Source organism: Pipistrellus hanaki, assembly GCF_964339955.1.
Source record: "Pipistrellus hanaki genome assembly, chromosome: 10".
Taxonomy (NCBI): domain Eukaryota; kingdom Metazoa; phylum Chordata; class Mammalia; order Chiroptera; family Vespertilionidae; genus Pipistrellus; species Pipistrellus hanaki.
In genome coordinates, this window is record NC_140512.1 from 25,860,831 (window position 1) to 26,437,546 (window position 576,716).

A 576,716-nucleotide genomic window follows, 5' to 3' on the forward strand; every position below is an offset into this window, starting at 1 on the left:
ACCACTCACCTGCCTGCCTGCCTGCCTGATCACCACCCCTAACCTGCCTGCCTGATTGCTCCTAATCACTTTGCCGGCTTGCCAGCCTGATCACCCCTAACTGCCTCTGCCTTGGCCCCACCATGGAGGCTTTGTTGGGAAGGATGTCCAGAATGACTTCTGGAAGGTTGTTTGGCTGTCTGGTCTAATTAGCATATTATACTTTAATTTTATAGATAATAGAATTTAAAAAATTCAGAATCAATGCATAATTTTAGGATTTATATTCATGGAAAAAGAAGTGATGACAGAGTTTATCCATAATAAGGAGAATAGAATAGTACCTGTCTGTCAAGATAAAGTGTGGGCATGTTATCAGCAATCCTAAAGGACTTGAATATGAAATAGGAATATGACTCCTAATTTTCCCTCAGAGCACTGCTCTCCAGATATAAGATATCAGCACACTGATGGAAGGGATTGCTAGCAGAGAAGCCTCAAAAACAATATGGGAACATTTACTCAGTACCTGATAATAATAATAGTTCCTTATATTTCAATGTAACTTTAAAATTTTAAGTGAGTTCCACATGTTATTTTATTTGATCATCAATGCAGCTCCAGGACTTTGAGGTAATTATATATGGTAGGAAAAGTACTCCCACTCTTTCTTTGGCTACCTAAAGCAGATCCTAATCTGTATAAGACAACATCAGCTCATATTATATTGGAAATCAATAGCTCATTCAGTGCCTTTGTAAATTAGTACTGGTATCTATGGGACTGTATTTTATTAGATTAGAAAGGCTACATACATGCTCTTCTAAAAACTAAGACTGAAGATAGAAATTAAATGACACAGGACCACAAAGCAATTAGACAGTGAGCTAAAATTAGAACTCAAAAATCTTACGCTTAGCTAATGCTGATAACAAAGATCACCACTGTTAATTATATAACAGACAATGTTGGAGCTTATATATATATATATATATATATATATATATATATATATATATATATATATGGTAGCCACATCCTACTCGCTTTAATATTTAACTACACATTAGCATGGGATACTTAATTTAAAATTATCATTAACTTCTTAGTTTGTAGCATTCTTCTTTCTAACTTTAAACATTTCATTCTTAGAGGATAAAGAAAACCAGAGACAGCAGCAAGATTTAACAAGAAATATTTTTAAGTCAATGATGCATTCAATTTCAACATTTTTGTCTGGTAATCAAAACTCTGTACTAGCACTTTCAATGCAAAGATATTAGATGAATGACATAGAAAAGATAAATTGTCCTCAGGTGCCCTATCTGGCATTACAAAGGAGTTATTTTAGAAGGAATTTTTTTTAAAAGAGCTACTACAGGGAAACATTTGGTATTTACAATAACTAGTATTTCTAAAACTGCAAAGCCTACATTCAATTAAAAAAAAAAAAACCTCTCACTTCTCAGACATTTAAAAAACTCGTAGAATGCTAAATGCACAGCTATTTTAAATAAATGAAACAGACCAGCAGGGACTAAAAGCAGCATTCTGATTCAGCTGAAAGCAGTGGTCACATGCTCTGGCCCTAGCACTGTCTAGTGACCTTGAGAACGAAATCACATCTCTAGGCCTCAGTTCCCCCATCTGACATAAAAGAAGTTGTACTGCATAACACTGAACGTCATTTTGGCTTTAAGAAGCTATGGTATAAAGCCTACATTTTATAGTGCTATTTGGATATGACTTCCTCACTAGCCTCACCAAATATGTTGTTTAGCATTTCTACCCAGATTTCACTGAACATATTTCCACTACTTTTTCACATCACATGACAGCCCTTTGAAAAGTTCACCCATGTATTTCGGGAGATTTCTGGGGGTGTGCGTGTGTTGCATGTGCTCATGAACAAGTCTCAGTCTGCCAGGCTGCACCATAGCCACCAAAGCGTTGCTGTTGCTTCATTGGCCCATTGCCACCCTGTCCAGCTACTGTCTCCAGGAACTGCCAAGCTGTCATGGACTTTGAAATGCAAAACTGTGCTGTTTCCTGCTGGCCTCCCTGCCCTCAGAGCCAGATTAGAACTAGCTTTTCCTCCTGATGCTTCCAACCTATGGGACTGACCTGTGGATAAAGCCTGAGAATTCTTCATTTCCTTGTTTCTCTTCTCTCATCACAGAACCTCATGCATACATCTTCCCCTTTTTCATTTCTTTTTTTCAAAAATATTTTTATTGATTTCAGAGAGGAAGGGAGAAGGGGAGAGAGATATAAGCATCAATGATGAGAATCATTGATCAGCTGCCTCCTGATCAAGCCCGCAACCAGGGATCAAGCCCGCAACCAGGACATATGCCTTTCATGGGAATTGAACCCAGGATCCTTCAGTCCACAGGCCAATGCTCTATCCACTGAGCCAAACCAGCTAGGGCTCCCCTTTTTCTTTTTAAGTAAATTGTTATAGTGTCTAGATTCCTGAGAGGTTGTTGGCCCACAAATGCAAATCTCAATTTTGGTCACGTGAAAGGCTTCTTATTTATTATACCTTTACTCATAATTGCTTGTAGCGATTGATATAAGTGCATACACTTCCTGCAACAATTAGTTTCAGTCCTCTTAAAGGAGAGACAGCTAACATGAGGAAGCACTTTTAGATTAGAAGTGTCTTGTTCTTCTGTCACATTGATTTACCTATTAGAGGTTCTTTCATCTAAGATTTACTCTTGGGTCACTCTAAATTTTCTAACCATAATCTGTGTGATATGGGTTTCCATCTTCAAGGAGATGCTTATAAAAAATGACTTCTAATTAAAAAAGAGGCCATAAGCTTCTCAGGAAGGCATAGTAGAAAGAGGTTGGGATTTGTAGACACATTGGATCAAATATTGGCTCTAAAACACACTGTATTGAAAAAATTATTTACAGGTGAACCAATTTTCTTTTCTATTAACTGGAGATGATCATGCATAACCTGTAGAGTTGCTCTAAGGATTAAATGAGGCAACACATGTAAAATGCTTGGTAAGCAAACCTTACCATATGAGAAGTATCTGAAGGCATTCTCTGCTCTGTGGTTAGTTTCTTCTCAGCTGTTACCACCTCTTATTACACAGGAAGTGAAAACTGTTACTATGTGACCAGGATAAAGTAAATTCACCTCTATGGTCTTTCCTTATCTCCATGGAAACATGGGGAGGTTGGTTCAAAATGATTTCTAAAGTCCCCATGAGCTCTAGAATTAGTGATTCTATACTTTTTCAATGTTAATTCAGTTTTCTTCATATGATAAGGTTCTACTTTTTTTTATTGGAAGAGCACAATTAGCTTTATTATGGCTATCAGGTATAATAAATCTAATTATATATTATTTTTTCATTTATTCTCATTGACCTGTGTAAGCAGAAATAAACTGGAACAAAAATCAGTCATTTTCTATGTGTACCAGTTGGGTTTACTTTGAGAGTAACAGTAACAAGATAGCTTTGACAATATAAGTTTAAGAGATAGACATTTTGCCCTAGGTGGTTTGGCTCGGTGGATAGAGCATCAGCCTGTGGACTGAAGGGTCCCAGGTTCAATTCTAGTCAAGGGCACATGCCTGGGATGCAGGCTCAGTCCCCAGTGAGGGGCATGGAGGAGGCAGCCAATCAATGATTCTCTCTCATCATTGATGTTTTTATCTCTCTCTCCCTCTCCCTTCCTCTCGGAAATAAATAAAAAATATAAAAAAAATAGACATTTTTGTGGAACAGAATCATCCCTCAGACCCTTTGGAAATCTCTATTTGTTGGAAAACTATAATAGTTAATTAAATGATCTTCCATTCTATTTGAAAACTATTATGTGAGTAAACAATTTTGGGTATCTTATCCTTTCTACTTTCCAAAATAAAGTTTAAGTTTTATTTAGGACATTTTTTTCAACTTGCTATTCTCTTCTAAAAAGAGTCATTATGCCTATATAGATTTTTTTGTTTTCTTCCCAGAATTGATCATTTTCCATAATTTTCCTCATTTTTTCTTAACTCAATGTTCTTTGATTATTCTGTTAAGAAACCAAGACTATTGGCTTTTTTTAAAAAAAATGATACTTTTCATCTTAGTAAAGCCAGAAAAACTCAAGAGTGAGAAAGTGATAATTTTAATGATTTTTAAAAGTTAATCATGAGCCCAGCTGATTGAGAGGCCACCTATGAATCAGGTCAGGGTTTGATTCCATTTCAGAGTATATACTGGGTTGTGGGCTCAATCCCCAGTAGGGGGAGTTAAGGAGCCAGCCAATCAATGATTCTGTCTCATCATTGATGTTTCTATCTATCTTTCCCTCTCCCTTCCTCTCTGAAACCAATAAAAAAAATATATTTTTTTAAAAAAGTGAATCATGATTGTCACATTGATTGTTTATAGCCCATATGAGTAAAATGAATGGGGTGGCAATCATAAACACAATGTATGTCTGAATTGCTGAGATCTAATATTTTGGCCATGTAATTGTCACCTTTACACATTTGAAAAAGGCACTGACTTTTCACTTGAATATTCTCCATTTTTATTATTGTTATTTTTTTTTATCACTAATGCAAGTATCTGCTGTATGTTTTCTAATTTTTTTTTGGGTATATAGTTACAATAGAAATCATCATAAAGATCTGTGCTAACATTCTAATTTTAAACTCCAAATATCTTGTAATGTTTATAGAAGTTGTACAGTGATTCTGCATTTGCTTTTCACCATCTAAATGCAAGAGATTATTGTTTAAAAATCATTTTCAGTTTTCATTAAATAAGTAAATGAAACTTCAATAATGAATAAGAACAATAATAAACATTAAATAGCTTTTACTAAGAAAATGAGGAAAATCAGGTAGGAAAAGTTATTCATAGCATTATGTCTCTAATGTAGTCATTATTAGCATTTATACGTGAGTAATGTGATTTGTTGTTTTTTGTATAGTTAGTAAGGTACTTTATTTTCTCTTATTTTAAAAGTAAATTTTTTAAAGCATTACATATGTTCTTTGCCATTTCTTAGTAACAATTTTTTAGACAGGAAAGAATTAGCCTTAACCTAAATATCATGTATGAATCTGAGACTGAATAGCATTCATTGGAATTTAAAATGATTGACAACAATGTGATAGAATTTTATCTTGTAGAAGTAATATAAAAGAAAAAGTATTGTAGTAGATAGAGCTTGATACACATGAAAATATTCTGACATTTGGGAGACATTCAAATCCCAGAATTTTATAACTCTTTCAAAGATGCATGTTGACCTATTCAGACGAAAAGGTGTCCTGATTCACAACCCAAATATCATAAATTCCCTTTCCATGTCATCAAGCATGAGAGAGCAGTGTTCATGGAAATAGAGTTTCTTTGCCATCTTTCAAAACTCCTTGACCTTTCCATCCTTGACTTCATTATACAAGACAAAAATTATTTTGCTTGTCTGTTTACTTACCCCAGTATTGAACAGAAAGAAGGGGTAATCATCAGTTTAAGAATAGAGAATAGGAGGTATATAAAGAAAACAAATTAGAGAGTAGTAATTTGCTTCACAAAAGCATTCATTAAAAAGTCATTAACACAAGTCTTATTTTCTTTTAAAAGCATCCTTGAATTTAATCACAACAGTTTTTAAAAATGAGATGATATAAAATGAGGTCTATTGAATTTGGAATTAGAGTGCATTTTCTTTTTAATCTACCTGATAAGTTTATTTAGGTTTTATTTGAGAAATATTTATTGAGTGCATTTTTTTTATAACACAATTTTAAGCAAATAAACTTGTTTTGTTTGGAGAGATGTGATTTACTAGTAACCATGTCAGTATTACTGACAAGGCACCGTGTTAAGTTTTTCAATGAGGCTAGATTTAACAATTGTTCCAGAATTGTTTTCTTATGGTATGAAATTAAGCACAGAGGCAGGAAACGTATGGATGCCAACTTTATACTATTTTTCAGAAGTAATTATGATAAATTATCTAGGAAAGTAATAGTCTTTCATATGTGCAAGGAAAACAATATAACTTTCTGGTCCCTGGCTGGGCAGCTCAGTTGGTTAGAGTGTCATCCCGATGAGAGTGTATGCCATGGTTGCATGTTTGATCCCTGGTCAGGGTACATACAGGAATCAACTAATGAATGTGTAAACAAGTGGAACAACAAAATCAATCCCTCTTTCTCTCTCTCTCTCTCTCTCTCTCTCTCTCTCTCTCTCTCTCTCTCTCTCTCTTTCTCTCTCTCTCTCTTTCTCTCTCTCTGTTTCTCAAATCAATAAAATAAATAAAAATAGGAAAATATTATTACTTTCTGTTTTTTGTTATCTGACTTTGTGGATATGAAGGTGAAGTTGACAAATGGTTAGCCTGTATAAGGGGTTTCTGTCTGAAGTTTTCTCATCACTAGAAAAGATAGGAAAAAACCCCCAATAATAATGTTTAAGTAGTAAGTATATTTTGATTCAAATTGTGTTCAAAACCAAAGATTACATTATCCTACTTCAAAAAAATCCCTGTTGGAAGAATGTTCTCATTTATTAAACTTGCCTCTCAAAATCACTGATAAGGGAGTCTACTTGAGAAATGAATTGTACTTTTATGTACAAGAGGTCAGAGGCATTGTTATAAAAGTTGGCTGCCTTTAGCATTAAACATTTATTCCATTATGCTGTTATCTCATGAGCAAATTTTATTCTCTCTTCAGTATTAGAAAGATGGATATTTATACCAAGGATGAACCCTTGATATCACTCCCACCGGAAGGCACAACATTCCCTCAGGGAACATGCTCAGGCTCATTAGCATCTCTGAGACCAGGGATGAGAGAAGGCAAAAGAGAATTACAGTGGAGGAGCAAGGACTGAGTATTCACGTAGTGTTATTTCCTTCTCTCCCTTTTGAAGCACATACCCTGGAAATGGAAATCTGAGCTTTGTTTTATTTTATACCAGAGGCCTGGTGCACAAAATCTGTGCATGGGTAGGGTGCCTAGGCCTGGCTGGCGATCAGGGCCAATTGGGGCCTTTCTTTCCCTAGCTTTCAGCTGCAGGCTCCTGGCTGGGGCCTTCATTCTGCACCTCCTCCTGGTGGTCAGCGCATGTCATAGGGAGCTATTGAACTCCTGGTCAATTGAACTCCCAAGGGGACAATTTGCATATTAGTCTTTTATTATGTAGAATATTTTTTAAAATTTTATTTAATGATTTTAGAAAGAGAGTAAAGGAGAGTGAGAGGGAGAGGGAGAGGGAGAGGGAGAGGGAGAGGGAGAGGGAGAAGGAGAGGGAGAGGGAGAAGGAAAGGGAGAGGGAGAGGGAGAGGGAGAGGGAGAGGGAGAGGGAGAAGGAGAGGGAGAGGGAGAGGGAGAGGGAGAGGGAGAGGGAGAGGGAGAGGGAGAGGGAGAGGGAGAGGGAGAGAGAGAATCATCAATTTGTTGTTCCACTTATTTATGCATGCATTGATTTCTTCTTGTGTGTTCCTGACTGCGAATCAAATCTACAACCCTGGTATAATGGAATGACCCTCGAACCAACTGAACTACCAGCCAGGGCTTCTAGGCTCTAACTTGAACCCTTTAGATTGGCTGTGAAGAACTAAATCAGGCAGTGAATTATTGAAACTGGTCACTAAGTCATTCTGCAGCAGCCAGGTGCCCTATAGGACCATGTCAAGTAAGACTCAATGCTTGTCTTTGGTTAGCTTCTGAAAAGCAGACTTATAAAATCAACTTCTATGATGCCAAACAGTACAAGTGCTATGATATAAAGGACTCTTTAGAACCATAGACAAATTCATACTGGATTGATTAAAAAGAAAAAAAGATTTCTGGAAGAAGGTGATACTGGTAAGGAGATGAGCATGGTTTAACTAGCGCTTATAAGGGGGAGAAGGACAGACTTTTCTGGAATGTCATAAGACCATGTGAACTCTTAAAGCTGAAAATACTACATCAAAGCAGGCAGTCTAAGAAACTGGAAGAGTTATGGGAGCTGAAACTGAGAGAAGAAGTCAGAGGGTCAGATTCTGGAGGGCATTATTTATGTAAAGATTCCAAATTTCATCCTAAAAGCTGCAGGGAGACACTGAAATAGTTTATAGACTTCAGCAATGAAAGAAATAAGCTACATTCTGTTCTAACATAATTGACATGTCTACAAAATGAATGTACACTTTGCCTTAAATATGAAATAGTATTCTAAGTGAAGAAACAAATTTTATCTTTGTTAGGAATAAAACTTGGAAGTTAAAATGCAGAGCATCCTGCTATAATATTTTCGTAACCTTTCTTCAGAACTGTTCAAGATAACAGGATATTCATGAATATTGTTTACACACTTCAGTCTGAGTTGTGTCACTGAGTTACTTTTTTTTTTTATCCACTTAGTTTATTTAGTTGAAATTAAGAAAATAGCACTTCAGAAGCTAACACACAAAGCACTGCATGTTATAATGAACTTAAAATAGCAAAATTTACAGACAGTCCAAATAATACATAAATGTACATTCAGATGGTAGGGAAGTACACAGCACACAACCCTACACTCACACACACGCACACACACTGAATGTTTTTATTTCTTAGGCATTTGTTAATGTTTTCCTAACATGTGTTGCCTATAGTTTGAACTCCCAGTAACTTATTCAGCTGCTTTTGACAAATGACTCTCGAAATTACATTTTTAAAAATTATTTTGATACATCAGTACAATATTGCCCTAGGTTAATTTACTATATCCATTAATTTTGAGTAGAACAATAACTCCTGGCTAACAAATATTTTAGGCTGATTTCAATTTCTATAAAACTTGCTTTGTCTTTGAGTAGTCATTATATATATATACTACACTTATCACAATGAAGAAAATGGGAAAACTCTCCAGTGAAAACAGAGTTTGCAAGATTTGTTTGATTTGAAGAGTTATTTTATCTAGTCTCTTATAGAGCTTATTAGTTTATTTTAAAATATTTTAAGTAAAATATTTGAGTATTTTAATATACTAGTTGGAGTCCCTGCCATATCACTTACTGGCTGTATGAGCTTGAACAAGTTTCTTCACACCTGTATGTCTCAATCCCAGCATCTGTAAAAGGGGAACAATCATACTAATGACTTCACAGGTTTTGTGAAGATTACATGACTTCATGCATGTAAAAACATTTTCAGCCTGGCTGGGTGGCTCAGTGATTGAGCATTGACCTATGAACCAGGAGATCATGGTTCAATTCCCAGTCAGGGCACATGCCTGGGTTGCGGGCAAAAATTCCCAGTGTGGGGTGTGCAAGAAGCAGATGATCAGTGATTCTCTCTCATCATTGACATTTCAATCTCTCTCTCCCTCTCCCTCTCCCTGCCTCTCTGAAATCAATGAAGATACACTTAAAACTAAAAAAAAACAAAAAACATTTTCAACCGCTGGTCGGTATGAAGCACTTTGCTGTTGTTGTTATTGTATATTAAGTTATTGAGGATAAGTAAGTAGCATCTTGTATTTTGTAAGTGTGTGTTACAACACAGTTAGTCGCATCTCATTCCAAATCCCTGTAAGTGTAGGCATATTGTCCCTTTTGTTTTTCTTCGAGTTGTGATACTATCACCATTTGTCCTTGCTTTATTGATTTTAGATATCCTACCAAACTGCCAAGGATTAATTCACCCCTACATTGTCTGTTAGGGTTTGTCTGAGCAACTCACCCTATAAAGTTCCTCTTTTGTTAGCGTCTTATCTACTTGGCATATCTTCTCAACAAGATTGTATTAATGTCAGAGAGATTTGTAGCTGACCCAGTCCCTTGCAGAGTAGTACATGCTTGATTAATAATTCTTTCTGTTTCTCTCTCTTCCTCACCATCCCCCAAATGATAAACTGGATTTCTTGGGTCACAGAAAGGCTAAGTGAATTATTTTCTAAATTATATAACTCTTTCCAGTATGTCACATTTTCTAGCCATAACTCACCCATCTTTCCCTGGGCTTATTCAGTTCTTTTTTAGAACCTTATATACCTTGGCAGCTAAAATTGTATTGGGAGGATTGCTGAGTTAACATATCTTTTCAAACTGCTCCAAATGCTATGCACTAATTTTTTTTTTCTAAGTCACCTATTTATTCTATTGATAGAAAAATTCAAATTTGATTGGCGCAATTTTCTTCAGTAAGAAAAAAGCAACTTTTAACTAGGGAGAGTGAAAGCTTCATCTACCAAGTATCATTACAGAACTCTGGTCCCGAACAGAAGTTTCCTAAAATTGTAAAAAGGCTTAATTGGATGTTCTACCCTGATAATATAGTTCATTTCTTGATCAGCTGAGATGAGAGAGTTGAACCTTTTGATATTCAAAATAACTTAGTTTGTTGTTTTTCTTTAATTTAAATTTTGATAAAGCAAGATTTATACATTCATAGATCAGTTTACACATTGAGGTATAGATTTTGATTCATAGATAAAAATACAGAGATGAAATTTATTTTCTCATTATTATCTTGTGTTATTAGCAAAATATTAGAAGGTTTTAGTGTTTCAAGAATGACCTTGCTGAATAGGATCAAATGATTCCTTTAGTTTTCCCATTTGTGTGGTTTAAAAGTTTGGATTATTCAGGAGAAAAGAAGAAGATAAAACACTTTGCCTTTCAGGCAAACATGTAGAATATGCCTGCTTCTATGAGTGGTTCATAACCCTCCAAACTCTAATGCCAAAGTAACAAGCTCCCCACAGGATGTGCTGGAGGCCACGTGGAGGGAAGTCACCTGTGTTTTTGATTAAAACAAGCTCTACTGTCAACTTCATTATCTTAAGATTCACTCAAGAGGACAGGAACCAGGAAGCTGAAAACCATAATCCACAGGTTTTGGCTTATTTTACATACTTCAATTCCACAGAATGGCATGCTTCTCACACCATCATGGTGTATAAGAAAAAAAAAAATTCTCTTATGCTCTGCCCTGTCTTATCTGTACACCACCATGGCATTTTCCATCCCTTTCCCCAATTTGACAGCCTTCCCTAAAAAGTAGCCTGCCTTTTATAGGACCAGGATGCTTATGTGCTATGACTTATGTTCTGACTTGGCAGCTTGAGATGGACTATCCATGGGCAAGCATTTTGACTGCCCCAGTATTTCATTTCCCAATCTGTAAATGTGGCTGCTGGATAAGATAATGTCAGGTTCTTTCAAGCTTCAAGATTCTGATTCTGTCACATTTGGTCAACCTTTCCATGTTCCTCTTTTTTTTACTTTTGTCCTTTCTTTTGATTTATTATTTGAATGAAACTATTAATGAAACACACAACACCTCTGTCTTTATAGAGCTTATATTCTATTGGCCATATGTTAATGCAAAATAGGTATATTATACAGTTATATAATGAGGGTAGGAATGGGATTAATGTAGTACCCACAGAGTAGGCCCTGGTCTGCCAAAAGAGATACCTGCTACAATCGATTCATTACATTACATGTTCTAAGGAAATCAAGTGACTGTTTCTGAATTAAGCTCTACTTGATTTGCAGAGAAACTTAAAAATTTTAGTCTGACAGTAAGACCTGAGACTCAACCATATTTGATTACCCAATTCTCTGAACCGAGCAGCTCTTCTTCTTGAAAAAGAGGAAGCTTAAGAGAATCATGCTATAATAACAGAAAAATCTATGTACTGTGCAAATTGTTCCAATTCTTCCAATGGGGTGGGTTAATTTAATAAATATATAGGGAGAGCAATATATAAAACCTCTGGGGAGGCTATTGGATCCTGACTTGATACCTACACTAATTTCTGATATGATAGAACATCACTACCAATAGGGGAACATGTTGAGAGTAAGATGATGAATGAAAATGAGCTAAATCTGTCTAAGGAGAGAATCAGGAGGACATTAAACTTCAGGATTTCCCCAGTTCCTGATTGCGTAATTTTATAGGTCTGCTGCAGACAGCTTGTGTTTATTTGTAGAGCTGATTGTGGACTTTTCTATCCAACTCCATGCTTCAGCGACTTGACATTGGTAACTCAAAGTTGGCCAAAGTGGAAGTGTTTACAGAAATCAGCAAATATTATAAATCAAGCATCTCCCTCCACCATCCTAATATGCTGTTGTTAACAATTTAGCAGTACAGGGCAAATAGAAAACCTCTATACTGGTTCCTTTAATTTTTAATATGAGTAATTATGTTGGGAAGGCAAAGTGGAAGTTTCCAGTATTTCTACAGGCAAAGAACTCTGGTGGAAGTACAGAGTATAAAATGGAAATGGAGTGCTGGTGGGGAGGAAGTGCATGTGAGTGAAACAGTTTAGTGTTATTAGGTGCTGACATATTTGGATTAAGGGAACAAGGGTGTGTGTGTGTGTGTGTGTGTGTGTGTGTGTGTGTGTGTGTGAAGTATACATGTATTGAGAGCCAAGCAATAAAGAACATAATAGACCAAAGATGAGTGACCCTACATACTCACAGTGATGCCCCAGTGGGTGTAACCAAGCCCTATTTCTAGCCATGACTGATTAATTTTAGGACTGATAGGAGAGTCACATTTGAATAATTCAATTTGTTGTCACTGGGACTTGAAATTGAGCCAAGACTTTTGAAAGCTGGAGGTCATAAAAACTGTGATCTTATGGCTGGGGGACATTTGTTTCTGGGAGATAATAATCCCCTGTGCTTGGCTTATTCCTCCCCTAAAGAGATCATGGACCACACTTTTATTCCATCCTTGCTCACTAGAATTACCAGCCTAGTAAAGCATTTTTAAAAGAAACTAGGACTTCCATCTCCAGTCTTTTCCTTATTGCAAAGTAGAGTGAAGAGTGACTGAACCCTGGCAATGAGCATAGGGAAGGGGTGTGTGGGTGGAAAGTAAAGGATGGATCTAATGCAACATTACGCTTTCCTGCAGTCTTTGAATTCCTTCTTTTACATCAAACTAAGGGCTTTCTGGCTTTTTAATATTACCTAGCAGGGTCACCTTTTGATCTAGTTTTGTTTTGACTAAACCAACACGTTATTAGAATCACAGCTGCCTTCAAGCTGTTGAATTCTAAACCGCTGTGTTCACCTGTAGCAAAGAATTAAGTCTGGTCCCAGTCATACTCTGCTCTTCATGGCTGAGTGCTCTCAAAATACTCTTTGACAAATTCCCCATTTTCATGATATAACATTGTAAATACACAAAACTTCCAGGCATAGTCACTTTATCCTCTCTTCCCAGTTTGCATTTCACCATTTGGAGTAGTTGATAGGCTAAACATGTTAGAATTGGGTAAATTGTAAGATCTCTTCACCAAAAAAGACACCATGGGAATGTTTCAGAGCATTTTCACTGGTTGGGATTCTCTGAAAGTCCTGGATTCCCCTAATTTCAATCATCAGGATTACCTAATTTCCTGTCACCATCTTATCTTTTATATAAAAGAATAGTAAGGTTGTGGATTTAACTGGTATTTTAGTTAAGCATCCTATGGAATCAATTTTTGCATTTGATTTTTAGCAGCTTCAGCTCTATGGCTAAAAGAGAAACTAGATTTTTTATATTTTTATTTTTTAGCTTACTAGTGTATAGAAACAAGTATCAATACAAGCCCAGGACCAGAAAATCACACCTGAAACCTAGGTATGTGCCCTGAACTGGGAATCAGACTTACAACCTTTTGGTGTACAGGATGACACTCCAACCAGCTGAGTCACACCCACCCAGGGCTAGAAATGTTTTTCCCAATTCCTTTTCTCTTTTTGCTTTCTCATCATTTTATCTTTCTTTTTAAATTTTATATAACAATCTAATGGTATCTTTTAAAATACATTTAACAAGTATTTAAATGTAAAAATATATATGTGTGCTAAAAAAAATAAAATATAAAGATCTCTCTGAACTCATCGTACAATCTAACAACTGTAAAACTACCAGTAAGTTTCTATGTCCTCCTCCCTCCCACTACTCAGACATTCTCACAGAGAGGAACCACTTCCTGAATTTTGTGTTTATCCTCCCATGAATTTTTATAGCTTCATCACATATTTATGTATCCTTAACAATAGTTTAATTTTCTTCTTCTTAGTTTTATTAAATGTATTATTCTTACATTCAAGTAATTGTCCATATTCCCTGGTTCACCCACTGTATTTCCTCTGCAACTTAAAAAAAATATTCAGTAATATACTTGTACATTTGTGTTATGGGGAGGGGGGAAGCATGTAGGGGCTATGTCAAAACAAAAGCAATATCTTTGAGCTAAATATCTGTAGCATACACATTTTCTTATTTTTAAAAATATATATTTTATTGATTTTTTACAGAGAGAAAGAGAGAGGAATAGAAAGTTAGAAACATCGACAAGAGAGAATCATCGATCAGTTGCCTCTTGCACACCCCCCACTGGGGACATGCCCGAAACCAAGATACATGCCCTGATCGGAATCGAATCCAGGACCCTTCAGTCCACAGGCTGAAGCTCTATCCACTGAGCCAAACCGGTTTTGGCAGTGTACACATTTATTAAAAAATTCTCAAAGATATCTAGCTTGCTGGGTTACACAGATATATTTAAACATAAGCTATCAATGTGAGTTAGGTTTAGTAGTTTTAATCCAGTATTTATATTAATCATTATAAAATGAATGACACAAATAAGCTTTGTGCCTTAATACTAGTTACCATCAAAGCGTGGTTCAAATTGACCTGGGCATTCTTTGTCTTTCAAATAGAAATCACCATGTTTAAAGCATTTAAATCAGTGTTCATGAGTATCTTGAGATGGAGCATGTTCACCATAAGCTTTTCAAAGTATATGATAACTTTCAGCAGCACTTTCTTCAAAATAAAGTAATGAATTAAAACTTTCAACAAATGCTCTTTTTGGCACAAAATTCAACATTTAAAAAAATATATTTTATTGATTTTGTACAGAGAGGAAGGGAGAGAGATAGAAAGCTAGAAACATCGATGAGAGAGAGTCATCGATCAGCTGCCTCGTGCACAACCCCTACTGGGGATATGCCTGCAACCAAGGTACATGCCCTTGACCGGAATCGAACCCGGGTCCCTTCAGTCCCCAAGCCAAAGCTCTATCCACTGAGCCAAACCGGTCTCGGCAAATTCGACATTTTTAAGAGTAAAAATATCTACGATATTAACACCTTTAGAAAATTTTACATATGAAGTTTTGAAGCTTGTTGTCAGTACAACAAAATAGTATACATATCAAATCGCATATATATCAACATATGTATAACCACCTATTGAAAAAAATCTGCATTATTAACTGGTACACCTAGTACAAGATGTGTAGCACTTAATAAAGACAATACAAACAGAAACTATTGTTTGTGAAAAGGCTTCGGTCAAGTCATATAAATTAGCACAAAGCTTGGAATTATTACTTTAATCAAGGATTAAATGTAACTGGTCTTCGGAATATTTGTTCTAATTCTGTGAAATATGCCATTGATATCTTGGTAGGCATTGTACTGAATTTATAGATTGCTTTGAGTAATATGAATATTTTAATGATGTTAACACTTCATATCCATGAATATGGTATATGCTTCCACATATTTGTATCTTCTATAACTAGTCTTGTACACAGAAAATTTTTTATGCAAAATTGTAATGCTGTCCAATAAAAACAGTGGTTTGTTTCAGTTTGCCCAAACTTACTCAACATATTTGGCTAATAGTAAGGAATGCTAAAGAAAATCTTGCCATCTACTAAAAGAGAAGAAAAGGTGATGGGCTGCAGCCTTTTCCTATTTTTTTTTTATGAGATTTTACTTATTCTGTTGACTAAAACGAACAAAACCAGATTAAGAAAATCTATATCCTTATTTTAACAAATTTAAATATGAAAGAATTCACTAATTTAGTGTACTCTTACCACTTTTCCATTAATTATTTTAACAAATTCTATTACCATGTAATATGTTAATGAAAACATGATCTGGTAAGTGTACTTGTCTGTATAACCACACACCAGTAACTATTCATATTTTGTATCTATTCATATTGTAACTATTCATATTTTGTGCTGCCTTTCTATTACTGTAATCTTATATGGTCCTTCGATGAATGTGCTCTGTATTACATGCCTGATTAATTTTAACTAATACTACATATAAATTTCAAGCCATTGTAAAATTATGCTGTTGAGCACATACATTTCTTTTAATAAAGTGCCAAACTATACCATCTTAATACTAAGTCTTGGCAGTTTGGCCAAACGTTAAAAATCATTTAACGTTTCCTCCTTTTGTCATGTTTAACTGATAGTGATAGTCACATTTTACAGTTTAAGGCTGTGTGTGATTAATATCCATAATTACAAGATATGGCTGACTTAAAATCAACACTTTTATTTGCAATAGATAACCCTTAAGCCTTAATTGCTGATTTAGTAGTTAATTTAGAAAATCCTATTAATGATCTGATATGTCTCTTAGGAATTTGAATAAGTAAGAGATTCCTATCCAGTAGAAATATTTTTCTCAACTTCGTATGGTTGGTCCAGGAGAAAGATTAGTGCAGTGGGCAGTGGAATTCAGTGGCTCAGTTTCTCTCACCCACACAATTACACACAGAAAATTATGTATTAGGAATTACTCATCTCCATGAGAATTCCGATGAATGGCACTCTTAAAACATGGAAAAATTTCAGAATAAATTAATATTCCCTGGAACTTAATTTTAGAAACATATGGAACATATTTTGTTATAGAGCATCTCTCAGTTCATCCTTTCTAAATTCATCTGTCTTTGCTTGGCTTCTTCTTGTTTCTTTATCACTCAGCACTTACTTGGCTGCTCAGATAATTGTTTCTGGGAAGGAGATTGTTAATGGTTCAGGCAGCATAAAATTCTCCAGAATTAAACATCTGATCTCATCTGCATTAGTCTCATTTTGCTAATTTAAAAATCATTGACCTTCACAGCCCTTACAGGAGGATTTCTCATTTAAATTTGTTATTTAGGAAAGAAATATGTTCAATTTATCTTTGTAGAGGAAGGAGGAAGAAAAACAATATCCATCAAAGCCCAAAAGGTATTCCATATTATCCTGAAATTTCAAATACATTTATTCTAGTTCTGACAACCACAATAAGAGGTGCTTACTATTATCATTATTTCCATAATATAGATTCAAAAATGAGAAGAAACTAAGACTCATTGATGTTAGGTAACCTGCTCAGAATCCAATTGCTAATACATAATGAAACAAGGATTTGAAACAAGATTTCAAATCAATGCCTTCTTGTTCAGCAACAGGATGCATCTAGTAGATAATTGTATCTGGAATAGAAATATCAGAGTGAAAAACATTTTGAATTAAGTATCTTTGAATGCAAATTATAATAAGTTCAGGTCAAAACTTTTGATATATGTCAAACAATGTTACCCATATTTCCCAAACTGCACAAAAATGCTCTGCAATGTCAGAGCAAAACCACCAGGTACTGTACTATGAAATATTTTAAATTTTAAGGGAAACATCTGTCAGATTACTAAAAACTACTAGTTTTGGGTATTTTAGTCTTAGTAATAGATTGTGCTAAATTCCTTTCAATGGCACATCTTTGAATAGTTGGATTTGAAAAGATAAACTGGGTCCTGGTGGTGTCTTGTCTGGTTCTGATATCTGAATTGTGCAATAGTCAACAGCTGCATGTGCCCCATTAGGAAGTAATTGTGCTTATCTAAAATGAAATATTTTCATAATTTTTGTGTATTATTTTAAGTATTTATTGAGTTATTTAGACTTTACTACATAATAAGTGGAAATGAAGTATTTCTTTTTGGTCTTAGGAATAGTCACAATGTGACTGAAACTCTAAGAACTCCATAATACAAAGAAGCTTCAAAACCCCAAGAAATATATTTTTTAAAATATATTTTTTAAAAATATATTTTATTGATTTTTTTTACAGAGAGGAAGGGAGAGGGATAGAAAGCCAGAAAGATCGATGAAAGAGAAACATCCATCAGCTGCCTCCTGCACACCCCCCACTGGGGATGTGCCTGCAATCAAGGTAACATGCCCTTGACCGGAATCGAACCTGGGACCCTTCAGTCGCAGGCCGATGCTCTATCCACTGAGCCAAACCTGTTTCACCCCCTAAGAAATATTTATCATCCTCTTCCTCTACAATAAAGAGGAAGGGATTTGTACATATAAATTAATCACATGAGTGACCCAGAAATAAAGAGATTTTTCTAATCATGCTTCAATCTGCTGCGCTTTAGAGCTAAACTCAAGGTAATCTCAGAAAAGACTGTATTTCAAAGGAATATTTATTTCAGAACATTCCCCAATGTGAGCATATGGCCAATCCCTCTGAGGCTGTGTGACTGGCAAATTTATCTTTTGAAGCAAGCACTGCCATCATTGCAAATAGTGTAAGAGAAGGAGAGAACTTAATTTTAAATTCCAGTTCTACAATTTGCTGACAGACCAGTCAAAAATTGACCATCCTGTCCTCACCTGCAGAATGAGAAGAAATCAATGAGAAACCTTGTTTCATGTGGTCCTTTAGTGAGGATTAAAAACAATATGAGCAAACATTGGCTCCAGGTGCAGAGTAGATACTTAATAAACATTCATATCCCCCTCCTGAGCCAGCTTTCCCATTACAGAGAGGATCAATACTCAGTACTAAACCCTCATAGCCAAAGGACTGCCAACATTACTTTTTATTTTATTCAACCTGATATGCACGATACTAGTACATAAGAAAACTAGTCTCAGAGAGTCTCTCCAAGGCTTTATTAATTATTCACTCCAGGTTCATATTGATTCTCTCTGGGACATTTCTACCACATCCCAACTGACCACCCCATTCTCAGTCTATGTTGTCATCTGCCCACAACTAGAATATCGATATCTCCAGAACACAAGTTCAAATATATCATCTATCCCTACTAAAATCTTCAGTGACTCCCCTTTGACTACAGAAAAAGTGCAAATTATTAAGTACAACCATCAAGTCCCTCCATCATAGAGCCAAACTCCCTATTATATTTATTTATTCATTTTTAATTTTATTGAGAGTATTACAGATGTACCCTATTTATCTCCTTTTGCCCCTCTCTACCTGGCTCCCACTTCGCCTCACTCCAGGCTTTCATAGGTCTATTGTCTATATCCATGGGCTATGCATATATGCATATAAGCTCTTTCACTAATCTCTTCCTGCCCTCCTTCCCACCTTCCCTCTGAGATCTGTCAGTCTGCTCCATGCTTCCATGTCAAAGGTCCTATTTTGTTCATCAGTTTATTTTGCTCATAAGACTCTGCATATAAGTGAGATCATATGATTTGTTTTTCTACCTGGCTCATTTTGCTTTGTAATAATCTCCAGGTCCATCTATGCTGTCTCAAAGGGTAAGAGTCCTCCTTTTTATGGCTACATAGTATTCCATTGTGTACATGTACCACATACTGTTTTATCCACTCATCTGTTGATGGGCACTTAGGCTGTTTCCAAATCTTAGCTATTGTAAATAATGCTGCTATAAATATAGAGGTGCATATATTCTTTCTGATTGGTGTTTCCAGATTCTTAGGATTTATTCTCAAATTGCTAGGTCACATGGCAATTCCACTTTTAACTTTTTGAGGAAACTCCACACTGTTTTCCATATTGGCTGCACCAGTTTGCATCCCTATCAGCAGTGTACTAGGGTTCTCTTCTTCACATTTTGCCAGCACTTGTTTGCTGATTTATTGATGGTAGACATTCTGGCAGGTGTGAGGTGATACCTCATTTTAGATTTAATTTGCATCTCTCTGATGACTAGTGATATTGAACATTTTTTTATATGTATATTGCCATCTTTATGTCCTCTTTGGAGAAATGTCTATTCAGGCTCTTTCTCCTTCTAGAGGAAGATACAAAAAAGTGGAAAAATATACAGTGCTCATGGATTAGAATAATTAACATCACTAAAATGTCACTACCCAAAGCAATATATGGAGTCAATGCAATTCCTTTTAAAATGGCAACAGTATATTTCACTGGTCTAGAAAAATATTTCAAAAATTTGTATGGAACCAAAAAATACCCTTAATAGCCACAACAATCTTGAGAAAGAAGAACAAAGTTGGAGGGATTACAATACTGGATATCAAACTATACTACAAAGCCATTGTAATCAAAACAGCCTGGCACTGGTACAAGAACAGGCATATAGATCAATGGAATAAAACAGAGACCCCGGAAATCTATCCAAGCCATTATCACCAATTAATATTTGACAAAGGAAGCAAGAACATACAATGAAATAAAGACAGTCTCTACAATAAATGGTGTTGTGAAAATTGTGCAGGTACATGCAAAAAAATGAAACTAGACCACCAACTCACACTATATATAAGAATAAATTCAAAATAGATAAAAGACTTAAATGTAAGAAAACATAGTAAAATCTCAGACATCTCACATAGAAGACTTTTTGCCAATATATCTCCTAGGGCAAGAGAAACAAACAAACAAAAATAGACAAATAGAACTATATCAGATTAAAAAGGTTCTTCACAAAAAGAACATCATCCTCAAAATGCAAAGGGAACCCACAGTATAGGAGAACATATTCACCAATTAAACATATGATAAAGGGTTAATTTCCAAAATATATAAAGAATTTCCTCAACTCAACAAGAGGAAGAGAAGCAATCCAATTACAAATGGGCATAGCATCTGAATATATAGTTCTCCAAAAATGAAATACAGATGGCCAATAGATATATAAACTTCCTATTTTAAAGAAATTTAGCCCAAGAGTTAAGAGCAGACTTCAGAGTTAGATTTCTTAAAATCAGGTCTCTGTGATTTTTAGCAAGTTACTTATATTCTCTATACTTAAATTTTCTCAACTGAAAATGGTAAAAATAATAGAACCTACCTGGAATGGTATCTGGAGAGTAAATGAGTTAAGGTGAGTACTTAGAACCATTCTTAGCACAGGGTATATTCAGTTTACATGTTAGATTATTCCTATTACTATTCATACACTCTTCACTTCAACAAACATCATTGCATAATACTTTCTGAAAATATTCCACATTTTTGGATGTCTTCATTTTCCCTATATATAAATTCCCTTTCAAAGCATATTTCCAGCCCAAATGTTGGCAAATTCTATACGGTGCTCCCCCCAAAAAATCTATACCATACTTTGAATAATTGTAAAGGCAGTGCATATTAAAATACACCCCATTGTCAAAATTAAGCTATAAGCTATTAAAGTGTGTGTACATTTCTTTTGTGTGTGAGGGGACATCCTGAATTAGCTCATCAAAAACCTCTCTATCAAGCATTTCCATATTTATTTTGCCTATTATGAAAATTCATATATACCATTGATTTTGCTGATCACATTCTACCTTGTATGGCTATATATTTATTTTCTTCATACCCCTAATCACAATTTATAAGGAGATATTTCTTTGCTGGCTAATCTGCTTAGGGATTACTATTAAAATTCTAGAAACCCGTGTGTGTGTTTAGTTCACCTTGCACACACAGATTAGAGTGTCTGGTTTATCCCTGATGCACAGTTACATGATGAGAAAATGAATGAATACACATCAACTTTTCAAATGCAGATATATATATATATATATATATATATATATATATATATATATATATCCATATCCTACAAACAGTTTCTTCCACTGATGAATTTCCTGTAAGGTGGCCCAGATATCCTTTCTTTTCTTTTTCTTTTTTTAATATATTTTATTGATTTTTTTACAGAGAGAAAGAGAGAGGGATAAAGAGTTAGAAACATTGATGAGAGAGAATCATCGATCAGCTGCCTCTTGCACACCCCCTACTGGGGATGTGCCCGCAACCAAGGTACATGCCCTTGACCAGAATCGAATCTGGGACCTTTCAGTCCACAGTCCGAAGCTCTATCCATTGAGCCAAACCGGTTTTGGCATCTTTTCTTTTTTACAGTGTCCCTTTATAAAGTTCTATCTAGAGAATTTTATTCTCTTAATTATCTTTGTGATAAGAGGTAGTTTTACCAGTTGGAGTCAGGCATCCACTGACCTTAGGCTCCAATTCTCACAAAGAGATGGGAAGATAGAAGTATTATCTTCATTTTTATTGACACTATTACAGATGTCCCTATTCCTCACCCCAACCTTTATTTTGGCATTTGAAGAAGCAGATAAATGTGTATCTTAAGATCTGATTGTATCCATGTGCCATCCACATGGTAGTTTTTGTAGTTTCAAAAGTATTTTCTCATTCATTTTTCATTTGATCCACACAACAACATCCCTGGAAGCAGGAGGGGACAGATACTATGATTCTTTTTTTTTCCCCAAGAAAGAAAATGGAGGTTCCCAGAAGCTAAGTAACTGCCTAAAGTCACATAGATAGCAAATATTAGAGCTAACTACTATTCTATACAGTCTTTGATATAAATTATTTCCAAATACTACTACTTTAACTCTCTACTTTTACCTTAGTCAAAGTGAGATTTTTTGAGGCACATAGATGGCTTTTGTTTTTGAGGGCCCTGAGAAAACCTATCTTATTAATGAGACAAGAGGCGTGGTGCATGAATTCTTGCACGGGTGTGGTTCCGGCCTGCCCACCACTATCAATCAGGGGCAGGGTTGGCTGGGAGGAGAGGCCCTGGGTGGTTGGCTGGCTGGCCTCACCTCTTCATCTAACTCTGGTAGCACTCTCGGTCGAGGGAACAATTTACATATTACCCTTTTATTATATAGGATACTGCTCAAGTAAGTATGCCAACATTAGGCTGACTGATATTCTCATTCCTCTCTTTTTGATGCTCCTTCTTTTTGTTTTGTACTTGCTTTCTCAAATTCCTATTAAGTATAAAGATAATGAAAAGGACATTTGACCACCTTTTATTTTTTATTACCTGTAAATGGGTAGTCTTATATTTCTTGTGTATTCATACATATAAATTTTGTTTTACTAAAAAAAACGTGAGTTTCATGATTTTATCGTCACTATTTTTATATTTTACTAGAGGCCCAGTGCATGACATTTGTGCACTGGAGTTGGGGGTCCCCTCAACCTGGCCTGTGCCCTTTCACAGTCTGGGAGCCCTCGAGGGATGTCTGACTAATGGCGTAGGCCTGTTCCCTCTGGGCCTAAGCCATCAATTGGACATCCTTCGTGCTGCTGTGGAGGTGGCCACTGTGCTCACCAGGCATCAGCCCTGTTTGTGGCTGAGCAGCGCTCCACCTGTGAGAGAGCACTGATGACCAGGGGGAAGCTCCTGTGTTGAGCATCTGCCCCTAGTGGTCAGTGCATGTCATAGCAACTGGTTATTCAGCTGTTTGATTGATTTGCCCTTTTATTATATTTTATGTTAGAGTTTACCTCTCTTATTTTGGGGCCAAACCTGTGGTTTTTAAAGTGTGGTCCATTGTATTTCATCTGGGAATAAAATGCAGAATACAAATTATGAGTGGGAATCACTAGGTTGGGTACAAAGAATCTGTATTTGAAGAAGTTCCCCAGTGATTCTTGTGTACATTATGGTTTAAGAAACATTGACCCTGTGTCTTTTTTTATTCTCCCAATCTGACTTCTTGACCAATCTATTTTTTATTCTTATGAAAATCCTCATGGAAAAACACATTCATTACTTCTACTACTGCTATAATGTATATAACATAAATAATAGTATTAGTGGTTTATAACACCTATCGAAATATTTTAATTTTCTTATCAAAACCTTATGACAAAATAGTGTGAGGGAAGAAAATAACTTCATCATAAAACTTTGTAAACGTGAATCAAAGTTATGACAAAAATTAGGCACAGAAGAGAGTTTTTCTGTTGAAATGTTTTCATGATTTTTATTGCGTTAATCTCCCACAAAATGGAGCATGTTTGTATCCTAAATATTCACAATCTATCATTTTCACAGTGGACTTATATCTCACAGTAAACCTACATTTTTTCTCAGGCTTTGGGCTAATTCTTTGAATTGCTACTGGCACCTGGTAAAAACAAATCAAAAGTTAAAGTGAGAAAAATAATGAGGAAATTGTGATTAGATTTATATCTTTATCAAAAAGACTTTTGTGACATTTAGATTGTTTCAGAGGTAGAATTTATTGGCCAGGAAGGTAGAAAGCTCCCTGTTAATTGAAGTATTGGAACTGAAACTGAATATAAGATGTAATGGAATGAATCAATGTACTAGTTTAAAAACAGACTATTTGATCTCTAAGGCCTTTTTTAATTCTCTTTTTAATCTCAAAGTATTTAGATTTGCCATCTGTCCAGCCAAAGTAATTACTGCTTTCCCATTCAATTATTATCTTTTGAATGCTAGTTATAATTCATTTGAATTTCTCATCTTTGTGGAGCTAAATCTGTGAGAGAATATTAAATGAGGTATTATCCTTAGAATTTCTTTGTCTTCAACATTTGCAAAACAAAAATAAATTTCTTCTCAGTCTTTGCCCAAATTAATATACAGTTTAATTAAATCTCATAATTGGTAGATAATATAAAACCTTAGGAGCATTGAAGGTCCTTAGGTTCCTGAAGAAAAATTTAAACCTGAAATTATAATTGGTATCTATCTACATACAAAATTTCCCCCAATACTTTGCTGGTGATTAGTATTTAAAAAAAATCTGTCAGAAGGTCTTATATTGAACTTTTAATATATTATTAATATTAATATATTAGAATATTAATGAGAGTAAAATATCCTGAAAAATTAAAAAGTCAGTCAATTGTCTGGGTACATTGTCTTTCTAATGAAAAGGGCCTGCATTTCCCACCTCTCTCTCTTTACTAGCCATTTTTTTTTTTTGCAGATAAGAATTATTTTGCATATTTTTATGATGCTGTGTATTATGTCCTCTACATGGCCATTTTCTCTTGAGAAGCTTCTAATGAGTAGATTGGACAGCTACTTAAAAATAATTAAATGCTATTCTCAACATTTATCCCTTGCCTATTTTATATTTTTGCCTAACCAAGAAAGACATTTAAGATAGACTGCTCTGTAGTTCAAAAGAAACTCCAAAAGAAACAATTGCTTTGGCACAAAATCTGATTTTCACATTCTGATTTAATTGATTTGGGAATCAGTAAACTGGAACTGTAATTCTAAGTTTTAAGAAATAATGCACTTATATTACACAGGACAGACTCTTGTCCTGAACCATGTGGTTAATGAAATAACATTAAAAGCAATGCAGCTTAGGAAAAATGTTTTAAAGGTGGTATTGTGTTCTATTTTTTTTCTATAAAATATTTTTACTTGTTATGCTGAGGAGAATGTTTTTGATTTTGTAAGTGTCACTCTGATAAAATAGAACTGCCTTGGGATAGAGGTTTTTGTCAAGGGCAAGCTCTACAGCACCAGCTAGTTCTAAATTTAGGGTATTTGTATCATATATGAAGTTATGGAAAATTTTCCATATTTCCCAAATAAATATTTCCATAACTTATAATACTGCACAACTTGTAAGTGATTTTTATTGTTAATCTATACACAGTTTATTCCTGATTTGTCAGAAAGTTTGTGGTAAGTTTTTTAAAGTCAGGTATTTGAAACTCAGAATAAAAATTGCCACAGAATTACATTATACATGGTGGTTGGATCTTTAGACCAACCAAAAGATTTAATAATGTGTCTGAGAGATCTGTATCAATTAACCCAGTACCAAAATTAAAATCTAATCTTCATCTACCACACTCCTTTAAGAACAATGATTTAGAGTTTTGACTAATCCTACAGAAATAAATACATCTGGGCCCTATAATAGGATCATCAGTAGGCTGTCCCTGTGTTCTGCTATCCACTTAGAAAACAAGGAGAACAGGGGATTAGGGGAGGTATCTATAATACTATGTACACTAATAAAGAGAAATATGCAAATTGATTGTCACTTCATGATGCTCACCAGCCAATCAGGAGTGAATATGCAAATTAACATGACAAAGATGTTGGTGACCCTGCCCCCAGGCACTCTGGGCTTCTTGGCAATATACATGCAGGTGCAGAGCAGCTGGGCAGTGTGGGATGAGGGAGAAGGCAAGCGGGGAGGACAGAGGGAGCTATAGGATCAGGACTTCAGCTAGAGAAAAGACTGAAGGCTCCAGCTGCAGCTAAGACAGAAGGCAGTGGCCAGAGAGAAGGCCTTGGTAGTGGGTGCCAGAGAAAAAATGGTGTCAGCAGCCAGGAGAAAGAAGACCTATTGCATAAATCTTCATGCAATGGGCCTCTAGTCAATAATAAAAATATATTTTAAAAAACAAGAAGAATGGGATAGCAAGGTGGCCAATGATGCATTGGAATAAAATAGGGAAGATGAAATAACAGCAGATAGAAAATGGAAGGAAAGGAAAATGTTTCTATAGGAGTTAGATTACCTGAATAACTAGTACTGGTAAGGTTATAACAGCTTAGCTTCTATTCCATTCACTGTTTATGGCACATAAAAAACTATCAGAGCAGGAGATATAGTGTTCTCAAGATCTGAATTGAAATATATTTTCTGAGTTGCACTAGCTACAATTCAAGTACTCAGTCGCTACATGAGTTTTATGCTTTCCAACCAGAGATATACATTTCTATGATCACAAAAAGTTCTACTAGACAATGCTGCCTTAAAATAAGGTTTGGCACACTTTTCTACAGAGCCTTATAGTAAATATTCTAGGCTTAGTGGTCATGTGTGGACTATGTTTTATATTTTTAAAAAATCCTTTTAAAAATACAGAAAACAATCTTAGCTCTTTGGTTGTATAATAAAAGGTTGCAGGTACTGTGCATCTCAACATATGCCAAAAAAATATGCTTTTGACAAAAATTTACTAAAAATGAGCCATAGACCTAAATGCAAAACACAAAAGTATAAAACTCTGACATTAAAAAAAGCAACCACAAAAAAACAAACATATGAGAGCCCAGCCGGAATGGCTCAGTGGTTGAATGCTCACCTATGAACCAGGAGGTCAAGGTCGGATTCTTGGTCAGGGCACATGCCCAGGTTGCAAGCTTGATTCCCAATGTGTGATATGCAGGAGCAGCCAATCAATGATTCTCGCTCATCATTGATGTTTCTATCTCTCCCTCTCCCTTCCTCTCTTAGTTTGTATTTAAATATGTTGCTGATTATTCAAAGAGAAGTCAGAGTTTCAGAGATGGCACATAAATGCGTTTGTTTTTGAAATGGAAGTTTTTGACATAATTGGACATTAGCCTGTTTGAAATTTAATATATACATTAGTATAAAGTTTAATGTCATTAAATTTTACATTGAGCTTGTAACTGATACATAGTGTGGAAACAATCATTTTAAATAAAGGAACCTACTGGTAATTTGTTTTCCAACAAGGGCCAAGGGCCTTATGCAACTCGACCTTATGCAGCAAATGTCAACAGCATTTGAAATTTACTGAGTGGAGTGACTAAAACACATAACTGTGGACCCATCTTAAATGCCTTATCCCAATGCTTATTAAAACAATCTTGTTCAGACAAACCAGAGATTAGAAACATATTAGTACACATATGAGTTTTTTGGGGGGACATTTAATAATGGCTTATCTCTTTTGATTTTATTAGAAACCGTGTCTTTATTAGCAGGTGAGGTTGAAAATCAGCTTTATGATGTCTAAGTCAATTTTCAAACCCTAGCAACATAAAGCTCATAGGCAGGTAGTATTTATAAATTAAAGATTACTTTAATCTTCAGTGACAGAGATTTATGAAATTATTGCTTTAAATTTGTGCTTCATATAGTAAAACAAATTGAATTTGTTTTATAGACAAAAGCAATTTGAAGAAACCCATAGATTACTTGGGCCACTGAAGGATATAAATTATCTCTAAGTTTTGTCAGTATTGTAGGTTGAGCTATTTAGATAAAACATGTTTTTGACATTTATTACAAAATGATACCTTCTTTTAGACTTTTGCATTCTCTATAGTTGAATATAGAATGAATTATTAAGGGAGTTAGTAATCCTTCTCTTGACATGAATTGCATTTTCCGAGGATGTGAAAATTTGAATGTATTTTTTCTAAGTAAATTACTGTGAAAAGGTATCCAAACCTATTATGATAAATTTGAGGCATGCCAAAACATTATACAACCCTCATGCATAATTTCTAGGCAAACACACTGCCATGGTTTAGGTTTTTAATGTATGCTCAATCCCACAGGGTGTAATCCCATGTAGAGGCAAGGTAAGTAAATCATTGTGATGGTGGTTCTTGCTCATATGAAGTAAAACAATTCGTACAGAGCCGTGAGTCTCTCTAGTGGACACCGCACCACCAATGTTGGTATTGTTATTATTATTCATCTCCAAAAACAACAAGAAGACATCCATTATGAACAAAGCTCTGTGCTAGAAAGAAAAAAGAAAATGTGTTTTAAGACTCCAAGGAACAAAACATTTAATGGGCAAAAAAGGCTAACGTGTATATGTGTATAAATATTAAAACACAGACAACCCCCCACAGGGCTCAACAACTGGGGAGGTATGAAAAATGAAGACTGGGTAACGGTTTAAAAAAAAAAAACAGTGTAATTGGATCCAGAAAAAAAATATATTATTTGGCAATTTTATAATAAAATTAGTATAATACTCAGATTTATATAGCAACTGTCATTGAATAGCATTTCAATTGAGTAATTTAATTATTAATTATATTGGCTTGCACTGAGGAGATAATGAGATTTTGATTAACAATTTTTATTTTTAAAAATTTTGCCAAAAAAGTTAGACAAACTAACCTGAAAGTTTGAACTTATATTTATATTACATATATTGAACCATTACGCCTAGCACATCTCCCTCCTTTCTCACTTACCATAATTTAAGTGAAATGTTGCATCTCTGTTTTAAGAAACCACCAACAGAGAAGTCAGAAAACACTAGTTTTCATAAATTCAATGAAAAAAGAATTTCCTACTCTGTTTTTTGTCTTTTCATAGCTAACATTCGTCCACTTGTATTTATCTTTATATGTACACACATGGGCTTATTTCCACCATGCCTTGTTTGTTTATATTGCGCTTCCTCCACTTGCTTTCATCTTCTTTCCTACATTTTATTAGGTTGGTGATATTTTCCTTATTTAAACATTGTGTTTCCTCTGTTAGTTTAGATGCTTCAGATAGTATTTTTGTAGTTGTCCTTAAATTATTTTAATATTCAAGTTTAAAAATAATATTTTCTCTTAAAGTCTGCACTTGTCTGTAATATCACTGTTCTTCCCAACCAAGCATTTTCATTTTCCTTATTGTTTACTTCTAAAATATTAGTCCTACTTTTCTTTATTATAATTTTATAAAGATTACTCACTTTTTCTTTTTGACTAGGTCAATAGCAAGTATTTGATACCATTATATCTCACAAGGATAATTGCAAAACCCACTCCTAAAAAAACGTAGCTTACATACCATAGGAGTTGTAGATTCAGGCCAACTGTATTGTACAATAACTTGGAAGCACTGAAGGAAACCAGGAGAGCATAATACATGTAAATAGATTCTAATAGTCTCAGACCAAAGACCAAAGAGTATGAAATATATGGTTGTGTCCTGTTGAATTTATTACTATGAGTAGACTCACTGGAACTTGGGACTTGTTGGCTCTAGAAATTTGGAGAGGGATTAGGTGTCCTTGGTTGATAATTGAAACTTGGACACAATTGTTGCCTATAATGGAGGAGATGAGATTTATGAACTTCCTTTATGTGTTTTACAAAAAGGAGTCCTATGGATTAGTGAGATAGAAATATTGAAATAGATGTAGACATATTTATATACAACTAGTTCAGTCATTCACTTACTGCATATCTAGGAAATTCTGGAGTACATGACATTCAAGGCATGGAGGGGCAAAGGAAGACAATGAGGGACATCTGTAATACTGGAAAATGGGACACTTGATTATCACCTGTGAACATAGTTCACATGTTAAGAGCATTCTTTGAAGTTCACTCAGAGCCTTCACTATATTCTCACCTTGTAGCTGTGATGTGATTGGAAAAAACACAGGATTAGGAGCCTCCACAACCAAAACTTTGATCTTTTTCTGCTTCTCATTGATGGATACATCTACAAATGCCCCAGTTTTCTGTCACAACTTTCTCTGGGCCCTTTGTGTAGCATCTGGGCAAAACTTTACTGTGGAAAGACTTCCTCATCTGATGATTAAATGCGATACAGTACCATGACAGTCTCTTTATTGTATAAGGAGGTTTTAATGACATAAATCTATCTAAGTTGACCTTTGAGACTATATTCCTGACAAGAAAGTTGAATATTAGCATCAGCTTATACAGTGTATACTTAATTTCTAAAACAGGTTCTTCATGTTTTTCCTCCCAGTTGGATTCTATTCATATTATGGGGTGATGTTAAGTTGAATGATGTTTAAGCAAAGAACATAGCCCAAGAAGATTTTAACAAAGACCTTTATTGCTACATTTCATTGGAAAAATCTGTCACAAATCTTTACAAAAAATAAGTGAAACCAGAAAAAATAAATAATGCCTACTGATATGCCTACTAAAAACTGTGTGGGCATTCACCATAAAATGAAAATGAGCATTAGTTTTTTTTTTAATTTATTTTATTGTTTAAAGCATTACAAACATTAGTACATATATCTCCTTCTCTCCCCTCCTAACCCCCCCTTGACCTTCCCCCAGCATCCCCATATCCCCTGGCACATTGGGTTTGTTTTTTATGTCTCATATAAAATCATGTAGGAGGTAGGCTCATCTTATTATAGCAACTTTGACCAGGAAAAAGTGGTCAAAAATTAATAAAAAAGAATAATATGATGTGGATGCAAGATTCTTTGACTTTATTGCTTATATTGCTTGTCTCACTGAGATCCCCATCCTGTTCCAAAACATTCTAGCCTTGTCCCCGGCATCTCTCTTCCTGACTGCCCAGAGGAGGATGCGTTTCTTCCTAGTGGAGAGGCATTGAGCATTTTACTTGTAGTCATCTAGTCTAGTCTAGCTGTACAAGGAATGCAATGGATGGCCTTTTAATTGATTATTGATTGATTGACCTAACTATTCATTTACTCATTTAATAACAGAAGGCCATCTACATACTTTTTTGAAAACCTCTGTTCCTTTCCATGTTAGTGAGAGTATGAGCTTTAGAAACCACAGCTGGATAACACACCCAAATGGTTAGAATAAAAATTAGAAGCTCACTAATGCTTTGGTTGACACTGTGATAATTGTAATTGTTCTATTTACTGGGCTATCCATTACCCACATTTGTGTGGGTTTATTAGTAATGGGCTCATGTACAATTGCATTGCACAGATCATCCACATGCAGCAAATGCTGCAGGAAGTTCAAACATTGCTTTCTACCTTTAATTTTCTGTACAATAAAAAAATCCATAATAATAAACAAATGCTATAACTAATTAGAGAAACCCTTTTAATAAATATGTGCAGTTAATCTCAATGTATAATAACTCTTACAAATGAATAAGTAATGAGCAAAGGACTTAAATACACTAGTTACAAAAGGTATGAAAATGGTCAAGGAATAAAAAAGGATTCAATGTAGTTTATAACCAAAGAAATAAATGGGATAGCATCATTCCCTCCCACATTGGTAAATATTTGAAATGTTCATATACAATATGATTAGGTGAATATATGCAATGTGCTTAGAATGGGACCTAGCAAATAGTTAGCATATATAAATGTTAACTGTGAATGCTAAAAAAGTAAATTCACCTGCCACTTCCTGAGGCAACATGGGGAAGTCCCAGTCCTTTGTAATTTCTCTGTATCCTGAGTTCTTCTTTTGATTGATCTGTGAGCCTCTTGAGAAGGTATATGTCCCTCTATCATTTCTATTTTCTTTTTTTAAAATTTATTTTAAAAAATGATTTCAGAGAGAAAGGGAGAGGGAGATTGGCTGAGTCCTGCACGCCCCCCAAACCCCCACTGGGGATTGAGCCTGCAACCTGGGCATGTGCCCTTGACTGGAATTGATCTCAGGACCCTGTAGTCTGCAGGCCAATGCTCTATCCACTGAGAAACACAGGCTAGGACATTATTTCTATCTTTAATACCAAGTGTAATATATTTTTGCCTTGCATGTAGTAGGTATTTCACATAGTATTTGTTAAGTGAATGTTATTTGCTTAAATGAGTAATTAAATGAATAAAAATTATTAAGTTTTCTATGTAATAGATTATGACAGTTTGTTCTCTTTTCAGTGGTAGAATTAAATTAATAAATTTAATGTGCTTATGTGTTTAATAAGATTTCTTTCATTCTAAGCAGTCTAGGGTTGGTTTTTCAAGTTGTTTTCTTAAATTGCGTATACTAACCAACATGTACTTATTAAGCTGGTCTCCAGGTCCTCTGGCAAAGGTCCCAGAACCACAAGCTGGGCCAAAATCAAAATACTAATTCAATTCAGAGGATCATGGAGCCTGTCCAGTGTTGATGACTAAGATGTTATATATGCTGAGAGCTGGAAACTTCATATATATTTCTGAAGTCTCAATCTGGAAACCTGAACATTATTTTTGACTTTCCTTTTTCTTTTTACCAGCTGTGAAACCTGCCAGTTTTTCCTTTACAGGTAAGTAGGCCCCATTCTTCATTTCTTCATTCTTCAATCATAATATCAAGCCCAGATTCCTGTGATTTTATGATATGTTATTTACCATGAAGTTCCCTTGCACTTCTTCCTAATTCCTTACACTATACCCCTTTCTGTTTATTCCTCATAAACCTCAGTATCCACTGTGTCTTTCCTCTGCGAAGGAATTTAAGAAATCTCTCCTTTAGCCAAAGAATACTGCCCAGTTTCCTCAGCCTGATTTGCTGGGTGGCTTCAATTCTGACTGATATTTATGGAATGGTTCCCTGTACAACCTATTTCACTATATCACCTGCCTCTGTTCTCTGGCTGCATTGCTCACACTCCTTGTCTGTTACCTGATATATTCACCTCATGAACAAACCTACTAACTGTGCTTTGTCAATCTAAAAGCTGTATAACTGTCTCACTGTATTTTAGAACTGCCTCTCGCATACCATCAACCTTTTCAAGATATCTCTTACTGAACTCTCTCCAGAAGTAATGCTGTATTGCATGCATGTTTAGTTCTTAAAATTTTCAGAAGAGGGTTTGCTTTTATTTATTTACCAGAGGCCCAATGCATGAAATTCAGGCAAGAGTAGGCCCTCCTTCCCCCAACTGCTGCACCGGCTTCCCTCTGGCACGCACAACCCGGGCTTCCCTCACAGCATGGGCCTTATCCAGAAGGTCGTCAGAAGGACATCCGGTCTAATTAGGATATTATGCTTTTATTCTTATAGATTTTTTAAAAATTATTTCTAAATAGACTGTAAGTCCCTTGAAGGCAGGGAATATATATTTTAATTTCTATGTCAATTTTTTCAGTTACCTCTCCTACTTAGTATACTGTAAATTGTTAATAAGGATATATTGCCTTGATTTGATTTAAACATTTTGACAGGGGATGTTAAGCTGCTTTTACATCATATTCGATGTAATACTCAGGAGCAGGTTTGTGACTTATAGGACTGAGGACTGGCCGCCACTACATATTCATTAACCTTGCGACCTCAATATCTATTTTTATTGAGCTTCTTGTCACTAAATTAATCTTAGACTGTAATATAAAGTATGAAGAAGCAAACTGCATCAGTTACATAAAATTGCATTTATTATCATCGTTGTCTTTTTAATGACACATAGTGTGATGCTTTACAGAGTCAGTATAGCATGGTGATGGGAAAACAAACTTTGGAGTCTGTCATACTAGAAGTAATAAACTCACATTTATTCACTATAGGAACAAGCAATATTATTTTGTCACCTTCTGTGTGTTTTTTTCTGTACAGTAATACAGATAACAATACTGACTACCTTATAGAATTACAGTGAGCTGTGATTATAAGGCACCAAATAGTGCTTGACAGTCAGTAAGTTCTTAAAAAATTGTAGAAATTACTTGCATCCTCAATGTCACTGGTTTTAGCTAGATGTGCTATTTGTTTTTCAAGTTTAAGATCATCATCTTTATTATTTTTACTAAGGTACAGCATGCTCTCATTTATTCAAATACTATATTGTAATAATATCAACCACATGACAATTTGTTGTCAACTCATAAGTAAGAGAGGAAATTTGAGAGCTATTGACCTCCAGGAAAGTACAGTAACTATCAAAATGCTTTTGAAAATATCAATACTTTATTCATTTTTAAAAGTAGAACTGGCTAGAATGGAAGCCTGATTCATTGTCTGTAATAAGATACAAAAGTTCAAATAAACTAAAGCATTATAGAATAAATGTATAAAAAAAGAAAAATTGAGTGTACAAGACAAGAAACCTCACATATTGAGAAATAAAATCCTGGGAATATCACTTATTATACCAAAATTTTAATTGATAAATAAAATCATCATAAGTGATAAAAACGGAAAAGTTATTTATGACCAACACTGGTTAAGAAAATAAAGAGAACAGCTATTTCTGTTAAAAGAAATAAGAACATTTTATTAACTTAGAAAAAAATGCAGCACATCCAGCTAAATCTGTTATATTGAGCATACACACCCCTACTACCTTGTCCTGAAATATAATTAAAATTATAGTAATAAAAATTAAAAAATAGCATAAGGCACATGGACAGAGTTGGGAGAAGAGAAAGTAAAAAAAGTCTTGTCAACTGGGAAGCAGTCAAGTGGTAAATAGCCTAGCAGACAAAAGAAAGCTGAATTCTATACCAGCGGTGGTCACGATACCAGGTTTACAAATAAAAACTTCCCGGAGGCTTAAGTCTTGGTTATATCTCCCTACCAACATGTTACTTCCAGTTGCAGCGATAAAGGAGGGCTAAAACAATGATTAGTTGAAAGACTTTAAGAAACAGTTGGATACACAAGATCCTGTCTCCCGTTTTACACCTAAAAAAGTCACTACTCCACTTCCATTTTAGAAGAAATGAGATATTTTATTTTTTTGATATAGTAAAACTAAGAATTTCTGCATCGTCTGAGTGATTCCCCTGCTCCAGTTCAGAGCATTACCAGACAGACTTAAATTAATCCTTCCAGGCAGGAGATGGGAGACTCCCTTATGCTGACTGGGCTCAGCAGAAGGGAAAGTGTCAACCTGGCTACCTTGCAGAAAATTTCATACACAACAAACACAAGGACCCAATCAACTCTCTGGTATTTCAAAATTAAGTATGAAGGAGAGAGTTCATTAAAACAGTAGCTTTGAAGAAGAAATTTCAGATAGAAAAGAGAAACACATCTGCCCCTGTTATTATTATATGCAGAGAGATAAAAGATGATACAAAACTCCTGAAAAAAGATCTTATTCATGGTGAAAGAAAAAGGATTTTCAGAGAACAAAAGGAGCTCTTGGAAATTAAAATATGCAGTAAAGAGAGCATTTGAAATTCCTGGTATATGCCATCAGTTTGGCTCAAATAAACTCATAGAAATTAAAAAAAACAACCACACATATGCAGTAATAAACAACAATTTAATAAAATAATTATAAGATAAAATTGAATAACTCTCCAAGACAGTGATTTTTTAAAAAGGAGTTGAGCAAAATAAACTGATGAACAAAATAGAACCAGAAACAGGGATACATGGCACATATTGACAGATGTCAGAAGGGAGATGGGCGGAGTGGATGGGATGAAGTAAGGTGAAAAGAATAGCTGCAATGCTAAATCCTGTGGCAACTATCCTGGTTCAGTGTGACCCCTGGAGGCTTAACTCCTCAATGCTGGGCTGCATTTGGGTGTAGGCTAAGGCACCGAGGCAGAGGGCAGAGAGACATCCACAGAGAGCTTGAGATGAGATGATGCCAGAACCAAGTCTGAGACCACAGGGCACAGTCCACCCCAGCTTCAGCTGAAATTAGAGAAGTGGAGAGAATTTAAGATGAGACAGTGAAGGTGGCAGCTGGAGGTCCCCAGGTTTCAGGCCTACAGAGCTGTTGTCTAAGGTTGCCGCAAGTCCTAGCTGTTCAGAAGAGTTCTTTAAAAAAGAGAAACTGGACTCTCTTAGCTTTTTAACATAATAAGTGAAGACAAAACTGGGCATAGCCGAAACCGGTTTGGCTCAGCGGTAGAGCATCAGTCTGCGGACTGAAAGGTCCCAGGTTCGATTCTGGTTAGGGGCGTGTACGTTAGTTGTGGGCACATCCCCAGTAGAGAGTGTGCAAGAGGCAGCTGGTCGATGTTTCTCTCTCATCGATGTTTCTAGCTCTCTATCTCTCTCCCTTCCTCTCTGTAAGAAAATCAATAAAATGTATTTTTTAAAAAAACTGGGCTTAAATTAGGATAAGTAAGTAGAAAACCAATTAACAGGGGAAAAAGAACAGCATTCACTTTTTTGTGCAATAAAGAAAACTATCAGAGTTTGTTATGTAGTTCAGTGTTAAACACCATTTGCATGGTAATACTAATATGGATGGTGACTATTGGGCTAACTGAAAATATGATACCACTACACTGAGAGTGGTGGGGTGTTCATTGGGAGGTGTAGGAAAGAGTGAGGTCACTGCCAACAGCAGTGACTCAGTTTTTTGTTAGAAGTAGCAATGTGATCATATCGTTTAGAAATGTGGAATGTATCAGTAATCAATGTGAATGTTTTCATGTTTCTGCATGTCCAGGGCTTTCTAAAAATGGAAATTGACATGCAATGAAGATAGAGAATATTCCAATTCCCCTCCAAACCCATTTGCTCTTCACACCCTTGAGAGTGTTAGATCTGTTCCCCCTGGTCCCTCCTTAGGATGCCATCTGCTCCATTCCAAGGGCAATTTATGCTAATTAAAGCCTAGGTGGCCCTTGTACCATCGCCTGATACCCTCATGTCATCAGAAGATGGCCACCCCCAGATCGTCACAAGATGGCCATCACAAGATGGCTGGCAGGGAGGGCAGTTGTGAATGATCAGGCTGGCAGGGGAGCAGTTAAGTGCCAATCAGGCCAGTAGGAAAGTGGTTAAGGGCTGATCATCCTGACAGACAGAAGTGGTTAGGGGCAATCAGACAGGCAGGCAGGTGAGTGGTTGGGAGCCAGCACCCCCAGATTGTGAGAGGGATGTCTGACTGCTGGACTAAATGGCAGTTGGACATCCTTCAAGGGGTTCCAAATTGGAGAGAATATAGGCTGGACTGAAGGACACCCTCCAGTAGGGTAATAAAATCTTCCTTATCTCCCCAGAGCCAAATACTTACATTTGAGGGTAGACACCTTCCCCTGTTTCCCTGAGTAAGCTCTCTGTCTCTTACTCTCTGAGAGGGCTGGTGTGAAAGCTTCTATATAATCTCCAAATTTCATAATTTCAAATCAGAAATATCCCCTCCGTGTAAAATGCAATTTTCCACCACATGTAACCTGTGGGTGAAATTAGAGAGTAAGTAAATTACAGGTTTGCCTCTACTGTTTACTATTAGGATAAATCTAATGATTACTGTGAGATTAAAATTAATACATATCGATATAAAAATGTGTCAGAATAATATAGCAAAGAATCATCTAAAACAATTATATTTATTTTTTTTCAAGATTGGGAAATAGGGATGAAGTAAAGCAGGGAATGGCTATATCTCATGACACACCTTATGTATCTATTTGACTCTTAAAACAATGTACATGTGTAACTTTGATAATAGTAAACTTTGAATTAAAAATTTAAATGACCACATAGAAAGCCCGTTATCACAAAAGGAGGGTGACTGTATTGTGTTATCCAACCAATTATGTTGACCTTAAAATTTGCAGCGGTGCAGTATCTTTACATAACAGTTGGTTTTAACTTTTACTGAATTGTTTGCTATTCTCTTACTAAAGATGTACACACCTGTGGTTCAACAAATGAATTCAAGAGCTGTATGGGTTAAGGAGCTGGGGTCATACTATAATGACTTAAGTATGGCTCCAAGGGTCTTTCAAATAGTGCCTTGGGATTTTTTCATTTTCACCAGGTCAGTACCTTTCCTCTCCGGGACCTTTTGCTGCAAATGTAATTGCAGTTTATCAAGGCAGTTAATCATACACAACATATGTCTGAGATGCCAGTTTGAAAAGGTTTGCATAGTATTTTTCTGGTCGCTGTCAGCTATGTAGGTTGGTGACACAAAGGTTTTTATCCTTGGCAGATGGTTTTTCTTCTTAACCTTGAACAGTACTTCTTTGTGCATTGCAGTTATCTCAATAGCTTTTGTTGAAAAAAATAGATGAAAATGGTTCCAGGAATTGCTAACCCATTTTGATGTTAACATGAAATTTGCTATTTCAAAGGTGGAGAATGTTTAATAATAAAAAAAATGTGAATTTTAAAATGTGTTGCTGATTTGAAGTTGTTACCTATATAAATCCTATTGCTTCTTGCATAAATGCTACTTTTTCCCCCCCTGTAACTATAATATTTGATGGACTATCTATTTTAGGGGTTCTTGAAGACTAAAGTTTTAGTCAGTTTCCTTCAGTGATATACTATTTTTTTTTTCTGTATAATATGGTAATAGTTTAAAAAAATATATTGGTAATCCTATATAATAAAAGAGTAATTATGCAAATTGACCCTAATGGCAGAGCGACTGCTGGCCAGTCACTATGAGGCACACTGACCACCTCTTGGTCCCTTCCCCAGGCCATCAGGCATCAATCACTGGATGGCAAATGGAGACGTGGGGGTGGGTGGTGGCGGGGGGAGAGCTGGTGGCTGGGAAAGATGGCCCCGATCGCAGGCCAGGCCTAGGAAACTGTACCCATGTATGAATTTCATGCACTGGGCCTCCAGTTTACTATAGATGTGGTCATTTAAAAATAGTATTTATATTTTCATTTAGTAGTTTAGTTGCCATTAAAATTATTTTTGAGAAAAGTTCATTTTAAAATATATTTGTCAGATGGTGAGTAGGGATAATAGCTAGTGAGGAAAGTGGGATAAAGTAACATCCAGAAATAAACATTTTTATTTTGGGGATAATTTAAGATTTATAGAAGAATTGCATAGATAGTGCTATATACCTTCATCCAGTTTCAGTTTTCCCTAATATCATCAGCTTACATATCTCACACACTTGTCAAAACTAAGAAACAGGCATTGGTACATCACTCTTAATTAAATACTTTCATTTTATTTGGATTTTACCAGTTTTTCCATCAATGCCTTTTCTCTCTCTTCCAGGATCCAATCACCTTTATCATATCCCATTTAGGCATCTTGTCTCCTTAGTCTCCTCTGATATGCGATAGTTTCTCAGACATGTCTTGCATTTGATGACCTTGATAGTTTTCAGAAGTGCTGGTCAGTAGCGTTTTCTGCAATTTGTGTTTGTATGATGTATTTCTCATGACTATACTAGGGTTATGAGCCTTTAGATAGAATACAGTGATGATGATGAGCTTATTTTATATTTTATGACAGGGGTGCATAATACCCACATGATATTGCTGGTGATGTTAACCTTGAACACTTGGTTAAGGTAGTGTTTGCTAGGTTGTTTTTTTTTTTTTTTTTTTTCACTCTGAAGTTTCTATTTTCTTTGCAAGTGAGCTACTGAGGTCAGCCCACATTCAATGAGAGTAGGGGCAGGGGAATTAAGCTATGCATTGTAAGAAAACTTTGTCTCTTTTTTTCAGTATATTTATTCAATTTATTTAATAAATATAGACTGCTGTATCTTTATTTTATACTTTAAGTTATAATCAAATATTACATCATTCATTTTGTTGTTCCAACTTTGTCCATTAAGAGCTCTTTCCATGTTTGCTCCTATGTCATTTGACATTGTTTGTTTTTGAGCGCTTTTTTATTTTCTGGTACTTCAAGATGCTCCTACTATAATGTAATTATATTAATATGTTTGTATTAATATACTTATTGTAGTACTGGTTGGGGCAAAAGTAGGTTTATAGTTGTGAGTATGAAAACGAATTTATTCTTGTTTTTCTATTTATTAGCTATTATTTTCCATGTGAAAAAATATAAACCTGCTTTTGCCACACCCCCTATAATTCATATTATATTGAATTATGATTTAATAGATATTGAATAAATAAAAATAAGATTTAACTTATTGCTAATATTACTTTTGAACCACTGTAACAATATTACCAATCTTTTACTTTTTAAGGGAACTCAACATTTTGTGAGGTCCAGTTACATGTCAGAGTATAACAAAAGTAAGGATTTGAAACATATTTTTCTCTTTTATATTATTTTCAATATTGTTAAGGTTTGTTGGCTAATATTAATAGCCAATATTTAGTTTTATTGTAGAATCTAGTCTAAACTTATACATTTCACTTTGATATCATTGCTAGAGATTTGGCCTTAATTTTGAGGGAGATCTGGTAGTGGATATGCTGTTATTGGTATCTAATTTGGTTCTCTTATTGCAATTGTTCTAACATTCTGGATTATAGATTATTTAGAAAATATGTAACAGGATTTCTAAAGATGCAATATTGAGAGAACAACATACTTTGGCAAAACTGTGAGAGGGATCAAAGTGGGACTGTGTGAATGTAATTCCTGATCATTTTGGAGATTACAACAATATTTTTATACCATCCAACTAAATGTGCAGTATTAGAAAATCTGTTTTCCTGATAGAATTTCAAGGAAAATTTTTCAAAGTTTAACCCTATAACTATATGGGATTTTTGAAAAATAACTTTTTCTTATTTATTGCATTGATTGGGATGCCATTGGTCAAATGGACACATAAGTTTCAGGTGTGGGTTTCAAGATCTGTATATTGTACCGTGTGGCCACCACCCAAAGTCAAATCTTCTCCTGTCACCATTTATTTGGACCCCCTTTTGCACTCACTCCTGGGAAATTTTTGAAACAGCTTTTGTCCCTCTCTGAGTGAGAAGAAACAAATCTGTGCTAATGAGATCAATTAGAGTTAAAAAAGTTGAGCTAAGATTAGTTGCCTCAGACACACATTATTACATTTCTTTTGAAATAAATGTGCTTGAGAAAATTATAGAAAAATACTTAAAATTGCTTTGTGATGTGTGAAAACAATAAACTATTTGACAAAAATAAATCACTGCACCTTTTTCATGAATTCTAAAATAATCATATCAATAATATTTATTCTTAATAAAATACTCCTTTTTAATGAAAATTACTCCTACTAAAGATTTTCCATTGCTGTGAAGTTTAAAAGCATTTACACATAATTTAAAAATCCAACAACTCTGTACTTATGGGAGAAATCTTTCATTTATAATTAACCTTATGACTTTACTTTCTTTTAATTCTTTTTATTCCTCTGTTGATTCATGCATTAGCAATTGTGATGATTTAACAACAATAAGCACTACATGTGTATTTATAAGAGAAAATCTTTTGTTATTTGCCACTTTGAATAGGTTGAATTTTATTATTTTCTTGCATTCAAGAGGAGTGGGTGTTTGTAAGTGTTCTGGTTTGTATAAGATCAGAATACTGAGACAATCTCAGTGAAGTTTATTTATAATGGGACTATCAAACTCTTGCTTACCCATATCCTATATTTCACTTTTAGAAGTCTCTTGGACAATGTGACTCCTCACTGTCTAAAGAATATTTATTTTAGGTTATGATTCAACTTTCTTCTTAAAAAAAGCAAACAACAATAGTAGCATCTTTTGTTGTTATTATACTCTAACCAGACTTTTTGAAATGAAAAGCCTTGGTGAATTCATAAGGAGGGTTTTACCCCCTTAGAATATCTTTTATACAAAGTCTGAAGCAAGTTAACCATGCCATTTTTGAGGGGAGTTCATAGCTAAATGATGATAATAATGTTTATGCAGAGTTCTCCTAATCTGTGACTTATGTTTGGATATATTTTCAGAATCTTTTTCTCTCTTCTGCAGTTCAATTCCATCTATTCTAGATTTCCCCCCATTCCCTCCAGCTGGATTATCACAAATCATTCCTAATTTATCTCCTTGAATCTATAATCCCTTTCATTAACTCCATATTTTTCAATTTACCACCAAACCAACAAACAATCCAATTAAAAAATAGGCAGAGGACCTGAACAGACACCTCTCCCTAGAAGACATACAAATGGCCAACATTTATATGAATAGAATGGCTCTTAAAAGTTCTCTGTCCAATATTGGGTTGAAATGGCCAAGCCAACTTCAGAATTAGTCAGTTGTTAAATGTGGACTGCCTGGGAGTCTGCATTACATTGGGAGCAGTGGCTTTCTACAGCTGAAATCATTACTGAAGGGGCTGACAGTTGGAAATGTCTGTCACCAGCACTCTCAGCAGCCAGGGCAACAAGTCTGTCACTGAAGGGGCCACGTATCTGTTTCTGCTACAATGGCCTGTTAGATAATACAAAAAAGCATTTCAGGAAACAGAACAGTCCTCTTGTCCACCCTCTTCCCCAACTCCATTACCATATTATTATTATCCACAGGCAACCTTGTTCTATCGTTTCTGTTTTGGTATTTTCTAGTGGTTACCAACAAAGCTATGTAATTTTTATTTGTTTCTTTAGTCATGGTTATATTCCATGCCTTTAAGCATAAATTTGTGTTGGAGAGAAAGACCATTACCAGAAAAGAATAATAATAAGCTATTATTATTTTAGTAGGTGAGCAACAATGAGATGATTTTCAACATCAGTTTCCCCCACCCCCTGGTATGCACATTATTGTGTCCTCAGCACCTGGCAAAGTGCTTGACAGAGTAGGTGTTTAATGCACACTTATTGACTTTTTCTCTGAAAGATGAGTATTTGGCTCATTTTTTTCTCGTCATCTCTCAAATATTTACAGTTTAATTATTTTGAATTATTCTACTGATCTTCTCTGCAATTCTAATACTATGCTTACCCTTTTATATTTTGTGTGTGTGATTTCAACAGTACCTCTGAGGTCCTCACTCCTGGGATAAGGACTCCAATATCTCTAACCTTTCCTTCACCTTCCCTCACTTGTTGCTTGCCATTGTCAATCAATTACACCTTTATTTTTTATTTTTATTTTTATTTTTTAAAATATATTTTATTGAGTTTTCACAGAGAGGAAGAGAGAGGGATAGAGAGTTAGAAACATTGATGAGAGAGAAATATTGATCAGCTGTCTCCTGCACATCCCCCAGGGGGAATGTGCCTGCAACCAAGGTACATGCCCTTGACTGGAATCGAACCTGGGACCCTTCAGCCCATAGGCCAATGCTCTATCCACTGAGCCAAACCGGTTTTGGCTACAACTTTATTTTTATATTGTTAAATGTGTTGACATTTATATTCTTTTCCTGAAACCACAGCCATGCTAGCTATGCTTCTCCTCCCTTGCCTGACTCTCAGGGTCAAACATATTGTAATTGCTACAAACTGCTCAGATAAATAAAACTTTTGAAAATTGTTGACTTTAGGCTACCCACTGAAGGTTCTATCAGCAGATGGCTTCTGCAAAGCTTGCCCTCTGAGGCCTGTGGCCTGCACTCATCCTGTACTTGTCCTATTTGGCCTATATAATATCTTACACATTTGAGCTGTCATGTAAAAGCTGGATGATTTCATGTTGACTCTGAAAGTGAAAAATCAGTGAACAGCATTTATAATGTTACGTTCATTTTCAAGTAATGGGCTAGGAATAGATTTCTATAGGAACAATGTCACCTTACTGGGATGTTTTTAGGAGACATATTTCTAGCTTTTCGAGTTTTAGATTCCACCAGCAGGTGTATGGAGTTCTCCTTTTCCCAGCATTTTCTCCTCCTGGAGGCATTCTATCACCCTGCTTTAGTCTGTGCAGGCTGGGGTCTGGGTTGTCTGTATTTGAGTGTTTTCTCCTATTCTGGAGCTCCTGCTGTTTGGCGGCTGTTATCTCTGGAACTGGTCTTTTATTTGCCTCTTGCCATTCATATATTCTGCCCAAGTCTTTTTCTCTACACTTGAAAATATTTTATGCTGTTTAAATTTAGCAACTTTAATATAAATCTCTAAAAAGTGCTCCCACGTTCTCTAGTTGACACTTTTCTCAAGATTCCTAGCTTTTTTAATCTCTCTGATCATGTTAGAGGTTTTGCTTTTGCTTCCTGAGTGGTGTTAAATTTCCTATTTTCTCATGAGACTTTTTCGCAATCCTTGTTCCCCTCCTATGCCTGGTGATCGTTGGTTGCCCTTGATGATGATTAGATGAACGGGTGAGTAGGCAGTGGGGAAGTCACTTTCCTATTGTCTAAATAGGTATATTTTCCTTTCAGGTCTTTGTCCTGATTGGGATTCTGACTGGAAGCTTCTGTGTAATAGATAAGGCATGGAGTGCCTGGTGTGAGGCTATTGCTTAGGGGTGAGTTTGGTGGATGTGTTCTAGTTGTTTTCAGCATCAGGATCTTCCCTTATTCTAGTGAGCCTGATATTTTGGATTGACTGCAGAGCTGGAAACTATATATACTCTAGACTCCCCAGCAGCCAAGACTCTAGGAGGAAAGCAGGTTCTGCACATGAGAGAAAAGACCTTCCTGCTGACACGTGGCTGTTCTCTTGGGCAATGAAGGGCGCTGGAGATGCACCTCAGCAGGAAGGTTTCAGTCTCCCGGGAGCTTGGCAGGATGTAGGTAGCAGCTCTCTCCTGGACCCCCTTTAACAAAAAATCTGTTCATGAGCTCAGTACTTTTCTTGGTTCTGCTTTTTGCAGAGGTAGCAACTGTTCTTGTGGATTAGTTCCATACTGTTCTGAGAGTCATGTCTAAAAGCTGACTGTAGATCCCGCTGTTCCATCCCTTCCAATTGATTTTATAATCACCTAATTCCCTTCATTTACTCCCGTGGAGCTTAAGAAAAACAAACAGCAAAAAACAACCCAGAGTGGTTTCTATTTCCTGTACAGACTCTGGACAGACGGAATGAATGGTGACCTGGGAACCAGGCTACAAGTCCTCTAAAACAGATGGGGAGAATATTATTCAGGAAAGTTACCTGTCTTTCCTTTTTCCTTCCTGTCTTTTATATTTTAAATTTTATTTTTGTTCTGTGGAAAGTATAATATTATAGAGGCTCCCCTAAGTCCCCCATTGGCCCCCTCCACCCCACACATTTACACTAGCTTTCTTGGCAATTTCTTGAGAGAGGCCATTTAGGATTGGGATAGACTAGGGCCTTGGTTGGCAAACTGTGGATCCCGAGCCACATGCAGCTCTTTGGCCCCTTGAGTGTGGCTCTTCCACAAAATACCATGGCCTGGGTGAATCTATTTTGAAGAAGTGGTGTTAGAAGAAGTTTAAAAAATTTGCCTCTCAAAAGAAAGTTTAATCGTTGTACTGTTGATATTTGGCTCTGTTGACTAATGAATTTGCCGACCACTGGACTAGGGTAAATAGCAAGTACCTATGTTCTGAGTTGAAGTAGGGGAGAAGAGCAAGGTGATATCTGCTCCAGTTCTTTTGTGCACAGATCTTCAGTTAATTTCGCTGTTTCAGACCTATATTTCACTCTTCCCTCCATTATATCTTTGGAGTTTTGATGGACAGATTGAGCAACCCTGGCCCTATGGTTCTTGCATAGTGTATTCTCTCTCTCCTGTTTATGTCATGAGAAATGATCCATATGCTTCCATCTTCCAAAAATTTGTTGAAATATTGACCTACTGGTGACACCTCATACCCATTTGCCTGATGATTGGTTCAATATTTGTATTTCAGTAGAATATGTGGATACAAATGCTTTTCTCAGTCTGAATTTTTAGCTAGAGTCTTATCTGAATTGCCTAGTATATCAGTTTTATTTATTTATTTTTAAAATATAATTGAATTTATTAGTGTGACATTGGTTAAAAATTACATAGGTTTCAAGTGTACAATTCTACACCATATATATATATATTATATTGTGTGCTCACTACCCAAAGTCAAGTCTCCTTCCATCACGATTGATTGCCCATTTACCCTCTTCTACCTCCACATGTCCTCTTTTCTTTGGTAATCACCATACTGATGTCTGAATCCATGAGGTTTTTCTGTTTGCTTAATCCCTTCACCTTTTTACCAAGCACTTCAACCACCCTCACCACTAACAACTTTTAGTCAATTCTCTGTATCTATGAGTCTGTTTCTATTTTGTTTGTCAGTTTATTTTATTCACTAGATTCCACATGTGAGATCATATGGTATTTGTCATTCTCTGACTGGCTTATTTCAGTTAGAATAATACTCTCCAGGACTATCCATGATGTCACAAAAGATAAGATTGTCTTCTTTTTATAACCCAGTGAATATTCCTTTGCATTTTTATCCTCTCATCTAGTGATGTACCTTTTGGCTGCTTCCGAATTTTGGCTATTATAAATCATGCTGCAATAAACATATGGGCGCACATATTCTTTTGAATCAGTGTTTTGGGTCTCTTAAGATATATTTCCAGAAGTGAAGTCACTGGGTTGTAAGACAGTTCCATTTTTAATGTATTGAGGTAACTCCGTAATGTTTTCCACAGTGGCTGCACCAGTCTGCATTCCCACCAGCATTGCACTAGGGTTCCCTTTTCTTTATATCCCTGCCAACACTTGTTTGTTGATTTATTGATGGTAGACATTCTGAGATTGTGTTTTTAATTTATGTTTCTCTGATGATTAGTGTCATGGAGCATCTTTCTATATGCCTGTTGGACATCTGTATGTCCTTTGTGGAAAAGTGTCTAGTCAAGTCCTTTAAATATGCTTTTGGTTTCCACATGTGACTCTCTGCTCTAATTCTGTTCTCGTATTGCAGTTTCACTTTTAAAATGCTAGATTATAGGCTATTTTGAAAATATGTAACTGGATTTCTAAAGATGCAACAGTGAGACAGCAACATTCTTTGGCAAAACTGTGCGGGGGCGGGGGGGGGGATAAAAGTGGGAATGAGTGACTGTAACACCTGATCATTTTAGAGATTGTAATATGTCCAGAGTGAACTAGGGGAACAAACTGGCAACCCAGGTACGTGCCCTTGACTGGGAATTGAACCTGTGAGCCTTCAGTGCACAGGCTGATGCTCTCACCATTGAACCACACAGGCCAGGGCTTGTGTGTAAATTTTGATAATGCCACTTTGGAAAGTGGTAAATATTGTTATTTGCCACCTAGATGGGATAAATAATGTGAGTAATTTTCATTAAGGTACTAATTTAAAGACTAAGAACTACATAAAACTATGTGGTTGGTAGATAGAAGGTACATGATATAAAGTCTAATTTTTATGCTTAAACGATTTAATCACTAAATATAATACTGTTACTATAATAAGGAAGTTATTTTTTCTGCTATTTTCTAGCTAGATTTCTTTTGACTATTTTACTTATTTTTAAGATGTAGTGCATTAAAGTAACTAAAAAGTGGATTTAGAGTATAAAGTATATCATTTAGTTCTAAATCTAAGTGATTTGACTATTTTTATATAGAAGAAAAGCTAATGGTTGACTCTTAAAAAAGAACTTTCATTTTTGAAATATAAAATGCTATATGGATTTTTTTTTTCAGGAAAATTTTAAGAGAGCATTACTGGAGAATGGGCTAAAACGGCGTATTTATGAATAATTATGTACCAAGTGCCACTTGAACTAAAGTGTCAAAGGAAAATGTGTGTGTTTTCCTTCACTTAAGGGCTTACCTGTGGAAAAAAATGTATGGCTTTTTCAAAACAAAAGCAGTGGTAACATGGGAGAAAAGTGCCATGTTTATTTACTGCTGAAATACACATTTTCGGTGGTTATGTTCTTAAGACTACCCAAAGACTATAATGTGTTTGGTGGTCTTTTTATTGGCTCACAATATGAACAAAATGGCAGCTCAGCACGAAGCAACTGCTATAAACCACATCAGATATATTTCAGATATTTGAAAGCTGTACATTTCCCCCCCCTGTGGGTTACAGTTTCAACTTAACTATCTTGCTGTGTAAAATGTGTCAGGTCTTTAACCTTCCCTCTCTTCTTTCCTCCATGCTGCAAATGCAATGATAAAACCCCATAGCATTTTATCTATGCATATACTGTGCTTTCCACATAGAGAGCCCCTGTTGATGGTACTTCCTGCAAGTCTTATCTAAGTGCTCTGTTTCCAGGTATTTGTTTCATCAAGTTTATCCAGTTTGTAGGCATCTAGCTGTTCATAGCACTTTATTATAATCCATTTTATTTCAGTAGAATTAATAAAAATGTCCCCACTTTATTATTTTAGTAATATGAGCATTCTCTCTCTCTTTATTAGTCTATCTCCCTAAAGATTTGCCGATTATATTAATCTTCTAAAAAAAACAAAAAACAACCCCAGCTTTTGGTTTCATTTGTTCTCTATTGTTTTTCTACTCTCTATTTTGTGTATCTGTGCTATAATCAATATTTTATTCTTTCTGTTAAGCATGGATTTAGTTTATTTGTCTTTTTTTTGAGTTTTTATAATTATGATGTTGGGTTACTGATTTGAGATCTTTTCTGTTTTGTTTATTTTTGTTAGTGTGCATTTGTACCTCTAAATTTCATCTTGCCACCACTTTCAACGTATTCCAAAAGTTTTGGTATGTTAAGTGTTTTATAGTTTCACTTGTGATTCCTTCTTTTATCCATTGGATAAAAGTGTGTTGTTTAGCTCTGGTTGCTGTGGCTCAGTTGGTTGAGTATTGTCCCATGCACCAGAAGGTTATCAGTTTGATTCTTAGTTGGGATACATGCATGGGTCATGGAATTAGTCCCCTGTTGTAGTGCAGGAGGCAATAGATTGATGTTTCTCTCTCAGATCGATGTTTCTATTCCTCTCCATTTCTTTTTAAAATTAATAAAATGTTTACTAAAAAAAAAAAGAGAGCATTGTTTAATTTTCACAAATTTTATTCTGCTACTGATTTCTAATTACATCCTGTTGTGATCAGAGAAGATATTTTTCTATGATATCTGTCTTTTTAAAATCTAATGGGATATACTCTGTGACCTAAGAAGTAATCTATCCTAGAAAATGTGCACTTGAGAATTTGTATGTTACTGTTGTGTAGAGTGTTTTGAATATGTCTGTTAGATCTAAATAATTAATTCATTGTGGTTTTTGTCTTCTATTTCCCTTTTTACTTTCTCTCTGGTTGTGATATCAGTTTTTTATAGTAGAGTATTGAATTATCCAATTATTATTGTAGAACTGTGTATGGATTCCTTCAATTCTATAAGTATTTGCCTCACATATTTTGTTAGTCTATTCTTAAGTGTGTAAATGTTTATAATTGTTTTATATTCTTGCTATATTCAATGCTTTATAAATATATAATAACCTTTTTTATCTCTTGAAAACTTTTAAAATTTAAAGTAGAGCTAGTCCTGGTCACTTTTGGTTTCTATTTTCATTTTAAATCTATTTGTGTTTTTAGGTATAAAGCAAGTCTTGTAGACAGTATGTAGTTGGATCCTGTGTTTTTATATAATCTGCCAAGCTCCATATTTTGACTGGAAAGTGTAATCCATTTCATTTAAAGTAATTACAGATAATGAGGGACTAACTTCTGTCATTTTTCTATTTGTAGAAATAGAAAATTATATCTTTTATGTTCCTCATTTTGTGCATGACTGTCTTCTTTTGTATTTAGTTGATTTCTTTTGTAGAGAAATTTAAATTTCTTTCTCATTTTCTTTTGTGTATATTCTGTAACTGTTTTCTTTGTGGTTACCATGGAGATTAAATTTTACATCCTAAAGTTATAACATTCTAAATTGATAATACCTGCTTTCTAACTTCAGTAACAAACAAAAACTCTGCTCCTTTACAGCTCCATCCCCACATCTTTCAGTTATTAGGACACCGATTATATCTTTACTAGATGCCTGGTGCATGAGTTTGTGTGTGGGTGGGGTCCCTCGGCCTGGCTGGCAATTGAGGTTCATGGGGGGTGAGGGGGCGCTGCAGGCCAGGGGGAGGGATCCTGGGAGATTGGTCAGCCAGCTCCCAAGTTAGGGCCTATCAGGGGGATTGGCTGGCAGGGGCAAGGGACTGTGGGATGTTGGCCGGCTGGTTGAGGTGGGCTAGGTGACAGGGGGGAAGGGCCATGGGAGGTTAGCCAGCTGGGCAGAGGGGCCATGGGAGGTTGGCTGTGGGAGCACACTGACCACCAGGGGGCAACTCCTGCATTGAGTGTCTGCCTCCTGCTGGTCAGGGTGTGTCATAGTGACTGGTCAACCAGTCATTCTGGTCATTCGATTGTAACACACACTTAAGCTTTTATATATACATAGATATATTGAACCTCCCAACACATAAACTAGAAATTCTTTTATATTCTTTTGTATTTTAACTTATATAATCTGCCAAGCTCCATATTTTGACTGGAAAGTGTAATCCATTTCATTTAAAATAATTACAGATAATGAGGGACTAACTTCTGTCATTTTTCTATTTGTAGAAAAAAATTATATTTTCTATTTGGAGAAATAGAAAATTATATCAAAATAATAGTGAAGTGACAAAATTACAATAATGTTAGCTATAATACTAACAACTTTAAAATATAAGTCTCTTAAATCATGTAGAAAACAAAAAGTAAAATTACAACCCATTGTTACATTAATACTAGCGTTTATAATTGCCTATTTATCTTTATTGAGATGTTTATTTTTTATATGCTTCAAGTTACTGTCTAAAATTCTTTCATTTAATCTGGTAGGACTTCCTTGAACATTTCTTGCAGGGTAGGTCTAATGGCAATAGACTCCCTCAGCTTTTATTTGGGAATGTGTTAATTTCACCTTCACTCTTAAAAGACAGTTTTCTCAGACATGGAATTCTTGGCTGACAGTTTTTTTCTTTTAGCAGTTTGAATATATCTGTCTATTGCCTTCTGACCTCCAAAATTTCTGATGAGAAATCTGTATATAATTTTATTAAGAATAATTTATATGTCCTCATCCTGGTTCTCACAAGCTATATGGTGGCTCCTTTGTACATAGCTACCTGATAGGGGACTGAGGATAAGGGATGGGTAGCTATTACCCTGCTAAGGACTGAAACTAACTGAAATTTACTATTAAAGCCCTCCTTAGGTAGCTGCAAGGCTCCAGTAGACTTTGGAATTCCAAACTAGTTAAATGAGACAGATTGTGGCAGTATAATTGTCTGGTTAAGGAAACTAATTGATTTTTGCTTCTTCATACTTTATTATCTTTTCAGAATTATCTTTTATAGCTTTTTTATTTCTTCTCTAATATTTTATTTTTTTCTTATTGTGATCATATCCTTGTTTATTATAGTTAAGACACTTATCACAAAATCCTTTTCTGATAATTTCAATATCTGCCAAATATTTTTTATTGAAATAATATTTGGTTGAATTTGATTTTTCTTACATCTCGGTTACATATTCCTGATTCTTCAGGAGTCAAGTGATTTTAAAATATATATATTTTATTGATTTTTTACAGAGAGGAAGAGAGAGGGATAGAGAGTTAGAAACATCGATGAGAATCATCGATCAGCTGCCTCTTGCACACCCCTTACTGGGGATGTGCCTGCAACCAAGGTACACGCCCTTGACCAGAATCGAACCTGGGACCTTTTAGTCCGCAGGCCGAGGCTCTATCTACTGAGCCAAACTGGTTTCGGCTCAAGTGATTTTTAATTGTGTCCTAAAAATCAGGGATTTTATGTTTTAAACTCTCTGGATTTTGTTATATTTCTCAGAAGTAATTTGGTCATTTGTTTCACTAGATAATTAATTTGGTTGGTGTCAAATTACAAACTCTATCTTTTGGTTGACAGCTTTCTTATTTCCTTAATTTTACCTTCACTTTTGAATATCTGTAATTTCCCTGTTTCCTCTGATCTCCTAGTATAGAAAGACTATGGATTTTCTATTGAAATTTTAGCCACTTTGATGTTGCCAACTTTAGTTTGCCCTTGGGATAAAAGCCTAATAATGGAGAAATTACTCCATGCTAGTCCCTTCCGGTCCTGTAGAATTTAGCCATTCTGGAAGCCTTATTTTGCAATATTTTCTGAAACTGTTGACTTTTAAAATATTTTAGTATCCTAATTTAAAGTGTTAGAGTATAGTTTCATTTTATGTTCAAATGCTAAAAATCTTATGATGATTAAATCTTTCCAAAGACTCCTTCAAAAAACTTTCCAGAATTGAAATTTTCCTCCTTATATTCAGACACTAATAGAGTGATCTTACAAATGCCAAAATAGAATGTTTTTTTCACTTGGGAATTTAAATCAACCAAGTATATGATTAACCTCTATTAGGTGCTAAACATTACAAAGTTTATGAAGCAGGTTTTTCAGTATTCAGAATGCTTCAATGGGAATTTTGTCTCTGTAAAGACTAAAGATTTGTGACGTGTTGGTGGTGACCTTAGAAGAAGAATCAAGGGAATAAATTATTGTGTCAAAATTACCTTTATAGGCAATGTTTTTTTGGTGTTATAGGGCAATTTCTGCTTCCATTTCTTCTTATAATTATATCAGTTTCTCATTGTTAAAGAATTCTTCATCCCAAGCTACTCTATTATTTCTGGAATTTGTGGAAAGGTCAGTGAGTCTCACGAGTTGTGATTACTTTTTCTAGCTGACATTTATTGATCTCATTACCTTCATGCTCATATTTCAAAAACTTTTTTTATTCTGTTACCATTTCAAAGATGACAGAAATGTTGCAGCGCTCACTGTATTAGAACTGTGTGTAATTAAAATTTGTACTGTGTTTTATCATTATTTTACTGTCAGGCCAACAGCATGTATTGTTTCTAAATTAGATTTGTTATAATTAGAACACACAATGTGCATAAAATCAAGGCTACATTCATATATAGAGACTTTAAAATCTTTTTACTAAGATTAAAATATAATTAGATTTATCAAATATACTTCCAAATATTTCACAGTTTTAGCCAAATTTCACTGGTGTACATTAAAACAAAACAAACAAAAAAAACTTTGAAAGAATGCTGAAAAATTTTTAAGTTATATCTATATGAGCGTAGGTGTAGGTGCAGTTTTGTTTTTTTGTCCAAGCCACAATTATACATAGTGAATTTTTCTTCCTATTTGCTAAGTGTCCATTCAACCAGAAAGGTTTCTCTCTATGAAAATCAAAAATAGACCTGGGACATGGAGCTGTCATGATAATCAGAAATCTTTAATCTATGAACCATTCTAGAGATTATGTTTTAGATTATATAATTTACAAAGGACCCTAATTTATAGAAGCTCATAAATCGTATTTATTGTTATGACCCAAATCACTACTGGGTAGGTCAGCCATTGTTTACTTATATAAGCTTAGTACTTTGGGCCACAGATTTGACTCTTATTAATTCATTCCTGAGGATTACCAATTCTTTATTCTTCCTTATAACTTGAAGAATAAAGTCTAGAGAAGCATGATTTGCCTCTTACTGCCATTTATGTGTTTGAAATAGCTACCCCTAATATAAAATTTTATCTATGTTTCTAATGAATTTGCAATCTCTTGTTTTACTCGTATCTACTAAAAGATCCCTGACACATGGTATTTGTAATGCCAACTCCAACCTTATAGTTTGTCAATACAAAGATATGTTGTTCATTTTGACTTCCTATTAGGCTCAGAAATATATATTCTGGATTGAAATCTCTACTAGGTATAATAGAATATGTTAGTTCTAGGAATATGTATTTTCACTTTTATAAGGTAAACCTGGTACTTCCTGAGGAAAACATTTCCATGTCTTTTTTGTTGTAATGTAGGAATTTTTATTATTTTTGATGACATTCATATTTTATAATATATGGATAATGTAAAGTTTAGAGATTCTTTTTATTGATATAATAATTGTATTTGTCTAGGTGGGATGTAAAAAAAAAAGTAAAGCAGTCTGTTTTAATGACATCCATATCTTCAGATGATGGTCAGAAACCAGAGGTCTCCTTGTCACCACAAGAATTTTTCTCTATGGATATTGTCATGACTGAAACCGATTATTTGAAATCAAATGATCACACTTACTGAACAGTACCATAGCTGAAACACTATCTACATATGAGGAAGGCACCAATAATAGGTTCCCTTACTGTCTGGAAGAAGAACATTCCTATAAGCCTTTCATAATCCAAAATGGTCTGAAGTGAATAAACAGGTACTATTAATTTGTCTTTATTTAGTTTATCACAATCAAAATGCCTTAATATCTCTAGTTTTACTCTAATTGTAGCATCCTAACAAGTTCTTGCAGGCCTTTCTGATATCTTAAGACACATCTTGCTTAATGGATGCACAAAATTAATCGGGGGAAAGCACAGATGCTCATAGACACAGTTCAAAGCTACGGTGGCTTGATATAGAGATGCTAAGTGTAGTTCCCAGGAAGGAGCTTGGCACTGCCTCTGTAACAGCTTGCTACAAAACAAATGCTGAATGAATGCTATTTTTGCTTTTGCCTTTTTTTTGTAAAGGCGAAATCCTCTTCAGATTTCTTTCTGTTGGTGAAAACAGGTAGTAGTGTACTTTTTCTTAAAAGCAAAGTGGTGTAATGTGAACTTTCAAAAAGCAGAGCATCCCATTCACAGTATTGGGTTAGTCTATTAAAATACTATTTTATTTGTTCCCAGCAACATTGAAAGGGCTTCCATTTTATAGCTAATGAAGTAGGCTCTTGGTTAGCAAGCAGTACACAAATGATTAGATCCAGGAAGACCAGATCCAAAGCCCTTTGCTTTGTTATGGCTTCAAACTTCTTTGCTCATATACTCTTTGAATAAAGTGTGAAAAATATTCTCCTTATGCCCATTTAAGTTGGTAGCTAAACTTTTTTAGTCATATAGTCATAGCAGTGCAATTTGACATATTGTGACTATTTGATTTAAAGCTTAATTGCTACATAACTCTCTTAAAAATATGCAATTGAACCTCAATACCACAGTGATTTGACCACCCCAATTATTTATTTTTTAAAACATACAACAATATTTTATGTTTAGGAATTTTATATAATACCTTTCTCTCCTAGATCTCTAAATTTCATTCTACAACCTTCACAAAATTTTATTTTAATGTAATATTTTTATGCTTGTTATCTTTTATTGATGACCCTATTACACTCCCCTACAACAAAAATGTGTATATAATTCAAAATCAATTTTTAAAATTTCCCATTATCATAAAGCTGTACTAAGAGTTATCTGCATAATTGATTTGCCAATACAATTTTTATTAGTTTTTGTGTGATCAGAACAATATACATAAATATATTAAGAGGTTGATTAATAATCATTAAATATGGATAATATAATTTATTGGTCATACATTTCTAAATGAGAAAGAAAAAACATTTAAATTCTACCTATAGATAAATATTAAGAATTATTAGAATAAGATGACATTCAATCAAGTCTGTTGGTTTTTTATTTTATTTTTATATATGTAAGAGAAGAGAATCTTTTTCACATAATCAAATGGAGGGGAATGGAAATGCCATTCATACTCTATTCCTTTGAAATTTTTATAGACACATGCCAAAAGTCACAAAAAATTACTTTTAGTGATATGTTATTGATTTTGAGGAGGAGATGTTTATCTAATTCTGTTGAAAGCAAAGCATTTAAATCTTTGACTTGTGGCCCTAGTTGTTTTGGCTCAGTGGATAGAGCATCGATTGGCCTGTGGACTAAAGGGCCCTGGGTTCAATGCCAGTCAAGAGCATGTACCTTGGTTACAGGCTTCTCCCTTGCCTGGGGGCAACCAATCCATGTGTTTGTCTCACATCCATGTTTCTCTTTATCTTTCCCTCTCTCTGCCACTCTCCCTAAAAATCAATGGAAAAATATCCTTGAATGAGGATTAACAACAACAACAACAAAAACAAAATCCAACTGATTTTAAAAACAAGTTGTTAATCTACAGTGTTTCCCAAACTTCTGACATATGCGTACCCCTTCTATAATTTTCATAATGCTGAGTACCCCTCGTACTCATGAGAATGCAGAATTAGGTGCAGCTAAGCATGATGCAGTGCATATCCCCACCAAACTCTTCCCGTACCCCTGGGGGTACGCGTACCACACTTTGGGAAACACTGTTAGAATCATTCACTTTGTTAATATCAACACCAACGTTTCAATCACACTCACCCTTCTGTTTGATGCCTGGGATGGTTTCACTGCTTAGAAACATACTTCATAGCAAGATTCTGGGTGGCGAGAGATACTTATTCTTTAAAATCTACTCTCTTATATACACTGAGTGGCCGATTATTATGATTTCTGAACACATAATAATCTGTCCACTCAGTGTATATCCTGTATAATAAAAGGCTAATATGCAAATTGTCCCCTTGACCAGGAGTTCAATCACCAGGCAGGCCAGCCAACTGACCATGTCCCCTCCCCCTGGCCAGGCTGGCTAGATCCCACCCATGAACAAATTCATGCACTGGGCCTCTAGTGTGTGTGTGTGTGTGTGTGTGTGTGTGTGTGTGTTCAGAGATCATAATAATCTGGCCACTCAGTATAATGAAACTATATTTCTGCAATCGTATGCAAAATCTACTTCTATGTAATATCTAATGATTGATTTATCAAGCATTTGCTATTATTCATGTCCTAGTCTTTATTACTATTTATATTCTATTTACTTGTCAGTCTTCTATAACATGTTAACAGAAAATTGAAGGAAGTGAAGAAGTCTGCAGTGTATATATGTGGGAAGGTGATTCATGGGCTTGGGCAACATAGACTCCTGGGAGGAGTGAGGGCCAAGGGTGTTCTGGAAAATAAAAATATGCCAGAGTAGTGACTAGAAGTGAACAGGGAGGGACTGATAAAAGGTGAGATCAGAGAGAGGTCTTGCTGGGCTAATTGATATAGAGCTTTGTAAACTATGACAAGGATTTAAGCTTTTACTCTGATGAAGTTGGAAAGCCACGGGTTGTTTTGAAACAGAGGCATGACATGATCTGATTTGTTTTAAAAGTATGACTGTCTACAGATGCCTGGAGACAAAAGCGGAAGCGGGGAGTGAACATAATAAAATAGGATGATGATAGTGGCTTGGACCAGGGTGGTAGTCATTCAGGGGCTAGCATTAGGTTATTCAGAACTATTCGATTGTGGATATATTTTGAAGCAAAAGTTGAGAGTATCGTTTGTTAGTTGTTCTTAGTTATGAAGAGAAGAGAGAACTCATTATGCCTCCAATATTTTGATCTAAGCAACTGGAAAGAAACGGAATTACCATTTACAGAGATGTGTAACCCCTAGAGGAAAAAATATAGGGGAGAGCAAGACCTCAGTATTAAATATGTTAGATTAAAGGTGTCTTTTAGTTAGGTAACTGGATATGTTAAGTAAGTGATTTGAACATATTAATTCAGAGTTCAGGAGTGAGGCTTGGCCTTGAGCTGCGAATGGTGAATTTCAGGAGATTGAGAGTATTTGAAGTCCTGAGTTTGTATGGACCATTTAGAGAGTTGATATAGGACAAGAGAACATTATAAGTACAGAGCCTTAGGGCATGCCAACATTACATACAATGAACCAAGAGAGAGAAAGGGAACAGTCTGAGAAATTATTTCTTTGAGTACTCAGTACTGGATGGCATCCAACAAATGAGTGGAACATCTGAGTTTCCATAAAAGCATTTATAGTTCACTCATTCTAACAAGGGAGAAGGCAGAGTATCACATTTGGCGTTATGTAGACAGAGAACATTTTCTTTCTAGAGTACGGTATTATCTTTTAAGGCATAGTAATCATGACAATAATTTGGCCCCTATTCCTTTAAAATAATCTAAAGAAGTAAAAAGAGAGAAAATTCCCCACTTTTAGTGGAGAGAGATGGCTAGAAGCTAAGAGGAAGGGTCATAAAGGAAAAATACAGGGTGAGGGCTCTACCATGTAAAAAATAGGAAGGCTGAGTGTACGTATCTTGTTTAGATACAATATTTTAAAACTTAAAGGAACACACACCTTGGGAATCTTCCCATAAAGTCATATGTTCAAAATAGTTTCAAGATTGTCATACATTTGTCTAAGGTTGTCATGTCAGACTAGAGACTAAACAATGTATCTATGAAGTTAGATTAGAAAATTTTAAATTTATCATTAAATATTGTGGGTAATCACAGATAAGTTCACCTACCCTCATTCCTAAATAAATTAAGAAAAATATGGTCAGCTGGAGAGGAGGAAATAAGTCTTTGGAAAATATCATACTCAAACTAGAGTGGAATTATTGGCACTAAACACCAGACAAGTGCTGATAGCTATTTTTTAGCGACAGAAATGTAAATAATTTGTTGAGATTGCGAGAGTTTTTAAGTGTAACAAGACACAAATATCTAAACATATTCAATAAAATAGGCTAAGTAATCAATCTTAATAAGACTGATTTGACTTAATAAGCTGTACAATTTTCACAGACTATATTGAGTATTAAACTTTATTTATGGGTTTATAGGGGAGATTTTGTGGACATTGCTCCAACCTGAACCCAAATTATACACTGTTATATATTGAAGGGACTTTTCAGAGGGAAATATTTAAATTGGTTGATAATATATAAAAAGAAGATATATAATTTGATATCTGAATATATCAAATTAAGACATATTTGAGTTAACAAATTGCCGGGGTTGGTATTTTATTTCTGCTCCTTTCTATAATATATGTAGAATGCATGATGACTAGATTGCTTGGGACCCAGCCTGTGTGGATTGGGCCGAAACCAGCTCTCCAACATCCCCTGAGGGATTCTGGGATCATGAGAGGCTACTGGCCAGGACAAGGGACCCCACTAGTGCACAGGACAGGAGGGACCATGGGAGGGCTCCAGGGCGTGTCTGGTCTGTCTCACCCAGTCCCTATTGGCTGGACTCTAGCAGCAAGCTAACATACCAGTTGGAGTATCTGCCCCCTTCTGGTCAGTGTGTGTCATAGCGACTGTTAGAAAGGTTGAATGGTCAGAAACTAATCTAATGAACAAAATAAACTAACAAACAAAATAGAAACACACTCATAGATACAAAGAACAGACTGTTTAGTGGGGTGAAGAAGGTTGCGAGATTAGTGAAAAAGTTAAAGGATTAAACAAAACAAACAAATAAAAAACCTCAAAGACATAGAAAACAATATCATGATTACCAGAGGGAAAGGGATATGGGGGGAGGTAGAAGAGGATAAAGGGGAGATAAATGGTGTTGGAAGGAAACTTGACTAGGATTGGTGAAACAATAAAATATACAGATGATGTATTATACAGTTGTACACTGGGCATGTGTCCCAACTGGGAATGGCCTCCTGGTTCATAGGTAGACACTTAACCACTGAGCTAATCCAGCCAGACTCCATCATTTTTATAATACAAAAAAACTAAAGCAGATTTTACTTTTACAAATCACATATACATATATAATGATTTTTCATAGAGTCTAACAAAAATTACATTTTATTATATATTAATACTCAAAAATGGGATTTTATCACTGTCTTGGAAATAGCCACCACATAACAAAATTTTCTCTGGAGACTTTAAAAATAGGCCAATCTAATGAAAAAGAAAAGACACATTGAAATGCAGAACATGTTCTTCTTGAAAAGATTGATATATTAAATATTTATGCAAACACATTAAATTGGCAAGTGTATGAAAACATTATTACATATTCATCACCTTCACATCTCATCTTTTTGAAAAGAACTTCTTTCCTATAAAACTAAAATGGATGACAGTAAGTTTTCCAAAGCCAAGTTTTTCAAATTACATGACATGGACTAATTTATTTTTCAGAGTTTATATTAATGCACATAAATAACAAAATTAATGTTGAAACTAGAAAAGGCTAATAATTTATTCAAAATTGAAGCAATCAAGTGCGGTTTCATTATCAGCCTTTCTCCACAGACCTGAACTGGAGAATCCTACTATGCAAGATGCCCCCTAAGAGTGAATGTTCACTATGATAAATAAATGAGCTCTTGTAGGTCAAGGTGCAACAAACAACTGGTTCTGTGGTCAAAGCCAAATGTCCTAAGAGAATGAATGAATTACCAAAGCATTTACCTTCTACTGTGTGATAAATCCCAATTGAGTCCAACATTTTATGATCTTTGGAAAGTGTCGTTAAATCACAATTTAAATTGACTACACTTCTCATTAAAAGCCAGAACATTGAAATGATTTTATAGAGGCTCTAAAAATATTCATGTTTTATATAAACTGCCTTATGATGATATGGCCTTCTATACTCAAAGCTTTCTTCCTTCTCCACCTCACCTTACTTTTCCTGCTGAACTCTCTCCAAATCTCTTACAAATTTGACTTAGCTACTTGTGGATTTGATTTTTGTCATACTTACATTTCTATGCCATCCCCCTTTATAAATATATATATATATATATATATATATATATATATATATATATATATATATATATATATTTCAGAGAGGAAGAGAGATAGAAACATCAGTGATGAGAGAGAATCATTGATTGACTGCTTCCTGCACGCCACCTACTGGGGACCGAGCCCACAACCAGGAATGTGTCCTTGGCCTGAATGGAACCAGGGACTCTTCAGTCTGCAGGCTGATGCTCTATCTGCTGAGCCAGACCAGTTAGGGCCCCCATCCTACTTTTTTACCCCTCTGAGCATTTCCACAGCTTCTGCTACTTCACTGCTCCCTTCTGCTTGTCTCCTTCCTTTTTCACCTTCCCCCCATCATCAACATTTAAAGACTGCCACTTATAACTTTTCCTGTCTGAGTCCTCATGATCTCGGTGTTGTGATAGTTTGTTAATGGTAACAACCCTGGGGTGGGATAGCACGTCGTAGGTGTTGACTCTATTTAAGTTAGCTTGACTATTACGTCATAGCAAAAAAAAAAAAATCCATATCATAGCATGGAAGAGATGGAAGAGGAAGAGAAAGAGAAAGGCCAGTCCCAGGTGGCTGGTTTTAAAAGAAACTTGGAATTGAACTGTCTAACGTTGACTTCTTCCCCTTTAATCCAAACCTCTATTTCTGTGTGGGATCCTGTAACCCTTTGACCTTCCGCCATCTCTGCAGTCACTTTTTCTCTACTCTCCAAAGGCACTCCATCACTATAGACAAGGTTCTCAGCCTCCTCCAAATTTTCAGATTCTGGTGTTTGTTTTTCCCCCTCCTCACTCATTACTACCACAGGCAGCTGCTAACTCTGGATTCCTTCTGTTTCTCACTCTCCCCACATTGCTTTCTGCTCCCTGTCCTGTTTCCCATAGACAAAGAATGCAAACCTGAAAGCACCATTTTTAAAAAAAAAATACATATTTTTATTGATTTCAGAGAGGAAAGGAAATGGAGAGAGAGCTAAAAATATCAGTGCCTCCTGCACACTCCACAACGGGGATCGAGTCCCATAACCCAGCACATGTCCCTGACTGGAATTGAACCTGAGACACTTCAGTCCTCAGGCAGAGGCTCTATCCACTGAGCCAAACTGACCAGGGTCCATCATTTAAAAAAAATTTTAAGCAGAGATTTTTACTGAGGACTGAGGGAATCAAGGCTAGGGATGAAGTCAGGGATAGAAACATCAATAATGAGAAATAAGCATTGGCTTCCTCCTGCATGCCCCCTACGGGGGATCGAGCTCACAACCTAGGCATGTGCCCTTACCAGGGATCAAACTATGACCTCCTGGTTCATGGGTCAATGCTCAACTACTGAGCTACACCAGCCGGGCTAGAAGTTTTAATATACATTGATAAATTACATTATTTCAAAGCTAAGCAGTGAAGATATCCTTGTTGCCTTTTAATCAAGATTATACCCAAATATTTATAGTTAACTTTTAATATTTACCAGAAAAGTCCTGCCAACAGTTCTAGAGATTCTCCTATACTTATTATTCCACATGACTGTTACAATCATGGTTCCAATTTTCCTAAAAGTCAGAGAGTTGGTTAAGGCTGCAGCTATGCAATAATATTCATTCTAGCATTCTTTTATCATGAAACCTGTATATTCTTCTAATTATTTATTGCTATATTGCTGTGATAATGGTTTCTACATATAGATTTCTAAAGTTAAATTATTTCCTTACATGAATTTCCCAGAAATGTGGAAATTCAAAGAAATGCTAAGAATAAATCTATAATCTTCATATGAATTGTAATTTGCCTTTTGTAAGGAATATATAAAGCCAACTTGACCCCAAAGTCATTATCATTGTGTTTTGATATTAGCATTAATTTTTTTTCAATACAAAGAAAATACAGTGTTACCTCAAGGTTAATTTAATTGCATTTCTTCTGCATCAAAATTGAAGTTTATATGAATTTTTAAATGGGTTTAACTTCTTTTAATGTAAATTATTTATTATCTTTGTCTTCTTATTTGTTGGATCTTTATTTGAATAAACTGTTCACATTAGAGATGGGTTATCCTTCTAGTGATCTGTATTTAATTAAAATTTTTATGATTTGTTTGTACGTAATTCAACAACCCATCAGGAACTTAGATTGCTATAAGGTGAGTGAGCTGTGCATCTAAATTCATTTTTCTGTAAATTGCTAATTAATTATTGTCACTTATTCATTAATGCACCGCTCTTTTACTTCTAACTGTGGCCTATGTCAAATATAATTTTTTGTTATAAAGTTTCTTCTATACATTTTTCACTATATTCTATTTCTCTTCATAACTAACTATATGTGTTCTAGTAGCATACTGTTTTGATTATTGATGTTTTAAAATGTGACTTGATATCTGATTGAATTGACAGGTCTGTCTCACAGCTATTCACTAAATGTATTTTTTATAATCTCTATTATTATTATTATATTTACATTTTTAAAAGTTGTATTAAATGGCAAGAAACAATTGGGAATTGCCACAGAGTTACACTTTTTTTTTCATGTGATGATAACTCTCAAGACCCAATTCCTAGCCACTTTCAAAGATGCAATGCAGAATCACTAACTAGAGCCACCATGCTGCCCATTACATGCCCATGACTAAGGCATTGTGTCACTGGGCATTTGTACCTTTGACCCCTTCTCCCATTTCACCTATCCTCCCACACCCTGCCTCTGGCATATACATGTTTTTGTTTTGTTTTGTGTTTTTTATTTTATTTATTTATTAAAAAAACAAAAAACAAAACACCAAACAGGTATTTTAAATGAGAACTAAGAAATATGTGATTATTTTCAAAATAAAACATACTATATGAATGGTTTTCTATTATTTTTTTAAATTTCAACATATGTACATGTTGCAGGGATTTGCATTTCTTGAAATATCACCAGCTGTATGCCCATCATCCTGATGACTGCGTGGGTCTTACATTCTGCATCTCTTATAATATGGAAGTCTAAAAACCCGGACTGTGATTAAACACAATGTCTTCCAAAGCTCAAGGGTTACAATGAAACGTCCATTATTCCAAGAAGTCAGGAAATGAGCTTTTTTTTTTTTTTTTTTGAACAGAACTATATTTATATCTGAAGTTAATTAGACATTATGTATGGTCTAATTCATAATGAAAGCATTTTATGAAAAAATAAAGACCTTTGTCTGTTGGCAATTTGCCTGTGAAGTTGATTTGCAGGGAGCATGATTAATGATGACTAAAGAAATAGTCATAGGTAGAGGAGATGAAAAATTATCCTAATAAAAAACATTTTATACAATAAGCATTTTAACAACAACAACAATTCATTGAAATTTTGTGGCATAAAGTAACTATGTGAAATATTAATAAGATAAACTTATTAGCCAGTGTTTATGAGCTTGAGTTGCTTACCCCTGGCATGAGTTTTCTGGGACAAAGGCTCACAGTTCCCCATCTCTCTAGAAACTTCACAAAGGTCACCAGGCCAATAACCAGTGCAGCACCACTTGACGGCACAAATGCAGACATTACAAAACAATTCATCTGTAAATAGTTGAAAACACAGTAAAAACTCATGTTTTCTGCCATAGTGTTATTAAATGGCCAGACTACATCCTCCATTGCCTTCCCTTTGAAAGCTTAGACACCTTGGAGAAGTCTAGATCCATTTTACAACCCATTCAGGGCTTTTATGTGGCTGATGGCATAACTGTTTTTATATGCCTTCCATAACACAAGACATAAGAGTCCTGTGTCATGTGATGTGAATGATTAGTATAGGAGTTTTTGTTTGGACTAGAAAATATAGCTCATAACGTTAATGAAAAATAATATTAATCCTGGAACTTATATGTCGAATGAATGCATTGCAGAGCTCATTTGTTTTAACTGTGGTTCTTGGCACAGGTAGAATTGGCTCAATACTGTCTTTATTCTGGTTGAGTGAGTATGGATTTTTTATAATTATGGGAAGAAAACCAGGACATATTCAGTATTTTTACACATAATAAGGTCAGGCTTCAAGGGCATGTGGCCTATATGGTCATACAGGGTGCCCACTCTGAAGAGAGATACTCTTGGTTTAATGTTCTAATATTGCTTTTCTAAAACCCCTAATAATATATGAACAACAAGTTCCTTCTGTTTCATTTTGCACTGGGCTCTGCAAATTATATAGCTGTCCTGTTTGTAACCAAATACTGCAGCAAGACTCCCCAGTGTTAAGATTATCAGTTACCTCTAATCCAAAAATGTCAATCTTCTGCAAAAATATATTTTTTCTCTACTTTCTTATTCTTAAAGTTCAAAAAGAGGAATTCTCAAGGCTGTGGCCTGCATGCTTCCCCTACTGATCACATTACTTTGATTTTTACCACAATTTCCCTTTTTAAAAAAATATGTAGATACTGTTGCAACTCCAAGCTACATTACATAACCACATATTTTCCCCTGTCAACAGAAAAAAATTACACTTTATATACTTTACCTAGTATTATATACTTTACCTAGAATCTTCACCTGCATAACCTTGGTATCACCCAAGATCCTTTAGCTTAACACAATAATATTACCAATTCGATTTTTTCTAATTATTCCCAAATATCCTTTATAGGTTTTTAAACCCTTATCATACCAGCTACCATCTAGAATAACACATTACATTTGGTTCCCATGTCTCTAATTTGTTACAACATCCACATTTGCTCTTTTCCCTCCAGAGGGTGTTAGTTAGCCTTGATGTAAGAGCTGCTGTGACTGACCCTTTTTTGATCATACAAAGAGGCTGCATGATATAGGGTAAAAGACAATATGGTGGGGAAAATCTAGGTTTGAAGTCACACATGCATGAATTCCAGATATACCATTTAGCTCTGTGACCTTAGATACAACAATCTTTACATTCTATGAGTTTCAGTTCCCTGACGTCCATTCAAACAATTGTGGAGATGAAATGGCATTAATGTATGTAAATACCTGTCATGTGGATGACACTCCATAGTATTTCCTCTTCCCATCTTTCCCTTAATTTATGCAGATAATAAGATTTTTGATGTTGTATGTTGTGTGTGTGTGTGTTTTTAATATACAGAGTAGGATTGAGAGGAATTAAAAAAAATTCTGTCTACTTATCTTAAGTTCTTAATATATCTTGTATCATCTCCAAAGTGATGAGAACAGATATTTTAATAATTCAAGCATACTAAGATTCATTTTGATTTTGAAGATTATACACAGTAAAAGTGTATTTTAAAACAGTGACACCTGCACATCAGAAATGATAAGGCTTGGAAAAGTCACTTTGTGTTAAAATAAATGGCTCCTGCCCTGGAATGTGACATGGCGAAGCTCCAGAAAAGCAGAAGAGGCCCTTAGCTACAGTGAAGTGCGTTACCATCCTCCCAGCCTCTGCTGGGGTTCTGAGCCCTTAAGGACATGATGGTGGCTGCATTTATTGACTTTCGCTGGCAACAAGGCTCTCCTCTCTCCACAGTTTTGTCACACTGGCACCGTGGCTTTAGAAACAGTGAAATGAGAACACTAAAATGCTAGGCAAACAGCAGGACTCCTGTTTCTTTAAGATACTGTCATCCAAAGTCTTCTCCTGAGTTTTGGGGACTCTTTTGGGTGGAGAGGCAGGAGTGTGGGTGGGGGTTTGGTGCTCTACAATGAGATTTATGAATGGGTCTTGTTTGAATGGGTGTGCATCTCTGGATTATTGTGGGAAAATGGCGTCTCTCTCTTAATGACTCAGCACAAGGTCAGTCAGTATCAGTAGTTCCTCTGTGATGTGGCTTTAATGAATCCTAAACAATGAACTGCAACTTTTTGTTTTTACATGAAGGCAAATCCTGGAAAAATAGTTTTAAAATAAATCCACAAGGTTAGTTGGATTTCTTATCATTTGGTCTATATTCTCACAGCTCATAGTATAAATTTAACTGTGTGACTTACGGTGCCCTTTTGTAAAATTAGTTATTGAATCCAAGCCTGAGAGAATTTCATTCCAAATTGTTTTCTTGGCTTTGATTAAATCACACCACACACACACACACACACACACACACACACACACACACACACACACCTTTGTTATTTGATCGGTGAGGAGGCAGAACTCAAATACTACAGTGTTTCAAGGCCACAGGACACTTTAGTCATTCTCAACCACTGTTCTCTTCAGGAGAAACACTATTTTAAGAATCTTAGTGATGCGGGGGCAAGGGGAGGGGGAATAAAAAAATAAAAGCTCTCTTATGTTCTCTTCCTCTATGCTCTTTTTCTCTTTCTTGGAATTCTGTAAGCACAAATGAGCTTTCACTCCTGAAAGTTTGTGTTTACTTTTAGATTTTCCAGTGTGAAAAATACTAAAGGTCTTCATCTGTTTACTATGACTTCCTATGCTTAGCCATGGGTTGGCCAGTAAAATATGTTTATAAGAAAAGGGTTGGCAGTTAAGACCTAAAAAATGAGGAATTGGTAAGTAGGTCCATGCAGCTGGGACAGCTCAGAGTCCTCTGAGCCTGTTAGTGATCATGGCCTGGCTCTGGGCTGGCCAGTTCCCCGTAGTGATGTTGAGTTAGTCACATGCCAAACTGAGTTAGCTATAGGTAACAAAAATATATAGCTCTTTCTTATTTCAATGCTTTCAATCTCTGTTCAGTTAACTATTAGGGTAAAATGGAACATTCCTCTAAAAAAATGGAAAAGGGCCAATATGAGAAAAAAGATGTGATTAGTAAATCAGTAAGGCAATTTAGAATAAAAGAAATGAGATAAGGAAGTGTTTGGGGAACAAATCTATATTAAAATTTTTAGAGTTTTTGAAGACTTTTACAAAAAATATGTTGCTAGATGAACTTATTTTTAAGTGTTATAGCTATTCATAGTCATGCTGTATAATTTTAAAAATAAAAAGCGGAATCAAAATATATCTGTAGTCTCACATATACAATCACATGCTACAAAACAATGTTTTGGTCAACAATGGACCACATATAGAAGGGTGACCCAATAAGATTATAATGGACCTGAAAAGTTCTTATTGCCTACTAATGTGGTGGCAGTCATAGCCCTACATTACTGATGTGTTTATGGTGATGCTGGTGTAAGCAACCCTACTGTCTTCCCAGTCATATAAAAGCATAGGGAGGATGGGGGAAAAAGGGAGAGATCAACCAAAGGACTTGTGTGCATACATATATGAGCCTAACCAGTGGTCAATTCTGGTTAAGGGAGTGGGGGCATAAGTGGAGAGAGAGGTGGGGGATGGAAATGGTGGGATGAGGACAAATATGTGATACCTTAATCAATAGAGAAATTTAAACAAAAAATAAAGTGTGCATTATAAAAAATGCCCTAACCAAATAATAATAATAATAATATTAATCAATAATAATAATAATAATAAGTAAATAAAAGCATAGCACACACAGCAGCAATACTGGGCTATACTGCCTATGTTTATGTAAATACACGCTATGATACTCACACAATGACGCAATCCTCAGAACGTATCTCTCTCCGGATGTGGTGCATGACTGCGCATTTGAAGGAATTAGAAAAGGAAAACCTGCTTGCATGTCTGGCTCCGTGGTGGTCCAGGTCAACAACAGAGGTCTGTGTTTCTGGGCTGTCAGTTGAGTCTGGAAGCAGCTAAGGCAGCCTATGCATGGTGGTGCCCACAGTGAGGTTTGAAGGTGGAAACTACATCATGTTTTCCAGGTTGGGAGTGAGCACCATGAACGCTTTCCTGAAGGGTATGAAATATACAAGTTCATGGCCTACCTCCATCTCTGCATCAGGTGCAGCCCCTTCCTTGGAAGATGCTAACCTTACTCTACTTATAACTTCCATGTGAGTCTGCTTCTCAGTGGAGATGAAAGTGACCCCAGACCACTACCTTGGCATTGGTTTGGACCAGCACTACACAACAGTGGTTTGGACTATTGCTCTGCACATGGACCAAAAAAGTGTATGAGACTTTAAGTTCATCTTCTATGCTTCTATCAACTTTGATAGAAACTATGAACTTCAGTTAATATTGTATCAATATTGACATCAATTCTAAAAAAAAAAGTATCACATGAAAACAAGACATGAATAATAGGGGAAACTGTGTGTTGGGAGGACAGGGTGAGGATTATGTGGGAACTCTTTATACTTTTTGCTCAATTTTTCTATACCTAAAACTTCTCTGAAAAAACCAAATCTATTCTTTTACTTTAAAATTTTTTATTTTTTATTTTATTTTTTTTGTGGGAGAGAGATCCAAGAGAGCTCTATTTGCTTCGGTAGACAAGAGGCCCTCTCTGAACAGACTTTCTTCAAACATGACCAAGAAGATGGCTTCCTGATGAGTCTCAGATAAGAACATTTCTGGGGAAGGAACAGCTGGAGCAGGGGCTCTCCTGGGAGACAAGCTGAGTGTGTGGGGAACATTCCGAGGAGCCCAGGGAGAGGGGAATGCAGTGGAAGAAAGTGGGCAGGGTTTTCTTCTGAGTGCCATATGTAACCATTAAGTGGTTTAACATAGGATATGACCTATGTTTTAACTATCACTGTGGATGTTACTAGCAGATATGGAGAGCAAATTGTGTATGATATTGGGAGCTGGAAGATTCTTTAGGAGGATATTGCAGTGGTCCAAGTAAGAGGTGATGCTGGCTTAGAATGAGGTGGGATAGTGGATATGGAAATAAGGGGATCGATTTGCGATGTGCTGAATAAAGGTAATGGAAGAGAGATGTTCTCACTCTGCCCATGACACAGTCATGCATTTGGGAAATATGTGGAAACAACAAATTGGTTATGGGATTAAATCCATGCCCTTTGCCATTCATCTCCCCTTTCATGGAATGAAAACTCATCAACTCAATTATTGCTTTAACTGAGTGGGCCTTATAAAATTGCACGTGGTGTTTAGTTTTCAGATTGTCTATTGAAATAGAATCCGACCTGTACCTAAAACTCATTCAATGTTGGCTTATTTTAAAGGGTTTTACTTTCCTCTCACTTTCTCTGAGAATGTTTAATGTCTGGGTGTGAAAAGAAAGTATCTCCTTTAGTAAAAAGAGAAGTTAATACAACTGAATGATTTTGTAACTATAGCAACTCTACAAATAAACACACACATGTTGCCCTAGCTGGTTTGGCTCACTGGATAGAGTGTCGGCCTGGGGACTGGAGGGTCCCAGGTTTGATTCTGGTCAAGGGCATGTACCTTGGATGGGGGCACATCCCCAGTGGGAGATATGTAGGAGGTGGCTGATGGATGTTTCTCTCTCATCAATGTTTCTAACTCTCTATCCCTCTCCCTTCCTCTCTGTAAAAAATCAATAAAATATATTTTAAAAATAAATGAATAAAAACACATATGTTTCTTCAGGTAGAGCAAATCACACCTGGAATGTGGGTAGCAATGGTGGGGAGTTTTTGACTATGAGGATATCACACTGATAGATATCAATCATAATCTGGCAATCAGAAGAAGGTAGCTATTCTTTTTTGCTTGTTTTAAAAACTATTCTTAAAATTGGCTGAGTAGCAAATGTGCCAATTTCACCCCTTGATATTTTAAGATGGATGGAGTAAAAGTAGAAAGAAAAGTAAAGAATAACCATAACTGATTTAAAATATGGCAAATTAATAGAATTGGCATAATTCATTTATAAAGAAGAATGACCTCAAAAATTTAATAATTTTAAAGAAATTTAGGAAAATTACTATAGTCTTTGAAACATTGCTATAAAACTGGATTTTTTCTTAGGGAAAAACTCAGATGTATATAGGAAAATAGTCAAATGAACAAAAATGCCAGCATATTAAACAGATAATTTCAATTAAAAAATGCCACAATAGGATTATATATTTTAATTGTATCCTTTTTATTTGTTAATCCTCACCCAAGGATATTTTTTCCCATTAAATTTTTTAGAGAGTAGAATTGAAGGAAGGAGAGGGAGAGAGAGAAAAATAACAATGTGAGAGGGACACATCACCTCCCCCACTCACTCACCCTGACCAGAGATGAACCTGCAATCCAGGTGCATGACCTTGATTGGGTGAAATCAAATCTGAGACCCTTCAATGAGAGGACCGATGCTCTAACCACTTAACAATCCTGGCCAGGCTTGATTGTATCTATTTTTATTACTTAAGTCAGTCTTTTTATTTTAGAAATGTGTACTTGATTCTTAAAAATAATTAAACATCACTGGGGATTATATTTGCTTAATGACGAAGGCATAATATTCTTGAAACTGTTATTCGTAACATGTGACATCATTCATTTTTCAAGTCCATTTAAGGATTCTTACACTTAGATTTTCAATGCTATTTGCTACTGAATTTATGAAGAAATAGTAGTTATAGAATGAGCCACACTATCTCCTTAATTTATTTTTTGTCAAAACTTTCTCTTGATTTTTAAATTTTACTATTGTACTATTTGTATGGAATAGATCTAATGTCTGTATGTGAGTATTACTTATTCTCAGCTTCACAAAACATTTTTCAACTCTAATAAACAAAACTTCAGCCCTAGCCGGTTTGGCTCAGTGGATAGAGCATTGGCCTGTGGACTGAAGGGTCCCAGGTTCAATTCCAGTCAAGGGCATGTACCTTGGTTGTGGGCACATCCCCTAGTAGGGGGTGTGCAGGAGGCAGCTGATCCATGTTTCTCTCTCATCAATGTTTCTAACTCTCTATCCCTCTCTCTTCCTCTCTGTAAAAAATCAATAATATATATATTATTTAATATATATATTAACCTGTTAACCGAGCAGGACGTATAAATACGTCTAACATAAACAATATCGGGTACGGGTAGGACATATGTATACATCCTTGAAAAATATGTTGCGCCCTGAAACAGGCGGGACATATATTTCCGAACAACAAAGGTATTAGTCATCCATACATGTCTCGACATGAATTTAAGACACGGAGGGAATCAGTATAATTTCGCTAGTGAGAGTGGTGGACGTGTTCAACAAGAATTGTTTTGGAGTTAACACATGACTTACTGAATAAAGGGTATAGGATTTACTTAGATAATTTCTATATGTCAATTCATTTGGCTGAACTCTTGTGTCAAAACAATACAGACATTGTTGGAACAATGAGGATAAACAAAGTTGGAATCCCCAGTGAAATAAAAACAAAAAAATTACAGAAAAATGAACATATACTAAGATTCAAAGACAAACTTATGGTTTTAAAATGGAAGGATAAAAATGACGTATTGATGCTCAGTTCTATTCATAATGACGAAAAGACAATGATTGAAAAGAGAGGAAGAAGGTAAGAAAAACTGAATGTTGTCCTGGATTATAACAAGAATATGGGCGGCGTAGATTTGGGAGATGGAGTTATGGTGGCCAACACAGCTGCCTGTAATAGGGTAAAAAAATTTTATAAAAAAATTTTTCTACGATTAATTGCTATATGCTGCTTCAATGCATATATTATATACAAAAAAGATAAAGGTCATTTGGATTGATCACACTTTTTGATAGAGTGTGTAGAGAAATTGGTAGATAACAACATAGTGAAAACCCACCCAAAGACATCAACAAGCAGCTCTACATCTAAACCATCACGCTTAGTTGAAAGGCATTTTCCAGAACAAATGAAAAGCAATATAGGAAAAACTACATCCAGGAAATGCCAAGTTTGCTACAAAAAAGGTGTTAGGAAAGAATCTACATACTGGTGTCCGGATTGTAAGGTAGCACTATGTGTCAACAATTGTTTTAAAATATATCACACGGAAGTTGAGTTTTGAATTTTTACATCTATATTTTAATTTCTTTAACTTAATATTTCTATTTTATTTGTGTGCTTTTGTTTATTGTTCTGTAATTGTTAACTTTTTTATATTTTTTATTGTGTATCGAAATAAAAAATATATATTTTTTGTAATCTTTATAATTGTTTGTAAAATTTATAATTTTTTAATTCGATGTTTCCATTTTTTTGTTGGTATTCTTTTCTATTTGTTTGTAATTTTGTATTTTCCTTTGTGCTTTATATATAAATAAACGAAAAAATATATATTTCATAGTCTTTTCATTTATTTTCAGTATAAATAAAAAAATAATAATAATATGAAATTACATCCACCGGGCATGACGTACTGACACGTCCTAGTGAAAGAGCATTGTAAGTTGCATAATTGAAAAGGGAACTCCCCGGTTAACAGGTTAAAAAATTAACAAAACTTCGCTAAACAAATCCTGTCTTACCAGGAAAGAAAAGATGGATATGTTATATGTATTGTCAACTACCCATAATATTTTTTAATTTCAAAAACTCTTACCAACAAGATAGTTACAGAATAAACAATTCCTACAAGATTTACATTGCACTATCTCGGTTTCAGTAATTTTCCATTCAAAGTTTGCAAGAAATTGGCTTTTTCACTTTACATATTAAAATACTTTATAAACACTTAAAAAAAGTGTTTAAAATGAGAAATACATCCATGTGTTTCTTAATAAATACTAAGGTCATAAGCTATTGTAATAATGAAAAAAAAAAGTCAAAAGTCAAGCCTGTATTAGGCAGTTACGATAGTTATTTTAATTGGAGAAAAAAAATATATATATACATATATATATGTGTGTGTGTGTATATGTGTGTGTATATATATATATATGTATATATGTATATATATATATATATATTGCTTAAGAGGTTTTTGAGTTGTTTGATTAAAAAAAACACAAAACACCAAATTGCCTATTTTCTTTAAAAAAAAAATATATATATATTTTATTGATTTTTTACAGAGAGGAAGGGAGAGAGATAGTTAGAAACATTGATGAGAGAGAAACACCAAATTGCTGCCTCCTGCACACCCCCTACTAGGGGATGTGCCCACAACCAAGGTACATGCCCTTGACCGGAATGGAACCTGGGACCTTTCAGTCTGCAGGCTGATGCTCTATCCACTGAGCCCAACCGGTTTTGGCTCGCTGTTTTCTTTTATCAGTTTCTGTCATTTGTGAGTGGTACTCAGTGTCCACCAGGATGCAAACGGAGCATTGTGGGGGACAGAAAGGAGAAAATGGGGAGAGGGCTGAGAGCATTAGCCTTAACCTTGCAATTAATTCCATGGATAAGACCAACGAGAGAAATGAATTAAAAATATTGGGGTGACACTGGTTAATAAGTTCATACAGGTTTCAAGTGTACATTACTATGTATATGATTTCTATATTGCATTGTGTACCCACCACCCATAGTCAAATCATCTTCCATCACCATATATATTGGCCCCTTTTACCCTCTACCTCCTCCCACCCCCTTCCCTTTGGTAACTACCATGCTGCTGTCAGCCTGAGTCTCTGAGATTCAGTTTCATATTTCACATATAAAGGAAATCATATGGTTCTCAGCTTTTTCTGATTAACTTATTTCACTTAGTATACTATTCTCACAGTCCATCCATGTTGTTGCAAATGGCAATATTTCATCATGTCTTATGGCTGAATAGTATTCCATTGACACATCCTCTTTTTCCAATCTTCCATTGAAGGACACCTTGGTTGTCTCCATGTCTTGACCACCACGGATAATGCTGAGGAGCCCAAAACACACAATGGAATAAAGAAAGACCCTTCCATAAATAGTGCTGGGAGAATTAGAAAGCCATGTGCAAAAGAATGAAACTAGATAACAGTGTGTCCCCTTGTGCAGTAATTAATTCAAAATAAATAAAACACCTAAATATAAAACCTGAAACAATAAATTACATAGAAAAAAAAAAGCATAGGTACTATACTTATGGACCCTGGTCTTGGAGAACATTTCATGAATCTGACCCCAAAGGCAAGGGAAGTAAAGGCAAAAGTAAGTGAATGAGACTATATCAGACTAAAAAGCTCTGCACAGCCAAAAAAACCACCAACAAAACAAAAAGACCACCAACCACATGGGAGAAGATATTTGCAAACAACAGCTCCCACAAGGGGTCACTATCCAAAATATATAAAGAACATACACAACGCAACACCGAAGAGTCCAATTTAAAAAAAAAAAAAATGAACAGGCACCTCTCCCAAGAAGATATAAAATGATCATCGGATATGTGAAGAGATGTTCAGCTTCACTACTTTGTAAGGCGTCGCGAATCAACACTGCAATGAGCTACCACCTCACACCTGTGGGAATGGCTGTGACCAACAAGACAGGTAATACCAAGCACTGGAGAGGTTGTGGAGGAAAAAAAGAACCCTCAATCACTGCTGGTGGGAATGTAGCCTGGTACAGCCACTGTGGAAAACCACATGGTGGTTCCTCAAAAACAAACACTAACAATAGAGCAGTCTTTCTTCTGGGTATCTATTCTGAAAACTCAAAAATACATAATCCCAAAGATATGTGCATCCCTGTGCTCATTGAGATATATGCACCTCTGTGCTCATTGAGATACATGCACCTCTATGCTCATCTTCTCGCCAGCACAGGCCCTTCAGGTGGAGTGGGAGGGATCACAGAACCCCATTAGGTCAGCGGGGCGCAGGAGAAGATGCCTTCTGACTCTGCATGGCCTCCCTTCCCTTTTCTGCGCAAGTCTTTTATTCCCATTGCAGCTCGCACCCTGGTGGCTTGATGTAAAGGATACAATGTCCATTAAAAATAACATTTCCGAGGGGTGATTTTAGAGATGGTGAAGACAGAAAGTACTTTACAGACCAAACCTAGCTGCCTCTCTGAAGCTACAGGATGATTTGTGAGTATAATTCTGGATATGTATGTATGGGTATACACACACACACACACACACACACACACGCATGGTTCCTTATGTAAGTTTTCTATCTAAAACTTGTTTCCTTCTCCATCCCTAACCTGCCACAGCGCCTCTCCTATGTCCGCCCGCCCTATTGGGGGTTGCCACCCTCATCTTCACCCCGGGCTGGGGGGGAGCTGTGGCTTCTGCTCAGCCGGCCTGCAGCCCCGGGGCAGAGGCGCTGCTGAGGGCGCGCTGGCCCTGAGGGTGAGGAAACGCTCCTTCCTGGTCCTCTCTCCCTGCAGGCCACGCCAGTCATCCTGGCCTCCGCCCCCCAAAACAGTGCAAACTTGGCCCGCAGAGGCGGTGCAGGGACCAGCCGGCTGGGCTGCCGATGGCAGGGATGCTGATGCTGAGCCTCCCGCCGTCGCCACGGCAGCTGTCACCTCCTAGCCCAGCCTGCGGGCCACCCCGTGCGCCCCCACTGCTCTGAGCTTCTCTGCTCCCCATCATCCCTGCGTCCCCAACTCCCCGTCCTCCCCAGCTCGCCCGTCTCTGCCTTCCCCCCTCATCCCCCGCCACTGCCGCGGGAGCGGGGATTTGGCTCCCAAGGACTCCCCGCCGCACGCCCTGCACCGGCTGCTGCTGCTGCTGCTGCTGGATCCTGGGCTCCGCAGCCCACAGCGCAGCCTGCCTGCGCCCCGCCAGGAGCCGGGGACCCCCGCCCCGCTCAGCACCCCCGGGCTGGCCTCGGCGCACGGCGGGGGCAGGGGGAGCAGGAGGGGAGTTCCTGATCCCCCAGCGGACCGGGAAGTTATCCTGAAAAATCCATCTCTCCAGCTGGCCCTGCAACGGAGCAGCCACCTCGCCGCCACCGGGTCCGGGCAGCATGTGGACTGGCTCGCAGGGTCCCCTGAGTGACCGGTGGCTGCCGCCGCCCGCGCAGCGGCGGGGACCGGCCGCAGGAGCCCGGCGCGCGGGGCGGGGAGCGGGGACGCGCGCCCCCCGCGCCCTGCCGGCCGCTTCTCCTCCGGAGGGGGCAGTCGCCGTCGCTCCGGAGAAGCCAGCCGCAGCATTTCCGCGGCTGCTGCTCGCCTGGTAAGAAGTTGGGACTCCGTTACCTCCTGTCCGCCTGGACCCACATGGCTTGTTACCTGGTCATCAGTTCGAGGCATCTCAGCAATGGGCACTACCGGGGCATCAAAGGAGTCTTCCGAGGGCCCCTCTGCAAGAACGGATCTCCCTCTCCGGTAACCTGCGCACACGCGTGAACACACACATGCACACACACATACACACACACACACACACACACACAGATACCACAAAATGCACACGCTCGCCTTCAAAATCATTGTAAACAAAAAGAGATACTGTCCTGGTACATTGAGTGGGGGGCGGAGAATGACCTTATAGCATAGTGGGTCTGTTTGTTTATACAGTTTATCGACTGGTAGGGGTACGTGTTTACATGTGTATTTTCGGCACCCTCATGAGCATTTCTAGTGCAAATATTTGCTGGGTGCAGTTCTGAGGGGCGGTGAGGGTAGCTCCTGTTGGCTGTCTCCAGGTGTGGACCTGCCGATTTGGACAGTGTGGAAAGTTTGAATGGCACTTTCTAACCACGTTTTGTGAAGTCAGCAGTTGGGATTAGTTGAATAATGCTGCTGCTACTTTGGAAGAAAAGAAACTTTTTAGGTATTTTGCATCAGGGAAAGGTGAAGGTGTTGGGTGTGGAAACTTGGTTCATTCTAATGCTTAACGATGTGGGCTCTCTAAGGAAAGACCAAGAGTTCTTTGTGGAAAGAGGAAGCGGATAGTCTGTTGTTATATACAAATGTATTCACATGCAATTTGAGTGATTGCTATTTACCTTAGTAAGCTATTCAACTTGGCTTACTCTTTGATTTATTCTTTTTTTTTTTTAAATAACTTTGACCAGAATCTATGACTTTAGTGTAGTATTAATTCATCCCTTAGTACATACTATATAGAGACTAATGTTTTAAGGATCAAGATGTACTTTAAGAAAACATTTGTGGCATGATGTATTTTTTTTTTTAAAGGTTTGGATTATTAGTGACTAAATGTCTAAACTTAAAAAACAATTTTTTCTAGTTTAATCTACAAACCAGTATTTTTGGTCTTTATGATATCAAGAAGGAAAACTTAGGTTGCCTGATTTTTATTTATTTTTTTGGTATTTGCCATCATGCTTTATTGCTTCATTTGCATGAATTATTTAAATCTGTAATATATTATAAAAACCTATAATATATTCTAAAAGTGCTACATGTGATTTGCATGAGAAATCTAACCAAGAAAGTGCAAGAACCTAAAGATACCACTAGGACTCCTAATGGTGACAAAGTATTTCCTCACATGCTTTCATGCACTGCAAAAAGTGGATCCTGCCAATTCCCCTCCCCTCCCCACCAACTGCTGTATGCTGCCGGGTCAGAAGTGTTTGATGGAATACACTGTTTGAGTTGGCATTTACAATTACATTCATAGGGTTGGAAGACTCGGGGAGAGTTTCCGTTGAATAAAGCCCACATTTGATCCTGAGCTGCTGCCGTCAGAATCCTTCCTGTGTTTTAAAGATTTTTCAGGACCGGAGTTTCCATAGTCTCAGCAAACCACGTTAATGTTTACCAAAACACAGAGCCAGAATGTTCCTTATAGCAAATTAAATCCTTCAAATCCTTCTGTTTCAAGCTCATTTTGCCTTGAAAACCCCTCATGTTCCCCCTTTCTAATAGGTGTTATTTTTCAACCTTTAATAATCTCTGTGGCTGTCTTCCAGAAACCTGTCTTTGGTTATGGGAATCTGAATTGGATACTGTGCTGTAGTGATGTGCCAAAATAATTCACAGGGTAAAAGGAGAATCACTTCATAGTTTCTACATTGTTTAGTTCTATTTGAGTTGGCTAAAATACGATGTTAATCTTCCAAAATCTAAAGGGTTTGTTTGCAGAAGAAATTTATGTCACTTAGTTAAAAGTGTCCTTCCTCTCCCACTGTGGTCACTCATCTCCCAAGAGCCTGACTGACCCGCAGGGACTGGGCAGGTGACTATGGATGTGAGAAGGCAGCCCGTCCCCATCCTGATGCCGCTGGCTGATTAGGCGCTCACACCCACAGGACACTATTTTCACTAATACTGGGCTGGTTTTTACTAAAATACTAATTTGTTCTTATCTATCCACTGTACTTCAACTCTGGTTTGTTCTCGCCCATATTTATACACTGGAGTTAAATTACATTGGAAATGATTTAAAGATATCTAAATCAGTGTGTATATGTACTGTCTGAACTTGATTCATTTTGTATTCTTTTACATTTTGCTATTGAGTTTGAATTACATTTTCAAGGTTTGAATAGTCTTTCACATGAGCTTGGCAGTACATGAAAAATTGATGTTCATTCATTCTGCCATGGGCAGGTTGTTAGATAAGTCTGAGTTGCCTTCACATTGTTTAACACTAGTCTTTCTCCCTAAAATCAATTGGTACTTTCTGTACGCTGGACCTTTGGGCATTTAAGTAATAGTTCCTTGGTCTAGATGAGTTTATATTTGCCTTCTTTATGAATGAGTTGTGAAGCATGAAGCTAAAAACTCTGGTTATAATAATTTCTTTTTTATAATCATCAATACATATCCCCCAAACTTTCAGTTTAACTTACATTTATTGAGTTTTTTTTTATCAATATAAATATTAAACTCACGTATTCATAAGGTAAGTTTATTTTTTTCTTAAAACAATAGCTACTTCTATAGTACTTTTTTTTTCAAGTTTAGTGCCCAGAATAGTTTCAAATTGACCTCTACATAAATGACATTAATTATAATATTTGCACTTCCTGAGACTCAGTTTATATAGATTGGGATATCATTAGTTGATTTAACTCACTCTCATTAAATTCTAAAATATTTCAGCTTTAGTTCTTACTCCTTAACACTAAGAGTAATTTATTTTAATCTATATTTTTGTTTTAAAAGAGCTGTTTAAAAGTTGCACATAACACTATTGAATGAGACTATTTTATAAGTTTATTGCCAAAACTGGTTTGGCTCAGTTATAGAGCTTCGGCCTGCAGACTGAAAGGTCCCAGGTTCCATTCCAGTCATGGGCATGTACCTTGGTTGCGAGCACATCCCCAGTAGGGGGTCTGCAAGAGGCAGCTGATCCATGATTCTCTCTCATCGATGTTTCTAACTCTCTGTCCCTCTCTCTTCCTCTCTGTAAAAATCAATAAAAATATATATTTTTATAAGTTTGTTATTGAAAGGAGAACAGTCACCTTTTCTTTTTGACATAATAAGAGTTTCTTCTTTTAGAGCTCTGATATAAAGAAGGAAAACTTATTAGATATTATATATAAATGCATCTAATATGAATTTAATATATCAGTGTGCTATAGGCATTATTTTTCAGTTGTATATTTAAAGGAGTTGTATACGTTTGTCATGTTCAAATCATGGGTCTGTAGAATCTGAACACATGATATTAAACTGACAGTGCAAAAGGGAATTATATATATAGGCTTTCATTTAGAAAACATGGAATCATTATATGGAATTCTTATAATAAATACTTAATGATATACTTGATAAATAAATAAAGCATCTTACCCCCAAACAATTTTCCCAGATCAGCAAATTAAAAATCTTAGAGTGAAATTCAGTTCCTGTCTTCAAAGTAACAACAAGAAAATGTCTCATCTGTGGCAACTCTCTTCCTTTCGGAAACTTGGTATGAAAAAAATAGAATACTGCCTATATGCTAATCAGAATGTGAATAATTGATTTAAGATGATTTATGTTACTTTAAATCCAGGAATGCATTCTCCTTTGTTTTAGGATATTACAACCTTTCCAATCAGAACTTTGAAATAATACATCTGAATGATGACTTTTCAAATCACTGTGATATATATATATATATATATATATATATATATATATGCACATCCATTGTTATCAGTGCTGAAGTATAAATAGTTAGCCTATAAATTACTTCATGAACTTTTTTTTTTTACCATCAAATACATTGATGGTAAAACTTTGCCACAATAACTGAAGTATTTAATAAGAAAACAGTAAATTCATTTCTTTGTGAACTTCTAAATTCTTCTATCAGCATGTTTGAATGCAATGAAGCAAGTAATAGTCTCAATGTAGTGTCAAAAATGTATTGGGATAGATTTGTAGTTATTTTATGGATTTCAAAATCGCCAAATTTAGGTTCAAATATGATTTATTATAGTTTACTTAATTTGGGTAAGGTTAATAGTAAGACTGTCATTCAGAATATCTATTGATGAAATGTTAATGATGATCATAGTTATATATTGTATCTGGGGTACAGTTTGAGCTTATTACCCTGTTTTGAATCTTAGAATGATACTCATTAAGAAGTGATTATTCCTGAAAGCACAGTCCAGGAATATGTTTCCTGAAATGCCTGCTGTCTTCCCCTGAAGCATTTAGATGTGAAGAGAATTCTTGGGGTTTTCATCTGAAGAAGAGATCAGGGTCCTTGGAATTTTGTTGTTGTTATTTTGTTTTGTTTGGTGATCTTATTCTGATATCCAAATAAAGTGCCTAATAGAAGTAGCTGACATAGAAAAATAATTTTTTTATTTTTCTATTTTTCAGCTGCACAATTTTATAATATATAATCTGCATATTGTATGTTCACGACTCCAAGTCAAGTCTCTTTTTTTTCACCATTTATCTGCCCCCCTCTAACAAGCATTTTAGATGAGCCAAAAAAATTCCTATAAAGCTCCCTTTTAAAAATTACAAATGCATATGTATAAATGAAAGAAGTTCTGGAAAAGATTATCTTGAGGGTGCATTTATTCAGAGAACTTCTTAAATGAGAAAATGAGTTTTCTTTTTTTTTCTAATATCTTGTTCTTTTTTTCTAATATCTATGATCTTCAGTTATATGTATTTCATTATACTTAATAAGTACACGTTAAACACATCCAAAATGCTCTCACACTGATGTGCCAAAAAATAATCGCAAAGACATAGAAAAGTCACCTGCATCCTGTTCTTGAATTCATGAATGCAGAATGCTGCCTTTCTTATGAAAACTTTTAGATGTTTTCAATAGAGCAGACTCAGTTACAATTCTTATGTTTTCTTTCTCATGTCAAATATTGTATTAAACAACCTCTTTTCTTCTCATTGCCTTTTCAATTCTTTCTTTTTCCCCCCCAACTAATTTCAGAAATAAGTAGTTGGCATTTATGCTTTAAAAAATAAGTGTCAACTTTCTAGGAGTTAAATTTATTTTTCTCTGACTTCAGAAAGTTTGCATGATAAGATGAATCAGATGAGTATTTGAGTGCATTGTGACTTTATTACATTATATAGCATTTATTTTGCAATTAAAATTTGATGCATCAAATCCCTTGATTTGTTTCTTTTCGGTATACAATTAAGATAAACTCTATTTTAGGTTTCTCCCATAATTTGGGAACAAAATAAGAATAAAACAGATTGGCATCATAGGTAGGCTAAATGGGGACTATATTTAATAAAAACAATCACTTATAGTTTAAAAAAATGGTGTTAATTGTAACTGTGAAATCTTTCTCATATAATACATAAGCACTAAGATACATATTTTTCACATGTCAATGGAGCTCGAAATGTTGGAGGTTCAAGGGTGTATTTCAAATAACTATGACATATTTCAAATAACTATGAAGTGTATTATAGTGTGAGTTTGGTTTATTCAAAATGCATACCACTAGAATAATTTTTTAGTATATTTGTACATATTTCGTAGAAAATATTTTGAATCAAAATTGAAATAAAAGGGCTACTTTGTTCAAATATGTCGTTTGGTTTTAGCAAATATAGGTTTTTAGGTAATCTTTATAAAATGACAGGCAACAGCCTTTTATAGACAGATTTTGTAAATCAGATTTACTTAGTGGATAAGGTCTAGAGAGAGAAATTAAACATTTGATATATTTTCATGAAAAAAGTATAGTTATGATAATAATAGGAATATATGAATATCCAAGTTCCATAGTCTCTCTTACTTTGGAAGTAACTTTTGGACTTGAAATCCTGGAAAAGGATTTGTTGATGTATGATTTACAACATACTTTGGATAGTATTCTCAGTTCACTAAGGCGTTGTTAGCTTATTGAAAACAAAACATGGAAAAGGATATGACATAGTATGTAAAATAGGGCTTTTAATGATATTCACTAATGATCTTACTTTTCCTGAGATGGACCCTAACAACATGCATTGAACTAAACTCTCTTTTATTCATATTTGATACCTGAAATCTAAATATATGTTTCTAATATACTAATAATTTTTCTTCACAGATAAAGGGAACTATAGAGTTAACTATTTTTTCTTTCTTCTAACCCTGGGACAAAGCTGTGGTCTAACCAAGTGTTGAAGATGGATGTTGGCCTTTAAAGCAACACCATGTCCCTTCCTCTGCTCATCTCCTATCCCAACTTTAGCTCTTATTTTAACTTTATTTTCCTGAGCTCTCATTCTTTTAAATTTATACTTTATTGTTTCAATATATAAAGTTGCTTTCAGATGACTTAGGTTTGTTTGTGAAAGCAAGACAGGCTATAAATAAATAATAAAATATAGACTCTCCAAATATAGGGATACCACTTAGGATTTTGTACTGGACAGTTTTGAGAATGACTCATGGAGAGTATTCATTTTGTTCACTTGTAGTAAGTACAATTAGGGCTGCCAATTTTTTGCTTTGACAATTGGAAAATTCCTCTTGTCAAATTTTATTTCACTTTTGTGTGGGTGTAAGAGGCAGAATATATTTTATTTTAAAATAAATATTGCCATTTTCTTCTAAGCAATCTTTTCCCTCTTATTCTCCTTATCATCGATTCCTATTCCTTTCATTAACAAGATTATCAATTTTTATGTATCTTTTTGGTTGATGCATAAGTGTTGGCATATACTTTTAACTCCAGATGTACAAACCCTTGCAAATGGGGAGAACCATTCCATGATGCCTGTCCTCTGACCCAAACATACAAGTCCCTTCATTGTTTGGCATCCACATGTGACTTTCATCTCTAGTTCAGAATTTATAGCTCCCCCAAATCTCCATTCAGAACCTATTACCAATGTTCTCCTTCCCACAGCTATTACTCATCACCACACTTGTCCCAATCTACCTCCGGAGCAGCAAATATAGTCAGCCACATGTCCTTTCCAAATCTCCATTTTGCTATAATTATATTCCCTAACATTACCATCTTGGAAAGCAAAAGCAATATGCATTTCCTCTTTGTGAATGAAATAATTATCATAATCTAAACAGAAAATAACAATTGGATCCCTTTTTGAATGATGGGTGGGGGGAGAGAATGGAGAACCCATGTAAGTCCTACTCTCCCCACTGATTTGCTTCATTTGTTTGTGAAGTCAATAACATAGAGGTGGCCATATTAATTGCATTCATGTTATCTGAAAATGCTCAAAGCTGTTGGGTGGTATCTATGATTCTTCATGATCCAGCCTCTAGCTACATACTCAGTTTTAACTCCCTTTACTCTTCTATCTGATTCTATAGTGCAGCCATACTAAACTACTCTGAGTTCTTGATTATGATGAGTGTTTATAGAATTTATGCCATTGTACATGCTGTTTTCTCTGTCACAGATCCTTCTTTTGCCTTCATATGTTGGGCCATGCTTACAGACTTTAAAAGAGTTAGTAGTTCCTCATTTGAGTCTACACTGAGTTCCTTATCATGGGTCCAAGGCTTCCTCTATCACAATTATTTTCTGCTTTGATCATCACTGAACCTATTCATTTCTTGATCATGAAATGTGAGATCCTTCATGTCATGTCTGCTGTTACCCCTATATTCCCAAAGCTGAGCACCCTCCAGCTTTGGATTATTATAAAACAAAAGGATTCCAATAGAAATTTAATTGATATAAATATGTACCCTTTAGTCCTACTGGTAGCTCCATGAAGAGAACTTTTTTTTTTTAAGAGAAATTTTTCCCAAGTGCACTAGAATCTTCTAGAATGCAAACTGTTCTACTGATGGATTGAGTGGTCACTCATAGTAATGAGTGGTTTTCATAGTAATGCCTCTCAATTTAATGTCTGCCAAGATCACTCGGTCAGTTGCTTCAAGCATAATTTAATATTTTCTATTAATCCAAATTGCAGAGTTCTTTTTCTATATCTTTTGTTAAATTCTACACGAGAAAACTGGTTATATATATAAATGGGATGAAATTCATACATGAGTCAGTTAAGCCATATTTTTCATTGGAATATTTAATAGTTTCTGAGAAATGAATTGCAAGTCAGGAACTTGATCATTCTCTTTCTGTTTAGCAGTGTGTAGTAAGGAGAAAAAAATTGTGGTACATAAATCCTATCTTTCTCTTATTCTCTCTCTCTCTCTCTCTCTCTCTCTCTCTCTCTCTCTCTCTCTCTCTCTCTTTTTCAAAAGACCTATAATAATTCCCTGATCAGTGGTTATTATTGCCTGAATTTATCAGCTGCACATTTTCCAACACGGTTTTGTTAGCACTTGTCCTTTCTTGGATGAGTCTGGACATAGCCACTGTTCAAAGAGGAGCTTGGGATTCTTCTAAACAATGGTTTTTATCTAAAATATCCAGCCACACAGAGAGATAATAGTAATCAATTGGGATGAAGAGAATCAGGTTTATTGTATGGTCAGTTTCTTAATACAAATAAACTTTTTATATTGTTGTTAACATGTATTTAATTTCTTTGCTTTATTATAGGATATAAACTTTGGAGGGTGCTTGGCAATCTAGTTTAGCCTCTTACTATATACCTTTTAACATATCATCATGATAAAGACTCCATGGTGTAATATTGACAACCTATGAATTTTACATGGCAAAGAGGGCTTTGCAGATGTGAGATAATTAAGGAGGTTGAGGAGATTATCTTGGAATATGTAAGTGGATCCAGTGTAATCACAAGGATACTTAGAAGAGGGAGGCAGAAGTGTCCGAGTCAGAAAGAACTCTGAGGATGTTGTGATGCTGGCTTTGAAGATAGGGGAAGGGGCCATAAGTCAAGGAATGCAGGTGACTTCCTGAAGCTGAAAAAAGCAAGTAAATAGATCCTCCAGAAAAATCACAGCCATACTAACACCTTGATATTCATCCAGAAAGACTTCTAACTTAAGAACTGTGAGATAATAGATTTGTATTGTCAGCATATTTGTGGTAATTTGTTAGTGCAGCCATACGGAACTAACACAACCACTCTTAATGTGGGTGAACATTTCCAATGGTGGGTGGGCTGCTTTGCTCCCTGAAGTGACTGATCCTCTTGTGAGACTAACGTAATTAACACCGAGTCTTCTGTCTCTACCAATGTCTCTGCCTCCTTCTTCCATTTACTCACTGATCCTTAATGCACTCTTTGGGAGCAGGAGGGTAGATCTGCCTGCTCTTTAAGATGACTTCCCTGCAACTATTCAGAGTCATCTGGAGAATTTGTATTGTTAAGTCATGTAAAGGACTGAAAATTATGTTAGAATTAACTAATTTTCTTCAGTTCAGCACTGTATTATTTTCTTATATATTGATTGAACTTTCTGCAACTTAAAATGCTTTGTTACAGTTTTTATGTAATACAAATTTTGAAATATAACAAACTGATAATTCTCTTTTTTTATTTATTATTTTATTTTTTCCCATCAGCTTTTATCCTCTCTGTCACCTCTACAGCCCCTAACTATCCCCCTCCACTCTGCAATCACCATGTTGTCCATGTGCATGAGTTATCTCTCTTTTTTTCTCTCAATTCCCCTTCGCCCCCCATCACTTTCCCCTCTCCCCAGCTGTTTGCCTGCTCTCGGTCTATGAGTCTATCTCTACTTTGATTAGTAGTTCAGTTTGTTCATTAATTCCTGCATATGAGTGAAATCGTATGGTATTTGTCTTTCTCTAACTGGCTTATGTCACTTAGCATAATATTCTCCAGGTATGTCCATACCATTGCAAAGGATAAAATTTCCTTCCTTTTCAACAGAGTAGAATTTTTATATGCTTCAAAAGTGGTAAACTCAGTAAGATGGTATTTTATTTATTTGTTTGTTTGTTTTTAAAAATGTATTTTATTGATTTTTCACAGAGAGGAAAGGAGAGGGATAGAGTTAGAGACACTGATGAGAGAGAATCATCGATCAGCTGCCTCTTGCACACCCTCTACTGGGGATGATGTGCCCACAACCAAGGTACATGCCCTTGTCCTGAATCAAACCTGGGACCTTTCAGTCTGCAGGCCAACACTCTATCCATTGAGCCAAACCAGTTTCGGCTCAGTAAGATGTTATTATATGTTTAGGAAAATACCACCCACTATTTCAAATAGTATTTACTTTTCCCAGATATTTTTCTGTAGAACTATATACACGTTATCTATTCAGAAGATTAATTTAAGAACCCCAAAACAAAGTTATTTTAAAGACACATCTTAAGGCTATTGTTCTTAGTTTGGGTAGTCTTTGACTTAGACATCTACAAATTTTCTAGCGGGGAGAACATTATTTTTAAAAAAGTGATGGGAATCCATTGAAGCAATAATTATAATTTCATGAAATCACCAACATTGCCTGTGCTTGACTTAATGCTATCAAAATGGAAAGTTATTTTTTAACTTCTGTATTGAAGAATAACATAATAAATTGTCACAAATTATGCGTGTATAGCTTTTTGATGCTCCAGATATAGATACAGAGCATTACAACTCCCTGGAAGACTGGTGTATCCTTTATCAAGCCCCATCCACTCCAAAGGTAAAGACTACCCTAACGCAAGATTATGATCTGCTTTACTTTTAAAAATTATATTAAAATGAGTTTTAGCAAAGAAGACATGTATTTGCAGCTCAACTGACAGTAAACTATTGAATTAAGGCCCTCTTTTTTTTTTTTGATGTGGGTTGGATAATTATTCTTTACTTTGCTACCTTACTTTGACTGACCAAAGCTAACTTACTAATGATTTGAAACAAATGAACAAAAGAATACTGATTAGGTAGGAATGAATAGATTTATGCTAATAAAACACATGGTTTATATCCAGGGTAACATCTGTGAAGTATTTCATTATCTTTTCCTTAATACTACTTGTTGAAATTCAAAGATCTGAGCATAATGTCGATTTATAAATCTCTCGCAAATGGTTAGAAATGGCTATGCTGAGTTTTCATTATTTGAGAGATGTGAATTATGTATTTAGTGGAAAATAATAAATGATTTAAGGAAAGAAACATGTAGCTTGGACTTCTAATAAAACAAAATTTATATACAAATTATATGTAAACGTTATTACAAAAGTTGTAATTTCATACACGTGCATGATGATAAAATACAAATTTGTTTTACTAGGGAAATAGGAGTTTTGCCAAGAATATTATAGATGAACCCCAAATAATGCATATATTAATCAATCCTAGTTTAATTGAATTTAAATATATTTAAAGAATGAATCATATATTTTCATTAAAATGTAGTGCTTATCTTCCAGCATCCTAATCAGGCCTAAACCAGCAGTCGGACATCCCTTTTACAATCCTGGACCTCTGGCTCCTAACCACTCATCTGCCTGCCTACCTGATCACCCCTAATTGCCTCTGCCTGCCAGCCTGACTGCCCCTCACTACCCTCCTGCCAGCCTGGATACCCTTAACTGCCCCCCCACCCACACTGGCCTGGCTGCCCCTAACTGCCTCCCTGCCAACCACATCACCCCTCACTGCCCCCTTTGCCATCCTGGTTGCCCCCAACTGTCCCCCCTCTGTCAGCCTGGTCACCCCTCACTACCCCTGACCCCTGCTGACCTGGTTGCCCCATGCAGCCTGCTATTCAGTCATATGGTCATTCCTTGGTAACCCCTCTGCTGGCCTGGTTGCCCCAGGCAACCAGCTGTTCAGTCATTTGTTTGTTTCTCACTAATCGCGCCCCCCCCCGCCTGTTTGCCCTACATTGTCTGTTTGGTTGTCCCTCTGGTTGTTTCAGTCATGACGGCCCCTGGCTTTTTATATATATGGATCGTTGAAACTGTTGCTCTTTCAAATGGCCCTATAAAATTGCTCTTACACTGTAGCTGTGTTTTCTTGGGAAGGGAAGTACAGGCATGGAGGCCAGTCGGCTTCCTGTTTAGTACACCATTGCAAATAGGAGCCGGACATTTTTACAACTTCTGTATGAAAATGCTCAGTAGCTCAGTATGCCCTACTCTCCTGATATAGCTTTCATCCAAGACATTGATACATTTAAAGTGGCTTTTCTATTTTTCTTGTTTTTGTCAAATCAAGTTCAGTTGAGTTATTTTTATGATGTTGCTGGCTGTAGAAGGGGTTTTCCTCTTTTCTACAGAGATAGTTACTTAATGTAAAACTACCGTCTCTTTGCTGATAAGCATGCAACCTGATCACTACATATAAATATCTTTCTATGCCTTGGAAAATTTTGATGAGCCAATCAGTTGTTTTTCCCTCTATCACTTTCTCTCCCCAATTAAAAAACAAAACAAAACAAAAACAAACTACTATAACAGTTACATATTTGAAAGAAGGAAATACAATTGACGAAGAGTTGTGGGTATTTTACATATGTTCACATTATGAGCAAATTCAAGGTCCATGTGTAGATACAAACTTTTGTACACATACATTCTGCTCTTAGCATATGTAGAAAGTATTCAATTGATGTCTACCATTTGCCACTTCATGTTGTAAAAAAGCGTCTGTATCAGTGTCTAGTCATGATAACAGAAACCATTCTTAGCTTTTCAGAGTGAGTACAATGCAAGGACTTTTTATTTTTTATTTTTTTTAACATATGTATTGAAAAGCCAGAGGGAGAGAAAAAAGGAAGGTGCCATAACCCAGAGATGAGTAACTGTAGTAAGTCACTGCAGCCCCTTGGGCCGGAGGAGCACAGCGGGAATTGGTGTTACCTGGACCCTCAAGCCTTCCTCTGATGGCCCTGCTGCTGCTACTGCTGCTCTGCAGGCATTTAAGAGCTTCGGTCTCACTGCGGCTACTGTACCTGCGTGGCTGGTACCTCCAACTGCTGGGTGCTGCCGGGACTGTCCCATCACTACCCCGATCCATGAGTGCTGACATACCAAGGCAGCCAGAGCAGGAGCACAAGACAGAACATTGTGGCTTTTTAACTTTTCCTGGCTTCCACTCTCACACCAGTGCTTCCCATTAGCGGAGAAGGCGGACACCATCTGGTGAGCAGCTCTGGGGATGTGCAGTTTACAAGCTTCCAGCCCCAGTAGAGAGTGGGATTGGGGAGAAAAGAACTGATCACCAACAGAGGAATACCCAGGATTGTGTGTACACCTCTTACTATAAGGTTGTGGAAATGTAGAGGGAGGGGCATTCACTAAGGAATATGTTAATATTTTATATGTTAAAACAAATAAGTATGTGTGGAAAAAATGTCCCGGAGGACTATGTTTCTGATCTTTCTGATTGTGGCTCCTTTTTCAAGAATTGGGCTTAAAATTTTGTGAATATTCTAGAGAAAGACCATCAAATTTCAATGCAATCAATAGTAAACACTTTTTGAGTATATGTGTCAGGATCTCATGATTCTGGAATAAAAAGATGGAAAATTAAACTGCTTAATTACATGCCCAATATGTCAACTTAGCTACTTAGAGTAGAATCAAGCTAGAATGGCCTTTGGAGCTCATCTCCATCAGTTATTGTCTAAATGAGGTTCTGCAGATTTGAGACCCCAACACTAGACTTAACAGAAACAGAATGCCTGGAGTGGGGCCTGAGGGTATACATTTTATTTATTTCTTTTATTTTATTTTTTGGGGGGAGGATACATTTTAAACAAGCAGCCCATTGGTTTGTTGTACACATTGACATTATGAAATTATTGAACCAATATCAACTTTCCTTGATTTGAAACTCAGACGCTAGAGGCTGAGGAAGGCTTTGACTTGCTCATGCTCTGTCCTCTCCTTTTCCCACTGGGACTCCTGTAGGGTATCCTCCATACTTGCCTGGTGCTTCAGACACCTCCCTAATGCCCAGGTCGCAGATAACAGGCAGGAGGCCCTCATTCTATTCCAGACAGACTGTGCCAAAGCAAACTTTTTGCACATTGATTATTTAATCCGTAACACAATTGTAGGCTGTGTTATCTCCCATTCAGATGAGGTGAGGTTCCACATTTTATAAGTAACTGCCTGGCAGAGTGCAAGGGCTTAGGTCCAGGACCTTCAGACTCCAAATTCAGGGGTGAAACCATTTTAATGAAACTTGGCTATTCTAGCTCTATGCTGCCATGACAATGTTCGCATTCTTTTGTTAAAACATCATAGCATCTTAATTGTTAGTTCACATATCTATTTACTGTTCTTTGTTTTTCTTCATCCAGGTAAATGACAGCAGGTGCTGCAGGGTCTGCAGGTTAGGAGGCTGTCAATAAAAACTGTCCCCTTGTTCATCCTTTCATTCATTTATTCAATCTTACTTGATTAGAGTGGTTCAAGACGAAAGTATTAAGCTAAAGTAAACATGGAATGTGGGCACCTACACATATGGCAAAATTAAAATAAAACTTTGGCAACATATTTATATATACAGCAGTCGATATATAGTTATAATTAACTGATATTCAGATTTTTAGTAAGTAACTAATGTTGAGAGCTCTTATTATTGGCAACTGCACAAACCAATAAAGGCACTTTCCAAGAAGCCAGTGATGCCAATAATTCATGACAATTCAAAGTGAAGCAAATATTTCACAATTTTTATTTCACATAAATCACAAATAGCATTATTTTTCAAGGTGAAAACTCCAAATTATATTTCTCCATAAGGGAGAAATAAAAATGTATATTTTGCTTCCCTTGTCATCACATCCTTTTCTTATTTTTTTCATATACTAATTCTGTACATAAGTATAAATATTAAAGATCAATTTATGTATAGCAAGTGTCAAGGCACAGTGTTGTGTATACCTTATTCCTTGAGGGACATACAATTAAGCAACCAATTTCTTGTTAGAAGCATATATTGAAAGCAAAGACCAGAAAACCAACATAAGTCCATTACCACTTGATTAGAGTTTGAGCCTTTTGAAAAAAAATCTTAATAAGTATATTAAGCCATTTAATTACAATGGTGGTGTGATTTTCTATTGTTCACATTATTACTGAAGAATATAAATAGTATATTCACAACACAAATCAATATAACTGAATTAACTGATCGGAGTTCTGTGAATGGGCATTTAGGCATTTATCAAAGGGTAGCTCAGATTCTTCCAGAGGATATTAAGAATAGCAGCAAAAGCCCTGAAGGACTTACTCTGTGCTTTACCTGCTAGGAGATTTTATAGACGGTCTCTAGACCACGGGCTCCTTGCCGCCAAAGCACTGCGAATCAGCAGCTTGACTAATTGCTCTGACATCCCTGAGATCTCCCTAGGCTGCTGGTCGGAAGTCAGAACATTTTATATTCTTGTCACCAAGCTTGTTGTCATAACTGTATTATGGAAATTGCAGACTTGTAGAGCATAGGCTCAACTCTGACAAAGTCAACATGAATTTATTGAGTTGCTGGTTATCTTCACATATAATTTATCTCGTTTAATATTTGGGTGTTCATTCAGTTTGTAGCTGATAAAACTGAGGCCTGTAGAAGTTAAATAACTTTTTCAAGGTCAAGGTTAGGCAGCAGACGATGTGGGAATTGAACATGAGTCTTCCGATGTGAAACTAGAGCTCTGGTAGGTTGCTTTAAAAAATGTTTGCCATACTGCTAAGGAATTGTTTGCTTCGAGAGCAGGGGGAAATACACTTGGACTTAAGCAAAAGAGAAGAATTAATTATTGGAAGGATTCTGGAGAGAAAAAATGTTACCAGGCCTCAGTCAGGACTGGGAAATGGAATAATCGGGAGCTGAGGTGATTGTATCTGGATTCCCAGAAAGCCCATCTCTGTTCAGCTTCAGCATTTGCTGCCTCGCAAATGGGCTATCTCTGCTCCTGGTGGGTAATGACTAGTCCAGCCTGTGCTGTGGTGTGTGTGTGTGTGTGTGTGTGTGTGTGTGTGTGTGTGTGTATGTGTGTGTGTGTGTGTGTGTGTGTTTGTGTGTGTGTGTGTGTGTATGCGCATGTGCACGAGCACCCATAGGGGGAAAGGAGGGAGGGAGAGAGAGAGAGAGAGAGAGAGAGAGAGAGAGAGAGAGAGAGAGAGAGAGAGAGAGAGAGAGATAAAGAGAGAAAGATTCACAGAGAGAATGACAGGGTGACAGGGTCTTGCAGTCTGTGGCCCCCACATGAAACTATGGGAAGAGATATTCTGTGAAAAGTACATGGGCAGGTGCACAGATGGGAGTCAGAGAGGAGGTGGGGAGGACATCATTGGTGGAGAAATGATTGGAGTTATTTACACAAAGCCTTTCTTGTACTGCACTGTTCAGCTTTGATGGTTAAATCCCCGATTCTCCCCCTTGACTGGGAGCAGTTTTATGAATCCTAATCGGCTTCTCTAGTTTGGGTTAAGAGAGTTGTATATATACACTGACATCTCTATCCATCTGTATCTATAATTATATTCCAAATGTGCACATTTAATTCTATTTATGCAAGCATTTTATTCCTGTTAATCAACTGGGAGTCATCTTTATTAGAGATATTTTGGTGTGTCTTCTATGTCATACAAAGGGAAAAACATCATCTTTTATTATTTGTAAACTAATTACTTGTGCTTATTCAACTATCATTTGTTTTTAATATTAGCAAGAAGAACCAGGTCGTGCCAGAGATAATAATGGGTGCTCTGTCAGCAGAATGTGTCTACCTGCAAGCTGTGTGTTTTCAGCTTCCCTGTCATGGTACACTGCCCTGCGTAGACATCTTTTGCACCAGACGTGCATGAGTGGCTTTCATGTGAATGTTGGGAAATATTCTGTGCCAAGAATAAGGCCGTGGCAATGCAGTCTTCATCTCACCGGAGGGAATAAGGAAGAGGTGGGCGATGTCTCGCTTTTGCCTCACCATCAATCAGAGCTGTGCTTTGTTAAGGCTCTGCTTGCTTCATTTTCCTCACTGAGCGACTAGGCTGGAACAGATAATATCGAATTCTCCTCCTGGTTCTAGTATCTACTTTCTGAATCTATAATATCGCAGAGAGATGATAGGCATGTTACTTAATAAGGAGTCAATTGTGAAAATAGTTTCCCATCATTGTTGAAGGTGGGTGATGTATATATTGTATATGGGTTTATTATACTATCCTCTTTTGTGAATGAAATTTTTCAGAGAGACAGAGACAGAACCATAGCTGTAGAGAAAGGTGGCAATAATAAGGAAATGATGAAATTTGATTATCTTCGTCCTAAAAAGTACAATATGTTAGTTTATTTAATGAGTCATGTGAACATGAAAGGCGATATAAGAATAGAATATAGTGGAAGGCGAAAATAGAGAAATTGGAAAACCCTGCAAGTCCCCTTGAATCATTTCAGTTGAAATGCTTTATCATTTTGTTAAGAATGTCATATAAGAAGTACTTATAGTCAAGTTTAATGAATATACATTGCAGAGATAAATGGCTCATGAATTCACCATCATTTTGGATTATGCATTATTGCCCTTTAAAATCATTAGTTTGGAAAATTGAGACTTGATTGTAATTTGCAATTTCCTAGCATGCCCTGACTGGGTAAAGAAAGATGCAATCTGGATAAGGGCCAGATTTCAGAGCAGAATTTCCGAATGCAATGTGGTTGGTCCATAAATGAGATAAAGCACGTAGCACAATATGCAATCAACTAAAAAGCTTGACCATGAAAATACCAATGGAATAAGCCAAAGTTTGGGGTGTAACATCAGAGCTTACAAATATTCTAAAGTCATTTTCTGCACAGCTAGTTTTCTTCTAGAGATTACTGTAATCATTAATCTAAATAAAAGTTTATTCAGCAACATTCTTCCCCAGAAATGTACAGTTATTTGAGGACTTTCAGTGTACAAGACCACATCTTTGCCATTTGAAACTGGGTAGAACACATTTTCCCTCAGGTTATGATTAGATAGTTAATCTCACATGAAAGGACGGATTTCTTCCTTGAAAACAAAAGAAACCATTGGTCTTCCTATCTGTAAACATTTTAATTGGGTCCTTTAAATTCCTTAATTGACTCTGCAGATTCACTGACAACTACACAGCCAAGCTTTTAGAAATATTGCTTATATTGTTCTATTTTCTCACCCAACTCTACTGCATCCTGCTTCTGCCTCCACCAGACTATATAAATTGCTCTTCCCAAATCTCCAATGAACTCCTTGTCATTAAGTCTATTTTTTAGTCTTTTTTTTTTTTTTTTTTACTTGACTTTGAGACAGCAACTGATGCTGCTGAGTACTCTCCTTATGAAATGCTCTTTCCCTTTGGCTTCTTTGACACTGTGCTGATCTGTGTCTCTTTCTCTGCTTCTGGGCAATTTAAGATAAATAATGTCTTAGAATTCTTTGAAGGTCCCTGTCCTACTTTTGGTCTTCTTGGGGTTTTAAAGTACTGTCTTCTCTGTTTACTTATTGTGCCTGTGCTGGGTGATAGCACTACTCCTAAAATCTTAGTCATCATTTATATGCTGATTTCCAAATCTCCATCTCTATGCAGACCTTATCTCCTAAGCTTCAGGAAAATACAACAAACTCTCTACTGGCTATTTAATATTGATATCTCTCACACATCTCAAATTCAGCATGCTGGAAACAGAAAACTTCATCTCACTCCCCAGCTGTCTTCCAGTATTACCTGTCTAGGGAAATGGAAGCACCACCTGTTACATGTTTCATCCTTGACTCCTTCCTCTTCTTCACATTCTCTTCTTTCAATCTAATACCAAGATATCTGACCTATTTCTTCATTTTTTTCTTGACCTTTTTCTATTCTTATCATTTTTGTACAGATTTCCTATCATCTCTTTCCCCAATTACTGTAATAGCCTCCTATCTATCTAATCTAGTTACCTAGTTCTTTTCCAATCTCTTATCCCCAGTTCAGAGTGGTTCTTCATAATGCATATCTAGCTATGACATTTCTCTGATTAAAACACAACTCTGTGCCATTTTACTGGAGATGAAGTCATGGTACTTACATGGTTTGAAGTGTCCTCATCAGCTGGCCCCATGCTTAACTAGGCCTTTCACCTCTTGTAATTTCCCTTTGTATTTCAAGGGCTGCCTTGTTGAAATCTTTCAGTTCTTCTTGCTTGCCTTTAGGTTTCAGAATATCCCTCTGCTGGAGTATTCATATGTACATAGCTGGGAACACTTCCCTCCTACTCCTTGCCTTTCATTTGTCTCACTTCTAATATTTAACTTTCAGAAATCCTTGTATCGTTTATCCCCAGAGACAGCCTCCAATCCTCTCAAGTAGGTAAAAATAGGAAAGCATTGACACTTATATATCCATGATAATGACCCTTATTTTAATTGTTATGTGTTTGTGGTAGAGAAAGACATAGACTCTCAATGGTAGAAATCATGCTCATTTTCTCATGATTGCATTGCAGCCCCAAGCCTCCATGCCTAACAAAGTTCATATTTGCTGAATGGCTAAATGCAGAGAGAGAAAAAGAGTCAATGTGTGTCATGTTGTCCCACAACCAAATGAGAGAAACCAGAGTAAGCCACTTCAATATAGTGCCAACCGTCACGTTTGCATCTAACTTTTTATGGAATAAATGATATGCACATGATTTGGTGGGGGGGCGATATGGAGCATTTTATGCGTTTGTGTTTTATGTGTCCACTAACATAAAGGAGGCAATTGATAATCATTGAATTAATGTTTTGAATAACTTTTATTTGACTAAGGGAAGGAATTAAGTGAAATAAAGTGTTGCGATTTTAAGATTAAGGGGAGCTCTGGTGAATATAGGACTCAAGGTAATCTTTCAGATAATTTCTCCTTCAGCTTAATATATTTTATCTCATCAAACTGTTTTCATTCACTTTTCTTTCCTTGAAGTTATTATATCAGGAAATACATCTTATTGCTCTTATTGCTTAGCCATTTCAGCAAACTATAATATTTAATATAATGTGTGTACTCTATACCTCATTCAAAGTGATTGCTAATGGGAATACCAAATAAAAATTCTACCAACCTGATGTAGCTATAATATGCCAGTAATTAAAAAGTACAATCTTCCCCTACAAACTTCATACTGCTTATATATGTCAGAAAAACTAGGAACCTAACATATTTGCTATCATTCTCTTCCTCAAAACCTAGGCTTATTTACCTCTTGATTATCTCTCAAATTGGTCTCCTTAGATCCATTTCCACAATCATTAATCTAGTTCAAACTATAACCATCTCCAGCCAGAAGATTTGTAACAACTTACTAAGGGTTCTGTCTGCGTTAACATGTCCCCTACCAATTCATTCTCAATCAGCAATGAAACCAATTTGATTATGCCCCGTTTAAAATCTTCAATGGCTTTCCATCAGACTTAATGAAAAATGCCCTGGTCTTCACTTTTCTTCTGACTTAATGGTCCTACCGAACTTGCATATATATATATATATATATATATATATATATATATATATATACTAAGTGGCCAGATTATTATGATCTCTGAATGCATAATAACCTGGCCACTCAGTGTACTTCTCTTGAGTACCTCATTTATTTGATAGCAAAGATACTATAAATCGTGCACCTGATCAGTTTTCCCCTTTGCACTAACTATAAAAAGCTCAGGGCAAATAGGTGGTTGATCTCCAGTAAAAGTCTAGAATACTTTTGATACCCATTTGTAGATAGGATATATAAACTAAGTGGCCAGATTATTGTGCATTCAGATAACAATGGTGGTTAAATCCCTGATTCTCTAAATGCATAATAATCTGGCCACTCAGTGTATATATCCTATCTAATAAAAGAGTAATATGCAGATTGACCATCACTCCAACACACAAGATGGCTGCCCCCATGTGGTCAAAGATCCTGTCCCCATGTGAACAAAAGATGGCCATCACAAGATGGCCAGCAAGAGAGGGCAATTAGGGGTGACCAGGCCAACAGAGGAGGGAAGTTGGGGGAAAACAAGCTGGCAGGGGAGCAGTTAGACATCAATAAGGTTGCAGGGGAGTGGTTAGGGGGTGATCAGGCTGTCAGACAGAAGCGGTTAGGGGCAATCAGGAAGGCAGGCAGGCGAGCAGTTGGGAGCCAGCAGTCCTGGATTGTTAGAGGGATGTCCAATTGCCAGTGTGATTGGGCCTAAACAGGCAGTTGGACATCCCTTGAGGGGTCCCAGATTGGAGAGGATACAGGCTAGGCTGAGGTTCATGCTCCCTGCATGAATTTCATGCACTTGTCCTTTAGTATGTGTATATATATATTTAACTAAGTTTTTATTGATTTCAGAGAGAGGAAGGGAGGGAAAAGGGGAGAGATAGAAACATCAATAATGAGAAAGAATCATTGATCAGCTACCTTCTGCACATCTCCTAATGGGGATGTAACCCAGGCATGTGCCCTGACCAGGCGTCAAACAGTGACCTCCTGGTTCATGGGTTGACACTGAACCACTGAGCCACACCAACCAGGCCAAACTTGCTCTTTAGAAGCCCTAATATAATAATAATAATAATAAATAATAATAATAATAATAATAATAATAATATATTTATATCTGGCTTTTCAATTTCCCATTCATCATTGCACTACAATAGATGCAACCAGGATTTTTTTTTTTTTTTTTAAGTAAAGTGTTGTCATTGCCCACAAGTCATGTCTGATAGGGTAGTTTAGTCATTCATTTAGACATTAGGCTTAAATTTTTTAATAAAAACATATTAATCCTATCCCCTGCCTGCCTCATGATAAGGCAGCATAGTCTATGATTTCAGACACATTTTTGGATAACAGTTAAGGACTTCCTGAACTTTTTTATGATGTTCATAAATTTGATGATGTAGATGAGCAGAGTTCCCCAAAGTAACCAATTAGTTATTCAAGGGCACCCAATGAGTTAGTGATAGAGCAAGTACAATACATAACAAAGGTCATTCATCTCATTTCAATGTTTCTGTCCATTTTTTCATTTTGATTTTGGCTGGAACACAGTATGTGCTGAGGAATTATCATGTTATAGGATAGAAAGTGAAGAATCAAATAATTAAAATATTACAAGGTATGTATAATAGTTTTTATCTACAATAAAATTAACCTGATTGCAGAGTAGTCTATCATTTTTCCTTTCAAAAAGCAAAGATAGTATCAACTGGAAAGAAAGAGAGGAGGAAGGAGAATTGAGTGAGAGAGATCCCTGAGGAGGTCATTACTCTAGAACGAATTTTGGTAAAATGTAAATATATTCAATACTAAGACATTTCTTTCTTTCTCCATAAATCAAGGCTTTATATCTAATGCACTATCTTTATATAGTGCATTTAAAAATAGTGGCTTTGTATTTTAAAAGCAGGTCAGAAATGTGAACTATATGATTAAAATAAAATCATGTTATAAAAACCAAAGTAAATATAGAAAATAGATAATTACTAGTCTTACCAAGCATATATCTCAAATTAACAGATAACTGTGGCTAATGAAACAAAGAATCAAAGAACATAAAGAAAGCATCTTTAAAATATGAAATAAAGGTTATATACCTTATTAGTAGTTTGCTCATATGTTCCAAAAGGAAAAAGTATTTTTAATCCAATGAATTGGAAATGAGTTCCTATACTTGGCTCAGTGAATAGCAATATATAAATACAAAAGTTCAGCTGAGTCACTTCCAGAAAATATTCTTGGTATCCTTTCAAATTAGGATGGAAGAAATTATTATGTGAGTAAAATGGAAGATTTCAGATAAGATGCAACCACTATATTTTGACTTACTATTTTAAAAAGCTTCATGGTCAATGCGCCAAACCTGAACATTTTAAAGTATTGGTATTTAACCACTATTTCAGTAAAAGTAACCCTATAGAGAAAATCTTACAGGTATTTTAAATAACTCTTTTAAAAAAAATAAAGCCCTAAAGTTATAAATAAATTTAAAAATCCCACAGCAATTGCTTGTAAATTGCTAGCAGGGAAATTAGTGTGACAATAAACAGCAGCAATATGACAGGGGAATTGCTTGAATGTGGTTGAGTGTCACACAAAGTGAAGGAAGAAAAGTGTTTCATGAGTTTATCAAGATTCACACAGGAAGTGTAATGTGATGGATAAGCAGAATTTTTCTAAGAGAAGTGAGGAAGGAAGTTAAAGACAAAAGCATGGAAATGTTGGGGAGCCATTAGAGAGGAAAGTGTGATAAAGAGAAGGGTGGCACAAGATGAGGCTAAGTAAGCAAGGATCAGAGGATCAAGACTTTACAGATTGAGATAGAATTTTGCTTTTTGTCATGGAGTTGAAATGAAAGCCACTGAAAAAGTCTGGTCAGAGAACTAACATTTACTGAGTGCTTACTGTATGCCAGGATCTTTACACCATTGTTTCATGCAAAGCTCATAGCCAAGAATGTAGACATTGTTATCACATCCATTTTGTAGATGAGGAAACCCCAGGGCAGGAAGGTGAAAAATAAACAACAAAAAACATTACAGCTCTAAAAAAGTTACAGAGCCAGGTTCCAGGGGAGCAATTGGGTATCAGAGGTGGCTTTCTTATACCTTATACTCTTTGATAGAAATAGTAGATGGACTAGAAAGAGAGAGAGGAGGAAGAGGAAACTGGAGTGAGTAGTAAGGTGGAGTAAGGTGGGCATGGAAACAAGGAAAGGCAGGAGAAGTACTTACCGTGGAAAATGGGTGGGCTTGGATCAACTGGCTGCCAGTGATCAAAAGAAAAGGAGGAAATGAAGACACTGCTCAGGTTTCTGACTTGGCAACTGTGTGGAGAATGGTCTGTTTTATAGCAACAGGGAGTGCAAGCGGGGGAACAGATGGAAGGAAAAATAGTGGCAGGAATAACACATTCTATCTGCACATTTGGAGATGGAGATCCATGTGAAATCCAGCGGGATGTCTCAAGAAGGCACTGCATGAGGACTGGAGTACAGGAGGATATGGTATAGTGGTGAGGAGAACACAGAATTAAGTCCAGACCTCTCCTCTCCGTTAACCAGGATCACAATTAATTATTTAAATTGGTGAAGTAGAAAGAGGAGACTACTGTTATTACTCTGCTTTTACTGTTGGCAAAACACGTAATGTCCTTGGGTCTCAGAATCTTTATCTGAAAAACAATGGGAGTAGAAGAGATATTTGAAAGGCACATTTGGGCGTGCTCTTTATATTTCTGTAAGGACTATGTATGGACTATTATATAAATCCCATCAGCAGGTAACCTGGGAATTTACGTAAATGACCACAAGGGGGAGAACCTAATTCCACAGGAAGTCATTTATTACAATGTAAAATAATTTAAAAGTACTTGCTATATGAAGTTGGTGAAAGGCTGTCATTTCTTATGGCAGTTGAGGGAATTTGACAACTAGAGACAGTTTTAAATGAATCGAAATGTGTTTTTTGTGTTGTTAAAGTGATAATAAAATTCTTAAATGTAAAAATATATTTGTATTAACCCATACTTCTATATGAAGGAATTTTGATGCCTCTTAAATTAAAACGAATACTGTAGAATTTTAAAATTTACCCTGGGAAGGTTTTTTTTTTATTCCAAATAACATTATTTCAGTTATCTTTAATAAAACCTACAATTTTTCTGAAGGTCCTTAGTTACTCTGAAATAAGCACACAGTCATTAATATGTCAGTCTAGTGTAAAGATATTCATATTCAAACAAAAGGATTAAAGTAGTGTTGGTCACACATTTAAATGTAACATGTTCATTAAATATGAGCTTACTAGAGGCTTGGTGCACAAAATTGGTGCACAGGTAGGGTTCCTAGGCCTGGCTGGCAATCAGGGCCTAACTGTGGGGTGACCAGTAGTATGATCAGGGGGCCCCTGCTGGCACCCATCTTGGCTGGCACCATCTGGGGCCTGTGGGCTGGGGCAGCTCCTGCATTGAGCATCTGCCTCCTGGTGGTCAGTGCATGCCATAGAGACTGGTTGTTCCACCATTCGGTCAATTTGCATATTAGGCTTTTATTATATGGGCTATATTATTGATTTCAGAGAGGAAAGGGGAGGGCGAGAGAGATAGAAGCATTAATGATGAGAGGGAATCATTGATTGGCTTCCTCCTGCATGCCCTCCACTGGGTGAAGGAGCCCACAACCATGTGTCCTGAGCAGAATCGAACCCTGACGTCCTGGTTCATAGGTTGACACTCAACCACTGAGCATCACCAGCTGGGCTGTCTCTGCTTTTATGTAAAATTTTATTGTAAAAAAACTACAACTTTCATTGGGTTGAGAATTACCTTGTGAGTTTTTCTAGGGTTTAGTGAGTCACATTTTTGGACAAGATAAAATTAAATAGTATTTATTTCTGCATTTTATCACATATTTTCAAACATGCACACTTAAATGAGCATTGTTCCCTTTAAAGGCATAATATTAGTGAGCTACATAGAAATCTCAATAATGCAACTGTTACTGACACATATTTGTTTACCCACAGAGGCTATATCACACTCTTTTAATATGTTCAGTGACAGCAGATCTTCCTTTGAGAGTGAGAGCAATATTTAAAAACAAACCTATCTATGAACAAAGATCGAATATTAAGTCACAAATCAAGTGGGGTGATCAAAAAGCTAGAGGTTACTAAAATATTTATTCTCCTTTTGATTTATATACCTCTTTATCCACCATAAAAGTCACAAAATGTTTTCAGCAATGATGCCTGGAATAAGTATAAACCCTCCTAAGGTGACTACCAGAAAGGGTAATTTTCATTTGAATAAACTCATTCTAGCATGCTCACTAAAATAAATAATAATGTGAGTAGCTTAATTTGTTTGCAGTCACTTTTTATTTTCTAGTTATTTTCACAGTTGACACTTCATGCATTTTTTAAGTGTGGAATAACAGTATATTAAATCAGTAATGTAATCGCTTAGTTATCTATAACTTCTTCGAAAATGACTCAGATTTTTATTTTTATTTTCCCCTTTGGGTCAATGAATTAATTTTCTATCAATATTTTTCACACCAGAATGTATTATAGACCAATAAAAGATCTATGCTCAGCAGTGTGGAGGATACAAATCTTGCTGATGCTTGTATACTCAGGGACTTACACAGTGCTTGGCCCCCAAGTAACTATTTACCAGCAGACATTTAGTAAATACTAGTTCACATATGAATGAATAAATGATATGAAATTAACCATATAATTGTTGTATATAATAGGAATCTTATATAATTAAATTGTGTGTATATTATTATTTCTGTTACTCATGTATACAACATTATTCTTGTTACATATACATTATTGGCCCAAACTTAGAGGCTTACATCATCAACAGTTACTAATATTGTTCCCAAATCTACAGGTTGGACAGGGCTCAGTGGCCAAAGCTTTTCTAGTTGACTACTTCATGCAGTGTCAGCTGGTCTGGTATGAAATCCAGGTGGACTGGAGGGCTGGAGTGTGGAATCCCCTGAAGATTCACTCATTCACATGTATAGAGGTGCGACTGGCTGTTGGCTGGGATCCCAGCTCAGGGATATCTTCTGGAAACTGTTGGGGTTGCTGACAGCATATTGTTTAGGTTCCAAGAGCTAGCATCCAAGTATTCTAGCAAAGTGGATGGCGGGTTTATGACCTAGTCCTGAAGGTCACATGAATCACTTCTGTTATTCTCTATTGCTTAAGGCAGTCGCAAAGATCAGTGTGAATTCCGGGGCAGGGGCTGTAGAAGCCACCTTGTGTTGGGAGGAATGTTAAGGTCACACTGGAAGAAGAGCATGTGGGGTGGGTTATACTGCAGTAGCCAGTTTCTGAAGATATAACCTGCCATATTTAATATACAATTTTATTTATAAACTGTATTTCTATTCAGTAAACATTTGTTGTTCATTTTCTCCCCCCTGTTTCTGCTCATCCTCTGTTCTCTCTCTCTTTTTTTTTTTTAATAAATATATTTTATTGATTTTTTACAGAGAGGAAGAGAGAGGAATAGAGAGTAAGAAACATCAATGAGAGAGAAACATTGATCAGCTGCCTCTTGCACACCCCCTACTGGGGATGTGCCCCAAACCAAGGTACATGCCCTTGATGCCTTTGACCGGAATCGAACCTGGGACCTTTCGGTTGGCAGGCTGACGCTCTATCCACTGAGCCAAACCGGTTTCTGCTCATCCTCTGTTCTCTTAAATAGGCTCCTCTGGTCTCCCAAACTTCTCCTCACATCCATTCAAAGCTTAGACCAAGGCTTACTTCTTCATTAACTGTTTGCCCTCTTCTCCCTCCCTCCTCCTTCCTTCCCTCCTTTCCTTTATTCTTTCTTCCCCCTCCCTCTCTCTCCCTCTTTTCCCCTCCTCTCCCTCCATCTACCTTGCTCTCTCTCACCTGAAAACAGTTACGCTTATCTCTACTCATTTTGTCACTAAATATTTACTACTAGAGGCAAAATTTGTGCACTTGGGAGGGGGTGTCCCTCAGCCCAGCCTGTGCCCTCTCACAGTCCAGGAGCCCTCGGGGGATTTCCAAGGGCGGGGGGGGGGGGGGGGGGGGGGGCGGGAATAGGGGGCAGGCTTAAGCCGGCAGTCAGGCATTCTTAGTTCTTAGTGCTGCTGTGAAGGCAGGAGAGGCTATCACCTCCGCCATTGTGCTCACCAGCCTTGAGCCCAGCTTCTGGCTGAGCAGTGCTCCCCCTGTGAGAGCACACTGACCACCAAGGGGAAGCTCCTGTGTTAAGTGGCTTCCCCCTAGTGGTCAGTGAGCATCATAGTGATGGGTTGTTCCACTTTTCTGTCGATTTGCATACTGGCCTTTTATTATATAGGATTAGTGGATGATTGTCTTTTAAAAAATGTATATATTCTTTCTTATCCAGAAGAATTTCTTCTCATCTAAAATATACTCTTTCCGAAACCAATTTGGCTCATTGGTAGAGCCTGCGGACTGAAAGGTCCCAGGTTCGATTCCTGTAAAGAGCATGTACCTTGGTTGTGGGCACATCCCCAATGTGGGATGTGCAGGAGGCAGCTGATAGATGTATCTAGCTTTCTATACCCCTCTCTTCCTCTCTGTGAAAAATCGATAAAATATATTAAAAAAAATAAAATAAATAAAATATACTCTTTGTCACTAAACATAAATGAATGTAATCTGAAGTTGAGTTAAAAGTGGAAAATGCCATGTTGTATGTCAACCTATATTATAAGATTTAAAAATAGAAATTGTCTTTCCTGAAATTTGATTCTGATATGAAACAAATGATGACAAATTATTTGCCAAATTGCATATGGCAAGTTTGAGGTGCATACTGAGATAGTGTGTGTTTTTTCTCCTGAAGAGACTGCAAATCAAATAAATTAAAAAATGAAACTAAAATAACTATATATTTCATTAAATCCATAGCTTTTCATGAGATATTAAAGTAATTTTGCATGAGTATTATTGAAATAGTAAATATATTAATTTAATTTAGTTTTTCAAATAAATTTCACCATTTTAAGTAATGCAAAAAATTTAATCTGGGGTTAAAGGAAGGGGGAGACAAACTTAAAATAGGTCATAGAGAAATTATGTATAATTAATTGCTTTATAGAAAGTAACTGAAAAAATAATCAATTTGTTTATTTTATGTGGAATCATTGAGAAATGCTCTTATGGAGTCATTGAGAAATCATGTCTTATGTGCACCTTCTGTCATATCCTAGCACCTGGTAAACATACCATGTGAAAAGTGCACAATAAAAGATTTTGCAGGAAAAATATAATGCCTTTTGGTCATTTAAAAAAGCTGATGTATTCTTTAGCTTTATAGTGGTCTCAATATTCTTGATTTTATAGTCCAGAATAGTTTGGAACTATTTTCAAAGTTTAGGATTTGTTTTCTGAATTCAGGAATCATATAGAGATTACTCCTTCATTTGTGCTCTTAAAGTCTTTCCTAGATATTTCACTATAATAGTGATCACATATCAGATTATATTGTGCTGTATCATATACTCTCTACTTATTTTTACACATATTTTCCTCAAAACCTTAGATTGCAAGCAACTCAAGGTAAATTTGCCCTAAATTTTGTACTTCTAGAACAAAATGGTTTTTCCTAAAATTTGATTCTGTGTGGTAGAAGCTGCTCATTGATTGTTTAGTGAATGAGAATGTGAATCAAGTATACACTTTTGCACAGTTTTCTTTAATAAAGTAAGTCATTCCATCACACTAATGTTAACATGTCAGAACTTATGAAACCACTCCACCTATTCACATAACATATTGAACTTAATATCAGAACAGATACATTTTCAACATACTCTGTAGAAATTTGTGTATTACCTTTGTGTATATTGTGGTGTTCTATTTCTTCTTTTAAAGAGATGAGTAACTTTAAACAGAAGTATGTCCTTTTTTATTGAAGTAGCACAAATACCTTAGGAGATTTGACCACATTTCTCACATCTGCTTTTAGTCTCCTTCAGCTTCTTTCATCACATCATCACTCCTTCTAGAAACGGGAAGGAGCAGGCCATACCACCTCAGTATCGAAAGTGATGTGAATAGGTCTATTATACATGTTTATGAAAATTTCTGGCTCCAAGAATTCTTCAGATTTGTATAAATACTTAATTATTTGTTCTGGGAGGAGTAATTCAGGTGCAGGTTGGTATAAGTTCTCGCTGGGTCCCTTTGCGCCTACTTTAAGAGTCTTAAAAAAGTAGAGTGCTAGTTTATGAGTTTGGGTGAGGAACTCTGTGATGATCTCTCTCAGGGACTGTGACTGTGTCACATCATCCAGATACATGACCGGCACTTTTATAACTATAACATGCCATTGCATGAAGATCCTGGTTGGGATGTTATGGGACACGACTACAATTTTCATTCCTTGGATAAAATATTCTCCTCTCTTCTTTTTATGGTTAATGTAATCTAAAAGAATGCTGTAAAGAGTACTGCTGGAGGACTCAAGGATATGCAGAATGAAAGTACGATATATGAGCAGTAATCCTGTTACTGCTTCGCTTACGTACTGTTTTGAAGTTGTCTGAAACAAATGTTCATAGTAATCAGTAACATCTTTTTTTTCTATGTTCTCTTTTGTCTTGGCCACTAGGAACATCCTATCAAGAAGGAATTTCTTTAGCTGGAGTTTTTGCTTTTCTTCCAGAACATGCAAGTAATTGTTTCGTAGAACTTGTGGGGGCATAATATGTTCCACTGGAAAATGTCTTTTGCTGCTCTTTTGGGTATGGCCTGAGAAGGACATGATGAGTCCTAATTATTTTTCTAGATGATTCTGATTTTTAGCTTATTTCAATATTTATATCATCAGGGTATATCTTCAGTGATGAACTCCTATTTTTATTCTGACAAAAAGAAAAATAGTTTACTCAGTTTGTCAAATACTACTGAATAGCAAAATCCCTTCCCAGTGTTATCAATTAAACAATGCTCTGGAAATGAAAGAGAATATTAAAACTAGACTTAAAGTGTAGAGATTTTTTTTTAAAAAAGTTTACAGTTACATAACTAACACTTGCATTCTAAGAAAAACTCTGCAATAAACTGGGAAGTAGAGAGAAGAGAGAAGTTGATCTAGAGAAGTTCACTCTATTTTGTTTGCATTATTATTTTCCTCTTCAATTTATAGTTCATTTTTTCTCAACCCCATCCTTGAATCATATACACACATATACAGAGATTGAGATAGAGATAGGAAAAAAATCATATATATATATATATATATACACACATATACATATACATATACATATACATATACATATACATATACATATACATATACATATGCACTATATATATACTAGAGGCCTGGTGTACAACATTCATGCACTGGGGTGGGGTGTGCCTCAACCTGACCTGCGCCCTTTCGCAGGTTTCCACCACTGACACTGTGCTTGCCAGCTGTCATGCTGACACTGAGGAACCACCATGGGGCAGCTCATGCCTTGAGCATCTGCCCCCTGGTGGTCAGTGTGTATCATGGTGACGGGTGGTTTCACCTTTCAGTTGATTTGCATATTATCCTTTTATTAGATAGATAGATAGATAGATAGATAGATAGATAGATGATAGATAGAATATCCCCACTGTTAGTCACTTCCAGTAGCATTGGCATCACATTAAACCATCTTTTCATTTATGCAATGGTGATTACAGATTGTCCTTGATTTGTCATTTTTATAAATATAATTTTTATGATGATTTACCAATTTATTTTGGTAAATAGTATTTGTTGTTTCATTTATGGAGCACAGACAGAGTAGACTGAGCATTTAAATATGTCTTACCTCAAGGTTGATGGCTCCTGACTGATCAGGGTGGTGTTTGCTAAATGTTGGGGTGACTGGCAATTTCTTTATAGTATTGGTCAAAAATATTTTTTCAACGCAGGGCCCCTCAGGCCCTAATTGTCTTATTTAATGCTATTCATTACAGTTAATCATAAAAGTTAATCATGTTGGTTGGGTAACAACAGCAAATCTTAGAGGTAACTAATTTTGATTTTGTTTTTCATTTTATCAACAAACCTCAGAAATAGCTCTTTTTCATTTTCTTTCTTTCTTTCTTTTTTGTTGTTGGGGGAGGGGTTCAAATTAAAAAAAAATTCCTTTAATTTTACTCTTACAAATATTTTCTTCATCCAGGTCAACTTAACATTTTCCTTTCTTCAAGTGTTTCTTCCTTTTACTTGTCTATGAAGTGCTACTTGTCCTCCTCCATCACTCTTCCAACTGCCAGTGTGCTGCGTGTGCTCTGTCCCGTGTTCTATTCTGATTTCCATAGTGACCCAGTGAATGTGAATGTCAGTTGGGTTAAAGGGGCAGAGAGCTCTGGCAACTTCCACTTCTCAATTTAGTGAGGGATCTCAACAGACACCTCAGTATTCCAGTAGAGGAAATGAGGTCTTCTTTTCCAGAATGGCTTCTTTTTAGGTGGATAGGTTGGTGAGTCAGATGGGAGTGGTGGGGGGCTGGATATGTTCCTAGACATATTTTTTTTTTTGGTCCACAATTTAGTGGAGAGAAAACTAAAATTATATGCCTTGAGTATAATTCAAACATACTCTCAATAATACCTTTCCTCTAAGGTAAAGAGATGCTTATGAATTAATTAAACACTATAAAAACACAAACCAGATTCCGTGTAATGGTGACTATTGTAGGTATATCCCAGAGATAATGCAGGTTTGGTTCTATACCACCACAATAAAGCGAAAATCACATGAAAGTGAGTCACATAATTATTTTGGTTTCCCCGTGCATATAAAAGTTATGTTTACACCATTTTGTGTTCTATTAATTGTGCAATAGAATATGTCTAAAAATATACTTACCTTTATTAAGCATAGGAAATTGCTAAAAATAGCTATCTCTCATCTGAACATTTAACTAGTTGTAATCTTTTAGCTGGTGTCTTACCTCAAGGTTGATGGCTCCTGACTGATCAGGGTGGTGTTTGCTAAATGCTGGGGTGACTGGCAATTTCTTAAAATAAGGCAATAATGAAGTTTGATTTATCAATTGACTCTTCCTTTCAGAAATTATTTCTCTCTCTAGCATGCAATGCTGTAGGCACTTTAACATAGCAGAACTTCTTTTAGTATTAGAATTAACCCTCTTGAACTCTGCTACTGCTTTATCAACTGGTTGTGTGTAATAATCTCAAATCCTTTGTTGTTACTTCAACAATCTTCTCAGCATCTTCACTTCATAGAATCAGGAGTAGATTTGATCTCAAGAAACCACTTTCTTTGCTCATCCATAAGAAACAACTTACCCATTCCAGTTTCATCATGAGAGTGCAGTAGTTCAGGCACATCTTCGGACTCCACCTCTAATTCTGATTCTTTTGCTCTTTCAAACACTTCTGCAGTCACTTCCTCCACCAAAGTCTTGGATCCCTCAAAATTATCTATGAAGACTGGAATCAGTATCTTTCAAACTACTGTTAGTGTTGATGCCTTGATCCCTTTTCATGAATCATAGGTATTCTTAATGGTACTTATAATATTGAATTCTTTCTAGAAGGTTTTCAACTCTAAGTTTTCCCAGATCCATCAGACAAATCACTATCCCTGGCAACTATACCCTTAGACAATATATTTCTTAAATAATAAGACTTGAAAATCTGAATTATTATGCCTTGATCCATGAACTGCAGAAAGGAGGTGTGTTAGCAGGCATGACAACAACATTAATCTCAATGTACATTTTCACCAGACCTCTTGGATGGCCAGGTACATTATCAATGAACATTATTATTTTGAAAGGAATCGTGTTTTTTTGTTTGTTTGTTTTGTTTTTATCAGTAGGTCTCAACAGTGAGCTGATATATATATATATATATATATATATATATATATATATTCAGACTATAAAGTAAATAGTATTTATTGTTTCATTTATGGAGCACAGGCAGAGTAGACTGAGCATTTAAATATATATATTTTATTGATTTTTTACAGAGAGGAAGGGAGAGAGATGGAAAGCTAGAAGCATCGATGAGAGAAAAAACATCCACCAGCTGCCTCTTGCACACCCCCTACCGGGGATGTGCCCACAACCAACGTACATGCCTTTGACTGGAATCGAACCTGGGACCTTTCAGTCTGTAGACAGACGCTCTACCACTGAGCCAAACCGGTTTCGGCTAGACTGAGCTTTTAAGAGCCATAGGGTCTTCAGAATGGTGAAAGAGCCTTGGCTTCAACTTAAAGTCACCAACTGCACTAGCCTCTAACAAGAAGGTCAGTTTTCCTTTGAAGCTTTGTAGCCAAGCATAAATGTCTTCTCTCTAGCGATAAGTTCTAAATGGCATCTTCTTCCAATATAAGGCTGTTTTATTTACAATGAAAATCTGTTGTTGGGTATTGTCATCTTCACTGATTATTTAAGCTCAGTCTTCTGTATTACTTGCTGCAGCTTCTGTTTGGCACTTGCTTTACTTTGCACTTTGATGTTATATCAATGGCTTCTTCTCTTAAATCTCATGAACCGGTCTCTGCTAGTTTCAGACGGTCATTCTGCAGCTTCCTTACCTCCTCAGCATTCATAGAATTGTAGAGAGTTGGGGCTTTGCTCTGTATTAGTCTTTGGCTTTAAGTGAATATTGTGGTTGGTTTGATCTTGGACCCAGACCACTAAAACTTTACATAGCAGTGGGATATTTCACTTACTTATTTGTGTGTTCACTGGGGTATCACTTTTATATAATTTCCTTCAAGAACTTTTCTTTTGCATTAGCAACTTGGCTGAACTTTTGGTGCAAGAGACCTGTCTGGGCTTTCAAATTCCTTCCCCACTACACTTAATCATATCTACCTTTTGATTTAAAGTGAGGAGCATGTAATTCTTCCTTTCATTTGACCACTTAAGGATATTAATTGGCCTAATTACAATATTGTTGTTTCTCAGGGAATAAGGACCCCAGAAGAGGAAGAGAGATAGGGAAATAGCTGGTCAGTGGATCAGTCAGAATCTACACACTATCAAATAAGTTTGCTGTCTTATACTCTTATACACGACTAGTAGCCTGATGCATGAATATTTGTGCAAGAATGGGCCTTCCTTTCCCTGGTTGCACCACCTTTGCTCTGGCCAAAGCTGCCTTTTTGCCTTCCCACACTGCCCAGAGGACCGGAGTGGCTGGGGCGGTGCAGAACACCTGTGTCCCACCCTGCCCCCGGCCACTCAGCATCTGCATATGTAAATTAACTCAACATCTTTGTTGGGTTAATTTTCATACTCCTGATTGGCTGGTGGGCATCGTGAAGGTATGGTCAATTTGCATTTTTGAAGACTATTTTAAGTTCAGGCAAAAACAGTTATTCTCTTAAGTAAATAATATAATACAGAAAATTATGTATAGCATGTGATACCAGTTTTACTTTTAAAAATAATTAGAGTAGAAGGATATCTAGCCAAATGTTAAAACTGGTGGTATCTGGTGGTAATATTTGTCTTATATTTTCCAAAAATGTTAAGCATCTATAAATAATTATTCTGTTCAGAAAAAAAAAAATAAGATAAAAAATAAATGAGGCTGTGATGATCGTTTGTGAAAGGTAACAAATGTACTGCTATTTGTGAGTCTGGGATAATCTAAATTAAGAGTTTGTAGGCTGGCCGGCATGGCTCAGTGGTTGAGTTTCTACTTACAAACCAGGAGGCGAGGGTTTGATTCCAGGTCAGGGCACATACCCGGGTTTTGGGCTCAATCCCTAGTGTGGGGCATGCAGGAGGCTGCTGATCAATGACTCTCATTATTGATGCTTCTATCTCCCTTCCTTTATGAAATCAATATTTTTTTTTAAAGAGTTATCTGATAGGCAGAACTTGTAAAATGTCAGACCCTGGGAAGAACAGGAGAATAAACACCCAGGGAAGTTTGGGCCTCGTGAGAAAGAGGCAAACTAGGAACACATGGAGGTGAAAAGGGGGAGCCATTATTAAGACAGCCCAGGAAATGAACAGTGGAATAGGGGTTAGAACAGGGGTTAGAACAGTGGAATCAGACCAGACTTCGGTTTAGCAGCCTGGATACTTGAGTTCTGCCTAAAAAAGAATTCAGATGCAAGACTGGAACTATAAGAGAAAGTTTATTCAGAAAGACACAGAGGTAGAAGAAATGAGCCGCAGAAGAAATGGGCACAGGAAACAAGTGAAAGCAATAAAAGTAAGGCGCCACAGCTTAGGAGAAAGAGGCATCGAAAATGGAAAACTGGCCTTGGGGAATGGGGGGATGGGGGGAGAGGAGGGAGGTAGGCAGGGAGGTTCATAGCTGTGCTGAGGCCCTGAGGGTTTTTATTCCTTCTCTAAGGGCTATGATCTCGCAGGAGTTTCAGGGGACAATCTCAATAGAATACTCACCAGCTTTTCCTGTGTGGTCTCTCTGATTGGTGGATGGCAGGGGAGGGAGTCATTAGGCATTGCATCTGGTCCTGAAGTCAGCCAAGCTTCGCTCTGGATTTGCTGCTTCTCTGAGCTTGGAACTGAAACACAGGCGAGACCTAAATGTCATCTCTAATTTGACTAAAACTTTGTCTTTGTGGTCAAGAGAACTGAGGTTATTTGATGTGGGTCAGAACTTCATTGTCTTGCGGGCTTAAGGCTTAAAGAAGTGATTATGCAAGGGTTTCTATGGGATTTGTATGAGGCTATTTATTCTCTGGTCCCCTTGTCCCTCTTCTAAGTGTGTTGGGGGGGATAAAAAAACACAGGAGGGTCTGAACAACATGACCCTCAATATGAAAGGTCAGGGGGGTGTAAAGAGAATGCTAAAGGAGGGAAGGTCACCCTGGGAGTCAGGTCCTTGTTTTCCCAGTTTTGCCTGTTGCTAGGTACCTGGAGCACTTTGCTTTGGTGACATTTAATATCTGGCCTTTCATTCCTACTTTCCACATGCTTGTCTAACTGCCTACAACAAAACCTCAGTCCAGAAAAATCCTTGCACGAAATGAAATCTTTGTATGGCCAGCCTAAAGGATACAACTGAGAGAGAGGTGAGTCTTGAAAGATTTTAGCCCAGTGTACAGTTAGAGTTTGAACTGAGGCATTTACTAACACTGAGGAAGATGGTATGTAAGTTGTCACCATATTAGACATGACTAGATCAACTCCATGTGGGAGGTGAGATATGCAAGGATGTAAAGATGACTGTGGGCTTGAATATCAGTACCTGGGATGATAGATGTATTTTGGTGGTGGTGGTTTGGTTTACTTTTGTTTTAAATAGAAAGAGGATTAAGAAGAAAGCACAGATTTAGGAAGAAAAATAGTTTGTATGTATTATGTTGAAGGCAATTACCATAGAAACATACAGGTATGAATGCAATCAGAGTCTGGAGATCAGGAGAAATCAGATTGTGATGCAAATGCAATAGTCCCCTGCATCGAGGGCAGAGTTGAAACCAAGTAAACCAAAGGGACTGAGATTGTGAAACGGAAGAAGAATGTGGAGCAGAATACTGTCATGTGGAACACCTAATTTTAAGAACGGACCAAAGGGAGTCCGCAAAACATCAGACATAGATGGGGAAGTAATGAAACACAGGACCATGAAGTTCAATACAGGAATGGCTTAAAAGTGGGTGATAAAGGCAAAATTCTAAACAGGTCAAAGAGGCTGAGGGCTGAGTTGAACTTTTAATATTGGCAATTACAAGATTCCTGGGAACTTAAAAAAATAGTTTTTTCCCTTTGATTGAGGGAAGCCAGATTGCACTCATTGAGTGAGTCAGTATAGAATAATTGGTCAAAGACTAGACACTTCTCTGCACATTGGTAGTAAAAAGGATGAAAGCACCCAGTGTGAACTGTGGAGGGGAAAGACTGGAGGGTAATTATGCTACTGTGATCCTGGGTTTTTATCTATTGAAAACTAGCATCTGGTTTTGTTTTTGTTTTTAATTACCATTGTGTCCAGTCAGGAAAGTGAAGTCTGAAAATGGAATGCTGCATTGTGTGTTTTAAAAGTATTTTAAGATTGTCAGTTCTATACAGAGATTTAGAAGACTTCCAATTACACTAAACTCTGATTTATATTTATTTTTTTCTCTTTTATCAGTGTATGTTGTATCAGATGACATAAATACAACAAATCTTAATTTGACTTTTCATATATTTGTAACTCATTTCAAATGACTATAAAAAGCTTTTTTTTGAGAAATAAAATAGCAAAGTTGCTTTCCACATACAAAGACAATTATCATTAGAGTGATATATTTGTAATTTCAGTAGAAGTACCTATTCTGGTCCATATGATCTATTATGATGAAACACATCATCAATAATTTAGTATCTATTTTAGTGCTTGCTTTTGATTTAACTTTGACTAATGGAATGGAGAAAATTAAACTAATAGAAGTTTAGAGTTGGAAAGGAGTTTAGCACCAGCAACATAACATATTCCTTTTAGAGTTAAGGAAAATATGGCAGAAAGAGACTAATTGATATTACCTCCTTCAAATGCTTACCTAATAGCAAGATTGACCAAAAGTTATGTACCTAAAATACTGAAACAGATGATAGTTCTTACTAGAGTACTTTTCAGGAAATATGATAGATGTTTCAATAAGTAAAGTGGTGGCTAGAGGCATTCTAAAACAGTTCAAGGAATCTAAATTTTGTGATGCTCAATAGAGAACCATAAAATGTTTTTATAAAGAGAAATAATATGATGGGTGCCACGTTTAATGATGTTAAAACTATTCAGAATGCTTAGGAGGCACAATTCTTAGAGTCAGTAATGCCTACTAAACTATTGTTGTATTCCCTACATATAATGCGATTTCACTAGAACTTCAAACTTCAAAAAGCCTTTTTTTTTTTTTAAATAAGTAAATGTAATGTTAACCAAGTCTGAGTAGCTATATAATTTTATTTCCTGTAACCAGAGTAGCAATATAGTAAAAACAATTTAGTAATGGGAGGGAAAAAAGGAGACATATGTACCAATATTTGTAATACTTCAAACAATAAAAAACAACAAGATAGTAAAATATTTTTAAAGATTGACTCTGACCTAAATATTTAAGTATATTCCGTTAATGTATCCCACAAGGCTTTATTATCCTTCAACCTTTTCAGCCTACACTAAATGTAAAGCCTTTTGCCCATTCTAATTCAGGATAATTATATATCTCCTCAGAAACAGAACCTACTAACATTAACAGTTGAGGATATTTCAGAGCCTCATAGGATATTAGATGTGTAATGTATGTGATTATAAGGTACAAATCACTTTTTTGTGTGAAGTGAGTTCTAAATAATGGAAATATGCTAGGGTAACTACTTCATTGGGAAGGACAGTTTCCTAGGGTCTATAGTAACATCACAGTTGGGGGTGGGGGGTATAGGCACCTGCTCTTCCATCATCACCTTTCAGTGCTGGCTTCTGCTAGAGATGCGTGAATGCCTTTCTGGTTCATGCCTCATCTGTCACTCTAATGCCTTATCTTTATGACACTCGCCTTTCAGCTACATATGTGCTGCTATTGATTTCATGGAAATATCATTTACATGTGGATGCTTATTTCAGGAGAGTTCTTAGGCAGAGTTATTTTGGACTCTGAGTCTTTTGGGTACTAAAACATAGGTAAATAATAATTTTTGTGACTTTTTTAGCCTCAAGAGGTTCTAAGCATCACATTTTTTAAGATATTGGTTGGGCTAACTAGAAAGTCTTAACCACCAACCCATTGATCTAGTTGGTAGAAATAATTATGACTCCATTGGACTATTATGTGTTCTTGTAACACTTTTCAGTTGGCTAAACCACTTCTACTGTTCAGGTGTGATGTACTCAGAAAAAAAAACCCCAAATATTGCTAATACAAGATAAACAAAAGCATAATTACAAAGGCATAATCCGCAGAATTATATAATAAGTTTTTTTTGGCAAATATTATGATTGTTTGCTAGACTTAGGACTTTCAACATTTTTAACAAAACAACTTGAGTGTTGATTGCAGTTGCTATGATTAAATTTATTTGTGATTTTACTTTTTATTAAGGATTCTTGGTTCTGAGAGAGACCACACTTTTCTGGCTGTGGTTTGATGGATAGGGTAACTTCATTTTTTATCATAAACAGAGCTGAAAGTGAGTGTGACATTAATTTCATATCTGACAGTTTTATGGAGTCTTTTTTTTTCTTTCTTTTATATTTTTATTTATTTTTTACAGAGAGGAAGGGAGAGAGATAGAGAGCTAGAAACATAGATGACAGAGAAACACAGACCAGCTGCCTCTTGCACACCCCCTACCGGGGATGTGCCAGCAACCAACGAACATGCCCCTGACCGGAATCGAATCTGGGACCTTTCAGTTCGCAGACCGACGGTCTACCACCGAGCCAAACCGGTTTCGGCTTTTATGGAGTCTTTTTACAAGATAAAGAAAAGCCAGGCCTAGCCATTGTTTGATGGGTTATTCTCTAATATACTTCCTAAAATACTGCCCCTATCTACCACAGACCCATATTCACTCTTTATCACATTTGTGTGTGTGACCTTTTATTTATTTATTTTTTAAAATAAGTTTTTATTTATTTCAGAGAGGATGGAAGAGGGAGAGAGAGAGATGGAAACATCCATGATGAGAGAGAATCATGGATTGGCTGCCTCCTGCAAGTCCCCCACTGGGGATAGAGCCCACAACTTGCCCTTGATTGGAATCGGACCTGGGACCTTTCAGTTCACAGGCTGACCCTCTGTGTACTGAGCCAAACCAGGTAGGGCTGTGTGTGACCTTTCAATAATAAGGCAGCACCATGGTAAAAAAGAGAGGGTACTTTTAAACTTTGAGTCTTGACTTAAAGTGTCTTTTTGGATCCCAGCTTACAGAGTTGGGAGAAGTAATATAATGAACTAGAAGCCTGGTGCATGAAATTCGTATGTGGGCAGGTTCCCTAGGCCTGGCCCCCAATCAGGACCGATCAGGGCCTTGCAGCTGCTGGCCAGGGCCTTCCTTCCAGTTGCTGGCCAAGGCCTCTCTTCTCCAGCTCCCGGCTTGAGTCTCCTTCCTTCCTCACTGCCCCTTTGTGGTCAGTGCACATCACAGTGAGCGATCTGTCTCCAGGTTGAACTCCCATGGGGAAATTTTGCATATTAGGCTTTTCTATATAGAGATTTGCAGAGGTGGAGCCTAATGGTGTGGCTGGTGTTCAATAACTAATCCTTAGTTGTTAGAAATTCACCTCCAGTGATGTATTTGAGAACACAGGCCATTGGAAGGTCATTCTCCAAGACCTATTCTTTATAAAAGGGGTATTCTTCTACGTCATGTTTTTATTGTACTGGAATTGAAGTGCAGCTGTTTTCTTTGTGAATTAAAGAATAAAGAATTAATAGCTTTTGTTTTTTAACTAAAGATAACCTTGACACTTATAACCTATACTTTTAAAAAGCTTATTTTTAGAAAAATAAAAATTTTTTCAAGGAAAAAAACTAAAGCATGATAATGCTCTGCCAAATTTTCAAAAAGTGATTATCAGGTTGTGATTGCTGTTCTCTCTTTAACTTATTGTTTTAAGTGACATAAGTTTACTATAATATTTTATAGTTAAGTACTTTTTATATAATGAAATATAAAAGTGGGCAATGAAAGGTAAAAAAGTTTGTTATGAAAAGAATTAAAGAGAAGATTCATATTGATAGGCTGATGGTAAATTAAAATAAAACTCAAGCATACAGGGAGCTAGATTAAATTTTGAGTGCTCTGTATTACAAGAGTAGAAAAGAATGATCCTTCTGAATACTTTAAAGTGTCTGAGTGGAGAGAGTATTGCTGAAGCAATATCATGGAAATATAATCAGTTTCTGAAGTCAGCACCTATTTATCTTAAATTAATCATTTTTTTTCTGAGCAGGCAGGTGATAATCCTGTTGCTGGGTGCCAATGTCTTTTGATTCATGGCACAGATAAAATTGGGCTCTCCTAGACTGGTGAGAGATATACACTATAAGAGATCTCCAGGTATAACTCTTCTGTAAGATTAAGGACTGCTTTTTAGGTTTCTCAATCAGTATAGGGATTGAGAATCAGTAAACTATTGGTTTTAAAATAAATCCTTGGATGTAATTTTACCTTCCTGGACTCAGGAGGGCATAAAGAATATTCTAAATAGAAGGCAACATTTTTTTTTTCTCCTACACTATTAATTTCTCTAGCCAAAGGAATTCCTATGGTTGAAGTGGAAATGGTACCACTTTGGGAAGGTGCTAAGCAATCTGAGTGTGGGGTCCCTGCGAATGATGGGCGCCATGGTGGCTCTGAGGCCGCTAACCCCATATCCCCACATGACCCAACATCGCAGCCTAAGTGCTTGAGCTGGAACTTAACAATACTCTCCCACTTCAGAGGGTGCACTGAAGAAGTGGTCTGATTCCTTAAATAATAAATAAATGAAAATAAGTTTTAAAAAAGTAGAACTTATTTCCCAGGTTTTGTCAGTAAGGGGTATTATCAACTTGCCAGGGGTAGCAGATGGGGTACAAGAAGACAGTGAGGTCTCTTTGTCCCTGAACTGAACGTGATTTAACCATGTTCTCACTCCTGCTTTACACATTCACAATATGTGTGCATATGTACGTGTTTGTCAGGAGAAAGACTAGACATTTTGACTACAATTTGTGAGAGATGTATAAAATTCAATCAAAATTTTGTGTAATATACAAGTATGCATTTAAAATGTTATTTCATTATTGTATTCTGTTATCTAGTCTAAATAAGATCCTTTAATGTAGTCTTTTTACACAGGGTCAATTTCTTCATTTTTGTATATACATTTTCTTTTCTTTAGTAATCTATACAATCCACAATATTCTGTAGAAATTCAGTATAACTTGAACAAAAGCTGGGCATGAAAATTACACTTACTATGTTAAATACCAGAAACCCAGAATAGTTTTTCAAGTCAACCTCTTTTTCTAAGAAAACGTAAGTTGAAAACATTGTCAGGATATAATATTAATAGTAGTGTGTGTGTGTGTGTGTGTGTGTGTGTGTGTGTGTATTTAGACTGTAAGTTAGATATATTCTTCTTAAGACATTATATAAATCATATTTGTTTATAACATAATTTATGACAGATATAGATAGATTAGATCTACCTAATAAAAGAGTAACATGCAAATTAGCCATCACTCCACTCAAGCCACCTCCACCAGCCAGGCCCACTGCCCAATCAGAATGAGCATGCAAATTAACCCCAACCAAGATGGCTGCAGCCACAGAGAGCAGTTGAGAGGCTTGGGTTTCCCCAGCAACGGAAGTCAAGCTTTCTGCCGCCTGCCCAAGCCAGCCTAGGCCTCCACTCAAGGATACAAAGTTTCAATTATAGAAGATACAGAAAACCAAACAGAAATGGTGGCAGCCACAGAGTGAGCAAGGGGCTTGGCTCCACTCAAGGCTACAAGGTTTCAATTATAGGAGATAAAAATATTCCAGACACCAGGGCCTCTGCTTGGGTCGCAGGGGAGTGTGTCCTCAGTGGACAATTAGTACACACACATTTATATTGATATTTCTAAGTTTATATATATTGACAACATTAGTTCATGTTGATACCTCCAATTCCAGCCCATCACAGTTTTGTGTTCAGTTTTCTCTCTTTTCATATTTGAAACTCTTTTCTTTACCAGCAAGAAACCTGGTGCCTTCTCTCCATTTAAATGACCTACTCAGTGTACTTGAGCTGCATCATTCCATAGCAAAAGCATGGGTGGTTAGCACTGCCCCACCTAAATGCTTTATGACCGAATTGTTCATGAAGGGAAAATAACAAAGGGAAAGTGTAAAGAGATCATTAGGGCCATATTTTTCTGTTTAAAATACTTTTATTATAATAGCCTTAAAAAACATTTTTTATTAGAATACCATTATGTTTTATGAAAAAAATTGTGATGCTGGTACAGAGTTCTCATATACCCCACACCCAGTTTATCTATTGCTAAGATTACATTAGTATGATACATTTTTCATAATTAATGAACCAATGTTGATATGTTTTATCAAATAAAGCTCACACTTTACTAATGTTTCTGATAACCTTTTTAAACTGTATAAAGGATCTCGTTTATGTTTTTTCAACTTACTCTTCATCTGGATTAAATATTTTCCCTCTGGATTCAATTGTTATTCAGATGGAGGAACATGGAAATTGCTGGTGTGTTAAGAAATCCTTAGCCTGGGAAGTCCTCCTCCTTATTTATAGATTTTCTTGGGTTTTGTTACAGCAACCATACTATAGCCCAGCATGATTTTTTTTTTTAACAGGACAGATAATCGTAGGAGATAAAGGTCTATACAGAGCCTGGTGCAGTGCTCAGACCTCTTTATATATCAGGCACCAGAGAAACAGTGTTAAAGGGCTATAGGTATTTCAGTGGCCTGGAAACAAAAGAAGTTTGGACCAAGAAAATAAAATCATTTTCTGAAACTATGAAAAGAAAATGGAAAATTCTAAATGAGTAAATGTTTTATTAAATGTCTATGAAGCATAACATTATGTCCCCTTCATGAGCTGAGTTTTATATTCATAAAAATGTCATATTTGAGGACAACCTGTAGGTTAGATTTTCTACAAAAATGAATGCTGACAACTCAGACCTTTCCCTAAGTAAATGAATAACTTATAGCTAATAATTTCAAAAGTAAAGTGATAATAGCAATTATTCCTATCCTTTTCCAGCTGAAATTATTTTTGTGTGGGTGGGAGTGAATTTTTAATATACTTCTTAGGATACCTATGACAATCATAAAAATTTCCCACCTAAGATATCGTGAGAGATCAGCAAATGTTGCTTCTCTTTTCTTCTTTCTCTCTATTTGAACTAACATTTTGTACTGGAGGAATAATGAGTTGATAATGTAGAAAATACAGTCACATGCCAACAGGTGATTTAGTTCATTTGCAGGGCATTCTGCAGTATAGGCTTCAGTGAGGAGAAACGTAGATTTGTAGTCAGAAGCGTTGGCTGACTTTCTGCCCTGCCACTTAGTTTCTCCAAATATCAGAATGCTATATGGTGTCTCTGATGAGCAATTGCATCCTCTGTAAAATGGGGACACAAATTGTACCTGTGCGTCTATATTGATGCTTGTGAAAGCACTTAGCAAAACATCAGGTCTAACAAAATGTTAAATGAAATTACAGATCATGATTCTTATTGTTGGTACCACTATGTTTTTTAAGTAGATAGATGTCAGAAACAATGCGGTTGACATAATGAGAATATTTTAGCTTCGTCACAGAGTTTTTAATGTAGATATTAGAAAAACACACCCATATTTTGTAAATATACAGCAGCAGGAGATACTAGAATGCTTGGCTGTGTTTTCTTCACTGTCTTACTTCCTGTTTCTCTTTGATTTATTCTTGGTTCCAATGAAGAGTAGGGTACCTGAGGCATTTTAGGGACAACATCCCATCAATTTTTGTCTGTTTCCATTAGAATATACACACTCATCTAGATTGCTTTCTCCTCAGTGATTTGTACCACAGACACTAAAGTGCTTTGTCTCTATTCTATCTAATACGTTTTAAAAATCGATAGAGATAGTAGAAAAAAATCTATTAGAAAGTTTCCTCCTGAACAATTATATGAAGAACATGAGTTTCCAGGTAGAAAGTAATTATTAAAATCTATAGTTTTTCAAAGGCCCATTCTCCAATAAGTTTAGCAAAACTGTTTTGAAGATTAGAAGAAGTGACGATTCTTCTGCTTCATTGATATGACAGTCTGGCACTTACAGAAGATTTCTCAAGAAGGTTGATATGTATGTTTTGGCAGGATCAAGAAACTGATCAAAGTTTTGCTCAGGAAGTATAGTTTGTCCTGTTAAGCTTTTTGAAGGTAACTTTTGCAGCCCCTTTAGATATTTTTAAATCAATTTTCTGAACTCTGTGTCATTTGAAGTTTAATGAAAGCTCTATCCCAGAGGTTGTTCTTTGGAAGGACAATGTAATAAATAAAGGATTTTTTTCCTGCCATTTCTTTTTTAGCAGCATAGGAAAGACCTGGGGGGAAAAGAAACTTTTTTTTTTTTAGTTACAAATATAATCTAAGAACTCTAAGGTGGACAAATAGAGCCATAACCATGGACATATTTAGCAGGATAGAGGCAGTCCATACTTGATTACATAATGCATTCTTGAAAAATTATTTGAGAAACCAAATGTTTTAAAACCAACTAAAATACTTGATTTTTAATAAAGTGAGTGTTGTGTTCCATTTTAGGAAAGGTAAATATTAATACTCTATTGTTAAATCCCATCCCTGCTGGTACAGCCCCCTGTTCCTAGGGTTCAGACATTCTAGTGGTGGGAACCTTCATGGGCACAAGGGGAAGCAGCTGCACCTAGAATCCTGCCAGCTTCCTCCTGGGGACCAGAAATGTCAAACCATGCATCTCCCTGTCACAGGACTGCTGCCCCTGGCTGTCCCCTCCCACAGGGCATTGATCTGGGTGTTGGGTGGCTTTCAGTCTCTAAATAACCTAGACTGGAGGCCCACAGGGTTCTGGAGCAGGGCGAACCCAAAAGGGAGAGTGGGCACACACCCCACACTTGTGCATGTGACTACTTGGGTATGGGGACTCCCCAGCTGCCTTCCACAGGCCCTCTGCAAGCTACCTCCTCTTCTTATTGCCTGGAGTTGAGCTAGGACTGAGGAAGAAGAAGAGGTTTGGAGGAAAAGGAGATGAAGTGAGGTAAGGGGACATTAGCCAGGGGTGAAATGCACGAACTGATCATTTGCAGTGTCCTACGTTCCTTGGGATCTCCCCAGGCCTCCTCAGCATGGAAAAGACAGGGAGGATAGAAAAGATTGCATATGCTGTTGTGAGCATGCTCAGAAAGTATTTTTATTTATTTTTATTTGTTGGCTTGGCTGGGCTGCTACAAGTAATAATCTGCAAATGTCACAGCCACATCGTGAAGGCTGGCCTGCCTACCCTTGCCCCAAACTCCACGATCTCTGCAAAGCACTCTTAATCAGTTCTAGTGTGAAAATCTGAATTTGGCCCATGCCAGGTGACTTGGTGATGAATTTATATTGCACAAACATGTCTATTTTGTAAATGTCAAGAACCACCTTTGCGAGTTTACAAAGAAACGACAGTGAATCATAACCAGATGATCACAATAGCTCGTCACCAAGCCAATTCAGCAATGAGTCCAGGTCTAGTGGGTGTTTCTAAGTGTTCCTAGTAATTCCAAGACTGCAATTTGTATCTGTTGAAATCTTCAAATGAAAGAATTATTTTAAAAATGGTCAGATATAAAGAATCTATATGTGACTCTACCAATATTCAGTTGTTTTTTGTTTTATTTTCCCCCTTCCTTCTTTCCTTCCTCCCTCCCACCATGCCTCCCTCCCTCCCTGCCTCCCTCCCTCCCTCCCTCCCTCCCTCCCTCCCTCCCTCCCTCCCTTCCTTCCTTCCTTCCTTCCTCCCTTCCTTCCTTGTTGTTAATCCTCGCCCAAGGATATTTTCCCAGTGATTTTTAGAAAGAGGGTGGGGGAGAGGTAGCCAGAGAAACATCCATGTGAGAAAGACACATCCATTGGTTGCCTCCCTCACACACCAGGACCAGGGCTGGAGCTTGAGCCTGAAACAGAGAAACATGCCCTTACCAGAATCAAGGCCAGGACCCCTCAGCAACAGTTATGGGCCAAAGCTTATCCACTGAGCCAAACTGGCTAGGGCTCTCTTTGTTTTCACCAAATCACAGATGGTGTTTAAAAAATCCCCAACATTTTCAACATATATTTACTTCAAGTTTTTAAATGTCTCTTGTGTATGCAGTACTAGGGAGAGGAGGACAATATGGTATTGCCAAAATCGGTACTGATAAGGGATTGCAGTTCCAAACAAAATAACAATACTTAGTAGTAACTCTACTTACTGAGTCTAAATAATATTCTTTAATCACATGCAAGGGGACCATGCATTTGCAGAAATTTAGAATTATAGCCTCATAAGCAGCCCTTACAGGTCATTCTGAGGCAGAAATACCAAAGTTAAACATCCTTTCTTGGAAAATGTTGCTTCCTTTTCTTTTAAAATTTTATGTATAATAATGCTATTTTTATAAAAATCAAAGGAATAAACATAGTCCTTATATAAAACAAGTATTATTTTTTTGCTAGTTGAGGAAAATGAATTATAAGTTAACTCATGTACTATTAGATACCCTATTATATGCATAGCATTTAGATCAAAGTTCTGCTGATTTTAGTTTTCTATAATTTATATTGTTTGTGCTTTATTTGAGGCTCTTTTTATTATGAGAAGGAATCCTGGAGCATCATTGGCTTTTGGGAACATGTAACATAATGTTTGCTAGAGGTAGAAATCCAGAAGTTTCTCTTTGGTGTGGTGCTAATATGGACTGTCATTGATTTCTATCCAAATCAAGCTGCAATACTTTTAGAAAGATTATGTGAGTATAAGACCAATTAATGGTATATTTGTACATATTCTTTTACCTTATGGCATTCTAATCAGAGTTTTCAAGGCAATGGAACTTTGCAGAAAAAGGTCTTTCATTAGTTTTAGTTGATAACATTGGTTTTACAAAGAAACGTTTTTAAAAGTGACATTAAAAGAGCAACCTTTATTTTTATGGAAACCACACACACACACACACACACACACACACACACTCACACACACAACATTGATTAGATAGCCTCATCATGGTTTATACACAAACAATCCTGATTTGTTTATCTAGGCATTTTCTCTGCTTAAAATTAATTAACATTATTGCCAGCCCTGTTTGTAGTCATTGCTGAGTGCAGCTACAGGCCAGATGATGCTGAAAGGGACAACCTTTTATCCTAACATGTTCTATCACCTCTTCCAGCCTGGGAAAGGATGGGCAAAAACAGAGTGAGTTTTAGCATAAGAACAATTGAACAGAGTTCCATTTTCAGTCTGATGCCTTTGCTTTTCCTCAGCTGTAAAATTGATCCTCTTAATCAATACGGTAGAGAGAAAAAGCGGTAATCCCACAGAGAAGCAGGGTAGAAAATGATACAATTCAATGGGCTTGACAATAGCAACCAATTTTGAAGTGACACAAATTGCAAGAATAGCTCTATGCATGGCCACTTGTAAATACAAGTAAAATAAGCAAACAGAATATGAATGCTTTTCCATTTTGATTTAGTCAGATCATTGGTTCTGTCCGTTATTTGGAGCAATCAAGAGTCATCTGATCAAGCACTTACTTGGTGGAAAGAATTTTGTAAGAGGTGATAATAATCCTTTTGTGAGTCTACTTATAAAAGTTCAATGAAAACATAGTTCATATACACACACTAAAGGTGGCATCAGGGTGCAAAACACTCAGAATGAAAAACCAAAAAGGCAGTCTTGGGATTCAGATATATCTTGGGATTCAGATATATCCTGACACGTGTGGCAAATTCAGTATTCCCCTGAGTGAAACCACAATTCAAGATGGAACAAAACGTTTCTAAGAGCAAAAGATCACCATGAGAATGATAGAAGTCTGGCAGAAGGCCCCAGGCTCAGGAATAGGGTCTGAATGATGGGCAGGAAGGGTACAAGGAGGAGATCTCTTGGGGACATCAGTGGTTTCCAGGGCAGTGAGCCAGGTACACTCAGCCATTACCTTACTCAGTCCCCAGGCGGTAGCCAACTGCACAGCCTAAGGTGGACCAGCTGCCCCTGCTATTGGCACCAATACACTTGCTGATGGCTGGACACTAGAAGGGTGTTTCTTTTCTGATTTATAGTCAGTGATGATGATCAAATAGGTCAAGGAAGGTTTTAGATAAACAAACAAACAAACAAAAAATGATCATGTTTACAAATAGAAAACTAATGGCAGAGGCATCAGTTCCCAAGGCGCAACAGAAGACAGGAGTTCACACAGTGGCTGCCCCAGGAAGAGTGAGCAGTAGCATCAGTGACCCGAAGGAAAAGGAGAAAGCGATGACTGTGGTGTCTTTGACTCTGGTTTGGTTTATGCATGATAACCTTTTTCTGTAAACCCTATTTTTCTGAGGGTTAGAGAAGACAAAGGAAGTGGGAAGGCTGAGTGTCTGGTAGATGAAGGCGACTAATTCAGTAGATGTAGGGACCAGACCTTGTCTGGCACCTTCCAGTTCACACTGTTGAAACACCACTTCTTGACCTAACCCTGTCCCCTTTCAGTCTCTCAGAAGTTCAATGATGAATATAGCCCTTTGGCTTTCAGGCTCTGTCCTTGCTTTGTAAATTGCATCTGACCCATCCCAGAGCCTAGAACTTTATCCCATAATTCAAGTTTGTCCTAGGTAAGTGGATTTGTCAGGCAAAAATAATATGAACTAGAGATTTATAATTAGAATTACTAATCAAATAGGTCTGTGAAGGAATTTAGGAAAAATGGTTAATGTGTTATAATAGTTCTTGGTGGAGAAAGCAAAATTAATTGTGTACAGTCATGATCACTGAAGAAAATCAAGTGGTTGTGGTTTTGAGAAAGGTCTTGAAACATCCCAAACCTAAAAGGCAATGACATGTTTGAATTTGTCTGGTGCCTTTTGTCATCATCTGGCTCTATGTAAAAAGATTAAACCCTAACGAAAAGGCAGATAGAAAACTGGATTAAGGAGAGTGGGAGGAGCTGAGTTGGATAGTGTGAAAGATGATCATGATGCAGAAGTAAAGATATTGATCTCATATTGCTCAATTACACTTCTCAAAATGTCCAGTAAATGTGGGCAGAGATAGAGGTCCTGGTATTGGTGATAATGATAATGCCATTGTTTATGCACTATGAACTTTCTTTTAATCATGCCCCACCTTCAACTAAGGAAGAAAAGAAATGACTTTAATTTATAGAATCCAAATGCCACAGGGCACCAGCCTCTGAGCATCGGGTGTCTGGAAAACCGGATGTACAAACCACACACTCTGGGTCTCCTGGGACACTCTCAGATTATAGCCCCAACACTCCTGTCCTGTAACTCTGTCCCGGACTCCTCCGCACACAGGGTGGGGGGAAGATACCTTTGTTTTCTGGTCTCCACTATGTGGTGAGGTCAAATAAAGTATTCTTTTAGGACCCTGGAGACGTGGCCTCCAGCCCTGACATACCCAAAAGGGGTATAAAACCAAAGGGAGTCACTTTTCCTTCCTGGTCTCAGTTTTCTCATCTTTACTAGAAGTTGAGCCCCACTCCGTACCTATCTGATGATGCTTCTCACTTAAACTGTTCATATGTCCAAAGCAATATCCAGCAAGCTCTGTTTGACTCAGTTCCTTGTAGAATCAGCACTGACCTGTCCTATTTCTGGCATCGAAAACAGAACAATATAGGAACATGAGCACTTTATCTCCTTTTCGAGAATTCAGTTTTGAACTGCAAAGTCAGCAAATATTTTACTGAGAGTAAGTCAGCTTGCTTTTTATTAAAATCAGATTTATCATAACATAGATGATTTAAGGTTCTGCAAGGTTTAATGATCTATGCACTTTACAGTCATCATACATGAACTATGTGGGAAAAGAAAACATTTGGGAATAAATGATGCAAATTTGTCAGAAAATATTATAATCTCAGCATCATACTTAAATCTAATGAGTTTAGTACTTCTATTTTTTTCTTTTTTATTTTCTACTACTGAGCTTATGCATTTGATTAGAGAAAATATTTTGTAACATTTTAAAATCTTTTCATGCATACATAAATACCTATAACACATTTGATTTTTAAACTGATTCTAAGCAAGTCAACCTCACCGGACCCCCTTTTCCTCATCTACAAATTCAAAAGGATCGAATGGCTTATCTCTAAGGTGTCTTTCAGTCTAAAATGTTATGATTTGATGTTGCTTCTCTTTTAGTATACACAGAACAACTATTTTAGTGTCTGGGCACAGTAGCAAATCTAATGATAATGGCACCAACAGGAGTCTAATTAGGGCTTTTAGATATAAATTCAACTTAAGCTAAGGTCTCTCTCATGAGCCTTAGTTGTCTGATGGCTTTAAGGAATATTACTAAGCTTGGTGAATTCCAAAGCATCTTTATTGTATGGCTCCAACATTTTTATTTCACAATAGTCATAATAACTTACTGTCACAAGTTCATAGTGTAGAAACCTTTTGGTGAGGAGGGGTTTTTTTAAGATGGAGAATGATGTGTGCCTAGTCATGTAGCCACTCAATAAATATTAGTTTTATTTTAATGAACAGTAAGAGAAAAAATATGTAACCAATAACATTCTGTCCATTTTTCTAAAAAAAAAAACCAAAAAAAACCTATTAATACAAAATGATATTGTTTGAAGAGATGTTGTTCATTTTAACAATTACCTGAAACCCAGAAGAACTTTGGTTTTTCTTTCATTCATTGTGGGCCAATGTATCTTCCAAGATGTCATCAAAGGTAGGATTCGGGGGGAGGGCGTGGAGGAAAATAATTAGATCGGTTGACAGATAAAATATTCTGTAGTTATAGGAGTTCCCTGTGTTCCCATTTCTGCTCCACAAAATAAGTCTATCTTTACTCAGCTACTGAAATGTTATGAGGATGGAGGTTTTGCTTGGGTTTAACCATTATTCTTTACCTATTATCAAACATCTACCTTGTTTCCCCAAAAGTAAGCCATCCTCCGAAAATAAGACCTACTTACAGGTTTCCTTCTGAGTGAAATATAAGGCATCCCCCCAAAAAATAAGGCCCCCCCTAGGCTAAACATGAGAGATTTGGTCCACTGATTCTGAAAGAAATGGAGTCACAAGAAATTCACCAGGAAATTCAGGAATTGGATTGTTATGATGATGTTCCAGAAGATGATGACATGATTGTCATTGAATAAATGAGTAAATTCTTGATACTGTAGGATTCACAGTTTGGTTTGTGTTGACAACTACTGTAGTACTGTACCATATACAGGTAATAAATTTCCTTTATTTTCATTTAACAATAAATGTGTACCATATTCTTCTTCATGGAAAAATAAGACATCCCCTGAAAATTAGACCTAGCACATCTTTGGGAGCAAAAATTAATATAAGACACTGTCTTATTTTCGGGGAAACAGGGTATTTTCAAGATTAGATGTCTTTTTCTTTTTAAAATGATCTATGAGGTCAACGTTAAGGGCTGTGTTAACCAGACCATAATACTGAATCCATTCTACCAAAGCCACATGGACCTGAGTTTGTTCTCTAATTAAATATCAATCATTATTTCAGGAGTGTTTTCTTGGTGAGACATCCCTTCTGGCAGTAATGAATCATAAAACTCAAAGAAGATAGCTGAAGGAGCAACTAGGGAACCAGTCCTATTAAAGGGAAAGAGACAATCACTCATTTTAGCCAGAATTTGAGATTAAACTTCTCAAGTGATAATTTAATTTCTTTTTTATTAGAAAACCTAAGGAAGTTTTATATAATATAACTGGCTCAGATGCCACAATTTCTTCCAATTTGATTAGAGTAAAAAAATAAAATAAAGAGAAGTTGGTGGTGCTTATTTTAAAGATTTAGGTGACTTTTATTCATGAGCTCCCCAAAGACATGTAGCCAGGAAACAGTCATCTGTTTGTTAAAATGATAAAGAGTGAAGAGATTTACATAAAACCCTCTTTGAAATGAAAATCAAAAGGTGTATTATTTATTTTAATCATAAGTTGTGCTACTGGTATAATAGTTTACTCTGAACACACGTTATTGTACTAATGATTACAATAGTATCATCAATTTCTGTGTTGATTACAATCTCACTTGGTCGCATCATCAATGTTTTCTCACATATTAAATGTATTTGTAAGCCATGTATTTCAGTTATTAGAATACATTTATTTAAGCTTCTATTTCATTACTGATTTATGATTTTGTAATCTCTGGTATGCCCACTGATATTTTGGCAAAACGCTAGAGTGGCACGATTTGTTTAATGAATGTGTTCTAGTTGGGCTAAGAGGGAATTTGTTTAATGAATGTGTTCTAGTTGGGCTAAGAAAAAATAATACTGCAGGTACTTCTGTAATATTTTTTACAAACCAAATAATAATTGATTACTATAAAAGAATTACACTGAGACTTGTGTGGCCAAAGGGCACTGGGGAACTCAATTTATGTGATTAAAAGTTTATGCTGATCTCATTAACCAGCTCACAAAATGATATCTAATTATATTTTTTAAAATGCTTGTAAACTGAGTGATACATAACAGATTTTCTCTGAAGTATGTCGTGTTTTGGACACAGAATATTAGAGTCAGTCATATGTTATCTTACTAGTGTATATAACTTTACTTCTGAAAATTCTAGCAACAATTTCAATCTCTGATTTCTCTAAAAATATATATGTACCAGTTGGTTTATTATAGAATTGTAGAAAGATAAGAAGAAAATGAAAGATGTCATCCAGTTCACATATTACTCTCAGGCAGGTAAACTTATAGCCAGAGAACTGGACTTTAAAAAAAATATATTATTTTAATAAAAATGTCCCCCTTTGCAAAAATGTTCAAGTTAAAAATTTTTGGAAACTACAGAAATACCCACTCTTATAACCACATACAAACCACAAATACAAATCATTTAAAATTTAATCACTTAAATATAATATAATTTGTTATTCTATACTTTTATTTAGTTTGCAGCCTATGTTTCTCAAAATATTAGGATCCTATATACATGCCTTTTTAGTACTTTTCTTTTAAACTCAATATTTTGTTAACATTTCTTTTTAAAAACTTGTATTCTGAAATAATTTTTGTTTCACATAAAAATTGTAAAAATAGTGCATTTTTCTGTGTATCTTATACCCAGCTTCTTCCTCATTACGTTTTTTTTATTTTTATTTATTTCTTTTATTCAAGAAACACACCTAAAATTTTAAAAAATATATATTTTTATTGATTTCAGAGAGGAAAAGAAAGGGAGAGAGAGAGAGAGAGATACATCATTGATGAGAGAGGATCATTGATCAGCTGCCTCCTGAATGCCTCTACTGGGCATTGAGCCTGCAACTCAGGAATGTGTCCTTGCCTGGGATCAAATGTGAGACCCTCAGTCCAAAGCCCCATGCTCTATTCACTGAGTAAAACTTGCTAGGACTAAATTTTTTTTAAAAAAAGATTCAGGAAACAGCCCTGTTTCCTACCCAAAGTAATTTTCAATATAGTTTGAAATTGATTTGAAGATATAGGTTCTGGAGAAAAATCAAAGAACTTTGGACCCAAACTAAATATTCTCTTTCTAGAATAACAAAAAAGCAGGTGTTGAAGTATTTGTTAGTTTTTGTTTTCTTCCTTCTGCTCCAGGTCTTGGTCCCACAATAACAATAAGAAAATCAAGAGAAGGATTATTGCTCACAATAATGTTGATTTCTATTATTTCCTAAATCATTCATCTTGTTACTGACTCAGCTATTGATATTTGAAATTTCCCTTAAGTTACCTTTTCTCTCCCAGACACACATTTTCACCAGAACAATTTGAGAGTGAAATTAACCTTCTCCTTCCATAGTGTCCTTAAAAACAGGTCTGATGCCAGCTGCACTACATCTGGTCTAGCCATTTCTTTCTACCTTTTAATCTTTAATTTACTGGGGGTGACAGTTGATAAAATTATATAGGTTTCAGGAGTATAATTCTATAAAAACTAGAGACCCGGTGCACGAAATTTATGCACTTGGGAGTGTCCCTTAGCCTGGCCTGCACCCTCTCATAGTCTGGGAGCCCTCAGTGGATGTCCGACTGATGAGTTAGTGCTGCTGTGGAAGTGGGAGAGACTCCCGCCACTGCAGCTACACTCATTAGCCATCATGAGCCTGGCTTCTGGCTGAGGGGCACTACCCCCGGGGGAGTGCACTGACCACCAGGGTGCAACTCCTGCATTGAGCATCTGCCCCTGGTGGTCAGTGCATGTCATAGTGACCAGTCGTTATGCTGTTTGGTTGATTTGTATATTAGCCTTTTATGATATAGGATCATCTGTATATTGTATTGTGTGTTCACCACCCTAAGACATGTTCCCTTCCATCACCATTTACCCCGTATACCCTTTTCTACTCTGCTATCCCACTTCACTTCTGGTAATCACAATGCAATTGTCTATGTCTATGAGTTGTATTTTTTAACTTTTTAAAAATCGTAATAACACTTAATATGAAATTTATATTCTTAACCAACTTTTCAGTATATAAACATAAACTCTGAGAAATTTACACAGGGATGTCATTTTGAAAATATATTCATATTATTAGTATAGTGAGTCTGTGTCAATTTGAATGGTGTATGTAGTGCTAAGCTCTGATTATTTTTATTCAATGCTTTTATTTTTTAATCTGCTGTGAATTTACACTTGGGTAATGTACATTTGAAAATGTTATATTCCTATCCTCTGTAATGTTTTCTTTTGCTCTCTTATCTTCCTCTTTTTAACAAGTAGTATGTTATTGTTGATGTTAAATGAATCACTGTAAAGGATGACAAGAGAAAATGTTTGCCTTTGTAATTAGAGTTACCTATCTTATTTAACTTCAGAAGATTTGAGAATGAGGTCTTACCTTTGTCATTTATAATCTGCGGGATTTTGACATTACTTATCCTTTCTAATTTTATTTTTCCAGTTGGTAAAGTTGATTGAAAATAGCTTGCTTTTTTTAAGGTGGTAGTGAAAATTAACTTTGGTCCTGAAGTTAAATTATTTTTTTAAAATTAAGTGATTATATGAGCCCGGCCTGTTTCTAGGGTTTTATGATATTCAGATGAAGAATGTGGGAATTCACCCGTCAGGAAATGTTAGGATTAATGAAGAACCTGGGGGTTTAGAGTTGGAGAGTTTCAGAATGACTAATTCTAGGAGGGCATTATAACTTTAATTTCATTATTTCTGCTAATAATATAATGGGGGGGAAATTCATTGTCATCCTGTTTGAATGTCTGTTTCATCTTTAATTTAATGAAGAACCTAAATTCTGTTGGCCTTGGATATGAAGGCCAGGCTGCCCAAATTGTGTGTGCTATTTTTAAACAAAAACCAAAAACAAACAAACAAACAACAACAACAACAAAAGATTTAAGAATAATTGAATTTGTATTTATTCATCCTTCCTAGGGTGAGGAAAATGAGAACCAGAGGTTTGAAGTGACCTTCTCAGGGTTTTGGTGTCAAGAACATGGTTAAATAGAGGGTCCTAGTTGACTTTATGTACATATTCCTACACTAAGGCCAAAATCACTTTTTTATCAGAAACTCTATTGAGATAAGAGGTTGAGGTGTTTTTCAGGTAAATGATACACAAGTTTTAAAAATTATAAAGATTGTTTCTTCAGGAACAGTGCAAGTTTTCACATCTATTTATTTTTTAATGCATACTAGTGTACTCTAGCTATTTAGAATACAGGTTCCATTGGGAGGCTATATTCAGAAATAATTTGAACTCAAGAAATCAAAGTACCTTGAGAGTAAATGGCAGTTCTATGATGAAAAAAGATATTTATTTTTAAGAGAAATTTACAAAAATATCTTTATAAATAACTCTTATTCTAACCAAATGCAATTGTAATAATATAAAATGACAGATAAATATAAACTATATTATGAATTGTTTTTGAATTGTGGCTATTACAGTCTTTATATAAAATAAATAGCTGACTGGAACTATGTACTCAGACAATAAACTAATAACATGCATCACTTGGTGTTTCAAAATCCCAATGTAGTCTGTCTGAGGAAAAGGACCTATTTCTTTCTAGTTGATAAAAGGACAAGCGATTCTAATAATCCTAAGAATGCATAATTGAGAAGATACTTGACAGTAGAGTTAAAGTGATACAAAGTTTTTAAGGAAAATTACAGTCCCCTTGGTGACACTTACTTTATAATAGTTGATGGATTCTCTTGATTGGCATCCTAATATGTTAGGCTTTTATATTTGTCAAAACTTGTAGAAGTGTTCACTGGAAATGTGTGCAATCTATTGTATATAATTTATACTTCAATAAAGTGGGTTTAACGAAACAGTAAGTTGAAATTTGATGTTGCATTGATGCAAGATGCTCTGTTTATCAAACAGTTTATTTTTCCTCATTCAGTGTCTTAGCTCCTATACTTTAATTACTATGTAGCCCTTGGGAAATAAATTCCTATAATACATTTCTAATGAAAAGGATGAGGTAGTACTTACTTGCCAAATGTCATAAAACAGAATACAGTCTGATGACTATGGAAGGCCCCAGCTCTCCATGGAGTTCAGCAGCAGCATTTTGTACAGGGTGATGCCCAGATAGGGGCCTATGAGGTTGTGTTCTGGGTTCTCATCACAATGAAACGGAAGGCGTTGAAAAGGAAGACCAGGCCACTGCTGGACGATGTGACCAGGGATGAATTCCAGGTGGAGAGACTGCTTCAGCTCTCAAGTGTACTGCTGCACAACCAGAAGGACCCGGCTGGTCTGAAGGGACGCAGGGGCCCTGTGTATCCAGCAGTGTCCTATTGAAGTCTGAAGCGTGAGTCAGCCACTGAAGACTGTTCTGCAGCTCCCAGCGCTCAGGCTAATGAGTGGGTAGGAACAACCAATGAGGAATTGTTACTTAAGCTGTTCTTCCACAGACTCTTGAATAGAAAATGAAAATGATGTTGACAGAAAACAAACAGTTCAGAAAGAAAGAAAGAAGAAAGAAAGAAAGAAAGAAAGAAAGAAAGAAAGAAAGAAAGAAAGAAAGAAAGAAAGAAAGAAAGAAAGAAAGAAAGAAAGAAAGAAAGAAAATACTTATAGGAAAGACACCCTTGGGCATTCACTGTCTTCTCATTTGCTATGTATTCATTTGTTTTAGTTAACTTATTTACATTACTTTAAAATTGGAGATAAGCAGCTTCATCTTCATACTACCAGTACTCACCTGCACCCTCTAGTGCCAAGATTTTCATTTTAAATCCTAATCACAGAAAAAGAAAGCCAGAGCTTCTTAGAGATTTGATTCTGTTTTAGGAGATCATTCAAAACGGGCATAAAATTTTTCGTTATTTCAGAAAAGCATGAAAGCTTTTAAAAATTCCTTGGCCAGGTGACTCAGTTGGTTAGAGCATCTTCCTGTACACCAAAAGGCTGTGGGTTAGATTCCTGATTGGGACACATAAATTCTATCGCTAGTCGGAGCTCATACTGGATGCAACCAATTGATGTTTCACTCTCTCTTTCTTCTTCCTCTCTTTCTAAAATAAATAAATTAATAAAACATAGTCTCATGTAAGGTTTTTAAAAAAATATTATCTGTAAAAAATATTTTTTAAAATGCCGAGACTATTACTAAATGGACAGAGAATACAGCTGAAGGAGGCTGTTGCCAGTTAATAGTTGAAAAATGTAAGGTTGAAATCATAAGTAACTGAATACTTTTTTCTTTATTGATTAAGGTATGACATATGTATCCTTATCCCTGCATTGCCCCCCCTAAACCCTCCTCTCCACTCATGCCCTCTCCCCCCTGATGTCTGTGTCCACTGGTTAGGCTTATATGCATGCATACACATCCTTTGGTTGATCTCTCTCCCTAACCCCTACCCTCTCCTTCCTTCCCTCTGAGGTTTGACTGATCGATGCTTTTCTGTCTCTGGGTCTGTTTTTGTTCATCAGTTTATGTTGTTCATTATATTTCATAAGTGAGTGAGATCATTTGATATTGATCTTTCTCTGACTGGATTATTTTGCTTAGCACAATGTTCTCTAGTTTCATCTATGATGTTGCAAATTCAAGTCTATAAAAAGCCACGAGTTTAAAATGAAATTCAAGTAAAAAGCCAAGATAAAATCTGGGGTAGTTGTAATGCCAAAAAAAAAAAAAAAAAGGTAATCTGATAGTAGTTATTGGTTTTCATTGAATTTATTTGTTTTAATTAACTTACAGAATAGAATGCATGTATACATCTATTCTATATATTCATTTATCTTTGTTTCAATATTTAAGTATATGTTTATATAAGTATATACCATCAGGTACTCAAATAACATCATTTCATTCAATGTGGTTTGTTATAACATTGATGAGATGCCATAGAAACATAACTCTTGTTTATATGAATTAGCTTATGGTAAATTTGGTTTTACTATGAAATTCCTAAAGTTACAGTCAGTTACTTTAAGTGAGGACTTACTGTATATGTAGATGTTATTACTGATAAATAGGATGACAATATATCCTAAAAGAGAAAACAAATATAATTTTTCTGAGTTTACTTTTTCTGTTTATGCTGACATAGTAATTATTGACAAATGTAACCAATTTAAGCAAAACCTCTTCAAAATTCTCAATAGAGGGGTTTCTCTAAACCCTAGAAAGTTTGAAAATTGCTTCTCTACTATTTCTGGTATTGTATATGTAGGTAATATTTCAACACATACTGTATACCTATTATCAGAGCTCTGCAAAAATACTCTTGGCTCATTTGACTTCACAATAGGACAATATGATAAATATTAAGATAACTTTTTTTTTATAGATGTAGAAAATAAGGCTCAGTTTCCCTAAAGTCACACTGCTATTAAGTGGAAAATGTCAGAATTTGGACCCACACAGTATAGCTCAGAGTCTGCACTGTGTAACATCTTTTCTCTTTCTCTGTGCTATGTTTTGTCTAAATCTTACAATGGTTTCTATGTTTAAAATAATTTTTATTAGAAATATTTTAAATCAAGTATTAATATTATTCTACTAAAATTGTAATCAATTTATATATAACAAATATGAGATTTAATTTGTCAATTTCACAAATTTTTATTTTTGTGTAAGTAGTGAGTAAACCTTGAGGAATATTGATTGTTTAATCTTTAAACAACAGTTCTTGTTTATTGGAGTTTTAAGACTCATATGTTGAATATTAAACAAAGTAGAGGGAGCTGTGGGTGTTCCTTTCCACATACAAATGCTTAAGTGCTGAGCAAGATCTCCTTCTGGGTACCAGACATGATTGTGAAAATGATGGCAAATCACAGGAGAGCTTTGAGCTCTAATTTAATACAGCATGTAGAAACCCTGTGATTTGCACATCTTTTTTCCTTTGAAGAGGATGATTGTACTTGACTGTGTCAGGAGAACTTACTAAAGACTGACAGATCCTCTAGCAAGCATTTGCAGGCAAGGTCATTCTATTCATATGCTAATTACGAATCAGTTAGAATTATAAACCTTGTGTATCTCTTGATTTAGACTCATGAAACTAAGATACAGAAAATCAAAATAATATTTTCAACAAAGCACCAAATTAATTTCTTATTCTTTCTTTTATAAAATATGTTTTTATTGATTTCTGAGAGGAAGGGAGAAGGAAAGAGAAACATAAATGACAAGAGATAATCATTGATTAGTTGTCTCTTGTATACCTCCTTCTGGGGATTGAGCCTGCAACTCAAGCATTTACTCTGACTGGGAATCAAACTGTGACATCCTGGTTCATAGGTCAGTGGTCAACCACTGAGCCACACTGGCTGGGCTATTTCCTTATTCTTAAGGAAGCGAAATACCATGTTTACAACTTTTTCAAATGGCACAGCAAATCAAAGAAAAACAAAATAAAATATAATACCATCCCACTCCACATATCTGTTTGTGTGTGGAGAGAGAGAGAGAGAGAGAGAGAGAGAGAGAAAGAAATATTTATGGATAAATATTACTGTTGACAAATCTACGTAGATGGAGAGTGTATGGATAGGTGCTTATTGTACTATTACTTCAATATACTTTCTATTTATATGCAATTTTATGAGTTTGGGGATGGGAGAAAGAATTCTATGAAAAAATAGGATTAAAAACAAAGGCAAATGTAAACTTTAAATTTTGCTTGCTTGCATTGTCTACAATTTTGAAAATTTATTATGTTTTCAAGACCAGGCTGAGATACAAAGGATGTGTGTCACAGTGTTTTCTGACATGAATTTTATTTAGAGGGGCATTAAAAATAATTTCTACAAATAAAAAAATATATATGCTTACTTTTCAAAGTTTGAAATAGGTATTTGTTACCTACACTATTAAGGAAATGTTAATAGATTTGATGCCTTTTATTTTACATTTTCAGCCCCTCCTACCTTAGAGAGCCAATACATTGCAATAGTAAGAGAGCAGAGGCTCACCTTTCCTAGGTTCTGACATTGTGGTTCTTGGGCAAGCCTTTTAATCTAGGTGCCTGTTTCCCAATATATAAAACTGAGATAATAGTAGCAATTACTTCATAAGAAACTTGTTGTAAGTGTTTAACTCTATTAGCTGTTTTGTTATAATAAGTAATAGTAGGCAGTCACTAATATAGCAAGGAAAGCTAAAAGTATTATAAATAGAACCAAACCTTGCACTCTTGAGTTCAGTCTTCCAGTTAACTGTAACTAGCACTAATTCCATTTCAGTTCAATGTCAGTTAACTGCCTTCTGTCTTCAGTGTCTGATAGTTGGATGGTTTTAAAGTTCTTATAATTGCAACTTTCAACTTCCTTAAAAAAGGATGAAAGAAAGAAAGAAAGAAAGAAAGAAAGAAAGAAAGAAAGAAAGAAAGAAAGAAAGAAAAGGGAGAAAGGAAGAAAGGAAGAAAGGAAGAAAGGAAGAAAGGAAGAAAAGTAGAGCCAATAGATTAATGTAGGCATCGCTTATCTCCAACACTATTTTGGGCAGGACTGGCTTCAATTTAGGTTGTCTGCAATTTAAGGACCTTTATAGAAAATCCTGTATTCCTAGCATCAAATTTTCTAATCAGCTATTCCAATAGGATCCCTTGTATTTGGCAACCTGAAAAGCTGCTGAGCTGTTCCATCCCTTAATATCAGGCACTGTGCTGCGTGCTCATTGCCTGTTGTATTTAATATGGACCGTAGACCTTTGAAGTTGCTTACATTTAACCTAATTCACTTAGGAGAAAAAGTCTTGTTCAGAGAACTGGGTAATATGCTCAAGGTTGCACGGCTAGGGGCAGATTAGAGATTTGAAGCCAGGCTGACCATCTTGTTCTCTAAAAACTGTTAGCAGGTCCACCCTTCAGAGCCTCAAGGAAAAGCATTTAAATAATAACTAGATTCACCAGTACGGCTATTCAGAATACTATGTCCACAGCTTGGTATGATTCTGTAATACTTCAGACAAGACTATGGGGGAAAACACAGTCTTCTTTGGAGCACGGGGTACTCTAAAGCAGGAATTGCATTCTTCACCCACCACTTTAACAGCTTACCCTGGGGCAATTTCTTCATCCCTGTGCACCTCATTTCTTCATCTGAAAAAAAAAAAGATATAATAATCTCCAACTTACAGGATAGTCAGCAGGACTGAATGAAATATATATACATAGCATGTACCTTCCTTCCTATACTGAAACTATTTGTCATTTGGCTACGTGAGTCCTAGCCATTTTCCATTAGACTGGGGTTCCTAAACCAGCTTTGTCTTCAAGGTTTTTGAAAGCGCTGAATCCTGTGTTATCCTCTTCGTGGTGAATGCCACAGCATTTTAGAGGATCCTACAGAGCAGCGCAATGTAAATTGATACCCATAAAGCAGGCATATTTTTTAAAAAACAATATAACCACAGGCTGGAACCAAGTTCTGGCACAGAAGCAGCACCCTGCAGCCTTCCACACACTCTGGGGTGTTTTCAGCTCCATTTGCAGCAAAGCTCTGCTCTGGCCCCCGACTCTGCAATCACTTCTCCATCTAAAGTGTTTCGTTTCCTTCCTAATGATTATTGTCATTAAGGTAATTTGTTTGTTTGGCTGCTTTTTCCTTCCTGTTGTCAGATTCTCTGCTAATGAGTATTCCCCATCTGGATAAAGACACTCTAAATGGAACTTTTCATAGAAAGAGTGAGTAATCATATACAGTTTTGTTTTTTTTATAACAAGTGTTTATAAAATAATTATTTATAGTATTGTATTTATTTTCAGAGTAGCGCAACATAATCTTGTTAGTTTTTTGGAAAATGTTAATCATTATGAGTAATTCCTCTTAGAAATAGGAATATTAGCAGTCACATAATAGAATTGGAATTGGTCAGACTCAGCAGGATTCCTGAAATATTTAACTCAATTCTATTTGATTGATATTTATTTTATTTTTCTACCAAATTAAATTAGCTTCCCAGGGATAATGTTAAACTGAGATGAGACTGAACTGAATAAGTTGACTGAGAAGTCACTAAATTAGACAAGGGAGAACCAAAAATTAGTTTTGTTGTATTTGTGTTTGGAAAAGTGGAGGAAAGTGCTAAGAGGTATGATGAAAAGCTTTCCTAGTGGAAAAAAAAAGCAGCTCTGGGTAGACATAGATGTCTAAACAAAATTAACTGACTAAAATAAAATAGCTTGGAATTAAATATTTTTATGTCTCAAGAGTAGAAGAATGAGCATCACACTAAATCGACAAAATAGTCATTGACTGATAGGGAATAGAATATTAATAGTGTCTGATTATACTGTCTTAGTTAAGGAAAGTCACAGTGGTTAAAACTAGCGATACCATCGTACACTTATCTATTATGTATTTTCTTTAACTACACAGATAGATGTAGCAAAAATAATCATTAATATTTATCATGCATTTAAGAATTTGCCTTGCCCAAAGAAATATTTGGCCCTTGGGAGATAGTCTATTACATACTTGATAGAGGTGTCTTTGTTTAGGGGGGGGCCTGTGTATACTGGATCTGTGTATGGGCCATCCTTCCAAAGAACCATTGGGTGGGTCTGGCCCGAACAGAAATGACAAACCTTGTGATCTAGGTTGGGGACTTTGGGTCACATGGTGTCAGTGGACTTAGAGACTGAGTTCAACATGTGAGCAATTAAATCAATCAGTCATGCTTTGGCTTCTAGTCTCCATGTAAACTATGGACACAGAATCTTGGATGAACTTCCTAATTTGACAAGACTCTGTGCACAGTGTTTCTTTATGTCAATGCCAGGAGAAGACAATGAAAGTTTCCTATTTGGAAACTTCCCAGACTCTGTCCTGTCTCTTTTTTTGGCTGATATTAATTTGTATATATTCCCAAAATAATTTATGAGCTTTCAGTCAGTTCTATGAACTCTTCTAGCAAATTACTAAACCTGAGAGTGGGTGGGGGAACCCTCTGAACTGAGGGCAACATTGGGGACTGTGCCTTTACACTTCACATATGGATAACTCTGAGTATCCTTAATAAACATTGTAAGCATTGTTAAAAAATCTTGAATTGCCTTTAAAAATTTCTCAGCCTAAACTATATTTAATAGGGCTCTATTATTATTTGAGAATGTTATATGTTTTAGGAAGAGCCACTTAAACACTCAAGTAATAGAGTATTTATTGTTTGCCTACTATACATGTCAAGCTGACATATATGATTATTTTTATTACTTCAGATGTTTAATTGATAGGGGCATGTCATAGTTTCAACTGTGCTCTATTAGACTGCATTCTGATTAGACTAAACAATATAAGTAATGTACGTTTTCATTAAGTGATAAAATACAAATATTTTAGAAAAGTCATATCCTATTCCAAATTCATCTCAAGTTTTATATTTTCAATATAGGGCAAATCAAACACTAATTTGGAGCGTTTTTCTGTCTGATTTTCCCTAAGATTGTCTTAATGACCTAAGAATAGCAAGACTAATTATTTTATTGTGTTCTCATCAATTGTGTAAATGAATTGAACCAGCCAAGTAAGTTGCTTCCATTTGATTAGCTCCCATTCATTCTGCTTCAGTATTGTCATTGCTGGGAAGTGAGATTACCAAATCAGCTCTCCCATGGAGGGGAACATTGCCAACTCTGTGGAGGGAATGTGAATTCTATCACAGTTATTTCTCAAATTCATTATTAATAAAACTTGCACTGTGGGCTTCACCCTGCAGCAGGCACTGTGAACAGGTCAGGAAAGAAAGAGTGGAAATTGAAACACTGGGCCTTTAATTACAGCTGCACAAATGGTAGCACTATAGCTCCAGAATTGTTAAAAATCAATTAAGGAAGGTTGCCACCTGATCTCCCTGAACATAATCTACTTAATTAGGTAGTCTGTTTCTGAAATCCAATCTTCCTGGACCCTGACACTTTTTAACGGAATGCCATTTTACTCAGAAAATAGAGTCCAGGAGTTCCTTGGACCCTGTTATTTCAAAAGAACTTAATGAAGAAACATTGGACTGCTGTGCACCAATGATCTTATCTCTAACCCAAGTTTGTTGGGGAAACACATTAGCATCTTTTCAAAAATATAATACAATTATTGCAAATTAATCCTGAAAACTCTTGAGCATTTTAAAATTTCTTTTACATGCCTACCAACAAGAAATAATTGTAATGATTCTGTAATACAGAACAAAATTTCATTGAAATGTGTCGGTACGCATAATTTCTGTAATCTTTTAATTATAAGAAGAATTTAGGATGTTTATCTCACTTTTTAAGAAATAACTAATCTAACATATGCAATAAAGTGTGCTGTAAATCTTAAACAGAAGATGGGGAATTTTCTGAAAGCTGAAAGAATCTTTTGGAGAAATAATCTAGTAAGGGACTTATTTTAATTATATTATTGGTGTAATGATACCACTGCTTATAACTCCACCATCCACTTAGTTATCATTGAATCATAGCCCTTGATACATTTAGCCCATTGATTACTCATACAACAATGAGAATTTATTAATATTCTAGTTTTATACATGATAAGATTGAAACAAAGATGATTTTAGAGACTTGAGCAAGTAGACCTATAGAGCATCAAATTAAAAAATATATTTAAACCGAAACCAGGTTGGCTCAGTGGATAGAGCATCGGCCTGTGGACTGAAGGGTCCCAGATTCGATTCTGGTCAAGGGCATTGTCTTTGGTTGCAGGCACATCCCCAGTAGGAGGTGTGCAGGAGGCAGCTGATCGGTGTTTCTCTCTCATTGATGTTTCTGACTCACTGTCCCTCTCTCTTCCTCTCTGTAAAAAAAAAAATCAATAAAATATATTATATATATATATATGTGTGTGTGTGTGTGTGTGTGTGTATTTTTTAATATATTTAACTCATTACTATTTGATGAATATTTACTTATTTCCATCAAATTAAATTATCTTCCCAGGGATAATTTTAAACTGATAAGATGAGACTGAACTGAGTAAGTTAACTGAGAAGTCACTAAATTGGACAAATAACAACACACACTTTGCAAACAAAGTGCCGCCTCTTCTCCACATGATCTCAGTACATGGTGGAGAGCCTGGCCCTGCCTCAGAGGGCATTGCCCTGAGGAAGAAGCGGGGAACCTTGGTCACTGCAGCTCTCTCAGGACGGGAGATGATAGGCAGCTTTGTAACATTTGCTCCTGTGACCCAGAGGCATGGGCCACAAAATGCATTTCTCACTTCTCAAGTGGGATAGGTTATTCTGAGTTGCTGACTTTTGCTCAGGCTTTTTCTCTTATTCTTCCTCCTTTCCTGCCAAGAAAACTCTTAATTATGGCTCAAAAGCTGTACACAAGTCTTATGTTTCAAGCCTTCCATCAACCTCTTTTCTGCCTTCTTATTATAGAACTTATTAGTTTGCCATTGATCTGTCGGTGTAATTATTTTCTCTCTAAACAGAGAGGCCCTCAGGATCGGGTACCGTGCCTTTTTCATCTCTGTTAGTCAGTTCCTAGAATCTGGTAAGCAATAAATATTTGTTTAGTACACAAATAAAATTCTTTTTGTGTGCAAACCTCTGTAACACTGACCAGGGGTAACGAGGAGAAAAGAGGAAGAAAGGGAGCAAAGCAATTAATATAGTGGCCTGAGATCCGATTTAAGGCTCTGGCTTAGGAATACCACCAACTTCCAGTTCAGAAAGGTACTGGTGGTCCACGATATGCTCATATTGAACTAACATTGTGCATTAAGTTGAACATTTTAATATTACTATTTATGACATTAAAATCTCTATTGTTTTATATCTCCAAATAAGCATCCTTTGGAGTCTGATATACTGGAGCTGAGTCTAATGCACTTTGTAGTAATAAAACCTCCCACAGAGTCAATGCCACAGTATTAGACATGCTTATTGGAGCTCAGAAGAAATAACTGTCTGCCAGAAAAGAATAAGCATGAAAAAAGGATCTCAAGGTGAGACCAGAAAGTCCCCAGCTTTCTGAAAGTCTATGGAGCCCCTGCGGAAGAGAGGACTCAAACATGAGGGATAAGAAGATCCAAAAAAGCAAATGTTACCTGGTATTTCCTCAGGATCTTTTGGGATGTGCTAGTCAGAATATGAAAATAGACATGTATCCACAGACTCGCTTTGGATGTCTTGCAGCTTGGCACTGTCAGAGAGTAACTGTAGCAGGATGACCTGGGATTGGAGCTCAGTTACTCACAGCACTTCTTTCCCAAAGCACAAGGAGGAGCAGGAAGGATGGAGGTCCATTTGGTCCTTAGTTTCACATTCTGTTCTCTGGGATGATAAAAAAGAATCAGCGGTATATGTCTCTATGTGACACTATATATCTGTCTATGTCTATGTCTAGGTCTAGGTCTATGTCTATGTCTATGTCTATGTCTATGTCTATATCTAAGCATGTGTGTGTGCCTAATCAGATAGTTATATGTACTTTATCCAATTATTTAAGGGGATGCAGTTAACAAATATTGCCCTAGACATTTAGAAGGAAATAGAAATGACAGCAAAGAAACTGGGAACAGTTCTTTGATTTTTTGAAAAGGTTATAACCAAGTAATATTTTAAATTTGACATAGGATCTAGAAAATGAAAAGATGCTTTTAGTCTGGAGTTTATTAAATTAACCAAGTGGCCTATATTTTAGAATGCATAATTAAATTTCATATATATATGAAATAAAAAGTAAAGCAGGGAAAATTGTTCAGAAAAATTATATTTATTTTTAATATTATTCAGTCTCATTCTTATGAGTATAATAGTTTTCTCAATTACATTAGTATCCAGTCAAAAACATGTATTTGAACAAGTTTTTTTAAGAAATAAAAAGATTTCTTCCTTCAATAATACTTTTTTTTTTTAAAAGATATTTAACATTTGAGGCTTATTTTTAAAATCATTTCTTTTTTTAGATACTGAGTTTTAAAGCTTAATTTTTAAACCATCAGTGTTATAAAAATTATAAATCTTATAAGGTTATAAAATTATACAATTAATGCTAACGGCTTTCATTAAGCTTGGAATGACGTGTGTATGGCTTTTTTGATCAGAAGAATCAGCAGAAAAGGCAATATTAAATGTTTTCTTCAATAGCTATCTAGTGCATACATGCCTGGCATAGGGCTACAGGGATGGTTTGGATTCATGTTATTTTCACAGCCCTTGTATTCCATTAAGTATGATGGGTTTAAGTAAAGTAAATTATGAGGAAATGTAATGAAGAAAAGCAACAGGAAAATCACACCATCTACACATATAACAGCAACAAGAAGAGTAAGGTAAATTCTGCTTAGTGATCCTGTTATGCTTCCTCAGGGTAATGGCCTAAACTACTGTGATTAGTATTGGGTAATTTTTATTAGTTGCTTTGGTTCTTTGTTGGTTTCATTTCTCAGTGTGAATAGAAATTCTTCAAGCTTTCACATACAGGAAGACTATAAAGGGGAGAAGAAATCATGCTGATAGAGGCGCAGACACATGAATCAGCATGTAGTACCGAGGAATTATTACTAATTTGGTGTTGCTGGAGCAGTGGTTCTCAATCAGGAGTGATTTTGCCCCCCACAAGAATATTTGAAAATGGTTGGGCATTTTTGGCTCTTACAGGGCGAGGGGTGCTATGGAATCTAGTGGGGAGAGGCCAGTAATACTACTAAACACCCTATAATATAGACAGATAGACAGGGCTTCCCCCACAACAAGGAATCACCTAATCCCAAATGTCAATAATGCCAAACTTGAGGAAGCCTTGGTTAAAAGCATGAAATATGAGGTGATCAAACAGGGAGAAAGAAACTATGATAAGGCAGAAAGTATCTATTTTTGGGCTGCGGGAAGGGGTGGCCTTGAGTATCAGCCTCAGGAGTAAATGAACAGTGATGAAGAAATAAAAGGTAAGATGCGGACCTACACATACAGCTGCTCAGGTGTGCAGGGCACAAGCCTAGGGCCTGCATTCACAGGTTACATGGCACATAGTTTCCCCTGGCTCTGTGCAGGGAGCAATCCCCACAGCCAGTTGAAGTCAAGAAACCTATTGACAGGTTTAAAGAATGGAAGAAATGGTGAAAGCTGAGATGATGGTCATTTAGATTTAGGTTTAGATGCTGTTTAAAAGTATTTTTTTAAAAACAATTTTGTGTCTAATTTTAGAAATGATGGGCATTATTTACAGAAAGGACTGGGAAAGGCATGCGGATGGGTGAAAAATGGGAAGGTTTGGAGATAAGAGAGGTCAAGAATTACATCATAGAAAAGGCTGGCTTAAATAGACCAGATAGTATAGGAAGTATTGAACTGTGACAGAAAAATATAACGTTATTTGCTGGAGAGCTTTGGATGCTTGTTGTTGCAAGACTAGATTTGCTCAAATGAGTCAGCATCCTTGGAAGTTCAGGAATAGGAGAGAAATGAATGAAAAAAGCCTTTGAGTGATCCTGTTTTTCCAGCCCTGCCTCAGATCACAGCATGAGGAAAATGAGGCATGTGACAGGGTGATCAGCTAGGGGCCTATTGAAGTTCTGCCCTCAGTTTACAAACAAAATAGCTGCTCACTGTCACCCATAAAATATTCCTTCATATACATGGAACGTGCTATTAAGTTTCCTTTCAATTTTCTTGGGCAAGTACACTTCATCTTTTAGCCTTTCTTCATCAGGCACATTTCCCAACCCTTCAGTGATTTATTTTGCTTTTACCTCTACACACAATCCAATTTTGTTTTTCCATATCTCACTTCGCCTACCATGATTCACATTGAACAGAAGATCCTAAAAAAGTTCAGTGCAAAACTGATCATTAGGAAAGGATATTGTCTATTCTAATAAAACATTTGATAACCTTCATTTTGTTAAGTAATGAAAGATTTAAGAAAATAATGGTAGATTCAATCTAACACTTTATATTTTTATTAGAAATACTGAATAGGTAACAAGATGTGAATAAAGTGATTAACAAATGTGAGAATAGGAAAAGTACTATACTAAAATTAGTTCTTAAAAATGTATTTTTACATGTATCTTGGCCTTTTGGCCAAGATCATGTGTAAAAATGTATGCTTGTCTTTAGTATTTATTCCAAGCCATTTCAATAAAAATAAATATTTCAAAATAATAATTTCAATGAAGGCAAGGTTATTTTATTTTATTTATTTTTAAAATTTATTTATTGATAAAAATTGATTAAGGTATCACATATTTGTCCTCATCCCCCCCATTCCCATCCAAAACCACTCCCCACTTATGCCCCCAACCCCTGTTGTCCGTGACCACAGGTTAGGCTTATATGCATGCACACAAGTCCTTTGGTTGATCTCTCTCCCTTCTCCCCCACCCTCTCCTACCTTCCCTCTGAGGTTTGACAGTCTGATCAATGCTTCCCTGTCTCCGGGTTTGTTTTTGTTCATCAGTTCATGTTGTTCATTATTTCCATGAGTGTTATTTTAAATGTGTGGAGTTAAGTCCTCCTCCTACTCTTGCCTGGCGAATGTGATACACTCTTGCCTTCCATTATAAATATAATAAAAATGCACCAGCAAAACACTTGAGTGTAAATAAGTGCTGAGATTTTTCCTAACGTTAAGATAGATTAAATGATATAAAAGGAAAAGACTTCCACTTCAGAAAATAGACTGGATTTCCCTGTTTGAAACAAATTTAAAAAGTCAAAATATTTAAAGTAATGATTCCCAAAACATTTTACATCAGACAATGAAGACAGAAATTGCTATGAGGTGGGAGAGAGAAATAGTGAGCTCTGTTGACATACAAGTGCCCCAGTTTACTACCTGGAGGAACCTGCTAGGCACAGCACAGGGACCCTGTGGAGATTGGCAGTAACCCGAGTTAGAGCCTGGAGCCTGGGAAGCCAAGGGGACCAATGTCTGTTGGACAGAGCACCAGAGAGGAGAGAGATAGACTGGAAATGAGATCTTCATAAGGTCCCTTGTGATTATTCAATACAATTCATATCAGTTTCATGTGTGATTTTGGAAAGAATCATCCAAACAGGGGTCTTCAAACTACGGCCCGCAGGCCACATGCGGCCCGCAGAGGAGTCTGATCCGGCCCGCCAGGTTTTTTGGGCAGTGAGCGCAGCCGAGGTGTTACAGTAGGAATTAGTAGTTCATATAGTCCGGCCCTCCAGCTCTCTGAGGGACCGTGATCTGGCCCCCACTTTAAAAAGTTTGAGGACCCCTGATCCAAAATAATAAGAAAGAACATTTGGGAATATGCCTGTTCATAGCAGCCTGAGAGGAAAGACTTGTAATTCACAGAGGACTGTTCTCAGAATCGTCTTGCCTCCATGTAAAATTACCCAACACAAAATGCCTAAGAAGGGTAAAAGCAAGACCCCAAAATATCAAATTATTTCTAAGGAACTCAACCATGCCAAGGATCAGTCACAGTTACAGGGGAAAAAACACACACACACACACACACACAAAATAAATAAATAAAAAAACAATACACACACACACTTACACACACACACACACACACACACACACACACACACACACAAAAAAAAAACCACAAAAAAAATACAAAAAAACTACTCAGTACCTAGTAAGTTAAAATTCACAATGAATGACATCTAAACAAAATTATAGCCCTAGACGGCTTGGTTCAGTAGATAGAACATTGGCCTGGGAATTCAATTCTGGTCAAGGGCACATGCTCTCCTAGTTGCAGGCTTGATCCTCAATGGGGGGTGTGCAGGAGGCAATTAATCAGTGATTCCCTCTCATCATTGATGTTTCTATCTCTCTATCCCTCTCCCTTCCTCTCTGAAATCAATAAAAATAAGAAATAAAATAAATGACAAGGCATACAAAACAGGAAAACATAAGAAAAGTTTAGAAGTCGCCAAAACCGGTTTGGCTCAATGGATAGAGCGTCAGCTTAGGGACTGAAGAGTCTCGGGTTCGATTCCGGTCAAGGGCATGTACCTTGGTTGCGGGCATATCCCCAGTAGGGGTGTGCAAGAGGCAGCTGATCGATGACACTCTCTCATCTATGTTTCCAACTCTCTATCTCTCTCCATTCCTCTCTGTACAAAATCAATAAAATATATTTAAAATAAAAAGAAAAGTATGTAAGTCAAGGCTAAAATAATATAGATGGAGCATATTTGTGCTATGGGACAACTTCAAGTATTCTAATATGTGCTTCATTGAAGTGCCTGAGGAGGAGGTAGGGACATAAAAGTATTTCAGAAATAATAACTGAATATTTTTTATAATAAAAACATTAATCCACATATATAAGACTTCAATAAGCAAAAGATACATGAAGAGAACTACACCAAAGCATATTATATTCAAATTGCTTAAAACCAGTGATAAGAAAGAAAATAAAATAGCCAAAGTAAAAAGATCCATTATGGAACAGCAGAACAGAGGTAACTATGAAAAGAGAAATTCTTTACCTGGTAAAAACACATTTTATTTTTTATATTTATTATTTATTTATTTATTTATTTATTTTTAAAATAAATCTTTATTGTTCAGATTATTACAAATGTGATCCTCTTCCCCCCCTTAATTGCTCCCCTCCACCAGGTTCCTACCCACCCTCTGTCCTTTCCCCATCCCCCATTTTCCTCATCCATAGGTGCACAGTTTTTGTTCAGTCTCTTCCCACATCCCCCACTCCCCTTTTCCCCGAGAATCGTCAGTCCACTCCCCTTCCATAACTCTGATTCTATTATATTCACCGTTAATATTGTTTATCAGATTTTTTAATTGCCTTGGTTTTTAGATTCACTTGTTGATAGTTACGTATTTGTTGTTCATAATTTTTATCTTTATCTTCTTCCTCTTCCTAAATAACCCCCTTAAGCAATTCATATAATTCTGGTTTGGTGGTGATGAACTCTTTTAGCTTTTTTTTTATTTGTGAAGCTCTTTATCTGTCCTTTGATTCTGAGTGATAGCTTTGCTGGGTAGATTATTTTTGGCTGTAGGTTCTTGCTATTCATCACCTTGAATATTTATTGCCATTCCTGTCTGGCCAGCATGGTTTCTATTGGGTGCTCCTTTATAGGTAACTACGTGCTTTTCTCTTGCTGCTTTTAATATTCTCTCTTTGTCTTTTGCTCTTGGAATTTTAATTATGATGTGTCTTGGTGTGGTCCTCTTTGGATTCCTTTTGTTTGGGGTTCTGTGCGCTTCCTGGACTTATAAGTCTATTTCTTTCCCCAGGTGGGGGAAGTTTTCTGTCACTATTTCTTCCAGTATTCTTTCTGTATCTTGCTCTCTCTCTTCTTCTGGAATCCCCATAATTCTTGAAATTGTCCCAGAGGTTTCTTACACTATCTTCAACTTTCTGGATTCTCTTATCTTTTCCCTTCTGCAGAGGAGTGTCCTTTGGCTCTTTGTGTTCTAAATCTTTGTCTTGATTCTTATGATCTTCCAGTCTATTTTTAGGACTTTGTATAATATTTTTTATTTCAGTCAATGTTTTCTTCATTTCTAGTTGATCCCTTATTATTTCTAGTTGCTCCCTTTTCATATCCTCATAGGTCTCATTTATTTTATCAGCTTTTTTTAGGATATTGTTGAATAACCTTATAACTGTAGTTTTGAACTCAATGTCCAATCTTTTCTTTTCCTCCATCTCCTTCCTTTGTCTCCTTCCTCTTGTCTGCATTTTAGTTGTTTCCCTGATTTGATGGAATAGTTTTGTGTGCTAGGTGTTCTGGTAGAGCCCAGTAGCACAGCCTTCCCAGTTACCTGTGGTGGACAGTCTTGGTGTAGCCCTTTGTGGGCTGTGTGTGCAACCTTGCTTATTGTTGGTATCACTGGGAAGTGTTGATCTCCAAGCCAATTGGCTGTGAGAATCAGGAGTGTCTCAGCTAGGAGGGCTTCTGTACTCCGCTTGGATAGGGCAGGGTCTCGGGGTGGCACAGACAATCTTTGGTTCCCTGTCAGTTTCGCCTTAGAAAAAACCTGTTCGCGGAGAGTTTCGGAAGATTGGTTGCAGGCACGCACACCTCTTTGGTAAAGGCATAGACAAGCTTTGGATTCCGGCCATTCCCTCCTTAGAGAAAGCCAGCCTCTGGGAGAGCTTCTGTGCTCAGCCACAGATGGGGTGGAGTCTCGGGTTGGTGCAGACAAACTTTGTTTTCCCTTAGGCTCCTCCCCAAGTCCCGCAGTAATGGCCTCTGGCTTCACACACCTCCAAGAGATCTCTGCCCACTGCCTGACAGTCTGGCCTCTCCCTGTCTGGGGCCGTCTATCAGAGCAATAGGGTGATTCTGTTTTCCTTTTGAACAAGAAAGCCAGCCAAGCGTTAGCTGTCCTCCCTCTCGGCGCCAGGAGTAATCCAGCAGCAATCTCGGTCTGGCCCTTCCTCTCCGTGCGCTGGGAGTAAGCCAGCACCTTTTTGCACACACAGTCCTCCATACGTTCACAGTTCCTGAGGTTCAGCGTGCCTTCTCTCTCCTTCCCAGATGGCAGAGCCTCCTCTCAGCTAGCTGTCCGGCGCTTCGGGGCAATGCCTCCCCTGTTTTTCAGTTCTAAATTCAAATTTGTTGTGGTAGGCTGCATTCGGGTGTTTACCCTATGCTGCCATCTTGGTTTCTCCTCTAAAAACATATTTTAAAAATAAAGTTAAAATAAAGACTGTTTCGTACATCAAAAGCTAAAATAATCCTTCACCATTGGATGCACATTATAAGAATGAAAAATTATCATCAGATAGAAATCTGAATCTACATTAAGAAGTAAAAATCATTGGAATGATAACTACATGAGAAAATATATAAATGTTTTCCTCTTTAAATCCCTTTATAAATAACTGTTTAAAGTGATACTGATAAAACTGAATTATGGAGCCTATACCATAGATTTGAAATATGTAAACAATACTTTAAAGTTTTAGAGGGGAAATATGGGTGCATTCTCCTACTAAATGGTAAAAGTCGCTTGATGGTAGACTTTGTTAAATTACAGATATATCTGTAAGCCTCAATGCAACCATAAAAACAACAATTATAGCTAAGGAGGTAAAATAGAATTATAAAAAATTATCAATTCAAAAGATAGAAAAAAGAGGAAAAAGGAACAAGGAAGAGTTGAGACTCAATAGGAAAAAATATAGCAAAATGGTGTACTTAAACCCAGTTATATCAGTAATTACATTAAATGTAAATTTAAAAAAATATAAGGCAGACATTGTCAGGTTGGATTAAAAAGTGCTGCCTATAGAAAATCTGTAAAAGGCATCCCTGGATTAGAAGTAAAATGATAAATAAAAAAGTAAAAGGAGCGTAGTATATCGACTATGCTCATACTAATCAGTGTGAAGCCCCATTGGCTGTGTGTACTGTGGGAAGGTGTGAACTCCTACAGTCTGGCCTTGTCTGAATCTTATAAGTGGCCTGATACCCATCACAATGCTTTTTAAAAAACACTATCCCAAATACCTTAGAAAGGCATATAGAGATGTGCTAGACTATGATACAAAGGCCGCCTTAGTAATTTTTGCATAACTTATGTACCATCTGCCTATAAACTAATTAGCACTGAAAAAAGTTGTGATTAAAAGTCCTGAAAAAGGTACTTTTTCATACTTTTTAGAGCATATTTGACCTTATTAAATGTGAAAGGCAGAAGCCAAATAATAGAGAAAAGACAAAACAAAACTGTTTTAGATATTTTCCTTCTCACCCTTAAGTGTTGGGAGCAGGAACAAGATGCTTTGTGTCTTTTTAAATTCTCAGTATCCGGTTCTCTGAGAAGCATGCTAGGAATTGGGTATTAGAGTCAAACCAGGCAGTCTGCCTCCAAAGTTATGCTTTCTCACTACACTCAACTGCCTCTTACCTACTGATAAACTGTTCTCTTTTCTTCCTGGGATAGAAAGGATACAGCTACTTAGGACCCATGGCCATCACTGAACAATGGTTTTCCTCTCCTCTTAACACTTTCCATACAGTGACCATACACTGAAAGACAACATTATAGGGGTGTGTGTGTATGTGTGTGTGTTTAGTCACACACACACACACACACACACACACACACACACACACATTGGTATCTCTGTGAATAGACTCAGTCATCTGGAGAAAAAGTAATCTGCTTTATTCTCTGTTAGAATTATAAAATTAGTCTTTCATCAATCAGATAAACATTTGCTGGAACAAACCAAAATAGTGACCCTCAGACTATTTTAGATCCCTTAAGAGAGGGGAAGGGTGAATAATTTGAAGTAGAACCTGCAGAGCTGGCAGATGAGAGGTGTAAATGATTTATTTAGTTTTATGAGGAGAGTTGTGCGATGTCCAAATCTCTTTAAAATTTAAATAAAATCTCCATTGCTCTCCAAGTCTTCATTGGTAAAATGGATTTATTTTGGGGAATAAAGAGAGGTGCCAATTTCAAAGAATTGGTGACTGAGAGTTATCTGGATTGTGCTACCGTAATTTTTTTATGTTCTATCCAAACTTAAAACTCTGCTTCACAGAGTCCATATCTATCTCTAAAATGTTTAACTTAATATATAGGATAGGTAATATTACATCAATAACCTATAAGGTACAGAAATTTAGTGTTCTCAAGTATTCCATAATCATGTATATCTGTTTTCACTGAAGTAGCAATATATCAAGTTTCTCCAAATTTTAAAATTATTTTTTCCAAGAAATTAACCAATGTGCAATGATCCTCAGATCTTTCAGATCATAGGTATCAAGATGCTGTGACCTCCTTGAAAAAAAGATAGTGCTTATTGATTCCCAACTTTCAGAGCTTTAAACATGGGGACTTAATATGTGTTTAATGATAGTGAAGAAAATATTAAAATGGTTTGAAGGCTGTTGTAATTAGACCTAGCACAATTTTTTTTTAACATGGAATCCCATGAGGAAAATATTTAGGATACATAGTTAATAACAGTAATTTTTTTTCTTTTATTCCACTGCTTTTATTTTTAAACTAAGTGTGGGATTTAACTTCTGAATATCTTGATAAGCCTTGTAAATTATCAACCCCAGAGCACTATACCACCTATCTCTTTTATTCGATCTTCTACACAGGCAAGAGAAAAAAATCTTAAAATTGGGCAGCAAATTTGTGGTTTCCATAATTCATGGGTCTTCTAATCTAAAAAATAATAGCTAACTTTCTTTTTTACTAAAAGCCAGGCAATGTGCTAGACACTTCACAAGAGTTCTGTTCTTTAAACCGCAAGTATTTTGCCTCAGTTTTATATAATGCATAGCATATGCTTAAATGAAGTTATTTGGCCATTTAGAAAAGTTATGGGAACCAAATTTTCACACTTGAAAAATACTAGGAAACAAGCTTAAGACCCGTAAGTTTGATTTCAGAGACTCTTAAGTACTGCATTTCCTAACCTAGAATTATCTATTCTTCCTAACCCATAATTTTCCTAATTCATAAGAGCAAAGGAGTCTAAATACTCTTTCCTCCTCAAATTAGGCTGATCTCTGGTCTTTTCTACATAGGCATTATTCACATAAATTCCACGCCTTAAGGTTCTTTTATAAGTCTATAGTCTCTGATGGCAGTAAGAGTTAAATTTGATAAACTTTTTATTCTTTCTTGCAAAGGACCGAAAATAATCTTAGGGGGAAAAAAGTGAATTTAAGCACTCACATAACTTGCAGTCAAGGAATAAAATGGGGTTATAATTCTTTATATGGGATTATTGCTGACCACCTTTTTATGGAGTTGATGATAGTTAATATGGGACAGAGATAATAGGACATACAACTGATATTGATGACTATTTTATTTATTTTTATTTTTTTATTTTTTTAAGATATATTTTATTGATTTTGTACAGAGAGGAAGGGAGAGAGATAGAGAGTTAGAAACATCGATGAGAGAGAGTCATCAATCAGCTGCCTCTTGCACACCCCCCACTGGGTGGTGTGCCAATATTTTTCAGGGGATATGCCCGCAACCAAGGTGCATGCCCTTGACCAGGATCGAACCCAGGTCCCTTCAGTCCCCAAGCCGACACTCTATCCATTGAGCCAAACCGGTTTCGGCTTGATGACTATTTTATAGTAAATAAAAATATAGAAAACATGTAATAAATAAATCTGAATTATGAGCTATAGTGTGGTCCTTGAAGTCTTAGGGCACAATTGAATACTACAAATTACTTTGAGGCAAGTACTGTATGTGACAAAATCATTGAGAGTAAGATCATAATTATATTCATATTAAAATAATGTATTCTTTGAAAGAGTTTTAGAAATGTTATAGCATAGAGAAATACAGTGATGTTCCAAAAAAATAATGACCTTGAAAATAAATCTGTTAGCATTATGAATTTGGGGAAACACAACAGCAACAACTGTAGACTTAACAGTGCCAATATTTTTCAGTTCTATTTTGTTTGTTTTACAGCTATAAGGTGGCATATTTTCAACAGTGGTTTCAGGAAATAAAAAGTCTGAGATAGAGATTATTAATGGGAAGCTGTATGAACATTTCCTGAATATCTGTCTATCTATATGAGCAGTCTTATGAAAGTCTTAAATATTTAAATATTAATTGTGACAATGAAGTGTACATCATGCTTAACATTGGACCTCTTTGTCCAATGAGCAGACAGGCTTTATTGGGTTTATTTCAAGACAAGACTACTTTTCATCAATAAGATGAAGGGGAATAAGGGGATATTGTATCAAGATATGTGTGTGTGTTGGGGGGTATATTTCTGGATAGTTCTTATTTGGGGGTAGTGTTTTATTTGTCTCCTTTATCTCTGAAGCTAGTTGTATTGAATTATACTCTAAAACTCTTATCAGCAGTTATCTCCTTTTGAAAAAAATTGACTTTTCCCCTCCTGCTTCCTGCTCATTCCTATTATACTCACACTCACCCTGGGTAGGATTGATCACTCTCCCTTTGCAATTCCATGCTAGTGCACTCACATATTTTTCTTAATATGAAGAATATTGTACACCATTTTCTAACAGTGTCCTGAGGGTAGGGACTACTGATTCATTTGCATGTTTCAAATGGGGAGCTTAATTGCCTGGCATGACAAGCCAAGAGCATTCAATAAAAGTTTGTTGCAATGAATAAAACAATGAGGGCATACGGGCCTTATCTCTACTATGAATTGTATTTTTATCTCAGTTGAGGTTTCCTGGAAAACTAAAACTGAGGTAAGGTTTAAGTGGCCATGGTTATGGTGATTAAGATGTGCAATCTCGGGGCTAGAGAAGTGGGGAGTGAGGCCAGGCAAAATGAGAAACAAATATGAGATGATACTACATGGCTGGCTCCTGGAGAGACAAACCAGATCCTTGGCATAGGAAATATCTCCAAATAGGCTGCACAGAAAACCAACCACTGAAGAGGTACATACGCATCAGAGGGAATGAAGAGGGGACTCATGTTGGTGTTCTCTTTCCTCCTGTTTCCCATTAGTCAATGTATAATATTAACACCCCTGGGTCACCTGGCCTCTTAGGTAGCCTCTGGGAATGAGTCAATGATTGTGCTTCATTTGAGATGCAATGGGAAGAACCAGAGGTTTGCAGTTGGTGGCAGGCAGGTGGGCCCGTGTGGGCTCACACACAGTCAGTCACTGCAGTAGCAGGTGTGGTGGAGCAAATGACCAAGAACCTGGAATCAGGGGGAGACGAGGGGCTTTGAGAAGGTACATAGGAAGTGATGAATAAAACCTTCACACTGCATTTCCTTCTGGGATCCTTCTTCTCTGCCCATAAAATTTAAGTCAGCCTGAACAACAACAATCCAAATAAAAACAAAAAAAATCTATTCTCCTTCAACTTTCTACCTGATTTTTTTCTCTTATTTCTGCCAACACATATGTCTAGCTTCTCTGTGACTCACACTTGACACAGGATGGGGGGCCAATGCCCAGTTTCCTTTAGATCCCATGTCCTCTGTGCTTTTACATGGTCTCATCTCTTTGATCCTGCTCTCACTTCTACCTTGAATAACCTTTTCTGCTCCTTTCTCTGTCTTTGACTCAGTCCTAATGGCATTTTTGCTAGAAAATCTTTGCTGACCCATTCCCAAGCTTAGTATGAATGTAGTGCCTCTCCTCTTAGTTAAGACATCCTTCACTTACATAAATCATAATACTTTTCACATTAATGTAATGCAGGATATGTTATACATCTTCCTATAAACATTGTAAGTTTGAATCCTTATTACTTGATTCTATTGCTTGGGGAATGCCAGGTGTTGACCACCACAGTGACCTTGAAAATAATAAAACCAAAAACGTACAGAAATAGCATATTTGGAGAATCTGTCATTCTCCAAATTCAGTGCACATATGTATTTTCTTGTGTGCTTACTGCATCATCAAAGGTATTGATTCAGTAGATACTGGGAGGTACTTAGGAATCTGCATTATAAAAATCACCTGGGAGATCTAATATGTGTAACTGTGGATCTACATTTTGAGAAACACTGAATGTGTGCATGTATTCAATGTTCTTAATGCTAATGTTTGTTATCAATTATGTATCTCTTATTGAATATATCTGTGACTGCAGATATATTCACTTTAAAAGAAAGCATTATAGATCTCAGTAAAAGGAAACTGGATATCAAGAAATCATCTAGTTCAATTCAGATTAGAATGAAAACATATCTAATCTTACTCTCTCTCAGCCACTTTATCTTAAACTAAATAACACCAGCTACTTCAACCATTCCCTGAAGTACTATTTTATATCTATGTAATGATTTCTTTTGATTTTTGAGCCCTTTCCTTATTTTTTACCTCCTTTAAAAAATAAAGAGAGCAAAATACAACACTCTGATAAATGTTAATAATGCAGAGTATTAAAAAATATTACCCGGAATTTCTATAAATATACATTATTTTTCCTTATATTTGAAACACAAAGAATATTATTCAATTTCTGAAACATATCAGAGACCCTAGAATATGAAGTGCATGTAGTACCTTTGTCATTTGCATGCTTGACTTAACTGAGTTATTTTTCCATCCTTTTGAAAATAACTTTCAGGTTTTTTTCTCTTTAAAATTTTTAAAAAATCTATGATACTATATACATCTATGTGGCTTTGATTTCCTGTAATGGTTTTGTGTTTACATGTTGAGGAATTATATCTTATGATAGTTTGGCACTTTATATAAATTTAATATTTGAAATAGCCATTTATGCTTTGTAATATATGACAGGTGAAGAAAGAGTTTAGCTGTAATAACCTACTTGGCCCAGTATCACTCACCTGGTAAATTACATTGCAGATTAACGTTCTGGCATATCCTTTTGTCTCTAAAACATTAAAGCTTCTGAGAACATCCTTTATAATTAAAAGCTTTCTATAGATACTTTTTATTTACTCTGGGGGAAAAAATCATCATAATGCTATTGCCATTGAATGGAAGTTGCCGTAGTAACAGTCTACAATTATGTTTATTAGCCTTATTCTTTGAATCACGGGGTGCACACATTTCATTCCTAAAAGGATAGTAATAATCATTTTCTGTTAATGCTTTTCCACATTGATTCATAGTGCTCCTGAATTCATTACCACACAATCCTCCCATCAGCCAATGCAAAGGAGAAGACATTTCAATGTATATATTATAGTTCAAATGCAGAGTTCAATTTCTAGTCACCCCATATTTGGTGATTCGTATTTTTGAGTAAAATCCAGAGGTTATGTTTTTGTGCTTAAGATCCTACCATCAAGGTAAAAATAGCTGATAATTATATTGCATTACATGTCATCTTTCTCAGGTTAGGAATTTTCTATTTTGGATAAAAAATGTTTTTTGTTTTTTGTTTTGTTTTTTTTTCAACAGAGTGTTGAATTGTACATGACTTAGAGGACAAGATCTCTCAATGAGATCACTAGCTTGCATTTATAATGATAACTCATCTTTTCTCATAAAAGAATACAGTTTTTTTCCCTGTGGCTGCTGCTGTTTCAGTGAGGTATTGACCTGATTTGGTTGAACAATACAATGTTGCTAAAGTCTGATTAATAAAAAAGAACATATCAGATCATTCAGTACCACTGTATATAATTTCCTATTAAAGAATTTGTTTTATGTTGAATAGTCTATCTTAAGTCAGACTACATTAAAAATGCAAGAAGTACAAAAACAATTATAGGTAACTTGATCTGGACAGTTTATTGAAGAGAATAAGTATTAAAATTTTATCTCTCACATGATTTCACTCATTTATGCAATATAATGAACAACATAAACTGATGAACAAAAACAGATCCAGAGACGGAGAAACATTGATCAGACCGTCAAACCTCAGAGGGAAGGTAGGGGAGGGTGGGGGTAAGGAGGAGAGATCAACCAAATGACTTGTATGCCTGCATATAAGCCTAACCAATGGACACAGACACCAGGGGGGTGAGGGCATAAGTGGGGGGATGGAGGGAATGGGGGAATAAGGACACATATGTAACACCTTAATCAATAAAGAAATTAAAAAAACATAAAAAATTATATCTCTTGCCTACCTCTTTCAGAAATTATATTTTTACTTTCCATAATTTGTATCAAGATTCCATACCAGAATATGATTTCTTTTCATAGTTAAATCTGTAACACCTAAAACCACCTAATATATTTATACCTGAAGAAATATTATATGAATTGGAAATTAATCTCTATTTAGTGTGTGCAATAAAATGATGTTATTAATTATATTAATACCCATATCCCTAAGAAAATAAAATGATTTTAATTGAACTTCCAAGTTAACCTGCTCTGACATTTATTGTTGGAGAAAATCTAGGGATATGGTAGCAAAAATTTATTTCTACATGTTGTTTCCCTATTTTAAAGCAAAATATTAGAATGTTCAATCCAATATTAAAGTATTTCCCACTATATGGATTTTTATGTTTTAGAGAAATTTTAATAATTCTAAAGTTTCTATACTGTTTTTCCCCAAAAGTAGATGACACGTACACCTCTTCATTTTAAAATTATTTAAAAATAGGTTTATATAAAATAACGGCCTTATAAATTCAAAATTAAATTTAAGAAGTAAATAAAGTAGTATATATGAGGAATGTTCAAAGTAATTCACTTCATACCCAAAATGATAGAGGACATATTTTTGATAATCCCTTTTAAATTATTGACTGAGGTGATGAGAAAGCAACTTTACTCTTCAGAGGTCAGAAACTATAATAAAATAGTAATCCTATAAGGTAGGCAAGTGCCGGAACTGGCATTTACCCCGGAGTTATCTTTTGATAGCTTCTGACCTAGATTCTGGAATGTAATGACCAAAGTGCTTGAGGGATATGAGGCAGAACCTGGAACCTAAACAAATAGGTCAAATCTGAAACCACCATTAAAACCCCATATAAACCCCACAGAGGGCAAACAGACTAGTTTAAAAAAATTCCTCTGACAAGGCAAACCATGAGAGAAGTAGAAAAATAATGTTTCCCCTAAGAATTTCCAACCACAATCCTACATCTGTACAAGTTTTGATCTAGAAGCAATAGTGCCTAAACAGTTTTAAAAACCTGTTTATTTTAATTGACCCCAAACTTGTGTTCCCACTAATGTGTGTTCCCAGGAACAAAAAGAGGAAAATAGAGGATATAAAAGTTTAAGAGACATAGAGGAGAAAGACAGCATTTCAGAGGGAGACTGAGAAAGTTAATATAGAAAGAAAGAGTGGGTCAGACTTTCCAGATTGATGAATGATGTTAATATACCTTTATAGGAAGTCCAGTGAACCTTGGTAAGGATAAATTTATAAAAATCTACAGTGAGGGAAGTGGCATGTAGAGCTTATAAAAGGAGCCAGAGGAAAAAGATGTCTTTACAAAGTGTTGACATGCAGAATAGCAATGACTTTCCAACAAAAATAATGGAAGGCAGAAGACAGTAAAATGAGGGGAAAAACACAATTAAGCTAGAAATAGACTCCCAACAAAACTGTTTATTTTGTTGTTGTTGTTGTTAATCTCATCCAAAGATATTTTAAGGAGAGAGGGAGGAGGTGAGAGAAACGTCAATGTGAGAGAAACAAATCAATTGGTTGTCATTAGAGATTTAACCTGCACCTGGTAAGTGCCCTTGATGAGGAACTGAACACATCTGGGGTGTGCATGCTGATGCACTAACTGCAAAACAACACCTGCCAGTGCAACACAACTAGTTGTTATGAGTGAAAACGATATTACAATTTTTGCCCATGGACAAAACCAGTTTAAAAGTAAATCTAAAAATACTAACACTTCATTAAGTACCATATAATGTCTGTACTTCAAGAATAAAGAAAATTATTTGAGAAGGAAGGCTTAAAATGCTAAAAAACATCAAAAAATTAGAAAATATATATGTAAATCTAAACAAACACTAACTATATGAAGCAATAATAACAATGAAAACATTTAAGTTGTCAGTTGGATCATTGGCTAACCTATCTAAGAAAAGGGTAATATGCAAATTGACCATCATTCCAACACACAAAATGGCTGCCCCCATGTGTTCAAATATGGCTGCACCAAGGTGGACATAAGATGACTGCCACAAGATGGCCAGCAGGGGAGGGCAGTTGTGGGTGATCAGGCCTGCAGGGGAGGGCAGTTGGGGGCAATCAGGCTTGCAGGGGAGGGCAGTTAGGGACAATTGGGCTGGCAGGGGAGTGGTCAGGAGGTGATCAGGCTGGCAGGCAGAAGCAATTAGGGGCAATCAGGCAGGCAGGTGAGTAGTTGGGAGCCAGCAGTCCTGTTGTGAGAGGGATGTCCAACTGCCAGTTTAGGCCTACTGGGATTAGGTCTAAACAGGCAGTCGGGCATCCATCGAGGGGTCCCAGATTGGAGAGGGTGCAGGCTGGCTGAGGGACAACCCCCCCCCCCCCCGCCTCCACACGAATTTTATGCATCGGACCTCTAGTAATATTATAAGAACCTTTTATTGTCAAGAAGATGGTAAAGAAAGGATTCACTTTAGTCTTTGGTATGTTAAATTTTCACATAAGCATCTAGGGTAAGTGCCAAAAACAAAAAGATTGCATAACTATTGAACCAGAAAAGGGGAAGATAAGTATTTCAACTAGTCAAAAGAAGGTCAAATTAAAAAAAAATCAACTTAGAAAAATGAGGCAAATATAAAATTTAAAAACATAATAACATTGTATGCAAATTAATTGATCATTTTAATAAAAGTAAAAGTAGTACATTTATGTGGTAAAATATTATTAGATTGGATTAAAATGATTCATGTGAATGCTGTAATAGAAATAAATAATAAAGACATGCAATGTTTGAATAAGCATGTAGAAAATGATATATTTGCTAAAAAATAAATATCTAGTAATTAAAATTATGATTCACAAGGAAGGGGGAAGAGTTACAAATCTGTATGTCCTGATAAAGCAGGTTCAACATACTTAAAGCAAAAATAGATGTCTATCAATGGAAAAATATAATTAATAAAAGTTATCAGTTATTCCATATAAGTATAACATGAAAAATTCAATTTTGCATATCTATCATCAATATTAACAACATGTTAAAGGTTTCTTACATTCCAGGCACTTTTGTGGGTCATAGGGGTACATTGGCAAACAACACAAGTGTCCCTGCTGTTAAGAAGCCCATATTCTATTGAGGAATAGGAAAGATAAATCAATAGAGCCATTGCCCCTACAATGGTTTCAGTTAACAGTGGACCACATGTGTGGCGGTGGTCCCATGAGATTACAATGGACCTGAAAATTTTCTATCACCTAGTGACTTCATAGCCATAGTAACATCCTAGCTTAACTCGTTATTCACATATTTGTGGTGAGGCTGGTATAAACTAAACTATGGTGCTGCCAGTCACATAGCACATATTGTTATAAACAGTACATAATACTTGACGCTGATAATAAATATGTTACTGGTTAATGTATTTCCTATACTATGCTTTGAATCATTATTTTATTTTATTCTTTAATTATTAGTATAGAGTATACTCTTTCTGCTTATAAAAAATGATTGCTGTAAAACTATCTTGTGTTATGCCACAGCAGTCTCATAAATCTTGTGCTTACAGCTTCTGTTGATTGCATCATGTTATCTTGTGTTTTATTTAACCTCATGTTGTTTTGTACAATAACATGCTGTTGTACAAGCTTGTAGCCAATGAAGAAATAGGCCATACTGTACAGCCTTGGTGTATAATAGGCTAAGCTATCTAGGTTTGTGTAAGTGCACTCTATGATGATCACACAATAATCAAATTGCCTAAACGCATATTTATCAGAACATATCCCCACATTAAGTGGCACATGATGGTACATTAGTAGATGAGAATTGAAAAAGCACTGTTTACATTGATAGCAAAGATCACTCTAGGACTAAAACTACATGTGCATTACTCGTATGGAAATATGTATTGTGAATAAGTAGAAAACTTGAAACAACTCAAATAGGGATAAAGTGTGGTGGATTTTCTGCATGGGCATTTTATACAGTGAGATAATATGGAGTAATGAAATGGAAACACAGACAGTTATATATACCAACTTATATGAATCTGCAAAATAATATTTAACAAAAATATCACAGAAGATTACATGCAGTGTGGTCCCATTTATAAAATTTTGAAATGAAGCAACTAAATTGTTAATTATACATTTTATGTTGTAAAACTGCATTAGAAATATTCTACATTCCTGTTAGAATAACTGAAATTCCAAAATCTGTCAGTACCAATTGCTAGTGAGCTTGGAACAACATGAACTCTTATTCATGGTTGTTAGGAATGCAAGGTAGTTCAGCCACTTTGCAAGACAGTTTAGCATTTTCTTGAGAGTTAATCATAGTATGACCATATGTTCCATATACCTATTAATTCTGAGAGATAGAGAGTTAGAGAGATAGAAACATTGATGAGAGAGAAACATCAAGAGGCTGCCTCCTGCATTCCCCCAACTGGGGATTGAGCCAAACCCAGGCATATGCCATGACTAGGAATCGAACCATGACCTCCTGATTCATAGGTTGACACTCAACCACTGTTCTGAGCTGCACAGAACAGGCAAGCTTTTTATTTTATTTTATTTATTTTTTAAAATACATTTTATTGATTTTTTTTACAGAGAGGAAGGGAGAGGATGGAGAGTTAGAAACATTGATGGGAGAAAAACATCGATCAGCTGCCTCCTACACATTCCCCACTGGTTATGTGGCTGTAAACCAAGGTACATGCCCTTGACAGGACTTGAACCTGGGACCCTTGAGTCTGTAGGCCGACGCTCTATCTACTGAGCCAAACCGGTCAGGGCAAATTTTTATTTTAGAACTAGAGGCCCGATGTATGAAAATTCATACAAGAGTAGGCCTTTCTTTCCCCAGCTGCTGGCACCAGCTCCAAACCCTCCCCTTCCCTTCCCAACCCCCCCTGGGAGGGGGCACCCAGGACCTGGCTGGCTTCCTTTGGGCCACCTTCCAGCAACTGGAACTCACGCTGGCTTTCTTCAGGCCCTGGCTTCATCAGAAAGGACATCCAGAAGATGTCTGGTCTAATTAGCATATTACCCTTTTATTATTATAGATAGTTTAAATTTACAGAAAAGTTGCAGAGATAGGACAGAGCTCCCATATACCCCATACCCATCTCCCCTTAGCACCTTACAATAGTATGATCTATTTGACACAACTAATGAATCAATGTTGGTGAAAATTACTATAAACTAAACTCCATATTCTATTTAGATTTCATCATGGTTAACTCAGGTATCGGATTTGGCCAGTTCCAAATGTCTACCTGGGAAATAGAAACAACAGATGGACATTATGGTTTTTTATTTCATCAGACCATTTGTTCATGTTTTGTGCCTCTGCCTCCTGCTCATATATTTCTTAAATATTGGTCCCATCCTGTGTCCCCCCTTCCTCAATACACCTCCTCCAGTAAGCTTTTTTTGAATTTTCTAAGTTATCTCACTAGTATGTGTCTTAACATATCATGTTGGAATTGTGATATGTTATATCCCTAGTTTTACATGGTGTGGACATTTCAGACATTCGGAAATGTGTTGAATAAATGAATGCAGGAATAAATTAATATTATTGGGGCTAAAGTAGAGAAAATCTACCTTCTTACAGGCACTGTAAGGTGGACATGGAGAAGCTTATAAGGCATAAAGAAAAGTTTCACTCCCTGAATCACACTCTCAGGGCAGGCTGGATAGTCTTTGGTAGCAGTAGGAAGGTGGGAGAGTGACAGATTGTGGCCATAATCACTAGCAACACAAAGCAGCAGGCAGAAACCACTTAGGAACGAGCCTTGCTATCTCTCAACCCAGGGGTTTCTTGACACAGATGTCTGGACAAGGACAGTGCTGTCCATATGGACCTGTGAGCATCTGGTATATTCACAGTAGTCATCACAGCATCACAGGAGAAATGGCAGCCAAGTGGTGTAGAAACTCGAGGCTCCTTGCAGACCTTCCCCCACAGAATCCTAATTACGGTCCTTACCAAATTCCACTTTCTCTCCCTCTTTCTTGAAAACCAACTCTTCTGAAACATGTCTAATTTTATTGGCTCAGTTCTATATCATACTGCAAACAAAACAGAAAATAAATATTGTATAATATTAGTAACTCATATGATCATAGACAATCTCTTGCCAGGCACATTTTTACATGTTAACAACAAAATATTTCAATTGTCTTTCAATTTTACCTGAAACTCTCTTCCACATGTGGGTTTAATCCTCAAAAATTTTAAGCATTATCCATAACTTGGTGATTCTATGACAAAGTACAAAGAATCATTGAGCAGAGTTCTATACAAAAATATAGAAAGTTTACTGTCTGATGCCTAATGTATAGAACTGTTCAATTTTTTTGTCTGAGACTTTTAGTAAGAATGTACTTTATGCTCTAAATTATACTTAATCCTAGCTACAAAAAGTATATATATTATATATAATAAAAACAAAGTCAAAGTAAATATAAAATTATTTTTATCATTTAACTACAATCTAGAAAATATACCAATTAAATAATTAAAAATTTGCAGAATATTGTAATAATCAGTATCTATAGAGTTCACCAAATTAGTGTTATTCCTGATTCCATAAAATGTATACTAGGAAGCCTGCAAATAAGAATGAGCAAGAACATCAACATTTGCATTTGCATTCCAATCTTCCATATGCATGGGTTTAGGCTTAACTAGATGTTTGCAATTCTTGTTATAATTATTTTTTCTACTGTAACCCATGTCTGTATTTATTTGGACTTAAAGTGGTTATATAGACTAGAAGGAGGGTATTTAAAAAAGCTCTTCTAGGTTAGGTTTGGTTCAAAGTCAAGTTTTCAGGAGGTGAGGCTGGAAGTTCTGGGCCCTTGATAGGCCACTCAAGTCCATGTTTGTTGAATTGAGTTAGGTTGCAGAGATTCAGGTTTTGAATTTAGTTTATCTAGTATTAGTGGAGTAATCATAATGAATACTTAGAGATATGTTTTATTATGGTAAGCTTTGCTCATCTATCCCAAATATGATAGCTTAATATAAAACCTAAAATAGCTTATTTTTGAGCCATGTCCTATTGCAGTCCTAGAGGAAGCCTCATAAAGCATGATCAAAAGACAAAAGTCATTTAGCTAATGGGCCCAAACCGTCCAAAGTCAGAGAACATAAAAAATGGTACATGTATAACTTATATCATAATACTAAAATCATAACTGAATGAGCATTTCTATATTTGTCATTCTTTAGATGTAAGTAAGGTCTTTCTCTTGAGTTTGGGAGGTCCCCATAGACTTGTATGGCTAAGCCAACCCATCACACATTATATATAGTTTTATTTATTTAATGTGGGGTTGGAAAACGGGTTTTGAGAGCATAAGATATAATGCTGTTTTTATTATTTCCCCAAAGGTTTCATAATCTATTTTGATGAGTATTTTAGCACCTTACCTTTGTAATGTCTTCCCAAAGCATTCCCAATACCATAGCATTAAAACTCCTTTTATTAATCTAGTATATATTTTTAATTTTAAATGTAATTATATGATACAAATAAAAATAAATGATAAACTATTTGGGAAGACAATACTCAATCTAAATGTGTATTACACAGGAAATGAAAAGAGGCAAGTGATGGCATTCATTAGTCAGTAAAAATACAGTTTTGCCTTTCTTAGAAACATTTTAATATTGAGTAAAAGTGAATGTGGTGGTACACTAACAGAAGCTTGATTAATTTTTTAAGAGCTAAAATAAAAAAATCGATATTTTTGGAGAAAAATAATCTCTGACTTTTTTTACTTTGAATATCATTATTTGTGAAAGTAAATTTATTTAAACACCCTGTTATAAATGAAAAAAAAATATTTTGATGCATTAGAGTGTGGCTACTGTACATTCTTTTAAAATATGGATGTTTTTATTTCTGAGTTTCAGTCAAGACAAAAGCAACAAATCCCAATACCATATTCACTATCTTTCAGCACAAATAAAGCAGTGTGAATTTTCTGTTCTAAATATGGAGTTCCAGTTTGTGATTTTTCAGTAAGAATAATAAGAATAATAACAACAAAAGCTACCACAGCAATAGCATTATTATGTACCAGGAATTAATTTAATCCTTAAAATAACTCTATGAGTGAGGTAACTATTACTGATGCCCATTTTATAGCTAATGAAGTCAAGGCGTGGACATAGGTATTCAATAACTAGCCCAAGATTAGAAAGCCTTTAATCGTATAAGTAGTAGCATTTCAAAGCAGGCAGCCTGGTTCCAGAGTCAATGCTCTAAATGAATACCTATACTACTTTTTTGAAAATATATGAATCCAAATCCCATGTGCTTGAATTTGAGCCTTCGATTGTCTTCTGGTTAACCCCATGTATTAGCTAAGAAGATACATTTTAATTACCTATTAAATCAATCCATGTTAACTCATTTAATTAATTCAGTCAGAAAAATCGGGCTGTTCACTGAAAGACCTGGTTTAACTTTAATTATTTTTTTAACTGTATTGACTATTTGACCAAATTGGCTGGGACTGCATGCAAAACCAGCCTTACTAGTATTGTGAATTAGCAGTTTGGGAACAAGCAATCTTGGTGAGATTCATTGGTTAGTCAGTTAATCAATAACATTTACTGAATGCCCTCTGAGGGGTTGGGACAGTAAAAAAGATATATATAAGACATTTGGTCTGGATGCTAAAGTAATTGCAATCTAGAGGGAAATGCCTAGTTTTGATCTTTAACCCTTTGCAGTGGATGTGCTTGGTTGGTGGTATTCTGAGATCTTGTGAGAGAGTGCACAGGCTGTACTTTGAAGTTCTTTTCCATAGTCTAAGTATAATGGATATATGTATTATTCTCTGGTTGGTTTTCTAGGTTGTTTTTTTTTGTTTGTTTTTTTTGGCCCTGTTATTCTTATGAATGTTACTTATTTCAAGAAAAATAATTAATGTCAGCATGTTATAATGAAAAAATGTAAATACCAGTTTTTCTTTCACAGTTGGCTAAAAACAATAAAATTAAACTTTGGCAAGCACATTTTTTATTTTCTGAATAAATCTTGTTAAAAATGTCTTTCAACTAAATAAAGACACTTCTACCTTTGTTCACCTAATTATACATCATTTTCAAAAAGTAACTCGTAGAACTCAAAAAAATCTTCAAGGTTTTTTTTTTTTGTGTTTTCCCCTTTCTTTAACATTGAAAAGCTTTTTCTATTAATGTGGATTTATACTTTGTCAGTGCTCTCCAATTGATTTCATAGGAGGCTTTTGAGAAGATGGGGAACATTTTCAACCATTATAAATATCATGTGCTTTTTTATAAAACTATATTCACCATTCATTCAAAGTAGCATGACATGATGATAACAATACTGGTTTAGAAATAGGGAATCTGTCACAATCCATCTGCCACTCTTTCACAGTTTGTCAAGGATTAATTCTGCTTCTCCCTTCAATTTATTTATCTGAAAATTGATGGGATTGGGCCAGATAAATAATAAAATATCATCATTGTTGCCTAACCTGTGTTGCTCAGTGGTTGAGTGTCGACCTACTAAGCAGGAGATCACTGTTTGATTCTAGGCCTGGGCATGTGCCCCAGTTGCATGCAAGAGGCAGCCGATCAATGATTCTCTCTCATCATTAATGTTTCAATCTCTCTCTTCCTCTATCTGAAATCAATAAAAATATATTTAATAAAATAAAATATCACCATTGTTTTAAGTATTTAAACAATGCAAATTTGAAAAATTTAAAGATTTATATGGCAAGTATTTGACCTCAAAAAGGTTACTACTATTCAGTGAAAGTAGATAAAAAATAATAACTATTTATTTCAAGAAGTTACTAATTAAAAAAAAATTGATGGCTCAGTTAATGAGAAATATTGATTGCAAAATAAAGGTAGACATTTCCAGAACTGAGAAATCCAAACAGAATTGTTCCCTCCCTGTATTTTCCTCTTTTTTTTTTTTTAATATATTTTATTGATTTTTTACAGAGAGGAAGGGAGAGAGATAGAGAGCTAGAAACGTCGATGAGAGAGTAACATCGACCAGCTGCCTCTTGCACACCCCCTACTGGGGATGTGCCCGCAACCGATGTACATGCCCCTGACCGGAATCGAACCTGGGACCTTTCAGTCCGCAGACCGACACTCTACCACTGAGCCAAACAGGCTTCGGCTGTATTTTCCTCTTTTGTAGTTTTTGCTCTTAGTCCAGAAAATGACCATGATTTGAAACATGCTTAATGAAAAAGTGTATTTCCTCTCCTACATGAGAAGAATATTGTGTCTTTGACTTTTGTGGGTTAATATATTTAAGTTGCTAATCTCCGCCCCTCCCCTCTCCCTGCATCTGATGGAAAGGATAGTATCATGTTTCCCCGAAAATAAGACATCCTCCGAAAATAAGACCTAGAGCAACTTTGGGGGGAAAAAAATTAATATAAGACACTGTCTTATTTTCAGGGAAACAGGGTAGTAAAAATGCTGAGTTACTGGAGTGTGTTTCATTTTGTCCTATAAGCACTGAAAAGGAGAAAATGACAGGACAGGCTATTGAGTAGGTGTTTTTGCCATCCTTCCTCTCCTAAAATTACAGAACAGACTTCATTTTATTTCCTCGGAAATACTCCAATACCAAAGTTCACATTTTGTTATTAAGTCAATCACCAGTTCTCTTGTTCAGCTCTAATTCAGGGGATGTTATGTTGCACGGGCTTGGAGTTTGCCTGTTTGCCTTGTTAATGTTCTTAATCCCTAACAATCAATTTAGTTTGATATTTGCTATGTAGCTTAAAAAGTTCCCTTCATCTGGATGTATGCACATTTTTTTTTCTTCTAGTTTGAATTGATTCTATTTAGTTCCTGACCTGTTGATAATTGCAAGATAATCCTTAAGTGTGCTAATTGCCTTCATGTCCACATGAAAATTCGGTTTTATCCCCATATTTCACATTTCTATTATTAAATGACTTCATGAAAGTAAGTGCTGGCTTAATGCAGTTTTTTATACATTTGCTGTCATTGTGACAATAATTTAAATAGATTTGCTTATATCTAATTTGGAGTGTAAAAAGTATATATCATGAGGTAGATATATTGGAACTATTATTAAAAAAACAAAACAAATCCCCACTAGATTAAAAACATAACCAGGGGAAAGAAGGAGTTGGTAGACAGAGATAAGACTGTGGAGATGGCCGGGACCGGTTTGGCTCAGTGGATAGAGCGTCGGCCTGGGGACTGAAAGGTCCCGTGTTCGATTCTGGTCAAGGGCATGTACTTGGTTGTGGACGCATCCCCAGTAGGGGGTGTGCAAGAGGCAGCTGATCGATGATTCTCTCTCATCGATGTTTCTAACTCTCTATCCCTCTCTCTTCCTCTCTGTGAAAAATCAATAAAATATATTTAAAAAAAAAAAAAAAAAAGGACTGTGGAGACGGCCTCAGGGCATCTTAGATTAGCGCAGGCTTACCTGTACATCAGGTTTACCACTCATCACTGTGAATCCTTTTAAATTATACCAGGTCACTAAAAGTGTTCTGTGTTTCTGAAAGTAATTTCAGGCAGCACTGATAAACTAAACTCTTTAGTCTTTCAGATAGTCCGAAGCAAGAGTCCCTCCATGTAAATTACATCAAGGTGAAGTAGAAGCTTCTTTGAAATGCCACTTTTCTAATAGTTCTCTGAGAAAATTTGACTGGAAGTCTATTAGATTAAAGAGACTCTGCTAATTCCACTTTAATAAATATTTTAATGCTCAAATAACCCTATAATACCTTTAAAACAAGTGAATTTAATTCTCCAAAGAGCCTCATTCATTGGCTGGTAAATAGTAGACACTTATTCAAAGTAGATAAACTGTCCTTGGATTCATTTTCCAACTTAAGAGACTCAAATTGTGAATCTTTGCATTTTCCTTCTCTGTATTGACAGGATGTTATGTTCATCTGTTCTCTCCCCTATGCAGACTGTTATATAGTCCTCTTTTTTTTTCCTCCATATTTATAGAGACTAAATCCAAGGCAAGTGCCATTGAAGAATTTAAAGGGAAGATGTTCTGCAAAAGGAGACCAACATCTGTCTCTACATCTGGAAAGCCTAACAGCCGTGAAAGCTCACAGTATTTGCTCAGCAATCCTTGCTGTCTGCCCGAGTGGTGTTCTAGATGACATAAGAGTTAAAACGTTTCAAATCCAGCAGAATAATAAATACTCGTATCTTTGAAATAAGATACTTAATATCATGGGAATAACTTAGCAGTCAGATTCCTTGAAAGATGAGATTGGAATGTAGAGTTAATGAAACCATTTAAATATTTAAAAATGCTATACCTCTGTTTATGAAAAGTGCAGATATCATGTAAATTTTAGGAAAATGTATTCAATACCTCACTTCTACCAGTTTCTGGAAAGGGGAAAAGGAGCAGGATTTTTTCTATTCTTAAGGAGTTTAGAACTTTTAAGCCTCATCTGCACTCTTAAGCAGCACATTGCCCTCCTGTCTACAAGACACAAATGGATTTGCTGATAAAATCATTTAGCTAACTGAAAATGGTAATTATTTCTAACAAAAATAGTAAAAGATAGCCTTCTCTCCAAGAAGCTCGACTTTGCTTTGTGATTGCCTGAGGATTGCTAAGAGGCTTCAACATTACAGGATAACTCAAGGCTAGAAAGACAGCTGACTGAGCAAAGTTTCCATGGGAAACATACAGATGTTTCCAGAATGGGAGATGAAGCCAACAATATTGACCGATTATAGTTGAGGTCTGGGTTCTGGGAAAAAGCCCTACTGATTCCCACTGATGTGCAAAAGGTGCTGCCGGGTGCTAGGTGGATTATAGACAGAGTTCTGTCTGTTTATCTATACACCTTCCCTTATCCCAATTCCTCTTTTAAATTCAGGATTTCAGGTAACTAAGGGTGACTAATTAAACAGCAGTTTAAAAATGAAAATCATGCTTCTCTCAAGCAAACTTTGCCTTAGATGTTATTCCATTTAAAGATAGTAAAAAATAGTTCTGAGAGAGGACTTCATAAGACTTTGCAGTAACAAGAGGGTCCATGTACAGCATGGTCTCACCATTCTCTTCCTCCCCCTCTTTTTCAGGAATCAGTTAACCAGAATTCTATTTTCAGAGTAGCATAAAACTCATTATACAATCTTCATACACACTTAACTATTTCTTTAGTAAAAATTATTATTATATTTTCTGAGAAACTTGCAAATTGCATCAAGGTTATAATACTAAATGTAATAGCTAAGTACTAACGTTTGATGCTGTAATATAAAAGGAGTGTATGTGTGTATGTGTGTTTTTTTGAGGAGGTAGTTCCTTGTCACAGTACTATGGGAGATTGTTCTGGAAACCCAATGCCTCTTCTCCCATTCTATTTTATTTTTTTTATTAGAGAAAAACTGTGAGCAAATTGAAGGAAATCAAAATATACTTAAAATGAGAATTGTTCAGAATACATAGATTAGGAAATGAGTAGGAGAATTAAAAATTAGTTGATACAGTATCTGAATTGGAATTACCATATAAAGGAAGAAATTATTAATTTGAGATTTGTCTAGAAATAATAAAAATAAATTAAGATAAGGAATATGTGGGTATTGTTATCAACACAAAGTACCTTGGTAATGAAACTTGAGAAATAAAAGACAATAATCTGTAATAGGAAGATAATAGCATTTTTCTTTCCTTAGAGCATTTTGGAACTCAGCAAGATAAACCATCAGCCCTGGTGTGATTTGGTACAGAAGGAACAAGATAAGCAGTTAGAGCGTCTTAGTTCTAGTTTCACAGTTTAGTAAATCCTTTTATAAGAACATGCCAACCCAGTGGTATGTGCTTTTAAAGAGGTATAAAATAGTGTAAGTTTTGGCAAGATTTTAATTATATAAGCTATTGTTTTTGGGGGGAGGTTCAGTTATGATCAGGGGACTTTAGATCTCTCACTATCAAGTCAAAATTCAGGAGCATCATTAGCTGATTTATTCAAGGAACATATGTATGTTACTTCAAATTTTATAATGATTCTTTGCATGAGTTATTGTTCTATCTGCTGAGCAGAGTTGAAAAATAACAATGTCTTATTTCACCATAATATAATATTACCTCAATATTAAACATTTACAGAAACTGTTTATATTACAATAATAAAGTTTTAAGTCTCATAATGAAAAATTAATTTCACAGTTTTATTTATGCCTTGTCATAATTTCAAAAGCGAATGTAATTCATTTTAGCATTTTTAAACATTATGTAGTAGTTTTCAGAATGGAACTTAGACTGGGTTGTACATATACTGGTAAATCAAAATTAATTTTTGTTTCGCTAAAATGTTCCAATATCTAAGGCCTGTGGAAAAAAAATAGATTCTTCTTGTTCTGTAGTAAAATGAGTACTTCCCAATGAGTTTGGATACATGCATATCTTTTTTTTTATAGTGAATTATCTGACTATATTTCTTAAACACAGAGCAGGAAGCAATTGAAAAAAATCAAAGCATTTTATGGAACCCAGTAAAAGGCAAACAGAAGGGATGCACATTTTTAGTTGACTTTGGATAGGAAAAATCAAGCATGAAGTAATGCTTTGTTGATTTGAGTGTGGGAATTTGTTTTGCTTAGCTTTCAAACCTCCAATCATATTATTTATTATTTCTGAGTATGTTCTATTTCATTTTAGAACTTCATGTTTAAAGCAATGATTAGACATTTTTATACCTTACTATGTGAACAGCCCACTAATTTTAATAATCATCTGTCACCACACAAAACTATCACAACATTTTTTTTAAAGTTGAATTTATTACAGGTATATTGGTTATTACAATTATATAGGTTTCAAGTGTAAAATTTGGTAATACATCACCATTATATTCTATTATGTGTTTACTATCCAGTCTAGTCTCCTTCTGTCACCGTTTACCCCCTTGCCCACTCATACTTTCCTATACCCCCTTTTGCCTCTTATAATCTCTATACCATTGTTTGTGTCTATGAATTTGTTTTTAGCTTAATCCCTTCACTTATTTTACCAAGTCTTTAGACCCCTCCCCGCTGACATCTATCAGTCTGTTCTCAGTGATGTCCATCTTTACCACTCTTATTCAACATAGTGTTGGAAGTTCTAGTCATAGCAACCAGACAAGAAAAATGAATAAAAGGCATCCAAATTGGAAAGGAAGATATAAAACTAGAAATCCTTAAAACTCCACCAGAAAATTGCTAGAACTGATAAATGAATTCTATAAAGTAGCAGTATACCAAATAAATATACAGAAATTGGTGGCACTTTTATATGCCAATAGTGAACTATGAGAAAACAAAACTAAGAAGAGAATCCCATTTACAATGCAAAATAAATAAATAAGTAAGGTACCTAGAAAAAATTTAATACCTATACTCAGAAAATTGTAAGACATTGAAAAAAGTAAGTGAGGGAAATACAAATAGTAAATAAGTGGAAGCAGATACTGTGCTTATGAATAGAAAGAATTACCATCATCAAAATGTCCATGTTACCCAAAGCAATCTATAGTTTCAACATAATTCATATCAAAATACAATGTCATATTTCACAGAACTAGAACAAAATATTCCAAAATTTTAATGGAACCAAAAAAGATCCTAAATAACCTCAGTAATCTTGAAAAAGAAGAAAACAGTTGGAAGAATTATATTACCTGATATCAAACTATAATGCAAAGCCATAGCAATCAAAACAGCTGGCATAAATACTGACAAAGAGCACAATGGCAGAGAATCGAGAGCCCAGAAATAAAGCTACACCTTTTTGGTCAATATTTCATAAAAAAAAAAAAAAAAGGCAAGAACATAAAATGGGGTAAAGACAATCTATTCAATATGTGGTGTTGGGAAAATTGGACAGTACATGCAAATAATAAAATAAAAGAAGCTATACCACTTCCTTACACCATACAGAAGAATAAAATAAAAATGGACTAAAGGTATAAATGTAAAACTTGAAACCATAAAAATCCTAGAAGAAAACAGGCAATAAAATCTCATATTTTTTGTAGCAATATTTCTTTCTGATATATTGCCTTGGTTTCAAGGGAAACAAAAACTAAAGAGACTACATCAAACTAAAAAGTTCTTGCACATCGAAGGAAACCACAAAAAAAGAGAGAAAAAGATAGCCCACTAAATGAGAAAACATATTCTCTAATAATACATCTAATAAGGGGCTAATAGCCAAAATTTATAAAGAACTCAAACAACCTGGCCTGCATTACTCAGTGGTTGAGCGTATACTTATGAACCATGAGATCAAGGTTTGATTCCTGGTCAGGACACATTCCAGGGTTGTAGACTTGATCCCAAGTGGGGGCATGTAGGAAGCAGCCTATAGATGTTTCTCTTTTATCGACATTTATATCCCTCTCCTTTCCTCTCTTTCTAAAATCAACATAACATATTTTTTAAAAATGAGATAGCACCTCACACCTGTCAGAATGGCTATACCCAATAAATCCACAAATGCCAAGTGTTGGTGAGGATGTGGGGGAAAATGAACACTCATGCCTTGGTGGGAATGCAGATTACTGTGGAAAACAGTATGGGATTATCGCAAAAACTTAAAAAAAAAATGAAACTGCCTTATGATCCAGCAACTTTACTTGTGGGAATATATCAGAAGAAACCCAAAACTGATTTGAAAGAATACATACCTATGTTCACTGTAGCACTTTTTACAGTAAAGATTTGGAAGCAGCCCAAGTGCTCATTTGGAGATGGGTGGTACATTTACACAATGGAATACTGCTCAGACCAAAAAAAAAAAAAAAAAGAAACCTTACCTTTTGCAGCAGCATGGATGGACTTGGAGGGTATAATGCTAAGTGAAATAAACCAGTCAGAGAATGACAATTACAATAGACTTCACTTATATGTGGAATATAATACAAAATTAAAAAAAATAGAACTTCATGTTTATAACTGTGGAGGTATCATCAGCTGCATTTCTATATACTTCTTTCTGCACTTGGAGAGTTTGGGTAGGACTTATTCTTATAAACCATTGAGGTTTTTAAGACAATTTACTGAAAGTGTAGTGAAAATTAAAAAAAAAATCTTAAAATAATTGGGACTTATTTATCAGGAAGATAAACTGATTCATTCATTGGAATAGAGGAAAAGGGATTTTAATTAGGTATAAGAGTAGGATGTCAGACTCAATTGTTAACCACAAAAGGAAGCTGTACTATCAAACATAGGAGCCTGTACATTAGGAAGGGCAATATTCTAAAAAGTAAAACATTTTAACATCCATTTGGAACTTTTCAAAGGAAGCACTCTCTATTGCTACACAATTTAAGATTATGCTAAGTCTATACATGGTAGGGTCATTTTTAAAGATGTGTTTGCTCACAAGTAGCTATATTTTTATTTCTGTGATTCCAAAATTTGCAAATTGAAGTGATTTTTAATAAAATCTGTTTCCTGTGGTCACACAGATCTGGTTTTTTACTGACTCCAAATCTGTGATCCAGATCCTTTCCTAATATATATATTTACTCAAGTTACAAAAGTAATAGCTTTCCCTAGTGCAATAATTCTGATTAACAGCCTAAGTTCTGAGACAAGCCCGATTTTAAATGTCAGTCATGACCTCCTCTATCCTAATCATTAGCCAGCTCAGTAGAGAAGAAATGTAGTTGAATTTGTAATCAGACAGGTGTTAAGTACAGAACCCACCAGAGGTGAAGGTGTATCTTTCATGGCAGTTCAAACCAGAAAACATCTCAGAGCTCTGAGCCTGCATGTTATGAGGGAGGCTTGACTGGCATAGGGAAGAACTTTAGACAAATACAGTTCAAGCACAGTGAAGCAAGGCATTGGTTCTTAGCACTAAAATACAATACAACCACCCCACGTACTGATGATAGTACAGAAGGGTTTTTAAAAGTCTTTAAAATATAGAACTATTATAAAAAAAGAAATCAGGGATCAGAACCCTCCTTAATAATGGTCTCGTTATTTAGAAAGTATAGTCTGCAGAGGTGTATTATTTTTTTAGGAAGAAAATAGCTCTTGGTTCTATGGTATCGATTTTACATAGCTGCAGTTATGTTAGAGATTGTTACTACTAATATAACATGATTACCAACATGCTCCTGCTAACTTTCAAGGATGTGTTCTGTTATCCTACTACCAGCTTTTGATCTGGCGAGGGAAGACAGTGTTCTGTATGGCTGGGTAACAAATGAGCTAAATTGCCGTTTATTGTGACAACCGAATCAAAAGTTTATTTTTGTTCAGTACCCAACAGACTCTTGCAATAAATGCATTTATGAAACCATACATTTATTAATCTTTACACTGTTCTAAAAAAGTATTTAAGGCAGTCTGCAAAACTATGTCCTGTAGATGAGAGGAAAAAAAAACACCACAAAACAAAACAAGTACATGAAGAAATCTAGGGGGAAATAGGAATGTGTTGACAACACTTAAAATGAAGCAAGGAGTAAAGTGAGCAAGCCAAATGCATGTTGTGAGACTGCTACTTTTGCTGGGGGTGAGCCTTACATTTGATTCTCGGCCTTCTAGGAAATAATGTGACTAAGAAACAGAATCCGTTGTTTCACTCTGTCCACTAGGTAAAAACAAACCATCTTGTTCTTGTCTGATCTTTTGTATTTCTTTTCACTCATAGGTGGGATATAAAACTGAAAGCAACAAATGAACAAATAAGAAAAACAAACAAAAACTTATAGACACAGACAATGCTTACAGTTAGTTTTCAGGTCTTGGCTAGTGCATTAAAGCTATGATATAATTACTAATGAAGGCATTGTTTCTGAGGGAAAAGTATATTTCTAAATGATCATTCTGGGGGAAAAACATCTTTGAGTTTAGGATTGCCTGTTTGCCTCTACTTTATTATACTTGGAGATGACCTATATGAGGGATGTTCAAAACTTTAAATAAAAAAAAAAAAAAGATAATAGAAAAGGAAAAAGTCATTGCTGGCTGCCCTTGTCAGGAAGCCGAGGAGAGCGATCTGGCCGCAGCAGCTGGCCCTGCAGGAGCAGCTGTGCCTGGCATGCTCAGAATAGAAAACCTGGGCTAAGGTAGCTCAGAGCAGTCAGGGGTCAATGGCCAGGACTCTGATCCAGCAGACATGGCAAAGCAAGGGAGAAGAGAAAACCCTGGAAATAAGGAAGACTGAAGGCAGAGTACATGGCAAAGTCATGATTCTAAGTGACCTTCACAATTGAGCATGATCACTCTCAGGCATTAGATTAAAAAAATGTAGGCAGGATGTTAAAAGACCTGCTTTATAGGCTGGAATGGGGTCCTGTAAATACATAGGTTTTCTAGGCCAAAAACTTAAAACGGAAAGCCTGTTCTGTAGACCAGGTCATCATGGTAGACAGCAGGTAGGTAATAAATACTGTGACTCTGGAGATGTGGGACAACTTAGAATTCATTTCTGCATCCAGACTGCAAGCTGAAGCACCTGGTAGACCAAATGCAGGATGCATTGAGGAGAAAGATGTGAGGATCATCTGTGTTTCCAGTCACGGTGATCTGGTAACCTCAGGCAGACACACGGCATTTAACTCTGTTCTTTGATTTAAAATCAAAGGAATTTCTCACACCATATGATTTCTTTACAAATCCCTAAATGGAGGTGGGAGGGAATTAATATCATATTCCGCTGTGTTAGTACCTCTTAACCCACCTTTCTCCCTATTTGTTGCTGAAACATTCTTGTTATCAGATGCTGGGTGATTTTCCTAATTCCCTCTTCGGAATTACCTATATCACCAATCTAAGATAACACCAACTTTCCTCTATATAGACCGAGTGCTTTTGCTAATTTGTTTTCACCTCTGATCTCATATAAAAAAAATACATGCTGCTTTATTCTTATGTTTTAGGTTTTACAAAATTACAGATCAGAGCTTGTTGTGCCAGGGGAAAAGAAATGAAGGAACAGCTTGTTTGTCATACAAGTGCAGATGCTCAAAAGAATGAAAAAGCGAGTGGCAGCTCATGTATTCTGGGGATTTAGTGAAGAGGAACTGGGTCCTTCAAGATCTTCTTGGAAATATTCCTGTCTTCCCAGGTGTGCCCTAACCATAAAAGCAGTGCCAAAATTGACAGATAAAAATAATTTTTAGAATTTATAATTTGAATGTGGTATGTCAAAGCCAACTTTCAAAACCATCCTGTTAAAAACAATCATTGGAACAGCCAGGAGTGAATACTCACTCTGTAGAATTGGATGCTGTTAAACACCTTAGTTAAATTAGATATAGAAATAATGATTTTATTTTTTTGTTCAGAAGAGTTTCAAATAACTGATGCATTTCTGAGAAAAGCAATTTTGCCTTAGTGAAAGAACAAGTGGCTGGTGCTTGAGCTAGAAAATATTGAGGCTTAAAGTGAGAGGTATTTTTATTCAATGTCTTCAACACATGAAGAAAACATTACTTTGTTGAAGAACTAAGACACCATGCTCACTGAAAATCATAATGGAAGCATTCAAGGCGAACATTTAGAATCCATGATCCTCTATATTTCTCATTCTCTAGGCAACCTGAAAAGTGACCCTATCTTTATCCCAGTCCATGAGACCAGCCTTGTCATGGGACACAAGTTCATTGAATTTCTTTGTCTCCCCCTCCTTATTCCTTCTCCCCCCTCCCTGGTTCTTTCTATGATCTATATATCACAGTTTCCAGTAATTGGTTTCTAGATTTTTCTTAAGCGATCACCACTTCTTTTTCAAGCACTCACATTTCCTAGTATTGTCGCCTCCAATGATGGTTTCACAATCATACCCTCATTACCTTCTCTTTAGGGTAATAGAAACTACCTTGTCTGAACCTTGCCCTTAAATTCACATGCATTTAAATATTTGCTGTGCATACATAATTTTTCTCATAACAGTTATTTTGTAGAACAACCTTTCATGAGTCAATATTTTCTCTCTCTGAACCCTAGTTTATCCATGACTGTATCTCCTACCCAAACTTATCAATGTTATCATGGCCCACCCGTACCTCTCTAAGCTGCTAGGTCCACTCTCAATGCAACAGACAGCCTAGTCCTCAGGATTCTTTTGGAAATTTAGCTATGAATCCTATTCACCTCTTCATTCTTTTCTTTTTTTAAAATATATTTTATTGATATTTTACAGAGAGGAGGAAGGGAGAGAGATAGAGAGCTAGAAATGTCGATGAGAGAGAAACATCGACCAGCTGCCTCTTGCACACCCCTTACCTGGTATGTGTTCGCAACCAATGTACATGCCCTTGACCGGATCGAACCTGGGACCTTTCAGTCCACAGACCGACACTCTACCACTGAGCCAAACCAGTTTCGGCCACCTCTTCATTCTTGCAGAATGTTCTTATCCTAGGATACCTTCCTTTAGATTTACACAGTCAATTGTGTGTCCTAAAATCACCGACCACTGACTTTATTCCTCTTTTCAGAGCATTTTTTTTTTTTTTTTTTTACAATTTTGCTCTGACCTTCCCCATCCTGGCCAACCTGCTTCCACCTGAGCTCTAACTATGAAAGAGCATTCTGAAGAAAGGATACTAGGAAAAGTGATCTTTGACGTAGATAATAGCATTATACAGTGTAAGTATTTTTAGCGACCAGCTGTGCAAGCTATAAGTAAAGTGTTTTTGAAGTGCTAAATATATTTGGGACGTGTCAAGAGGGAGTTGGCAAATATCCTGGGGTGGAAAAAGTCCTAGATGTGCTACAGCTGGCACACATTTTTCCGATGTCCTATATTTTGCCTGTATTTTGATTTTTGAAGAGACCCAGGGGTGTGCCCCTAAAAAGGAAGCAAAAATGTCAGAAATGCCTATATTGAACAATCTCTGAAGTTTTCTCTCACCCTTCCCTTTGCCCTTCAAATTAAAATGTTCATGATGCAGTCATATATAATCATAAACCTCTGGAAGGAAATTATATGCAGTTATGATGACAAAACAAAGATGGTAATATAAAAGTGTTTTTTGTTTTGTTTTGTTTTGTTGTTATAGTTGAATGTTATTATTGCCATTATTGTTTTCCTAGTTCTTTTATCTTTTATTTTTACTGGCTGGTTATTATAAATCTTCTGGCTAATTCTTCCTGCTTGGCTCACATTTGGCGTATATACTTTGTTCAGCATATTCATGGGAATTGCCATAAGGAGTTTACTGAATAAATAATAAATTCCAAGAAAAAATGAAATTTTGTGAGATGTTCATCTTTTGGTTCTGGTCCTAATATTACATATTCTCAGAATATTTTTTTGACTTCTATTCTCAACTTGAATACATATGGAGCTCCTAGACAATGTCCCTTTATTATATGCAAAGCTCAGGCTGAAATTTTTCTGAGCCCCTTTTTAGAAGTTCAGTACCTCCTTCCACCCCTCCCCTAATAGGTATGGAAATGGGAGAGGTGGGGGTGGTAATTTCCATTATCCATATACAAACTATAAAATATATGTGATGGAACTGACAAGAAAGTAGTGGATTAATAATCTAATAATCTATTAGAAGTCTGAGGTGACATCTCTATAAAGATCTGTTGATGGCCGAAACCGGTTTGGCTCAGCGGTAGAGCATCGGTCTGCGGACTGAAAGGTCCCAGGTTCGATTCCGGTCAGGGGCATGTACATTGGTTGCGGGCACATCCCCGGTAGGGGGTGTGCAAGAGGCAGCTGGTCGATGATTCTCTCTCATCGACGTTTCTAGCTCTCTATCTCTCTCCCTTCCTGTCTGTAAAAAATCAATAAAATATAAAAAAAAGATCTGTTGATGATCAATACCCACCCTGAAGCTAAACATCCATATTAATTAAAAATATTATATAGTAAGTTTGAGACACTTCAAACCTACAAATTAACTTTTCCCCATACATATTAGGGGAGGGGTGGAAGGAGGTACTATTAAAGAGAATTATTAAATGTGTATGCATGGGATAGTTTAGACACTATGTTTTGTGGTAGTTGATAAAGGAGAGAGGGAGAGTTAATGATTAGCATGCTAACCTTTAAAGGATTGTTCAGGAGAAAATTCACTTGGAAAAGGAAAACTCAATGCTTCCAGTATTAATGATCCATCAAATACATTAAGGATAATAGAATCTTCTGTAACATTGAAGATTATAGAACACCCAGAATCATAGAGGTGTTTTTTTATTTTGTAACTATACCTATGAGATTATACTGTAAATACTGAAATAGTAGAAAGAATTATCAAAGGCATGTTCCCTATTTGAAAATGTTTTTCCTGTCAGAAGTCCAGCCATCACTTGTCTTTCCTTTATGTCTTCCCTTTATGGCCAATAGCTTAGTAATTGAACCATAACATTTATAATTCAGTAGTTTTAACATACCTGTCTACTTTGACACAGGCTCAGGAGAATTTGTTGTGTTTTGTCTCAATGAGTCAGCTTTATTGATGCTCTTATTGAAAGAATTGCATGTACAGCATAAACTTTCCTGGGAAAGGTGCTTCTTTTCCATAAGACTGAAAATTATTCATTAAACAATTCTAATTTTAGCCTAGATTTAAAGTTAAGAATGAAGACCATAATGTCTAATCTATGGTTAGATTATCAGCCACGCAGGATAATTCAGAGAAGTAAATAATTGGCATTATATTTGAGGCAAGTTCAGTGTTTCAGCACAGATTTTATGTATGTGTCTCTAAAAGTGAAACTGCTGTTCCTGTTTCTTGAATTCACTAGAGTCTGCATTTTATTATTTAGATGAGAATGTGAGCAGAGCATAAGGAAGGCTATTCCACTATCATTGATTTCAGAGCTCGACATATATTCAGAAATGTTCATAATTAAACAGTTAAAATGTGGTTTGTGGTCACATGTATATGTAAGCCTTCAAATCCATTGTGTAACAGTATTGAAGTATTAATATGAAGATGAACAACTTCTATATTTTTTTATTCCTGGGTAAGTAGTTCACATCAACAAGCATGCATTCAGACCTCATATATAAGTGGATATTATTTTTATATCTTTCAGCCTGGACTTCCATAGTGATCTGTGCATGTCTTTATAGTTTTAACATTGTATTAAAATAATAACAGAAGTATTATTCTCTATTTGTCTTATTTGTCATTGTACTGTCACTAGGTAGTCTAACCAGATGCTTGTCAATTTTATTTGTTTAATTTTTTAAATTTCTTTATTGATTAAGGTAGTACATATGTGTCCTAATCCCCCTAAGGTCCCCCCTATCCCCACTCATGCCCTCACCCCCCATGTTGTCTCTGTCCATTCGTTAGGCTTATATGCATGCATACAAATCCTTTGGTTGATCTCTCCCCCTTAATCCCACCTTCCCCTACCTTCCCTCTGAAGTTTGATTCTTATTTAATTGATATTTCTGTATTATAATTTAGCTGACATCCTTATTTTTATTATTTTCTTCTTTCTGTTTGCTTTGGATTTAATTTGTTTTATTTTGTCTATTTTCTTAAGGTGAAATATAATTAGTTTTATAATATTTAGTTTTCTAAGGTAAACATATCATGCTTTAAACTTCCTTATAAACACTACTTTATAATGCATCTTATAAAGTTTGATGAGTTGTATTATCATTTTCATTTGACTTAACATGTCCTAATTTCCCTTTTGATTTCCATTTTGACCTATTGAATTTAGAAGTGCATTGTTATTGCTAACTTGTTTCCAATATGAGAAAATCTATGTGATAGTAATTATTTTGGTTAGCAATCTCAGCTTTCATATGAGCACAAGAAAAATTATGACTTTGAAAATTACCCAGGTTTTCTTGCTGTTAGTGTAGGAGTAATAGTCTCTTAAGCTTTCTAAATCTTAAGCAGAAGCAGAACTCTGCATGTAAAGCTCTTAAAATAATTACTAATAGTAAATGTTTCTAGAAATAGAGAAAATACATCTGTATGTTACTGGTGGGTATAGTTTTTCTTTCCAATAGACTTATAGTGTATATATAAATATTTCAAATATTTTATTGTGATTTGTATAATCTTTATCTATAAATTGTCTCATCCATTAAGCAATTTTTAAAAATTAAATTTACTGTGGGGACATTGGTTAATAAAATTGTATAGGTTTCACATTTACAATTCTGACATATCATCTGTATATTGCAATGTGTGTTTACCAACCAAAGTCAAATATTCTTCCACTAGAGACCCCAGCTTCATCTGGAAGGTCATTTGGCTGTCTGATCTAATTAGCATATTATGCTTTTATTATTACAGATTACCATATATTTGGCACCTTTTACTCTTTATAACAATCCCACATCCCTTTCTTCTAATAACCACAATGCTGTTGTCTGTGTTTACGAGTTTTTCTTTGTTTCTTTGTTTTATTTGTTCATTTGCTGTTATCAGTTTTATACAATATACAAGTGCAATCATTTAATTCATACAGCTCAACACTCACACTAAAAAAAAAAAGTTCCAATTAAAAAAGGGCAGAGGACCTGAACAGGCACTTCTCTGAAGAAGACACTCAAAGGGCCAATAAATATATAAAAATATTCTGACCTCCTAAGTGAAAATCAAAACTACAATAGATACCACCTCACAACTGTTAAGTAGCTATTTTCAAGAAGACAAGTAATAGCAAGTGTTGGAGAGGTTGTGAAGCAAAAGGAACCCTTATTCACTGGTGGTATGGATATAAACTGGTACAGCCGCTATGGAAAACAGTATGGAGAGTCCTCAAAAAAAAAATAATAATGGAGTTACCATTTGATTCAGCAATCCCTCTCCTGGGTCTTTATGTGAAAAATGTGAAAACATTTATTCACAAACATATATGCCGCTCTATGTTCATTGCAACATTATTCACGGTGGCCAAGACACGGAGACAACCAAAGCACCCTTTGATAGATGACTGGATAAAGAAGATGTGGTACATATATGCAATGGAGAACTACTCCATCTTGAGAAAAGATAAAATACTGATATTTGCAACAACATAGATGAATCTTAAGAATATCATGCCAAGTAAAATAGCTAGTTAGAAAAAAGTCAAGATCCAATAAGACATTTTGAAAAATAAACTATAAAAAAAAATAAAAACAGCAACAGATTACTAGAACCTCTTTTAAGTTAAGAATTTTTGTGGTTTCCCCCAACAAATATATTATAATTCTCCTCTAAAGTTTCAGGAAACTATTAGCCATATTTGGAGTTTTTATGTTTGTTATAAGGGTCAAATTAGAATATGCATATGAAATAATATTCTGAGCAGTACAATGGGAAACAAATGTTAGAAATGTGGTGTTTGCATGCGTTATATACTCCATTAACACCTTTTGAATTGGCAGTGTTTCTAGGGACCCAAAAATTTCCATAGAACCTTTATAGCTTCAAGAAGAAAGGAAAATGAACTGTGTTTTGGCTGCTAGGATTTTATTTTTGATACTGTTATATGAAGTTACTAAGCAATTAGGGAAGTGTAGCTCTTTTGAGATTGTGTCATCTTTTAGATGCCATCCATCCAAAGCACAAAATGCTTAAAGAACATTTATAGTCTCTAGAAATTTGTGCAAGTCCTGTTAAATAAGAAATATATGGAGAACTCCAATATGTCAGAAAGACTTCAGTGTGTCCAAAGTGTCTGGTGTACAGGAAGGATGCTGTTACTCAGTCCTTGCTATGCCAGCTTTAATCCTTCCTCTGTCTTCTCTAAAACATTTTTTTAAATATCAAATTAAAAAGTAAACACCTTACAGGTATATATTTGTGGACGTAAGTAATTTTGACTTGAGGTGGAAAAAGAATTAGAGTCCTACCCATTACATTGCTGCTTCAAAGGGCAATAGATTTTGTAAACACGCACACACACACACACACACACACACACACCATCTGTATCTATTTATTGACATATATTGACATGTATGGCATCAATTATTTTGTCATTGATTCTGTCATGATAATATTTTTATTGATCACCTCTTTTAAAATATTTTAAGACACACTTCATGTGACACAACTTATTTTTACATGTACAAATTTCAACACACCTTTTATTATAAAAGGTCTCTGAGAAAATACAGAACTATCTATACATGGACACAGGAGGTTGGCATTTGGAGATAAGCTAAATGACTATCAAGCATTAAACTCAAGCATTTTAAAAAATACTAGCTAATGCAAACATAGTCATCCTTCACTCTTTAACATATTTTTGAATAACTTTTGAAAGGACAAGTTTTTTGTTTGTTTGTTTGTTTGTTTTTAGGTTTTTTTTTTTAACTCTAACTTGAAAACATATACACACACAACAATAGATTCCTTTTCCGAGAGTAAACTATTCTTTATTTGTATCTGTTCCCAGCTGGCAGTGGGTGGCACCTCGCTTCTGAAATGCATATTTTGAAAAGCAAATGCATAGGGAATATTAATTTAGCTTCGAGCAATGCATTCCCAGCTCTGAAATGTCACTTAGAGGAGTCCCGAGTTCAGGGGAGAGAAGGTGGCTGTGTGCGGCAGACTGTGCAACACACAGCTCGGTTCTCAAACTGAAGGGACTTGTAAAGTCCCGATGATTTTGTTGACCATGCTGTACTTAGCAGCATGATGGACTGGGCTCATGCCATATTTTCACTGGTCGAATTAGTGTCATTATCATTGATATGTCAATACATGCATTCTCCTTGTTGTTCTTTGGTTCTGTTTGGAGTTTTCAGAGAAGCACACTAGTAGTGAGGCTTCAAACTGATGATCATGTGCAGTTTAATTTTTAAAAGGAAAGTAAAATGGAATCTTGGTTCTCAAACTTAATTCTGGAGAGCTGTTGGAGAAGCTATTTTTAAAAAATCGAATCTTTTTTTTTCATTAAAAATAATGTAAATCGAATTAATCCATTCTAGAACCCCAAATGATTTCCTGGTGTAACCTTTCTTATATAAAGTGAGTGTCTAAAGTTCTGTTTAATCTATAAATAAACAGTTGAAAATAAAAAAGGACACAGAATGTAAATGAAAATTTAACAAAAAGGAAATGATATGTACAGTTAAAATGAAAATTTAATAATTATAAGCAGCAACTGAAGCAAAAAAAATATCATGAAAATATTTACAGCACAATTTCCAGAGATTTTAGCAATATGAGGTTTAGTGATAAACTGACTCATACTCTGCATTCTCTTCTCTGTCACCTGATCATTTATATATCAACATGAAAGGGCTGTGTAGTCCAGAACTGAAGTTTTACTTGCCAATGGAGACACTTACTTCCTGTGAACAACTTGGTCAAGAACCCAATGGTTTGAGATGGGAGATATTCAAGAACCAAGGTTTGACTTATATTTTATTTACCCATTTTTGAGACCAAGTTGGAAAAATAAGAAGGGCATATTAAATGATTTATTTTAGGACAAAATAAATTGCTATTTTATATGCAATTGAATATGCAATTTTAGTTTGTGGTATTCTTTATTTCATTTCTTACAATCTCTACTTATGTTGCAGTATTTTGATATAATTGATTATAGTAGCATATCCATGTTTTTATAAATCTAATAATAAAGCAGGTTAGAGATGGAGAAAAACTTCCTTTATTGACTGGTTTTTAAATAGCTTTTAATCATAATTACAAAAAATAAAACATTGTCATGCCATGAAACCTGTAAAACACTGGAGCAAGAAACTCCAAACAAAAGCTATCTGTAACCACCCATATCTAAAATATATAAATTATATATATATATACTAGAAGCCCAGTGCAAGAAATTCATACATCAGGGGTGGGGTGGTCCCCTCAGCACAGCCTACACCCTTTCCAATCCAGACATCCCTCTCACAATCTGGGACCACTGGCTCCTAACTGCTCACCTGCCTGGTTGCCCCATGCAGCCTGCTGCTCATTCATTTGGTCTCCGCTCACTATACCCCTGCCAGCCTAGTCAACCCATGCAGCATGCTGCACAGTCATTTGGTCATCCCTCCCTCATTAACCCCCCCCCTTCCATGCAGCCTGTTCAGACATCTGTTTGGTTGCAATGATTGCTTAGGCATATATGTTACTGCAACCAATTGACCCATCTGGCCAGGGTTCCACAGACATTTTTGATATTTTGTATCTATCTTTTCCATTTTAGGGAATACTGTGGCAACAAATTTGATTCTCTAATGTATGAGAATATAGTTGTTTTTTTTTTGTTTTTTTTTAATGTGATGGGAAAGAAAAGAGGAGAAATATTAAATACTAGAGATCTGGTGCACAAAATTCGTGTACTAGGAACGGGGTCTCTCGCAGTCTGGGAGCCCTAGAGGGAATGGGCCTAAGTTGTCAGTCAGACATCTTAAGCACTGCTGTGGAGGCAGAAGAGGCTCCCACCAGGGCTGCTGCACTCGCCAGCCGTGAACCCAGCTTCTGGCTGAGAGGTGCTCCCCCTGTTGGAGCGCACTGCCCCCTCGTGGTCAGTGCATGTCATAGTGCCTGGTAGTTCCGCCATTGGTAGATTTGCATATTAGCTTTTCATTATATGGGATTAGGGGCCCAGTGCACTAATTTGTGCACCTTGAAAGGAACTGTGGGCTGCAAGGCTGTGGTGGGCACAGGAGCCGGTTTCAGCCCATCCTCTGCACCCCTGCCAAGCCACTCCTGCCACGGACCCTGGTCCCACCTTCCAGCAGCCCTGCTCCTGCCGCCACTGCTCCCATGAGCTGATAGCGCCAGCCCTGCTCATACCCACTGATGGTGCAGAGCAATTGGGGCCAGCGCCACAGAAGGTCTGAGTCTTGGCTGCTGTTCCTATTGCCCTTCAGGAGCAGGGGGAGGTAAAGAAGCACTCCGGGGCGATCAGGGCTAGCATCTGCCACTCACACCTGCAGATAGCACCCAGCAATTGGTACCGGTACAGGGCATTGGCAACAGTGTGAGCTGTGGCTCTGGCACCAGCTATGGTTGTGAGTGGGGCTGAGACTGGAAGAGGGTGCAAGCAGTTGTTCCAGTGTCTGCAGCAGATGCGAGTAGGCCATCGCCGGCAGTGAGTGCAAGAGCAGCTGCTGGCCCTGATCCCCCCTCAGGAGCAGGGGGCTGGGGGGAGTGGAGAAGCCTTGAAGAGCAATTGGGGCCAGCAATCACTGCTTGCACTTGCTGATGGCGCTGGCAGCAGGTGCCAGTGGTGGGCTCCAGTGCCAGCAGCAGGTGCAAAGGGGCCAGCACTGGTAGCAGATGCAAGTGCCAGGTAGGACCAAAATGCATGGAAGCAAAGAGTTTTCAGTAACCACCAGAGGGTCACTCGGGTGACAGTCACCAGCACCCCTCCTTGGGTGGCATTCATGCTCACCTGCTCCACCATCCTGCTGCTGCCGACACTGGCCCTGTTCCATGCACACCCTCTGGTTGTCAGCACACATCATAGTGACCAGTTGTTTGGTTGTTCCACTGTTCGGTCTATTTGCATATTATAGTTATACAATATATATAGTTTATTTCACTTCTGTCTGAAATTCATTATGAACAGGTTAATACAAAATTAAAAATAAAGCTACCTTTGCCTTGGCCAGTGTTCGTAGTAGTTAGTGTCGGCCCACACACAAAACAGTTGTGGGTTTGATTCCCAGTCAAGGACACTTACCTGGGTTTCAGGTTCTAACCCATGCCCCTTCCAAGCATGTGAGAGAGCTAACCAATTGATTTGTCTCTCTCACATTGATGTTTCTCTCTTTCCCTTACTCCCACTTTCACCCTCCTTCCCTCTCTTCCTCTCTCATGAAAAATCAGTGGAGCTAAAACCGGTTTGGCTCAGTGGACTGAGTGTCAGTCTGCGGACTGAAAGGTCCCAGGTTCGATTCTGGTCAGGGGCATGTACCTTGGTTGCAGGCACATCCCCAGTAGGGGATGTGCAGGAGGCAGCTGATCAATGTTTCTCTCTCATTGATGTTTCTAGCTCTCTATCCCTTTCCCTTCCTCTCTGTAAAAAATCAATAAAATATATATAAAATCAATGGAAAAAATAGCCTTGGGTAAAGATTAGCAGCAACAATAAAATCTACCCTATATGTGTTAGCTCATACTATGGAAATCATACTGGTAAGACACCATGCCATTTAGTGTTTCTCCAATATTACCTATAAATGCCCATGGCACTGCGTTCCCTTTGTTGCACCTGCTTTCTCGTGGTGTGAATGTTCCATTTAAGATGCAGCACACTCTCAGCATTGGCTTATTCACACACTCATTAGAGGAACTTCTTTTCTGCTTTATGGATAGATATTGCCTTACAAATGAGAGCTCTGATACTCTGCCTCTCATCTGGTGAATGAGTTCCTTTGAAACGTTTTGAATGGCAAGTGAGTGAGAGTTCAATAGTTGAACTTAGAGCATGCTGCCCTGCCTTTCTGTCTCTGTCAGCACTAATGCTGTGTGTTTATTGAAGGAAGCCCCTTTGAAGTTGGAAGATTCTGGCCTCTTTGGTGCTATACTTTCCTTGTTTTCTTGGTTAAGGTTAATGTTTGTCCAGAAGACCAATTTTTAAGAAATCTTTGATTAACAGCCACTGCATTGTGATTTTTCTGTAAAAACAATAATTTTTGCAAGAGTATGTGCTTATTTATAGGCAGAATAAAGAGTCTAAGTGAATTATTGTATATAACCTGAAGCACAATTACTAATATATGCTAATATAGCATAACTACATAAATATTACCTGAAGGATAATATGCATGTATATGTTTCTTTAATGCAGAGGTTACCAAACATGGATTAACTCAAGAAATACTCAAGATCTTTAATAACTAGATAATTTTTTCTTTTCTGGCATTCTTAAATATAGAACAATGATTGTGGCTATGTTTTCAACATTTTTAGGCCATTCTTAGGCCATTCCTGCTACTTGAAGGAATTTGGCTTTTGCTCAGATGCGACTGAGGGCAAAAGCTGTTATTTTAAATGAAAAACTTTCCTAACATTACACAGATAAGTTTAACTCTAAACTATGATTTTATTGTTATTTCATTGTTTTTCCTTCTCTTAATCGCTGCATTTTGGGAGGCTTATATAAGCACAGAAATAAGCCTAAAATGTAATTATAATTGTAATTTAATTCTAAACTATTGAGCTAGTATCTGCACTTAATATAAATACATATACAAATGTGAGAGTGAATGAGAGATGCTTATATTGTTTAATTAATGATTTATTATTTACTTAATTTGGAATGTAAAAATAGCTGACAACACTTTCTTAAAGGCAAATTATATTTCACAACAGTGAATCTGAGATTAGGGCATCATATTTTAGATTTTTTAGCCTCAAAAGTAAGTCACCAACTCAAATGTAGGAAGCATGAACATTTATCATGGAAAACACTGGATAAATAACGGAATCCCATAGGATCTAGAATTTTCCCTAGAAATTCAATTAATGATGACAGTTGGTAATTTGTCTTCATATATTTTCATTTCTCTCATATGAATATTTTATAAGTTCAGGGGATCCAATCACATAAAATAATATAAGCGAAAGGTTTATCACCCTGAAAATTATTTATAAAAATGAATATTCACTCATAAATATGACAAAGTACACATTTAAATGGTAATTCCAATGCTTATGTTATATCTTTTATTCAAAGACAAAAACACTTTCATATATCTTATTTTATTTATGGCTTTTATGTTTTCGGCTCTTTGCAAGAGAAAATAGCCAGGTAGCGATTCACAGAGCCATCCATAGTTGTCACTATGAAATACTGGTGTCGTCGCAGCATTTGTTCTATTCTGTTTACTCTAGTCATTGTAAAGTATGTCCAGCACCTAAAATGGGTGGCTACCTTGTGGCAGTTAACAGACAACCATAATATTTTTTACTTTGATTTGAGGTTAGAGACACCCGGTATGGCCTTCATTTACCTCTAGAGGCTCAGATTTCATATCACATGCAATAGAAATTATTTGCATTTCTGATGAAGACTTTTCTGATGTAGGGTGCCTCTGCTTCTTTTGCTCAAGACAAAAGCAGATTAAATATGGTGTTGGGAGAAATTCTGCTTTATGCATTCCCTCTGTATCAATCTCAAAAATGGAGATGTAGACATGTTCTCTCTCTCTTTTTTTTATGTTGTTTCCTCGTAGAGGAATTATGATTTAAATCAAATCTCTGGAAGTAGAGTCGTGGTTTCAAGATAGAGATGCAGTGTTCTATCAGGGGTTACTTAGTCTATGATGACAAGAAGAGTTCAATCTCTTCTGTAGTGAGAGTTGCTCACCTGCCTGATGTGTTCACCTCATTCACTGTTTCTTGCACTTCATCACTCTAGTTCTGCTAGTTCCTGACTTCTCATTTACATATGGAGGTCATGCTCACTGATGTGTTTTCCTTCAATTTGAATAAGATGCATAGGTTTTTTTTCTGCTACCTAGCACACTATGTTTCATGTAGTCACTGTTTATAAGTTTTCCTTTTCAAGTGTGCTTTGCAAGAGGACAATTCAACTTGGTTACATTACCTTATTAATATATTTTATATATCAATTTGTCTATCACTGTAACAGATATATGTATTCAGATTGTCTACAGGAATTATTCTTAATCAAACTTTTCTCAGACTAGAAGCTTTTATGTATCTGTAAGACAGACTTGCTGTTCCCAAGTTTTTAATCTTCTGTAGACTCTTGATTTTAATATTCAAAATAGCTAGAAGCACCCCCATTCTACTTATGTATCCTTAGTGAGGATAACAGTATATCCTCAACAATCTCTTCAGGAGTCCTCTGAGAGCTGTCATCTCTCTTCTTCAACTCTTGTCTGATATCCTGTTTTGTTTACTTGTTTGTTTGTTTGTTTTTTCCAGTTTCTTGATTCTGACTCTCCATCTGCTTCCTTGATAGCTTTATCCCACCTTATACACTCATGCACACCTTAATCTCCTCCCACCCTCAGTGACACAAATTCATGATAATTGTGTACAGTCAAAGTGTTCTCAGTCTTTTGCATAATGGGTACAGTTTATAGCACTATCCAGTATGGGCAGCAACTTAAAACTTAATATTAGTTATTACTCAAAAATTTACCCATGCCATGCCAGAGTTAACCTCTTAGTGTCATGCTCCCTCTCTGGCCCCAGTTTATTATCATCTCTTCTTCCTTCTTTTGTTCCAAGTTCTGATGTCAGAATCCTTATAACTTCTTACACACTAAAAGCACCTCACTTCTTCTGTAATGAGAGGTTTGACTTTTAACTTGTTCAAAATAAAACAAACAATTAGCCCTAGCCAGTTTGACTCAGTGAATATGTCAGCTTGCTGACCAAAGGATCCAGTGTTCAATTCTGGTCAAGGGCATCAAGGGCATGTGACTTGCTTGGTTGCAGGCTCCTCCCTGGTCTAGGCCCAAGTCAGGCGCAAGCAGGAGGCAACCAATCGATGTGTTTCTCTCATATCAATATTTCTCTGTCTTCCACTCTCTCTTCCACTCTCTTAAAATCAATGGAAAAGTATCTTCAGGTAAGGATTCAAAAAATAAACAAAAAAATCATAAAAATATTTGCTTAAATAAAGGACCATCATTTAAAAAATATATATATATTGTATATATAAAGCATACCCTTTGTGAAAATTGTTACATAGGCCTTCTTCTTATTTTTTATTACATATTCCTCACTGTAATAGTTTACATATTTATTCATCCATTACTTAAATATATATTTCTTGATTGTCCCTGGGTGACAATGTATTCCTGGTTCTGAGACATAGCACCAGATCTGCTCTCAAAATCTCCATGGTCTGCTGGGGTGGAGGGAGCAGTTAGCAGATAAGCATCATTTAGTGTGACTTAAGCTCTATCAACAGATAATGTGGGAAACGCTGGAGGTGTTATCTAACCTTGAAAGGAAGTGGACAGATAGTGGGAAACTTTAGGAAACTAATCTGAGTTATTAGACATGCAAGGGAAGGCAAACAAGAGAAGAATATGAGGAACAATGATAAAAATGGGGAGTGATGAGAAATGAGATGAAATTCTCTCTTAGATGACTCTTATGTAATAGCTTAAAAATGCAGAACATTGCTATCCTTCTCAGAGACTTTTTAATCAACATACCACCTTTGTGATTTTTTAAAGTTAAGTTTCTTCTATTACTGTGATTAAGTCTAGATAACACTTCTTTCTTGAGATATAGTATTGCACCCTATGAACTTTGTGAAAATATATTCAGTAAAAGTTATCTACACAAAATAATACATATACCTGAGCAGATTTTCATCTTTTTCAGAGAGGAAGTAGTTGATTGTTTAACAATAAATACCTATTAGAAAACAACAACATTTAATTGGCTGTCAGTTTTCTGTGGATAAAAATGAACAAAAATGTTGATACTTTTTTTTTGGCTCTAAATGCTCCAATTATTTTTGTCATTTACAAATCACCTTAGATGATGAAGATTTTTAAATACAATACCTCTGAATATATAGCAACTTAAGAGAGTATTAGTATGGGAAATATATTTTAGATACTAAAGAGTTGGTGAGTCAAATTTCCAGTTTTATTACATGTGCTCTACGGGACACTCACATAATAACAAAAGGCCCAATTCTACTCCAATGAACTTTTAGTATAAAATTGAACATGTTTATGTCAGTTCAAAGGACAGTTTTCTAAGTAAAAATAATTACATTTAAATACTTGTCCATATGTTCAGGACATTACTGTTAGAATGCTTAGTTTCTTATGATTTTAAATGGAGAGCATACATTTTCTCTGGTTGTAAGGGACTACCCTTCACTGATTTTTAAGGTGGTTGTTTGCTGGTATTCTCCAATTGTGTCTCCTAATTTGTGTGATTTCTGGATTGTTCAGATGCTAGATGAAGGTGGACTTGTTTTGTCCTGAAGCTGACTTTGAGATACCCACAAGGGAAGTATCTTTGGGATGTCCTTTTTCTCCCCACACTACAATTCTGTTTGGAAGTTTTCAACAATATGTAGCTCTGACTAAAACTGTGACCACTTTATATCTTTAAAAATGAAAAAAAAAAAAAAAATCAAGCCCTTGTTTGTAAAGTGCTGAGGCAAAATGAAATTCTTTAAGAACTCAAGTGTTCCGTTTATCTCATATCTCCTCACAGAATTTAGCCTCATGGGCATGAGGTAAAAAGTTGATCTCCTATGGTTTATAATTAATGTCAGGGAACTATGATCCTGGCATGACTTAAATCGTATCACCCCCCCAAAAAAAGGTAAAGAAAAATGATGATTGCTCAGCAATTTACACCAGAGAATGAAAGGGAAAGACGTTTTAAATGAATGGTGCTAAAGCTGGATGCTGACCTGTCATATTTCATCCATCTTCTCTGAGTTGTATCTCCTATGGGAAGGGGACTTGACAGTTACTTGGGGAATACCAAACAGTATATTTTTTTTTTCAAAAGAAGGTGGCTTTAGCTTTTTACATTTTACTGCAGAATTTTCTCTATAGTATAGGTTCTTTTAGTGTAGAATTTGACTAAAATCTATTTTGCTACCTGGAAAAGCTTTTCCTTGTAAAAGCTGTCTAGTTTTATTGTCAAAATCATATTGAACATCAATAACTTGAATTGTGTTGAAGAAATGTGTAGTTATAATTCATTGTTCTGAGGCTTAGATAGACGTGAAATGCATTGTGTCTGTATTCACTTCCTTAAGGACCAGAAAGTTGGCTTTTGCAGAATTTGGATCATTGTGTTAGTAAATTGTGGTCTCCCTCTTTTCACATAGCATCTGCTGGGCTCGTCACTCAATGTACCATCTGATGCTGCAGTTTATAGAGCAAGCAGACAGCCAGATGAGGACATGTAGCGCTATCAAAATAACAGATGCACATCACTGTTTGGGTTGCTGGACAGGAGAAGAAATGAGGGACGTGGTCTGATTTAAACTTTCTACCCACCGAACTCATTATTGCTCTGTTTTAGTTCATGTTTCAAAAGGCATAGAAGCAACAGTGCCTAGGAGAGTGGGCATACATTGATACTTGAAAAAGCATTATTGATGAGCATCCTATTTTATAAATTATGTCTTTACATACAATATATTTTGAAAGTTTCTGTTGGTTATCGATGTGTGCAGTTAAAAAAAAAAGTGGTTCTGTGGCATTCCTCATTTCTCCAGGAAGAATATTGAACACAAAATCACACACACACACACACACACACACACACACACACACACACACACTATAAATATATGTGACTAGTTCACACATGGAGTGCTTTAATATATTTTAACAGTATTGTATTTAAAACAATGCCTCAGCCTTAGCCAGTTTGGCTCAGTGGATAGAGCTTGGGCCTGTGGACTGAAGAGTCCCAGGGTCGATTACAATTAAGGGCACATGCCTGGGTTGCAGGCTCGGTCTCCCGTAGGGAGCATGCAGGAGGCAGCTAATCAGTGATTCTCTCTCATCATTGATGTTTCTATCTCTCTTCTTCTCTTTTCCTCTCTGAAATCAATAAAATATTTAAAAATAAATAAGTAAAACAATGCCCCAGTGTCTTAATGAGAGAAACCATTCCATCTGAACATTAGCAAAGTACCTGTCTATGTAACAGTGAAATTTGTAGAATGCTAATATAAAGCTATATACCCAACAAGTACTGCCATTGTATGTAGTTGTTTTTTTAATGGCACAGAAGTCAAAAAACAGAACAACAACAACACACCTAGACAATTAACATGTTGAGTTTTATGTTACAGGAATTCAGTTCAACTAGAAAGTTAATGTCTGAGATGGTTTCAAACCCAAAAAGGTGTGTATGGGGGTATTTCATGTTTATGGATTAGAAGACAATATTGTTAAGATGTCAATGCTACCCTAAATGAGCTACAGATTCAGTGAAATCCTATAAAAATCCCAATGATTATTTTTCAGGAATAGAAAAACTCTTCTTACAAGTCATATGAAATTTCAAAGGACCCCAAATACCCAAGATAACCTTTAAAGAGAACAAAGCAGGAGCACTCACACTCCCTGATTTTAAACTTATTATATTACTACAATAGTCCAAACAGCATGACATTGGCATTAAGACAGACATGTAGACAAGTATAATACAATACTGTAGAGAGAGCTGAAATAAAACCTCATATATCTGGCCAAATTGTTTTTATAAAAGTGTCAGAACCATTTAATGAGAAAAGGACAATCTTTTCAAATGATGCTGGAAAATTGAGTATTCACATACAAAATAATGAAGTAGGACCCTTACCTTATACCATATATATAAATTAATTTTACGTGGATGAAAGAACTAAATATAAAATTTGAACCAATAAAAAATCTCAGGAAAAAAAAATACACAGAAGAAATCTTCATGACCTTGCATTTCCTGGTGATTACTTGGATATGACACTAAAAGCATAGCAAAAGAAAAAAAAGTTAAACTGAAATTCATAAAAATTAAATACTTCTTACATAAAAGGACACTATCAAGAGAGTAGAAATATAAACAATGAGTGGGAGGAATACTTGCACATTATCTAGCTGTCAAGGGAATAATATCCAGATAATATAAAGAAATTCTATGACTCAAAACAAAAATAATAACTCAATTAAAATATGGATGAAGGATTATAATATGCTTTTTCTCCAAAGGAGATAAATGGCCCGGAAGAACATAAAAATATACTCACCATTGCTACCGTGTTTCCCCGAAAATAAGACTTTCTCCAAAAATAAGACCTAGCACATGGAAAGATAAGACAGCCTCCGAAAATAAGACCTAGCGCAACTTTGGGAGAAAAAATTAATATAAGACACTGTCTTATTTTCGGGGAAACAGGGTAAATATTAGGAAAATAGAAATCAAAACCATCCTGAGATACTACCTCAACCTATTACAATTACATATAGTATGCAATTATATGCAGAACATAAAAGAACAAAAAATGATGAAGGAATTAGAACACATTGCAGGTGTGAATATAAAATGGAGCAACTGCTGTGAAAGACAGTATGGAAGTTTCTAAAATAACTAACAGAATTACCATGCAATTCAGCAATTCCACTTTTATACATTTATGTTCTAAAGAATTGAAAGCAGGGGACTAGAACAGATAATTGTGCACCAATGCTTAGGACTGCATTATTCACAACAGACAAAAAGTGGAAATAACCCATTATTCACAATAGACAAAAAGTTGAAATAACCCAAATGCCCATCAACAAATAAGCAGATAAACAAAGTGTGGCATATATTGTACTTACAATTGAATATTATTCAGTCTTATAAAGGAATGAAATTCTGATATATGGTTTAACATAGATGAACCTTGAAATCATTTTATCAAGTAAAATACAGCAGACACAAAGGAGAAACACTGTATGATTCCACTTAAATGAGGTAACTGGAATAGTCCAATTCATGAGACAGAAAGTAGAACAGTGGTTAGCAGATGCTCCGTGGGGAATGAAGGAATGGAGAGTAAATGTTTCATGGATACATTGATTCAGTTTGGGGTATTGAGAAAATTTTGGGAATGGTTTGTGGTGATGTGAATATTCAATACTGAGGTGAACATTTAAACATGGTTAAAATGGTAAATTTAATGTGTATTTTAGCACAAAAGAACATAAAAAATTGAGAAGGGAGCCCCATATTAGGCAAATTTCTGGTATTAACAAAGTCAATCTTTTGAACTATCATCTTTAAACTATGGCTCTTGATTTCTGCCATACTATGGGGTATATTTGAAATTTGATGAGAACAGAATTTCACAGATTCAAGAAGATTTTGCATATAGAAGAGACGATTGCATAAAACCTCTTAAATGTATTGCCATTATTTGTTTAAGTACCTATTCTTTGCCATTCAGAGAGGACTTGAGTGAGGGTTTTGTGCTTGAAAAATTGATTATATGAGATACGAAGATTGATAATATGCCCATGCAGGGTATCAATGCCTGAACACAATCTTGTTTTAATAGCCCAAGAAAGAATTCAAACACTTAAACTCCTAAATGTTAAACAATAAAAAAAAATAACTCATAGAAGTGCCTTTTTTTTTTTTTACCAGACCATATCTTCATTCTACCTTTATTTTATCACATTGTCATTACAAAGTTCACTTTGATAAAGCACCTTGTTTCCTAATAGGAATAACTCCCCCTATACTGTAAATGTACTGTAATCACATATTCAGAGGTTTTGGAGACATTATAGATCATGGAGATTCTCTATGGCTTTGGAAACTGAAATCAATGGAATTCCTAACAGTGTTATGCAAAAATAGTCCTGCATGAATTTGTTTAATTACACACAGAGAGTAGGTGTATAAATAGAAGTTATTTTCTTCTCTCAAAAGTTTAACCTTGAAATGGCAAACCATCATGGGCATTGCCATCTTCCCCCTTTGTGTCTGGCTTACAACAAATATGTCTGAGCTCTTAAGAGATGAGAAATTTGAAAACAGATGGCCTATAGGTTTCTGTCTGTATGACTCATGGAACATTTGAAAGAAATGTCAATCATGTAAATTAAGATATAAGAGAAGCCTACCATTTTATAACTTTTGTCCTTCCAAGCTTTTTGTAAATTGCTGCCGTATCTTTTCCTTATTAAAGTGAGTTGAGGATATTTGCAACTTGCTAGGATAATTTTGGTTGGTAATAGCATATAATTTATCTTTAAGCAATGCAAAGTAAACAGGGGTTGTTATGGCAAGCAACCAGCACCATCCGACTTTTCTCAAATGTCCATAATAAGTGTCTAATCCCAAAATGAGGCACAACAATGAAGTTGCAGAACTAGTTGAAGATCCCAAACTTTGGAGGCAAAAAGTCCTGAGTTTAAATCACCTTATTTTATTCTCTGTTTTATCTTCTGTTAAGTGGGAATTATGGATTCAACTATATATACCTGATTCATAAGCCTGTTTCAGGGAAGAGATAAAGTCATTCATAAGTTATTTGCATGGATCAAACCCCAATGACACCCATGCAACAACCTATACATCTTTACCATGTTCTTTTGAGGTTTCTTGTTACTATCATTATGTAATAATAGCAAGTATTATATGCATGTACATAATACACACACACACACACACACACACACACACACACACACACATATATATATATATATATATAAATGATATGTATGTTTATTAGACATACATTTTTATAGTGTTAACTGGAGGCCTGATGCACAAAATTTGCCAGCACTAGCTTCTCTCTGGCACCCAGGACCTAAGCTTCCCTCACAGCCCCAGCTTTGTCTGGAAGGTTGTTTGGAAGGACCTCTGGTCTAATTAGCTGCCAGAAGCAAGTTCCAGCATGTCATAATTGCAAGAGTTTCATCAAAAAGTTGATGGGTCTTGGGGACTCAACAAGGGCTGAGTCATATATGTTATCACCTCTTGGGAATGGCTAAAGGCATTTCCCCAAACCTGAAAAGGATGCATTAAATTGATTGTTTTCTGATAGACAGCTCAGGGCATCTTAATCTACATGTTATTGCCTCCTGTTGGCCAAACACCTGAACAGCCACAGGCAATTCCTCAATCTGACAATGTACTCTGTAGACTAACCTTGGCCTTTGAAGTGTATATCTCCACTTTGCCTTAGGACAACTTGTGTTAATAAAAAGCAAGGGGTCCTGAGACAAGGAGAACTTGGTTTCTTCAGCCAGGTTCCTCTGTCCCCCAAGGCCTTCCAAAATTATCTTTCATCTCTGGACTCTTAAGTTACACACAGCCTTTCTCCAGATTGTTGAACCCTTCTTAATGCCAGAACAAGAACCCTGGGATTAATTAGCATATTACTCTTTTATTATTATAGATATATGTTCAATAAAACTTCCTTTTTTTGGTGATGGGCTAGAGAACAGGCACAATAATTAAAATGATTCTAACATTTTTCTGTAACTATTATAACCAATTAGAATAATACAACAAAACCACAGGATAGCTGCTGAAGGACCCAGATGCCCAGGTCTTACTGTTTGAAACTAATTCGGTAGGTTTGGGGTGAAGCTAAGCATCCTTTACGGTTTTAAAAGCACTCTTCCTGAAAATCCTAACTTACTTTCTCCAGTTACTATCTAGTTATGTGCACCTACCTTAGCACTTCTGTATTATATAATAACTCCCTAGCACGTGCTATTGCTGTAACTCTAAGGTAGAATGCATGGGACAAGGTGGGTTTATTTATTTTCCCTCCTGGCCTTCTGAACTCCTGCAGAGAGGCGATTCTTTTCTAACTATGTGTGAGTTTGGATGAGTCTCAGTGGCTTTTAGTCATTTTCAGATAATAGAAGTCATCTGGTTACACACTCATAACAACACACAGAATATTGTTAGTTTAATTATTAATATTTCCAGTCCGGTGTAATAATGTAAATATCTCTAGGCAATCTCTGGTCAGAGTTAAAGCATTTCCTTGCCCCCCCACAGCTTTAGTGATTAAGCTGCTGTTTGTTGCACAGCAGAGAAGCCTGCTAACCACAGAGTCCAGCATTCTAGGTCTTTCAAGTATGAATCAGACACTAGCCCACAATGTCCCCTACGGCACACTTAAATAAGCTTTCAATGCTCACCTTGGAACCTTTTTCATTTGGCTGACATATCTTACAGAACAAAATGTAAAATTTTCAGCTTTGATAGTATAGAAGGACAGATAGCTAACATAGTTTGGGTGGAGAAATGAGGAGATGGTAGACAAGGAAAAGGCAACTTCATGTTAATGTCTAAGAGGATGAAGAAAGAAGGAGAGATTTCAGAATATGGCTTTAATTGCAAAGGCAACCAGTGGTGTTACAAATAAAAGAAAAATATAACATTATGAAGAGACAGGAGAGAACAGTCAATGATTAATATAAATGGAAATGTGGGGAATCATAAATAATGACTAGATTTGATAAATGAGGAAAATCATATATAAAGATAGGATTATCAATAGGAAAATGAACAACAAAAGTTAAAATGTTCTTCATCTACCCTCACTCTAGCAGGAGAAGAGTGTGCTCACCTTCTTTCATACTAATTTCAGTAGAGTTAACAAAAGCATTTAAAAATAATAATATGACTTTATTATTCTGATCTTTCTACAGTAAGTCTTTTCTAGATATACTGGAAACTTAATCGTGAAAATTCAAGCCAATGTTAACTTAATTTTTTTTTTACCAGTAGTAATTATAAAAACATGATTTTAAAATATTTGCTATAGTAATAATATTTAATAAGGAAATCATTAAGTTGCTATGGATCTTACATTATGTTGGAATTTACTAATACCACTAAGTCTTTTTAAGCAATATGCTTTGTTAAAGTAGCAATGGAGTTCTGAATGGTTAGAAATCGATGTTCAAATTGTGCCTCCCATGATGAAAACAGGATCTGGCTCCTCATCTCCTTTTCTGTATCTGCTTAGCTTCTGCTATGAAGCTGTAAACTTTTTTTACTCTCTGTAAATGTGAATGCTCCCCAGTGTACTCAACTCTTTGTTCTCCTGTTTTATGGCTGGTTATATCCATTGCCAAAGTTTTGTGGACATTGATACCTTGTTCTTTCGTGGCTTGCTTTTCCTTCCTTCCTTCCTTCCTCCCTTCCTTCCTTCCTTCCTTCCTTCCTTCCTTCCTTCCTTCCTTCCTTCCTTCCTTCCTTCTCCTCCTCCTCCTCTTCCTCCCCCTCCTCCTCCTCCTCCCCTTCCTCCTCCTCCTCCTCCTCCTCCTTCTTCTTTCTCTCTCTCTCTCTCTTTCCCTACAAGATTATTTACTTTATTGATTTTTCTTTTTAATATATATATATATATATATATATATATATATATCATTGATTTTTTTTTTTACAGAGAGGAAGAGAGAGGGATAGAGAGTTAGAAACATCAATGAGAGAGAGTCATCGATCAGCTGTCTTGCACACCCCCCACCAGGGATGTACCATCAATCAATGTACATGCCCCTGACTGGAATTGAACCTGGGACCTTTCAGTCCACAGGCCGATGCTCTATCCACTGAGCCAAACCGGTTTCAGCAAGATTGTTTACTTTAAACTGATATACTAAATTCCTGGATCACACTGCCTGAAACATGGGCCTACAATGACTTGGTTATGAATGAACGAATGAATGAACTTATAGAAAGAAAGCTGCTTAAATTGCTTTTAAAACGTAAGAAGATTCTTCAAACAGAGATTGTTGCACCATAATATTTCATCACAGTAGTAGGACTAGACTGATAAGGATTAAACTGTGTCCTAATCAAGAGTGGGGACCAGAAGCTCTGTGCTAACCCATGTAATTGACTGTAGCCAGTGCACATCCTCAATCCATATTACCTGGGTTGGATTTTATTTCTAAATATATACCATTTCTCTTGGACATATGTGTGTGTGTATACACACACACACACACACACACACACACACACACACACACACATATATATATATATTTAACTATATTGTCTTTCATACATTGCATTACTATTAATTCATTATGAAATCAAGTATTTCCTTTCTCATCACCAAGTGAAAATTTAGTTTTTTTTTAAAGCAGCTGATCTTTCCCTAACTTCCTTTAGGTAGGCTAAAAAGTGCCTATCTCTTGGTTTTATGGATCAAAACATCTTTAACCCTACCAAAATAAATTTGCTACTAATTACATTTGGTCTACAGTGAAATGAAATTCATTTTCCATGAGGATTCTATTACTGAAGCTTCATTTAGTTACTTGTAATGAAGGTTCTGGCAGTCTTAGTCACCCTCTTATTATTATAGCAGTGTCTAGCTCTTAAAAGTGAATGGCTTGAATTTCAATTCAATTTTATAAAACATCAAGGTGCATTTACTGTGCCCTGTGTAAGATACTGATGAGTATGCAAGATGAGGTCAATGCAATGGCTAAAATAAATCAATTCTATGTCTCAACTAATAGCCTTAAACCACATAAAAGTTTGCTTTTAAATGGACACTTACGCTAATTTGACAGAATGCTTGCCATTAGGAAACAATTATTGTCATTAGGGTGACATTCCCCGCCCCCTTCTATTCATAGTCAAATTTAGGAAAAACAAGAAGTAAGAAGAAAGGAATACAAACTGTTTAGTACTAACATTGAATTTTGCTGCCTGTGAGTCAAACACATTAAGTTTATGTAGCTAACGCAACCAATAAATGTGCACAGCCAGAACTTTGAACCTGAAACACACTGTGTTTATTAGTTAAAATTATAATTCATATTATAGAGGAAGATTTTTTTCCTAAAGCTGTGTTTTAAACCATATCATCAGTCACTTTCTTCCAATTTTTGAAACAAAATAGAAACTTTCTACATAAACTGCATAAATATCAGGATATAAAAATTTTTGCTGCTATATTGTAAAAGGACATAATGTAGAGTTATTTCTGAAATCTGAGTCATCACAGGCAAATACAGGTGCAGATATAAAACCTGAAGCATTAAAATTCTACTGGTCTCTTCCTCTTGCTCTTACCATCCTTCCCTCCCTAACCCTCTCTTCTTCTTCTTCTCCTTCCTTCATCATGTTTGTTCTCCTTCACCTTCCACAATACAGTAGAAGTGCAAAGCCTATGCTATTTCCAATGAAAATAGATATTTGTGCAACATGTGTCAGTGACATATTGTATAATATTTTTCTTATATACTCCTATAGATCAAAGAAGCAGAGGAATACCAACTTTATATTCCAAACATTTTCTAACAAGCAAACCAGTTGTTCTGTATTTTTTTTTTTTTGTAATTTTGAATATCTAATATTAATGTTTTGTTTTCCAAAATTAAAGCAGATATTAATGGTATAAAATTAAACATTTTGAAGATTTATTTCTTACCCAAATATTTAAGAATATTATACAACATGAATTGAATATTATACAACATGTTGGGAATCCTTCCTCCTGCCTTTCTTTGTAAATAATGTTTTATTGAAATACAGCCATGTGTATTTCTTTACCTATTGCTTATGGCTGTTTTCATTCTACAATGGCAGAGTAGAGAAGTTGCAACAGCTGCTGTCTGGCCCTAAAAAATATAAATGTTTATCATCTGGATCTTTAAAGCAAAAGTTTCCCAATCACTGCACTCGAGCATACATTTATCTTGATATGGTGGTTTTCCAGTTAAAGAGTGGACCATCATATTGTTTGGAAGGCCACTGCCTCACATTATAAGATAGTCATTTAGTCTTTATTGCTTTAGTCAACCATTCTTAGATGTTTCCTATGTGTAAGTTACTTTGCCAGGTGCTGAGAAGATAAAACTTTATAAGAGAGCCTTTGATAATAAAGAAATATACAGATATAAATGTTAACATCATGTGCTAAACTTTAATAGAGATATGCTCATTCTATCTTGGTACAGTTTCTAAGGTGTCCTATAAAAGTCACACTCATGTCCTTCACACTTCCAGCTGTCCAAAGTAATAATTCTCTGAAGAAAGAAGCACAGTGGCCTTTGACTTCTGAATCATTGTGGGGTTTTTTTGTTAATGGTGTCATTGGCTTTACTGGCATAATTATTCCCATTTTCTATCTGCCTCCTTCACTTATACTCCTTTCACACATATTTTTAGAATTACATGTATTTTTTTATTTTTAAAAACATTAAACTTTTATTCTGCTTTAAAATTAAACTGTGTTGCACCGTAATCTTCTTCTAGCAGCATGATCTTTGACTCTGTGAGGACACATTCTACATTAACTGAAGTAAAGGGAACATCTGGGGGCCTGGAGTAGAGAACATTAACTAAAACTCATTGTACTCATTCACCTGGTGTATCCTTTACCTCTTTTCTATGTCACCAAACCTATGGAGTTTTTCTGGAAGAAGTCAAATATGGTGACCAGATATAAGTACAGAATGAGGTATCCATATGTCTTATCCCTCTTCCTCTGGAATCATTCAGTCATCAAATATTGTATTTATGCAATTTCAGGTCCACTATTATCCTAAGTGATGGCAACAAGCTTAGGCAAACATAGAATTTAAAGTGTGTGATTTTATCCATTTTCCAATCCTTCATATAACACAATTGTGCCCAGTCTTTCTGTTCAGTCTCATTTCTTTCTTGCTTAAAATGTCTTCTCTTTTGAAACTGTTTTCAACTTTTACTAGGCATTGCTCATTGTTCCAATATCTGTGTTCAAGTAGCTCTTTATGCATCTCTTGGTTGCTATACCTAACTTATTTTATGGTGATTATATATTTACTTGTCAAACTCTTTTATTATAATATATTTTTATTGATTTCAGAGAGAAAGAGAGGAGAGAGAGAGATAGAAACATCAATGAAGAGAGAGAATCATTGATTGGCTTTCTCCTACAAGCCCCCTACTGGGGATCAAGCCCACCACCCAGGCATGTACCCTGACCAGGAATCGAACCATGACTTTTTGGATTCATAGGTAGATGCTCAACCCCTGAGCATGCTGGCCAGGCTACTTTTCAGACACTTTTACTAACTTTTCAGCTTTCTGGGGTCATGATGGAAGCTATGTTTTGCTCATTCCTGCCTCCCTTCCCCCATCTCCAACATAGTGCCTGCCTGGCATAGCATAGGAGACTAATAAATACTAGTGGAAGAGTCTGATTGAAAACATATTCCCCTGTTTATTTCAGCTTTTATGAGCACACATTTAACCAGAAATAATAACATTCTTTTGAAAAATAGAATATATTGATCTGACAGGATACTTTTACATCAAAATTTAATCATATTTGGAACTTAATGTCATTTTTAAATAGTTGGTTAAGATTGATAATGTCAATAACATTTGAAAACTGCTGAGTCTGAAAAGTAATCAGAACTCCAAGTTTATGTAATTCTCCTTACTAGTGGCAGAATAACAGTAAAAGTAGCACTGACCTTAAATATAAAAGAGAAATTGTATTAGAGAAAGGAAATATATTTGAGCAAGTATAGTTTTATGAGTGATAATTAGACTTGCGGATTAAATATCTAGAAACTTATAGGTCAATGAGGCCTTCTTATGAGATATACGACTGTGTTAATATACTTACATAATAATTTCTAAGAGGTCAATATTCATATCTTCCAAAGACAGTGCCTGACAGATGGATATCTCCCAGCAAGAGATTAATGCAAAGTATTGCCTGAATATTGAAATAACAACTGATATTTTAATACTTTTCTCCTACAGAAAATTCTACCACTCTTCACTCCCACAGCAGTTGCTTCTCAGATGATGTCAATTTCAAGTACTCATTTAAATTGGTTGGAGGGGTTTTTGTATACCTATTGTAATCCGTCATGTCCTTTAGCAATGTAAAGTCATCTTCTCAAGGGAGGGAATTTGTATCCTTGTGAGTAAGGTTTAGTGCAGGATTGATAATGCCAGGTTGGCTCCCTGTAAAGTGTGCAAGGCACAAAATCATGGGAATTAAAATCCACAAGAACTGTGTTCAGGGAAAACAGGTCAATCCTGGTATATTTACTTGTACATCTTCTTTTATTTTAGACCTGGAGAATGATGTGTTTTGATAAAAAACCAACATGCATCAATAAGAACGACAAACCTATTTAGCCGTGCTTTTAAATCTCTGAGAAGGCAGCGTTCTCTTCTAGAGCACTTTGAAATGGGATTTTTTTTTTAAGAAAAAAAATACTGACTCAAAGCTACACAATGAAGATATGCTTTTAATAGGATACTTCAAAGTAAATAATTTGTACAGCTTTATGCTGTAATGGCCTACACTCTTGATCTTGGAAGAAAATGTGCATTTTAATGACAATGCATGATGCCATAATAAAGGTCAGTCCTACTTCTAGGATCCCACTCTTTTTTTTTTTTTTTTGTAATTGACTTAATGATCAGGGTTTTTTTGTGTTTTGTTTTGTCAGAAAAATATGAAGTTAGTGTATATTGGACTTTATACAATTCCTGGTTCTTGTATTGAACAAGCAGGGCTCACAAAATGTCATCATGACATTGACACAACTATCCTTCCGTTCCCCACAAACCGTTGTCCTGTTCCTAAAAGAAAACAGGGCCAAGTCATGACTTTTTTGGACTTTCTAAGAAAGTTTAAAGCCCTGTATTTGCTTTAAGCCACAATCATATTGCAAATCTGAAGTTCAAATGCCTAATTTTTTACAGTAATTCAAAGATGAAGATCAATGTCACATCATCTCCCCTCCCCATATAGGGCTCCCTGCAGTGGGAGTGGACGCCTGGTCCTTCTGTCTCCCTCACCTTCTCCCTGACCCTCTTGTAAATGGGCATTATAGAACCTTTCCAGTTTGGAATATAGGGATTAAAGGAAAATGGTTCAGGGCTGTTTCCTACTTAAATAATCTGGGCCTGTAAAGTGTTAAAAACACCAAACACAAATGTATAACAAGACATATTTTGTAGATATAGAATGTAGATATAGATAGCATCTATGAATAAAATATAAAATATTTTAAAATAGTCAAGCTGAACCTACCCTCATGTGCGCTATCATGGACTTGCCAGAGGCTCCCAGTAGAACCCTCTCAGCTGCCGCTCTCAGATCTGCACAGAGATGCTTCGTGGCCTGGCCATCCCCCACCAGCCCACAGTTTTCCCTGCTCCATTTAAGTCAGTCTGTCTCCGTCTGTGAAATCTTCTTGCACCTTTCATGTCATCTGCTTGGTCATGTCTTAGAAGTTTTGGGGTAGGGTTCAAATTTGGACCACAGGATACCCTCAGGCATCCATTTACCTGAGTTAAGAGGAAATTTGTTCCCAGACACAGCATGGCCCACCTTGGCTCCTCTGATAGAGTAACTCACTATCATCACTTTTATTACTCAGATATCCTGGGCAGGAATCTGATGTCAGATCACTGAATCCTCCATACTCCAGGAGAAACGTCTCAAATTCTTTAAGAGATCCCCTGAAAGTGGCTCTTGCTGAGCTTCAGGTGAAAGCAGAAACCCACTAGCCTGTCTTGAGTAAGAGGATGAGACTTGCAGCTCTCTCTCTCTCTGTCTGTCTCATAAAACTTTCCCTATACTCTTTCAAATTCTAGACCTGGGATGCTCAACCCTGGGGTTGCACTGGGGTTGTCCACCACTGCTTGGTCCCTTTCCACTCTGAGAGTCACCTGGACCTGAACACCATCACATTTCTGCCTTCTTGTTAGAAATGAAGCAGCTCAGGTCCCACATGAGACTAATGGAGTCAAAGGCCATACTGAAGATCTTCTAGTGATGTGCCTCCACATCAGTGTTTGAGAAGTGTGCTCTTCTAGTCTAATGGGGTTCAGACTTTAGTGGACTTCATTAATATCTGGAGAGATTGTTAAACCATAAAATGCTAGGCCACTCCCTTATAGTTTCTGATGGAATAGATTTGAGATGGGGTCTGCAAATTTGAACTACCCAATACCCCAATGGTGCTGATGTTAGCATTAAAGGAATCACACTTTGAAAACCACTGTGTTTACACCTCCACTGTCCACACTGCAGCCATAATCATATGGTATAATTAAGCACTTCAAATGTATTCTGCTTTGAGATGTGAGTATAGAAAACACACCAAATTTCCAAATCTTAATATGAAAAAAACATATCACATGTATAATTTTACATTGATTTCATGTTGATATACTTATACCTTAACTACAGTGATGTAAGTAAAATATATTATTAAAATTACTTTAAGGATTATTTTTAACTTTCACTATATTTAACTTTTCTCAAGGGGTGTCCCTTGTAGGAGGTGTCTGTGCCCTACTGTTGTAGTTGAGACTCAATTGCTGTTGGCTTGCCCCTCAGGCTGACTGGGCGCTGTTACATGGGTCTGACCCAGGGAGCAGGATTTACTGTAGCAGGGCTCTGGTGCCTGCTAAGTTCACTCTTTAGATATGTCATTTGGGGAAGATAATGAGTGGTACCCTGATATGATCTGAAGATGACCAACCATTGTCTTGATTCTGGGGTCTCTGTGGAGGTGCTCTGGGGCAAGCCACTGCTGGTGCCTAGCTTGGGGCCACTTAGTAGGAGGTTTAGTGTGATCTGTGGTTAGTAGCTGCCTATGCTGGGCTTGGGCAGCTGGAAGAAGCTGTGTTCCTTCCCTGATATCTTTGGAGCTTTTGAGCTGCTGCCCCAGTGCTGAAGCTCAGAATCAGTGAGTCCATCAATGAGTAAGTTGGCCCTTTAAGAGGAATGCCTAGGACTCCACTAGTTTTCTGTCTCACCTGGACAAAATTTCCACCGATTTTCACAGCCAGATATTGTAGGTACTCCTCTTCTCAGCTTTGGTGCTCTGGACTGGGACCCCTGCTCCGTCTGATTTTATTTACTTTTTTATTTATTTTTATTGTTGACACTATTACAGATGTCCCCGTTCTCCACATTTGCTCACTTCCACCCAGCCCTTGACCCCGTTTCCTCTGGCCATCACCACACTGTTGTCTATGTCTGTGGGTTATGCATATGTGTTCTTTAGCTAATCCTTTCCTAATTCTTAACCTCCTCAACGGGGTGTGTGACCAACCATGTGCTTCTTCTTTATATCCTTAGTTATGGGAGCTCAGTTCAGCTAGTCTTCTAGTGGTTCTCAAGGGCAGTTGTTCTATATTATAGTTGCAATTTTGATGTGATAATGGGAGGAGGTGGCCCCATTATTTAGCTACTTTGACATCTTGACTGCAAGTCCCCAAAATTTATTTTTAATTAAAACTTTAAGACACTACTTTCACCCTGGCCAGTGTGATTCAGCTGGTTGGAGAAAGTTCCATTCCCAGTCAGGGCACATACCAGGTTGCTGGTTTGTTCCCCGGTTGGGGCATCGATCCATGTTTCTCTCATGTCTGTTTCTTTCTCTCTTTGTCTCTCCCTTCCTTCCTCTCTCTAATATCAATTTTAAAAATCTTTAAGACACTACTTTCAGCTTGTTCTCTTTTTTCTACCAACTGTACTTTGAAGTAGTCTGTGGACTAGAGGGAGAGAACTGCTTGTTTGAGATTCAGGGCCACTGTATAAAGGTAAGAATGGCAATGAGGGGGATCTGATGACTCCCCCTTATTTGCAGGACCTCTACATACACATACAGTAGAAGTTCCTTCATGGTTGGTTCATGTGTATGAGCTAGTTGCCTTTATTTATTTATTTTTTTGGCTTAGTGATGCAGTCATTAATGAAAAAGAAAGTCATAAAAACTTAGACTTTAAAATGATAGCTCCCCCCTAAATGGAAAGATGTGAATTTACATGACTTATATATAGGAAAGAATCAGAAATACTAGGAGATTTTAACAGGCATAGAACCACATATATTTTGGCAATATAAAAAATGTTTTTGCCCACTATGCGTGATCTATTGGTTGTTTCTCATTGACAAATTGATTGCATATTTGCCAAGATGGATGGAGTAGAAGCAAATTCACATGTAAACAGTACTATTATGGGAGGATAAAGTTTCTTTTAATAGGAGTCAGTAAGCCTACCTGCTCCTTCAAAATGATTCATCCTGTGCATCAAATATTCCCACATAACTGCAATTATAATTTCCAATAATTTATTTATTTGGGTAGGTATTCCATTTATAAAATGCTAGCAGGGCATATTAAAGTTCTCAGGGAAAAATGCTCTTGTAATAATAGAATACATTAATGTTATATTAAAAGCAATAAAGCCAAGATAGACTGCCTAATTGTGAAAATTCCTTCTGCCTTTTTTCCACTCCTATTCCAACAGCAATTATTTTTCCACATCCTCACTTAATTTATTTATTCTCATACATCTAACCTCTTTAGAAGAAGATGGAGCTAGTGACTATCAATGATTTGTAATTCACCTTAATTTTGGTAATTGTTGAACTTACTCTCCCACAGTACAAATAATGCCAATCTATTTTCTTGCTTTGCTGTGTTTAGCTTTTTATACAAAAAAGAAACTGAATGCCTTCCCAAAGTGTTAAATTATTTTTGCCTACACATTTCACTACACCTAACACACTTAAGAACTAGTCCTTTTTTCCATGCCCTACTCTGTTAATTGATTTCTTTCCTGTTGCTTACATTTTATGTCTTACTAGAGTCCTGGTGCATGAATTCGTGCACAGGTGGGTTCCCTTGGGGTGGTCTGTGGGGATTGAGCCCCAGTTCACGCCCTCAGCCTCACAGCTCCAGCTTGTGTCCCCAACCTCGCAGCCTTGCCTAGTACCCTGCTGTGGCCTGGTACCACCCCATCACCTGCTCTACCATCTTTCTTGCAGGACAATTGGTTGGGGCCGGGCCCCCTACCCAGCTCCCTCAGCACCTGGGAGCCGGTTGGAGGCCCCACCCCCCACGGCTGCTGCTGGTTACCATCAGCAGGGCGATCAGGCCCCTGTTCACATCTGTGCCACCCACTCACCTGCTCCACCATCCCCCCATGGCCCCACTCTCATCAGGGCCCATGGGGCCTGCAACATCTCTACTGCTACCTGCTGCTAGGGCTGCCTCACTGATGCCTGCCATGTTCTGCTCTCCCCTCTGGTGGCCAGCGCACATTGTATAGCAAGCAGTCAAACATCGCGTCGAACAATTTGCATATTGGTTTTTTATTATATGGTTTTATTATATGGGATGATACTTTCCTCCCCCCACCCCCACCCAACACACACACACATAGCTTTTGTTTTCTTGTACATAAGGTAGCTTCTCTGGTATTCACCTCTGACTCATCTTAGATATCTGTCTGAATGTACCCTGATCATTCTCTATTTCTGAATCTTTGAGTACTATCTTCCTTCTACCCCCTTAATTTGGTTCTGGGTCTTGAGACCCTGTGCCAGGCCTATTTCACTCCACAGAGGAAGAATGGACCCAAAACTGAACACAACTTTTTACTAAATAATTAAACTTAAAAAAAAAATAGAGTTTACTTTTCTTCATGCTTTTCCCATGAGATGGTTACTTACAGTACCCTCAGCTACTTGATGCCATACATTTTCTTCCTTACCAAGAAACTTCTGTAGTTCTTTTAAAAAACCCTCTTAAGTTCCAGCTTCCTTCAGTAAGCAATTGAGAATCTCCTGACCACAACAGTCACATGGTCTTATAAATTTCATACTAGAGCTTGCATAGAATATAATTTATATTATTACATTGTCCTGAGGAGGATTTTCAAGTGTAAGGTATATCTGCAAAACTGGACTCCAAGCACAAGGAATAGCTGTGTCTTTGTGTTGCTTAGAAACCTAACACATTTCTGGATACCCCCTGATAGGAACATAATAAACATCAACAGTCTGACTTTGTAAAAAATCATTAGTCTCCCTTAAATGTTATTATGAGAACACATTTCTTTTTAGTGTATATAAAAATATTTGTAGTCTAAAGAGTAAAAACACCTAAAATTCTCACTGCCCATAAAAAGAAAAAGAGAAAAGCTCTTTATTTCATGCAAGCATAAATTCACACACCAAACAAATGAGATATGGAATGAAAATAAAAATATCACCGGAGATAAAAGCTTTATTTGTTCTTTAAAAAATGAGATTTGGGCCCTCACCAGTTTGGCTTAGTGGATAGAGTGTTGTCCTGAGGATGAAGGGTCCCAGGTTCCATTCCGGTCAAGGGCATTCACCTTAGTTGCAGGCTCGATCCCAGTCCCTGGTCGGGGCATGTGCATATGCAGGAGGCAACCACTTGATATGTTTCTCTCATATCGATGTTTGTTTCTTTCTGTCTCTCCCCTCTCCTTCCACTCTCTAAATATCAATGGAAAAATATTCTTGGGTGAGAATTAACAAAAATTAAAAATAAATATTATTGTCTGAATTGTTTAACAAGAGAGAGATTTCCTGCTGTTTTGCATATAATGATACTTGATATGAAAACATACAGTTTGAACACCAATGTCAAATAGGCAAAGAACATTATAGTAAAGTATGTGTATACAACATAAATGCTTAATTATAACATTAGTCACTGCAAGGCCTGATATAATAACAAAAGAAGTAGAAATCAAGAGAAAGTAGAAAATACTCAGCTAATCTTTTAAGAGGAATTATGTCAATTACAAGAGATTATTTTATTACTACTTCCAGTATCCATAAAAAACCAACAAAATGATTAAATGTCCTTGAAAATGTGATTTTTTTGTAACAGCATAAATTAAGAATGACATCAGATAATGGAGATTATCTCTAAAGGAAGAAGGAGGGTTGAAATAATATAATGAAAAGAAACTTTGGGAAGAGAGAGAAGAAAAGTTTCAACACTGGTTCACAGCAGAGATTCACATTGCTTTCTCTATATACGTAAACACATGAGTAGATCTCTCCCATAAAATCAATGGTTTTTAACTTGAAGTGTACCTTCGAACTTTTTAGAAAACTTGTAAAGTACTTATGTCTTGGTCCCCCCCTCAGCAATCCTGACTCACTTATCAGTTCTCCAGATTTTATTATATCTTCAGAGCTGCCAAGCATTTCAATAAATAATTTCAAAGGAAACTTTACAGTGTTCATATCGAGAGAGAGTAAACCTCAACCTGCATTACCTAGGAATAAGATGACTAAGCATTGGGTCTATTTTGGCCTCTTTGCATTAGTGCTCTACCATCAGGGATACAGAAAAGCTGCAAGAATTCTCCCAAATTTAACTTTGAGTTCTCTCAGGAAGTAATTTGAGCTGTAGTTCTGGTTGCTTCAGGCTTAGAGTGACTATGCAAGAAGAATGATTAAAAAAAATGCAATTTCTCCTCTCTGATGTTTTTGTAATATGCCATATTCAGATGCTCCAGGTGCCATTTGTCTGGTGATATCTAGAGATGACCTACCTACCGTTTTGCATTTTTAGGGGGAGAAATCAAAACAGCATTGATATGAGTCATTGAAAAACAAAATAAAACACTAATTAATGAGCTATGATCAAGATGTATTCAAACTAGAGCTGTAATCAAAATAGTCACTGCAAACCCTAAATCTGGTCATTTTGACTTTCCTTTCATTCTCATCTTTCCCTCTCCCTAGCCTTCCCTCTTAGGGATGATAGTACAAGGAAATTGACATTCTTCTCCTCCTTGTCCTTATCCTCCTTTGTCTCTCTTTCTCTCTCTCATCTATCAGTCTTCTATCTATATTTTAAAATTATGAACATAGGATCATAATAGCATGGATGGACCTTGAGAATATCATCCTAGCCTAAGTTAGAAAAAGTTAAGAACCATATGATTTTACTCATATGTGGGATATAAAACTGAACATAACAAATGAACAAATAAGAAAAACAAACAAAAACTCAGAAAGTCAACAGTATGGTGGTTACCAGATGGAAGGAGGTTGGGAGATAGTAAAGGATAAAAGCGATCAAATATATAGTGATGATTTGTTTTTGGGTGGTAGATACTATAATAAATGGAATATAGAGATCCTGTATCATAGAAATATACACTTGAAACCTATATACCAATGTCAATAAAATAAATTTAATAATAAATAAATAAATTTGTATAAGTCAGATTCCTCTAATTCTAAAACTTATTTTTTTACTAATACATTGCTTTGTCTCTCAGATAGTACCACTAAAGATATTGGTCTAAAATTTTCCAACATTTTTGCATTAACAAATACAGAGCAAAATTAAAAAAATTTCCAATGAGCACCCAAATACTCATCATTAAATTCTACCATTAACTCTTTACTGTATTAGCTTTATCACTATTGTTCTATTTATTTTGATATCCATTCATTTATCCATATTATTTTTAATACATATCAATCCTTAATTTTTGAACCCCATTATACCAGTGCCTAAATTAAGCCATGGCTATAATCAGAATATTTTGAAGTTGTTTTATGCTTTTTTAATTGTTCTTTGTTAAGAAGTAGGAATGAGCAAACCCAAATAATATTAGGAATATGGAAACTCTTAAAGATATTACTAGTCAATAACTTTATGAATTTAGGAAAAGAAATACTAAACTGGGTGATGGTAACAATCCATTTAGGAACACTGATTAGTAACTTTAATTACATCTACAAATCCCTTATGCCATGTAAAATAATGTAATTAAATGTGTGGGATCTCATCTAATTCACACTTTAGCGATTAGGGAACAGAATCTTGATGGGTTATTTTTAGAATTTTGCCTAAACAATTTCTTATTTTATATAAAAAGCTAACTGTTGAGAATTGTATAATTCTTTTGTTATAATAATCACAAGAGTACTTCTCAGAGTTAATAGAAACTTGTGTGAAGATTGTTCTAGTGATGAAATAATGTGTATGCTTTTGAAACTTCTATTTGAAAATAAGGATAAGAATTGGTGGTAGTATAAAGGCTACATGATTTATTTAAAAAATACAGCACAACATAAGAAAATGCCTTCATTATTTATAAAATGTTGATAAATATTTAGTTTTTAGGTATTTTTTATGTATGTGTTTTCCATTATGAAACTTGGCATTTAGTTCTAATGCTTTTAAAAATAAGAAACATATTGCTTTTTTTCCCCACTTTGCTAAATATTTTTATTACCAGTAGGAAGAAGGTATGAAAGAAGTCACACTATCTTCTTTGTATAGTTTTGCTTATTAATTATTCTAAAAATTATTCGAATCAACACCTTTTATTAAGAATGCTGAAATTCAGAAAATTTGAGCCAGACTATGTTATCCTTACCAAATCCTTAAGGATTACATTAGTATTTTGCAAAATGAGAATGAGATAGGTTGACATTTCACAACAGATAGATAGTTAAGTGAAAGAAAATAAGAGTTGATTAAGTTTAGACCAGTAAAAATTAAATATTACCTTTTCATTAGCTACTTGTCCTTAATAATGCAAGAAACTTCAATGATCCTAAAGAGTTGTTCCAATTTACAATAAAGATATGACCAAATTGATGTAACATCCCAAATATTCCTCAAAGCTTGCCAACCAACTCTTCCCACAGAAGTGTTAATGATGCAACCAGAAAAGAGCATCTGTTCATTCCAAACCTGTAAAAACTTATAAACATAGTAGAATATCTACATAATGTATAAATAGAAATATAGGGTCTTGTAGAGTGTTTTGAGAAAAGCAATGACACTATCAGATCAATGCTTTGTTTTATCCACTAAAATATTTACTTGATTTTATTTCTAACATAAAATGAATTAGTGGTGTGTTTTACTAAGCAATGAAGAAAAAATAGAAAATTTGAAAATCATCATCTAGGCTCTCTCCCAAAAGATTTCACTGTCAATATATTATATGTGTTTATTTTAGGTTTTCTCCCTAAGCAGATTTTTCATAGTTTTGATTATATAATACTGTATACAGGCTGATTTTCTCACTTATTATAATAAGCATTTTTCTATGCTATTGTAATTTTTTTATTTAAGCAGTTTTGCCTCCTTATTCTTTATGTTACAAGAATTAATCATAAATAATATTATCTTACACTTAATTTTACTATGCTTACTAGTAAGTTAATATCTTTAAATCTGAATGATTTAATTCTTTCATCATATGCTTACTCTTCTCCGTAAATTTCTTTTATTCACTGCCTTCTGCCTAATGCATTCAGTCCTAGAAAATTTTGAAAGAAAATATTTAAAATTAAATGGCAGTATTAACATAAAATGTGCTTTTTCTATTTTTATAAGAGCACTTATACACTCATTAAATATGCAAAGATGGTGGCTATAAATTTATGTCATGTATTTTTGGTATGTTAAACTATACAAGGTAAATCATATTTTAAACTGTTTTATGATGTTTACTATCAATTTGATTCTAGATAAGTAATTCTAAAAATTGACTAATTTTTAGAGACAAACTAGGTTAGCAATTTTGCTGAAGCCATAAAAAACCTAGAAAATTTTAAAGTGCCTAAAACTCATAGACCTTCCCCATCCAAAGTTACTGTTTCTAAATATTTATCTTATTGATGATACAGAACATTTTAAAGTACAAATTCCATATAAACTAATCCTGGGCAACAGGATGAAAAAGCAGTCATCGTACTGTTACATGATGTCCAGCTCCACAGAGTCATGCCTCCACAGGTATGATGCCAATGAGAATTTCAAAGTATCTTTAAAATATATTGTTATTGATTTCAGAGAGAAGGTATAGAGAAAGAAACATTAATGATGAGAGAAAATCATTCATCTGCTGCGTCCTGCATGTCTCCAACTGGGGATCAAGCCTACAACCCAGGCATGTGCCTTTGATTGGAATCGAACCTGGGACCCTTTAGTCTGTAGGCCGATGCTCTATCCACTGAGCCAAGTTGCTAGGGCAAGAGAATTCCAAAATCTTTACAAATATTTGTTTTTACCAAAGTGTCTTGAAGAAATGGGAAAGAGAGCATTCCACCATGTGCACACTTTTCAAAAACCCTCCAAATTTTGGTCCCCATTTTTTCTTCATTTGGCCAGTGGTCAGCAAACTGCAGCTCGAGAGCCACATGCGACTCTTTAGCCCCTTAAGTGTGGCTCTTCCACAAAATACCACACCTTGGGTGCATCTATTTTGTAGAAGTGGCATTAGAAGAAGTTTAAGTTTAAAAAATTTGGCTCTCAGAAGAAATTTCAATCGTTGTACTGTTGATATTTGGCTCTGTTGACTAATGAGTTTGCCGACCACTGGCAGGCAATGGCCCGATCTTTCCTATCTTTTTAAAAGACAATTCCCTGTTTTCCAAGACTTTTTAGTTTCTTTTCTATTTCTAATAGCATCCTCATGTTCCTTCTCATAGGAAACAATCTCTCCCTTTTCTTTTAATCAGCTCAACTAAAAGTCTGACTGGGCAAACCAGAAAAGAGCCTCTCTTCTTGTAGGCACTGAATTTGATGGGGCATTTCTGTTCTTAGGTTCAGAAGTTCTCCTTCTGCGCGCGCACACACACACACACACACACACACACACACACACACACACACACTATTAAACAGTCAGTAATGCAAAGGTAATATAGATAGAATCCTCCCATTTCCTGGCACCTCTACATAGATATGCCTACATTTTTTATGGATAAGGAAAGCAGAACTCATATTCAAATATATCATGGGGGCCTGCACAACCTGGGAGGGCACTAAACCTTATTCTTCCTCTTACCCTTGGATCAGCTCTGTTTGTGATACAGGGTTGGTCTCATGGCGGCAAATTTTTACTTGAAAGTCTGATTTCTGTGTGAAAGTCTGAAACGATAACTGCCCTGGGATCTGAGAAATTACATAGGTTTTACATCTTCCTTGCTTCCATCTGGTATTTTTGGAGTTGCTTTATGGCTCTGTAAATATCAAAGTAACACACGAGGCATTGAAGGGACCCTTGAATTAGTTCCAGTTCAGTGGAATAATTATTCATTCAACAAATATTTATTGAGTTCCTAATATTTTCCAGGTGCCTTTTTTAAATGTTGCTGGTTATGCAATAAACAAAACAGATGAAACTCTTTACATTCAAGGAGCATACATCACAGTGGGGAGAGATGAACAATAAGCAAATAAACAACTTGCCAGATGGTATACTGGTCTGAGCAGATGCTGATGAAGAAAATACAAAAGCTGGCTCAATTTCTTCACAAGACACAAGGCTTAACACGATGCCAATAATAATAGAAAACAATAATATAGCTCCTAACCTGGAAAGGCACTGCTCCAAATATGTTCTACATATTAGCTCATTCAGTCTTCAGAGCCATGTCTGGTAGAAGTTACTGTTATTATCCACAGTTTCCAGATAAGACAAGTTACACAGAATGGCCATATTATTATGATATCTGAACACATAATAATCTGGCAATTTAGTGTGTGTGTGTATGTGTGTGTGTGTATAAATATAGATATAGATATAGATGATATATATATAGATAGATATAGATAGATATAGATATAGATATAGATATAGATATAGATATAGATATAGATATAGATATAGATATAGAGGCATGGTGCATGAATTTGTTCATTCGTGCATGGGTGGGGCCTGGCCAGCCTGGCCAGGGGGAGCGGCATGGATAGTTGGCCGGCCTGTCTGTTGGTTGAACTCCTGGTTGAGGGGACAATTTGCATATTATTTTATTATATAGGATATACACTGAGTGGCCATATTATTATGCATTCAGAGATCATAATAATCTGGAGACTCAGTGTATGTACAAGGAGATAAACTCTCTCAAAATTATCGCTATAATAAAGGCAAAGCCAGGATTTAAACTTGAGAAGTGTATTCCCAGATAACACTCCTGAAAGCATCTTGATATTGAAGGCAACATATTTTGAACACCTGATCATCACTGTTGGGATGTACTGTGATTACCACATTGTATGTTTTCACTTGTCCTAAAACTATCCTTTTCTAAAGTAGATATGTTATATTTCATGGAAAAAATCTTCATGGTAAAGTAAGAAAATTCAAGACATTTCAGGCGTGTTTTATAAAGCTAATTTAGAAAACAAATACTAAATGACACTCTTAAGACCAAGAATCTTTTAAAAATCATAAATACAATATTTTAGGAATTGTAGGAAATTATATAAATCTACTATTCTCAAGAGTAGATTTAAGACCTTGTAGGCATATGTGCATAACCCATGGACACAGACAATATGGTGGTGAAGGCCTGGGGTAGGGGGCAGGGGAAGGCAGGAGGGGATCAATAGGAGAGAAGGAGGACATAATATAATTCTTTCAACAATAAAGAATTGTTTTAAAAAATCTACTCTTGAGACTATGAGACTTGTGTACATTAGTTTTCTATTTTGTGTTTTTGTTGTTGTTGTTTTTGTTTTGTGTTGTTGTTTTTTACCATTATATATATATATATATATATATATATATATATATATATATATATATATATATATATATAATCTTAAACAGGAGCCCTGTATGTAAAACGAAAACACCAAGAGTTGTGTTGGCTGAAGCAAAGGCAGCATAAGCACACAGATCAGATTCCACCTTTCAACTCCCTTCCCTTTTGTTTCTTTGTTAGCCACTGAGGTGCCTCCAGGGTACTCTGATGTCTTCAAATACTATAGTTTCATAGGAAAGCACAAAAAAAATACCTAAATTGTAACTGAAAGATAAAACTATTTTTAGTGAAAATCATGTTACTAGTACTTACTATTCTCCCCCCCACCAAATTACCTCTCTCTTGATATTGGCACAAATAGATGCCCATTTTAATGTTCTCATCTCTCAAACCGTAGAAGGGAAATCCCAGAATTTCATTCCTCCCTCACCACTGTGACAGCAACTAGTTATTGAGAACAAGAGTCAATTTCTTTATCATCTCTCATATCTCACTACTCTTTCCCTTCCTAAAAACTATTGGATTATTGACTTAATTCAGGACTTCATTTTTGTTTTCAGCATTTTAATATTTTCTTACCTATTCCTGCTTCCATTGTCAGCCCTTTTCTTTCTATCCTTAAGATTGTATATAAGTGTAATATTTTTAATATTTTATTGATTTATTAGAGAGAGGAGTGGACAGAGAAACACTGATGTGAGAATGGAACATCCATTGGCTGCCTCCTACATACCTCTACCAGGATGGAGCCCACCACCCAGTGTGTGCCCTGACTGGGAATTGAACCAGCAACCTTTCAGTGCATGGGACAATGCCCAACCAGTGGAACCACACTGGTCAATGCTAGTATGATGCTTCTAAGATACAAATTATATCCTGCCACGGCTTTGCATGCAGTTCTTCATTAGTTCCATTCTCCTAAACTTAAATTTAATCTGCTTGCATTACATATGAAGCCTATTATAATTAAGTCCCTGCTTGCCTGTCCAAGCTCATTAAAATTCACTCTATATCATGGCCTGTGTTCCAACAATCTCAGAAGTCAACAAGGTGGTTTGCCTCTTCACAGGTATTTTCCTTGCATTTAATAATCTTCTTACCCTCAACTCCTCCCTGCCTTGCCTAGGCATCTATAGCTAAGATTAATACAAAACTACTTCGTATTTAATTGTTTTCATGCTTTCTCTTGGCTTCCAAATAGTACCTGCTATTATTTTTATTGCAAATACACACCCTTATAATTGTATTCTGGGTTAAATAGGCCTTTGTGGGCTAGCCTAAAACCTTACCATTATTTACAAAGTTATATCAATTAAGAAAAAAACAAAAAGTCCCAAATGACTGACAGGAAAGCAGACATTTGGAATATAGCCTACTTGTAATTTTGGTCCCTCTGGTTTTATAACTAAATGAGGACTAAAGCAAATCTCAGAGCAAAACTTGCTGAGTTTTTAAAACACATGTTGCTGATGATACATACATGAGAGAATAAAGAAAGGTATATTTGGATTTAACTTCTTAAATTATGTGTTGGGTGCTATTTACACACAATAAACCCTCCAAAAACAATACAATTTGGCTCTACATTTAAAATGAATAAGTAGAGGATTGAACAATTAAGTAAATAATAGATGACAAATGGTGGGAGTCAGATTTTATGGTTGGGGTTGGAGATCATAGATAAGCAAAGGGAGATGTTCAGGTTGCTGCACAAACACACACACACACACACACACACACACACACACGCATACACACTCACTCAGAGAGGTTAGCATACACCTATATAGTATCTTTTTTGTCAGTTGAGAGGCTTGGAAAGCAGTTCCACCCCAATAGCAGTGCACACACTTAGCAGTCATGTCTTGGTTTCTAGTATCATCCTATATAATTAAACCCTAATATGCAAATTGACCAAATAGCAGAATGACTGGAGGAATGATGAGACTCTATGATGCACACTGACCACCAGCGGGCAGACACTCAACACAGGAGCTGCCCCCTGGTGGTCAGTGTGCTCCCACAGGAGGAGCAGTGCTCAGCCAGAAGCTGGGCTCACGGCTGATGAATGCAGTGGCAGTGACAGGAGCCTTTGCTGCCACCACGGCAGCACTAAGGAGCAGCAGTGAGTCGAGCTGTAAGGAACAGGGAGCAGGTAGGTGGTAAGGAGCCAAGGATCTTGGACTGTGTCAAGGATGACTAACTACCAGCTTAGGCCTGAAGGGTCCTAGACTGCAAAAGTCACAGGCCAGGCTGAGGGACCCCTCCAGCCCCCATCAAGTGCATGAATTTTATCCACTGGGCCTCTAGTTCTTCAATAAAATAAACCAAGGCTCATTATAGAAACACCTGATTGCCTGATTCTAGAACTGGGCAGAGAATATATAAGATTATCCTGTATCATATTGTTATGTCAGAAAGCAAAGAAGTGATCAAAATACCATATTGGTGGGTGTAGGTGCTCAAAATTCCATATTCGTGGGTATATATCAAAGAGATTTAGGAGTCAATTAAAATAGCTCTCAATGTCCAAAACTGGAAAATTTTGAGCAAAAATATACATAAAGTTGTATTAGATGGTAACCAAAGTATAAAATAAATATCCATGAGCCCATAATGAAAGAAATAAATTACTTAATAAAGAAATAAATGGCAGGATAGATAATTATCTTGTGCAGTAGAACCCCAAATAACTTGTGTAGATATGCAGTCCCTAAGAAGGGGGAAAATAATTGCCTCCTTCTTAAGTCTTGGCTGTGCACAGGGATTTCCTTCCAAAGAGTATAATATGGAAATGAGGGGAAAGATTAACTTTGCAGTAGATATGGAAATGAGGGGGAAAATATCAACTTTGCAGTAGATAAACCTGACTACTAACATCACTTCAGCTGGATGAGAAAGTTTAACATTAGCAGTGATAAGTCAGATAGAGAATATATATTCATAATGTAATGAAATGGCTCTTTATCTCTGTGGTCTTCCTGTAACCATTGCTTGATCAGAGGAAAAATGGTAGACAATTTTCAAGTGACAGTCTATAAAAACCTGACCTATACTCAAAACTCAGGGTCACCAAAACAAGGAAAGTCTGAGAAACTGACAAAGCATGGAGAAGCTAAGAAGACAATGTAATGTGGTATCCTGAAAGGATCCTGGAACAGCAAAGGACATTGGGTAAAAAGCTCAGAGAATCTGAATAAATTGTGGACTTTAGGAAATCACATGCATCAATGGGTTCATTAGTTTTTACAAATGTACCACACTAGCATGATGTTAATAACACGAGAAATGGGGAATCTCTCCAACTGCAAGTTATGCATCACTCATCTAGGGAAAATAATGAACAACATAAACTGATTAACAAAAACAGACTCAGAGACAGGGAAGCATTGATCAGACTGTCAAACCTCAGAGGGAAGGAAAGGGAGGGTGAGGGGAAGGGGGAGAGATCAACCAAAGGACTTGTATGCATGCATATAGGCCTAACCAGTGTTCATGGAAAACAGGGTGTTGGGAGCATGTGTGGTGAGGGGTTTGGGATGGGAATGGGGGGATGAGGACAAATATGTAATACCTTAATAAAGAAATTAAAAAAGGAAAATATCTTGCACCTCCTTTTTTTTTTCAGAATAGAAATAGTGAGCTTATATATTTCTGCCCAAAGGTAGTTGTCTCATATATGGCTAAACTTTTCATCCTTGGGGAAAAGCATTACATTATTTTCTGCTGGGCCACTCCATTGCTAGTACTCAAACCCTAAATGTTCTCTTATGTTCTTGTTTATTGGCTCTTTTTATTTTATTTTTTTATTACAGTTTGCATTCAACACTTCTTATTTTTTTGTATTAGTTTCAGTGAAGCAGATACTGGATCTTAATGGCAATTTTTTCTCATGGTCAACTGTTGGAGTATCCTTCTGACTCATTTTAGTGAATAGATTTACAGTGATTTATTTCCCTCAAGTTTTTTTTTTTAATCACCTTTTGCATGCTTACCTGAACCAATATGTTGTGCTTTTGGATGGTAACTTTACATGAGAGTTTTTGAAACAACACAGCATAAGTATAAACACTTAAACTCGGCTGCATTTAAACTCTCTGCTCTATGTACAGGGTCTAGTCATCTCATGCTATTTACTTTGCAGCTGTAATATGACTTTCTTTTTATATGGTTCTTTTTTCCTCTGACTAAATGATTGAAAACACTTATCATATTGAATGACAAAGAAAAAATAAATGGGTACTCTATTACCTAGCAAATATGTATGGATGAATGGCCTCAAGGGGAATCTGATGATCTTGACACAGTGAGATAGAAAGTACGAAGATGTTTGGGACTGAGCAAGGTCCTTGCTAGGTTGGAAGAAATCTACAACATAGTTACCTTCCATCTGACTCAACGGATGGGCATGATAAAAGTTGTGCGCATGTAGCATGGGTATATATCTGTGGGTGGTGGTGGGGTAAACTTGGATTTACTGTAGCACACCAAATGTAATTCATCCTTAGAAGTGTTCTGCACACTTTTTAAAAACAACGTGTTTTACTGATACTCACTTGGGATGCTTAAAGTGAGAGCTGGGCCACTATTCCAAACTATTCACAAAATGGTTGTCTCACCCAGCAGTAGATCTAGATTTGGGAGATAACTTTAGGATCATCTAATTGACCATTTAGATAACATCTCTTTTAAAAACTCTATTATCATGTATTATTTGAGTGGTTAACATTACAAGCAGCCAGTAAAGGATGTAATTGAATTTCACAAATATATTAATTTCACAATTCTTACTTTTCTGGCTGTGGCTCAGCCTTATGTAGGCCTTCAAAGAAAATTATTACATTTCTCTAAAAGATGGAGTTTTATTTAAATCACCACATGATCTTTTTAAACAATAGAACAATGATTCTTATAAAGAAGTTGCTAGAAAATTATTTTGCTTTTTAGATATTAATTTCATTTCAAACCATAATGATACTTTCAAATGCTTACATGTGACATATATCCCCAGATATCTTGAGTAAAATATTTGTATGATAGCAATATCTGTATTACTTTCAGGAATGTCAATCTGCTGGCAGGAATTGCCACCCATAAACTTGAAAGTACCACTTGTCCAGAAGAAGTGATAGACTCTGTTTTACTAATTTTTCCTTTAATTTATTTAAACTGGTCACAGATTGACTTATTCAGTCATTGAATGAGTAATGTCTTTTGCTAAAACAATGTCCTCTCCTATTGCACCTTTCAAGTTTGACCCACATTTCAGAACTTAGGCTAAATGCTATTTGCATTAAGTTGACCCTAGTCTTCTCTAATATTCATGATCTTTCCCATTCAGAATGCTAGTACGTTTATAATTTTTTTCAGATTCTCTTCTATTCTGCCTTGAATGACAGCTGTTCCTGTACATGTGTTGGTGCCCCTTCTAGCCCATCCCTCCTGGAGAGGCCTGTCAGTCCCTGTGTCATTCTCAGCCTCCCCTGGCGCAAGCCCCCCTGCCCTCAGTGTAAGGTAATTGACCACAAACATCGGTTTCCACCGTGTTTTGTAAACTTGTGTTCTTGCTTACATCCCTGCTCTGTCCTCTGTCTTCCTCCTCTAGTCTTCCTGTTTTGAGCATCTGTTATTTCTAGAATGCTTCCTGTTCATATATCTCTAGCCAGTCTTCCCCTTAACTCCTATCTACAAACCTCATAGCTTTGGGAGAAGATACTCCCATCCCACAGTGTTTGGAAGGAAGAGCAGAAGTGGAATTTGCTAGACAAAATGAAAACATACAGGTGCCAGCCACAAATAAGTATAAAGGGGAAGAAAGATGAAAGAGTGACTGGATGAATATGTACACAGAAAAGACTATCCCGTGTGTTACATACAGGATGAAGCATGTTCTTCTGAAGCATGGCAGGAGAGAATTCAGGGATGCATACATAGGAGACATTTAAGCAACAGTGGCAAGGTTTCCTGAGGCAAAAAGTGAAAGTTACTCTGGGGATGGGGAGGAAGAGGGAGAGAGAAAGAAAGAGAGCGAGAACACCAGCACAGGCTAGAGAGAACAAACATCTTCCCCCTCTCCCTGGTTTCTCTCTCTCTCTCTCTCTCTCTCTCTCTCTCTCTCTCTCTCTCTCTCTCTCTCTCTCTCTCTCTCTCTCTCCTTCTCTCTCTCTCTGTGTGTGTGTGTGTGTGTGTGTGTGTGTATGTTTAATATATTTTATTGATTTTTTTTTACAGAGAGGAAGGGAGAGGGATAGAGTTAGAAACATCGATGGGAGAGAAACATGGAACAGCTGCCTCCTGCACACATCCTACAGGGGATGTGCCCACAACTAAGGTACATGCCCTTGACCGGAATAAAACCTGGGACCTTTCAGTCCCCAGGCCGATGCTTTATCCACTGAGCCAAACTAGTTAGCGCTTTGTTGTGCTTTTTGTGTGTGCTTTTTTATATTTCCTTGGATTGGGAAAGGACGGCTTTCTCTCAAACTATTCAATCTCTTTCCTGGATTTCCCTGAGCTTGTGCTTGTGCCCTCCACCTTTTATGGTTCCAGTTGACCAGTTGGCTTCTACTGGGCATGCACTAGTGAAAGGAATCCCCCTGCTCCACCTTCCCCAGACATCTCAGGATGGTAAATCACAAAGATCACTGGTCTCCCCCCCACACTTTCTTTCTGACCTGTTAGGAAGCAGGTTATATCTGCAAAAACTGTCTACCTGCCTAGTCAGATGTTTTGCTTCCTTTGGCAGGAGGATGTCAGTTAATCCCCAGAGTGACCCCAAAGCCACTTTCCTGCTTAATCAGACATCTTCTTCAGTTAGCTCCCTCTCTCTTGTTAATATCTAACTGTCTACTCCAACACGGTGATTGAAATGACAGCAGTGTGAGGGAGCTCAGGCTCAGGAGATAGGAAGAGCAGAGTAGTGGATACAGTTTCCAGTTTTACCTTATCAGTCACTACCTGACTGGCTTGTTAACACACAGACTTGGGAGACCCACCACACCACACAAATCATAGTCCCTGAGACAGTGGCCTAGAAATCTGATTTTAAGGAGCTCCAGAGTGATCTTTGTGATTGGTTAATTTAAAGAAAACCCGGATAATTTGGTGGTAATGTCACAGAGACATAAAATGCCAGGAGAACCAGGAAGCAGGAACAACGTCCTTCCTCATGCCACAATATGGGATAATTGGGCTAAAAGCACAGAGCAGAGTCTTAATGCACCGAGTACTGTGGCTTCCTTAAGGAGACCGCATTAACGCTGCTGGCTGCAAATACTTCTCAGTAATAAAGTTAGAGCAAAAAGGCTTTTACAGTATTCTGGTTTTGTTAAATATGTTTAACCATTAAGAAAACCGTGAAAAGCTGTGAGATGGTTTCTTCTTCTGAAACAATGCTTTGCTATCAGTATTTCGCCATAAGTTTGTTACTTTGTTCTCTCTCTCTCTGTTCTTAGTTTTTCAACTTACCACAGAGGATAGGAGAACACTGAGTAGGACAATACAGAGAAATCACAGAATTTCTATCCGTTTTGCAACAAAGTCAATTGTTTATGCTTTAGAAGTAATCAATTTCTTTTCATCACACATACTAGACTATTCCTTACTAATGAATTTAAACATAGCACAATTTAACTAAAAGTTCTTATAATCTATACTAATGAAAGGGTAATATGCTAATTAGACCAGGCATCTTCCAGACATCCTTCCGGACAAAGCCATTGTGGCAGGGGCTGAGGCAGAGGTGGTTAGGGGCGATCAGGCCAGCAGTGGGGAGCAAGTAGGGGCCTATCAGTTAGGGGGTCTTCAAGCTGGCAGGGGAGGGCAGTTAGGGGTTGAGCAGATGAGGGCAGTTAGGAGGCAATCAGACCAGCAGGGGAGAGCAGTTAGGGGCAATCAGGTGGCAGGGGAAGGAAGCTAGGGGCAATCAGGCCAGCAGGGGACCAATATGGGGTGATCAGGCCAGCAGGCAGAGGCAGTTAGGGGTGATCAGGCAGGTAGGCAGGCAATGGTTAGGAGCCAGAGGTCCCAGGTTGCGAGAGGGATGTCCCACTGCCGGTTGAGCCAATTTTTTTTTTAACCCAAACTAGGATTAAAAAATGAGTACATCTGTTATATACTTAAATTTAAAGCACTTTAAAACAACTTACTTATAGGCAATTTTGAGTATAATATGTAGACAGGGCCATAATGTTTGAGTTTGGTGCTTAGTAATTTAGTTAAGCTTAAAAGTAAACCTAGAAAAAGTTACTGAGCTTACAGAACTTATAAAGTTACAAATTTTAGTTCAGAAATCATATAAAAAAACACTAATATTTTGTAACTAATATATCTTCTATAGTAATGTGTTTACATTTATCTCATTGTATTATTGTGTTAAGAACTTGACATGTATTCATTGTTATCTCATTTAGCTATTGTATAATATAAACCAATCCAGGAGGTATAATTTTTGTGAAAACATTTTGTAGGTGACAAAAGTGATGATAAAAAAAAAATATGAGGTCCCTTGTTATAACTACTAGAGAAGGGGCTAGAATTGGGGGTTATTTGCATCCAAGTACTATGTTCTTAAGCTTTTAATGACAGTGGCTTTTACAGACTTAAAAACCTGTGCATGGTATTTAGGGACCCAAAATCGCTAGCTATAGCTTTCTCATATTAAAGGATATGTCTACACTAGCTTTTTGAACAATAAATAACTGGATGAGATAAAAGAAAGTGAAATATGTTATTTGGAACAATATAATAAAAAAGGTAGAGTTGAATGAATTCAATGACTGTTTAAAATCAATTGATCGAACTGTTTTCTATATAGGCACAGTCTGATTCTATGTTGATACAAAATTCCACTCCATTGTTGTAGGTGGAAGGAGTCTGCAGTAGTGATTCGAGGCCACCAGTTACAATTGTTTTCAAACTGCTTTTGAGTACTTTTTAAAAAATCCTTACCAATTTTCAGAGTCTATGATTTTAGTAAAGGGATATACCACTAGATGCATTTCAATTTCATCTGCAGAGCAATAGCTATGTTCCATCTAGGGATGTTTTCCTAGACTAGAAAATCACAGGAAGAGTGTGATCTATTCAGGGGTTCATTAGCTTCTTCAGGAGACAGTAATATAACACAGTTTCCAAAGGAGAAAAAGCCCTGGCAGAATATGGGAATAAGTCATGGCAGATTTAGCCCAGACATTGATTTTGGAAAGCCCAAATGATACCTTTAGTTGTTTTGCTGGATGTTATACAGATGTTTCCACAGAGTATGCTTCACTTTAACAGGTTCAAAATGCTCAGTGGGATCATTTGTGATTTGGAACTTGCCCAATGTGTGTGAGAGCTGAGGCAAATTGGCAGAGAGAAGCTATTGGCAAAACGTTTACATGCAGTTCCTAGAAACTGAAGAGCTATGTAACCAGTATACAGAATTGCTTTCCATCATAATGTTTTTGTACCAAGTCATTTAGCAAACAGCTCCCTCCATTTCTTTTTAAAAAAATATTTGAATTGTTTTCAGAGAGGAAGGAAGAGGGGGAGAGAGATAGAAACATCAATGATTACAGAGAATCATTGTTTGGCTGCCTCCTGCACTCTCCTTCCTATGGATCGAGCCCACAACCCAGACATGGACCTGACTGGGAATCCAACTGTGACCTCCTGGTTCATTGGTAGATGCTCAACCATTGAGCCTCACTGACCAGACACTCCTTCAATTTCTTGATGAAGGAACTAAGACTCAAAGAAGTTAAGTGATTTCCTGAAGTCAAATGAGTGCCAGGATCAGAATAGGATCTAAATTTTCAGATGCAGAGCCAAGTGCTCTTTGCCCCACAAATTTAATGAAATTATTCAATTTGTAAACCATGTCCTATTTTCATAGCCAAGGTATCGATTATGTGGATGAAAACCCATCCTTTGAGGTGGCAATTCAATTATATCAATTATGTTTAAACATATGGTAGAATCCACACCAACCACCTGTATATAACACCGGAATAATTCTGTGTGGCCACTCCTAATAAGGGAGTTTTATGCATCTCTTTGTCTGGTTTAAGAAGTTAAAAAGATAAGAGTTGTACAATATAATATGAAATTCAATACTGACTAATCTTTTAAAAATAAGGACATTAAAACAATTCAAAATTTATTTTCATGTCAGGCAAGGACTGGTGATCTTGGCCATGATAATATCTGTCTGAATATGTTTAAGTATATTATGAAAAGCAAATAAATGAAAACAAAATGATCTATAAGTAATACAATAACATTAATTAAAATGGCTGATGCTATAAAACTGACCTATTTAGAAAAAAAGATAAATATTTTTAAAAATATATTTTTATTGCTTTCAGAGATGAAGGGAGAGGGAGAGAGCTATTGAAACATCAATGATGAGAGAGAATCATTTATCAGTTGCCTCCTGCATGCCCCCTAGAGGGGATTGAGCCTACAGCCTGGGCATGTGCTTTTTACTGGAATTCAACCTGGGACCTTTCAGTCAGCAAGCTGATGCTCTCTCCACTGAGCCAAACCAACTAGGCAAAAGGATGAATCTTTTGTTTCTTTTTTGAATATGCTTGTGTCTTTTAAAAAAACTAATTTTTAAACTTTGGGTTCCCATGAATAAGTTAGTTATTATTTATAAGAAGTGTGGTCATAAAAATAGGAAGATGCATATACTATAGAAGAGTTGAATTAGTCATATAGATTATGCAAGTTTATATTATGAAGCTATGGGTTTTGTTGATTTAAACACTTCCTTTGTGTTTTTATCTTTGTTGCAAGATTATTTTGTATTTTGTTAGGCTATAATTTTGTTATTCATAGGAATGAATTTTATAATCATAGCGGGTGATGACATGCAGGTAACCATGACTACTACTATTGTGCAATCAATTTTTGTTTCTTCATGCAGTAGTGAATATTTGTAGTGGTTCTATTATTTGCTCTTTTAAAATTTCAAATATAACTTATAATTTTTATTAAAAAAGAAATCTTGCATAATTTTATAGTTTCCCCCTTTTATATTTGATAAGTATGGAATTCTAAAAATAAAGCTTGGGGCAAGTGTTGTCAATTTAAACAAACTTTTTTTTTTTTTTTGTCAATGGAGCCCTCTTTCTTATTTCAGGCTATTCTCTGGTGTTCCTCTTATTATAACATTAGTTACTTGATATTTTTTATTCTGAGATTTCTAAAAGCCTCCCCTTCTATCTCATTCACACAAACACCATTATAGTTCAGGCCTTCACCACTCATCCACTATTATTGAAATTCCATTCTAACTGCCCTTCAGGCCATTCTTAACATTATACAATACTTGACTTCATCTCTTCTAAATAACCTTTTTGGCCTGATTCTATTCCAGGCAGCATTTCTCTCTATCAAAAAAGTTTTCCAAAATTAGGCATTTCTCTTACTGTCAGACTGAGATTGTAGAGCCTGATGTGAACATAAAACAATTTATTAAGTGGGGAGCCTTATTGGCTATTCACTGACTCCCTCTAGCTCAGTGGTTGGCAAACTCATTAGTCAACAGAGCCGCAGTTTGCTGACCACTGCTCTAGCTAAATGCAAAGCACTGAGTGACTGGGTCCTCAGAGCCTTTGAAGTGTACATGAAGATTTTTTGTTTGTTCTTCTGATAGTTATGACCTCTACTGAAGCAACATTTACAAAGTCAGTGTTAAAATACTTCAGAGTGTGTCAATTGAAGTGCAAAAAAATTATTGCTGTTAATTTTGATGAGGTAGTTTATTATTCTCAGGTAACATTAACAAAATACTCAAGACAATAAATAAAACCTTTATTAGTGAAATTTTCTCTTGAGGAAATTACAGATGTAAAATACTCCACTCCTTATATGAAAACTACTCTTAAAAATCCTAGAGCCACTGGTTCAATCTGAAATCAGTATTATCATAAAAGAAAGAGTTGACTAATCAAAAGTCACATCAAAAAGTTCAAAAGTCTTTACTTTGCATGTCTTAAAAAGTATGCAGTTTTTCCAAACACAACACTAATAAAGATCTTTCTCCAGCAGCATCCATTACTTTACAGATCTGCAAACCCTACGGAAACTCTCTTCAAGCAGCTCTGTGTCATACGTATTTATCTTTTTACTTTTGCCCCAGATTTTTTATTATGTAAACATACCTGAATGTTTTTCACAAAGCATATTTATTTATTTATTTATTTATTTATTTATTTATTTGGGAAAGGAAGAAGAAAACTTAATTAGATGTTATTTTTACCAGATGAGGGAGGGAGACCATCTGCCCTGCCTTACCACCCTGCGCACCCCCAACGGCCACCCCCACCAGCCCCCCCGGTGGACCCACGTAGCCTGCTGCTCTGTCATTTGTTTGTCCCTCACTAACACTCCTGCTGGCCTGGTCGCCCCATGCCGCCTGCTGTTCGGTCATCCATCCGGTTATTTCAGTCCTGAAGGCCCTGGCTTTTTATATATTGGCGTGGGTGGTAATTTCCTATATTTGAATTGACTTTTATCATGAATGGGGGAATTCATCCATTTAATTCTTAAGACACTTTTTTATTTGATTTGGTCACACATATAAAGATACGACTTTAAAAAAAGATAATGACTTCATCTGAATTAGTTTTGAAACTTCATTTTAAGCATTCTGAGGGACAAATATTTTGCTTATTGTAATTTGCAAGCTTGTATGGAATAATAGTTTGAGGAATGTAACAAACATTAAAATAGTCAGTGATTATTTTTATAATAATAATGGTAACATTATTATTATACCGTGGCCATATCAAAACTTTCAAGCAGTTGGTTACTTTCAGTGTCTGTACTTACATGAGTTAAGAATGAGATAAGAGGCAAAAAAAATTCTTGGTTTTAATTTATTCATATTTTACTTTTCCATTACTATTTATCCCCTCTAAGCTCTCTTTCACCTCCACCCACCCATTTCCTCCTACAATTACCACAGTACAACAAAAAGTTCTCATTAAAGGTTCTCTGAGCAGCAATGCTGTTAACACAGACCCCTCAAGGAGGCACATTTCAGCAGAAGTTTTTTTGCAAGCTATTCAATCCTCCTAAGCTCCTCCATAAATGTAGATCTTTTGACTTTTTTCCTGACTGACCACATATATTTTTTCCTTATGTGCTGTCAATGTCCCCACAGGTCATTAAGCACTTATTTTTCCTAGTAGCAAAATAAAATGGGGGACAGGGTGTCCTGCACTGGGGTGACTGGCTTGGTCAACCATAGAAGCAGGTGTCCACCTCCATTACCTTCTGGCTAGTCCCCTGGGATGGACATCATTTTCAGCACCATAAGCTGCAGCTTTCACATCTTGTCTCTCTTTGTGATTTCATTCCATCCCCAAAGGTCCCGTTGATTCCTTCACAGCCTTCACAGGCAGGAGACGAAAACTTGGCAGTCTTTGGAGAGAGAGAGCGCGGCTTGCAGTGGGTGAAGCATGAGTTTTTAAAAGTAGAATTTTTGTACAGGATCTGGAGGAGGCATCTCTTAATCTGCTATCTATGCTAAATGAGCTTCCTTACATTTTATAAAAGGTAAAAGGCATTTTACAAACTGTCTCTTGTTGTCAACCTAACATGTTATGGTTAGTCAATCACACAAGGTTGGAGTGAGTAGAGGGTTGTGTTTTCCAGGCTCATGAAATGCAAGAGGAAGCCAACCTTTGAATATGTTACCTAAAGCTAAACAACTATATTTATCATATATATATATATCCTTGAAAATTTTAAAAAACTTAGAAAAAGTGCTCTGTATAGCAGCGAGTATATTAACAGAAAGATTCTGTTGTTTAAGGTAAGCTCAAAAGAGAAATTTTAAAAATACAGGTTATCACCAAGCCTGGCCCATGTACAGAGAAGATAGACAAATCGTATTATGATTGTTTTAAGTTGGCCTACACTGGACTGCAGTTGTTCAATATTGACAGTGGCTAGAAAGTTCTGGAATAAACTGGACATGTCACAGATGACTGAGAAATGGAAATTCAGCTGAGCATGGTTATGATGATATAAAAGTGATTATATAATAGGCAATGATTACAGAAAAATAGTTTTTATCCCTGTTCCCTTCCTAAAATCAGACTTGTCAATGAAAAAGAAAAATTACAGGTCATCAAGAATGTTGAAATAAGTTTTGCTAATAACTGTAAAACTAGTTAGTAACCTTTTGAGCAAAACATCCTGTTCTAGAAAAGCGAAATCAATTGTATCTCAATTGTATCAGGTGAAATGCATTTGCTTTGCCACAGACAATAATACTTTGCCTGACAATCAGTTTTGCACGGGTTATCATCAACTTCCACAATAGTGCAGTCAACAGAAAGTGAACTAAAGGCGCCCATCCCTATAACATGAAATCTACTAGGGAACTTTACCCCTCCACTAAGATAACACCTTTGTTACCAAGATACTGTTTACAAAAGCAATCACTTTTGCTAATTTCCGACCACACCTGAAATAACTGCCTTAAACTTCCAGTATCACAAGTAAAAAAGCAAATAAATAAAAAAAAAAAAAAAAACAACCAAAGAATAAAGCACAGTGTTTATCTAGTATAATTCCTTATTTTGGCAAAAACAGATTCTTGAAAGCCTTACTTCATGTAAGTATAAAATTCACCTCTGGCAGCTCAAAAGGGATACACTACTCCCTGAATGCCAGCCAGTCCCCGGGAATTTTATAGTCACACCTTACTGCACACACCTGCCTGCCCATCTCCAGAGGCTCAGATCAGTTTTTAGGGGGGGGGCGGGGAAAGCTCTTCTGACCTGCTAAACACGGATTATTAATAGGCATTTTTCATCAGATCTTTCCTGATGCTCATTAAAAACAAAACAAAACAAAACAAAAAAAACTGTCCCTAATTGCTTTACTGATTCCAGCACAGCCTCTCCGGCCAATGGGCAGACTTCATTCACTCTCATTAGCTTCCAAACTCGTGAGCATCATGTTCTCACCTGTAGCAGATGAACTGTTCCTACTTAAGAAGAACCATTGAGACCATCTTGCCTGATTCCCCTTGTGTAGGCCCACCTTTCAAGAAATGTGGAAGATTTCTTGCAGAACTCCTTCCAATCTAGGAGGAAAAGCTTTCTCTCCTGTTTCAGGTAAACCCTCTAGTCTTCATTCCAGTCTCCAGGAGAGAGTAACCACTCATGCTTGAGTATTTGCAAGTTTCCTCTTCCAATGACCACTTCCTTTCACCTTGGAACCTGTTCAGGTTTTTTGCATATAGCACATTTTTCCCCTAGCTCAACTACCTTTCTCTCTCTGAAGATTTCCCCATTTCGTGTGCCTGCTGAACTCCTGGATTATGGGTTTCCATCTTCGCTACTTCCACAAGGTACCTGTTTATTTTATTACTAAGTCATTCTGGAGTTTGAGATTCACCTTTGCTTGCCATGTTACTAAAATTCCTTTCTCTAACATTGTCTTCTGGCTCAGAATTCTTTTGCAGCTCCTATAGAATTGGCATTTTGATTCTTATTTTCTTAAGTCTGTTTTATAGCCCTTCCCTCGCCTCTCACTTTGTCCAGTAACATCAGCATTTGCCATGAAGCCTCTGCTCTTAATTCTTAATTATTCTATGTGAGCCATACCCATAATTGCAGAGTGTCATCTCTTGAGCCAAACATGTATCTCCAGGCAGAACCTCTCAAATTCCAGTCACATTAGACCAATTGCTCACAACATAAATATTTTCTCATGGCGAACGTACTGCATCTCAGACTGAAAACACTATATCATTTCACAAATGGAGTTCTTTTTGGACCAACCTAATTTCAATCAATTTTAACACACATTTCCAAATCTCAAGGGGGGAAAAAAGAGTTTCATTTCATTCCCCATCCACAGTGTTATTGAATCTCATTTCCCAAATTTCTCCTCAGCTCCAAATCCATCACCAAATCCTTAGATTAGAATTAAATTTATTGCTTTTAATTTATTTTATGGGTATACATGTTTTATTTTCCAACTAGCTTATAAGCCACCTGAACAAGAGAACTGAATCTCTTTTTCTTGGATACATTAATCACTAATGATTAATAAAAATAGTAACATTAATAATACATTGCAAAACTTTAGAATTTTCAAAGTTAAAAAAGATATTTCTTTTCTGACTTAATCTCATGGCTGAAGCTCAGAAGGGTCAAAGGGTATCATTCAAAGTTTCATTAAGCTAAAGCTGATAGTTATTATTTTTTATTAATATAGAATTGTCGCTCTCTCTGCCTGTGTGTGTCTCTCAGTCTGTCTCTTTAAATATTCAGGTAGCATGAAAATTCCTGAAGTTGTGGAAGGGTTCTTAGAGTAAAAAAAGAACTGTAAACTACAGAAGTTTCTACATTAACTAGTTAACATTTGTTTACTAAAAATAGTCTCCACAAAAGCATGTAATAGGTGTTTTTCACTTCCCCTAGAAAAGCAATAAATTGTTAGTGTTATTACTTTGTTGTTCCTCCCCTAACAGGGTAGATCTTTGCTGTAAAGGGTTGCAGCTTATAAAACTTTCTCTTTTAAGGGCTGCATTTCTCGTCCACATTTAGGGAGCTAAAATTATTGTGCGTCTCATACCAGAGTGTAAGGCTGTTGAAAGGTCATGTGAAATTTACAGCTTTTTAAATCCCATTCTGGAACATGTTTCCTCTATAAAATGTTAGCTTTTGATTGCTGTGCTTCTTCACAAGAAAAGTCCAGGATGCCCCGTTGTACTGAGGTAATTTGTTATTGGGTAAGAGTTTTCCATAGAGTTAAAACATAGTTATTTCCGTATTTTTTTTCCTAAGAGTAATAAGATGTGATCAAGAAAGGTAATTGTGTATTAGTCATGCTCCTAAGAACAATTAAGAGAGAAGAAACATATGGGATTTATAAAGCTAGTACATACTATTAAAAAATTTGATAATAACAAATAGTTTAAAATGAAGCATTAATAAAAAATAACAAAAATGAAAGAAATGAAGCATTGAAACTACCATCATGATCGCAGATTTTCACACGATGGAGGACAGCTGGCATCTGTGTGCTATGAAAGCCTGGTTTGTGTGGAATATAACTTTATTTTCTGCACTTAAATTGGAGTATCTCAAAGTCCAAATTATCATATCTTAGGGCATATCTTAGGGCTTTTGTTTTTTGATATATATATATATATATTTTTTTTTTCTGTTGTCTTGCTTTAAATTACTGAATTTTCCCTAAAATTCCAAGTTGTTTTTTTTTTGTTGTTGTTGTTTTCTTTTTGTTTGTTTGTTTGTTTTTTTGGTAAAAATATTATTTAAATACATCAGTTTATATTTGCTCTGGAAGATTACTGAAAGGCACACAGATCTATGGGACAGTGTTTTCTGTAACTTTCTGAGGAGGAGATTTCTTGATTAGGAGTGTTTCCTTTGGAAAGAGGCTTGTAGACTGCTTTCCTAATTCTTATGTAAGGGCAAGATATTATAGAAATACTTAATTGTTGTTAACACTCACTGTTTGCCCATCAGTGACAGAGAACATGGGATATCATGTGTAGCTAAAGCAAGGCAAAATTAAGTGGAAGAAAACTGTGGGGAATACTAGTAATAACCTACCTTAGTCCATGTTAATCCATAAAACAGATCTCACATATTCTAACTAAGAGAAAAAAAATTAACTGGGCAGGTAAACAAACATTCACACCAAAAAAGTTGACTTCCACAGAATTTTGTCATTGAGAAAAGATAGCCCTATCAACACCTCTGACTTCCAAATATATAAATGCCAAGTGTGCATCACAAAAAGAAGCACTGTGAGAATTTGATAGGAATATCTTTTCATTCATTTACTGGTTCTCCTCTGCATTTCTACCACCCTGTCTTTAATATTTGGGGAGGTGGGTGATGGCCTCCTTAGATATTTTTTTTCAAATGCTATTTACAACAGTGAGCAATGGAGCATGCGTCCTCTGTGGTTCTGTCTTTCTCACTGGTGAACCTATTTGGCTTTGTCAGAATATCCACCTGAGAACACAAAGGACCTGCATTTGATTCCTTAGGGGGATAATGTGTAAAGAGGATGGATTGTCTCCCTTGCTGAACACATTGGTCAGTATGCCTGGACACAAACGTTTTATCATTTCTCTAATTCAGGCGAAAATATCTTCAATATTCTGCTTTATTAATAATCTTATATAATAAAGAGGTAATATGCAAATTGACTCTCACTCCATCACACTATCGCAATATGCCTGCGCCCACAGTGGTAGCAGGGTTTCAGTAACACAAAATGGCTGTGCCCATAAGGGAGGTATGTTTCCCATAATGAGGAGTAACGAGTGGGGCTGGGGTGAGAGACCTCAGGCTGCACTCCCCATCCCAGCCCTTTGGGACCTGGGGTTGTGCTGGGGGACTTGAGACTGCACCCCCCACCCGGTAGGGCTTGATGGGGTCCCTGAGGCTGAGCCTCCCACCTGGCAGGGTTTGACAGAGGTGGGGCTGGCTGAGTCTGGGTCTCACGTGATTTTGAGGTGTATGTGGGTGGGTGGGGACTTGACCCTGGGTACCATGGTGTGCCCCAGACTCTGACAGGAGGAAGATTTTCATATACATTTTACTAATTTTATTTCATCTCTGACACTTCTACTATAGAGAAAGGGCAAATAGCAATATTAAAATATTTTCTCTAATTCCCTTTTAATGCTCACAAATTTCATGCACTGGGCCAGTAGTATAGAAATAAAATAAGATTATGCATTTAATCCAACTAAATGAATAGTTATAAAAAGAGAATCTTTGGATTGTATATTAATTCATCTCTAAAGAATAAAGAGCTCTTAAATGAAATAAAGAACAAAGAGTTCATAAATGAAATAAAGGGTAAGTAAAAAGGCAGGAAGTGATGAGGGGGGAAAAAAACAAAACAAAAACAAAACATGAGCCAGAGAATCTAAAAGAGTGATAGATCAAATAAATCACTGACTGAAAAATCTCTATTAGCTTTCATGCAAAGCAAATCAGTGTTTCATTGTAAAACTAGTTGCCCTGTGCACAAATCTGTGTACCAGTAGCTCTCTGTGGGGCCTGGCTATTCCACGCCCACTGCCCAGAGGCTCTCCTTGGCCCAGAGGCCAGGCGCAGAATGCTTGCCCATCACCAGAGCAACAAAGTAAGCATTCTGCCATGCTGCTCACACTGCCTGCTCTCAGAGGCTCCCCCGCCAGACTGGCAGATTCCAGCGGGGCTGAGAGCTGGGTGCAGCCATCTTGTGGCTATGGACTTCACCATCTTTGTGACAGAGTGATGGTTAATTTGCATATTACCCTTTTATTAGATAGGATAGTGATAGAGTTTAGCATATTTAAATACTAGAAGAGAGGAGTCAGAAGATACTTGAAGATTTATTTAACAGAAAGAGGAACCTTTGGAGCCACTCTCTTAGGATGTTTGATGGGACAACATTCTGTACAAAGGGAATGGTTCACCTTAAAAGAGAGGAGAGATTTCCCCCATAGTATTAGAGCAAAAAATAGTCAAAGATGTAAGAGTTGCAGATTTAGAGCCTATAACCAAAGAAAACCACCTTAGGTTTCTTCTTACTTCTTGCTCTGCATGAGGCTAATTAAATTTTGTAATTTTGACATCTAGTCATTAAACTAAAGATGCATTTATGAGGGTTTAGTGGCCAAAATGGGGAATATTATATGTACTTCTCTCTTTCTTTTCTTTTTTATGTTTGTTAAATATAGGAAGGAAGGCCATCTCCCAGGTGGTTTTGAACTTTAGTGGGCTTTTAGTGCAGAAACAGAGAATGGAATGGAATCAATTGTTCTCAGTTTCTGCAACTGTTCCTTCAGCCTTTTATTTCTGGAATTTGTTTTTTTCTTCTTTTTCTAACAAAACTCTTTTTGTACACATTTACTTAGCCATGGTTTCTGAGCGCATTGTGTTTACCCAGCATGGAATCTTTGGACCATTTAGGTGACACATAATTATACAATGATTTATTATGATAGATGGCTTATTTTTTAAATACCAATGTATTACAGAAATAATACAGGTAGTAAGGATTACCTGGAAGTGAATATTTTCTACAATGATATTAGCCCAAATATTTGCAGGAATTTGAAATGGTTATAAATATTAACTTGATTAACAAGATCATCTATTAAGAGTGAGCTGGAATGGGGGTATTTGGAGGTTTCAAGATGATGGTAAAGCATGAAATGACATTGGGGAGATAGCTCTAGCAAGGAAAATAAAATTGCTGGGCAGCTTCAAAGATCTCTGAGGTTGGAAACCACTGTGAATAGTAATTTAATTGTCAAATGTGCACTGTTGTTGGTGCATTGGTGGCTCCCTCTCTCTCTCTCTCTCTCTCTCTCTCTCTCTCTCTCTCTCTCTCTCTCTCTCTTCCTCTCTCACTCTCTCCCTCCCTCCCTCCCTCTTGCTTTGAATGTCCTTTTCTATTTCATCTATTCATTAAGAAAAAAATATGATTTGTAAATAATTGACTGATATGCTTCATTGTTTCCAAGGCATTTCCTAAGTACCAAACAAGGCTTGTCACACAGTAGGGATGCAATAAATGTTTGTTGAGAAGATTAAAATTATGCTTTCTTTGGCTGACAGTTTTACAGTGATTTTCTTAATATTCTTTGTGCTTTAACTTTTCAAACATGGATAGTAACAAAGCTTATTCCATAGAGTTGTTTTGTGGATTAAATGAGTTTACACATATAAAGAACCTACAGCAGTGCAGAGAAAAATTTAAGGGCCTAATTTAAATTAGTCATAATTATTATTAATGCTATTGTTTTAAGTATTATGTTTAATCGTATTTCTATCATTTATTTACATGAATTGGTCTCTTGCTATACTGCATATTACTATTAAAGTTATCTTGATATTTTTAAGACTTTGTGTGGGCTTGTCACATTTGTTAAGTGCTTGTTGAGCAAATGAATGACAATGCATAAGCTAATAGATACTTTTTTTTGTAAAGCTAATATTAATAGATGAGGAATATCCTGAGATGCAATATGTTATAAAATAAATAAAACACAGACAAACAGACTTTAGAATCTGACTGAGTTTCTAATTGGCTGAACTTGAACACGTTGCTAAATTTCCTTGAAGTTCAAGTTGTCCATTTTCAAAGTCACAATTAAGGTACTCAACTCATGCAGTTGTGGTAATGATTGCATATAATTTTTACTGAAAAGATAGATATTGTTTATTATACTCATCACTACCATTTTCTTTGTCATAGAGATTACTGTCATCCTCATAGTCACTTTTTACCTTTCAATTTATTAGACTTAAAATAATAATACAAAGCACCTCAGTAACTGATTTGCTTCTTAAACTTTAATTTTAATTAGATTCTCTATCCAGTAGTATAGTGATTTTGAGTGATAGAAATTGAAGTGAGAGGTGCTTCTTAGGAATTTCAGGTGGTACTATGTTAGTAATATTTTGTTTATTAACTAAGCAACAGGAACAGCAACTCTGAACAAAGAGACAAGTCTCAATTTTAAAAAATATATTTTTTATTGATTTTTTTTATAGAGAGGAAGAGAGTGATAGAGAGTTAGAAACATCAATGACAGAGAAACATCGATCAGCTGCCTCTTGCACACCCCCACTGGGAATGTGCCCGCAACCAAGGTACATGCCCTTGACCGTAATCGAACCTGGGAGCTTTCAGTCCGCAGGCCAATGCTCTATCCCCTGAGCCAAACCAGTTTTGGCCAAGGCTCAATTTTGATACAGATATCTGATGTATAAAGAGTGTTATTTTGAGAACAAAAGAACTAAAAATATAGGGGTTATGCCTAAGTTACCAGCTGCAAGTATTAGTCATGACTGTGTCGTAAAAATAGTTAATTAAATTCTTTGGGTGAAGGAGGAGCAGAAGGAGGTTAAATACAGACTTCTGAGAGGAATCACTGTAATCATATCAGGAAATAGCATGGGGTTGAAAAAAACGTTACAACTCCAAAGTTGGATGATTTCTTGTAAGTTCAGCCTTTCTAAGAAGCCACTGAACAATAAGAAGACCAGATATAAATAGTTCTGCATCATCTGAGGCTTCATTAATACTTAAGAAGTTTGAATTTTTTTTATTTTAAACAATTTAGCATATTTTCTGATGAAAGGAAAGTGAATCAGCTTGTGGATTCATGGCATTGTTGGCATAGAGTGGGGGTTGGATACATAGAATCGTTTTACTCATCCTGAGTCAAATTGCTAGATCAGAAAGTTATATTAGTTAATTTATTAATATGGAGGGTTGGTTATGACAAAGAAAACAAGATAAAAATAATTAGATTCATTAATACCTCTTTTAGACTCATGGTTTCCTGTCTTGGTCTCATTTTCCCCCTTCTTCTCCCTCACTCAACAGTCTTATGTTCTATGGTTCTAATTTTAAATACCTACTCCATTTGATCCAGTTTCATTTCTCAACTAAATTTTAGAAAAAACGAGTGGTTTTCAGTTCCCTTATCTTTTTTCCTAAATTACTTTCCATAATATATATTTAAAAAATTTCATTCTCAACCCTGAATCTATCACATTACTCATATTCAATTGCTCCTTCAGACTCCCAGGATCACTTAGCATTAATGACCTTTTGGGATCTGATCTTGACTCCCTCTTCATCTTATTGACTTGTGGTTTCTCTCCCTAACATTACATCCTAGCTTCAGGTGTTAACTGTTCTTGCTGGTGTTCCTTGTATATCTGTGAGCTTTTCCTGGAATGCCCTTCCTTTGACCTTCATCACTAGTCAAATGCTGATTGGCCTTCCTTCAACACCTTAATCAGATGTTTCCTCCACTGTAAACTCTTCCTGAGTATGTCTTACCTAGTTGCTCTTGTCCCTGTGCCACCATGCGCAACATTCTGTATGATGGTCTCATATTCTCTTACCATCATATGTTTATATAACTGCTTTCACCAATAGACCTTGAGCTACTTAATGGCACCTTTAACTTTTTCAATCACTAAAAGACTTGGCATAGGGTAAAAGATAAATATAATTTTTGTTTAACTTAATTTGAAAATTATAGATAACAAAAAACTCATAATGAAGTAGTATAAATGGATTCGTCTATTTTTTTTTTTCTTATCATGGCATTACAATTTATAGGATGTGAAAAAGGCAAACATTCTCTGTGGTCTTCTCTTTTCCCCAAACTGATAGAAAGAGCTAAATAGATAATACCCAGTCTCTTCCCCATAAAAAACCTTATATTTTAAGCCTAGATTGAGACCACTGACATAAACTGAATAAACTCCTTTTATGTCTCTTAAAATAGCAGCATGACCTTATTTTTCAAATAGTTTGTATCATATCGTGCAAAATTCAGATTCCAAAGACTAGCCAGTTATTTCTGAGGAAGGTCTGTTGAAGGTGAATTTATATCTTTAGGTAAAAGACAACCTTTTCAAAAATCAATGTGTTTCCAAGGCTGAAATACATAAAGGGAATAGGTTTGTCTGGCATAGCTAAATGTTGTTTCATTTTGGCATTGCTTATAACAGTTCTAAACTTTTTTTTTCCTGATACAACCTGTTCAGTGTCTTAGAGGCAAATGCTGTGTGATCTCATTTATTTGCAAACTTTCCTTTTCAGAATATGAATAATATATTAGCTAAGTTTCAGGCCAAGATCACACATGCCATTTATTTTGAGTTGAAATAAACCCCAAGCTACTAAATGTGATAGAACTAGCTAATCTTTTGCAACATTTCCAGGAGGCTGATTTTTTTTTCCTAGAGTTTTATGTCATAGTGATATGAATATTTCAAGGAAGACCAGAAATTATTTCAAATCTTTGTGGCTTCGGTATTAAAGGGGAAAACTTAGACTTAATAAATATTTAAATGTTTCTGGGGGAAAAAATGGACTGGGTTTTACAGAATATATTACATGACAGAAACTAGTAAATGGCAAATAAGAGTAAAGGCGATGAGGCAGGCGATGTAGGCTGATGTGTTATCTTAGCTTCAGAATATTTTGGAAATGATGAGATCGCCCTTCCTTTAACGAGGGTGTTTACATTTGAAAAGGCGTCACATTTGGAAACAGGGCAATCTGCTTACTATGGGCATTAAAAGCAGTGCACATACATCCATGATCAGGGAAAAGGCTTGGGACTTCACACACTGGGCAGCCTTAAGGATAAAAGTCAGTTCAGAAACAGGAGGGACATCAGTGAGTAGAAGATGATGTGAAATTGTTAGAATTTCACCCAAAATGACCCACCTTTGGATGCAGAACCCTTGACCTTAGTAGAAAGTAAACATATTTCCTTTAACATTTAATAAAGGAAATTTAAAACATGAATTTTTTTTAAAATATATTTTATTGATTTTGTACAGAGAGGAAGGGAGAGATAGAGAGTTAGAAACATCGATGAAAGAGAGTCATCGATCAGCTGCCTCTTGCACACCCTCTACTGGGGATATGCCCGCAACCAAGGTACCTGCCCTTGACAGGAATCGAACCCAGGACCCTTCAGTCCCCAAGCAGACGCTCTATCCATTGAGCCAAACCGGTCCCGGCTAAAACATGAATTTGTTAAAAAAAAAAAAAAAATATATATATATATATATATATATATATATATATATATATATGTAAGTAATTTCCCAATGAAGAAAACATTACCTTTTGAGATGAATGACATAATTAAAGAGATCTGGAAAATAAATATTGCTCCAAAAATTATTTAGGGCAAAGTTTAAGAATATAACTAAGGAAATATGAGAAATTTAATAATAAATAGATGATAGATTATTCTATTATGAACTTTAAAATTATCTGATCATATAATTTATTATGCTAACTATTTTAACTAGTTAAGGAATTAATTATAAAATTAACCTAATTGCCTGTATTAGTAAATATATTTATCATTAATATAGTATTACCATTTACAAGTACATGCTTCAATGCTTTTTAAACACATTTAAAACATAGGAAAATCTGTTACAATAAATAATTTTGAAGTATAATTGATCTCTTTCTACATATTCATCTTTATAGTATTTATTTGATACTGAATCCCAGCCAAATAATTTCAAAATTATTTTATTTTTAATCCACTCAATGTTTATTTGATTTTGCACGCATTAGGTCTTCCAGAGATTGGAAATAATTGATTAATAAAATGAAGTCTATGCCCTATAATTAGATAGAAAAGGTTTTTAGAAAAATATTATTAATTACATCAATCATAGTCACTGAATACAATGTAACAACCTTAATTCCATCTTTCTTTCCTTTGTTCTATACAATTTACTAGAAAAATTAAATTAAAACGTACCTGCATAACTTGTTGATTATTTAATCATCTACCTGCACTCATCAGATACAAAATTCTGAGCTGATATTTGATCACTCCATGAATTTTACACTAAGAGAATTGTAGGGATTGAATTTCTACAGCTACACATGTCATATTCATATGTCACATAGATAATTTCAATTAGGGGGTGAGCGTACATGCATGAGCATTCTAGGGAAATATGGTGGTGAAAGCAGTATTATAGAAGATTTTACCCCAAATTTTTAGTGAGTGTTTTAAACCAGATAACACTTACTTCTATCTATTTCATTCTTTTGCATAGTCTATTTGGAAAAGACTTACTTGCTCAAAATGAAAGAACAGACATTATTACTCTTGTAATTATTCATTCATAGGTGGTATTGTGTGAGCTGGGATACCACAAGCAACTCTATAAAAAAACTATTTTGTAGGTTCCATAACTGGCAATGAATAGAGTTTAATATCATTTCATTGTAGTTCAAAAGCCTCCCCAGGGTGGAATTCTGATTTTTTTGCCATAGGATCCAATTGTGTTATGAGAATAACAAGATGGTGTATCTTTTAAATCACCTATATTGGCTTTTTATTTTAATGATAGGGAAGAATTTGTGTGTGTGTGTTTCTCCTTTGATGAAAGAGTTGAGTTGAATGAAACATAAATCTTTAGAATTAAAGCCTGGAAGCAAAGTGTGTGTTCTAGTTGGAGCTTTAAGTGACAAGCTTTTGATTAGCTTTTCTTAGCCCGAGGCAATTTCTTCATCAATTAACAATCAATTAGGCTTCCAGAGATTGCTTAGCTGGTATGGTCCCATTTCAAAATGTAATGAATGAAAAAGAATGGCAGATTCCAAAATCTATGAATGTACTAATTTAAGCATACTAGACACCTTTAAATAAATACTGTATATATATATATATATATATATATATATATATATATATATATATATATATATTAGTACATTAGACCTATAACCCATGGGAAAAATAGTACACTGGGATATTTGCAGTCATTTCAAATATATAGGACTTATTTATTATTTACAATTTAAAACTGTTCTCTCAACACACTTTTCTGATGTGGATTATAAAAGTAAACACAGCCAAAACCTGTTTGGCTCAGTGGATAGAGCATCAGACTGCGGACTGAAGGGTCCCGGGTTCGATTCCAGTGAAGGGCATGTACCTTGTTTGCAGGCACATCCCCACTTGATCAATGATTCTAACTCTCTATCTCTCTCCCTTCCTCTCTGTAAAAAATCAATTTTATATATATATATATATATATATGTGTGTGTGTGTGTGTGTGTGTGTGTGTGTGTGTGTGTGTGTGTGTGAAAACACAGGATTACAGTTAAAAGCAACAGAAGAAAAGAGGAAGCATCTATAATGCTCATTGTAGTTGAGCACTCAATTTTAACGCTGATTTTTTTGGCAACCAAAGCAACATGGAGCCTACAGTTAGATATCTAGTTCTTAGAATTCCTGACCTAAAATTTTGATTCATCCATTTAATAGCTGAAGGAAAATTATTTACTTTTTTTCTATATGCTAATCCTTTAAGCATATGAAAAGAAGAATAGTACCTTCCACATGGGGCTGTCCTGAGAATTGCAGGTATTACTACATGCAAGACCCTAAAAAGAATGCTGTACACAGCAAATGTTCAGTGTAAGCTTAATAGACATTACCAGTGAGTAATGGACCTGGAGAGCATTATGCTAAATGAAATAAGTGAGTCAGAGAAAGATAAATATCACATGATCTCACTTGTTTGTGGAATATAATGAACAAACATTAACTGATGAACAGAAACAGATCCAGAGACAGAGAAGCATTAATCAGACTGGCAAACCTCAGAGGGAGGGCCGGGAAGGGTGTGGATAAGGAGAAGAGATCAACCAAAGGTCTTGTATGCATGTATATAAGCCTAACCAATGAACACAGACACCAGGGGGCTGAGGGCATGAGCTGGAGGGGTGGGGGAGACAATGGGGGCATAAGGATACATATATAATACCTTAATCAATAAAGAAAATAATGGTTTAAAAAAAAAGAATATTAGAGTTGTGTGATAAATGAAAGTATGCTATTTTGTATGGGGAGTTCCTCCCTCCCCTCCTCTTCCCCAGCAACTTAATTTGAAAAAGCACTTATGGCTAGGGTAAACTGAAGGAAACTGGTTAATATAATGTTATATTATTATAATACACTCCTTATTTAAGTATAATATTTAAAAAGGCACATGAATATATTCTGTAGAGGTATGTTTTATCAGCTCTCCATAGAAATGGAGACCTTAGCATTAATGAATAATGCTTTTTCCGTGTGCTACAACAATGGTGTGTGGGCCCTAAGTTCCTGCTTATCTAACAGAGTAAAGCTGGAGAACTTGAGATGTGGAACACATTATCTTATTATGCTGCCCCTGCCAATCACTAGGAATCTGAAGCAGCCATGCTTGGCTGGAGTCACTTCCTAGTTGAATTCTGTTATGTGAAGGGGCAGTATTCAGTTTGTTGACTAATTTGAGATTTATATACTTATCAGACATTATTCAGAGTTGGCACTCTGTTGTGAAGTTGGGGAAGTCAAAATTGTTTTCTTGCTATGAATGTGTAATCTATTTTCTCATGTCAGTGAGTCTCTAAAATGTCAGTGGGATAGCCAATATTTCCTGCAAAATGAACTTTAAGTCTATTTAACTATTGCAACATTACATGGATAAGAAGTTTTAAACCTAAAGACCATTCAAGGACAGATGCTATCAATAAATAACACTCCCCAAAGTAAAAAAAAAATAAATCTGTGAGTCTTATGGACAAGACCTAAATTTCAGTAGAACTGTTTACAAATTGGCCTGTCAGAATAAATGTGCTGGCTCCTAAACATATCAGGGCAAGTCAATTAAACTGATCCTTCAAGATTACAAACATAAACCCCTTAAAAAGTCCTCTGATAATATGATTTTAGTGTTGACATTGTTCTAGGATATCTGATTGTTGCTTTTAGTTATATTTAACGCTCAATAAATGTCATGAGAAGAAAAAATGTAAATTATGATATTTTGTTCAATTGAAAGAAATCATTTTAACACGTTAATTAAATTATTGAAATATACATTTAAAAGTGTGTGTGTGTGTGTGTGTGTGTGTGTGTGTGTGTGTAGAATGTAGTATTATTTAGGACTTAAAGTTATGATTCCAAGTTATTTGTTTAAATAAAATATTCCTGCCAGTAGAGTCAAAGTGTGGTAAGTGATCAAAGAGGACTGAGAAACATGTTACACATTTTCTAATTTGTCCTAAATATAGACAATGACAAGTATGGTAAATCCAAATTTGGCCCTAGATTCAGACAGAGAATGACCTGAACTTTGGTCTCAGCTTTAATATTTCCTGCTGCGTGCTTGTACTATATAGAAATATTAGAACACACGTCAAAGTCCTGATTGAAATCCTGTAACTTTGGGAAATGGAAAAAAAAAAAAAACCTGTGTGAGGAGTTTTATGATGATTTTTCATAGAGAATATTGTTAAAATTGCCTACTTGGCATTAATTCCTCTAGTGAGAATAACTTGCCTTAAAGCATTTACCAAATGAGATTTTTCATAACTGACACTGTGATTTGAATTCATAAGAATTTCTAAAATTTGTTTTCCAATAACTAAGTTACAATCTCTCTGTCTTATAGGAGGAAATAAGTCCAATGTGAAATGAGCTCTAATTTCAGGTATAATAATTTAGGACTAGTGCAGAGTTGGCCCTGCTCCGAAGGTTAAGATAGGATTATATTCTTACTGATTCTCATTCTCACTAAGATTTCCCAAGTCAATCAGTGATATTGAAATGTAGAATTTCTGAATGAGTTTTATCGTCTCCTGCTTCTTTGACAAAAATAGCTAAACATTTTTTTTTCTTGTAGGTGAGAATGTATGATATTTATATTGTAGGGATATGAGATGGGAGTAGGTCTTTAAAATCTTGATAAAAGCTAAGAAAGCTAACTCCTACTTTAATAACAAACATCTCATTATTTTATGTTTTATTAAATAGAATAATTTCTTAGTGGGCTGTGGAGAATATTTAGTTATGAAGTGCCTGAAATGTCGTTGAGAAACATATAGATACCATCAGCCATAAAATGTCATAATTTATAATAAACTCACTGAAAGCAGTTTAAAGGCTTTCTGTATAAGCTTTTTTAAATGCCCACTTTGAATCCATAAATCTTTATGGTAAAGCATTTTAACGGATGTCCTGTGGTTTATATTTAAAAGCACTGTATGGTTTATAGGTAAAAGCAGTTATGATTCACTCTCTCTGCTGATTTGGCTAAGGGGAAGGTGCCCAATGAACACAAAATGAAGGCATTTCAGAACAGTAAGGATTGTTGTTTAAATTCAGAGCATCATCCACCTTTCACACCAGGTCAGCAAATTCCTTGTAATAAGAAGAGCTTCAGTAAATACATATTAAGAGAGACATTAAGAGCTAAAATAAGTTAATAGAAAATAAAACATCAAGAGATTGTGGTGCCGAAACCAGTTTGGCTCAGTGGATAGAGCATCGGCCTATGGACTGAAAGGTCCCAGGTTCTTCGATTCTGGTCAAGGGCATGTACCTTGGTTGTGAGCACATCCCCAGTAGGGGGTGTACGAGAGGCAGCTGATCGATGTTTCTCTCTCACTGAAGTTTCTAACTCTCTATCCCTCTCTCTTCCTCTCTGTAAAAAAAATCAATTAAAAAAGAGTATGGTAGTGGTACTGCCTATTGCCTATATCTACAGGATATTTTCACAGATGCCTCAGACTTAGCAAAAACTCATTAACTCACCCTCTCCCCATTTCCATGAACATTATTTCCCCCCTATGCTATTAGTTAGTGGTATCATCTTGTATCCAGTTGTTCAGTTAAAACCTCAGAATCATCTTGAAGTCACTTCTGGTCTGTCTTTTCCCATATCCAAACAGATCCAGGTATTGAATATGTCTTGTCCTTTCCACTCTCAGTGTCTCTCTTTTCTCATGGTTTTCCTGTCTTCATCTCTAGGACATCTCAGTCTATCCTCCACACTGTGGCCAGAGTGAACTTTACAACCATGGACTCAAATGTGTCTTCTAAATGTTTGTTTTCCCATAGTATTACAAAATGAATTTCAAGTTCCTTGGCATGATGCTTAAGGGTCTTAAAAGCATTCTCAAATGTAGGTGGTTAGCCCTGCTTCCTATCTCAGACCTTTTCTGAATTTCTTGTCACATTCCAGCTACCTGTTGCTCTCTTTGCTTCCAGAAAATTGCATTTTCTGAATCTCTCTCCTCTTTTGCTCCCTGATTATATAGCCATTATTTAAATTACTACAAGTTATACTTCTCACCTATAGCTTTTTAAAGAATTGCTAATCTCTTTTGCAAGTGTTGTATAGTACAGACCGCTTTATATTAATTATCCCACTGGATTATCACTTATTGTTTACCCTCTGAGTCTCCTCTACCCATACGAAATAAGTATCTTATTCAAATTTGTATCTCATAAGACTAACTCAGATTTAGCATGATGGGGTACATATTTATTGACTGAGAAATTAACTGGCCTTTAGGAGGCCTATATTGTAATTCTGACTTTATGCTAATTTATTACTGTAATCTGAACAGGGCACTAAAATCTATTAAGTAACTATAGAATGAATGGTGGGAAAAGATGAATGGTTCTTAAACTTTAAGATGTCTTTAATTCATTCTAAAATCAGTGCACATAGAGAACCAAACCCATATTGTATTAGCCCAGGTTAAGAAAAGTGACCATTTAACAGTTTTTATACAAAGTTCTTGCATGTTTATTGTTTAATTCCATTTTAAGATCAACATTTGGTTGGGATGCCAACAAGTTGCAATGAATCCCATGTACTACTACTCTATGTGACCCACATAAATATAATAGATTTTTGTTTAAAAGTGATTTCTGTTTTTGAGACTAAGTTCTGTTTTTGAGACTGGTGCTAGCTTAGAAAACATGAAGTATTTAACAAAATAATGTTGCCTAACTTCTTTAAAAATGTCCACTATTATAATTTAATTTCTTATCATCTTATGTAAGAAAATTAAAAGTTATGGTTAGATCCTTTGCTATGCAGCTGGATGATTATTAAAGATTGGTCCCTTAAAACCTTTGCCTAAGTGTCATATTATCTTAATTAAAGACTTTTTTTTTTTGCTTTGTTTTGTTTTTATTTTGAAGGTTGATTAATTTACCTTAGCAGACCATTAGATAAGTAAATATGACATATACATATTTTTGCGAAGTTAAAGCCTTAATAAGAACAATATACCAAAGTTAAGTAACTTAACAAAAATAATACTAAGAAGTATTTTCATAATGACAAATGCCTACATTAATGTAAAAACAAAACAAAACAAGGAATTCTTACCATTTGCAACAGCATGGATGAAACTGGTGAACATTATGCTGAGGGAAATAAAAAATAAACCAGTCAGAAAAAGATAAATATCACATGATCTCACTCTTTTGTGGAATATAATGAACAACTTAAACTGATGAACAAAAATAGAACCAGAGACATAGAAACATTGAACAGACTGTCCATCCTATGCGGGAAGGTGGGAGGGGGTGGTGCTGGTGGTAAGAGAACTTAGGACTTGCATGCATGCATATGAGCTTAACCAATGCACACAGTAGGGTTGTGAGGGCATGTGTTGGGGAGTGTGAGCAGCCGGGGAAGGTCAATGGGAGGAAAAGGATATTAATATAATACTTTCAACAATAAAGCATTTAAATAAAAAATAATGAATATTTCAAGTGAACAATTTAACTTTACACCTTAAAGAACGAGTAAAAGCCCACCAAGCCATGCCTTAAGTTAACAGAGGAAGAAAATAATAATGATCAGAGTGAAATAAGTGAACTAGAGACTGGCATAACAATATAAAAGATAAATGGAAGTCAGTTCTATTTTTTAAAAAATATAAACAAAATTGACAACCTTTCATTAGGCTAAAAAAGAAGACTCAAATAAAATAATAGATTGAAGAAAAGATGTTACAATTGATACCACAGAACAAAAAGGACCGTAAAAGACTATGGTAAACAATTATTGTCTAATGAATTGAATAACCTATAAGAAATGAAAAACTTCCTAGAACATACAATCTATCACGACTGAAACATAAAGAAAATCTGAACAGACCAATTGAGAGTAGATATTAAATCAGTAATCACAAATATCCCAAGAAAGAAAAGCCCATGACTAGATGGCTTTGCTGATGACTTCTACCAAACAGGAATTAGCCTCAATTCTCATAAAATTCTTTAAAAAATCGGAAGGGGATATTTCCAAATTCATTTTATGAGGCCAAAATTACTACCCAAAGCCAGACAAGCACACTGTAAGAGTTGTAAGCCAATATTCCTAACAGATAGTCCATCTTATGAGGGAAGGTGGGAGGGTGATGGTGGTGGTGGTAAGAGATTAACTAAAGGACTTGCATGCATGCATATGAGCATAACCAATTGATATAAAAATTCTAAACGAAATATTAGTAAACTGAATTCAACAGCATATTAAAAGTATCATACACATGCATATAAGTACAACCAATGGACACAAAACTCTGGGGAGGAAGGGCATGTATAGGAGGGAGTGGGCAATGGTATATGTACAAAGATAATAATTTTAAAAATAAATAAATAAATAAATAAATAAATAAAAGTATCATACACCATGATAAAATAGGACTTATAATTTACATGCAAGGATGGCTCAACTTATGCAAATCAATAAATGCAATATACTACATTAACAGATGAAGGATAAAAACCATATGATGACCTCAATAGATTCAGAAAAAAAGCATTTTTCAAAAATCAACCTTTCATGATAAAAACTCTCAACATATTACATATAGAAGGAATGTATCTCAGCAAAGCAAAGCCCACATATGACAATCCTCCTCCAACATCATAATTGTGAAAAGCTGAACAACAGGGTTTTTTTGTTTGTTTGTCTTTTGAACAACAGGGTTTTGATGGACTGAATAAAGGCTTCTCTCCTAAGGTTGTTTGAAATAACGTTTAGATAAGTGGATGTTAATATGTATAGTAGCTAGCTAAGTGTATTTATTTAAGGCATTCAGGCTTGTTTGAATCCTAAAGTTATTACAAATGGCTTAGAAACTATTTGGAAATTTCAGTTTACAGTTTCTATTTTAACCAATTAAGTTGGAGGGAGGGAGGGAGGGAGGAAAGGAGGGAGGGAGGGATGAACTAGGAGCTTTGAGAAAGTTTGAGATTTGCTCTTTTAGTTTCTGATCACCCAGATATCTGAGATATCCTGCTACTTACTGTGTTTCAGTCCCTGTGCAGTGGCTCTCAACCTTTCTAATGCCTCGACCCTTTAATACAGTTCCTCATGTTGTGGGGACCCCCCAACCATAAAATTATTCTCATTGCTACTTCATAACTAATTTTGCTGCTGTTAATGAATTGTAATGTAAATATCTGTGTTTTCCGATGGTCTTAGGCTCTACAGCAGAGTTGTCAACCTGTGGGTTGTGACACACAGGTTGAGAACCACTGGAAAACACAATATTACAGTTATGAAGTAGCAATGAAAATTATTTTATGGTTAGGGGTCACCACAACATGAGGAACTGTATTAAAGGGTTGTGGCATTAGAAAGGTTGGGAACCTTTGCTAGACAATGATTCTAATGCAAATATACCCACAAGATAGAATATAATTAATTAGTTGCTGTATTAATCTGGTTATTATGATCACTTAAAATTCATTTCTCACAACCATTATTTCTCATTTACTTTAATAGCTTCATATATTTGGATATACGTCATTATTTGGATATAGTCATTATTCTTCAGATGATACCCTGAAACCTTATTGAATTTTAATTTGTACATATGCCTAAATTATCTATTTTCTGACTATTTCATAGGGCAGGTAATTTTTATAGATTGCTGAATATATTCTTTGTTTTGATATTTAGAATTCTGTTATTTTTTTTATTAATTCCAAGTTTTGGATTGTACCTCATAGTACACACTTCATCATTTCATGAAGTCAAGCTTTAGCATCCACAGTCAATTCCATAACAATAAATATCATTATGGTAGGATTTCATGTTTTGGACTTTATGGTGTTTTGGAAGTGGTGTTTATTATTAGGGGATTCAGATGATCAAATGCCATTAAGCAAAGGCAAATATCAGTAATGCAAAAAATAAATTATCCTATTTGCAATATGGGAAATATAGCATAGACTGTCAAAAATAAACTTAATTTAGATATTGACAATGATATTTACTAATTATGGTATTTACTAAATTTCTCCAAACTGAAATTTTTCTTTATTTGTTCAGAGGGAAAGTTATAATTGCCTGGAAGCTTTAGCATAAATGTTAGAGAGAATGTACATTAAGAGGCCAACAATAGTGATTGACACTTGTCACATATTATTATTGTATGTTACTATTATCATTATAATGAGATTATTATAATTAAAAATAAGACTTAGTTTAACTATGTTAAGAAGGTAATTTAATTAGAATATAAACCTTCTACTAAGTTGAAAGCTGGTCTCGAAATAAGAAAACAAATTGTGTAACATGAAGACGACGAAGATAGAAAATTCTGGGGTTTTTTTCCATAGCTCTTCTGGCTCAGGACATAGAGTGTCATCCTGTAGACTGAACTGTCCCAGGTTCAATTTCAGTCAGGGGCACATGCCTGGATTATGGGCTCCATTCCTAATGTGGGGCATTCAGGAGGCAGCCTATCAATGATTCTCTCTCATCATTGATGTTTTTTTCTCTCTCTCTCTCTTCCTCTCTGAAATCAATAAAAATATATTTTAAAAAAAGAAAAAGAAAATTTTGCTTTTTGCTTTTTTATAATAAAAATCTTCTAAACTGGTTATAGTATTTTTTTTTTTTTTTTACCATTTCCTAAGTAGTGCTCTTAATTTTTCCTTTTCTTTGGATTAGGTAATGGTTTTGCTTTATCCTTCCTGTTAATTTTATGAGATATCCAAGGCCTAGTTCAAGGATGTATAAGGATTTCCCTTAGAAAAAGCAAAGTAGGTCTCAATGCTGGAATCTATATGACCAATTTAATTTCCTTTGTCTCAGTTTTAGGGGCAATTTCTATATAAAATATTTGTTGACAAAGTAGAAACACATTTTTAGTTTATCAGTGAACAGTCAAATGTATTTGTAGTCAGATTTCCTAAGTGTCTCCTCTTTAGTTTGTACAAATTAGTTATTGTCTATCACTTTCCTATCATTAGTAAATGTAATAATTATCTAGCCACATTCTGGAATTCTGAGGTATCATCTATGCAATGAGAATGTGAGACTACCTTGGTTAGTACAAGGCCAATAAGCAGGTTATGTGGGAGACACTGTTAAGAAGAGAATTTTTTCACCCAGCCCAATACCTCCACTGAATGGAAACTGCCATTTTGCTTCATATTAGCATACTTCACAATTGGAAGGTTCAGATAATCTTAAGGTTCACTTCAGTGACGCACTGAAGCTGACTTGTATTTGTTTGCAAGACCTGTTAAAATTTTAGGATAATTGCTACTGGGGTTTTGGTAGGCTTGGAATTGGCCATAATGTGAGTAGTTATACCACCACAAGTTGCAAAATACATCTGTCCCTCTATCCCCCAAATATCCTACACTTTAACGTTTATTAGCATATCTGGTTCACTTTGACAACTTCAGTTCTCAACCCAAGTGAATATTACTTAACCTCGAATTTATTCTCTGTGAGGTAGGAATGTAGATATCAGAAGCTGATTGAGAAAATCTGTCTTCCGTTTAGTGTAGCTATTATTAGAAGCAACAAGGACCCCAATGAATATGTTTTCCTTATTATTAAGTTTCAAGTGAAAAACATTTTAAAATATATTGTAGAAATTATACTGCTCTGGATACAATTTCTACTAAGTCCCAGAAATAAGCAGATAGATAAATGGATAATGTTTCCCCAAAATGAGTAGGCTCCCACAACTTGGGGTTCTGGTGTTTTCAACTTGAAAACATATTTTAGAAGATAGATGAATATTTTAGAACATTTTTAATGGTAATGGTCAAAAAATATTTTAACATTATTACCAAATAACTTGCATGTGAAATTTTATTCATTAATGCAGCATCATGAACTTTCTATAAGACTTCCTTCTCAGTGTCAGATGAAAGGGCATTATAGTTTATTGCCACGTAAGAAATCTGGAATGAGAGTCTTAAATCAATATTTATGTGATCTAAAATAATTACTCCTCTGAAACAAAGACATCATTTTCAATCTATAATAAAGTTTAAATGGAAAATTGGCAAAATTTCAATACTTGTGCTATGGATAATTGTTTTATAACTAATTCTTTATATTGTAAGTATATGAGCCTTGAATTCATGTCCTTGGTGAGTCTGTGATTTCATTAATTCACATTCCCATCAGGTCTCATTTACGATACCCTATTCTTCCTTGAGATGGTTTAAAGTTTAATACAAAATACAATACCGATGTTTTAAAGGTGCATTAAATATATTCAGATATTAGGATGTTAATTATCAAAATATCTTTCAGAAATAGTGAGTAAATTGTATTCCTCTGTCTTCTTTTGCAAAATAGTGTTCATTTTTCATTTAATAAAACTTCCTTGTATAACAAGTGAAATGATAGAGATGAATACAGAAAAAGTTAATACTCTCCATCTTATTCCCTTTAATTCTTACCTTTCTGTTGTAACAATTTTTAACAATGTGTGCATCATTTCATGCCATTCTCCAAGCTCATATATATACATAAACAAATATGTATATTCATTATAATTTTATTTGATGTTTTACTAAGGTGAAAGAATAGCATGAATTTAATTCTCCAACTTGAGTTTTTTAGGTAAAAATATATTATGAGTCTCATCCTGGTCAAGTGACAGAGATGAGATTCTACTCATTCTTCTTAATGGCTACATCAGGTTCCATTACATAGGTATATCATTTTTTTCAAGCATTCACCCATTCACTGACCTTCAGATTGTTTTGATTTTTTCTCCTTTATGAGCAATGCTGCTTTTGCATGTGTGTAATTTTATTGCAGTAAAAAAAATCCCGGGAAAGTTTGAATTTAAATTTTAATAGATGTTGCCAAGCTTCTCTTCAAATAATATTGTTTCGTTAAAATAAACTGTGCATAACATACTCATTGTTTTCTTCTGCAACATTCAAACATGTTTTTTAAATTGTGAAACTAAAAGTTGTATCTGTTCACACAACCCTATAAATTTAGATATAAATATAATAGCTTTGTAATATATTGTTTTTATAAAATTGAGTACAATCTGTTTCTTGTGTGAGGATGTATAAAATACATTTTGGTTGTGCTTTCTAGAATGTTAGCTGTCTGAAGGATATTCTGTCGAATGAATAAATATGACTTTAGTCAAAACAATGCCTTCTTCCATTTACTTCCTCATCATCTTTATAGTGTATAGTCATAAATACTAATTCAGCAGACAATTGTAATTTTTTCACAATGTAGAGGTGTTTCTTGTCATTTTTCCTTTATCTCAGGCACTCTTATTCCTATGTTTAACTTAGCATCAAGAAAGCAAAATAAAATGGCAATTTATACTGAGTAATAAAGTCAATTTGGGTGAATTCTCTCTTGAGGTATTCATTTTAAACTTCTGCTAAAGTCAGTATTTTAAATAATATTAATATTACAAGTAAACTAATTTGTATTTAAATTTTCCAATAAGGATCAAAGAAGAGTTTTGCATGAATATTCTTATTTTGGAAATTTTTTTTTTTGGTTGTAGTCATTGTTTATTCTGTTATAGCAATCACTTTTTAGATTTCTTCCTCTCTGCTCACTTCCTTCCATTGTTTCTCTCTCTTGCTCTCACTGACTAAAATGGATGGAAAGTTATTAATTCAGAAAAGAATCCCAAGTCCTGTCAACTGAATGTCCTGTATTGAAGATAGTAATATGGGAATACTATGAGAATTGAAGGTAGAAATTGAAGTTCCAAGATAATTGGATGTTGGCTGGATACTGGTTTTGTCTTGATAGCACTGCCATGGATAGGGAGACCATAGGGAATAGATTCTGGGCACTTACTGTTCAATTTCAGCACTAATATGTGACTTGGACCTTTTTGTACCCTATACAGCTATATTTTCATAACTATAGTCCATGCTGCTACTTAAAATGTGGTATTTGTCTTAAAACTATTTTTATACAAAGTTTTATGCAGAATTCTGAGCCCTATGACTTAGGTGGAGGCTTCCATTAGAAGTAATTTTTATTAGCTTGGCCCGCTCCCCCAATGTTCCTTTACCACCTGGCATTTCTTTCTTTCTTTCTTTCTTTCTTTCTTTCTTTCTTTCTTTCTTTCTTTCTTTCTTTCTTTCCTTCTTTCTTTCTTTCTTTTTTTTTAAAATATATTTTTTTGATTTTTTTACAGAGAGGAAGGGAGAGAGATAGAGAGCTAGAAACGTTGATGAGAGAGAAACATCAACCAGCTGCCTCTTGCACACCCCCTACCGGGGATGTGCCCGCAACCAATGTTTATGCCCTTGACTGGAATCGAACCTGAGACCTGTCAGTCCACAGACCAACGCTCTACCACTGAGCCAAACCAGCTTCGGTCACCTGGCATTTCTTGTTCTTGTTTTTTTTTTTTTTTTTTTTTTTTTTCATAAAATTAATTGTTTCCTGTGTATGCTTACCATGTAATAATACAACCATGGAGATCTGGAGAGGAAACAAAATCAGATGCCAGTATAGTGCCTAGTATATAGTACAAGTTTGATAAATATTTGATTAATTGGTCAATATATGAATCACAGCAAAACAGATTTTCTTTCAAAGACTAGTTTTTTTGGAGAAATTTTGGGGCCATATAACTGCTAAGGAAGTGGATGTGGCATAAAAATTAAATGAAGAAAACAGAGAAATGAGAATCAGGGAAAGACAACCATGCACCAAATAAAACCTTTGTCATTTTTGTTATTCTCAACTGACATAGGACACTAGGAACAGGCAATTCTTGTTTCCAGACCTTCCAGTCTTTCAGTAGACATATATCCTACCTATTTCAACAGACCATTTTTGTTTATTTTTTCAGTGGGGGATGAGGAGGCAGTCAGGTATTTTCCAGAAGGCAGAACTCCACCTCTCTGTGATTCAGAGCCCCAGACAGCCCTCCCTGCTGGCTTCTGTCCTTTTTGCCCCTGCCTCTTCTCTCTTTCTTCCTTATCTCCTTTTTTTTTCCTTCAGTGGCTATTTATTGAATGTCTACATGCTTCAGACTCTAATCAAGGCATTGAGATAGATCCATAAGCACAATGAGAGAACCCATTGCTTCCATTTAGCCTTAGATCATGTAGTAAAGAAACAAATAATTCAAACAAATACTTAAGTGCAAAAATTAATATAGTGGTTTTTACTATAAATCATCAGAGTGATAAGCTATCGGTGTTGATTGTTAAGTTAGATTGAGTGGCCATAGAAGATCTGTCTGAAAAGGTATATGTTGAGACAAAACTTAAATGGAAAAGATAATAGCCATTTGTGTGAAATCTGGGGCAGAGGGAAGAACACCTCAGAAGAAGGGCTGAGCTGGAGGAGGAGACCCTTGTGGATGGAATGGGGAGAGTAAAGGAGAGAACGATGGAAGAGGAGCACTGGGCAGGCCTACATCTTTCAGATCTTGGAGGCTAACAAAAGGTCAATGCTGCTACTTAAATTTCAGATCTTGGAGGAAAAGAAAAGGTCAATGGGGAGCAAGTGGAATGTTATAAATAGAAAAATTCTAAGATTTTATTTGCAGTTTGATTGTTCTGTAGAGACATGGTTATTGGGGATCAATAGTGGAAACAGATCAGTTAGGGGACAGGGTACATGAGTAAGTGTCAGAATTAGGGCAATCTGGCCCCCTTTAGCATTTTAACCCACCTCTGACATTCGAAGCTAAATGGAAGATCCTGGCTGACCAATCCTATTTTCTTCCCCCCCTGGGCTCTCTCCCACCCTGTGAGGAGCCTCAGGTATGCAAGTGAGCACTCCATCCACTTGAGTGGAAATTCCATTGCCCCTTGTATTTGGAGAGGGGTATAGAAATTGGGTTATTGACTCTTTGAAGGTTATGAATACTAGGCCCCAAACATCCCTTGCTCTGTAGGGAGGGGTAAATCTAGAGGTGGACAACTCTGGGCCAATAAAGCTGAAAGCCCAGGAACAGGCACCCTGGTTGTTGGGATAAAAGAAAAAAAGCTTATATTAAAGTTAAATATGAAGAAAAATAGAGAGGCATTTTGTATGTGTTGTAAATTTAACAGAGTGGTGGGGGTGAGAAAAAGTAGACGTGTGTTTTCTTAGAGTTTAGGATGTAGTAGGGTGATTAGGCATAAGGTTGGGAAAACCATAATAACATTATGTAATTCACTATTATATCAAAGAAAATTCCCCCTGCCTCTAGCACCAGATATCTTTTGGGTGGAGCTTCTTTGTTATTATAACAGTGAAATAGAACTGAACCTCTGTAGTAAAAACATAACAACCATGAAAAATTCTGAGAAAAAAAATCAATAGAACACTTTTCTTTAAGTGGAATGGGATGGAAGATTAATTAGCTGTCAAAACAAGGTTGAATCTGACCAGATGTGCCCTGAAACCAACTAGACCTCTAAGGAGAGGGCGATAGGGTGGAGATTAAAAACAAAGAGAGGGAGAGAAACAGGTTGCACACACTTAGCTAATGATTGGAGTTCAGATTGAGGGTCACAGGCCCTTCAAGTTCTACTGGAGCAAGTCAAAAGCCTCTTCATTTAATTTTCAAACAATATTTATTAATAACAGTGTTTAGTGCCAGGTATGCTTCTGGCCGCAGAGAAGTGTACATAGCATTTACATCATCCCAGCATTTATAAACTCTCAAGTTAATAATAGGTCATTGAGAATTCAAGTGTGGTACTGGAGAGAGATGAACTTGAATAGAAGCAGAATGGAGTCAGATGATCAACAGCCACAGAGGAAAGAAGTATGATTGTGTCTTAGGGTGGGAGCAAGTGGTGATTTTTTTTTTCCAAATTAATGAATGGAATACTGATTCTGTGGTCTGATCTGTGCTATTAAATTATCAATCTGAAGCTTCTTGATTCCCTCCTGAGATAGAAAAGCGTAGGGCTTGTCTTTACGATAAAATGACTTGGAGGATTAGGCTGAAGGATCCTAATGTTGAACTTAAAGAAACGCTGGGGTGGGTGGAAAAGTATGTTTCAAAAACTAATATCAAGGATGACATAAAGTAAGTGGGCAAGGGAAGGAAACAACTGAGAAATTTATCAATGCTCTCTCCCCTCAAAATGGAGAGAAGTGTTATGAGTTTCTGGGAGAGGTCAATGTTTAGGCTTAATAACATCAAAACATCAATGTAGCATCCCAATGCACCAACTGGATTGCATTCTTCAGCATGCTTACTTGCCCTTAACTGGTAATAAGACACTTACCTCATATTTATTATAAAAGCAACCTTTAAGCATCTGCAAATAAAATCATGTATTGAAACATGGGAACATGTTTTGATTTCAGTTATATCTTAATGATTTCAGTTATATCTTAATAATTACTGTCATCGGGTTTCTGCCTTTATAGATTTTTAATTGTTTAAAGATCATAAAACAAAATTTAGCACAGGCTTGAGAAACATTTTTTATGGTACACCATACTTTTACATTGATATTATCACTATAAAATGATTTGCAAAAAAAGCATCTTAATGGGTTTTTACTTTCCACAAGTCCAATTAGTAATTTTACTGCAATACTAGTGGCCCAGTGCACGAAATTCCAGCACTTGGGGAGAGGGGGTTCCTCAGCCCAGCCTGCACCCTCTGGCAGTCTGGGAGCCCTCAAGGGATGTCTGACTGATGGCTTAGGCCCACCCCCTGGGGACATCATTAGCGCTGCTGTGGAGGCGGGAGAGGCTCCCACCACCACTTCTGAACTTGCCAGCTGTGAGCCCTGCTTCTGGCTGAGCAATGCTCCCCCTGTGGGAGTGCACTGACCACCAGGGGGCAGCTCCTGTGTGTAGTGTCTTTCCCCTGGTGGTCAGTGTGCATCATATCAACCAGTCATTCCAGAGTTCAGTTGATTTGCATATTAGTCTTTTATTATATAGGATACTATGTACTCCGTAGCATGTTATAGTATTTCTGTTAAATAAATGTTCTGCTTTTACATAAAGTACCGTATTTTCCGGCGTCTAAGACGACCCCCTAATCTTACACTTAAAACATAGGTTTAGGCCTATATTCACTGTATAAGACTACCCCCCACTTCTGAGGCAACAGCAGTTCTTTTTCTAATAGACCGCCTCTCTGACTCTGGCCAAACTGAGCAGGCTTTTTTTCGTTTCAAAAGTCATCTTATACGCCGGAAAATACGCTAGGCATCTCATAGCTGTAACTTTCACCAGGCTTACATTGAGGATGCAAAATGAGGGACAGGGCAGTCTGGCAAGATCAATGAACAAAGGAAGGGTATCCTCCACTGGGAGAGGTCAGAATTCTTACAGTGAATGGTTCTGTATAAGCCAAACAATTCTCTTTTGGCCAAATTAATTTGCCTTATCCTATCTAATACAAAGGTAATATGATAATTGACCATCACACCCTCACAAAGATGGCAGCACCCACAGCCAATAAGGAGGGAATATGCTAATTGACTGCCACACACTCAAAGATGGCAGCAACCAGTCCCCTCAGTCCCACCGGGGTGGCAGGTGTCAGCACGGCCAGGTCCAGCCACTCCTTATGCCTGCCTCCAGAGTCTCCCAGTCCCCTTAGTCCCCCAGCAGCCCAGGGCTGGCCTGATGTGCAGGCAAGCCTTGCATGGTGGCTGCCCAGGCAATGCCCGAGGCACAGATAAGTCTCAGATGGTGGCTGCCTAGCCACACAGGGCTGGCCTGAGGCATACACAAGCCTCAGATGGTGGCTGCCCAGCCACCCAAGGCCAGCAAAGCTTGCACTGCTGGCAATGGCAGCAGCAGAGATGTGATGGGGGCATCACCTTCCCCTGATCACCAGGTCGCCTCCCACCTCTGAGGGTTCCTGGACTATGAGAGTGGACAGGCTGGGCTGGGGGACCCCTCTCCAGTGCATGAATTTTCACACACCGGACCTCTAGTTGAAATATATTGGGACTGTTCTCGTGAACCTCCCACCCTCACCTTGCCATCGTGTGTGTGTGTGTGTGTGTGTGTGTGTGTGTGTGTGTGTGTGTGTTGGTATCGGGTTGAGGTAAGACGTCAGAGAGTATACCTTCTCTGAACAATGAGAGTTGGAAGACTGCCATCCTCATACAATTTTTACTTATCACCTTATTAGCTTCATGTGTATCCCAGCTAGAAAATTCTTACAAAACGAAGGTGGATAAGATCAGTAATTAACCTCAAGAGCTCTGAAGTCGCATGAACTATGTTCAAATCACATTCTGGGTGATTTTAGGTAAGTTACTGAACTATGATAGCTTCTTAGAGAGTTTATGTTAAAAATTAAAAGTGCAACAATATGGTAAAGGCTATGGAAGGACACAGGAGCTGGGTGGGCTGGTAGGCATCTGTCATAGTGTCAACAATTTTTTTTTAAAAAAAAAAAAGGTAAAATGAGATAATCCATGCAAGATGCTTAACCCAGTATGAGTTGGTAGTTAAAAGTATTTTAAATATAAAGTATTTTGTATCAGATAATATACTACATTCTTTTATTTAAACCATTTCATTTAACTTTCATAATTATTGTTGGAAAGTTGTAATGACAGGATAGGGTGAATGGGAAAAATATTGTGAGCTTGATCCTTTTAAAGATGTGGGACATGTCCCATTTTGTGGCCATTGATTATATAGAGAGAAAAATCAAGGAGTGTACAGTTAAAAATTATAAAGAAAAAAAGTATTTTATAGCTGTGACAGCTGCATTATGACATCTAGAATGACATTTTATATCTAACTGCAGTCTGTTACTATTTTTACTATATTCTACCTAATTAAGTACCCTGTTATATGAATATTTTATGAAGTAGAAACAATGACCCTGAAAAATGTTTGCCTGCAGTTATAACCGATTTATAAATACTTCTCTTCACTGATCTATCTGCAAGGAGTGTGAATGTGATAAAAATTTTAGTATATTACAAAACAACACTTTAGTTATTTAGTTATCCTTTCATTTTTTATAAATGCTGTTTTATGCAAGGCTTGGGTTGTACTGAATTGGAAACAGCGGGCAAAGTACTGGAAGAGGAAGAAACAGTATCATAGACCAGATGTTTTACTACTGCAGTATAAGAGGTCTATCTGGAATACTTTGTGATTTGACATTTAAAAATCTGCCTTGTGACTGACCTCCATATGAACAGATTAATTAAAAATCTGCATTGTGACTGACCTTCATATGAACAAATTAAGTCTAAATTCTTCCAAGAATGTGAATTGAGAAGATGTTGAGCCTGACTAGTCTAGGAAATATAGTTTGAAATGCTGCTAATTGGCCTAGCAAGGATAGATATAGTAGTATAGTATGCAGCCTGTTTGTATACACACACACACACACACACACACACGCACAATATACTATTGAAGGTTTTCTTGAATGAATGTGTGCGAGTATTTGTAGTATCTGAAAGTTCATGAGCTCTGTAAGAAACAGTAGGTGTTAATCTACTTTGTTAATAATTTCAGCTCTTTGACACCTCTTCCTTTCCAAATGAACTCTCCCAAATCTGGATTTTTCATTTTGTGGGGACAAACTCTATTCTGTGATAAGATCAGCAATATAATAAAAAAGTAAAGGACCAAGCCATGAATAGTGACACTGATTGCCATAGTATGCTCCACATACTCATATTTTCTGCTTCTTTCCAATGTGGTTATTATAATATTTACTCAGAAACTCAGGTATTTGAAGATGTGTGTCTAACTTTAAATGGCTAAAACCTGTTCGCAGATTTCAAGCTTAACAAAACCCATATACTTTGAAAAGGGCTGTAACTAATATACGTAGTCTCCTTTAACTTAATACATATGAGCATAAAAATGAAATAATATATGAGATATTTAATCCTTGAATATATTTTTGTTTTCAGAAATTAAAAGCTTTAAACAGTTCATACCATGGAAGGAACCTATTTCTCCTGTTTGCATTTACTCCCAGAAAATGAGAAGAGTGGTAGTTAAATATCTCCAAATGTACTTCAGATATGTGATGATACCTGAAGCCCAAAGTCAATATATTAATAGGACCATGATTTCAGTCATGCCATTATATATTCCATGGGTCTGGTTATAAACCCTGTGAAAACAATTGGGAAATAGAAAAAGCTGGACATAGATATAACAGGACAATGATAACTTAATAGGATAACTTAATAGCTTATAGACATGGCTGATGTTGGTGAGAAGTCCAGGTGTTCAAATCATTGTAATCAAAATGTAAGTGGGCACACAAAGAAATTTGATCCCCTGGCAGAGCACAGAAGATGGAGAAATTCGACTCTAGCAGCACTCTATATTGTAGGAGAAACGTGATTCTAGGAGATTTTTCACAGCCTGATACCTGTTGCCAGTATGAGGGAGGGACAGAGGGTGACAGGAGGATGGTTAGGGAGTGAGAGATAGAAAGATAGACCCTAGCAAGCTGACTGGATTTCAAGAGAAAACTCAAGTCACAGGAGGACCAACTGGTGTGAAATTGAGATACTGCAAAAGAGGTTGGATAATACTAGACAAACTCTGCTATTGGGTGAAGCAGAAACCTATAAATCACATGCCCTCAGACACCAAGTTATTGAGCTGTTTTTGCAGTAATGGCTGCTAATAATATTCCTTATCGTTGTAAGGTCTTAACATTGGTCAGCATGAGATGTCAGTCTCTATGGCACCAGCAACAGGCTTATTTACATCAATATTGGAACTGTAACCATTTATTTTAGTACTGCTAAACTGACACACATTTTTATATAAAAAGGTCAAGTTAGCAGAATGCATTTCTAAGGCTGATTTCATAATGTCTCTATAAATATGTTAAAATGTTTAGATAAAACAAATAGTTATATTTAGCAAGGTAATTTCTGTAAATGAGCTCTCCAAAATAACTACTAATTATTTGATTTCCATTTTACATAGTCTTATTTTTCTTTGTTGGGCCAGATTTTTAAGTAATCTTCAAAAATAATATTTACTGGTGGTTTCTAATAAATTAAAATATCACGATGAAACATGAACTTTGGCAATTTCTATAAATACTCATTTATATTATCATTGTAATAAAAAGACAACTATGGGTTTTGAAAAAAATGAACTATAGCTTTTTATGCATTCGTAGCTTAATCTCCCCAAATCCAGTAATGCTGCTCAACATTCATTCTGAAAGTTGGAAATATGCTTGTCCAAATCAAAACCCTTTTGAAAAATCAACGCTGCCTTTTTTGGTGAATACTTATAAATTGAGATGTTTTCTACATTTGAGAAGTTCTATTTTTTCCCTTATTATTCTGCACAGTTTAAGTGTTACAATACCTTGCCATAGAAAATGACTGGATTTTTATTTTTATAGAATACCAAATAAGAAACATAATTAATTTTTTTCTTGGATACTTAAAGTATCTAGTTTTAAACAGGAACTTTTTAAGGGATGTATAGCTTTTCTAGTTGTTGAGAAATAGTATTGGAGTGGATGAATTGAAGTGTAGAGATTTTCCCAAATCTGCTATGTTCATTCTACAAGCATATTAACCCATTGAAGCATTATTAATTGTGGACTTGTTAGATTCAATAATGTTTGCATGTTTCACTTGAAAATATGAATAGGCTCAAGTGTCTGCATTCTGTATGCCTTACCAGTGTCTGGGTGACACTTTGCTGGATCTTTTGTCTGTGTGCAGAGCAGGCACACAGCTGTTAATTGACAAGGTAAGTGATCATCTTCTGATTACAGTAGTTAAAGGGTATTCCCTAATGGATTACACTTGTCACTTTTAATTCTTTTTAATCTTTGTCTGCATTTCATTACAGTGACTTTATCTTTTGGATTGCCCTCCTGTCGGTTATTTTGATAGATTTAATGGGTTATCTTCAAACTGTGGCAATCCCTCCAAAAATATAATACAGTGATATTTAGGTTCTTCAGGGACTGTTTAAACTTGAGTCCTTTTCCAATCCATGTTCCTCTTTTATACTTTACATTTTTGCAAATGAAGTATTTTGCATTTTCTACATGCCCTGAGCAAGCTTCTTCTGCTTTAATCTTCCATGACTTAATCTTACTGACCAAATATGAGATAGTTGGTGAAGCAGCAAGAAAAGAGTCTGTTATCATTTCCTGTTCCGCTTGCTTGCTGTGATTTGATTTTTTTTTTCTAATTTACAAGCAATAGGCTTTCACCGTGCAGTTTCCTAAGAGATGATTCAGGTATTGACTGAAATATTTGTAAGCCTTTTTAGGATCTAGTAATAGCATGAAAGTGAATTTGTAAAAATGGTTGACTATGCATTTCATAATGCAGAAATGTAATGTTCAGCCACTATTTATTCTACAAGAGAGCATTTTTAGGTCTTGCATAAGCTCCCCTCTATTTGAAAATGACAATTTACATACAAATATATATCTTGAGATCCTATCCCATTTGCTCTATAGCTAGTACACTTTCCAAACAGCTTTTTATAAGGTACTATAATTACTGAATTTTTCCAATCTAGGTGACTGTGTGGTGAGAATACTTTATTGATGTAAACACAGTAGCAAAGATAGGAAAATATTTTTAAAAGTGGGAGAGGTTAGATGTAGCAGATGGTGAAATTACAGAATACAAAATTTTATTGGTACTTTTTTAAAGTTCACTAAAGTGAGATCTGGCTTTTATTACAGGTTAGTTCTGCCTGAAAGCTTGTGTATAACTAATTTGTCAATCTAGTTATAATGGAAATTTGTCTCTGTAAAACGGAATCATGCCAAATTATTATTTGACATGTTCACAGCATTCACAACAATGAAAGGAAGCTCAGTTTTCAAAGAGCTTAGTGTATTTACTGAGTTTTAGAGTGCACCGGTGAAGTGGCAAGATGAAATTGATGCATGTTCAGAGGTTTCCATGGATTTCATTTTTGGTAATGTAACTAAGAGGTTTAAAACATGAGTATGAAAATAGATAAGACAAAAGCAGTAGTCATTTACAATTCTTGATTGTTCCTTATTTAAATTGCAGTTGTGCTAAAATGGCATTATGATACTAACTTCAATTATTATGTTTGTGATTATGAAAATGGTCCAAATTTTAAGTAGTAAATGAGACTACGGTGCTTTAAAATCTTGAAGTATCCTCAAATCCTTTGAGTAATTAGGTAAAAAAGAAACAAATAAATATGGGAATTAATTTAAAAACCTTACATCAATATAAAATGCTTATTAATTTTTTTGAATATACAGTGTAGTTACTTAAATACTCCTGATATACATTTAAACATTTTTGTTTATGTATTTCTCACAACATCTACCTTCTATTCACCTGTATTTAGTATCTGCTGATCTTTAAATGTTAAACTAAACTTAATGACATTTTGTTAAAATGTGGAACCTATTGGCAGTAGCCATTTACTCTCAACTTTTTTTTTATGTTTGTCTTCTATGTACCAAACAGAACTGTGCGATTAGTTACACTTTCCACTGTATTATTTTCCTTTTCCCAAATCACTTACTGCTTTCTTCTTCTTACCTATTAAAAGAAATATACATTGTATGTTGGGCAGATTCTTCTCTTCTTTTGACCAAACCCAAATTAACATAAATTGTAGAAGAGATGGACGTGTTCAGTTAGAAAATCTTTGGCAGTAAAGATCTTTCAATAAATGTATAGCAGTAGTTTATGTGTCACATATAGTATGACTGAGCCTTTTTCTAAGTGCTTTTTATAAAATTACTTAATTCCTACCACAAATTTTTAATAGAGGCATGTTTGATAGTTCAGATGAGGAAAAATTTCATTCCCTGGGATCACACGTTTTTAAAAAGTAGAGTCAGCCTTCCAACTCAGTCTGGGCGTCTTGAGAATATGCATTCCTATCTGTGTTCTGTGTTGATTCTCTACTGTAAGTCTTATGATTTGGTGATTGCTAATGTTAAAGCCTGAGAAATAGGTCAGATGGGGGAAATTATGAGGAGACAATTAGATAAATGCTAAAAGGAAAATAGCAAATATCCCCATTCCTGAAAACTTGCAATATAAAGACAAAGTAGAATTAGGAGGTAGCAGTAATGGATCTCAAACCATGAAAAAGTATAGAATATGCAGTAGTCGCTTAAGGTTTATTATAAGCTATTGGTTATTTACTGACATGGTTTTGTTTACTTTTAAGAATTATTTGAAGTTAATTCTCAAAAACAGCAAAACTATGTATTATTGTAAGTCAGACCCATGGGCACAGACCTCATGTGATGTGGATTGGATTCCGTTTATATCTCACCCAGCTCCTTGCATTTGCCTTGCTCTCTGGCTAGAAGGGACGTGGTAATGACTTGCAACCTTCCTGCATCCTGGAGACAGGTGACAGCTGCTGCCTCCACTATTGTTTGAGAGCAAACCCATGCAGTGGCCCATGCCTCTTAACCCCTGGGCTTCCTTGTTGCCATGGGTCAGCTCCCCAAAACTTGAACATAATAGACGTTAGCAAATTTGTGGTGGCAACTTTGGAACAATGGGAGATTCGAACTATCAGCTGTCTTCTTTCTTCTTCCTCTAGCTAGCTTTTCCCAAGACACAGCAGCTCCACGATGTCTCTCTTGAGATGTCCAGCGAGAGTGGACAGTCAGCCAGTTACAGAGCTGTGGTCAGCTTAGTGATGATCTCCTCGTTTATCCTCACAGTCCCCCTCTGCAGTCTCCGTGGCACTTTCTCCTCACTTCTTCCTGTATTCCTGGATAAAGTATTAGCACATAAGCCTTTGCCTTCTATGGTCTTTTATAGGGAATCCAAAGAAAGCTAAGGCATAGCATAATAGCTAAATGCATGTTGATACCTATGAAGGTTACATAAAGTGGTCTTCAAGTATTTTCCTTCTAATTATTTTATTGAAATTTTATATAGTAAACTATATTTCATGGCTCTGTGCTAATTCTTAATCAAGGAATTCTACAATGTTAAAATCACTATCCTCTTGATGTAACAAGATATATGTTTCCTTGTGTTGTTATTTGTTTCCTAAAAATGTACTGTGCTTAGATATAGATTGCTGTGTCTTGGGAACCATTTTTCTCATTTGTCTGAATGGATATATATATATATATATATATATATATATATATATATATATATATATGTATATATAGACTCTCACTCTGAATTATATAGTGTTTTATCTCTATTTTGACATTTAACTATATTATTTGCTATGATAGCAATAATATCTGAAAAATTCCTTCTAGTTCCCTTTGTAAAGTAAAAAATAGTAATTGTAATCAAATGTTTTTATTTTAAAATACTTCATAAGAGAGCAAAATAACTATTTTTGGAAAATAAAATACACAAGTAATAGACAACACACACATGTAACACACATGCATGTGTGCACGCACACACACACACACACACACCCTAGCACATTGACAAGGGCAGGAAAAGCTTCACACATCTAAATATATTGGAATATTATATTCAAATATAACTAAAATGGAATCCTATTCATTCTTAGATCATTGTTAGTTGATATTATTTGCAAATGTGCAGGTGGCAAGTGCATATTCAAAATGCAAATGTGTTTTCTGCCTATTTTCTAAAGACTTATCATGTTCTGATTCTTTTGGAAAGTGATACTGAATAATCTTCAGCTAGGCAGAATTCACGCATAATGGATTCTGTGCTATCTGAAATATGTTGGGGAGAAACTTTCAAATATCTCTGTATTTGGACTATTTAGAAAAAAAATATTCAAAGCCTGAATTCTCTCTCAGACCTTAAAAGGAGAATTCAACCACCATTGTTTGGACTTAATGAACAATGGCATTTTTGGGGATTAGCAACGACGAAAACATTTTGTAACTGTCTCTCAGATGATACACATCATACTGCGTGCTAGTAAGCTAGTTAAACAAGTGATGTTATTATAACTCAGCTATTCAGATAATTTATTTTATAGATACATAAATTTTCTTGAATTTAGCAGACAGTACTCGTATTATTTATATTTTATAGTGGTGGCAAAAAGTCTAGCACCAGCCTTGAAAGTGACACGACTATACATATTTTTTTATTTATTATATTTGTAAATTGTACTTATGCTGAAATTTTAAAAAAATATATTACAATACTATTTTTGCATTCTATGAATATTTTTGTTGCTTCATATAGACCAAATTTTTAATCAAGAACACCCCCCCTCCCTTTCCCAGTCAATGGTGTTCCGCTTTACCAATGTTAAAATCTGGTCACCTTACCTTAGGGCCAATTAGCATATTACCTCTTTTTATATGGAAAGAGGTCTTTCCAATGACCTCTTTCACCTTTTCTAAATATTAAGGTCCACCTTTCTCATCCTTTCTAAGCATTGAAAGATCTTCTTTCTCCAATGTTAGTGTCCCCATTGGCTGCCTCCACTGCTGCCCTGTCTATAAAACAATGCTCAGAGGAATCTTGGATATATTCAGATATTTCTAAAGCCTAGAATTTTGATGCATGTTTAGTTGAGGAGCAGTAGTTTTCAGACTTTGACTGGCAGGCACTCCTCCTTTCCTACAATATAATTCTTACTAATAAGCAAGCCGTATTTATATAGTTTGAGTCTGGGTTCTTTTCCAAAAACATGAATGATGACTGAATTTTATATCAATTGCAGTATCAGTTCTGTATTTGCTTGCACAAATATTGATGATAATAACATTCCCATTAAAAAGACATGGCATATGATATGACATGGTTCTGATATGGTTCTGTTTAAATTGATTAAAGAGCTTTAAAGGGGAGCAGCAGTAAACAGTATTTGTTTCAAAGCTAAGTCTCTAGCAATATCTGTCTTGGACTGGTTTTCTTCGTAGATATAAATGTTAGAAAATAAGTAATGCAAAGAACATGAACGTTTTATAATGTCCTATACAATGTGTTCTATTGCACAGAATTGTGAAAGATGTAGTTATGCCGAAATGAGAGCATATAATGAAAGATATATTATATATGAGCCTTGCCTGGTATTAAACCAATAATTGTACAGACATGCACAAATACAGAATAAGAAAAAGATCACTGTGAATCATGTCTTCTTAATCAGTGATAAATTTACAAAAGTTTGAATGTACTCTATGGGAAGGCAAAAAAAAAAAACTCTTAAAAATTTTCCATAACTTAATTAAAAGGTAACTAATAACAAATAAGAATTCCAACATGTTAAACTTTGAGGTATAAAACATTTACATTTATTTGGTTTTTTTCCTTTCATGTTTTCAAACTCTTCATATATTCCACAATATTTGGTGAAAGATTTGTAGCTCCCTACTAGCTTGTCTGTAGGGCTCATCAAGAATTCATCTCTGCAGCACTCAGGTTGGAAATCAATACCCCAGCAAATGAGAAATGGACTAATCTAAGGCTTGAGCAGACAATGAGTATCAAACTGAATACTGGGAAGAAGTATGGCAGGTCTGGTGATATAGGCGAGGACAGAATGTGGGTTGGGAAATTCACAGTGTCACTAAGCAAGGACCATAAAGGTTGAGAGAAAGTTTGATAGGCAGAAGGGAACCATGAAAGTAACAGTTGTGTAAGGATTGGAGAGCTGCTTGCGGGAGAATTGATCTTGAAGCAGTTGTTTACCAGTGGTTCTTATCAAATGCTCCTTTGTGTTGGCTTCTCCCTAGAGCCTTTTTTTGGGTGTCTTTTGTGATCCCTTTTAACTCAGAATGATCCTATGCATTGTGGCTTTAGAAGTCATATATTTGCCATCATTGCTACCCAAAGTTTTTTGGATGGGTGTTTTTTGTTTGTTTGTTTGTTTGTTTGTTTTTTACAATTCCTGGTTTTAAGATAATCCAGTTCAAAAGAAAAGTATGGAATTTTAGAAAGATGTCTTATTCTTTTCTGTATCCTTATTTTTAAAATGTAGACTACCTCTTGCACTCATCTTCAAAATATTTTTTTATTATAATGTACTTTTTCTAAGTTGGTTAATTAGTTAATCTTAACTGAAATGGCTGGAAGACAGGTTCATTTTAATTAACTATGTCTATAGAAAATGAAATCAAATGGAAATTATGGGAAAGTGGTAGTTTGGTGAATGATAGACATTCCCAGGAGACACTGCTCAGATCCTGCTCATACCTGCAGTGTTGAATTATTTCCTCCTTAGATTTTATCTGTAGCACTTTTGATCCTTAATCTGTTTATTGTAAAAGTCATTTCAGTTGCAATGACTGACTTTCTGAAAGCCTCTCAGATTGATGCAGGCTAATCCTATATTCAGGCTCCTGCTGAGTCCCCAACTGAAATTAATGGGCCACATGCAGGTGCATCTATGTGTGGTCCACACCTTCCCTCAGTCCCTTCCATCCTCCCCCCTTGCCTTTTAACCACAACAGGGACTGCTTCACTACAAAGCGCACTCTTCACAGCAACGTTTTGGTGAAACTTTCTAACTGGCTCATTTCTCTTGAAGGCTGAATTTTCTTGTACTTTGGCCACAGATCAATTTCAGCAGCATGGATGTTTATATTATACATAAATGAGTTGAATGAAAGAATTGAGACAAAATTTGTGTGTTTGCATACAAAGCTGGAATTGAAAGCAGAGCAAATAATGGAGGGCAATGGCACCTGATTCAAGAAGAGGGTTTGAATAACAGTGCCAACAGGCACCCTATCAACAGAAATGAAGACAAATATTAAATAATTTAGGAGCAAATAACCACACTCGAGACTATCTGTTAAATAGAATAATGAATCAGCAGTTCAATCAGTATATGGTTTGAAAGTTATTATAGAAAATCACAAAAGCCATTAATTCAAATAAAACCTAATGAGAAATTAATAGAAACACAATAATGGTTTATATATTGAATAAGATAGGATACCTATCAAAACATTGGGGGGGGGGTGAAGAAAATTACAGCCAAGCACCCTCATTAAATCACTGTAGAAATATTCTCATTTACTTAAATTTGTAAGAGGTTTTATTGAGTTGGAAATCTCTAATGTATGCAAACTCTTGATTATGACTAGAAGCCCCGTGCACGAAATCATGCAAGGGGCCTGACCCTCACAGCCCCCTCAGCCCTTGCAACTCTGGCTTTGTCTGTGACTGTCCAGTCTAATTAGAATATTATGATTTTATTATTATAGTTGAGTCTTCCTACAGGAAATTAATTTTGTTTTTCTACAAATTCACCACCCCTTTTTGTGTAAACTGCTTATAAAACATTTAGTAAAAAATATGTACTTTGATAAGGTTGTGCTTAATTTATTATATTAAGCTGTTATATATTTAGCATTTAAAATATACATTCAAAGGTTATTTAATAATGTAGTGATTGTAGCTAATGCTTTTGAAAACCAGCTTAGACACTGATGTGAGCACTTTATATATACTATCTAGTTCAAACCTTTATAAAAATCCTTTGATGTAGGAACAAAGAACAATTTAGATTTTAGTTTTAAAAGTGTGTGTGTGTGTGTGTGTGTGTGTGTGTGTGTGTGTGTGTGTTGGGGGGGGACTTAGAAGTTAAGTAACTTGACTGAGGTTATGCACAGAAAGAAATTATGCCTAAATTTAAGCTGTGGATTGCCTTCAGAAGCCATGTCCCTTCTCACCTTTCTCACTATGCTATCCTTACTAATCCTGTGCCAAGCAAAAGCTTTATCGTAACTTTTATTAATAAAGAAACTGAGGTACAGAGTAGCTAAATTACATTGCTAAAGTTACCTAGCTGTCCAATGGCTTCAGATTCAGATTCCAGTTATCTGACTTGAACTCCATGTTCTTTCTATACAGCACATGCCACATACTATACAGAGTTTGACCTTTCCACTTTTGTGCGCCAAATGGAATAAAGGAGGCAAACCAATGACTCTGGACTGTAAACTGTGTGAACTTATTTGCATACTAGCTCAGATACCTGCCCAAACTCCACTGAACTTTATATTTAACTAGAGGCCCAATGCACAAAATGCTTGCAAGGGGCTCGGCCCCCGCCGTCATGGCAGTTGCCTCTGCCTTGGCCCCCACTGCCATGACTTCAACCGAAAGGTTGTCCAGAAGGATGTCTGATCTAATTAATATATTATACTTTTATTATGATAGATACCTCATCATAATGAACATTGATAAACCAACTCCTCCAAAAGCTTTTATCATAGATAGATTGATCAACTTGTCCTCCTAGTAAAACATAAATATGCCTGACACATTCTGTCAAGTGAGATGCTGCAATTCTGTCAACACATTCAGAAACGTGTGAGGGAATATAGTGCTGAGATATTTATTAATGAACTGCCTGTGTTGTCTATTTTCTATTTGTTCAGATATATATTAAGAACGAAGCAATAGACTGTGGCTACGATAACTCCATGTTGAAAATTAACTTGTGATGTTTTAACAAGCAAACTGAACAGACATCTTGACTGAAAAATATAGTTTGAGAGTTTAGTACAATTATATATGTTTGAATATTATTATCACATATGTACCTTTTAATGGATGCCACCCTTAAGAAAAACCACAAGGCTTATGAAGAGCTTTTTTTTTTTTTTTCCAATACAGTTTATTCTTGAGAACATCCTAAGAAGATGAGATCATAGAGCTATGACTTAAAAGGCACTTGCTCTGTTGCTATATCATAACTTAAACCTAGAATTCTTTCTTTGAAATGATGATCTAAAGATTGCTATGAAAGAAATGGTAAAAAGAATGGAGATATGCAAAACATTTTTTCCTAAAATATTACATTACATGGCAGACATGTCTTGCATATGTGGAGACATGTTGAAACTCACCTGCTCACTGGAATCAACAGCCACCAGGGAATAGACCCAGTTCTAGAGGCCAGAAAAAAGACACAGTTCAGTGAAAGGAAAATGCAATTCAGATGTGGTAATTAAAAGGAGCTGATCATTGAGGCAGGTCATGGGCATTATGGCAGCAACCATTACCATGGGAGTGTTGCAGTCGATGGTAGGTGTGGTGATCAGATGTTTAGGACTAAGGCATGCCAGTGATTTTCTGGTTGAAAGAATTTTGTATGGGGAAAGGCTCAATAGGGTTTGGGCTGGGATTTTGAGGTAAGACATATAGTTCGTTAGGCAATTTATAAAGTCAAGGATAAGACAGAAAGATGCAAAGCAGAAGCAGCTCGGTGCAGTAACTGGGGGACAGTGAAGTCCAGATTGGACTGTCTGCAAGGATGACCTCGTGGAGATCCTCAGGTGGTTGCACACAATGATCTTTACTCTTGCATCCAGAAGAGACCCCAGTCTTCAGATGTTGTGTCATATACAATAGCTTCATGTGAAAGAAGCAAATTCTGAAGCCTGGAATTTAGGTAGAGTCTAACAACATACATTGAAATGACACTCAGATTAATTAAACCAGTGTTTTCAAACATTTATATTTTATTAACAGACTTTCTCTTATGTAAATGACAACAATAAACCAAGTTACCAAAGTAGTTTCAAGGTTATATACCACATATGTAATATACTAACTAGGTTTATATTGATATTAATGCATATTTTACATTTGCTTCATCATAAAGCTTGAAATATGATTCATATCAAGCCACCCTCAGAAAAAAATGAACATGTTCTTCCTATTTTAATCATTTTTCTTCAAACCAGAATTCATTAATGGAATATAAGAAGCAATGCAATTTCAGAATAAAATCCTCTAATGTAGCAGTTTTGGTGCACACACACTGATTCAAAAGTATTTCATTTCCCCACAGTCACTACAGCAAAACTCACTAATCTGTGTTCATTTTGTACACCAGCTCCTCTAGCAGCCATGCTTAGCTTTTGAGCTATTTGGATGGTGTGTATATCACCAATTTGACAAAGTTGACATTCAGACAGCCATAGCAGAAGTAAATGTATTGAATTATTTTTCGATGTATTTCATTTATGACAATATTTCTGTACTTACTAGTATAAACTCCTCATCATGATAGTCTTTATTTGGTAAACTTAGTGTTAATTGTGACCATAAATAGCCACTTTCCCTTAAATATAAAATCCAGATATATTTACAATAACCAAAGATCTTAATTACTCTTTTCCCTTTTAAGAATATATAGAAGTTTCGTGTACATTTACAAATGGAATAAAACGTTCTATTTCCCACAACAGGAAAAAGCATATTAATTTTTATTAATTTTGTATGTAAAATAAGAAGTAATTAATGTTAAGCAGTTGGTATAAATGCACTGTCAAAATTATATTGCTACCCAGTGGGTGTTGCTCAGTTGGTTGAGCACCATTCCATGCACCCAGAGGTCACCCGTTCAATTGATTCCCAGTAGGGCACATGCCATGGTTGCAGGCTCCCTCCCCAATGGGAGGCATGCAGGAGGCACCAAAGGATGTTTATCTCTAGTAGGTGTTTCTATTTCTCTCTCCCTCTCTAAAATTCAATTAAAAACTTTAGAAATTTGTTATTTTTCACATTTAACGTGTATAAAATGTTACAAATTTATTTAAAATAATTTTTAAATTAAACGTAAGTTCCAAGAGGGCAGAGATTGAATAGGTTTTATTCCCTCTTTTACACCTAGTGTGGAACCCAGAATATATATGTAGGCACTCAAGAAAAACTTGCTGAATACATGAATTCAAAAGAAAATGTATATATTTATGATACGTAACTTAAATGTTTATGTTTTTAGTGAATAATTGTTAAAAGCATAATCACTTATCCTGAGGTATTCTGTGTAACTTTATGTAATTATGCAAAGTATTAGGAAGCAATGTTTATACAACAGCATTACCAGTGTTGTGTTAGTATTATGTGCCGCATACTCAGTGTTTTAAATCAGATGATAATGCAAAACATTCAAGATATTTGACCCTCTAAGCTGGAGAGAAGTGGTGTGAGGGTGGATAGTTTGGGGAAGAAGGAAGAAACAGGTAGTGTGGTCACTTGAACTTTGTTTCCTACCCCTTGAACCTGTGTTGTTGGAACACGTCTGAATCCATTTGGATGTGTTGGAGAATGGCAGTCATGTCCTATGTCAGAGACTTGATTTACACAAGAGGGACAACTGGAGAGGGTCAGAGACAAGTTCCCAAAGCTTTCAATTATTACTAAGTGATGTGGGAGGTAATCTGAACATTATTGGAGAGCTGTTTGATGGGTAAGGAATGGAGATGAGAGAAAGAATGGGCCCTTCACAGCATGGGCCCGGATTAGGGTGAAGAGCTAAGCATCACAAAGTTGCAGTGAGTCATTTTGTCTGAAGCTAGAGAAAGAAACATCTCCATTCCCAAGGACTATCATGGCAGGAAGTCAATGAAGGGGCTGTCAGCAGAAGGAAGAGAAGGCAATCATAAAACATGCGAACTTCTATAAATGGTAATGTAGAAGAAACAGAATATATACATAAATCATTTGAGATTAAAAAGCTTGACTATTTCCTCTCTCTCACCTATTTGTGGACATCAGTTATGCTTTCATGAAATTAATTAGTTGCTTTATTTTCCATCTCTTTCTACCTATTGAGAGCTGGGTGAATGGCTTATCTCTCAGAAAGTACACAGAGAGAAGAGCACAGGCCCTGCTGGTCCTCCAGAGGATTAGAGAGAGGAGTAATAAAACTGTGATGGGGTCCTTGGCATCTAAAACAATTTTCAGGGTGGAGTTCAGAAGGGCCTCACTTCTACAAACCTTTCCTTATTCTTGAATTATTTTACACTCCAAGCAGTCTCACAGATCATCTTTGGAAAAATGGTCATACTTATTTGAAGATACAGTAACACTGCCTCAGACTGTCTAACTCTCAGGAAATTAAAGTTATATAGGATGTGGCAAGATGTAGATCTATGGTGACTTTTTAGAGAAGCATTTCTGTGGAAGGGCTGGCAGAACATAAATCCAAAGGGTTATGTAAAATTAAATGAGGAAGAAAGGGGAGAAATGCCTGAGGACCAAGAAATGTGTCCACAAAATAAGTGGTTGGCAAGAGTTAGAAAGAATAACCTATGTAAAAATCTAGGCTAGAGATAGACCAATAGAGAGGTATTGCTTGAAAATACTAGAGGAAGAAAAGAAAAATAATTTATGAACTGCTGTTAAGTTTAAACCATAGATATATTTAATAAATAAAAGCTTTTCTGTAAGATGTGTGATTAGTATTGGAGAAAAATGTCCAACTAATAGTTATATTCTATTCATATGCATGAAGAAATCATGTTTGGGTATAATTACTCGAAGAGCATTAATAAAGGAGAAAAATATTTTTACTAGTAGACCTAAAATAAATCATGCATTAGGTGTAATTACTGGGAGAATACTTGGATCATTGCATGTAATTTGACAACATGATTCTATTTAATTCACCAGCTTATTTTAAATGAAAACATGATGCTTATGATGTATTTTATTGTCTGTTTTTTACACTGCATGTTAACATAAAAATAAGAATACTGAGATACAGTAAAGAACTGGCTATCCGTTTATGTTAAAATTTCTGTTAAATTTTCTATCATGATGTTAACTTACTTTAAAATAAATATCTCTCTTTCTGAAGGGAATAGCTTTTCTGCAAGAGCTCCTGCAAGCTGTTGAGTGTCCCATTACTGGCCCAGCATCTTCCTACCGAATCTGGGCAATTACACAGGCACTTGCACCCAGTCACCAGGAACCGTTGAATTTTGTTAGAGTTTTACCTTTTGTTTTGTTTCCACAGTCATTTCCCTTCCACAAACTCTTATTATCACATTTTTGTATGATTATTAAAGTCCAGTCTCCTTTTGCTTGTTTTTCTCTTAATCTCCTTCATACTCCAATATCTAGTCTTCTTGAAGCATACCTTTAATCATTATGCTTCTCTTTTTTCAAGAATCATTAGCACCTCTTTGATTCCCCTTTGTTATCTTTTAGATAATTATTATTTTCTAGCAGATTAAAAGTAATACTTAGCCACTCAACCCCTAAAAAAAAAATTTCTATGTCTCACCATAGCATGAATAATTTGTCTGATGTAGTATATGTTTGATTAATGTATACATTGAAATTTAATATATTATTTTTTTAAATATATATTTTATTGATTTTTTACAGACAGGAAGGGAGAGGGATAGAAAGTTAGAAATGTCGATGAGAGAGAGTCATCAATCAGCTGCCTCCTGCATGCCCCCTACTGGGGATGTGCCCACAACCAAGGTACATGCCCTTGACCAGAATTGAACCCGGGACCTTTCAGTCCGCAAGCTGACGCTCTATCCACTGAGCCAAACCGGTTTCGGCAAATTAAATATATTATTATTTGTACCAAACTCTATTCTATCTAGGTCCTGGGAATGAAAAATAAAGATGATTAGGCAACTGGGAAAATGACAGAAAACTTTGGTATTTGCCCTTGAGTATTCAAGCAGATGAGAATACCAAGGACTCCAACACAGAATTCAGAGGAACACAGGGGTGAAAGGTTAAGTTAATGTTTCAGAAAAAATTTAGCTGAAAGATGGGGTGCTAAGCACAGGCAGGAGGTTAATTAGGGGATGTCACAAACAAATAAAACAGCACAACAGAATTGTAATGCCAGATGATGAGCACCACATGGGTTAAAGAGTAGGCCAGGGGGAGATCCTAAAAGATTTGAAACTGGGAAGTAAGTGGAAAAAATATCTTTAGAAGCAGACAGTTTGGAAGCAATGTGGAGGATGCATTTAAATTGAATGAACTAAAGACACATTGACTAGTTAGAGGGCTATTGTAGCAATAAATGTGAGCTATAATGTGGGTTTGAATAAAGGGAATGCCAGCATGGATTGAATTAAGAGAATATATTTGTGATATTGTGATAGTAAAGTACTTTTCTAATAACAGACTTCAGATTTTTAGAGTACTTTCAGGTTTATAGAAAAATTGAACAGAAAGTTTTAAGTTCCTCATACTGTCTCAACCGCCAACCCAATTTTCCCTCTCATAAACATCTTACAAGTGTGGTACATTTATTAAAACTGATGAATCAGAATTGATGTATTAGTATTGACCAAGATTTTCTCTCCTATGTTATCTAATCTAGAAATTTATAGTTTTTTACTTTACATCTAGGGCTATGATTCATTTTGAATTAATGTTTGTGAAAGATGTAAGATCAATGTATAGATTCTTTTCTGGTTTTGCATGAGAATGTCCTGTTGTTCCAGCACCATTTGTTAAAAAGAGTAGGCTTTCTCCATTAAATTGCCTTAGCACTCTATATATGTATATATAAAAGCTTAAGCATCCATTCAACTGTTTAACGGGTAGCTATGATGTGCACTGACCACCAGGGATGGAAACATGGAACAGCCTGATGAATCTCAGAGGGAAGGGGGAGAGGGGAAGGCCAAAAGAGATTAACCAAAGGTCTTATATGCATACTAGGGACCCGGTACACAGATTCATACACTGGTGGGGTCCCTTGGCCTGGCCTTCAGCAATCAGGCTGAAACTGTCAGTCTGACACCCCCTGAGGTGTCCCAGATTGCGAGAGGACAAAGGCCCACCTGTTGGACGAATCCATGCAACAGGCCTCTACTATAATTATAAATGACAGTTATAAGCACACTTGGTGTGTATTTTAAGTGAAGAGTAAATATACGAAAATTAGGGATTACTACTTAGCTCTCTGATTAGGGCAAGTAGATGGGTCTTATCACTGATTGGACATAAGCTTTTGAAGTGATAATAATTAACTAGATGTTAAATACTTAGAATTCAAAATTTCACAAGGAAAATAGATAGATACAACTAAGCATGCAGTTCAGTAAAGGGCTCTGGAATACAGGTGACTGGACCAGGATATAGAGATTTGGGAATCTTCCACATAATTGTAATTGAATCTATGGGTCTACATGATGTTGCCTAGGGAGAGCAAATCATGTGAGAGGAAGAGATGAAAGAAGATGTTAGGAAGTGTAAGCACTTAAGGGTGGACATGGGAAAAGTTGCCCAGGAAGAAATCGCAGTGAAAATACTGGAGGTGAGATGAAATAAATCAGTAAACAGCAGAAATGATTGTTTTGGAAGCCACAACAGAAAAAACAAACAAACGAACAAACAAAAAAACTTAAAAAGCAAAACTTGGCAGTAGTGCCAACTAAATAAAAAAGCACAAAGAGTAAAAGTGCAAGGGGAAACCATATTTCATAGACATGAATGCATAGAACCACAAATGCAGACAACTCAAAAAATCCTTAGCTTGGAAGAGAGCGCAATATAATTAAAGAGAAATGATGGAAGGGCTAGGGAGAGTTTTATCCTCATCATTCCTGTTGTTATTATTAACATTATTGTCGTTATCATCCTTTTCATATTTAGCTGGTATAAGTTAGAGTATGTTTATATATTGGAGGCAAAGAACTAGTAAAAAAGTTAGAAGGGGAGAAACAAGGGCATTTTACCAAATAGGTGAGAAGGATGGTGATCCCTAGCACAAATGCAGAAATTAACCCAGACAAGGGACACTTTTTTCTCAAGCAGTTGATAAATCAATAGGGAAGTGAGTGAAGAATGACAGTAAGCTTGGAATTTGGACCCTCATAAATAAAAAAAGGAGTATACAATCTTATGATCTAATAACCATTTGACAAAATTATTGTAAGTATTTCTCCTGTGGTCCTAAATATTCAACAAAAGATTAAATTAAGTTTCCTTCAATGTTTTGCTTTAAAACTTAACATGATTTCTTGGAGATAAAGTATGGAAATGTTCAACTCCTCACTGAAACCATGCAAAAAAAATGCAACTAAAATCAAGATGTTCAATGAGAACTTATCAAACTTTTCTTCATTACTGAGACTATGACAAGGCAGCAATGTCAGGTGTCATAAATTTGTATTTCTCAGCATACTTTTTACAGATCTTGCACAGTCCAGTTTTCAGATAAGGCATGGAGTCTGGACATGTAGATGGGTGCTAACAGTTTCCACATTTCTTCCTGATATTCTGTTTGTTTTGCTTTCTGTCAGTCAGGATCCAGTCAGAAAGAAAGTCTTGCAGAGAATTGATTATTTAGATACTAAAAGGCCTGGAAAAGCAGTACAGAGAAATATCTTAGATCTTAATAGCTGGTGGAAGAGAAGTAGGGTGTGAGGTTCTCAGTGCTCATGACTAGGGAGAGTTTCATGGAGCCAGTGCACAGAGAAGAGGCAAACCCAGGCAGGTGCTGGGAACTCTGAGAGTCTGATCACTGTGCGGGGCTAAGGGTGGGTTCTAGGCTATAAGTACCTGAACTTCAAAAAGCACTGTACATTTAGCTCGACCACATCAGCAGAGGCAGGCAGTGAGAGTGTTTCCCTATCTTCCCGCATTTCTTTTTTCTGGTGGAAATAAGTTGACTAAGTTGTATGGAAAATGTAGTTTACAGGGGCTTCCTAACTCCCATAAAATACACCCCAGAGCACAAAGGATAGAAAAGGGAAGTGAGGGTAAACAAAATTACTAATGGCAAAAAAAAACCAAACAAACAAACAAAAAAAACTTCCCACTAGGAGCATTCTTTACCAAGATTCCAGGATGGAAGAGTGTTTGAAATAAAGGTTGTCATCACTCCAGCCATCCGGTTTATCTGAATTCAGTATATTCCAAGCATGGACTGAAAGTCCCAATTTCCAATATCAGAATTGACTCTTCACAGACATAAAAAGAAGACATCTACCACAGGCTTATGCTCTCGGGAGGATTCATAGAAACTGACTGGCAGGATATAAAGATTTGGAAATCTCCAGCATGCCTGTAATTGAATCCATGGCTATCCATGATATAGCCTAGGGAGACTCTGTGATGTGAGACGGGGAGATACAAGAAGACATTTGAGCTGGCGTCCTGGAGTCTTTCTCACTGCAGAGAGGCACACCACGTATAGATGATGCCTGTAGCTGTTCCGTGGGAGGAGAGGTGATGGGGGAGAGGAAATGTGCAAGAAATATTGACCCAGGTGCATTTTTCAAGGAGCTGCATTTTAAAAACTATTGATTACATATGGAAATCTAGTATCTGAAAGTGGATTCCTGTAAGTGTCATAACCCTGTAAGCCTTGATGAACTTTTACCAGTACGTGTACTTCACTTTGAAAACTGCTGTTACAGATAAGTTTTAAAAATATGTGTGTAGGGGAATGTAAATTTGCATTCAAATAAAGCATGCCAAAGAATAAAAAAAAAAACGACAACCTTATTTTCTATAATGTTTTCACCTTTCCCTGATTTCTTCTATTAATTCCTATTAATGTCAGTGTGTTTAGCATGGAGCTTCAGTGCTTGGCTTAAAGGCCATTAGTTAAAAATGTGAAGTGATCACTTTGATTCCATATTAATATTTAATTTATCCAACAAGAGTGGTTTTTTTTTCTTATAGAAAATTTCCTTTCACACCCCTCCTTCCATGGGTGCTGTTTGGAGGCTGAGGTAGACATGTGCTCAGTGGCTGTCTCCTCATACATGGCTGGCTTCCCTTAGAGTGTCCATCTTCCTCTTCGGTGTCCTGGAGGTTGTTCGGGGACAGTTCATCTCTTAGGCAGGTTCTGAGCTGCTGAAGTTGGGATGGTTGTCTCTTTCTGAGACCTCCTCTTTTCAACCTCTGCCTTTTTCAAGTGCCAGTTCCTCTCAACTCTTCGGTGTCTCTGACTAGAGGCTTCTGGTAAGTTATTGTGTGATTGGCTAGTACTATCTTAAGGCTTCTCTCTGCCTCACCCTGCCATCAGCCTTGTCTACTTTTTTTTGGCTCAATTATAAGAGTGTAGTGAACTCTCCAGCTACACATTCAAATGGAAAAATAGGGGCATAATGCACCCATGTTTAAATCACATATCCCCACCCTGGGCTTAGGTTCAGAAATGAGAGGTAGTTTAGTCTGAGTTCTAACCTTAATTCTTAATAATCCATCTATATAATAAAAGCCTAAGTGACCATCTTAGTGGAGTAATCAGAACGACTAGTTGCTATGCTGCACACTGACCACCAGGGGGAGATGCTCAATGCAGGAGCTGCCCTCCTGGTGGTCAGTGCGCTCCCTAGAAGCCAGGCTCACTGCTGGCGAGTGCAGTGGCAGTGGTGGGACTTCTCCCATCTCGGTGACAGTGCTAAGAAGCAGTGAGCCTAGCAGTAAGGAACAGGAGGTCCTGGATTGTGAGAGGGATGTCCAACTGCCGGCTTATGCCCACTTCACGTGGAGCAGGCCTAAACTGGCAGTTGGACCTCCCCCAAGGGGTCTTGCACAAGCTTGCTTTCTTGTCTTCGTGGTTCTTTTGGGACTTGTGTGACTCTGGGCTTGAGGTGCTCTCTTGCTCCTGCTCATTTGCATTTACCCACATTGCCCACAGCCATGTGGACCGCCACACCCCCATACATCATCTATAGATAAAAATAAAATATGACACCAACTGGGTTATTTTAAGCCAATATGATTCTCATATGTTTCTTTCAAATTGAATATTAACAAGATAAGGGCATTATCCAAGTTTATTTTTTTAAAGCTACAGTCTGTGTTGTTGTGGCTCATTGACTGTAATTGATTAATTCTCAGATTATCATTTAAAAGAATTAAGATTGTACTTTGGAACAACTTTCTTGAGTCATGAAGCAAAAGACAGCCATTACCCAGTATGACACCCGGTTGGGTAAATTCAGGTAATTTTCTCAGTGGGGTGAAGTTTGAAAAGGTTCAAATTATGATGCTTTTCAGCCATAATGATGATGCTGTATTGACTGAATATATTGACTGATGATGCTGTATTGACTGAATGTATACTAAACTTATGGTGTTTTTGGAAGTAAGAAAATTTCTTATGCAAGTTCTCATATTCATAAAGCATGTGACTTTTGAAAAACAAGCATCAAAGCTTGTAATCATGATGCTTTCTTTCATAGCTTGCACATAAGTAAAACATTATACTTTTAAATTTTGTAAATATTCCTGTAAAATTTTTTAGAGTTTTGATTTTGTGACATTTTCTCAAGACTGATCATGAATACTTTTCTTCTTTTCAATTATATTTTAGAAACGATGGGAAATGTACCATTTGTCAGCAGACTTGATTGTTGTAAGCCTGATGTACAATAGGCAAAATTCTATTGTACCTGGAAGAAGGCTTCTGCATTTAAAAACAGACAAATGCAATCAAGAAACAACAAATCTTAACCTAGACCAGAAAGAAACTGAATGCACGTTCTTTTACACATGGACTAAAAACTTTTTTGAAATTGACACTCTTTTTTTTTTTTTTTTGCATAATATTACCACAGGCTAAACTCTTAAACTTACAATTATTTTATGAAGTATCTTTATTTCCATCTTATAGCTAAAATAACTAAGCCTAATGTGGAGAGTGGCTACAGTGTTTGGACAGGTTCAAGCCTCGGACTAATGAGAGGGCACAGTTCTCTCATGGCCACATGCAAGTCACAGCTTGGCGGGCAGGGCCCTTCCAGCGCAATTATAGCCAACAGCTATAGTTGTAAGCTTGAACCTATGGCCTGAACACGTGGCCCCACATGTCTGAGTGATGTGGGCTTGATAAGTTTGAATAGATTCAAACCCATGAGAATGTTATAAACATCTTGACCATGCCCTTACTTTGCCTCGTGGAATCTGGCTATAAAATAAAGAGATGGCTTACAGGCCATGGCACTGTCTCCCTCCATCAGACAGGGCAGCATCCCACTCAGACCCAGCTTTCTTCTCTTGTCTGTCTTTTCTAATTCTTCACCATCCCCACTCAGGATCATTGAACCTGGCTGAGCTGGCTCAGCACATAAGGTGCCCAACATGGGGCTGACTATTCCATGGCCGTGCCAGCTCGCAAAGGCCTAAGAACAATTAAATATTTTCTTTTTGTAATACTAAGTATCGGAGTCTCTTTCACGGCCCGCGTAGAAAGAGTTCCAATTCAGGGTTCAGGTTCTGGAGAAGGGCCGCACACAAATGAAAAGAGACTTGAAGAAATTCAATTTGGCGATTTGGGGGGCCAGGCGGTAGTCCAACTCTAGTGGGAGAACTATGACTGCTCTGGCCCTGCCATCCCCTTTTATTGAGGCTTAACAGCTGCTTCAACTTAACATAATCTCAACTAAAGGTTAAAGCAATTGAGGTTGTTGACCAGCCTTCCTGGCTTCCTGTCAACATCTCTTTCCCAGCTGAAACTGATTTGGTTTCCAGCACTAAGTCAGAATACTAAGTCACCTAGCTGTTTACTATCTTCATTTTATTAATTATTATAATACTCCCCATAGTTCTTAGCCATTTATCTTTATTTGCCTACTTGAGGCCTGTTGCACAAAATTTGTGCACTTGGGGATCTCCCTTAGCCTGGCCTGTGCCCTTTTGCAGTCCAGGAGCCTTGAGGGAGGTCTGACTGATGGCTCAGGCCCACTTCCTGCAGGGCCTAAGCCATCAGTCTGACATCCTCAGTACCGAAGAGGGAGAGGCTCCCACCACCACCTCTGTGCTCGCCAGGGGTGAGCCCGGCTTCTGACTGAGTGGCACTCCTGAGTTGAGTGTCTTCCCCTTGGTGGTCAGTGCACATCATAACGACTAGTCATTCTGATGTTCAGTTGATTTGCATGTTAGCCTTTTATTATATATGATAGGAAATAAAATTTTGAGTATTTGTACAATTTGAAAGATCCATATTCATTCAAAAATTACGGAAAAAATGAAATAGGGCCCAGTGTTGATTACATAAATCAAATTTTTACCTCCCGAGTTTTACAGTGCAGTATAATGAATATTCAAAAGGAAAAAAACCTGTAACATAGAGTGTTTTTGGTTCCCATACATTTAGTGCTATGAAATTAAGTTTCATCACAAAGTGTACTAACCATATGTTAATTATTTTATGCTTATTCCAGAGATTTTACACAGTGTACTTGAAAAGAGGATTTGCTTATCTCTTTTCTCAAGAGAATATGAACTTCTAGAAAGTATTAGAAATTTCTTATTCAATTCTCAGCTTCCAGTACTTGTATGTAGTGGTCACTAAGTAAACATTTGTGGAAGAAAAGATGAAAAGAAGGGAGGGGATTTTACTATTATTTTGAATAACTTTGTTGTGAACTAGCAGTAGAGGCAAGAGGACCAGCCATTAAAACGAAGTGTATGCATGTCAGCTACATGCTCCAGGCTATAGAGCATTTAAGACAATGTATTACAGTAAAATAATTATTCTGCCTATGTTAAGATCCTCCCTAATGCTTAGATTATTAAGATGTATTGATGATACATCATAAATCAATATTCTGAAACTCCCTATGGCTCTATTCAATTCATCGTATAAAGTGTAATACATGACTTGCTTTGCATAAAGCACTATGCTGGAAAGTAAGTATACTAAGATGACTAAGACATTTTATCTGCCTTTAAAAGCTAACTTTATTTGTTAGGAAAAGAAACAAAAAAAATTAGAAACAATTATGAAGACAATGATAGTTAATGTTCATTTAGCACTCACTACTGGCCAGCCATAAGTGCTTCTTATATATTTCCTTTTTACATTATCATCATACCCTATGAGGAAGGTATTAACATTATTGCCATTTTACAAGTGAGGAAACTGACAGAAGGAATGAGTAATTTATTTAAGGTCACACAGAGAGTAATTTGTGGAATTGGAATTGTATCTAAATAGCCTGACAATTTGGGATGCTTTTAAGTATTCAGAAGACTACACAGAGCATAATTATATATGACTTCCATTTCAACACAAAAGATGTAAAGTGGTCACAGTAGAGGCAACATTGGGAGTCTGAGACACACCTAGGCGCGCACACTCCCACCATGTCCTTATTTGCATACAGATGGGCTTTGCCTCCAGGTTGCACCACCAAGAGCTGGGCAGCAAATCTTGGCTGTGGGAGAACTTAAGGTAGAAGTTACCGGTGAGGTATGTTATACCCCTCTGGTCACTAGCCAAGCTGGGCTGTCTAATAGGTTTATTGATGGTGTGAAAACCATCATTAACAAATAGACTCTAGAAGTAGCTAGAGTTTTGTACTTGAAATGCACATCATAAAACCCAAACGTTTTATCTTAAAAAAAGAGAAGAAGCCAGGTATCCAGGCAGCCCCAGCAGTAAGAATACACTTTCACATTCTAGTTGTAAACTTACTCTGTCCAGTTCAGAAGGGCTGGCCACTGATGATGAAAGTTTAGGGGAAGCCTACTGATAATCCCTGGGTGACAGAACATAGCAAAATAGCAGGAGTGAAGGATGCTTTCCTCGTGCTCTGACTGTGCGAGAAATAGACTTCAATGCCAATAATGGAATGACATTAGCTATGAAGTGCTGACGGTAAGCCAATAATTGTATGAAGCGCTTCACATATATAACCTTTCCCCATCGAACATAACCGTGAAATGATAGTAATCCCTCATTGGCAGATAAGACTGAGGCTCAGAGAGAATAAGCAATTTGTCAAAGATTAAATGAGAAAGTAGTAAAGCTCTATAAGCCTGTCTCAAAAAGTGGGTGATTTTAATTTTACAATGTGGTCTATAGATAAATGTCAACAGAGATTTGTGGTTTTATTTAGGCCCAAATACACAAAGGGATCTAGTTTGTGGTTCTAATGGACTATTTATTTCCAGTCTTTGATAACTTCAAGGTCATTGACAAAAATGTTGGGAGCAGTTTCAGCCCAAAAAAATTCACTCCCAATCAAGTATCCTTTCACTCTCATTGTCTACCTTGTTCGGTTGGCTAGACAGTTATACTTTTTATTGACCCCATGATCAATGTCTGGCATTGTGATTGATCTTTACTCTTTTTAAGAGATGACTCTAGGAATAGTATTTCTTCGTTCTTTCCAGCTATACTTAATGTTGGCTTGTCAATATTACAGATGTCAGGGAAGTTTCTTGGTTTTCTTCTTAATCTCTTAAGCTTAAGGGGTTGTCTAATAGCAGGCCTGATATTCATAATGAGCTGGTTGTCACATGTGTAACACCAAGAAAAAGAACTAAATAAATGCTTAGAATTTAATGGTATCCTAGGAAAATTATGGTAAACAGTAGTCCTGAAATGGTTTTTAGAAAATACTCTACTATGTATGTATGTGTGCATGTGTGTATGTATAAGATATATTTAACTAGCTTGTCAAAAGTGTAAATTACCAAACTATATTGTTTGAATTTACCTCTAAACTTCTTGTTTTTGTTATTCTTCTTAATCCTTTAGTTCAAATAAATCAATTTCTGCCAAGAGAAATCTCTATTTTTTGTTTCATTAAGAATTATCCTAATAATGTAAGTTAACCAATATTGGTTACTATCAGACAGACATTCATGTTTTTGGTTAAGAAGGGTATAAATGTGTCTGTTGGTTTTAGTTTAGTCTTAAATTTAGAAAATAAAATTGAAAAATTGAGAAACTATTTTTAGGAATGCTTAAAGACCTAGTTTTTATGGGTGACACCTCTTTTTCTTTCAGCATATACCTAGATGTCTTGATATGTTTCTGGTATGACAGAATGAGTAATGCATTACAACAGTAGTTTGTGTATGCTTTCTTTGCTCCCAAGTGACTTCAACTACTGACTTTGAAGCACTATGTTGAAACTCCAATAATCTTAGATAATTAAAAATTAGTATCACATAATATTTGTGATTCATCAAAAAATTTTATAGCAGCTATTTTTCTTTAATTTTTTTTAAAAGTTGTTTGAGTTTCTTGGCAAAAGAGATTTAAGTAACATATTGGTATTCTGGTTCCATATGTTAATAGGCTTTATTTAAGAAATAGATTATATTCAAGGGAATTTAAAAATTATGGGCAATCCATATTGCATAAATTTCTTTATATAATAGTCTATAGTATGCTGATTTTCCTAATGAATGTCTAAAAAGGCAGTGCTCTCTGCAGGGTTTTCCAAAAATATTTAACTCCAAAACTATTTCAAGAGAAGCTTCTTAATGATTTCAGGGTCATGAACTATCCTTTGGGAAACACTCAATTAGATAGTCTGGAGGCTTCTGGGAAGGGAAGGTAAAACTAAATTTTGCATTTAACACCAATCTCTAGTCAGAGTACAAAGTAATCTCCACACAAATTGTTGAGTTTTTGTTTGGTTAATGATCTCCATTTGTTTTATCAATAATACATTTTGGAACTTATTTATATCAAAAACCCAGAATACCAACCGGGAGAGTATCATAGCTAAATACCAGTGTATTTAGATAGTTATTAACAAGTAGACGCCCAATGCACAAAGATTTGTGCAAGAATGGGCCTTCCTTCCCCTGGCTGCCAGTGCTATCTTTGCTCTGTCCAGAGCCGCCTTTTGCTCTGGCCCAGAGCCGCCTTTGCACCTTCCCATGCTGCCTAGAGGCCTGGAATGCCTGTGTCTCTCAGCACCTGCATATGCAAATTTAAACCACCATCTTTATTGGGTTAATTTGCATACTCACTCCTGATTGGATGATGGATGTCAAGAAGGTACAGTCAATTTGCATGTTACTCTTTTATTAGTGTAGATAGGAAAGGAGCAAAGGGAAGTCCAGGCATTATAGGCATATTCCCTGCAAAACATTGTGGGGAAGGGGATTGGACAAAGGGAAGATAGATGCTTTCCCAGTAAAGCTGGGGTGACATAAGGGAAGTTCTTGCTGTCAGTCATACCTATAAACGGAGATCACTGGCTAGAATGAGCATGGCCCCTGCAAGAGTGTGCACATTTGGGATATTTATTCCCCTGAACATAGAAGCTTGCTTTCTTGTCTTCGTGGCTCTCTTGGGACTTGTGTGACTCTGGGCTTGAGGTGCTCTCTTGCTCCTGCTCATTTTCATTTTCCCACATTGTCCACAGCCATGTGGACCCCCACACTATCGACTGATGGACTGCAACTAGCCTGAGGCTGTACTGAGCCCTGCTCCCACATGCAAAGGAAACTCTTTGGGTGCTGGCTGCACTTTTAACTTTACTGAAACCTCAGCTATACTTCTTCTATGAATGGACTAAGGGAAATGAGACTTTGGAAACCCAGGGATATAATTCCATGGAAATAAGGCTTTCTACCATTTTTCATCTTCCTGTGGGGGCCACCAGAAGTGCTTATTCCAGTGGTACCCCAAGAACCGCATTCCACTGATAACATCATTCATCATTAAGAACTAAGTATCAAAATTGTATATCTCATTACTAGAATTTAAAAATTATTTTACTTCCTTCTGCTTTCTACAATTTTTTAAAATTAATTTTTGTTTTGTTTTGATGACCCAATGCTTTTTGGAATCTGCAAAGACCTAAGTGTTCACCTTTTCCTGCAGGTACAGAGTCCATGGATTCTTTACTTATAAAGATATTTTGAGATTAAGATCTTCTGTTTTTTCTGTAGATTATATACCATGCAACCCCACATGAAGACCTGTAGTGTATTAAGACATCATTCTTATACTGAGATATTGACATGGTAAAAAGATGTCACACAAACAGCTTTACCTTTTGTAACTCAGATTTCTGCTAGAAAAATGATACTTGCTCCACCTACCTCACAGGGATGTCATAAAATAATGCACTGTGTGTGAAAGTGATTTGTGAATTGCAAAGCAGATACAAAAAAAAATGTTGATAATGATCATGATTCTCATCTATGCTTGATGGTTTCTGGGAAATAGAATAGTTTATAAATAAAACAAAGACAAAACATTCTCTAGCTCAGATACAAATTGTGGCAGGGCAAATATTTACTTCAAAACATGATTTATTTTTGGGAAAACACTAGAAAAATAAGTAATTATTGATATTGATTTTTAGTTTTCTGAAAATTCAGAAATCAGCTCTTCAGGAAATTGAAAGTAAAAAGAAGAGTGGTTAATTTTCTTGTTGTTTTTTACTGTCTTTCTTCTCACATAGCTAACACTTTTTGAGTGCTTTTTATATGCCAGAAACTGTGCTGAGAGCTTTACAATTATTAAGCTCCTACATTATGTGGTAGAATAAGACACTAGTACTTGTTAACCGCCCCTCTCCCACTATTGACAGATCAGAATATCAGACACAACATGGAGAGTTTAAGTGACTTTCTCATGGTTACTTATCAGGTTGGGACAGAGCCTGGGCTTCAACCCTGGTCAGTCATCTGGCTTCACAGTATATGTTTTCACCTACTTAACCATGTAGCTATCTTACTAGTATACCCTAAGAGACTGTGAAATCAGTTCCAGTGGCATTAACCCACAAATATAAAATATGTATTTGGGTAGATACACTGAGGATTTATTTGGAGAAAAATTTTTTTTTCTTTAGCTCCTTCCAAAAAAATATTGTATAGTGACACCCCTTACTTTAAACAAGAAGAGGTTTCAAGGGAGCCTCTGGGAGAACTTGATATATAGTCCAAACAGTTTGGGACATGCAGATATTAGTATCTGAGTCTCATCAAGAGAAGTTGAAAAGCAAGAGACTAACTTGAATGGTTTGCCTGGCCACAGAGTAAAGAAAGAGGAGTTGAACCCAATTGAAAAGTAGCTGAGAGGCCTTTATCATGGGGACAACATGAGGGATTCATGAAAGGAAACTTATGGCAGCCCATTCTGAAGGGAAGCATCTCTGGAGGATGAGCTCAACAGAAGCAACTCAGGCAGCTCTGGCAGAGCAAAGCAGCTTGCGGGGGGAAAGTGTTGACCACATCGAGGGAATTGCAATGCAGAGATGACCTAGAGGAAGTTTCTTTGAGAAAAACAGAAACATACCTAAGAAGAACATAGAAACTAGAACTGCCATGGAGAAGGCTCTGATGCAGCGTAAAATGTACCGGCCGTGTAAGGCTTTGCTGGTCTCCGTGAATCTTCTCTCTAACCTTGTGTTTGTCCTTGAGGGTCAAAAACAACATCATGAGGAAGGAAGGAGGTGAAAGGAATAACAAAGAAGCATCCAACTACATGTTTATGAGACTGGGACTGGTGCAAGCTGGGGAGAGACAGAAACAAAATCTTTAAAGATTACGTTGAACATTTTTACGGGAAAGAACTAGATGTCTTAAACACACACACACACACACACACACAAAAACAAAACAAAAAAAAAAAAACCTCAAAACAAGAGGATGATTTATTTATTTTCCCAGAGTGACAAGAGAACAAAACTAAGGAATGTGATTTTCATCTCTAGGTGGAGAGCATCTTCACCTACAGAGAGCAGTCATTCGGATCCCTTTTGTGTTTCCCTGACCTAGGTCAATGACAGTAACTTGATGATACTAACGTTGCCACTGTTTTGTGTGTGTGTGTGTGTGTGTGTGTGTGTGTGTGTGTGTGTGTTTTAAATGTATGCATTTTGAAGGCACATTAAAATATTGATATTGAAAATTGTGATTTCAATGCTGTCACTGGGTAAAATTGTCACCCATCTCACTAATTGATGGAGCAGGCTGAAAACTCTTCCAGAATATCTAAGATAAAATTAGATAATGATGGTGAGGAATGTAGACCATCATTTGACACAGAGTAGCATTAATAAGTGTTTATTTTTTTCTTAAGTGTTTTATTACTAAAGAAACAAAAATAAAAGAAATTTTGTTATGTCGAGTTTCCTATATTTTAGGAACTGAGAAACTAAGTTTGATGAAATCCTTGTATCAGCCCAAATATAAAATTTAGATCTAGCCCATGGTTTTAAAGAACTGTTACATCAACTGCTTTTGATCTGACTAATTTTTATTTTCTATATAGAAACACAGGAGCACATTGCATAAGTTTTCTCTTCTTTGGACTATTATAAACTCATTATAGAAATAAGAAGTAGTTTTGGAATTGTGGCTGCCCTCCTTAGAAAGAATAAAGGCAAGTTCAAGTATCTGTGAAGATCTTTTATTTTAGGGAGCATAGAACTGAAATTTACTTTATGTGACATTTTTTATAGAAAATAGGGTGAACATAAAAGCCCACATCCTAGTCTGCTTTGTTCTAATTTAAAAAATAATCACAATATCTTCAACACCAACACCGCAGGAAGCCTCTCAGTAAACATAGATTCATATTTATAGCAATTTATTTGAAAGCCAGAAAGGCTGCCAAAATGATCCAAACATGAAATTATTTCAATTTTAGACAATAGACACCAGTGAGAAGTAATAAAATCTTGCCAGCCTGCATAGGCAGCTCATCATTACTACTAAGATCTAGACAAGATGAAACGACTCAGCTATGGCTCAAATTGACAAGTGCTGATTAAAGGGTAGACTTCATAACTGCCTGGCCATGGCAGAAGGCTGTAATCACAGAGGAGTGGGGAAGGAAGTGCTCAGCACAACACCCAACACTGTAAGGAGTAGTTATCTGATGAAGGGGAAAACGTAGGGAATTTTAAAGAAAATGTCAAGAAATTGCCTGGTGGTAAGAGCTCTACTTACCTAGGACATAAGGAAACCGTCTCCTTAGGTAATTGTAAGTTCTCAAAGTGCCTTAAATAAAAATGGAGATAACTAAGTATTCTATGGATCAAGCTTAGTGTCCTCTAACTTGAGAGAATTATTTTAGCTGCCACAGCTCCTCCTTCTCCCGAGAAGGACTCAGAATTGGTTTGATAAAGGGGGTTACCAGAGAGATACTCAACTTGCTTCCTGTTCAAGCCTGATAACACAAAGGTTAAGCCATGACCCGTATCAAAACATAATTGGGTAATATTGTGTGTAAAAATGACATGCAATTTCAAATGAAATAGCATATATCAAACACACAATGCAACACTATTCAGGCAAGGTGATTTTATGCATAAGGTTATTATGTGTAATAATTTCCATGAATTCAATGAGAACATATTGAAATGAACTCACTCAATAGTATGTTCTGCATGACAAAGATAAAGAAGTTCTAGCTTTCGAGGTACTGGGAAGCTACTAGAGGAAAGAAAGTCACATGCATGAACAAATTTAAAAACAATAGGATGCAATGCATTATTAAGTGCTACATTATATAACACAGGATTATAAAAATTCAAAAAATTCTGGGAGAACTGGAAGTATTTTCTGAAAACAGGCTTGAAAAAAATGGATAAGATATGAAAATCCAAATAGTGAAAGGATGAAAATTTCAAGAAAGAGAAATAGGAGCTCATGGGGTCAAGGGAGGGAATGCCTGGAAGCATGGACTAGGGAACCACATAGCATAATGACTACACACATGGGCTATGGAGCCAGGTTCCCCTGGATTTGAGTCCCAGCTCCCCCCCTCACTGGTGCCACTTTGGACATTATGGGATCAGTCCGTGCCACTCTTCCATTGTCAGTGAAATGAAGGTCACTGCCATGTCAATTTTAAGGGCATATTTCAAGAATTAATAGGTCAACATATGTAAAGCCCTTATATTTGAATTTAGTACCTGGAAAACACTTAACAAATATTAGCTATTCTGTATTTACTGTTTTTATTATTGAGCAATGGCAGATACTATTTTCATGGCTAAAATGAAGACAAATTACACAACAGTAGCTACCCCTTGTTACAGAGTGAGTAACAAACACTGCTCAATACTTTGGCCACATTTTCTCTTCTACCAGTGACCTTCCCCTCCCTGGATCTCCCAGAGAGGGAAGGGTCATTTCTCTCACTTTACAGATGAGGAAACTGAGATTTAGAGATGCAATTTTCTCAAGAATTTCACAGTTAGTAAAAATATACTAAAATATTTACAGCCAAGCCTTTTTAACCACTGTATTAAAATACTTGATTAAACCTTAGAGGGTTTTGAGGTTTAGACTGACGGATTGTACCTCAGACATGAACTTACTGGATGGGTTCCAGGTAAAAGAGAGCTCACATTCAGTTGCTGGCTGGTAGTTGTCTGCTGAAATACTCCATGTAAGATGAGGTACATGAACTTCTAAGATGGCAGCATTGAAACCTGATGAGGCAGAACCTAGGATAGTTGAGCAGAAAACAACAACAGACAAGACTTTATTCTGGGCCCTGAAAGCGAGACTGGTAAGCATAACTCTTGGTTATGGAGGAGAATGGTAGCTTCTGGAAGAGCCGACAGAGAGACTGTTGGCTCTTTCCATTTAAACCAGGCCTAGGGCAGTCTGCCGTTTGCCTGTGGTTTTTACAGTGCTATCTGGGCTCCTCTTCTATCACCTCCAGGGGACTCAAATTCAGCTTTTCTGTTACCCTGTGTGGTCTTTTACTTCCCCTTGCCTCCATTTTCTGAGCTACTTGCTGTACAGTAGTCACTTAAGGAAGAACAAAGTCGTCCTGGAAGACAATAGAAGCTCCTAACACAGTTAAAAGTTCTCTGTTTTGTAGCCTCGGAGCCTTTACAAGAAAGTAGTAGGAATAAATATCATGGCTAATGCACTTTGGCACTGGCAAAAAGGAAAATGCTGCTAGCAGTAAACAGTTCATCTACAGCAAAGATGAATCACAGTGGAGTGGTAATTTGAGTTTCTATTGTACCTCTCCCCAGGGAGCTGCAAGTGCTCTAAGACACTGTTTCATTACCATCCTGAGTACCTCTGAGAAATATGCAAAAAGCGTCATTTTCTTCAAAGTTTTTATAAGGACCTAAGTCACAGGAAAATTATGTGATGTGACAGTACACAGAGAATATTACTTATTTTCGTGAAAAAGATGGTTTCGGTGAGTTGGCTGATTGTCTAATGAAATTACTTACTCAATTTAAGGAAGAACACAACATCTCCAACAAAATCAAATAAGCAAACAAAAATACCCTGTTCGCTCATTGCAAAACGTATTTTGGCAACACTTTGTAGATTTTCTTGAACTCAATAAAGTCAGCTGGGAACAGAATATAGTCCCTGGATTTTTTTTTTCCCATTAGAGTAACTGACCATACAATTAATTGAAAGCTATTGGTAAAAAAAAAAAAAAAAAAAAAAAAAAGTTACATTTTTAAGAGAAAATGCAGGACCTAAGGCTTATAGAAAAGTAGAATTAGTGGAAATGGCCTGACCTCATCTCAGGCCAACCCTCCTCAGTGACAAATTGACATCCTCACAAAGCATGATCTCTGCACCCAGAAATGATGAAGAATGATCGATAACTTCCTTAGGGCTTCTAAGGAAATTGCAGTGGAACCCCTAACTCTTTTAGGCATGCTCCACAGTACAACACCTACCACTTACTGCACGGCCAGAACATCTGACCCACTTCTTTGCACACTTTTTTTTTTCTTTTAATTGATCTTATACAGAGAGAGGGGGTAAAGAGAGAGAATTAGAGACACCCAGAGAGAGAAACATTGACTTGTTGTTCTACTTACCTATGCATTCATTGTTTCATTCTTGTATGTGAATGAAACAATGAATCAAACCTGCAACCTTGGCATATAGGGTCCACGCTCCAATCAATGGAGCTACCCACCCAGGGCCTGCATACCCTTGCCAGGTATCTCCCCATCTCCCACAACTCTCTGTCTTGCCTCAGATGTATATATTCAGGAATCACTCGATTTGGAGCCTAGTTGTGGGAGATTCTAATGCTTATCTTCTTGGATAATCTTTTGAGGAAAGTTCTGTGTAGAGCAACCTAGCTCAGTATGCTTGAATGTTACTCCCAAGAAAGTATCAAAAGTATTTGCTGATCTTGGATATCGTCCAAATAGCACTTAAAGGTGCTTATGCAACTGTCTTTTCTGTAAGTGAGCACCCATTAGTCTGTTCCTTTACTTCTCCTTGGCATCCCTTGTTAGTCCCATTTTCTTTTGTTCACATCAGGGTTTAATTTGATTTACCATGTTTTTACTTTAAAAGCTTATAATGCCATAGCATTTATTGTAGCTAGCTCACATAGCTATTTCTTATCAAAATTCACAGCACAAAGTCTTTGTTAGCTTATAACTCTGTTACCTATACAAAGCATTAGATATGGAGGTATTCTTATATTTTTTAATCTTTCCATAAAACATATTCTCTGATGCACAAAGATAGTATTAAGATGAAAGCTTTTTATTAACTTATTGTCATTTTACTCCTATCAAAGCTTATTTTATTTATTTTTGTTATTAAGTATTTTTTAAAATTTTTTTATTGATTACAGTGTTACATATGTGTCCTTATTCTCCAATTACCCTCCCCCCACATCGATGTTTCTCTGTCTCTGTATCTATTTTTGTTCACCAGTTTATGTTGTTCATTATATTCCATAAATGAGTGATATCATGTGATATGTATCTTCCTCTGCCTAGCTTATTTCACTTAGCATAATGTTCTCCAGTTCCATCCATGCTGTTGCAAATGGTAAGAACTTCTTTTTACTGCAGCATAGTATTCCATTGTGTAGATGTACCAGAGTTTTCTAATCCACTCATCTGCTGATGGGCACTTAGGCTGTTTCCAAATCTTAGTGATGGTAAATTGTGCCTCTTTGAACATAGGGGTGCATATATCCTTTCTGTTTGGTGTTTCTAGTTTCTTGGGATATAGTCCTAAGAGTGGGATTACTGGGTCAAATGGAAGTTCCATTTTTATTTTTTTGAGGAAACTCCATACTGTTCTCCCCAGTGGCTGCACCAGTCTGCATTCCCATCAGCAGTGCACAAGGGCTCCTTTTTCTCCACATCCTCACCAGCACTTGTCGTTTGTTGATGATTGCCATTCTGACAGGTGTGATATGGTAGTGCATTGAGGTTTCGATTTGCATCTCTCAGATAATTAGTGACTTTGAGCATGTTTTCATATATTTTTTGGCCTTCCTTCTGTCTAAAATACATTTTTTAAAGTAATGAATAGATCAAAATCACTATCAAGTGGGGAATTAGCTCTCATATAATCTTCTAAAAAAATAAATTGCAATCTTTACTTTTATATTTTTTAGAAGACTCTGAAGTCTAAAATGATGTAACAGTTTAAAATTTAAAATAAATAAAATTATACATAGGTTATGTATTCAATATTTCCAAAAATATCACCAATGAACAATGTTACTGATTACATGGAAGCTCTTGATCATACAAAATAAATAAACACATTTCAGGGTTAAAGAGTAAGTCCATAGAAAAAGGAGACATATGTAATACTTTAAACAATAAAGATTTTTTTTTAAAAGGGGGGGAGAGAAAAGAAAACATTACAGAGAGGATAAATTTATGGGAAGGGAAGGGGGGACAGTGAACCCATAGTTATTTCTTAATCATTTGAATAATAAGAGGTTTGATCATATACAATATAAAGATCAACTATTTGGTCATTGTTGTGACCAAATAGTGTGATAGTTGAGGCAATGAGGTTATAATGGCTTAATGACCTGATTAATGCATTTATATATTAAATACTAATTTTATATATACACTATATCTGAAATGGTGCTAGGTATGAGCAGACACAAACAATTCTTTTGTTTTCATCTTTTTTTTTAATATTTGTATGATTTCGGAGAGGAAGGGAGAGGGAGAGATAGAAACATCAATGACTCATTGATTGGCTGCCTCTGGCGTGCCCCCCACTGGGAATCAAGCTCACAACCCAGGTATGTGCCCTCCCTTAAATGGAACTATGATTGCCTGATTCACAGGTCGATGTTGAGCCACTCAGCCATGCTGGCCAGGCAATTCTTTGGTTTTTCTAACGTAGTATCATTAACAGTCTTTAAAATCATCAAATTTTAATTTAAAGAGTGGTTTATACTTTAAAAATCAACTTTACTCAAACCAAATCATAAATTATAAGCAATCTAATATATATTAATAAATTCACTCCACAAACATATACTTATTTCCCATTGGGGGCCAGACCATGTGTTCCATGTCAGTGAACAGAGAGGATGAAGACATCGTATTTCCCTCTCTAAGATGCTCAAACACAGTCATTATAATTGATTGTGGATCAGTGCACTAAGTCAGATGATGAATCCTTTTGTTTCATTTTCAGTCTGGAAAGCTTGGGTCAGGGAATTTTAAAAAATTAAATATGTTCTCTTCCTTTACATTGAAAGTGACAAAACTTAGACTTTTTTCTCACTTACTTCCTGAATTCTGTGCAGTATTAGCCACTTTCAAAAAGGTTTTGGCATGATACCAGAATGAACTGGGATTTTCAGCATGCTCTGAATCGGTCTCCAAATAAAGAGATCATTGAGCTTCCAAATGATGTTTAAGCTCATTATCTTCCAACAGGGAAGCATTAAACTGTCATTCCCAAGAAACGTTATTACCATGAACATCTGTAAACATCAGTACATGATCAGATATATTGATGGGATACACTTTTTTGTAAATTGAAGCATATTTAAAAGATGATGAAAGAAATCAATGAACATTTATCAGTAATAAGACACAAAAAAAGATCTTATAGCTTATGTTCATTTAGTAGGAAGCAATAAAGTAGCCATGAAACTACAAAATTACTCATAAACATATTAGAATGTCGCATTAGTCTAAATGTGGGGATAATAGACATGGCATTAGAAGTTGCCAATCAAGAATTTCTAAGAGTGGTGGTATTGAAATGATGAGTCATCTAAATTGTAATAACTTTAAATTCCAACAAGAGGTATAATTGAGAAGTGGAGGCAGTTATCCCATAGACATCCTGCAGACTTATGGAAATCAAATAAAGCCAGACAGTCAAATTTTCTTTCTAATGTTTTCCATATAAGCAGAAAATCCTCAATATGGTACATCTTAAAATATTTCAAAAGTAATTTCTGCACAATTTTGAAACTAAGGAAATCAGAATAGTGAGAGTAACAGTAATCAGGATAGGCATGTATTCTGTGGCTCATTAAATCAGAATGAGATGAACTCTGCACATTAAATTGAGTTAAAAATAAATAGGATAAATAAAGTACTTATATATGATTTGTATAAAAATAGATTGATACATGACCACTAAGTGGTTCTCCATGCAGTCCTAAAATTAATCAGTCATATTAGAGGAATGCCATGTATATGCTTCCAACCATTCATCAGATATTATATGAATCATTCATTTAGTAGAGAGCAAAGATCAGGTTCCTATTGGTTTTGTTGTCAATAAAAGGATGATAATCTCATTCCTTATCTCAAACCTGTGTTTGTTTTCCTACTAGCAAGTACTAGCAGATTATACAAAAAGCGATGTAATATTAAGAGGAAAAAATGTTAAAGTTATTATCATGTTGAATTAGACTTATTTTTTAAATGTTTGAATACAGTAGCTAGAAATTATATGCTTTTACATTTAGCAAAAGAAAATATAACAATAGAAAATACAGAGCACTTGGATTAATATTCCATGTCTCTTATCTTTGACACTTGGAAATGAGAGAAGACACTTAAACTTTCTAAATCTTAATTTTCCCATCTGCACAATTGGAATATAATATCTATATTTTAGGATTGTTATAGATGGTTAAATTACTTATAAAATGCTTAGCGGAGCCGGGACCGGTTTGGCTCAATGGATAGAGCGTCGGCTTGGGGACTGAAGGGTCCCGGGTTCGATTCTGGTCGGGGGCATGTACCTTGGTTGCGGGCAGATCCCCAGTAGGGGGTGTGCAGGAGGCAGCTGATCGATGACTCTCTCTCATCGATGTTTCTAACTCTCTATCTCTCTCCTTTCCTCTCTGTACAAAATCAATAAAAAAATATTTTTAAAAAAATGCTTAGTGGAGCACCTCATACTTACTACTTTTCAAGCAAATGTTAGGTATTGTTTCAGATTATTATTTAACCATTGGAAGCCCGATGCACAAAGATTTATGCAAGAATGGGCCTTCCTTCTCCTGGCTGCCAGCATTGCCTTTGCTCAGGCCTGCAGTGCCTTTATGCTCCTGCCTTCCCAAGCTGCCCAGAGGCCCAGACCAGCTGGGGTGGTGTGGAATGCCTGAGTCCTGCCTGGCCCCCAGCTCCTCGGCACCTGTGTATGCAAATTAACCTGCCATCTTTATTGGATTAATTTGCATACTCCTGATTGTCTGGTGGATGTCACTAAGGTACGGTCAATTAGCATGTTATTCTTTTATTAGGTAGATGTTAGCTGCTAGTAAATGTGTTCCCAGTGTGTGTGGTAAAACTAAGCACAGTGTATATCTTTGAAAATACCTCTAGCATACAAATAGCAAATAAGATTGTATGAGCAAGAAAGAAAAGAAAAATAGGCAATATTTCTCATTCTCCTGGAAAATTCCATATCTTACTTCATTTGTATTTTACTTTCAACATTCTCTGCCACAAGCACAGAAAAATGTGGGGTATGTAACTGAAGCTATACTAAAATAATGTGATCCATTTTAAAATATCAGTATCAGTATTCTGCTGAATAAAATAAAATCTAATTCCAAAATTAAATCAATATTTTCTCAAAAGAAATCAGAAGAATCTGATTTACCCAAATCTGTATTTATTCTGTTGAAATACAGGCACCTAAATAGGTTTGTGGATAGAATTTTTAGTAGTCATAAATGGTAGGCCAAAATACCAACAGTTAATACCTAGAGGAATCTAATAAATGATGTTGTATTAACTATATCTGTTGAATAGTCCCTTATGTAAACTCTAATCATTTTTTATTCTCTGATGAATATCCTTGTTTTAGAAAATTCCAATTCATACTCCATTTTTCTCTGTTACTGCCTTAAAGAAAGGACAAGCTAGCCATAAACAGCCGAGTGGACAAATGCCTATGAGAATTATGCTGCTCTTTCTGAGTCACTCCCAGGGCTTCTTTGGAAAAACACTGAGTTTCTGCTCTGCAGATTTTGGCTGATTTTCTCCGTCTGGCTTCTTATTCTGTCACTCAAGGGAAGAAGGCATCAGAAGGTTACTACTGAGCTGAAATTGAAGTCAGATCCACTGACCCTGCTTCATGAACCTTTAATTTTGTTCTCTGGAATGGGTCACATCTTATTTGTCCATTGTAAATTTTGAGTGTCTATTCACTGAATTCCCATTCAATATTTTCAATCAATGTCCCAAGGGCTTCCTATGAAAAACAAGGCCAAAAGAACAAAAATCAAGCTGCCAGTTATGAACTTATGTATCTGTTCTTTTAAAATGGAATCCATGCTAAGAAAGTTAAAAATAACTCAGTCAAGAATTTTAGTCCTATCTGGTTTGGCTCAGTGGATAGAGCGTTGGACTGCGGACTGAAGGGTCCCAGGTTCAATTCTGGTCAAGGGCATGTACCTTGGTTGCACATCCCCAGTAGAGAGTGTGTAGGAGGCAGCTGAATTGATGTTTCTCTCTCATCAATGTTTTTACCTCTTATCCCTCTCCCTCCTCTCTGTAAAAAATCAATAAAATATATTTATTAAAAAGAATTTCAGTTGTAAAAAATGTATTATTGTAAAAAAAAATCACAGATCTGTCATTCCATTAAAATTAATTATTTTACCCTATGTTAGCTAGTTAATAAATTAACAACGGAGTTATTTTACTTCTTAAAAATAACATATAGTGAATGAACATACCCAGACAACGATTTGTCTCTTCTCTATTCTATTGTAAAAATGACAAGGCATTTTTCAAATCTTAATGTCATTATCTACATATTTAAAGGTAACTTTCAAATTTTAATAATCATTATCTAAAACTAGGAATCCATTGGCCTGGCATCCAGTCCTACTTTTTGCATTAAATATCTGCTCTGAGTTAGGTCATTTAATCCTCTCTGCATCTCACTGTATCTGCAACGTTTAAGGTTTTAAAAGATTTAAGCATTATAGAGGTCACAGATCTCTCTAATATCCCATTAATTTCTAATATCTCATATATTTTTGTATTGGGTTATTGTTGTCAAGAGATGGAATTGGAAGATAGTTTCCCCCAACAGATAAAATGAGAAAGTTTGAAGAGTTAAAATAGTGAGAGGTATTCTGGAAGAGGAAAGAGGAAGAGAAGTCTGGTCAGGACTTCTTATTTTCTGTCTTTTTGAAGTTAAATTTATTGGGGTGATATGGGTTAATAAAATTATGTAGATTTCAAGTGTACAATTATATGATACATCATCTGTATATTACATTGTGTGCCTGCCACCCAAAGGTCAAATCTTCTTCCATCACCATCTATTGAATCAAAGCTTCTGAGGGGCCAACCTTTTTCAGAGTATGTGGTAGGTTTTTTGTATGATGAATGTATACTGTCAAACTTTTAAATATTATTCTGTGAGTTTCTATTAATAAAATTAGTGCACAACTTAGGTAAGCAAGTGAGGATTCCAGCTTTCTGCTTAAGTTTTATCTAAAAAGAGAACAAGTTATTTAAAATTCGGTTGAAATTAATACATCAGAACTAATAATACTGTTATGCTAGTGTATACTGGAATAGACATTTTAAGGAGAAAAATAAAGGTTAGATGAAAGAGATTTGGAAATAAAAATATTAGATTAAAAAACAAATTATGTTTATTTTTACATATTTTTCAAAGTAAATGGTAAAGCAGAAGACTCAAATAAGTCTTCCCTTCCCAGCTATTACTAGATATGAAATGCAAATAATTACATTTGATGTTCTGGTGACAATCTGGAGAAAACAAAATATAGTATTTCTGTACCATTGTATCTTTTGTGTTACTATTAAAGATGGAATGGGAATTTTATTGCTTTTATTTTATTAGAAACTCCTTGATCTAATTCATTATTTTATATATTTACTTAATCTAATATATCATCAGCACCATCATCCATTCATTCCCATATAATTTAAGACATACTACGATCTAAAAATACAGTGGTAGATATTACAAATGTCTGCGGCCTCTCATCCAAAAACAACTTAATTACCAGTGTAAAACCAAACTTGCAGAAAATGACTTGTCTCATTAAGAAGAGAGACCACAGATGTTTTTCATGATTACTACCGTTAAGTTTCATCATTCATAATGTGTTTCTGGCTATAAGATGGTAAATTAATTTACTGCAAAGTATGAAACTGTTAAGTATTCAGGAAGATAGACCAAAATGTGGTGGAGAATGAGCAACTAAGTAAACCTCTTCAGATCTTGTGTACAAAGCAGTTTCCCTCAATGTAAGTGGCACAGTCACAAGAGCCCTGATAAAGAGCCTTTGACTAAAGCTATTTTGCTTATTTGTTTGTTCATCTGTTTTCCTTGCATATGGATGTTATATATTATAGAATAATTTCCTTGTCTCAATTTTGATAATCCTTTGTTGTTGTTTTTTTTCTCTCTCTCTTTTAAACTGTTTACATGAATTACACTAGTAGCAGTATCAACTTAGTGTTCCTGAGATTAACCAGTTTTACACTATAAATTATATGATTTACATACCTTTTTAAGAGTAATTTAAAGTATTTTCCATATACTTTAAAGTGAGATAAGGGAGCAAATTTCTTTATCTTTCATAGCAAGGGATCAACTAAGGCTATCCCAAGCGACAGCACATTTTTCTTTAGAGTACCAATTTGCTTTTCAAAAAAACGTGTCCATACTTTTAGAGAGATATTGTAGGAACTCATAGGTCTTATTAAGAAATTTCAGTTTCAGTGACAGCTATATTTAACGAAATACAAATTGCAGGTTTACATGAAACTGTTGTATAAGGGTTACTTTCATACTTGCAATGAGCCCAAAGTAGTTGCCAAACTTTTGCCATTGTGCTCCTGCATTTGTGTTTGAGCTGCTAGACTGTTGGTGAAAATTACACTGAAAGTTGACTAAGAGACTATTGAAAAAACATGAATATATACATGCACATGAGAGGCATATCATCTGCTTATATTTTACTTAATATTGTTCACTTTTCCATGTCTAATGTGTTGCTGGTTGCTATGATTCCTGATTTGCTTTTGGTTAAAACAGTTTGCTTTTTTTGTTAATAAAATGAACCTGAGGGGGAAAAAAAGAAATTATTTGTCTGAAGTTCAGCAATTTCTTCTGCTTCAGTATACTTTCTTTCTGCTACATTCAAATAAAATTAAAAGCTTTTAATGAAAATTGTGTATGATTATGATCCTACATTTTAATCCATTGATCCTTCTATCTGAACACATGCAGAAAGAAGTGTCAAAAATAGTGCTGATACATTTTAGATGATTGTTATTTCTCAGGTTTAGGTGATTTAAAATTATATTCTCTTAATCTGTTTTATTGTGTACTAGTATATCCCAAGCTTATGACAGCTAAGATTCAGCTGAGAAGCCCCTGTAAGGAACTAAGGCAAGGGTCTGTTCCAGATCATTGGCCATGGTTTCTAATTGGCCTTTGTGTGTGTCCCTTAGTCTTTAAGTATTTTGGAATCATCCATGGGTATAGGAACAAACACTAAAATCTTGCCTCTTTTAAAATAAAGATTCTAGACTATTTTAGTATTATTAACTAACCACCATTCTACCCTATTTTTATGAATTATTGTTAAGGATTAAATTGTCTGAAGCTATATGAAAATATAGATAGTCATCCCACATATAAATGATATCATGTAATATTTGCCTTTTGGTATCTGGCTTATTTTACTTATTATGGTGTCCTCCAAGTTCAATGATGATTACCAGAAGCTAGAATGTAGGGGTGAGGGGAGGGAAATTGAAAAAAAAAAAAAAAAAAAGAAAAAGAAAAAGAAAAGAAAGTAAAATGGTGTTTGCCAGGAACTGGGAGGGTGGGAAGAGGGGTAATGAGTAATGGTTTATTGGACACAGAGTTTCATTTTGGAAGATGAATAAGTTCTGGATATGGATGGTGGTGATGGTTGCACTTAGTACTAGTGAACTGTACACTTAAAATTGTTGAATCAGTAAGTTTTATGTTACGTGTATTTTACACAATAAACAAAGACATGATGGCAAACGTATTGGAAAAAGCATAGTACTTTGCAAATACCACATCTTCTAGTTTTCACCATCAGCATGAAAACAAGATGTGCTCTAAAAGTTCACTTATCATTTGGTTGGTTGAATCCTGAGAACTCCAACCAGATGACTGGGCTCAATGGCTCTAGCAGATTGAGGAATTGGGGAGGGGTGGGAAGCAAGCAGTGAGGAAAGGGGACAAGACTTTCAGAAAATTTTAAAGCAACAGGGTCCCAAAACAGAAAAAGGGAGACGTTATTTGTTGTTTGTTTTTTGTTTTGTTTTGTCTGACTGGCTAGTCTGTGCTACTTCATATTGAATAAATCCAACACATCCATTGATCATCCAACCAGGAAAAAGCAAGTATGCTAGATTTATGTCTTTGCAGAATGCCCCATGTTCTAACAGTCACTAATTTTGTAAATGTCTCAACTTCACATCCCTGAAATATCATCTGTTACCTAAAAAACCTTGCTATGGTGTTAACTGAATATGTCACCATCTCTCACTTGGATAATTGCAATATATTTCTACCTGATCTTCTAGCTTCCAGCCTCACATCCTGAGATTGGTATTCCACTGTATTCATGAGGCTCCTAAAATGCAAACCTGATTGTTTTGTTTTCTGACACTTTTTTTTTCTACATTTCTAGGAAATCAAGCCTGAGTCCTGCATGTGAGGCCCTTCATTATCTGACTCTATGTATCTCACCAGCCTTCCTCTCACTCTGTTCCACCTTGCACTTGGTACTTCAACCTCCCTGAACCCTTTGGAGTTTTCTAAACATAAAAGTCCCTTTCATGTTATTGCTCCCTCTATGATCTTTGATTATAAACACTTTTTATTTCTTTTCCCCCCAAAAAAAACTTTCTTTAAGTATTATCCTGTCTAAGAAGTTTCCTAACCTCCTCTTTCTTGGCAGGAATTTATTTCCCCAGCATGTGCTCCCCTTGTTGAGCTTTCAGGTTTCTTCCTTTTTAGCATCTATGTTGTTACCTTGCTTTTTTGTTCACTTGCCTGATTCCCTCTCCTAGATTATGTTTTCCATGCAGTCAAGAATCATGTTTTTCATTTTTGGAACCCTCTACTTGCCTGCTAATAGAAGGTGCCAAAAATGTAATTTATAATGAATGAGTAAACATAAAGAGAATAAACAATAAATAGCATAACTTCCATAAGCTGCAGTGTGATAGCTACAGGAGAACCAAGCCCTGAAATTGTAGTAGACATTTTCCAATTGTCTAAACTTGTCATATTGCAATCCTCTCTGATAATCCACTTCTCAGTTTTAACATGAGAGTGTTAACACATCGCTATAAAATGAGTTCAAGTATGTGAAAATGCCAGGAACATAGTAGGTATTCCCAAAATATTGACTAGTTTTCCATATGTGCATGTCTTTGTAGAATCCTACCTCCTCTGGAGAAATGATAATGATGATTGTTACTTTTATTACTATTAATTTCTTTAAATTTCTTTGGCACTACTTCCCTTAGACAATATAAAAATACATTTCTTTTTAAAATTATCTCTATGTTTGGAAAAAATGAGAGTTATAAATAGTGGTACCTGCATACATAAAGACTGAAGTTCTGCACTTGTCAAGGATAAGTAGGCTCAAGTGATTGTGCCTTATCTCTCTTGTCCAAAGATGATAATTAATTGCAAACCATTTAATTACTATACTGAGAAGGATTCAGAACCTGGTAATCAGTGAGTGAGGAGGGAGGAGGGAAATGCAGTTATGGGATTTACCATTATGCTTTGACCCTTTGTCTCACATACTTTGCATTCTAATCACCCTCATGTACTTGAGACTAGCACAGATGCAGGAGGAGGGGCAGGAACAAAACTCTGGCAGGACAGGCTCTCTAGCAATAATGCAGTTTCTATTTAGTCCAAGGACACAAAATTTATGACTTACTCAAACCTCATACCTGAGATAGCTCGCTGTCAATATGGTTTAAAACTAGGTTGGACATTGTTAAGTTCGAAGTTTTTCTTTGTCTACCATCACACCACTCTGAACATGCCTGATCTCGTCAAATTATTTTAAACCAAAATTGTGTTATCTGAAATACAAATTAATTAACACATCCAATTTTTTAAAAAGGAAATGTCAAGCTCTCCTGAGCTAATTAATGATTCATCTTTCTCAGCTCTCACTTTTCATCCACAATTAGTGAGAAAGCTTTTGATGGCTGAAGCTGTCATTTTTCTTTTTATAAGCTGTAAAACATGTACTAAAACACTTCTTTGATGAACATATTATCACCTACTAGAATATAATTGGACATCATATTTTTCAACAAAATAATAAAGAATAAAGTCTTTTGATAATAGTATTCTTTGATGTTATGAAAGTTATCAGACTTTCAATCTGGTGACTGCAATTTTGAAAAGGATTCTTTAATAACAATCTAATAATTATCTTTGGCATTCATCTTTCTCTGAATCATAAAGAGCCAATCCCAAAATGAATGTTATTCTAGAGTTTGGGGAAGAAATATTTTAAGTACAAGAAAAATAACAGCAACAATATTTGAAAGTATTGTATAGTTAATAACCACAGCCCTATAATCATTTTATGGTCTCCAAATTTTAATTCTGCATCTACTACTGAAATGACATTGACCCTTCAACATGAACCACTCACAATAGATTTTGTATAGAATTAACATCAGGACTTCCTAGATGTAACCATACTGTGTGCTTCATTCAACTCCTCAGGTGTGCCTCGCTTTGAAAATAAACTTATAAACTAAGTCAATGGGAGGCACATAAGTTCAAATATCTCTGTTGTGTCTGGTTCAAATATTTTTCCATCTTCTCTTTTACTCATATAGAGAAGGTGAAAAATAGGTCAGGTGTGAATTTGTCTCTGAGCCAACAAAACAGGTTTGATTTAAAGAATTTCTTTCAGAAAAGGCCAAGAGTAAATAATGGAAACTGAAGTGAAAAAATATACTGAAAGTTGATGCTGTGAATTGAATAGACTTGTCAAATATGCTTGGTTTGGTGACTAACTGCATAACATACAACTGGTGAAAATTAATAGCCTAATCTATCAGCATTTGTATTAATTCCAGAAAGCCTCATAGAGATGTTGTTCTTATGACAACGAGCCTAACTAACTCTAACCTGAACTTGACGTTTCACAAAGAGATGTGTCACAGCAAACTAATTGTGACTCTGGATTCAATCACTGTGTTGGCTCTAGCCTCAAACTCTTTTCTGAGCTTAGACTCTGCTTTAAACATCCACTAAATCTTCTACAGAGTTGTTCAAGTCAAAGTTTGTTACTGAATTCCTCATATCCCTAAAGCAAGTCACTATACAGTTTTGTTTTTTTTTAATTAGTGGTCTTGCCTTCCATAGTACCACCTCAGCTAAAATTCTCATAGTTACCTTTTACTTCTGTGTTCCCGCCCTCAAGGATGGTGCTTTGCCCCACCAAAACAAACAAACAAACAAACAAACCAAAAAATATTCAAGAGTGTTGGCCAAATAAAGGTTAATTCCATTAACCATTCAGTCAACCTCTCACATTTATAAACTAGCTCTTCCCTGATCTCCAATTTAATCCAGAGAGAGACCTGGGCTAATGATTAATGAAACCCAAAGTGGTGGAGCAATTGTAAATCCTTTTGCCTATAGATCTTTTTTGTGTGTGTGTCATAGAGAAACAACTGTAGTGTCCTGTGATAGATGATTGGATAAAGAAGATGTGGTACCTATTAAATGGAATATTACTCAGACATAAGAAAAGATGAAATCCGGTCATTTGTGTCAACATGGATCTTGAGAATACACTAAGTGAAATGAGTCAAGAGGAAAAAGTTAAGAACCATGGAATTTCACTTATTTGTGAGTTATAAAACCAAAAACAACAAATGAACAAGCAAGAAAAACAGTCACCCAGACACAGGCATCAGTATGGTAGTTACCAGAGAGAGGGGATGTCTGTAGTAAAGGATAAAAGGGATCAAATATATGGGGACAGAAGGAGAAGTGACTTTGGGTGGTAAACAAAATTCAATGTACACATGATGTATTGCACACTTGAAACCTATATAATTTTTATTAACCAATACCATCCCTGTTAATATAACTCAGAAAAAAATGAACACATACATAAAAGAGCTGATGTTATAGAGAAAATTGAATAATGGCTTTGGAGACTGACAGAGTTGGATTCACACCTGACTGCCATCTTCTAGTTCTGTATTCTCAGATGTATTAACTTGGGCTGAGCTCCAGCTTCTTTGCATGTAAAATGGTTATAACATTACATGTCATAGAGAGCTGAGAGAAATAAAGGAGGTAGTGAAAAGAAAGTATGGAACAGAGTAGACATGTATTAAACAGCTCCCATTATTACAATCCCTTAGTGACCTTCACTAACTTCATAAGTCAGTGGCTAAAAATATTTCATAAATGAGTACTTTCTTACATCGAATACTTGCCTCTTGAAATCTTCAACCATGAGTATAGGATTATTCTCTCTGAGTTGAAGTAAAGTACTTAAACATTAATGCTTAATAATCCTTTAAGAGGAAAACATTCAGGGTAGATTCAAAGCTCTCCATTTATGGTTTGTAAAACCTGCATCAGTTTAAGGAAGGTTTAAGAATGAGAACCAACTTAAAGAATATAAAATATTTGGAAGATTCTTCAGATAGACATCTTTCCTACAGAACCATTGGAACACTTTCTGAGCACTCAAGGAGAAAAAAAAAAGTCCAAATCAAACTAATATCTGGCTTAAAGATAGGCTAGCTGGCTGAATGATGATATAAGAGCATTTGTGTAGCCAGATGATGCTGTGGCATTCATATCTATTCACCACTTTCTCTCCATCTTAATACCTTTGAACAATGGTAATTCCAGGGAAGACACAATCTTTTGGGATATTCTATTGTTAAACATATTTCCAAAGGAGTTCTTAATTCATAATTATTTCATTTAATTTAGCTTAGAAAATCCATAAATTTAGCAACTGTATTTTGAGACAGGACTTTATGTGATATCTTTGTTCACACTTTGTGTGTGTGTATATGTGCAATAAATCAGGCTCAGTGGTGTCTCTCCTGTCATATTCCATCATGTCACACTCATAAAATTCAACAAGCTCTGGGATGTGGTGATGAATAACTATATGTAGTGACATCTCAGAGAATGCTTAAATTATGCTCTGCAATGGTTTTAAAGCCTTCTATGTACATAGAAGTAGTCCTTAGCAAAATAAAATTTTCCAGCCATGAAAAGATCAATTGAGAACTTCAGTGCCAAAAATCATTGAGAGAAATTCACAGTTAAGCCTATCAGTAACTATTAAACAGCACAGGGTTGTAAAATGGAACATACCTAATATTGTAAAAAGACGAGCCATGTTTTACATGAAGAAGAAAATCAGAGCTTTGAAACACTGATCAGAAAGAATAAAGACATGTGTCAGACATTAAAAGAACTTAGTCAGGGTGAGGTTTCTTTTTTGTTGCTTTTCACTTTGTTGTTGATTATTTTTTTCTCCCGAAATAGTCATTATTTATATAACTATTAAACTGGCTTCTGGACTGAAGGCTCACTTCATGCTAAGCACATTGTGCACCTGGATGTTTGCTGCCATCCTGTGTCCTTATTCCCATTTTGTAGTTGAAGAAACTGAGGATGAGAGAGTGGAACTAACAGGGTCAAAGTCACATAGTTATAAGTAGCAGGACTAAGACGAGAATGTGTATGTTTTGTGCTATTTACAACACTGCAATTTTCAGGTCCTGTTACTCATTTGTACTCTTCAGACAAAGCTGAGCATCCTGCCAGGACACCATACATTAAAGAGACATGAATCAGCATCACCTTTCCTGGAGAGACTGCCTCTTGGTTAGTGCTCTGTTCATCAGGAGGGGACAGGCTGGGGACTGTAGCCTGAGCACTGAGGACTGACTCCACAGCTGTGCAGAGAGGCCTTTGTAGTTTGTGAAAGCACATTGTGCAGCTCTGCTCTGATTAGTACCACAGCATGGCCTCTGAAATCAAGCAGTTTCTACAGCCCAGCAGGATTCATCTTGGGAAAGCCCTATCAACACCCTTCTTGAACCTACATAGACTAAATCTGGTAGATGCAGGGACATATACTTTTGAAACTGAAGTCCATAGAACATTCCCTAGGTGACAAGAACTACTAGTAAGTGCTCTATAATTTTATTTAAAAAAAACAACAAAAACAATTCTCCTATTGGAATAAATGAACTAAATGAACGCACATGAAACAAAGGCGTATGCAATATAAAGTAATCTTGATTTTATTAGTATTTAACTTAGACATGGTAAAAATAGAGTTTAAATTATTAAAGAAATACAAAATTGTATTGCTTTTGTTTAAAAGTGTGATTTCCTGAATAGGAAAACTATTATACAAAGTGAACTACATTCCTTTCTTCCTCTTTTCCTTCTCCCATTCTTTCCTCTTAGATACCCTGGCAAATGTTAGGTGATATTTTTATACAAGAGAATACCATTTCACACTTCCTTCATTTGAAAAGATTTGTTCTTTTAACTAAACAAGTATCTCTCTAACAATTGCTTCCTCAGGAACTGTTCAAAAGCATTAAAATATGTCACCTAGAAACACTTAATTGTTTATTTGAAAGTTGCTAAGAGGATAAGTCTTCAAAGTTCTCATCACAAGAAAAAGAAAAATTTGTATCTGTGAGGTGATACGTGTTAACTAAATGTATTGTGGTAATTATTTCAGGTTATAGCAAACCATCATGTTGTACATCTGGGACTGGTGCAATGGTAGACATCAAATATATTTACTAAAATTGGAAACAATTTTTAACATTAAAAAGTCCCTCCAAATATTCATTTTTCTGAGCAAACACATTTTGGTAATGTTGTTTAATCTGCTGTAGAACAGTCTAGAAGACTATCCTTGACATTAGCACAGAAATGACCCTGAGAATAATTACCAACATATATAATATGTTCCTTGCCCAATATCATTGGGTAGCACTTCTTATTTGAGAAATGCCGAACCCAGAGGATTGCAATTGTTTGTCAGGATTCATCTGATCTCAGAGGTGCCCTGTTTCTTTCCATTTCTGAGAAAAATGTCATAGGGAATTGGGGGGAAATTGTGAGTAAATATAATTTGTAGACCAAATATTTTGTGAAACCAGCAAAATGCTAAGCAAGCCGGTTTCCTTTGTCACAGACAGAGAAGTTGGTTCCAGGGGGAAGACCTCAGGAACCATGCCATGCCCTCTGCGTGGTGCGTGTGGTAGGGCCACAGTAGGTACATAATCTGCTTTTTGTCATTTTTGTCGTTGCTGTTCCAAGTAACGCTCCATCATGTCTTTAAACAATATTTTATAAAACTATCTTTATGTGTTTATTTAGCTCCAAATGTGGCTTTAGCTTTACTGTGTTGATGACAAACTTGCTCAAATTTAACAGGCTCCTCTCTTTTCTTAAAAAACTATGATACTGCAATATTGGTGGTTTAGATTCATATCATAACACCCTATTACTGAATTGAACATTAATGCCATCTATCTATAAGCTTCTGAATATTCACCCACTTGTCTCTATACTGAACAATAAGGATGAAAATAGTGGCAATTTATAAAGTCTTTTCTAGTGTCTGGTTCTATACTGTATATTTTATACTTGCAATATCATTTAATTCTCACAGTGGCCATATGTGACATAAACTTCTACTTTACTGTTAAATATGAGGAAACATTGATTCCTTAAGATTAAATAACAAAACCAACATTGCATGGCTCCTAGGGAGGGTAGTCAGGATCCAAATCCAGATATAAGAGAATGTAAAGTTTGTGTTCTAAACTGGTTACCTGTCTCACACTACAGCTAGCAAGCTGAGGAAGGAAATCGGTCTGATTTTTGTAGAACTTATCTGCCATCCCTCCGATATGCAATTGTATGGAGGGCTGAGGCCCTCCACTGTTACTGAGCTTTCTCTAAGCTGTAGGCTTTCTGCTGATGAGACATGGCTAGACAGTCAGTGAAGTATCTGAGGTCTGTGCCAGGTATGGGGGATAAACAGATGTAAGCAGGTCAAATTGAATTGATGACTAAAATGACACAATTGTCATTCACAAAAATAAAAACATTGCAAAGCAGATAGAGGCAGTAAGATGAATGAGAATAATTTGGGGGGCATATTTGTCCAATGATGGAAATTTTATTTTATTTTTGTTTTTTGTAAGACAGAAATCTCTGACTTGCAGTACAGGAGTAACCCAAGACAGGAAATTTAACATGAAACTTAAACAAGAAGACTCTTGTTTTTATATTTATTGAAGTAGACAAAGAAAATGTACTTTAACTAAAACTGAATGAAGATAACAAAAAGCAACATCTGGAAACACTTGTGGAGACATGTTTAAATGCGTCTATACTGCTTGGTAGGCCATTATCTTATTGAATATTCACTTTTTTTTTTACATCAGGATTCCTATATTAAATGGATTGACCTTATCCAGCCCATTAGTGTACTTATTTTTTCTTATGTATAATCTATAAAGAACTTTTGTACACTAAACAGCAGATTCTGCTTAGAAAGTGTGATTGTGAAGTACTATACTTAGTTTAGACTCTAGAATCCCAAATGTAGAAAGAGACTTCAACCTGGTTTACATTATCTGAGGAATTATGAAGTGAAACACTGCAAGGATACTGTAGTGAACCCCTTTCCACACCCCACGTGGTTCAGGGTTCGGGTTCTGGAGGAGATTGCACACAAATAAAAGAGACTAGAAAATATTAATTTGGAAATATTGGGGGCCAGGTGGGAGCCCAGCTCAAGGGGAAGAACTTCATTTTGCTATTGCCCTTTTATTCAGGTTTTGGGATATACCCATAGCCCCTAGGCAGGCAATTCCAGTAATAGCTCCAGGATAGCCCATCAGCAAAGATTTACATAATACTAAAAGATGGAAGTTGCTTTAACTACCATTGTCCAACTAGACAGTGGGTGGTTGGCTCTGACCTTTCAGAGCTTCAAGGTTGACCAGCCTTCAGAGTTCCTTGTCCACACTTCTCTGCTAGTGAGGACAGTGGGTGACTTCCAACAGTGTACAATAATGGTGTTAGGTGCTTTAAGAAGAGAAATAAGAGAGTTCCTAAACAGAATCACTTCCAGCCAAGTTCACCTATTTCATGGCATCACATGTGTTTGTTATCAGAATACGTTCTGGCTAGTTTTACAAAACATTTTAATTTATGCCTTGAAAATTTCATTTTCTTTGTAACGTTCATTTTATATTAATGGTGGCTATCTTCTGTTAAAGAAATTATTTCAGAATGCCATCATAGTTTGCATAATTCTTACTGGTATTTTACATAAAAGCAATGCTCTCAGGTTATCCTGCTTGGTATGCCATTATCTTACTGGATATTCATTATCTTACATCAGGATTCCGACATTAAATTAATTTCTGTGCATCAAGAAAGCAGGGGGCTTAATCATCAAATTGTATTTTTAACAAAGCAACTCATTCCCAGCAAAGAAAGTTAAGAGCATATGCAGAGTCTACTTGCTTCTACACTATTTTTACCAGGAAAACATCCTGAACACTTGGGATATGAGTTTTCAGAATTAACAAATGGCCTTTATAAGAGAATAAAAGGAAAGTCCTATTATAAAAATGCTTTAGAGTTCATTGAGCTCTGCCTATTTCAACTCAGGTAGAATGACAAATTATATCATTCATTGTTCAATGAGGCTAGAATCTCAATCAGGAAATTGAGGGGCCCAAGTGGTGACCATTAAATTATACAACTTGTCGTAAAATGTCTTATGATTACAAGGAGGCTCATATTTTATTTCATCTTAAACACAAACTAAAGAAACCACCAAAAAAGACATTCCCTAGCAATAACAGTAAAGTAAAATAGTCATTAAAGGACAGATAAAAGATTTAATAAGATAGAGTACATATTTGAACAAAATTAGTACACTGTGCTCAGCTTTGAGTACAAAATTACCTATATTTAAATGTGATATTTAATGACATGCTTAGGGAAAGTAATCATCTTTTAACAGAGATAGCCTTTTGTGCTGAGAAAATAGCTAGTCCTTTACCCTCTCTCAAAATAGGCATTTTTTTTGTTGCTTTTTCCATTGTGTAGTTTTCATAGTATTTATGTGAGTAATTACCATAAGCTTTTCCAGTAGTAACTCCTATTAAGGAAATGCAAAGCTGTGACATGAAAATAAGTATTTGTTCACAGACCTGAAGTTAAATGAAATCACTGTAGTGGTTATTTTCAGATATGTATGCAAACAGTCTTACTATGTTATTTTAGCATATTTTAAAACTAAAATGGGGGGAAATGTTAGTAAAGGATTGACCTGCAGTTGAACTAATGCATCTTAATATTTTTAATTTATATATTTAGTAGGGAATTTGTTTTTGTTTGTTCTTTGCCTCAAAAGTACTAAAGACCAGTTGACTCCTTTATAGCTAATGCTATTGAGATGTGTGGTTGATTGTTTAATAAAATATTATCCATAACACCATAAATTATGAGACATGATACAAATAGAATTTACACGTTTAACTTAGAATATTCCTTTGAATTTTGTAGTAGGCCACAAAATAGCTTTTAAATAAAGTCATCCAAGATTTTTGTTTTATAGGAAAACATATATCAAGTTGAACTAGGTATGACCTAAAACACAGAATTTCACTCATTTCAAAATAAAGGAAAAATGTATATTTTATCTTTTTCAGGCTGAGGTGATGCCTTGTTAGATACCATGGCCCAGAATGATTTATGATTTGCCTGGTTAAAGCATGTGTCCATCAATTTCCTTTAGTAATGGACATCTGGATACAGACACTGTGGCTCCACCAATGTTTTTGACCCTTGTTCTTTGCAGTAGAGAACAAGAATGACAGGTGACTTCACCTCCACACACACACACACACACACACACACACACACACACACACACTAGTACCCCTGCACACGAATCCGTGCGCCAATAACTCTCAGCAGGGCCTGGCCACTCTGTGCCCGCTGTCCAGAGGCTCTCCACGGCCCAGAGGCCCATCCACAACCTGGCATGAAACACATGCCTCTTTGCCAGAGCAACGAAGCAAGCATTCTGCCACACCCCTCATGCTGTCCACTCTCAGTGGCCACCCCCCTGGGATGGGGGACTCCAACAGGACTGAGAGAACTAGGCGCCACCATCTCAGGGCTATGGACACCGCCATCTTTGTGATGGAGTGATGTTTAGTTTGCATATTATCCTTTTATTAGATAGGATAATTTTTTTAAAAAAAATACGTTTGTATTGATTTCAGAGAGGAAGGAAGAGGGAGAGAGAAATAGAAACATCAATGATGAGAGAGAATCATTGGTTGGCTGCCTCCTGCTGGTGTTGGAGCCCACAACTTGTGCTCTTGAGCAGCATTGAACCTGGGACCTTTCAATCTGCAGGCTGATGCTCTACTCACTGAGTCAGACCAGCTAGGGCCACGGGTTGATCTATTTTTTGAGCCTATGCATTGAGAAATGAGTGTTTTATTTCAATTTATACTTGCGCTGGACTAGGAATGAAGAGGGAATTGGGGGAAGCAAGTGTGGAACAGCCTATCTCCTTATCTCCTTCAATAAAGGTCTCTTGAGTCCCCTATAGAATCAAGCTTTGTAATTCAAACTCTTAATAAGGCTAAAGAGTGGGTTTTTTTTTTTCCCTAAGGTCCTTGCTGTAGTAGTGGGCTTATAAAGGGGAAATTGCATGTGTCTCATTTTATAGTTTAAAACAAAATAATGCTCTTCTCCTCCTTTAATACCTCCTCCCTCACAAGTGCCACCTCCAGCAGCACTCAGCCCGCTGGGCTTTCCCATGTCAACTTGGTCCTACCCTTCCACCTGCGTTCATGGATTTCCCCTGCCTCAACTACTCTTCCCTATTTCAATAGCCCAGCAAATTTTTACTCATCTTTCAACAATCAGCCCAAATGGGGTTCCTCCCCTTTTTAATCAGAAAAATTTGACATGATAAAATGTGGGGCTTATTTATAGTAAGTTTGATGCTATGGGACAAAATACACCTGAAAAAATTATGTAAATGACCAATAAGATTACTTTGAATTAGCCTTACTTGTACTATAATTTCTGATAAGTTTATCAGCTATGCTTATGATTTACACATCTGTCTAAAAGAAATAGCAAAAATACCAAGAGTACATTGTTTGGGGTTTAAAAAGTATGTCATTTAGGGTGTTTATATTCATTATTTTATATGTTTCTTTTTTAAAAAATCTTATCAGGTTCTAAAGGCATTTTATGTGTATCTTATAATAATTCTAAGTGGTAGGCACTATTACAGAACAATATCATTATGGAATTGGAAAGTAGGGCTGTGAGAATTAATTTGCTCGAAGTCCAATAGCTAATAATGGCAAAAAATGGAATTGGAACTTGGATAATCTGATTTCAAAGCCTGAGATCTTAATTCTAAACTATGTTACTTCCTCTAATTAATAATTGAATCATTATAAACTTGAAGAAACTCTGGAATGCCAGACAGTAGAGTTTTGCAACCACAGGAAGATTTATTTGAAGGATAAGCCCTGACACTTTCAGATTGAATTTATATAATTGACCTATAGTATGGGGTGGTGAGCAAAAGACTTCATGGTCTCATCTAGCCCAGAGCTGAAGGGGCACTTTGAGTTCTTGGCACCATATTTTAAATAAAACTTGTCAAAGAATGATAGATTAGGGACAGGCCACTGTGACATGCATTGACCAAATGAAGAAACAGAGGGCACTAAAGTATCTGCATGAGTATTTATGAAATGCATTTCACTTGGGACACATAATTTTCTTATGACCTTTGAGAGAGTAGTTTCAGCAGAAAATGGAAAAGGGCAACACTTTACAATAAGAGTAAATGGGAAGCGAGAAAGTGATAGCAGTTAGTATAGTCTTTCTTTCAAAATGTTAGCTAGATATCTTAAACTCTTCAATTAAGCAAAAATCATGTGTAGAGTGCTTGTGCCTATATCAGTCAATTGAGTCCATAAATAGAAGGTCACCTAGAATACTCCAGTGTTGACTTACTTCCCTCCAATATAGTTTTTTCTTTTGCCTTGTCAGCTATTTGACTTCCTGTAGAGTTACATTCCCCTCCCCCCCTTGACACCTAAATAAAGTAAACTTGAGATTTCCTACCAAGTGTGTTTTATAGCAATGTATCCAATTTAGTGTGCTTCATTTACATTTGTAGAACTTGATATTTGAAATATAGGTGTTTAGAAATAACCAACACACTGTGGTTAAGCAAAACTCAGGGGATTATATCTTACTTATAATTTCAAATTTAAATCATGCTTCTTTCTTGACACTTTAGTCAATTTCAAGTAATAAAAGATGATCTTATCTTTAGAATTGGCCTTTCTGGAATAAAAGTTATGGATATTTGTAACATCTCTTTTGAACTTCCCATTCTTCAGAACTGTGAGACATTAATGTTGTTGAAGCCACCCAGGCTATGGTATTTTTGTTATAGTATCTCAAATGCACTAAGACACTATTTATCACAAGGAAAACTGGACTGTCATAGAGGTAGGAGTTGGGGATACTGATTTTCTTTGAGGAGGAGGGGCTATGAGAGGACTTGATGGATATTATTCAGCACTGATAATGGTCTATTTCTTGAGCTGGATCTGGCTAAAATAATGTGTTTACATTGTAAAAACTAATTAAACTTATTATTTAGTCTTTACTGTATATAAGTTATATCGTAATAAAAGGTTCACTTTTTAAAGTGTACTCACTGAGAGACCTATTATATGTCTGATTATTGAGTATAAGCAACCAAATCAATAGAATACATTTTTAAGATTTCAACCTGTACGCTTTCAAAATTGAGGATTAATTGAAATGGAAACTGCAACAAATTAACTTTGAGCCGATGACATTTAATTCAAACCCGATCAAATAGAAAATTTCCCTTGCTTAAAGATGCTATTACAGTGGTGTGATACCTAGTTATGTAGATACTAAATCACTTGCTGTTATTCATTCTATTTTTAAGAAGCATAGAATTCAGGAATCAACATTAAGACAGCATGTGAAAAAAAAAACACTTAGGGTTATTATTAAAGCATATTCTTTAAAGCAAGTCTAAACTAATTTGAGGTTGACCTTATCAGCAATCCAAATCCATCAAATACAAAAATACTATGATGTTCATGAGAATTATAGATGGCAATAGAATATTTTGGTGCAATAAATGTCAAGACATTATAAGAGAAGATCATATAGTTGTAACTATTAACTACAATAAGCATGTGTTAGGTAAAAACCCAATTACTTATTTTTATTGTTGACTAATACTCCTTGAATACACTTTTTTTTCATTTAAAAATGCAACTTTTAAATGACATAAAAGATGGAATATTAGATTTATTTTTCTTGATTATATTGTAAAATAGCAACAATAAGCTTGATACTTTCTCTAGAGACCTAAGGGAGAAAGGTCAACTTATTATTTTCCTGTTTCCATAATGGTGTACAAATAGAGAGCATGGTGCAATGATTATGCATAGCATTGTGAAAAAAAAGTTAATTCTTTGGTGAAAATTATTGAGGTCAAACTGAATATTTTTATTGTTGATTCATATTCTCTGTTTTAAACTACCAATTATCTGATTTCATTCAGGATTATTTTTTGGCTACATCTAGTTTCTTGGCTCACATGATAAGGGAAAACATTCCTATTTACTTTTAAAAAAACATTTACTTTGAATGGATATTCTGTACCAGGGAAAGTGTTAATTCCTAGTAAATATGGAAATGAATGTATGATTTATGTTTTTAAGAGATAGAAACTAAAAATAATGTATATATGCAAGGAGGAAATTAATAAAGGTCATATGAAAAGAATAAAAAAGCAATTGGGGCTCATGTCAAAAGATTACATTTGGGAAGGAAGACCAAAGAAGGATTCATGTAATAGACATCATCAGTGAGTTGAGCCTTAAATGTTGGCTGAAATATAAACATACGGAAGCCTGAGAATGGCATATGAAAAAATGTTTAATGTTACCAATCATCAGAGAGATGCAAATTAGATCTAAAATGAGATGTCACCTGCCAGAATGGCTACCATCAATAAATCAACAAACAACAAGTGCTGGCGATGATGTAGAGAAAACAGAACCCTAATGCACTATTGGTGGGAAGGCAGACTGGTACAGCCACTATGGAAAATAGTATGGTTTCCCCTTAAAATTAAAAATAGAACTTCCATTTTACCCTGCAATCCACTTCTGGACATATATCCTAAGAATCCAAAAGAGCAATCAGAAAGAATATATGCACCCCTATGTTCATAGCAGTGTTATTTAAAATAGCCAAGATCTGAAAACAGCCCAAATGCCCCTCAGTAAATGAGTGGATAAAAAGCTATGGTACATTTACACAATGGACTACTAGTGGACTGTAAAAAGAAAGTATTCTTGCCCTAGTTAATTTGATTCAGATCAAGGACATATGCCTGTGTTGTAGGTTCAATCATTGATGTCTTTCTCTCCCTCTCCTTTCCTCTCTGAAATCAATTATATATTTTTAAACTTTTTAAAAGAGGGAACTCTTACCCATTGTGATAGCATCAATGAGCCTAGAGATTATGCTAAGTGAAACAAACCTGTCAGAGAAAGAAAAATGCCATATGATCTCACTAATATGTGGAATCTAATGAACAAAATATACTGATGAACAAAATAGAATCAGAGTCATGGATACATGGAACAGACTGTGGAATCCCAGAGGGGAAGGTGGTGGCAGGGACTGGATGAAAGAAGGTGAGATTAGCTAAAGAACACATGCATAGCCCACTGACACAGGTAATAGTGTGGTGAAGGTCTGGAGAGGAGAGCAGAGGCTAGGTGGAAGTGGGCAAGGGTGGAGAGGAATGGGGGACATCTATAATAGTATCAACAATAAAAAATATATATATTTTCTTAGGCAGGTGACCCAAATGACATTATTTATTGGACAATCTCAAGTAAGATATATTAGATCATGCAAAAGACCCCTGATAGCCCCAAAGCACATGTGTCAAACACAAGGCCCGCGGGCCAAATCCAGCCCGCCAGGCCTTGCAATGTGGCCCGCACCGCGCTGTCATCACTGCACTCCGCTGTCAGTTTATGACATTGTCAGTTTATGACTGTTCAGTAAACCATTCGGCCCGCGATTTAGGCTGGATTTTAGATTTTGGCCCCTTCTCTGATTGAGTTCGACACCCCTACCCCAAAGTAATAGTCTTATTTGGCCTGCTCATCTATGCAGAGAAAAGTTAGGAAAAATACTCTTGGGGAAAAAATCTACAAAACTCATTTCCTCTTTTAAAAATATTTTTTTCTCAAAAGAAGTAATGATGTAGCAGGTTTTCTTTCTGCTTACTGATTTTTTTAAAACTCTAAATCCTGCATTTTCTGAGTGCCTCTGCAAACTCAGCTAGAGCAAAATCTCAGATGCGAATAAAAAATAGGAAAGCTTTTAATTTTCAAATAATGCCTTCCTTAATAGTAAAATGGCTGTGACAAGATTAGCTAGAATCACAGCACCAGTTTTATGCAGAAAAATAAGAAGTCAGTGACAGTAATTTTATTTATACAGCCATCTGCACATTTATGTCTAAATCCTTCTGGCATTTGAATATGCAGTTTCCAAATTCAGGATCTCATTGGGAGACTAGAGTCATTCAGAAACCAGCAGGAATGACAGTCACTCACTGACAAATTTTTTTGTGGGCCCTTAATTTCACTCTTTCATATAGTTGGCCTTTTTATGAGCTGTTACTGTGAAATCAAGCACATTCAAGCAAACGGTCAAACAGCTTCTTGAATCCCCATCATGCAAAGACTGGTCTGGGCTAAGGTTAGATGTATGAAAGGTGGTTCAGAATAAGATCAGACTAGGATAATGGAATCAAGTTTGTGTGAAGGGCCCTTAGAGATGGCTTAGCTGAGCATCTACTCTGGAAGCCTATGGACTGCAGGACTCCAACTCTACACACACTAATGCTTTTGTGGCACTTGCTCTTTCTGGTATTTAAAGAATACTCCTAACACTCTTCCTTTACGAGACATTGATTCCATCCCTGAGTTCTCTAGCTTTATGGCTCTGTTATTCTTCTCTATGTAAGCTGTTGTGCACACACATTACCATGTTCAGAGGCTATGGCTTGAGTTGCTCTAAAGAATCGTGTTTGAGACAACCCACAACTTATGTATTAACCTGGATGCCTATTTACTATCAGTATTATAATTAACATATTTTCCAAACCTAAAATTGGCCATCCTAGGGACACCAAACAGGATATTTGCTATCGTAGGAAAATTTGGGCAACAAATAGTGCTTTAAAAGCCTTGCTACATTCACAAATATGGAAGGCATGGGTAACAATTTTATCATTAGATTAGAATTTATTGTGCCTACACACATATGTTGATATAAGATGACCATTTGAACTTTGTAGTCATATAATTCAAGTTTAACTATTAAAAATAGGTGGAGGTAATGATGGATGAAGGCTTGACATGGGGTGGTGAACACACAACACAGTGTACAGATGATGTGCTATGAAATTGTGTACCTGAAACCTGTGTAATTTTGTTAACCAGTGTCATCCTGATAAATTCAATAAAAGGAAAAAAAATAAAATGTGAAAATTCAACAATCAATATGAATATGCATATATTGTCCATTGAAATAGTGGTAAAATAATTTTACAAATAATAAGAAAAACACCAGTTTTTATTATTGGTGATTATTAACGTATTTATAAAACAAATTACCCCTGTAACAATAAGGAACTATTTTTGAAATATTATTAGACACAATATAGCTAAAGTGCTAATTCCTATAAAAAATAGATGAATTTTTTAAAAGCTAGTTTATTTTGTTTATGTAAAAGTTAGCTTTGAGTACATAAGATTTCTCACCCTAAGTAACAGCATTTTTATTTTTATCTAGAAAAAATATTTGCTTGTTTGATATAATAAAATGTATGCTACTATTTTATAGGCACTATCCCCAAAACTAGGGGCAAAAAAATAAAACAGGAAGAAATAAAGGTATTTCACTCATCTATCCAAATACATGAAACCAAACACCAAAATATAGACACTTTCAGACTTCATTTCCCCCTTCATTTGTATTCCTTTAAAAGGTTATATCCCCATCTCAACTCTCTTTCTGTTCATAAAAGGGCAAACAACTTTGTTCATATCTGAGAAATAGTTCCCATTAGCCATATGCCAGCAATCTAATTTTGAAATAACTTCCCCCATTGTAATCTCTTTTTAATTAAAAAAGATGTTTAGAAAAAGAAAACAATATATGTGTTCACCTACATGAGCTTTGAGTAATGCAGCTTAGTAGTTGTGTTGCATCTATAAACACATATTTTGGTAACTGAGCACATCACTTTCCTTCGGCTCATATTGAAAATAGTAAGGACAGTTTGCAATATAATTTCCAAGGAAACAATCATTCCAAGGACCTCAAGGGACAAACCAACTTCTCCAGACCCTGTCTTTTTAATCTAAATCTTTCCATCAGGATCTGATTGAATCTGTCAACCTTAATGACTGCCCTGGAATGTAATTTCAAAGTTACTCTCAGTATTTATTTATTTATTTATTTATTTATTTATTTTGCAAAAGCTCAAATATCAGACTTTTGATTTTTGGAGATTTACTTAATCCTTAATTAAAGACTTGGGATGTTGCTGTGTGGAACTCCACGTTTGAAATGCAAACCAGATCTCTGCCAACCATTGCATTCACCATCATGGTATTTACCAATCAACTGTAGCTTTTAGTGGTTGGATAGACCTCAATTTCCAGATCTTTTCCTTTTGTTTCATGACATATAAGTTCATTTCACTGAAAGGGAATATTCTCTACCTTGCAAATTTTAATCCATCATATTCTTTCAGGTTAGTGGATTGAAAATGTAAAAGTATAGCAGTAAAAAGAGTACATTGATTTCTTTTAGTCGTTTATCTTAACTGAGTAGGAGCTAAGGGGGCTCCAAATAAATGAACTAACAACAAATGAAAACAAGGTAGAAAAGAGGCTAAATAAATGGGTATCACACATTTAAAGGATAATTGTATAAACAGATATCTTTTATTTTGGCACAAACATTTAGAAGGTTTATATTGTTATTACATCTTATGAATGTGTGATAGGTGACATCCTATATAATAAAAGCCTAATATGCTAAGTGTCTGACCATTCGTTTGACTGTTCGACCAATCACTATGATGTGCACTGACCACCAGGGGGCAGACACTATGACCGACAAGGATTGGCTAATCGGGACTGGGCAAGATGGGCTGGACAAACCCTGGAACCTTCCAATGGTTCCTCCACATTCCCGATCATGCACCGGTGGGGTCCTTCAGCCTGGTGTGCAACGTCTCATATTCTGGGACCCTTTAGCGAATGTCGGAGAGCTGGTTTTGCCCCTATCCCCACAAGCCAGGCCAAGGGACTCTACCAGTACACAAATCTGTGCACCAGGCCTCTAGTTTAGTATAATGTCTTCCTGTGCTTTGGGCTTTGTCGATGGTGGTAGAGGATTATAGAAGTTAGTGACTATTCATCTATTCTATCAATGGTTAAATCATTGTGGAAACCAGTAAGCCTGAAAAAACTTGACTTTTCTCACCCAAACTCTTTTCTCACTTCCATAATTTTTTTTGTCAGAAATATTTTATTACATCCTTGGCCAATATGGTTCAGTTGGTAGAGCATCATCCCATGCACTGAGAGGTCACCAGTTCAATTCCCACTCATGGCTCATTCCCAGGTTGTGATTCGATCCCCAGTAGGAGGCATGCAGGAGGCAGCTGATCAATGTTTTCCATATCAATGTTTCTCTCTCTCTCTCCTTTCCTCTTTCTCTCTCAAAAACAACAACAAAAAATTTATTCTAGTACCAACTCTTTTTCTCCTTAAACATACACTTTAATATGTAAGAAGCCTGTCCCCATAACACAAAACTTAAAGGCTTAGTCTTAGAGTTTAAAAGAAACTTCTCTATTTAATCAAACTCGCTTTTTTAAATTTATAGTTTAATTTTTTGTTAAATCTTTATTGTTGAAAGTATTACATATGTCCTTTGTCCCCCACTGAAACCTTCTAGCTTACATCTGCCCTACCCCCCACTCCAGGCCTTCACCACCCTGTTGTCTGTGCCCATGGGTTATATTAATATGTGGTTGCATACAAGTTCTTTGGCTACTCTCTTCAACCCACCCTCCCACCTCCGTCTTCTCTCTGAAATTCCACAGTCTGTTTTTCCATGCTTCTATGTCTATTTTATTCATCAGTTTATTTTATTCATTAGATTCCACATATGAGTGGCATCATGTGCAATTTGTCTTTCCCTGACTGGCTAAATAAGTCAAACCACTTTGAAATGTAGGAAAACAGAGTGAGGGAAGGCACAAGCATCCAGATGATAGTGAAGCTAGGTGGAGACCTGAGGTATCCGTGGTCTTCTGCCTCAACATAGGACTCACACGAGTTAATTGCATTTTCTTCATATAAATGCTGCTTCTAAGTTATATGTCCAATTTAGGTAAGATAGATGTTTCCTAAACACAAAATTAACAAAAAAGCAACCAGTCTTCAAGAAAAAAATAAGTAACATTTACATAAAATATATAAAATATTCATTTTACATACCAAATTATCATATGTATTTCAAAAAATAAGCTTGGAAATTTTAATATAAATCTTTATCAATATTTTAATTTTTAATATTTATTACAAATCTATAAAATATCCAATGAGCAGTTAATTTAAGTATGCAATACATTGTAATTAGCAATGATGTTCAGCAGCTACTGCCAAGTGGCCGTAAAGCAAAATAAATTACTTTTTATAACACAAAATTGTCGCTTGAATGTTGTTAATGCTTCATAAACACTGAGAGTGCAAAATATAGCCCACCAAATTATTGAATTTGCTTTGGACTAAATGCTGAATAATTCATTAGTTGTTATGGTTATGCCTTCAGGGTATGAATGAACTATCTAATCAACCGAACCTTTTGTTATCACTTCCGTAATATTTTAAACTCCCTGTAATGACTCATGAAATCTCTCTCTTTTTATATCATTTGGTTAATTTTCAGTAGTATTTGCATTATGAACTTAAACATTCTCCACCACCTCCATAAAATGAAGGTATAATATACTAATATACTACTACCAGGACACAAAGGATACATGGGAAAATTGAAAAAATAATTGCCTGAAGACATTACTATATGGGAATCAGAATAAAAGTGTAATTAAGTGGCAGGGGAAGAAATCTGAATTGGATGTTTTAGACAAGCATATCAACCAAGTATATTTTCCACATTAAGTTTTACCTTACCCACGGAAATGGAAATGTGTGATTAAAACTTTATCTGGCAGTAAAATCAACTTTGATACTTATGCAAAATTATAAAAATAATGTTAATTTTTTAGAATAAGATAAAGAGGAAATAATTAAATACTGGAAGAAAATATTATTGCTGTTAATGTTTGGAATATCTGTCCAGATCTCTTCCCAACAGTCAGACAATAAAAATTATTATTAGGATAAAACAAATTAGAAATATTAAAAATTAAAATGTTAACATTGGACATATTTAGTGTGTATAGTTTAATCAGTTATGACATATGTAAACACCCATAAAATCACCACTATAATTAAGATAGGTTTCACATATTTATCGCTGTCATATGTTTCTTAGTGCCTGCCCATTAAGTTCCTTCTACTTCTTCCACCCTCCCACCTGTCCCCCAGTTCAGAGTACCACTGGGAAGAACACAGATACCCATCAGCAGGGAAATGCATAAACAATTATGAAATAACCATGCGCTATAAAAATGAACAAATGATATCGAGGGTGGATTAAACTCGAAATAATTATGCTGAGTGAGAAGAAGAAGGTTTAAGAAGAGGATAAAAAGCAGACACAAAGTACAATATGTAAGAGTATTAATCATACCACCAGATTTCCATTTGTTAATGAGTTTTTTTGTGTGTGTGTCCAAATTTGTTTTCTACCAAAGAATATATCTGCATAATAGCTCTTCCATTTATTCTCCCCTTTTCTTTCCTTGGCTATCTGATTACAATCATATTTTGCATATGAATGTTCTCATGTTATCTCCTTTGTGTAACTTATGCATTAAGATAAAAAGGGAGCCCTAGTTGGTTTGGCTCAGTGGATAGAGCATCTGCCTGCAGACAAAAGGGTCCCAGTTTGATTATGGTCAAGGGCAGTATCTAGGTTGCAGGCTCCTCCATGGCCAGGGCCCTGGCTGGGGCACATCCAGAAGGCAACCAATCAATGTGTTTTTCTCACATCAACATTTCTTTCTGTCTTTCCCTCTCTCTTCCACTCTTTCTAAAAAAAATCAATGAAAATATATCCTCAGATCAGAATTAAAAAAAAAAAAAAGAAGAAGAAAAATGAAATGTGTTTGAAATTTTACTTATGAGGAAATAGGAATATTAGGTCTTAATATACTTGTTACTTATTTACTCATTAGAATTCATAATTAGCTCTTAAGAACACACATGGGTTCTTAATTCCCCCCCTTCTTATTATAATGGACAATTTATGCATAGGTTGGTGAAGCTAAATTTAATTTAGTTAAATGGAGACATGAGAAAGTGGAAATTTTCCTACATCTTAATTTTGAATATTGAAGAAACATGACTTCATTTCTGTCTGAATAAATTGTTCTTCAATTGATTAGCAAATTGAATTCTTAGATGTAGCTAAATCTTTTTTAAAATAATGACATCTTATTGGTGTGTTTCCACATACACATCTGGTCATTAAAGATTGATGAGTAGAACACTGACCTTAGACCAACCACGTTTTCATGAAAATAGTAACTAAATGGACAATGGAAGAATTGAGAAACATCAACAGACAAAGTAATCTTTACAAATTCAAGTTTAATTATAATACTAGCTTGATCAACTAATGAGTTGATTTAAGGTACACAGGTTAAAGGGGAATATTTTATTAGAATGCTAGCACACATACACTTGTAAATACATAGTCATTTTAAAACTTTTACTTGCTAAATAGGTAAAATAATTAGTGTGGGTCTAGATAGCCTTTTTAGTTAGAGCCCATAAGAATTGTTCTTGTCATTTCGTTATTACTAATAATATGCATAATGTGCAAAGTAATTTCAAACCATCTTCCAGGTTTGCAGTCACCCTGAGTCATTGCTTATAATATTAATAGCATTTGTAAGAATACATTTTTCTTCTTTTAATGAGGGCATTATAGAATCAAGTCATAAAGCAGTTGGTGAAAAAAATATTGCAAATTAGCACATGTTTTATATTACATGAGAAATAAAATGACCTTGAGATTATTTGTCATGACACCTAAGGAATGTTTTCACAGAAATGTAGTAAAGGTTAATACATGCCATCGCAGAATGAATAAACATTATTTGCTGTTAACTTCTGAAGTAGATTCCTATATGTTATAAATGGGTAAACTTTCAAATCACAATCTTTATAAAGTAGTATATATATATATATATATATATATATATATATATATATATATATATATATTTTAAAAGCTTTTATTCAAAACCAAAAAAAAAAAAGTACTTTAAAAAATTAGAAGAAAGGCAGAAATCCAAAAGGCACAGAGCTAAAGCTGGGTCAAAAAGCCAGCTCAGCTCACCATCTGCAAGGGAAAGCGGAGCCTGTTTACAGAAAGGAAATGTATGTTTAATGCAAAGAACATTATTTCTAATGAGTAACTGATGTGGAATATGGTGCCACGGGGAGTGTGGAAATAGAGTCAGCAATAAAGGGCACTAGTGCCTCACAGGGACATGATGAAGTGTCTGGCTGAGGCTTCTGCTTGTTTCTGCATTGAATTTCCCCCCTTTAGTTTGCAACACAAAGACAGGTCCCAAAGGAAGAAAAATTTGTCATCCGCGTTGTACATCACTCAAGCTGGTACAGCTAACTACATCTCTTCCCTGTGGGGAGAAATCCTTTTTATTGGACTTTGCGGGCCCATTCTTCATTTACTTACAGTGTTTGGGTCTCAGTGATGGGAGGCTCGGCTCCCCCTTCCCTATTGCAGCCAGCATTTTTCAGCCCATTCCTCAAGGGCTCTCCCTCAAGTCTCCATTCCCAACCCAGACACTTGTCCTCTAGGCAGCCCAATGCCTGTCTTTAACTGTCACAGTATTTTACACTCAAATCTAATGCACGTTTTTTGTGTTTGCTATTAAACTCTGTACAAAAAGAATGAATCAAAGCAAAACCAAGAAAATATAAGCTAAGTGACAAAATAAATAAACAATATTACTCTGGTACTACGCCAAATATTTCATCTGATTTGTTTCCATAAACAGTACAATGGCCCTATGAGTTACTTTTATCACACGCTCCTCTTATGCAGAGGAGGACACAGACGCGGATGGATTTGCTGACTGTCCCACACACATGAGGAATAGAGGTTTGATTTAAACTCAGGCTGTCATGTCTGATCCAGAGCTATAATGTATATAGCATTTGTAATATTAACAGCATTTGTAAGAACACATTTTTCTTCTTTTAATGAGGACATTATAGAATCAAGTCATAAAGCAGTTGGTGAAAAAATATTGCAAATTAGCACATGTTTTATACTGTTTGAAAAATAAAGTGAACTTAAGATTATTTGTCATATATATTGCATATATATGTGTGTATATATTTTGCATATATATGTATGTGTATATATATAGTGCATATATATAGTGCATATATATGTGCAAACTTCAAATAATTATAAAGGCAGTGCTTATTAAAATCCATTTCATTTTCAAAATTGAGCTATCAGCTGTTAAAGTGTGTATATGTTTTTTGGGTATATAACTGCTTTGAGGAGCCTGAAAATTTGTGTTAGGTGATTTTTTTATGTTTGAGCTTATTGACTCACTAGAGGCCCGATGCACGATATTTGTGCAAGGAGCTCGGCCCTCGCAGCCCCTCATAGCCTCCTTGGAAGGTCATCCGGATGTTCATTCCGTTGTTCGGCCTAATTATCATATTACCTCTTTATTATATAGGATTGCAATCATCCTGCAAGAATGATATGATCATTCTTTTACTAAGTTAAGAGATGTACTGAAGGCTGTGTAATTTCAAGTGGTTGAGCTGGGTTTCAGACTCTGATCTCCATCTCTGTGTCTCTTTAATGCTCTTACTCTTTATTACATGTGAAGTTCTTCTATGTTTTCCTCATATTCTATCCCCATTAGCTAACTGCACATCCTTTTTGTACAGGGGCAGTACCTTCTGCATCTTATACAACTCTAATAACACCTAACACAGCAATAGCAACACAGCAATAATATGAATATTTATTTCCAATCTTTGAAATCCTGCTCTAGTCTTCAAAATCTCTAGCTGGATGTTAAATTTTCTACAAAACAAGAGGACTTCTGAAAAATATCCTACTTTCCCATTGAGAACTCTGATCTGATTTTGGTTAGTCCCAGAGGATGTCAATTTTTTAAATTATTCAATTGTGCTTTGATCATTCAAGGAAAACTCAGACTTTGAATAAAGACACTGACACAAGAGGCAGAAAGCCCAATAGAGATGTTCTGGGAACAAATCACACAGAATATACTGAGGAACAGCGTAGTCAGGATCTAATTCCGACCTTAGCTTCTGATAAAAAAAATAATACATTCTGTAATGGCTGCACCAGTCTGCATTCTCACCAGCACCAATCAGAAAGAATGTATGCAACCCTATATTCATAGCAGCACAATGTACAATGTTAAGATCTGGTAACAGCCCATCAGTAGATGGGTGAAAAAAAAGAAAAGCTGTGGTACATTTACACCAGAGAATACTATGCAGCAGTAAAGAAAAGAAGGATATCTTACCCTCTCAGATAGCATGGTGGAACCTGGAAAATATTATGCTGAGGGAAATAAGCCATTCAGAGTAAGACACATGTCACATGATTTCACTCATATTTGTAATCTAATGAAGAAAATAAACTAATGAACAAAATAGATCCAGAGACATAGAAATATGGAACAGATGGTTGAATCTCAAGAGGGAAGGCAGAGGTGAATGGGTGGGTGGGAACAGATCAGCCAAAGAACTTGTATACATGTAGACATAACTCAAGGACTTAGACAATAGTGTGGTGAAGGCCTGGGGTGAGGGGTGGGGATGGGCTAGAAGGGGTCACTGGGGGAGGGGGAAGAGGGACATATGTAAAATGCTTTCAACAATAAATTTTTTTAAATACCTTCTGTAATAGAAGAGAAAATGGGGACTAGGAATCATGTCCTCCCTAAAATTTGTTTGGCTTTTTGTACTTAGAATATAATCTGTACTGTTCTCATAACTAAATGTGGGTTAATTCATTCTCAGCAGTACTTTTTGTCTTAAACTCAAGAATTAAAGCGCCCTTCATGTGTCATTCATTTGATATGTACAAGTCAAATCTAAAACTACTAATTTAGACTATATAACTCTATTTTAATAGATATATTCTGCTTAGGCATTTTATAGAGCAGCATGGCCATTTCCCTTCTCTGAATACACTCAGCACTTTGAATCCCTACCATATGGACAGACATTCCTTTCTCTTGTCACTTTCAATGTGTGAATTAATTTGATCCCTACAGGTAGTCTGAGAGTCTCTTGGGAATAGGAATTGTGTACTATATTATCTTGCACAGTATAATAACACAGTGAATAGTCCCATAATTCATAACACAACTAATCCCTGGCCTACACCAAATGTCTTCAAGGGAAGCATAAGAAAGTTGTTTGTAAATGAAATTCCTTAAGTATAGATTCTTTTATCTTCTTTCTTTTTCCCCTTTTCATCTCAGATATCCCTCCAACATCATAAAAAAAAAAAAGGCAGCTTGCTCCTTTCTAAAGCTAGTCTGTAGTACTGGCTAAATTCAGTGCTTAATCCACTATAAGTACCTGGACTCATAAAGCTCTAAATGCTTTTTTTTAAGCTTAAGGGAATAAAAGGAAGAGGGAATCCTCTGTGAAGTATGATTCTGTCTCCTATAAGAGATGGTTTGAAATGGAAACTTTTCTATTTCTGGCATTCTAAGAGTATGAACATACTTTGCAATTATGTTGTCAAAGAGATGTTGATTATATTGAATAAGAAAGAATATCTATATAGTTATATCCGCTTAGAGTCTCTGAATATTCATTTATACATATTGAGTTTCAGAGACACAAAATTATAGACCCTTAGATCACACTTCTTTCCCAATGAGGAAATAGAATAAATTGTTCTGCCATTGGTCTCAAAGGTCGGAGTCAATAACTTGAATTCTCATCCCAGATTTGCTACCTAACCTACATCAGCCTTGGGAAACCAAAGAACTGTGTTTTTTATTTTAATTTTGCAAAGAATTTCTGGGATCTCTTCTAATAACATGCTTGTATCATGATTCTAACTTTATATTCCACTTCTTTGACAATGGACGCACAACTTCTGTTTGATTGTAGCTGACTCTCTTTTCAGACTAGTTACACACACACACACACACACACACACACATACACATACACACACACACACACATACGCATGCACAATTAGAGTACAGCTATATGGCTTGAGTTGGTACTTGTGTTAACAATATATATTGCCGAAGCCGATTTGGCTCAGTGGTGGAGCGTCGGTCTGTGGACTGGGGGGTCCCGGGTTCGATTCTGGTCAAGAGCATGTACATTGGTTGCGGGCACATCCCCGGTAGGGGGTGTGCGTGAGGCAACTGGTCGATGGTTCTCTCTCATCGACGTTTCTAGCTCTCTCTCTCCCTTCCTCTCTGTAAAAAATCAATAAAAAATATATAAAAAAACAATATATAGGCATTTTTTTTAACTATGATTATGATACATGATTGGGAATCAAACCTGCAGCCTTTCTATGTGTGGGATGACACTCTAACCAGTTAAGTCACAGTGGCCAGGGTGACTGACAAGTGTTTTTTATTTATTTTCAAAAATCAAGTGTGCACCATGATATACAGAATTTCTTTTTTATGCTTCCTGAAGTCACAGAAGTTTTACAAAGTTGTGGGAGAATAACAATAGGCAAAATATAAGTAACAAATGATTCTTAAACATTATATGACAATGGAGCTAAGGTTTCTTTACATCATTTCATGATTTTGAAATAAACATACTCAAAATTATAGCATTTGTGAATCCCTTTCTTTCAAAGTAAACTACCATTTTCATAGACTTGCCTTAATTTGACATATTTCCCAGCTGGAAGTTAATATCTCAATATCTCAAGACTTGTGACACAGTGTTTCTTTAATATATATATATATATATATATATATATATATATACACACACACACACATTACAATTGCTGGTTTTCTTTAAATTTGCAAGTAAATTACCTGTTAGAATTTCCACAGATAGAAGCCTGGAGCATCAGCCAGTTGGAAATAATGAAGTGCCTTTGTGAGCACACTCACTTTTTAAACATCTCTGGTTGTAGAACAAGTAAACCAAATGTAGCAGACTTTATCAGATACGATACAGACATTCCGGAGAACAGAGAAAACTCCCTTAGAATTCTGGCATTTGTCTGCTTTGCTTTTCCTGCTTTAATTAAAGCAATGCCATTGAATTTATGTTATTTTAATACATCACTTCAGTATTCTCCATACTTGTTTTAACACATACAAAGTGTCAACATGGTTCTTGAACTGTACAGACAATCTGAGAAGACTTATGAATGAGAATTGACCTGACAATCGCTTGAATCTATGAAGGTAAAATAATTGCGGTCAATTACCAAGCAAAGGTAAGCAATGTTTAGGCCAGCATCTCTTCCTGTCCATTTCTCCCAGAGATAGCTGTTACAAATGCTGAATTAAAAAAAAAAAGATATCTAATTGAGCAGATGCCAATAACAACTTTCTAGAAAACCTAGTTACCTGACATTTTTCATTGATTTCTTTTACATTAGAAAATGAAATGTCAGATATTATTAATTGCATTTTTACAATAAATAGTTACAGCAAGAATAATGGCTAAATGAAACTACTTCTCGTCTAATGCACAATAGATGTATTCATTTAAATGTATTCAATTTAGATGAATGCAGCACATCTATATTCATTACAGCTATACATATCTGTGAGATGAATTGATGGGCTGGTAATTACTACCTTTATAAATGAGACAGAATTATCAGTCAGGAGAAAGAACCCCCTTTTAATCATATTTTACATCCCACACAAGAGACACATGTCAAAATCTTTCTTTCAAATATAGAGATTTTACCCTTCAATTTTCAGTGAATCTAGTGATTGCAAATATGCGTGCATTACATAACATGGGTGAGATTGGTCTCACACCATGCATTGTTTTTCTTTGAGTTCAACAAAGGTAGGACTATTAAAATGTCATTTATTTTTAAATAATAGGCATTTTTAAGAGCATTTTTAGGTTTATAAAAAATTAACAGGAAATACATAATTCCTATGTAGTCTTCCTAATTATTGTACATAGCTTCCTTATTATTAACATTTTGATACATTATTATTAGCTAACGTCTGTAGTTTACATATAGGTTCATGCTTTGAGTTGTACAGTAATATGTATGTATAATTGTACATACAGATTTGAGTCTATCCAATTTTCTCCCCTTCAATGGACAAGCAGAAAGTTAGATTTCAAATGTATTCATTCCTTCACTCATTGCATTTATTGATTCCTGCTTTCATTAATGGGTATATGCTGGGCATGAACTCTAGGCCAAGGACTACAATTTAATGGATTCAACTATTTCCCTGACCCTGGAAAAATTTACATAGATTTGTAAGCCTTACTCAAGGATATTGTCTTGTTTTACTGGCTACAGCTGGGATGATCTCTATGAGAGATAGCAGTCCTTGCATCTTGATGAGCTAATACTAAATTGTGTCCAGCAAAGTTCATCTGTTTATGTATAGTTTTTACTGTTTCATTGTTTGTTAAAGAAGAACTCTGAAAACCAATCCATGACCTTTATAAACTTGTGCGATGCAGCATGTATATTAGTATGAAAATTATAACTTCCCCTATTTTCTTTCATGGCAGACAAGCATAATTAAGCAATATCATGATAGCTACTGCTGTGGTTATTTTAGCATGTACCAGGGTCTTCCTTATATACTTTTGAAAGTGCTTTAATAGTAGAAGAGCTATACATTAATTTATGCTGAGGAAGATTTGGTGGCATAGAATGATGATGAAAGTTGTTCTAATGGAAATGCATGTGTTTTCAAAAATACTCTCTGTTCCAATGAAGCCAGATAGGAAACTTCTCCAAAATAAGCAGATATACAAGCACATTTTAAATATTTAATTGTTGCTTCATGAACAGAAATGCAATCGCCATTTTGGCATCTTGCCATTCATTTGTTATTCTTTTCAAATTAGAAATGATTCTGAGCTGTCCCAAAGAATTCCACCCAGAGACAAGTTCACATATTGAATGCAGTTGTATTTATCTTCTAATCTGGACAAGTTGAATGGATCATTAAAAAGAGAGGGAAAGCTCTCTTTCAACTCCAGGAAGTGCTGACATCACACCTACCTGGCCATTGGTGCAAAGGTTTAACTTGGGTCATGTCTTATTCCAAGTCTAGGGAACCAAACCTGATTGTCAATGAATTGGAAGGAAGATGATAGATTATGTTAAAATGGTAAAACAAGAATCTGTATTCTGATTGTAAATCTGTGTGTAGTTGCCAACCTCCATTGTTTTAAGATTTTTTCAAGAAACTCCCTAGATTTCAGAAGATGCATTTTTGTTTTTGTTTTGTTTTTTAAAAAGATGGTTCTAAAATTCTAACAGCTCCATGATATGTCTTAACATTGCCAGGATAGGACAAGCTATCTTTTATGTGGTGAGAAAGGCATTCTCTACTTTTTTATTCATTGATGCAATTTATTCAACAAATATCTATTAAGTTTCTTCTAAATAACAAGTATCCTGCTAGATGCTATAGAATACAAAAAAATTCTTCTTTCAATAAAAGAAGCCAATCATATTTTTTAGGGAAATCAATATTAGTGATATTAACATTAATTACATACCTAGAATTCCTAAATAGTCTAAAAGTTAAAAAAATGATTGTGACAAAAACACCTGAAAATCCTAATGATGTAAACCAAATTTGAAGTTTACTAGCAGGGACTTTGCTTTTATATGAGATGGTGGCCAGAGATGATAAGGGCCCCTCTCATGTTCTCAAATTTTCATTGGTTAATGACAGCTGCATTGTAGACTCATGGGAGAATGGCATTAGTTTAAATAACTTTCTAGTATCACACACACACATATGCTGCTTTTTACTATGATCTTATTTTATACTCACAACAAGCCTGCAAGCTACTCATTATTTCCCGTAATTCATACTGAGGTAACTGAAACCTTGAGAGTTTAAAACTTCTATAAGATAAAGGCTGTTATTTGAGCTACTTAGTCTTCAAAGACTAATTTTTTTCCTATCACAAAAATAAAGTGAATAAATGAATAAAACCTTCTAAAAAAAAAAAGAGATTTTTTCTTTTCTAATCTCTTTAAAGACAACAGGAAAACAATGGAGACCAAAAGAGTTCTCTGATTCAGCCACAGCCACTTGATCACCGGAGATGAGGGAACATGCTCTCTCTGGCAGGGTTTCATTTGGGGCCAATATAACAGAACAGGCTAGAGAACATTAGAATTCTTAAAGCAATCTTTTACACATAACAGTGAAAGGTCAAATGTGAGTTTTCAGGCAAAGAATATGAATTTAATCCTCTAAGCTCCGAGCTGGTATTATCATCAAGGAGATATGAAGAACAGCAATTGATTTTTTCTCTTCCTTTTTAAGAATCAGGGCACATATTCACAAGGAGTAGAAACAAGACTACCACCTTGTATTTTCCTAGTGCACATCTCTCAGCTCCAAGAGCTTTGTAGATTTTTAAAATTATAATTATTCCCCTATCATTCTCTGGGAGTTGGGGTTCTGTATCATCCTAAATCTACATAAAAGTTAGCAGAGGCAGCTCAGAATTCTGTGGTGTCTGGGTAAAGCCTAAGGAATTGGGGCAGCTGTGAGCATGGTGATTAATACCTCTGAAGTCAGGCAGATTTGAGTCTCAGTCCAGTCTCTGCTCTTCAACATCAATCGTGTTTCCAAATCTGTTGGTACCTTGTCTTCTATATCTTTATATGGGATAATAATAAATAATGCATCATAAGGTTAGTGGGAGGATTAAGGGAGTTAAGATGTATGAAATGCTTGGCTGATTTCTGGATTATAATGAGAGCTCAGTGGATATAAGCGTGTAAGTATCATAATAATAATACAAATAATTTGATAGTAAACATCTATTTCTAAATAAACATGTTAATCTAGTCAAAATGCTTGACACTTTACGGATGCACCTATTGTGTGCATGAATGTAAAATTCTTAGTGTGAAAAAAATACATTTTCTCTACTTGCACTCAAAATATTAATTATGAAAAGTAATTAATGACTACAGAATTCTTACTGAAGCGCAACATAAAAGGCCCACTGGCAATACCTAATGTTTTTAAATGACTCATTAAAATAACAGTCATGTTCAATTTATAATTCATTTTCAACCTTTTAATGAATCATTGAGGATGGTTAATAAGAAGTTTTATAAGTGCTATTTTTTTCTGTTAAGTAAGATTCCTCCTCTTCATAGGCAAAATATGAGAAGAAAAATTTGAATAACCAGCAAAAAGGCAAGAAATTATCAGTGCTTAACTCTATCTGATGCTATGAATAAAAGAAACAGAGAGGGGGAAAAAAACATTAATTTTTCTTCCAATAATTTTAAATTTTATTTTGTTTTATTTACTTTTGTTGTGCTAACACTGGCTTGTAACATTAAATAAGTTTCAGGTGTGAAACATTATAATTTGACATATGTATATATCACATCAAGTTCACCACCTAGACTCTGTTTCCATCTATCACCACACAATTGACCCTCTTTACTCATTTTGTCCCGTCAACTCTGCTTCCCTTATCATAACCAATGATCTGTTGTTTGCCTCTGTAAATTTTTTTGTTTGCTTGTTTGTTTAGCTGTGAGTTTTTTGTGGAATATTAAAAAAAGTAGTCTTAATTAGTATGAACTAGGTAAACTCTATAGTAACATAGCTATCACTCTATCACAATTTACAGTGTTTACCTCTTTACATGTAATTATCCAATGCTAGACTTTAAATTTTGAGGTCAAGATCCAGAAAGAAATTGACATCCAGCAATTGCTCAACAAGAGATCCTTGAATGCTTACTGGTTAAATGGATGAATGTATGATTAGGTGGATGGATGAATGGTTGGGAGGATGAGGCAATATAATACAATGGAAAGGGTGCCCTGCTTTACCAATGATCTGATTTTATATGTCATGTTATTACTAAGATCATTTTCCCTTTCTGCTAAATGATAGCTATAGACTATATGATACCTCTTCTATTAGATTGAGACCTTACCCTCCAGCCTTCTGTTACATAGAGCTGACTCAATTTAGTTCCATCTGCATAGACAGTCTGATTTCATGCCTACCTCATATTGAGTAGTATAATGGGTCTTTTGGGTTATTATACTTTTATTCAGCTCTAGCTCTCATTTCAGTTTTCAGGTTTTGCCAAAGATTTTTAAGGAATCACTTATTTATTTTCTAATTTGATTCCTCTGACCCTAACCAACTCTTGGCATATATTCTCCTCTGCCTGGTATTTCTACCCACAGGCCTCAGTTCCCCCATTTCTTATCCTCAGTGCTGTTGGCTTTATGCTCATCTGATTTAGATGGATACACTAGATTGTTAACTATATGCTTTGCCAGTGGCATTTGTACTCCACCTGTGCACTCTTGTTCTCTTAATAAGGAAAAAAAGTGATAAAGGAAGGAGCTTGTGTGGTGTATTAAAAGGACTGGCCTTAAAAGAAAGTGGTAAAGCTCAGCTGTTTATATCATGGGAAATAGGGATCAATTATTTTAATTCAAATTTTCCTCTCCACTTAGTCAGTGATCACCAATGTGCAATCTCTGTAAGTGTTGGCTGATGCATCTATAAACTGTATATTTAAAGAAAACTTATTTTATAGGTTTTTTTGTGAGGAATAAATGTGATAATTTACATACTTAGCCTAATATCTTGTGCAAAGTTTATGCTCAATAAATAATCATCACTATCATTTTATAGGCACTGAGAAATTCAAAAGGATTTTAAGCAGGGGAATGATGTGGTCAAAGCTCTGTTTGCAACAAAGCACAGTCTAAATTGTAAGGGTGAGAGTCTTAAAAATGTGACAAACCCATTAGAGGTATCTGTCAGGAACTAAGGCTTGTGGAAGAAGCTTAGGCTGGAGTTAGAGATTATGGACAAATAAGGCTGTAGGCATAGTGTGAATGGAGGTCACCAAGGGCTAAAGATAAAAAAGTGTGCCACACAAAAACGTAAGGGATAATATGCAAAAAATAAATGTCTGTGGAGGACATGAGTGGGAATGATCAGACATGTGTTTGGTAATAAGCTCCATAATGGAGATTGTCTCCTGGAAAAGTCATGGAGAGGCTCCCCTGGGGGTGGGGGGGGAGAGGAAGGGGCAGGCAAAGGTATTGTGGAAGGAACACAGGCTCATTACTTTAACAAGGTAGGAAAAGCAGTATGTACAGTGAGAACAGCAAGTCCCAACAGTGAGGCTAAAATACATGACACATAAGGGAATGCTATAACACAATGTAATTAATGTCCCAATAAAATACTGTAGTAGAGAGGCCTTGTAGTGTTTGAGAGGGGTCATTGAGCAGGTGGAAGAAACTGCGCTGATTATTCCAGGTGGGTGAGTCAGCAGAAGCACGAGCTGTAAACAGGTGGCAAGAAGGGGATGAGTAATGACCAGGATGCAGCTGAGGGCTCCTTTGGGATAGTTCATTATATGTTTATTGATAACTTAGGGATAAGGCTGAACTGAAAGTTACTTCACCATTGTCATGAGTCTCCAAAAGATAATGAGCCTAACTATAGTATGTCAGTCACAGTAAAACAAAATACCATCTTGAATAATATGATGTCTAGTTATGTTATTAGAGAGAAATATAACCAACACGTTTGCTTTTTTTTTTTTTTAGGATTTTCCAGAAAAGGAGAAGTCCACAGCAAAGGCCCTGGAGGATGTAAAGGCAAACTTTTACTGTGAATTATGTGACAAGCAGTATCACAAACACCAGGAATTTGATAATCATATTAATTCTTATGATCATGCTCATAAGCAGGTAAGCGAAAGTGAGAAGAAATCCTTCATATTCCTGGATTTATTCCTTCAGAACAGAATGTACCCATTTGACCTTATTTATTATTGGCTAAGAAGCTGAGGTGAAACCATTTTATATCTTTCTTTTTTCTGAAAGATTGTGTTTTCTGTTTGAATATTAGTGAAATATGTTTTCCCAGAAGTAGCATAAAACCACAGGTGAACTTAGAGATGTTCTAAAGTAGGCTGACATTTATTTTATAATTCTGTGTAGGAGGCAACTAGAACCCAATATAATAGTGTCATATTCAAAAGCACCTAGCTAGTGAGAGAACTTCAACATTAGGCAGAATAGGACAGAATCTATTATACTCTTCCAGGAGTTCCAAGGTGTAGTATATGGAATAGTAGGTCTTTGAGGCGGGGATGGGGGGTGGGGGCAACTCTGGAAAAAAAAAGGTTACTATAATAGGAGAGACAAAAAGGTTTTTGTATTTTCCCAAGAATACTATAATAGGAGAGACAAAAAGGTTGTTTTATAAATGAACCATTGCAAAGAAACAAAAACTCCGGTAAAGCTGAATGACAATGGCAGATGGAAACATTTTCATTTTTATAGTGTGTGTGTATGTGTGTGTGTGTGTGTGTGTGTGTGTGTGTGTGTGTGTGTGTGTCTGTGCATGCTTTTTTTGTGTGCAATACTGTAGATCCTATTCAGGGCTGCTTATATTCCCTATTTTAACCTGTCTGTGAAAGAGGAAGCTAATGTCTCAATCCTGTTAGATTTTATTTATTTTTATTTATTTTAAAATATATTTTATTGATTTTTTACAGAGAAGAAGGGAGAGGTATAGAGAGCTAGAAAAATCGATGAGAGAGAAACATCAACCAGCTGCCTCCTGCACACCCTCTACTGGGGATGTGTCCGCAACCAATGTACATGTCCTTGACTGGAATTGAACTTGGGACCCTTCCGTCCACAGACAGCCACTCTATCCACTGAGCCAAACCGGTTTTGGCTCCATCCTGTTAGATTTTATCTTTGCTGCATGAGTTATGGGAATATTGGCATTTAGGAAACGGAAGTGTTAGGACCATTAAGAAAGAAATTCCACATGGCCAAAGGATTATTGCTAACAGCTGTGAGAAGATGAACTCTCCTGATATCAAATGGACCAGATATTGGAATATGTAAGTTTTGTATAACCTAGACCTAAAATATTTATTCACAGTGAACAATAATAAATAACTTGAATGAGATCACTAATACTTACTAAGTGCATATCAAATGTCTGTCTTGGGAGATGGAAGATAGTTTCTGTCTTTAAAGATATGACATATGTATGCAATTGACTAAATTTCAGGAAAAAGAGCAGAACAATGGTATACATTATTTTAGAATTGTGATTTCCAAATCTTAGTGTGCATAAAAATCACTTTGAACTTATTAATAATCCAGATTTCTAGATTCTCAGATACTCTAATTCAATAGCTCTGAGATAGGACCCAGGAATTTGCATTTTAAAATAATATAAAATGGAAATTTTCAAACATAGAAAAACAAACTACCATCCAATTCCAATAATAATAAATTTCCTTTCATTTTACCACCACCATTCATCCTCCCTCCCCTTCAACCAACAGGCACTATTTTGAAGAAAATTCTAGGCATCATATCTTTTCAGCTAAAAGTACTTCAAGATATATAATGATACTTAAACAACATAGTCATTCTCATATATAAAAATTAACAGTAACCCTTTTATATCAGTTAGGGTCTTGTTTTCTTGGTTATCTCATAAATGACATATAAATTTGGGTCAGTTGAAATCAGGATCTAAAAGTATCTATACTTTGGATTGACATGTCTTTAAGTTTCTTTTAATGAACAGTTGACCCTTGAACAACATTGCTTTGAACTGAGCAGTTCCAATTATATGCAGGCATAACAAAACAAATACACTAGAGAATTTTTTGGAGATTTGCAACAATTTGAAAAAATAACTTACAAATGATCCATGTAGCCTAGAAATATTAGAAAAATTAAGAGAAATATATGTAATGAATCTATAAAAGTTATGTAGATACCTATTTTATCACTGCTATCATAAAATAGGTATAAATATTTTATAAAAAGTTAAAAGTAAAATTGAAAAAAAAAGTTAAAAGTTATCAAAATGTATGCCCAAAACATAGACCATACATGGAGTCATTCAGTTAAGAGAATGTAAACAAAGGAAAAGATGCAGTATTAAATCATAACTGCAAAAAATATAACTATCGTACATATGGTGTACTGCTATAATCATTTTGTAGTCTCCTGATGCTATTGTGGTAGACACATGTGTCTCCAGTATGTGCTTAAATCGCCTTATGACGTTAGTCATCTCTGCATGAGTAGTTCTCCCCGGTAAATGGTGTACATGGTAAAAAGGGGTCTCTCACGGTTCTCCCGTATTTTTCATCATGTTTAGTGCAATGCCGTAAACCTTGAGCAACACCAGAGGACCCATGCAAAGTGCCCCTAATGGTTCTGAAAATACTCCCAAGAAGCAGAGAAAAAAGTCTTGATATTGCAATACATTTTTTAATTGCTCGGTATGTGACATAGGTTGAGGTCTGCAGCTGCCGTTGTCCACCATTTCAAGATAAATGAGCCCAGCATAAGGACCACTATAAAAAGGAAAAATTTCTGAAGCCCTCACAGTGACTATGCCAGCAGGTGTGACCTTGCACTTTTTGCAAAGTACCTTTTTATCTCATATAAAAATTCAGTTTTCCTGTGGGTGCAGGGTTGCTATAAGCAAAGCATACATATAGACTCAAATATGATTAGGAAAAAAAAACAAAGTCATTATATGACAACTTAAAGCTAAAGGAAGATTAAAGTTTCTAAATCTGGAGAACTTTATGCCGGCAAACAATGGTTTGATAATTTTAGAAAGAGTCTTAGCTTTAAAAACGTCAAGATAACAAGAAAATCAGCTTCTGCCAACCAAAAGGAAGATGAAATTAAGAAAATCATTGATGAAAAGGATATTTTCCTGACCAGGTGTTTAATGCAGATGGAAGTTCCCTATTCTGTAAAACAAACAAACAACAACAAAAACACACCACATAGAACATTTATCAGTAAGGGAAAGAAGTAAGTACCAGGATTAAGCAGGAGGGAATGAACTAACTTTACAGTTTGTGTAAATGCAGCCAGGTTTGTGATCAGTATTGCCCTTATCTATAAAGCTGCTAACCCATGAGCCTTAAAGGGAAAAGACTGAACACCAGCTGTCAGTCTTTGGTTATGCAACAATGAGAATCCTTTATCTGGATTGGTTCCATTGATTCCTTTTCCCAAAGTCAGAAATGACCTCACCAGTAAGTGACTGCCTTTGAAGTTATTTTATGATGGAAAAGCTCCTGGCCATCCAGAACCCCAGGAGTTCAACACCAAAAGGTCAAAGTGGTGGGGTGAGGAAGAAGAAGGTAAATGGTGGCAGAAGGAGACTTTATTTTGGTAGGTGAACACATAATACAAAATTCAGATGATGTGTTATAGAATTACTAGTGGCCCCATGCATGAAATTTGTGAATGAGGGGGGGGGTGCGGAGGGGAGATGCCCCTCAGCTCAGCCTGCTCCCTCTCTAATATGGGACCCCCTTGGGGAATGTTCAACTGCTGGTTTAGGCCCAATCCCTGTCAGACATCCCTCTCACAATCCAGGACCACTGGCTCCTAACTGCTCACCTGTCTGCCTGCCTGCCTTATTGCCCCTAACCACTCTGCCTGCCAACCTGCTTGTCCCCAACTGTCCCCTATACTGGCGTGCTCACCCCAACTTCTCCCCCACACTGGCCTGTTCACCCCCAATTGCCCTCCCCTTCTGGTCTGATCGGCCCTAACTGCCTCTGCCTCAGCCCTCAGCCTCAGCCTTGCCACCATGGCCTGTTCTGAAGAACATCCAGAAGGTTGCCCAGTCTAATTAGCATATTACCCTTTTATTAGTATAGATATACTTAACACATAGACAATTCTATTAATCAATGTGACCCCAATACATTCAACAAAAATTAAAACAAAATAAACAATATTGCTATCCCATGAACTTTTCCTTAATCACTTATTTCTGTAAATCCCCACAGTGATGTGTGTGTGTGTGTGTGTGTGTGTGTGTGTGTGTGTGTGTGTGTTGTGGAGTCTCTAGGGTACTCTTTATACAGTATCATGTCTTCTGCCAACAATGACAGTTTTACTTCTCCCTTTCCAATTTGGATGCCTGTAACATGGACACATTTGCTCCATAAATTCAGGGAGCCTGTAATCTGAGGAGAGATACACATGTTAATATATCTTTAAAATATGTTGATTTGCCTGTACTAGATATCGTATACCTAGGATACTAAGAGAGCATGCAAAAGAGATTTTAAAAAGAAGAGATGACAAGTGAACTGGACTTCCTAAAGAATGAATAGAAGTTAACCATGTCATCAAGAAAACCAATAACCAAGCTTTGGGGGCAGTTAGAAAGCATGATGCATTTAGACAGAAACTGCAAAAGATTCACTGTGGCCACTAAAGTCACCATCACTTTCTTGGTGAGCTCTTTAAGATAACTTTGACACTGCATCTCATTCCCCTCATTCTTCTTTTGCAACAGGTCTTGCTTTCATTCTTTATTTTGTATTCTCTTTTTATCACATATTTAAACTCATTCTTGAACATTTGCATGGGCCTTCTGACTGGATTTCCTGCTTCAAGTATTTCTTCTGCTCCAAACCAAACTTTTTATCTGTGGCCAGAGTAATCATCCCAAATGACCACATTTATATTGTCACTCCCCTACTTGGAAATCTTCAGTGGGTAGTGACTGAGTTTTTAAGGAGTCAGAACAGTGTCTGATTCTTCCTTCCATGTCCAGATTTATCTCATTCAACTCCATAATTTCAAAAAAAATGCCTTATGCTTTCCCACCTGCTCATCTTGGCTTATAATTCTCCCTATGCATGTGATACCCTCCCTATCCTGAGGCTGTATTTCAACATGTGCTTCTGTATATTTAATGCATAAGTTGGTAACATCTCTGGATATTAAAAGATCTGAGATCTCACGGTAAGCTGATTTAGCAGTATTTTCCAAATTCCCTTTGATCAAAACTTATGAATATGCTGCTAAATTTTGTGCATGCTTTGGAAGATATTGAAATAATTAAATTTATTATAGACTTGGTAATACTGTTTCCTTGAATAGTATTGAAATATTTCTGTAAAAAGATTTATTTTGGCACTAAATATTTTGAAAATTACCTGAATTTTAAGTGGAGCTGAATGTACAATTTCCCTTTTAAATGAAATCAGTTTCATTTAAAAGGGAAATTTTCTGTACAGAAGGAGAAACTATGCACTAAATTCAACCATGCAAAAGTCTTTTGTTTTTCAAATTCCAAAGCTAAATATATCTATCTGGTTCTTGCTTCAGTAAGGGCTCTTCTTGATTGTGATGATTATTATAATGATGATAGCAGAGATTGGCTAAGTATTTTTGGCCTGAATAATGTAAACAGTTTTCTTAACTTTATTTTCCATGTGGATTCAGACAAAATATCTGACCTCTTCTGTGGAACTTCCAACAGTATAGTCTTTCTGATATATTTAGAAGTGAATCCAAAATCACATGTAGTTAATTCTGTTACTCATTAATAGAACAGCTTAGAACAAGAAACAATGCATTCTGAATTTTTCTTTCTACCTTTCCTGCCCAAATTTATAATTACTCAGGATCCTTCAGTTTAATAAGTTATTTCTAAATCCTTTATAAGTTGTATCTCTAAATGTCAGTATCATGTAATAATATCTATTATATAAAAGGCTAATATGCAAAGTGTTTAATTTAATTTATTTATTTTAAAAAACTTTATTGTTGAAAGTATTAATGTGTCCCTTCTCCTTTCCATTGACCTCTTCTAGCCAGTCTCCACAACATCCAACCCCTATAACCCAGGCCTTTACCACCCTATTGTTTATGTCCATGAGTTATAATGGGTTATGCATATATGCATTCGAGTTTTTTGGTTCATCTCTTACCTCCCACCCACCTTCCTCTGCCTTCCCTCTGAGGTTCCATGCTGCTATGTCTCTGGATCTATTTTGTTCTTCAGTTCATTTTGTTAATTGAATGAGGTAATATGATACTTAATTTTAAGGAATGAAGTAAAACAGTCTGAGATTGTACCTCTAATTAATTCCATTAGACATTTAATATTTTTAAATAATTTGATAAAAATTTAAGATATTTTTCTTATGTATTGTTTGTAGAGAAAGATAGCTTATCAGCAACCAGCTGATTTTTAAAAATATATTCTTAAGGGGGACATAGATTTTTTAGCTTTGATAACCCAATTCCATGTGTAACTTAGGTTTTTGGAAATAACTCAATTGTTTTAGCTTTCACCTTGAACTTCATATAATTCCTGGTAACTGCTGAGCATTAATACTAAAGCAATTTGAATAGGTATTCAAATGTTAATAACTTGGATAGAGACAACACTGCAATGATTAATATGCCTGACATGGCAGTAGCAAGTAATTCCTTGTGAGATGACCTACAAGTCATAGTTCCTTTCTCAAGACTGTTAGCTGCACAAAAGAGGAAACATAAGTCATAGCAATATATTTACAAATACAGCTCCAAAGGCAGCAGAGACTAAGGAGAAAATAAACACAAGGGACTACATCAAAATAAAAAGCTTCTGCACAGAGAAAAAAATCAACAAAACAATAAGAAAGCCCACTGCCTGGGAGAATATATTTGCCAAAGTATCTCCAATGAGGGCTTAATCTCCAAAAGTTACAGAGAACTCATACAACTTAATAAAAGAAAGATTAAAAAAAAAAATGGGCCGGAACCGGTTTGGCTCAGTGGATAGAGCCTCGGCCTACGGACTGAAAGGTCCTGGGTTCGATTCCGGGCAAAGGCATGTACCTTGGTTGCAGGCACATCCCCAGTAGGGGGTGTGCAAGAGGCAGCTGATCGATGATTCACTCTCATCGATGTTTCTAACTCTCTAACCCTCTCTCTTCCTCTCTGTGAAAATTCAATAAAATATATTTTAAAAAATAAATAAATAAATAAATAATGGGCAAAGGACCTAAATAGACACTCTTCAAAGAGGACATACATAAGGCCCAGAGACATAGGAATACATGTCAAAGTCACTAATCATCCTAGAAATGCAAATCAAACAACAATGAGGTACCATCTCATACCTGTCATAATGGCTATAACCAACAAATCAACAAATGACAAGTGCTAGTGAGGATGTGGAGAAAAGGAACCCTTGTGCACTGCTGGTGGGAATGTAGACTGGTGCAGCCACTGCGGAGTTTCCTCAAAAAAACTAAAAATGGAACTCCCATTTGATATAGTGATCCCACTTCTAGAAATATATCCTAAGAAACCAGAAACACCAATCAGAAAGGATATATGCACCTCTATGTTCACAGCAGTACAATTTACAATAGATAAGATTTGAAAACAGCCTAAGTGCCCATCACCAGATGAGTGGATTAAAAAAACTGTGGTACATCTATAGAATGGGATACTATGCCACTATAAAAAGGAAGGAACTTTTACTATTTGCAATAGCATGGATGAAACTGAAGAGCATTATGCTAAGCAAAATAAACCAGTAGGAGAAATATAAATATCATATGATCTCACTCATATGTGGGATATAATGATCAATACAATTTGTTGAACAAGAATAGATCCAGAGAAAATGGCAGGGGGTAATAGGGTGTTAGAGGACTTGTATGCATGTATATTAGCATAACTAATGAGCACAGACACTGGGGCAGTAGGGGCTTGCCCAGGGTGGGAATGATTGGGGGGGGGGTGTCAATTGGGGGGAAAGGACACATATGTAAAAATTTAGACAATAAAAAAAGACTGTTATCTGCAAAAGTATAATATTGGAACAAAAAATGCACATTCTTTCTTTTAATAAAATATATTTTACTGATTTTTTTTTTACAGAGAGGAAGTGAGAGGGATAGACAGAAACATCTATGAAATAGAGAAACATTGATCAGTTGCCTCTTGCACACCCCCTACTGGGTATGTGCCCACAACCAAGGTACATGCCCTTGACTAGAATCAAATCTGTGATCTTTCAGTTTGCAGGCTGAAGCTTTATCCACTGAGCCAATCTGGTTAGGGCAAAATACACATTCTTATAGGCAGCAGAAGTCTCTTCTGCCCCAGAGATATTATGGCTCATCTCAATTTAGAAAAAAAACAAATGAGCTGAGTCCCCATACAATTAACCCATAAAAATATTTGCAATAACATAAAACAAAACCACTTGCAGATCCTCCACATGTGAAGCTTAATCCTTTTACTCTTTGTTTGCTTCACAATGGGATTTATTTTTACTCAGGAGGAGCACTGCACTTGTCAAGTCTGGATTTGTGCTCCAAGTCTTAAAATATGTTTTAGATTCTCCCCATCTCTTCCTGCTCAGCATAAAACAACAAAACAGAACTATGATTGTCCTCTTGTCTCCAAGAGGAAAAGACACCCAAAACACCTAAATGAATTAAACATTATTACCTCTTGCTTTGCTCCTACAATTTGGTTTATATTTTCTCCATATATAGTCTAAATTGGCCCAATAATATATTCAGCATATGTTTAAGTTAGTAATCCTCTCAATGGGAAAACAACACTTTCAAGTCTAGTTCATTTGTAAGATTAAGATTGAAGAATTGTAGACAGGAGTCTCTAAAATGAACCATAATTATTGATAAAATGAAATAAAATTTATCTCCTGCAGTGCTTTACATTCTATAAATGTAGCTTTCTGGTATATATACACATACATACAAGATGTGGAAAAATGGTTTTACAGTTGTGAGTACAAGAAACATAGTGTTTATTTTTGTATTATTATTTATTAACTAGAGACCCAGTGCATGAAATTCGTGCATGGGGGGGGAGTGGGAGGGGTCTCCTCAACCCAGCTTTCACCCTTTCCAATCCAGGACCTCTCGGGGGATGTTCGACTACTGGTTTAGGCCAGTCTCTGCAGTTGGACATCCCTCTCACAATCCGGGACTGCTGGCTCCTAACTGCTCACCTATCTGCCTCTACCTGCCAGCCTGATTGCCTCTAACTGCTCCCATTCTGCCGGCTGGTCATCCCCAAGTGCCCTTCCTGCCAGCCTGGTTGCCCTCACTGCCCTTTTCCCCCTCACACCCCCCGCCCCGTCAGCCTGGTCACCCCATGCAGCCTGCTGTTTGGTCATTGCATGAAGGTGTCCCAACCAATTTGCATATTACCCTTTTATTAGTATAGATTATTGTGTTATTTTCCACAATATTTTCTACAATTGGCATGTCACTCTGTCCTATATCAATATAGATGTCCATCGTTGATTAATCACCTTTTCCCCAGTTTTACTGAGAAATAATTGGCATATATCACTGTGTAAGTTTAAGGCATATAACATGGTTGTTTGATTTACATATCTTATGAAATGATTACCACAATAGGTTCATCTATAATATTATCCATTATCTCATATAAATACAGTAAAAATATTTCTTCTTATGATGAGAACTCTTAGAATTTACTCTTAACAACATTCCTGTATATCATATAGCAGTATTAACTATAATCATCATATCAGCTCATCTTCACCTTAGGAGTCTGCATTGCCTTATCTGTTATTTGAATATCTTTCCTCCCTCCCTCCCTTCATCTCTTCTTTTTTCCTTCCTTCTTTTCTTCCTTCCTTTTCCCCTTCCTTCCTTTTTTTCTTTATCCGTGGGCCAATACCTCTTCTATTTCTCAGTAAAATAGGATCAATGCTACCTTCCTCAGAGTGTTGTGAAAACAAAACAAAACAAAACAAAAACAACAACAACAACAAAAAAAACACACACACACATAAGAAACCCTAACCCAGGGCCTAGCATATAGTAAGTACCCGTATTTTTCGGACCATAAGACGCACCGGACCATAAGACGCACCAGTTTTTAGAGAAGGGAAATGAAGAAAAAAAGATTCTGAAACAAATAGTGTCCTAAAATATTTTATGTGCATTAAAACCCAACATCACAGTCATAAACACATGTAATCAACCCTGTAAACAGCAGCATTTAGAACCATTTAGAACCATTATTAACAAATATAGTCAGCAAAAGGCAAAATGTACTGTAAAGCACAATAACGAGAGACTTCAGTAATAAATTAGAATAAAGTTGAAGATTTATGGTAAAGGTTCTGCTGAGATCTACAGTACGCCTACCCAGTAGTCAAGCACGGCAACAGAGGGCGGAGAGGAATGATTGGGGGAATAGACGCGGCATTCTTCCGGGCACGGAGTACGGGCCAGCAAGGGGTACAGGCAATGATTACGGTTTGGATTACGCAGTTACCGTACACCGCACCTGGGCTGACATGGAGATATGGCTGCAGCGAGGGCATGGAGGCTGACTACCATACTTGGGAACTCCTCTACCACTCGGGGTTTACAGAGCGGGGCAGACACTCTGGGCATGGACAGTGACTGCAGCAAGCACACAGAGCCCGGCAAGCACACAGAGACCACACAGAGCCGGGCAAGTAAAAAAACCTTTTTTTTTAAAGTATATGTGTAGGCTATATTTGGACCATAAGACGCAGGGACTTTTTCCCCCCACTTTTGGGGGGGGAAAAGTGCGTCTTATGGTCCGAAAAATACGGTACTCAGTAGAGCAGTAGAGCTGATGGAGGCATATTTTATAAGAGAAGCTAGAGGGCCATTTCTCAAGAATATTTTGTGAGGGATTCTTTCATCAAATGGGAGGCTAAACTGAAGGATCTCTAACTTATCCTTATCTCTGAAATTATGATTGTATAAATTTGTAGTCAATTACAACTTTCTCATTTAATTTCATCTTAGGCCTAGACTAGGAAGTGAGACCAAAAAATGCTGTTAGTGATAGGTCCCTGGAGCCTTATCATCTCATTAGCCTTTTACTTTCTGAACACAATTTAACAAGTTCGCTTTGATGTATGTCACATGTCAGATACCATGAAAAAGTACACAGCAGAGTCTTAGTTCTTTAGCATGTATATGCTTGTAGCCTTTGTAAATCCATTAGTTTACTTTTCCTAGCCTATTTTTTAGATTTTTCTAATTTACATTCCAACTTTTTGATAATATTTCAGCATATTATGACAACTCCATGCTGAATGAATTATGCATAAAATTAATCTTACAATGTTTAATAGCAGCTTCCATTATTAATTGTTCAAGATTTACAAATGGCAATATTCTTCATCTTATCAAGTAAGTATTAGTATCTGCTGCATATCTGGCACTAGATGAGCTCCTCTATAGAACAATATTTATTAATTGGTGTTAACTTAAGTAATAACTTTATACCCATTATAGTCAGATAGCCAAAATGTTGCAGATTTGTTAATGTAAAGGTCAGAGGTTAGAAAACGGTGCAAAACTTAACAAGTAAATAAGTTTTAATTAATTCATTCTCTCCTATTTCCATATTCTGCAAGTCATATATGGCATTTGTTCAATAATTCACTCCTTAAGTTATTTGTTTAAAAATCATTTATTCTAGCCGAAACCAGTTTGGCTCAGTGATTAGAGTGTCGCCCTGCAAACTGAAAGGTGCCAGGTTCAATTCTGGTCAAGGGGATGTACCTTGGTTACAGGCATATCCCTAGAAGGGGGTATGCAGGAGGTAGCTGATTAATGTTTCTCTCTCATCGATGTTTCTAACTCTCTATCCCTCTCTCTTCCTCTCTGTAAAAAAAAAAAATCAATGAAATATATTTTAAAAATCACTCGTTCTAGGTACTGCGTATTCTCTTGACTTAAAAATAAGTAAGCACTTCCAATTTCTGACCTATCATGTATGGAATTTGGGGGCTGTCCCTCCCATCTGCAGAAAATGAGCATGCTGAAATGAACAGAAGTTCTTAGATCCAGAACTGAGGTTAGAGGGTGATTGTTTCACCCAAAATGGAAAAAACAAAAACAAAAGAACTGACAGGTGGATACAGAGAATCACAACTTACCAAAGCTGAGGTGCAGGAATTCTGAGGGAATCGGTAGCTGTGTAGGAAAAGCTAACCTATAATTGATGAATTGTGGGAGGCTCATTGTGGACAAGTTTGATTTAAAATGTTGGTGGTGAGAGGGCAGTTTGAGGCAGATCACCATGCTTTTATGATTTGTGCTGTTGGAGCCCTATTTCATTCTTATAGTGAAAATCCCCTTGTGCTACTGTCAGAAGGCAAGGAAATGTGGTAATTTAAAAATGTATCAAAGCATTCTGGTATTATTAAGATCTGCCTTCAAGAAAAACATTTTCCAGGAAAAAAAAATTTTTAACCAGTATTGAGGACAGAAAATACCCATCTCCCTGTTTAGCTTTCCTAATAGTAACAGCGGTGAGGAAGGGCAGACCAGTCCTATGAAGCACTCTGAAAGCCATAGCCTAGCAGATCACTAAAGACTGAGATCTAACCATAGGACTACAGAATACCTCACTCCTCCAACCTGCACCTTCCCACCACACCAATGGAGCTCCCACCAAACAATAGAAAACACAGCAGAAAGAACAGCATATTTCCAACCTTATTTAAGAAGTCTATAGGGAAGCCCAAAGTCAATAGAGGAGATTAAAAAAAGGACAGTAAATAAGAACAGATGGGTAATGTAAGCAGATAGATGGAAACTCTAATAAAGAATTTTAAAAAGTGAAAAATCAGAAAAACTGCAGCAGAAATTAAAAATGCCTTTGAGGCATACAATAGATTGGACATGGCAAAGGGGAAAATGAGTGAACTTAAAAACATGTAGATAGAAACTGCCAACTGAAAGGAAAAAAAAAAGTGAAAAGGACATAATTTTAAAGAATTGTTGGAAAATTACAGAAGATGTAAAATACATGTAAGGTATTACCAGAATTAGAAGAAGAATAAAACACACACACACACACACACACACACGCACACACACACACACACACACACACACACAGAAAAACACACACTGAGAATTTCCCAAAAGTAATTATTAACAATAAATTATAGATTCAGGAAGCTCAAAAACAAAATACTTAAAAAAAAAACTAAAAAAAACCCCACACCTCAGCATATTATATTCAAATTCCAAAAAATCAAAGATAAAGAGAAAACCTTGAAAGAAGCCAGGGGTTGAGGGGAAGCACTTAGATATAGAGAAGCAAGGGTAAGAATTACATTGGATTCCTTTCAGAAACCGTATGGGCACGAAGAGTGAAATGATGTATTAAAGTGCTGAAAGAAAAAAATTACCAGTTTAGATTTCTATAGAATTAAATGCTACAATAAAATAGATCAATGCAAAACTTGTCTCAACTATAACTACTTCTATAATACAGCTTTAAAAAGAAAAACCTATGTATAATAGAATCCTTGTCATTCTATTTTCTATTGGGAGTGTCAGTTTTCCAGCTAATCGAATATTATCAGAAGACAAATCTAAAAATTAAAAAGATAATCAAGCACTTTGTCACTCTACTAGAAATTCCTAATTGAACTGTGCTGAGAAATATGAAAAAGCCTGAATCTTAAAAGCTGTTAAGTTATAAAACTTTCATGAGCACTAACAGACATAGTATCTTGTCTGTTATTTTCTTATAACCAACTCTTCTCCATAGAGTCAAATGCTAAAGAAAATTAGCAAAAAAGAGATTTTTTCACGAAGTAATGGTGATAAATGTAGGCTAAATTTATATGGAAAGTCTGAATGATCCTTTGAATTTATGGAAGTCCATATGTTCAATGCATCATTACAGAGACTGAAATACTTTTGAGATTCAGTTTTGAATAAGCTAATATGCATAAAATTTGAACACTGTAAAAGCTACCCTTTACAAAAATCATTCTGGATCCACACACATAATAAAAAACAAAACAAACAAACGAACAAACAAAAACAATAACAACAAACCTTAGTTAGCTAAAATACTAACAGTGATGGTCACCTATTCTTTAGGACAGTTTTCTTTTTAAACAAACAACTATGAACATGTAATCTATTCTTCTGCACAAAAAAAACAAAACTGATAGCTATCTTAATTTAGTCCAAAATAGTGTTTTTGAAGAATTGGACAATCGGCTGCACTGAAATAAAATGGTTTTCTTTTAATGCTTTTTACCATGTCTTTGTACAAAACATGTTTCATATGTACTGCATATTCATTAGAAAATAAACATTTTAATATATTTTTAAATCTAAACTACCCTTCAAAACCATTTTCTCTGAAAATGTTTAATTTGGAACTGCATATCTATTTTTAAAGCTGATTCCCAAGTTTTGTAGCTTCTCAAATACAAATCAAGTTATAATATATAATTTAATTCATTTACCAATGGCCACAATAAGTAAATTGTTACTATTTATCAACCTTCAAATTTAAATAAATTCAACTGATATGTAGTTAGTCCCTACTGTTTGCAAAGATCTGCTCAATGGGATTCAAGAAAAAAATTGGAGTAAGGCGTGTCTCTAAGCTACAGGAAGCTCATAAATATATGATAACCAACAATTTAATTTCATTTTTGAAACTTGTAAAATCAGGCAAACTGTGGAGATGCCTACAAAAGGGAGATGAGAAGAGAGAGTAAGTAAGACAAATATACACATAATTCTAATATACTCAGCCAAATATTATGAGAATTACAAGATTTTCTATGGTGATTGAAAGAAAGCAGAGCAAGATAAATATGCAACTCATGCCCTAACCATTTTGGCTCCCTGGATAGAGCATCGGTCTGCAGACTGAAAGGTCCCAGGTTCAATTCCGGTCAAGAGCATGTACCTTAGTTGCGGGCACATACCCAATAGGTGGTGTGCAGGAGGCAGCTTATTGATGTTTCTTTCTCATTGATATTTCTAACTCTTTCCCTCTACCTTCCTCTCTGTAAAAATCAATAAAATATATTTTTTTTAAATATGCAATTCACTAATGCAAAGTTTCACCCACACATACAGAGAAAATAATTGATTCTCTCTTAAGATAATTAAAAGTGGACCTTTCTAATTTATCTGAAGCATATGTAACTAATCACTTAGTGTTATTTGAAATTTACATTTTATTATATTCATTTCTTGGCAAACTACAAGGCTTTCAGGATCCTAAACTGTAGTGATATTTGAATTATATTGGGTCGGCAACTAAGTAATTGCGGATTTTTTAAAGAAAATCAAAGACAATTTTTTCATGGAACTAAATAACTTTATTCTGTAATGTATTGCCCATTTTGATCAATGACCTTTTGCCATCTTTCAGGCAGCATCATAATCCCACGTTCAAAAAACTTCTGGTTTTTATTAGCAAAAAACTGAATCAGGTACGATTTGACATCATCATCATTATTGAAATTTTTACCATTCAAGGAGTTTTGTAAAGATCGAAACAAAAAGTAATCAGATGGTGCAAGGTCAGGACTATATGGTGGATGTGGCAAAACATCCCAACCAAGCTCCATTAATTTTTGCCGAGTGACCAAAGATGTGTGTGGCCTTGCATTGTCATGATGGAATACAACACCTTTTCGATTTGTCAATTCGGGCCGCTTTTCTTCAACTGCATTGTTTAATTTCGTTAGTTGTTCAATGTAGACATCAGAATTGATCGTTCGGTTGGGTGGTAAGAGTTCAAAGTAGACAATTCCTTTGTAATCCCACCAAACTGATAACAAAACCTTCTTTTGATGAATATCAGCTTTTGATGTTGTTTGAGTTGGTTCACCTGGCCTGCTCCACGATCTTTTCCGCTTGATATTGTTGTAAACAACCCATTTTTCATCGCCAGTTATCAGTCGTTTTAAAAATGGATCATTTTCATTACGTTTCTTTAGCAAATCGCAGCTGCTAATGCGTTGCGTTAACTGTGATTCTTTCAGTTCGTGAGGAACCCATGTATCGAGTTTTTGAACATAGCCAAGTTGTTTTAAGTGATTTTCAATGCATGTATGTGATACATGAAGCTTCTCTGCAATCTCACGTGTTGTACTGTGACAGTCTGAATTGATTATTGCTTTGATTAGGGCGTCATCAACTTCAACTGGACGACCAGAGCGTTTTTCATCTTTGAGTGAAAAATCACCAGAATGAAATTTGGCAAACCAATTTTGACACTGCCGTTCTTTTAAGGCTTCGTCACCATAAACAGCACATAACTTTTTATGAGCTTGCGATGCGTTTTCCCTTTGCGGAAATAAAAAAGCAAAATATGACGAAAATGTTCCTTTTGATTTTCCATTTTTCAACGAACGCCAAACGAAAACTACAAAACAGATCAAAAAACTTTTTTTACTGATTAACAGCTGAATAGCCAACTATCAATAACAAAATGTGTTTTACATTTGTACTACGTCTGCAAACCTAAAAATTCAACTGAAGCCATATATGTGTGAAACCCGCAATTACTTAGCTGCCGACCCAATATTCATGTATAGGAGAATAAAATATGTATAACCATATATAATTTTAGTTTTATAAAATACTTCTCTTGGATTTCAGAGTTGGCTCTATTACAGAAGAAAATGTATGTGGCTTATATTAATAAATTATACCTCACAATATACTTTTTGCAGGTCCATTGAATTGTCCTGATCAGTAATTTTAGAATCTTGCAATCTTGTTTTTAGGGTTATAATATTGTTTTCTAATTAATTAATTAATTAATTCTTAAAATTCAAATCTGTTTTTTAGACATTGTGTGTTAAGCATTACAAAGGATGTTAACATTGTTAAAGATATAAAGCTAATGTGGAAAGTAGGCAGAATGCCAGACCTGAATCTAAAACTATGACTGTATCACTAATGAGCAGTGAAAATTATGTTCGGTTTACTTCAATGTAAAGTGGAGTTCCTAGATCTTTTCCATCCACCTAAAAAGTATGATGTGATGATGATGAATTAAGGTGAGGAATGTTAAAATACTCCATAAATTTTCAAACAAAGGGCTTTATTGTCCTCATCTAGACTTTCTAAGCAAGTTCATTTGCATAGTATTCTAGCTCTACCCAGAAGGTGCAGAAGTAGCAGCCCTGAAAAGCTGGGGTGAGGTAGCCAGTGGCTTCTAAGCCTGAGTCATATATTTTCCATTGAGCCTTCATTCCCCTTTCTTTTAATGTCTACTGGTAATATCTCTGATTCTCTTTTGTAGTGCCACACTATACCTCTAATCACTTTTGTGCAATAAGAAGGTTTATATACTTGAAATGGCTATTGTCATTTGTAACTATTTGGGTCTAAACGTAGTTGCTCAATCTAAGTCTCAGATGCCCAGATACTGGTAAAAGCTGGTATAAGAAATTAGTCAAACTCTCTGAGCATGATAAGGGGCTGGTTTGTGCAGAAGAGAACCCAGTGAATTTGAGGGTGCCAGGACTAGATGGAATAGGTATGTGGATGAGCAGAAGCCAGAGGTAAACATATATGCAAAGTATGAAACAAAGTGGGACCCGCGGCATCATTGTCTGAACTGGTCCATCTCATCGAAGTGGCCCTGTCCCTAGAGGGAGGGCCTGGCACTCTGGAGTCAGGAGCACGACTCTCTTACATCCTAATTCAGCTTTTCTCGTCATGTGTTCAGCCTTTCTCACACCCTCAGAACAGAATAGCGATTTAACTTTTCTAAATTATGTTCTCAGTCCTGTTTTTAAAGAAATAGATATCATTGCCGAAACCGGTTTGGCTCAATGGATAGAGCGTCAGCTTGGGGACTAGAAGGTCCCGGGTTCGATTCCGGTCAAGGGCATGTACCTTGGTTGTGGGCATATCCCCAGTAGGGGGTGTGCAAGAGGCAGCTGATCGATGACTCTCTCTCATCGATGATTCTAACTCTCTATCTCTCTCCCTTCCTCTCTGTACAAAATCAATAAAATATATTTTTTTTAAAAGAAGAAATAGATATCATTGATTGGTTTATTGTGTTTGTGAACATGTAAGCTATTGATCAGCCGAATTTCAAATTAAAAGTATTCTGACATGTAAGCTGTTTTTCACAGACTATTTCTGTGGTTGGTAAGAGTGATAACACCCATTTTTCCACAGAGAAAATACATAACTCAGTTTAGTTATACCTGTATGTCCACTGACATGGAGAATAGCAGTTTGCTTATAATTTTACTAGATTTGTAAATTGTAGAGTTTCTTTATATATATATATATATATATATATATATATATATATATATATATATATTATATGCAATTTAACAGACAGATTTTTTATTACAGTGGTTATAAAATATATTGAAAAATTTCAAAGGTTTTGGAGATTATTTTCAATGAGTATTTAATATTAAGCAAGCACATTCTCACACTAGTAAATCATATTTAAATTCTAAATTAAAATTAATACTTCTCCATCCTTGTGATTGTAAAGTACTCATGAAATAGGGATGAAATAACATTTCAATTATAATCTATTGAATAAAATGTTCTGGTTTCTAATTACTAATATGTTTGAAAGGAAACCATTTTAAATATATTACCTTGCAAATCATCATATGCAAACAGTCATTTTGTAAGTAGAAAACTAAGGTATATAGATGTTCAACAATTTCCCAAAGTCATTTGGCTAGTTAGTACTGGCAGAAGATAGCCTTTGTTTCCAGTCTAAATATATACTTTCTCTTTCTCCAGTTTTGGAGAGCTAATTCTGAATTATTTTAAAAAGGGATGTATCTATAAATGCCCTCATGCTTATGGGAGCTTTGCCTATGATTATTTATCTTTTTGGATTTGAAAGAGAGAGGAGATATGAGAGAGAGAGAGAGAGAGAGAGAGAGAGAGAGAGAGAGAGAGAGAGAGAGAACTCAATTTATTGTTCTGCTTATTTATGCATTCATTGGTTGATTCTTTTATGTTCCCTGACTAGGGATGGACTCTGCAACCTCTGGGTATGGGGATGATTCTCTAAATAACTGAGCTATCTGGTCAGGGTCTGAGTATGATTATTTACACAAAGCCCATTGTGGGGTGAAAGGCCTTCCCCTCTCTTCTTTTTCGGTTGGAAGTGTGTTTTGTGTTGCTAGCATTAAGTGTTATGGCTACATTTTTAAAGTGAAAAGTCATTATTTAGTCGACTATGTATCTCTTCTCACCCTAAATAACCTCCACTATTTATAATTTAGAAATGATTTTTCTCCACACTGACCTGTCTTGCTTGATTAAGAATTGGCATAGTTCTTACATTTTCTGCCTAAACTCTTCATTTTATATTTAGTACAACTAACTGCTTTTTTCTTTACCTTAATGTTTTTTCTGCTCTCCTCTCCTCCTTCTTCAGCTCTCTACTCCAAGCATTAATATTAGACCAGTCTCAAACCTTGTGGGCAGAGCATGATTTCTTGTGCATCACTTAAAATCTTCCCATTTCATTTCTATCTATGATTGCTTTATCCACTGGTTTTAACAAGACAGGCCTCCAGTATTTTAAAACATGCTTATTATTTTGTTTTAAAGATCTGAGAGACTTAACTAGTTATAGCCCATTTCTAGTTGTGCTTTATTTTTCATTTAGATTTTAATTACAGCTGTATAGTACCTGAAGCAGATGCTAGCAGTGTCCTGTCCTCATCACTGAGACCTTCCAGGGTCTCTGGTTTTCTCCAAATTAGCAGTAGCTGCATCTCTGTGCCTGAGTCATTTGCTTTCGTTTCTCTAACTGAAGCTACAAAAGGCTATTCTGCTCTTATGTATTTTAAGGTAAGAAGCTGGACTAGCACCGCCTCACCTTCAGGAATTCCAAACAGGTGATTTTTCTGAGTATAAATATCCCAGTCCCTTTTCTACAGACAGGAGAAGTCTGAGGCATTGGTTCTTTTCTTTCCAAGTACCTTCCATGCCGCTCAGTAGCAGCCAGTTCAATAACACCATCACAGGCCTTCTTCCCTTCTCGAACCCCTACCTCATGCCTGCCAGTGTTTCTCGGCTTCCCACGTATCCTACTTGCGCTTTCATCTTTGTCTCAGAGTCGGCTTCACTAATATTCTTTATAGTTATTCTTCTTTCATTTATAAGGGAGTAAAGATGCCTATATTGGGGGAGAATCAAATGAATGTACAGATCCTGACTCATAGTTTTACTCTAATGTAATTGCATTGAGTCTTTTTAAAAAATAATGTCACCTTTTACTGTGGAATACTCTTTCTCAGATCTAACTTTTTTTCCTCTATGTCTCAAAAGGATGAGTGATTTTACATGGGGTGGCAGGGTCCTGCCAGTGGTGACCAATGTGACAAAATTTGAGAGTTCGCATATGAAGACTTCACCCATTTCTCTGCCATCGATCCCTATAATCCGATCCCCAGTCATGCACGTTTACGCGGTAAAAATAGCCTTTTCCTGCTGTCCCATGTGAAGCATGACAAACACTATGGAGAGGGACCATGTTCAGTAAGAGGCTGTGGAAGAAGCCTGCCTCTTTTCCCCCTAGGAACAATGTACATGGTCATTCACTCTTCCCTTTACTTTTCTTCAGCAGGCTCCTTCCTCCTCATCTTATAAAACTCAATTTACAGGTCTTCTACAGAGCTCATCCTCATCCTTTGGAACTTTTTGGTAAACTGGCATAGCTTCCAATATTTATTCTTATCAGATTATATAATCTACTGAACTGTTAATGTCCTGGCTAACCCATTAGCAACATCCAAAGTAGATACCACTGGATTGTTTACGATTGCAACTCTAGCACCTAGAATAGTGTCTATCACACGCAGGCACTGAACTGTTAGATAATGATTAAATTTGGGGATATTACTGGAAATTACTAAGTTAGGGCTAGATCTTAAGATGATTTTAATTAAATCACTTTAATTACAGAATATTTGTGACTCACGGCTTCAAAATGGACATAGTTGATGACCTGCTTTCTGCTTGATCATCCCTACTTTTATGCTATTATGTAATTAAATGTGTTTCCCTGTTCCCAATATGTGTTCAATGTTGAACATGCTAGTGGTTAACCTGAGAATATTTTTTACTCCAAATACAATTAAGCCTTTAGGTCATCTCTTGCAAAATAAATAAATAAGTAAGTAAGTAAGTAAATAAATAAATAAAACAGATTAAAAAACTCAAAAAGCTTAAAATAATAGGATATTTTATTTTATTTTTAAAAATTTTAAGTAAAAGAGAAAAATAACCCTCAATATTAAAATGCATATTATTGAATGCAGACTTGTGCAACCACTGTGGAGAACAGTATGGAGTTTCCTCAAAAAACTGAAAATGGAACTCCCATTTGACCCAGTAATCCCACTACTAGGAATATATCCTAAGAAACTAGAAACACCAATCAGAAAGGATATATGCACCTCTATGTTCATAGCAGCACAATTTACAATAGCCAGAATTTGGAAACAGCCTAGGTGCCCGTCAGCAGATGATTGGATCCAAAAACTATGGTACATCTACACAATGGAACACTATGCTGCCATAAAAAAGAAGGAATTCTTATCATTTGCAGCAACCTGGATACCTGGATAGAATTAGAGAACATTATGCTGAGTGAAATAAGCCATTCAATGAAAGAAAATCACCACATGATCTCCCTCATTTATGGATAATAAAGAACATGATAAACTGATGAACAAAAAGATAGATACAGAGACAGTAAAGCAACAAACAGACTGTCAAATTACAGTGGGGAGGCTAGGGAGATATGGGGGAGATAAGAGATCAACTGTAGGACTTGTATGCATGCATATAAGCATAACCAATGGACTCAAAACTCTGGGGAGGGAGGATATGTATGGGAGTGAGGGGCGGGGAATTGGTAAGATATGTACACATATAATACCTTAATAAATAATGAAAAAAAAGAAACATCAAAAAAAATAAATAAAAAAATAAAATGCATACTATTTCCAAGCATATATGACCTAAAACTTACATGTAATTTTTCATTGTTATGTTTATAATAATCTGTCCCTTAATTTATTATATGTATTGATCTTCTCAATGTTGAAACACAGAGATTAGTTTGGTAAAGAGTTACATGATATCCCCTTTACTTGCTCACTAAAGAGCTGTCTTATAGCTGTGCCGCAGGAGAAAGTCTTACATTTACAAATGTCACCCAGGACAGGCCAGTGATTGCTTTTGTCTTAAGGCAACAAATTCTACTTTTAAATGTCAGCTTACTTAATTCTTTGTTTTACTCATTCACATTTGTGAAGATTGTTGGGCTTTATTAAGAAAAACTGTACCTGCCCCACTGGGAACATATTACTTTAATGGCACACAAAGCAAATAAATCAGTAGTTTTAATATTTGGAAGGAGTACATTGGACACAATGGGTTTATTTTAATCATGACTATTTTAGAAATATCTAGCAAACAGAGCAGTGGTCCTTCTTAATTTAATTATTAGATAAACTAAGGTTGTCATTAAATGTTAGATACAGAGGAATTACATTTGCCAATTTTTAAAGTGAATGCTAGTCAGCATTTACATGAGCCATTTAACCCTCTTTACATTGGAAAAACCCTTGGCACAGTTAATTTCATAGTTGTTAGTGATAGCCACGTAATTATAGGATGATTTTTCATATTTAATTATATGAGAAATTACAGAAACATGTCAGATGTTTGTATTTAGAGCAGAATGAATATCATTCCTTCTTGGCAGAGAGAATTTTATTATTCTGTGCACTGATGTTTTAATTCTTCTAGAACAGTCACTACAAAAACACCCAGATCTGAAAACTGTGGATGTGTTTGGTGGGTTAGTACTAGAGGAGGGATTGTTATAATACTATTCTGCCTCACAGTGAACGAAGAACTGGGAACATTCCCAGAACAGTGTTTGCCTGAAGCACAGATTCTGACTCAGGATCCCTGGGCTTCTTGGTCCTTGCAGCTGTATCTCTTGCTAACAAGGTCTCCTGACTTTCTGATGTTGGCCAGCATCACATGTCTGCGACTAGAAAGCACTGGAAAATATGAGATGCCAGTGAGATGCACTCTACCAGTCTGTCTTAGGTCTTAGTCTCTCTATTCACATGCTAGTTGAAGAACCCTAAGCTAATCAGTTGTTCATTTGCTAAATATTTATTTCAACACGTATTTATGATGCACTTAGGATATTTCAGACACTTTTGGTCCACATTGTAAATCTCAGTGAGGAAAGCTAACTTCAACTGATAACCAATGGAAATTCACATTCTGAGTGATCACAATATGTGGAGACTAGAAAGTTTTCCCTTAAATCTTAAGTATATGTCCTGCATTTGTAGTTTATATTTCATGTAGGCTATCATGTTCTTCACCAAGGATAACTGGGGGATGGTGTGTGAGTAGGGGGCTATATTTGTAACCAAGCCATGACTCTTACCTTAAGATAATTCTATAGATCTAAGTGCCAATCATTGCCTATGAGTGATTTCAAGTAATCCGATAAATTCACACTTAACATAGGCAGTTCCAGATGTCAAGAGAGCGCTTCCCAATATAGTTGTGCACGTTATGCATCATAGCCAAAAGGCAGCGATCTAAGCAGCTCACTATCTGCGTGGACATGTCTGGTGTCTCCCAGGGAAAGGTTGGGACTTCTGGAACTCACCAGTTTATAAATATGATATAAGTCAAAAGACTGAATAAAATCACCTGGGAGAAACTGTTGAATCGAAAGAAGCCCTAGGAGCCTGACCTGGAGAACTCCAATATCTTAGGTGTAGAACAAGAAAGAAGGGTCAGCAATGATCTTGATATGGAGCAACCGGAGTGGATGGAGACCACCAGCAGCATGGTAGAGCTGTTCCTTGGGAACAGGAAGGTCAGCAGTGCCAAATATAGCAAAGAGGGAGAGCTGGGTGCAAACCCACTCTGCCCGCACCACCTCTCACCGCATGCCTATAAAAATAGCCAGTAGTTTTGGCCCTGGCACTCGGGGATGGAATCTGGCTGGCTTCCATCTTCCATCTTTCTAGGCCCATGACCAGCGAACTGCAGCTCATGAGTTACATGCGGCTCTTTGGCCCCTTGAGTGTGGCTCTTCCACAAAATACCACGGCCTGGGTGAGTCTATTTTGAAGAAGTGGCATTAGAATAAGTTTAAGTTTAAAAAATTTGGCTCTTAAAAGAAATTTCAATAGTTGTACTGTTGATATTTGGCTCTGTTGACTGATGAGTTTGCTGACCACTGTTCTAGGTGGTCTCAGAAATGCTGCGCACAATACTGTGCTCTCAAATGAATGCAGTGAACGAACCTGGAAGTTAAAAGACAAAGTCGATCCATATGAAGGAAATAATTTGAAGAGTATATTTTCAACTTTCCCTACAACTCTTTCTCTGTTTACATGAACTGCTAGGAAAATGTTGAGAAGGAAGCTTTGTTGGAGGAAGAAAATACTGATATAATGGTAAGCCATATAATAGCCACCTTCAGAGATTGCTAACAACACAGGCTTCAGTGCCTCATTGGAAGCGGAGGTGGTTACTGTAGATTTCTAAAACTCCTTCAAATTCCAACCCCTATTTTCACAGGTGGCAGCTAGATTTGTGCTCCATAAATATACTTATAATTGCAACCCAGGGCCCAGTTACACGTGTTTTCCTGATGCCTAGACAGCTGATTGATCTGCTCAATTCTGTCTTTCTTAAAAAGCAGAAGGCTTGTCATTATGTTCACATGTGCATGCGCCCATGGGCACGCGAGCACCCACACAGAGAAAATGCCTGCTTGACTTTTCAGCAGTTCTATTCATGTGGTTTTAACATTTAGGTATAATTTAATATTGAGACTAGACACATCTTATGAAATTTAATTTACCCATGTTTGTAAATGGTATTCCTACCACAATACACATATTTTTTAGATGTGTAAAGTTGATATTGATGTTGATCTTTATGGAATTTATTTATGTATCTGTGATAAAGATCATAGGTGAAATCTGCCAGCTATATATTTTGGTTTTAAGAATATAACATTAATCTTCTAAAAAATCTTTTAGTCCTGGCCTGGTGGCTCACTTGGTTGGAGTGTCTGTCATCCAATACACCAAAAGGTTGTAGTTTTAATTCCTAGTCAGGCACATTCTTAGGTAAGAGTTCAGCCCCTGGTTGAGGCACATATGGGAGAGACTGATCAATGTTTCTCTCACATCAATATTTCTCTCCCACTTCTTTTACCCTTCCTCTCTCCCTAAACATTAATAAAAACATATCCTTAGATTAGGATCAAAATAAATAACTAAAAATAAAAATATTATGTAATTTGAAAACTTGGCTATCAAGATGATATATATGAGGTAATATATGGTATATGACTTGTGATATATATGGTATACATATGTGATATATACGGTATTTTTTAGATGATACATTAGCTGATATTTATGAGAAAAGTTTCTGTTTTATTTTTAATGGGTGCTGATGTGAATACCCTCAAATCCTATTTGCTAGCATTGCAGGATTACAAAATGCAATCTGATATTTTCCTCCCAATTGATATTACTCTTTTAATGTACACACCTGGCTTTCTGAAAATTTATTTATTTATTATTTTTATTAATTTCAGAGAGGAAGGGAGAGAGAGAGAGAGAGAGATAGAAACATCAATGATGAGAGAGAATCATTGATTGGCTGCCTCCACATGGCCCCTACTGGGGATCAAGCCTGCAACCTGGGCACGTGCCTTTGTCTGGAATCAAACCCGGGACCTTTCAGGCCACAGGCCCACACTCTATCCACTGAGTCAAACCAGCTAGGGCTGGAAATTTATTTTTTAATTAATTAAATGAGGCCTTTTTATTACTCTTAATATTGTAGAAATTGACCTCTGTGAATAAACTCAAATATGTAACTAAAACATAAATGAGGTCAGATTGTTATAAATGAGAAAATTAATCATTTTGGTACTTTAGAAAAAATGGGTAGATATAATAGGGTATACATATTATATAAGTATTGTGCGCTATCATACTAGTAGGGTTGTTATTTTTAGCAAATAAACAAACAAACAAAAAGAAAGAACGCTACACTATTTCAGAGATACAAAAAATACTTTTTCAGTATAAAATGTCCAAAATGTTACATGGGACATACTTATACTACAAATATATTCTTTTGTTTGTTTGTTTGTTTTTTAATCCTTATCTGAGGATATTTTTCCATTGATTTTCAAGGAGAGTGGAAGATACAGTGAAAAACAGAGAAACATGGATATGAGAGAAACACATCGATTGGTTGCCTCCTGCACAAGCCTTGACCAGGGCGCAGGCTGGAGAAGAGCCTGCAGCCAAGGTGTGTGCCCTGGTCCAGAATTGAACTTGGGACCCTTTGGTCTGCAGGCTGATGCTCTGTCCACTTAGCCAAACCCGCTAGGGCATACTCATTTTTTGTCTACAATTCAAATGTAATTGGGCATTCTTTGTTTTATATGGCAACACTGCGTACTAGGAAAGGATGCTGTTTGAGTTTTAAAAAGCTGATTACTCTAATAATTTAATTATTCTGTAATTAAGGACACACAAAGCAATAACTATTTCTGAGGAAGTTTGGAATGTGATATTTTCTAATACGTTAAACTAAACAGTGGTAATTTTATTTTGCTTTTGTAACATTAGTTTTCTATTGCCATTGAGTATAGTGTATATTTATTTTTAAATAAAAATTCACATCGTAAATAAATGCCACAGATATATACCAAGGACCAATGCTTTAAAATATTTATTCAGTATAAAATGCCAAGGCAACTTTTAATACTTACTAATTCATGATATGTAAATTGGATTTTTTTTGCATTTTAACTAGCTTTAATATATCCATTGAATAATAAATTCAGATGATAAATTATGACTCATTTAACCACCATTTTAAAATTTCTTTAGTGTTTTCATTTTTTCTATAATGTAGTTGAAAGGAAGAAGAGCAGAATTGACAATATTTTCTAATCAGACTGCTTTAATTATGTAGACAATGTCAATGTAACAGAAGTCTGCACATTTATAATGCTCTTTTCAACATGGTAGATCTTGTGATATTCAACAGTCATGAAATCTGGAGTGACATGTGTGATCTCTCAGAATTTTCTATGCAGCTTGTGAATAGAGAATTTAACATTAGCACATCTCAATTATAATCTTGCCTAATAAAAGAAAAACATGCAAATTAACCATCATTCCACTACTCCCACAGCCAATCAGAGTGGTTATGCAAATTAACCCAACAAAGATGGGGGTTAATTTGCATATGCAGTCCTGGAGCTGAGTGAAGCCTGCTATGAGGGGAAGGAGGTGGCGGAGGGAGCTACTGGAGTGGTGCTTCGGCAGAATCAAGGACTTGCTGGCTCCAGGCGACTGGAGAGCAGGAACATGGCCACTCCCAGGCGGCCGGGGAGTGGGGACTTGCTGGCTTCCAGAGGCTGGGAGTGAAGCCAGGGGAAGGAAGGCCTATTCTTGCACGAATATGTGCAACAGGCCTCTAGTGGTTATATATAGATAAAATGTCTCTACACTTGCTACATGTGACACACTCTGCTAAGCACTTTTTAAACATTACTTACTTTCACATTATCCTGTATTATTTTTAGAATAGCATGAGTACTTTCTTTTAAGATAGTCTGTTTTGTTAGAAACACCTTGTAACCCTCCTAATGATAGTGCCAGATAAAGTAAAAATTCATTGCTGAAATTGCACAAAAATAAGAAATCCAGAGACCAAAATATGAAGAAAGTTAGAACCCTGGAAAATGAGAATTAAAGTTGGTCTGCGCCTGAAGTCTGTGTAACCCTGGAGACCTTGTCCCCTTTGACAACAACTTCATGGCACCTGGAGACAAAAACAAAAACAAAAACAAAAAAACAAAGACTAGGGAGTGCCCAAAGTTGGGAGTCTGGAGGATAGATCTGGGACTAAACATTTCCATCCTGTGTGTGCTGGTGGTGCAGGAGGCAGGCTGGGCAAGGTGGAAAGAAGGGGGCAAAATTTAAGTACTGCTGATGTGCAGTGGGGTTTTTCTCTCCTGTGTTTGCCAAGGCAGGTCCGAGGCTCTTCCCTTCTCATATTTGACATTAGGTTTGCATGTGTTTTTTTGTTGGTTTATTTTGATCTATAAGTAAAGTATGCAAAATAAAGAAAAAAATATTAATACTGGAATGAGTATAAATGACAAAAACCACTTTGATAATTTTATACTCAAAATAATTTAGCATGGGTATGCTTTATAGCCAAGCAAATCTATTTCCATACTTATAGACTAGAGTAACTGCTGCACATTTGTCTTGAGATATTTACAAGAATATTTTCTTATCAAAATTGTAACAGCAAGAATTAGAAACAACCCAACTAAGCTATCAAAAGTGCTGGTGCCTTGGCCTGGGTGGCTGTACTTGGAGGTTGTTGGTTAGATTCTCATTCAAGGGCGCAGGCCCTTCCTGTGGGTTTGATCCCCATGGAGCCGGGGGGGGGGGGGGGGGGGGGGGGAGCATGGGAGCATACAGGTCGTAGCTGATTGATATTGTGCTCTCACATAGATGTTTTTCTCTCTCTCTCTTTTCCTTCCTCTCACTCTAAAAATCAATAAACTATTTTTTAAAATAAAATAGAAAATAAAAAGTGCTGGCAAAATGCTCTGAGGAAAAGTCACACAGTGAAATGGCATAGCTGATGATACTCACTTTCTTGAGTCTAATGGTGATTACATAGCTGTTTTTAAAAGTATTGTTCTCTAAACTGCTTATGTTTTATTTTAGTTTGATTTACCTTATATATCAGAAGTCGTGTTTTTTTTTAGGTAGCATATGTATTTGAAGCTTACGTTGTCATTGTGAGCCAGGTGATTGAGTTAGACAAGTCACTGCTGTTCCTGGTGTGTTAGCAGTCCATAAAATGGCTCGTTAAATACCAAATTTTAGGATGTTTTCTCATCAGCTGTGCTGAATTTAATTAAAAATGCTCATAATAACTTGAACTAAGAGGCTGAATTCTCTCCTGCAGCAGGAGAAATGTCCCTCAATTGCACAGTGACATCAATCCTAGAATTAATTTCTGAAGGAAACTAATGAACATCCTTTTAAGTATTATTTTAAAATTTGCTTTGAAATTAGTATATTGCATATAAAATATTGTATGGTTGTTCCTAAATAAAATGCTTTATTTAGGATGTAGTGGAAAGAATACTGGGAGAGGAATCACAATTTTAGTCCATGTTGGCTTTGTCTCTTACACATCTAATCTCTGAATCCTAATTTCATCATCTGTCCGATGCTCATACCTTGTTGTATTGGGTAAATAGATAGTCAAGTGAAATTATGCTAACAGTGATGTCCTTTACTTATAAAAGGAGTTACTACTTTTCAATTTTATTCACTTTATTTTTCATTGAGGATCCCTACACAGTTTTCAGATGTATTATATGGACCTTGGTATTTCATAAAGTCACCACATCCAACCTTGAGTGATAATACCCCATTAGAATATACCTGTTTCCCCTTATAGATCAGGACCTTGCCCTCTGGGGCTAATGAATAATGAATAGTTACCCATGTCTGTGAGGCTAAGTGCAATAATGTCATGGTAGCTAATTAATTTTGATTTATAGTTGAATTGTAACAAAGTAATTTAGGAAAAATCAGTTAGGCTGAATAAATGGTTACTCTATAGATAAGAAAACACCCTTTCTAAAAAGGAAATCAAATACAGGTCAAGATGGTAAGAAAATTTAGAGACATATGTTAGATGGGTATAACATTCTATAGCTTAGTCATTTGAATCTTCCTTTCATCTGAGTCACTCTCCCTGGGTTTGGTATAATGCTTAAATGTATGTTTTTGTGTTCAATACGTTCTTAATATTGTTGTGAAATACAACTATGAGGCTTAAATACATATCCCCAATGAACCCTGATTTTTAAAGAAGAAGGTGGCTTTAGAAAATCTTCAAAGAAAGGATAACCCCTTGTGTTTACCAAAGCAAATGCTACCCTCATGGTCATGTTTGCTGATTAGCCCAGAACCTTAAAAAAGAAAATATTATGGAGTAGAAATGCATCATTTGTCATTTTGATTTGCTTTTTTTGTTATTGCTCTTCTCAGAAAAGTTCCATAACTTTCTTCAGTTTGGGGGGTTTCTCTACTATCACATATTCAATTGCGCCTCCTGCATAAGCTGGTTGTTTTCATGCTTTGGCTGTTCAGCATGATGGTTAAGAGCTGCTTTCTGGAGGCTGGGTGCTAAGGATCATATCTAAGCTTCTTTCCTTATTAACTATGTGATCTTAGGTGCATTTATAACTTCCTCACAGGCTTGCTGTGAAGATTAAATAAATTAATATGTGCCAATTGCTTAGAGCAGTGATAGATAGGTACATTTTAAATAGTATGCGAGTGCTTGCTCTTTTACAATTATAATTATTTTTACACAGATGTGTAAATGTTTTATTCATTTTTCATGTCACCTTCATGCTTTCCTTCTGTGTAACCTTTGGGTTCTATTATGAACTTATTCCTAAGCTTTGTACTCAGAGTGCTTGGGTCCTGTCTGTCTTCCGTTAAGTTCATATAATCAGGTCATTGTTGTTGTTGTTGTTGTTGTTGTTGTTTATTTCAGCAACTATATTGTTGCATTTCAAAACCCTCTTGTTTTTGGTTTACAATTATTTTTTTCTTATTGTGGGAATAATATGTTCCTATATCTGTTGATATAGTCTATAGATACTAGTATTTAAACCTCTAGCGTGCATGCTCTTAACTCTTTTGTCACATGTAAGTTTTCCATTGTTTAGATTCTTTTTTAGGGCTTATTAAATGTTTGTTGCTTACTTGTGCACTTACCTTTGTAGCTGAAATGTCCTGTGTGCCTACTTCCTCTTTTTCTTCAGAGAGAAGCATGCAAGCTGGTGTGTGGCTGCTCTGTATTTCAGTGGCATCTGAGAGAGCGGCTTTCCTCGCTGTAGGCTTTCTGATGATGGGCATTCACAGCCACATGTTGTTAGCTATTCAGTGTGCATGCATGCATCTCTTTTCCTAAAGTCATTCACTTGACATTTCTACCTGGAGGACTTTTCATTACTGTTGCCAGGGTGACTGACCTGTCTTCTCCTGCCGAGATACCATAACCAATAATTCTGTGAGTTCCTCCTCAGCCCCTCCTGTTACAGGCTCCTGCCCTCCCAGTGTAGCCCATCAGGATGCTGCTTTTATATTTTGCTGCTATGGTATGTTCTGCGGCTTGTTTTCTTTTTTGCTTTCTGTTTCTCATGGATTCTCTAGAGGTTCTAGTTCACTTTGAGCCATTCCTTTTATTTTGATGTTATTTATTTTTATATATGACAAAATCATGTCAATGAATGTGAAACAGGAGGAGAAAATTGTATAATGTATTTGGTCTGGCTTCTTGAAACAAAATTCAATATAAATTAGGGTGAGTTGAATCGGTGACGCCCCCTGCCCCCTCCAGGAGACATGTCCCTGTCCTAACCTTATCTGGATGGTTTCTAAATCCAGTAGGCCTCCTTGTAAACCATGCAAGGGGATGAGAGAGAAGGCCAGTCCAGATGAAAGCAAAGACTGGAATTCTGCAGACACAAGCCGGGAAAACCTGGAACCACCAGAGCTGGAGAAGGCAAGGAAGAACTCTCCCTAAAGTCTGAGAGAGCAGCCCTGCTGACACCTTGCTTTTGGATGTCTGGCTGCCAGACTGTGAGGCTACAGGTTTCTGTGGTTTTAAGGCACCACATTTGTGGTCATTTGTAATGGAAGACCTAGGAAACGAATACAGATGCTCTCCTTTATGACTACCCACAGCACCATGTCGGCAGACAATATTGCCTCCTACCAAACACAGAAAATTAAGATCAGTACACAAAGGCTTCCTCAGTTTCCTCTTGTCACTTACATATTTTTATCTACATCCGTGCCTACCTCCCATTAACTGTTAATTGTTCAAAGTTAACTTTATCTTGTTAACCCTAACCCATTTCTGCCTCTGCCTGCTCACTGACCTCACTGGCCCCGTGTGTAACAAGTTTCTTTACATATCAACATGGACAAGCCTCCTCCAAATTAAAAATCCCTTCAGGCTTAACACATTATCCTCCAACTTCTGCCCTATACTCTGCCTTTGTTTCACAGCCCATCAGAGAGAGCAGACTGTACTCCTGTCCTTTCTGTGTCATATATCTCAGCCTAATGGCAGTTCCTGATGAAGCCCAGCATGCTGCCTAAACCTGACCAGGCCAACCCCCTTCACATTTCCAAAGCTTATATCCACTTTTGATTCTCATTTAAGTTGACCTCACATTGGTATTTGTCTCTGACCACTGCCCCCATCATGGAAATATTCAGTCTCTACCTAACCTACCTTCTGAATGGCTGACTGTCCCATCTGCATTTCACAAGGAGGATTCTTTACCCCTTCATCCCTCCAAATATCAGGAGTATTACCCAAGGTTCTGTCTATGTCCCTCTCTTCTTGCCACATTTCATGATCTCTAGGTGACCTCCTCCAAACCCATAATTTGTCTTATTATTTTTTTATACTGGGGACTGCAAACTATAGCTCTTGAACTTAGAACTTGGGTTGGGGTTTTATTCCTGAACATACAACTGTCACCTACACATTGATACTAGGATGTTGCAAGGACATGTCAAACTTTACATTTATCGTTAACATCCTGAAATCCCCACTGTATCCTATAACTCTGTTTTATTACTGTTTTAGCCAACCCATTCTCCATTCAGACAACGGAAAAAACAATATTGTCACCATCACTCTCTGTGTCCCTCCTATATCTTTGTACTGCATGATTAAGTAATTATTTTATTCTGGTGCGTGGGACATAAAATTGGACCTAGAATAATAAATGGATCTGATCTCAACCACCCTGTGCCTTTGATTTGTAGGGGCTGCCTAAAGTACAGGGTTGAGAAGGAGAGTGGGGTCACCTCCAGAGGCAGAAGGAAGACTGCTAGGATTGATGGTAGATAGACAAAAGAGCAAGGGCACGGGAGAGCAGCAGTCTCTGGCCCTGAGTTTATTTTCCAGGATCATGCACTGTAAGTTACAGGACAAGTGTGTATTTGTATGTTTGTGATCTGTGATAAAATTACAATAGCGAATAAATAAAAGAGCATGAAAAGGATGTCTTAAGCAGCGGGAATGCAATCAGAAAGGGGTGGATGGAACACTAAGGGGAAGCTAAAAACTTAATCTGCATAGAGCCCAGGCTGTGTTCAAACATAGCTGGTAGGAAAAATTTAAGTTGAAACCTAACTGGCTAAGGCCATTCATACCAAGTTAAAGAGTTTGAGTTAAAATAATCTTGTCCTTGCTTGTATAAGATGGAATTTATTGTTTTATTCCATTTGAGTTTATTTAAAAAAAAAAAAAACTTTTCTTATTGGATAATTTGAACAAATTATACAATGCTAAAGAATAAATACGCTAGGAAAATAGAGACATTGTGTGAAAATTTAGATTTTATACTTTAATTAAAAAATAGGCATAACAGAAGTGATATGTCTTCTGTCTGCAGTGTCTCCTACCATCTGTTTGTTCCTTGACACCTGACAGTAGTAATTCCAGGCAGAGACAGAAACCAGCCCTGGAATGGGTGCAGCCACAGAGTTGTCACTAGGGCCTCAGAGCAAGTTCCCATATTGCAGTCCTTTTAAAAGAGAGACTTCTGTTCACTCTACAGCAGATACCTTGGCTAATGGAAGAAGTGATAGTATTATGGATTCTGTACAGCCATGAGTACAAGTAATTGATGGAAATATTCTACTATTATCTATGTTTAGACTTTTTTCCTCTCATTGTCAGAAGATTTGAGGTTTACAAATAGACTCTTAAAGATGTCCTTCAGGGTTTTCACTGACCTCTAGAATGAAGCCAATTTCTATTCCTCTTCTGAGCAACTTGCTTGTCATTTAAAAACACAGAACAGCTGCCCTAACTGCCCTGCTGTTGCTATTTCTGATATTAGCAACTTAGCACCAAGGTTTGCTGATCTTTTCTCCTTATCCTCAGACAGCTAGGAAAAAAGAATGGTTCTTCATGACAAAGGTCATAATTATACTTCAGAACTTGGAGGAACTAAGCTGCCAGATGTTAAAGTATACTATAAATAATATATACTTCCAAATTTCCCAGTAGCATTGACTGTAAATACATAAACCTAAGCAAGAACTACAGGAGGGCTACATATCAATGATCCTTACCATTTAGAAAGATGTAGATTTAATCATCATAACACTCTTTTCTCTAACATACAGTTCTATATTTAAAACGAAAGTGTCAAGGAGAGCCCCAGTAATTCTGAAGTTCCTCTTTCATGAATCAGCTTCCCACAGATGTTATCTTAACATTGATCTCTCTTTTAACTTCAGGGTGAGCTCTGTTTTCACTCTGAAGAGTCAGACTTTGTACTTCACTTGTTACTTTGTTCACACATCATTGCTCATTATATTTCCTTAACTTGGTTCCAAAATAATTGGCGTTGTGAAAAGTGGAGTTTTCCTAAGAAATATAATTTTAAAAATATTTAGTTCTCCTTATCAAAAAATAAAAACAGCAACAAAATGGCTCAAAAAATTAGTAATACGTGTGTGTGTGTGTGTGTGTGTGTGTGTGTGTGTGTAGCCAGTGCTAATAATTTTACTAAGTGGACAAATATCTTATGAATTACTTATTTGAAATGTTTGCAGAATTAGGAGTTAACTATTGACTGCTTGGAGTGATTGGGCCATCTGGACATTCTGTAGATCTTTATTTAAACCAGTGTTTCCCAAACTTCTCTCATGATGAGAATCACCTGGTGGAGTTGTTAAAACACAGATTCCTGAATCCCAACTAAGAAGTGCTAAACTAGAATTTTTGAGAACATATAGGTAAAATTGCATACCTAACTTAGTGCTCTGTATATAAAATCTGTCTTAGAGCACTAGGTAAAATTGCATACCTAACTTAGTGCTCTGTATATAAAATCTGTCTTAGAGCACTAGTTAAGTATACAATTTTACCTATATGTTCCCAAAAATTCTAGTTTAGCACTTCTTAGTTGGGATTCAGGAATCTGTGTTTTAACAACTCCACCAGGTGATTCTCATCATGAGAGAAGTTTGGGAAACACTGATTTAAACCCTGTTTTATATCCCTGGATTTCCTTTCTTTATTTTGTTGATATAACCTTCTTTCATCACTTTTTACCTTCAGATTATGAAATGCCCCAACTGTTTTTCAAGGATGCACTTCCCATTACTGGTGATGGGATCCCCTTTCTCCTTCTCTGTGAGCTTACTCTATCCATTGTCATTTCTATTTTCTGTATTCTAACTCCTTTATAGTATCTATTTGACATCAGGCTATAGTCAAGATTCTGATGATTGAAAATGACAAATCAAACTAATGTGAGTATATGTGAAAATTTATTGGGTCACAAATTTAAAGGCCAAAGAAAGAGCTACACTTAGACATGACTATATCCAGGAGCTCAAATTAGAACATTTCTTCTATCTCTCCACTTTACTACCTTCTGTGTGTTGGCCAAATGGCTTCCACCAAATATGGTTCCACATGGGACCCAGGGTGGATATATTTAGCTTCAGTCCCATTTTCTATGCATCAGTAATTGCAGAAGAAAGGACTTTGGGTTGTCCAGAGACAGTCAATATGCTGTGGGTTAGAACTACTGCCAGAATCAAACAGAATGGTAGTGAATGAAATCATTTTCTAATAAAAGGCTGTTTTTTGTTTTTGTTTTTTATTAGAAAAAAGGAAGGGATATGCAAGCAACAGGAGTCCTATAAAGTTGTTTGTTTTTCTAAACTTCCTATATTTAATTATTCCTTTTCCTAAAAATGACCTTCTCTCTTTCTTTGGTCATCTACTAGTATATGCTGCTCACATTTCACCTTGCCCTTGCTACTTATCTTTCTGTGATGGATCTTTTGACCCATATGTCTACTGAAAGTCTTCCTCCTACCTTTATTAGGTGCACCATTCACCCTTAAATTAATAACCATTTTTTAAACTACCTTTGGATGTGTTTTTTTAACATATTTTTATTTATTTTATTTTTTTTAACATATTTTTATTTCAGACAGAGAGGGAGAGGGAAAGAGACAGAAACATCAATGATGAGAGAGAATCGTTGATTGGCTGCCTCCTGCATAGCCCCTACTGTGGATTGAGACTGCAACCCAGGCATATGCCCTGACTGGAAATCCAACCTTGACCTTCTCATTCATAGGTCAACACTCAACCACTGTTGTTGTTGTTTTTAATATAGTACTCAATTGCTGTCTTCAACATTGTTTGACAGTGCTTCTTTCTTGACACTGTCTCTTTCTTTAGCCTTTATAATACATCTGTATTCTGTATCTAACTTGTGTCTGCCTTTGAATTTATTTATTTTCGCTGTTCTCTTATCTACTCATTAAATAAATGTTCCCCAGAGTACTATAATTTTATTTCAATCTCCCTTTGTGTTCGATTTTTTTCTGTAGCTTTGATTACATCTAAATGACAATAAGTGCAAATCCTGCATATTTTCCCCAGAACATCACCCTGAAAAACAAACCAGCATTTTCAACTGCCTATCAACAGGTGCACATAAAACCAATAATATATGTATACTTTACATTACTGCATGTTACTTTATCATCCTTCACAAATATTGCATTGTTGACAAATTGAAGGTTTATGGAAAACCTGCACTGAAAAAAAGTTTATTAATGCTATTTTCTCCAACAATATTTGCTCACTTCCTGCTTCTATGTCAGATTTCATAGCAATTCAAACTTTTTCATTATTACAATACTTATTTGTTACAGTATTCTGTGATCAGTGATCCTTGTTGTTACTATTGTAATTGGTTTGGGGTTCAGTGAACCGTTTCCATATAAGACTGCAAAATCCATAAATGTTGTATGTGTTCTGACTATTCCACCAACCAACTGTGCCCCCATCTCCCTCCCTCTCCTTGTACTTCCCTACTCCCTGAGAATCTCATAGCCATAAGTAAGGGTTTTTTTAATTGAGGAAAAATATATCAATTAAAATAAGTCTTAATCACATGGTAGTGTGATATGTGATGTGGCAAACTTGTTCCATAAACATAACTAAAACAGAAGCCAGAAAACCCAATGGGTATAGCGATGGTTTATTTAATTTTTGGAGCGATGGTCTAATAATCCCAAGTAAAGGTAGTAGCGATTGAAGGCCACAACAGATGTCTTCTCAGAATATGATTTTGGAGTACATTTCACAAAATAACTATTGAGTTTTGTAGCTATCCCTTTATATGAAATGATAATTTTAACTGTATTTGTGGCACAGCAAGTCTCTGTGAGTTATAGAAGGAAAAAAATGCTTTTATCTTCATCTCACTCCTTCTATTAGATCTATAGGTGGAAATATTTGTTGTTGTTTTTTAAGAAACAACACACACACACACACACACACACACACACACACACCCATCAGATCAAGAAAACAAAGCAGCATTTAATTAACTGTCTCATACAGAACATCGGAAGGAACAATTCCAGTTCTGTTCATCTGTTCCCTACCTTTTGGACAAGCATTGCATTCACACTGCCTTTATATTTTCTGACAGTTTGTGAAGCAGAGAAAAACAAATACGATTAAATAGATTTTCAAATGCTATATAGCTTCAGGTTTTAAAAAATAACACAATCCTTTCTTATGATTCCTAAAATGGTTTTAACTGATTAAGACTACTTCTCACATATAGATAATTACCAAAAAAAAAAAAATCAATTTTTACAACAACTCTAAGTTCTGTGACTCATAAGAATGCACACAGCACTACAAGTGATTTTTAGTATATTATACTAGAACCAGAGTTTAAAAGAAAAGCCCAACTTCAAAGGCCAGACTAAAGCAGCAACTTTATTCCACTCACTACAAAGAGGCAACCTGAGACAGTGGGGCCATCAAAATGGGAACCATGCCAAGTCTAAGGACAGGAAGGCACTAAGTTTCTTTGTTTCAAGGAATGCTTTCATTGGGATTTCCAGTGACTTCTGGGTTATAGATAAAAGGCATGTGGAAATTGTTAGATGAGGTTATTGAGTAAATGTTTCATTTCATTACAATTACCTTCCAACTTAAAATTACTTAAGATGGTCAGTTTTTAATTCAATAGTAGAATTTTATCCATATTTACCCAATTTATAAATATTTACTGTTAGGAACTCTCAAATGATTTGCTTGATTTGATATTTTTATTTGCAAATTATAACCTGATTAGTAAATTGACAAATGATTTTAAAAAAATGAAACCTTATTCACTACAACTGGAATATTCTTTTCTGTTCATGAAGCTCCCTTTGGGAATCTCACTTTGATACCTAGCACATGTTATAGGCTCAAATACTTAATGTTTTATTGATCTGTAGTGTATAGTGAGTGTTTAGAGGGGTTGATTTAAGTTTTCCCCAGAACTCCCATTTAATTCTCATTTCTTAGGTCATCAGTATTTCCAACAAATAAAGCATTAGAAATAAAACAAATATATTCATCTCTCTTAAAAAATGATAAAATGACTTTAAATATTTTGAGCAGTGATTTTCTCTATCTGTACATTTATATATTAATCTTAATAAAGGTTTAAGTCAGTCATCACATTATATACCTCATATTCCAAATAGAGTCTTGGTAATAAAGACCAGTCATACTAAAAGTCCATTCTTTAATATGCACTCCCCCACTCTGTTAGATGACTTTTTAATTTTTTTTTATTGATTAAGGTATTACATGTGTCCATATTCTCCCATTGCTCCCACCACCTGACTCCCAGTGTCTTGCGTCCATTGGTTATGCTTATATCATGCATACAAATCCTATGGTTGATTTCTTATCTCCCTCTCTCCTCCTCAGCCTTCCCTCTGTAATTTGACAGTCTGTCCGATGCTTCTCTGCATCTGTATCTATCTTTTTGTTCATCAGGTTATAATGTTCTTTGTTATCCATAAATAAGTGAGATCATGTGGTATTTCTCTTTCACTGACTGGCTTATTGCTCTCCAGTTCCATCCACGCTGTTGTAAATGGTAAGAGTTCCTTCTTTTTTAAAGCAGCTAGTATTCCATTGTGTAGATGTACCATAGTTTTCTAATCCACTCATCTGCTGATGGGCACTTGGGCTCTTTCCAAAGATGACTTTTTCAAATCACCTTTGTCAAAGTAGAAGTCAAAGCTGACAAGAATTTGCCCCTCCTACTAACTTTCTTCTATGTCATTGCTCTCTGGGCACATCAACCTTTTAGCATTTCTGTCCACAGGGCTCTTGCCCTTGTAGTTCTCTCTGCCAAGAATGTTCTTGCCCTAATACCTACACAGCTTGATCCAATTTTACCTTTCTCAGTATGTCCTCTCCTGACTGCCTCCTAAATTTGTAACCTACCTATTTGTGATTTCACTTCTCATTTTCTACTTTTTACAGTTTCTATCATCTATTATACTATATATTTTACTTATTATTTTTTTTTGTCTTCTACCTATAAGAAAGTAAGCTCCATTAGGCTAGAGGTTATTCTTTTTTCCTATTATTAATATGCCCCTAGTATCTAGAAATTCTAAAAGTGACCTATTGGTTTTGCATAAATTACCCAATGTGCAAGTGTATCAGTAGTTGGTTTACATAAAATACTTTTTGGATAAGCATACATCTGCTTTATATAGGTTGGATTTTATATTGGTCTGGAGTACAAAATTCTAGAAGCTCTGTTGTGTTTTTATGGGGGAAATTCACTAAAATGTAAACACTAACAATTTTAAGTTTAAAACAAAGTAAGGACAACAGTGTGGTGAGTGCCAGGGGAAGTGGAGCAGGATACTACAGGGGCAAGGAGGCAATAAATGGTGATGGAAGGAAACTTTAATTGGGGTGGTTAACAAACAATATATTGTACAGATGATGTGTTATAGAATTGTGCACCTGAAACCTGTATAATTTTGTTAAAGTGTCACCTCAATAAATTCAACAAAAAAAGGAAACATAAAATTTACAACAAAGTATATGTTTATTTTTGAGTTTACAATAAATTTGAAAATTATAAGATAAATCAATGATATATAATAATAAGTTATATAAAATAACTAGGAGCCCATTGCAGGAAGATTCCTGCAAGTGGCTGCTGTGGCCACATGCACGCTGCCACCTCTGCCCTCAGCACATGAATGCTCCACCCTGCCTGTGCTTTCCCTCTGGCAGCCACCTTGTTTTCCTCTTTTCCTCCCACTTCCTTCTATGCTGTCTTCAGTCTTCACTCCTCCCTCCTCAGCGTATGCAAATTAACCACCATCTTTGTTGGGTTAATTTGCATAATCACTCTGGTTGTGGCTGTAGCAAAGGTACCATCAATTAGCATGTTTCTCTTTTATTAGTGTAGATAACAATTTAATATAATAATAACTGGGTAATAAAAACTTAGTTTAAAATTCTTTGAAAAAAACATTTAATTGTAATAATACCTTCTCTTTAACTGGACATGTGGACATAGTTAAACTAATTTTGTTATTAACTGCTATTAAAATATGTATTTGGAGAACTTATTTTTAAACTGTATTTGTGGTTAGTATGGGTGTACTGGTATTGCAACACCTTTCAGAGTCTTTTTATCATTTTGATATGTTGAACAATGTAAATAGCATTCTCTAAATCACAAAAGAGGTGTTTATTAGTTTTTTCTAAAAAAAAATAGTGTGAGTTTTAATGTATATATTTGTGTATTTTGGGCTGCATGTATATTTTATTTATTTATTTTATTGTTTAAAGTATTACAGATACTAATACAAATATCTAATTAACCCCCCATTGACCACTCCCTGGCACATGCCCTCAACCCCCTAGAGTCTGTATCCATTGGTATGTTTATATGCATGCATACAAGTTTATGTGCATGTATATTAGGTTGATCTCTTATCCTCCCTCTACCTACCCCTGTCTTCTTGCTGAAGTTTGATAGTCTGTTCGATGCTTCTTTGTCTCTGCATCTATTTTTGTTCATCAGTTTATGTCCTTTATATTCCACAAATGAGTGAGATCATGCGATATTTATCTTTTCTCACTGGCTTATTTCACTTAGCATAATGCTCTCCAGTTCCATCCAACCTGTTGCAAATGGTAAGAATTCTTTCTTTTTTTACAGCAGTGTAATATTCCAATGTGTAGATGTACGAGCATTACTTTAGAAAGATTACGCACCATGACCAAGTAGGATTTATTCTGGGGATGCAAGGATAGTACAATATTCACAAATATTAAATGTGATACACCACATAAGCAAATTGAGAGATAAAAACCATATAATCATATCAGTTGATGCAGAAAAAAGCATTTGATAAAATCCAACACCCTCTCTTGATAAAAACTCTCAGCAAGGTGGAAATAGAAGGATCATACCTCAACATAATAAGCCATATATGACAAACTCATAGCCAATATCATACTCAATGGGCAAAAACTAAAACCATTTCCCCTAAGAAGAGGAACAAGACAGGGATGCCCAGTCTCACCACTCATGTTCAACATGTGCTGAAAGTATTAGCCATGGTGATCAGACAAGAAGAAATAAAAGGCATCCAAATTGGAAAAGAAGTAAAATTGTCATTATTTGCAGATGACATGATATTGTACGTAGGAAACAGCCTAAGAGCCCATCAGCAGATGAGTGGATTAGAAAACTGCATGTATATTTTAAATTTGCTTGCGTGGGCACATATACTCAAATAATCTAAAAACAATTTTGTTTGGTTGTCAAATTTAATTAACATTTTCAGTTTAGTACTAGTGTTTCTGTGTATATATTTAGCTTATTAGTCCTATTGAAACATTTAGAAGAACATTTTTTTAAAAATGCTTACATTTTTAATATCTGTGTAATAACATCTAATCTTTATTCAGCCATTAGTATCATGTAGAAAACTTCATAAATATCATGACCATCTGCATCTTTCACTTCATGATTGATGTTGAGAATTAGCAGCATAATTATGAAGTTGGATTTCAATTGTTAATTAATAATCTTTTATTTGGCTGCCTGGGGAGGAAAATAAATAACACCTACATTTTAATTATTTTATGTGAGAATCTTAGCAACTTCTGGAGAACTAGATTTTCCCCAGTATTTTCTCAAATGCTACAACATTTCAAATATTACCACTAATACTAATATAGAAACACCCACTGAAATATATATAAGGAGCCCAGTGCACAAATTCATGTACCTTGAAAGAAACTGGGCTGCCACGCTGCTGTAGGCACAGGGGTTCTCTGACCTTCCTCCATGCCCCTGCCTGGCCCCTCCTGCTGTGGCCCCCAGTCTCTTGTCTGCTAGCAGCCCTGCTCCTGCTGTGGCCACTCCCATATGTGCTGACAGCTCAGGCCCCATTTGCACCAGCTGAAGGCACAGAGCAATTGGGGCTGGCACTAGTAGTAGGAGTGAGTGGGGTCAGTGCCATCAGTGGGTGCGAGCTGCAACTGCTTCCCTGATCACTCTTTAGGAGCAGGGAAGGTGGAGAAGCCCTCAGGGGTGATCAGGGCCAGAAGCCACTACTTATACCAGCCAATGGCACCAAGTGATCGGGGCTGGTGCCCGGCGCCAGCAGTGGGTGTGAGTGAGGCCAGCGCTGGCAGCAGGTGCAAGTGCCAGGCAGGACCATGGCGTGCAAGAGCAAAGAATTTTCAGTAACCAACAGAGGCTCACCCCGATGGCAGCAACTGGCATCCCACCTTGGTCTGGCTCCCTGTTCACCTGCTCCACCAACCTGCCATGGCTAACACCTGCCATGTTCTGCATTCGACTCCTGGTGGTCAGTACACATCATAGCAACTGTTTGTTCAGTTGTTTCTGTTGTTCTAGTTGGTCTATTTGCATATTAGCCTTTTATTATATAGGATTTGACATAAACATTTAATTATCCAAGATAATTCTGGATAATTGTTGAACCTTCATAATATTATGTGTTTTTTTTTAAATTAATACAATAAAAATAGCCAGACTTTCTTGTCCAAATGATATGGAAAGCCTAGGTTAAGGCACTACTCTTGCTTCAAACATCTGGCAAAGTCAAATATAATGTGAACACAGATAACAACAATAACAAATTACACAGCAGGGTTCTAAATGAAATAAATTCTGCTGTTGACTATAAATAGATTAGGAACAAAAAATATTGTCCTGAAAGGCTCTGGATCCTAAAGCAAGTGAAAGTATTTCTCAATTATGAAATAAAAGGCAACCGAAGGACTTGTATACATGCATATAAGTACAACCAATGGACACAAAACTCTGAGGGGGGAAGGTATGTATGGGAGGGGGGGCAATGTCAAAATATGTACACAGAATAATTTAATAAAAAATATTTTTTAAAAAAGGCAATAAATGCAATCCACTCAGATGAAATCTAAAACTCTCTTCTTACAATATGGCCCTGAATTACATGTCCACACACTGAAGAAAAAGTAGGTAGACAATATAACTTAAACAAAGACAAACCTCCAACTGTGGCTCCTGACTTATCAAGCTTCCAGCCAGGAGGCCTACCAGGGCTATGACTAGGAATTGTGCACATGTCTACGACATTGCTAGTGCCATAATGGGATGGGAAAGCTGATTGCCACTGTGAGACCTAATCAGGATAGAAACTAACCAGGGACAGGGAACTTAGAAGATGATGAAAAGAAAAATAACTGTGTTTTGTCCTCAGAAGTGAATGCTAATTTAGTCAAGTACAAAATTTGAGATTCAAAATCATTTTCTGCAGGTGTGGCTCAGTTGATTGAGCATCGTCCTGGGCACCAAAAGGTGAATGGTTGAATTCACAGACAGGGCACATACCCAGGTTGTGGGTTTGGTCCCTGGCTAGGGTATGTACGGGAGGCAACCAACCCATTTCTCTCTCTCTCTCTCTCTCTCTCTCTCTCTCTCTCTCTCTCTCTCTCTCTCTCTCTCTCTCTTTCTTAAAACATATTTTTTAAATCATTTTTCTTCAGACCATTTGTAATGTTGCTCCATTGTAACCTAGTAATCAATTTTGATAATGAGAAGTGTTTCCTCAGGTTCTTCTGTGTGAAGAGTTTCCTCAACTATTTGACTATTCTTGGCAGTGTGTAATTTTTGTTTCTGCAAATTTCTGCTGACCAATCTGTTAATGGTAGTTCAACAGGTCTTATCCTGCCGCTGGTAATTAATATTGTAAGATATCAGAATGTGTTCTATTTTCTGAGAATTCTGATACTTTTTATTTTAAAGGTGAGGGCTTTTTGTTTCTCCTGAGACCCAGGAGCTATCTGAGCTCATTTTCACATCTCTCTCTGCTCTCAGTGCTTTTTCCTATTCCTTGATATAGGAGCAAATGTCACTGTCAATTATTGTTCAGTACAAGATGCTGGACGAACAGTTGCTCAAAATGCATGTGGTGCTCACTCTTTGTATTGCTGTCTCCTGTGACTCTGACTTTGCATATTAGCTGGAAATTTTCTCACCTCGAAGATTATTTTTTCTGCAAATGGTTTGTGCTCCTATTTCCTGTGAAATAGTTCCTCTCGGTTTTTCATTTTCAGACCCTTTTAATAGTACTCTTTTTTCTTTTTTTTTATTGTGATTGATAATTTAATATTTTATAAAATTCTATTTTCTCACATATCATTGGATTTGGGGCAGAATGGAAAATACAGATATATAAACTTTAATCAATCTCAAAGTTTCAAAATATGTATTTTGCTTACTTCTAATAAAAATTAGCTTTTTAAAAACACTCTAAACTCTCTTGTTAAATATATCTATTACTATTATAAAATAGACCTAGTCAAGGTAAGACAAACAAAACTCTGAACCTATTGGTATCATCTCAGTTTATCTAGATTTATGTTATTTTTCTTGACCTTTTACTTTACATCTCACTGTTGGCCTTATGAAGAATTATGCTTGGTAACAATCAAAAGCTAAAAAATAAGATATATTTTAACATATACTTAAGTTATGTTTTTGTTTGATTCCATAAAATTCTTTTTAAGTTTTTAGAGCACATGTGTCAAACACAAGGCCCGCGGGCCAAATCCAGCCCGCCAGGCCTTGCAATGTGGCCCGCACCGCGCTGTCATCACTGCACTCCGCTGTCAGTTTATGACATTGTCAGTTTATGACTGTTCAGTAAACCATTCGGCCCGCGATTTAGGCTGGATTTTAGATTTTGGCCCCTTCTCTGATTGAGTTCGACACCCCTATTTTAGAGCCACACAACTTACTCCCTAATGAGCTACTGGCCCAAGTCTCCTGTCTCAAGCCCTAACTGAAGAGAGTTTGGGCTTCTTTGTCTTTTTTTTTTTTTTTTTTTTTTTCCAAGATGTAAAAGCTTTTAATGCATTTGAGAAATATACCTCTTTAGACTTCATGGGATATTTCTTTTTTTATTAAATGTATCGGGGTGATATTGGTCAACATGATCATATAGGTTTCAGGTGTGGGTTTCTATGTTATAAGATCTGTATATTGCACCATGTGCCCACACTCAAAGTCAAATCTCTCATCATCATGTATTAGGACCTCTTCCCCGCCCCTCCCCCACCCTTCTCTCTGGCAACCACCACACTTCTGTTTGTGTTCATGAATTTTAGTTTTATATCCTTCATATGACTAAAAGTATATGGTTGCAGAGCTTGGTATTTCTGTCTCACATTGAAATTCACTATTTTCACATTGATTTGCTTGGCACTTTGTTAAGAAATCAATTAAGAGTCAAATATGACTACTTTTAGCTTTTATTGCTTTGCATTAGCCAATAGCTAAGTGCACAGAATTGGGCTAAGAGCCAAGTAAAACACACTTAACATAGCTCTTGAGTTGTTAATATTTTAATGGAATCTAAATCTTTTAATACCATCTTAATTAGTATAGGTAAAAGTGCTCTGGTTGACCAAGTGAGAATTTCAAATATTCTAGGACTGTGTTTTAATTCCCTTCTCCCTAACTCATTTTTAATGGCCTCCTACTAAGTTCAATTAATTGGACACACGCTATCCTAGAGTAATAAAATTAGAAATATATGTATTTCTTTCTGTTGATGAAATGTTTTCTCTTTAGGGATTATAAGTTGTTCCCAGAGCAACTGGCCTTGGTTCTAAATAGGTAAGAATCACTTACTATTAATTATATTAAGTTACAGTCATCACCCTTAAAAACGCTTCTCCCAAAATAAATTGTTCACTTCAGTCATACATCAGTTCTGGTAACTCAACCATAAGATTAAGCCCAGAAGCTTTCGAAGATTCTGCTGTATTAATAAAAGGCAAATTGTGAAATAGTTTCTGAAAGGGGTTAGATCCAAATTAATTCTGCCATCTTTTCTGTATGCTGTAGAATTTTGAAATTTCAATTGCAAATTTGTCACTTTTGGGGGGAGGTTATTTATGGCGTACTTTTTATTTTAATGTAACTTCAAAAATATAAGAATGGTACAAAGAGCTCCCATATATTCAGATTCACCAGTTATTTATAATTTATCTCTACTTCTTTTATTATTTTCTCTCAGTAGAAATATAGATGTAATTTATTTGTAACCATTAGAGAGCAAGTTGGAGACCCCATGCCCCTTTAACTCTAAATGCTTTAGTGTGCATTTGCTAAGAGTAAGGATATCATCTTACATAAACATAGAAGAAGTACAAACTTTGGAAATTTAAGTCTGAGATAACACTAATTCTAATCTCCATATTAAAATGACATTATATCAATGTCCTTTTGAGCTATTGTCTCGTGGGTCCAGGATCCAATGTAGGCCAGACATTACCATAAGTTATGTATCTGTAGTCTCCTTGAAACTGAAGTACTTCTAACCCTTCCCCTATGAGTTTAGTTTATTTTCATTTTCATGTAAAATATCCATACATTAAAGTACACATATATAATGAGTTTTGACAAATGCCTATAGCTCTAAATGCAGCACTACTATCAAAATATAGGACATTTCCATCTCAGCTCTCCTTATAGGTGAAACATATAGTATATGCTGTTTTCTGTTTGCCTTCTTGAGCTCAGCACAATGTCTTTGTAATGGATCCATGTTCTTCCAGTTATCAGTTTTTCATATGTTGCATTACTGAGCAGAATTTCATTATCTGTAAATGTCACAATTTGTTTATTCTCCTGTTGATGGCATTTTGAATTATTTGGAAGCTCTTATTTTGGACTGTTATGATAAAGTTCCTTTAAAACTTTTAATACAAGTTTTATTATATTTTGTATACTCAATTCATTCAAGTTCATTTTTGAGAGTGGTAGTATGAGATAAGCTATACAATTCCATTACTTTGCTTGTGAATATCCACTTTTCCCAACACTGTTTATAAAAGAGATTATTCTTTCACCATTGAGTTTTCTTGCCTTCCTGTCAAACATTAGTGACCACATGTCTGTGAATTTACTTTGGGTTCTCAATTCTGTCTGTGTCTGTTTGTATGCCAGTACCATACTGTTTTGATTATTGAGGATCTGTAATATAGTTTAAAATCAGGGAACATGCCTCCATTTTTGTTCTTCTCAAGATTGTTTTGGCTATTTGGAGAATTTTGTGGTCCATACATATTGTATATATTTCTGTGAAAAATATCACTGGAATTTTGATAGGCATAGCATTGAATCTGTAAATTTCTTTGAGTCATATGGAGCATTCTGAATCTGGCAATACATGCCTTTTACCAGCGTATAGTTTATTTTCATATATCTTCATGTTACTATATAATTATCATTCTATGATTTCAGTTTAAGAAATCCTTTCAGCATTTTTTTTATAGGACAGGTCTAGTGGTGATAAACTCTACTTTTATTTGTTTGGGAAAGTTTAAAAAAATATATATTTTATTGATTTTTTGCAGAGGGAAAGAGAGAGGGATAGAGAGTTAGAAACATCGATGAGAGAGAATCATCCATCAGCTGCCTCTTGCACACCCCCTACTGGGGATGTACCCACAACTAAGGTACATGCCCTTGACAGAAATCAAACCCGGGACCCTTCAGTCCTCAGGCTGACACTCTATCCACTGAGCCACACAGGTTTGGCTGTTTGTTTTTATATTTGCAGGATAACTTTCCTTGGTAGAGTATACTTTGCTGGAAGTTTCTTTATTCAGCACTTTGTATATATTATCCCAGCAGACAGCAGTGGAGGCCAGTGATGGGAGTCAGGCTGGCAGCACGCATGTGCGCAGCTGGAGGATCTGGCCTTGATTGTGTGCATAGCGCTGAGGTCTTTCTTAGGCCTCTAGGCTGGTATCTTGCACTTGTGAGGTCATAGAAGTTGGGCTGACTGCCAGGGTGGTTCTCGGGCTTCTTCACAGGAAAGGAGGAAAGGGAAGAGAAGGAACTCAGGTGGCCGGTGTCAGTGAATGCAGATTCTTGTGGGGCAAAAAGTGTTGAAATCTGTGTGTCTGTGGTGGTATATTGGCCATTGGTTTCTTCGGATATGTCTGCAGGGAAGATCGCTTGGAACTATGGTCATTCCTGTTCCGTGGCTGCTATTGGTAGGCTCTGGTTTTCTTTTTTGTTCCTAGTTATCACTGTCTCAGTTTTGCTAATCTGGTGTTTGTATAGTGGAGTGAAATGGAAACAGGGCCTTCATGCTGTCCTAGTGGAGCTGGTAATTCATCCACTCTCCCTTTATACAGAGAGGAACTCTTCTGGGGTGTGGGAGTTCTCTCTGGGCACTAAGCATTGTGAACTAAGCAGGGTAATGATGGCAAAATGAAGCTGTCTCTCTTCCTTTTTTTGTGTGATCATTCTCAATTGTTTTGTTCTGTTGTGTTCCTGAAGTTTCTTAAGTGGACTCTGGAGCCCTCCAAGAGCTATTTTTATTTGTGGATAGTTATCTGTTCACTGATATTTGTAAGGGAGACAAAGCTGTAGTCTCTTATGTCTCCATCTTGGTGACATCACTCCTGGAATCTGTATTGACTTTTACAATGAGAATACTGGCTTCTTCCTCCTTTCTAGTGCTCTGGTTTTAATGTCACATTAAGTCTCATGTATGTATGACAACTAAAAGCTTTTTAAGGAAGAAGTGAGATATCATGTTTTTAACTCTTCAAAACCAAACATGAATAAAAATTCCAAAAGAACAATAGCCAAACTCTACTGCTTCATTCAGAGAACCTTTCGGCAATTTGTTCACTTTGGGAGTATCTAATGTTCACTTATTAATCACCTCTAACCTGACTCACTGCTCTAAAATCGCCAGTGACTGAAATGCTGTTATTTCCCCTAAGGGTCTGAGGGTTAACTGCTTCTTCCCATTTAGCTCTTTAAAATAAAAAGTATAAGTCTATTTACAATATATCCTTCTCATTATAAGAATAGGACTACTTCTTAATTAAATCACTAATGGGCTTAACCAAAGGAAAACATCTTACTGAAATAAAAGATTTGTTTTTGGTAATAGTAGTGGCAAGAGTGCAAATAAATCTCTACTTGATGAATAATTTCTCTAGTTAACGCTATTGCCTCAGTGTTTTCCCGTGCTACCTCCTCCTCACAGTGCCTCTCACTGAAGGTCGGACACCATCACCTCCTCTTCGTTAGTCTCCATGCCTCCAGTTTTGCTCTCTCCCTATGTCTATACCAGAATCCTTCATCTTTCTGAAATGCAGTTATGGCCACATCATTCCTCAACTTAAAACATTTCATCACCTTTCATTTCATACATGAACATATAGTTCAAAATAAAGCCTAGCCTCCTTCAATTTGCTTTAAAAGTCTGCCGATACCAACTCACTTCTAGTTCATCTGTTACCTTCCCCCGCTTTTCATCCCTACTCCAATATGTAACTGTATTCTAGCCTTATAGGTTCCCTTCTCTTGTGTAGGAATGTTTGCGCATGCTCTTTCCTTGAGCTGGAACACTCTACAATACCTTTTAACCTTTACCATTTAATAATTACTCTTCCTCTGTGGCACACTAGTGACTAGGGCATGCGATTGATATCAACTACTCATTATTTTTAATTAGTGAGTAGGGAAAGCCTCTCTGACAGCATGAACCTAGATTTCTAAAGAGAAATCAAGATGGTCCACGTGGTTCCTGAGTTGGGAAAAGTTAAGGAGTATTTATTTAATTGAAGAGAAGTCAGCATAACTAAAGAGCAATAGAATGGGGACCAGGGTAGAGAGAATGATAGAAAATAAAGCTGAAGGGATACAGGGTCTATATCATGTGGAGTGTCACAGATTATCCTGATGATTTTGAATTTAAGTCTTAGATCACTTCTTAACCCTTGGTAAGCTTTACTCAAGAAACAGGCTTAGTTTTTGTTCATCAGTTTATGTTGTTCATTATATTCCACAAATGATTGAAATCATGTGATATTTATCTTTCTCTGCCTGGCTTATGGGGGTGAGGGCATAAGTGGGGGATGGGAGGGTAACGGGGGAATAAGGACACATATATAATACCTTAATCAATAAATAAATTTTTAAAAAGGCTTAATCTGAAAGATGTTTTGAACTGGCTGGTTTGTTTCTCTTGTGAACAGTAGATAGAAGTGAGGTAGGGTGCAACTGGGAGGTTAAAGACCAGCTAGACATTTACTATGATATCCAGGAAGGATACGATGATGGCTTGGATTCAGGTGGAAGCATTGAGAGGAAAATGCTATTCATATAGGCTATAATTTAGAGGAAGATTCAAATTCAACTTGCTAATGGTTAGGGAATTGAAAAAAAATCATTTTGCATTTAGTCAGAACATTTCAGAGACTAGCATTTTTCTACAATTTCTTTTTTTTTTTTCTGGAATGAAAACTCTTGACAGCTAAGAAACAGTAATAGATACCCTAAGTTTGCCACTTACTTATTTTGACAGCTTTTCACCTTATTAGAGTTTAGCCGATCTCTTGACTACTCAACTTCATTCATGAATGGATTTAAGATGCTTATTATTTATATCAACTAAATGAAATGGGCTGCAGTAGGTGATCTTGACAGGACAGTGCAATTATCTGCTTGCCAGAAATATAGGACGTATTTCTCCCTATCCCCAGCCTACCCTGTAAACTATATTTACTAGCATCATGCTTACTCTCCTCAAGAACCATTTTAATTAGTTTTCTCTTCTGCTCAACATGGTTGGCATGGCCCTCCATGCTCAGGACAAGATTTATCTTTTAGGCTTAGCTTGTCTCTTCTTATATATACCATGTTTCAGCTATAAATAACCCCTCAGTGTTTCTTGAATACTCTAGAAGGATTTTACCATCCATTTTACCTTTTCTCTTGCATTCTTCCACAAGTATATTAGATTCCTATCTCTCTAACAAAATTCTGCTGTCATCAGGGCTTGGAAGAGCATTAATGTGTGTGGTTAAGAGAACTAGTTAAAGAAACATGGGCTGGAATCTGTCCTCTGTTACTTTATCGATGTGTGATCACTGGCAAGTTCTTACCTTCTCTAAGGGCCAATTACTTTTTCCTAAGATGTGGGAAATAATAGGATATACCTTACAGTTTTGCTCTAGAAATTAAATGAAGTAATGCGTTAACACACTTCATAACAATTTTTGGCATGAAGTACTAGATTAAAGATAGCTATTAATATCTTTATATTGCTCACTTAAAATGCTATAACTATGCCTGAAAAACTCATGGCATCAGTTTGAACAATCAACTCGAAAATCATGTTATTGTTGCAATTGTTTATATATATATATATATAGATAGATAGATAGATAGATATAGATATATAATATAGATATAGATATAGATATAGATATAGATAGATATAGATATAGATATAGATATAGATATAGATATAGATATAGATATAGATATAGATATAGATATAGATATAGATATAGATATAGATAGATAGATAGATGTACATCACAATACATATATATGTACTCATACATATATACATATGACAAAAAAACCCTCTTTCAGTTTCACTGTTATAACAATGTCTAAATCTCTTGTATACTTCTTAATACATTCTGCTCTCCATTAAGATCATGTATGTAACCAAACACTCAATCATTTCCCATGCTAAACATTTTTTCCCCTGCCTTACACCCAGTTCTTAGAGAACTTGTTCATGTCCTTCTGTCACATTGTTTGGACCTGCAACTTCTGCTAAATGAGAGTTAAGCCACAGCTCTCCCCCAGTCTGTTACAAGTCATTGGGATGTGGATGGAACCGTGTTCCTAGTTTTGCCAGGTATAAATTCTTTCCCTCCATGATTAGAGATCAGGGTTAGAGAATCTGTCACTTCGAGGCATAGTAAAACCCGAGTCTGGAGTGGCCGTGTTCAGGTCTAATACATTCCAAAACAGATAACAGCATTCTAGGGGGAGGTGGGAGAATATTTGGGTGCCCAGAGAAAAAGAGATGGGATGTCCTGCAATCCCAAGTTGACAGGTCAACTCATCAGTTCCTAGTTTCTGAGTACTTGGTGTCAATCCCTTTTGTTGCCTAGCTATACTTCCTGCAGGGTCTCTGAGTTGAGATACCTTGTATCCTTCTATGACAGCAGCCCTAGTTTTATTAGATTTCTGTTACTAATAAGCAAAACCATCCTTGTTGGAGACAGTGAATACCACCTTTCCCTTTGCATGCTCTTGGTTGCACGAGCATCTTATTCATCTTTCTCAAACACAACACCTAACTCAGTGCCTCACAGAATAGCAGTGACAACCTGACTGACTCTCAATTGCTCCTATCACTTCTTAGTTATCTTGAATTTATCACCACACTGCTCAGAATACTGGATCAGATTTATTTTAAGTGAATTCAATTAAATTATTTTGAGACCTTTGGTAGCATTCTACAAAACCCTTTAATATTTTTTCCTAAGGCTTAGCTTGCCACAAACCTGCACTGGAAATTACTAAATTGGACTGAAATAAAATAAGGAACATATTGGCTTTTCTCATAGGTAAATCACATGTCTTTGGAGAAAGTAAAGATACTTCCTGGTTAGACTCTTACTCTTGTAAATAATTTTTCTGAAGTTGAGTTATATCCCAGAGGTTTCCACTGTTAACCAAGCAGAAGGCAGATGTTTTTAAGTTATTGGCACAGAGACATGATAAATTTCAGATGATAAATCCCAAATGAACATTTCAGAGATTTCATAGATGTATGTTTTTAAAACTATAGTTTATGTGGAATCGAAAACATAACTTTTGAAATGTAATTTAAAAATCTTGGCCCTGTGAGCATGGCGATGTCATGATTCAAGGGAGAGTCATGAGGGTTTGCAAAGTACATAAAGAACCTACCAGAGAAAGTCAAGTATAGATGTTATGAGCTAGGGCTTGGGAGTAGGCAGCTTGGACTTCAAATAAATTCTATAACTTTTCTTTTCATCATCCTCTGGTTGTAAAATGGGAGTGATAATAACAGCATCTGTATCATATATTTGTCTTGAAGATTAAAGGAATTACTATACTTCAAGCACCTGCACTTTTAACTGAGTCTTGTACAAGTACTCTGACATCAGCCTTGCTTTGTGTATTTGCTCTAATATTACATAATTGTTAAGTACTTAAAACATTGTAAGGTAGAGCATAATGTTTTCTACCTTAAACATGTTTCCATGTTTGATTTAAACATGGAAACTGAGAACTTAGTCTGTTATGATTTTCTTTTGGCTAAATTTAGGAATTCATTTGTGGTGGTGGCAAAATCAGGGTCAAATGTTCATCTAAATTCAAAGAATTGCTACATGATTCCTAAAAAAAATACTTTATTAAAATAAAAAATAAACTTATGTTAGCAAGGAAGGAGATGATAGGGTATAATTTTAAATAAACAATATATCTGTCACAATGAACATTTCCAAGGTAATTAAGTATTCTTTCTCAGCATAGATCTGGTGGCATGTGTTTTATCAAATATCTATATCATAATTTATTAAACCAATTTTTCATAATTGGACTTCTGTATTATTTTCAGCTTTTCACCATAAAAATAAAAATATACACATAAATATTATGTATTCCCTAAGAGAAATGAAGGCTTTAATGAGATACTTGAATCTTTAGCAGATTACTTTATATATTAATATTTTTTCTTATTTCTGCTATTAATTTTCAAAGGGAGACATTTTTTTAGCTCACTAGTATTTATTTGAAGGTGAAATCTATTTATTTATTTACACTTGAATGAGGATGGGTGCTTTTTTTGTGATCTCCATGTTTATTGGAATAATATGTAAATCACCTAATGGTTAGATGGCTTTGTTTAGAATGATTAAAATGCATGACCTTCTAAAGTAACCACTTTTAATAGATATAATTATTTTGTGTCTAAAGTTTCAATTACCATTGCTAATAACATTTAGGGTATTTCATTAAAAATAGGCTAAATGAAACAAGGTATTATTAAAGAGCATCATTAAATAGCTGCTGATAACTGAGTTATCTAAATAGATATTATCTTCAGGCATAATTTGTGTCTAATCAACAACCAATTCAGATATCAAAGAAGACGGTTTTTACTGGAACTATAAATGTCAGTTAATTATCACATTAAGTAACTATATTATTTCATTTTAGTTGTATCTTCATGATATTTTTCAGAGATTTAAAGATGAAAGCAGGTAGAATACTTCATAAGGAAGCCAATGAAAAAAAACTAATGATATCTTCACCAAGGCCCAGAATGCCTGTATCTAACTCTCTACCCTTATTCCGCCCAACCCTTGCAAGTCTTTATTTTTATTTTACTTTGACTCACAACTGTGAATTTTAATTTTTTAGCTGCTTAAAACAGCCTCATCTCAAGTGATGCTCTATTTATTTTATGTTATTCTATTTTGTACAAGTGTAAAAATGGTGATATGTGACTGGTCTTAAGAAAGTAAATTGTCAGGCCACTGATTCTTTAGGCACTGAATTTGAAGAATTCTTCTCTATACTAAAGTATTTCTAAAAGCAGCAAAAATAGCAAAAGTAATGCAATAGACTCTCACTTTTTAAATTTTAATTCAGCTCATTGCAAGACTTAGGGTAAGAAGAGACATGTATAAAGAAATAATAGAGTTTATACATATGGTGGTAACTTGGTTAGCTTTAAAAAAAGAAGAAGAAGAAGAAGAAGAAGAAGAAGAAGAAGAAGAAGAAGAAGAAGCAGCTACAGTTTGTAGGCAATTTCAGTTGTGGTTAAGAATAAGGTTTCAAAAATTAGACAGTTTTGTTTGTTCTCCTCCTCCCCCAAGCTTATTTCTATCAATACTACAAGGAACAGCCTTTGTTCAGATGAGTAATTATATCTGAAGGATACATTTATAGAAGTGGAATTGCTGAGCCAGGAGATGATTCATATAGAAATATAATGGCTATTGTCAAATTACCCTCTGGAGGGATTACACCAGTTTGTACTCACACTAAGAGTGAATGAATGTGCTGTTTCCTTATTTACTCAAAACTACTGGGCATTATATTGTAAAATATTCTGACCTTATTAGTTTGAAATTGAAGAAATGGGGCTCTTTAATGATTGTATTTTATTCTTTATGAAGTTATTATTTTTAAAAGTCAAACTGAATCTAACCAGCCTTTCTTAGTGTTTCTGCATGTCAACCTAAATGTTTTACGTCACATGTTTGGAGCTATAAAATACACTAGGAATTATGCATACAGCTTTAGAAAAAGTATAGGCATAACTAACGGTATTCTTTTTTCTGTGCCCTACTTAGTGTTGCTCAGTGGTTAGGGTGTTTTAAAATATTACTTATCCGTTTTATTTTCTATATATATCCAAAACCAATGAGACTTTTTGGTGTTATTAAAACACAATGATCCTTATTATTAGAACATCCAGACACTCTTGACTTAAGCAATGATTCAATCTGTTGAGTTCCAAAATTAGCTGTGTGATCTTTTCAGTGAGAATATCCAGGGCTTTGTTTAGCAAAATCAGGCTTGATTCAGTCATACTTCCTGCAGGAAATTGGGAATGCTAAAGCTAAGGTAAGTCAGCATCTTAATAGGAATACTTAAAGTTATCCTGTAAATACTGGTATAAATATGGAACTAACCACCTTCCCTATCCAGAACTAAACAAACAGTATTTCACTCACTGAGGTTGGCAGAGAATCTGGACAGGTTCGTGTAGTAAATTGACTTTGTGGGTCACATAGTCTCTGTTGCAAGGACTTAACTTTGCCATTATAGCATGAAAGTAGGCAGAGAGGAGATGCAAATGAATGGGCATGGCTATTAAACAACAACAAAAAAATAATTTTCACAGTTGAAAGTCTTTTTAAAAGCAAGGATGTATTCTTGTGTATGATATATGTTGGTGGTCTAGTTGTAGGGTACATTTACACCATGGACTATTATGCAGCTGTGAAAAAAAGAAAGATCTCTTACCCTTTGAGACAGCATGGAGGAACCTGGAGAGTATTATGCTAAGCGAAATAAGCCAGCCAGAGAAAGACAAATATCACATGATCTCACTCACATGTGGCATCTAAAGAACAAAACAAACTGATGAATAAAATAGATCCAGAGACATAGAAGCATGGAACAGTTGTCGAATTTCAGAGGGGAGGTTGAGGGGGGGGGAGTGTTAGGGGGGAAGAGATTAACCAAAGAAATTGTATGCATGCATGCATAACCCATGGAGACAGACAATAGAGTGGTGAAGGCCTAGGGTGTGGAGTGAGTGTGGGCTAGAAAAAGTTAATGGGACACAAAGGGGGACATCTGTGGCACCTTCAACAACAAAGGTAAATTAAAAATGTAAACAAAAAAACAAAGCAAAGACTTATTAGGCCAGTAGTAATAAGAAATACCAGGTCCTGGACATGAGGTCAGAACCATTAGCTGCATGGCTACGTCAAAAGACAGCATGCCCTTCCCCTGGAGTGGTGGAGGGTTTTTATATGTCAGATTGGCAGCTGAGACTGACAGAGGGCCAGCTCCAGGAAAGGTACAGAGTCAGCAAGAAAGTGTCAGCCTCTGTGGATTAGCTGTGCATCGCTGGGCTAGTCTCTCTTTTTTATAATCTTGAAAGTGGCCACCTGGAAATTAATCCTAAATTCCAACAGATATACAGGAATGTAGTAAGCAGTCTTTTGTCAGATCTGGTCCACAGAATCAATAGGCTAAGCTTTCTGCCCTGCTGTAATTTTATTTAGAACATAGTATGAAATTCTTCTCTTGTCATGGTGTTCCAATTACACTTCATTAGTATTTCTGAGGGCTAGATTTGACTCATGGGTCTTAGCTTTCAGTCTGCTAACATCTAACCTTGGACCTAAAGAGAAACTCAATTCCAAATCTTTTTTTGAAAAAATTAGTCATTTTTAAATAAGGCCTTTATGAGAAGGCAGAGTCAAATGATCTAGAAACTTCCCTGTATCCTGCTTTGTAGCTGATGACAGAGCTTGTAGAGGGGCAAGGAGCAGTAAACGTGGTTGAACACTAACTACAACCATTCCTTTTGGCAATGTGTAGCAACATTAGTAGGGCAGACACTGCTGGTTACCTACTCGATGTCTCTTCCACCCTCACATGTCAACAGTGTGTGACATCCCTTTAGCAAATGGTATGCGAACAAAGATTACTTGATGCAGCTTCCAAAAATATTTAAGACCAAAAATAAAAAATAAATAAATAAATAAATAAATAAATAAATAAATAAATAAATAAATAAATAAGTGCAGTCACCTTTTGCCCTTAGCTCTTCTTTCTTCCTACTTGGAATGCAGTCCTGAGACTGATATCTCCCAGGTATATTGCAACCAGGGGTATAAACCTGCATGTTTATGGTGGAAGAAATCGAAAGGTAAAAAAAGATTGGGCAGTAGACTTCTGGAACAGGTAGAAGTACTGTGGTATTCTTGAATAGAGATTCTTGGTTAAGAGTATAATAAACCTATTTGATTTATCTCTGCAGCCAAGTTTCTGACACTCGTTGCTCAACTCATTGCTAACTGACACCTTTAGCTTTAAACTATCATCTTTGTTTGTTGTGTAAGAGAAATATGATCCCAAATTCAATTTTACACCAGTCTAATCTCATTAATTTCTAATTTCTCATCCCGCCTCTGTTGTAATCATTTTTCTCAAAGACAGTTCTATTTCCACACAACCTGTAGGATTGCTGACCCTAAAGTAGGATATGAAAAGAGTAGGGAGGAGGAAATAGACATTGAAAGAGCTTTTAAAAATCAATATAATGTTAGGTTGTACAAAATGGAGAATTACAAGAAATTGCTCTTTAGAAAAAATAGCTGAATGGATGGGTCTGGGCACATTCGGTTGTTTTCTTTGCGAACTGAATGGGGAGGAGGTGAGCGTGAAGGAGTCACACAGCAGGGACCGAATGCCGCCGAGTGGATAATAACCTGCCAAGTAACAACAGCATCCTGACAGCAACCACAATCTTCTGGGAGAGCAGGGCCTCCACTGGATTCTCTTGAGGTAAACCTGTTAGACTCTCCGGGCTTTGTGCAAAAACACTTATTTCCTAAAACTTTCCCATAAGGACTGTGAGTAATTCTCCTGATCTTTAAAAATGAGTTTACTAAAAGATTCCTAAGGGCTTAGTTTCATCCACATGTGCCTGGGGGACATACTGGAGATAGAAGTGAAACTCATACAGAAAAAAATATATATCCTCCGGGACCAGTTTGGCTCAATGGATAGAGCGTAGGCTTGGGGACTGAGGGGCCCAGGGTTCGATTCTGGTCAAGGGCATGTACCTTGGTTGCGGGCATATCCCCAGTAGGGGGTGTGCAAGAGGCAGCTGATCAATGACTCTCTCTCACTGATGTTTCGAACTCTCTATCTCTCTCCCTTCCACTCTGTACAAAAATCAATAAAATATATTTTTAAAAAATATATCCTAAACAGGTCTCTTTTGATATCTATTTAACTCTACCTTTGTGTGTCCAAAAGATGAAGATTGATGAAATGTATTTGAGTGTTTTTGTATGAATAACACTTTTTTTAAAAGATAAACTATAAGTAATGTCCATACTTGGCCCAGTGATTTCCAACTGGTGTGCCCCAAGAATTTTTATAACATGAAATAGTATTTAGGGGCACTGACCTCTTTCCCTTAGGTCCCTGGTTGGCAAACTGCGGCTCGCGAGCCACATGCAGCTTTTTGGCCCCTTGAGTGTGGCTCTTCCACAAAATACCACAGCCTGGGTGAGTTTATTTTGAAGAATTGGCATTAGAAGAATTTTGAGTTTAAAATTTTTTGAGTTTAAAACTTTGGCTCTCAAAATAAATTTCAATCGTTGTACTGTTGATATTTGGCTCTGTTGACTAATGAGTTTGCCCATCACTGCCTTAGGTTGTCAAATTAAACAACGACAACATCCAAACCGACACTAGTCATTCTGTGTGAATAAATCAAAATTATACCTTTTTTTTTTTAACCCAGTTTGACAAAAACAGTACAATATATTTTTTGGGTGTGCCATATAATTTTAGTAATTAGTGTAAGTGCACCAGACTATAAAGAATTCATGTTACACATTCTAACACTCCCCAATTTTTCTCTAAGGAAGTTGTGATAATTTTGAAATCCTGTTGTATGAGGAAAAGTGTCTGGGTTTTCTGGCCTAGAATCATTCTTGTGCTTCTCACATTGAAGTTATTCTGTATGGTCTAGATGAGATGAAATTGCTTTTTCTGATGCCTTAGTAACAAACTATTAGTCTATCGAATATTTACTTAGTTCATAATCTTTAATTAATGAATTTTCATTAGTCATTCCAGAAATGCTGGACTTCTCCAGGCCTGGACATGCTCTCTGCAAACACTTCATGGAATTACTATTGTTCTAATGTGGCATATGCGTTCTTATCACATGTGAACGTGGAGATGGGTAGTGATGAGAAGCCCTTTGACTTGTACTTACTTGGTCTGAACAGTGGTTCTCATTTACTCATCACCAAGGACTTCCATTGTAATGCTGTCAATCATTTCACAACAGTAGTCACAAGAGATACTGATTTTGATATAGTATCAGCTATTTTCTAACCTGATGTAATATGGCTTTCTAAGGTACTTCAGACTTTAGCTCCAAATCATTTTGATACAGACATTTCCAAACAATGAGCAATATACCAAACTGGATAGACTTTCAATTTCAGAAATTGAAACTAATAAATGTCTAGAATTTTACATACATTTTTCTCACTTTGCCTTACTCTTATAAATATTAGACATTTTATTTCCAACTCACAGGTCTTTTCTTTCTCTTTCCTTTGGTGTAGATCAAGTCATGTAACCTCCTATTTGTTTGTTTCTTCATTTTTAAAATGAGGTTAATCATTTTGACCTGGTGCATTGGGGCTTTGCTCTGTCATGTACAACATTAATGCCTGCAAAAAAATACTCTGGGCTCTGTGGATGAAAGTGCAAGATGGGAGGAGTTATTCTGTTTGAAAGAAAAGGCAGCTAGGCTTGGGTAATTCACTTCACATGTGTGTTCTGCTTCAGTGGCCTTCACAGAGAGTGATTACTGGAGTGTGCAGATGTTCACATGCATGTTCTGACTGGTAAGCAATAATATGAGCCCTATTATTTGGAACACATAAAGACTCACTGACCTGCTCAATTTGCCTCCTCATTTATTTATTCACAGCTGAATCCCACTTGCAATGCAAGTGACAGCATTCTTGTTGGCAGATAGGGAAATAAAAAATACTTAGTTTGTGCTTTTAGAATGAACCTGAGAAGAAAATTAAATTCCAAATATTCCATTAGCGTATTATAGCACATATATCTCCATAAGCCTCTTTCACTTATTGCTGAGAGAGGATAAAATTCATTGTGAAAGCTGGAGAAGATATGTGAGGACTGCTTCTTTCTCTCTCTCTCTCTCTGTCTCTCTCTCTGTCTCTCTCTCTCTCTCTCTCTGTCTCTCTCTCTCTCTCTCTCTCTCTCTCTCTCTCTCTCTCTCTCTCTCTCTCTCTTGACCCCGGCATCAGCCCCTTTATTGCATTGCTTTTGATCATGGCAAAGACTACAGTAGACTCTCTTCAGGATCATGAGACAATCTTTTCTGCCATTTTTCTTTTAAATGCCTTCAAAAAGTACAAAGACATGACCTAGATGTCCCTATTTCCCTCAAGGAAACACTAGAGGTCTACTCTTTTACTCTCCTTTCTGATTGAGATTAATTTTGGTTAGAATTAATACCCAAGGACAAACTTCAAATAAGATTTATCAAAGAAAAGTCTGATAACAAATCATACTTTAACCACAAACTTAGGCTTTTCTTCAGGAGTGACATATGTTCTTAAACTTACAGAAATTATAAATAGTTCAGTCAAACAGCTTAAGTTATTATAGACAAGGTAGAGGCAGGTACCCAGCATGCTTCATTTTTCTTCTCCTTTAGAAAAGACTATACCTACTAGCTTTGCAAACTGTCTAGATGAAAACCACTAAAAACCCTCTATTTTCAATAAGAATATGAATCACTTATAGTTCTACCATTGAGCTACCCAGGCCATGATCTTAATGGCTCCCCATTGCCAATTAAAAAGAGCTTCTAGCTCTAGCCTGGGTAGCTCAATGGTAGAACATTGGCCTGGGCACCAAAGGGTCATGGGTTTAATTCTTGGTCAAGGGCAGATACCTAGGTTGCAGGTTTGATTCCTGGCCTGGTCCGGGAGTACCCAATTGACATGTCTCTCTTATATCAATATCTCTCTATCTCTGTCTCTCTCCCCCCTCTCCCTTCCCCCTTCCATTCTAAAAAATCAATTGGGGGGAAAAGTCATCTAATAAGGATAAAAAAAAAATAGAGTTCCTATTCATCCTGCTTCCCAAAGTTCCATAAAATCTGACTGTTCCTTACCTCTAAACTGTAAGAATTTATACTCACTGAATAATTGCTGTATGTCAGGTGCTGTGCTCAGCATTTTACCTTTCCCAACTCAAATAATTCCAAGAACTCTATCGATACAAGGTAAATACCCATAGCATGCAAAATTACAAATGTGCAAGCTAAAGTTAGAGAAGATTGAGTACCTTTCTCAGTCTCAAATCTAGTGCACGACAGAGACCGGATGCAAATTCTTGTCTGCATGATTTTAGAATCCCTCTCTTAAAACTTACACTGTGTTGTCTTTCTTCCAAACACATCTGAAAACATGACACTTTGTTTTATTCCCCCTGTTGTTAGGTCCTGCTCTCTCTGTCTTCTTTTTCCCTCTCCTAGTGATGTCTGGTCACTCCTCTGCTCTAACCTGTTCACAAGAGTGCCTGATAGGCAACTGGTTATTGAGCTCCCTAGATTCTTTGAATGAGGAAGCAATGTTTTGAAATATATTTGTTTTGCATTGTTCTCAGTAAGAGCTGATCTACTATATACCCTCAAAGAACTCTTTCTTTTTGTAATTGGTTTATTTTTTATTTTGTTTATACTGAGTAAGAATATTGATAATAATAGTACATGCCATTCCTTAAATAAATGTATTTTACTAGATCAGGAGAAGAAAAGAAGAAAATTGAGAAAACCCAAGTTAAAATATAAAGTTGTCAAAATTTCACCTTTGACTCTTAGAGGTTATCCTTATCTGTCCAGAGTCAAAAAATCCTCTTTTCATTGGACAAATCAACTTTGGAAGGATATTTTTATAATAGGCATGATTACCTGGTATAACCTTTTCAAGAAGTACAGTGTTTGTGATCTTTTATCTTTAAAGGTTGTTTTTAATCAACATATAGGTGGTACTTGCTTTTTTATTCCAAGCTGACATTCATTATCTTTTAATCCTAGTGTTTAGACCACTTACATTTAATTTTATTGGTGAATTTTTTAAATTTTAGCTCCTATCTTTATATATATACATATTTGGTTTTTTATAGAGAGGAAGGGAGAGGGATAGAGAGTTAAAAATATCGATGAGAGAGAAACTTCTATCAGCTGCCTCCTGCTCATCCCCTACTGGATATTTTCCCACAATTAAAGTACATACCCTTAACTGGAATCCCGGAATCAAACCCGGGACCCTTCAGTCCGCAGTGAACTCTCCATCCACTGATCCAAACTGGTTAGGGCTTTAGTTCTTATCTTGCTATACGTTTTTTAATTATCCCATATATTTTTCCTTCCTTTTAACTTTTTTCTTCCTCCTTTTGGATTGAGTAAACAATGATTTCCTTTTATTTGCTTTGATGTTCTATTGGCTAAATACTTTGTTTATTATTATACTAGTAATGGTTGTTATAGACATACTAGAGGCCCAGTGCACAAATTAGTGCACAGGTGGGGTCCCTTGTCATGGCCTGTGGGGATCAGGTCGAAACCCACAGTCGAATGCTGCCTGCTACTCCCACTCATTCTGACCCTGTTGCACCTGCCACAGGCTCTTGCCCAATCATTCCCGATTGGGAGAGGCTCACACTGCTGCAGTGGTGCTTGCCAGCCATGAGCCATGCATCTGGCACCGGTCCCAACAAGTGTGGGGGAGCTGCCAGGATGTGATCAGCCCTCTGGGTGGGTGGTGGGACACCCTTGCCAGCCAGGGATCCAGATCCGTCCCACTGATATTTGCATCAATTGTCAGCAGACACATGGCAGCTGCTTTTATATCATATATTCCTTGCTGAGTGTCTAGGGAGGGGAAGTGGCTGCAGTGCTGTAGGCCAACTTCCAAGAGGCCGATGGCAGTGTCAGGATTGTGCTGGCAGCTCTTGTCCACTGGTGCCTGGCCCATTCTCTGGAGATTGGACCTGCAGGACTACTGAGGGAGTGAGTGGCTGGCGTCAGGCTGGTGGGCCACCAAGACAGGTTGGTCAGCTGAGTGGCTCTCCTGCTGTGGGAGCACACTGACCAACAGAGGAAAGCTCCTGCATTGAGCTTTTGCCTCCTGGTGGTTAGTGCACGTCATAGCAACCAGTTGACGGGTCAACTGGTCGTTCAGTCATTCAGTGGCTTAGGCTTTTATATACTACCCTGTTTTCCCGAAAGTAAGACAGCGTCTTATATTAATTTTTTTCTCCCAAAGTTGCACTAGGTCTTATCTTCAGGGGATGTGTTATCTTTCCATGTGTTAGGCCTTATTTTCACAGGATGTCTTCTTTTCGGGGAAACACAGTAGTATATAGATATGACTATTTGGTATTATTTTCTTTTTGCCCAATACTATTCTTTTTTAAATATATATATATTTTATTGATTTTTTACAGAGAGGAAGGGAGAGGAATAGTTAAAAACATCGATGAGAGAGAAACATTGATCAGTTGCCTCCTGCACACCTCCTACTGGGAATGTGCCCGCAACCAAGGTACATGCCCTTGACTGAAATCGAACCTGGGACCTTTCAGTCCACAGGCCAACATTCTATCCACCGAGCCAAACCAGTTAGGGCCCGATACTATTTTTAACCCATATGGTTTCTTACCATATGGGTGTTGAATTCTTTCAGCTTTTCATGTCTTACATATTTGTTTCACATTTTTAAAAGATATTTTCACTGGGTATAAAATTCTTTTGACTGGTCTTTAATATATATATATATATATATATATATATATATATATATATATATATATATTTAAAAAGTAAAGATGTTGCTTTATTGTATTCTCACTTGTATTATTTCCAGTGAGAATTATTCTTCCATCTTACTATTTATTTTTCTCTACAGAAATATGTCATTTATTTCTGAATGTTTTTAAATTTTTCACTTTTTTCCTGATGTTGAAAAATGTGACTATAAATAAGCTTTGAATGTAGTTTTCTGTGCTTGGTGTTTGTTGAGATTTTGTTGCAAAATTCCCTCCCATTTCTTCAAGTACTTTAGTTACATGATTGTTCAAAAGTCACCATCTTTTGCCTACTGTTTGAACATATGGGAAACAGTTATGATTGTTTTAATTCACTTTTCTGCATATTCTAACATCTGCATAAGTTCTGCATTGGTCTTGGTTGGTTGATTATTTTTCTTATTTTGGGCTGTTTTCTTGGTGCTTATTAGATGTTATTAATTTTTTTCTTATTTTTGCAGTTTGTTTTTGTATTTCTATAAATATTATTGGATTTGGTTTTGAAACACAGCTAGGCTACTTAGATTCAGATTTATTTCTTGCTTTTATGATTTGGTAGGCAAATCCAAAGTAGTCCTCAATCTATGATTTATTATTCTCTACTGAAACAGACACTTTCTAAAGTCTGACCATATATGAATGCTAATCATTCTTGCTCTTAATTCTTTCATCTGATTTTCTCTTGGTCTGGAGTAGTTTCCTTATACACATGCACTGCTAATTAGTATACTGAAAACTTAAGGGTATCTATCAATATATGTAGGTCTTTGCTTGCTCATTTTTTATTTCTTCTCTTTTCAGTCCTGAGCACTCAGCATTGCCTAAGCCAAATCTATGGCTAATGTCTTTAAACGAAATTTCTTCTTCCAGTTTTCTGTGTAACTCTTTTTTTACACATTACATTTTTAAAAAATTGTTAATAGTATTCAGATATCTCCCATCTTCTCCTTTTACCTCTGTGTAATTCTTATAAGTATTTTAACTTTGCTGACTTTCTCAACACAACAAATCTTCATGCCTACCCCCTAATCTATCTTAACTTTTCCTATATGCTTCAAAATATCTGGTGTTCATGCCTATTAAGAAAGTCAATCCTGACCTATCCAGTTTTGCTCAGTGGATAGAGCATCGGCCTACAGACTGAAGGGTCCTGGGTTTGATCAGTCAAGGGCATATGTCCTGGCTGTGGACTCAGTGCCCCATAGGGTGCGTTCAGGAAGCAGCCAATCAATGATTCTCTCTCATCATTGATGTTTTTCTTTGTTTTTTGTTTTTTTAAATATATTTTATTGATTTTTTTACAGAGCTGAAAGGAGAGGGATAGAGAGCTAGAAATATCAATGAGAGAGGAACATCAATCAGCTGCCTCTTGCACATCCCCCACTGGGGATGTGCCCGCAACCAATGTACATGCCCTAGACTGGAATCGAACCTGTGACCTTTCAGTCCACAGACCAATGCTCTATCCATTGAGCCAAACCAGTTTTGGCCATTGATGTTTTTCTCTCTCTCCCTCTTCCTTCCTCTCTGAAATAAAAATAAATTTTAAAATAGTCAGTGCTATCTTATGTAAGTATCTGTTTCACTACTCTGTCTCCCTTGAAGGGAATAACATTGATTTTTAAGTTGCTGTATCTTCTTTACATAGTAGGAATTAACAGTATTTGTTGTTGGATGAATGAGACAAATCTCAAACATGTCTATAACTCAGAGATGAAGTGCAGTCATGGGTTCTAAGAGGCTAATGAAAGAAACAGATATATCTGGGAGTTTCAAAACAAGATTCTAAAGTGAATTAAATTTCCTCTCCTAGGCTATTAATAACAAATATTTTAAAAATAATATAAAGTAAGTATTTTATATTCAGTAGTAACTGAGAGTTAAAAAAATATATATCTCCTTTTACCAAAATAGACATCTCTCTTTGACACAGTTGAATTGCACTTTATATGGGCTTATAAACTGTGTAGGAAATGTCCCCAGAAGGTCATTGCTCATAAAATAAACTTTCATGCCAAGAACTAGATTATTATACACTTAGAGGCTACAGAAATGTGAGTAGGAAGCTAAGTAGAAATGGGGATTTTATAAGCTCCCCTCTGCCTTCTGACCAAGGTTATCCTTTCTAAAGCCTGGCCTCTCTGCTTATCAACTCCAGAGAACTGTTGATCTTTTTTCCTGATAATAGAGAAGGACCATCATTTTATTATTGACATTTTCTATTTTTTAGAGGGTTCTGAAATTTTTGCCTAAAATTGAATTCGGGTTAACTGCTCTGTTCTCTCTGTAGCTGTCTCTAATTCTGTGAAACGTTTTGTGTTTTTTTTTTTGTGCTCAGAATTCTGTCTTTGGAAGACTGGCCTGCTTTCTTCTTCAGATACTTAGCCTAGAAGCAGTTTATCTGGCCACCGTCTCCCATGAGCATGTTCTCTTTCAAGAGCGACGCTAATGATCATTAAAGGTCTTGGCCCTTGCTCTGTGGGTGGGCAGTAGTCTACCAGAGAGTTATTACCTCATGAAAGCTCTGTGCTTTTTGCTATTCCTGGGAAACATCTTTTATAGCTGATTTGGGAAATGGAAACAAATTAAATGGATACCGATTTCAGCCAGTTTAAAGTCACTTTGTATGGAGTCAGAGGCTAGTATTCATAAACTGTATACTCTCAATTTAGGAGCAGGTTCCAAACTTCAAGATACTCATTTGATTGTGACTGTTTCTCAATTTGTTCAGTATCATTAGATGTGGTGAAGTGGCAGATTCTGACGTAGAAATCCAAACAGGTAATGAGTCTGATACAATTTGAATGTAGGCTGATTGTTTTTAGAGAGAAGATTAATTAGGAGAAGTGGTAGGTTAATTTAAATCAAGCAAGGCCTACCCTCTATCCTGAGCTTAAATCCCCAATCCTCTTTTTTGTTCTCCTGGATACAATATAGAAAAATCTGCATTGAATAAATATTAAAATGAGTTGAGAATTGGCTTCAGAGCTTTGAACTAAATCTTCCACGGTAACACTCTCTTCACTGAAACAAACTAATTTCATCCAGTGTATTTAAATAGCATCAATTTTTTAAAATATTCTTTTTTTTATATTCTCACTCAAGAATATGTTTTTATTGAGCTTTTTAGTGAGAGAGTAAGGGAGAGAGAGAAACATCAATGTGAGAGAAAAACACCAACCTGTTGCCTCCTGTATGCAATCTTATAAGGTTCAAACCAACCCCCTGGGTATGTGCCTTGATAAGGAATCAAACCCACCACCTTTTGGTGTATGGGATGATGCTCTCACCAACTAAGCCACCTGGCATGGGCTAATAGCATCAATTTTTATGAATATTAGTACCTTTTACAAGTGAGAGGGCTGGAAGCAGTGGATAGAAAAAAAGTGTGTTCCAGAATCTCCTCTCCCTTCATACCCATTCATATACTACACATTTTCCCCATTTCTGTTTTTCACAAGCATACGCATTATTGCCGTTATGTAGGTAGAATGGTCCTAGCAAGGACTGGGTAGAGGTTTGCAGCATACTTCTGTAGTGATTGTGACAAGCTTTGATAAATAACCCAGCTGACAACTACATTTATCTCGGAGCAGAGAACAGCACCAAGGGAGAAGGTGCCGTTACTCTCCCCATCCAGAAAATCACCTCTGCACACTGGGCAACACTTAATAAGGAGGAGGGGAATATATTACTTATTTATAGAATCCTTCCTGTTTTTCTTTTTTGTCCACAGAGACTGAAAGAATTAAAGCAACGGGAATTTGCTCGAAATGTAGCTTCTAAGTCATGGAAAGATGAAAAGAAGCAAGAAAAAGCACTTAAACGACTTCATCAGCTAGCTGAGTTAAGGCAACAGTCTGAATGGTAAGAATTAGAGGTATCTCAGATTGTTTAAAATTCTCTTCCACCTCTGGGGAAATTTCAATGATAAATTTACTTGGTTCACTGTAACAACATAAACAAATTATAATTAATCAATAGATATGCCTGAGGGCAAATGTTCCTAACAGTTAAACATTTATAAATTAATTACGTTGGCAGCTGATTATTTTCCTTACTGATATTATTAATTTAATGTGCTCTTTAATGAAATGATCCAAGAATGTTTCTAAAATACTAGCATATATTATATCCAGTTGACTTAAATGAACCTATATATCTTTTTAGTAATTAAGTTTTATAATAAAAATGTTTAAACTTGTAAATAACAATGCATCATTTTGGTGAGAAAATAAATATTCTGTACATTTTCCTATAAATTCCTGAATCTAGAATAAATGATGCTATCGTTATCTGGACAAGTAAGATAATTAATACAGTTAAATTAACCATTTAAATTGATAATTATAACAAGGATACTAACATTCTCACAGTTGAAAAATATAAGTTTTACATAAGCTTGGAACTGCTAAATGTTTCAAAGTAACAAGATTGTTACTTGAAACACTATAAAATTTGCAGATTTTAATTTATGTTCATATGAATCATTATAGAGAACACTAATGTAGCTAATTAATGTAGCTGACAGCAACCTCGTGAATTGTAAAATTCATAGCTTTGTGCCAGAATGTAAACCTCTTTTGTGCAAGTGAAAATCAATATACATGCTAAGTGAAATAAACTGGCAAAAGAAAGGCAAATAACATATTATTTCACTTATATATGGAATCTAATGACAAAATAAAAAAATGAACAAAAGAGAAACATAATCATAGATACAAAAAAAAACGACAGATGGCAGAGAAGAAGGTTTGGCGATCTGGGTGAAAAAGGTGAAGGGATTAAGCAAAAAACAAACAAACAAACAAAACAAAACAAAACACCACCACAAACTCATAGACACAACACTATGGTGATTACCAGAGGGAAAGAGAGATAGGGGAGGCAGACAAGGATAAAGAGAATATAAATGGTGATGGAAGGAGACAATACAATGTATTTCAGAATTGTACACTTTAAACCTATGTAATTTTATTAACCAATGTCATCCCAATAAATTAAATTTAAGAAAAAGAAAAGCAATATTCAATCAACTTGGGAGTGAATGTCTCAGTTATGCAGGGTGTCCCTCCAACAAATTAAATTTAAGAAAAAGAAAAGCAATATTCAACCAACTTGGGAGTGAATGTCTCAGTTATGCAGGGTGTCCCTCCAACAAATTAAATTTAAGAAAAAGAAAAGCAATATTCAATCAACTGGAAGTGAATGTCTCAGTTATGCAGGGTGTCCCCCCAACAATGTATACACTAACAGCTGGTAGCTCAATTTTGAAAATGAAATGTATTTTAATAAACACTACATTTATAATTATTTAAAGAGTATGTTTACATTTTTGGGACACCCTACAGTACCATAAAATATTAGGCATCAAATTTGATTATAAAAATATTTATTTTTAGGATTGATTATAAGTAAAAACACAGTACTCAGCTTGCATATATTCATGTATTTATACATGAATTATCTGAGGTTAATTTAAGTTATGAAAGTATAAAAACATAGTTATGTTTAAAATAAGTTAGAAGTTTGCTATGAAGGAAAAATAAAGGTTGCAAAAGTATGTATTCAGAGGTGAGGTTAATACAAAATGCATACTATGAGGTTACAGAATGAGGGCACACATGTGGTACCTAGCTTTGTACTTTAAAATGCAAGAAGGATCTTATAATATGTTATTTAAATCCATTTTAAATAAAATGTTTGACAGTCCTTGTCAAAACAGAACTTAGAAGGAAACATCCAATGGTTATTATGATAGCTTGCAAGAAAAAACAATCTAGGTTAGATGTTAATTGCTGGATGATTGATTATGAGGGGCAATAAATCAGATTATTAAAAATAGGACAAGGCTAACTACAGACACCTTTTAGATAGGTCCTTTAAGGACACACAACAGAAGTCCAAGTAGCTTCAATAAACATAATTTTGACTTTTTTTTATTCTGAAAATTGTCATACTTTTACATTTCTATTCATCCATTCCTTATTTTCTTTTGGGGAAAGTAGACAAAGGATCAGATAACGCTGATGGTGATGATGATGATGCTTTGGTTTAAGAGTTCTAAGTTTGCAGAGTACCCTTTGTCTTCTGAATTAAACAAACAAACAAACAAAATTAAAAACCCACCCTACTGAGGTTAGCTGTTCCTCTGGAAATCTTATTAACTGAACAAATACAAACCTAAACACAACCTCTATAGCGTAGGCAGGCCTAGATCCCCACCTGTTCATATGGTCAGGAACACAGTAGGTTTTCAGCTTTCTAGATACAGAACTTGGAGCTCTGAAAACTCTTCCTTCCTTCCTTCCTTCCTTCCTTCCTTCCTTCCTTCCTTCCTTCCTTCCTCCCTTCCTTCCTTTCTTTCTTTATCTTTCTTTTTTTTTTCTACCTATCATTTGACCTCCAGATAATTTTTCTTTCTGCTAAGTGGCCTCATGATCTAAGGGAAGTCACTTAATATAATAATTAAATATTTTTATTTTGGGAGCTGAATTGACAAACGAAAATAAGAAATAAAATGGGAGGGTCATCTGTATTTACCCCTTTCTTTTATAACATTTTTGCCCTTTATTCATAATGAGGACGTCTGAGTAGAATGATACAGATAAAAAAAGGTTCTTTCACGACCCTATGGAAAAGAGAGGGGAGTTTAATAGTAGTAAGAATATTTGTCTCAAACTGATTTTTAAAATGATGGCAGAAACTGTCAATGGGTATTATAAAAGGTAGTCAACTTTGGCTGTTTCTTAGGTAGTTCAATCCAATTTGGTTTCTCAACAAGACCAGTTATTGTATGCAGAAAAATTCAATGTGTTTGTAACCTCCTATGCGTATAAGTTTAAGTATAATGTAGCTTGATATGGATATTTTCCCAAATTTTAAAAACTGGCCAGTGTGGCTCCATTAGTTGAGTGTTGTTCCATGCACAGAAAGGTTGCCAATTCACTTCCTGGTCAGGGCACATGCCGAGCTTTCAGGTTTATCCTGTGCTTACAGGAAGCAACTGATTGACGTTTCTCTCCCTTAAAAAAAAAAAAAATCAATAAAAACATAGGGCCACTGATTGTGAGACTATGAAGTTCCTCATATAAATAATGTAGAACATTAGGAAATTATATCATGTAAAGAAATCATCTTGCTTTGATATATTTTATTTACTATTTGGAAAGTATTCTTTTTGCACAACAGAGAATGAAATTATGCATGTGTTGATTTGCCACAAATTAAAATTTTTAGAGAACAATTTGAATGGACATCTACCTAATAAAAGAATGACATGCTAGTTCACTGTACCTTTGTGACGCCCACCAGCCAATCAGGAGTGAGTATGCAAATTAACCCAACAAAGATGGCAGGTTAATTTGCATATACAGGCATCCCACCTCAGCAGCTCTGGGCCTCTGGGCAGCATGGGGAAGTGAAAAGGCAGCTCTGGCCTGGAGTGGAAAGGCAGCTCCAGCCAGAGCAAAGACACTGCCAGCAGCCAGGGGAAGGAATGCCCATTCTTGTAAAAATCTTTGAGCATCGGGCCTCTAGTTCATTAATAAAAATTAAAGGGTTACCTCTACGGTCACATTCTTATTATAAACAAAAATAATTAGGTAAAAAACAAAATCTGAAGAAAGTTTTATCTAGAGGAGGGAGTGAAATCATACATATAGATATAACTATAAAAATTAAACTTTTAATAATATTTTAAGGCCATAAACTTCTATTAAAATAATAGAATTTAAAATATCACAAAGATAGAAAATTAGTATTTTTCAAAAGAATAAAAATATATTGGGTTTAAGATAAAAGAAATTAAAGCTTATAAAGCAATAAGATCAAAAGTTTAAAACACAAAATAAGAGATACAAAAGATAAAAGATAAAATGCTAAAACTTGTGAAAAAATATAATGGTAAATGTACATTGGATGATAAAATGAACACAAAAATTTAAGACAACAAAAGCCAAATATAATACAAAGAGCTTTAAAAATATTTAAAAGAATATAAAAGGAAGAAGCTTGCACATTAGAAAGATAAATGGTGAAATAAAACCACAATAAAAAAGAACATTTAGACTAACATAAGTTGAAGCAAGAAAATATACAAAACAGTATCAGCATAATAAGCAAAAATATTATTAAGGAAAATATATAGAATATAAAAATAGTAAAATGTCTGCATGGTATTTAGAATGATAATTTAGAATGATATGTAGAATAATAATATTTATACACCAGGCTTTTATAATAATTTATGCTAAGTTTAGTGCAGATAATATCAGAGGGACTGAAGTTTCTGGAGAAGTTAATTTAATGCAGAAATATGGCTCCTACTTAATCCAAAGTATGGCAACAAATATGGAAAAAGATCGCTTTGATACTTAGGCAAAATTCAGTGCTGCGGATGTTTTTGCACCTCATCCTTCTATCCCCAGGCTGCAGGCACTTTAAAATACCAATAACTATAGTAAACCTCTATGCTTCCTATTTTCCTTTATGTTTGAAAGAATTATTTAATGACCGTATGTATGTGTGTGTGTGTGTGTATGTGTGTGTGTGTGTGTGTGTGTGCGTGTGTGTGTGTGTGTGTGTGTGTGTGTGTGTGTGTGTATATAAGCAACCATTACTACTGAACAACTGGAACAACTGGTCGACCAGTCACTCTGATGCTCACTGACCAGCAGAGGGGCAGACCCTCAATACAGGAGCTGCCCCTTGGTGGTCACTGTGCTCCCACAGCCGGCTGGTGGCAGCGGCATCCAGTGTCCATTCCTTCCACACCCTGCCCAGTTACTATTGCCTCTTCTACCAACCCCACCAAGGCCTCTGGGCCCTGGGCTGAGATGGGGAACTGGGTGTGGGTGGCAGTGGATGTGGCCCCTTTCCCAGTGGCGCTGAGTTCCAGCTCCCTCCTTGGGACCAGCCCACCTCCCACGCCCTATACCTCCCCCAAGTGGCAGGCCCCAGTCAGCCCAGCCCTGGAGACCCCACCCGTGCACGAATTCATGCACCAGACCTCTAGTATCTTACACTGTTCCTCTTCATTCCTTATGATAAAGATGGGTAAATACCTTCTCTAAAGAACATTTTTTTAAAAAAATTCAAAACAGGAGATTAATGTGATGAACAAAAGGAAAGTTTTTGTTACAAAACAGTTACAATAAGGAAAAGAATACAGTTTTATAAAATTTCAAAATTTAGAGGATAGTATGAAATTATTAAAGACTAGATGATTGCTAAAATTTTTGTTCGGAAATTAAAATTCATATGGACATGGTTAAACAAGAGATTGAATTTGTAAAATAATCAGTAAAATGGGAATTAAATTCTTCCCTAGTTGGTTTACTCAATGTATGGAGCATTGGTCCACAGACTGAAGGGTCCCAGGTTTAATTCTGGTCAAGGGAACATTCCTCTGTTGCAGACTAGATCCCAAGTCCTGTTTCTCCCCATCCCTTCCACTCTCTCTAAAAAAATCAATGGGAAAATATCCTTGGGTGAGGATTAACAAAAATGAATAAATGAATAAATGAATGAATGAGCCGAAGCCGGTTTGGCTCAGTGGTAGAGCGTCGGTCTGCGGACTGAAAGGTCCCAGGTTTGATTCCGGTCAAGGGCATGTACATTGGTTGCGGGCACATACCCAGTGGGGGGTGTGCAGGAGGCAGCTGGTCGATGTTTCTCTCTCATCGACGTTTCTAGCTCTCTATCCCTCTCTCCTCCTCTCTGTAAAAAATCAATAAAATATATTAAAAAAAAAAAAGAAAAAAAATGAATGAATGAAATGCAGCATATGCTATTTAAAAATTCTTCTGAACTAGAAAAAAAACAAATTTAAGACACTAGAATACTGAGAAAAATAAGATTTTTATTATCATAAAGGAGCCACATTTATTTAGGAGAGCCAATAAATTTAACATATAATTCTAGGTTAAGAAATCAAAACAGGGGAGATGGAATAATCAGAGAAATAGCAGTGTCTGAACTGAATTAAGTTAATTGAAAGTGCCCCAAAATACTAGCAAAAACTAATTTAAAAAATCATTCTGGGAGTTAAATTGAGTTACATAAACTTTAACTATAGTCTTGTAAAATGTTTTAGACATATGACTTATTATATGTAATAAATAGAACAAAATATACTATATATAATAAACATAATAAAATATGCATAATGAAAAATTATAAAATCATACAAATGCTCAAATTGATTCATGTCATAAATGAATTAAAGGAGGCTGATTAAATATGTCTCTGCAATATTAAACATGTAAAGAAAATAAAGCAAAGGACATGAAATTTGATGGACAAAAGAAATGTAACTCTGAGTTCCATGCTGATTGGCCAGATAGTCATAGGTGAAGGCAATAGGAAAGAATTTCTCAGGCTAAAGACTCAGGAAGCACTCCTCTCCATTAGAATTTAACTACATGTGGCAAAAGTATCAGTTGTTTTGGTAGTGAATACTTCAGCATCCAATGACTGGATAGAAATGATGTAAAATTCTAAATAGAAAAAAAGCAAACATACACACATTGAAGCATGTGAAAAAGAAAAAGAAAGAAGAAAGGCCACTCAAACAGTTAGATAATTGATGGGATTTGTATTGTGGTAGAGGTTTTACAGGTAAAGCATTAAAAAGGAATAATTTCAATCTAATATAAATATATATGTTATATATGTATATATACATATATATTTTTTCTATTTTCATTTTCCAGTTGAATTATTAATTAAGCTCAGTAAAATGATTAGTTTGCTTAAATCTACTAAAAGATTAAGTATACAAAAGATAAAAAAGAAAATATTTGGGTAAGAAGCAGAAGAAATGATTTCAAGATAATTGAAGATATTCAGATGGCTTGTAATGTATAACTTTTTTATGCATTATTATAATTACTCAAAATAGTGACAAGTCATAAAGAAAGAACTAACCACCCCATTTCAAAAGGAAGCAAAATGTGAAGGAATTTTAAAGTTGAGGAAACAAAAATTACAAAATGCTAGAACTTAGAGGGGAAAAAACAAAGATACATTTTGGAAGTGACAACCCTTGTTAATGTCTTATTTAATCTGAAAGCACTGATTGGAAAACTCTTTGTGAAAGGCTATTACATCTATATTCCACAATCTGTTGCATTCTGAAGGACGTAGATTGTAATATAAATGCAATACTTTATTTTCTTGTGTGGCCCTGGCATAAGATATTCCCATGCTCCTGTTTTTTGCCCATTTCAAAAATAATGCACTTCCATGATGCGCTTCAGAAATAGCCACTTTGAAATGTAGATATACTGAGTTATAAGTGCAGTGAAATGGTTGTGTTACAGCAGGCAGAATTCATACATGGCAGCACAGCCCATCATAGAAACACCATGAAACGTTCATAGGTGGAGAAGATTTCAAATCCAGGATCCTAATCATGTTGATCCTTATTGTCTTCACAGTGTTTCTGGGAATGGACCAGCGTACAAAGCCCCCAGGGTAGCCATAGAAAAGCAACTGCAGCAGGGCGTTTTCCCAGTCAAGAGCAGCAGGAAGGTGTCCAGCCTGAAGAGCGCCCCTCTCCTGAAAGGAAAGAGCCTCCCCAGGAGCATCTCCGAGAAGCAGCGGCCTGCTGTGCCCAGCCGCCACCAGCTACAGACGGACAGGCTTTATTTGTTTGGGAAGCGGGTGCCACAGGCATCGTCTGCTCTCAGTAATGCGAATCACCGGACAGGAGTATCCTTTTCTTTTTCCAAAAAAGTGCACGTCAAATTAGAGTCTTCGGCATCGGTCTTTAGCGAGAACGCAGAAGAGACACACGACTGCCACAAGCCAACCACCTATCACACAACGCGGGCCGTGGAGCAGTGCAGGTGCTGCGGGGTTGCAAGCACGGGGGCACCCCTGGCCAGGGAAGAGGACAGAAGGAGCTCCCCCAGCCACCTGGAAGGCGTTTCGCACAGCAGCGCTCAGCTCCTGCAAGACAACGACGACTCCACTGAAGCAGCAGAAGACTCCACTGGCCTTCCTGCTTTATTCCCTAAACCTAACGTTCACCTTTCAGCTACGGATTTCCCACCTTCCAGTAGAGAAAAGGAAACCAGAAAAGCATTGAGAAACCTTTCAGAAAACGGCATGAATCATGCATGCCACGCAAACGCCTCCTCCAGCCCGCCCAACGTTTGCAAGCACAGGGATGCCAGGATGTTTGAATGTCTGGATGAGTTTCCATCCTTAGAGCCCAGCGAGCACAAGAGCCCGATGCCTCTGAATTCCAGCTCCAGAAAGAGGAGGGAGGGACCCGCGGGTGGAACAGAAAGAGTGAGTGACAGCGTGCAGAGGCTCCTCGGGGAAGCACGCTCCCGTGAAGTCAAGTCCAAGCCGTTGCCTTACCTGCACGTACAAAGCAAGGACGGCCACACCACTCTCCAGTGGCCCACGGAGCTACTGCTCTTTACAAAGACAGAGCCCTGTATCTCTTATGGCTGCAACCCATTGTATTTTGATTTTAAGATTTCTCGGAACACCACGAACGATGGCCGGGAGCCGGTGGACTCACAAGCGGGATTGATGAAGGAGCCGTCGGAAAGGAAGACTGAAATAGAGAGCCCAGTCTCAGGTTTAATCAAAGACCAGCACAGATCGAGCCAAGACGGTAACAATCAACCTCTGAAACCAAAGATGCTGACAGCTCGTCCTGATTGGGAAAACGTCCAGAGAACATGTCACATGGGGTCCAGCGATTCTGAGCCAAACACGAGTGAACACAGTTTGAGTGCCAGTGACTTAGAAACGAGAAATCCTGAAGTGCCTGCTTGCCTTGATGTCTCTCCGAAGAACGGTGTAGGAAACGATGACAATAGTGATCATGAACGTAAGGACCCTTTCAGGGCCCATTGGCAAAGCTGCCAAAGGGTAGTTCCAAGCGACGCCCACGAGGGCCTGGCTTTTACTCCTTACATCCCGAGGACTAAAAAACATAAACGGGTTCCCTGTGATCCTCCTTCAGATTCCGAAGATGCAAATCAATCCACCTGGAAGACCAGTCCTTGCACAGTAGGAGGTCACAGGGACCATGGGCAAGACTTCAGTGTGATTTTGAACAGTAACCACATCAGTGTGCCCAACAAGGTGCCTGGATGTAGAACCCAAAATGACAAGAGAAGCCCCCCACAGGTGACTCTCGAGAGATGCCCCAGCCCTTCGGAAACATCCCCGGACAGCACGTCCAGCCTGAGAGGTACTTGTTCACGTCATGGGTCCGGAGGTCACAGCAGAGGTCAAGTGCTCTCCTTTTGTAAAGGAGAACGCAGCTCGGTGAAACGGCACAGAGAGAAATGCCCACAGCACTGCTGCCTCTGCCTTTCTGGTGAGGGAGCCAGGCGTGGCTGCCTGCAGTCTGAAACACGGCGAGATAAGCACTGCACGTTGTGGGAATCCTTGAAATGTGAAAAACACTCAAAGCACAGATACAACCACTGTAGGGAAAGACATAAACTGCGCAAAAGCCAACCACAGTTTTCAGGGCCCAAAGCCAGGACAGTCACCCAATGCGATGCCAGCTCCCGGGTTTTCTGTGCCGGGAATCGTGGAAGGCCATCTAAGGGCCAGGGACCTCAGCACGGCCCGTTGGGCTCTTACCCCAGAGAGAGAATGGATGACCTCAGGAAAAGTGAAGAAAGTCGGCAGTCTTTGCACAGCCCTCACGTTTGTGATCTGCTAAACATCAAACCCGTGCAGTGTAAATCTGGGAAAACCAGCTGTCTTCGAAGAAACTGCTCCAGCCACCTCTCAGAAACCACAGAGTCAACCCTTCCAGGAGGAGAGGAGACCTCGGTGACAGCCAGAAGCCTTCTAGAAAGAGTTCAAGCGAAGAAGTGTCAGGAGCAATCAGCTAACGTTGAGGTCTCTGCCAACGGTTGTAAAAAGGAATCCGAGCCTCATTCACAAATCCAATGCACAATTCAATTTACCCCACCGGGCGGTCACAGACCAGCAATGCCTTTGTCTGAAAAAGGATGCACCCCAAGCAAACGAACAAATGACAGAGGCAGTGCAATGGAAAGAACTATTGAGACAGGCAAAATCAGCAGTTCACAGACCAGTAACTTGACTGTCTTAGTAGACACTGGTTGTGATCACCATCTTTCTGGAGGTATAGTTCACAGAGTAGTAGAGTCTCAGTCACCGAACACGAAAACAAACCCAACAACAAAAGAACAATCAAAACCTTTGGCGAGTGAAGTCCAGCCTTTTATTCCAAGCTATGATCCAGTACCAAATGATTTCCCTGGTGCTCTCCCCTCTAATAGATACGCTGGTGTTACTGATCCCACAGAGACCAAAGAGGACCAAATAGACCGAAACCTGCAGAATGTAAGCATGCACACCCATCATGCAGAGGGGGATAGGAACCCTTGCTATGACAGAGCTATGCAGAAGCATGACCGATTAGCAGAAGAATTAGAATTGTGTCATAAGTCTCTCTCTCCTCCTTTAATTCAACAGCCAGTCACATTTTCTCCCGAGGAAATAGATAAATACAAGCTCCTCCAGCTACAAGCCCAGCAGCACATGCAGAAACAGCTCCTAGCGAAGCATCTCCGGGTGTTGCCTGCGGCCTCGGCTGTGCAGACAGTCCCAGTTCACCAGCACGCTTCCTTCACCACCATCCACCACACCTTCCTGCAGCATTTTGCGGTTTCAGCCTCCATACACTCCCAGGGCAATCACCTCCCTATAGCTCACCTGCACCCTCTCTCGCAGCCACATTTTAGTCCATTTGCATTTCCTCCGCTGACACCAGCCCTCATCCCCGCACACCCCACATTCATGGCTGGTCGCCCGGTGCATTTAGTCACAGCTGCCCCCTTCCACCCATCTCACATCGCACTTCAGCCCCTGCCCCCGGCAGCATTCATCCCCACGCTGTTTAGCCCTCACTTAAACCCAGCCACCGCATCCATCATCCACCTGAACCCTTTACTTCAACCAGTGTTTCAAGGTCAAGATCTTTGCCATCATTCTTGCTCCAGTCAGATGCAACAGTACAATGGAGTGAAAGAGGCCTTAAATGTGTCAGCACACTTGAACTAATAAGTATTGAAGCCTCTCTTGGGGATAAATAAATTGTCACTACCTATGAGATGATACATGTAAAGTGTTCTATCTGATTATTATCAATCTAAATATTGCTGCCAATTTAAAATGTGACCAATATATAAATATGAACTGAATTGCCAATAATGAAATAGGAGCATTTTTTTTTAGAATTTCTTTTAACTTGTAAAAATAATAGGACACATTTAAAACAATTTTTATGTAGAGAGAGAGGGAAAGTGTTTAAGATCCCTTTGAATGAATTCTCACAAAGGATTATAAAATGATAACAGAAAACATTCATGCAGGTTATGAATATTACAAAGAAAATCAAATGGAACATAATACCATATGCTCTAGGTTTTGGTTGAGTGTGTGAATGAATGAATGGGCATTTGGTTTTATTCATCAGATAATAATAAAAGGCCAATAAAAGGAACTAATTATTAAAAATAATGATTGTATGGCTAACTATTAAAACTTTCTATCCATATAATTGTTTCAATCAATATAATCTATGTTTTCAAATGAAATAAAGTAAGGCAAGAAATTGTCTGATTAATTGAGAGTAAAAGCTACTCTTCAATGACAAACCATCTTTACACAGATTACACTTATAATATTGAGTTTCTGTGAAAAATTATGCTATCTTTATTTCACACACATTTATGTCAATTTTGTAATTGTAAGAATCTCCAATATCTAAAATTTAGAATGTTTAAGTTTTGTATGAGAAAACATATAACAACTATCATTAATATTTGGTATTGTGAAATAAAATATACTCAGAATAACATTTGAATATATTGGCCAATCTTTTAAATATTAAAGGGACTAAATGTTATATTTTCTTTATTCTTCTCAGAAATGTTACTGTGTTCAGCCAATATACGTATAAGTGGAGAAGTAAAGGTTTGGAATTTTTACATGCTATTTACTGGAAAAATGTTAGAAAGAATTTGGTGTGTTTTATTCAATTGCCCTACATATTTATAAAACAGTGAATGATAATGAGTAAAATCGTCATTCATGTAATTTTGCAAATGATTTTAAATATTTGTTCAAAATGTTTCTGGCTCACTGAATTTGTATTTCTTATGTTTATGTTTCTGAATGGCCCACCGATTGGTTTATTATTTTATATTCTTAAAATGAGAGAAAAACTTTTATGACTACATTCCCCGTAAGCACAGGTTTCAGAAAAAAATCAAACTGAACAGAAATGGAGGTCATCAGTTTTATGTATTGTGTTGCAAACTCTTCCACCACTCCAAGATATAAGGGGCATCTTATTCACCTTGGCCTCATGGGGTGAAGAGCTCTACTTACTAAAGATCTATTATGTGTCAAGAGAGTCAGGCTAAGTATTTTGTCTACATTATCTCATTTAAACCTCACAATTATATATATTTTTAACATTTTATTTATTTTTAATATTTATTTTTAAATTGGCATTGACATAGAAAATTATATTAGTTTCAGGTGTACAATATATTGATTAACATTTATGTACCTTATGAAGTGCTCACCCTAATACATACAGTATTATAAGATTATTGATTATTATTCCATATACCTTACTTTTCATCCCATGACTGTTTTTATAACTGCCAATTTGTACCTCTTAATTCCTTCTTCTATTTCACCCAGTCCCCTCACATCTGGCAGCCATCAACTTGTTTGTATCAATGAGTTTGTTTCTGTTTTGTTTATTGTTTTTTAGATTGCACATATAAGTAGTATTATTTGTTTGTTTGTTTTGTCTTTCTCTGTTTGACTTATTTTACCTAGTGTAGTTATGCCCATTAGGTCCATCTCTATTGTTGCAAATTATAAGATTCCAGTCTTTTTATGATTGAGTAGTATTTCATTGTCTATATGCACACCTCTTATTTATCTATCTGCTTATCAAATGGATACTTAGGTTACCTCTATATCTTGGCTATTGGAAACAATGATGCAATAAACATAGAAGTGCATTATGTCCTTGTAAATTAGTGTTTTGGGGTTCTTTAAACAAATATCCCAAAATGGAATTTTTCGGTCATATGGTAGTTCTTATTTTTAATTATTTGAAGATCCTCCATACTGTTTTCTATTGTGCTTGCAATAATTTACAATCCTGCCAACAGTGCATGAAAGTTTTCTTTTCTCCTCATCCTCGGCAATACTTGTAGGTTGTAGTTGAAAGGCAATATTATGTGGTGATTTTAATTTGTATTTTTCTTATAATTAGTGAAACTGAGCACCTGTTTATTGGTCATCTATATGTCCTCTTTGGACAAATGTCTATTCAGGTCCTGAGCCCATTTTTAAATTACGTTATTTGTTATTTTGGTATTAAGTTGTATAATTTCCTTATATATTTTGAATATTAACCCTTTATCAGATGTATCATTGGTAAAATATCTTCTTCTATTCGGTTGGTTATCTTTTTGTTTTGTTGATGGTTTCTTTTACTGAGCAATACCTTTTTATTTTGATGTGGTCCCATTTGTTCATTTTGTTTGTTTCTTTTGCCTGAGGAGATACATTGAAAAAAATATTACTCAGAGCAATGTCAAAGAATTTATTGCCATCCTTTTATTCAAGGAGTTTTGTGGTTTAGAGTCTTATATTTTAAGTCTTTAACCCATTATTCTTGGATGTGGTATAAGAAATTTGTCTAGTTTCATTGAAGAGACTGTATTTACCCCCATTGTACCCCCTGTATCATGGATAGATAAGGGAAATGAATGGTTCATTTCCTAATACTTGGAAAATAGTAGGAGAAAACATCTCTGATGCTGGTGAAAGATGGCAAGAGGAAAAGAGAGGGGGGATGGAAGGAGGAGAGAAAGAGAGAGAGAGAGAGAGAGAGAGAGAGAGAGAGAGAGAGAGAGAGAGAGAGAGAGAGAGAGAGAGAGATTTTAACATAAAAACTTGTAGTTTCTTATATATTCTCAGATATTATTTATGGGGTGGGAATTTCTACTTGGATATGACAGGAAAAAAATCTAACTTATTTAAATGGAATAGAAATATTTAAAGGGAATAGAAATGGAGGAAAAACATTAAATAGCAACAACTCTATTCTTGCATTGACATCCAAAAAAAAAAGCGATTATAAAAGAACATTGATAAATATTGACTGAATTCAAAGGAAGTAAAATAAATAAAACATATCTTATAAAAATTAATGAGTAATATTCCAGCACATAAAAAGGTAATGTGGATGACTATTTTCTAAAACAGAATGCAAAGTTGACATAGAGCCAAAACAGAGTAATTATGGATAACTCACTAGAAGTCCTATTAATTTTTATAATTGTCTCTGTGACAATTTATTCTCTCAGAAGGTTAAACCAGAGAAACTCTAATTGGCACTTAATTTTGACTAACAAAGATAGATGGATATGAATTGATGGCACTGAAATGACTATCTTGTATTATGGGTGATGAAAATGTTCACTGGATATACTATCTGAAACTATGGAAATCAGACTTTGACATTTAAATAAAAAATAACTTACACTCCATGGTGGGAAATTGTAAGAGTTGTGGCATTATAAGAAGAAATCTATAATTTTAAAATATTCCAATGAGGTAGAAAGTGTAGTCCTTTAATCTAATATAAATTGAAAAGAGAATATATTCATAGTAATTGTTGTGCCATACATCCATAAATAGTAACACAACAGTCATGTATCAACAGAGATTATTAGCTAAATGTCTTTTTAATACTCCATTTATTGGGAAAATCAAAAAAAGTTGACCTGATTATTTGCTTACTGCTAGGGGCAAATAATTTAATAAAAAAAATACAATCTGATTTCATTATTATTTTCCTAGTTAATAAAGTTGTTTAGTGTGGAAATCATAAAAACAACATGTATAAGAAATTTGGACACTACAGAGAAAATGACTTCTGGCCACTTCAAATGAATTTGAATATTCACATTTAGAATTTCCAAAAGTGGGCTTCATGACACCAAATGTCCTTGAGAATGGAAAGAGCTAGAAAACATTATCTCTATTTCTATAATGGGAAAAAAATATTAAATATGGATATTACTGATTTATAGATATAATTTTAAGCAGAACGGTTTAATGAAAAGGAAGAGACAATCACTAGTAACTATAACAAGTATACTAAAAACAAATAGTGCAAAAAAGTATTTTATTTCTTACTTATCTACTTTGTTTTCTTTCTCATCCCTTCAACAAATAATTATTAAGGGCCATGAGTTAGGCAGTAGTCCAATTGCTGGAGATATAATAATAATAAAAATAAAAATAAAAATAAGACCACGGGTAGTTTAATTGTCCTTGAATCTGGAAGACAAAAAGCAGAATAGACGAGTGAAATATATAACACTACGTAGTCTATCAGAAGATAAATGCTGTTGAAGGAAGGAAGTAGGAAAGGCACATACAGGGGGTCATGGGGGAGAAGTGAGTAAAGTTTACTTTTAAATCAGGTCCTTAGGGGAAGCTTCACTCTGAAAGCGATATTTTGGCAAAGACCTGAAGTGAAAGAGTGAATATTCTAAGCTAAGAAAAGATCAGGTTTCAACAACCTGTTGAGTGTGCCGCCATGCTTAAGAAATAGCAGTACATTGCAGCTTGGAAATAGGTTTCAGAGGATGAATTGTGGGAGGCAAGTAACTTTGGAGCCATTATAATGCCTGGCTTTTATTGTGAGATGAGAAGCTATTGGAAAATTCTGGCAGAGGATCAACATGATTCATCTTAGTTTTATCAAAATCACTCAGCTATTGTATTGTGAGTAATCTCTAGGGGAGTCAAGGTAAGGATAAGGAGGCTGGTTAGAATAAAATGTTTCAGACAAGAGCATTCAGTGACTTGCTCAGTGATAGAGAAAGGTAGAAAAGTGAAACAATAGATTTATGTTATATATAATAAATATTTAATTCATATATGTATATGTACACATTTACTTTATCCATTCATCCATTAATAAACATTTAGGGTGTTCCTATGTCTTGGCTAATATAAAAAAAAAATGCTGCAATAAACATGGGGGTGCCAGATGTATTTGCAAATTAGTGTTTCCACTTTCTTTGGATAAATATCCAGAGTTGAATTGTTGGATTATATGGTAGTTCTATTTTTAATTTTTTGAGGAACCTCCATACTGATTTCCATAGTGGCTGCAGCAATTTACATTCCTACCAAAGTGAACAAGTTTTCCCTTCTCTTCACATTCTCACCAGAATTGACCTTTTGTCATTTTGGTCATAGCCACTATAATATATATGAAGTGAAATCTCATTGTAGTTTTGATTTGTATTTCCCTGATGAAGATTGATGTAGAGCAGTTTTTCATATATCTGTTGGCCATTTGTATGCCTTCTTTACAAAAATGCCTATCCAGATTATCTGCCTATTTTTAAATCACATTGTGTGTGTGTGTGTGTGTGTGTGTGTGTGTGTGTGTGTGTGTGTTTGTTTTGTTTGGTTGGTTGATTTTTGCTATTTAGTTGCCTGAGTCATTCATATATTTTGGATATTAACCACTTATCAGATATATGATTTTCAAATATTATTCTCCCAAATATTTGTATTTTCATTTTGCTGGTGGTTTTCTTTGCCGTGCAGAAGCTTTTTAGTTTTCTATAGTACCATGTGTTTATTTTGGGTTTTTTTTTTTTTTTTTTTTTTTTGCCTTTATATTTGGTATTAAATTTTTAAAAAATCGTTGTCAGTATCCATGTCAAGGAGTACACTGCCCATGTTTTCTTCTAGAAATATTATGGTTTCAGGTCTCACATTCAAGACTTTAATCCATGTTGAGTTACTTTTTTTGAATGGTGTAAGATAGCAGTGCAGTTTCATTCTTTAAGGATTTCTTTTAGAACTTGGAAAAATTAGACCACTTTTGGAAAATATGTATTGTTCTGGTACAAAATGTAAGAGAGTTATTGACAAACTGAAATGGGTTCATAAGTGGCAGGTCTGACTAATTAAGAGACCAGATCAATTTTGTTTTTATACTAATGAATAACATGAGTTCTGTAAATTAACACAAATTGACTGAAGTAACAAATTTTTGATTCTGTGAAATGCCATATTAAAAAAAGACACCGTCCTCCACTGCCAAAAATAAATAAGAAAAAAGATAGGAATGACTTTCTAACTTTAAATATTGTAATAGGAGCATGGAGTTATATACCCTGAAAAATAGTATTTACTCTCTTTAGGGGTAAATGATGGGATAAATATCACAGAAAGTTAAGTTTTGAGTCAATATGAATAATTTGACAATTTAAGTTATAAAATTTTCATCACTGAAATATGTTAAGAACTTTGCACATTTGGGTGAACAAAAATTGGGATTTTCAGAATCCTTTTTCTAGAATGTTGCTTATGATCAATGGCAGATCTAGTTATCCTCTAGCATAATTTCCAAATTTCAGATGGTTGATTCACAGGGATTGATTTTGATTAACGTTTTCTTCTGATAACACCCAACATACTTTTCCTACTCTGTTGAACATTCTGAGCCATCCTCTTACTTTGCCCAAAATAGTGAGTACAGGCTCAGACTTTTTTTTATTTTTTATTTTTATATTACTTAAGTGAATCATACTTTGAAAGAAAATGAAATAGGGGAAATTTTAATTATATATTGAGTTTAAAATAGATCCGTTTTTAAAAATTTGCCACTTTGATAAATTATATTTTTAGCATTGTTTTCTTCCACTTATACAATTATTAGACAGTTGGTTTTCAGCATTAAAGTTTTTTAATAAGTATGGACTAATATTTATGAAATAAATCCCTGTCTGGGACTACTCTTTCAAACTTGGCTCATTGAGGCAAGGTTTTGTGTCTGTCTTAAACTATAAATTCTTAATTAAAAACTGAAAATATTTTAAGAAAGACTGTAAACTCTTTATGCACATGCACACACATAGACACACATACCCATCTATACAGTTTCCTTAGAAATTCAGAACTGGTCCACCATCAGATAGTCTCACTGGATTCAGGGTATGGCTAACAAAAATAAATGTTTTGTATGAAAAACTAGAAATGTGTGCAAGTGAACCTCTTAATTATTTCCTGCCACATTTGAGTTTACTTTTACATATGTTGTTAAATATAGGAAATGACTAATATGTGAGGAGTAATTTGGAAAGGTTTTAGTTCCCAGAATTTTCCCTTTGGCAGACATTACACAAAATAATCACCTGAAATTGCTATTTCACTTATAGAAAATAGATTTCACAGTCACTCCTTTTCTTTAGTTTCTGCCAGGATTATTGGAAATCTCCCTGTTATCTCTGAATAGAAATATATTCAAAGAAATTAATCCTATAAAGCTTTCCCATTAAATGAACATCTCATCAGTAAAATTATTCAGGACCATATTTCCAGATCTGGCTTATCTCCTTTGTGCATAAATGGTTGCTCACTTACAAAGTCCCCAGCGATGGCAGCTACACAGCTTCTAAAGTTTACTGTAACTCTTCCAAGCCGATCCGGAAACATCATGTAGTTCAAACATTTGGAACAATGATTGGAGATATGAAGATGCTCTACCCTTTAGCAACGCTTGGCCTGCCAGTGTTCTAGATGTCTATCAATGAAACATCCAGATGCCTTCAGGGAGAATTCGCTGCCTCCTTATTAGGGACCTGACATCGCTGATCATCTCAAACCTGTAGCATACTTCTCAAATTTCCCTGGAAATTTCCCCATGCGTTTTCAGAAAGAGAGGTAAATATTCCGAAGAAAAACATATAAATATCAGAACCAGTGTGCCAAAAGCACAATTGAAAAGCACCTGAATCTTTACATCAGTATACGTTTGACATTTATGGATCAGCCTGTAGCTAATGTACTTAGGGGCAAAGGTGATTTCATGCTTATCTTTGGCCCAGCAGGGCCCAGGGAAAGGTTTAATTTTGATTTCTTATACTGCTAAACTCCTGAAGAGAAATGCACTCTCTTTGAAAAATAGAAACATTGTTAAAAAGCAAGCGAGTGACTAGTCATCAGAAAAGCAGTTTCACTGACCTTCCTGTCTCAGACTGGAACTACTTCACAATAAAGTGGGAAGTTCCTACTAAAATACCGTGTTTCCCCGAAAATAAGACATCCTCCAAAAATAAGACCTACTTACAGGTTTCCTTCTGAGTGAAATATAAGGCATCCCCCGAAAATAAGGCCCCCCTAGGATAAACATGAGAGATTTGGTCCACTGATTCTGAAAGAAATGGAGTCACAAGAAATTCACCAGGAAATTCAGGAATTGGATTGTTATGATGATGTTCCAGAAGATGATGACATTATTGTCATTGAATAAATGAGTAAATTCTTGATACTGTAGGATTCACAGTTTGTCTGGTTTGTGTTGACAACTACTGGACTACCGTACCGTATACAGGTAATAAATTTCCTTTATTTTCATTTAACAATAAATGTGTACCGTATTCTTCTTCATGGAAAAATAAGACATCCCCTGAAAATAAGACCTAGCGCATCTTTGCGAGCAAAAATTAATATAAGACACTGTCTTATTTTCGGGGAAACAGGGTAGCAGTTCTGCTGTCAATCAACCTGGGTCAAAGGTTTTTCAAAGATTGTCATTTCATTCCTGCAAAAATATTACCCACCTCTTCCATTCGGCAGGCATTTGGAGGTTATTATTGCATTGCTTTGGATTAAGCTATATTAAAAATGGAAGCAATGGCCCAATGGATTAGATTTAGAATAAGCCAATATTTGACAAGTCAAAGGGTCTTTTCAAATTAATTTTTTTGCAGCTTTATATCAGAGAAAGAATTGCCAACTCACTTTCTTAACTCCACTCTCTCCTAAAGTCACTGCCTCATTTTGCACCCCACCACTTCAGTATGAAGAGCAAAAGCATCTTGGCAAAATCATAAATCAGGCCTATTGAAAATACACAAAATGTGTATGGTACATGTGAGTGTGTACATGAGTGTGTGTTCTTAATTAATATACTCTTATAGTTTTCAGTTGTAGACCATGATCTTTGTTCAAATAGTGCTTTTTCAAAAATATTCACATATTGAAACAATCAACTTCAAGGAGAAATTTATTTCCCAACATGCTATACTGTCAGTTTATTTTATTTTAATTGTGAGAGATGATAAAATAGTTAGTAGTGTAAATTGCTTATGTAACTGTTTAAAACAAGTTCCTGTTTTATTCAATTCTATTTGAAGTGTTTGCTTTGTAAGTAAACTGGGTGATAGGCTAGCAATATAATATATCATTCAATAATTTTATTTTGTATTCTCTGTACAAAACATTTTTATTATACTGTGGCTAAGCAAATTGCACTATTATATATGCAAAGCAGATTTTTTAGGTTATTCAATAAATTATTTGGACAATAGTTCAGTGCAATAATTTTTTTTCAATAAAAAGCTTAATGGTATTTAGAGTGTTGGTCATGTATTTCTAACACAAAGCATACCAAAATATAAGAAAGAAATATGGTATGGAAATATTCTGTATTTTACACTGCTGAATTTAAAATGCATTTAACAGTTTATTACTGTATATATTTATATTATATATTTAAAGGCTGGTATTTCTTAAACTATTTCTTAAAGTTTTAGTGTTAAAAAATAAAGTTGTTTCCTCAAACTGATAATAAATATGAATTTAAAAGTTCTATAGATGTATTCTTTATTGAAATCTATTGTGCATACATTGTGTAAACTTTCTGTTTCTATTTGTTTGTTTGCTTTTAAAAATGTGATCTAATATTTTGTAATAATACTCTACCAAAGCTCTGCAAAGTTTTCAGAATATATTCTGTAACTGATAATGTAATATACACATGGTGAGAGTCTTCCCATTTATAATATTTTAATGTAACACTGTGAAAATAGTTTCATTGCTTATTGTTCCCAAAGGGACTCAACTCACCAGGTAATCTCTTTATTCAGGAATGACCAATAATATGGGAATATGACTTGAGACTTCACTTCACTGTCACTCTTCATTTATTTTCCCCTTTTGACTCTAGGACACTATGTACTTTGCTTTTCCTTCAGTCTGAACTGGTTTCTTCTTTGCAGCTTATTTTCCCCCAGAGTACTTAGACATCATCTTGTTTCTCTTATACAGGGTGTGGCAAAAGTAGATTTACAGTTGTGAGTACAGGAAACACAGAATTTATTCTTATATTGTTATTTATTAAGGTATTATTTTCCACAGGAGCAACTGCACACCTATTTTCTCCCCCAACCTATATACACTGTCAGTCTTACTCAGTATCAGGCCTTTAAGAATCTTTTATGCACTGATGATTCTCAACTTTATACCTTCAGCCATGTTTTCCTTCAGCCCCCGCACATGTTTGTTCAATAGCTCACTCATAACCTTCATTGAATGTCTACTGGTCATTAGGAAATTAATGTTCCAAAGAGAGCTTTCGGTTTGATTCCATAAACCTTCCCTCCCCAGTGTTCCACATCTCACTAAAGAGCTCCATCAGACCCGTTACTCATGTTAAACTCTTGAATGTCCTTTTGGGTTTCATTCTCTCTCATCTCCCACATCCTTATTACCAACTTATCAGCATGTCCTGCCAATTCTACCTTCGCAATATTCCAAAACTAACCTCTTCTGGTTCCCATTGCTACCCTCTTAGTACATTCCATCATCTTCTCTCACCTGAAATAGAGCAATAACCTCCTCCCTGCATCTCTGGTTTTCAGAGTCTAATCTACAGAAAGGAGACAAGGTGCTAGTCTAAAAATGTAAATCTCTTCATTAATTTCATATTGTTTTTAGAATGCAATCCAATGTTCTCACAACAGCCTTTAACATCCAGTTTAATCCCACCTCTGACTATCTCTACCACTTCCTCTTCCATTGTGTCTTTGTCACTCTGATAAAGTAAACCATTCATTTCCCATGCAGAGCCTTTGTGTTTGCTGTATTCTTTGAGAGAATGCTCTTTCCTCAGGTACTCTCATGATTCTTTCCCCCCTTCATTCAGGGGTTTTTACAAATGTCTCCTCTTCAGGGAGACCTTTCTTAACCACCCAATCTAAAAGAACATCTATATTACAATTGATACCATCAACCTTGAACTGTTTCTTACAATTAAAGATCTATTTTATTATGCATATATAAAATATATAATTTCTTCCTAAAAATAAACTACTCGAGAGAAAAATTTTATGGGAACAGAATATTTTCCTCTCTTGTTCAATTCATTTAAAAAATATCTTTGAATCACAGTGGAAACATAGTATGCACTCTATCAACAATAGTTGAGTAAATAAAGAATGCATGAATCCAATAAGATTCTTGCCTTGGTTGATTTAAGGCAATGTTATTTGTGCAACATCTGATGCAATGTGTTAAATAAATTACAATTTGGAAATTAAACCTTATATTTTCAACCAGCCAGTAGATGTGGGGGGAAAATCCTTCTTGATTAATTGGTAAAATATTTGTTGAACTTGAAGTGTTGGTTATTTTAATTTTTAAATTATCCATCCAGGATGTATTTCCTTAAAGATGTAAAATTTATACACACAGAGAAAGTATAGATAGATATTTTAAATTTTACATTGCTTTGAAAAAGTATCATATGACCTCTATAAATTTAGGGTTTATGTTTGAGCCTGTTGGTTAGAGGCCAAAAACCAATGTCTTTTGGGTGCATATTTCTACTCTATGTAACACTCTCACTGGTCTCTACAAATGGTAGAACAAGCTAGGAATTCCCTGGAGAGTGATTTCTTCAATCATTCAATTGATATATATTAAGTACAAAACAGTCAAAAAGCTCTTAGGAAGCTTACATTTTAGAGAAGAAGGAAGAGAACAAAAAAAGATAAAGTTTGTGTTAGGATAAATAATAGTAAGTGCAAAAGAAGTTAATGGCAGTCTGCATAATGGAAGAGCCCATCTTTATACCCGGGTCACTGTTTTGTTTCCCAAATGATGTTTGTTCTATTTCACAAAAAAGGCATGATTGAAGCTATCTGCTGAATGTACTAAGAGGGTAGCAAGATAGATGCTTGTCTGTTTGATTGCTTCCTTGAAAGAAAGAGGTGATGTAAGGAAAACCCATCTCTTTTGATTGTCCTGCAGAGAATCTTTGTGAAATATACCCTCGTGCTATCCTTGTTAAGCATACCTTAACTTTGAGACTAGGATATTGTGATTACACTAGTTCAAAATCTGTTGCTATTGAATAATTTAAAATGTGATGGATAGATAATAATGCCATATGAATTGGTAAATATTTATATAGACATGATGACTGTGCTATGGATAGATATCCACAGCTTTCGTCTGTGAGGAATACATGTCCAGAAAGGGGAAAAATATAATTTCTGAGAATAACAAGTGAAATTGTCTTTTGAGATCTGATTTAGAAAAGCAGTTTTGTATGAGGCAAAATTCTAGCTTTTGGCAAACACTCGAGAGAGAATTCTCATTTCATTCAGAGGATAGGCACTCCAGGATGTGTTGCCTTTCAGTTTAGCAGGTTGCTGTTTTAAATAAGGTATGATTATTTCACATGTCTTTGACATGCAGCCATTTTTTTTCATAATATAGGCCAGTGTTTCCCAACCTTCTCTCATGATGAGAATCACCTGGTGGAGTTGTTAAAACACAGATTCCTGAATCCCAACTAAGAAGTGCTAAACTAGGATTTTTGGGAACATATAGGTAAAATTGTATACTTAACTAGTGCTCTAAGACAGATGTTATATACAGAGCACTAAGTTAGGTATGCAATTTTACCTATATGTTCTCAAAAATCCTAGTTTAGCACTTCTTAGTTGGGATTCAGGAATCTGTGTTTTAACAACTCCACCAGGTGATTCTCATCATGAGAGAAGGTTGGGAAACACTGATATAGGATAGCAGCACTTGACTGGGCTTTTTTATTGTTTGTTATCCCAATTGTTTAATTTTTCTTCACCAACTTTTTACCCTAAACCTATAAATAGAATTAAATAGCAAAGGGGCCCTATATGAAAACATGATCTACCTGAGAAAGGTCTCTTCCTGATTTCTGATTGGTCGTCTTTGCCAATGAGAAATACATTTATTATCAATCAAGTCTGGGTGGTACGTGAGCCTTTTTGGCAACATGGTTATTCAGGCCACATTGTCTTTGAGTTCAGATTCAGTGCTTCTACTTGGATGTCATAGTTTGAATTGCAGCACCAGCCTTAGTTTCTTTGCTTCAAATTGAGTGCGTAGCAACCACACTTGGGTAAAAACTGCCGTTTGAATTTTAACCCTGCTATTCTGGCTTCGGCACTCGCTTACTTGCTTAAACAACAGAGTAGTTGCCTCAGCTTCCAGATTGAAACCTGGAAGCTAAGGCACTTTTCCTGGACCTGTGGACCAGGACCACAGGAGATTGATTCCCACTGACTCAGTAGCTCCGGAGTAGAAACTGTAGATAGCATACTAACTCTGCTTGATTCTGCTCCTGTAAAAATTGCTTTCACAAGATAGGGCCACATTCCAACGTCCAGCAGGATGTGGCTGGGAACAACCCTGCTGGCTATTCCCAGCATTTAGAATTTAGAATTTAGAACAAAGGAAACTTTTTGTGGTTTAGACCTTTAAAATAAGGTGACCAGACATCCCACTTTTTGCACCAGCCTTAGTTTCTCTGCTTCAAATTGAGCAGTCCCAGTGGGGGCAATGTGGAGCTGGTTCTGTCTCTGCTTATAGAGATATCCCAGTGCTTCAGGCTGATTTCTGGCATGTTCTTGAAGTGTCACACCTGGCCATCCTGGCCTCTTCTCCTTCTGTTTCTTGGATATCCTGCCCTCATCAATTTTTCCCCCACATGCCAGTCCTGTCAAGGTTGAGTTTGCACAATCATTGTGTCAAATTGGAAGAAGTGAACGCCTCCTGAGTCCTGACCAGTGAGAGTTGGTTTTGCCTGCTGAAGTTGTATGGGTAGTTTTTTCATGAGGATTTCTAAAGGGCTGTGACAATGGACAACATTTTCATAGAGTGAAAGTGTGACTACACATTGGGTTGACTACTTTGATCTTGCTGTATGGGGCAGTGCCAGTGATAATGTTTATTCAGGTGCCAAATTGAGGGGTCTGTCATTAATGAATATTTTAGAGAGAAAAGCATTTAAATATTTTCAGAGTTGTGAGCTAATCTAAAATTCGCCAGTGTTTTTCTTGTTCCCTCAGTCAAGATGTGCAAATATATAGCAGGAAAGTTAACCATAGCTAACTAGCAGGTTGGATGAAAGAGTCATAATCCAGTTGTTTTATCTTGACACACAAGAATGATAAAGACATTACACGGCTATGCTTCTGATTTTCATGTTACTTTTTTAAAACTTATTATTATAACTCTTTCTTTTATGCAGCATTATTTCTTAAATAGAATTTTAAATTACACAGAAAATTACATGGAGTGAAAATATCATAATTTAGACAACCATTCCCCATTTTATTGTTATTTAAACTCTACCTCAGCTTTTTACTAAAATAAATGATGCTTCACTGAACATTTTTATAGATATAGATTTTCTCTTATCATTGCTGATAGAAGTTTAGTTCTTGGAAATAGGGGTTAAAGTACACATGTATTAATTTTTAATACATTTCCAAATCACATTCCAGTGAGTTTTATGAAGGTCAGAATACATTAAAAACCTTGACAGTAATGAGCTATAATTCACTGAACTTTTCTTCTGCCAATTATTATTATTACTGTTGTTATTATATTATTCCATCTATAGTATTAGTATGCCATAATTATATAATAGCTTAAGATAAGAATGTGGCATGTTCTTTTTTAATAAATTTTAATTTTGTTTTTCCAGTTTTGTTGATATATAATTGACATTATAGCAAGTACTGTGTGTGTTTTTTTAATTTTCTTTTCTTTTTATATTCCACATAAAGGTGAGAGCATGTAGTATTTGTCTTTCTCTTTCTGACTTATTTGATGGCAAAATGCCCTCAAATTTCATCCCATGTTGTAGCAAATGATAATATTTTTCTTTTTTATCACTGGATAATAAATATCCCATTATGTGTACAGGTATATACCTATATCTACATATACATATAGATATATGTCATATTTTCTTTGTCCATTCATCCATTAGTGGATGTTAGGTTGCTTCCATGTCTTGGCTATTGGAAATAATGCCGCTGTGAAAATGGGGTTAGATGTCTTTTCAACATAGTATTTTGGTTTCCTTCATCTATATTCCCAGAAATGAAATTGCTGCACCATGTGATAGTTTTATGTTTAACTTTTTGAGAAACTTCCGTGTGTTTTCTATAGTAGCTGCATCAATGTGCCATGCCAACCACAGTGCACAAGGGTCCCTTTCCTCCACAGCCTGGCCAGTACTAGCTGGCTGTTGATTTATTGATGATAGCCATTCTGAGAGTTGTGAGGTGATATCTCTGTCTGGTTTTGATTTGTTTCCCTGGTGACTAATGATTGAGCACCTTTTAAAGTACCTGGTGGGCATTTGTATATTTTCTTTAGAAAATGTCTAATCAGGTCCCTTGCCCATGTTTTAATTTTAAAAATTGGTTGGTTGTTAAGCTGTATAAGTTCTTTATGTATTTTTTATATTAACCCCTTACGAGATATATGACTTGAAATGTATTTTCCCATTTTGTAGGCTGTCTTTTCATTTTGTTGATCATTTATTTTGCTGCAAATAAGTGTGTGTGTTTTTTTATGTAGTCCCACTGTTTATTTTTCACTTTTATTTTCTTGCTTGTGCTTTAGGTGCCATGTCTAAAATTCATTGCCGAAACCCATGTCAGGAGCTTTATTCCCATGTTTTCTTCTAGTAATTTCTTGATTTCAGGTCTTACAGTCTTTAATCAACTTTAAGTTAATTTTTTGTGAATGGTATAAATAAAGGTCTAGTTTTATTTTTTTTCCATGTCAATGTTCAATTTCCTCACTTATTGAAGAAACTGTCTTTTCTCCATTGATTATTCTTGGCATCCTTGATAAATATTAGTTGAACTTATGGTTTTATTTCTGGACTCTTGATTCTGTTCCATTGGTCTATGTTTCTATTTTTATCTCAGTACCATAGTGTTTTGGTTATTATAGTTTTATAGCTTGATATCAGTAAATGTGATGCTTTCTGCTTTCTTCTTCTTTCTCATAATTGCTTCCACTATTTGTGGATTCAAACAATACTATACATTTTAGGGTTGTTTTCCTATTTCCCTAGAAAATGCCATTGGAAATCTTGATGGGAAATGCATTGACTTTCTAATTGGCTTTGGGTGATATGGACATTTATACAATATTAATTCTTCCAATCCAATTCCAAACATGATATATTTACATTTATTTGTGTCTTCTATTTCTTTCATTAATGTCCTATAGTTTTCAATATAGAGATCTTTCACCTTCTTGGTTAAATGTACTCTGAAGTACGATGTTATTTTATATGCTAATAGAGGCCTGGTGCATAAAATATGTGCACTCAAGGGGGTCCCTCAGCCCCGCCTGCGCCCTCTTGCATTTCAGGAGCCCTTGGGGCCTGTCAGTTGGACATCCTTAGAGCTGCCTCGGAGGTGGAGAGGCTCCCTCCACTGCCACTGTACTTGCCGCTGGCTGTGAGTCTGGTTCTGGCTGAGCAGCACTCCCTTGTGGGAGCGAACTGAACTGACCTCCAGGAGGGCAGCTCCTGGGTTGAGCATATGCCCCCTGGTGGTCAGTGTGTGTCATAGCGATCGGTCGTTCTGCCATTTGGTTGATTTGCATATTAGCCTTTTATTATATAGGATTGTAAATGTGGTATTATTGATTAGATCTAGCCACTTTTTTGGTGGCGTTAGGATGGGAAGGCAAGCTCCAAGCAGGCTCCCTTGTGTTTTCAATCAGCTTTTCTGTTTGGGCAGGACTGAGAGCTTTTCTCAGCTGAAGGCCATAAGATTTAGCTCCCTTGCACTGGAGAGACAGTACAGTCAGGTCCAAGCAGCCTCCCAGGTGTTCCCTCTCAGGCTTCCAGATCAATAAAGGCTCATAGCTAATTAAACTCAGTGGTGGGTGTGGCTATGACTCAGCAACCTTGCCAGAGCAGAGAGGCAGACCAGTCTCCAAGGCTGGAAAAGCTCTTTGTTCCAGGACCCAAATCAGGCTGACCTTCACCTTGCTGCCTTCCCTGGTTGGACCATGCCACCGTCTTGGCTCTGCAGGTGAGCAAAACCATTGATTGGGGCAACTACTTGGCACTGTAGGTCAAAACTTGGTCTGCCAAGATTCAAGAGCCGGTTGTTGCAACCTCCTTTCCCTCTTCTCTGTCACAGTCGAATTCCCAGGAGTGAAATATGCCTGATGGCCGTGCAGTTCCCATAGGGCAAGACTAGAATTGGGGCTCCCTAGAAGTGACCCACCACCCTGGGGAAAGCTGGATGTTCTCTTTTCCTGCCTGAGGAACTGTAGACCGAGAGAAGACCCCTCAGTATGGGGGAGGGGCAGTACAGGCTGTGTGCTGCTCCTTTTGCCCTTGAATGCAGTCTGTGTCTCTGTGGTTCATGTGTGTGCTTCTGCCTCAACCCTAGGTTCTAGGATTCTCTCAGTGGTGTCTTGTCCATGAAAAGTTGTTTGTTTTTGTTTGTTTTGTTTTTGTTTTTGTGAGAGGGAATGAAGTAAGGAATGACCCATGTTAGCATCTTGGTGATATTCACACCCCTCCTTATAATTTTTTAAACTTCTCCTAGCTATAGTTCGTATTTAAAAAAAAACACACCAAAAAACAAACAAACAACAACAAAAAGCATGTAACTATCGTACATAGTTATATTATGCATTTTGGAATTTTCATAAGATGAGAATGTTTGTGAGTTTATAGCTCCTGTTTAATGAACTACTAATGGACTGCTAATGAGCTATTCATTAATGCCATAGTTGTCAGACTTCATGTTCTTATTCCTTGACTTGCATGTCAATACTGTATTAAAAAAAATCAGCCAGTAAATTTGAAGTCCTAATTGGCTTATTAAGCAATTCAGGAATCAGAATCTGCCCCATTCCATCTAGTAAGGAAATGGGCACTCCCAGGGGTTTTACAGAGTGAAATGTTTTTATAATAAGGGTGTAACAGGGGAATTATTAGTCAAAGAAAACTGTTAATTTCTAGTCCTAGACATCTTTCTGGGGGATGGGTAGGGCCCATGTGACAAATTACCTCATTGGTCTTGCCTAGAAAATTTCAGTTGATTAATATTATATTTCTGGTACAGGTTGAAACTGCAGTTAAATCAGGTCTTAAAACTAGATTTGGTCTGATGAGCATTTAGCACAAGTGATATCTTTTGGGTCTGTGGTTTTCTCTTTACCAACTTTATAAGCCATTCAAATATTATGTCCCCCACATTTCCTTTAAGAAGGAGAAATTAGAATAAAAATAATGTGCCGAATAGCCATCACAGAGCTATCCCTAATGGTAAAATGCCCTTTTCATGTAGTGAAAAGTTAGAGATTCTTCGAGTTATGATAGGTTTTAGGGCTCAACCTTATAGACACTAAGTAAAAATTTTTATATGACTGATTCTAGTACCATGATTGCACCCTATAAATAATGTGTGTCTCAGAAATACAAATGACATTTCTAGGGCAACCTGATATTGAATTAAAAATGTAGTTCTTGCCTGGCCGATGTGGCTTAATGGTGAGTGTCAACTCAGGACCTAAGAGTTCACTGATTCCATTCCCAGTCAAGGCATATGCCTGGGATTTGGGCTTGATCATTAGTAGGGGATGTGTAGGAGGCAGCTGATTGATGTTTCTCATCCATGTTTCTATCTCTCCTTTGTCCCTCTTCCTCCCTCTCTATAAAAATCAATTAAAACATTTTTTAAAATGTAGCTCTTTACTATAATACTGTGATATCCAGATTTGAATCAATGGATAGTAACAAGACTATTAGATATAATAATTTAAAAGATTAACTTTTGAACCAAATTGTCAAATTTCAAAACTTGGCTCTTGTATCTGTGTGCAACTGTGTGATCTGGGGTGTCTGTTAACCACTCTGAGCCTCAGTTTCTTCATTTAAAAAATTATATATATATATATATATATATATATATATATATATATATATATATATATATATATATTAAGGATTTTAGTTGGCAAGTAGCTTCTAAACCTTTGACATAAAAAATTCAAATGGTCTTTGACCTGGGTACCTGGAAAGTAGCCTCTCAAATATTGAAATTTCTTGAGTCATAGGAGTGTCTTTGCTATTCATGGTGGGACCTGCTACTTTATCCTAATGAGGTAACTAATGGTCTGTGGTTTAAGCTAATGACTCAGGATAGAGGCTGTCCATGTGTTGAAGGGTTGGAATTTTGAGCTAAAGGAAAAAGTAGACGGACGATTGAGTCACATGGCCAGTAATTGAATCACTCATGCTTATATAATTATAAGTTAGAGAAGCCTATTATAAACTATGGACACCCAGACCAAGGTGAGTTTTCTTTATTGGTGGTAATCTGTATCCTGAATCCACAAAAGAACAATGAAACCTTTCCTGACCTTGCTCTTCTTTTGGATGGTTCTGATTTGTATACTTGTGTATGTAATAAAACTACAATCCTAAGTGTAGTGCTTTCCTGAGTTCTGTGAGTCAATCTAGAAAATAAAGAAGCTGAGGGAGTAGTAGGAGTCTCACTTGTAGCCAGTTGATCACAAATGAGAATGACCTGTGGGCCCCTGAAATAACAGCTGGTATCAGAAGTGAGGGCAATGTTGTGGAAGACTGCACCTTTAGTCTGTGATGTCTGTCACAACTATGGGTAATTAGTGTCAAGAGCCATTTCAACTTATCTCAAAGAGTTATTATGAGAATTAAATGGTACAGTATATGTGACATGCTTAGTAACTGGTATGCATTAAGTGCTATGTTAGTGTTAGCTATTAAAAGAATTATTGAAAAATTAAAAAATAAAAATAATAAAATTATTATTGAAAGTTCAGATTCTTCGTGACTGATAAATAGAATGGCATAATAATAAACACTAGTATTGTTATTTAGTATAATTTTATTTAACACTTAGAATCATTCTACAAGATGTTTCCATAAGACCATTTTTCACATTGTCCAACAAATATATTTAGTAAATGCTAAAAGACCTTTTAAATGTCTGTGCCATTTATTGCAATGTAATATAGTCTTCTCCAGGTAGTCTAGACTAAGTCTGGAATCTCCTTTTCCAGAAGAAACTATTATAGGGGCAGTCACTTAAAATACTTAAAATTTTGGGTTGATTTTTTTTTGTTGTTGTTGGCAAAAGAAGAGGAATAGAAAGTTTACCTATAGATTTCCTTATAATTGAATTAACTGACTATGCTTGGCTGTCATTACAAATAAATCCCAGAAATTATAATGATGCAAACACAATAGAAGCTTATTTTTAATAAACCATATTAAAATTAGTTTTAAAAAGAAATTCTGGATGAATAAATACATCCATGGATGGTGTCTTGTAGTATCCAGGAAACCAAGCTGATAGAGGCTATTTAGTCTTCAAGCGATGGCTCCCCAAGCTTCCTTGGGTGTCATCTTCAATTGCTTTAGACAGAATGTGGGAGGGGAATGGGAAGAAAATATGAAATGTTTCTATGGCTAAAGCCTAGAAGTAATTTCAACTCACATTCCATTGACCAGATCTCATTCATAAGAACACATCTAACTACAAGGAGGGCTGGGAAATAAAGCTGCGGAAGTGGGGGAGAAAATTCAATTCTAGCAGTTTAGTATTTCACTATTTTTTTCATATTCTTTCTTAGCAGTTCTATTAAGTTCTTGGAGAAAGAAGTCAATAACTATTGCAGTCCCTCCCTTTGATAAAATACCTTTCTTGACTACTGCAACTAAAAACAAAACAAAAAACAAACTACTGGCTGGCTCCTTCAGCTTAAAATTCCACCATATAAATTTTAAACTTTTAGTATTCATAGTAGAAATTCACCATGGGCATTTCTGCCTTAATTTCCTTTCAGAATGCAAACGACCTCATCAGGGATAAGTGTTATCAGCCATTTGTAACTTGGAAAGAATAGTTTGTTGGACACATTCCTATTGGTTTAGCTCATTAAAAGTGTATTTTCATTGGTGGAAGTAGAAAGAGACATAAGTACACAGGTCATAAAGTGAATTGAACAAATGCAAATGGACACATCTATTCTCTCACAGCTGTGTCTGGGACCAACTGGGATTCTTTATAAAGTTGCATCAGATGTGCTGGGTGCCTTATTTCTTAAAGGGGAGTGAAACAGTTCTGATTCTGACAAATTTAAATATTCATTTCTTCCTCTGAGTGGATGAAAAACAAAATGCTTAAGACACCACCTACCTTTTTTCTTGTGTTTTCTGCTTTTTATCTTAAACCCAAAAAATATGCTGCTCTTTCCTCTTCTCTTGGCCTACATCCTGTGGCAAAAAAGAAAAAGAAGAGAATGAAGAGTTGAATTTGCTAGCGCCATGGAAGTGAAAATATATAATTGTAGAACCTGGGGTCCGGGAATGAAAACCTGCTGCTCTGATAGTGTGATGGGATCCAAGCCTCTATTTGACAGCAGGGCAGTTATGACTCCCAACATCTTTTCTCCTGACATTTTCTGCTTTTTAGTTTCAACATAATACCTTGAAAAAATTAAAAATTAAAAGACCTAGTTTCACTCCATTGCAGAGTAGTTTTTCTTAAACATTGCACCCATTACCGAATTGCCCATTTTGCATCTCCCGGCTCACTGAGCAGTACAGTATTTCACTGCATAATTCATAATCGTGCAGCTTTCCTTTGAATGCCTAGACAATAGATAACCATAGGTATTATTAAAGTTCTTACTAGTACTTGCAGGAATCTGGTGATATCCAATTGACATGAAATTGCATATTTATTATTGACAAACTTTGCTTATGGTTATAGCAGTTCTTTTTTTGCTTTATAACTGCCTGGCAAGTGAGCAAATAGAGTCAGGCTGAATTCCCATTCAACAAAAACTTCATTGTTTGCATTGGGGAAGGAAAGAATCAATAAAATGAGCCCTTAGGATGTCACAGCTACTCTGAACCCCTAGCAGCATGTGACTTGTCCTGAGGTCAGCATATTCTAAGCGGATTGTTACTCAGGTTCATCATTTTAGATATGTTTTTTGAAGATTTTTATTGTGTTTTATATAGAGAGGGAAACACCAATCAGCTGTCTCCTGCATGCCCCCTCTCCAGGATCAAACCTAAAATCCTTGCATATGCCCTGATTGGGGATCGAACTGGCAACTTTTCAGTGCACAGGATGATATCCAATCCACTGAGCCACACTGGCCAGGGTCATTTTAGATATCTTATGCCTAGGAACCAAGCCTACAAATGTGGTTTAAAGATGAAGACCAGGAAGGGACAGATGGAAGGGAGACATATTTTCAATTGATGGTTTTTAGGAAGGTGATTTAATTCTGACTTGCTTAAATGTAGACATTGCCACTGTATTTTCAGAGTATACTTTAAGCAGTGCTTAGAATAATCAATAAAACAAAAATTAAGAGAACAGGAACATAAAAAAATCAAGTAGGAATTTAAGTCAATGAAATTTCATACTGATTTTTTCCTCAATGGAAAAGCATACATTTTAAGTATCTTGTTCAGTTATAGACAATCTCAAACTATTTCTTCCAACCCTTATGCTTCTATTTTGCTTTCTCATTTAGGATTCTGTAGCTACATAAACAAATATATATATATATATATATATATATATATATATATATATATATATATATATATGTTATATTTTCGTTCATACCAGGATGTTTACAAACAGAAATACAGATGGAAATCAAGTTAAGAACCAGAGAGAAAACTGAATTTAAAAAAAAAGAATTCGAACTGTACAGATTTAGATCAGTTCAGAGAATATTGTGTTGTCTTTGTTTTTCAATCCAGCACTTTTAAAAACATATTGCTTAGTTTATTCTTTTCTCTGGTTCATCTCAGCATTATTTTAAAAAAGCAAAACAAAAAGGGACTTTGGTCCACACGTCAGAAAAACAAAAACTATTCAGAATCATGCAAGTTAGCATAATACACTAATAGCAGGTGAGCAAGTTAAAATGGATACATTAAGGTCAAGTCGTGGCTGACTTCCTGACTGCGTGACCTGTGCCAGGTGGATATTTGTCCTTAGGAAAATGTCTGCACAATTCCTCAGGACAAGTGAGACTGCGGGTCCTCCAGGAGGCTTCAGACAACAATAAATTGAGTTGGACGTTTTCTACGCAATGTGACTAAAATAAATTGATATGCGCTAGTTAAAAAGTTTAATTGTTTTGCCCTCAAAATGTCTATCTTAGAAAGTGTAACTTCAGAGAAGCATGCAAGGGAGTGTCACAAACAAGAACTTTGGACTCAGATAGCCTAGGCCCTAGGTTGATATTCAGCTCTGTCGTCCTAGCTGTGGAAACTTGGGGGATTTCTGAACCTCTCTGCTGTACTGATCATTTGTACCCCATGAGGTCATAGTATACTGCATGGAGTAAAAGAGCCTGCCACATATCAGGCCTTAGTTACTATTGGTTGTTGTTAGGATTGCTTGCCTCCCATTTAAAAGCAAAATATTTTACCCAGGTGATAATAATGGGGGAAATACCCTCAGCTTGATTTTGGCATAAAGGAAAAAGACCACAAGCCTTGCCACCCCCTTAGTTGGACCCAGCTGCTCATTTCTGCCTGTCTTTTAACTTATCGATGGACGTGTAAGATAGAAATGAACTCCTTCTTTCCTCACTGCCCTGATGGACCAGGCCCTAAATGCATGTGTTTCTTTAAACTGCACATCACTCTGGTGTTGATCCATAAAATAGCATTCTGGCATATTCTCGAGAGTCCACCTTGATCAATGATCTTGGAGAAAACATCTAAATGGGCAAATTTGCCATGCAAATTATTGACATCAGCCTGTGTCACTTAATCTTATTACTTTATTTCCAACTTCCCACCTGTGTGAGTTAGTGTTCTTGGAGAAGCAGATGCCAAATTGGGATGAGCTGTGCAGGACCCTTATTGGAAAAAATGCCTGTGAGGAAAAATCAGAAGGGAGTCAGACCAAGAGGCAGGTGTAATTCCTACGAAGAAGAAAAAGAAGCAGGAAGGTGCTGTTGGAAAAGTTTGACAATGTAGTGTGCTTCCGAGGAAGTTTTAGCAAAGCCATTGGGGAGTCCTTGAGCTGTATGGTCCCTGAGTATCCAGTCATAGGAGTCTCATGTCACTCAGGAAATGGCTGGGCTTGATATCCGGGTCCTATGCCTCATTGGCTCTTAGCACCTGTGAGAAGAATGACCTCTAACTCCTCACCTCAGTGGATTTCAGAATAAATCACCTGGGCCCATCTGTTAATTATGCTCCCTGCTGTGAGATATTGTCACTCAACATCTGATGCGGAAATCACCTTCTCTATAGTCTCTCCTCTCCGCAATGCTGGTATTACACCATCTCTGTAACTGGCACTAGTTCACAATCACCCCTTTTTATTACTATCAGGGCCATGATATCTAAATTAGGCTCTTAGAGTTACCGATTAAACCATTACAACATAAAGCAATGCCCCACATGTAGCATAGCATCACTGCAGTCCCAGGGCCCCTTTGCTGCCTCTATAGTGCTGATATGAGTCTCTGCTGATTCTCCCAGGACTCTGTGAGGGACCAAGGTACCAAGATTAATCAATGAACTCCTACAGCAACACCTGCTTGAGCCCCCCAGTATTACAGTTCTTTGTCATCCAGATTGTCTCACACATGCAGCAACACACACACACACACGCACACACACATGTTTTCCATAGTGCCTAGGATGATATCAGTGGGTACTTCCCACATATAACCCAAACTACCTTTGCCCCAATACTTCAATGTAGAGAGTATTAAAGACAAATTCAGACTCTTCTTTCCTTATGGTTACATTTATCTCGGAGGCCTCCTTGGCCTTTTATCTCTGTATTGTTTAGTCTGGCTTCTCCTGTTTAACTTTATAAATTCAATGCACATGAAATTCCAGAGAGAAAGGTCAGAATCTCTTTCTATCATTGATCAGATGCCATGATAGCCAGAAGTTCCTGGTGTACCCTGCTTTGTAATGAAATAGGTGTGTGCTTTACATCAAGATGACAACAGACAGACAGACCAGATCGGGGTTTTACTCTGAAAATTTAATGTAAGAAAAACATTGCATCATATGAACCAAAACCTAACAATGGCAGTGTCCCACTTTAGACCTTAATGCCTTAGGGAAATAGTCTTGACACTGAATTTCTTTATCCTTGACTCCCATGTGCATGCTATATTATAAAGGTGAAGAACAACAATGAAAATCATGACATTTCTAATATGTGACATTTCCATCAATTTGCTTTGCATACCTCCATCTCAGGGTAAAATGCAGCAAATCTGTAGGCTTACAATTTTGTTAAATTGTAGCAGATGACTTTTGTTAAATTCTTGGCTTCAGTGCCTTTTCCTGGTGTTTGTAGAAGTGCTGTATCCCTGCTCAGAGCCCAGGCACTGAAGCTCCTTTATGACCCAAAGCTCAGCAAGGAGCTGGGAGGTGCGGAACTGAGTGCAAACCGAGGCCTGTTGATGAAGGGAGTGAGGCAGTGTACGGCAGGAGCCCACTGTGCCTTTGTCCCTGTCCCATGGCACTTGGCAGCCAGCAGGACAGGTGTGGTTGGAGAACTGCCCTTCATTACTTATTGCTTAAAATAGAATCTGGCAAGTCCCACCAGGCTCTGATGTTGCATTTCCACCTCCAGTTTTATTCCCACCTCCTCAACCATTGGCATTTCTTTAACATCAATCAGGAAGTTACTGTGAACTTTCCCTGTTTGAACTCAGTCAATGCTGAATTTATTTTTTAGATAATCTAATTTTATCAGAGAAAAGTCAGCTCTGAAATCAAAACTTGGTTATAGTGAGTCTCTTGGGAATCTGAAACTTGTGCCATATTGATTTATTTCCAAATAGAAAGAAAAATTCAAGTCTTTAGGAGAGAGAGAATGCACGGACTTTTGGAATTCAACAACATCTAGGCGCAACAGCAATATTCACAATAGTAAATCTGTCAATAATGGTGTGAAGTTTAACTGCTTATGACTCTCATAAATGATTGTTAGTCTGACACTCTTGCTATCTACCTGTCTCTGACTATCTCTCTGTCATGCCACACTGATTTCATAATTAACTTGTTGGTCTCATTTCCTAAACTGTTGGTTCCTCCAGTTCCTCCCTCTTATTGAGAGCACCTAGCATGTCCTTGGACATGGAGGGTGTTCCATTAATATTTGACTTTAATTTTTTTTTAAAGGTGACTGCCAAACCTACATTCAAACTGCTTCTCATAGACAATTTGATATAGCATTGCTGGTCCAGAGTGTCAGCATTTACTGGTTCTGCTGTGGGGTTGATGTGCTGGCTGGTTCTGTGCCTCCCCAGGGAAAGAGCCCAGTGTATGCCTACATCCCTCATGAGAGTGGTGTAGGCCTGCATGGCTCCCTTTTGTTCACAACAGGAAGAAGTGTACTGCTTGCTGTGGTGTAATTGGGGATCTGATGAGGCACTTGCCATTTTAGGAAGAAGGTATATAGCATGGACAACCAGGGAGACCTCTTGTGAGTCCTCTACAGTTTCTGGTTGTAATACTGTGGCATCTAACAGTCTTGACTCTTAGCTTCTTATTTTCAAAATGGAGAAAATAAATGTTCTCTTTTCTCTGGGTTGATATATGATATGATCTCATTATTGTCTTATCTATAACATATGTATCAGTGGTAAGGTACCTGGAATCTCCCATCAGATCCAAAGCAGATAACTAGGTGTAAATTACATAAGAATTAAATCATTTTATAGAAAATTCTGAAATAAAATTAAACCCTTCTATTAACAGTTAGCATTGGGTTACATATTAAGATTCAGGTGTGGTAAATAAGGCAGTATGTGAGACCCATGTCTAAACTACCTGATTCCAACTAGGAATACCAATGATGTAAAAGAAAAATCCTACCAACAAAACCACAACTGCTTACCGCAGGATTACATGGCTTATAAGGCAGAATATAAAAGCTCACACTTTACCTTTACATGTAGAGAAGCAAGAGCGGCTATGGGGCGGGAGGTGGGGGCGGGAGAAACAATTCTCTCAGAAGCATCCAGAAGCCCCATATAATCATGGCTCCCCAAGACCCTAAGAAAGGGACAGGTCCTGATATGAAGATACAGCAGCCCCTGAGCAGCCTCTGAGCAGCTCCAGGCATGCTGACGCCCAGGGACTTCCTTCCCTTCTCCAGGGTCAGGCTCGCAGCCACAGCTGCTCTTGTTGGTGCAATCCATCTTTCTCAGGGCCCCCTTCCCTCCACTTCTTGCCTTTAATAACAAAGTTCACCTTGTCCCTTACTACATGCATTTCCTTCAGGAAGAACATTCTTGGGAAGTAGCCTTTGTAGAGAAACATTCTCTGCATTTGCAAGTCAACATATAGTAATTAATCTACACTAATGAAAGATTAGATGCAAATTGACCATACCTTTAAGACACCGACCAGCCAATCAGGATTGAGTATGCAAATTAATCTAACAAAGATGGCGTTCCACCCCACCCCCAGTGGTGCTGGCAGCCAGGGGAAGGAAGGCCCATTCTTGCCCAATTCTTTGTGCATCGGGCCTCTAGTAGAATATAATACTAAGATGTACAGGCCATGTAAAGCAGCTCAGTTGTGTTAATAAAGGGTAATACCATAAACTGTTTGGTCATAATGAGTCTTAGCTTTTTAGTTTAAATGCTGTATAATATGAGGCTTGGGGATATTCTACTAAAATGTCAGTGGAACTACTTGAACTCCCCAGGATTAGAAACCTAAAAGTAAGCACAAGGCTTCATAACTTTGTTGGAAGGCATCTTACTGCTAATTAAACAAATTGCTCAAATGCTTCTTTCTTTGATGAGGAAAACATTCTTCATAAACAAATTCCCTCTGGAAGTTGATGTGTATCTCCAACAAGCATATCAATAAAGCATCTAAGAATCTAGGCTTGTGATTAGTTCTCTCTCCTGCTGTGGCCTTCCTGAGCAGTGAGGTTTAGGAGAGCTTTGGGTTGCCCCAAATTGTATTTTCTAGGAATGGTCCAGCCTTTCCCCCAGTAGATTGCAAGGCAGCAGCTGTCCCTAGGATTTCTCCATAGCTCTTGGGTCCAGGCATACATTCATCCTAGTTCTTCATTTTCTATTATTCAGGCATCCTTAAAGTACTTATTAAGTTCTTGCCAAATGAGTGTATGAACAAGTAACATAAATTTATATTCTTAAAGATAAGGTCTTTGTCATTTAAAAGTCAAGATAGCAATCCAACATGAGTCTTGCTCACCTTTGGATCTCCAGAAAATATATTTGATTTTTGCATATAGTGGGCCTTCAGTGTTTATCAAATGAATGAATGTGTAAATGAGCCACCATACTAGAAAGTGGCATGTGAATGATCTTAAGAGAAAAAGAAAACACTCCAGCTCTTGTGATCCTTGACTGCCTTATCATGAACCATGGATGGCACTTTGGATGAACTTTCTTTAATTAATACCTCCAACCAAATCTAGGAAAATTTACAACTTCTTTATTTTATATTTATTTTTTATTTTATATAAAATTTACAACTTTTTTATTTTATATAATATTACAAAACAGGTTATATGAACTAAAACCTGTAAGAAGCAACACATTATGACCAGCATAAGAATATAAAGAATCTTAATACACAACATCCTCTTAAATGCAATTTTATTGCTCATCGTCTCTGTAAAATCATGGCAATGAGAACATTCTTTTCCTCTGGTATGCCCACTGATAAGTTTTGCTCCATCATTGCTTCTTGAATACATGCTTGGCTTAAGCTCTGCTTACTGGACTCCTTCTAGAGGACTGGGGACAACTTTAGCATTGGAAGAACCTGGAAAGTCCATATCTCTGCTACTTCGCTATTGCTACGTGTGTGTGTGTGTGTGTGTGTGTGTGTATGTATGTGTGTGTGAGTGTGTGTGTCTTTCATCCAAGGTCACTATCTGATATCCAGGCACAGAATTAAATCTGAATAGACCTTAATGGCACTTTTTATAAGTCTTGTTGATTCCAAGTTACATTAAATTCTTAAAACAGAAAGGGTTTCTTAAGTGCACAGATAGGGATCATTGTACTATAAGAAAAAATGTTCACAAGTAAACACACACAGTTATTGAGGGGAACAAACACACAACACATTTATTGAAAGGTGAGAAGCACAGTTCAGTTTAGGGCTTGGGTTTTTGGTGAAGGAAGAATTGGTGTCTGAAAGGATAGTTCTGGGCAAGCAAGTCTTCCTCTATCCCCTAATTATAGAGAGGCCATTCTATATCAAGGTCTCATAATAAAATTCTTCTTAGAGATTCTTTCTTGACTATATAATGGAAGCATCTCTTATGTCATTATATAGCATTATCCTATATTATAACCTTTATAGCACTGAACAATATTTCATGTTTCTTTATGTTTGCTATCTATTTAGACACTCTTTCCAGTTACCCCTCTTCACTATTCTAATGCTCTATCCTTAGCACTTAGAATAGTGCCCAACTAAGACTAACTTATGGCAACCAAACTGACAGACAGTAAAGGACTTGGATGCCAAAAGTTTTCAGCATTCTGACTAAAGCAGTCTATTGTCTAATAGGGTCTATTGAAATTTCTTCAGAATGAGAGGGCACATGTCCAGAATTGTGCCTCAGAGAAATTACATTGGCAACATGTAGCACTAATTGGCAAAGAGGTGATCCTGGTGCAGAAAGTTCAGTAAGGACTTTAGATTTTTTTTTCTCCTGAATGATATGGTTACTATTGCTATATGATATATTTTTTGTACAATATAGTAGCTGTTTAAACTAGATACATGTTTTAAGATAAAGAAAATCTATTCTTTAAGACCTGTTAAATACTATGCATTTAATATATATATTAAATGCAGCTATTAGTTGTGTGTGTGTGTTTAGAATGTCTTATTTGGTTGTTTACAGATATCAACACATCTCTATAAAAATGAATACAACTATTAACCGAAGTACCTAAGTAGCATTTTAACCCAGACAATATAAAGAATCTTGGAATTCAGAATTTGCTGTGATTATTACAGTACAAAATAGTGAATGATATTTAAAAGCTTTCTGTCTTGAGATAGTATGTCCTTGTGTTCCAGAAACTTAATGGGGGATAATAATAATGATTATGGTAATGATAACCTCATCAAAATCACACAAGTATGTTTAAAAAGCCTAAAATGAGTTTTCTGTGGAGGTGACATAAAGTGTGTTTTGAGGCCAAGTTGAGAATGAGATTTATACATACTCCAATTAACTTCACACAGGGGGGAAAAAACACAACAAACAAACAAACAACTATTACATGATTCCATGCCTTACTCTCAAGCCTGTTAGCAACCACAACAGATCAATGATATCATTATTGAGCACCTAATGGGTTGATTATTGAAAATTACTTGCAAGTATATGTCATGGCCCAGATAGGAAATTGGATCAAGTATGGATGAGTTAGTGCAAACACCACAACTACTGGCAAATGTCTGAAATAAAGCCATTCAAGGCAAAATCATCTTTTTGGATATTCAAGAGCTAAATATTGTTTACATCTCTTGATCTCTTAAGGACTTCTTTATATTAGATTGTAATAAGTTTTAAAGAAAAATTAATCTATTCCTGTAGTCTTCTTTAAAAAATTAGCTTTATTGTTGAAAGTATTACACATGTTCCCTTGTTTTCCCCACTGACCCCTTCTAACTCATACCCCTGCTCCTTCCCCTGGTCCCAGGTTTTCAGCACACTATTGTCTGTGTCCATGAGTTATGCATATCCTATATACACTGAGTGGCCAGATTATTATAATCTCTGAACACATAATAACCTGGCCACTCAGTGTACATCCTATCTAATAAAAGGCTAATATGCAATTTGTCCCCTCGACCAGGAGTTCGACTAGCAGGCAGGCAGGCCAACCTCCCATGTCCCCTCCCCCTGGCCAGGCTGGCTAGACCCCACCCATGCACGAATTCATGCACTGGGCCTCTAATACACACACTGAGTGGCCAGATTAGCCAGATTATTATGCATTCAATTCAGAGATCATAATCTGGCCACTCAGTGTAATTAAAAGGCTAAGGCTAATACACAAATCTACTGAATGGTGGCACGACTGGTCACTATGACGCACAGGGGGCAGATGCTCAACACAGGAACTGTCTCTTGGTGGTCAGTGCACTCCCACAGGGGAATGCCACTTAGCCAGAAGCCCTGAGCTGGGCTCACGGCTGGCAAGTGCAGAGACTGTGGCAGGAGGCTCTCCTGCCACCTCCCCAGAAGGCTCCTGGAATATGAGAGGGCACAGGCTAAACTGAGAGACCCCACCCCCCTCTCCGAGTGCATGAATTTCATGTACTGGGCCTCTAGTATACCTACAAATCCTTTGGCTAATCTCTCCCTCTCACCCCCCTACCTCTGTCTTCCCTGAGATATTCAACAGTCTGTTGTATGCTTCTATTTCTCTGGATCTATTTTGTTCATCAGTTTATTTTGTTCTTTAGATTCTACATATAGTGAGATCATGTGATACTTGTCTTTCCCTGACTGGCTTATTTCACTTAGCATAATATTCTGCAAGTCCCTCTGTGCTCTCTCAAAGGGTAAGAGGCCTTCCTCTTTTTTTTAGCTGCTGCATAATATGCAATGTGTAAAAGTATCACAGCTTTTTTTTTTTGTCCATTCATCTACTGATGGGCACTTTTCTTTTAAAAAATAAATTAAGAAGATAAAATTTGAGTTTAAAGGGAAGTTAAAAATGATGTTCCTTGGAGATGTTTTTATTATAAAATATGAAAGTTATAGAAACATCGATAAATTTTTTTAAAAATGATGAGATTGATTTGATTTTTATAATCTTACTTGAGTGGTTGCTCTAAGTAAGTCTTCTTTTTTCTTGTACATCAATTACCTTGAGCGAACCTCTTTATGAGATAATGTGCCATTTACTGAAATCCTGTCTTGGTGTGCTGCTCTGTTAGTGAATACCTTCCAATAAGGTTAGGCCAATTACAGAGCACAAATGCAGCTTAACTTTTTTTCTTTCTGCCAATACAAAGGTTAAATGTCTAAGAAACCTTTGTTTGGGTGGATTTAATTTCTTCTTTTTCCAAATGAGAGTTTGTATTAATATTTCTTGGGCTGCTCCCAATTCTTGGAGAAGGCTTTTGAAGCTCATGGCATTCATCCTGACAACATCATCAAGCCACAGCTGAGCAAGTGATGGATTAGTTATAAGGATGTTTGCAGAAAATAGCAACTCTTCTGACTAGTGGCACATTAGATAGTAACAAATGGATTTCCCAGCAGAAATTGTTGGGTTGTTTTTAGTTTGCAATATTAATTTAGAAGTAGTAGCTAGCTGACAGATTGATTTTATTTATAGATTGTCATACACTACAATACTTACTTATGTAAGATTCTGTTGCTTTTAACATCTATTTGACTAGCATCTTTCTGACCAGGACATTTTATAGTATTCAGATCAGATTTTTCCATGGGTTCATGCATTCAATTGAATATTTCTGATTTCTTTCTTCCTGGCTGCCATCTTCCAGGCAGTAGCTGAAGAATAAGAGGCAGTGGCCAAAGAGAACATCATTTATGCTGACACCAAAGGTTGACTGGATGAAGGGTCTCTGGATGAAGAAGCCAACCCCACAAAAACTGCCCTGTCTGCAGTTGCGTCTTTGGCAGCTTCATTGTCATGGTTACACTAGGGCTGCAGTTTGAAAAGCATGGATCTTGGTAGCTGCACTCTTTCTGAAATCCTCAGACTGTATATCTGAGCTTCAGGTTGCTGATGTAATATCAGCAAATGCAAATAAAGATATCAAAACTGAGGCGGATTTGGTGCTACAGAAGACACCTGTGTGAAGCTTCCTTAAGCAATTCCAGTCTAGCGAAGAAACTGTCAAGTACTTCAGTGTATGATTTGATACCAGGAGAATAAATGAAGATACTTTATGCTCCCTGTGGAAAACTACAGTCCCTGGTTCCTACTAGGGATTTTATTGAAGATTATGTTGACATATTATAACAGGCAAAGCAGGAATTCCAGGAGTTAAAAGCAGAGTAATTAAAAGGAGAAGGGAGAAGCAGCTTCTAGAATTCATAAAAGAGCAAGAACAAAACAAAACATAAAATGAAAGAGAAACAAATAAAACTGAAGGAAAATGAGCAAAGAACTTCAGCTGAAGCTGTATCTATTGGGAAGGAAGAAAGGGAAGATTTTGACTCTAGCACTGAGAGCAAAGAAATAGAGCAAAAAAGAACTAGATCAAGATGTGGCCATTGAAGATTAGATGACCAAGGATCACATAAAAGAAGCAGAATAGGGAAAAGGGATTTAAAGAGTTTATAATGCAAGAAGAGGCCAACTGTTTAACAAGAGAAACTCTCTCTGCTGATGAGGAAGAAGCTTTAAACAGGAACACTAACAAAAAAAGAGAAAGAGCTTTTAGAATAGCCCAAAGTGCCACAGCATACATCAATATCTTTCCAAACTTGGGCTGTGACCACTTATGTAGGTGATATTTTCCCTTCTGTTCTCAGATTGTATATTGAAGCAGGTTATTCTGGTCTCACTGAAGACATGAGTTTGCCTAGACCTTCATAAGAATAATACACATTCTCAAAATGCTTAGGCATCCACTAAAACTGGAGAATCTTTGGTGTCTGAACCTACCTCAACATTGACAAAGGTTCACGTGATGATTCTATGCAGCTATCAAAACCAGTTCCTAAGCCAAATCAGTGGTGCTTTTACAATTCTTGTGAATAGCTAGACCAGCTTATCAAAGCTCTTAATTCTAAAGGACATAGAGAAAGTGCCTTAAAAAAAAAACGTTGTTACAAAAGAAGAACAGACTATATGCATAGCTAGCCCATTTTTCTGAAGAGAAATTTCGTTTTTCAGATAAATCTAAAATGGATAACAAACCTACATATACTCAGGGAAGAATTTCCAATGTGTATGATTCACCTCAGATGTCTGCAGAGAGGCAACTTGAATTGAGACTGAGAGATTTCTTTTTAAATGTACTGAACACAGAATCTACCAAGGAACATTAGGAGTGATAAATGTTGCAGATAGACACATATAAGTTCAGAATTAGAAAATGGATAAAATCAGCTGTGAAGTAAAGAAACAAGGAAATGGGATAATTAAAACTGTGAATGAAATTAGAAAAGAGAGAAACTGATGAGCAAGGAAAGGCCATATTAAAATACATACTTTTTGACATATAAAACAGAAATTTCAAGTACAGTCTCAACAAATAAAAATATATTGCAATCAGTGAACCAAAATAGTTTGTCATCTGGCAATGGGACTCTTTCAAATAGAGCAGGGCAATGAGTGGCATTTTCTCAAAGCTCCACTTGAAGCCAGTGGGAGTTCTTATAAAACAGTTCTGGACCATTGGAGAGAGCCTCTTCTTTCTTCCGCTCTTCTATTCCAAGTCTTTATTCACCTGTCTACCTTGGATCACAGTTGACATGGTCTAAATCTATATTTCATGTTCATTATAGATGTGCAAAAGAAGAGTGATGCAGAAAACATGGTACTTTGTGATGGCTGTGATCTGGGTCATCATAACTACTGTGTTCAACCAAAGCTCAAGATGGTGCCTGAATAAGATTGTTTTTGTCCATAGTATTGGCCAAAAAAAATGTTCTAAAGACTCTCCCCTATACAGAGACACTCATTAGAAAGTGATAGAAAGATGGAAGACAGTATGGAAAGTGAGGATGATGAAGTTGATGTTGATGATGAAGAGGGTAAAACTGAGAAGAGCGAGTATGAGATAGAACAAGATGAAGATGAGTCTCAAGAAGAAAAATAAGTCCAGCAAAGCAAGGAAGATAACAAATTAGATTGCCAATGAAAATAAGAAGTAAACTTAACTCTTCTTTTTCATGTCCAACAAGATCCTAGAAAATATACTTTAAGACGTAAGCAGAATTTACCCAAAATAGCTGTTTCTTTTGAAACTACTGGTAGAAGCATATGAAAGCTAAAATTTGCTTCTAAATATTTAAGAATTGCTAGTTGTTCTACTTGCCACAGTCATGGCCCATTGAAATTGATATATGTGCGGAACTACTTAGTCTTTGTAGAAAAGGTAGAGGCAGGAAAAGTGCTAATGTACCATAAGTCCCAACTTATCTATATTTAGAGTCATTGCCACAAAGTCAAGTGAGCAGTCAAGATCTCTAAATGTTGCTTCCAAATTACTTTCTCTACAATGTAGCGAATCCAAGAAAAGAGGCAGGAAAAGACAATATACAGAATCGTCTTCTATAACACTGAACCATGGAAGTACAGGCACACAGGGAGGAGTTTATGAATTGTCTGCTTTAGAACAACCTGTAGAATTGGTAAGGCATGATGATAGCTGGCTTTTTTTCAAACTCATTTCTGAAATTCAAGTCCCAGAATATTATGATATCATAAAAAAAAACCACCACCATCATTGCCTTGAATATCATTTATGAGAAAGTGAACAAATATGAATATTAATTAGCCTCTGAGTTTATTGAAGATATCGAGTTAATATTTTTTTAAGTACCACCTTCATAACACAAGTGAAGCAAAAGCTGGAATGAGGCTTCAAGCATTTTCCAAATTCAGGTTTAAAAACTTGGACTTCATGTCAGGCCTGGGAATGTGGATCAATTAGCTCTCTGCTGGCTGCAAAAAAAAAATTGAGGAAAACAAATTGTTCATGCAAATGGAACACTAAATCCTGCTATAAAGCGGGCACAGACATATGTTGTATACAGAAATAACAACTGATGGACAACTTTGAAGTGTGGCCTGTACTATATTCTCATTTTTAATATTAAACTTTCAGAAGAACGTAGAAAAGATTTTTTATGTTACAGTTTAGTACCTATAAATTTGGTAGATGTATTGGATACAGAACTGGTTTGCAGAGGATTTTGTATATTTTGAGATAATTCATGTGTCCCAATATCTTGGAAAATATTTTTTCATTTATAATTTATTTTGTCATTGGTGATTTTTCTTAGTATGGTATTAAGGGAAATTAATCTACACAGATAAATTTTCTTTATAGCACAGTTTAGAAAGAAAATGTATATGTCTAAGAAGTTTTTAATGAGCACATTCTTTCAACACTACTGTACACATGAATGAATCCAATTTTACATCCTTGAAGTGCTGTGCCAATGCTGGCTGAGGTATTAAGTCTAAGTTTATTAACTAGGTATTTATTTAGAATTAGAAGTAATTGGTGAATCCACTTTGTATTTATAAAATTTGTACCTGGAAAATGTTCTTTAATTTTTAAAAACATTTTATTGTGTTTTTGTTTTATTTTTAACTTCCTTGATGATCAGTCAATAAAATATAATACCCTTCCTTTTTCCTGACAGTTCTTCCAGTTTTACAGATCTGTATTATAAGTGATACATTTAAAAAAATAAAAAGATTACAATGGAGCTGAAAAATTTCTATCCACTAGTAATTTCTTAAAAATAAAAAGATTACAATGAGCTGAAAAAATTTCTATCCCTTAGTAACATTAACTCAATATCCTCAAGACATAGTGCAACAAATTACATTTATGGCAATGCTGGTATAAGCAAACCTACTGCATTGCCAATCACATAAAATAACAGGACATATAATTACAGTAGGAGGCTATATAATCAAGACTTATGTGAGTGCACTCTATGATCTTCACATAATGACAGAATTTCCTTATGACACATTTCTCAGCATGGATCCCCATCATTAAGAGGTGCATGACTATACATTTAATATTCTTAGTTAGAGCTTAACATTTTTTGGGGGAAGTTATCCTCAATAGGTTAATATTTCCATTTTCATAAATATAAACTAGAGCAGCAAGGATAGGGACATGTTAAGGAAACTGTGACAGCTACTATCTCACATTACTGTTCCACTTATTCATTTGCATACATGCTAACTCAATGTTTCTGTCAGCAATGGATAGTTGAATACTTAAGTATTTAATACATTTGAGTGTAAATTAACAAAACTGCCAATTTCAAAAAATAACTTTGAGAAGACCCTTGAGAAATAAAATGTACTGTCTATGGTTAAGATTTCAGTCAGCTCTCCCTTCCCATTGCTAGAGTGACAGAAGACTTAATCCTGAGCGGGGAGGTAATCCAGTGTCATAGAGATATGACTTGAAGAATTTTGTATTCCCTAAAGCAGATTTACTTTTCTGTTCATCCTGGTTGAGGCTAACATTCAGTTTGTTGGTTTTCCTTAGAGAGTAGAAGCTGAACCATGCTGTGTGTCTGGGCAAATGAGCCTGTCATTGGTATATCTTTGGCTCACTGTCCACAGATGGTTTATATTTGTTCATAAATGAAAGCAAACTATATAGTGTGGCTATTCTAAATACATTAGAAGATAACTATTTTCATTAGCCCCATCTTCTGAATGCATTTTAAAGAACTTACAAAATGACATTGGTTGAACCTTTAAATAAATTGGCGAGGGTCCATAGTTGGTGGCCTGGTTACCAGGGCTCCCAGTGGACATGGAACCTTCCACGTCCCGAATGGACTGGACCAGGTTTCATGCTTCATAAAGGCTCTGCTTCAGTGTCTAGTGTTCAGCCCACAGACTGTGAACTTATTTCCAGGTCTGCAGAGGGGTGTGGTTCCTGCTTGGTCCCTGGAAGGCCTCCTACCAGGTCGCTAAGTGGGCCTATGGTGGGCAAGACTGGCCCGAGACCTCAGCGAAGAGCAGCTGGAAAAGTGTCACAGGCTGCCAACGGGCTCACAGTTGGGACCAAGGACTGCGTGTTTGCCTTCAGGGGCTCAGATGAGCATGCCTTTTTCCAGGTTCCTGGGTGGGCCGAAATGTCCTCACTGAGGAGCTAGACAGGTAAAGGGTTGCTTCAGAATCTAAGTTCGGACCTTCAGGGGTCCAGAGGAGTGTGTCTTCCATCCTGTCCTGTAGAGGGCATGGCATTACTGCACCCAGACCTTGGCAGAGAGGGGCTCTAGCTGCCTACAGGGCCATTACAGGGTCTGCTGTTTACCCGCTGTCAGGAAGCCTGCCTCCCAGGGCATGGGCAATGGGTGTGTCTCCCACCATGTTTCTGGGTAGGCACAACCACTGCCAGACTCCAGCAGCAAAAGGGCAATTTCAAGATACACAGTCAGATGAAATTAGATGGGCATGTGTGTGCATATCTCCCGCCCTGTTCCTCAGAGGGCAGCACTGCTCCTGGACCATGGCTGAGAGGAGCTAGAGCCAGGTCATATGACACTTTCTGATCAGTGGTCCTGTTACTAAGGGTACAGGCAGGCCTGACTCTCTTCAGGTCTCTTAGCAGATAGTGCTGCTGGCAGGACCACAGTCAAACAGGCTATACCTGAATCCACCAGGGCCAGGGCTCTTTTGAAGTCTATAACCAGGACCACTATCAGTGAGCATACTTCCTTTTCAGAAGTCTTCTGTAGTCTTGGACTCCACTAGGATTTCACAGTTGGAATTTCAAATTCCAAAATTCCCACAAAAGCCCTTTTGTCCATGCTTAGCTGCCAAATTACTGCTGCTGGGGAGGGATACAAGTGAGATACCCTTTATTCTGCCATCTTGCCAGTGCTACCACATAAATAGTTTTCTTTATTTCATCCATCATTTCATTGTTGTTAGTATGTGTATGTGTGTGTATCTGTGCTTCCTTCTGAATGCTTTTAAGATTTTCTCCTTGTCTCCTGTTATCAGAAGTTTTCCTATAGTACACCTTGATTTGTTCCTATCTCTTTTGTGATATTTCTAATAACTCTAATGTCTTTCAATATATATCTCTTGTTGGACCTCCATCATAATATTGGCTTTCCCCTGATCCTTTCCCCCATCTCCTCCCCCGCCACCCCTCGCTCAATTTCTGTGAAACCTCACCAGCCTGTCTTTTGGCAGCTACAGCTGTTTCCTCTGTGACTTCAGGGACATGACCAGTTAGAATGGTTGACCCCTCAGGTTCCCCCGTGGGATTGCACCACCACCTGTTGGGATAGCCTTGCCTATGTCAAGCCTGGGCTCACCCCTGCAGTATCACTTGTCAGACATGCTCTTTAGCTCTGTCTACTGTGAATCCATCTTGTTCTTCAGAAATTTGCATGTGTATCACTGAATTTAATTTTCATATATTTTCTGTCATTTTTTAAGGTTACATGTAGGTGAAAGAGATTCAAACGTGAATTCACTCTCTGGAAATACAAAATTACTGTGTTACTTTTATAATGAAAAAGTTTTTTTGTTTTGAAAGTTTAAAGTATCTACACAGTGCCAGAAATATATTAATTTTTTGTAAATGTCTGTCGAACTAAATTGAATTTTATAGTTCCAGACAATTAAATTTAATAAGCACAGATCTTGCCACTTAATCAAATTCATCACTTCCAAAATCAAACGATCCTTCATTACAACTCATTTCCAAGCCATACCCACTCTTATAATAAAATAAAACCCTTCATTCTTTTCTAAATCATAGAATATGCCACAGTACAACTTTCTGGGCACAGCATTTAGATCTATTACATACACTTTACCTACAAATTCTAATTAGCATTCATTCATTACTGCTTTCACAAGTCATCTGTCCTTCACAAAAAAAGGTGATGTGAGTACATGTGCACATGTAGCCTGGGAAACAGGAATATCGCTTCTCAAGAACTCTTTCTGACATCATGCCACTTAAAATACAGTAGAATGAAAACTAGGAAGAATGAAATCTAGCACGTCTTCTACTACTTTGTATCGGTTAGTCTGAGGAATATTCTAAGAGTGAATTTAACAGCTGTTTTGTACTCCAAAGGTCTAACAGAAGGTGCTTTAAGAAATTACAGTAGTCACGAGTCTGTCTACATGACCATGAGTACTAAATGAGAGAAAACACAGCAAGTGGTATTTTAAAGACCACTAAAGATTCTACTTTTCTCGGGTCTTTTGTGTTATGAAGGCTTGTATTTTCTTCAGATGGTGACAACCACACATACGTGTGGCAGCATGGTGTGCATGCAGTCAGTAGCCATCATAACACACCATAGTGGGCAGAATGGCTGAGTACAAATGTCCCTCAACTATGCTTGCTTAGGGAATACTTAGTGATGCTACATCAAGAGTGTTTAGTGCTGGGCAGTGGATATTGACCTCAAGTGGCTCTTCATGCCAAAGGGAGCAGAACACATTGTCCCAACAACAGAGAAGGGAGCACAGCAACAGTGAAATAGCGAATAGCTGCAGGCAACGAAGAGGATAAAGTATAGGAAAGAAATAGCCTATAACAAATATTCCACAGAAAGCATTGAGGAAGGAAACATAATTGTATGTAAATTAATGGAAAACAATGAGCTTTTCTGAAAGGACTGTGGGTCTCAGTCTTTCTGTGGTTCAGTAATATTCCCTGGGCCACCCAGAATATCATCAAATCCATGAAAACCAGGAGTCTAACTAAGTGACCCCTTGTGAAAAGTGGGCTGAGAAGTAACTGGAATTTTGACAAGACTATAAATGCATATACCACTTAGTAGAATCATTACTATAACCAATAATGCATACCCACTTTTCCATGGAACTTGACTATGAAACTGGCTGAACATTCATACTGATTTTTTTCAAAGACACAAAAAGTGCTATTTTTCTCAAAAATTCTTAATTTTCTTCTAACATTATTGCAAGACATTGATGAAATTAACAGGTATCACTAAGAGCTACATTTAGTTTTAAAAATGAGAATTGAGTTTATTTGCTGGGCAAGGATCAAAAGTTGTACAGAAAGGACTGCAGATTATCCAATAAAATTTCTCAGAGCTAAATTACTGCACCATGTCCTCTGCAGACTGTTCTTAACAATAATAATAGAAATATCTCACATTTATTATACAATTCCCAAGTTCTATGCTACTGCTGGTATAGTTTCACCAACCCTCAGAGGGCAGTCCTCTGAAGTACTATTATTATCCTCATTTTACAGATGAGAAAACTGTGGCTTAGAGAGGTTATCAGTCAGGACCTCTGGGAAAGGGGAGGCTGAAGGGACTATGGACAGAGATGTGGGAAAGATTAAGGGAATCAAGTGAGGTACAAAGACCAGCAATAGTGAGACGCTGTTATCCCTGCAAGCTTGGGTGGCAAGGAGAATGAGAAAGGTAACAGTGTTCTCTGAAGTGAGCAGGAGTTGAAGCAGTATAAGAAGGGCCACAGGCCAAAACCGGTTTGGCTCAGTGTATAGAGTGTTGGACTGTGGATTGAAAGGTCCCAGGTTCGATTCCGGTCAAGGGCATGTACCTTGGTTGCGGGCACATCCCTAGTAGGGAGTGTGCAGGAGGCAGCTGATCAATGATTCTCTCTCATTGATGTTTCTAACTCTTTATCCTTCTCTCTTCCTTTCTGTAAAAAATCAATAAAATATATTAAAAAGAAGAAGAAGAAGAAGAAGAAGAAGAAGAAGAAGAAGAAGAAGAAGAAGAAGAAGAAGAAGAAGAAGAAAAAGAAGAAGAAGAAAGGCCACAGTACTCTCAAACCAGAACTCTAGCTGTTTGATACCCACTCTGGTTTACCTTTTCATTTCAGCATGCAATCAAGCAGATGAGCCCTGTGACAATAGCTTTAACGAAGAGTGAAAGCCAGTCTCCAGATTAAATATGATGCGTTGTCTCTGGGTTGAGCACTTTGCCTTTCTGGGGATAGGTAGGGTCTGAAGCACTAAGTACAGCTGGGGTATAGCAACCAACGCTGTGTGGGTGTGAGCATCATTTGCTTGTAAAAAGCAGATAGCATGTTTCCCTGAAAATAAGACATCCTCCGAAAATAAGACCTACTTACAGGTTTCCTTCTGAGTGAAATATAAGGCATCCCCTGAAAATAAGGGCCCCCTAGGCTAAACATGAGAGATTTGGTCCACTGATTCTGAAACAAATGGAGTCACAAGAAATTCACCAGGAAATTCAGGAATTGGATTGTTATGATTATGTTCCAAAAGATGATGACATGATTGTCATTGAATAAATGAGTAAATTCTTGATACTGTAGGATTCACAGTTTGTCTAGTTTGTGTTGACAACTACTGTACTACCGTACCGTATACAGGTAATAAATTTCCTTTATTTTCATTTAACAATAAATGTGTACCATATTCTTCTTCATGGAAAAATAATACATCCACTGAAAATAAGACCTAGCGCATCTTTGGGAGCAAAAATTAATATAAGAAACTGTCTTATTTTCGGGGAAACAGGGTAGAACATCCCTGTAATCTTTCATACAAATGAGTTCATAAAGAGGCAGTAGGAATGTAAATCAAGGAAAAACATATGATAGTTCGAAATGGGGACTAAAGAAGAAACCAGGAAAATGTTCTAATATAATCTATAATTACTTAATAAACTTCTTTAAATATAAATTTACTTTAAAAAAAAGCACATCTATACAATAATGACCACATTAGAATACTTTCTAGAGGCTTTATTTTTGAAGGGTTTGTTGGCTAAATGTGTTGTCCAGAGAAATCCATGTAGAAAACATGAGGCTGTGCACCAGTGAAAGAAATAGAGATATTTACTCAGAAAGAAAGGGGGGTGGGAATCAGCAGGATCTTGTATTAAACTGACCCTGTCTAAAATTACAATAGGCAAGACTGGGACCAACAACGACAACAAAATGAGTAGAAAGCAACTTTATTTTAATACAAGATAACATGATTCTAGTATATTTGTAATACCTAAATTCTGTCTAAAATTATAATTGGTTGTCTTGCAAGGTAATGAGTTTCTTGTCACATGAGATATTCTAGTAGAATGTCATAAAAGAAATTCCAAAACTGAGAGAGAACACAAGATGATATCAAAGGTACTTTTGAAATTAATATTCATTAAACTAAAATTTCAATTTTAGTAACATTTCTGGCCTCTCCACAGTCTCTTTATCTTACAAAAAGGTATTTCCCAAACAGTTCATCTGGATGAAAACTAGTTCCTAAAAGTTTCCAGAAAAGCAATTTCAAAAATATATTTGCTTCTCCTAAATTACATTTTTATGAATTCAAAGTAAATAAAAAATAGCTCAATAGGATATTTGCAAAATTTATATTGCCTTTTGTTCTATTTTCACTTGATTACCTCTCTGCAGTCAATGTACATCAACTATCTAGCCAGAATTCAAAGAGAATGAGAAGTTTAACATTTTCCTTCCATTAGCATCCTACCATTAGTAGGGCTGAGCAAGTTAAATAGCTGCGGGTGTGATGTGCTCTGCATAAGATAGCAGGAATCTTCTGCATTGGGGAAGTTCTTCAGGATCTGAATATCATATCACTAATGTATCACAGTGTGACTGGAGTCTGTTTCAGAAAATAACGAGAGAATCAACCATTATGTGGGCTTGGAGCAGATAACGCACATGAAATTTTGCCTGAACAAAAGGAACTACACAATCATCTAATGGATAGTAGGGATTCTAAAAATAGAAGATCTGCTGTGTCTTTTTAAAAGATAAAATTGATACAGACAGCCCAGTGTGCAGTAGTAAATTTCAGTGAGCCACAAGACTCTCATCTTTTTCCTTGAATGACTTAGTGCAGCCACTCTTACGACTCTGACACAGGGCTTCCTCACTAGAGAATTTCACAGCGGGAACTATGGGTCATTGCAGGTCGAGGGCAGCATCCCAACAGAAACAAGAACCGAGTCTGGCCAAGGATCAGCACCGCCAAAAGTTCCTGAAGACCCTAGCATGTATCCAACAAAAGAAAAACGTTTTCCTGCCTTTCTGATTAGCACTCATCTTATTTTCCATATAATCCATAAGTGTCTAGAGACTCTAGGATCTCCTGACCCTCCTACTATGAAAATCTTTCTGAAGAAAGCTGAGATACTAATACACACTAATTATGTTCTCAGAGATATTTATATTTTAAAAGAGCTCAAAGATTTATCCCAAAATATACCACTATGTGGACTCTCAAACCTGTATGATCATGTTAATGTCATCTTAATAAATTTAATTTTAAAAAAATACCATTTAAGGTGCTTGTCAGGAGGCCTCCCAGGACACAGGATATATACCCAAAGGACTCCTAACATCAACCTTGCTTGTGCGTGTGGGCCAGCTACAGTATTTCTCAGGTTATCAAAGTACAGAATATTATTCATTGAGGGAATCACAACAAACATGCCCAAGTGTCTCAGATTGTAGATTAAATACAAAACAAAACAGAACAACTAAAAATCTCACACAAACTATTGGGTCGGCAACTAAGTAATTGCGGATTTTTAAAAAATTTTTTCATGGAACTAAATAACTTTATTCTGTAATGTATTGCCCATTTTGATCAATGACCTTTTGCCATCTTTCAGGCAGCATCATAATCCCACGTTCAAAAAACTTCTGGTTTTTATTAGCAAAAAACTGAATCAGGTACGATTTGACATCATCATCATTATTGAAATTTTTACCATTCAAGGAGTTTTGTAAAGATCGAAACAAAAAGTAATCAGATGGTGCAAGGTCAGGACTATATGGTGGATGTGGCAAAACATCCCAACCAAGCTCCATTAATTTTTGCCGAGTGACCAAAGATGTGTGTGGCCTTGCATTGTCATGATGGAATACAACACCTTTTCGATTTGTCAATTCGGGCCGCTTTTCTTCAACTGCATTGTTTAATTTCATTAGTTGTTCAATGTAGACATCAGAATTGATCATTCGGTTGGGTGGTAAGAGTTCAAAGTAGACAATTCCTTTGTAATCCCACCAAACTGATAACAAAACCTTCTTTTGATGAATATCAGCTTTTGATGTTGTTTGAGTTGGTTCACCTGGCCTGCTCCACGATCTTTTCCGCTTGATATTGTTGTAAACAACCCATTTTTCATCGCCAGTTATCAGTCGTTTTAAAAATGGATCATTTTCATTACGTTTCTTTAGCAAATCGCAGCTGCTAATGCGTTGCATTAACTGTGATTCTTTCAGTTCGTGAGGAACCCATGTATCGAGTTTTTGAACATAGCCAAGTTGTTTTAAGTGATTTTCAATGCATGTATGTGATACATGAAGCTTCTCTGCAATCTCACGTGTTGTACTGTGACAGTCCGAATTGATTATTGCTTTGATTAGGGCGTCATCAACTTCAACTGGACGACCAGAGCGTTTTTCATCTTTGAGTGAAAAATCACCAGAACGAAATTTGGCAAACCAATTTTGACACTGCCGTTCTTTTAAGGCTTCGTCACCATAAACAGCACATAACTTTTTATGAGCTTGCGATGCGTTTTTCCCTTTGCGGAAATAAAAAAGCAAAATATGACGAAAATGTTCCTTTTGATTTTCCATTTTTCAACGAACGCCAAACGAAAACTACAAAACAGATCAAAAAACTTTTTTTACTGATTAACAGCTGAATAGCCAACTATCAAATAACAAAATGTGTTTTACATTTGTACTACGTCTGCAAACCTAAAAATTCAACTGAAGCCATATGTGTGAAACCCGCAATTATTTAGTTTCCGACCCAATATAATGGTCCATTATCAAAACTGAAATGAAAATTCAAGTTTTCCCTATTTGTATTCTAGGGAACATTTCCCTACCTCTCAATCATTCTCTGATAATCTACTTTTTTATTTCATTTTTCAGTATCTCAGTACTATCTGGCTAGTCTTTGTATGTAAAGAATTTTAAATAATAAATGTGACTTTTAAAGTACAATGTTGGCCATGCAATATCTAAATATTTATTCACTGACAGTTATTTTTAAATTATCTACTTAACATCTCATATATTTTCCCCTATATTAAGTGTATGTCTGGAAGCAGCCTAGATCAGAAAAGTGTTTAAGACAACAGGGACACCTGAAGAAGTGATTGTGTTAACTAAATAGACAGGAGTTGATAAGGCAAACAGATAAACAGGGGAAATAATTAAAATTTTCTTTTTTTATAGGAGTATAATTTACCAAGATTAAAGTGAGCAAGTATTAGCTGTTCTTCTCAATTACTTTTACAATCTTATATGCCCATGTGACCACCACCCCAAACAAGATGTAGAACACTTCCATTATTTCAGAGAGGATCCTCATTCTCCTTTCCAGTTCAAACCCCACTCCCACCCCACACCTATCATTACAGTTTCATTTGTCTTTTGTCTGCACCAAGGAGAAATGGGATTTATGTTATTTTACTCATGAGACAGTGATAAAAAGTCTAATATCACTTTTATCTGGTTTGACTTAGTGGATAGAGTGTTGGCCCACGGACTAAAGGTCCTGGGTTTGATTCCTGTCAAAGACACCTACCTTGGTTGCAAGTTCCCTGGCCCTAGTTGAGGTGCATGCAGGAGGCAACCAATCGATGAGTGTCTCTCTCTTCTACTCTCTCCAAAAATCAATGGAAAATATCTTTGGGTGAGGATTAACAAAAATACACAAGCAAGAGAGACCTTTAGTCAGTAAGAAGTAATTTTGTAGATAGAGAAAAACTTTGAATGTTTGGTTACACATGAAACATATATAATAAATGACAGACTTTCTGTCTCTATTGCTCTCATACACATATACACACATATGCACACATGCACACTCACATGCACAATATAATAAAATACAATGAAAGTAAAAAGAGTCTTAATCTGTGGTTGAAAATATGGGACAGGACTGAAGAAATTGATTTATAAAAATAAGTATAGAAACCCTGAAAAGGTAAAAATTTTTTAAATTAGCCACGTAACAGCACTAATCAGCAGTGATGACTTAGTAAAATGTAGATGGCAAGATACCAACCTGCTACATTCACAGCATTATCTCACACCTAAATACTGGTTTCACATTTGTTCCAAAGATTTTATTTAAAAAATATATTATGGCACCACACTACAATGCAGTTTGCTAGTACGTGGATCAGAAAACAAGTGCTCACAGTAGAAAAAGTAAAATACTTAGCTTCTAAAAATTCAACCACATTATTTCATTTTTTCCTTGATTCCAATCATTTTCTTCCCTCAAGTATGTTCATTGAGAGAAAACTGATTGATCTTACATTTTGCATAAATAAGATAGCACAACTGGAAATGGGAAATGGAATTTTCGAGAGAACATGCAATTTTTCTCCTAAATTTCTTGGTTGCTATGCTGGGTTATGTCTGCAATCTCTCGACCTTTTTGAAAAAGTGAAGTAAATCATTGTTGTCTGAGCAGCTAAAACTAGCAGTTCCAAGATTGGTCCTCCTCTTTCAATAAGAGAAATTACTTCTAAAGGGAGATTTCAAAGCAAAGCCTAACAAGACATTTCTTTCTCCTCAATTCTGCTTGATATATAATCTCAAGATTAGAAAAGGTTTATCAGCAAATTTAGCAGTGAGTATTTACAATTCCACCTGTTTTTCATATATGTAGAGAAACGTTAAATCTAATTGCCAGTGTCATTAAAGTGAATATTAAAATAATCTACTTATCTCTATATTACTGCATAAACTAGGAAAATGGGCTCTCGACAGTCTAGTAGACAATATGGAAGAAAATGCTAAAGGAAAATGTGTGATTGTTCTTATGTAGCCAATTTTATTGTATTATCTTCCAGTTTTACAAGCTTGGAATTCCTATTAACTCCTCTTTCCCTTTCACATCAGATCCAAACCTTCAGTACTGGGTCACTTCTCACTGCAATACATCATTTATGCTAGGCATTTCTCAACTAATTTCCCTCCTTCTGCCATGTTCTCTCTCTCTCTTTTTTTTATTGATTTTTTTACAGAGAGGAAGAGAGAGCGATAGAGAGTTAGAAATATCTATGAGAATCATCGATCAATTGCCTCCTGCACACCCCCCACTGGGGATGTGCCTGCAACCAAGGCACATGCCCTTGCCTGGAATCAAACCCGGGACCCTTCAGTCCCCAGGCCGATGCTCTATCCACTGAGCCAAACCGGTTTCGGCCTGCCATGCTCTCTTGAAGAGTACTTACTGCTCAAAATAGCAGCCAACTAATGTGTGATGGTAAAACATGTCAGATTACACAACTCCTCTGCTCATTCATATTCTCTTTCACTGGGCTCAGCCAGAGTCTTTCTGGTGTCTTATAAGTCCTACCTGATCTACCCCAATGACACCCTACCACATCTAATCTACTTCTCCCCCTTCACTTTGCTCCAGCTACTCTGATCAGTTTGCTCTTAGAGAGAACAGACCCACTACTTATACAATACCTTTGCTTTGTCTATTTGCTCCATCTCTTCATGTCTTTACTCAAATGCCACCTACTTGAAAAGATCTTACTGAGGCACTCTATCTACCTCATTTTCAACCTTTACACTGCTGAGATTTCTTTCCTAATGCATTTCAAGCTCCTCGTTTCTTTATATTTAGAAGGGAGACAACATCCAATTGCACTGAGTTGTTGACAGCATTGTATGAACTCATCTGGCTCATTGTACAGGCTCAGTGAATCATTACCTTTTATTTTTTATTATGGAGAAGAAATAGAAAGCAAAACTAAATGTTGAAGGGAAAAATACCTTGCATGAGCTTTGTTATTTCAAATTTTGCAACTACCCTGTTTCCCCGAAAATAAGACAGTGTCTTATATTAATTTTTGCTCCCAATGATGCGCTAGGTCTTATTTTCAGGGGATGTCTTATTTTTCCATGAAGAAGAATATGGTACACATTTATTGTTAAATGAAAATAAAGGAAATTTATTACCTGTATACGGTAAGGTAGTTCGGTAGTTGTCAACATAAACTAGACAAACTGTGAATCCTACAGTATCAAGAATTTACTCATTTATTCAATGACAATTATGTCATCATCTTCTGGAACATCATCATAACAATCTAATTCCTGAATTTCCTGGTGAATTTCTTGTGACTCCATTTCTTTCAGAATCAGTGGACCAAATCTCTCATGTTTAGCAATAGCACTGTCTTTAAATGAGTACTTCTTGTGAAGGTAGCCTGCTCACAGTGCATTTGCAATGCAACTGTCAGTGATTTTCTCCCATGAATTCTTCACCCAAGTCACAACTTCTTGCAGTTTAGGTTCCACAAAGTTTTCACGCTGATTTATCTCCATTCTATTTTCAATGTAGTCAATTTCCATGCACAAATTGTCTTTGAATAGCTTGTTTATTGCAATATCAAGAGTCTGGAGATAGGCTGTCATTCCTGGGGGAATCGTTATCTGGTCTATTTTTCTTTCACTCACCGCACTAAAGAAATGTCTTCATGTCTTTAGTGCAGTGAGTGCTGGCTGCATCCCAGACTAGCAGACCTCTTTGGCTCCCTCACATAACAAGCGGCAGCATTAAATTGACCCACTTACTTATAACTACTTGTGTGGCCCAGGCTTTTTCAGTTTCAAGAATAAAAACACCCCAAACACGTTCAATCTTTTCCTTCTTGCCCTTAGAAATGATTAAAGGTGAGATTTTAGTGCCATCCAGATGAATTGCCAAAATACAGGAAACACGTGCACTTTCGTAAGCAGTGGAGGGAATGTACACTAAGGAGGCACCCCACTGTTCAATTGTTGTTTGAGATGATTGGCCCATAAGCACTGCAGTTTCATCCATAGCAATCATGTTGGAAAGATTGTATTTAGAGAAGTCAGCATCATCAATAAAGGACTTGAATGCAAGTGCTCGCTTAATAACTTGAGTATCTTCCAACCTAAACAATGTTGTAGATCTTCTTAAAGACAGTTCACTTCACTGAAGGAAATTATCCAGCCAGTATTGTGATGCTTTGAAGTCTTCGGGGACTATGTCAAACTGTTGTGCCATTGCAAGGGCAAATTCTTGAATCTGAGCCCTATTCACAACCAAAGCCTTTGCTCTCCTGTCAACAACCCATTCACAGATTAGGTCTTCCCGCTCTGAATATAATGGTTGCTGACTTGATCCACCCTTGTGCTTTTTAGCATTTCCCTTGTCCACTTGTTCAATGAGGTTACCATACTCTGCTCGCCATTTTTGGACCAATTGGATACTCAACATCTTCTCATTGCAGAAAGCAATAAGATTTTGGCCCCAAGAGTCTTCCACGATTCCTTTCTTATACTCCACAGAGTAGCTTTTTCTTTTTGCGCTCATTTCTAGGGGTAAAAAAAAAGGAATTAGGGTATCAAGGTGGGGGGAGGAGGATCACTTAAAATGACACAGGGGGAATCAGAGGGGGGAATCAAAGTGGCACAGGAGAATCAGAGGGGGGATACCATTTTAGTAACCTTTCTGATCCTCCTGTGTCATTTTGATTGCCCCCTCTGATCCTCCTGTGTCATTTTAAGTGATCCCCCTCCCCGCCACCCCTGTGCCACTGAACACCTTCACCAGACACCCCCCCCTACCCCTTTATCAGACATTTACCCCCTGGGGCCTGCCTGGGGCTGTCACTGGGCTTGCTGGGGCCTGGATCTGGGCTGGAGCAGGGTCTGCCACTGACTAAGAACCTTCAGTCATCATGAGGGCAGCCTCGAGCATCAGGTAGTGTCACCAGAGACAGACTAGCACTCAGCACCTTTGCCGCATCCTGTCCGCTCTAATCTTCCTGTTCTTCTACCGGCATCAGCGAAAGTCTGCTCCTCTTTCCTGTCCAGCGCTCACCTCTCACTCCGACCTCTGCTCCGCCTCCACACAGCAGTGAAGTCAGGACTCCGTGTAACTGGCACTGGTTGCTAGATGCCAATCAAGGCGGCCCTAGCGACAAGTTTATGGTAAATTAATTTTCATTCTGAGACAGAGCTAGGGGGTGCCTTATTTTCGGGGGGATGCCTTATATTTCACTCAGAAGGAAACCTATAAGTAGGTCTTATTTTCGGAGGATGTTTTCTTTTCGGGGAAACACGGTACTTAGAAATTTTATTAAAATAATCCATTTAAAACAAAGTTTATATCATTCAAAATATAGCAGTAAGGAGAGATTCTCTGGATAATAGGGTCCGTATCCTTTCAGCTAAAAAACACAACAAAAATATTAAGAGCTATGAGAAGTAAAAGAAAGAAAAATTAGACTAGATTGAGCAGAAGTTTTAAATAGAATACGGTTTTCTGTGTATTTATCTGTTCAGTTTTCCCAGCACCATTTATTGAAGAGTCTATCTTTATCCCATTGTATAATCTTGCCTCCTTTGTCATAGAATAGTTGACCACACAGTCAATATTGTCTTGAAAGCCTTGTCCAAATTAGCTTAGTATGGCAGGTAGAAATTATACATAATTGTAGAAAAGATTGTAAAATCTGTTGCTCTATTGATAGTTTAAAAATATTAGGTGTTAATTATATTGTAATCAAATTGGTTTTCCTATTCAAATAGTACTATATTTTGTAGAGAACAGATAATAGTGGTAACATTCAATACATTTTAACAAAATTTGCTGTAAAGAAAAGATAGCTTGGGTACTGAGGATCCAGGGATATTTCTAATCATTGTCAGTTAATAATGTTTATCCACATGTACAGGTTAGAAAATTAGCATTAATAATTATGATGTGATGTGCAATTCTTTTCAAATAATATCCTAGTAAACAGATTTTCAGAACATTGACAGTGTTATTTGGTTTATTTCTTATTTCTGCACTTTAAACCTTATTTTATTTGGGCAATGCTATTTTTAAACAATTTTTTAAAGTGTCAGCTGGGAAATTTAGTAAATATTAAAGAATAATAAATTCGAATATAATCTTCAAATAATAGAGTAAAGCAATGTGAGATTCTAAGTGAATCTGAAAAGAGCAAGTGTTAATGATATCAATGAAAAATGGAGGCTGATGAAATAAAGCTGAACTAGTCAATTTGAAGTTTGCTTGGAATGTAGTTAGAAACTTTAGTAACACATGAGTTTTATATTTATGGGCAGAAGGGCAAGTTTAGAGAAATAGTATAAATTTATTGACTTTTCTAGGATGAATATATATATATATATATATATATATATATATATATATATATATATATTTGTTTAGAGCAAATTTTAGGTTTATTTCTTAGAGCAGTTTTGGGTTCACAGCAAAAATTAAGCTGAAACTACAGAAAGTTCCCATACACCCCCATCCCACACATGCAGTCTCCACACTGTCAACATGCTGCATCAGAGGGTACATTTGTGAGTAATTTCTTACCCTCAATTCCAAAATCCAAGATTTTCTGAAAACCAAAACAGTTATATAACTTATTTGGGCACAAAATCTAATGTGAACTAATGTGAGGCCATATATAGTCTTTATCTTACTTAGTCTGAATATTACCAAATGTTTCATTGCAGAAATACTAATAGCAATGGGTTTGATTATAGGGCACTGCCCTAAACAGTTCAGAATGTTATGTAATATTATGATTAATGCACTCATAAACATTCTAATATCTAAATATTTTTAATATCAACTAAGTAAAATTTAAAAGAGAAATTGTTCACCTGCTTAGAGTATCAATGTAAAATAAATTACAGGAATCACTAGCCATTTTTCTTTGCTAAAAATACCTCTAATCTGGGTTCCCCCTGAGGTTATAAAAGAGCCTGCCTGGCCAATGCAAGACTACTGCAGGCATCATATGATGCAGTTCATTTCAACTCATCAAGAGATGACCCCTGAAATTATGTTCACCAACAGAAACCCTGAATACACCACCTTTCTAGATTTTTAGCAGTACTCAGACATCTTCAGAACACTGAAAAAAACAACACACACACAAAACAGTTACTATGTACAACCACACATTTGTGTGAATTCAGCTTTCAAAATATTGCAACATCAAAGCAGAAAAATATGACCTGGGGAAAGAACATGACATGTTCATTTATTCATTTAGCGACTGTTGTGTAATGATTCCAGCGTGTCCAACAACGTGTTCTAGGCACTAGGCATGCAAGGGTGACATGGACATCTGCTTTGCTTTTGCTTCATTTTGATTTTTTTTTTTTTTTTTTTTTGCCAAGAAGCATATTTGAACACCTTTCTTATACCTGGGGGATTTTTCTATGTTAAAAACACACTTTTCCAGTAACAAGCCTAAAATGTACTTTTCTTGCTATCACTCTTGATCTAAGACCCAACTGTGTAAGGTAAAAATTTGCTAATCAGATGCACTCACTCAAGACCATGGTCCTTAAAAAAAAACCACAGGAAGCAAATACCGAAGGGGATACATTTCCTGATGGTTACCTCTGAGTCAGAGCCCATAGCAGAGGAGCTGGGCTTCCAGGGGTACCATGTGACCAGCATGTGATCTGTGAAATCTTACTGGGTGCAGTGGCGAGCAATGGGGTTTTTGGAACATTTCCACAGTGAGGCTTCGGCAGTGCTCCTGGTGGCTTTGCCTCTGAGCCTGATAACCCTGACCTCTGCAGAGCCCATGCGCAACCTACTAGCTTTTAATATTTATTATTTTTATGATAACTATGGGTTTAGTTCTTCAACTGAACAATGAAAAGGGGTCCCTGACCTCATGGGGTTGGCATTCTAAGAGGGGACACAGATAAACTAATACACTGCTCAGCATCAAATAAAGCATGGCTGCAGGTTTTTTGTTCGTTTGTGTTTTTGTTTTTAAGAATAGAGAGGACACTATTTTAGAAAACATGGTAGTAAGGTCAGAAATCTCAGAGAAGATGGCATTTAAACCTAAATAAAATGTAACTGAAGAAAGGAAGTCAACCATGTGAAGATCAGGCAGAGACCATAAAAGCAACAGTGCTGTGGAGAAAGCTTGCATAGAATATTTGAAGAACTGAGAGGAAGCAGTGTGGCTGAACTGCCTAGAGAAATGTGGAAGAAATGAGGTGAGGATAGCCAGGGGCAAGCGGGTGTAAGTCTTTGTAGACTGTGAAAAGGACTGAAATGTGCATGTATGTATAAAACATGGAAGAATGTTATTTGAATCTTCATTCAGCCCATTTTACAAAAACCTTAGAATAAATCTAATATAATGCCCATTAATCAATGTAGCCGGTTCGTTTTTGTGTTTGTTTTATGAGTTAATATGATTTAAAATAGTTTTTTTTACATTAAAATAAAGTAATACATTACATAGTAGAATGCAAGTTTGGCAAATTTTATAGTTATAACAGTTTATCTTTGTGGAAAATTCAGTGTTAAGTTTCGAAACTTCTTTTGCTACAGGTCTCATGTTAATATCTTCTGCAATTAGCAGGAAAAGTTTGAGAAGGGCAATACACACTCATAGGATATTTACAAAGGTTCACTCATCTATTTGAAACAAGGTGTTCTAGTGAAGCCTACATTGCTTATAGGCTCTGCAGAGGTCGGGATTATCAGGCTCAGAGGCAAAGCCACCAGGAGCACTGCCAAAGCCTCACTGTGGAATGTTCCAAAAACTCCATTGCTCTCCACTGCACCCAGTCAGAAGAGTGAATCAAAATATAAATTCATTGGATATTTACAAAGGTTCACTCATCTATTTGAAACAAGGTGTTTTAGTGAAAATCATGGACTTTCGTGTTATTCCATATTGGACTTAAATTTTGCTCTGCCATTTATTACCCATGTGAATAGGACTTCAATTTCCTTATCTGCAAAATTAGGAGCATTAAACATATCTTACAAAGTTGCTATAAATATTAAGCTAAATTAGGCAGCATCTCTAAGGAACAAACTAAGATGCTTTCCATAAGTTTAACTATTATACATGTTTATTTCTTTTTAAAAATATTTTGTTTTGATTTGTTACCTAGCTTGTTTCAAAGCACAAGAGCTGCAAGAGAAGTACAAAGACTAAAAGGCACTTAGATAATATTTTATCCTAACAACAGTATAAAAAGAGCTGATTAATAAGAAAACTTTCTGCGAGTTTCTATATCATAATATACCTTGAGAGCTTCGTGCCTGTTGATAAAATCCATAGGTTTGAGTGTATGTTGACCTTCCCATCATCCAGTGTTCCCTATCTCTCCAAAGCACCTGGAGATATTAAAGCTGATAGAACCCAATCAGCATACTTCGCTTACCTGAATGCGGTATGAGAATAAACTCAAGATACTGGCTTTTAATATAATTGGTATAGTGGGCATTGTAAATGTTTAGAGAATACCAACGAGGGAAAAGCTCAGAGGTTAGCATCAAGGACACACAGCACTGCAGAACAAACTAGGAAATACATATTTGAATCCAATATATTGGCCATCCAGTCCTGGACCCAACTGGAACTCAATATAAAGATACAACCATTAGGAACCTAAGCGATCTACAAAAATCAATGTAGAGCAGAAGTCATAATCAGAAAAACATAAAATTTAATTACACAATAAAACAATAGTAAATATGTAAATTAGTACAGCACTATAGGGAAAACGTGATGGACTGTAAGTAAAAAGGACATTGGGCAAAACAGTATGATCAGTAGACTTTTCACAACAAATGGACAATTTTATTAACACAAGGAAGACCTGGAGAAAGACATGGACTTTGTTAATGAACCGGAAGGAATCGGGTTGCAAATAACCCAAGCTCTCTCTCTAAACACAACATAGTACTAGGGAGTTATTAGGGGTAGTGGGCTTGGGGGCATGCATTCCAGTATATGAATTTCCCACTTGCATAGGAAATGTGTGCTGCATTAAATTAATAAGGTGCAAATAGTTTATGTTACAATGCAGGGTTTACAATATATTGGCATTATTACATGTATGGGTTCAATTCTGCCTCTTGCCAGTGGTGCTCAGTGGTTGAGCATCAACCCAGGCACCAGGATATTATATATAGTTCGATTCCAAGTCAGAGCACATGCCCATGTTGTAGGCTAGATAACCAGTACAGGGTGTGCAGGAGGCAATCAATCAATGATTCTCTCTCATCTGTTTCCATTCCTCTCTCCCTCTCCCTTCCTCTCTCTAAAATCAACAAAAACATATTTAAAGAAAACAAAGATAACTCTAAAAACAATTCTGCCTATTCTACTTAACTGATATGTGGATTTGGGTAAATACTCTTTGTCTGCAAAGGGGATATAATAATTTGTAGTATTTTGTTTTTTATATTCTTTTTAAAATTCAATTTGAACTTCTCTTTTCATAATCCTATATACAACCAAATTTAGATATCTTTGTATCTTTTTCAAAAACGTTAATATACTTTGTTAGATGATAATGTATTCTTCCACTTACTTTTCAGGAATAAAGAATAAGGGAGCCCTGGTCAGATGGAGCTTGTACAGTGCATTATCCCATACATGAAAGAATTGATGGTTCAACTTCCAGTCAGGACACATAACTGAGTTTTGTGTTCCACCCCTTATCAGGACACATACAGGAGAAAAATGATATCTCTCTCTCTCTCTCTCTCTTACTCTCTCTCTCTCTCTCTCTCTCTCTCTCTCTCTCTCTCTCTCTCTTTTTCTAAACATCAAATAAAAACATATCCTCAGGTGGGCATTTAAAAAAAGAATAAAGGAGATGTTCAAGATTAATACGTTATATATTAGCTCATTTTGTTTCTAAGTAAAACATAAAGCATCAAAATCATCATACTACTAGAGGTCCAATGAAGAAAGATTCCTGCAAGAATAGGCCTTCCTTCCCCTGGCTGCCGGCACCAGCTTCCCTCCGGCACCCTGGACCTGGGCCTTCACTCTGGCTGCTATCGCCCTCCTGTAGCTCCCTCCACCCACCACCTCCCCCTCATAGCAGGCAGCCCGTCCCACCCTGGCCACTCAGTGCCTGCACCCACGTGCTGCCCAGAGGCCCAGAGTGGCTGGGGTGAGGCGGAAAGCCTGTGTTGTCACCATGGTGATGACACAAGCATTCTGGTCTGGCTGCCACCATCTTTGTCGTGTCAATTTGCATATTCCCTCCTTATTGGCTGTGGGTGCCACCATTTGTCATGAAGTGATGGTCAATTTGCATATTCTGTCTTTATTAGATAGGATAAGGCCAAAGTTAAGTATATGGTCTTTAGTAGAAAGAAGAGATGTTTAATATTTCTACATGATATATTATTTCAAATTACTTCCATTTAACTTTAAAAATAAGTATTATATATTTTCTTTTCCATAAGCAGATAGATCTCTGGGACTCTAAATCCCTAACAGTACCCAGACATTTCAGGAGATGTTCTGGGCAGTAAAGATCCTACCAGAGGTTTAATTGGTCTCAGTTAAAGAAATCATTTCAAAAACATCAAGTTCAGGGAAGAGTTTCTCTCTGGAGGATGTAAAGTATGGTGCTGCTAAAATATGCAGTGTCTGAAAGGTTTCAAATCTACAAATTTTTTTTTATCAGCTTTGTCACAGCATTGTAGGATTTTATAATTTCATAGCTCTAGCTCAAGCTCTCTCTATAAATACTGTGGCTCCTGTCTTTTATCCATCAACCTCACTATCAATTTGTGCCTAGATACTAAGGACTGCTGCTTAATTAACAAGTGTTCTCGGTATTTAAATTTGGTAAGAGAATACAGGTAGTTGATCTAGCTCCCTTTTTCTCCTTGGTCAAATGCTGAGAAATAATTTTTTTGTTTCTGGATTTATATAGTTAGTTAAATATGTTTCCACCCACGTTGACTGACATTCTAGGGAAAAGCATATTTTGTATTTCATTTTGAGCTAACCTGTAAGCATGGATTTAAAAAGTGAACAATCCTCCACATTAGTTTATTGAATGAGCAGCAGGAATGGCAGCCCCTGTGAAGACTGAATGACCAACAAACAGTGCAGTTGGTCAGCTTAATGCCACTGCCCAGAGCCATTTAACAAATGAAATTAGTTTTTTAAAGAGTCTAAATAGATTTGAGAAGGTTAGTTTTATTTTATTTAAACATATATTTTTAATTGATTTTAGAGAGGGAGAGAGGGATGGAAACATCAGTGAAGAGAGAGAATCATCATTCGACTGCCTGTTGCAAGTCCCACATTAGGGATCAAGCCTACAACCCAGGAATCAAACTGTGACCTCCTGGTTCATAGCTTGATGCTCAACCACTGAGCAACACTGGCTGGTCAAGAAATGAAATTAGTTTTGTCAAGACTGAAAGAACAGCCCAACCAGCATAGCTCAGTGGTCGAACATCAACTTATGAACCAGGAGGTCACGGTTCAATTCCCGGTCAGGGCACATGCCAGTGTTGCAGGCTTGATCCCCCGTGTGGGACATACAGAAGGCAACTGATCAAGGATTCTCTTTCATCATTTATAGTTCTATCTCTCCCTCTCTCTCTCTGAAATCAATAAAATATATAAAAAGAAAAAAAGGAGACTGAGGCAGCAATGGCTGCCTAATGTCTTGCTGTGTGAAAGCAGAGTTATAATTCTGGCATTTGAAAACGTGCTGGCATTTAGAAATTTAATGAAAACAATGTCACTTTTTTATCAATAGAAATTTCTCTGTAGAACTACAAATGGCCTGAGAGTAGACAAAGTACTTTGTCCTAATGGTTCACTGCCCCGAAGTGGAGAAATAACTATCATTTTGAGCGTTGGTGCCCTAGTAGCAGAGTTCTCTTGCTGGGGAAGAAATCGACAACAGGCTCAGATAAAGAAAGAAGAGCCTGGGCAGAGTTATTTGGCTTTGTTGATTCAGTTAGCACAAAGTGATCATTTTAAAGGTGTTTTCTAAATGTATTCAGGTAATCATCTGAATTTGTCCACTTGGCAAAATGGATAGTTAACAAATTGCCTTTGAATTGCACTGCTTGTGGGAAGAGCACAGTTTGAATAGGTGGAAAGCCAATTATTGAAATTATTCCTCTGCCTACTTTTCTCAGGGTGTGTCATCCTGCCCTCTGCATTTAAAAAGATGTCAATATGTGCAAGTCACAGTGTATGTTGAATAGATTTTAAATTAGGACAAAATGTTAGAAGCTTCCTCAGTGTCATGGTCAGGGAAAAATGAACTTGACCATGCCAGACAGAGATGGCATAGCTTGCATAAGCAGCTTTAAAAAGTTGGGTGAAATATCCAAAATTTACAACCACTAAACTCAAGGAATTATGTAGCAATGCTCATCCAGTTCATCTTACTCTGAAAAACAACCATTTTAAAATTACATTAACATGATTAATAGCTCACTTATACTCCAATACAAAAAAATCATTAAAAGGGAATTAAGAGAAATACCTAGATATATATGTATATGGCCATGTATATTTAGATATGACAGTTCTATATATCTATCTATATAGAGAAAGCTAAATCAGGATATACAACTAATTGGGAAACAATGAAATACATTCATGATATAAAACTTAAAATGTACTAATTTATAAAAAATTGAAGAACTACTGACTTTTGAGAAATAAAATTGTAAGGTCAGTGCATTTGCACTGTTCTAGCTGTATCACCTACTTTCATTGAGAGTCTCACAAAGCTGAAAGAGGAATATATTGGCCTGAGTTCCCTAGAAAACAGAACCTGAGGTCAAAACCTATACCCTGATACTCTAATGAAAGGAGATAAGAGGCAATCCCCAGAACTAAAAGTTGATAATAAAGGGAAGCTAGACTGTAAAGGAAAGAGAGCAAATACAGGTGGTTTGTTATCATGTAAGCCATAGCCTCAAGAGCAGCATAGTTGATAGCTCTGTTATGTGAGTTGTTTAAAGAGAAGATGTAAAGGATGTGCTTGGATCAGTTTACTGAGAGTTGGAGGAAAGGCTAGTAAACTACCTACTGATTCATTTCCATGACTTGTTTACTATTGGTTCACACCTACCTCATAAATTACTTCTGCTATACTTCTAGGTTTGTCACCTGGGCTCTCGGGGCAACTGTGGAGGAAATGAGGGCTTTCAGAGGTACAGTCCAGCTCAGGCTGGTTCAGTGGATTCCTCCAAGATTTTGTGTATGTGGGTATTGTGGGAGGAGGGGAACATTTTGTCTATGATCATCATGGTGGCACTACTGACAATGACAATGACTTGGGCTTTATGATTGAGGTTATGGCATGTCATCACTAAGACCAGTCTGGCTAGGAAGCGAAGTAAACTGCCAACACCTGGAGGTCAGGGGAGGTCAAGTAGATTCAGAAGGCAGAAACTCGTATTTTCTAATTGCCTTTAAAGATCTTCGGGTCTTAAAGGAGAACACTCTATTCAATCCTAACCTGGGAAGGAAGGTGTAAATCTAATCCTTAATGTGATAGTTCACTCTCCTAAAAAGACTTAAAGAGGTTTAGAAAACAAAGCCACATTCAAACTATTGTAGGTGGTACAGAATTGATGTTTCTTATCACCCTTCTTTGTCTAACTTCTAGTTTTTCCTTATCCTCTCCCTGCACTTCTTATTCTAGGTGGTGACAAGCATTCATTTATAATAGGTGTGAGGTATTAACTTACCTTTGTTGAGTTGTGGCTGCTTAACATTTCCATTGACAATTATCAATGGGCATAGAAGCATCAAAAGATGCACCAGTGAACTAGGACACAGACCTACTCCACTTTGCCTCCATTGTGTAAATGACATTGTCTACAGCTTTGCATCCCTGGTCCATAACCTTTAGTTAGAATCCAATCCCACATTTGGTTCTCTGGTTCCTGCTGACAAGTATTAACCAGGTCCTTAATTTCTTTGACATTTATGCTTTTTCACCAAAAAGTTCAGCCGATTCAAGTCTCTTAAGCAGAACTCAAAAGTGACCCAAGAGCCAGCACCATTTCAAGGATCTTCAGACATAAAATATGAAAAAAGGCAATATTCTTAAATAAGATAATTATAGCTACTATTTTAAAAAATCATCCTTGTCTCCTTTTTCCTTTTCTTTGTGTAAAACTTTTTTTATAACCAATGATAATTAGAACCATAGTAATAATATATTTTTATCAAGAGTACAATCTTTTCCTACTTTAAAGTATAAAACTGGTCAAACAAAATTGATAGTATTAATCTCAGTTCAGTTAATTATCTTAATTTAGACAGATGGAAAAAGGAGTCATTATTCATCCCCATAGTGAGTTACACACACCACCTATTACAACAAGATAAGAATAGTATCTCATGTGAAACATTTTCTCATTTCCTCATAAACCCAAAGCTCTTCATATTTTTTACCCAAAACTGGATATACTAATATTTACTGGCAGGGTTGTTGAAATATTTAATTTTATTCATCAATGTAAACACTGTAAAATTGTACATATATAGTAAGTAATAACTACTATATTATTATTTTAACCTTCTTATAAGTATATATTTCTTTAAAAATAACCATTATAACTTTGAGAAATGGATAGACAGAGATCTGTAACTCTATTTCTAGCCTTATACAGCTATGTAAAATGATTTTTCTTCTTGAAAGAAAATTAAAAAGAAAGAATATCAGAAAGAAGCGGAGGAGAGAAGATGAAGATGGCTGCACTCCAGAATATTTTATGCAACATGTTATTCAAGCACTTTATCCAACACCTTCAGGAGGCAGTCAGTAGCCTCTATGACTTTTATTCATGCCTAGGACAGTATGTATCTTGACCCAACTTATCAATACTTAAAGTTAGTTTTCAGGTTCCTCAGAACTCTATGTTAGTGATATTTCCCCTCCCAACTATTCTCAGAAATTTTAGGTCTTCTCCACTCAAATTCTGTGTTCTTTTTTTTTGTTCTATTGTTTAAAGTATTACAAATAGCAGTACATATGTCTCCTTTTTCCCGTATTGACCTCCCTCTGGTCTTCCCCACCCCCAGCACATGCCCTCACTCCCCTAGTGTCTGTGTGCATTGGTTATGCTTATATATATCTGCATATAAGTCCTTTGGTTGGTCTCTTGAAAATACTGCTAGTGTTTATATATTATCACTTCTGATATATTAATATTTGAGCTCTTATTTCTAATTAGGGAAATGTGGGTTATAAATATTATAAGAAATAGGATAAAGATATTACAATAAGCCTATTGTGAAAGTAAGGGATCTTAAGCATCAGTCAGAAGGGTGTGTGTGTGTGTGTGTGTGTGTGTGTGTGTGTGTGTGTAAATGCACATATGTATGTGCAGCGTATCTTGTGGCCCTATCCATCTTGTATAAATCATTGTAGGGCTGCTGAGAATACTAAAAACATAGTCATTGTTACATTTGGCCATGCAAGAGGGTATCTTTTTGTTGAATGGCTGTTTTCAGACATTTATACAAAATTAGATATAAAATAAGTTCCACGGGGAAAAAAATAACATCACTTTCTCAGTTTGTTTACTTCATAAATCAGCAAGAATTTGTGAATGTTTAGAAATCACTTAAAAAGGTGTTATTAACTCCTAAGAAACTCATAAAGCATTGACAACAAGAAAAAAGCTCACTTAAAATATCTTCATAAATACAATCCACAAATATTGAATAAGCAAATCTTTAGGCTTTCAAACCCAAGGCTTTTGGTATTTCTTTTGTGCTGGTGCTGGTGATATAGTGTGTGTGTGTGTGTGTGTGTGTGTGTGTGTGTGTGTGTGTATATGTGTGTGTGTGTGTTAAGTTATAAATAGCTTTGAAATCCTTGCACCTTAATTACTGGAAGTGCAGTCTTCATGTAGAGTGTCACCAATCTCCGTGTGAAAGACTAATGAGAGGGTGAAACAACTTCACAGGTTCCCAAGTAAAGGAAATCATGACATAAACCCACTACTTGACTCAACGAGGTACTGCAGCCTCATTGAAATAACAAGGAAATTATAACTTTCCCAAAGAATAAAAAGCTTAAAGCAACTTAAAAATAGACCTGAATGAATACATGGCAACAAAGGCGCAAGAATGGGGGCTCAGCTGCTACCTTACTGCTGAGTAATTTTAAGTCATCGGCCCCCATAAACTGTTTCTCTAGCGGCTCCATAGAGTCTAAAGATCCCCTATAATGTGCCTGCTGTTTTCACAAACAATCAAGTCTCCCTCTAAAAGAAGCAATTACTTTCTTCTCTGAGCAAACATCATCATAAGGGCCCTCGTGAATGTAAGCAATCATTTCAGGGGGGACAAGAATGGCTTTCAATTTGCCATGGGTGGGTTAAGCTAGAATTTGCTGGAACTCCCAGTCCATTAAGCAGATGTCAGTAGACTCAGTGGCAGGTCAAAAACAAAACAAAACCCCACGCACTTACAAACAAATTTTAAAGTGCCAGTTGAGAGAAATTTTCCAGGGAAATAGTATCTTCTTGGTCTTCTGGGAGAAGTTGAAAAGTAAACCGAGCATTTGAAAACAGTATTCTGTACCAGAAAATAGGGAAAAGAGAATAACATCTAGTTGATCGTGGAATTTATAATAAAATAACAACCAAAGTTATAGTTTCCAACCTGCTCTTAGCCATATCCCCATTCTCTCTCTGTCTCTCTTTCCCTCTCTCCCTCTCTCTCTCTGGCCCCCTCCCTTCCCTTCCTCCTTCTTTCCCTGTCTTCTTCCTTCCCTCCCTCTGGAGATTGCTTTGAAATTTACTGGATTATTTTACTAGCATAATTACCTTCCCAGTTGTATTGGTTAGTAATAGAAAGTACTAAAATACGCTCTGTGCCTGTATACTGATTCTGTGAGCCTACTGTGAGATATGGAACCTCTATCCTAAGGATTTTTAAAGCTTTTTTTTTAATATATATTTTATTGATTTTTTACAGAGAGGAATGGAGAGATATAGAGAGCTAGAAACATCGATGAGAGAGAATCATTGATCAGCTGCCTCTTGCACACCCCCTACTGGGGATGTGCCTGCAACCAAGGTACATGCCCTTAACCGGAATCGAACCTGGGACCCTTCAATCCGCAGACCGATGCTCTACCCACTGAGCCAAACCGGTTTCGGCTATCCTAAGGATTTTTAAAATTTAATGAATTTTCCCCTTAATTTTGTTGCCAATTTGATGCAGCTTTGGGTTTATTTCTGTTACACATACTTCTTTCTACATCAATATATTCTAAAAGTCTATATACAAGTTTTTATAAGGCCAAATTTAATGTCTAGTTCATTTTCCAAATCTTTCCTTAAATCAGCTTTATTAAGGTACAGTTTACATATAATGAAGTGCACTCATTTTAAGTAAGTTTTGACAAATTAACATACCCATGTAGCCATCACCACAGTCAAGACACAGAACATTTCCCTGACCACAAAAAGTTATCTTACGCTTCTCAACCATTAGCCTTTCTCAACCCCAGTCCCAGGGAAGATCCAATCTGTCCTCTTAAATAATATATTAGATGTGTCTTTCTAGAATTTCATACAGGTAAAATCATACAATATGTATTCTCTTGCATTTGGCTATTTTGGTTCAACAGAATGATTGTGAGATTCATTCTTGTTGCTAATAAGTATAGATTTGATTTCTTCTTATTGCTGAGTAATGGTTCCCTTGTATTGGTTATATATTTGCCAGCTGATGGACATTGTTCATTTTCAGGTTTTGCTATAATAAATGAAGCTGCTATGAATGCTATAAACATTTGACTACACATCCTTTTGTAGACACGTATTTTCATTTACTTAGGATCAACAAAGACTTTCCCTGGTGAATTATGTTGTGACCTTGCCAGACACTTGAAATTTTCCAGATATAGTTCTGTTTTTTTATTTATAGTTGAATTCTATTGTAGTAGGAGGACATACTTTGTAGGATTTCAATTTTTTGAGGCCTGTTTTATGGCACAGAACATGATCTATCTTTGTAAAAGCTCCATGTACACTTGGAAAGAATGTGAATTCTGCTTTTTACCTAGAGATTTCTCTAAATCTCAATTTGAACAATTTGATTGATACTGGCATTTTAATCTTCCATACTCTTTGAGATTTTGTTTACTTTTTCTTTCCTATCAGTTACTGCAAAAGGAGTGCTGAATTCTTCAAATAGAACTATAAAGTTGGCAATCTCTCTTTTTAGTTCTATTGGATATTTTATGTGCTTGGAAACTCTGCTATTAGTTTTGTACATATTTGAAATTTTTATGCCTTCTTCAACTAGACTTTTATCATTATGAAATTTCCCTTTATCCTTTGAAGTAGTTTAATTTGAAGTATGCTTTACTTGATATTAACATAGTTATCTAGTTATGAATGGTATGTAATTTCCTATTGTTTTACCTTTAAGCTTTCTATATTTTATATTTATTAAGACAGCTTATTTTGGGCCTTGCTTTTTTTCAAAATCCATTATAACAATCTCTACCATTTAATCAGAATATTTAGACCATATAAGTTTAAGGTAAAATGATAATGTATGTGGTAGGCAAAATAAAGCCCCCCACTCCCCCTCCACCCAAGATTCCACATCATAATGTACAGGACTTGTGAATACATTAGGTTACTTGGCAAAGGAGATTAAGATGCAGATAAAGTTAGAGTTATCAACTGATTGTAAAATAAGGAAATTAGCCTAGGTTATTTGGGAGGCCTTAATGTAATCAATAGTCCTTAAGACTAGAAGAGTGAGATAGTAGAGATAGATGGTAGAATGAGGAATTGGGATAGCCTCTGTGAATTTGGAAAGGGAAGGATATAGCTCCTCCTCTAGAGCATCTAAAAGGAACTCAGTCCTATTAACCCTTTATGTAGATGATTCAAACCCCAAATTCTGATATCTGGAATTGTAAGGCAATATATTTATATTGTTTAAGTCACTAAATTTGTGATGATTCATTACAGTGGAAAAAAGAAACTGTTTTAGAGAGTGCTCACCAAATAGAATTTGTTGAGTCCACAATACTTTGTCATAGCAATGTATGTGGAAGTAATGTAAGCCTTTTCCAAGTCTGTCCATCTAACACATCCCATGGCACCTTTCGTCTCTATCTGTGTTGCTGTGACTTTTGTTACCCTGTGTTCCAGATTTCATAGTTACAGATGGGAGAAGCTTTGTGAGATACCATTTATAGGCTAACCCTTTAGGAGAGCTACTCAATCCACATTAAATGTAAGGTGAGCAAGAAATAAGCCTGTTTGTTAAGGCACTGACATTTTAGGGTTTAATTGTGGCTATATTATAACCTTATTTATAGATATTGAAAAGGTTTTTTTTATAAGATCTTATTATTTAAAGTATGGACATGTTGCTAATGAGTTTTGTATTATTTAATTTTCCTTAGATTAGCAACCAGGGAAACTAGATTTTTCATTGTTGACCTGTTGTGACCTCTTACAAATACACTTCTACTCCTCTGCTAAAGATCTGTCTGAACAAATAAAGATGTTTTTATTTGATGTAGCATAGAATGCCACCTTTGACAAGGTGGAAACATCGTTTGGTTAGTTAAGAGTCTTAAAAGAAAAATATCACTTCAGGATGCCATGGTTTCATTACTTTTAGTATTCTGTCAAACAATAAAATCTGACATTGTCATTAGGTGTTTATGTTATTAAGCCTTAAAAGTATATATTCTTATCTATACTACTAATAATAGACAAATATGTAAATTGACCATACCTCCATGACACCCACAGCCAAACAGGAGTGAGTATGCAAATTAACCTGACAAAGATGGTGGGCCTGTGGGCAGTGTGCATGTGTGCAAGCACCAAGCGGCTGGGGGTGGGGTGGGACACCTGCAGTGTCACCATGGCTATGTGGTGGGCATTCCTGCCCACCGCCCCCCCTCCCGGCCACTAAGGGCTTATAAGCACAAGTGCCGAGCGGCTGGGACCCACCTTCCCACCAGCTGCTCATGGCTTACACACACAGATGCCAATGACCAGGGATGGGGTGGAATGCCCACCCAACCCTCCGCTTAGCCAGGGTGATGGCGGTGGGCAACCCCGGAACCATGCCCACTTTGAGCCTGTGGCCAGCGTGTGTGAGTGCCTACACCCAGCAATTGGGGACTTGGGGACACCGCTGGAGTGTCTGGTCCTGTCAGCCCGGCCTTGGGGTTACTGGAGTTCACAGTACTTTTGGTTTGTCCAGCCCCTGGACCAGAAACAGAAACCAAGAGCACAGGGAGCACCAGGAATTCTAGGAATCATAGTTCTGGTGGCAGATGCGTTGTGTGATCTCCTAGACACTAGAGCAAAGTGAGCCCGGAGCAAGTTACTGTTGCGGTGGGGCATGGAGAGAAAGCAAAGGTGAGAGACATAAGTAAAGTCACAGTGTCAAGAAAAAGTTAAAGGGGAGATATTCTGCAACTTCTAGAAAATCTCCACCAATGGAGCAAAGAAAAAGAAAAAAAGACCTCTATTATTCTGTGAATACCAAACCAAATTGGGTTGGGGTCTCAGACAACTTGCTCATATAATTGCAAAGACAGATAGAAACTCCTGAATTGGAGAAGGCTTCCCTGAGGGCTCCCAGATTGGAGAGGGTGCAGGTCAGTTGAGGGACCCCGCTCACGTAGGCCCAGAGTGACAGGCAGTGGAGGGGGAGAGGAAGGGGAGGTGATGGGCATCCCACCCAGTCCCTAGCCACTTGGCGCCTGCATGCATGTGCGCTGCCCACTGGCCTGTTGTCGTCGGGTTAATTTGCAAACTCACTCCTGCTTGGCTGTGGTTGAAACAGAGACATAGTCAATTTACATATTTGTCTATTATTAGTATAGACTAGAGGTCTGGTGCACAAAATTTGTGCAAGGGCCTTGGCCCCTGCTACCACAGCTTTGGTCTAATTAGCATATTACACATTTATTATTATAGATGATTTAGAAAACAGCTACCTGCACTGTATATTATGAAAGATCATGTATTCTGCAAAGTTCTTTTCTAATAACATATAGAAACAAGACTTCAAAAAGTAGCTCTGGCCCTGGCTGGTTTGGCTCAATAGATAGATTATTGGCCTGTGGACCAAAGGGTCCCAGGTTTGATTCCAGTCGGGGACACATGCCTGGGTGTGGGCTCCATCCCCAATAGGGGGCATGCATGTGGCAGCTAACCAATGATTCCCTCTCATCATTGATGCTTCTCTCTCTTTCCCCTCTCCCTTCCTCTAAAATCAATAAAAATGTGTTTTGTTTTTAAAAAGCAGTTTTTTTCAGACAACTATACTGATAGGCTAATATCCTTTAATCTTATTTATCAGCTTATTAGTGAATTTGAAAAAATAAGAAATGATTTATAGCTGATGACTTCATGGGCAGAAGAGCTTCAAGTTTGGAAGAAAAGTGACAATCCCTTCACAATTATTTCTGTCATATATGTCAACAGTAAAAGCCAAAGTTTTCAACCCTCATTTTCCAAAGAGGAGACAAAGCAAGAAAGAGATCCATGATGCCCATTCTCTAACAGGTGGGCCAAGGAGAAGCAGTAAAACACAAGGACTACGTTCCTCCGAATGAAACGTGTTTCTGGGTGCTGTTCCCACATGGGGACTTTTTGTTGCCGCAAAATGATAAACACTTTCAGAATAAGCTTATAGCTGTCAAATCACATCAACAAAGGTCCAGGACTTCAAGTCAGGATGGGAAATAGAGGCATGATTATTGTCCTCCAAACCTCCTACTCACACAAGCAGTTTTATGTTTGAGGAAGAGGGAGGAGGCAGTGGAAGGAAATCACTGAAAGAGAAGGAGAACCAAAGGGGAAGAAAGGAAAAGGCAAAAACAGGAAAATGGGAGTGTGAGGCTGTGTTTGATGGCCGCCTCTGCTCCTGGGGTTGCAGGCACTCACCTCTTTCCTGGTCTCAAGAGTTCTAAAGATGGTCTGTGCAAGCAGCAATGAAATAATGCCAGACGATCGTTTATTAGGCCTGTAACACTTCCCATTTTCATTTCCTTCGTATTACCTTTTACATTCACCGTTGCTAGCTTGGAATGCAAAATAGCAAGCCTTTTGAGAAAGCACGTGATGTTGTTGCTTAATGTTTCAGAATGAAGATGTATAGTGAGTCGTGCATAACACATAATCACAGCTTATTTGCTGTACTTAGCATTGAATAGTTCATAATCAGATGTGAGCAGCCTAAGAAAACAGGAGAGTCTTGTGCTAGGCACGTTTCTCTACACGTGTTGACCTACATTTACAAACCATTGACATACGCACTTTTGGATAGAAATGCTATTAGATATTTGACTGCAGTGACAATAATAAATTATTGCTTTAATGAACTTGTTCAAAAAATTCCATCAGTCTGAACTAGATAAGACTAAGAAATAAAGAATTTTGCAACCCCTGCTGTTTTATTTCTTTTTTTCTTATTAGAAAGAAGAGGGAGTAACAATGGTATTTAATCTTGGGAAACACATTTCTGGAAGGTGTTTACAAAGCATACATCAGCAAAAGAACTAACAAGTTCTAGTTACATTGTAAAACATTAGAGATTTATATTTTATTCAACTATTATTCAATATAAACCATTGTTCGGAGTCAAAGGAAAAATTGTCCTTGAGCCTTTTATCAGAATTTCTCATAATGTTATTTAGCGCACTGCCAGTAGGCCTTCTTAAGATCATCTTACAAAGCAGATACAAATTCCATGCTATCTTTGAAACAGGGTTAAAAGTGAAGCAAGTTTTACGCTAATAATAGGGGTCCAGTGCACAAATTTGTACACCTTGAAAGGAACTGTGGGCCCTGAAGCTGTGGTGGGCACAGGGGCGGGTCTCAGCCCATCCTCCACACCCCCACCCAGCCCCTTCCACCACAACCCCTGGTCCCCTGTCTGCTGGCAACCAGCTCCCACTGCCACTGGTCCCACACGCACCCACTGATGGCACCAGCCCTGCTCGCACCACTGACAGTGCAGAGTGATTGGGGCCAGTGCCAGCAGTGAGTGCAAGTGGCGGCTGCTGCCTCAATGGCCCCTCAAGAGCAGGGGGAAGTTGAGAAGCTCTGAGGGGTGATTGCGGCCAGCAGCTGCCACTTGCACTCATTGATGGCACTGAGCAATCAGTGTTGGCTCCAGGCACTGGCAGCAGGTGTTAGCAGGGCTCTGGTGCTGGCAGCAGGTGCAAGTGTCAGGTAGGATGCAAAGAATTTTCAGTAATCACCAGAAGGTCGCCCTGATGACAGAGACTGTGCCCTGCTTTGGTCTGATGTTTCCTGCTCACCTGTTCCACCATCCCACCATGGCTGATGCCCACCATGTTCCACACGTGTCCCCTAGTGGTCAATGCACATCATAGCGACCGATTGTTAGGTTGTTTGGTTGTTCAGTTGTTCTACCATTTGGTCTGCTTGCATATTAGTCTTTTATTATATAGGATCCTGGAATCTGTGCTGCCATATAAGGTAGGCACTAGCATTTGAAATGCATCTAGTGAGATTGAGGAACTGAATTTTTAATTTTATTGATTTTAAATAATTTAAATAGTCACATGTACCTAGTAGCTACTATATTGGAGAGTGCTGGTCTGTACCAAAGAATGAAACTGTTAGGTAATCATTTATGTATATTTGCTAACATTTACGCATAATGCCAAATTGCTCTCCAGAATAAACTTCAGTGTTTGTATGCAATTATTATGCAATTATCTGTTTCCCCATCTCCTTGACTTTGTGTAGTATTGTTAATTTTTACATTTTCTAGATAATTTAATGGGTGTAAATTATTATCTCAATAATCATTTAATTTTATTTCCCTGTGTGGTCATATATTCCTCATGTCTTTACTGGCCAGTTTTGTTTCCTATTGTTTTAATTACCTACTTATTTTTCTTTTAAAATATTGACCAGTTTTTTGTTAAATGGCATGCTTATGCTGTATTCTTCCAAGGAGGAAAATATGGTTCTCTTAGTTTGAGTCCAGTATTTAATGATGTTTGAGCTTAAATTCTCTAAATAAATTATAAAATAGTATTTTCATATTCCATGAAAAACTAAAGATTCAATCCTAGTTTCATAAATATAGAAATAACTTGAGACTAGTTGAAACTTCTCATCAACAGTAATGATATATGTCCTAAATTGTAGATTTTTCATGTTCCTAAATAGAAGTTTGACCATTTCTTCATATTTTGTTATATTTACTTATCAGTTAATCTATATATACACATACTATTTGTATAATATATATATATGCTCTGGTCATAAACATGCAAATATATGCTATTTAGATCATACCTTTTGACTTACTATATTTTAACAGATTATTGCTGATAGATAGAATAATATTCATTGTTTAAATTTGCATTTTCAATTCAATATGCATGGTGAGTTACAAAACTGTGAATTAATAAAAGAATATTGTTCTTATCTTAGCCACTGAATTTATGGCAATTTGTTAAACAGCAATAGAAAAGTAATACAATTGACTTGTTTATTAACATCAGTATGAATATGTCTAAAGCTGTACAATTATGTAAGGTGTATCATTTATTGCCTTAGCAAATATAACTTATCATATTAAGAAAGTTGCTTTCTGTTTCTCATTTATGATTGTTTAAATTAAAAAACAATGTATAAACATGCTTAATATTTTTTTCTGCAACTGTTATAAAATCATATGGTGTTTTTCCATTAATATGTTACTCTGGATTTTAGTGTCATCCAATTTTCTAATACTGAATCTCTCTTGCATTTTCAGATGATAATTATTTGCTTTATTGTTGTTATTTTATATTCAGCTAACAATTTGAATTTGTCACTAATCTCTAGAATCTATCTATGATGGATATTATTTCTTATGTTTATATTCTACTTGACATCATAAATCATCTTAAGGGGATGGGATAGATATTTAGAAAGGAATGCTCAGCATGATTTCCTATCCAGGAATTGTAACGATTTGCTTTTGAAAGTAAGTCCTCGCCCTACAGGTAAATAAAAAGATGATGAGATATTGTCACAGGCAGGTTTCCCTAGGAAACAGATTTGGGAAGCAGTCAAGCATCAACTAATACCTTTGGAAGGGAAGGGAGAAGCAGAATTGTATGGGGGGGAAAAGTGAAGCGACTCTGTAGTCCTACCAACAGCCTCAGCTGTGGCAGTTCTGGAATTAGAATGGTCCTTTAGAGCTGTCCTGAGTTGGCCTGAGATGACCAAACTTTACACGCCCCTGTTGTTTACTCATTGAACATGGGTCACTCCAAGACTTTGGGTAAGATGGCTTTCTGAGGTTGTGACCTCCCCTGAGGAGCTGGCAGTGGAAAGCTGTCTCCTGTCAGTACTCCAGCAGTTGGGTTATCAGGTTCTTTGAAGCGTGAGTTGCAATGCACCCACAGTATTCACCACAGATGTGTGTGAAAACGCAGAATGAGAAAACTTCAGGCTCCAAAGACCTGTTTTGACAGGGACAACAATGATTTGGGCTGCCTTCCACAGGATGGCCAGCTATTCCAAAACAATCTTAGGTACATTCAAAAGGACCTTGCAGAACTGACCAGTGTGGCTCAGTTGTAGAGCATAGTCCTGTACAGGGAAAGATCATGAGTTCAGTTCCTCTTCAGGGCATATACCTAGGTTGCAGGTTCAGTCCCAAGTTGGGGCAAGTATAAGAGGCAACCACTCTTTCTCTCTCTCTCTCTCTCTCTCTCTCTCTCTCTCTAAATCAATAAACATATCCTCATGTGAGGATTTAAAAAAACGAAAAATCTTGTCAAAATAGGTTTGGCTCAGTGGATAGAGCGTCGGCCTGCGGACTGAAAGGTCCCAGGTTCGATTCCAGTCAAGGGCATGTACCTTGGTTGCTGGCACATCCCCAGTGGAGGGTGTGGGGGAGGCAGCTGATGGGTGTTTCTCTCTCATCCATGTTTCTAACTCTCTATCCCTCTTCCTTCCTCTCTGTAAAAAAATCAATAAAATATATTTTAAAAAAAGGAAAATCTTGCATATAACAGGAATATTAAAATATTATCTATTGCTTTGTATAGTTTTAAATACTTAATGCACATATTCTCTAAAAATTAATTTAAACCCTTTTTATTCTAAAAATATAAACCTACACTTAAGCTAAAAACATGGCACTACTCCCAGTTTAAACCATCTGACTTCAGGGACATAATTACAGGCAGAAACTGTGACTTAGGTCCAATATCATGCCGGGCCCAAGCTGGGTGCCTCCTGTTTCTTCAAAGATGAATAGCCATAATTAGAATTTAAATTGTCAGCTCAAAAAAGTCAAGAGGTAGTCCGATTCTGCGAGTTACAAATCATATGGGAACCCAGAAGGGAGGACTCCAGTGTCATTTACTTATCATTCACGTATTTCCCTGAGCTTGACCATAGCCTGGGTTCCCAAGAAACTGATAACATACTTCTTCTGTATTACTTAATTTTGCCTTTTATGAAACTACCTTATTGCCAGATGTGTTTTTCTTCATTATAAGTGAATGTAACTCAATTCTCCCACTATATATATATATATATATATATGAATGATGTAGAGAAAGAAAATGGAGTAGAAAATGAAAACGTCTTGAAATTATATAGTAATTAGTTTCTCTATTTGAAAGCCTAAGTTCCATTAAACAGCAATGATAACCAGCAGTAAACTGCCACCCCTGGAGAGGGGAAAATGTCAAATTTTATTCTGAAAATACTTTTACAAAAACACAGACAGTCAATTCAGTTTTATTCTGAAGATTGATTTCATACCAGTCAAGCTACTCAAGATTAATTCAAACCTGTCTCCCAGATGCATTGAGTGTGACGAACCAGAACTTATTGTCATCTGATGTTGCAACATCCCACCATCTCTAAATATTGTCTACAGATGGCTGAAACAGTATTATACAAAATCGTTGTTAAGGAAGCTTTAGCTCAAGAAAATACATGCTGGTATAACATTGTGTGTGTGCGTGTGTGTGTGTGTGTGTGTGTGTGTGTGTGTGTGTTTGATTTCCCTTTTGGGTAATCTATTTGCATAGATTTTCTTCTTTTTATCACATAAATGTAATAAAATGCAAAAAAATTATCTTAGCCTTCCTAAAAGGAAGGTCTTACTGCCATATGTTGTGTGAAATAATTTCACTCACCAGCAGAGAAATGACATATTTGATAAATGATACAGCCTTCCTTTGAAACTACACTAAGGAGTTCCAGAATTAAATCAACAGATAATTAACTGTTTATGAAGCCAGAGCACAACATGCATGTTGCAATTAAAATAGTAAATAATCATTTCATTACACTGTCTGCCTTTTCCTATGAACTGAGAAAAATGGAATGAGAGAACCTAGTATATACATACTTACAGATATTTATAGTATCTAATGCCTTCCCTGGTAGATGTGAATAAAAATAGTTTAAACAGAAGTCAATATTCCCCAAAGAAAATATACAGGTGGCAAGTAAGTACATGAAAAGATGTCCCACTTCATATATAATCAAGGAAATACAATTTAAAACAACAGTGAGATACCACCACACACCTTTAGGGTTTGGGCCCAAATCCAGAACACTGACAACACTAAATGCTGATGAGGGTGTGGAACAACGGGAAAACTCATTCACTGCTGGTGGGAATGCAAAATGGTACAGACGCTTTGGAAGAGAGTATGCCAGTTTCTTACAAAACTAAACAGATCAAGCAATTGTGCTACTTGTTTTTTACCCAAAGGAGTTGAAAACATATGCCCACACAAAAACCTGTATCCAGAGGTTTATAGCTGCTTTATTCAGAATCCCCCAAACTTGGAAGCAACCAAGATGTCCTTCAGCAGGTGAACAGATAAATAATGTTATAGTCAGACAATGGAATATTATTTAGTATTTTAAAAAAATGAATCATTGAGCCATGCAATGTCATGGAGGAAACTTAAAGGCACATTACTAAGTAAAAAAAAGACAATCTAAAAAGGCTACATACTGTATGATTCCTACTAGGATATTCTGGAAAAGTCATTTTTTATGAAAACAGAAAAAAAAAATCAGTGGTTGTCAGGGGTGGTGAGCTAGAGGGAAGAATAGGTGCAGCAAAAAGGATTTTTAGGGCAGCGGAAATACACTGTGTGATGTATTTATACGTTGTCATTATACATTTGTTCAGACCTATAGAATGTACAACATCAACAGTGAGCCACATGTAAACTATGGACTTTGAAAAATTATGATGCATTAACATAGGTTTACCCTTGGTAAAAACATACCATTCTATTATCTGTTGATGATAGGGGTGTCTATGTATGTGAAGGGGACTGAGGGTAAATGGGAAATTTCTGCTTTCTTCTCAATTTTATTGTGAACCTAAGACTGCTCTAAAAAAAAAAAAATAAAGACTTTTAAAAGGGTCAGTATTCTTTCTTGGTTAAGGCAGGTATCTCTAACACTACTACCTGAAGTCGATAAAATATAACTTAGGAACAAGCACCAAAATCGTTGAATTATATGATTTGCATAATATTATAATAGATAATATTAAATTATAGTTAAAATGTGTGCCTAATAATCATTTGAACTGACTCTCTTATCAACTATTGAGTATTACATCCTTATCAATGTTACATGGCTTAATAATAATTAAATGTGTAAATAACTTTACAACTTATAAATCACTTTCATAACCATAATTTTATTTGATTACTGCAAAAGCTTTGAAGCATTTTTGCTGAAACTCTTGCACATGTTTAAGAAAGTGAGTGGATTCTGAACTATGATGATTAACAACGTGGACAAAAATCTGTCTTGGATTTAGTGTATTGCATATATTGGCTCATACACTTGCCACTGAATCTGTTTGCAGATCTCTTTCTACATGTATATTGTGTGTGATAACACATCCAGCACAAATTCCTTATACTAGAGCCAGTGGAACCCTTCCACAAGTCATTGAAGATAATGCTCAGAATGTTCTTTTGCTTCCTAGTCAATGCCATTATCTTATTCACACAGAATACCAGCAAGTTGCAAAGAATCCAGTTTTGACTGTACAGCCTTCCCTTTATTTGCTTAGGAACAGCAGCTCCCTAACGCTATAGACATTAAAATAATTTTAGAATCTTGCAAAAAAATGAATTGGGATTTCAGAAAACAGTCCTTCATATAGAATCCAAGAGAAAAGCCCTGTTGAAGAAGAGATGGATTTTTGTGTTCTGCCTTAATGCAGATACTTGGGCATAATTCCAAAATCAAAGAAATGTTTTCTCTGCACCAGTGAGTAAATTAAATCTGCTTTTTCCTCTAACCTACTATGTGCTATTCTGTGCACCATTAAGGTAGGTAAGAAGGAGGATTTTGTTAAACAGCATCATATGCCATTCCCCTGCACCACCTAAGAGCAATAATCTGCTTTTTCTGGCTCATCCATATATGGATGCTTGATTTAGACTTGCTCATATTCTCCTGTAAGTTTTACAGCAAGTTCTAAAATAGCTTTTGTATAATAACCTCTTTTGAATTAAAAATGTCTTTCTGAGACAAGTACCATATGATTTCAGTCATATGTGGAATTTAATGAACAAACTGAACTACCAAGCAAAATTGAGACACAGCCCTCCTCACTTAGACAGCAGGCAGGCAGCTCCAGGGAAGTGAGGAGAGCTATAAGTGGGGAAGTACGGGTTGGCGGGGGGGAGATTGAACAAAAAGAAGAAAAGAGATATAACTCATGGATATAGACAACAGGGTGGTGATTGTGGGGGTGGAAGGGGATGGGTAGGGGGTGGGAGAGGGAATAGAGGGAATAAATGGTGAAGGAAAATTAAAATTTTTTTAATGTTTTTCTGGAGTGCTGAAAAAGTACATATATGAGTATTGGTGTATAGTGGTTTAACTTGCAAACAACACACCATTAAAAGAAATAATATATTTTCAATAGAACAGAATACTAGCCAATTTTTAGCATCTATAATGTAAAACTTTGAGCTGTATTTTGCCAATAGGTATGACTATTTTAATTGGTCTCCATCATCCTACCCTAAGTGTTCTTGTACCCTATATTTAGATATGATAATTGTATAAAACATACCACAGGACATATGTGAAATAAAATTCTGCCTCTGATTCAGTTTCCTTTATATCTGAACATGATAGTGATGTGTTAAAAATTGAGACTCTGCACCCTAGTATATATTTCAATTATACTTTTATAAACCTGAATGAAATGTAATTAAAATGCAGTTATTACAAAGCTACAATATGAAAGATCTATTATGTTAAGCAACACACAATAAAAAATGTAATTGACTTCTTAACAAAACCAGGAACTCATCTGCAAAACCAAGAAAATTAATTGATATGCTGGGTAGATTTATTAGCAGTTATTCATATCCTAGGCTAAGTTGGAAGAAGTGATGTTTTATAAGATTATAGTACTGCTAAATGTACAATGATTTCACCCCGAACCCCTAAAATTGTTTCTACCCATTGTTCACTTATAGAAAAGCTGTCTGATTATTTTATTTACTTCAATACTGTGTTTTCACTCAATCTGTCTTAACTATTCCTGGTGAGCCCTGGCTCTGAAGTTTCATGCTGGCACATTGTAGCAGGGTTATTGCTGTAGGCTTAAGAGGGAAATGCCAACACAGAATAGAAGATGATGATCCATGACATGTCACTTCCAAAAACAAATTTTTCTTTTTCAGGAGCACAAAATGCATCTTGTGGCTAAGTTCTCTTTGATTAAAACCTGCATTTGACACTAATGGTAATTAGTTGTTTAGGCTGTATCTACACAAGACAATTTTTTTTTAATACTAGCAGAAAGATCACTTTAATTCTCTTTCTCTTTCACTCTATGGTTGAAAATCCAAAAAAGGATTAAGAGTCCAGAGCAAAAGTGTTATTAATCAGTCAGATAGTCTTGGTCAAAGCAAAATGTTTGATGAAATATTTTGTTTGATTCAATAATAATAAAATCTAAAATGTATAGATAGTTTTGTTTTCTTTAACAAAATAAAGTGTAACAATTACTTGATGTAAAAACCTGATTACTTTTCCATTTGGGAAGAAAGTAGCATGAAGCTAATTCTGTGCTCAAAATAGGTGACATCACAAGGTTAGGTTGCTCAGGAGAGATTGAAATTGTTTACCAGGATGGTAACTTCTAAGTCTATAAATATCTTAGCTGGACACTTACATTAATCATATAGACAAGATACCTTTTTTTTTTTTTCAACATGGATGCAATCCTTTGACTTGACCCTTTCCAGTTAGTATCAAGAAAAACATTGCTGGTTAGAGTCTCGAGGAATAATTGAGAGACAGCGTTCATTTTCCTTTCTAACAGCTGACAACATATGAGATGGTCTTTGCCCTGGAAATCTCCTCATTACCTCTGCAATGTCTGTCCGAGGGCACAAGCAGTGGCCGAGGCACAGTGTGCCTTCCATAAATGTCTGCAATCTGCTTGTTTTCAGAAAAACACTGTTAATGTGTGTGATTTAGTCAGTGATGATACCCTATGACAATTGGTCATGTAGTGGTCAAAATAATAGCACAGGCTCCACAATGGATATTGTATTCTCGGTGAATAGTTTGTATTTGAGGAGATTCTGGCCATCTATGAAGAGCTAAAGGGGGATGGCGAAGATCTCAGTGGTGAGTGGATAACCCCCAGGTTCTCCACAGGACATGTTCTCTTCCCTCCAGAGACTTGCAGGCGAAGGAAGAGTATTGCTTGTAAAAAGTATCAGTGTGTCCTTCATCAAGGTCACGAGCATTTCAGCAATAAGTGAACAAAATGGATGCGCTACATTCTTAACATTTTCATGTCCTAGAAAATACAGACATAATTTGCTTGGTAATAATATCGAGCGATCATAGACAGGGCAGAAGTACTTGAAGGGAGATTGAATTCATGCTCTGCACAATTAAGCCGTGCTATCCACCCAGCAAGGATGTTTTATAGCATCTCATGTTTTCATAACAGCCTGACTGTTTGGCAAATTTAAATGAAAGGCTTAATGGATACAGTAGTGACTGGCCTGGCTAATAAGATGTTAAATCAAAGAAATAAAGAGAGAAAAAGAGAGAAGAAAGGGAGAGAAGGAGGAAAGCAGGGAGCGGAGGAAGTTGGGAAGGAGGTAGAAATAAATAGTTATTTAAATCAAATCACAAAGATATTAGGGCTACCTACTGATTTATATTAACCCAAAGCTGTGCTTTGACAGGGGGAAAGTCTCTAAGAGAAGCTCAATAAATGTGTCCTATGGCTACTGGAATGTAGTACGGTAGTAGCTTTGCTATAGCTTTGAATTCAAAATACACAATATTAAGTTTTTCATTTATTGTTTCAATAGAAGTTCAGCATAAAAAACAAATTGAAAATATCCTGTAGCAATGGCTGGAATTAACATCAAGAATCCAAATTTGACAACCATGGTATGATGTTAGCATAAACTAGCATTTTAATATTATGATGAAAGTATTGTCTTTCTCCAAAAAAGCACTTTTATGTTGTGGGTGTTTTTTAAATTAAAGGGTACAAAGAAGAGAGAGAAAACAATAACTTTTTTTTAATGTTTACTATGTGTCATGGAGTATGCTATGGTTTATCTTCTTTAAATATAATAGTGGTTTTGCAAGGTAGGAATTAACATCTCTACTTAACAAAAAATGAGTTTCAGAGGAGTTATCAAACTTAGCTACTAAGTGAGGGAAGTAGGGTGTACTATTATCCTACAAACTTTTTTTCCCCATATGCTAAATCATTGTGAAGGAACTGCCATCTATCTGGTCTTCAAACTAAGCTTAAACCTAAATATATTAATCCACGCAAAGGGAATACCTAAGTAAGCTCTCCATAATTTTTATGATGATGGTCATCATCATATTGCAGTTCTCTTTTGCATCCAAATAATGCTATGCTTCTGTCCATACTATCCACCTCACACCTATCATAGCAGTTCCTTTCCTCAGCTCTCCATTTTAAAACCTTAATTCAAGCTCCTGTCATCTCTTGGCTTGATTGTAATAGCAGTGTTCAAATGATTTCTCACCTCTAGTGTTGCCACCTCTTCCCAAAGCTATTTCCATTCTTCAGGTTACTGTCGCTGTGATTTTTCTAAAATGAATCCTATGTTATAGCCCACTGATTAAGACCTCTCAAGATTCCCAGTAGAAAAGTACAGAACCTTTCATGGTATAAATGGTCCTGTGCAAGCTGCCCTATCTTTACCTGTTAAACATGCTCTCTCACCACTCCCATTTCCCAAAAGGAAAGTTAAAATTCATACCTGCTATAAGTGGTTCCATGCTATCTGTCAATCTGCCCTACTTTTACATATTAAACACTATAGGCTCAGTGCACGAATTCGTGCACCAGTAGGGTCCCTCGGCCTGGCCTGTGGGATCAGGTCAAAATGGGCTCTCTGACATCCCCCAAGGGGTCCCAGCTTGCAAAAAAGAGCAGGCCAGGCCGAGGGACCTTACCAGTGTATGATTGGAGCTGAGGCGTGACTGCAAGAGGGCTCTAAGACATGTTCAGTCTATCTCACTCAGTCTCAATCAGCCAGACCCCAGCATCAAGCTAACCTACCAGTCAGAGCATATGCCACCCTGGTGGTCAGTGCATGTAAGAGTGAGAGGTTGAGTGGCCTTAGCATATCATTAGCATATTACACTTTGGTGGTTGAATGGCCAACCAATCGACCAGATACTTAGCATATTAGGCTTTTATTATATAAGAATATCTCTCACAATTTCCATTCCACTCATATTATAGGATCCTGAAGTCAAATTCTCAGTTTTTCAAATTGTCTTTAATGTTTCATACCTTACACTGTTCCCAGAAGAAGAAAAAAAGTATATATCAATGGTGGTTTCTTGCTCCACATGAAGTACAATAGATGTTGGAGAGTATTGCTGGCAGCACTAACCAGTTTGGCTCAGTGAATAGAGCATCGGCCTGCAGACTGAAGGGTCCTGGGTTTGATTCTGGCCAAGGGCACATGCCTGGGTTACAGGCTCCATCCCCAGTAGGAAGCATGCAGGAGGCAGCCGATCATTGATGTTTCTCTCTCTCTCTCCCTCTCCCTTCCTCTCTGAAATCAATAAAGATATATATATATATATATATATATATATATATATATATATATATTACTCACAGATCTAGCCACTAGAAAAAAAATACCACTGTTTTTTTAAACCTTTAATGGCACTATAATGTAGCCACAGGTCAATCCCTGCTAGCATCATCAAAACATGCATAAGTATTAAATGCCCCATAGTTAGGTATACAGTCTCTTCTAGAGCACAGCAGCTGTAGCTTAATATAATAACTTAATAAACATTTGTAGTTAAACAGCACACTACTAAATAACCCATGTTTTAAAATATGAAGTCTCAGTGAAAATATCAAAAGTGAACTGCATTTTCTTAATAGCGAAGGAAATAGAGCATCTTTTCATATATCTGTTGGACATTTGTATGTCTTCTTAAGCCTAATGCCTATTCAAGTCCTCTGCCCATTTTTTGAATGGAGTATTTGTTTTTTGTTATTGAGTTTTATGAGTTCTTTCTATGTTTTGGATATTAACCCCTTGTCAGAGGTGTTGTTTGTAAATATCTTCTCACATTCAGATGGCTGCCTTTTTATTTTATTGATGGTTTATTTTACTGTGCAGAGGCTTTTTAGTTTGATATAGTCCCATTCATTTATTTTTACTTTTACTTCCTTTAGTTTGAGGTCAAATTCATAAAATGTTCTCTAAGACCAAGGTTCATAAGTTTAGTACTCATGTTTTCTTCTATATAATGTTTTAGGTCTTATATTTAGGTCTTTGATTCATTTGTGTTAATATTTTGTATGGTGACCAATAGCAGTTTAGTTTCATTCTTTTGCATATGGCTTTTCAATTTTTGTAGCACCATTTTGCCAAGACATGGAAACAACCAAAGTGTCCTTTGATAGATAATTGCATAAGGATGTCATATACAGCCATCAGGAAAGATAAAATACTTCCATTTGCAACAACATAGATGAATCTTGAGAATAGCATGCTAAGCAAAATATGTCAGATGGAAAAGTCTAGAACCATATGATTTCACAGATGGGATATAAAACTGAAAACAATAAATAAACAAGTAGGATAAGCAGACAAACAAAAACTCATAGATACAGACAACAATATGGTAGTTACCAATCTGAAAGGGAAATAGTGGGGTATAAATGGTAAAGAAGGTCAAATATATGGTGATAGAAGTATATTTGACTTTAAGTGGTGAACACACAATGCAATGTGATCTATTATAGAATAGTACCCTTGAAATCTATACACTTGTATTAACCAATGTCTTAATAAAAATTTTAAGTATATTGAACTGAAAATATATCAAAATTTATTGTACACATCACAAGTAGTGTTGAACAGGACACTTACAGCATTAAATGCACAAATTAGAAATGAATAAATAACTAAGTTCCTATTTTAAGAACATAGAAAAGAAGAGCAAAGTAAAGCTAAATCATGTAGAAGAAGGAAAATAAAAAAGATAAGAACATAGATCAATGAATTTTAAAACAATAATAACCATGGAGACTGTGGCTTAGGATATCTGCTTTAATGAAATCAGAGAATTTGATAAATAAAATTATAGAATTAATGAAAGCTATGAAAGCCATAGATCCTCTATGATTTAAAGGCAATTCTGATATGCTACAGCTACATAGCAGATTATGATTAATGTCAGGCTCAAGTTATGATTATAAGGTTATTGCATCCTCCACAGATCTTAAATTAGCAGCCTCCAAAGGTCTTTGGTATCGATGCATAAAATCACCATGTAAAAATATTGTTGGAACACTCTAGAATATTTTAGTCAGAAAGAATCAGCCAGAGAGATGTCAAAAGCAACAGAATCATGGAATGAAGCCTAAGACTGCATGAAATCTTTTAATAGGAATTAATCTGTCTGCTCTGTACTAAGCTAAAAGCTAAACCTCACCTAGCTACTGCTTCTTCTAAATTAATTTTGTAAACTAAAGGACAATCAACAATTTCTGCTGGGAAATCCCTGTTTTAGTATCCATAGTGCCAGTGTTCAGAGGAGCTGCTAACTCATAGAAAAAGCCTTGCAAAGAATCCACCACTTGCTCAGCCTGCAAAGGTTGTCAGGATGAAGGTCATAAGCTTCAAAAGCCTTCTCCAAGAATCAGGAGCATCCCAAGAATTATTGGTACGAAGTCTCATTTGAAGCTAGAAGAAAACTCAATCCACCCAAACAAAAGTTTCTGAGACATTTGACCTTTGTGTTGACAGGAAGAAAAATTTTAACCAGCACGTGTACCCTGTAATTGGCCTAACCTTATTGGAAGGTATTCACTAACAGAACAGCACACCAAGACAGGATTTCAGTAAATGGCACATTCTCTCATAAAGAGGTCCGCTCAAGGTAATTAATGTACAAGAAAGAGGAAGGCTTACTTAGAGCAACCACTCAAGATTGTGAAAATCAAATCAATTTCATACTTTCTTTGAATTTTTTTTTTGTTTCTTCAGCTTTTGTATATCAGAGAGTAAAAATAATAAACATCTCTGAGATGGCATCAATTTAAACTCAAATTTTACTTTATTTTTTTAGAAAAGTTTGTCTTCTATTCCAGGCTCTCTTAATATAGCATTAGAAACCATTGTACTGAAAAGTATCTCACAACTTACAGTATTTAACATGAGCGTGGGCAGAAAGCCAAAGAACTTGTTCTTCCTGTGTGAAAGTGAAGGTGATTATAAATGTGATACTTTGCTTGGGATGGGGAGGGAAGAGGAAAGAGGGCCTCTGCCCTTTGTGGAACAAGTTGTGCCCACGAGAGTTTCAGGAAATTGTATGGCACCATCTGTCACCTGGCCGGGCTCTGCTGTAGGCCTTGGGACCAGGTCAGATTTGCAGCTCAAACACTTCCCCAATTTTGTTTGTTAACACTAGACAACCATTGCCTTACAACTGATATTCTACTCATTCTCTTTCACTTGTAGATCCAAGGTACTTCTGGGTAATAATTAGATTTCTTACAAGTGTAATAGAAAATGTGCTTTGTCACAGCTTACCTCACCAAGTAAGGCTTTGACTGTGTCCTTCCTCTCCTGGTACAATCAAAACTCAGAGAAATATTTCCTTCATGTATTTGATAAAAACATCTCTTTATTATAAGTACATGTTTATATTTCCCCCCCTAAAGGGAATGTAAATTCCTAACTGATAATTGGATTTCGATTTGGGAATTAGCAAGGAGACTCATATCTGTACTTGAAAACTAACCCTAACCATTTTGTCTCAGAGAATAGAGCATTGGCCTGTGGACTGAAGGGTCCCAGGTTCGATTAAGGGCATGTACCTTGGTTGTGGGCACATCCCTGGTGGATAGTGTGCAATAGGCAGCTGATTGATTTTTCTTTCTCATTGATTTTTCTGTCTATCTCTCTCTTTTCCTCTCTTTAAAAAATTAATAAAATATATACTTTTTAAAAAAGAATGAAAACCAGGCAAGCCAGAGAATGGGGGAAGATTTTGCTATACAATAAACAAATAACTCATATATAGAATACACAATATTCCTATAAATCAGTTAGAAAACACACACACACACACACACACACACACACACACTCCAAAACAAAACAGTCAAACCAAAACAAAAATATATGTATCAAAGACTTAGAGTCACTTCACAATAAAATATATTCAAATAGCCAATAGACATTTGAAAAGATTCTTACAGACATTAGTTATGGAAATGCAAATCCAAATTATGATAAGATACTCCTATATTCCAAAAATAGTTAAAATAAAAACATACTCTCGTGCACTCTGTAAACGTACACAATTTCTTTGCAAAGTGTTGCACAGTATTAACAAAAGCTCAAATTATGCTTGGCTATGACTGCCTGAGACCTGGCTATCTTAGGCAGTGTACAGATCTCTGAGGATCCCAGCTTTATGTGATGGAAACTCTCTCGAAACAGTCAACTAGGACAGTCATAGGCTCATCTATCTCACTTGCTTCCTCCTCCACAGGAATACTAGTAACTAGTCTGCACTATCTATTGTCCAGTATCTTAAAATCATTTCTTTAAATATTTAACTGGTTTTTAGTTGCTCAAGGCAGGAGGTTAAACTGGTCCATCCTTCTCATCCATCTTGGCTGAAAGCTCATGTTGAGTGTACCTTTTCATTGGCTCACTGCCTCGGTCCTTTGATCTTCCTGCTGTGTCAGGCTTGTAGCTGCGGCTGCCCTAGTGGCACACCTGCGGTATAACACCTGTCTCAATTCCAGGATCTTTTGCTGATAATCTGAAGCACTTTTAACCCTTACATAGTTGGTTTGCTATTTTTGATTTTGAATGTATCTCTTTTTCCAGGAAGTAGACAGGAAATTGAAATGTTTCCTTAATAAAAAATACTTATTTATTGTTAACCCATGTTTACATTGTCTACCTGAAAACTGGACTTCAGTTTTGGGGTCTGTCATCAGAACACCTATCTGTACTAACTTTCCTTGTGGGGTTTTTTTGTTTTGTTTTTTGATGTTGATGACATCAGGGAATTCTATTCTTGTGCATTATTAAATTTAATGATAAAACTCTTAACATGCCCTGGGTTGCTTATTAAGATGCTATAAAACTAAAGCTGCTCTTTAACTTTAAATTTTTATGAATATGAGTAAGCTAATAAAAGGTGTGATGGCCCAAAAGTAAAACAATAGTAGTGTAATTTCTCTTTATTCTGCTGAGAACCATAAAGTGTAATTTTTTGATAGTTTGCTGCTGCTGCTCTTGATGTGGAAGCAGTGTAGTGTGTATGTAATCAGGGAATTATTAAACCGTCATGGTAATTAAAAGTGGCTCAGATAGAAACTTACTAAAGAATCAGCATTTTTTTTTTCACTTCACCCCTTTGTTTAGCAAGGCACTGACTGGCAGATAATGGAGGGGGTAAAATGGATTCATGGTTCACTCCCATTGACTTCAACCCTTCCTCCTCCTTTCACCTCTGAGGGAGCAGTCTGCACCTCTGGTGCCTCTAGGAATCCCAGTTGTCGCTCTCAGAGCCATAAAAGTGGATTTTGTCCTTTTATAGTCTCACTTGTCCTATTCTCTACAGTTATTCAAGTTTCCCTTTGATTAACATAGATTTGAATTTTGCCAGTAGACGTGTACATGGACTTTTTCAATCAATGCTATAAATGTGACAGCTAATGATTGGTAGTTTAGAAAGGTTAAAAAATAACAGAAAACATATAGCAGTGTTTTTCAACCTTTTTTGGGCAAAGGCACACTTGTTTCATGAAAAAAATCACGAGGCACACCACCATTAGAAAATGTTAAAAAATTTAACTCTGTGCCTATATTGACTATATATAAAGTAATTCTCTTGAATAGGAATCAAATAAACACAAAGAAAGTATTTTATAATTACTTTATTATGAAATATTAAGTAAACAAAATAGTGAAAAATTATAAAATTCTTGTCTTGTCTGCACCTACGGCACACCAGGCAACATCTCGCGGCACACTAGTGTGCCTCGGAACAGCGGTTGAAAAACGCTGACATATAGTGACAGATATGGGAGTTTGGTAAATTATTTAGCTTCCCATTTAAAAAAAGACTCAAAACAAATGTATCTTGAACCTACTACATGCTAATCATCTTACTTATGATTTTCTTAATAGTTTCTTATGCTTTATTGGAAAAACTATAGTATATAACTATATACATATAATATGCAAAATCAACTATTTATAATATTCATATTATCCACAATGGCCCAATAGTGGTTAAGTTTTTGGTATACATAAATTTTTGGCTGGGTGGTGAGTGTTGGTGTCTCTAAATCCCAAAAGTTCAAGAGTTAAATGTATTTGGGCCCTTTTAAGCAGAGTTAAATTTAAACTTAACTGTCACTAATGGTTTAACATGGGGTTAGTAACTTTTTCAATAAGGACCAATAGTAAATCTTTTTAAGCTATACAATCTCTGTGACACCTACTCACCTCTATCATGACACAAAAACAGGCATTACAGCCTGCAAATGAACAGACATGGTGTGCCCTTGAAACTTAATATGCATAAATCGGTAGTGGACCACATTTGGTCTGTGGCCAAATAATAACTGTTAAACACTAGTTTAATTGCTCATCCATCCCAAAGTAATGTGTTGGAGTTTTAACACAGGCCTCTGGGAAACACTGTAACTCAAACTTTAAAAGTGGGCTTTAATGGTGACAATCTCAGGTCCATTAATAGAACTGTAAGTCACACATTTTTAAGCTATTTGGCATCCAGAATAAATTAAATTAATAAATAGATACATGTGCATTTAAAGATCAACTCATATAAAAGATTATGTATATTTACTCTGCACACTGTATGAGAGTTTACATCCATGCACTTAAGCAGCACAATAAAAGAGCTAGGTTGATGTTTATTAATTTCCAAAGCATGACAGCTAGTGATTGGTAGTTGAGAAAGGTTAAAAAATAACAGAAAACATATTGTGAAAAATATGGGAGTTTGGTAAATTATTTAGCTTCCCATTTAAAAAAAAAAGTCTCATTGTCTTACAAAATAATTTTCTAATATGGATATGTAGTATTTATGTTGCCTGAGTGAAGAAATGATTTACCCAAAACTATTCACATGGAATCCATTATATAAGCCATAAGTCTCCATGGGATGGAAAAACACAAGAATGATTTTCTTTTGACTAACTTCGGGGAATAATTATAATTTTTCTTTCTAACAAAGAAACAGTTCGCTACCAGTTAATGTTTTTGTATCTGTAGCTACATATAGACTAGAATTGCATTGTGTGGTTTTATGTTTTGTTGTTTTATCCTAGCTTATATAGATTATTTTTCCTTTGAAACTTATCAGAAATGCCATGGGTTTTCAAATAAGACTAAAATTATTTTACCAAAAAGTCGTGTGATAAATCAAAGACTACATTCAAAGGACAAATCTATGGTTTCAGGTGATCTTTGGGGGAAAGTCAGTCAACCAGTGTTTTCTGCCATTATGTTATTTGTAGTCCTAGTCTCTTTGTGTATGTAGCTTTGCAGTGAAGGATTCCAGCTGAGATATATATTTGGCCATGTAACAGCATTCTTTTCTTGACTAAATTCAGGTAACTTAATAAGTTTCTTGACACTGCATATAAGAATTGAAAGTATTATTAAGCCATTTAGAACATTCTTTAAAAATTATATTCAAAGATTACAGTGGTCACTCAGCAGGAACATTACTTTTCTTATGCCAGTAAGAATTCTATGAGCTTTTATAATATCAGGGAGGTCAGGATCTCAAGTCATTTTTCAAATCATTTCACAGTAATTCTGTACTTATACATTTATTCTTGAAATTAATAGCATGTCATAAATCCTGACTTCCATTTTTGCTTAATAACTCATGCCTTCATTTGTTCAACAAATGTATCTTGAACCTACTACATGCTAAGATTTAAAAAGTCAGGGATGAACAAGTTAGATATAATCTCTGTTTTGATAAAAATGCCATTCAAGTTGGCAGAACCTGATACTAAACAAGTAGAAAAATGTATATAATTAATAACATGATGAATGTCATGAAGAAAATGAATGTGTGACATTAAAGAGTGGGACACTTATTAGACCCAGTATCACCCAATAAATGAGGAGCCCAACAATTTTTCTGTTAACAAAAGGTACAAAACATGAAGCAGTATATTGTTGTTACTCTATTTTCTAAGGAGTTTTCCTTAAGAACAGAAATTTCTTAAGAAATTGGGGATATTTCATTAGAGCAATAACCTGTGAAAAACAAACAAAAAAACTATTTCAAGATTTTAACCTCACAATAAAAGGATTTATGATTTTTTAAGTTTAGTTTCTAAGTTTCTCAACTCTCTGATCCTATAGACACTCCAACAATAATCCTTTGTTGATATTTCAATCTTGAGAAACCATTGGGTCACTCACCCCCAGGCTGCTCTGAGAGGGAGGCTAAGAGTCAGAGGGAGACAGGCCACATAAAGGCTCCATCACCCTAGCTTTGTTCAGATCCATGGATGGTAAGTTCCTTTGTCAACCTGACATTAAGAGATGAAGCCTAAGCTACCACAGAACAATTTGGAAATGTCAGGCTTATCTGCACCAATGTCACACTTCTGAAATAGGGTCAAGATTCAAAACTTGCATCTGACTTCTGATTCAATTACACTCCCTATTAGTCTGTATGTGAAAAATGGCGGCCACACTAGAAAGCCTGTTTCTGCAGTTCTGGTGATATCTAAATGCCTGCAGGGCACACCCAAGTCCAATGACTGCCTGTGAACAAGGCATGCCTCTGCAGGGCTGGGAACACAGAATGGTAAGCGCATCAATCAACTAGGACTGCAGTTTTTACAAATAAAAAACAACCTGGAAAATGGTGGCTTACATTACTAATTAATTTGTTTCTTCTCAGCAATCCACCTTTGATCTCATGGAGCCATCAAAATCCAGAGTCTACTCAGCCTTCGCAAGTGTGTTGTTTTCATTCTCGTGTTTTCACATCCATTTTTTTTTTTAACCAAATGCGACCAACATTTGAGAAGACTCATTCTCAACAAACTGAAATGCCATTCGCTAAACTTTCTAAAATGAGGTTAACAATGGGCAACCACGAGAGAAAACATGCACTGCTCTGCTTACACTGGACATCAGTTGTCTGGAACGTGTCCAAGCATAGCACAGCCTACTGAGGAACCAAAAGGCAGAGCCAAAAGCTTGCAGGACTAGAGATGGAGGAGGAGGCAACGTGAGAGGGGAAGCTTCCCTTAGAAGCTTGTGACGGCAAAGGAGGATGGGCAGATGGTGGGAGTTAAAAAGGTCCACTCAGGGCTCTGCACTCCATCCCACTGCCAGATGGAGGTGGACTTTAGGTTCCCCAGGTAGTTGACATTGTTGTGAGTGGTGGGGAAGCCTCATTATTGGCTGGCAGAAATGCAAGTCCTGCCTCCTACTTTATCTTCCCTAATACCAACCTAGGGGCAGCTATTCCAATTCCATGGAGACGGAAGTCTCTGCTAACCACTTGGCCTTTGTTATGGTAAGTAGGGGTGAGGTCGCCACCCCCTTCCCAAATACCCCCAAGTGTTTAGCTGAAGTAGAGTGCTTATTTTCTAAAAGTTTTCTGTGTTGCTAAACTGCCCTGGAACCTGTTCCTCTGGCAGAACTTTTCTGGGGCTGTTCTAGTTCATACCTTTTGCCTCAGGTTTCCAGCTTCCGCTCTGGGAAATGTGAGGCAAAAAGAAAACTCAGCCAACGCACCCCTGTGTCATTTCTTGGGTTGCAAGTTTCTCAGACAATCTGCCTTGTTTTCTCCACCCGTGAGCCTCTTTTAATAATTGTTTCATATATCAATAGAAGGTCTAGGAGTTTCTGTTGTATTAGTAGATAGAATGAGAAAGAGCACGTCTCATCTATAAACTCTTGGAAACAGAAGTTAGCTAGAATCTTAACACATTTTTAGTTCTGGAAGGTAGACATTGCATGTTGAAAACATACTTTTATACATTTTTTCGTAGAAGTTACTTCTATTTAACCTAAATGTATTAGAAAGCCCTAAGAAAATCAAAGTGATGTCAATTTCAAACATTTTTGCCAGTATAACTTGCATTCTATAAGGTAAAAAATTGTTATAATTAAACTGTAATACATCAGCTCTTCAAAAGAGCTTCTTCTTTTTTCCCCCTTGAAGCTAAATGGCAAGTCCTGGAGATGAATATTGAGAATATCAGAAACAAATTACTTTAATTTAAATGCATGAAAGAAGCGGTTTTTAGTATTAAGCATTTCTTACAGAGTATCTCCTGCTTTGCTCCCAGGTTGACCCCAGGAGGAATTCTTTGTCATTAGGCAGAGGATAGAAGAGTTGAGAGTAAGTTGACTAAAGGAAATTTGCCATCATCCTTTTGTACACGCAAGAATTTTCTAATGGTTCATTGAGGACTAAAATGCCCTTATTCTAATGTGATACTTGATCTTTAAAAGGAATCATGTACTTTATGCATTCTTAGTTGACACCCTCTACACACACACACACACACACACACACACACACTACTGTCTATTAAAATCAAATGCATATTACAGTTGCAATGAGGTAATGATTATCAATACCTGCTCATGTGCAATGAGATAGAAATGTGCAGATTGGCCCTGGCTCATGTGGCTCAGTTGGTTAGAGTGTGCAGATTGCAGGTTAGATTCCCAGTTGGGGCGTGTGCAAGATGTTTCTCTCTCACATCAATGTTTCTCTCTCTCTCCTTTCCTCTCTTAAAAAAAAAACTCAACAGAATACTATTTTAAAAATATGTGCAAATTGGTGTCAGTGGCTTGGCCCTCTTTTATTTCCTAGCAAGCAAATGTCAGTGAGATGAGGCATAACATGTGGTGAAGCAGAGGACCTGAGCTTTACTCCCAACCCAAGACAGCTGGCAGGCTACTCTATCCCATTGCAAAGCCGCCTTAGGGATCATCTCTAATGACTTTCAGTGTGTCTGCAGATTACTTTAAGAAACTCTGTGCCACCAATGCCTTTGATGGAACAGAGGTTGGTATTTTGTGGGAAAATATGGACATTCTTGACTCGAGATAGATGAGTGGTTTCAAATTTCAAGCTGTAATTAGGAAGAATTTTTTAGGAAAATCATAAGCTATCTATTTCACTTATATTTTGATGCATGCACAGAAGTAATGTGGTAACATTCCATATCTTTCAAAAAAGTATAAAGTGAAAGGTTTGTAATAAAACGTGTCATCATTCATGCCCTAACCGGTTTGGCTCAGTGGATAGAGTGTCAGCCTGCAGACTCAAGGGTCCTAGGTTTGATTCCAGTCAAGGGCATGTACCTTGGTTGTAGGCACATCTCCAGTAGGGAGTGTGCAGGAGGCAGCTGATTGATGTTTCTCTCTCATCAATCTTTCTAACTCTCTATCCCTCTATCTTCCTCTCTGTAAAAATAAATAAATAAATAAATAAATAAATAAATAAATAAATAAATAAATAAAAATAAAATATATATTAAAAAACATGTCATCATTCAATTGGTAGTTTGGGTTGTGTTTTGTTTATGTTTTTATAATTGAATTTATTTGGGTTAGCTTGGTTAATAAAATTAGATAAGTTTCAGGTTTACAGTTCTATGATGTTTCAGATGCATATTGCATTGTGTGTTCACCACTCTAAGTCAAGGCTCCTTTTGTCAAAATATATCCCCCCTTTACTCTCTTCTACTTACCTCCACCCAACCTTCCCCTGGCAATCACCATAGTGTTGTTCATGTCCAGAATTTTTCTTTTTATAGTTCTTAATAATAACCACTTTTATAACATTTTGGTGATGATAGGTAGGTAGATAGATAGATAGATACATAGATAGATAGATAGATAGATAGATAGATAGATAGATAGATATAGATGTAGAAATAGAAAGATAAATATAGATAGACATAGACAGATATATTTCTTATCTTGATTAATTATTCAAGGAAGCTTCCCAGAAAACAGTAGACCCCTTTGTTCAGAGTTCTAGAATTATTTTTCATCCAGGCAATATGTAAATATATATCTATAAATAGATATAATAGATATTTATTTTAATAACATATATAGATATAATAGATCAAGTAATGACCAATCAGGATGGGGCAGGGCCATGGCAGAGAGCTCACAGCATGTCTGTGCCAGGGGTCCGAAGAGCATGGAGAGGAAGGAAGAGCAGATAGGCAGTTAGGGGGATCAGGCCAGGAGGCGAGAGCAGTTAGGCAGTTAGAGGGATCAGTTTGATAAGGGAGAGCAGTTAGGGGCATCAGGTAGGCAGGAAGGCAGGTGAGCGGTTAGGAGCCAGTGGTTCTGGATTGTAAGAGGGATCCCGGATTGGAGAGGGTACAGGCCTGGCTGAGGGATTCCCCCTACCCCATGCATGAATTTTGTGTACTAGGCCTCTAGTATATATATAATATTTATAAAATGTAGTGCAATCATATTCCATTTAAGATACCAGTATTTTAAGCTACAAATATTAAAAGATTGTGTATCTGGGGCAATTCTAAAAGGCATTTACATATGTCGAATTCCCCAAGAATGTTATAGTGTTCAGCATTGTCTGCACATATTTGAACATAAAACATTTTTTTCTTCTAGATCCTGAGACACCTTGGAGTATGGCTTAGATATCATTGCTCTGTCTTCTCTCATGTCGCAGTATTCTGATGTTTTTTCTAATTTTCTACACACTGTAATATTTAACATGGTATCAGATTATATTTTGTTAATAGTTGTATGGATGTATCTAATTTTCCTCCACAGCTGCTACAAATTATCACTTATGTTAGAAAGTTTAAAATATACATTTGTTTACCCATAAAACCTTACTAAGCCTAGATTACACAGCACTTATTCAATAAACACTCATCAAATGGAATTGTACAGAAGCTTCCACAATGCCCAAGAAAGTCAAGGTAGCAATGGTTTGTTGGGGGCAACGGCAGGGTCATTGCTGGGACAATTCACACACCTCATATTACAATATATATTTTTTACTTCACTGAGTCTGTAAAACACCAGTCCCCTATCTAAAATAATCAGGAGAGCAAGAACTCAAATCGAGGTCCTTTAAGTGTGTATCTGATACAATTGCAATTCTATTTGACTTCACACACAGACAAATATCTATTTTCTATCTAAATTATATTGTCACTAGATGCCTGGTATGCAAAATTCGTGCACGGGGGTGTAAGTCCTTCAGCCCAGCCTGCACCCTTTCTAATATGGAACCCTTGAGGGATGTTTGACTGTCCGTTTAGGCCCAATGCCAATGGGATTGGGCCTAAACAGGCAGTTAGACATCCCTCTCACAATCCAGGACTGCTGGGTCCCAACTGCTTGCCTGCCTGCCTTTCTGATTGCTCTTAACTGCTTCTGCCTGCCATCCTGTTCACCCCCTAACCACTCTCCTGCCAGCCTGATTGCTCCTAACTGCCCTCCCCTGCAGGCCTGGTCCCTTCCAACTGCCCTTCCCTGCAGGCCTGGTCACTCTCAAGTGTCCTCCTCTGCTGGCCAACTTATAGTGACCATCTTGTGTCCACATGGGGACAGGATCTTTTGACCACATAGGGACAACCATCTTGTGTGTTGGAGTGATGATCAGTTTGCATATTACTCTTTTATTAGATAGGATAGAGGCCTGGTGCATGGGTGGGGGCCGGCTGAAGAGTGTTCTGGATCAGGTTGGGGGTTCCCTTGGGGTGTGGGGTGGCTTGGATGAGGGACTTGTGGTGGTTTGCAGGCTGGCCACGCCCCCCAGCCCAAGTGGAGGCCCTAGGATCTGGGATTTATTTATCTTCTATAATTGAAATTTTGTAGCCTTGAGCAGAGCCAAGCTTTCTGCTTGCTCTGTGGCCTCAGCCATTTTTGTTGGGATCTATTTATCTTCTATAATTGAAACTTTGTAGTTTTGAGCGGATGCCTAGGCCCGCCTGGGTGTGCAGAAAGCTTAGCTTCCTCCATTTCCTGCTTGCTCTTTGGCCGCAGCCATCTTGGTTGGATTAATTTGCATTCTCACTCCTGATTGGCTGGTGGGCATGGCTTGTGGGTGTGGCAGAGTGGTGGTTAATTTGCATATTGCTCTTTTATTAGATAGGATTATTTTAACCTACCATGTTTCCCTGAAAATAAGACATCCTCTGAAAATAAGACCTACTTACAGGTTTCCTTCTGAGTGACATATAAGGCATCCCCCAAAAATAAGGCCCTCCTAGGCTAAACATGAGAGATTTGGTCCACTGATTCTGAAAGAAATGGAGTCACAAGAAATTCACCAGGAAATTCAGGAATTGGATTGTTATGATGATGTTCCAGAAGATGATGACATGATTGTCATTGAATAAATGAGTAAATTCTTGATACTGTAGGATTCACAGCTTGTCTGGTTTGTGTTGACAACTACTGTACTACCGTACTGTATACAGGTAATAAATTTCCTTTATTTTCATTTAACAATAAATGTGTACCGTATTCTTCTTCATGGAAAAATAAGACATCTTCTGAAAATAAGACCTAGGGCATCTTTGGGAGCAAAAATTAATATAAGACACTGTCTTATTTTCGGGGAAACAGGGTAGTACTTTTATGTATGTTGCTAAAGTATTCTTAATCATGTAGGAGATTATTTTCTTCTGGCATTTCCAATAAGCTGTTGGTTTACATATTAGGCAGTAACAAATATAACTATAAAAACAAGTTGAACTGTCATCATCCCCAGCTGAATTTCTCTTTTAGCCACATGCCAATTTCCTAGGGACCCAACTTCCCAGACAATGGAATGTTTTGTAGCAATTACCAGAAACTCACTGCATTGCCTGCTACATGAATGTTGAACAACAAAATGTAAATCTAATATCAGAGAATCAGGAGGAGAGAAAGTGAACATGTAAGAAGAAAAGCTTTTTGTGGCATAAGATGGATGTCTATCAGATGCTCTTTGATGTTGATCAGTTTCTCTTTGAAGTACTTTAAATGCTAAATTCTTTCCATAGGTTCCTGAAATAGTTACACAGAAAATACAAAATTATAAGTAATTCACTTATTGTTATTTAAAAAATACATTTAGATCTATAGTAAAAGTATTGGGCTTCTTCCCCCTCATATAATAATAAATTCATTATATAAAGTGTTTGGTTTATTCACGGTGGCTCAATTATAAGATTCAAGTTACCTGGCTACTTTTTCCAGGAAAGGTGAATATGCATTCATTTTAAAGTAGGTAGTGGAGTAGGTTAAACAAGGACAAATATACAGGCATTGAAACCCTCAACTTTGCATTTTTGTTTTGTTTCTGTCTGTGTGTCTCTTTCTCTCTGTCTCTCTCCCCCTGCGTATTTCTGTCCCCTCCCTTTCATTTGGGATTTCTCATAATTCTTTTCTCAATGACAAGGGCCATTCTAACCTTATTAAGTGGAAACTTGACCGATAGCAATGGAAAGGTCACCTGTAATTCAGGTTACAAGTGATAAAAATTGAGGGCCTAAGATCAACAGAGACTGGGAGGAAAATTGAAAAAACAGAGATAAAGATTTATAGACATGAGGCTATTCAAAGAAGACCAAGTGCTGCCAGTTACTGAGAAATCAAACTGATGACGAGAAAATAAGATCAGATTAAGAATGAGGTCGGTAGGGCCTCCTCAGGCCCAGGCAGGAGAGACTGAAATATATTTTTAGCCTATTATGAAGGGTCTTGGAATGGATAACTCTGAAATCCTTTTACACTACATCACAATCTGTCATATATTTCTTGAGAAACTCAATTACCAAATATTCCAGGCAACACGTGTGGCTCTTGTTAAAGTGAGGAGAACTCTGAAAGTGACATGAAAGGCTAAATTGGCTTTCAGGGTTCAGGAAAGTATTTTATAAGTAGACATAAACCCTGATTTTCTTCAGCACAAGAAACTCATATCTGCAGACAAGTTATCTGAGAAAGGTGACTAAGCGGATAAAGACAGGAGTCAGATATTTCTAAGCCCTTAAAATGAGCACAGGAATGCATTTTTATTTATAATTATCTAAGGGCTATCTTCTTTAGCTTGTCCTTTAGCAGCTTTAATTCACCAGGGAGAGGTGCTTAGGAAATAAAAGTAAATAAGAATAGGAGGCATATTTATAGAGAGAGTGTGGGACAATAGTAGCTTTACAGTTGTTTGAATGGTACATAATACAATAATTAACAATAATACAAGGATAAGCCTGTGTTTGGCATACTCACAGCTGTCTCTTACATCTAAATTTTTGAAAGACTCTGGACTTCAATTTTTTTTTTTTTTTTTTTTTTGGGGGGGGGGGTGCAATGGCAGGGGTGGTTAGAAGTGTTAAAGAGCACAGCCCAGTTGGTCTTAAGTTGGAAGCTGTTATGGGTTGAATCATGTTCTCCCAAATTTTATATGTTGAAATATTAACTCCTAGTACTCAAATCTGACAAGAATATGAAAATGTTTTTATACAGGTAATCAACTAAAAAAAAAAGAGAGAGAGAGAGAGAGATCATTAGGCATTAGAATGGGGTCTGATCCAATATGACTGATGTCCTTATCAGAAGACATTTGAAGATAGACACATGGGAAAACATCATGTGAACAAGAAGGCAGAGACTGAAATAACCCTCCACAAGCTAAGGAGCACAAAGGATTGGGAGCAGACTAGAAGTTAGGCAAGAGGCTTGGAACAAATGCCTCCTCATAGCCCTCAGGAAGAACAGTTGAGCTAAATATTTCTCTAGCCAAATAGATTTATTCAGGGACAACAAAGAATTGCAGGTTGGGACATGCAATATAATGGTGAAACACCCACATGCCCGAAATTAAATGGTGGAAACGTTTATAGAGGAGGAGAGGAGAGGAAGTTGGGGGAGTTGTCTTTGTTGGGCTCTGGGATCGTAGCAGGGTGTGAGAGCTCCCCCTACAGGCCCTCCCATCTCCAATTTGAAAGGAAGTTTCTGTCCATTAATCTTCACAGTACCAACCCTGCTGACACCTTGATCTTGCTTAACTTCTGGTCTCCACAACTGTGAGCAATATATTTATATTATTTAGGTCAACCAGTCTGTGGCACTTTATTTTGGCAGCCCTAGAAAATTAGTACAAATACTGACAATAAGGTCCCTATATTCACTGAGCATTTTTTAAGGAAAGGTCATCAAAGCAAAACAAAATCCCTCATACTACCATAACCCAAAGTAGAAAATTTATAAGGCCAGGTAAATAAAAAATGTGCAGAAATGTAGAGGTTCCAAGAACATCTTCCTTTATGCAGTCAAAAGACTCTCTCAGATAGGTGACTAACTCTAGATCTCAGTGCCGCTGCTTCTGCATTGGCCTGGTCTCCTGACAAGCTGTCTTCAAATGGTAGAGAAGATGGGACTCACCTTTCCAACTCAAGAGCACTTTGGCTTGTGAGCAAAGAAGGTTCACATTTTCCTGCACTATTTAATTACTGTTACTTTACATGTAGCAGGCACTTGGAAAATTGCTTAACCAAAATGATAAATGTATAAGAATGGATGGGAGAATTATTTATGTAGTGGGATTTCTCCTTGTGTTTCTAGAAGTGTCTCTCCCAACAAGAGGAGGATAGTTCTGTGGAGAAACTCTTTTTTAAAAATATATTTTATTGATTTTTTTATAGAGAGGAAGGGAGAGGGATAGAAAGTTAGAAACGTTGATGAGAGAGAATCATCAACCAGCTGCCTCCTGCACACCCCGCACTGGGGATGTGCCTGCAACCAAGATACATGCCCCTGACCGGAATCGAACCCAGGACCTTTTAGTCCACAGACCAAAGCTCTATCCACTGAGCCAAACCGGTTTCGGCTCTGTGGAGAAACTCTTGTTAAGAGCTTAGACATTCTAAATCTAGCAACTGAGACATTGGAAAAATGACTTAATGTTTTTGGGATTTATTCTACTCATCTATTTTAAAATATAGTTTTGTGGATGGATAATATATTCTGATTTCTGTGATTTAGGTATCAGAGGATCCCAAAGACTTAACACAGGCATAATCATATATATATATATGTACGTATGTGTGTATTTATATATATATATAATGGATTTTTTACAGAGAGGAAGGGAGAAGGATAGAGAGTTAGAAACATTGATGAGAAACATCAATCAGCTGCCTCTACTGGGGATGTGCCCACAACTAAGGTACATGGTCTTGACCAAATCGAACCTGGGACCCTTGAGTCCGCAGGCCTATGCTCTATCCATTGAGCCAAACCAATTAGGGCTAGGCATAATTCTTTTATAGTGTTTAGGTTTTCTTTTCTTTTCTTTTTTCAAATAATGAACTTTAAATAAAAATATTTATTTTTTAAAAACAGCATCTTGGTCATAAAAGTCTGGAGTTTCTTTGCTAAATATTTTTATTGTAGAAATTATGGAAAAGAAAATTAAAATGTTGATATTCATATAATTTAGAGATAACTACTATTAATATTTTTATGTAGTCTATCCAAGCTATAAAAAAAAAAAAACCAGACACCCGTGCAATTTAGAAACAGGTCATAATATTGGTCTATTATTTAACTCATGTTTTAATGTCTTTTAGTTATATGCTTTCTTAAACTTTATTTTTACTGTTGACACTATTATAATGTCCCCATTTCCCCTTTCCAACCTCCGTCCAGCCCCACCCTCCTTCCCACTGGCCATCCCCACAGCTTTCTGTCTCTATGTGTCACGCATCTTTGGTTAATCCCTTCGCCTTCCTGCATGTTTTTGAAGTTGCACCAGACATGTTTGTAAGGAAACAAAGAATGTGGTATGCCGGCATGGCGATGGCATACTCAGCCCCAGGGCACCTTATCCGCCATGCCAGCATGGCCAAGGGTGACCATGAGAGTGGGGTGGCTGAAAGGCTTAGAAAAGACAGACAAGAGAATGAAAGCTGGGTCTCAGTGGGACACTGCTTCCTGAGAGACAGTGCCAACGCCCACAAGCCGTGCCTTTATTTTATAGCAGATCACAGGAGGCAAAGTAAGGGAGTGGTCAAGATGTTTACATCATTCTCCTGAGTTTCAATCCTACTCAGTTACATGCACCTGACCAAGCTTTGTTTACTTGCAGCATATATCACTTATGCACGTGGGGTCCACGTGTTCGGACCATAGGCTCAAGCTTACAGCTATAGCTATTAGCTATAATTGTGGTTGTGGGGAGGCAGACAGACTGTGATGGCAGACAGACAGGTGCAGAGCAAGGACAATGGGCCAGGTACAGAAGGTCACAGGAAGGAAAGCCCGGAAGGAAAGCCCGGGTGCCTAGAAATGGGCAAAACTGGGAAAACAAAGACCTAACCCCCAGGGTAACCTTTCCTCCCTTAGCATATCACTGGTCCTGTGGTTTGGATCTCCCAACCTTTCCTCCCTAGAGATAACATCTAGGCCTCAGGACCCTGAAAGGACACACCTGGAAAGCTAATGAATATTCTATTGAGATCCTCCCCTCTGACCTTCCCTCAGATTCTCACCTGCAAAAAAAAAAAAACACTCAGGATTGAGGACACAATACACTCTCTCCCTCTGTAGAGCACTCCATGCCATTTTCTCCAGCTCTTCTTCCCGAAAAGGTATGTAGCTTCTGACCTCTAAGAGACCTCACAAGACTTGCAACCAGAGGAACTGCAGTTTGCCCTGGGTAACCCCCAAACCTGTCTCTAAGGCCCCCTTTTTTTCTGTCCTCCTAGTGAGTCAAAGCAGCCAGCCTAGCTCACTTGTTGCTTCTTCTATGCTAATTCTGGTTTTATTTCACTCTCCTGAGCATGCTTTTTGAGACCAATAAATTCTTGCTTGCTTTGCTGCATTTTATCTCCTGACTGAAATATTTCCTTCAAGAAGACAAGAATCCCACATTGCACTTGGATAGTAAACATCCAAGGAAAAAATGTCCAGTGGTAACTATTTGTATAATGAAATTAAGTTTTGATGACAAAGCAATTTATCCTTAGCACTCTTCTAATAAAAAAAAAAAGAAAATATATCTGAAATGTTCATCAAAAAGTGACTGCCTGGCCCTTGGGATGTGTACTGAAAATCACATGGAGCCTGCAACCAAAGCATGTGCTGGAATTGAACCAGAACCCTCAGTCCGTGTACTGACGCTGTATCCACTGATAGATAACTGGCTGAGGCTGAGGCTAGTTTTGCATTTCTTTAACTATAAGAAATTATTTTTCGTAAAACATCACCCTTACTTTTTTTCTTATTTATATTAAAGAGGGTGATCTACTTCCTGGATTAATCTTCGATACCTAAAATTGTATCCCATTTATTTTCAGTCTTTCTATTCTGCATTCTACCAGACCCCCACCCACATATCCTAGCACCCTCTGTGTGTATTTTAATTTCAAATGATTTTTTCCTGGCATCTGAATGTTACTTTTTCATAATAATTTGATTCTTATTTTATAAGTTACTCTGTGTATACCAATTAGAATTTCTAAAATCTCTTCTTCCTGAATTACCTCTGTAAATTTTGGTCTTTTGGTTTGTGTCTTTGTTTTGATTTGTTTCTATTCTGTGCTTTGATTTTTCTCATTTGTCTAATTATCCTTGAACAAGTATACATATTTTAAGAATTAGAAATTAGGTTAACCTAAAAGGTAGGTATGCATTTCCGCCATTGTGTGTTTATAAGTCTGTTTCCCTAATTAGCTGCACAACAAAATGGAAAGTTTTCCCAGACATGCTATGAAAATGGATGTAGTGTGTCAAGTATTAGGCTTTGCTTCATGTCTAAGTGGTTGGGGTATTAGTTGGAAGCTGCAGATGCCAAACTATGAAGGGCTTTAGTTAAGGTTGGCAACAGTCCCATCTATATCCCTATTTCTCCTTTGAATATGCATCAAAACTTCAGTTAACATTACAAGCAATTTTAAAGTGATAAATAATTACCCACAGCTATAATATAGACTTCCCGTGGCTCTAATTCTTTATCCTCAGAAGTAAATATCTTAGAAATCAGTAAATATTTCCAATTGAGTTCAGTAATTCTCTATAATTTGATGCATAATAATTGTCTCAATAAAAAATGAATGAACTTCAGAAAAGAGCCAGTGTTCAGGTGGAGTTGTCTCACTTTTATATGTTGGTTTTATATTGGATTTTATGAACTTTTGTTATGGGTGGGGTGCCCTCTGTGTTCCTACCTAAGTGGCAGTGGAACTATTGTGACATCACAAGGAAAGGCATTTCCTGAGACTCCCATGGGAGAATAAGTGATATGTACTTTTGTGAAATTAAATCCCTAGGGTTTCTGCTCCATATTATAGTCCAGTATCTGGCTAGCTTAGCTTGTGTTCCTAATAGTTTCAGTCCCTTGCCTGTGGGGTCCACATAACCATGGGCCATGAAGCTGGTTAAGACTACTTGGCCATGAGGCACACAGGAAAGTGCGAATCGTGGAGCAAGCAAGAACCAAGAGCACAAAAGCAGGCAAGGGGCAGGAGAAAGAATTCTTTGATGGGGATTTTAACCTTCCAAGATTTCAGGCATTTTCAGTAGCTCCACACACACCCTTCACCCAGCCAATTATCTTTTTCCCAGGTTAGACTGACAAATAAGCACCTTCCCTACATCACCCAGACTTCACTGTGCATGAGCCCATCTCTCCCTAACAATCCAGGAGGGGGAAAAGGATGTGTTAATCCCCTTGGAGGTACAGTGCTGAGATTCATTGGGCTGTGATATTGTAACTTCCTAGAGAACTGCCTGAATGACCATACTTACAATGTCTGGTTTCCCCTTTGCTTTCTTCCTATTATTAATATTGACTAGTTAATTATGATGATAACACTTGCATGAATATTATTGCAAGAGCCTCAAGCTAGTGAAAATAACAGAGTAGATAATATCAAGCCTATGATTGCTCAGTCCAACGAATTAAAACCAAAGAGTGATATTTGAGATGAGGGAATGATCTATAGCCAAGAACTAAATTGAGGCCTTGGGAAAAGAAGATGTAGAAATATTGAGTAGTTAATAGCACATGCACTTGAAGGAGAATTGTAGCACTTGCTGTGAAGGGATTCCAACTGTCTAATGGGCTGTGTACAACTGGGGAAAATGGAATATGACAGGAATCATTACCGAGGAGTTGAGAGAAGATGAAGTTGGTAGTGAGCCAGGTAGAAGGAAGGGAGTAAATGAGTTGTCTGCAAGATACGTCCATGGTGGCTAAATAAGGGCTGATTGGGGAAGTGCAAGTTTGGCAACCTCCTTAGTCCAGCCTGAGATAGATTAGAACAAAAGTTTTTCTAAAATACTAGCATGAATATTCCATTACTGACACAACCCTCTTTGTGGGATGTGGTTGGGAGTGTTAGGGTGGAAAGAGATGGAACAGGCTTTTTCATGACTAGCGACATGATACTAGTTGCTTTGTGAAAGTGAATTAAATAAATTTCTGACTAAAACAAATGTGAGGAACTAATGTCAAAGAAGGAACTTCCTCAAAACAGTATTTTTAAAAGAGGGAATGTAAGACTCATTCTTTTAAAAAAATATTTTTAGTGATTTCAGAGAGAAGAAGGGAGAGGGAGAGATAGAAACATCAATGATGAGAGAGAATCATTGATAGGCTGCCTCCAGCATACCACCTACTGGGGATCAAGCCCACAGCCTGGACATGTGGCCTGACCAGGAGTTGAACCATGACCTCCCAATTCATGGGTTGACACTCAACCACTGAGCCACACTGGCGGGGCTAATGCTTATTCTTTATGAGATTTCCTAGCCACAAAGGCACCAAAAGCTGGATTTTTAGCACTACACCATTTTGTGGAAAAGAGATCTTAGTCATTTCATAGCACAGAGCAACCACATGCTAAAGTCAATGCAGAATGGTAAACACATAAAAAGGACAGCTTGAAAGATCCTTATTCAGAGGTGAAGCCACAAGATAGACTTTTATCGTGAATCAATACAACAATCCAAATCACCTGGTGATGGCCCAAGCACATAATCAACACAGATAAAGGACCAAGTCCCACACTCCCTTTCTGAATGGCTCTCACAGGACCAGATGCCAGCCTTTGAAAGACCTTTCGCTAGCAGCAGCATCTGACTCACTGGCAGGCTTTTCAAATAGTTTCCCGGCAGCTTTGAAGTTGCCGCTAAGGCAGTTATGTGATTAGACTCCTCAGAGAGCCTGGGTGTGCTTATCTTCCCCCACACTGTCTCCTTCCACAATGCAACTTCCCACAAAGGCAGGTAATTGCACTTCCCATCAGTTTGGGCAGACAGTTTTCAAGAGTGAATATCTACTTGGTTCAACTAAGTAACTATTCGTAGTCAGTTTTCCAGGATATGCATTCCTAAGCAAAACTCCTGAGTGATCGGAGAAAACAGATTTATTATGTTTTGATTCTGGATGCCTGGTCTTTCTCGCTTCCCGGTCCCTATTATTGTAGAGCTCCAAAGATCCTTCTTCAGCTTCTCTTATCCTAAGTAACCAACCACTTCCTTTAAGATCCATGCAACAGTAGATCTTATGGGAGACTTACAAAAGAAGCAGAAGTTTAGGGGAGAAGATAAAGGAAGGTTAAGAATGGTTATTGGATATGTCTTTTTAGTGTGTAGCCTCATAGGTGTTTTACCAGCTACGCATGGAACTTAAAGACAGATATGCTAAGATAAAAAATGTTTGCCCTAACCCATTTGGCTTAGTGGATAGAGCCTCGGCCTGTAGACTGAAAGGTCCCAAGTTCGATTCTGGTCAAGAACATGTACCTTGGTTGCAGGCACATCCCCAGTAGGAAGTGTGCAGGCGGTAGCTGATCAATGTTTCTCTCATATCGATGTTTCTAACTCTCTATCCCTCTCTTTTCCTTTCTGTAAAAAATCAATAAAATACATATATTTTTAAAATGTTTGAATCACATCACATTAAGGAAATCAACACCAAATAATCCTTCATAGTAAGTATGACAACCTGTTAAATAATGACCCTAGGGCATACACTTGCTTTCCACTTTTGGGGAATAAATGTATTGATCTTCAGCCAGGGCAGACAGACACTGAAGTGTTTTATACATCACACAAGAACTTGATCTCCTTTCTGTTTTGTAGAACTATAAATGACAAAGTGTGATTTGTGTTCTAATAAATTGCCAGGGAGATGCCAAATCAACCTGAAAAGAGGTCTAAGAGTTTGCCAAAGAAACAATATTATATTGGTCCCTGACTAAATTTCATGAGAATACACACACCCCAAATATATAAAATTTAGAGTAGATTCAGTGGAATGCATTTTATCTTTTATCCAGGGCTCTGAGATACCAACATTATACATGTACTATTCTCATTGTGTTTAGTGAAGTCTGATTCATCTTATTTGTAAGAGCTTAAAGGCAATGGCAGATATTATGTTTTGGATATTAGTTATATAGCTTCTTCTTTTTTCTTTCTTTTTTTTTTTTTTTGCATTGCTGTAAATTCCTAAAAATATACCAGAGCTGCATATAATGAACACCTACTTAAGTTTCACATTGATGACATTTATCACTTGCTTTTATTTATCCTTGCTGCACCTCCAAAGAGCCTTTTTACGTGTTAATGACTGTGCATATATAATGTATTAAAATAGGAGTTGCCGTGAGGTTAGAAATGAAATAATGCCCTGTCATCTGTCTTCCACTGTCTTCTGTGGCACTGTGTGGCTTTTTCCTCCCCTGTATATTTTTCTCTATTATTCTCTGACAAACAGGATCTGCCTAGTTAGGGCAGAGGTGGTTCTCTCTGTGCCCAAGGGTAGAAGCAGGTGTGTTCATCCTCAGGACCCTTCTTCCTTAGCCAAGGGTACAGAGAAAATTACAAATGAGACCAGGCTTGATCTTCAGCCAGGGAGACAGAGCTCATCCATCTTCACCATCAGGCCGTCCTCTGCTGGAGTTTCCAGGGAGGCCAGATGGAGAGAAGGTTACACAGAATGTTTTCCCATCTTCTTCCCCACCCTCGTTTCATTATTTGTGCTGGTATTGTAAGACGCAGTAGAAAGGGAGTCCAAATAGCAGGCCTTTTATTGAACAAATTTACTTTTTGACTCCTGAAGTAAAGCTTCGAGCACTGTAATTGACTAAGAAATTAACCGAGGGATATTTATTGTGTGAGCTAGAAGTTTAACTTGTTTCTTTTGGAAAACTTTATTTTATTATTGGGCTGAAAGTGAGATTTGGCAGTGATCCTCTTTGAAGAATACAAGGGTACAGATACTGACCTAACATGTCAACATAAGATAGTTTAGTTTGACATTCAAAAACCTAAATGTTTACACATAAAATAGTACAATAAGAACAGAAATTGTATAGTTTGGAAATGTGGGGAAAAGACTTGCTTCCAGTGTCATAGGCAAAATTGCATCTCTTTGGATGGTGAAAACTTCAATAGCAAAGGTCTGAATAAAATCACGTTTATTTGCTTCCACTCCCATCCTGTTTAATATGCTTTTACCACTTTCTGTCACAGAACTTCTTTATTTTTAAATATAGTTATGGCCACAAGTTGATCAGGGCATTCAAACTTTAATGAATAAGTAAAATCCCAAATTATCTTTGGAATCCATATGAAAAATTTATATACTCCTTTACTTTTTCATCCTTTAAATTCACCATGCCATTTGCACTTTATGTAGGGTACCTAGAGGCGAGAATTATTATCTGCATCTTACAGATGTGACAACACAGGTTCAGAGAGATTAGGTGACTCTCCCAAGCCAGTGAGTGATACTTCCAGATTCTAATGCTTTTTAGACCGAATGCCTGAGGTCTCCAAGTTCCAATGTTTTGGTCTCAGCTTTTAGACTGCCAGGTGGAGTTTAGGTGCCACTAATCACCAAACCAGTTGTCTCATTCTTCTCTGGACCATACACATATTGCCATTTTATGTGCCCCATGTAAGAATAGAGTAAGAAAGCATTGCGATATCTCCAATACACATTTACTAACCTAGTTTAAACATTATTCTAAATACATTCTAAGATTGAATTCCAAGATTACATTCTAAGATTGAATTTAATTCTAAGATTAAATATTATCATGTGGACTCACCTAAAATACAATAAATTTCTTTATTCAGAACACTTACCAATTTCTGCCCAGATATCTCTTACTATTTTTCAAAGGGACAAATGAAAGAATATAAATATGTAAATGTCATGGATGGATGGATGGAGATAGATATGTAGACACATGGATTTGGATGGAGACATAGTTCTAAACTATGTTTGATGGTCGAAATATGAATTTTCTGATCAATTAGCCATTTCACTCTTAGGTTCAGCATATCTCTAGAAGCTGTGACAGCAGTTCAGATGAATCCCCACTCAATAAAAGTAACAAAATGAAAAACTTTTGAATGTTGTTTGCCATTCACTGTTTTCCAGTTGCTTTTATGTGTTTTCTCTTCTGAGTCTTCACAACAGTTATGTAAATTAGCTGTTATCAACCCTGAGTTTTAGATGAGAAAGTGTTTGTGAGATAGGACTCCTTGCCCAATACTTTAAGTTTATGTCTCACCATGTCATTTCTGTCAAAATGATTCTTCTGCTAATATTTATCATTCGGTTTCCTTTGCAATATCCATGAAATTCTTACGATATCTTTCGTCTTCTCTTTCTTTCACTAAGGTATCTTGAGTAGTAGAAAAAAGTCCATCTATCTCCCAAGCTCTGGTCATTAATTTCACCTGTCTCCTCAAACCTTCAGGATTCTCATACCCACCTAAGATAAATGGGTTTAAAATAGATTTCGGTATCCAATGTAAAGAAACAATATAACAGCAGAACTATTAGGAGACATAATTTCAGCCCAGGAAAGACCACTTCATCACAGGAAGTCTTCCTAATTGGTGACTCTCCACTTACTCTGAGGAGGCGAAGCTCACAGCAGTGGGGGCGGAGCACACTGCAGTGTAAACCCAGATCACATGACCAGAATCCCAGACCTCTTTATCTACTGCAAGAACATTCTGACTTGCAGCAAAAGTAGAGCTGTAATTTGCTCTGCAACCCCCAAGTCACACTCCATCCTTGCTCTCACATAAATATTTCATATTAAAGAAACCTCTTCAGAGCCCCAGAGCTCACATAAGCTTCTTTCAAAATGACAGATGACCCCCTGCCCCAGAGACAGATTTCACTGAGTGCCTGAGTGTAAGTTTCAGACACAGTGCTCTGTGATGTGTTTCAGAACAACAGTTATCCTGCTGCTCGCAGCCCTAGTAGGCAGACAGCAGTGAGGGGCCTTGACACCAAATTCCTCGCCTTTAGGCTCAGCCTGCTGGACAGCAATCTACTTGAATGTGTCTGGTAAGACATCTTCCCCACCTTGGTACTGGATATGTGGCAGATCATTAACTTCAGAGTTGCCAGATTGACAAACACGGGTACTATCACGTGAGGAGTGCCTGAGATTTGAAATAGCTTGTTTTTAATGGCGTGGGACTTTTGGGAACATCAGTGCTCATCGACCATTATACTAGAAACATTAACACTGACCTAAAAACACGAAGTCTTAAGTCAGCTCTTTAACCAAAATGTCTCTATGCTTGGACAAAAGCTAAAAGTCTTTCATCTCCATCAGTCTGTGAATCTCATCAACACTCCCAGACACAGCGTCAGATACACTTCCACTCCATATTCCACCAGACCCAACATCACAGGGAAGTGATGGGAAAAGGGAACAATGAATCAGTGTCCACAAAGCATTTTCCTGTTTGGCCAGGGTGGCTTTGTGGTACAGTGTCATTGTACCATGTATCAAGAGGTTGTTGGTATCCTTCTCGGTCAGGGTACATGACTGGGTTTCAGGCTCAATCCCCAGTCGGGGGCATATAGGATGTTCCTATCTATCTCTCTCTCTAACATTATTATTATTTTTTTTTTAAAAAGCACACATGTAGGGAATGACTAAATGAGCCTTGAACTGACCTATTGGCAAAGCCACAAACAAGTCCCTGCTTAGAGGGCACAGCCTTCTTAGCACAATTAAGTTTGACCTAGATCCTATCTGGGTAGCTAATGGGCTGTGGGAGGTGCAGCAAGTGCTGCCAAACTAGTGAAACTCACAAGAACATTGTAACTTTGGTGACCACTATCTTGTTTACCTCTGACTATAAAATAAAGGCTCAGCTTGTCATTTGGATCTCTCTCTCTGTGGCCTCAGCCAGGCAGGAGATCCACCTAGACCCAGCTTATTCTCTTTGTTTGTCTTTTCTTCAATCCTTCACCTCCCCCTCTCAGGTTCACCAGACCCTTGACTGTGCTGGCACAACACATGCATATATAAACAAAGCATTTTCCTGTTTTATTCATTCACCCATTGATTCATTTATCCATTCAATTATCAATATTTATTCAGCATCTACTATATGTCAGTCAAAGCTTCAGGCATTGGCTTTAGAGTGGAAAATAAGATAAAACAAAGTTCCAGTAGCAATCATGGGTTATGAATCCCAAGTCTAGTGGAGTCATAGGGTATGTGTGTGTAGGGGGGTGCATGCATGCACATGCAACTGTCTATCATTGGTATCTGTTTCCGTGTGTATAAAAGAGTGTTAGGACGAATCTCAGAGGGAAGGAGGGAGAGAGACAGGAAGAGATTTACCAAAGAATTTATATGCATATATGCATAACCCATAAACACAGAAAATAGTGCAGTAGGCCTTAGGGGGGCGAAAGGGAGAGGGAGGAGAACAAAGGAGGGTTAAAGAGGGGGGAAAAGGGACATATGTAATACTTTGAACAATAAAGATAAATTTAAAAAAAGAGAGTGATAGGAAATAATACTAATAGGTATCTATGAGTCAGATAATATGAGACTTTACAGGCCAAAGAATAAAAATGCTTGTCTTTTTCCAGAGAAAGATAAATACCATATGATTTCACTCACTCGTAGAATCTACAAAACAAAATAAATGAAGCAATGAAGTAGAGACAGACTCATGGATAGAGAGAACATTTTGATGGTTGCCAGATGGGTTGGGAAATGGGTGAAAAAGGAGAAAGGATTAAGATGTGCAAATTGCCAGTTATAAAAAGAGTCATGGGATGCAAAGTAAAACATAGGGAATATAGTCAATATTGTAATGACTATGAATGATGTCAGATGGCTACTGGGCATACCAGGGTGATCATCTCATGAGTTGTTTGGATGTTTACCTATTGTAACTTCTGTGTTGTAGTCCTAAAACTGGTATAGTCTTACATGTCAACTGTAATAAAGAAAATTAAAAAATTATTTAGGAAACAGAAATATTTCTCCTTTTCTAAATTTGACTGGAACCTAATGAAGAATAATATTGAGCAAAATAAAAATAACATGATTAGATTTGACTTATAGAAATTTCCCTTTGATGACATTGTGAATGTGAGAAAGGATAGAAGCAGATAGACCAGCCTGGATTCCAAGGTAACAGTGTTTGAGAAAGCTGAGGGTGCTTAGGCAAAGGGAGGAAAAAATGACCAATTCTGAAACAACTTTGAAGACACAGCTGAGAGGAGTGAATTGGAGGAGGAGTGGGAGAAAACAACTATGAAAGGTTCTTAAGTTGTTATTCTAAACTGCTGGATGGCTGGTATCACAAGGAGAACTGGCACAAGGAACATCAACCAGGAGTTCTGTACTAGATTTAGAATTATAAAATGTCATTTAGACATCCATTGGAATTATCACATTGGCAGTTAGAATATAGGTCAGAGAGTGTTTGGAATTTAACTTATAAATTATAAGTGAAATTTAAGGCAAAGGACTAGGTCAGATCTGCTGGAAGCCAATTCCAGCATGTCATAATTGCAAGAGTTTCATCGAAAGGTTGATGGAACTTGGGGACTCAACAAGGGCTGAATCACATATATAATCACCGGTTAGAATGGCTAAAGGCATTTCCCAAAAACTGAAAAGGTTGATTGTTTGCTGCCAGACAACTCAGGGCATCTTAATCTACATGTTATTGCCTCCTACTGGCCAAACATCTGAACAGTATGAAACCCTACCCTTTGAAGTGTATCTCCGCCTTGCCTTAGGACAATTTGCATTAATAAAAGGCAAGCGGTTCTGAAACAAGGAGAACTTAGCTCCTTTAGCTAAAGCGCCTCTGACCCCCAATGCCTTTCAAAAGTATCTTTCATCTCTGGACTCCTAGTTAATCTATGCACAGCCTTCTCTAGATTCTAGAACCCTTCTAGATGCCGGATTAAGATCCACCAATGTTAAATGTCACCCTACGTCCAGCAAGATCACTATGGAGTAAGAGTAGACAGAGAAGAGAAGTCTGGGGGCTCAACTTTGGAGCACTCCATCAGTCAGAAGTAATGACGATGACGATGCAGCCATAGGAGTTTCAGGTGTGAATGAAGTAAGAGGACAACCAGGGATAGTGCATTCCTTATTCGTATTCTTACTGGCTATAGGAAGAGCATAATTGTGCTATCTATAGGAAGAGGTTTTCATAGTTTATCTAGCCCAAGATGAATGTTCTTCTTTAGCTTTTACATCTCTTAAATCAGGATGCATCTTAGGACTGTGTCACAGTTTAATTGTCGGATATTTTCTTTAATGTGACCCATAAAATAATAGTGTATCTTCTGATTGACACTATTTTAGATGTAATGGATATTTTAGATGAGTACACAACATAGCACCTATGCAGGCAGATTAGTAACAGTCATTCTTTCTCTCTTTTTCTCCTTTCCCTCTCTCTCCTCCCCCTTTTCTATCTATCACATATTAAGTATTTAGTATATATTTGAATACTTTTTCCTAATGAATACTTGAGAATTCCCTTTTTAAAAATTACTTTCATAATATAAAATAATAGGAAACAAATTAGTGAGTTTCTCCATGTGATATTTGAATAGGAGGACATTCTCAAGTCACACGGTATATTACCTGTATGTTTCTCATTGAATGTAATCTTTAAAATTTGGTGGTAAGTATATTATGCTCATATTATAAGTCTATCCAGTGACAATTCACTTCTCTATCAATCAAATAAGTTTAAATCATTCTTGTAACTGTCACAGCAATTGAATACTTTTAATTTGCTGGAAAAAAGGAAAACCATGGCGATGAAAGCACACTAATAAATGTTTATTATTCATGATAATTTGTAGCAGAGGTTTACCTTCAAACACGAAGAATTGATTTTCATAATAAAAATTGACACTGAAAATGGATTTAAATTATACAGTTATCCAAAGATTTTATGCAACTTGAAGGAGCGAAGGACTTATTATTTTACCACAGTAGTGAGTTGTATAGTATATATGGTCATTGTGGTTATGCATTGATCATATACAGAAATTGTTTTTGTATTGTAGCAAGCTGATATTAAATAATTTAAGATAATACTGAGACAAAATATTTTAAAATTTATCAGCAAACATATAAGGTATATGGATATAGGGCATAACAATTTATGCAACGCCTTCCTGCCATCGATGACTTTTAAGTGATGATACTTGAACAGGTTACTGCTTGATTGGAGCTGTTTTGCAATTTTCTTAGAGGTTGTTTACTTTAGTTATTAAGTTATTCTGTTTCAAAGCCAGAGATGACCTATTATTCTAGCTTACCATTTTGTAAACAAATTGCTGCAGTAATGAGTCAAGGATCAATTAAATACAAGCCCCTTAATGGATTGAAGGCACAAAGATTTTTTTTCCCAATCCATTTGAATTTAGGAAGAGACTGTCTGGTTTAATCTGTCTTCTGAAATGCAAGGTCAGCAGTCTAGAGGATATTGGCTGCCACTCTTTCTGACATATTCAATCAATCAAACTTGATTGGCCATGCAGTTGGACTTTGGAATTAAAAAAAAAATGATGTTTCTCATCTCTACTATTAATGCTTACGATGAAAACAAAATCCATATTGATTTCAAATTTTAAACAAATGCTAAAGTCTAGTTTTCATGTGTTACTCAAACTCTGTCTATAATACATAAGCTCCCAAAGTGAAAAAGCAAAGAGGTAGGTTGCTTTATTTTCCTTTGAAAGTGGAATTATATTTAAAACTAACTAATGCAAATATAACAAAAAATATGTGCTTTGAGAATTTCTTATATTTCATTTTAACATCATATTTATATCAAAAGAGAAAATGAATTTTTGTTAATAAAAGAAAATAGAAAAATAGCCTATAAATTATTTTCCTCCAATAATCATAAAAGCAATGTACATTTTAAAGATTGGGGCACATATGTTTATTAGAAAAGCTATTGTAAATTGTGCTGCTATGAACATAGGGATACATACATCTTTTCTGATTGGTGTTTCTGTTTTCTTGGGATATATTCCTAGAAGTGGGATTACTGGGTCAAATGGCAGTTCCATTTTTAATTTTTTGAGGAAACACCATACTGTTTTCCATATGGGCTGCACCAGTCTGCATTCCCACCAGCAGTGAAGGAGGGTTCCTTTTTCTCCACATCCTCTCCAGCACCTGTCATTTGTTCATTTGTTGATGATAGCTATTCTGACAGGTGTGAGATGGTACCTTATTGTTGTTTTGATCTGCATCTCTCAAATGATTAGTGAATTTGAGCATATTTTCATATGTCTCTTGGCTTTCTGAATGTGCTCTTTTGAAAAGTGTCTATTTAGGTTCTTTGTCCATTTTTTGATTTGGTTGTTTATCTTCCTTTGGTTAAATTGTATGAGTTCCCTGTAAATGTTAGAGATTAAAGCCTCATTGGAGATAACATTGTCAAATATGTTCTCCTATTCAGTGGGCTTCCTTATGGTTTTGTTAATGGTTTCTTTTGCTGTGCAGAAGCTTTTTATATGGATGGAACTGGAGAGCATTATGCTAAGTGAAATAAGCTAGTCAGTGAAAAAGATAAATACCACATGATCTCACTCATTTATGGAATATAAAGAACATTATAAACTGTTGAACAAAAATAGAGGCAAAGAAGCATGGAACAGACTGTCAAACTACAGGGGCAAGGTAGGGGAGGGTTGGGGGGTAAGAGATCAACTGAAGGACTTGTATGCATGCACATAAGAACAGCCAATAAACACAAGACACTTGGGAGGGACAAGTGCCAGGGGGTAGGAGAGAGAAAGGGGGTTAATAGGGGGAGGGGGAGACATATGTACTACTATTTGTAATACCGTAAAAAATAAAAATAAATAAATAAATACATAAATAAATAAATAAATAAAATGAGAGAGAAAAAAAAAGCTATTGGTTCAAACAAGACCCAGAAAATCTGTCTACAAAGACAAAGCAAAGCAGAACAATGGAAGTGGAACATTTGGGATCACAGTCATACATCCAAAATTAGAAACATCACTTTGTTGAAGGTGGAGTGTTATTTAAATCAAACAGAAAAAAAGTGGGAAAATCAGAATTCAAACCCATGATATTGAGTTATTTTCACCATGAAGACACAGATGAGACCAATATAGCCTTGGAGCCTCCTGGGTTGACACATGGATTAGATGAATTCATTACATAAATTATCCTTGGTAGTAATTTAAGAAGCATATACTCAATTTTTTTTACACTATTACACTTCAGCTATCACATGTTCAGGCTTCTGGTAAGAAAGTACTTGTCCTTTTTCCTTCCAGAGTCAGAATTAAATGCCATAAATTCAATTAAAAGGAAATGAAAGAAAACAAAACAAAACAAAAAAGAAAAGGAAAAGAAAAGAAGACAAGACAAGAACGGAAAAGCTTGGTATAGATGGAGAAGTAACCCAACATTCTGCAATATTGCCAAAATCAATAGTAGGCATGACATTAATTATTCTGTAATCATTATAATCACATCACAGTATTATATTATTGACAAGAAAATATTAATAAAGAAATGGGTTTGTGCTCTTTTCCTAGTATTTACCCTATCTTTTTTAAATATACAGAATTTCTTTTATTTACTGAGAGTTCCTAATGACAAGGGTTAAATGATGCACAAGAAAGTGGCTAGCCCAGTGCCTGATATGTTTAAATTATTAAATATATGTTAATTCAATTATTCATTCATGCATAGAATATAATCACATTGCATTAATTGAAAGAACCAGCTGTGGTGAGTTCTTTTAGAGATCAAATGAACTCACCTCCTCCCAAAGCATGGATTTGTTTTCAGACAATGCCACCAGGAGGCAGGGACATGCCTTCTCCTTTGCCTTGTGAGAACAATGCCAAGGGTAAGTAGCCACCAGATGCTCTTGACAAGGATAACTAACTGGTCTCCCTTTTTGCCCTCTGCTCTTCAAATAAAAAGCCCAATTACCTTTACTTTTTTTTTTCACTACTACATATACTTCCTATCTTTTTAAAATTTAAACTGCTACGGATCACCTCAAAACCATTGCTGTTTGAAGATCAACAAATTATTTGGGATAAACCAAACTTAAAGTGGTAAAATAATTCTCAGGTGTAGTTTTGGTATTAAAAAAAATAGTTTTGGTAAAAATATATATTTTCTCAGGTTGGCTTTCCTTAAAACAGTGCATATTGTTTGTGTTCTCCACATAAGGCCTTGCCTAGAAAAGAAATTCAGTTTGTCCATGGTGTCAGACTTAAATAAACTTTTGTTTAAAAAAAAAAAAATCCCTTTCATGCTCCTGTGCAAAACACAGTTATAATGTTTATTATAGAAGCTGTAGTATGTATTTTTTGGTAGAAACAAAATTGCAACAAATAACTCACTGTGTACTTTCACAGCGAGACTATCTATGGTATGCCAAGGCTGGAATTTAGGGAGACAAATAATAATAAACATTATCTAAAAATACTGAATATAAAAAGAATGCAATTATGTAACGAAGCAATTTTCCTACAGTAGGTAATGTGACAGGCATTCTTTGGCATTGATTTGCATTGTGTGTTTCTATGAATCCTTCAGAGTCAGAAGCAAAGCTCTGTTTTGTGTTGATTCTTGCTCATGAATGTATGTTTCAATTTTGAGCAAAGATGTTTTATTTACCAAAGACTTAAATTCAAAAAGTGTGAACACCATCCCTGCTCTGGTGGCCTTGTTTTGCAGATATTCTCCGGTGTGCCAAGCTGCGAAAATTGCGGGAGATACATTCATCTTCATCATGTGTGTTTGATAGCAGTTATTGAATTTTTTTAAATGAAATAGTTTGCAGGCTATTTTAGAGTCCCCAATTTTCTGCCAAATTTTCTATCTCCTGCGTGATGTATTTGTAGGTCCAAAGGTCCAGAGGCTATAAAACTGTAGCCCAAAAGGCGCTTGCTCTGTATATAGATGAAAGGGTTTATTTCACTGGAGGGGCGGCTAATTCCTCGCACAGATGCCACAACCCAAGGATGTGTGACATGGACAACAGGTCATATATCTCCAATAGTCAGAGCTGGGCTGTCCGCTGGTGCCCTGCTCCCTTGTAAAATGTTCCAGGGGAGACAGTGTTCAGTAACACGAGCATTATGAATCATTACCGGCATAATTCAAAACTTAATTCTACTTCTGATTTTAGCAGGACAATAGCAGGAATAATGTGTGATGGGTTTACAGGGCCATTCTTTTAGTTTTTAATCTTAGGGAATGTTTGACTATCATTACCAAGCAAACCTATCCCACACTGTGATTATATAAAAGAAGCCTGTATTCCAAGAGACGTATATTTGTTTATATGATTTAGTATATGCTTGGGGGGAAAAAGATCAAGAAATACATTTTAAAATGCATTAAAATGCATTTTAATGCACTATTCTTCCCAACTTGTAAACTTTTTAAGCATAGAAAATTGCTTTCTGTATCAGCAACACCTGACTCAAATTATCCCATCACATTCCTGACAAATTCAGCTAAACATGATGATTGTGGTCAAAGATAATAGTAATTTTTATAATAATACTGTAATTTCACAAATGTTTATAGAAGTCAGGCATTTTCCTAGGTACTTTGGCTATAAAAATAACCATAATCATTAGAACAACCCTATTAGGTTTGTTTTCTAGATGAACCCAAGTTGAGCTCCTAATCCTATGTATGGGATTACTATAATTGGGCAGTGTGGGTTCAAATCCAGGCTCTGCCACTAACAAAATGGGTGACCAGAGGGGACATTACTCAACTTCTGACATTATTTGGCTTTTAAATGGTTGTCTATTCAAAGGACCCTAAAAGAGAAATCTGTTCATAATGTGGCTGTTCATACCTCTACTATGAACTGATAGCTCCTATATTTTCACATTTCCTCTTACTTTTTAGTATATAATTTCTTTACATAAAGTAAAAGTCACCTACATGTATGTCTTATATAGTCACAGAGAAATACATTTGTATAACCACCACTCTAATGAAGATATATAAACATATAAATGTTCACCAATAGTCCTTTGTAAGAAAGTCTCATTTCATTTCTCTTGAAAAAAAAATCTGTTGGAGAAGCATTATATTCCTAGGGGTGGCATTACTGGATCATATGATAGCATGTGTTTACCTTAATGTGATCTTGGAAAACCGTTTTCCAAGGTGATTTTATCATTTTGCACTCTCAAAACTGTGTCCGAGGGTCCTAATCATACCCCATCCTTGCCAAAACTTGGGATTGTCAGGGTTTATTATTTTGTTGTTTTTATGACCAATCTAATAGATGTATAGTGATATATCATTGTGGTTTTAATTTTAATTTCCGTGATGACTAATGATAGAGAGTAACTCTATGTTTATATGCTTATTTGCTATGCATGTCTTTGTTAAGATGTCTCTGCAGGTTTTTGTCATTTTTTTAAATTGGATATTTATGTTCTTCTTGGAAAATTGTGAGAGTTCATTATATTTTCCTTTATACAAATATTTTGTCAATATCTTTCTAATAAAAGCATATAATGTTTAGACACAATAACTTCATCTCACACATTTTTATATGTATTTGTTATTCAATTTAAAATGTTTACTAATTATCTTTCTCTTTGACCCAATGTTATTTAGAAGCATATTTTTAATTTTCAAGTGGTTGGGGACTTTTCCACATTTTTTTTTGTTTTATTTTGTTGTTTCCTGTATTCTTTAAGTCTGTTAACATTTATTTTAAAGTCCCAAAGTGTGGTCACCTGGTAAATGTTTCATGAGTGCTTGAAAATAATGTGTATTCTGCTGCTGTTTGGTGGAGTGTTCAATTAGATCATGGTGATTGATAGTATTGTTCAAGCCTTATATTTCCTTAATGTTTTCCTGTCTGTGAGAAAGAAGTGAAGTCTCTAACTATAATTGTAGATGTATCTATTTTCGTTTCAGTTTTATCAGTTTTTTCATATGTTTTAAAGGAAATGTGCATATACACATAGATTTATTATAACTTCTTAATGAATTGGTCTTATCATTATCATAAAGTATCCCTCTTTATCTCTGTTAATATTTTTTGTTTAGAAGTCTACATGTTCTGATATCGGTGTAGGCAGCTCATTTTTCTTTGAATTATTTATATTTGAACATATTTCCTGTAATATTAATTTTAACATATCTATGTTTATATATTGAAAGTAGATTTCTTTTAGACACTACATAATTTCTTGGCTTTTAAAATCTAATCTGCCAACATGATTTTTATTTTGTGTTTAAACTATTTGTTATAATAAAAACTATATAGTTTATTTTATTAAGCTACAGTTGATCTGATTCAATTTAAAACTATCATATTGATAGTCTGTCTTCCCCATCTGTTTTTTTCTTTTTAACTTGTTATTTTGAAAAACAAAAATGATTATTTTTTATTCCATATTATTTCTATTAGATTTTTTGTTTTACTTTTTTAATTATAGTACAATAGTTTCATTAACACTTAAACTATACAACATTGATATATCGTAATCTAACTTTAAACAATGTCATTTCATATATTGTTTAAAACTTATAAAAATATATTCTACTCCTCCATGTTATCTTTTATGCTGTTTGTCACATATTTGAAATGTGCATCCTATATAATAATCCTATATAATAAAGAGGTAATATGCAGGTTAACCCTCACACCCTCACAAGATGGCTGCCTACGACCAGGCCAGCAGTTGGGTTAATGAGGAACGACAAAACAACTGAACAAGCAGGCTGCATGGGGCAACCAGCTGGCAGGGGGGCTGTGAGGGGCAACCAGGCCAGCGGGAGGGCTAAAGGGGGCAGTTAAGAGCAAGCACGCTGGCAGGAGGAGCAGTTAGGTGTGACCAGGCAGGCAGGTGAGCGATTAGGAGCCAACAGTCCATGATTGTAAGATGATGTCCAACTGATAGTTTAGGCCCAATTCCTGGGATAGGCCTAAACTGGCAGTCGGACATCTGCAGAGGTGTCCAGGATTAGAGAGGGTGCAGGCCGCCTGAGGGAATCTCCCCCCATTGCATGAATTTCGAGCACCGGGCCTCTAGTATGTTATAAGCACCATAAGACAGTTATTTTGCCTTAGATGGTCAATCACCTTTTCAAGTGAGTAAAAAAAAGTAGTTTATATTTACTTTCATTTTACATTATTAAGCAGTCTTCTATTTTTGTAGATTTAAGTTTTCATCTTGTGGTCTTACTCTTCCTAATTGAAGAGCTTCTTACACAGTTTCAGTTTTTTTCTGGGAATAACTTTTCCCACCTTTTATTTTTCTGTCTTTATTTTGCCTTTATTTTTAAATATATTTCTGCTGGGATAGAATCCTATATTAAAAATTTGTTTTGCTTTCAGTGCCTTTAAAGCTAATTTGCATAGCTTCTGATTAGAAATTCAGTGTTGTGCTTTATTTTTCTATCATCTGGGATTATAATTATGCATACAGGATGGGGGAAGAGTAAATTTACACTTGTTTGTATGGAAAATAATATAATAATCTATAATAATAAAAGCATAATAGGCTATTTAGACCAGACGTTTTTCTGGGTGATCTTCTGGATGAAGCCGAGGCAGCAAGGGAAGTCTGGATCCTGGGTGGCAGAGGGAAGTTGGTGCCAGCAGCCGGGGGAAGGAAGGCCTACTCTTGGACAAATTTCGTGCACTGGGCTTCTACAATAGTTAATGAATAATAATACAAGTATAAAATGTTTTTATGTACTCACAACCGTAAAAAAATAGCTCACAACCTTTGCCCTCCCCCCTATATGTTAGGTTTGAGTGGTTCAATATTGTCTGGTGACCATTAGACACTGTCATTTTTTTGAGTGGGTGGTTACCAAATTACTTTTACGAAGGAATGGTACAAATGAAAGATGAGAGTGGATGATTTGGTACAAGTTATAGAAAAAGTAAAGGTAACTCCAACATGCAGGTACTGCTTTTGTCACCAGGAAGTCACCCCGTGGTCATGGGAAGCCGGCTTAAGGCTGAGCTCTCATCACTGTCTCCCAGGAGGTGCTTGTCAAAGAGATACCCTACCGTGCCAGTTTCAGGGGCCCCCCCACCTGTGCAAGTTGGTTAAGTGGTCGCTCGGTTCTTTGATGGATTTCACCTGCTCATTCAGGCAGTGAGTCTCAAGGAAGTCATACAGATGAGGGTCATTTTTGTCAGTGGCCAGTTTGTGCAAATCCAGTAGTGACTGATTGACGCTTTTCCCCCCCAAGTATAACACACGCCCCATTGCATTCAGCCCATTCTCCCAGTGGTCACAGTCTGGTTTCTTGATATCCTGAAGGAAGACTTGGTCACCTTGTTGCTTCTGCAGTTTCATCAGGTTTTTTGTTTGTTTGTTTGTTTGTTTTTTCATCAGTTTGTTGGCATGTTCCCTCTCCTCATGAAATTGGTGAAGAAAATACTTGGCAAAGTTCTTCAAAGCCCCATCATCATGGTTAAAGTAGTGAGACATGGACAGGTAGACATAGGAAGCATAGCACTCCAGGTTGATCTGGCAGTTGATGGCAGCCTCTGAGACGTGGGGGTGGTTCTGACACACCTGCGAGTGGACCTGGTCATGGTCATGGTAGGCAGCTAAGGAGAGGCGGCTGAGTGGAGCTGGAGTGGAGGCCAAGGCTTTGGGCTGTCCGAGGGATTCCAGAGCACTGGCTTGGGTGGCGGGGCTGAGGAGGCGAGTGTTGGGTTCTGTACAAGCACTGTTGAAGTAGAAAACCATGGCCCCATTCTCCATGAAAACTGTGGACACAGTTTTTATTGTTATTTTTATTGTTATTTTCTTGTTCCATTTTAGATACATTTTTATTGACACATATTGAAGTTTCTGGATTCTTAGATTTCCTTATTTTTATGATAATTATAATTGAAGGAATTCTTCATCAATGATATTATGCATTTAATTCTTACATTTTCATTTGACTCTTTTCTATGGTTTTAATCTCTGCTGAAATTGCCTATCTGTTCATGAGTGTTGTCCAATGTTTCCACTAAATTATTTAACCAAGGAATAGTAGTTATTGCAAAACCCTAGACTGATAGTTTCAACCTTTGAGGTCACTTTTACTTTGGTTCTGGTGATTATTTTTTGACAGTGGGTACCATTTCTTGCTTGGTTTAAGTGTCTCAATATTTGATGAAGTACCAGATTTTGCATAGTGAAGAACAGAAGAATCTGGTGAAAATAGTTTATGTCCATTAATGTGTACTTCTCTTCTTCCATCAGGCATCAAGAACAACAGTCAGTCTAGGCAGTTGAATTTGACTTAAGTGTTTTGACACTATAACTCAAATTGGTCTAGTGATAGGCTGCCTCTTACTTTGTTCTTATTGTGCACTTGGGGTGCTAGAGAGTTTTTCTCAACATGCACAGTCACTGAGCTTTCAGTAGTTCTTTCAAACTTGTGCTAAGATGAGAATTTCTATATCCTCACTCCTCCCTCAGTGTTAGACTGGTGCTGCTTCTTAGTTAATGCTAGGTTCTTTTTTTAGGGAAGACAGTCTCTGTTTTAGTCCAACATCTATCATAGGCAGATTCTAAAAACCTGGACCCCAGGGGTAAAGCATTTTCAGCGTTTCTAGTCTTTCTTCTATCAGTGAAACTGAACTTTGTATCTGTGGTTGGTCTTGAACAGGAGTTTTCTAATTGTACCCCAGGGGGGTTTCAATGTAGCTTTCTGGGCTAAAGCTAGTTTCATACTTCTCTTTCCAGATAGATGTTTCCTATTTGTCTCCCTTGGAATAATGGCTTTTTTTTTTTTTTTTGCCTGTGTCCTAATAGAGAAGAATTATATTTGCTCCTCTTCTGGTTCTTTGTATGACAAAGATTCAGGAAAAAAGATAACTTTGGGGTCTGTCTCTTCTACCCCTGACAACTACCTCTGTTATTTTTTCAAAAGGAATTTTATCCAATTAAATATATGCAATTCTCATGTAAAGACACTGCCTGTTAGCGTCATCTTTGCCTTACTTTTGTGATGCTTTCTCTGAAATTATAATCATGTCCCAGAGGAAGCGTTTCTAAACTTATAACTGGTAAGTGATCATATTGGTCATATAGGATCTATTTTAAACACAGAAGAGTCTATACTTTTTCTGGACAAATGGGATATGGCAAATATTTTCTCCGCTTGATTATTTCAAACCAAATTGCTTTATTTCTGATATTCTGATCCTCTGTCTTTCATCTTGGCTGAGAAAGTTTAGCTGGGAACATCATTGATTTTCTGACTTCCTGCTTCTGTCTTGCTTTCCTAACCATCATCTAGCTCCCTACTCATCTATTTTAGAACTTCATCCTGAGAACTAGATACTGGTCAATCTACCTGTACTCTTCACTCTTTAGAACTCTGTAGTATATTAAATTATCCTGAATAAATGTTTCTATGCTTCATTGCTTTGTTCTTCCTTGCTGCAGAGCTCTTTTCAAATTTCCCTCAATAAGACCCCTAAAAACTGAAAAGTGCCTTAGATTTAGCAGTACAGTGATTTTTTTCATGAAACGCATGAATATACATTTGTATAATATTTTAAAATAAATATTCACTACTTTAAAGAACTATTTTTATATCATCCACAGTCCACTTTCAGCAAAGCACTTTACAAGATGAGATTTAGCCCAATGGTAATATACAAACAGTAGCTAGCCATTCTTTGACATCCTCTATGTCCCAGGAATTGTTCTAAATGTCTTACATATATCACTCATTTAAAATAACCCTTTAAAATGAGTAGTGTTATCTCTATTTGGAATATAATGAAACTAAAGCATAAAAAGATGAAGTAATTTGCCTAAGATCCTAGAGTATGTAGTGGTACCACCAGAAAAACAGGTTTTGTTAACTTTTATTTTATGATCATATTACCTTAATTTATGAATAATTATTATATTGAAAAATTTACATAAAATACATTGAAAAATAAAACATTTTGTACTGTTTAATTATTAAATTTATTGGTTTGCTATAATGAAACCAAATTTATTTTTAAAAGAATTTGGATCTTGTCAAGACCACTTTGTCTCAGTGGATAGAGCATCGGCCTGTGGACTGAAAGGTCCCAGGTTTGATTCCGGTCAAGGGCATGCATCTTGGTTGCAGGCACATCCCCAGGAGGGGGTGTGCAAGAGGCAGCTGATCGATGATTCTCTCTCATCGATGTTTCTAAATCTCTATCCCTCTCTCTTCCTCTCTGTAAAAAAATCAATAAAATATTTTTTTTAAAGAATTTGGATATTAGAAAAATAAGGATTATTTAAAGAAAAACCATGCTTCCCATTTTTGAAAAATTAGTGGAAGCTACTGATAAGTACCATTGCTTTAAGAACTAAAAATGTTCATAAATTATCAAATTTAATAAAAATAATTATGCTATGATTGTTGTGAGCTAGAAGTGCATTTCTCATTTGTTTTCATTATATCTGAATTATTATAATTCAATTAAAAATCATGAGACCGTATTGCTGGTATTAGCTGTGAGTATCAATGGAAGAAGTATCCTATATAATAAAAGCCCAGCTACTCAATGGTGGAATGACCAGAACAACAGGTCGACCAGTCGTTATGATGCGCACTAACCACCAGGGAGCAGACACTTAATGCAGGAGCTGCCCCCTGGTGGTCAGTGCACTCCCACAGTGAGAGTGCTGCTCAGCTGACCAGGATGAGCAGTGCTCTCACAGTGGGCTGATCCCTGCAAGCCACAACCCCCCACCAGTGCACGAATCCCAGGCACCAAGCCTTAGTTTGCATATAAAGGTTATCATATATGGAAAAAGAAAGAAGACTTTTCAAAATGCCTACCTAAAGGAATATGACAAAAACAATGCTATCCTGCAACAAAATACATAATCGTGAATAATTTAATTTCTCATCTTGTCATAATTTTACAGAAGATAATGTCATCTATGATATAGGTTCTTTTCCTTTTAAAATATGAATCTAAAAGATTAAACCACCGAACTTGATTGAAAATGATACATTTGTTTATTTTTAATTCTTATATTCAAATAGCATGTATGATATATTAATAGTGAATACTGCAAAATTGCAATGTCATTTACTCCCTGTGTTTCTTTTTAGATCAGGTCAACGTAAATCTGAATGCAAAGACAGTTTTAGATGTGCTTTTCAGATTTAATCAGACTCAAAAAAATGAAGCCCTAGGGGAAAAATACCAACCTATTCTTAGAGGACATGAAAGATGGAGTTTTAATAATTTTAAAAACCAAGTGAAGTCAAGTATTATCTCTTGACTCTTGATGGAAATTTTGTCAATCATTTGATTTTTTTCCCCTCTTATTATTCTATCAAGAATGTCAGGACGTCAAGACCATATTATTAGTCAGTCATTATGTCCTATTGATTCCATCTTGGCACTTCTCTCTTCTCCAGTGGCACTGCCTAAGTTCCAAATTTTGTCTTTATGATTTAAATAGTCCCCTACCTCATATCTCTTTCTTCATTTTTCTTTTGCATAACACAGTCCCTCTCCCTAAAATCAATTTTTTAGTGCTGTCATAAGGAGTTTCTAAAAGATCATATCTGATGAAGTCACTATTTAAAATCTTGAACACAGAGACAGATGGTCTAGATGTGAATTCTAGCTCTGTTACCTAGTAGCTTTGGAACCTTGAGAAAGTTATCTATCTACTTAGGGCCTCAGGTTTCTTTTTCTCCATATATAAAATAAGGAAATAACAGTAACCAACTCAATAAGGTTGCTATAAGAATTGAGTTAATATACATGAATTATTAAAAGTAATAGTATCCAGTACAGAGTAAGCAATATAGACACTATTTTTATATAAAAATAAAGCAAAAAATAAACATTATCATCTAAGCCAGCCATTAAATTTTATAAGTGATCAAATTTGGTGTGCATATTAGAGGTAGATCTGACAAGATTTAATACTGATTGCATGGGTGTGTTGAGGAGAGGAAAAGGAAAAAGTGTTAGAAATGACTACAGGGTTCTTTTGACTTAAGCAACTGAGTGAATGATAATGCTCTTCACTGAGATAGAGGGAGATTGATGTAGAATCATGTTGTGGGGAGGGAGGCTCAAATCAGAAAGTTCTATTTTAGACTTATTTAATTTGAGATGCCTATTAGTCATTCAAGTGACAGTCGGGTTTATGAATTTGGAGCTTAGGGGAAATGTTAAGCACATGGACATATGTTTGGAACTCATTGCTCAATTCATCACATTTCAAGCCATGTAACTGGATGAGATTATACCAGTATAGAAAAAAAAATTAGAGAAATAATATAATAGAATTTAAGATATAATAATATAATAGAGTTTTTAATATTAGAGCTTAAAACCAACTACAAGGGCACTTAAATTTTTGAAATTTTGGATAGGAGCAGAGAAAGAGCCCAAGAAGGAAAAGAAAAGGTAAAAAAATAATAATAAATCAGGAACAATGTCATTGTTCATTGTGTTGAATTCTTCTGAAAAGCATGGAGATCACTTGTGAACTTAATAAGAGCACTTTTAGCAAAGTAGAGAGGACAAAAGCTTGATCACAAAGGATTTGAAAGAAAACAGATGAGAATGGAGAGATAGAAACTATAGCTTTTAAGTTATTCTGTAAAAAGGTATGAAAAAAGCAAATGTTAAAATGCAATGTAGCATAAAGGGGGATCTCTTTTTTTAGTAAAAATGGATTTTTACACCATTTACCAGAATACATTGGTGTAATAATTCACTATAGCAGAAAAAAAAATGTTGATGTGAGAGAAAAAGTGAAGACAGACTGAAATACTTAGGAAGACATGGAGGGGTAGGATGTAGTTCACAAGTGCAGAACTGGTCTTTAGTAGGGCCATGTACTCATGGTCATAATGTCTGAGGAGAAACAGAATGGAGAAATCTACCAAATTAAATAGGTTTAAGTTTTCTTACAGAAAGATTAAATACTTTATTTTTGTTTCTGTATTGTTTAAATAAACATAAGGTGACATCACCATTTGAAAGTCTCTAGGGTTGTGAGATATTTGAGGATAGAAATATGAGTAGTTGTCCTGGGAATGGGAATTTTCAGTTATGGAAATATAGTAGACTTGGCTGGATAGTGTTGAATACTGATTTGAGACTTGTGGTTATGAATTGAAAGGCAGTCCATTTAACGTGATTGTATAATTTTCACAGCAAAGTTAAACTTACCAGATACAGGTGTAGTGTTAGAAAAGCACTAGGTTATTTAGAATTGCAGTTTAGTTGAGTGAACAAGAAGGAGGAGAGATGTTAAAAAGTCGGGATTTTTGCAAGTGAATAATTTTAATAATGAAACATAGGTCCTGGGCCTGGAAGTTAACTTGGAAGATGAAACTAGTGATTGATCATGAAAAAAATAAACAGTGAATTAATTGAGCTAGACTGAGAAGAAAAAAGAAGGTAGGGACTTGAAATTGGAATTTTGAAGGTGTTCTATTATTAATGTCAACATAAAGGTACAAGCATAGTAATGCACAATCATGACAGGAAGGGGACATTTTCCATTAGAGGCATGGTCAAATAGCTTAAAATCTGGCTTAGAACAAATTTCAATATCTCTATAATTTCACAATTCCTTTCCCACTCCATAAACACAGTAAGGACATGAATAGGTATCTGTATTGTATGTGCCGTACCAGAACAAAGGGTTCGGTGAGCCTGAGGGAGGGCGGTGAAGGATGTAGAAAAGACAGACAAAGGGAATAAGCTGGGTCTAGGTGGATCTCCTGTGACTAAGGCAACAGAGAAAAGATCCAGATGGCAAACTGAGCCTTCATTTTATAGCCTGAGATAAACAAGGTAGTGGTCAACATAGTAAGAATGTTCTTGTGAGTTTCACTTGTTTTGGCAGCACTTGCTGCACCTCCCACAACCCACTTGCTACCCAGGAAGGATCTATGGAGTGTCATAAGGTCAAGCTTAATTATGCTAAGAGAGCTGTGCCCTCCAAGCTGGGACTTGTTTATGGCTTTGCCAACAGGTCAGTCCCAGGCTTAACTCTATAGCTGCTCCCTACGATTTTACTTACTATAGTTTTGAATTCTTTTTGTCAGGTCAGAATTGTACAAAGTGCAGTCAATTATTATTCCTCAGAATAAATATACTTTTAAATATATTGATATAATCCACTTTGCCTTAATGATGAAAGACTCCTTCAAGCTGTGACTCATAAAATCACTCTGGAAAAACTACAGACTATCTGAAAGAACCGAGTAAGACTAAAAACAAGAAGTAACAAAGTTATGAGGTTGTTGAAAGTAGGCCTGAGAATATAAAATTGTCTGAAATATTCCTTAATTTATTCAAAGGATATTTATATTGAATAGTCATTATGTTTCAGGCAATATAATGGTGAGTCACCACAGGTGATAGAAATGTGGATTAAGAGTATGTCTAATGTTTGGTAATTATTTGAAGTAGGGTATGAAAAAAGAGGCTTCAATAAGCCTCTTTTTTCATACCCCACTTCAAATAATGGCTTCAGGAAACATGAAAGTAGAAACAGACTTGAGTTATGTGGTAGGGACAGAGGATGAGTTCAGTTTTGCTTATGCTGCATTCAAAGTGAGATATCTAACAAGCAGGCAGCTTAATGAGTCTGGAGCTCTGAGAGATATATGATAAAAGTAGAGTTAGGGGTCACTGACTTCTTCATTGTTACCAAAGCCTTCGTAGATAAATGAGGTTCCACAGGAAAGGTATACACAGAAAAAATGAAGGTGGACCTAACATAGCTGAGTGCAAAAATAAAATTCAGGGGATAATGAAAGAAGATGATTACAAAGGAGCCTGGGAAGAAAAGGTCATGGATTTAGAATAAAAGCTCAGCCTTGTTTCCAGTAAAACTAGGGAAGCAAATGTTCCAGGGTGAACAGTAATTGGTAAACATATGTGAAACCTCTACCACCATCATCATCAACAAAAAACACAAAAGAAAAATAAGAAAGAAATAGTAGAAATATTCTTACTCATAGTCTGAAAGCATTCTTTCAATGTCGTTGACCCAATTCTTATTAAGGATGGCCAAAGGCTCTCATTTCCCACAAAACTCACCAATCTTCATTATTTCATGAAAAATAGTAATACTTTGTTTCATTAAGAAAAATATTAAGGGAATGGAAGTTATTTCAACCATATACATTGGGAGACACCAAATGAACAGGTTGACCCATTTTTTAACAACTATTGTTATTTTTTTCTAAGTAATCAAATATTTCTTTAGATAAATTAAGCATAAAAATAATTGGGAAAGTAGCAACTAGCTCACAGAATTTTTTTTTAAAGCTAATAGCCAGGTTCAGAAACTATTAGGAAAGCCTCTGAGTTTTACTTACTGAAATTCATCTACAATTTGGGTTTGTTTTGTTGTTGTTTTTCCCTAAATCTCTACTGCTAGGATTAATAAACTCTAAATGTTTTCTCCCCTACAATCTCTTTACTTAAGATTCAATGCCTGGGCAAATAGAATACACTAATTCTATTCGGGTTATGTACCTTCTCCTTAATGGGGGCAAGGTCACTTTGGAGCTGTATACAATGGGGCAGTAATGAGGCACTGCATTTGAATTTATTTTTTCATTTTAGAAACATCATGTCCTATACTTATGAAAAAATTTCTTCTCTTCCATTCATTCTAAAAGTTAGCAAACTTTTCCCGTGAAGAGTAAGATAGTAAATCTTTTACGTTTTGCAGACCAAATGGTTTCTGTTACAACTGTTCAACTTTATTGCAACACAAAAGTAGCCATAGACAATACATAGAAGAATTGATATGCTGGTATTCTAAAAAACAGACTCCTATTTTAATGGGCATCTAGAAACTCTACTCGTCTAAAGCGGAGTACAGAGGACAAGCTGTTTTGTAATTCCAGGTTCAGGTCCCAAGTCCAGATTGTGGTGAAAGTTTCTCTGTCACCCAGGCCACATGATCCAGCTGATCTGATGGCACCAGCCTTATTCATAGTGTATAAGATGCGTGTTGGAACTGCTGACAAGCCTCAACAAAGGATGCATTGCATAGACCAGTAAGCAGGGCCTCACCTCAGAACACAGTAGATGTTGCTTGATTTCTGCTATCTATGAAATCTTACATACAAAACCCTACAACATCCTGATCAACACTCATGGATATGTAGTCAGAGAGAGGTGGCTATTCATGACACCTCCAGGGCCAATCTTGATCCAAGTGATACAGAAACGGATGGTCACATGTTTTTGCCTTGCATCACCTGGATAGTTTTGATGGATTTTATAAGACTTCCCAGAAGCAACCATCAGAGAGGAATAGTTGCTCATAGAGATGTCTCACTCATTTATACACCCTTTTGTTTGATTTCCCTTCTGCATTTTACTTTCTGCATCTATCCATTTGGCTTTCTGAGATTACTTCCCAGAAACACCACCTGCATTCAGATATTTGTCTCAGAGACTTATTTCAAGAGAATCCAATTCAGTAAGATACCCTGTTAAAACTCTTTTTAAATGCAAGAGACAAAATTGCGTTGGCCTCATGTTTCAAGATAAGAAAAAAAAATGTGTTTTTCCCTGCATGCATTAATTTATGAAGAAAAATAATATTCCCTTAAAACCTAATTTAAAATACAACAGAAAATAGGGAATGATGGATCTCCTTTTTTTCCTCGTATAAATGAAGGGGATGATGTATTTGAATATAGATTTAGAAATCAAATGTAATCAAAATAGTTTGTAAACTGAGCTGGTCAGCAATATTTGGTATAATTTTGAGTTACTTAAATGATGCTTCTGTAGTTCTGTGTAAAGAGATTAAATTCAAAAGCAATTTGGTTTTTACAGATGAAAACACAAATCAGATACTCCTTTGAGAATTTTCCAACTTTCTTTAATCGTTTTTTGTGGAGTCGTTCTTTCTCTTTATTTATGGTGAAAGGAAGCTTGGCAAAATGAGGTAGACAGAATATTCAAGAAAGGGGCAGGAGGAATGAAATACAGGGGCTTCTAACCCTGTCACTTTATTTACTTTGAATCATACTTGGAGTCACAGAATAGTAGGTTTACCTTTATTTTAACTTGGATATAGAGGGGGAGGGGAGGGAATCAAATAAACAGTAGTCTTCCTTTCTCTGTCTGCAAGTTTTGCTTTTTTAACTCCCTAAAGTAGAGATGTGCTGAGTGTAACACAATATGTCACTCTTAAGTAGGTTGTTACTTCTAGCTGTCACTTTTGATCAGAAAGCACACAGGTTTGGGGCATGAAACTTGCAAATAAAAATCAGGGAAATAAAAACAATTTCCATTTTCACTTAAAAATTCACCAACCGTGGTGCTCTGAGCAGCATGTGGTAGTTAAGAAACATGCCTTTCATATGTCTTGCTTCTATTGAAAATACAATTTGGAGGAAGAGTGAAGACTGAAAATGTTTCTTTCTGCTTCCTGCCTATTTGGGGATGCTGTGAAGATATCACTTTAATTAAATAAAAGCTGTGAAGTCTGTTCCCCTCCTGTCTCGGGCCTAATGTGGCCAAAGAGGCTCTATGTGACATTTTAATTTACTCGTTGATGGAAACATTTTGTATTATTTATCCAAAGAGCCCAAAGAGCCAGGATTTTCTAAATAAAACATGGCTATTAAGTTGCCCATTAGTTCTTGACTACAAACTGGTTAAGTGTTATTGTTTTTTTACAACAGCTGCAACAGCACTTGATATAACAGAACCCAAATAATACTTAGAATAAAAAAATAAACAACATCTTCCCTAGCCTGTTTGGCTCAGTGGAGTGTTGGCCTATGGACTTACTGGTCCTGGGCTTGATTCTGGTCAAGGGCACATGGCTGGGTTGCAGGCTGAATCCCCAGCAGGGAGCATACAGGAGGCAGACAATCAATGATTCTCTATCATCGTTGGTGTTTTTATCTCTCCCCCTCTCCCTTTCTCTCTCTAAAATCAATTTAAAATATTTTTTAAGAATCTAATTTCACAATTAGCTAAAATTCAGCCTGTTTTCTGTCTGTCGAAGCTTGTCTGCCATAATGACTCAGTAACCTTAAATGCACATTACTGAGTAAAAGAAGGCAATCTGAGAAGGCTGTGATTTCAGCTATATGACATTCTTTAAAAAGCCAAAACTATGGAGAAAATTAAATATCAGTGGTTGCCAAACTCATTGACTGTATAACACCAAGAGTGAACCCTAAGGTAAACTATGGTCTATGGGTGATTTTGATGTGTCAATATAGGCTCAGCCTTGGCTTAATAAAAAAAAGCAAGTACTGTTTTGTGAGAATGTTGATAATGGAGGAGAGTCCATGCATGTGTGACAGCAGGGAGTATCTGAGAAGTCTCTCTCCCTTCTTCTCAGTTTTGTTGTAAATCTAAAACTACTCTAAAAAATAGTCTTCAAAAGTGTGGGCTGGACAGAAGGAAAAGTTATTGAGGGAGTTTGCAGAGGTATGTATAAGGAAAGTGAGAATTTGGATTTAGTAGATGCTGCTTTACCTATTGGTAGCTTGGCAATCATGGGGGGAAAATACCTTAAACTTTCTGAGATTCCACTTCTACATGTGTGGTGTGAGACTACTAATGCCTAGTCTCACCAGGTTGCTCAGTGAGAATATGAAATAATGTTGTCTGGGAAGAGGCTGGCAGGGTTGATGGCAAGAGTCTTGTGGAACCAGAGGCAGGGCTGGTTGAGTAAAAGAGCCTGAAACTGGGTGACTCAAGGGTTTGACGTCCAGCACTCCAGTGTGTTCCGGAGTAAAGCTGCGACTGCATGTGGGACAGTTAGGATTAGTTCCTGCTCTAGAGTTAACTTATTTTCTTTGTTGATAAGCATAGCTGTGGCTGCTACTGCCCAGAGGCAAGTGGGTTCACCCAAATGTGTGTGTGTGTGTGTGTGTGTGTGTGTGTGTGTGTGTTCATCTATAATTCTTTAAAACTGTAGAATTCTCAATGTAAATCAAGTGCATCTAATTGTAGGATGACTTATAATAGTGATACCTTACAGATTTATTATGCATCAAAACTAACTCAGCTAAGACCCAGGTGAGGTTTTTTTGTATTTTATAACTCTATTTTGAGAAATCCAGTCAATAACTATTTCTCTATTCATAATACAGACTAAGACACTTTTTTAACTGAAATTTTTACTTAATGCCATTTATTGATTTTGCAGCAAGTCACAAGAAAGGAAAATAAATGCTACTTTCAACCCAGGCAATTCTGCCTTTAGGTCACATTAAATCACATAAATAGAAAGCCAGTTTCTTCTGTTTGGATCAAAGAATAGGACAGTGACTAAATATGGCTATGTTTCATCCTCCCATCTTTGGGGATTCTTACTTTAGTCGTTATTGGTCTACTGCTTTTCACCCAACAGTCTTCCCTGAGACTCTAAGATCTGGAATAGCAGTGACTGTAAGTCAAGGCCCTTCAGAAGCCCAAAATCTTGGTGATAATAATGGAGAAAGAAAATAAAATGACTTTTCCAAAAGGGGTTTCTGAGGACTTTGAAATGCCTCTCAACTGCACTGAAGTCATTTGTAAGACTATACTTGAATTATCATTTTAGTTTCAACTTCCATCCAAAAGCTGATTCTATAATTTTTTTTTATGTTGAATTTTTATTTTATTTTATTTTTGTTTTAAATATATTTTATTGATTTTTTTTTTGCCCCCCTCCCTCCCTCCCACACATCCCCTCCCTCCCCAGAGTTTTGTGTCCATTGGTTGTACTTATATGCATGTATAAAAGTCCTTCGGTTGATCCATTATCTCCCCAGATCTTCCTCCCCTCCCCGCTGTAATTTGACAGTCTACTTGTTGATATACTGTCTCCATATCTATCTTTTGGTTCATCAGTTTATAATGCTCTCTATTATCCACAAATGAGTGAGGTCATGTGGTGTTTCTCTTTCATTGATTGGCTTATTTCACTCAGCATGATGTTCTCCAATTCCATCCAGGTTGCTGCAAATGATGAGAATTCCTTCTTTTTTATGGCAGCGTAGTATTCCATTGTGTAGATGTACCATAGTTTTTGGATCCAATCATCTGCTGACGGACACTTAGGCTGTTTCCAAATTCTGGCTATTGTAGATTGTGCTGCTATAAACATAGGGGTGCATATATCCTTTCTGATTGGTGTTTCTAGTTTCTTGGGATATATTCCTAGAAGTGGGATTACTGGGTCAAATGGGAGTTCCATTTTCAGTTTTTTGAGGAAACTCCACACTGATCTCCACAGTGGTTGCACCAGTCTGCATTCCCACCAGCAGTGCACGAGGGTTCCTTTTTCTCCGCAACCTCGCCAACACTTGTAGTTTGTTGATTTGTTGATGTTGGCCATTCTGACAGGTGTGAGATGGTACCGCATTGTTGTTTTGATTTGCATCTCTTGGACAATTAATAACTTTGAGCATGTTTTCATGTGCCTTTTGGCCTTCCTTCTGTCTTCTTTTGAAAATGTTCTATTTAGGTCCATTGCCCATTTTTTAATTGGATTATGTATCTTCCTTTTATTTAGTTGTATAAGCTGTTTGTAGATGTTGGAGATTAAACCTTTATCAGTGGTATCATTTGCAAATATGTTCTCCCACACTGTGGGCTTTCTTGTTGTTTTGTTGATGGTTTCTTTTGCTGTAAAAAAGCTTTTTATTTTGATGTAGTCCCATTTGTTTATTTTCTCTTTAGCTTCCATTGCCCTAGGGGTAGTATCAGTGAAGAAGTTCTTTTGGCATACGTCTGAGATTTTGCTGCCTGTGGATGCTTCTAGTATTTTTATGGTTTCCCGTCTGATGTTTAAGTCCTGTATCCATTTTGAGTTTATTTTTGTGAATGGTGTAAGTTGGTGATCTAGTTTCATTCTTTTGCATGTGTCTGTCCAATTTTCCCAACACCATTTATTGAAGAAACTGTCTTGACTCCATTGTATATTCGTGCCTCCTTTGTCAAATATAAATTGAGCATATTGATTTGGGTTGATATCTGGGTTCTCGATTCGATTCCATTGATCTATATGTCTGTTCTTGTGCCAGTACCAGGCTGTTTTGAGAACAGTGGCTTTGTAATATAGTTTGAAGTCTGGTATTGAGATCCCTCCTACTTTACTCTTCTTTCTCAGGATTGCTGTGGCTATTCGGGGTCTTTTATTGTTCCAAATGAACTTTTGGAGAGTTCTTTCTAGGTAGGTGAAATATGTCGTTGGTATTTTAATGGGGAGTGCATTGAACCTATAGATTGCTTTAGGAAGTATGGACATTTTGATGATGTTGATCCTACCAATCCATGAACATGGTATGTTCTTCCATCTCCTTACATCTTCCTCTATCTCTTTTTTCAGTGTTGTGTAGTTTTCCGCATATAGGTCCTTTACTTCCTTAGTTAAATTTATTCCTAGGTATCTTAATTTTTTTGGTGCGATGGTAAATGGAATTGCTTTTTTAGTCTCTCTTTCTGCAGTTTCTCTGTTGGTGTATAGAAAAGCCATGGATTTCTTGGCATTAATTTTGTATCCTGCTACATTGCCAAATTCATTTATTAAGTCAATTAGTTTTTTAATGGAGTCTTTTGGGTTTTTTATGTACAATATCATGTCATCTGCAAATAAGGATAACTTTACTTCTTCTTTTCCAATTTGGATGGCTTTTATTTCCTCCTCTTGTCTAATTGCAATGGCTAGTACTTCCAGTACTATGTCAAACAGGAGTGGCGAGAGTGGGCATCCCTGTCTTGTTCCTGTTCTTAGAAGGAATGGTTTTAGTTTTTGCCCATTGAGTATAATGTTGGCTGTGGGTTTATCATATATGGCTTTTATTATGTTGAGGTATGATCCTTGTACTCCCACCTGGTTAAGAGTTTTTATCAGAAAAGGGTGTTGGATTTTATCGAATGCTTTTTCTGCATCAATTGATATGACTATATGATTTTTATCTTTCAATTTGTTTATGTGATGTATCACGTTTATTGATTTGCGGATATTGTACCATCCTTGCATTCCTGGAATAAATCCTACTTGGTCGTGGTGTATGATCTTTGTGATGTTCTTCTGAAGTCGATTTGCTAGAATTTTGTTGAGGATTTTGGCATCTATGTTCATGAGGGATATTGGCCTGTAATTCTCTTTCATTGAGTTGTCTTTATCTGGTTTTGGTATTAGGGTGATGCTGGCTTCATAGAAGGAATTTGGAAGTGTTCCTTCCTCTTGAATTTTTTGGAATAGTCTGAGGAGGATAGTTTTTAGTTCTTCCTTGAATGTTTGGTAAAACTCCCCTGTGAAGCCATCTGGCCCTGGGCTTTTGTTTGCTGGAAGCTTTTTGATGACTGTTTCAATTTCTTCCCAAGTCACTGGTTTATTGAGATTTTTAGATTCTTCCTGATTGAGTTTTGGAAGATTATATTTTTCTAGGAATATGTCCATTTCCTCCAGGTTGTTCAGTTTGTTGGAGTAGAGTTGTTCATAGTATTTTGTAACAATCCGTTGTATTTTGGTGGGGTCTGTTGTTATTTCACCTCTTTCATTTCTGATTTTGTTTATTTGGGTCCTCTCTCTTTGTTTCTTGGTTAGTCTGGCTAGAGGTCCATCTATCTTGTTTATCCTTTCAAAGAACCAGCTCTTGGTTTTGTTGATCTTATGTATTGTTTCTTTGGTCTCTATGTCGTTTATCTGTGCTCTGATTTTTGTTATTTCCTTCCTTCTACTTACACTGGGCTTTTCTTGTTGCTCTTTTTCTAACTCTTTGAGTTGTAGAGTTAGATCATTTGTTACACTTTTTTCTAGAGAAATCAAGGAAGAAATTAAAAACATCCTGGAAACAAATGACAATGAAAACACAACAATCCAAAATCTATGGGACACAGCAAAAGCAGTTTTGAGAGGGAAGTTCATATCCTTACAAGCCTATTGCAAAAAACTAGAAAAAAGTGATTCTATAATTTTTTTCAGGAAAAATTAATGTATCTCACTCCAGAAGGGATAGGTATATATAGCACTACTTTTCCATAGAAAGGAACAAGGCTACACAGAAGGGAAAGAAAAGATAAATCCAGAACATCTTGGACTATAAAAAACTGATCCTAAAATGATAAAGGATATGTCAAAAGGTATAGGAGCCAGCTTGAGGTGTCTTCCATTGGCTAAAGTGAGACATTTGAAGTCAAATAAATAAGGGTAATTTAATATTATAATTAATAATAGCTTCAACCCATTGAATAAAATAATAGTCCAGGAGTCTAAGCTGGAAAAACTGGGAGTTTAATGAGGAATGGGGTATTTATATAAGTAACTCCTCACAAAATGCTAATTAATTCTAAGGAGAAAATTAGTAACCTTACAGTGAAGAAGCCTGAGGGACCCCAAAGTGAATATCATAAATAACTAAATTGAAACACTTTGACACTTTATAGATTAGAAGGAGAAAAACCGAGTATCCTATGCACTTCATGAGAAATGCAAGTCAATTCAAAGTAGAAGGACATACTACAAAATAGCTGGTCTGGAATCTTCAAAATTATCAAGGTCAAAAAAAACTAAGAAAAGACTGAGGACAATTCAAGATTAAAATAACTTAAGAAAAAATATAGTTAGGCGCACTGTATGATTCTGGACTTGATCTTTCTGCTATAAAGGACATTACTGAAGTGGTAAACCCTACATGACCTGTGACTTAGATAGCAGTCAAGTACCAATGTTTTTGTCTTGGTTTTGATGGTTATATTGTGGTAACATGAGAGAATGTATTGATTATAGAAAAGACAAAGTCAAATATTCAGTGATGTAGGGGTCTGGTAGGCAACACTTTCTCTAATAGCATCAGGGAAGAGTTTTTACAGTGTACTTGTGTGTTTTTTGTGGGTTTGAGATTTCAAATTTCCATAACTTCGTCAAAAACAAATCCTTGTGGTCAGTAAGAATTAAGCCATGAAAAGGACCTGGCTTATTTTAATTACTTTTTTTAATGTTTTTGATGAATTAAATAAAATTATCAATGGAAATACCACTGAACAATACATAAGAAAGTAAATCCCTCTCACTTTTTCTGCTCAATTCATTTTCAGGACTGGACACTATTAGTAGTTTAGAATGAATCCTTTCTTGACTTTTTCTATGTATCTACTAGCATAAAATGGCAATATGATCACATCATGCAGCCAGCCAGCCAGAGTTCAAACCCTCTGCTCCTCAGAAACACTGCAAATGTGAACATGTTACTTAATTTCTCCTTGCAGTGATTTTTCATTTCTGCAATTTGGCTCATAATCATTTCTGCCTCATAGGCTGGTATTGAAGAATAAATGATTCATGTGGAGATCCTAGAATTGTGCTTAGCTATAATTATCTTGTCTGCCTCTTACATAGACATGTATGTCTAGATTTTCACACACAAAAAATGCTATAACAATATCTATTAATTGGGTGATTTTTTTTTAATTTTCCACAATCAACATACCACATTGTTTTTTCTGATTTTGATAAAAATTATATTTTGTACTAAAATTGTATCAAACATATCTTTTCATCTGTAATTACAAATGACAGCTGATTAGATTATCACACTCCATTCAAAAAGTCTACACCTTCAATGGTTATCTAGTTTTTCCCAGGCATCCAAAGGGTTGTCACATGACAGCAGCCTCATTGAGAATTGCCTTTAACCAAGATGTTTGATGATTTGAGATCACAGTTGTTCAGTCAGTGTTAGGCCATGGGCAACAGCTAATATGCTCAGGAAACAGGTATGGGAGCAGGAGAGCCAGCGCTAGGGAAAGGGAACAGACAGACATACAAAGCTTCTGTCTTTGAGTCTGAAGGTCGATGGCAGTGGTTGGGTTGAGGATCAAATACCCAAGAATTAGAACTGACTTATGAGAGTAGGTGCATATGATTCTAGGAGTCGCTGGTGCTTATGGAAGCCTGGCAGAGCTAGCAGGAACAGGTTAATCTCAAAGGCCTGGGAGGAAAGGTAGCAGGACTCGGGAACTCAGCAATCAAGGGGCCAAAATCCAGACTGGGAAAACAGGCCGTGAAAACAGACATGAGCAACAGCAAAAAATTTACCCTCCTGAAACTCTGCCAAAACTCTAATTCATTTCAGGACCTTTTCTAGAAAGGCAAAAACTCAGCTTGTGTGACCTGAGTGTGGTCAAAGATAGCGGCCACATTTAGTTGGATCTGAGATAGGAGCAGTCGGTTCCTGACAGCAAGACACCTGGAGCATAGGGTCAGAGATGGCACACTGGCTTATTTTCAGGGGCCACCGGCTATAACTATTATGGAACTCTGTGATTCATAAATTTTATTAAATGACTATAATATGAAGCTCATAAAACAGAAGTAAATCTTATTAAAGTATTGAAATAACATTCTGCCAGGATGGGGTTTATTTTGTTTTGTTTTGTTTTACTCTTTTTGAATACCAAATATTATCCATAGTGGTGAGGAAGTGGTCTCTTCTCTCTTTACAAGAAGCAAGTTATGACAATATAAGAGTAATAAATGATAAGGTATAGTAAAAATGAAAATGTTATCTGTGGATCTTGACAATAAAAGAGAGAACTTTGTATTTTAAAATGTAACAACTTGAATGAAGGATAGAATTTTAACCATCAATTACAGGAAGTTCTGACAAATGAAAGGGGCACAATCTTTGACCAGGTGACAAAGGAGCCAGTCCCATCTGTTCTGGATTCTGAGGCATTGGGGGCAAGGGGTTAGTGTGTGCCCCCTTGCACAACTCCAGAGTTCCCCTTCAAATAGTGATGCATGGTAATAATGCCTCCTGGAGTTGTACCCTCCTCTGTGCAGCCTGCACAGGCAAACTCAGCAAGCTTGCTGCTCATCTTTTTCTTTAAAGCTCATTCCTCAAGCACACGCAGTGCATTTGGCTCCTTCGCAATTGTATTTGTATTCCCAGTCCCCACTTTTGCAGTTGTTCAAAGCCAACTTTAAGAACAGTCTTTTCCAGCTGATTTCCATGGCAGCTTTGATCCCCTCAACATTCTTCAAAATGCTTCCTGCATGCTAAGCCGTATGTCTTTTATACAAGATGCCTGCCATCCCAACAGTAAGTTTCCTCAGTGTGGTTTAGCTTCTAATAAAGGGAGAACTTCGTTTCCTTAAGCAGAAAGTGTCGCTTTCCAACCAGTCTGAGCTAAATCTATGTTTTGACATGCAACTTCTTGATTCTATTGGAAGAATTTTGGCATTGTTCTTTAATAATATCACACTCAATATTTATAAAGAACATACCATTTTGCAACTTAGGTGGCATGCTGCAATTATATGGTAGTATGAACTTGAATAAGACCTGGTCTCTCTCCTAAAGTTCCTCATGGTCTCATGAGGGCAGGAGAACAGAAAATGAAAAATTCAGCTTAAGGAGAGTGTCTTTTCACTGGCCCCTAAAAGACAAGTGCTCCTTACTCTGGGCTCCCAATCTCCAGAATGTATTTCACCATTTGGCAATTAAACAAGTGCTATTGCAGCAAATGAATGAAAAGGCTATATTGGCTTGGCACATGAAGACAACTACTACCGATTGGTTGAAATTAAGAAAGATTCCAAAGAAGAAAGGCTATTTAACCTCAGCCTTGAGAGATAAGTAAGATACTGGTAAGCAGAGAAAACATAAAAACATTCCTGGCATAGAGGGAGCTAAGCCATGCATACATGTTCTCTCTGCCTGGTGTTCTCCCCAAACCCCATGCCTCACCCCTCACTTCATTCAAGTGTCAGATGTCACTCGCTTGAAGACTCCTGCCCTGAAGCCCTTTTTAAGTCAGCTCTCCCTTCATCACTCTTTCCGTTTGTCTCTTTTAAAATTTCTCTTCTTATTGATAACTTAGATATGTGTATATTTTATCTATTTTTAGGGTCTCTTCTGACTTAAACATGAGCTTCATAAAAGAAAAAATACTACCTTGTCCACTTTAGAAGCCCCATAGCCAAGGCTAATGCCTAATACAGAGGAATATTGAATAGAATTGTTGTTTTGGAGGCAGTGACAGGGGTAGGAAGGAAGGAAATACAGTTAATCCTTAAACAGCATAGGTTTGAACTCTGTGGGTCCATTTATACTTGGATTTTTTTCTAGCAACTACTGTTCATGCATTTTCCCTTTCTTGTGACTTTAATACTATTTCCTTTTCCCTAGATTACTTTATTGAAAGAACACTATATAATATTCATAACATACAAAATGTGTTCTATTCAACCATTTATGTTACTGGTAGAGTGGCCAGTAGTACACTATTAATAAACTTCTGTGCAGGTTTTCAACTTCAGGGAGGGGGAATCAATGTACTAACCCAACATTATTCAAAGGATCACTGTACAATGGATCGGGAGGCATGATTACTAAGGATAGCTTTAACTAAATGTTTTCTCTCCCTGGTTCAGCTCGGTGGCAAGGTCAACACTTATCACCATTCCCTCCACTCAGGAGATTCCCTGGGTCAATCCCCATAGCACCCTTCTCCGCATTCTCCCTCCCTTAAAGAACAGGCACTTCATTTTTTATTAAGTTGCCAATCCCACATTTAGCAAATTTAAGAATCTCCAAGCATACTTCTGTACTGGCAGAGAGATGATCTTGCAATAGATAAGATCATGCACATGACTCTGGTTATGTCTGAATGAGTGCTGTCATGTGAAGCTGCCTTCCATGCTACCTGAAGATGCTCTTTTGCAGTTTCAGCACCTGTGTATATAATTATCAGTTTGGATAAGTTTTGTCTTCCTTATTTGTTCTTCATTTCAATGTTCACATCTTTATTGTTCTTCTTAGGCATGACTTGTAGCATAAGAGCACATTTTATACCTCATCTCATCCTCATTTGCTCAGCAGAGGTGACTATTTCATTGCCTTGTGTGTTAGCATTTTGAACCCAGACATATGCTACTTTTTTTAATATTAGTAAAAGAATGCCAATCTTTTGCCTGGATCATCTGTCAGATACTTTACATTACACAGGGTTTAACTTGTGTTTTTCCATCATGAAACATTCTTGAAGAATGATTTTATGTGCTGAAATTCAGTCTTACAGGTTAGCAAAGTTTTGTAGTTATCAAAATAAGATATAAATGACTCTTTTTGGACATTAAATATTATTTTATACTAGAAGCCCAATGCACGAAATTCGTGCAAGGGGCTCAGCCCCTGCCGCTATGGTGGCTGCCTCGACCCTTACAGTCCCAGCTTTGTCCTGAAGGTCATCCAGAAGGATATCTGGAAGGACGTCTGGTCTAATTAGCACATTATGATTCTATTATTATAGATTATTTTCAGGTGTACAGCATTGTGGTTATATAGTTATATAATTTCAAAAAGTGATCCCCACAATATGGACCATACACAATTATTACATGATCCTAACAATATTCCCTATCCTGTAATTTATATCCTCATGATTATTTTGTAACTACCAATTTGTACTTCTTAATCCCTTCATATTTTTCACCCAGCCCTATCCCCTGAATTCTTTTCCCTCTGTCAACCATCAGTCTGTTCTCAGTAACTGTGAGTCTGTTTTTGTTTTAATTTATTCTTTAGATTCCATATATACAATAAATGAAATTATATGGTATATCCCTTTCTCTGACTTATTCCACTTAGCATAATACCTTCTAGATCCATCCATGTCCCAAATGATATGATTTTATTCTTTTTTTATGTGTAATACTCCATTTTATATGTGTACACATCCTTTTTGAAGACTTGAATATTGATGGGCACTTGGACTGCTTCCAGTTCTTGGCTATTGTAAATGATGCTTCTATGACTAACAGGTGGGTATATATATATATATATATATATATATATATATATATCTTTTCAAATTAGTGTTTTGGGTTCTTCTAATAAATTTTAAGAATTGAAATTGCTGTGTCATAAGACAGTTCCAATTTTAATTTTTTGAGAAACCTCCTTACAATTTTCCATTGTGGCTACATCAACCCACATTCCCTTCAACAGTGCACCAGAGTTCCCTTTTCTCCTCGTCCTTGCCACCACTTGTTTGTTGATTTATTGGTGATAGCCATCCTGACATGGGTGAGATACCTCATTGTGGTTTTAATTTGCATTTCTCAGATTATTGGTGATGTTGAACATCTTTTTGTGTATCCGTATATCTATTGGCAATGTCCATGTATCCGTGTATCTATTGGCCATGTCTATGTCCTCTTTGAAGTCCTGTGCCCACTTTTTAATTGGATTGTTTGTTTATTTTTATTGTTGAATTTTCTAAGTTCTTTATAACTTTTGAATATTAGCTCTTTTGCAATGTATGACTGGGAAATATCTTTTTCCATTCAGATGTTTTTTCCTTTCCTGTGGAAAAACTTTTTGGTTTGATGTAGTCCCATTTGTTTATTTTGTTTCCCTTGCCTGAGAAGATATATCAGCAAAACAAATTGCTAAGAGAAATTTCAGAGTTTACTGCCTCTTTTCTTCTAATAGTTTTATGGGTTTGAGTCTTACATTTAAGTATTTAATTCATTTTGATTCTTGAATCCATTCTTTATATGGAGTAAGAAGGTGATCTAGTTTCATTTTTTTAATGTATCTATCCAATTCTTTCAGTACCTTTTATTGAATAGATTGTCGTTACCCCATTGTATGTTCTTGCCTCCTTTGTCACCTATTTATTGAGCCTCTTGGAATGAGATTTTTCTCTCATTGACCTGTGTTTGTTTTTATGTAAGGACCATGTGGGATTTTTTTTATTACGTTATTCTTATAGATTAGATTGATATCAGTGTAATTCTTCCAACTTTTTTTTTCCAAGATTGCTTTACCTATTCAGGGTCTTTTGTAGTTCCATATACATTTTTGGAATAGCTGTTCTCATTATATGAAAAATGCCATTGGCATTTTGATAGAAATTGCATTAAACCTAAGATTGCTCTGGGTACTATGGGCATTTTAATTACGTTAAACCGTCCTTCCCTTGAGCATGCTGTATGCTTCCATTTATTTGTTATCTAAAATTTCTTTATTCAGTATCTTAAAATTTTCCAAGTGCAAGTATTTTGCCTCCTTGATTAAATTACTAGCATATGTGTGTGTTTTCAATGCAATTATAAATGGGATTTTCTCAGTTTCCTTTTCTGACAGTACATTTTTAGTTATAAAAATATATTCAATCTCAGAATATTTATTTGTATCTTACTACTTTACTGAATTCATTTATCAGTTCTAATAGTTTCTTGGTGGAATTTTAAAAGTTCCTAAATATAGTATGATGTCATCTGCAAATAATGAGAGTTTTCCTTCTTCCTTTCCAATTTGGATGCCTTTTGTTTTTGTCTGATTGTTGTTACTTCTAATACTATGTTGAATAAGAGTGCCAAAAGGGATATTCCTCTGTTGTTTCCTTGAGATCACAGGGAAAACACTTTAGTTTTTCATTATCAAGTATACTGTTAGCTGTGGGTTTGTCATATATGGGCTTTATTATGTTGAGCTATCTTTCCTCTATTTCCACTTTGTAGAATAGGTGCAAATAGGCATTTGATAAAATCCAGTTATCACAAATAGGTGCTAGATTTTTGTCAGATGCTTATCTGCATGTATTGATATGATCATAGGGCTTTTATCCTTTATTTTATTTGTGCTGTATCTCATTAATTTATTTAAATATGTTTTGCCACCCTTATATCCCAGGAATAAATTCCACTTGATTATGGTGTATGGTCTTTTTAATATACTGATAAATTCGGATTGCTAATACTTTGTTGCAGATTTTTGCATCTATGTTAATCAGGGATTTTTTGCCTATACTTTTCTTTCTTTGTCATGTCTTTACATTTCTTTAAAAACACATAAAAAGATGCTCAGTATTATTATCAGGAAGATGCAAACTACCATAATATACCACTAGGCAGGTATCCATTGGAATGGTTAAAATAAGAAAGACTGCATATTGCTTATTGGCCTTTTGGTTAATCATGTGAAGAAAGAATACTTCTACCAAGAGTTGGTGAATATGTATAGTAAGAGAATCTTTTATACTTTTTTCGTAGGAGTTTAATTAGTGCAACCACTTGGGGAAACAATTTTTGCAATTTTTGAAAAACTTAAACATGTATTTACCATGTTAATTATCCATCCTACTAATAGGCATTTACCAAAGAGAAATAAAAGGCATATATAACTCATACATGCATGCTTAGAGAAGTTTTACTTGTAATATTAAAAAACTGAAAATAACCAAATGTCCAACAATAGGTGGATGAATAAATTTTGGTAATATTTACACAATGGATTATTACTTAGCAATAAATTAGAATGAATTATCAATATATGCAAGCACATAGATGATTCTTAATTAACTTTATACTGAGCAATAGAAAACAGATATAAAAGAGTAAATACTATATAACTCTATTTATATGGAATCCTAGAAGAGACAAAACTAATCTACATGTCAAAAAGCATATCAGTTTTACCTTGGGTTCAGGTGTGTGAAAATTTGACTCTAAGAATCATGAGTAAAAATATGTGGATATGTTCTATATTTTGAATGTAGTAGTAATTATCAAAACTCATTGACACATTCACTTAGAATGTGTACACTTTCATGTTCGTAAATCATACTTCAATGAAATTCAAATGCTGAATACAAATTGGCTGCTAGGGAGAGGGGATAGATATAAAAAATGCAAACTCTTGAACAGGGTCACCTGGGGAGGAAAGCATACGGCATGTGTGGAAAGCAGTAGTGAGTTTTATTTGACTGGAACAATAGAAAAATGAACAGGAGTTGTTGCAGGAAGTTAAAGAGCATTAGAACATATAGTCATAATAACAGAATAAACATTTCAAATATTACGTGTGAACATTGGTATCAATTTATTTTGTTTGCCTTTCCTTCCCCACCCCTCCCCTTTCCTAACATTTGGAGTGACATCCTCAGACAAGTAGATAGACAAGTCTCCAAGAAACCATGGGAGGAAGAATGCCATGGTTTCTCCTTAAATGGTACGATGTCTTTGGCCTCTGATTTACATAAGCTTCCTGCCCATTAGGCAGGGATATCATGTCAGTCTCTCTTACAATTGCCATTAGCTTAGCTCTTAAACATGAGATTTCACACAACTAAAATGGAAGCATGATGTTGGGTTCCAGGCATTTTGTGAAAGAAAAAAAAATATTGGCTAAAATGAAGTATTTTCTCAAATATATATTTTAAGCACTATTATCCTTGATTTTCAAAATAACTGTCCTGAGATTTAGATAAAAAATATGAAGGCTTTGTCAGCAATTTTTTTTCCTCAACTTTCAAAGTTAGTTTCCATTTGAGGAATTACAAGGATTGGTCACATATGCTAGAATATTGCAAATGCTAAAAGATGGAGATTCTTTAAAAACATATGTCTGTTGAGTTTAATATTAGGTAAGACAATGTTGTTCTATCCAGATGGCTAATTTGCATGACTTCAGTTAATACTTGAATTTTCCATTCATTTGCTTATTGTAAAGACTGTTATAATATGTTACCTCAAATTTTGTGAGAATAAGTATGCTCTCTCAAAATTTGAGGTAACATATTTATTATAACAGTCTGCAAAATACTGGCTGCCAGATTTGAGCCTTGCTATTCATGTTTCTAGAATGAAGGAGAGGTTTAAAAGATAGAGGGATTTGAAAAACCATAGTCGCTTCTTCTGCTCCAATGATGTAGTCTTCTGTTGCAGTAACAAACTATTAACATTTCAGATGGGGACAATTTAAAATTTTACTGGATGGGAGGTAGGAGTTCCTCATTCAAAGTTTGGTAGTAATATTCCTTCTGTATCAGGACCTTGCATACAGTAACTACAAGTTTAATATTAGCTATCTAAATAATTGAATAAATAACTAAGCAAGTTAAAAAAATTAAATTTTACCAGAAAAGGGCACTGCCAAGATTTAAAAAAACTTCTCAGTACTAGTGTTATTTATTAGTTAAATTTATGTATAATAAAACATTTTTTCAAACATCATGTTGGTATATTTATATGATATAGAAATATAACATTTCTTTTCATGTTTCATCAGGTAGAGATTTATAATCCTTGCCTTCAGTCTAAACAATATCAATATTATTTTCTAGTTGTGAATGGCACATCTGGTAATTATTTCCTAATGATTATCTTAGCACATCTTTATAGTCCTATATATCTCACTCATAGTTAAGAATTGGATCTTATAAAATAACTCAGAAGCATTGTCTGGGGTAGATACAAAGAGAAAGCAAGACTTTTCATCCCCTCTCTCTGAAGCCTTCATTCTATATTGTAGTGAATTTTCACAGTCATTTCATAATTATCATAGGCAACAACAACAACAACAAAAAGCCAGACAGAAACAGAATAAAAAAACTTAACATTTGGAAATTGTAGAGTTTCACAAAAGACATTTGGGAGAGGGGAGATCTTTCTATTCTCACAATACTCAGACTGAAGCCAGAGAGAATAAGACTGATAATTGAATCCTTTGTCCCCAACTGTTGCTTGGGAGAATTTTATTCTTGACCTCAATTTTGACACCTACAAAATGATAAAGGCCTAACTATGCATAATACAGTTTTGTGAGGATAAAGATAATTCCATTAGAGCACTTTGTAAAATTTCAAACCAAGTTAAACAGAGTAACAATATCAACAGAAAGCCCAAATATGGCAGACTTGACTCTAAGTCTAACTTTAAAATATGTCCATTATGTGATCTTGGCACATTTTCTGAATTTCTCTGAGCCTCAATTTCCTGATCACTAAATGGATAGCTATTTCATAGAGTAGCTGTGAGAATTAAGTGATAATCTATTTACATGCAAATTGGCAGAGAGCAATTCTAAATGTTGAACACCAGCCTCCCAGATGAAGTGGCTCCCTCTTCTACTGGTTCAAAATAAATGCAAGCTCTTCATAATTATGGCATAAAATAGTCCAACTTCTTTGAACTTCCTTCAGGTTTTCTGCTCAGGCTGATGTTTTTCTTTATAATGTTTCATAAAAAACTAGAAGCCCAGTGTACTAGGGAATTTGTGAACCAGTGGGGTACCTTGGCCTTCCCTGTGGGCATTGGGCCAAAACTGGCTCTCTGACATCACCTGAGGGTGACTGGATTGGAAGAGGGCAGTTCTTGGGTGATATACCCCAGAACTGGGCCTTCTCTTCTCTGGTTCTGGGTGCATCGCCTGAGAACCACAGCTGCCAAGTCACTGCAGCTTCTGCTTTGAGCATCCACCCCCTGTTGGTCAGAGAGCATCATAGCTACTAGTCGGAGTGTCTGCCTCCTGGTGGTCATTGCGCGTCATAGCTACTGGTCAAATGGTCGAATGGTCACTTATGCTTTTAGATATATAAGGATGCTATCCAAGTATGCTAAAGGACCAGTAAACAAATATTTAATTATGCATTCCTCTCAACTATTTTTTTTCAGTAATTTATGTTTCTAAGTTGATCTTTTTTGCCATTTTCTGTTTCTTTCTATTTCATATTCTTAGGAACCTGATCTGTTTTTACAAATTTAATAATAGTCATTTTCTACACAAATTAAAAGCAATTAAGCATTCAAAGTTCTGTTTCAATCAAACCAATTTGTCAATAGGCTAATTAGTTGTAGAAGCTGCTAATACCCATGGGAAATTCATAAAAATCATACACCTCAATATACTTACAATCTGATAATAGTTTTTTAAAAATATACCTATTATGTTCTGGACTTATGTTAGAAACTTTATTTTACTTATTTCATTCTCATGCTAATCCTATGTTATCAGCATACAAAATGGAGAAAATGAGGCTTGGAGGGATTCCATGTCTTGCCCAACATAATAAAACCAGGAAGCGTTATAGCTGATATTTGAATTAAATTCAATTTGACTCCATAGCCTGTATGCTCTTACTTGTACCTACTAACACATGACTTGCACATGTGTTTCTAAAACACTCTATTACTTTTGATTTGCTAAAAAAAAAAATATTTTAAGGATTTTGTCTATTTCATAAAGGATGTTGGTCTCTAGTTTTCTTTTCTAATAATGGTTTTGTATCAAAGTAATGCTGCCCCCATAAAACAAATGAAGACCTGTTTTCCATTTCCATTATCTGGAAAAATGTGTGTATAATAAGTGACTTTGACTTGGAGTTTTCTTTGTGGGAAGGTTTTTAACTGTGACTTCAACTTTTGAATAGGAAAAGGGAAACTTTGGCCATGAATTTTTCTCCTTGAGTGAATTTCACTATTCTGTATCATTGAAATTGGCCCATTAAAAGTTGTTAAATTTATCGGTAAAAAGTGTTCCCTGATATTTCCTTATTATCCTTTCTATGTCTGTAGAATCTAAAAGATATGACTTTCTTCCCTCCTCACACATTTATGTTGGTTACTAAAGACAACTGTTCTCTATCTGCCTGGTCTTTTTAAAGGATCATTTCTTTTATTGATTTTCTGTTCTTTTGATGTTTCAACAAATCACTAATTTCAGCTATTACCACCATTTTCTTTATTCTTCTTATTTACAATTTAATTTGGTTTTCTTTTCCTATTTTCCTCAAATGGAAATAAAAATTCCAGTGATTTGAGCCTTTTTTTTTTTAATTTAAGTACTTATTACTATTAATTTATTTAAAAGGACTCCATTAGCTTAATCACAAAAAAAATTAATATGTGTGTTATATTCTCACTTAGTTCAAACTATTTTCTGTTTTCCCTTGTCATTTCTTCTTTGTCCCATGGATAATATAAAAATATTATTTAATTTACACATCTAGATATTTTCTAGATTCCTGTCTCTTACTAATACTAGTTTAATTCTTGTATAGTCAGAGAACATACACTGTATTACATCTGACCACATAACTTTTTAGATGTATTTTATGTATCAGAATTAAATATATCATAAAATTAGATATATTATAAAAACTATTTCATACGCACTGGAAATATTCTGTCTTGCTGATATTTGGTGTGATTATCTATAAGTATCAATTTTTGCTATGTTTTGAAAGTTCAAGTATTCCATATCCTTAGAGATTTCTTCCTAGTTGTTACATAAATTGAGAGAGAAGTGTTAAATTCTTCAGTTATAGCTGTGAATGCATCTAATTTTACTTTTAGTTATACCAGTTTTTGCTCCAAAGGTTTGAAGCCTGTGTTAGGTACAAATAAATTTAAAATATGTATTTACTCTCTATAAATTATTTTCCTTCTTTATTTTGTTATATCCTTCTCATCCTTAGTTATATTTCTTGTTCTGAGGCTTACTCTATCAGATGTTAACATATCCACTCCAGGTTTCTTTGATTAGTTTTGAGTGTGATAATTCTGATTTGAATTGTTTAGTCAGCTTACATTTAATAAGTTTTGATACGGGTATATGAAAATATATATTGATATTTGCTACTTGTCCCATATTTTCCTTCCTCTCTCTCTATTTTGATTGTTTCTACTAATCTATTTTATTGCCTTTTAAACTGCTCCTCTTTGTTTTATTTGTAATAGTTACTATAGATTTTCTAAAATTCACTTTTAGTTTATCACAATGCATCTTGAAATACCAATCACATACATTATAAGAACATGACAACAATGTTTTTATTATTATATCTTCCCACTTAACCTTGGTGATATTATTGTCATGCATTTTTACTTCTCTATGCAACAAACCCTGTAATATATTGTTACTATCTTATTTTAAACAATTCTTTTATGCTTTGTAATTTATGAAACATTGCATTTTGAATATACTCATATTATTCCATTTCACTCTCGTTTTTTTTGTGTAGACCCAGATTTCTGTGTGGTATCACATTTCCTCTACTTGATGAACTTTAACATTTCCTATAATTCAGGTCTTAACAGTTGTTCATCTGAAAATAAGTTTATATCTCCTTCATTTTTAAAACTATATTTTTATTGATTTTAGAAAGGGAGAGAGATAGAAACATCAACGTTCATTAGTTACCTCCACCATCCCATCTCTGGATCAAGCCCTCAATCTGGGCATGTGCCCTCACTAGGAATTGAAGCCCAGAAACCACTTGGTGCATGGGAAACACTTAACCATTGAGCAACACCAGCCAGGCTTCCCTTTCATTTTTTAAAGATTTTTACTTGATATATGATTCTGGATTGATAGGGGTGGGTTTTTTTGTTTGTTTGTTTGCTTTGTTATCACCAGTTTTTAAAGATAGCACTGTCTCACAAGACTTCTGGTGACATTATTATCTTTGCTTTTTATTCATAGTATACTTTCCTTCTGTATTCAGCATTTTGACTATTATTACCTTTATATTTATCCCTTTGGGTTTTTTTCTGATCTTCTGAGACTTATTTTGACTTTTCTTAATTTTTGCAAAATTCTGGGCTTATCTGGAAACCATCATTCTATATTTCTATAAGGTCAATGTTTTTAGTTTGAACATAAGAAGAGCAGTATTTGTTTTTCTCTATCTGGCTTATTTCACGTAGCATAAAGCCCTCAAGGTTCATGGAAGTTGTTGTAAGCAGCAGTATTTCCTTCTTTCTCATAGCTGAATAACACTCCTTACTCTGTGTGTGTGTGTGTGTGTGTGTGTGTGTGTGTGTGTGTGTGTGTGTGTGTGTGACATCTTCTTTATCCATTGACAGGTTGTTTCCATATCTTGGCTACTGTGAATAATGCTGCAATAAACATGGAGTGCAGATACCTCTTTGAGATATTAATTTTGTTTCCTTTGGGTAATTTTAATTACTCTTTCTGCTCACTGATTCTCTCTTTGTTCATGACAGCTAATAAAGCTGTCTATTAAATTCTTCAGTTCGGTCATTGTATTCATAGCTCCAAAACTGTTTCCTTTTTATGTTTTATATCTCTTTGTTGAACTTCTCATTTTGTTCTTGTATTTCTCTGAAGTCATTAAATTGTTCATCTTTTGTTCGCTTGTAGCTCTGTGAGCATCTATAGAATAGTAATTATTTTAAATTCTTTGACATGCCTTTCTTGGGGGTCATTTACTAGGGGTTTATGTATTCCTTTGATGTACATATTTTCCCTGATTCTTTGTGAGCCCTGTAACCTTGCATCGACACCCATGCATTGAAAATGCAGTCATACTTTTTCTGACTTTATGCAGTGATTTTAATAAGGGAAACCTTTCACCTTAAGATGGAGGTACATCGCTTTGTGATGTGACCCAGGTGTAGTGCAGGGGAGACACCTACTCCGGGGGGGGGGGGGGGGGGAATGATTTATCTCTGATTCTGATTCAGGCAACTGGTGTCCCCAGTACTAACTGTGTTGTCCTTAGTGAGAACTGCATTGAGTCAGCAGTGGCTATTGGGATCTAAATGGCCCCTACAAGTCCAGTAATTAGCAACCAGGGCAGGTAGCAGTGGTGGCTAGAGCCAGTAGTTTTCACACTATGCCTTGTGAAGTCCAGCTGTGGAGTGCCAGAAGCCAGATGCAGATACATGCATAGTGATGCCAGGGCAGTTAGCAAGGTTGGGACCAACTGTAGCAGTGGCAGCTGTGGAGGCATTTGCTGTCAGTGTACTCTCCTGTTGCTGCATATTCTAATCCTGCCTGTGCACAATGGAATGGGAGCCAGTGATAGAGATCAGGCTGGGGGCATGCAGGTGCAGAAATGAAGGGGCTAGATATACGTTTACCTGGTGGTGCTAGCCAGTGATGAAGGCAGAACCTTATCTGGTTCCCAAGCAATTGTGGGGTCCCTGTGTATCACCTGTGGCCACATTATCTGTCCCTGGGTGTGAGCAATACATTGTTGTGTAGGCAAGTGATGAGGGTCAGGCTGGAAACATGCAGGTGCACAGGTGGAGGGGCTATCTACAGATGGAAGAACTTGACCTGGACTTAGGAACAGTGGAGGGGCCCTGATGTTGGTGTGCTGTCCCTCTCGTTGTGCACACTGCCATTGAGGCTGGTAATGGAAGCCCGGCTGGGGGCATGCAGGTGCACAGCTGGAAGTGCAGAGGGAGACTGCGCTGGCATTGGCAAACATGAAAACCTGCAGTGACAAGTGTCAAGAGCTGAGGGAGAGCTGCAGCAGTTATGCTGGCTGGTGACTTGGTCATTGGTGGAAGCTGCCGTGGATATATATCTGGAGAGCGGATCTCTGTAAACCACAACACTCCCCCTGCTACTTATCTGCTTTTCTTCCTTATTCCTATCTGCCTGTCTGGGTGGGTTCAACTGAAGCCAGACCTTTGGGCAGTGCTCTGATAGGCTGGTTGCTCCTCCCACTCATCCTTTGCCAGTGAGAGCAATTCTTACCAGCTGAGAAGTCTCTTCTGGGCATTGAACCATGTCAGCTGGGAGGGTAGGACGATGCAGGCAAAATGAAGTTGTTTTCCTTCTCTTCTTGTGTGATTATTCTCAGGGTTTTTTGTTGTTGTTCCATGGTGTGGCTAAACTCTCCTAAGCGGCTCTAGAAGTCTTCCAAAGCTGCTTTTGTTTGTGGATAACTGTCCAGTCATGGACCTTTGTGGGAGATGTGCTATCTGGGTTCTTGTACATTGACATTTTGTCCACAAGCATCTTATTTTGTCTTGATAATATTACCCTGTAGCAAAATAAAAAGAACCATGACTTGAATGTTTACAAAATCATTGCTGTTTCATGAAAGGCTTGTGTATCTATTACATTTATAACCTATAAAATAATTTTTCTATGGGATGCCTCCCACAGAAGTTTTTCCAATATATTTTCAATAAAAATAATTCCTGTAAATA

The 576,716-nt window shown here is 36.2% G+C and overlaps 3 protein-coding genes across 3 annotated transcripts; 1 reads left to right on the forward strand and 2 right to left on the reverse strand.

Annotated features, from left to right (window-relative positions):
* Positions 1–75,992: 75,992 nt before the first annotated feature.
* On the forward strand, positions 75,993–424,354 carry ZNF804B (zinc finger protein 804B; the record flags this gene model as incomplete). Its single annotated transcript, XM_084897308.1, has 4 exons — positions 75,993–76,322; positions 344,603–344,746; positions 413,016–413,146; positions 420,721–424,354. The coding sequence occupies exons 1-4, from the start codon at positions 76,215–76,217 to the stop codon at positions 424,352–424,354; spliced, it is 4,017 nt and encodes a 1,338-aa protein (XP_084753434.1). The 5' UTR covers positions 75,993–76,214.
* Positions 105,720–106,481, reverse strand: TEX47 (testis expressed 47; the record flags this gene model as incomplete). Its single annotated transcript, XM_084897885.1, has 1 exon — positions 105,720–106,481. The coding sequence occupies one exon, from the start codon at positions 106,479–106,481 to the stop codon at positions 105,720–105,722; it is 762 nt and encodes a 253-aa protein (XP_084754011.1).
* Positions 424,355–543,967: 119,613 nt separating the features above from the next.
* On the reverse strand, positions 543,968–544,742 carry LOC311629343 (ferritin heavy chain-like; the record flags this gene model as incomplete). The annotated part of the gene is given in 2 exon segments (XM_084897309.1): positions 543,968–544,072; positions 544,074–544,742. Coding segments are annotated over 2 exon segments (774 nt in total).
* Positions 544,743–576,716: the final 31,974 nt, after the last annotated feature.